Raw genomic sequence first — 576,716 nt, forward strand, 5'->3', positions numbered from 1 at the left:
TCCTGACATCTTTCTATTTACTTATTATTATCATTATTGTTATTTATTATTATTTTCTCTGAAGTCTAGACCTTGACTATACCTTAACCAAGAAATCTGGGCCTTGACAAAAAAATAATTAATTACCCCTGACCATACCTGACAAGTGTGTATACAACCTGTTATTAAAAAACTTCTAATGATGCGAATCCACGGTCTCCTTGAGAAGCCTATTCCAGAGTTTAACTGTCCTCATAATTAGAAATCTTTTCCTAATATCTGACCTAAATCTCCCTTGCTGCAGATTAAGCGCATTATGTCTTCTCCTGCCTTCAGTGGATATGAAGAACAATTCTCTTTATAACAGCACATATATATTTGAAGACTGTTACCAGTTTCCCCCTCAGTGTTCTTTTCTCAAGACTAAACAAGCCCAGGGTTTTTTTTAAAACCTTTTCTCATAGGTCAGGTTTTCTAGCCCTTTTATCATTTTTGTTGCTTTCCTCTGGACTCTTTCCAATTTCTCCACATCTTTCCTAAAATGTGGTGCCCAGAATTGGGTCACTGTACTCTAGGGGAAGCCTCACCAGTGCGATTAGAGTAGGCCAGCTACCTCCCATGTTTTCCATATGACACTCCTGCTAGTGCACCCTAGAATAATATTAGCCTTTTTCATAACTGCATTGCGTTGTTGACTCATCTGCAATTTGTGATCCACTATAACACCCAGATCCTTTTCAGCAGTACTACTACCTAGCCAATTATTCCCCATTTTGTAGCTGTGAATTTGACTTTTCCTTCCTCAGTGAAGTACTTTGCACTTATCTTTATTGAATTTTATCTTGTTGAATTCAGACCAATTCGCCAGTTGGTGGAGGTCATTTTGAATTCTGATCCTGGACCCCAATATGTTTGCAACTCCTCCCAGCTTGGTGTCATCTGCAGATTTGATAAGCATACTCTCCACTCATATCCAAGTTATTGATGAAAATATTGAATAATATCAGACCCATGACTGACCCATGTGAGACCCCACTACATATGCCCTCCCACTTTGACAGCGAACCATCATTAACTACTCTTTGAGTATGGTCTTTCAACTAGTTGTGCGCCCAATTTATAGTAATTTCATCTAGACCACATTTTCCTGAGAATATCATTTGGAATTGTCAAAAGCCTTATTAAAATGAAGATATATCACCTATATTACTGATTTCCCCCATCCACTAGGCCAGTAACCCTGTCAAAGATGATAATTAGGCTGATTTGCCATCATTTATTCTTGACAAATCCATACTGGCTATTTCTTATAACCCTCATGCTCAGTAGAGTTTTGTTAAAGGCTGACAGCTAAATTGTCTGTTTGCACATGCTCAGGAGAGCTTTGTTAGAATTTGACTGCTAAATTCTCTGAAGATTTGTTGGCACTGAGCATGCTCCTGTTCTGCTTGGCTCCTACATGTGAGTGGACTGTGCATATGCTGGCTCCAGAGTGCTTGAGTGTGCTCTGTCTTGGGCCTGCAGGGCCTGAGCAGGACTTTCCCTGCAATTGCTGCTCTGGGCTGCTGTGGTGCCAAGAATCAGAACTGAGATAGGCCTCCCCCTGAGACAGGCCTGCTCCTGTATGTTACAGCAACCCCATCTTCCATGGACCCTGCCCAATGGCTCTCAGCAGCAGCATCTATCCACTCAGGTGGGCTTTCCTTAGTGCCTGAGTAGGATGGTTGGTTGGCAGTATCAGGGCCAGCACCCTCCTGGGTCCTGGAGATGCCTGGCATCTCTCCTTGCCATGCTGAGGGACAGTCCCTTGGGATGTGCCCTGAAGCCTGGCAGAAGCAGCACCGAGCATCCCCTGAGGAGTAGTGGACCTGGTATAAGGAGCCCTGATAGGTCACTAGAAAAAAAACACTCCAAGCTTCTCCTGGCACACACCATCACTGGCAGCTGACTGGTGACTTGCTGGAGGAATGAGAGGACATGGCGGAGGATGGAGTCCTTGCAACCCAGCAAAAGAGGGCTGATTGTGGAGAGCAGCTTCCCAAGTTGGGCAGGAGAAGTAGGAGGACAGTGTTGGGTAGGAAGGACAGGATAGAGGTGAGGACCACCCATACGCCTAGGACCTCCAGGGATTCAAAGGGGACAAAGAAGCCCCCCCACTGAGCTGTCTTTCTCCACTGTCTCCTGGGTGCCAGCCTGCAATGCCAAGAAGAAAATAACCTCATCTCCTACACCTTGGAGGCTGACTCTGTGGCTGAGGGCCTCATCACTTGTGCCAATGCCTGTAATGTAATCTTCGATGTTGGGCAAGGCAGCCGCTAGGAGGCAACAGACACTGTGCCTCCCTATCAGGGTGGGAAAGAGTCCCACTGAATGTTGATGATAACAGAGGCAGCAGTGGCCACAGGGGCCATGTTAGATGGCAGTGGGGTAGCAGGCAGGGCCACGGCCACCTGGGCATACGCTCTGGGAGCTGAGGAGTGAACGACTCCATAGCTGATGGAAGGGAACGCAAGGGGATGGGGTGCTACGGCCGATGGCGTGACTGCAGCAGTGGCAGCCACCATGGCGGAAGGAGCTTTCTGTGTGGAGGTCTTGCCCTATTTCTTCCCCTGGCCCTTTCTGCTGGCTGAGGGGGCTCCCTTGGTGGTGGTAACAGGTTTGGCAATGGAATCCCTTCCTGTGCCAGCTGCCGCCGCCCCATTTTGGGCACTGATGATGCTGGCAGCGGTGTTAATGGGGTTGCTGAGGGGGCAGATGGGGGAAAAAGCCAAGGTGGGGCAACACCAGTGCCTGGGGTCCCCTCCCCCTCAGTCTCCCTCTTTCCCCCATGGACAAAGCTGCCAGAGTGGAAACTTTGCACTTGGCCAAGTCACGGGTCTGCCACTGAGGGCATGTGAGGCGATAGGAATGATAAGTGGAAAGGTGGGGATAGGGAAAACAGAGGCTAACTGCTCCTCCCCACTGAGCTGTGTGTGATGTGAGGAGGGCACAAACAGAAACTAGTGATTAGTGAAACAAATAAGAGAAGGTGGGGTTCATAACCAGTGGTTTGTGTGATATCGGCTCCTCTGTCTGCATTGGGAGTGAGAGGTAGATGTAAATGTGACAGGGTGCTGTGAATGGGGTATCAAACAAAAATGGTGTGTGGGAGAGAAATCACATGTGCAGCGATGTGCAGGTGCATGGGGGCCAAGCAGAGCTGGGCGGGGCACAGGAGGCAAGGAACAAACAGTAAGTGGAAGGGGCCTGGGCAAGGAACAAACTGCAAAGCATGGGGTCTGGGCAAGCTACGAAGGCTGGCAAACAATCAGATAGGGGGCCTGGGCAGGGCAAGGGAAGCAGGCAAACAAACTGTGAAGGGGCTCGGTGGGGCAGGGGAGGCAAGCCAGCAAGCAAACAAACAAACAAGCAAAACAGATAACAAACATTAAGGGAGAAGCCCATAACAAACTGCCTCAGTTCCTCATCTGCAATCCTGGGTTAATTATATCACCTGTTATCACAGGGGTATTGTGAATATAAATTCATTAGTGGAAACTATTGTTGCATGCAGTGTGTTGCAGCTGTGTTGGTCCCAGGATATTAGAGAGACAAGGTAGGTGAGGTAATGCCTTCTGTTGGTGAGAGAGACATGCTTTTGAGATACACAGAGCTCTTCTTCAGGTCTGGGAAACTTACTCAGGGTGTCACAGCTAAATACAAGGTGGAACAGACTGTTTAGCACAAGTAGTTAACATATATTTCAAGGGTCCTTTCAAAGTGCAGTGGCCCATTAACATCCCTATAGTCAGAGGCAGGAAAGGAGGGGAGGGGAGGGAAACCAGCTGCTAGAAGGTTCTAGAGGTGCCTGGCCTCTCTCCTTGCCAGGCCAAAGGTCAATCCCTCACCCCCAGAAGTTGGTCCAATAAAAGATATTACCTCATCCAGCTTGTCCTAGGTTATATAGATTGGTTGATTTATAAATTCCAGTGTGTGCTTTAACCATTTCACTGATCATACATGTCACTGCATATTTTTTCTTTCAAGTACTGATTGAATGTTATTTTTAGAGTTCAATCATTTTGTTAGAGTGCTATTTTAAGATTTTATATTGCCATCATTCACCATGGAATCTGAGTGCCCTCCATATAAAATTGATTGGTAATAGCAAAGTGCTTAATAGATTTCATGGAGTCTGCCTCTTTTCCCATTTTCGTGTATAACAGCTGGCTAAAGAGTTGGGCACTTCTAGAAATTAAGGCATTACCAGAGCTGTTGCTATCTTCTGTCTCAGTTGGTGATAGATATCTAGTCTTCTGATAAGGCAGGACATGAGATTACTGCACTAGTGAGTCATCCATGCACATCTGGAAATCATTATTGCTATTCAGTCTAGCTTTTATGTACTAGTTGCTGTAATCATATTACCAATCAGACTTTCTGTGTAACTAGTTTCTGGGATAGTAACACAATAATGTCTTCAATTTACTACAAACCCCTGAACATACTGATCATAAATGAATCACTAATAAAGTAGCAGATAACCCCACTGGGAGATAATGATACAACCGTTACAGATGCTATGTAACAAGAAAGGTGTTTTTAATAAATGAAAATTACCATCATTAATTTTCTGGCCCTTTTATAAAAGGATGTGGAGATCCTCCAAAAGGACTTGTTTTGAAAAGAGTGATTGTTAAGGCCACAATTCTGCAAAGCACTGAAGCATATGTCACAGATTGGCTGACTCTTTAAAAGGAACTGGGCTCAATCTTGCATGTGACCTAGCAGTTAGTCCCTAGCTAATCCCAGTCTGGTGGTTTACTTACCATTAATGATTGCAGCTGTGAAAGGGTCCAGGCAGACATAGAGATTGGAGACTTGTGTCAGAAAAAGGAGACCAGGAATGAGTGAGTTATTGGTGATGCTTGCGGGTTCTCACTCTCTGAAAAGAGCCTGGTTAATTCCTGTGGTGGGTCCTGGAAATGGGGGAAAGGCCAGGGATGTAGCTTTATGAGTTGGCATTCCAGGGAAGGAGCTAGAAGGACCTAGAGAGAAGCCTGGCAACTTGAGGAGAGGCTGTATTAACATAAAGCTACTGAAAAACAGCCCAAGGGGCTTAGAGGTAGGGAGCGTCCTAGGGAGACAGCACTGCTTCTAAAAGAGCACTCTTAGTTGCTTAACATGAGGTCCCTGGACTGCAACCCAGAGCAGAGTATGGATCTGGGTTCCACTACCAGCCTCAAGAAATGTAAGGCTGGAGGCCTTGGTTTTTTTGGTTATGCTTGAGTCTTGTTCTTGGGCTAAGCAGTAGCAGCTATCTTAGGAGAGACAGCAGCCATAAACTAAGTAGCATGTAGTCACATCTTCACATTCCCGAAATTACATCAAGACAGTGTAGTATCGGGCTGTTAAGAAGGTGCTACTGTCCTAATAATACCTACCACCACCAGATAAAGAAACCTATCTTAAAAAGTGTAAAGAAAACTTTAATAGCATTCTGTCTGGCAAGGAATCACTTTTCAGTAGCTGTGGTTGTAAAAACTACACTTCTTATTGTTTTGTCTTTATGGTACCCAATCCTCTATTGTTTTTCTGAATGATTTCTGTCTGGTTCTTTAATTGTTTCATGACTAGGTGTGAAGTATTTAAATCAATTAAGGTGGTCAGGTATGATTGGTCAAAGAATTATTTTGTAATACAATTGGTTAAGGTATAGCTAAGCAGGATTCAAGTTTCACTATATAAAATGAGGTCCAAAAGGAAGTTCTTTGGAACCTAACTCTAGGACACAGTCCAAGAAGATCAGAGTTGCTAGACCTCAACACCCGGTCAACTGTATTTACAGAAGCTGGAGTCTCCAGATGATCTAATCCTGACTGGCCAGCAGGAGAGGTTTGTCTGCCTTATTGGGACTGGTGAGCACTGTATGCTTAATATGTGTATTCTGTTATTGTAATTGTTCATAAATAGAGAATATGGATATTAGTGTGTAATGCTCCTTCACTGGTAAAAGATCCTGCAAACCCATGGAGAATTACACCTGGAGCCCTATGACCTGGGAATGGGTGACCCTGAGCCCTAGTGTGTAAATTGGTAAAGGTAGGTGCCTTTTCCCCAGAGCCCAATGGATTGGGAAAGGGTGGGGATGCCTTAACCAGGTTATGCCTTGAGCCCTACATATTGGGGGAAAGGTGGGGTGCCCTAGTGTGTGGGTAACAGAAAGGGGTGTAAAAGCACAAAGACTATTGAACCCCTGATGCGGCTGAGGAGTGAACACCGAAGATGGGTTGTGGAGTACCCAAATTGACAAAAGAATGTCTTGTTGGTCTTCTAGTTGGGTTTTTGTCTCCCTGGAAGAGGTCGAGACAGATGTGGCTTAGTTGGAGGGCTACATTATGGCATCACAAGGCCATAAAGTGATCCAGAACTAACAGAATGCTTAATTCTCTGTGACTTCAGGTTAAGGTGACTCTCATGCTTAAACACTGCATTGAATTAGGGCCTAAGAGAATGCATAGGGTTAAGTCTTGATGTCCTTATCCAGCTTTTTGCTACAATCCTTATGCAGGCATAACTCCCATGGACTTCAGAATTTGACCCTTGTCTATGTCAGCAAGCAACAGCATGAATGTTGCTGTTCTAATTGCTAACTAATCAAGCATGGACTTTTTTTTAAGCTGATGGATTTTTGTTTCACCTGAATGTATAAGTCAATAGGAATAAATTTCTCAATGATCTTTCAAAATAGTTAATGGAAATATGTTATGTGTATCTCCTGGGGAAGACTGTAGAGTAATGCCTATAGTATGCCTTTAATCAGTGTAGTTTCATCCATCATAGTGACACTTCTTTAACTTATCTAAAGAATGTTCTGTGTCTCAATGGTGCAAAAGCTTTTTTTTTGTTTGTTTTTGTTTTTATCCTGAAATATCCATCTTATAACTAACTTCCTTCTCTTCCCCCATCCCCTGAAAAATCACTTTAAAAAAAGAATCATAGCTCATACATGGGTATTTTTAACTTAAAGACTTTCTGTTACAGATGGTACATAAATTGTTTGTACACCTGTTGTTTGAAGCTTTATGCCTCAGTAATGAGTTGTACTTTTTCTCAAGTATTGTGGAGGAAGATTCTAATTCAGCCATTTAGTGTTTAAAGGTGCATGCCAATTGATATTGAAAAAGAATGTATTGGCATTAATTGGCTTAGATATCAGACTTCTATAAGTTTTGGCTGATGTGATAAATCTGTTTGGCAAAACATGTACGTTATTGTCTAGGTGACTCCTGTGTCAGAGTATCTGTTCTGTTTTATTTTTTTTCTTAAATTTTCAGTAAGAAAAAGAGAATATAGTGACTCTCTCTAATACTCTGCATCTGAATTGAAACACAAAATGGCCACTCCCAGCAACAAGCAGGGAGAGTTCTAGGCATTTAAAAGTGCACTACGTAGAACACAGAATGATTTCCTCTCAGTTAAGTAACTACAGTATATGCAAAATGTATCCTTGATCATTGGTGTCAGATTGAAATTGTACTGCCCATTTAACTTAAAAACTTTGGCCAAAATTTCAAACATGACCAGTGACTTTTGGATATCTCAATTTTGGGATGTCCAACTTGAGACTCTTTCGAGAGGTGTGGTGCTCAGTACTGAGTACTCACCCCTGAAAATCAGATCCCTCTAGGGGTGTCTCATCTTGGGCACCCATAAATTAAGTCACTTAAAATTACTAGTCATTTTTAAAAACATTTTGCCAAGACACAGAAGACTCAATCGCCAGTCACATTTTGAGCAACTTAATTTATGGATGCCCAAGATGACACTGTAGGGGTTCTGAGTTATTTTTTCCCCAGAGGATTGGTGCTCAGTATTTTCTGAATACCAGGCCCCTTTAAGGATGTCCCAAAATTGAAGTAACCAAAGTCCCTAGTCTTGCATATAAAATCTAATATGTATAAAATCCATGAAAAATGCTGGATTTACTGTAAATCATTGGAAACTTGCTTTAATTTAATTGGAATAAGCTTCCAGAATAATTTAAACTCTGGAATTTATTCCCCTATTAATTCTGTCAGTATGACTGAGATGATATTCTGGCTTCTGTACAAGGCAAATCTGTTCACCTAAACATTTGCTTGAGGGTGGGTGAGATAAGACTGTCTAGGGATGGTGTTTCCCGATGCTTTTTTTCATTCTATATTGCTGCTATTGGTGTTGGTTCCAAAAGTGTATGTGCGTGTGTGTATTTATGGAGTTTTATTTTTATATATATAATAATAGAGATGGAAAAATTACAGTGAAACATTTTTCCATATCAAAATTTGCAGACTTGTCAAAATTGAAACACTTCCTGGAGACAGTTCAAATTTAATGATGTTCTGAGGGAACCAGGCCCCCAAGGCAGGCTGATGGGGACAAGAAAACAGAGACCTGGATCCCAAGCTCTCAGGATTGTGGCTCCTCAGCAAGCTGGGCTGCCAGGATCCATGGTTCCAGGGCAGCCTGTCAGATGGACTGCCTCAGAGCCAACACTACCAGCATCCCTTGCTCTGGGGCAGCTATAATGAGGATTGCCCTGAAGCAGGGGCTCCATTCCCTCTCTGAGAATTGCAGTTACAAAATCCTCTGTGAAACAGAATTTTTCTGATCAGCTTTCGTATGCGGCGTTGTCCCTCTGGTCTGAGTGATTAGCCAAAATTTGAAGACTTGGAGTTTTCTTCATTAGGATGAGAAATCAGTGAAGAGTCCAGAATATTCTTAGTATTATCTTGTTTGTTTACCATATGTGCCACACAGTCTTGTTTCCCTAACTACAGTAGAAACGGGGAGGGGGGAACAGAAGGGGGAGGTTTCTTGCTCTGAAATCTCCAAGTCTGCCAGTTCAGTGAGTTTTGTGACCAAGAAATTCTGTCACTCTGAGAAAAGGCAGGAGATTCCTCATTACTGCTTCTGGCTTTCTGTTCCTCCAACACACACCGTTTACAACAAATAGCCTAGCCCCTGCCTTCCTAACTAAGGATACCCCTGTTAATCTACCTGGTTTAGCTCTGGTTTACAATGCAAGCTGTTGCCATGGGTGGTCACTATCTTTGACTACAGCTATTTCTACCACATAAAGGGGCCTAATTGCTCCTTCCGTTGAGCCTGAAAGAGAGTGTGCTTGGCTTTAAGGAGCTGTGTGATAGATTTAAAAACAAAGACATCTTCCTTTTCCTCTCTCTTGCCCCCCCATAATGGCAGCCATTAGCACCTTTCATCATAACAATCTCCAGATACACACACCTGTTTAATATAAGTTTGAGGGCACTGTAGCTTGAAAGGTACAACCCCATATATTTAAAAATGTGATTCCCATTGTAAGTTTCAGGATGTGGGGTGGTGAGCAGAATTTGTTTCCATGGGTTCATTAAAGTAGATAGACATGGAATCTATATTATATCTGCCACCTACCTCATTAAACCAATTTCTCCCCTGGCTGATATTGATTTTTCACGAAACTGTGCTAAGTATCCAACCCAAACTAAAATTAATACTTGAAAATAATTGAATGCAAAAGACATTCTTTTTCAAAGAAAGAAAGCAATCCACTACTGAAAGACCCTTTATGATGTTAAAGCATCAATTACAGTTGCTCAGTACTGAAAAAGCTAAGTTAAAGAAACAAATTGCTTGTGAATTGCTCCAGAAGAATGGCTATACTGGGTCAGACCAATGGTCCATTTAGCCCAGAATCCTGTCTTCTGACAGTGGCCAATGTCAGATGCTTCAAAGGGAATGAGCAGAACAGGGCAATCATCAACTGATCCATCCCCTGTCATCCAGTCTCAGCATCTGTCAGTGAGTGTCCACGATAATAATTAAAGCAGACTTGCATAGGTACAGCTTTGAACTACCTACGGGCTTTTTAAACTAGTTCTAAAGGCTCATGTTACATTTAGCCTGCAGTCACAGGTGGTTCCTTTTGGATGAAAGTATATATGAACTCCACATTACCATGACATCTTACCTGAATGTGCAGGAACAAGCGCCTCTTAAAGAAATCAGGAATAGTATGTGATGATGTTACTTCCGCTCCCAATTCTTCCTGAAGGACAGTGTCTGAGACCTGGATGGAGAAGTCCGTTTAAAAAAAAAAAAAAAAAAGTCAGGGGGAGGTGGGGCAGGGAAAACTATTGAGGATAGATGATCTTGGCAGTAATGATGTTGCTCTCTTGTATCTCTTGAATGGAACTTTAGGCCATATGTATTAATTCAGATGGTGGTATTGTCATCTGGTGGTAATTGGGAATGGGGGGAGAGGAGATATTTAAGTACCATGCAAGGAAGACTTTGAACTCATAGGGATGGCAGAGTTCACTCACAGGAAAGTTCCTGAAAGCTCACTGATGCGATCAAAAATGAGAAACTACAATAAGGGCTAGATAGTGGATTTTATGGATTTCTGGATTTGTTTGCTGGATTTTCATATTTTTAGATCTGGATTTCATGTTGGTGAGTGCTTGCTTGCACTAGTACTTGCACCATTGGGTTCAGGTTTGGGCCTGCCTGGAAGCCCATGCTGGGATGTAAGAGGGTCTATCAATACCACAGGGGAAACAGCATCTTGAGAAGAACCACTGCCATCAGTCACTATTTTCTCTCCTGTGCAGGTGGGCAGGGACAAGGAATGAGCAGAGCCTTACTTCTGGCTCCCAGTGCTAGTGCAGTGGAGCCAGTACCAAGGGGGAAATACTGTGCCAGGAAAAGGTTTGGCCTAGCTTAGCTCTCCTATGGAGCAAACAGGAAGGAGGTATTGAGTTTTGATAATGAATCTTGGCAGATTGCAAGATGTTGTATAGCCCAATGTAAGGGAGGGTTGCACAATTAAGTCCTGAAGCAATGATCTACACCAGTAGACATGTTTAACCCTAATGGTTCTAGAATAATTTTGCTAAAGGAATGTGGTGGTTGGGTGGATTTGCCACAACATTGGCAGATCCCTTGAGGTGTGTTGAGTGAGGCAGAGGTCTTGTGGAAAAAAAATTGTATGTAAAGATTGTATCATAAGGCATAAGCACAAGGGGCCAAACAGGCAGAGGCAATTCCAGCATTTCCTAACTTTTGAGCAATTGCAACCACAAAAAACTTTGTTTTAATGTGCTGTTTGTATGGAACACTTATATAAAAGAATACACGGATATAATCTGAATCAATGTAGAAAAGACTCTTGCAATGCACTCAACGCTAGGGTTTCAGTTTTAAGTCACCTTGGAAACTGCAGCTGGTGTGACTCTCTTATTGAAGACATGGCAACAGTGCTGTGCACTTGTTACCTATTGCTATTTGGGAGGAATTCAGGTGTTGGTTTTAAGCTAGAACATCTTAAATGATTGGGTGCCTGCATAACTGTCAGGGAGCAGCAGAATCTCCTGGCAACCTAGCTGGCCTGCTGTAAGCTGCCTGATTGCCTGCTCCACCTGACTGGTCACAAAAGGCAACAGCAGCAGCTCTTCATGCCTGCAGCTGTGATCCTCCCTATACATGCTGCTGCTGCTTCTCCTTGTTTTGCTTCTGTCCTATGCCTGCCTTGTTCCCCCACCTTGCTCCTGTTCAGTTCTTGCTACCTCAGCATGCCCCTGGTTCTGGTTTCCTCGCCCTAACCCTGGTTCTGTCTCTGATCCTTGGTCTGGCTACTGGTTTCCGATCCTGGCTCTGACCCTTGGCTTGACTGTTGGTTCCTGACTCACCCTGACCCTGGGATTGGAGCTGCTTCCTGTTCTGTCCACTAGGCATGATCGCCCATGGCCCAGTTTCTAACTAACTCAGAGAGTGCCTCTCTCTCTCCATATGATACTGGCACAGCTCCAGTCAGTAGAGGCAGTCTGGTTAGAGCCTCGGGCTCATTGGAAAAAGTGAGCCCTGTTGGGTAGGGAGGTCTTCAGGAGGCAGCCTCAACTTTTGAATTCTTTTTCTCCCTTGGTCTGTGATAGCCAGATCTGTTGGCCTATGGAGCATTCTGAAAGGCCCATAATAGGCAAGTACATGCACTTTTGTTTTTCCTGTTATAAACCAAAATAAATGTCAATTCAAGCCAAAATATAACCTCCTGTGGGCACGTCTTGATTTTAGGATTACCCTCACAGGAACACCTTCTCTGCCTGTGTGGCAGTTGGCATCTTCTCTATCTGAGACCAGCTACATCTGAGGGTGAAGAAGAATTTACTCTAGGGAAAGTAGATTTAAACTCCAGGCAGAGCTCTGCAGAAGCCCCTCCAGCGAAGGCTGTCCATGAGATGCACTGAATTAAAAACATCTCTCAGATACTGAAGAGCCGGCTTGTCCACACACTGTGTGGGCTGTGCTAATTGTTCTGTTTCCTCCCCAACCCCGGTGGAGTAGTGGCACTCTGTCATTATGAAACCCCTGGACAAACTCTTCATCAGTAAAGGTCAAGTTGCTGAACAGGATCCCTTGTCTACAAAATACATTTAGTGCTGGCAATAGAGTACAAACAGATATAAAAACGAGACCCTTCTTTTCTGGAAGTCTATGTTTGTATGAGGGATCATGTAAGAATTAAAACTCTTAGCATTGCTGATTTGTGCCAGAAGCAAGCTTTCCTAGATGAAATGTCTCTTTGGGAAAGAAATTCAGTCCCAAGATAACCACCTGGTTTTCTTTAAAGTCAAATATTAATCTGTCTTTGAAAAACAGTCACCAGCATTGAGTGGATTAAAGCAAAGTAGGATTAATGAATTATTTACTAAATTAGAAACATTTGTACTTTTTGGAACTTTAAAAAGTATTTTAAAATTCCAGCACTACTGTTGAGATAAAACAGGATGAATTCTGCTTAGGATCATTTCTGCTATTAAAGTTAACTTGGGTCTGTTTCTTTGTTTACTTGATTTGATGAGATGTATTTCATCTGAATAATATTAAACTGAGGCTTTGCCAGAGTATTTACTGCCACTTACGCCTACACTAAAAAGTTAGGTTGACCCAGTTATGTCGCTTAGGGGTGTGAAAAACCCACACCTCTGAGCAACACCGTTAAACTGACCTAATCCCTGGTGAAGACAGCACTAGATTGATGGAAAAATTCTTCTGTTGACCTAGGTACGGCCTCTTGGGAAGGTGGATTATCTTTGCCAACAGGAGAACCGCTGCTTTCAGAATAGGTCAGTGGTTCTCAATCTGTGCCCCTTTTGTGACATCTTCAGGGCCATATAAGTAATATGTTTATATTGTGGGGATGTGGCCCACATAACACCTAGAGAGCTGCATATGCAGCCCACAATGGTAAATAGGTTGAGAACCACTGGTGTAGTTCTGAAGCACTGCAATGGTGCAGCTGCAGCTATGCCGCTCTGGCATTTCAAATGTAGCGAATCCCAAAATCATGACTAGCTCTCTGTAGAGAATTGCTCTGGTTCTTATGCAGTATTTCTATTACACACCTCGCCTGAGGCTAGCTTTGACCAGCTTTTTGAGAGGCTGATTATTGCTCTATGTTGTTTAGCTAAAAAAAATTACTGTAGGCTGAGAATGTGCTCCCAGATAGCCTCATCTCAAATCCAATGTGGACCACCTTCAGAGGTGGTGTAACCAAAACTCCCCAGGAATAATGGATCACTTCACCCACCACTGAAATACAGGCTAAGGTGGGAGAAAGAGAAGCAGTTTTTAAGGAGCTCGGTGCTACTATATAACATTGTAGAACATGAAGGCTGGCTATCCAATGGAAAAAACAGGAAGTAATTCAGAAAATATTCTCTCAGATATGGAGTCATGGTATTTCAAATTTCAAATCACTAGGTTGGATTGATTCTTGATGTACCATCAATGTACAGCATGAATACACTATGTATTTTGAATTATTTTCTATCAATTTCTTAATATTGTCTAAGATATTACCTGCTTCTTTAAACACTGCCACTCATTGAGTAGAAGTCTTTATTGAGCCATGTCAAATGATGACTGCTATAGAACCAGTTGGTTTTTCAGTCAGCACAACATAGGGTGCTGTTGCTTTGAAAAAAATGCCAATTTTTTTTTAAAAGAGGTGACTTTCCTAATATGGGAAACTATGCCTGTGGCATTGTCAGTGGAGTAGGAAAGGGATAATATCTAATGACTTAAACAATGTGCATGCACACACAGTAGGTACATTCATCTAATGAGATAAGTGAAGTCCTAGAGGAGCTAACAACATCCCTTGCCAGCCTATCTCAGGAGATGACTCTACTAACTGAAATCATTTGGGGATAGATTTTTGCATGGCAGGACACAGGTGCACAAGCATGGGCACGGAGGTCAGGCATAATTACAGCAAAGGGACTGCTCATCGCTAGCATCCATTGGGGCAGGGAGCAGGCAGACGCCAGGTAACACTCGTATTGCACAGCAGTCAATGGAGGCAGCTGGATTGGCAGGGGAGTATTTTGCATGGGGTGGTAGTAGCAGGCACACGGCCTTTGGAAGGCACTGAGCTCTTGAGACACAACTATTCCTGATGTAATAAAAATTACCCCCATACAAAGATGGTCCAAAATCCTGAATCCCGACCTCCGATCCAGATTATAGTTCAGATTCAAGTTTGAGCTCAAACATGGATGTGTGCAATGGACCAATTCTGACATCTTCAAACTTTCCTGAAGATTGAGTTTGGATTCACATTTTGTTACCTCATATTTGGATCTAGGGCAGTGGTTTGGCCCATTATAGAGCTAGGAAGTTTCCATCCAAGTTTTGGTTGAGAGCTGTCTTTAGCTATTACTAAATTAATCAGAAGGAAAGTTTACTGAAGATCATAAGAATCAGAATATTCAATGTAAAAAATTCAGCTAATTAAAACTCAAATAAACCTCCTTTCTCACCCTCTGCTGTTTTAGAAATCAGACTGAAAATTTCATAAGGGGCTTTCTTGTGGTATTCTTGTACTTCTGCTCCTGACTGCAGTCAAAATAAAGATAGTTAATACTGGAGAAGAAAAACAGGATGTAAATGAGAGGGGAGGGGAATATACTACTTCAAAACTCAGACTTTTCAGGCTTAATTCCATTTGAAGCCTGGACAAAGGTTTAGGTAAGTTTTTAAGTTATTTAAATTGATTCTCACATTATTTCAATCAAAAATTGATATCTTTTTAAGCATTAATATATGCTATCACTCAAACAGAAGTTAGGGGCTTGATGCAGGAATTACTAGGTAAAATTATATGGCCTGTATTACATTATCATAATGATCCCCTCTGGCCTTAAAACTTTGGAATCCTTATTCAAAGTTACAATGGATAGAGACAAAATCAGAGAAAACCACGATAAGCCCTGAGCCACCAAAGATCTAGATCCAGGTTTTTCATGCCTCTGAAAGTTCAGAATCTCCCTTCTCATGAGGAATTTGCCCCCAGAATTATCACGGTTAAAGGCCCAGGAATATGAGTGATGTGACAGCCCCAAACTCCTGCTGATACAAGCTTTGTAACATATCATCATCATTTATACTAATACCTCACTATATGTAATTAAACACTGGAGAGCAAGCAAGCCAGTTCACCGAGCATGCTGTATGGGGTTCATGTGACATTAATAAGAAAGAATGTCCATTTTGGGGGGGTCTAGCTGCATTGATAGTACCTTTACATTTGATATTTTTTAAAAAAAATACAGTTCATGTTCGCTTCATTTATGCCTCATTTTTCTCACTGAATAAATGTCCTAATTCAGAATTCCTAAATCAGAACCACACATTCTTATTCAATTTTCAGTTGTTTATCACTGGCTTCCAAAGAATGAGAACTCCAAAACAAATCTTCAGGCTCTGTGACCACAGCCAGTATTCTGATCTGGCTAATTAATCTACCCCTCGTCAGAGCTGACAAACAGCTACTTGCTCTATTATGTCATGTATAGCCTAGGAGGCTCTTGTAGACTTTAGAGCAACAGGGCTGCTCTGCTGCATTAGTGGGGCAAAAAAATGTCATGATTCAATATCCCATCTAGTCTTACAGATGGATTGATACCTTTACTCACCTCGAGCACTCTACAGACAGACCCAGTGACGACAACGGGATTGATTACTTGTTCAGGAAAATGCTACTCGTTGTGAGTGAATATAGCAGCGCGTGACCCAGGATATTAAAGAACTATTCATGAAAACACTTACTAAAGAAATTCTGCAGCTGTTTAAAAATCCTGAATCTGTCATTAGCAGTGACTTCCTTAAAGGGGCAGCTGCCGTTTGTTATCTGAAACAATATTTTTTAAATAGGGTGAAGAATAAATAATTTATAGAGATTAAAGAGGGCCGTGTTCTGCCACTTTTATTCATGCTACTTGCTCAGTGTTACTAAGGACGCCAACATGTGGCCCAGAATAAACATTTTTGAAGTAGCCATCTTGCTGTTCAGTTAGCTGAATGGTAACTACCAGGGTGCCTAACAGAAAATGGACAAATGATTGACTCCTGGGAATTTAGCTGTGGAATTAGCATGCATTTTGCAGTCCTTATCTGAACAAAACACAGGGAGTATATCTGAGAGAACAATCCTGTGCTGATCCATTGTTGTTTTTTCCTGTTGCTCTTTTCTATGATTACCTGAATAATTTAATATTTTAAGAATTTTAATACAGTTGAATTCATGATATAATAAAACATGGATAGAAATATGTGCAATCTTCAAATCCCAGAACCAAACTAGCTAGGGAGATTGATCTCACAGGGTGAGCTGCTTACATCTGATGCTGAAAGACAACTGGGAAAAGTTTAGATGCCTGTACTATGTGACCTGTCTTAGATGTGGTATAATGTGGTAATGAAGAAAAGCCTCCAGATTCTAACAATCTAGTTCCTTTCTCACAGATGGAGTGGTTAGCTACTTCATTACAGTTGTCATTTACTTCTGTTATTCTGAACCAAGACTAAAAATGTTAGCCCTGTTCCCTTTTGTATAAGTTCTGGGAGTAAACAATCTATCCCGACCCACCTACTGGAGGTGGCTTTAGGTACTGATGATGAATTCAATGACAGACATTCTGACACATACTTTAAATGTTATTAGACACAGCATCCATGCATAGGCTCGACCACCATGATCCATTTGCAATCCTGCAGCACGTAGTAATACATATTTTTCTTGCTTGTCCTTGGGATTGTGGCTTGATTTGTGGGGAATTGTTTTATATCTCTGAGGACTGGAGGGTAGTCAGGCTACACTTGAGCTTTGATATATTCACTGATTGGAGATTCTGCCAGCCTTCAGGATGGAGTTTCTTATCAGCAAGCTCTCCAGAGTATTTCTAAGGGTGGGGTTACTATAAGTTTTTGTTTTTTCTGATCACAATCCTGGCTGCTAATTGAATGTTTGGAACAAAAGTTCAAATGCTGGCACATTCCCAGAAAGGATGGCAGTATTCAAAGTGAATATCCATTTTGGTTAACGCATGTGATGTTTTTTGTTTCTAATATGTATCCCTGCTGCATACAGAGAAATCAAAGTCTGTAGTCAATGCTTAGGACTAGGATCTAGGTTCTTTCCTGACTTTCGCAAGATAACACAAACGTATGGAAAACTCACTGATCCCCTCAGTGACCCAATTTCCCCATGTAAAATTGGGTTAATACCTACCAGTAGAATCTGCTGGAGTGTGGAGAGGCTTATTTTTTTCCACAAGAGCTTTGAGATCTGTGGATGGACATACTATGATTATTTTTCCATTAGGAATTGGACGTGGTATAACTAACCAGTAACATACTGGTATTCCACTGAGAAGCCATTAAGGTGTAACAGCTTTCAGGCACTCTAGGTTTGGGGCTGGATTCAAAGCAGTGACCTAGAGGTCGCTTAAGATAATTTTATTAATTAAGCAACATCAGTGAGATTGATACTCTGACAGGCACTAGTACGAGTTTGTTTGTGTCTACCAGGCACATCTTGAGGTCTGACTCCCTCATTCTCCAAAAGCTAGGTAGGTGTTACCATTCAGAAAAGGCCTCTCAAGGGGAGAGCCATTATTAAAAAGAATGCCTTTTAGCAAATAGGAAGTGAATCCATCATTGCAATGATTATCTTGGTGCCCACACTAGCATAAACTAAAACGGAGCAAAGAAGAAAAGCTGACCAGTGAAAAAGCAATATTTAACATTACTCTTCAGTAAATAAGGTAAGAACTCCTCATAGCGTGAAGTTAAGATGGTCTAACGGTGCCATCTGCAGGCTGCCTTTATTCTTAGTCACAGAAGCTCTAGTGCAGAGGTTTTCAAACTGTGGGATGTGCAGAGGTGACGAGTTATATGGGCCCATGATGCCCAGGATCCACCAACATTGAGGATGGTTGGCCCGGCTCCACCAATATGGCTGTGGTGCTAGGGGGCCCCATGCCGGCCTGGCTGTCCTGCCTCCCTCCCCCACCCACACTCAGCAGATGGCCAGGAGCCACTCTGGCGCTGGCCCCAAGCTGTGTGGCATGGCGGTGGACACCTCCCTCCCTCCTGGCCCCATTCCTTCCAGCCTGCTCCACTCCCACGTGGTCCCAGCACCCTGGCCAAGAGCCGCTCCTGGCCCCAAGCAGTGCCGCATGGCGGCACGCCCCATTCCTGGCCTCGCCCCTTCCCTCACCCCTTAAAATCGTGAACTTTATCCAGATGCAGGCCACAAAAGCACATCTCTTTGTAATGCTTTGCAGAAATGGAAGCAGAGTACGATGCTTTGTTGTTTCACATGGAAGTCAGGTGGTTATCCAGGGGGCGAAGTGAGCTGAGAACCCTGGACCTATCAGTGGATGACAGGATGACTATGAGCTGCCAATGTGATGTGGCTGTGAAAAAAGCGAATGTGGTCCTAGGATGCATCCAACAAGGTATTTCTAGTAGAGATAGGGAGGTGTTAGTACTGGCACTGGTGAGACCCTATCTGGAATAGTGTGTGCAGTTCTGGTCCCTCATGTTTAAAAAAGATGAACTCAAACTGGAACAGGTGCAGAGAAGGGCTACTACGATGATCTGCAGCATGGAGAACCTGCCTTATGAGAGGAGACTCAAAGAGCTTGGCTTGTTTAGCCTAACCAAAAGAAGGTTGAGGGGAGATATGATTGCTCTCTATAAATGCATCAGAGGGATAAAGACTTCCTCTCTCTCCCTGGTATTTAAGTTCAGCACCAATGTGGACACAAGAACAAATGGATATAACCTGGTCATGGAGAAGTTTAGGCTTGAAGTTAGATGTAGGTTTCTAACCATCAGAGGAGTGAAGTTCTGGAATAGTCTTCCACGGGGTGCAGTGGAGGCAAAAAACCTAGCTGGCTTCAAGACTGAGCTTGATAAATTTATGGAGTGGATGGTATGATGGGACAGCCTAATTTGGCAATTAACTGATCTTTGACTACTAGCGGTAAATATCAATGTCCTGTGGTGGGATGTTTGATGGGGTGGGTTCTGAGTTACTACAGAGAATTCTTTCTTGGGTGTCTGGCTCATGAGTCTTGCCCACATGCTCAGGGTTTAGCTGATTGCCATATTTGGGGTTAGGAAGGAATTTTCCCTGAGAGCAGATTAGCAGAGATCCTGCAGGTTTTTCGCCTTCCTCTGTAACATGGGGCACAGATCACTTGCTGGTGGATTCTCTGTACCTTGAAGTCTTTAAACCATGATCTGAGGACTTCAATAACTCAGTCATAAGTTAGGGGTCTATTACAGGAGAGGGTGGGTGAGGTTCTGTGGCCTGCGTTGTGCAGGAGGTCAGACTAGATGATCATATTGGTCCCTTCTGACCTTAAAGTCTATGAGTCTAAATAAAGTTTGACTTTTTCTAATCGATTTGAATTTAAGCAATGCAGAGACACCGTGTGATTCCCACTGCCTTGTGCTTTTGTCTTACCTTGCTGATATTTTTGACAAATTGAATTCTCTAAATGTCTCATTTCAAGGAGCAGAAAGTACTATTTTTGACCTGAACAACAAGATATCTGCATTCAAGAGAGAGCTTGATCTCTGGAAAACAAAGATCAAAACTGATTCAAGCATTCCATTCCTGTTAACTGATACTATCGAGGAAACAGAATCTGAACGATTGATTGTTGTGAAGCCAGTCAAGAATCACTTGACTTTTCTCAGACAGTTTGGATAAGTATTTTTATGAAGGAAATGCACCCCTACGAACTGGATTATCCAAACTTTTGTAAGCAAGGCAATGAACTTGTCCCATCTCTCAAATGACATTCAGGAGAAGTTGACTGAATGTCCAGTGTCCTATCACTCTGAAGTTCAATTTAAAAAACAGGCTTTGGGGGACTTTTGGTTGAAAATTGGCTCAGAATATCCAGCTTTGTCAAAGTGTACAATCAAAGCTCTTTTGGCTCATCTTCTTTGTGTGAGATCTGATTCTCTGTGCTGGCTGTGCTAAAGACAAAGTACCCGTTTGAGACTGGAAGTGAAGGACAACCTCAGAGTGCCAGTTTAAAAAATCTCCCCACAAATTAATAAACTGTCCACAGAGAAACAGGCATAGGCTGCACTGTGGGTGTCTGTGTGTTCCTAGAATGGAGCAACAAATACATCAATTTAATTCTTCCAAGAAAAGTCATAGTAAATACTGTGAAATCTTCTTTTAGGTTGTTTCTCCAAATTGCTCACTGAAAGAGAATGCCATCAGTTTCTCTCGTACTTCATCTCTTCACACACAATAAGCTCCCCTTCTGCTGTAGCGGACTATTGTCCTTCTGTATCCGGGCAACAGGCTCTATAAACATTTCCATCTGCTTGTCTTGTTCTTTTTGGAAAAAGTCTGGAAACTGCCAAGCAGGGTGGGATTCTTACTCTAGAATCCAAGGGCAGGATCTTCAGCAGATGAATGTCATGGTAGCTCCATTGAAGGCAATAGCACCAGTCTAGGAACACAGACGCCCACAGTGCAGCCTATGGAGTCCTAGAGTGCAGCCTGCGATCATCCTTGACTTTTAACTCCTTCTCCTCAGATTGAGGCTTGGTCTACACTACTGGAGAAATTCATAGAGTAGCTTGTGTATCTCCCGTTGACTTCCTAACTTCTACATAGCGCAGCGATCCCACTATTGGCTCCCATACTGTGGCTTTACTCATGTGGCCTCTTCAATGTGAGGGAGACAGATCGTTTAGAAGTTAAAGCAGCATTAATTTCTGCTTCATTTCTAGGTATTGTTTTTGCTGTAGAGTGGATATTCCATGACTCTTCTTCATCCATCTGCTCACACCTCCATCCTAAAGAAGAACTATGCTCGTATCTACGGGATGATGGTGAATATATGGTGGTAAGGGACCATTCAGTCTGGTGCTATTTACATTGTGTGGGACCATGAGCTGTGTGCAAAATATTCTTTAGAACTATGAACCCACACACAGAGATAAGGTGACCAGATGTCCTGATATTATCAGGACCATCCCGATATTAGGGGCTTTGTCTTGTATATGCAAATATACACTCCTGGGAAAAAATGTGTCCTGATGTTTCACTCTTGCTATCTGGTCACCCTACACACACTGAGATATAAATTGTTACAGAAGTGCTCTAGAAAAGACAGATGTTTATATAGATATAAACAGTTAGTAGATAATGTTCCAGTAGAGGGTGCTGACAATTACGTAGTGATGATCATGGGATTAATACAAAACTTACTGTGTTGCTGTGCACCGCAAATGGCTTCCCGTGTGCAGCAACTTACAAGCAGCTCTTAATGTAAGCAAGGACCTGCTCCTCGAACATGCAACTTGAAAAGTGAGCTGGAGGGAATTGTTCTCTGGTGACCATTCTAAGCCCTGGAACTTCCATCCTGTGCATCTCCTAAATGTGATATTTTCCCATTTTTGAGGTGTGTACAGAGGGAAGTATTATTGTTGCATTGATAGTGAGTGTGTGAAAGGAACTATTAATGTGTTGGTGTGGAAGAGTATTGTGGTGACAGTTAGCACAATGCCAGCCTCCAGACATTAGTCAAGTGTTAGTGCTGCATTAATTGATGACTTCCTTGCTTCTTGGCCTTTGTTATAAGAAAGTGCATGCTAGAGATCTTAACTATACAGTGTCTGGTGGATTTTGTAGAAAGAGAAAGATTTTGTTTTAGAGAAAGAGGTCCAAGCTGCATTTTGGGATTCTTCTGCCCTCAAAAGCTCCAGGATTTCAAATTTGGGTCTGTGCTTTGAGCTCATGTTTTCATATTGCATGCTGGCTGCGGTTGGTTTTTCTGTCTATAGCTGTTAATAAAAATTAATATCTTTGCCAAAACCTGTACCTCCCTTTTGGGAATAGAAATGTGTGAGATAAAATAAGTATGAACCCAAAATTTCACCCAAAACCAGAATCAACTTTTGAGGTCCCCCAAAATGACTTGAACTTTTATATTTTTGTCAAGTTTTCTGGCTTCTGTCATGAAAAGCTTGTATTTTTGAAATTCTACAAGTGGTCTTGTGAGATCTCCTGCCCAACGTCTAGACCAAAGACACTGGGATACACCATATCCACCTCCTCAGAACTTAACCTCCAGTACCACTGCTGTCTTGAGAGCCTGCTTGTGAACATTCTCATCTGTGTTTCTCTCATCACTTCCTTCTCAGCTACCACAGATATACCTCACATTCATTGAGAAGGTGAAAAGCCTAAAGAACTGTACCAGAAGTTGAGGGGAAGCAAAGGTGGGGGGCACTCTGTTTCAGTTATACTTCTTAAAACCTGTGATTTGTGATATGTAAATCCCCAGCCCTGTCAGATTAAGCACAGTTCAGGAAAGGCAAAGGGTGGGCAGGATGCAGTTTAATGGGTTTTAAGCTTGGCTGAAAACATCTGGCTGGTGGCGATTTGCTTAAGAGGATTAATTGTAATGCAAATTTGGGAAGTTTAGTGACATGTCCAATATATGAGAAGCATATTGTTTGCGTGAGCCAGTAGAGTCAAAACAGATTTATAAAAGCTTTCCAGGATCTCTGATGTTTCTACATGCTTTAGAGAAATCAATTATATTCTGAGAACTTCACTGCAGAAACTTTCCTTTTAATAGGGTTTGCCCACAACATCTTACATTTCAGTAAAGGACTCTTTTGCAATCAAAAATACAGATAACTTGAGGCCAAATCCTGTTTGCTTTATTCAGGTGAGTAATCTCAAGGAAGCGAATGGAAGGGCACGACCCAAGTTAGATGACCAGAGTTTGTGCCTTGTAATGAAAGCTGCAGTTCTCTGATTTATTACAAATATAGGTTAATGTGGGCCTGCATTCATGTGGGTGAACTTCTGCACCCATGCCATGCCCTTCTAACTTCGGTGAGGTTCCACTCACACAGATGTAGAGGCAGGACTAACACAAAAATGTTAAAGGAGAGAATTATTTAACATTTTCAACTTATCTTACAAAAACATGCAACCAGTACAACTGGAAATGAGATGAAAATACACTTTAAAACATTTTTAAAGGAAGTTTTCAGCCTGTCTTGTTTAGAAATTTTAGGAACGTAGGAATTTGATGATGCTACAAAACTATCTAAATATTCCCACTTTGGCCTACTATACTAGAGTGGTGGATTGGGATGACAGACTCCTGGGTTCCTCTTCGAACTCTACCACTGATTTGCTGTGTCACCTTGCTAACGTCACTATTTTTCTGTGCCTCCTTTTACACAGATGTAGAAAGAGCTTAGTAATATTGCCACCTAACAGAGGTTTTGTGAGAATATACGTTTGCAAAATGCTTTGAGATCTTCAGGTGAAAGGCACCAAAATATTCAGTATTTTTAATGTTAAATTATGTAGTGATTATGTTACTATTAAGTGGTAAGTATTTGTAGTACTTCTGATAATTTAGGACTACCTGGTTGCCGTTGTGCTGCATGCTATGGCCATGAAGAACTTCATGGTAGTTTTGTTGGGTTGGCAGAACTTGATTTAAACATTTTTATTGATTTAAATGTTCAACTGTGGAAAATTATGCTGGGACAGATCAGGCACTAGGGATGTGTCAGAATAATTATTTAATGACAGCAGATGTTGAGATTCAAAATGTTAAAGATTTATAACCATTAAAACAAATGGTCAACACCATGTATCAAAATATACAAAGTAAATAGCCTCCATTTTCAAGCAGCCTTTTTCCTTTTTTTGCCTATCTGCATATTTTGATCATCAATGGAAATATTTTTGTCAGTTTGAGTGTATATGGTGAAATCAACATTTATTGAAAAAAATTAATCCTTGCAAGTCTAAACATGGATACAATCTATGTGTCTGTTAACTAATAGACAGGAAGTGGGACACATGGAACACAGTTCATTTCAGATTTATTACCCTAAGTTTAAAATTTCAAGGTGGAAACAAACCTTGAGTTTTAATTAGTAGTGGTTGGAAAATGGAAACAAAGATTAATTTAAAAATTCATAATTTTCTCCCCCATTTTTTAACATTGTTTCGATGGAAATTTTCCAAGCTCTTCTTTCTAAGTCCTATTTACTAGTCTGTCCCTTTAATTTGTCATTCCCTCCTTCTCTTTTTGCCCTCCTCAGCCAGCTAATTAAAGTGACAAGCACTGTGGGGAAAATAGCAGCAATTCCATGAGGTGCTAGGCAGCTTTTAGGAAATGGATCCTCCAAATGAAACTGCAAAGATTTTAAAAAGAGTCAACATAATTTCCCAAGTTCAAATTTATCTAGAACACTGGCTAGCACCACTAATCTTCTAAAATGAGCCAACATCAGATCTTTAATAAACATGGTCAGGAATCTGGTTTTGTCTCATCCAAAACAAGTTTAAAAAATGAAGGAAAATTGGGTACCTGCCAGGGCATGACTAATTTGGTTGCATTCACTGTATGTTTTCCGACTTCTTTTCTCATCAGCAACTGCTTCAGAATCATCAGTATTGTCACAGTTATCTGCCATTCACACTGGAGGATTATTGCATCACTTGTGAACATTGTTTTTGGAAAAGGTCACTTATTTAAATCTGGAGCGGGAGACCTAATTTTTTAAAGAAATGTAGTAATACATGGTAAACTGATTATTTGTATTTCTGTAGCACCTCGGGATCCCAATCTCGGACCAGACCACCAGTGTGTTAGGTGCTGTACAAACATAAAACAAAAAAGACAGTCCCTGCCCCCAAGGAGTTTATGATCTAAGTATCAGACAAGAAGCAACAAATGTACAAGACAGACAAATGGGGACACTCAAGGAAACAATGAGACACTGAGACTCTTTCTACCTGTGAAGTTATCTTTCTGCCACATTTAAACGGTTACAATCTTTGTGCTAACAGTGTGGTGCACTTTAAATGTCCAATGTGAAGTTTGCAAAGAGAATCTGAGTCAGGCTTCCCCTAAGTACTACTACTGATTTAACAGAACAGATTATTTCACTTTGTCAGTTTTCCTTAACCTGATTAATTGCCAATGTTAATATGAAAAGCATTGCTATTGACTGTGCAGTGCTGTGGACTAATCATTCAGCACTTGCCACTTGAAATCATGAATAAGGTCTATAGGATCAAACCCTTTGATAGCAATGGTATTTCATATATTCCATACAAAATTTTACATTAGGACAACATTCAGGTTGCATGGCTAAGTATTCCAAAGTCAGGAAATATCAATGTTAAGGTTGTATGCACATGCACAGGCTTAATTCTGACCCCTAGTGTCTTTGCATTCTAGTACGATCTTTTATTACATGATAACATAGGGCCAGTTACTGTCACTTTTACTTGCACTGAGTAGTAGTGTACACCAAGAGTTGTCCCTACTCAACATAAGGATGGCAGGATCCAGCCCTTAGATGCATTTGTGTAGCATCTTGTAATGTGTGTTTATACTGATTTTGTTATCATAAAGGTCCAAAACATAAGGCCATATCCTGCATGTTGCTGAGTATCTACTGTGCAATGGAAGTTGCAGGTGCTCAGCCCCTCTCAGTATTTTGCTGTTAGAGTTATTGCATAATTTCTCTACCTGTTTTCTCAGTACACCGCCCTAAGAATAGTTCCAGGAGGCATTGTTGTTCAGAGACACTCTTGGGGGCAATAATTCCTCTCTATGCTTCCCCTTTGCTTTGCTGCAATTATCCTTGCCATCATTAGATCTCAAAGGGACATAGCCTCCTTTCAGATGGAGCGCGATCCAGAGTGGTCTCTAGCTAGGTCCTTAAGGCAGTCTGGTTAGATATTCAATTTGTCGATCACAGAAATCGCTAAGGTGAAATTTTTCATCAAAACTTGAATGTTTAAAAAAAAAAAAAAAAAAAAAATTCACCAAAAAAATCTTCTTTTGTTTGACCAGTTCTAAGAGTGGTGTAAACGAGAATCTATGATGGAAATTGCACTGAGAAGGCTTAGTCCAAACAGTGATTCACATCCAGACCATCATGCTAGTGGACAGAGATGGCCCACTACTCTGTGCCTAGCTCAGCTGGGGCCCCATTTTCGGCTGGTTTCTAGGCACCGCCTTAATACAAATTAAAATAACTACTGAATAATACTGAGCATCTCTTTTTCTGCCCATAGATAATAGAGAGAAGGTGCTGTTTCAGCTTTGGGGACTGTGATGAACTGTCTGCCACTCACCGCCCGACGGGCGCCTCCTGCTGGTGTTCTGGGAATTGGCTCATGGTGCCACCTGTGCTCCATCACTTCTCCCTTCCTGACATCAGCAGGGCTCTCCACCATCTTTAAGGCTTGGCCCTCCAGCCAAGCCGCAGTCCATGTCCCCCCTCTCCCCTGTTGGGTGAGCTTGGGGTTGGGGATTCTGCAGTCCCTTTTCTAGCAGCCACTATCGTCCTCCACCATTCCACTGGTGGCCTAGGGGAGATGGGGTGTGGCCCAACAGTCTTCCCCTGCCTCCCCTTCAACTCCTTCTATAGCCTTCCCTGGACCACTTCCCCACAGCCCAGTACCTCCGCCCTTGTATCAGGACCTTCCGCTCTGGCCAAGCTGTGGCCATCAGCCACTTCCCCGTTCAGGATGCTGATCTCCCTCTACCTACCAGGCAACCAGTCTTCCCTCCCTGAGCTCCTAGGAGAGACTGCCCTGCTCTGCTTCCGCTTGCTACTCCCCTTTTTATATTAGGCTGCAGGGTCCTGATTGACTGCCCCACCGCTCCTGCCCATTGTCTGCTCCTCACCCAGCTCTCCCCTCTTGGCCAGTGCAGGGTAGGTGCCCCCCACAGGGACTTTTTGATAACAAGCTAGTCTGAGAGTGTTTAATGTTTCATCCCTAACGCAAGATGTTAACGGTGCTGTGTAATACGCCATTTAAAAATTCTACAGTAGTAGCTACCAATACAGTTACTGCAGCATTTAAAGCTGGGTGTGAAGTGTGTGGTTCCTTCATTAAAATCATTTATTTGCAGCAGTCTCTTTGTGCTGTTGTGATGTCAGTTGCCACTTACCATACAACTTGCAAAAAAACCAAGCAAAACCCAAAGATCCTGAAAGTGTTAGCTGGTGTCTGTTTTACAAGTGTTATAATCTTTGCCTAACACAGGGTGGCAGTGTTTCAAAATCTTATTTCAAGTGTATTGACACTACAGATATACACGGCCCTGACAGGCTTAGATTTTTATCAATAAATGTTGTGATCTCCTCCTCCGAATCTGCGAGTGGCGAGAGCCAATGAGAGGGAACGAGGTAAGAAAGACAAAAGCCACTGCTGCACCCTGAGCTCACTGTGCAACCACCACCTCCCTCTCACTGATCCTGACCCACTCACATTGGAGAGCAAGGCCTGAGGTGCCCCTCAACCCCAGTGAGCTGGCTTTTCTCAGCCTCCCCAAAGAATATTTTCACCACTCGTCTGTCAGGCAAATATACTCAACCCAAAACTCTGGAACATCAAGAACTCAAGCAGCCTTCTTCTTGGTTTTAAGCTTGGAGTCTCAGAGAGAGACACAAACATAGAGATCCTTGTGAAAGCTAGAGTTATTCTGGTAGCACCTATGTCTCTGCCCTACCACAGCATGGGTGTGGAATGTTGCATGTAATAGGACAAATTAAATGTAAGGTACAGGCCAAGGAGAGTGGGGAGCCAAAGGCTGCATTAGTGAGTGCTGCTGGGAAGCCACCAAGCTACCTCAAATAGGACCAAAGAGGAGTGTGTAGGTAGCTAAGAAGCTCATTAATATAGCTGTACTTATGACCATACCTGCTCAGACATACCTATCCTTCATCAATGCCCTGCTTCTTTTTTACCTGGTGCTCTTGCAAATAAGGGAGCAAGTGACCAGATTTACCAAGTGAACAAGAAGTTTGGATTTTCTTCCAGTCATTGTGGAGAATTATGCCTAGTGCTTAGCTTTATTTGCACCTATCTATATTTATTTGCACCTATCTGTAGTGCAACCACCATGAGCATCTTGCAAGGACTTGCAGTATCGGTGTCTAATTGTGTAGACCTCTCCCATCATCCTTTCCAGACACATTTTGCAAGCTGCCTGAATGTTGTAGGTTAATAGAGCGATTCCAGTAGCTCAATGATTTCATTGCAAATGTGACTAAATTTGCAACAACATGCTTTAATTGCTGTTAGTTTCTAATGACATTCATATTCCTAGAGGGAAATAAAATTAATTGAAGGTTTTTCCTTGCTCGCTGTAAAATAGAGAGCAGCAGAGATATCTTTGACACCAATTTTATTCTACTGCAAGAGCACTAATTTATTCAGAAAGGCTAGCAGAGAAGTAAATGCATTGGATATCACACAGAACAGCATACTTTGTAACCCATGGCTGATCTGATTTAATGTGCTGCATTAATATTGATATTTTTTCTGAAAAATATGTCTGTGGAATAATACATATTTTTGGAAGATCTTTACAGTTCTTAAATATTGGCATATTTGTATTCATCAGAGGAGAACAATTAAGTCAAACAGGACGTTGTGTTTCTCTGCTAATTTTAGGAGCTCAAGTGATGTGTAACACAGTGAATTCTTCAGCTTTAATGAGATGAGCCTGGCTTATACCATTAGTAAATGTGAACCTTTATGTCTAATATTACGTTGGCAGCACACAGGTATTAATTAGATCATATTTTTAGGTGGTTTCCCATATGTGTGGCCCATAAAGAATTACAGTGCATTTTGCTTATGTGCTTAAACTCATCCCTAGACTGATGGTTATGTCTACACAGCAGCTGAGAATGTGCTTCCCAACTCAGGCAGACAGACTTGTGCTATCTCTGCTCAAACTAGCAAGTTTATAGTAGCAGGGTAGCCAGGGATAGCACAAATAGCTGTTCAGTCTAGCTGCCTGAGTAGCAACCTGCCCAGACCCCATCGGTATTGTGCTACCCTTGGCTATGCTGCTAATTTTAGCACAGTAGCTTGATCAGAGCTAGTGTGTGTCTATCGACCTCAGCTGGGAAGCATGTTCCCGGCTGCAGTGTAGCTATATCCTGAGCATGCATGTAACATGCTCACCACAACTTTGAAGGTGAGGGAGGAGTCTTTATCTGCCCAGAAGGAAGAAACGGGTCATGGCTCCTTTAAGGCTCCCCCTTCCTTTGGGTTGAGGGGAGAACAGTGGACAGATGCCACCTGAGTGAGGGTGGACTGGAAGTGGTTCAGCTTAGTCACTGGCACATGGGCACAGAGGGGAGGGGACCCTATTGTCCAGCAGAAGTATTTGTTCCACATAGGGTCTCTTTCCCTGATAAACCAGAGCTGGAAATGGACTTGGGATCAGCATCCCCTAAGGAAACTGAGGAAGGGGGTTGGGGCTTCTACCACCTGGTACAGTGCAGGAGATAACCCCTTCCCCCAGCCCTTTAACCTTCATCAGAGGGTAGTGCAGTGGGGTCCCCCAGGATTGAAGCAGGGAGAGCTGATGGCAGCTCTCCCCAAATAGATGGAAATGCTTAAGGGAGGAATCATGACCTGTAGATGAATTAAAGATGCTGCCTAACTTCAACCACATCCCTTATATCTTGTCTGTCTTCCTGTGTGGCCAGGGCAAAACCTTACTCAAAGTTGAAGGGAGTGTTTTTCAGTGATAAAGGAAGTGAGGGGACTGGGAAACTGACCTTCTGTCATTTGTTTCAGGGCAATTATTGACTCAGACAAGTTATTTAACATAGATGGGCCCCAGCTTACTCGTCTGTAAAATGGAGATGGTAGTATTTTCCTTTGAGAGGGATGCTGTGAGGCTTAATTAATTAACATTGCGAAGCTTTTTGCAATACTCAAATGAAAGTCAAAATGTTGTTTCGCACAGGATAAATTACCTGACAGCGGGATCTAATATCACGATCATTTTAGGTATTTATTTTTATTAACAGTTGAAATAATTTTCTTGTACTGATGCTGCTGAACGTTCCTTGACCATTTGTATTAAAGTGCAGCAGCATTCATTCTAGTTTGTAGAATGGCATACAAGGTATCAACACTAGCTCGCCACCAGTACAAAGCTCAGTAGACGATTTACTGCTGCTTTGTCAGTTTTAACTGTATCCATCTAAAAATGTATCTTACATGGATGATGATTTAGCATAAATTTCTCTGTCCGTTTTAATATATTTTCTGGGATTGACATTAATTTCTAAATAACAATTCAATTCTCTGTCTAAAATCCTCCTCAAAGGAACATAGACATCTTGGTTCTTTTCAATATATCGTCTGCTAGTGAGATCTTTACAAGGAAGTTTTGGAGATTTCATGTTGAGGAAGTTGAGTCTCTTGCCAGGGGTTAACCACTGTTGATGAAGTTATAAAGTTCAATACCGTCCCCTTTAGTTGCAACAAGTCAAAAAAAATGAGATGTTTTGCCAGTGTGGCAACACATCTATCCCTTCCTATTTCTGTAGCATCAATAATCTGATGAACAGCACAATATTGTTTCTTCATAACTAATGTGTTGCTTTGATTCATGTGGGATGGATCAATGACATGATGATAGGCAGAAACCAAACTGTTATGTCTCTGAGACTTAGATTATCATTTGTGCTGCACAATAATCTAAAACACTGCAATTTTCTGTCCATTCATTTGCAATTTGTTTGTCTTCAGCGAGTTCTTCCTCATTTCTCTGGTCACAGTGCATTCCTGTTGACTTCAATATCGTTCAAGTAGCATCTTCCAGTTCTTGAAATAAAGTACCTTTCCATATATTACAAGAGGATTCCATTTCTCATTACTATCCCTGTTCATTGCCAGAAGTAATTACTTGGTCTTTGGCTTTCAGTGTATTGCCATCATCTTGATATTAGAACATTAATATTTCTCACCGAATGACGAGACTGAGACTGCAGATGTCTCTGGCTATGGATTCTATTAGAGCACTTCCATAATCTAATACTTTACAGCAAAACCTACTGTAATTTGCTTTTCACAATTTTGAACTTGTTAGTTTCTATTTTTTCCCGTAACCATCCACCTGTTGAAGTGAAAAATCACAAAGTCCTTCCAATCAACAAACTATCCAAAATCAGAAATCTCCAAATTAGAGGGAGGCCTGCATACAATCCCTGGGTGCAGACATCTAATGAAGTCTGGAGGGGGCAGAGCTGTTGAATCCAAACCTGAACCAGGACTAAATTTCATGCATTTAATAGCCTGAACCAGATCTGAATACTCTGTCCTGAATTTTGAAATGTTCATAATTCAGATATAAATTCTTGCATCTTGAATCCCTCTGTATTCCATGATCCAGATCCTGATGCCCTTACACTGAATACGTGCCCTATTCTTTGATTAGCCCCACTGACTTAAGTGGGGCTACTTGGATGGGTGGGAAATACACTGCTAAACCAGTGTGACGGTATCCCTAATTTCTTCTGAATATATTCCATTTCTGAAAACTACTATATTAAAATACTTTCCTTTCACCATTTCATAATCCCAAATTTCATGATCTGGGTAATGTCAGTTGACCGTTTACTTGACAGGTGCAGTTTCCATGCAAAGTTCAATAAAAGCTTCACGTTTAATTATTATAGCTTAAAGTGTTGCATTCGTAAACACCTTTGTTTCTAGTAAAGCCTTTATAATGTTATTTTGCTGCTGTATTAATATACCTCCTGCCAAGCACAGATTCCTAAACTGACAGAAAATGTCAGAGCTGTCTAATGCAAATGCATCAGGACACTCAAACATTTTCTTAGCAGCTTCAGGTTTCAGCTGGCACTCAGCATATACTTGAACAGCTCTGCAGACATCTGTTGGAAGCATAATGTGCAGTCTCCTAGTGCTCTGGAGTTTCTCCCTGAGTTGATGCCAGGGTTCTACTACATGATATGGAAATAGGAGGCAATTTCATGCTTTGTAAAGCTCTATGAATATTTTTAATTATGACAAAAATGCCATGGAAATGCAGATTGTTCTGGATTTTATTGTTGCAGTTAGTTTTGTTTGACTCTAATTTCATAGCAATTTAATTCATTTGGCACTTGGAGAGTTGAGGGTCATTAGGAAGAAAAAGGAAGTGAGCCATGTATTTGTCACACATTTGGTAACATTCACAGGGCTAACGCAGGGACCATTTCATGGATCATCATTGGCGATGGATTTTTTTTTTTTTTTTTATTTCTGCCATTCTCGGTGGAAACTGAAGTTCTCTCCTCTCTCTGTACTCTCAAAAAGTACATATATGAAGGAGCAACTCAAGCTTCTTCTAGTGTGCCCTGGATGGATCATGTTGCTCTAGCAGGAAGAGAATAATACCAAATAATGTCAATTCCATCCATGGCCTCCCTTCAGAAGATAAGGGAGGTTTTTAATACACACTTCTGTCCATTAGGAATTCGATTCAGACGACCAACTCATTTCCCATCGACTACTGAATCCCTATAAGAGAATAAAAACATTTCGTCACTAACAACCTAGACTGGATTCAGACATCCTAGAGGTGAAAATCACCATATTGTAAAATTCTCTGAGCCATCCACTTCAATCTCTTTAATTTACTTTCCAATTTAAAAGTTGAAATCCTGGCTGCATTCAAGTCAATAACAAAACTCCCATTGGCCTATATATGTGATCATTTCATAATTAAGATATTAGCATATTAATCTTGTATGTAATAGATACTGCAGAGGAAAGGAAGAAAAAGTTCTATAATTTTGCAGTTGTGCAAACATCTACCGTGGGCTAAAAAAGTTCTCCCTGACCCAGAAATGATCTTTCCAAGTCCCAAAACATTGAGAATTGAATTTCATTATAAAAACACTTTTCCCCTACATAGTATAGCTACAAATTGTGCTCCCATTTTATATAAAGATTAAATCTCCTTTTGGAATCCTGCTAATCTGTTTGTCTTGATTTCCTGCAGCTGGAGGTGGATAAATTGTTTGGTTTTGATAATTAATTTGCCAATTCTTGCCCTTCAGAGTGAAATTCACTCAGCACAGTAAATTGTCTATGAACACACTGAGATTTTTTTATGACTATATTTATGATTTGAAATAATTGTATTGCTGCAGACCCATTTCACCCAGTGGTTTGCTCTTGACGTGTTTTCTAGAAGTATCCAGTAATTAGCATTCATTAATCAAATTAATAACTGATAGCTTAAATCTCTTGTGCTTGTGTATGTTTCCCAATTGTTTGGCTGACGCTGTTATATTCTACTACCTGTAAAATCTTGATATATCTTCTCCAGATTCCTGACCAGGGCTTTTGAATAACTAGATACTGTGCGCCACAAGATAATTCATCCTCCCATTTTATGGTGAGCCTAGTGAACTCTGACACAGGCCTCTAGAAGTTTAACCAATGTCCTGTCAAGAGGAAGAAGAAGATCTGGCTCTTTTATATAGTGCTTTTCATCAGTAAATCTCAAAACACCTCCCAATCTTTGTGTTTATCCTCACAACCTCCTGTGAGGTAGGGAAATATAATTATACCCATTTTACAGATGGGGAAGTGCAGTACTGAGAAGCTAGGGCCCAGAGCTCAAAAGTATTTAGGCCCTAATCTTCATTGAAATCAATGGAAGTTAGGAGCCTAAATACCTTTAAAGATCTGGGCAAAAGTGGCTTGCATAAGGTCACACAGGAAGTTTCTGGTGGAACAGGAAATTTAACCCAGGTCTCCCAACTCCTAGGCTAATGCCATAACCAATAAAATTCATGGTTATGTACCTCGCTATCAGGTTCCACTGGCCCATATTCTCAATTCACCAAAGCGCTCTGCCCAGCATATCTAGGGAGGGTTGTTGTAACTTGCTCTGGCTTGTAACAGGCTTCTAGGGGAGATTATTCCCATAGAGATTGCCCAAGTACAGCATGCTCTGTCCATGCCATCTCCCATCCCCAGCATGCCACCTTTCATCCCTGGTACATTCTGGAAACGGTGGCATAGAGTTGCTGACAGCAGCCTTACATGAGTTAGGATTTTCCTCTGAGTGTCAGGAGTTCCCCAGCTGCCCTGTTAAAACACTACAAGAAGCAGTACAAAGGGGCCAGAGTGGAGGCTCAGAGTCTCTCTCAATCCTTTGATTTATAGCCCTCTCGCTCTCTTGCTTGCTGTTTTTCCCCCAGGATGATGTGGGGGCATTGCATGCTTTTACTCTGTATTGCCTTTCAAACTGTCAGTGTAGGCATTTCTTCTCTACATGGTAGGTAGGTGCTGTTTGTCATGACTTATTTTTGGACATCATCAGTACCTTTTAACTTACTGCACTCTGTTACTGAAAACTGTTCTAATTATTATTCCCCTTGAAGATGTGATATCTCAAAGGTTCTCATTAATTATTTTTTCTTATTTTATTAATTAACACACATTTATTTCTGTTTTATTACTCAGACACTAAAAGGAAAATAGAGTAATAAATCCATCATTTCATGTTTCCCAGTTTTTTTTCATGTGGATTTATTTTTCTCACCTCTCATTCAAACAGGTCGTGTGTCTCTTTATTGCTCCCTGACATTTCATTTTCTTGCAACTTTTCAATTGCTTCTCAATTGTTTCCAGGGACCATTCACCAAAAATTGTGAACCTAACATGACAGACCACCCTATTTTGCCAACCATCGCTTTGTTCACTATGCTCAGATGTCATGTTCCTTTCCTCTATCCTTTGTCTCCTCTGTTTACATTCTAAGCTCTTCCTGGCAGCCACTGTCTATTACTCTGTGTTTATATAATGCCTCACACAATAGGGTCCTGATCTTGGATGGTCCCTTGGGACTAGCTTAATACAAATAATTAAAAGTGATCATCTCTTGAGGAGTCCAGTTATATTCACATTAGCCTGATCCTTGGAGAAGCCAAGGGCCTCTTTTGAGGTGCTGAATACCCTTAATCCCTATTGATTTCAAAGGGTGTAAAATGAGGTGGGGGGGAGGGGTTGCACCGCACTGTTGTGGCAGTGCAAGACACACAAGTGAGATCTTCACCCCTTCTCCAGCCCCTTTACACCAGATAAAAGGATGTGTTGTGTAAAGGGGCCCTAAAAGCCTTGTATTTGGCTTGGGGAGAATTCCCCAGGCACAAACTATAAGACTGTTTGCCAAGGACCACCCCGCTCCACAAATCCCAGCATAGGGGGTAGGGTGGGAGGGACATGGTCTGTAGCATTGTAGGGATTCTGGTTAGTGCTATCTGCCAGCTCCCAACTAGGAAGGTGCAAAGCCATCAGAGTCCAGTCTCTGCTGGGATATAAATTGGCTTACCCAAGTCTTATAACTATAGAAGTTTTACCCAAGTCCCTTACTTAAGGTATCCTTATTCCCGAAGCAATTCTCATTTCATGCAACTTTCTTTCACTGTTGCCTTGATGGTGTCTCAAAACAACACTAACAGAGTATGCGAGGAACAGTAACGAAGGAAGGAAGATTTTTTCAGTGTCAGGTGAAATCTCTTGGATTTTCTCTTAATTTCAGGCCATCTCAAATATATTATCTGTATGCTATCTGATTGTAAACTTCTGGAATGATTTGCCCCCAAAAGCACAGTCAGTAAGATCTTTTCCTCATTGGGTAGTATTTATCACCACTACAATAATTTACCATCTGCAGAAAGCCTCCTGAGTGTTGAAGTTCATTGTACTCCCCTGCATCATGGTATAAGAATTTGATCTTCCCAAAAGCTCTGTCTTTCAAGCAGCCACTCTTTTAAACCATCATCCTGACCACCTGTGTATAAGAAAGAGCAAACTACTGGTTAACTGGTTCCAGATAATGCCCCCATAGCCAGACACACTGACTGGAGCTGTATCCTGCACTGGTAGGTGGTATTGTGAGTAACAGGCCTTTTCTGTCTCTAGCAACTAAGAAATAATGACGCCAATTTCCTTCTAGGTCTGTACATTTCAGCAGCTTCCCAGGACCTGCCTGCTACCTAAATTTCCTATTCTTTTCTAGACTAATCCTCATCAAGTGCAGGAAATAATTCAGCTAGCGCTATCTAAGACCTTAGTTCACCAGAAAAAAAACCCAAACTCACATCTAGCTCCAGAATCATAGAAATCAGAGCTTTTGTTGACTCAAATCCCAAATTATGTGCAAATTGGAGAGAAATTGCATGTACCAAGTTAAACAGAGTCCTTATACTCTGATTCATTATTATCTAACTCATTATTGCTGTAAGAAAACAACTTTTTAATTGATCGGTTTAAAGGACTCATCTTCAGGATGTTCATTAATTTAGTAGGCAGCATCCTGCTTTAGTGACTCCGGAACATTAGGAAACAAAACAAACTTTGAAAACATTTCATTCAGCCACTGTATCAGCCAAATGTAAAATGGCAGACCACTCATACAAAAAATAGAAAGTGATCTAGGTCCAATAACAAGTCCATTTAGAGCAGTGCCATTGGTCCATTTCTGCTGTATGCTTCAGGCACATTTACATTACCTGGCCTGATTTTCCTCATGCTTACAAGGATTGTAACTCAACTGGCTTCAATAAGGATACTCCTGATGGACACCAATGTGAAAGGGAATCAGACCTATAAACTAGATGTTACAATCTTCTCAGAATCCTAGATTATGGAACAGCATTTTCCTCCTGAGGGTCTGAATGGAATTATTTTTTTCTGAGTGGGTTAAGTTAAGCAATGATACTGGAGCATTTTGTCTTCATGCTGCATGTACTGACTGCCTCCTGTAAGATGCTGAATGCCCCCCACTGATGCTCAGTACCTGGCATGATTAAGTACTTAAGCCTGGATCTGGCAAAGATTTATGCACGTGCTTTAAGCACTATGAGCAGCCACACAGACGTCTGCGGTGTGTGGGGGGGTGCAAAGGTCCATGTGCACAGAGCCAAAACTGGGATCAGGACCATAATTCTTAGACACTAGATATGATTCTGGGATACTCTGACTGTGGGACAGTTATTAATAGAAACCAGTTTCTAGATGGGGTTCAACAGAGGCAAGTGATTGGAAACCTCCCTGGGAAAGTATAGACTGAAATCACCCTAATGTGAAAGGGAAGCTGTTTGTGTAGCTGTGCTGATCCCAAGATATTAACGACATAGGGCGGGTTTCTCCAAGGGGAAGACTCGCGTTTTTAGACCTATACGTTACCCTGTTGTGTTTTCTCCCGGGGGCAGCTGAGTTCCTTTCTGGGAAGCAATGGGTGGGGCACCACGCTGAGCAGGATCTGGACCAGTTGCGGGTTTGGGAGGATGGAGGAGGACCTTGGCAGAGCGGGAGGCGGGGCAGGGGGGAAAAGGGCTGCGGATACATTGGGTTTTGTTTGCCCTTTTTTGGGGGGGGGGGGGGGGCCTAAACAGTGGAAACAAGGAGAAGCGGCTGGAGAGAGCATGTGAGAGATCTGGGGGGTGGAGCTAACAGAGGGTGGGAAAAAGACGCCGATGGGGAGGCCGCTCGTCACTTTCAGCCCCGAGCCGGGAATGCGGAGGACGAACTCCTCATTCATTCAGTGAAAGCCAATAGGGAAGGACCAGAGCAAAGGGAAACTGGAAGCTCAGCTGACCACCTTCTGCTGCACCTCCAGACGAGGAGGCGGGGAGCCGCCGCAGCCGAGTATCGATCCCCCCTATCCCCCCCTTTTTAATTAAGAAATCAAAGAAACTACTGGAAAAAATACTCCCCCCCCCCGGTAAAATACACGGCGGGGGAAAGGAGAGGAACGATGCCTCTCCCGGGAGAGGAGCCTGCGCCTCCAGCCGTGTGATGCGGCAGCGATTCGCCATTGCGAGCCCCAGTTTGGAGCCAGCGGAAAACCCCGAAAAGCCAAGCCAAGAAGGGGCGGGAAATCACGGCAGCCCGGCTGCGGAACTCTGCCTGCACTTCCATGAGCGGCCCCCTGCCCGCGGGAGGGAGCGGCCCCCCGATGACCCTCCGCTCCTTGCTATGGCTCGTCGCCTTCCTCCAGGTAAGGGAGCGATCGGGTGTGCCCCCGCCTCCCCCCGCCTCGGCACCGCCGCCGTCCCTTTGCACTGCCCCCGCCGGGCCTGGGAGCGAAGGCAGGGCAGATGTGCGGGTGGCGCCTTGGCTTATTGTCTCTTTCGGGCGCGTGGGGTTGTTTTTTTTTTTTTTTTTGGTTTCTTTGGTGGCTGTGTTTAAAAAGGTGGATTTGTCACGTTTGCTCCCTCCCGCCTCTCCCTTTGTGCTGGTTAACCGTGTGAATAATCGGAGCCGGCGTCAAATCGGTTCGGTGGAATATGCTTCCGAAAGCAGAATGAGGTCACTGTCGCTCTCGGCTTCTACCCCCCTCGCCGCTAGCAGCACATGCAGGGGGCTTTTTGTTCGTCCCGGGGGACGCGTTGCCTTGAATGCGGGGAAGACTTAGAAACCAGCGCTGCTGTTTTATTGTTTGATCTCCTGGTGCCCCTTGCAAAGTGTGCGCCGAGGAGCCTTCAATTTCTTCGGCGCAGAGAGAGAAATCCAAACGGGAAAGAGGAGAGAGACATTTTCGAAGTAACCATTCGTGCTTTAATAAACACCCCTTTTGGTCTTGCCGTTGCAATGCAACTTGAGCTGTCATCAGCTCCTGAAAAGCGATGGTGGCTGTTTTTAAATTCTGGTTTGAGATGCTGAACATCATCCTCGGCTGGTGGAAATCAGCTCAGCTCGGTTGACATCCCTGGAGCTATTTCAGTTTACATCTGGCCTTTTATGTGTCAATTCATCATTGCGTGTATCAGAAATGTCTACCGCAAAAAAATGTGCTGCCGGGCTGCAGTAGCGGCTGCTGCTTTAGTTTAGACTATTGTTCTGCCAGGGCAAAGTTATTTCATTACTGGGATATCAGCAAACACGTTGAAAGGTTGACAATATGATATTCATTTGAGAGTGATTGAAATTTAATTGCACAGTAATTAAGTTCCATTATGCAATAAGTTCACTTAGTTCTTTCCAGGCAAGTGATTTTTATCAGCAGAGACTGTCTAGGAATGCAAGGAGGTAAACTGGAGCTATCCCTTCAGCACCTCACTGATACCTAACCTAGGGCCTGCTTCTGCCAGGTGCTGAAGCCTGGGGTAAATGAGGGGTGCTCAACACCTCAAAACAGACTCTCAGCACCTGTGACAGGATCTGCCCAATAAATAATAGAGAACTTCAGAAATGTGTAGGCTGGACATGAAAACATTCTATGGCCAAATATATCTTTTTTTTTTTTTTTCTTTTCATGTGTTTTATTTATTGGGAAGGGCATCATTGTGATAATGCCATGCAGAAATGGAAGCAATATTTTAACCATTGCTATGCTGAGCCTTACCTTCACATTATTACCATTCTCTGCTCAAGCTCAGAATAACTTCCCCAGAACTTCATTATTCAAAGTTGTGCTTAAGCCGCAGGCTTGTTTACACATGACATTTTTGTCTTTACGCTTTTGGACTTTTAACATTTCCTTAAGCATATTTAATGTGCTTCATGTAACTCCACTAAAGGGAAATGTACGTAACACACAGGCATATGCCATTGCCTGTAATTATCATTGCAGTGAAATTACAGTATTCTGCACATTTACAAAACCAATCCACAGGTTTGGGTGATTGGCAGTCACTGCTTAAGAGAGCTCCTCAGCTAAGGGCCTGATCCTACAATTCCTCTCTCAGGTGAGTTGTCCCTAGCGGTGTGAGTAGTCGCACTGAAATCAGTAGGACTACTCGTCTGAGAGTTTGCAGGGTCAGGTCCTAGAATAGCAGTGGTGTAGTTGGGAAAGATTGCATTTCATTTGCAGAACTATTTAGGGGAAGCTTCCACAGCATCTGTTCAAACTATATTTATTGGAATCTAGCCCCCTCACTTTCACAGGTGCTGAAACATAGATTTGTTTGAGATAAAATGTGACCGCAGAGAATAGGCTTTGGTTTCAGAAAGTTTGATCACAGATTCGTTTAGAAAGAGACTGCATTACTGGGTCCTTACAGCCTTGCAGATAGATGAAAGGTGTGCAGTTAATTTATATTCTAGCTCGGGTCCTGATTCAGCAAAGCACTTAAGCATGTGCATTGCTGGAAGCATATGCTTTACTCTGTTGACGGCAATGGGGCTGCGTCATGTGCTTAAGTGTTTTGCTGAAGCAACACCTCTTGCAAAAGCTTTTCATCAGCACTAATGTGACCAAAGTTTGCTGCTACAAAATAAAAGGAAAATATGTGGTTTTATGTGTAGCACACTCTCCCTGTAAAAAGAAATGGTGAGAAATCTAGAAAAGAAAATGTTCAGGAAGCTAAGGCCTCAGGGTTTCATCCTGGTAGAAAATAACCACCACTTCTGAGCCAGATAAATATCAATAGCAAGGCTGGATTTACACCTTACACGGGCCTAGGCACAGCATCTTCAGCACCCCTCTGCATACCGCTGACCTTCATGTTTTCTGCGTGTGTGGGGGAAGGAGGGTGATGGGGGAGAAAGGAGCTGGCCAGGCCAGCTGCACACAGGGGAAAAAGGGGATGGGTGACCCACTTAGCCAGCTGGGGAAGGGGGGGGTAATAGCCTCACCCTTGGGCTCTGGCTTTTGGCCTTGCCAGGGGGCGGAGCCTCAGGGGGAAGAGAAGGAGGATCTGGGGGTGGGGCCAAATTTCCGCTGCTTGTGTGGGGCTGGCCCTGTGTGGTAATCTGCCACTGTTTAGGCACCCCTAGAACATCGACGCCTCTAGGCACCTGCCTACTGTGCCTATTTGGAAATGCGGCCCTAATACCACTGACTGTCTCTGCGCAAGGCAGGCACAGGACTAGAATTGCAGGAGATGCTTCAGAGCAACAATGAAGTGTATTAACAGAATTGGGTGGTGGTTTGGCCCTGAAATATCAGGGAAAGCTGCAGATCAGGACTGCGGTGCCTTAGAAGCCGAGTATATGCCTGCAAATATGGTCTTAGTAGGACAGCAAACTTACTTTTATTAATTCATCTGAATGGTCATTAGATGCTATGATGAAGGGTGCATTCGGAGTTCATAGACTGGAATAAACGGGTGTGACAGAACTGAAATGCTTTGGAAGACTTACATGAGGAAGTTTGCACAGAGCCTCACCATGCTGGGTGTATCTACGCTACAATCAGAAGTGTGACTGCAGCACAGGAAGACATATCTAGGACAAACCTACCTAGGGCAACTCAAATCACAATAGGAGTGAAGCTGTGGCAGTACAGGCTAGCCACGTGAGTACACCCCCAGAGTCCTGGGCGTGGTTCTACAGCCCATGCGGCCACCTGTGCTGCTGCGGCATCATTGCTATCGGTACTCACTGTAGCGAGCTCCAAATTAGCTTGAGTAAGTCTACATGTGCTGCGGTGCCAGCTCTGACTGCAGGGTAGACACACACCCCCTTAGTGTCCAGTTCAGACCACTGTGATGTATCCCTTTTGGTGAGCAGGACATTCTTCACTCTGTTGTCCTTAAATATCTAAGCTAATTTTTTTTCTCAATGAAAAAAGAGTGACATTAAAGAAGTCAAAATCTTCACACCCAGTATTTTGTTCACGCTATGCTGTTTAGGCATGCCAGTGTGTTGGAGGCAGGCTAGCACTGGCTCCTTAGGAATACTAGAGAGGTTGGGAGAACTTTGTCCCACAATCTGTTTTGGGGGTCCATGTCCCTCCTGGCTAGTGAAGGCCAGTGGAGAAGTATTAACTCCCTTACTTGGTGAGACTGCAACATCTCTCTTACAGAGGGCAGGGTACATATTGCTTTCAAGGATAGTAGGATTGCAATAGTTGTGTCACTGGACTCTGACAATCTTGCTAGCAATTGACCAGTGTTATCTTCCCTTCTTTGGTATAATTGTGGAGAAACAACTCGCCCAAAACCTAGATGTCTTTGATCTTTCTCACCCTGGTCTATCTGGGTATATACCTGGTTCTGGCATGGAGACTGTATTGGTGGCACTGAGGCTGCTCTTCAGTGGCTTCATTCTTTTTTCTCAGAGGCATCTCAACATGTAGCTATGGACAGCTGCTCCTCTTCCTGATGAGCTCTCAGTTGTGGGGTGCCCAAAAGATGCACCATGCCATCAATTAACGAACTGCTGCATTTTGCACCAGCTTCAGTCTCCAAGTGGTTTTAAGGCATAGACCCATGTGGAGTGCATTGCAGTGGTCTAATCTTGAGGTGACAAAAGCATGGCTAACGGTGACAAATTCTGCATCCAAAAGGAAAGGCCACAACTTCCTATCCAGATACAGATGGTAAAAGTGGTCAGCCCTCTGTTCCCCCCCACTCCCTTCTTTTCAACATGTAGATGGATCCATTAAGAGGATTAGTAAGGAGACATGGGATGTGGTGGGGTTTGTAAGCTAATGGCACCCAACTGTATGTCTCCATCTCATCCCACTCAGATGATGAAGTTCACTGTGTAGTCAACACTGGGGTATGGATGACCACGAACTGGCCAAGACTGAGGTGGTGATGATGGTTTGGGGGAAGCGGCTGGAGAAGATGGTAGAGATAAGATCAGGCCCTGTGATTAAGAAAGTATGCTGTCATTAGTTAATAGTGTTCACAACTTAGGAGTGATTCTAGAACCCCAGCTACTGCTTGGCAACCATATCACAGAAGTGACCCAATCATCTTTTCACCATCTGCATCTGTCTAGGACACTGGCCTTTCCTTTCAAGTGCAGACCTTGACCCTGTTATCCAGGCTTTTGCCTCCCCAAGATTAGGGTATTGCAGTTTGCTCCAAATGGGATTATACTTTAAAGCCATCTGCAGACTGAAGCAGCAATGTCAGTGCCCAGTCACCTAGGATGAGCAGTGTAACCCTCTAAAAATTAGTCAGTTACACTTGAATGATTGCTATCTTAAAATTTTTGCTCCCAGGTTGATATTTGAGTGAGTCAAAAGATAAAAAAAAATCCAAGTGATGATCAATTTAAAATGGATTAAAATGAAACTTTTCACAGTTTGATGCATGGAACTCAACTGCTACAGGCAGGCAAAATAGTTCAGTAAACATTCCAAGAAAAGGACTAGACATTAATTTATAGCACATGCCATTATGTGAGCAAAGGTTAAAAAAAAAAAAAAAAAGTACACGGGCTAGCAGTTCACATGCTCCAGAGCATGAATTGATCTGCTGGTGGTGTCAGGAAGAAGTTTCCTTTGTTGCGGGTTGCATGGTGACCGCATGGAATGGGAATCAGGAGAGAGGTTCTAACCCCATCTTTGCCAATGAGTCACTGACCTTGGACAAGTGACTCTTGGGGAAATTTTCAAGAGCGGAAAGGAAAGTAGAGTTAGGCTCCTGACTCCCACTGACTTTCATTAGGAGTTGAGCACTCAGCTGTCCTTTGTGCCTTCAAAATCTCCCTGTGTCTCAGCTTTCACATCTCTAACATAAAATAATACCTCCTTAGCTCCCAGGGCTGTTTGCAGGCTTAATCAGACAGAGCCCGATATAATGCACATTCAAAATCACTGGGAGTCTTTCTACTGGCTTCAATGGGCATTGGACCAGCTTCTTTATATTTCTGAAGTGCTTGTGATTATATAATTAAAAAACAGTGGAAGCACTAAATAATTATTATGACTATTGCACTGCTAGATGCAAGGTATGGGCCTTTTGCCTTCTGTCGAAGCAATCAGCATTGGCTGCTCTTGGAGACAGGACAGTAGACATTGATCTGCTCCACTCTGGCAACTCCTATATTGCTACCTAAAAACACTGAATTTGGAGAAAAGTTAAAGGAAGAAAATAGCTCACGTAAATCCACTTTCTATATAGCAGATATTCAGGGGCGGGGAGGGCAGGGAATTACCCTTCCATGATCATATATCAGATCCTGACATGGAATTTCTGAAAGGAAAAGGATTTTTTTAATGAAAGAAACATGACATTTCACATTAATTTTAAATGAATTCCTTAAGATCAGTGTTACTGCAACAAATAACTGAATTAATAATGTAGAGATGCTTAAAATAAGATGTTACCAGTTTTTCCCAGCACTGTACTTTGATCTTGAATGACTATAAAAGAAGTGAAGCAAGCAACTCCTAATGAAAGAAAGGGGAAATGCCAATCTCACATGCTAGTAAATGACACTGGCTTTTAAATGAAGGAGTTCCAGAAATGACACCATGCATCATGTTTGGCTTACCATAAAGACAGCATGTTGTACTAGAGTGAAAGTAGGGAGTGCTGTCTCCACATTACTAGAGTTATTGTATTCCCTGCATGCATTTAGAGTATGCATACCTTACTGTAAGTATCAGTGATGGGAAAAATGATGATGTTGTTGATAACAGAAAAAGCAGCAAGAGGAGGAGGTTTAGGAGAGAAGATGATAAACTTGATTTCCATCCTGTTGAACTCCATTATGCAAGACCTCCCGGAGGAAATATGTGAGACGGGTGGAGATGTGTGATTAGATAGGAGGTGAAATGCTGGGGATGGAAAGGTCAATTTGGGAGCTTTAAATATAGAGGCTGTGGGTTTCAAAGGAGTCTAAGGAAAATTCATTGGGGGTTAGGTGCCTAATTGAAGTTATAGGGAGAGGTGCAGACAGTGGAGGTTTTTATGGAATAGTGGATACAAAGTCACTTTTGAAGATGTAAATGATGTACACCTACCTACCTGACACTAAGATGGGGCCCATGGTATGCAAGATCACCCAGTATTCTGAGACCTTCAAAGCTAAGACCACCGTATCATAACATTTGCTATAGCACAATGGGGAATAGTAAAGCGAGAATTTCAGCCCTAAAAATGAACAGAATAATGTTGTGAAAATAAAGGGCCAGAATATCAGCATTGCTTCATTAAAGTCAGTGAAGCAATACCAGTGTACATCAGTGGAGGATCTGGCACGTTATCTAAACACCAGTGTTTGTAAGATCCTAAGGAAACAAAACTAAATTCATTTTTAAATAGGTTAGGAAAATTGTTAACTTCTCCCTTTTATCCTACCTGCTGTGAGGTTTCAAGTGATCACTCCTAAGCGTTCCTCAGGGGATTCAGCCATGTGACTCCTATTAATACCGATGGGACCAGGACAGCTTTAGCTTGAGTATTTTAAAATTGTAATGGTCAGTCTGTTTGATCTCCTCCAAGCTGAGATTTTATCATGCTGAGGCCTGCTTACATGACACAAAGACAAGTTCCAAAACAATACAGATGTGTCAAAGCTGCTCAAGTCTATTTCTCATCCAAACTTCTTCAGAATGAAACCTTTGAAGTCTTGGTTCATACACATCTTAAGAGTAAACCAATAAGAGGTAAACAATTAAGCAGACAAGTTTCAAGAGGGCCCCAAAGAAAAGAGAAGGGAGTTTCCTAATCATCCTGTTTCTTGTATCTAATTTGTTGTTCAAAGTGTGTGGGTTACACAGACACCAACTACTTAGTATTGGAGCCCTGCATGGATACAAAATTTATATCCACATCCAAGCCGCAAGCTGCAAACATGGTCCATGGATATCCGCAACCACAGATGCAGATATTGGTGGCTATAAAGCAGATATCCGCAGATTTGGAGGGCTCTATTTAGTATAATTTCCTCTTTGTTCACATGGGGTAGTATCTTAATCTTGAAGCTGTTTATCCCTTAACGGCTCAGTCCCACCAAATGAGGAGGAAAGGTTCATTGCTGGTGTGTACATCTACCACCACAGTTGCTGATAGCACAGTTGCTATAATCATTGAGTAAATGGTAAGCTCAGATAGCAAGAATCATTCTGAATGGAAACACCCATTTTAAAATGTAGTGGAAAAAAATTGGTTCTACGGGAGTAGATGATAAAGATTCCTGCTGAAAGAATGGTAGATCCACTTTTCCCAGTGAATTAAAAAAACAGAGGTCCAACAGCAGCCGGGTTTATTTATTTATCATTTGTTTAGTGCCAATGTGTTTGAACCTTTACAACATAGAAGATGTATACAGGCTGTAGAGACATGGAAGGAAGGATGCGCTGCGAAATCCAGAGGAGGAGAGGATGTTAATGATCATTATTATTATTTGTATTTGCTTATGGTAGCATCGAAGGTGTGTGAGATGCTTTCCAAACAGAAACAAGTCAGGATCTCTTCCCTGGGAAGCATAGAGGGTTTTTATTCTTGTTTTGTTGTTATTTAGCATTTGATTTCTAGAGGATGTGACCATCAGACCTTGTGAACATTTACATCAGTTTAAAAAACAAAGCGCAATCCGTTTTGGAATAAAATCCCAGAGAAAACACACTAACCCACAAAAGAAGCTTAGCCCAACAAAGTTAGTTTCATGGAAGTTAACCACAGGTGTGACAAAGCTTTAAAGAGTGAATCATTATACAGGGACAATTTTTAAAATAGAGACATTGGCCAAGTTCCTGATTTTGAATACATTTTTTCTGCTTACTGTTACTTAAGAGATTTTGTATTTTAAATAGGGGCTTTCTTCCTCCAATTTGACTGTTTGTTCTGCTTGATCAGGTACTAAAATTATAATCTTGTGCCAACAGAATCAGTTGCTGAGGAAAGGATTGTGATGTTACATAATCAATATTATAGGAGCCTATACTGTACTCCATTTTCACATTTCAAAATAATCATGTTTATAAGTGTTCCTTTTAATGGGTTATTAACTAATAATATATTAGATCCAAAGTGCTTAGTTTTTAAACACTTTGAAAAGTAACCAAACATTCCATATGCTCAAAAACCCAGCAAGTCCTTCAGCAACCTTGTTGTGAAAGGTGAAACCCATAAATAAAAGGGGAAATCTTAATCTTATGAATTATACTGGCATTTAAAAGAAATAGACATTCCAGAAGTAAAACACAGAGGGTGTAATAAGGAGCTGCATAGTGTTTGTGTGCAACACTGTCCTCTATTGGATTGAATCAGAACAGCCCAGTTATCTCATAATCCCTATATTGCTAACAGCTATCAGAGATTCTCCTGTGCTTTTGGGATCACATCCACAGCCCAGTGAAGTCAGTGGGAGTCAGCTACTCAAGCCCATGGAGCAGGAGGATCTGAGATCTTTTCCTCTTCCTTCTGCTGCTGCTGTGAAGTTTAGCATAGTGCTAAAAAGGAAGTCCTAGTGACCTTGGATCTGTTACATTATCAATTGCACTAACTAGATACCCCTGAAAGGCTTAGGGTTTTAAGTATTCTAAAGTTAGACAATTTACAAAAGTCTTATTTAGAAAAAACTGGAGCAGTCACCTTTCTTAGCTATTGGCAAGGGTGGTTTTTCTCTGCCACAGGTGGTATCTAAAAGGCCATTTAATTAGAGATGGGCAAAAACATAGCTGGTGTTTGGAGAAGAACCCAAAGCAAACGATGGCTGAAATTTGGGTCTCCTATTTATCCAAACCCTCATTTTTCAGAGAGTGGAAGGGCTGGGTAAAATTATACTGGTTTGGGGCCATTTCTACATATGATGCCACTCTCTCCAGCTTTGTCATTCTCGCAGAGTTACAGATGGACATAAACCAAAACACTGTGAACAAGCATCCCATAAAATCAAAATACCCACCCAAACCTGGATCTGAGTTTTGTAAATGGTCCTTATCTGTGTAATAGGCCAAATCAGAAGTCCAGATCAGAACTCTCCTAATCTTTGGGATATTTGAAATCCAGATGATAATTTGCCAGCTCTACTCAGATACAATCGTGGCACATTTGTTGTTTCCTAGATCATTTTACTTCTCAAACATCCATTAAGCTACAGAACAGTAGACCTACAATGCTGCCAGGCAAAAGCAAATACTTTTCTGCCAATTAAAAAAAAATTCAGAATGCTTATCTAAAAAATGTACAAAGTAAGCACAATTAGATTTTTCTACTGCAGTAGTTGAGTTGCAATTTAAGGCATGGGGGTGGAAATTAATTTTGGGCCAAAGAGAGAGAGATACACAGGGCCAAATTCAGAGCTGGCATCAGCATGTGCAACTGCATTGATATCAGTGGAGCTGCGCCTACTTACAAGAATTCTGAGTTTGTCCTCTAATACGAAAATTCTTTGGGCTCAATTCTGCCCTCGGATTTACAGGCAGAATCACACTTGGGATTGGCTGGAGTTCTAGTCTTCTGAGAATAGAACTGGGCCCAGAGTTTGAGAAATTAAACAGGAAATGGTTTAATATATATTGTGAGAAAGAAAGAAAGAAATGGGCAAAGAGCGGCAAGTAAAGCCCTGATATTCAGGGTTTCAGCCCAACTGACTTCAGTGCTTACACTAAGTCTGCCCACGTCCACTGCTACAGCATATGATCAATGCCCCTTAAAAAAAAAAAGTGCTTCCTCCCACTTTGACATCCCATTTCTTTCATCCTTGTTGGTTCCAACTTTTCTGGCTAGTTCATTAAGCATTCATGTCAAGCATTCATAGTTCATTGAGTTCATGTTGTGGCAGGACTATTGCAGAGCTCCTGCTAGAGCATGAAACTGGTCCATAAAGAGTCAGGGAATTCTCAGCTTTTTCATGTTACCTGGGTTTGCAAAGTTCCTTTTTTCAGGATGATTTTTATCTTTTGGATATAAAATAATAAAAAAGAAATGCTGACTATCCAGACAGTCAGAAAGATTTACCTGGCTCCCTGTGGATAGGCTCCATCTTTCAGCAAGGATTCCTTGGTGGTATGAACCTTTTCTCCTTCACGGGTATGGCTGTACATATAGCAGTGTTTTGCATAATCCCTTCCCCAGTGTGTGCAGTGGTGAGGAAATGAGATGTGATGGCTGGTGCTGGGATTAAGGAAATGGCTGGGGAACTTTTTCCTGTGGCCTGAGAAGCCCATTTCAGACTTACCTGTATTTAAATAAAATGGGCCTGGTTCTCTGTCACTCTGCAGTCATTCCCACCAAAGTGGGCATAACATGCTACCAGACGAGAATGGTTAGTGCCCATTGCACTGGTGAGAGTGACCACATATGGTGCAGGGCAATGGAGAATCAGGCCCAGTATCCTCTGTTGGTTTGCCCTGAAATTGCATCCATTGCCTCAGTGAAGCATAGTTTGATGCAGCAGAAATCCAGCTCTGAGAAGTTCATTATTATTATTAGGTATTGAGCCCCAATAGTCTATGGTACAGACATAGAATAATAGTCTGTTATATAGGAAGTCAGACTAGGTGATCTAATGGTTCCTTCCTTAAACTCTATGAATCTGTGAAAAGAAGAAATGAACCCTGCCTGGCAGAGCTTAAAATCTACTTTGGAGACAGCCAGAACAGTTCAGATCTGAGATGGGCTCAAAAATCCAGATGGAATCCCTAAGAAGTCATCAGTATAGTGCAGCATATCAGAATAATGCACTCAGGGATATCACAGAAGAATAGTGGACTAGGACCCAAAGCACATCAGTTCTGTTCTCAGCTCTGACTACTGGACAGCAATGTTACCTTGGGCAAGGTCACTCCTTTTATCTCTCTGGGCCCCTATTTCCCCTCCTGTTTTGTCCATTTAAACCTATAAGCTCTTTGAAGCAGGGACTGTCACTTCCTGTGTGTACAGTGCTTAGCACAATGGGCCCCTGATCTGGATTGCTACTGCAATGCAAATAACATAAAAGCTAACATACATTAATAATTACGGGTTGAATTTCTCCTCTTGCTTTAACCCTAGTTAGAAAGGCCATTCAGACTACAGTGATGAGGATGATGATTTTAATATAACAGAGAGGTAGGTGAGGTAATGTCTTTTATTGGACCAAATTCTGTTGGTGAAAGAGGCTAACTTTCAAGCTACATAGCTATTACCTCACCCACCTTGTCTCTCTTATGTCCTGGGACCAGCATGTCTGCAACAACACTGCAAACAATAATTGTCATGTGTCCTGTTTGGACAGATTGGTGGACATTATGAGGTTAGGAAATAACAAGGAAGCTTTAAAGGAACAGAGGCATTAAGGAAAAGCTTTTAATATAGATATACCCTGCCTGTGTGTTTGTTGATTAAGCTTTATTGATAATGTCTTAGTGATCATTCAGCCATGTGGAATCTAATCTTATTTTCTTTAGGTGCCGCTGAAGTGTTTGGCTTAGTGATCAGGACGATTTTACTTTTCAGAATGATGGTTTCTTTGACTCTTAAGAGATGGGAGTATTTTGTACCTTTTATGAGTGTCACTCAGATGTAGTTAAAGTATGTTACAGTGTGTAGTGATGTGTATTAGAGCCAGTTATATCTGGGTTGTCCAGCTTTGGCACTGAAGTGTCTAGTAGAATGTGAACTGTTCTTCTAACACAGAGATTTAGCTACTATTCACCTAAGTGATTTGGGAAACCTTGTTGTTTCATGGGTGGAGATTGCAGGATGTGTGGATCCCATCCAGTATTTGGGAGGAAAGGGTTAACCCTGTCACTGTGATCAAAAGCACCTTTCTTCCCTGAACATAACTCCCCAAATTAGCAAACTGAGCTAGCTGTAGGCAATTATGTCTAATCCTATGAAGGGTGGGTGCCCCCAGGTGGGGACTGATTGCAGGGCTCAGAGGGAAGGCTAGAAGTCTAAAGCAGGGATTGTTTTCCCTTCTATGTAAGGAAACTCTGGCAAGGTAAGTTGCAAACCATAATTACTTTAAGGTTTTCGTACTGATTTTCAAGGTGTTATGAGCTGGATTTGATCTGGTTACATTCAGTTGAAAGACTGTGTTCCATTACTGACCCTTTAAGCCAGCCACATTGTCTTTTAATTTGGATACAGAACACCTGCACTCCAGCCCAGCTTAAACTACCTGCTCCCCTGGTTCTTTTGCTGCAAGCTGGACTCCAGCTCTGGCTCTTTCGCCCCTCTGCTTCCCGGCTCCTTGGAACTGTGCAGTGAGCATGTACTGCAGTCCAGTTAACGTCTCATTGGGAGGAAAAGCAGATGCAAGAGGCAGCTCTGGGATGGTACCAGTGGAGAAGGGAGACAGAATGCCGGGTGCCTGGCTGCAGCTAAGTGCCAAATTCAGTAGCAAAATGCTCAGTTCTGTGACATCTTGATAAAATGCCTAATGGCACAGTTGTGGAAATATGGAATCCTTGGGGCCCTGATTGAGATGAATAGCAGTAGTGCCCAACCCTGTACTGTTTAAAAATCGTAGATCATGCTCCAAAAATCATGAGATTTCTTTTTAAAATAATACCTTTTGGTTTCTTTTTCTGTGCCTTCTAGCTTTTGAGCCTTTTAGGTTTCACTTGGAGTATGTTTTCAAGCTTTTGTCTCCAATCATGAAAGCAAAAAAAAAATTGTTTTTAATTGAAACAGTCTCTCATCATTTATAGTCTCTAAGGGCTTTAAATAAAACATCAAATATTGCAAAACTCATGATAAAATTGTTAGCATGGGCAACGCTGGGGCAGTTCATTTCTCTTGTAGCTATTGTTTAAGGCTCTCTGCAGACTTAGGCGGGTATCTCTGCATCAGTTTACATTTGTTTCACAGTCTCAAGGTTCTCAGTACAACCATAAGGACCAGAAATGTTTTGGTTTTGTTTTTTTTAAATGAAAGTTGAGATTTCGGAGAATAGCCAGGATCAATTCTGTGGGAAATTCTGCAGTCAGTCTAGAGTATAAGAATGTTAATAGCATAAAACTAATTTTAGGACTTGTCTGAAGAAGCCCTGTTTTAGTTTACTTTGGATTCTTGTTGAGGGAAGCTGATTTTAATTTGTTTCAGGTCTTCTTTATCCATCATAAAGAAGGAATAAAGGGCAGCAGGCAATTAAAAACCAAATTTGTTTATTTAGCGTGTGTGTGCGCGCGCGCGCTCTCTCTCTCTCTATATATATAGTTTAAAGGATTCACCTTTCTCTAGTAGCATCTGCAGGCCATTACCATTTGACGGCTCTTTAGATGGATAGTCAATGAGTTAGTGGCCTCAATTAAGTTTCTAATGGGCACGTGTCATGACCACACTTGATGCCCTGGTCTGCACACTCTCCAGACAAGTCATGTATCAAATAGTCACAGAGAAGTACTTGCTCACTCCAAGAAGGGGCTCTTCTACAGGAGGGTTCAGTTGGAATGTTGTAGCTTCTATTACTATTGCTTGTGCCTGATTCTCCTCCCACCTCCTTTTCTGTTGAGCACTTTATGGTGGGCTTACACCCCACTGATTTCAAGTTAAGCACGTGCTTATGTGCTTTCCTGAAGCAGGACCTTATGTAAGTTTCACACTGCTGTTAGTATTGGCTTCAGTGGAGCTACCCATAATTTACCCTGGTGGAAATTGGAAGAGAATCACGCCTCTTTGTGAAACTATTTAAAACTACAGTGAATTCACTCTCTTTGTGAAGGACAAAATTAAAGATTACTTGCCCCCATCCTCTTCACAAGCCCTCCACCATGAGGTCTCTGATTTGGGAAGGGAAAGGAACACAGGCATGACCATACTGCCATATTGGATCATGTTCAAGGTCCATCTAAGCCAGTATCCTGTCTCTGACAGTGGCTAGCACCAGCTGCTTCAGAGGAAGTTGTAAGAATCTGTGGCAGGCAGATCTGGGATAATCTGCCCCAGTGTAGGTTTCATCCTGATCTTCAATAGTTTAGAGATTGGCTTAAACCCTGAAACAAATAAACTGGCCACAACTGCATCCTGTTAAAAAAGAACTGTAAAAATCAAGATGGAAAATATGTATCTCAAGGGAAAATATGAAATCCTTTCTGGAAATTTCCCTTAGAGTATTTGTATTGATTGCTGAAACACTATTCCTTAAATCAATAAAGCATTAAAAGTACTCAATGCTCTTAATGAGCTCCAAAGGAACTGTTACTTAGGATTGTGATTACAACTGCTCTGTGAGTCTGTCTTATCATCATTTTATTACTAATGACTTATCAGTTTGCAGAAGAGGAAACGTTTCCTGGTGCATTGACACCACTAGCCATGGGTGTAAGTAAAATCACTTTTTAAAAATAGAAAACGTTAGGGGTTTATACAAGTCCAAATATAGAAGAAGAAAATTAAGCAGTCACCTTTCTTTGTTAAGAAGATTGAGAAGAGTGCATGACTTTTTTTCCTATTCCATTTCACTTGTTCTACATACAGCTGTAAAAAGGCAGCACTCTAGATCTACCAGGTGAATAAGGCAAATGTGTATTTTCCAGCAGATTCTAAGGTTTATCTGCTAGGTAAACACAATGGTGCTCTGTACTGCAGCACCTTGGGATGCCAGAACTGTTTTGGGACCAAAGAGGGACTTCCATGGAAAAAAACCAAAAAACTTTGTTTGAGATATGAAAGATGTCTTTTAAAAAAGGTGCACCATGATCCTTGTTAGGGAAGGGTCTCCTAAAGGGAAATTATGGGGAATGGGAATTGGAAGAAAGTTTAAAACATATATGGACTTCTTCTGTGGTCTTCAAATTCTAACTAGATTTTGATTAACCCTAATGTACCCATGCAGGGGAATAAGTCCTACCCCTGCCTTCCACCCATCTGTGCAGTAGAGTTATGCTATCCAAATCTTGGAGCCAGGTCCTCAGTCTGGTGCAGCCCCTGTGCTCCCACTGTAAACAAGTGGTGGGTGGGGGTGAATGGATGCAGAGTTCCTCCTTCCCTCTATGTTCTAGCTGGTGGAAATGACTGGGCATGCAAGGAACCAGAGGAATGAGCTGCATCTTTTCAGCGGCTGCAGTAGAGGCACTAAAGTAAAGTGGCTCCCTCTGCAGACGTCATTAAGATTACACATGGGGTTATGCCTAAAGGCACAATCTAACCTTATGTTAATAGGAAAGCACGCTTATATCTTAACAAAACTGTTATGGTCCATCTGGCAAATACATTTTATCATATATTCTGTAGTCCTACATTCCTGGCACTTCTCAGTCACTAGTGTTTTTATGTGAGCTTTGACTACAGCCGGTGTCTTGGAAGCACTACTTGGGAAAAAGTTTTATCTGGTTTCTTTCTCTGATGGAGTACTCTAAGTCAGGTAACGATTGCTTTCCTGCTGCCTCTTTCTCATGGGACAATAGAAGATAGGTTTCTTTGTGCTGTCCTTAGTGGATATCTCAATGACAACTTGAGCAAAAATATCTTAAAGAAAGGAATGTGTATTGGAAGTAGAGCCAGCTGAACAGCAGAAAAGATCTGCAAAACTACTTGCTAAATAAATTTTTTTCTCAGAGATTTTCTGAGCAGCTCTAACTAGAAAATTGAGATAAAATTTGAAATGTATCAAATAATCACTCTGAAGCCTGGATTTTGTTACTCTGCTTGTTTTCTTACCTGTGCTAACCTGTGTTCTTATGATATAGTGTAGCATGTGTGGTTGAGTTCTGGACCCTCAATATGCATTTTGTAAGATATGAACCAGATCAAAAGTCCTTTGCTAACATCACCATTTGCATATACAATTAAGCTACATCTAGCTACAATCTGGTTTTCGTACAATAGCGTCTCCCTTGCTGAATAAAATGCATTAACATTTATATAGCTATCCTTGCCCCTTTTTGACAGACTAGTTTACTGCCTTCCTGTAGGAGCCTATCTAGGCTCTTCACTTACTTGGAGTGTTAGACTAGATATCTTTCTCTCTTTTTCCCTTTCTCCCTCTGTTCTTCCACAGTCTGTTTATAGCAGTGATGATTTCTCTCAGATGCTAGGCTGTCCTAATGTATACAGATTTTTTTAAAATGCATATTGGTGTTTGTAATTTGTATGCCCAGCTACAAGCATGAACTCTCTCATGCCCAAAGCAGAGGATTATGTTCTTATTTCAAGCTAAGAACATATATGTGATGTTAAATCTCTGTTCCTAAATTAACACAGAGAAAGAGTGGCTAGAGGGCCTGTCAAGGTAATGAATTGTATCAAATCATGATTGCCAATGAATTGTTTGTAATAAGGTGGGGGTAAAATGAAAACATTCGCTCAATGTTTCTACTACCCCTCCCCCAAACTGTCTGCTTCTTGGCTGTAAAAGCTTAGATGGGGGTATGCCCAGGTTAGGAGAGAGAAGTTCAGAACTCCACCACCCTGTGCAATCCCTTCCGTGATTCCCTGTGATATGATACTGGATGGTGCTCTGTGTTCCCTTCTCCACAGAAGGCCAGTTTTGCAAGCGGGTGCTGAGGAGGCAGGGCCACGACTCCACCTTTTCCCTGCTCTTTGGGTCACTGCACCTCGTGGGGCACACGGAAAGAGCAGAGACTGCAATTATTTTTGCCTAATGCCTCCTCCCATATACACAGACCTTATACAAGGACCAAGAACAAATCTGGCCATATGTTCAGTAATCCTCTCTGGTGTCTGTCTTTAAATTGTTCCTTGACTTGCATTCTCATTTGTTAAACGTGTTAATTCACATTTAACTATTGATTTTCAGAGATGCTAAAGGATAACAGTTCCAGATGAAATCAATGGGAGTGGAGGGTACCTAGCTCTCTCAAAGTCAGGTCCTGTTTGTCCTGGAAATATTTATCCATCTGATCTGACATTTGAAGATAGATCTGTAATCATGCCCCAGAATGCTGGTGGGACTGCAGGTAACAAACCCCTTCAGGCTGATCATAAGTTCAAGGTGCAAAATTGGGACAACTATGCCTGATGTGAAGGGAAAGGGAAATTGGTGGGGAAGCGTGAAGAAGAAGAAAACATGTGCCGCCTTTCCTCTCTCTCTCTCTCTCACTGAAAAACTGAGACTCTTTACAATGTTGCACCCTCCCCTTTGCCGTATTTATCTCTCTGCCACCCTTCACTGTTTTCTAATCTCACCCCACTCTGGTCTAGCTAATACCCTACCATCCCCCTTGCTAACTCCCCCCACCCCATGCCCAATCCCCCTGCACTGCACCCTGCCCAACACGTACCCCTCTTGGCTCAAACTCCCCAAGTTCCCTTCCCCCCCCAACGAACAGCTGCCCAGAAACATCCCCACACACACCCGCTGTACCCCAGGCTGAGGACCCTTCCTTTTCTTACATCACCTCTCCACAGCTCAGAATTGCCCCCTCAGACCTGTACACACTCCCACTCGACACTCTTAGTCCCAGAATACTGACCTCCCACATCTCATGCACAGACCCAGATCTCCAAGCTCAGAAAACCCAGTCTCAGGCTCGGAAATCTCTGGGGGAGAGATGGCAGTTTCTTGCAATATCCTGACAAACCCTACTGAATGAATGTTAAGTATTTTAGGAGTTCATTGGATTAAAAATGCAAATATTTGTGTTATTGTGGGATTGTATGTATCGTCCCTAGGGTGGAGACAGGACTAATGTCAACCCTGGGAAATGTTAGCAGCTTCAAAGGACTCATTCAAACAATTGGCCAGAGAAGAAGGAACATTTAGGATAAGCAAAGTAGAATGGGTTTCCTAGGAAATATTTGGGAGGAGAAGAATGCAAATTTCCACCTCTGGACCCAACCTTTTGAGACTACACCCTGAGGAGGAACCTATTGTCTATGAATTATCTAGTCACAAAATCAAAGGCCCAAAAACTGTATAACAAAGTGACTCTCAGATTCATGGGGGTTCTTGTTCTGAGCCAACGCAGTTATGAAGTGATAACCACAGAAAAACCCCTTGGTGGGGTTAGAAGGGCATTCACTGGCCAGAGCCCATGTTGGAGTTGGGGTGATCTCTGGTAAGTTTATTAGCATGTGGGGAGGTGCTTTTTTGTTTTTAATGTGTTTTTTCTGTAATGCTTGCACATTTATTCTTAAAAGTAATTGTTTAGAAAGAGCAGTGTGGCAACTTAACTGTGGTCACTTACAAGGTGTATACCTCAGAAGAGAAGGCAAAGCAGGCCTGCTGATGGAATCTGATTAGCTGGGAATTCAGAGTATACACCCGGAACCGTAGCAACACGTGGTGGTACGCCCTGCACTATATTAGTCACCCTTATACTGTTGTAGCATTGCTGGTGGGGCTCACGCCCATTAGTTGCTTATGACCAGTACCCTGCTAATGCAAGAAGAGGCACCATACATGTTTTTGTGTTCTGCCAGACTGAGTGTGTGTTGTGATATAATTTGCAACACCCAAGTTTTCCAAATAACCAAATTTCAGTTGTATTTTAGTGTTCTTTTCTAAATATTTGAAGCTGCATTTCTCAGATGTTCTTTATGGACTGTCTTTATAATGCTTAAAGAAAAGGCATCTTTGCTCCATTTACAGTTCTAGTCAGTCATTTACAGTTCAACAGAATTCTAAATAGTCACAAAAAGCATGGTTGTATGAAAATACAATTTCAATGGAAATATCAGCTCTTCAGACGAAGATCATATTTCACAGTGAGAGAGAATAGAATAGATTCTGATCTTAGTCACCCCCATTGTGTGAATTTAGATTAACTCCACCAAAGGCATCTGGATATACAGAAATGTAACTGAGATCAGAATCTGGTGCAATGACTTTCAGCTATACTGGCTATAAATATATCAGGGTTGTTTTTCTTAAATTATTGTACCATAGTCTTAAAAAGATATGGGTTAAAGCCTTTCTGAAGAGCTTTAGACTGTTTTCCCCCCACACCTTTTCTAGGAAAGGATTAAACGTTTGTTTGTTTCTTTTCGGCTGACTATTTACATATATTCCTGCCATTAATCATCATCCAACATTTCTGGTAGATAAATTGATCTCCTCTACCCCAGGACAAGTTGATGGGCCATAAAATAGATTTTACAGTGTTATCACTATGGTTATATGATTTCCATCAAGGTCCCCACTGAGAACTAAAACCCATGATCACTGACTACAGAGGCTTTCACAAAACATACTGGGATTTAATCTGTCACATTATTAGTGAGAAGCAATGACATCCCCAGAAGGAGTATGACCTTGATTTGGATATCACTCTTTTAAGTTCTTGTAACTTTACTAGAAATCAAGTGGCTCCCAATGTTTCTAAAAGCAAAATATGAAAATAATTGATTAAACTGAAAATGCAAAAGTGTAATAGGATGATATTTCTGCAGAGTATCATTGAAATGTTTTACCTGGCACCCACTCTTTCAGCTCTTAATCTGTGAATAGAGATTTGGTGCTCAGATCCTAATAATGATGGCTGCATTATTAGTATTCAAGATTGTTCTTAGGCTGAATGCTGAGTCCTAGCTATAGTGGCCATCAAGAGACCAATCCTGCTCCCACTGAAATCAATGGCAAAATTTGTCTTCACTTTAATTGGAAGTAGGATTAGTCACATTTTAAAGCTTGCTCCTACTGATACTACAGAACATAGGCTGAAATTAACAAGGCGCTTAAATGTGTGCCAAACTATAAAGCGTGTGAATAGTTCCATTGGCTTCAGTGGAACTGTGTAAGTGCAAAGTTCTGCACGTGCTTAATTATCTTACTGAACAGACTGTTGTGAGTAGTCCATTTACCCAATTTTGGGTACAGTTTCGCCGTTGTCAGGACTAAGTAACAATGATTGAATTCGGTCAAGTGCGTGTGTGCGCGTGCTACAAAATCAGGCTATAGAGGCAGGAGAATAAGTGTAGGGTTTTCTAAGGCATCACCTTTAAAATTACACTCTATCTAGCAGCAGGTTTAATGTCCGCTTCCATGTGCATGCAGCCCTTCCACCTTGTACTGTGCTCATGTTAAATCCTAGCAGCAGCATCAGTACATGAGTGGGGATCTTGAGGGACCATGTTGGGGTTGGCAACTCAGTAATGGAACATTTTGTAAGATTCTCTGCAGAAGGATGCGGGGGAACTCTACTTGGTGTCAGTGGAATTCCAATGTACTTACACCTGCTTAAACTTCACATGCCGTTGGAACTGTATATGCTGTCTCTTGCTACCAAACCGAAATTGTTCAATATTGCTATGTTCTGTTTTATAATTACCATATTCCATGATACAGATAGCTGAAATTATCGCTGTATAGTCTACTATTAGAGCGGATCAAAAACCAGGAAAACTTTTTTTTTTTTTTTTTTTTTTTTTTTGAAAGGGGGGATTTGTTTTCTATTTTTTATTGAAATGTCAATGAAAATTTTAATTTTTTAAAAATTTGATACACTTTAACCTGCTCTACATAGTTGATTTGTAGAATGCGCTGGGACTCATAAAGAATAATAGGATGCAGATGAGGTCAGGGAACGTGTACTTAAATATCTAAACAAAAATTTGCTTTAAACAAAAATAAAGAAGGGATTTCTTTCTTTTGAAAATGTCAAAACAGGATGTAACTGTTGTTGAGTGATAGCTTGCTTCCTGCAGTTCAACAGGAGCAACATGTTAGTTATCTCCCAAGTCTTGGAAACATTGAGACACAGGTGGAGTACAACTGACAGTGCTAGTGTTCATCTACTCACCCTGCTAATCTGTCAATACATACCAAGCCATTTTTACAAGAATGCAGGTTAATGAGGCTCTTCTCTTCATTTATTTGATTGAGTATCCATGGTTTCTTAAATCACATTTGACAAATCTTAGCTTCCTGTCATTAGCTTAAGTAATTACAGTAGAATCTCTTTACTTCTACCTAGTGTATCTCAAAACACATGAGGAAGGATGGTCTTGTAATTAAGATGCAAGATTAAGGATTATCTATGTTTATTACCTGTCTCTGTCACAGACCTACTGTGTGACCTTGGGATAGTCACATCATTGCTCTGTGCCTCAGTTTCTCACCTATAAAATGGGTCTAATGACGTTTTTCTTTCTCCCACTCTTCATCTTATTTGTTTAGATTTTTAAGGCAGGGATTGTCTCTTACCATGTGTATGTGCTGTGCCTAGCATAGTGGTGCCTTGATCTCAGTTGGGATCACTAACTGTTGTTCTACTATAAACTGTTTTGAAATATGTATTTTTTTCTTTGCTTTTCAAGAGCCCTGTGAGATATTGTTTGTGGCATTGCTACATGTAGCACAAGAAAATCCTTATTTGAGATTATACTAGAACAGTCTTCTGTATAGTTAGTAACTATATCCTACAACCAGGAGAAATAGCAAACAATCAGGTGGTTTGATAGCTGAGCACATGCTGAGAGGTACAGATAAGGCCAGGGAAATGCATACTCCTTTCAGCCATCTGGATCAGATCATTCATTACCGATGAGCCAATCTTTACTTCCAACTGCATCTCCTCTTTAGAATGTCACAGGCAGCCAGGGTGTTGCAGCCGCACCAAGTGGAGTATCGATAACTAGGACCTATCGGAAGTTGAGACCATTCCAGACCTAGGTCCCAAAGACTCATAAATCCTGGTTATTGGCACTATACTAGCAGCTGAGAGCTCCTGCTGCAGCAGCAGCAAGTGTCCTCCCGACCTGGCCCCTCCGCCCCCACACAGGGCGCAATGAGGGAGCCGTGGGAACCAGAGCCCATCACACCCCCTCTGCAGGGCTCCCAACTGCACCCGCTACCCCCACCGAAGGGGGAAGTGAGGGAGAGCAGGAAACAGGTCCACAGACAGTGGTGTACCAAGGGGGGACCTCCTGTGCCCCACCTGTCTGTCATGAAGGGCCAGCCCCCAGGCCTGAGAGTGAGGCTGCCCCCACCTGAGCTAGCGCCAGGCAGAGGGGCTGGAGCAGGAGAGGTGGGCACCACGTGGTGAGTAAGTGGGCAATGGGGGGCACAGCAGAGCCAAGCCTGCATTTGTGCCCCCAGGCCTCATGCCCCCCACAGGTACTGACCACCCCTTTCCCCGGGGCAGCTGGGAGGCGGGACCCCTCCTGACTTGCGTGGAGGGGGGAGGCACAAATGCAGGCTTGGACCCCGGGCGCCGCCGACCCACGGTACACCACTGGACTGATGATATTCTGGGGAAGATCAAAGATGCACATTTTGACGTTTACTCAAAAAGAAGTCAATATCTGTTTAGGAAACCCATTTTACAGGTGGGTAAATGAATACATAGGAAGAGTTTTCTAATGCATGAAGTGCAAGGATTGTTTGACTTTCAGAGGGCGTTGGGTGCGTAACTGTCTTCTGTGCTTTTGCAAATCTTCCAAGAGAAATTAAGTAACTTGCCCTCATTTTTAGGGCAAATCATTCTGCAAGTCATTTGTAGACATGGGAATAGAACCCAGAATATTAACTCCCGATCTTCTGTTGTGACGAGAGTGATGTGTGAATTACTGAAAGCAAACCTAATCCTAATTAATGGCATGACAAATCACGATTGACCTGCAATAAAATGAAAGAAACAAAATTTAGTTTTTAATTTTATTTATAGTTATAATTGAGCATTTAGTCTATTGCAAGCAAAGGGAAGTGATTTATCATACGTGTCAGTAGAGCATTGTTATATGAAGAAAGATTAGCATTTCTAATTTCAGACTCAACAGCATTTATAATTCTGAATTGTCTGTTTAATGCAAATGTTCTGTCTTAAATACTGAGCTCCGTCTTAATTAGATAAAATAATTCCTCATTGCTTGGGTAGTTCAGTAAATTAGTCACTGGCCTAACATCCACTGGAGCATGTGTGCATTGTTTAATCCATATGGATTGTTAAAAGTGAAAGAAATGAAGAAGAAACGGATATTTCCAGACACGCTGTGTGAGAGACACATTTCCAGATTTCAATTCCTTTGCGTGAATTTGACCTATGTTCTATTGAACTCAGTGGAAAGACTCCTGCTGGCTTCAGAGGAGTTTGGCTCAGGCTCTCTGTGGTTATATGCTGTCCACTGTGCCTCTCACTTACGCTGGTGTAAACTGAGTAACTTTGCTTTTCAGTGGGAGTTACATTAGTGTATAATTGGCCTAAGAAGAGAGTCAAGTGCATAAAGCCTGATTCTGAACTGACGCCAGTAACTCTTTGACTTGAATAGAGCTGCAAAGGGCATGGACGGTTGTGAGCTGTTACTTGCATTGGTTAGTAGTTACTCAAATAGTCTCATTTATTCAGTGAGAACATGTTTTGTGCAAGTCAAAGCTCATTATTCTGAATAAAGGATTCACAATCGAGCCCAGAAGATGAGATCAGAATGTTGGTATGCTTACATGATGGGGTGTATACCCCACACAGACTTTGAAAGGGTTAATGTGAGCCTGAGAGGCAGTTAACGTACCAGGCTGCAGCTGGAGGGAGAGCCAGGTTTAACTGAGGATGACACCCAGATGGGAGAGGACTATAAACAGAGGAAGTTGAGAGCGGGAGGTGGCTCTAGAGAGAGTCTGCAGTCACACTCGGACTAGAGAGAAGAGGGACAAAGGGGAAGAGTTGGCCCTGGGATTCTATCCTGAATAAAGAAATTTGACAGGAGGCCAGGAGAGGGATAAAGCAGCCCCTGGGAGTAGAGCAGGTTCTAGTGGTAATCCCTAATAAAAGGCCAGGATCTGGACTTTCTGGAGGTTCAGTGGAATACACCCAGGGGTAATTAAGAGGCATGAAAGGCCAAGCCTGAGGTGAGCAGAAGTTGGTTTGAGTTTGTGACCACTTTTTTTCTACTTTTCTGGGTACCCAACGTGAGACCTCTGAGGTCTGATTGGCAGGTGTACTGAGCACTCCAACTGCAATTGAATCAATGGGAAGTCTGCTGTGGATATATAAAGTGAGAAGCCCTCTGAAAAATTGAACGTTGGTTGTCTTAAATTGGGCACCCACAATTAGTGGACGCTTTTGATAATTAAAAATAATCTCTGTGCCTCAGTTCCCTATTTTACAAATAGGGATAATATCCCCTCGCCTCACAGGCATGTTGTGACGATAAATTCACTACTGTTTGCAAAGAGCTAAGATACTATGATGGAAGGCACCACAGAAAAGCCCACGAGGAAACTAATAATTTTGGATTCAATACAGTGTTTGGATGGCATGCAATGAATAGCACACGGGGCCACCACACACTGAATGATGAGGATAAAAGAAAGCATTGAATATCTACTCATTCATTGAGCATTATTCATCCTGTGCCCTGAATGAAGCAGGGGTCTTGTGGATAAAAAGCATTATGATCATGTAACTAAAGATTGTATCATACCGTGTGAACACAAGGGGGCTGAATTAAGGTTGCCCAACAAACCTTAATGCTGGCATTTCCTAACTTCTGAATGCTTGACTTTCCAACTTCAATATTCTTTTAACATGGGGCTGGTTTTATTTATGTAATTAGTGTATAGATAATGGACACAGTGTAGAATAATTCCTTTAGTCTTTTACTCCCAAAGCACTTTAAAGGCTATGGGCCAAATTCTACCCGTCCTACTCTTGTGTAATCTCATTGAAATCAATGGGGGCCTATGGGGAAAAAGCAAATAAGATTATCCCCATGGTGCAAACGTATTGAAATTACTTCACCATTGAAATGCAGGTACATCTAGCACAGGAAGGCCTGAGGAAAATGGATACCCAGCACACCAACAGCCAAATTCACAAGCTCGGTTGTGTCCCCTTTGCCCCACACAGGTGGCACCGAGGGACTGTCATCCAGCTGCAAATGTCCTGCACGGAGTTCCCTGTAGGACGAATTCCCTGTTGGCATGTCATCATTGCAGCTGGGCAATACACGTCAGGTTGCAATGAGGGAAGGGAGGGTGCATGGGGGAGCTCTGCTCTGTCACAACCATCCTTCACTGGCTTATGGTCTGGTAGCAGTTTAATGTTGTGTTGGGCCAGGCAGGTCTTGAGAATCAAAGCTGGAATCACCTCCCCTCTGCCCTTGTCCTCTTTCTATGGTCAGCTTTGCTCAGCACAAGAGACTCTCAACCCGAAAACAATGTGGAGACAGGAAACTTTTTTGTCCAAGGGCACCAAGTAAAACCCAATTCTTAAAGTACTGTGGTCTCTCAAACATTCACACAGAACCTCAGTTTTAAAGGTCCCATTTAAAAAAATACAAAACCCTGCACTGAATTGCATGGAAATATATATGGGCTTCAACTTCTTGGTCCATGCCTCTTAATGAATGGCAATTGCCTTGGTTTTTACAAATGTGTTTAGCTTCATAGGTTATGCTTTTCTGGTAACTGTGATAACAAAGAGAACAGTAGCTTATTACCACCACATTTGTGAGGTGTTCGTAGATGGTAGTAAAAAGAGACACCTTGAAAACACTGTACATTGATTTTTTCATTATCAAGAGGAAGTATTTAGCAAATCCTTTTGTTACTGGTTCCTCTGTGCAAATTCAGTTTAATATCATTACTGTATATGTTTCTGCCTCTTGTAGTATAGGGTGGAAGTTCTTCACTGGGATAGAGTTGCCAAAGCCTAGCATAAGATTTACACAAAACTCGGGCTGGGAGTAGTATGTTTGTCACAAATCACAATGAAACTTGCCTGACTTCAGGTTTCACTACAACCTTGAAATGCTGGCAATAGGTTTGTTTAATAGTTAATGGAAGTTCATGTCTTTTAAATGCACCTAGAGGCCCATCTCTGGGTTCTGAGCTGCAAAAAGCAGATGAAATTCAGTAACTCACGTTCATGAAAGCTGCTGGATAATCTTGATAGTTTCGAATGAAGTGACTGGGACTAAGATTTTTAAAGCAGTGCAGAGGATTTAGTAGAATTTTAGTGGAACATGAGTAGTTGAATCCCCTGCACTGCTTCAAAAATCTAAGGCAAAATCCTGGCCCCATTGAAGTGAATGGTAAAAGTCCCACTGACATCAGTAGAACCAGGATCTCACCCCTAAAACTCAACAACTATATCTTAAACCCAAGACCATCCTTCCTCCCCCTTACATGTTTTTGGGCTAAGATAGGCAAAAAAAATTCTGGATAACATAAGGACACATTTGAACTGCTACCTGCCAAACTTTAATTAATTTATTTTTTTTATTGTAGCACAGAAGAGTTTGGCTAACAATTTTAGGTTATGTTTGCACTTTAATAAGCCTTTACAGTTCCTTCTCCAATTACAAGTAGAAATACTGAAATGCTATGAGAGAGGTAGATATCAAACAAGATCTAGGAAGTACCTGGAATCTTACAAAATTCCCAATCCAATTAACTAGCCCATAGTGTTTGGATAAGCATTTGGATTTTGAACTGCTTATTCAAACTTTTGGAGGAGCATCCCTCAATTGATTATCTTTAAACCCAATACATCAAAACTGAAGGCTTCTTCCTACACTCAATGAAGTGATGCCAACAATTGTATTGTCATCGAATACCATTTACATTCTATTACCCTATTCACATATCACACTATTTATCTGTGGATAAACAAAAGGCTTCCAGCCATGTTCTTCATCCCAACATTAAAACCGTCAATTACATGTTAAAAGAAAATGTAGCTCTGTTTTACGGGCATACAAAGCCATGTAATTACTTGGTAATGACTACATAACTATGTAGAAATTGCCCAGCCTGTACATCACAGGGTAATTATTCAGCACTTGGAATCTAATGTGCTTATTTACAGGTGTTTTGGATCTCAGAGGTAATGTAGTAGTTTTCCTAAGTAGCAGTCTAATAATATTACTTGTATTGTTGTAATGCCTAGAGACGCTTTCCCTGCTATGCTAGGGACTGTACAGACATATAAGAAAATTAGATTGTTTAGATTTATTTTTCATATTTAGTACATTCATTATGGGTTTCTGTTTCGTTGGGAGTTTTGTGTTTGTTATTTGTTCTCATGCACTAGCACAAAGCTTTGGTGTTTGGGTTTCCCAGGGCAAAAAGGAATGTTTTTAAAAAAAAGTACAAAGAATTTATTAAAATATTTCTGCTCAGATCAGGTTTTAAAAACTTTCCCTTCTTCCCCTTAGTCTTACCTTCTGTTTTGCTGCTGCTGTTTTTACAATACTTCAGCTTGAGACTTGAACTAATTGACACTGTGCCCTTAAAAGCTGCATGTGATGCTGGGAGAGCAGGTGCCAGCTCTCGCCAAGGCTGCAGGCGTCAGCTGAGCACTGAGAAATTCATAATAGGAAATGAGATCAGCTCACCTGTATGCTAATATTGTTCAAGATAGGTGTGAGACTTGTAAGGATGTTTTTAGGCTCTCTAAAATGCTTGTAAGCTGCTGCATGTATTAATTTTACTTGTAATGTCTGTATCCAATGCTATAAGGTAATCGGTAAGTTTTTTTGCTTTATAACTGTAAAAATGTCTGCTCTGAACTTGTGAACCCAGGCAGGAGGAGTGATTCTCCCACTCATGAAGAAGAGTATCAAAAGTAAGTGGGCCCTTGTGGAACATCAAAGACCGGGTTAATGACCGTCTTATGCTCATGAAGGTGCTTTGCGCAAGAAAGCCCCTCCCATCAGCTTGAATGCTGGAAGAAAGGGATAAAATATGGACATAAGAAAACTTTCTCTTTGCTGTTTTGGACTCTCACAGGGCTGGAGTTAGGAAACAAGCAGAGATGCCCAGGATCAACCTGGGTTAGCCCTAAAAGACATTCAGTGTTGACCGATTATTACTCTATCTATCACCTTTTGGAGCCATTGACTGTAACTCATTTGTGTATGTATGTTGCCTGCTTTAACTGTAAATAACGTTTCATTTCATTTTCCTAGTTAGTAAACTAGCCAAGGATTTATTATAGGATTGGCTACAAGCATTGTATTTGGTGTGAGATATGAGATATTTGGTGTTTGGCAACCAACTACCACTTTAGTCTGGTTTGCCTGGGTGGCAAGATAGAGTGCCCAGGAGAACTGTCTGTAACTCCATGGTAAGGCTGTTATAGTGCTTAAGGAGTTCACATTTCTTATTGGATTGGTGAAATCCAATTATGGAACATACGACCAGCTTAGGATCTCTGTCCTGCTTTTTGATAGTCTGCCCTGATTTTGGTAGAAGATGAGGTGCTATATGTGTGTGTTGGTTTTTTATGAATAGATCAGATTCCCCCCCTCCCCCTCCTTCCCCATCATCGTAATAAAGTCAGGGAATTGTTTCCCAAATTCTCAAGTCAGTAGGTTTTGTCTTCCACCCTCTTTCTAGTCAGACCAATCTGTTGCTTTAGGGAAATGTATTTACTACATATACTTATATTGCTCAGTAGTCTATTGTTAGGAGGTTACACACACTAGTATGGATAACTATTGAGAATGCTGTGAACGTCTAGAAAAGCGAATCTTGAGTCTGGTGTTAATATGACATTAAACAAATATGTCGTAAGTAAATTTTAAAGCTCACGAAGGTGTCCATTTCACAGAAATGGAAACTGAATAATACCTACTATCTAGATAACCAAAAAGAGGGAATATCATTTTAGATTTGGTATTAGTGAGACCTCATAGAAGAACTGGTTGTGGCGGACAATCTTGGTTCAAGCAACCATGAGCTAATTCAGTTCAAACTAAATGGAAGGATAAACAAAAAATAGATCTGTGACTAGAGTCCTTGATTTCAAAGGGGCTAACTTTAAAAAATTAAGGGAATTAGTTAGGGAAGTGTGCTGGACTGAAGAACTCCTGGATCCAAAGGCGGAGTAGGCTTGGAATTACTTCAAGTCAAAGTTGCAGGCACTATCCCAAGAAGAGGGATAAAATTCATAGGCAAGAGTTGTAGACCAAGCTGGATGAGCAAGCATCTCAGACAGGTGATTAAGAGAAAGCAGAAAGCCTACAAGGAGTGGAAGATGGGAGGGATCAGCAAGGAAAGTTATATCTTTCAGGTCAGAACATGCAGAGGTAAAGTGAGAAATGCCAAAAGTCAAGTAGAGTTGGACCTTGCAAAGGGAATTAAAACCAACAGGAAAAGGTTTTATAGCCATATAAATAAGAAGTGGGACAGCTAAGCACTGAGGATGGGGTGGAGGTTATGGATAATCTAGGTATGGCCCAATATCTAAACAAATACTTTGCCTCGATTTTCTATGGGGCTAATGAAGAGTTTAGGGATAGTGTCAGGTCGGCTAATGAGATTGAGGATATGGAAGTAGAAGCCAAACTCGAACTGCTTAATGGGACTAAATTGAGGGGCCTGGATAATCTCCATCCAAGAATATTAAAGGAACTAGCATGTGAAATTGCAAGCCTATTAGCAAGGATTTTTAATGAATCTGTAAACTCAGGTTGTATAGTATGACTGGAGAATTGCTAACATAGTTCCTATTTTTAAGAATGGGGGGGGGAAGTGATCTGTGTAATTACAGGCCTATTAGCTTGACCTCCGTAGTATGCAAGGTCCTGAAAATTTTTTTGAAAGAGAAAGTAGTTAAGGATATCAAGGTTAACGGTAATTGGGATAAAATACAACATAGTTTTACAAAAGGTAGATCATGTCAGACCAACCTGGTCTTTTTTGAGAAGATAACAGATTTTTTTAGACAAAGGGAATAATAGATTTCAGTAAGGCATTTGATACAGTTTCACATGGGGAATTATTAGTTAAATTAGAAAAGATGGGGATTAATATAAAAATTGGAAAGTGGATAAGGAACTGGTTAAAGGGGAGACTACAACGGGTCATACTGAAAGGTGAACTGTCAGGGTGGAGGGAAGTTACTAGTCGTGTTCCTCGGGGATCGGTCTTGGGACCAATCTTATTTAACCTTTTTATTAGCTAATAAAGTTTGCGGATGACACACAGTTGGAGGTATTGCTAATACAAAGAGAGACCGGGATATCATACAACCAGATCTGGGTGACCTTGTAAACTGGAGTAATAGGAATAGGATGAAATTTAATAGTGGAAAGTGCAAGGTCATGCATTTAGGGACTAATAACAAGAATTTCTGCTATAAGCTGGGGATGCATCAGTTGGAAGTGACAGAGGAAGAGAAGGATCTGGGCATATTGGTTGATCACAGGATGACTATGAGCCGCCATTATGATGTGGCTCTGAAAAAAGCTAATGAGGTCCTACGATGCATCAGGCAAGGTATTTCCAACAGAGATATGGAGGTATTAATACTGTTACACAAGGCATTGGTCAGACCTCATCTGGAATACCGTGTGCAGTTCTGGTCTCCCATGTTTAAGAAAGATTAACTCAAACTGGAACAGGTGCAGAGAAGAGCTACTAGGATGATCTGAGAAATGGAAAACCTCTCTTATGAAAAGAGACTCAGAGCTTGGCTTGTTTAGCCTAACCAAAAGAAGGCTGAGGGGAAATATGACTGCTCTCTATAAATACATCAGAGGGATCAATTCCAGGGAGGGAGAGAAATTATTTAAGTTCAGCACCAATGTGGACACAAGAACAAATAGATATAAATTAGCCATCAGGAAGTTTAGACTTGAAATTAGATGAGGGTTTCTAACCATCAGGGGAGTGAAGTTCTGGAACACACTTCCAAGGGAAGCAGTGGAGACAAAAAGCCTAGCTGGCTTCAAGACTGAGCTTGATAAGTTTATGGAGTGGATGGTATGATCTTTGACTACTAGCGGTAAATATGTCCAATGACCTGTGATGGGATATTAGTTTGGTGGGTTCTGAGTTACTACAGAGAATCCTTTCTGGGTGTCTGGCTGGTGAGTCTTGCCCACATGCTCAGGGTTTAGATGACCGCCATATTTGGGGTCAGGGAAGAATTTTCCCACAGGGCAGATTGGCAAAGGCCCTGGGGTTTTTTCATCTTCTCTGCATCATGGGGCACAGATCACTTGCTGGTGGATTCTCTGTATCTTGGAGTCTTTAAAACATTATTTGAGGACTTGAACTCAGTCTTAGGTTAGGGATCTATTACAGGTGTGGGTGGGTGAAGTTCTGTGGCCCATGTTGTGCATTAGGTCAGACTAGATGATCATAATGATCCCTTCTGACCTTATAGTTTGAGTCTAGGTAAATATTTCCCCCATCTCCTATTGGTAGATCTTAAAATGCTTAAAGCAAGAATAAGTAGCATTTCTTCCCAGTTTTATAGATGGGGAATTGAGGAACAGTGAGAGACACAGCATACCTCTTACTTATTGATTCTTTCTTTAACTCATTTTAGATTTAAATCAACTTATCTTCCCCACAAATTTGTCAGCCTCTTTGCTTTTATTTTTGAGTTTTATTAATGTCAGAAATAATGGTTAAATAGAGGTAATAGTAAAATAATTTGTCAAGAAAACTTGACATGCCACAGGGTTCCTTCCTTTTGTATAAATGACTATGTCCATCGTTTTGGGTCTTTGTCCCTCATCTACGTTTTGACCAATTGCAAGATATCATACAGTCTGTGATCAAGCAAAGAATGATAGAATGCCCGTCTCTATCCTGTACCCCTCCACAGGACTACAGCTGCTCTGTGCAATATAGCTGTAGTCTGGCTAGTTACCAGCAATCTCAGCCCATCAATGTGATTCAAACCTCTTCTGTCAGTTCACTCATCATGGTAGTTCACTCATCATGTCTATTCAATCATTAACCTCTCTGCTGAGACCATTGCTATGGTGCCAGTTATGATGCAAACCGCTGTCTACTAGGGACTAGAGTGATACCACCAGGTAATTTGATGTTGGCTTCTGTACTGTTATGAGAAGGCAATTACTTTTTCTCTCTACCAGTGTTGCATCCAGGTTAATTGGTGACCTAGAGGTAGAAGGTTGTGTATCCCATTTCCAATCCTTTCAGCCACCCAGTCCTATTAATGCAATTTTTTATATTGATTTATGTTCATTGTCTTTGGGAGAAGACAAATATCCAAATACAATGAAATTAATTTGGAACAGAGTATAACAAACACGTGAGAGTACACTACCACCAGAGAGACAAACACAATTTATCCATTATTTAATTAAAGGCAGCCCACTCTCTCCCTCTCTCCCCCTTTCATCTACTTTGATGGTAACTTGAAATTTTAGGTCTTAATTCTTATTTACACTAGAGCCCCTTTACACCTATGTGGAAGGATACGGGGCCTTGAGTGTAAAGTCTCATTTTAAGGCCCTTTGCCTTGCCATGGTGGTGTAAAGGGGCTTTAGTATAAATGAGACTCAGGTCCTTAGTATCTATCTTTTTAATTGCATAGAGAGTAAATGTACAGAGCTTCAGAATCCCTCCCAGCTACTTGTTGTTTAATGCTCTTATCTGACATAGTGTAAATAGGAGACTTATAATTAATTACTCTGCGCTTACATGACAAGTCTCTTAAAAGTTCCATCCCAGAGGAACCTATTATTTATCAGATTGTGATGTGAAATTACTTCTGTACTGGAAGGAGAACACCCAGAAGATAAAAGATTGTTTTGAGTTTTTTGGTTTTTTTAAATCGTGTATACTGTTCTATCCCTAATAATCAGACTTGCCTGAAGAACATGCATAAAGAAGTGAGGATTAGAGGTATCAACCTTGTAATTACAACTGGCTCATTTTCATTGCTTACTGGAAGGCACAGAATGCATTTATTTAATTTTTTTTCTAACTAAATTTACTACCTGTAAGAACAGTCAGATGATTATTTTTGAAGACTGAATTCCTCTGTTACCTGCCGTGGAGGCACAGCTTGGGTAGCATGAGTGCAAAGTTCCCCACTAACATACTGGTGTCCACTTTCTAGGGGCACAAGGGTACATTTGTTTCAATGTCAATTTCTTCAGATAACTTCTGTTGTTCTAAGGAGATGGGAGACTTTGCATAGCTAAGGATCAGATTTTCTAATCAGATCTGTGTGGGCAGATCCCTGTACCTATGTGAAAACCTAACAATTTTGCTGACACCCCACATGGGTCTTTCCATGTGAATCTCATTGCAGGTTATCTTTCCAGTTCCTGGATTTTGGCCCCACTGTACTTTCTAAATTTTTCTCAAAAGTTCCTTTTGTACATGAAATTTCACACGTGTATTCAGAGGAAAACATGACATGTACTGTGAGACACGGGCAGAAAAATAATAATGGCAATTAACTTTTTTCAAGAATATTCTAATGCTTTCTTTTTTTGTTTATAATGCATAGCTCAGAAATGGTGCACATTAGAAACTTAGTGTGTCTTAACCAAGATTCTGGCATAAAATCCTAGTGTGTGTTGTCTTCTAAAAGTATAGGTGCAAAATTTTGAATGTTTTTCATTAAGGAGTTTTAAGTGTTGGAACATTGAGTTTAAATCTAATCTTACTCTTACAGTGCCTGTGTAAATCAGAGGGGAATCCATTGAAGGATTTAGGCCATTAAAATCAGAATCAGGCTCTTGATTAAGAACTAGTGTAATCTTAATCATTGCCAAAGGTCTAGGGCTGGCCTGAGCTTTTGCTAAATAGGTCTCTGAGTGAAAATGTGGCAGTCAATGGGAGTTTCCCCATATAGGTCTTTCCTGTGTAATCAGCCTTTAAAATGTGAACTAATCTCAAAGATTGTTTGGCATAATTATTTTTCTAACATCTTCCTCCAGCTGTCCTGCCTGCTTTGCAATTCCTTACCACTCCCACAGGGAACAGAAACAAGATCACCGAGGTTTTAAATACTTTTTTTACATGGGCTATGGAAACTCTCACTGGCAAACTTATTAAAATGTTACAACATATTAATTTCAAAAATTTAAGTCAGAAAATTCATAGTTGAATAGCCACAAACAATCTCTGATCTCCCAACACCCATTCTCTGCCTGAGGATATTGAAAACAGCATGACTGGGACCACTTCTTCACTGGAATTCTCATTTTGGCCCCATTAATCCAGTTCAACTGCCATCTCATATATACAGATCTGCTGTTCATGCCATCCCGAAACAAATCGCCCTCCACTTCAACTGTCCACTGCTAGCAAGAAACATCAGCTTCTAATAGTCCTTTCTCCAGGCTGTCTCAGAGCTTTGGGCTCTGCGTTGGATCCTGGCTAAGGACTAGCCAGGCATCCTGGAAGATTGACTATGGTGAGAAAATTACTTTGAACAAAAGACTCCAGTTTGTTAAATTAGGTTCTAGTCTTAGAGGCGTAATTTTATGTTCATTAATTTGTAACTGCTTCTATCCTAATCCCTTCCACTTCGTGTCACTTACGTATCTGCTCTTTGTTAATTAACGAATATGTTGTTTCATCACACAGCCGTCTCAGTACAGTGTTACAAACTGAACAAGTAAAGTCCTCAGGCAAATTAACAGGCTGGTGCTATGGGCTCTCTTTAAAGGAGCAGTGATGTTGATAAGGTTTTATGAGTGCTGCAGTGAGAGGGGCTGAGCACTGCAGAGGAGACAGTTTGAGGCAGACTGGAAGTTCTGTTGGTGTCACCCTGCCAGGAGTAACTAGGATGGCACGCAGCTGGTGTCAGGACTGTGAGCTAAAGCTGCACCGCACAGAAGCACTCAAGGTGACAGGGCAGGCAGTGGCCTAGCCCCTTACTGGTGTGGGTTAACCCCCAAAATGTCAAAATTATTTTTATAGTTTTGCTAGTATAGCTAGCTTTGCTACAGAATAATGATATAACTAGGAAAGGGAGAGCTACTGAATGAGAAAATAAAAATGCACTCAGTCCTTCAGCTGTAAAAGAACACTTTATGCATTTCAAATTTAATGTCATTGTACACACACTTGTATCTCTCATCCCAGGAATGAAAATACCAAAATGCCTCATGCTAAAGAAATGCTCTCTATGTTTGTAACTTCACTGAAACAAAGAGTCTTGTGGAGGAAAAGATTTCTACTCTGATTTCTCTTTTAGGTACAAATACCATATGTCTAGAATAGCTTCAGTTTGGTTGTTTTATAAAGTCACTTTAAAAGTAGAATGACCATATGTCCCATTTTGGCCAGGACAGTCAGTTTTTTAGGTTCTGTCCCGGATGTTGCAACTTTTTTGACAGAACTTGGTATTTGTTCCGTTTGCTTTTTACCTAGCAGGGCACAGAGAAATGTTTGGCAAGAGCAAACAGGGCAAATGCCCAGTTTTGCCAAAAAAAAAAGTTGTGATGACTATGATGATGGCTTGGGCAGACAGTGACACCAGGAGAGGCTCAGGCCTGCCTCGGAGCACTGACCATCTTTTACTCAGTGTCCTGTTCTCAGTTTAGGGAGATATGGTCAAGCTATTTAGAAGTGGTAAGTGGACATGATTCCAAGTCATAACCCTGGGTCTGAACACCTCCAATCATTGGGGAACATACTGATGCAGATCAAATTTTGTGACTGGCTTTTTTTCATGGTAACGGGCCAACCCAAATTCTTTAAGAGAGTTCAAATACAAGCTTAGAGGCTTGAGTCCAATTCTGTAAGAACCTTAAAATGAAGTTGGGTACTTCTGCCTAGTTGCACTGGTTTTGTCTTACTTCAATTTGATAAATTGCCTTCATCTTCTTGTGAAGGTCACAGATGGGAGGATCAGTATACAATTAAATGTTTCAAAATATGTTTTTTTTTTTTGTTTTTGTTAGCAGTAAATCTAGGAGCAGCTGGTAAGAGGCAGGGAGCATACATAAATGTAGCTGTGCACTTTTAACTATGATAAAATGCAGCGCCAAGTTGTGAGACTACTTTTGCCCTCCTCTGAAGTCCGTAGGAGTCCTGTTGGAGCAAGGATGTAAACTTGAGCCCTGTGAATATAGTTGTCTTTGGGCTTCTAGGTGGAAGAATGCAAGGTGATTCACTGAACTAATTGGTGCAGTTCTTTGCCTTTTGGTGGCCAAACTTGGACCCACTCTTGGGGCCAAATCCTGTTTGTCTTTAAAACCCAGGTAAACCTATTGACACCAATAAAACTATCAAGTGAGTAAAATAAGCAGGATGTGGCAGAGCACAGTGGTGGCACTTGGCATAAGCAGACTAAGTAATTAGGGCGCCAAGCAGCTCAAGGGGTCCCTGGTTTAGTATTATCCCCCAAATACCATTCGTCCTATTTAATATGGACTCTCTAACAAGTGTATTAGTATATATTGTGTTGGCATATATATTTTTGTTTGTTTATGGAAATAATGCAATTAGTATTTTAGGGAATGGGTGACAGGTAAAGGGGGGAGCCCCCAAAATATTTCTGCTTGGGGCCCCCCAATGGACTAGCTTCACCCGGCAGAGTGTGTGTCATGCTACTAACAAATACCCTGACAAGAACCCAGTTACCAAACCTGCCTGCAAACTTTATGATCCTTCTTCCAGCCGTTGAATCTGCACAAATGACCCAAACCCATTTCCCTGATATTGAACTATTCTGCATGGCCACTTGTCATGGAACTTGGACCTTCGCCCAGTTGCCAACTCTTATGGAAAAGTCCTATGGTGCTGATTACAACAGACAGAATTTCCTCTCTCCCACACTGTTCTGCAGTATGCTGAATGGCTGCTAATGACCACCCAGAAGAGATATAGCACCATTGAAATGCAGTTAACACCCGGTCCTACAGTTCTTTTACTAATTTCAGTGGGAATTTGCTTGGTTTAGGACAGTAGTATGGACCTGTAACTTTAAACCCTTGGGATTCTTTTGGGTGAAGGTAATTATATAAATCTCAAAATAGTGTTGTATATTGCAGATTAATCAAGTGTATTGAACGCTGTGTATATGATTTTTACAGTGGATCAGAGCCAGCCTGAAATCTGATATCTGATTGCATACATTCACTTTTTATTGTGCTTTGTTAGCTAAAGCTTAAATGGAACACTCTCTTAATAAGGGCATGCGACCTGTAATACCACTTTACGCAGTGATCTGTTAGTGTTTTTATTACAAACCACACTTTCAGAGGATGTATTTAACTACAGCAATGTCCCTCTTTCATTTCTACCCTCTCCAGCTGTGCCGCCAAAAAAAAAAAAAAAATAAAAGGCCACAGTGAAATGTACACTTTTGGTACCTTTACAAAAAGTTAAAGTTCAGAAAGTAAAGCCAAAAGTGACCTGTTTACTTTGGAGGAAGGTGATGTGTAAAAGTAGCGTGGCAAAACTGACATGTAAAATTAATTTTCAGTGAGCCAGTTATCAGGACTTGAAACAGAACTGTGCCCTGATGTGCAGCACTCAAAACTGGAGACTGGGCCTGAGTCAGAACAGAGCGTTAAGTGATCTGAACTTTCTCAAAGTTCAAGGGTGGTCAGATCAGGATGTTCTAGGTGAGTCAATGAGAAGATTTCCTAAGTAGACTCGGGAATTAAAGGTTAGAGAACCTCTGATTTAAACATGATGGGACAGATCTTCTCCACTATGTGTATCGTGCACCACTCCAATGGCATAAAGCAGACATACTGCTGGTTTAAATGGCCATCTGAGGATTCTCCTTATGTAACATAGCTGATCCTACACCACCCTCCTTCACAAGACTTTTAATGTTGGCTTAGCAAGGAGAAAAGTGACATGGCCAGAACACTGATCCCTAACTACCCAAATGGGCTGAAGAATACCCCTGTGTAAGATCAAAAGCTTGTCTTTCTCTGCAACAGAAATCGGTCCAATAAAGATATTTCCTCACTCACCTTCTCTCTAAATTCTAGTATGAAATTTAAATGTCAATGACCATCAATGGGTTGAATTTGGTAGAACGGTTTCCTAGTTAAGGTTGTCAGTGACTATCCTTAAACAATCCTTTAATGTCTAAGTAAAACAGTGCAAATGTCAACCTGAATATCCATTTGTGTCCATATAGATAATTGGCCTGTCTAGCTTGGTAGACTGTCTCTAAGGCTTGGTTTACACTGCTGGCGAAATTCAGCGGCAGTCGATGGGAGATATGCAAGCTCGTGTATCTCCTGTTGACTTCCTAATTTCTATCTACCGCAGCATCCCCACTACACTGTGCCAGTGGAAAATGCCTTCCCATCAAAGCAGAGTTAGTCTTTTTTTTTTTTTTTTTTGGAGGGGTGGATTAACGGCATCGATTTCCAGATCGATTGAGTGGGTTTCCACTGCCGCTCATTCAATCCCGCAGAACTGATCCGCTGGCACCAACAGTGCCACTGTGACTATTGACACATCCTAATAGTAGCTAATGATGCATAGGAAAGTATAAAACCCCCATAACACAGAGAATTGTTCAATAGAGTTGGTTGCGAATTTGATGAAAATTTTGGAAAATGTCAATTTGTCAAAACAAAAATTGTTTGCCAGAAAATGTCAATTTTGATGAATCTCCCAATTCCAGAAAACTTGCAGGGGAAAAAGTTAGTTCAAAATTGTTCAAACACCCCCTTTTGATATTTTTTTAAATACGAAAAGTCTTGGATTTTTTTTTTTTAATTCAAAATAACTTTTTTGGTTCAAAATTGAGCTAATTTATACAAATAATTGTTGTCGGGTTTTTTTTGTTTTTTTTTTAAATCTAAACAAACTGTTTTTTAAATTATCTAAATGAAACATTTTGATTGGCCTAATCTAAAAAAGAAAAATTAGTTTATGAAATTTGACTCGTCATGATTTGGAATGAGAAAAACTTAAATATCTTTCTCTCATAGGAGGGGAAAACTGTTTCCAGCCCAGTTCTATTCAGTATAATAGCAAAGGTGATGGATTTCTTTCTAAACCTTTCTGATGATTAGCTCATGCCTCGAAACAGTGTGAATTGATAACCCTTTATTTCTATCCTGGGTCGTGTAACTGTAGATGCCATTTGAAGTCATGTGCATGCCCATGTATGTGTTCCGAAACCCTTAGGCATAATTGGTTGGGAGCAGGGAGTTAAGGATGAAGTGGCAGCAATAACTCGGAATTTCTTTACTGCTTTCCATTTTAGTTACAACTTTGCTGTTATCCAACCGTATATTTTGCATGCTACTCTTAAAGGAAAAAACTTTTCCAAGAGCTATAAATTCCCTATAGAAGGAATCACACACTAAATAATTTGTTTTGCTGCTTCCGGTTTGATTGATCATTTTAAAATGTGCAGATATGGCACTCCTGGTCCAGATCAGCTTGTATGAATCGGCATTGCTCCAGCAACTTCAGAGACGCCATGGCAATTTACACCCGATGATAAGAATCTGGTTCCCTGTGTGCATTTAGGAAAGCAGAATCCTTCTTGAAGTCTGATTCCACATGGGCAATAATTGCAGCAAGGGAGGTGGTAGAGTGTTTGAGGATTTGATGATGGATCTAATATTTACTAATAAAATGAGTGTTTGCGGTAGCCTGGTATTTTGAGTTTCTGCTGTGCACTGCTGCTGTTATGATGGTAATTTGCATCTGCTTCAGTTTGTTTGTGAAGCATATTAACTAATTAATTCTGGTGACAGTGGGCGAGATTGTGGCTTTAAGGCATTGTCTTCAGGAGCAGAGTGCAGAGCGGCTGGTGATAGCTCACGAGGGAAGGCACTACGATTATTATTACAACTATCTGTTGTGTTACTTAGGGAGCACCCAAAGGCATGTAACAGAAAATACATAAAAAGAGGGTCACTAGCCCAAAGAGCTTCTATTCGAGGCCCTGATCTGCAGGCATGTATTAATGGGCACAGTGTTCGCTGTCAGAAGTGTACTACGAAGGCAGCAGTATTCTGCACATTAATGAGTACTAGGTCCTGTAGCTAGTGCTTGCAGGTTTGGGCCCTAACTTTAGATGTCTCACAATGAATGAGAATTACAAACAACTGTTTGGGGTGGGGAGGGGAGGAAGCTGGGGGAGAAAGCAAACAATAGGATCACCGCTATTCAGCTTTCACTTAAGTTTGTCTTGGGTTAGGTCCTGCACCTGATGTAGTCAATGGAAAAACTCCTCTTTGGTGTCAGTGTGACCAGGTTTCACCCCTTGGTTCTCTTGTGTTCCATTCCGCATGTGTGCAAATGTAGGTGTGTGTACATGTAACCCACGGGCGAGTGGATCTTGGCCAACACACCAGGGGACCTCCAGAGCTAAAAGAGAGACTCTCTAGCGGGTGGCTTGTAACAACTCCTATTCTCTATGGATTGGCACAGCGGGGGACCTGTAACCACTCATCGGTAGGTTTCATATTACATACACACAAGCTTTGCTGGACTAGGGTTTTTTGGTAAAAATATGCACTGCTGCTGATGTCAGTGCAGTTCCACTGGACGCAGCAATGGTGGAAACCTCAGGCTGTGTTTATACTTAAAATGCTGCAGCTGCGTTGCAGTAGTGCTTCAATATAGACATTTATTTCAGTGACGGGGAGTTCTCCTATCGCTGTAGTAAATCCACGAAGAAGTCTTCTATTGACCTAGCACTATCTGCACCAAGGGTTAGATCGGTTTAACTACATCTCTCAGGGATGTGAAAAATCCACATCCCTGAGAGACCGCTGTGCCGACGTAACTTTTCAGCCTAGACTAGCTCCTAGCAGACACAAGGCTGAAGAGGCCATTCACACTTAACCCTACATCTTAGAGAGCTGCTCTTGGGAAGGTTGGACGGTTGTGTTAAACACTCACAGGAGACTCGCTATGCTTGGCTTCTGCTATTGCTACTGCAAGTGGAGCTGCGCAGTCATGGTGGGGTGCAGTAGTGGGAAATTTTTGCTAAGAAGAACCACTAACGTAAACATGGAAGGACATGGAAGGACATGGAAGAAATGGGTTTCATTTTTTAAAGAGGGATTTGAATGAGGAGAGAGTATTGACTTGGGCACTCCATGCGTTATCAATGAGCCCAGGTTTTCAAAGTACCTAGTGATTTGGGATGCAGCCACTTCTGAGCCATCTTAAAAGTACCTGATTTTCAGCGGGTGAATGCTCAGCACTTTGCTATCTTAAGTTGGGCACCCAAAATCACTAGTCACATCTTGACCATTATTTTTCATTGGCATTATACTAGCTCTCACTATGTTCTACATTCTGTGGTATGACCCTTTCCAAATCCCTGCCACAGAGGAGCAGTGTGTAAGGGATAATAATTTGGGGACCACTAGGGGATTGAACATAATAGTCACACATGTTGGGGAAGTTTTGACATGGATCCATATTTCTCTGTCTGGCTCCAGTGTTATTCTGGTTCATTGCTTTTGTTGAAAGTGTTCCATCTATGCTTGCAATCCTATTAAGTGTTCCATATTCTTTTAACAGAAAAATCAAGGAATAAACAAGGGGGGTGGGAGGGAGGGAGAGAGAGACTCTCCCCTCTTTATCCATGCTTAGCAAACCCCTATTTAGGGATGTATAGGCACATCTCTGTCTAATCATTGGGTCATATTTCATTCAGATATACTTTTTGCAGCTGTTTCCGTTTTCATTACAAGGGCTGAAAAATTATCTATTTAAAAACTAGACAGAAAATCAGACATGAATTCTGATCCTGCATTTTTGTGCACCCAAATTCTCTTGAAGGCAGGGGTAATTGGGTGCAAAATGAATTCAGGCTCATGCCCATATCCAGAAAAATTATGAGAATTTAAAAGCCAAGCAGAATAAGTGGATCTCTGCTAACAAACAGATAGTAAGTATAACTGTTGTAGATAATCTGATCAACGTGACAGAAGACCCTGAAAACAGTGACAGCATAAAGGTTCATTTCTTACATAGTAAACCTTGAATTTAATAGTCTACTGAACATCAAAGATGTGCCGAATGTCATTATCAAAGCCAGAAATGTTTGCTATCACATCTGTGTCTATACTTTTAAACCTACTGAAGAAATTGCATATCTAAAATACTTTCCAAAAGAACTTCATTATCCACCCACAGACTCCAGGCATCCAAAGTATATGTAATTGATGTAATTCTACATTCCATTTGTTAAGAAAGTGCTTGTTTTTGCTCAATCACTCTTTCTTTTGTTTGGAAAAGGTACTAGAGTATTCTGATAACAACTGGAGTTAAGCCATAATGGAAGGCATTATCCATTTGAACCAGCTCCGAGAATGATATAAGATGAAATAACGTTTGTAACAAGCAGCAACCATTTATACATTAGTTTGAACAGGGAGAGTAGGAAGGAAAGATATTCTTCAGGAAGTGTTTTCCGCTGATAAAATATTTATGCAAGACATGCACAGTCCATTTGATTAGACCTTTCAAGAGCAGAATTAAGATTTTCTTCTTTTGCTGAAACAGCATAAAAAAGAAGAAAAAATAAAAGCATGAGTCTGTTTTGAACACATACCCCCTCTTTTTAGATGTCATGTTCATTAGTGATGGCCAAATGCAAATTCTCAAAGATATGTTCTTTTATGGGTAGTAGCTTATGCTTAATGGTGGGACTCGAGGCATTTGATTTCAATTCTTCTATCTGCCTTAGAAGTCCTGTTACTGTGCCTCAGTTTCCCATCTGTAAAAATGGCACAGAGCAGATAAATTTAGGTGTACTGCAGGTATTCAAATTAGCAATGGTGCAAACCTCCTAGGAGGAAAAAACTGCCTTCTCCAGGCTTGAGCCTGCAACCCTTCAGTCTGTGCAAGGGACGTCCCACTGAAGTCAATGCAAGTGTAGCATACATGATTAGTACTGCTGAATCATGTCTGTAGGGGTGCCAAGAGGGCTGGACGGGGGAGAGTGATCTTTCTCTTCAGATTTAGATTGCATTCATTTGGGAGAGGGAGGGTGGAATGGCCAGTGGAGCAAGGCTTGTTTATGCATGAAATTTCAGTAAATTCTTTCCAGGCCAGTTGCGTATGCGTTGTTCATCTCCCTGTCTTTGTGGGTTTCTGAACAATCCTCCTCCAGTGACCGAATAATAAGTAATTACCTCTCCTACACACAGTTTAATGATGCTCATATTTTACATGGAACAGCTGTGCTGCACTTGCCGCTGCTAAAATTAAATAGGCCTTCTGGCCTTCATCTCAAAATGGGCCTGATGCTGCAAGGTGAAGAGTGCCCCTGAAAGGTGCTAGATGGTTTTCTCAGGGTACGTCTACGCTGCAAATGAATGTATGATTGGCAGCGCAGGTAGCCATACCTCTGCTAGCTTTAATGTAGCTGGGGCAGGTAACAATAGTAGTGAGGCTGTGGTAATATGAACTAGCTGCCCAAGTACAAGTCTGGTGGGGACCCTGGGTACCACATACTTGGGTTGCTGGTCCATGCCGCTGTCTCTTCACTGCTATTGTTACCCATGCCAGCTTTTATCTAGCTAGCATGGGTATGGCCTCCGCTAGTCACATTTCCATTGGCATTGTAGACGTATCCTGTAAAACATTCTCTAGTTCAACCACAAGTTATTGGACTAGATACAAGAACTCACTGGGTAAAACCTCTAGCCTCTGTTGTGCAAGGGGTCAGACAGGGTGATCTAGCCTTAAATCTATGAACTCCCACCAGTTGGAAGGCACTCAATATCTCACAGAAAGAGCTCCGTCTCTTGCAGGATTGGACCTTAAGTCCTCTGTAGCATAAACAGTTTTGGAACAACTATGGTTTAAGAGCAGAGAACGCACACAGAATACTCAACAATTATTCTGTTGCAGGCTCTTGATGATGCGCTCTCTTTTCTAAGTCAGTCTCATGTGCGTGTGTGTATCTGCTCTTTGATATGGACTCCTTAAGTCCTGCTTCTTTTCCCATATCACACACTCCTTTATATTCTTCCTGATTGCTATAGAAATGGGTGCAGCATCAGGCCATTTACTCTTTGCATAATTTAGCGCACTTGCCAAGCAAGATCCCTGAGAGAGGAGAACCAATAGGAACTGTAACGCAGTTTTATTTTTTGATATCAGAACCTGCTGTATACAAATAATTTATTTTTAATTGATGGAAGGTTCTTCTCTAGTTTGCATCTTCATAGAGAAGAAGAAAGGTCTGGTGACCTAAAACACTGGATTGAGACTGACTCTGTCTACACTTATGTCCGGGATTCAGCGGCAGTCGACGGGAGTTACGCAAGCTACATGAAAAACTCCCATCAACTTCTCTGCTCCTCTTCTGCGCACCATCTTCACTGCACTGTGCCGACGGGACCGCATCCCCGTCGACGCAGCGCTACGCTATTTGTGAAGGTGGTCTTAGTACGTTGATTTCTGGATCGACTGAGCGGGTCTTCACTGACCGCTCAGTCGATCCAGAGAAATCGATCTGAAGGCGGTGACTTTGCCGCTGTCAGTGTAGCTGTAGCCTATGAAAATAGGGATAAACTTCTAGCTCTGCCACAGGCTTCCCTGTGTGATCTTTGGCAATTTACTTAGGCCAGTCCAAAAAATTCTATGCCTCATAGCGCGTAGTTAAGCCGACCTAACCCCCAGTGTACACAGTGCTAGATCAAGGGAAGAATTCTTCCATCAACCTAGCTACCGCCTCTCAGGGAGGTGGGTTCAGTTCTACAGTGATGGGAAGAGGAGTTCTCCCATAGCAGAGAGTGTCTACACTGAACTGCTACAGTGGGGCAGGGTAGACATAACCTTATTCTTTTTGTGCCTCCAAGCCCTGCCTACTACTTCCCCCATCTAACATTTCTTTTTCCCACCTTTCGTCTGTCTTGTCTGCTTAGAATGCAAACTCTTGGAAGCAGGGACTGCTTTTTTAGTCTGTGCAGTGTCTCGCACAGGCACTTGATCTGACTTGATCTTAGTTATGCCATAATGCTAATCTTTATAAAAGGGGACACTACCATCCATGGCTGGGTATTTCAGGAGTATCCCAGATACTGATCTACTACAGCACAGTTATCATACAGGATATCCGTACTTAAATAACGAAGCATTCCTTCTTGACTAAGTGACCTGTGATGATAAACACATCAAAAGCAGTCTTTCAGATGATATATAAAATAAATCCTAGCCATTATTGTCAGTGTTGCTCCCATAGCATGTCTTGTAGGAGTAAAATTGTATATTTGATCCCTGTCTGTCACTTGTGCTTAAGGTAAATAACGTGCTGCGATGCAGCTACTGACAGGTTGTCAGGCTTAGAGAAGCAAAGGGAGTAGCTATGCTTAAGCAGGCAGAGGTTCAAACCCAGTCCCTTATTAAACCAGCTCTTGACATTGGAGTGCTCGCCGTTTACTGCCCACTCCTAAAACCCCCTCAACCCTCACCTCTTTGTTACTGGAGAAGATGACCAAGGGGCAATGACTATTCCTGGAGCACTTGGACACACCTTGGGCAATATCTGACCTCCCTCTGGAGGTGAGACCGCACTTGTCATTCATGAATAATCTACTGGTTTTTTAATCTGGTGCAGTGGACAATTGGGATACAGTTGCTTCAGCAACTCAGATTTCACTGGTTTGTCTGGAACTAGCCATTGAAGTCTCATCTAGGAGAAGGCAGACAGGCAGGCAGGCAGATACACAGTGGCCAAGATCAAATCATTGAGAAGTCTAATCCTGTTGCCTTTTCTCAAGCACCTGGCCTGTCTGCCATCTCTGTATCTGAGAGTATGTCTATGCTGCTGGTGGCACTGCCGGATCGATGCCACAGGAACATTTGGGCGGGCAGTGGAGACCCGCTCAATCAATCCCGGAAGTGCCCTCCGGTTGACGCTGTAAGTCCACCCCCACAAGAAGAGTAATGCTGCGTCAATCGGAAGGCATTTCCCGTCAGCGCAGCACAGTGGAGATGCTGTGCTAAGTAAAAGCTAGTACGTTGACAGGAGATATGCAAGCTACGTAGAGTAAATTGCGTATCTCCTGTCGATGGCCGCCGTCACTGTAGACAAGACCTCAGCTCCTTGTGATGTCTCTGTGGAGTAAAGGCGTTCTCTCCATTTTACAGATGAGCAAGTAGAGGAGGAGAATGATAGAATTTTCTTTTTTTAAAACTGATGTGGGTTAGTGTGGTGCAGATGAGAGGCGCCACAGTCACTTGGGGCTACATTTACTGAGTGTTCCATCCACTAGTCCCTCCTTCCTACCCGTTTTAGCCACAGGGCATATAAAGTCAGGGAGTTAGAGAATCTTTTTTTTTTTTTTTTTTTTTTTAAACTGAAGTGGATTGTTAAGGTGATATTTATGTGCGCTTTTTTTAGGTGGTGTTTTTGTTTCTGTTCATCGAGAGCTACTGCTGCTTCAGGCTACTCTGCTGCACAGAGGTTTAACGTGAACAATCTGTGACTGACAGGATAAAGAACGAGTATTTAAATACTCATCAAACCCTCTTGTTACAACTGCTCAAATGTATGTTTGCTGCATTTGGAGGAAGCGGGTGATGTCTGAGAGTGGAAAAGAACAATTGAAATAAAGATGCTCTAAGGGCCTATTTACAGATTCTATTGTCTGGATTTGGATGAGGATTTAAAGGTGTGTGTTGGATCACTTTAGCTAACTTGATCTAAGGTCATTTTTACAGAAGTGTATTTACAAAGAGGAAGCTAATACGTGATAGCCTTGTTGCACTGGCAAATTGGGTGGCCAGCTCTTGCCAAGACAGCAGGCATTAGTTAAGAACTGACAAACTCATAGCTGGAGACCAGACCGGTTCACCTGTGTTAGTTTTGCTCAAAATAGGCATTTGTCTTATAAGAATGTATTTAGTGTTTAGATTCTATAAAATACTTGTAAGTTGCTGTATCCATTAATCTCACCTGTAACATCTGTAGTCCATGCTGTAAGAAAATATATCTGTTTTTCTTTATAACTTTGAAAATGTTTGCTCTGAACTTGTGAACCAACGCACAGGAATCATCCCCTCCACCCAACCAAAAGGACTATCCAAATTTAAGTGAGCCATTCATTATAAGATGAAAAGCTTTGTTAATTCCCCATCCACCCAGGGAGAAGTATGTACAGAAGGCCGTGTCCCATTGCTTTGACTGCTGGAAGAGGGAAATAAAAATAGCTGACATGAAGATTTTTCATCTCTTTGCTGTTTGAACTCTCACAGGGCCAGAGACAACAAACTGAAACCAGAGATCCCCAGGGGTTACCTCCAGCATCTGTCTTGAAAGATACGTTGAATTGATGGATCACTACAACTGTGTCACTCTTGGGATTTAGATTGCGACTCATTTATGCATATGTCTGCTTGCTTTAACCTTAAATAACTCCCTTATTACTCTTTTCTAGTTAATAAACCTTTAGATCGCTTATTTCAGGATTGGCTACAGGCATTGTGTTTGGTGTAAGATCTAGGGTACCAGTTGATCAGGGCTTAGTGACTGACCTCTTGGGACTGGAAGCAACTTGAGTGTTATGTAGGTGTGTTTTTGTTTGTTTGTTTGTTTGGGGTTTTTTTGCTTGGGGTTTTTGTTTTTTTGGTGTAAGTGACGGTTTATCACTAAATCCAGTTTTTCTGGGTGGCAGGATAGACTGGAGAGTCTAGGGGGATGTCTGTGTCTCTGTGGTAAGACTGTTATAGTGATCCAGGAGTTATTGGCTTGGTAAATTCTAATCATATCTCAGACTGGTAGTATGTTCTATCTTCCCTGTTTTTGACAATATGCCCTGAGGTCAGCACTCATGTTCGTGAGCCACTCCAGACAGCGTGATAAGCCCTAACCCAAAATCCTAGTGTAGATGGATTATAGTTTTTACCTCCATTTAGCTGTCCAGGGTGAACCCTGAGAGGAAGGATCATGATCTAACGCACCATTATATCCTAGTCTAAACAAAGCCTTACTGACTCAAAACTTTCCCCAGGAAACCTCCACGGCAGTGCTACATGACACCCAATGCTGTAGACCTATATAGTTTTTCATTGCATCAAGAAACTAGGGGAAAGGTCTGTGTAATTTGAATGTGTGTGTATTAGAGCAGTAATTTATTTTTTAAATTTCCAGGAGGCAGGGAAAGTCTTAAAACTGCAGGCCAAAGGCACACTCATGGATGCCTTTCTTATTAGTGAAAAGCACCTGGGAACAGGGTACAAATGATGCATTATGGCAATGCGCATTCTAGCTTGTACCTGGTGCACCAGATGGAGAAAAACCTACGATACAGAGCAGAGAGCTCCTATGGTGTGCGTTTCTGCTTGCTTAAGATACTAAGACACCCTGTGTGCTTTGGTATGCAGCTGTCAAATGTGCATGGTTGTGCACAGTATCCCATTGTGCTGGGTGCTGTACAAACACGGACAAAAAGGCAAGCTCTGCTTCGGAAAGTTAATCAGGCAAAGATAACACCAGTCCTCTCAATCAGCAATATTCCAGCTGCCATTTCACTGAAAATGGAGCAATGTACTGATGCAAAGTGGCGCAGGACTAAGCAGATCTACAGCAAAACTCAAACACTGGAGAGAGTGGGAGAATTACATATATTATCAATACTGGAACCAATTTTCATATCTGACCTGTAAGGCAAGAGACGCTACAAAACAAACAAACAAACAAAACCAAAAAAGTGATTCAGCACTTATCTTTAATTTTAGACCCACAGAGTTAACACTTTGGCACAACACTTCATCTGATTCCTTCTTTAAGGGAACCTCAGATTTAAATACATGGGAATTTTTTACGTTTCATTATGAGTTAGTCCCCTTTTGATCACAGCATCTGAATGATCTCTGTGTGCAGATCCACAAGCCTTTGATATTCCCAAATCAAATATGTATAGAATAAAAAATGTCCATTGTAGAAGGTAAATCAGATTATAGTTGGTTCTAACTGGTGCTCCCTCAAGATTCAATATTCTTTAGTTGTGTCCTAGTAGGGCTGAGAAAGGTGAGACATTCTTTCCAAACACTTGAAAAAAGTTTAAATAAATCATTCTCCTGTGCGATCCTTATGAAAATATGACTGATTAGTCCCTTCACTTTACTGGTTAGCAGCCATATTCTCTAATGATTTAATATTCATTACAAGTGACGATCCGTAAAACTGAATTCCACCCTGTAATAATCTGGTACAGTAGAATTCTTCCCCACATATCAGATCTGATTCTCCACTGCCTTGCAGCTGACTAGGATGTGTTTTACATTCTCTTTGCATAGATGTCAGTGACTACAGAAAGTGCAAGTGCACAGCAAATCGGGTCCATGAATGCATATGAATCAAGGGACAAGTGCCTTTGGACAGTGAAAAGATGATACGTTATTGCAATTAAAACTCTAAATTGTGCTTATTTTCCAACAAGTCTGGCCAAAAAAAAAGTGAAGAAGGGTCATAGATTTATAGAGTTTGTCGGAAGGGACTATTAGATCATCTAGACTGACTTTCTAGAAATCATAAATTTCACCCAGTTATCCAGGGGTGTTGGAACAATTTGTAGAGTGGGGGTTTTGAGAGCCATTGAACCAAACTGTAAACTTGTATGTGATGGAAACCACTGCAAGCCGGGTAGTGCAACAGCACCCTTAGTTCCAGCACCTGTGCAGTTATCCCAGTAGTTAGCTCATAACATTGTGTTTGACTAAAACATCCCTTGGGATAGGTCAGGGAGCTGGCTCAAGAGCAGCTTGTGGAGCTGGGCAGGCTGCTATTTTGATATGTCTTTAGAAACCCTTTAATAAAAAAGTAAAATGTAAACACTATTCTAATGCTTAGGGATTTTCTAGTGCATAACGATCCTATTCAAATTATATTTTTGTTTGGCAACAGTTTGGAGGGTATGCCTGGGGGAAGAGGAGGATGTTTCACTATGTTTTTGTTTATCCCCTTTTCCTACTGCTGAAGACCCTGATTCTGCAAGTAGTGAGTTTCTCTGTATCCGAGTGTTTCTCACTAGTAATATTTGCCTCCATGGTTGTATTTATACACCTCGGAAGAAAATGTCCTTGTATCCATTCCCCACCCTTTCCTATGCCTGACATTTTTTATTCCTCATGCATGTCAACATGTTAGTTCCTTAAATCAATGTATACGCTTCTCTTATTTTGAAGATTGCTTCTGTCAGGCTCAGCAGTATGAGTTGGCTGACCTTAACTATGCATTTCCATACTTACTAATGTAAAGAGCGTCATCCCCCATCGTCTTCCACGGCTACTCCATGTGAGGGATAAGAGCCTACTACTACTACCATTTAAGAGAATCACTCTCTTTAGCTCAAGTGGTAGTGGTCTCTGCATTGACTAAGCACATGATTAGCTTTTAGCACATGAGCATCCCACTCACCTCAGCTGGATTGCTCATGTGCTGAATTGCTTTGGTGGTCAAATGCAGAGACCTCTACTGCTTGAGCTGAAGTGCTCTGCTGGAGTGGTGTCTTGGTGCTGAAAGTCCTGGGTTCTATCCCTTCCAATGATTTGTGGTGGTTGGCTATTACGCTGTTTGGATTTCTTTTAACTTTAATCCTCACTGAATTTCCTGGGTTTGTAATGCTTGTCTTTTGCTAATTACAGTGTTAATTTAAGGACTTTACTAAGCTGCATTCCCAGCCTTAACTTCAGTTTAATGAAGAATTTTGTTTGGGAATAGGTTAGACTTTAAAAATCCTCATTCATTTCAACCACTGACCTTATTTTAACTTTAGAGGGCTGAAGCAAATATAAAAATATTAGTTGTCTCTTGCTTCATGATTCTTATTCAGGCACAAAGCAATAGCACTTAATGATATTTTATAATAATTCTACAATACTTTTCAAATTAAAGAATCACAAAATGCCTTACTAACAATTTACATAAAGAACCATTGGAAATCCAGCTACCTCTGAAGAGGAGAGTTATATTATGACAGATGGGGTGGGGAAAGAAAATTATCATCAGGACTCCATAGTAAACCACTGCACTTTTTTTTTTTTTTTTTTTTAAGTGCCATGAAACCTTATCCACACAGTCATTTACTATCTTAAGATCCTATTGTTAAAGATTTTGAAGTGCTTTGAGATCTACTGAAGAAAAGCACTAGTAAAGGAGCTCGGTATTATGATTATATTCAGAAACACCCACTCCACAGTAAATTACATGAAAATCAGTTTATTAACCCCAGAGGCATGAAGGGCTAAATTGATCCTTCTAAGATTGCCCCCTTGGGTTCTAGGGGGTCTCAGTGGCTTGAGCCTGCTGCTTAGGCAGCTAGCACATCTGCTTCAGCTGTAGTTGAGATTGTTCGTTTGTCCAAATGGAATTGAAATGTGTTTGCTAATTTTCTTTTAATTTCAAAAGCAGCAAACTTTTGTTTAAAAAAAAAAAAAAAATAAAATAAAATAAAATGGAAAAACCTAAATTGGCCCCGAAACAACAACAAAGCCATTGAAAGGATCAAACAAGAGCTGGTCTCTGATATACAAATAGGGAAATTATTCATAATTATTTTGTACTATGGTGACATCTAGAGTCCCCAACCAAGATCCTGGCCCTATTATGGTAAGCACTGTACAAAAACATAATAAGAGAGAGAGTTGTGCCCCCAAAGAACCCTAAATAGATGAAGGGGAAATATAACTCCCGCAGGGTAATGTCCTAAGAGACACTCTCAAGCACCTGTCATGTTTGGAATGTTCGCTCTTCCCAGAGCTAGAATACAGCTGTAACTCTAGAACTCCTTGTAAGATTCATCAGCAGAGCACAAGCTCACAGCGTGCAGTCAGCTGGTAGAACTCTACATAACAAAAGAATATTGGACCTGTTCCTGTGTGTGCCTGGGCTTACTTCCCACAAGATAGCTTAGCATTGTGACCTCCAATGCAGGCAGGAGCTGGTCATTCTGAGAGGCACGGCGTCCCATAATCCTTCACACTGCTACATAGAACATTTAAAAAAAAAAAAAAAAAAGTTCCAGGAGGATCTGTACAATGACTTAAGAGGTGTTCCTGTTTCTGAGGTGAACCAGATACAAGTGATTTAAGCAAATTTGTTTTAATGGAAGACAGAAGTCAGTTATGACAGCAATCTCTCTCCAGACAATTATTGGTGACCACCTTAGGTCCACAACCTGCTGCCCCTCAATACAACTCCTGGAAACTCCCCTCAGTGTCATGACCCAGAATTTGAGAACTACTAACTAAGTTTGTTTTACCACAGTATAAAATGCAGCCAACAAGAAAGGAGGACAATCTGTTGTTGGAAACCCTGAAATTAGTTTGTAAATGTGCTGGTTCATGAATTCTTTAACAGGTGTTGGAGGGTAACTGCTGTATATTTTGAAAGGAGTTTAATTGGAACTCCAGTTTGTTTTGCTTTAATTGCACAAAAGTGCACAGAGACAGAAAATAAGGAGTAGGGAGATTAAGTGGGACAGTCTGTTTGCAATAAAATGGGAAGCGTCTTTAATTGAATCTGCTCAGACCTTGTTAAAAGTTTTGTCAATCCTCTTACTTCACCATTTAATTTCTGGAGGGAGAGGAGGAAAGTATTGTATATCTTTATATAAAATGAATGGTTTTTTTCCCCCTCCTTCTGAGACAAATGAACGCTTGTATAGTAGCGCTAGTCCTACTAGAATTTCTGGAATAGAAAATATTTAATCATAAAGATTTTAAGCTTATTTAGTACTTCTTGCCAGGTGGATTTCCGAGTTCAAGTATGTTACCATATGCTTTGCCCACCATTGAAGTGCTGCCACCTTTGGCAATTTCACAACACACAGCTACATAAAAACTGAAGAACAATGCTGGGCCAGATCCTGTTCTAGTATTGTAATACAACCCCATTGACTGAAAGGAAAATCATTGAAAAACTTGGCTCACAGAAACTGCACAGGAAATTTCAGTAGGCTGAATATTACCCAGATGAATGTGGCTAGCTGCACTATTAATGGGATTAATTTCTACAGTCCATAGTGTATCCTAATACCTTTATATTTATATAACACATTTCATCCAAAAGGATCTTAAAATGCTTTACATACTATGATCCAAATTCTGCTCTCACGTAGACGCACAGAACTCTTCTAACAGCCATTGGTTTCCATGGGTGTAACAGAACAGAATTTGATGCTGAGATATAAGTAATTCACAAAGAATGAATCTTTTGAGGAATCGTGCTTCTCTCATTGTTTGTGGAATGTCTGAATATTACTTAGTTGCTTTGAATTCATTGTTTTTTGTGAAATTTGCTGAATAACTTTTATCAAATAATACTTGCTCGGTGAAGGTTTTTTCTTGTTTTTTTGTTTTGTGAGTAGTTCATTGTGGTGTTTCAGTACCTGAAACACACAAGCCATGTTGCTTAGCTCCGATGTGGGTCCTGTGGTGTATTTCCCAGACTGCATAGATGTAACTTTTAACATGCATTAAGGAATTCAAAATTTGCTTTTAACAAAGGATTTTCTGATATTCACTTAAAGTTCACTGTTTCTGCAAAAACTTGCAGGACTTGTTTTCTGCCAGAAAACTTGCTTACTAGAATATTTGCTGAAAGTAAAGACAAAAGGGGCACAAACATGTACAAAACGAACTTATTTTTAAAAAGTGTTCAGCTCCTCAAGGTTTTTTTTTAATAGTATCTGTCCATATCTAATTCATCCATTTCTGGGTGAACTTGCCTCAGGTCTCACAGGAAATCAGTGGCAGAGCTGCGAATGGAATATAGGTCTCCAGAGTCCCAGTCCAGTGCTTTGTGTATTAGGTCACACTGCTTCCCCTTGTGTTCTGAATTGGGTGAGTGCAACATGCCTGAGTGGTACTGCCATCTGTAATTAAGAATCAGCTTCACTAAATTATTAAGGGCCAAACCCTGAAGTCCTCACTCTGTTTTACTTATTCACATTTCCTATTGACTTCAATGAAAGTCTTGCCAGAGTAAGAGCTTCAGGGTTTTGTCCTTAATTAGTGGAATCAATAGAAAATCCTGCCACCTGACATCCGGATTTTTATCTGGACTGCTGTACATTTCACTCTGTCTGCTGAAGAATGAAATTCCACACAGGTGGAATTTCCATAACCGGCAGCTGATTAGTGGAATCTGGTTAATGATATTGCTTTCTCACAGGAGCAAATTGGAGGCTTTAGCTATCGCAGTCAATAAGGAGCGACTGCAGCTCTTCTGTGTGGAATGATGTTGAGCTGACAGCGAAGTTGAGCTGACAAAGTAATTATACGAGAGTACATTTAAAAGAAGCAGGTACTGTGTGCTATAATTACTTTAGACTTTTTTTGGCTGTTCCCAACTTTATTGTCATTTCATGAGGACGAGAGCTGGGAAGGCTGGTGCGTATTGGGTGCCAAGAAAAGCATAATTACAATGGTTGTGATGAATTAATGTTTTCCTGTGTTCAAAGCCAAACGTAACGTGATGCTGGCATACTCTCTAGTTTTCTTTCATTCCTCACTATCTCTCAGGAGAGTTCAATCTGTTGTTGTTGTTAAACCCTTTTCCCTGAGTCTGCACTAGGATTTTGATAGCTGCTTTTTTTTGGGGGGGCCAAAAATTTCCCTCTGCGTCTGTTACAACCATGGGAGAGCTAGTGTAGACAGGGCTCTTAGTAGCCCCTCAGCAATTTAAACATGGGGTTGTCTAACCCTGCTTAGTGCATGTCTCCATGGCATCATGCTTAAATGCCTGTGGCCACTACACTAGCGCTCCAAACACTGGGATTGAACTGGTGGGAGCGATAATGAGAACCTCATCTCATTTGTCTGGTGACTGGATCACCTCCTCATGCTGTTTCCAGTGTTGTCAGGGTGGGGGTACTGGGGGAAGCTGGGAGACAGGAGCATTTTAGCAGGTAGATTTTATTTCAAGATCTTTTTGCTACCAGTTGCTGGAAGCACTTTTGTCTTTCTTGATTCCTTTGTTTGTTTGTTTGTTTTTTTCCATTCTTTTTTCTATCATTTATTACTTGGCTTCTGTTAAAGAGGAGTTGATTCTGAAACCCAGGATGCAAATACCCTTGAATGCTGGGGAACTTCAGATCCAGTTCTGAACTACCTTTACTCAAAAATAACCTAAACCAAATCCAAAGGCCCCTAAACTTTGGACAAGGTTTTGTCTGAACTTGACATCTCCGTAATCATCTCTAGGTTCTGCATGTCCATGTGAACCTCCCTTTCTTTCTCAATTTTTCTCTTCCCTTTCATTCCATTTGTGTGTGTTTCTCATTTCCTTCCCTTTTGTTTCTATCCCTTCCTCTGAAAAAAGACTAGGAAGCTAACCTAAGAACATAAGAATGGCCATACTGAGTAAGACCAATGGTCCATCTAGCCCAGTATCAAGTGATCCTTCCCTCTCTCCTCCCCTCGCTCATTTCCAGCTTCTGTTAAACAGAGGCTAGGGGAGTATGGTTTTGCATCCCCGCCCATTCTGGCTAATAGCCATTGATGGGCCTATCCTCCATGAACTTATCTAGTTCTCTTTTTAACCCTGTTACAGTTTTGGCCTTCACAACATCCTCTGGCAAAGAGATCAAAAGGTTGACTGTGTTGTGTAAATAAATACTTCCTTTTGTTCATTTTAAATCTTCTGCCTATTTGGTGACCCCTAGTTCTTGTGTTATGACATGGCATAAATAACACTTCCTTTTTTACTTTCTCCACACTAGTCATGATTTTATAGACCTCTATCGTATCTCCCCTTAGTCGTCTTTTTTCCGAGATGAAAAATCCTAGTCTTATTAATCTCTTTTCATATGGAAGCTGTTCCATACCCCTAATAATTTTTGTTGCCTTTCCTGTACCCTTTCCAATTCCAATATATCTTTCCTTTTTGAGATGGGGCAACCAGGTGTGTGTGTGTGTGTGTGTGTGTGTGTGTGTGTGTGTGTACACCGTGGATTTATAAAGAGGCAATATATTTTCTGTCTTATCTATTCCTTTCCTAATGATTGCCAACATTCTGTTAGCTTTTTTGACTGCCGCTGCACATTGAGTGGATGTTTTCAGAGAACTATCCACAATGATTCCAAGATATTTCTTGAGAGAGAACAGCTAATTTAGACCCCATCATTTTATATGTATAGTTGGGATTATTTTTTCCAATGTGCATTACTTTGCATTCATCAACACGGAATTTCATCTGCCTTTTTGTTGCCCAGTCGCCCAGTTTTGTGAGATCCTTCTGTAACTCTGTGAAACAAGGAGCTTTTTGCGCCTGCAGGCCGTTTGGGATTGCAGAATTCTAGTGTGTTTGAAAGTGCTGGCACCAGTGTCCAGGACAAAAGCTGTCTGTGTGAGCAGCACATGAACAATCCAGTTTTAGAAAAAAAGGAGGGCATGGGGAAACCAGGGGATCCCACAGGATTCCTCTGAGCTGGTTCTGTCAGGTTGCCCACGTTGACCTGGTGAGAGGATTACCTGCTGGTTTCTGGGACAGTGGCACTGTTCCTTCAGAAACAGCTTTAAACTAGCGCAGTATCAGCCTGCTGTCATGGTGTGATATGGCTTCTGGGGAAGTGAGAGACTTGGCTCACAGCCTCATGCCACTTCTCTCCAACTTGGCAGCCCTGTTGTAATCGGTCACACGGTTTGTGTTCCTTGAGAGTTAAACGTGATGGAGGAATGCAGAACTTGTGGCATTTGTAAGCAGAGCTGTTCGTTCAGGTTATAAACTGAAAAGCTATTAGTTCAACACATTAAAGACTACTGCAGCGATCCAGCTGCTGACGGGGGAGTAATGCAAAAACACCATTTCACTCTGGAACGTCACAAGATCACCATAATTAGCACCAATATGGACAAACTCAGCAAAGAGCCCATGCACTGAAGGGGCCTGGAGGCTGAGTTGTACTGCCACCCTGCAGGTGGTCTAGGTCAGAGATGAAGCACATTAAGATGCAGTGAGGAAGAGTGCCCTGAAGTTACATTTGCTGTATCTTGTTATGCTGTCAATACACACAAAACAACTAGATACTGAATTATTTATTTTAGACTAAGGGAAAGAACACTGGTGGAACACTATGAGATCACAGCATGTCTCTCCTCTGTAAATGCCAGGTCAGATCTACCTCACAAGCTGGCAGACAGTAGATGTCTAGAAACTTAAAGGCACAGTACACAGAAAACACTGTCATGATTCTCCTATTCTGTCGATAAATAGAGGGCATCAGGCTCCATGGCTGTCAATTTTGCACTGTCCTCCCTCCTTTATCATCCAGACACATTTAGATGTTAGGTTGAGGTAGAGTGACAATTTTCAGACATTGCAGCTGATTAAACGGGTAGGAAATTCCCAGTAGGAATCATAGTTCTCATATATGTATTCAGGGCAAAATTCTCATTTCAGATCTGAACAGTTAATCTAGATGTCAATGTTCCGCTTTGGTATGTGAAAAGCTGTCGTTGATTTTTTTTTTTCCTATGTATGTAGGGAGAGCAGCCTGTGATAGTGAAGATCCTCTGTGCTGCCTTGTAGATTTTTTTTCCCCATGTACAACAGCACAGTTATTTGTTGCGAAAATAATGGCCTAGTCAAACATTTATTTGGCAGTGTCCTTTTGTATTTCAAAAGCAGTTAAAATGCCAACATTTAGGTTTCATGGTATTAAAGAAAATACTGAGTGAATGAGCTGCATACAGAATGAAAATGTGCAGAAATGTTTTTGTGATTTATACATAAAGAATGAAATGAAAATGTGAAGAAGCCTTTTTATAAGGCCAAATTCACTCTGGAGAAAAAAAATGTAATGTTAATTACCATTGTCAAGCTTTCTCAAATACTAAACAGGAAAAGTAATCTCCACCTAAGGAAAAAGGCGGCTGCTGCATCATTAGCAAAAGAAGAGCAGTGGCAAAAGTGGATGAGGTAATCTTTTTATCCTAGATCCAAATGATGAGTCTGAAGTCCCAGCAGAGGGCAGACGTCCTTTGCATCGGTGAGTGTTCTGTTTGAGTATGAACTGAAGACTGGGCTCTAAAAGGCAACGGTGAGAACAAGGGAAATCTGCTAGCGCTCTACCATATAAATTATTAATCCAGCCCTTAATGCTGGACAAAAATGCTTTGATTACACAAAAAACATGGGAATAATAATTTCGGAGGCTATGGAGGCAGGTTTGTACGACCAGTTTGGAAAGCTGACACTCTTGGAAAGAAACCACACATTTTAAGAACTGGCACTAATGAGCTCCTTGCAATTATATTTCCTTGGTTACATGGCAGCGACATAGTAATACTGTGGCTGTTTTGACATAGAAAAGCCTTTGTACGCCAAGCCTGCATTTCATTTCTGATGCCGAGTTCAATTTGCACATGCTCCGATACAAAACACTCACAAAGCAAGACATCTGAAAATGGGATTCTTAATAGCACAAAATGCACACACCAGGATAATAAGATTGCATCAGTACTTTTCACTATCAGTCCCTATACTTCAGGATGGGTGAACCAGTATAAGAATCCACTCTGCTGAGTGCCAATATGTGAGAGTCAGCAGGGTTGAAGCAGATCCTGCTTCTGAACCAGACCAAGACTGTTTTAAGGCAATCCATGATCCTAGGTGCACCACGTCGTGGGGGCCTGCTGTGATACCTCTCCCCATTGCCCTGCAGCCATGCTGTGACCCTTCCCCCCCATGTGGATTGGCAATGGGGGCGAGGGAGGAGGCATGACTTCCAGACAAGCAGGGACACAGCAGCATTGGGGCTCCACTAGGAGCCGCTGTGGATAAAGCAGGGGTTCCTTGCATACTCATTTTACATCCTGTTGGGTGTAAAAAGTTTTAAAAAACTCCGAGACAGATACCCTAGGGTATGTCTACACAGCAGCTGGGACTGTGCTTCCCAGGGCAAGTACATAGATAGATATAATCTAAAAATAGCAGTGTGGCTGTGGCTGTATGCTTGGCAACTTGGACTAGCCACTCAAGTACATACCGAAAGGGTCAGGCGGGTTTGCACTCGGGTGGCTAGCCTCAGTTGCTGCCCCTGGTGCTCCGGCCGTATCGCTATTTTTATCATGGTGGCTGGAGCAGAGCTAACGCGAGTTTGTCTCCCCAGGCTGGGAAGGACACTCCCAGCTGCAATGGAGAGAGACCCATAAAGGACAAGGTAGTGGAGAATCAGTCCCATGGATTGGATCACAGGCTTGGCCTGGCGATAGAGATCCTTTAAACTGTAAATCGATTGATTACCACCCAGTTTGGCAGTGATTGAAAGCCACTGCTATCACTTTTGTGGCTTCTCTCAAATGGTCGTTTTAATGGATTTATAGGGGACAGAAGCTATCCACAATACGAAACCAGCACTGTAGAGGGCACTCTGCCATCCGAGGTCCCGATTCACCATTGCTCTGCGCCTTGCATAGTCATTTTATTACATTACTGCAAACGGGGTGTACAATATTTACCACTCTCACTTGGTAGCACTTTATACCCATTTTGCAGTCACTTTGCACAAGTGTTAATAATTACAGTGTTCGAGGGAACGAGGAAACATGTTCATTGTTTGTTTGCACCTCTGCACTGAACGTCCCCCTCCACACAAAGGATTCCTTGAAAACAGCACCGACACTGTTTCCAAGGCTCCAGGCTCGCACTGCACCTTAAATTGAAAGGGCCAGACTGTCACGCCTTCACTCACATTCCATTGTCCCTTCCACCACAAAGATCAAGGTGCTACCCTTACTCACACAAACTATCACAGTCTGGCTCATGGGGTTAAAACTGGGTAGCAGTTCATGAGAACTGCATATTCCTCTATCTTGCCAAAGCAGGAGACTCTAAGAATTGTGCGCCCGCTTGATCATTTGTGCTCCTGGGTAGTAGTCTGTTCTCTGTGACGTCTCAGGCCACTGACGCAGCAGTGCTCAGCGCTTTGCCATTTTGGACTCGGTAGGAAGAAACTTTTTACTGTCTCGGGTTCACATAACAAAATGGCAACCTTTTCATGTTGTTCCTATTGCTACTGATTCCTATTGGCTGAATGCCGAGGCACCCATCTGCCCCTATCTGGCTGATACTTTTAGGGAGACCAGATGTCCTGATTTTACAGGGACAGTCCCAATATTCAGGGCTTTTTCTAATATAGATGCCTATTATTCCCAGCCTCCTGTCCCGATTTTTCACACTTGCTATCTAGTCACCCTAGATGCTTTACACCCATGTTGATTACATGAGCATTCCCACAACTTGATTGATGAGGTCATTGGCACAATCTAAGGGAGGGCATGATGAGATCCCATTAGCTTTTACTGATATTCATTATGAACTACCTCAAGCCAAGCAGCCTTTGAGTGCCCCATGAGAATAATACAAGTAAGACAGCATTTTTTTTTTTTTTTTTTTTTTTGTGGTTAGGAGTGAGGAGTTCTTCATAAAGACGGTGTGGCAATGGGCTGTTTCTACTGCATAATAAGCGTAGTGTAGTTAATCATGATAGTCTTTTGGTAATTATGAATTACTCCAGGGAGAGTCCTTTCAGACTGCAGCAATCTTGGCAAAGAGAGAACATTTATACAAAAGCAAACTTTCTTTGCCTGGTATCCTTATTTGCTGCTATGTGTTAATAGCAGGGATTCTATTTTCACTTCCCCCACCACAGATCATTTGAAGTCTATGGTGATCCACTGATACAAATGAAAACAACATTTCTGATAACTGTAGCTCTGGAATAACACGACCCAACTCCTGCTGGATCCTATAACAATAATTCCTATCTCTTTCATATAGCACATCTCATCAGTTGATCTCAATCTTTGTTCTTCACAATCTTTAGTTTATTTATCCTCACCACACCCTTGTGTGGTAGGGCAGTATTATTATTCCCATTTTACAGAAGGACAGCTGAGGCACAAGGAGGCTAAGTGACTTGCCCAAGGTCACACGGGGAGTCTGTAGTGGAGTGAGGAATTTGAACCCAGCTTTTCTGCATCCTAGGCCAGTGTCCTACACACTGGAGCATCCTTCCTCCCCTCTGCCCCACCCCTTTCCCCTCTTCAAATGGAATTTGGTATGCTGCATTTATGACATTGCAGCCTGTTTCCATGGACTGATATCATCCCAAAAATGTTGTTACACAGCTGGAATGTGTGCAAAGAAGAAAAGGTGCAAGAGTAATTCAAGGTCTGGAAAACATCTTACAGTGAGACACTAAAGAAGTTCAGTTTATCAAGTGGAAGATTCTGAGGAGACTCGATCATGGTCTACATGGAGAAGAGAATTGTGACAGCAGATGGCTCTTTTAAGCTAGCAGAAAAAGGCATAACAACATCCAGTCTTTGGATACTGGAACTAGGCAAATTCAGGCTAGAATTTTTATTTTTTCAAATTTTTGTATTTAATTTTTTTTAAACAGTGAGGGTAATTAACCATTGGGACAATTTACCTAGGGATGTGGTGCATTCTTCATGTTAAAAGTCTTTAAATCAGTAATAGTACCTAGCTGTAATATAGAGCTTTCCATCAGTAGATCTCAAAGCAAAGACAGACTTGTATCAAAGGTATAAAGACTGGGCATCTTTCTAAAAGATGTCCCATAGCTCAAACAAGATATGGGCTCAGCGCAGAAGCAACTGGATGTGGTTCTTTGGCCTCTGTTATGCAGACCAGACTAGATGATCTGAATGGTTCCTTCTGGCCTTCAAAATCTGTTAATCTAATAACAGCCTTTTTCAGTAGCTGCTCCTTCCCATACTGTTTTTAATCAAGGACTGTTACTAAACAAAGCTATATGGTATCCATTTGTACAGTAGGAGAAGGGAGATCCCAAAAGTAAAGGTTCTGTGGGGGGAGAAAAATCCCTGTCTAGATCCACCCTATTTTAACAAAGGCTGCTGGAATTTGAATTACTGGTGGCTTTGAACTGATAAGGACCATTTACATTTTATTGTTTCAGCTGATCTATCCTTGTAATGTAAAGTAGGTCGGTTTGATGGAGCTGCAAAGATTGATTAAGCAATGAGACTTGACAAGGGGCAGGATTGCTGCAAAATAATCAGGCCTGAGGGATTCCTTTAAGAATATAAGCATGAATATAAGCCTTTGATTCCCCATGGGTGTGTTTATCACATGGGAAAAGCACCACGGAGTGGCTATTAGCAAACAATCGTTAGTGTCGGAAACCTTCTTCTTTTATGATGAGACCACTTGGAAGCTTCTGTTGGTGTACAGTGAAGCAGCGTATTTGTTTACCAGCACAAGTTACACTGTGCTTTTTACATCTTTGCTCTTTATTTGCGTCCTATCTTCTTCCAAGTGTAATTCAAGAGACTGCGCCTGCTTCTCCCATGTCTTATACTGTTGAGTTGAGAAGTAACTTCACTGAAATCAGTGTGGTTACAGTGGTGTGAAACCTATCTAAGAAAAGAGAGCTTGGGCCCATTGGTTTTACTCTACAAAGCCCTTTTTGGTCTGTGTCTTTGCTACTTCTGATATTACCTCATCTATAGAACCATCCCAGCAGTTGAGAGGAGCTGTCTTGCAAACAAACTTCCCTAGATTTTAGACTTTGTAGGACGGAGAATAGGTGACGGTTTCTCTTATTTACAACTCGCTTTTTCTGGTCTGGCCCAGGGTTTGTTAACCTTGTTTACGAACTCAATTCGCATTGCAGGGAAATGTAAAAGGCGTACTTTTCTTAAAATGGGCAAGGGATGAGATTCTAAGAACTGCTATCCATCAAAGCCTTTTTACTGCTATTACTCATAAGTGCATGACAAAAAAGGAGGATGGGTGCGTGCAAGCAAATATGGGTTTAATCACGATCCTCTGCATGCATCTGCGTCTGTCTTATACCTGCCACGAGTCTTGCCACCCACATGGAAGCGTTCCCACTGATGCTTCTACCCTCGTACTTTGACTTGAAGTATTCTTCATCTATGCTTGGGGGAAAACTTAACATTTTGTTAGAAACCAATTTCACCACACATTTTGTAAAACACTTGTAGGAAAACAAAAAAGTTGCTGACATGAGAAGCTTTGTGAATCTGAGTGATTCAAGCTGCTTCAATTTAAAAAATCAGTTGTGGGGAGCAATTAGCCCTTTTATAGTAGGTTTGGGTTTTGATTAAAGATACTGAATTACAGTGCATGACATAACAGCCCTTATGTAAGTAGTCCTTACAGATGCAAATAGTTCTGTTGACGTTACTGAAATAACTTAGGGTGGTAGGTTTGGGCACTTTTATTCTCCTAGCTTTGAAATTCCGAGGATTTAGTAGGATTTTGTGGACACATTCCAGAATACACACCTACAAGAATGAATAGAATGACAAACCTACATGAGGGGTGAAGGAGTCCAAGAGAGCTGGCTGCATTTTAAAGAAACCTTATTGAGGGCGCGGGAACAAACCATCCTGATGTGCAGAAAGAATAGCAAATATGGCAGGTGACCACCTTGGTTTATCAAAGAAGTCTTTGGTGAGCTTAAACACAAAAAGGAAGCTTACAAGAAGTGGAAGCTTGGACAGATGACTAGGGAGGAGTATAAAAATACTGCTCCAGCATGCAGGAGAGAAATCAGGAAGGCCAAAGCACAATTGGGGTTGCAGCTAGCAAGAGACGTGAAGGGTAACAAAAGAAGGGTTTCTACAGGTATGTTAGCAACAAGAAGGAGGTCAGGGATAGGGTGGACCCCTTACAGAATGGGCGGGGCAACCTAGTGACAGATGTGGAAAAAGCTGAAGTACTCAAGGCTTTTTTTTTGCCTCTGTCTTCACAGACAAGGTCAACTCCCAGACTACTGCACTGGGCAGCACAGAATGGGGAGGTGGTGAGCAAACTTTAGTGTAGAAAGAACAGTTTCAGGACTAATAAGAAAGGTTGGACATACACAAATCCATGGGGCCGAATGCAATGCATCCGAGAGTGCTGTGGGAGTCGGCTGATGCGATTGCAGAGCCATTGGCCATTATCTTTGAAAACTTTTGGTGATTGGGAAGGTCCTGGATGACTGGAAAAAGGCAAATATAGTGCCCAATTTCAAAAAAGGGAAAAAGGAGGAACTGGGGAATTAGACGGGTCATCCTCACCTCAGTCCCCAGAAAAATCATGGAGCAGTTCCTCAAGGAATCCATTTTGAGGTACTTGGAAGAGAGGAATGTGATCAGGAACAGTCAGCATGGATTCACCAAAGGCAAGCCATGCCTGACCAACCTGACTGCCTTCTATGATCAGATGACTGGTTCTGTGGATGTGGGAAAAGCGGTGGATGTGCTATACCTTGACTTTAGCAAAGCTTTTGATTTGATCTCCCACAGTATTCTTATCAGCAAGTTAGAGAAGTATGGGTTGGATGAATGGACTATAAGATGGATAAAAAGTTGACTAGATCATCTGGCTCAATGGATAGTGATCAACAGCTCAATGTCTGGTTGGCAGCTGGTAATAAGAGTGTCCCAGGGGTCGGTGCTGGGGCCAGTTTTGTTCAACATCTTCATTAATGATCTGGAGGGTGGGGTGGATTGCACCCTCAGCAAGTTTGCAGATGACAATAAGCTGGGGGAGTGGCAGATACGCTGGAGGGTAGGGATAGAAAAGAAAGTGACCTAGACAAATTGGAGGATTGGGCCAAAAAAAATTAGAGATTCAACAAAGTCTTGCACTTAGGATGAAAGAATCCCATGCATTGCTACACACTGGGGACTGCCGAGGCAACAGTTCTGCAGAAAAAGACCTCGGGGTTACAGCGGACAAGAAGCTGGATATGAGTCAACTGTGTGCCCTTATTGCCAAGAAGGCTAACGGCATATTGGGCTGCATTAGTAAGAGCATTACGAGCAGATCAAGAGAAATGATTATTTCCCTCTATTCAGCACTGGTGAGGCCATATTTGGAATACTTTGTCCAGTTTTGGGTCCCGCACTACAGAAAGTTGACAAATTGGAAAGAGCCCGGAGGAGGGCAACAAAAATTATTAGGGGGCTGGAGCATATGATTTATGAGGAAAGGCTGAGGTGTAACTAGGCTTGTTTAGTCTGTAGAAGAGACAAATGAGGGAGGATTTCATAGCAGCCTTTTAATTGCCTGAAAGGGGGTTCCAGGGAGGATGGAGCTGGGTTGTTCTCAATGGTAGTAGATGACAGAACAAGGAGCAATGGTCTCAAATTGCAGTGGGGGAGGTCTAGGTTGGATGTTAGGAAAAACCTTTTCATGAGGAGGGTGATGAAGCACTGGAATGGGTTACCTAGGGAGGTGGTGGAATCTCCATCCTCATTGATTTTTAAGCTGCAGCTTGACAAAGCCCTGGCTAAGATGATTTAGTTGGGATTGGTCCTATTTTGAGCAGGCGGTTGGACTCCTGAGGACTCTTCCAACCCTAATCTTCTATGATAGGGCCAAATTTCCCAAAAGCGTGAAAATGTGTGTCTTGGTTCTACCTATGAATGCAGTTCAACGTACAAATGGCATCTGCGTGAGGGAATTGGGCAGCTAATTGCCAATTCACATTGCATAGGCAAGCAGCATGCAAACACGGGGGTTTGTGTGCACAAATAAGTTAGTTAATACCCTTAATCTGGGCTCTCCATTTGTATGTCTGCACAGCAGCTAAGAGTGCGCTCACCGGCATGGTAGAGGAATACGTGCTAGCTCTGCTCGAGCTAGAGCACTCACAATAGCACTGTGACCATGGCAACTCGGGCTAGCCTCTTGAGTACAAACCCACTCAATCCTTTGGGTATGTAGCTGAGTGGCTAGCCCAATGTGTCACTCATGCCACCTCAGCTCTACACTGCTATTTTTAGCACGCTCGCTCAAGCAAAACTACCTCGTCTGTCAACCCATGCTGGGAAACACACTCCCAGCTGCTATATAGACCTATCCTGAAGCATCTTTGAAAATGTAGCCCATGTTATACAGATTTCATAATGAAAACATCCACAAAACTGGGAACTCAGGAGACTGGTAGGAGGAATAGAGCCAGGTAGTTACTAGTTTAACTAGTTTAGACCCAAATAATTCAATTACTTCAAGTTGTTACTGTGTGATGGCTGTTTGATAGCTTTATCAAATAAGTTGGATGGTCTCAGTCCATTTCCTACTGGACTGGTATCTACGTCACAAAAACCACCATCTGAATAGGCATCTTGTCAGCAGTCTGAGAAAAGAGGCCACAAATTGAACAAGGAAGGGAGATGAAAGTTGTGTCTTATCCAGAAACATGGTGGTGGAGGTTCTTCCATGTCAGGACTGAGACAGACTGGGAAGCTTGCTGACTACCACTGCCTATGCTGAGGGTAAACAAAGATGGTCTTCTTGAGCTGTGAATCTGGCAACTTTAATCAGTATTGAATTGACAATGCATGGGATAGAAGAGTCTGGAAGAAGAATGCTTTTTTTTTTTAAAAAAAGTAGGTACATATGCATATGCTCAAAGTGTATTTTAATTGCAAAAGTCTCTCTCCACTTCAATTTCCTCCTTTTCCATTGTTGCTGGTATTGTTAAATATATATAAATAAATATATAATGGCTGAGGTATTTATTCCTGAAAACCAGCTAGAATGTTATTTCAGTAGCTTTAGGTTTTATAAGACCTCTTATGAATGGGGTGTTTTCTAAGCCAGTTAAAATGTATCCATTGAATGCTGGCACAGTGAGCAACTATCAGTATTGCACCGATATCTGTCAGATTAAATAACGTTGGCATCAGTCATGCTGCATAAAAAATGTTTTTAGTAGAATAGTAATGCAGGATCAATATTGCCTGCTTTGAAACTGAAACAAGACTTACTTTCATTGTAATGTTCATTGGATTTTGAGAAGATGACAAAGGAAATGGAAGGAATTCAAAGGGGTGAACCAGAAGGTGTTTCAACATATTTTTTGATGAATGCCTTAACATTCAGTATTTATTTTCAAATCAGGAAATGTTTGTGACAACCTTCTACTTTTCTGATGTTACCTTTCAACATATTTCATATAAATACATGTAACATTTTATTAGTCACTTATGTTAACTGAATACATGTATAGGATGCTATATGAAAATGTCTTAAGTGACCATTTAAGGGACCTACAAATATCAGTTGTTCTCATCTAACAATGATGGAACATAATGTCACTCTTTATTTATTAAGGATGCAGGTTGCTTAATAAAGGTGGCATCTTACACAACAGTAGATATGGGAGTTCGTCCCAATTCCAGATACCCTTGAAGTCCGAGGGGGCCAGGGAAGGCATGTTTGAATCCCAACCGTGATATGAATTTCATGGCTTGCCCTTCCCTCTATGTACATTTTGAAGCTTGAGCTGATTGTCGCATATCAGAGAGAGATTCTGGCTTTTAAGGGTAATGATGCATCGATTTATTTCTACTGCAAACCAGTATTTGGAAATCCAAACCCTGACTGACTGGTCAACAGCCTCGCAACACCTTGGCACAAGATCACAGGTTGGATCTAATTTCTAATAAGAACCTCCTCATGGATCATATTAATTCACATCCGTGACAGAAATTAAAAATATTATCAATCAACTGGCAGTGACACAAATAAATACTAAGCATTCCTTTTGATACTTACCTTCCCTCCCCTCCCCCCCGAGCAAATCATGATGGCAGAACTAATGCATTCTCCTACTCCTCCAGTTTTTCATAATGTGCTTGCACAACTCCAATATTTCTGGAGATAGTTACCAATTGAGCTCAATTTCTGGATCCAGTGAGCAAAGGCAGTGGAAAAGGTTGTTTTTTAGGCATGGAGGAGTCTGAATAAAAACAGGCTATGAAATTTAATAGAAATTAAACTGATTTAAAAAAATAATCCAACTGACTAGATCTGAAGGTGGCAGGGGCAAGGCTGAATGCAGGCTCAGGTGGGAGAAAGAAGGATTGGAGAGGTGAAGATATGGAGAAGAGCACCTGAAAGAGAGGAATTAATTACAGTTATGAAAGTAAGCTATAACTTTTATTTACCATTATTCTTGTACTTAATTTATACGGTTTTTAACACATTTTTCTTGGCATAACAATATATATCTGAACCCCTATGTTCACTCCTTTGACAAGACTATGATAAAGTTTGTACAAAGTACGCCATGTGAAAACTCATAATTTGCTGATCATTATTCTCCCGGTAAAATGTGAACGACAACATTTTATGTGAAGTTATAAGATTCTACTGTATGATGTTACTAAGTCATATTCCAGTTCTGAGGAAGCTGCCACAAATCAGTTCCTCCGAGACCAAGGCAAACTGATGCCTCAGCCATGTATCAACAAAATCAAATGGACTATCACTTGATTAAGTGGCCGTTCATTGGCAGGAAAAAGTATGTAAACGAGAAATCTACATCTTGTCAAAGAAACAGTTGGAGGTTCCCATCTCCACAGGCTTTGTCTCTTGAATCTCAGCTGGAGATGATTTTCAAAGAAAAAGAGAACTATAAGGAAGGGGAACCAATGCCCCAAATACTTTTCCCTTTCTCTCTGAAGGATATGGTGAGAGAAACCTTTGCTTTGAATTCATTTAACTTGTTAAGTTAGATATTGTGTTTTTTTTTCTTGTAACCAATTCTGACTTTTATGCCTTGTTACTTGTAATCACTTAAAATCTGTCTTTTTGTGGTTAATAAACTTGTTTTAACTAAACCACTGTGTTTGGATTGAAGTGTTTGGGAAACTCCAGTGGAGATAAGATTTGTGCATTTCCTTTTCTATTGATAAAATAATGGACTTGTGTTGTCCAGGAGAGCTCAGCAGTACAAGATGCTCATTTCTGGGGGCAAATCTGGGTCTGGGAATTTGTTGGTGTTGCTCTGCAATTTAATTCAAGAGTGGCTGGCCATAGCATTCTTACAGTATATCTGGGGGTAACTTGAATGCTAGAGGCTGTGTGAGAGCAGATCAAGAGTGATTGTTGTCACAGCGAAGCAGTTTAAGAGGCACCCTGGATTGGGAAACTGGGGACACAGCTGTTCAACAGTCCAGATTGTACACTGGGCAATGTCACACCCTTCAAATATCCAGTATTCTCCTTTTTCCCCAGTTAATATTGACATTGAACCTTTGTGCAGTCTCAGATATGGCAGGGAATATTTCAGGCTGAAATATTGCCTTGTGCCTAACCTACCCAGGGCATGGCAATATCTCAGAATGACACACTCCATGTCATGTCTTACTGCTTTTTGCTTAGATCCACAATGCTGGGACTTCTCTAGGGACACAGTGGTTCATCCACAGAAGTTGCAGCATTGGGGCATTGATTATCTCTTCAGAGATGAACACTGAAGTCTAGAGCAACATCTACCAGTCAGAATTTGCTTATGAATATTTGTAAATACTGCTGGCTGTAATTCACTTCAGTGTAAACTATAATTCAGATGTAGGAATAGATTGCAATTCAGCAAGGTACTTCAACACATGCATATCTTTAAGCATGCGAATAACCATACTGACTTATGAGAAGCCAATGTGACTACTCATGCTTAAAGTTATGCTTAAAGTCTTACAGAACTGAGACCCTAACTTTCATTCCCCTTGTCAATATACTTAAAAGACAAAAATGGTGCTTTGGAAAACTCTTCCTTGTGGCTTGATTTTCTAAATACATCTGATAAAAGCAATCATTGCGTATGTAATTATATAGATGACTGTGTTCTGGTTAGCATCAAGATGTATTATCCCTTGTGATAAATACTTAGTTTGTCAGCCCTTCTATTCATCTCACTAATACCTAGTACAGGCAATCTTTCCAAAGGATCTCAAAGTGCTCTACAAACAGCAGAAATGAACGCTCACATCACTAATGTGAGGTAAATAAGTAGTTATCCTATCCATTATATATGTAAGCAAACTGACCTAAATCATTGAAGTCAATGGGAATTTTGCAGTTGACTCCAGATGGTACAGAATCAAGGTCATAGGCCCAGATCTTCAAAAGGTGTTAGGCACTATTGTGATCCAAAAAGCGCCCATTCATAGAAAAGTAGGGTTGGAAAAGAATTCAGGAGGTCATCAAGTCCAGTCTCCTGTGCTGAGGCAGAAGCACGTAAACCTAGACCATCTCTAACAGTTGTTTGTCCAATCTGTTCTTAAAATCCTCCAATGATGGAGATTCCACGACCTCCCTTGGAAGCCTCTTCCAGAACTTTTCTACCTGTATCGTTAGAAAGTTTTTTCCTAATATCTAACCCAAATCTCCCTTGCTGCAGATTAAGCCCATTGCTGCTTGTCCTACTTTCAGTGGACATGAAGAGCAATTGATCACCATCCTCTTTATAACAGCCCTTAACATATTGAAAGACTGTCCTCAGTTCCGTCCTCAGTTGTCTTTTCTGAAAACTAAACATGCCCAGTTTTTAACCTTTCTTCATAGGTCAGATTTTTCTAAACCTTTTATCATTTCTGTTGTTCTCAGGACTCCCTCAAATTTGTGCACATCTTTCCTCAAATATGGAAGCTAGAGTGGCACATGATACTCCATCTGAGACCTGACCAGTGCCAAGTAAAGTGGGACAGTTACCTTGTGTGTCATCCATATGACATTCCTGTTACTACATCCCAGAGTATTCGCCTTTTTCACAGGTGCATCACACTGTTCTCTCATTTGATATGTGACCCACTACAACCCCCAGATCTTTTTTACTCGTTCTACTTCTTAGCTAGTAATTCCATATTTTGTAGCTGTGCATTTGATTTTTTCCTTCCGAAGTGAAGCACTTTGCACTTGTCTTTTATTGACCTTCATCTTGTTGGTTTCAGTCCAATTTTCTAATTTGTCAAGGTCATTTGAATTCTAAAATGCTCCAAAATGCTTGCAACTCTTCCCAGCTTGGTGGCATCTGGAAATTTGATAAGTAATACTGTCCACTCCATTATCCAAGTCATTAATATAATTCTGAATAGTACTGGACCAGGACTGAGCCTAGTGGGACCACACTAGATATGCTCTCCCATTTTGACAGCAAACCATTTATAACTACTCTTGGTTGAAAGACCATATTCAAAGTGTGCGTCCATCTAATAATAATTTCATCTAGACCACCTTTCCCTGGTTTGCTTATGAGACTGTCACATGGGACTGTATCAAAAACCTTATTAAAATCAAGATATATCAAGTATACTGCTTCTTACCTATTCACTAGGCCAGTAACCCTGTTGTAGGAAATTAGGTTGGTTTGGCAAGATTTGTTCTGGGCAAATTCATGCTGACTGTTCCTTCTAACCCTATTATCTTCTAGGTGCTTACGAATTAATTGTTTAATAATTTATTCCAGTATCTTTCCAGGTATTGAAGTTAAGATGACTGGTCTATTATTCCCCAGGTCCTCTGTTCCCCTTTTTAAAGATCAGTACCCTTCTACTAGGACCTTTGCTGTAAAAGTTCTGTAGGTGTCTCTAAGTTGGTCTCTCTAGGCATGTGCACTCTAAGCATGGGCCTCAGCCAGATGCCCTGACAACTATCTTATGTCTAAGCTCCAATGCGAACCTCAGTGCAGGTGAAGGTAAGTGGGGCAACACCTTTCTTGCCTGCAGGGCCTGATCTGCGTGCTCTGAGCATGCCTAACTCTGCACAGAATGGCCCGGGAGGCCTCTCTTACAACCTTTTGCTAGTGTTTGGGGTACTCACCCAGGGATGTGGGAGTTCCCAGTTCAGTTTCCCCCCTTAGCCTGATCAGGGAGCAGGGATTTGAACAGGGGTGGCCCATCTCTCAGGTGGATGCCATTAACAACTGGGCTATGGAATGATTTTTACTCCTGCTCTGGCCCTATTAACATTTAATTATTTAAAACAAAGTGGAACAACTTTAACAAGAGCGTGGTTAGGGCACCTGCCTGAGATGATGAATCCTTGTTAAAATCCCTTTTTCTCAGGTGGGGGGGGGAAGGGGAGGAATGAACAAGTGTGCCCCACATTCTGGGTGAGTGCTCTAACCACTGGGATAAAGGTTATAAGGGAGGCATCCTGCCCCTCCCCCCGCCTCCCATCTGTATTGCATGGTGTTAGGCATGTGCCTAAATGGCTTAGGTGCCTGACTCCAGGAGAGGATTCCTGGCTGTGGACTGCAAGGAGAGAGAGGCACCTCCCTCCAGCCTAGATTCACACACCAAGTTCCATGAGAGGGATGGGGTTTAGGACACACACCTCTCATCCTTATCTCTCATAGGTGCTGGAGCTAGGGCTGCTGGGGATGCTGCCGCACCCCTGGCTTGACATGGCTTCCATCAGATACAGGGTTTACAGTTTGGCTCAATGGCTCTGAGCATCCCCACACTACAAATTGTTCCAGCACTGCTGGGCATGGAGCTGCCTAACCTACTGGCTTTTGTGGATCCTATTTCCAGCGCCTATCTCTCCACATGCACCATACAGGAAGCCTAACCTTTGTGGATTCCACAGGTTGGTTTGGGGGGGTTCCCCCCAACATGCCTAAAAGTTAGGCATAACAATGCTCAGCATTGCAGTGTCTAAGTGCCTTTGTAGATTCAAGCCATAGCTGTTAAGTGCTAAAACGATGTCTGAGATAGGAATGGAAATCAAGATTCCTGACTCCTACTTCCCTACATTAACCACTGGAATATACTTAAAAAAGCAGAAGACGTATCTACTTCCTATATTGACACATTTTTCATTTCAATAGATCCTTCTGTCTGTTACAGCTCTATATGTAGCTTTACAAAGTCGCTGTATTGTTTCCGTGCCAGGGCTGTTGCTCTAAATAGGTTTTACAATTATGCTCAAAAGGCCCAAGGGTTCACGTTTGGATAAGCAGCCAAAATTTTGGATCCTTCTCTGAAATCAATGAGTTGAAATTATTTTTTGAGAACAAGCTGATGGTTATGGTGTCTGGGCGCTGCAGTCCAAGTGAGATTAAAATGCAGCAGTGTGCAAAACTGAACCAAAGTTAAATGTCAGCATAGGTTTTTTGTTGGAGTCTTCTCAGAAGGTTTGTGCCAGTAGCTCTGACTTTATCCAAACCGATTTGCCCAATTATAAACGAGAGAGAAAATAGAACAAATGGCTGAAAACGAACTGAGCAAAGATACAGCCTGGACTGTGTGTTGACTTCAAGTGGAGCTGTTCCCTGAATCCAAAAATCTGATTCTAATTCCAGAGAACATTGTCTGAAAAAATTCTTAGGCTATTGCCATGCCTCATCATAGCTCTCAACATGTCACTTGGGATGAAAGGCACTATGTAAACATAAGATCATTATTATCTTTCTTGTTTTTCTGTGGATATAGTGACTAAGGGGTCATGTGTGATGACACTAAAGGAAAATGATTGAAGAAAGGCAACTAAAATATGTCTTGCTTCTAATGAACGTTTTGACAGATGAGACTGGAAATGAGACAGCTGCATCTTTATCCTGTCTGAAACCATTGTTGCCCCTAGTTCATCACAATTCGGAATACAGAAATTGCTCTACTGAATCCAGACAAGTGGTTCACTAGCCTATCCTCCTCGATCGCTCACATTGCCATGGCAAAACATTTTGATAACTAAGCAGCAATATTAGACCCGTGTCTGGTTTTCATTTTTTTACTGGTTTTATACTGGTGTAACTACATTGATGGCAGTTGTTTCATCAGTGTGAGATCAAAGTGAGGCTGGGCTAGTTGAATGCAAAGGGGGCAGGACTTTTGAGAATATATTCCCATACCTGCTAGTGCAGGGGTGATGCCTGCCTTTTCCCAGTGGGGTGGGGGGTGTGCATGAGGTGGGCTAGACAGAAAACTGTGCCCCCCACTCACCATGAGGCCCCTCCCCTCTCTGTGGCCCCCACCCCCTGCTTCTCCTAAGATTTGGCCCCGTTCCAGTCCCGTTCTATCCCATCTGATGCCCTGCCCCTTGTCCAGGGGCTGTGGCTGCTCCTCAGCTCCCCACTGCCCTTCGACTGCTTGCAGCCAATAATAGCCACCAGGCAGGGGGACCTGGCTCTGGGGCCAGCAGAGCTCTTGTGGGGCGGTGACCGCGGGGGGCAGGACCCAGAGCCCAGACTGGAGCAGGTCAATCTGGGCAGCTGTGGGGAGCCCCAAATCCTCCATCTGCCCTGGGCGGCATGCCCTGGTGGGCAGGGACACGGGCCTGTGGCTGCTCTGAGGCACACCAGTCTCCTGCCTGGGCTTACTGCTGCGCAGCTGCCTTCAGAGCTGGGTGCCTGGCTTTCAGCCGCTGTCCTTTCCACGCTGCCGCTGGGTGGCTGGAGAGCAGCAGCTGCTACTGAGTGGCTATGGGGGGGCTAAAGGCAAATTTTGAGGTGGCTCTAGCCTCCGCAAGGCACCCCCCCTCCCCAGCGCTGCCTTGTGGCTGTGCCAGGCATGTTCCGTGGCCTTGGGCAAGCTAACCAATCTTCCTGTGTCAGTTTTCCATTTGTGAAATATGTGTGAACAGTATAAATTCTGAACTACCTTATAAAGTTAGTGGGGGAGCTGGGTAATATTCGCAGAGCACTTGGAGATCCTTGGATGAAAGATGCTATAAAAATGCAGAGCATTATGATTTATTTGTTATGGCCCTTCAGGGTTTTGGCCAACAACGTGAATTGTTGACATTTAATGATTGAAACGATATGCCTATCAAACCTCTTCTAGGAAGATGAGAGAAATAATGCAGAGGACATGGTCAATATTCTCTTGGGATCTGAAGCAAATACACCGGACACGTAGCTCAGGGCTAAAAAATATTCTTGGGAGGGAAGAATTGCATAATTTAAACCAAGGAATGCACTTGGTATTCTGGTCGTTGGAATGAACTCAATAGCTCTTGCACACTGTTCCACTACTTGTTTATTATAAATAGCATTAGCCCCAGTCTTACATTAGTACCTCCTATATAAATACCATAGAGCTGCCTAAAATGGTCGTCTCATTGTGTGAACACTGTAATGGCTGAAGGAAACGTGTCCGCATTCTAAGTGATGTAAGCAATTACAATCTTTTCTCATATCTTGAAGCTTCCAGGGTTTAAACAAACAAAGGAAAACCCGCACCATATTCTAGAACCAGTTAATAACCTTAAAAGCACAATCAAGCATCTTGATATGAAAAGGAGAAAAGATTTAGATGTTCAACATGGTTTTTTGTGAAGAAGCTGCTTAAAAAGAAAGTCTGTGCAGCAATGTTAAGAATGTGCTGTACTCATATGGGGCTTTTAATCCAAAAATCTCAAAATGGGTTATAAACATTTAGTGGATAAATGTCACTGAGGTATAGTGGTAGTATAGTATTATACTCACAGTATACTGAGATGTTAAGTGACAGCTGGTGGTACTAAGTTTTAGTGGAACAGCAAGAAATATAACCATGAAATTCTGTCTTCTGTTCAAACTAGCAGTCTGTGTTGCATCCCCCCAGAATGAAATTGTATAACAATGTTCTACAAGACTTACAGACCAAGTAGTCCATGCACTATGATAGTACCATTCATGATGTGCTGCTGGGAAGGAGACACATATTGCAGGAAACTTAAAGAAATAGATCTCATTGCAGGAGACAGCATACGTCCTCACTTTCACATTTACTTGAATGTTGGTGGTTATAGGATAAATATGAGCTGCAAATAATGATGTTGGTGATTCAGTAGGTGGCACTCTATCCGAGTCAAGTCTGAACTATTAACGCTGGAGAGTGCTGTGATGTTTGGACATGCTGAAGTCAGTGGGAGTTTTGGCATTGACTTTACTGGGAGAAGGATTTCACCAGGAGTCTTTTGGAGGAGGCACTAATTCAAGATCCTGACCATTTATGGCCTGTAAAAGAGTCCAGGGCAATTTTTTTTTTTTTCTTTTTGCATGTTTAGGGACATCCTGGCTAAAACCTGGGTGAGACAGAATATAATTACCCATCTGAATTCCCCTCCCGTTTCAACGGGGAATAGTATTTGTCTTCATTTCCAATTATATGACAAATTATGTGAGGATTGACAACATCGACTGGGGAAAATGTTTCCAACAACCTTGTCCACCGTGCAATTCCCAGCATATTTATTAACTAATATCATGCCTACGGTAGCTCTTCTTGGAGCGCTCTTGTCCAGTACTGACCAAGGCTGCCTCTGCCTAGGTTATGAGAGATGACAAGTTCACAGCCTGCGGTGGGATGACTCAGACATAGGAACGGAAAGGGAGACTAGTTTTGTAGGCCAATCTCTCTGATGCTGTGGACGAGGATTAGTAAATGCTACACTACAGATGTGAATAATCCCTTCCCTTCAAGCAATCTGGCAACAGTTAGCAAGCTAGCAAATACCGCACTCTCTCACATTCACTCTGTGCTGCATGGCTGGCAAGAACAATGCGGAGCTAAGTGATGATGCTTATCCTTCTGCAAAGCACCTGCCAGCGATGAGCAGTAAAGGGAAGAGTCCATTTTTTTTTTTCTCCTGTCTTGGTTGCTCTCTTATTGTCTGCTGTAAAGGGCCATATCTTCAGCTGTTGTAAATCAGGGTAGCTCTGGCCCATATGTGCTTGATGTCTTTTTATGGTTTGAAAATAGGACAGATGGTTTTGAGATATTTGGTCTGACATCTGCTTTAAAAAAAAATCTAGGTGATTGTCCTCAAATGGAATGATTCTGTATTCACTCCAGTCTAACAAAGAAGGATTTGCCTCTGCATTGTGTTTTTATATAGAAGTACTATGAAGCTCCAAACTGTTGAACAGATTTTTAGATGCTGGCTCGTGTGTTTGGCTAAAATCTCACATTTAGGCTTTTTCAGAACATTTGTGGTTACATTGAAATTTTAGGCATTTCCAACTGCATTTGGGGGGAAAAAGCATTTTGGAAAATTTTGTCTGTGGCCCTGTTACGAATGGATTTCATTTTGCTACATGGACGCAAGATATTTTGGCATGTAAAAGTCAAGGAATTAAACATTATATGCTGTGGGCCAGCGCACCAAACAATAACACTAGAGACTATGCCTAAATAACTCTTCCTAATGTTTAAAAACTGTATGTAAAAATGTAAAAAAAAAAAAAAAAAAAAACCAACCAAACAAAACAAACCCCACATTCTGGGACAGCTGATGCAATGGAGAGATGCAGACAAGATAGACACATTTCAGTAAAGCTCCTTGACTCTTCACCTTAAAAACCGAACAGAAACTGAGAAGATGGCAGATTTTTGCAATTAAAACACAGGACTGGGAGAACTGGAGTGAATTCCAAACTCTGACACAGACTTGCGGTGTTACCTTGAGTAAGTCACTTACTCTCCCTAAGTCTTTCTCCATCTAAAAAATAGGGATAGTAATACTTCATTTGTCTACTTAGGTTGCAGGCTCTCTGTGGCAGGGGCTATGTACTTGAAACAGTGCTAAGTCTCTGGGTGCTACTGTAATAAACTATTAAAAATAACCTTTAGGTTTGTAATAATCTGGGACATGGCAAGTAACGGGACGAACAGCATGGGTAGATCACCAGTGATGCACTATATAAAAGCCACAGTCCTGTGTTAATGTCTCCTTTCGCATAATTTTTTGTTCATTTTAGATATTTTTAGTTGGACGTGAAATTATGTCTAATATTGATTCCTCTATGGACTGATATACAGATAAGTGTCAGCTGTAGTTAAGACACTCTCCTTGCCTCCTTCTGCCCCCCTCCCCCTTTGCCTTTAATATTGTAAGTAGGTCACTGAAGAACTGGAAGCTGTATTATTCTTTTTTTCTCTCTACCCCCATGTGGCTGCTGGAATACATTTAATTGCAAAGCAGACATCAAAGCCAGATTAGCCCTGCTCACCCCCAGGAGATAATTAGTGAATCTTTGTATTTGTACTGTGTATGCTGGTAGGGTGAGCTACTATTAGGAATGAGTAAACACCTCAGTATTTGTAGTCTTTACATTCTCTTTTTTAATTGAGTTCAGATTCAGTGGTGTGTATCTAGGGGTGTGAGGTGTGTGTGTGTGAGAGAGGGCTGTGTTTGTTTTTAAGGCTATATTTGGGATCTGGATAAATGTCATGGAAAAAGAGCTCAAAACAGAGGATGGCGAGAATTAAGGTTTTAGTTATGGGTGGTGACCTCAAAATGGCTGATTCTCACATGATTGCGTTAAAGTCCAACCACTGACTGATTGGAATGCTCTCCTGAGAGTTAATTCTCACCCCTACCCTCATCCATCATCATGATCCTGAATATTTTCAGATGGTTTCCAAACAGCAGTCAGCTTCTGGAATAGGGTTAATACTGAAGCTAGTTCGAAGTATCAAAATGTATCTGTTTAGGATAGGCCTGTGGTTAAAGCCCAGGACAAGAAGTCAGGAGATTGAAGCTCTGATTCTGCCACAGACTTCCTCTGTGACCTTGGACAATCACTTAACTTCTATGTTCCTAAGTTTCCCTGTCTGTAAAATGAAAATAATGATGTTTATCTACCTTACCTACCTACCTTGATTCATTAATGACTGACACACATTTTGGCAAGGATTGCCATAGACATCCCCATAAATAAACAAAGTATAACTTCCCACTCTTTCCATGATGGTCATTATGGTAACTGAATAAAAAATTAATCATGATTTACTCATCCAAAAAAATTGTCCCAGTTGTGGTTAAGTAGAATTTTATAAAGCTGGACAATTCATTATAACAGGTGCTATTTGTAATGGTTCAGTGGCCAGGTATGTTGCCAGCTATCACTGGAAAGTATTTGGCGCACAAGGGCTTCATGTCAGACCTTGGTGATATTAATTATTTTCCAGTAATAAATGATAATTACTGTATATAGACATCTGCTCTTAGTCCAAGTGACACTTCACTTTGGCGAACAGAATATACAGTTCTGAGCTACAAAAACACAAGCGTCTGCCGTATATGTTAAAGGAAAATCTCTCCTCTGGAAGCTCCTACTATTTGGGCCTTTTCTCATAGCACATTCCATCTGAGGAGCTCAATGCACTTTTAACACATGAATGAATTTAAACTCCAAATGCTCCATCAAGTGTTTGCTCATGCTTATCCCCATTTGGTCAGTGGGGGAAACTGAGACTGTGACTTGTCCAAGATTTGCAGTTCTGTCACAAACTTCCTGTGGCAGAACGGATGATAGAATTTGCATCTTCCTACCTTTCAGTGCTGTACCTTAACAACAAGACAGTCCTTCCCCACATCAGTTTTTTTTTCTTCATATTTTCATCACGACCCTCCAGCCACAAAAGGGGGAAATATATAGTCAGTAACATTTTATACGCAGGCTGGACATGTTCTAGAGAGTAGCGATGCACACACCCCACTCAGCACACTTTTGAACAACTCATCTTTCGGGGAAAAATGGAATGGGATGAGGAGTTGGATGCCTTGAAATATTTCTCAATTTTTAATTCATTTTAGGTCCATTAATTATTAGAGTTGAACTTGATGTCTCCTGGGATGTGAGGGTTTATATTGCTGCTGCTGGAAACCGAGTTTGACATTCTGCTGCATTAAATCAAGATTGATGGGGAATACCTCGCCACACTAGTGACCAAGGACTAGGGGGGGAAACTGGATGTGTAAAAGAAGTGGGTGGGGGTGGAGGGAGGGGGGAAGGCAGGTCGAATACTAAAGGTGATTGGAGACTATTTGGGAGAATATAGAGAATTCTAAATTGACAGTTTTGGATCTCAGGACCTGATTTTTCCAAAGTGCTGAGCTCCCATTGGATTCAACTGGGAGTTGTGGGAACTGCAGCTCCTTGAAACCTCTGAAAATCAGGCCCTAATTAACTATGCTGCATTATAATGTATATGCAGGAGACAATTCTCCTCTCAGAGTTGTTCAAATGATCTAGTTCTTTTTTTCTTGCAACTCAAATTTATGTCCACAGAAGATAGAGGGAGAATAGAACGTCTAATTCTAGGTACGTTGTGCAGCTCTCAGCAGAGAATTCTATCTAATCTATCTGTCTATCTACACATGGTATAATGTAGCACAGAACAACGTAAAAGTGAATTTAAAACTTCCCACATGAAGTCAAGCATATTTTTAACAGTGAAGGTAATTAACCATTGAAACAAATTACTTAGGGACGTGGTGAATTCTCAATCACTTGAGGCCTTTAAATGAAGACTGGATGGGCTTGCGAAAAGATATGCTGTAACTCAAACAAATTATGAGCTTGATGCAGGAACTAATGGGTTGAGGTTCTGTGACCTCAGGAGGTCAGACTAGCTGATCATAATGGTAACTTCTGGCCTAAAAATTTCTTAAGATGTTAGCGTGCTGTTGGAGCTATATAAATACGAATAATTAAAAGGACAGTAAAGACCTACAATAAATGTATTTCAGGTACTGTGCGCTGGGTAATAACAGAGGACTCAGTGTTTCAAAAACTAAATTAAAGACTTAAAAAAAAGGAAATATAAAAGAAACTACTCTTTTATATTCTGCGTGTCTTCTGCAGGTAAAACATGCCAGTCATTTTCACAGGAAATTTCAAAATCTTTTGTTTATATTTAAAAACCAAAACAAAAAACGGACAACTTTTCAGATATTAAAAATCACTTGCAAAGCTTATACTGTGGTGAATGGTCCAGTTGTGCAGGCTGAAATTTGTAATGTAGACCTGACACAGAAATTTCTTTCTTTCTGTCTGATGGTTTCAACTAAATACTTCATGAAATGCCTGCATATATCTAACCTCCTTCCAGACATTTTATTTCTTGAACATCTTGCTTTTTTTGCTGTTTGCAAATTTTTCATTCCCCTTTGGATGGATATAGCTCAGGGTGTCAAATTTTCATGATAAAAAGCCTCAAGATTTTTAGATCTTCCCCTCCAGGGCACTATCCCTGGGGTCATGACCAAAGAATTAGGAATGATGTGTTACAGTAAAGGATCGTTAGAGCTGCAAAAAGAATTTCCTAAAGAATAGGATTCAGAGTTAGCAAATACAAAAACACATTTGTGTTTATTTGTGTGATGTTCAGTCTTGTTTGTGCTTATGATTTTCTCCCCACCTTGGCCTGAATTATTATTGCTCTATGGCAGCTGATATTATAGTGGTTCATTGTAGCTATCATGTCATCCTTGGCCGCCCCATCACTAGAAGAAGAACCCCGCAGGAGAGCCGCGAAACCCAGTTTCCACTCTGTTAATTTCAGGTCCAACCCCCCTGCTTGCTCGGAGTGACACTCTGTAAAGCAGGGATTATACAGGTATCGCCTGCTTGGTGCTGTGAAGGGCCTATGGTGGGGGACACAGGACCGAGATAGGTAATATTTTCAATTCAAATTTTGCACAACGATCACAAGTTTAAATACATGCACACCCCAATACAGTTCTTTTCTTCTGTTGGTTTTTCCAGGTCACATGCAAAATGTGGACCTGTGTGCAAGCATAATGTATAAAGGGCAGAGTTTTATGATTTTTGGAGGGATTCCTAACACTAAATTTCCTGACTTGTGCATAAAACAGCTCAACCATAACACTGCATAAATATTGAAGGTAGATTTTAATTTAATTTTTATTTAGTTTAGTGACTCAGTTTCTTACTACAGTGATGCATTGGTTGAAAGCAAATTTCCTCCAATCAAGCCTACATAAAATAGTCCCTTTTTTTTCCCTGAAGATCATTAAGTTTGTAAGGGTGCAGATGCCATCACACTACTGCTTTAAATTTCTCGTTCTTGAAACCCCACATTCTGGTTAACCATCAGCATCCTTTTGTGAGCAGTGAGGACGGGGGAGAGCTTTCTTTGGAGCTGTACATTGTGGTTCCCTAACCTACCAGGGGATCGTTATTTAGTGACCTGAATCACTTTATTGGGAGCTGAGTGTTCCCACCAAACAAACTCAGTTTTAATGGTCTCCTTTCCCTTATCTAATTAAAAGATTTTGGTCTGCACTTGTTAGAACTTGGTGGTGCAGCCGCCTTCCGTAATGGCTACAGAAACATCTGTCCAGAGGAAAGAGAAAATGGTAGAGAGGTGCTCCTTTCAATCCACTAAGGAATACGACCAGAATGCCAAAGGCCCTAGAAACAGTGATTTATGCTTTACTGCAGTGCAACTCACCCTGTTCAGTTCTCACTGCTTAGTTGCTACACAGATTACAAAATGTAGAAAGCACTGCCGTCATTACATTACATGTCGTGACTTTAATCTGTATAATAGACCAGTACTCAAGTTACTGCATTGGCTCCCTGCTGCTGAGCTTACCGTCAGTGGCACAGTTAATAGGGAGTGGTGGGTGACTCCCTCCCCCCGGCAATCTTTAGGTGTATATATGGCGCTTCCTCTAGACAACAGGTATTATTGAAGGTGGCATCACAGTGACCCATCACCGTCCAGGCTCTGCCACTGCCCAAAACCTGGCTCTGCTGTTGCATACTGTATATTCTTTGTGAGTGCATTTATAATCTCTAAGAGCTTATATGGCATGGGTCTCTCCCAGAGTGACTATATTCTGGTTATTTACATTCCCTTTTTTAAATAAATCCCACTAAATAGTGCAGCTAGATGCTTTTCTGTATAACTGTTTTAAGTCAATTTAATACAGACCTTGAAACTGAAGTCTCCTATTTGGCCACAGAACAGGTACAGCACAAAACACGAATGGTACAAGCTTCCCCTTTCCTCCCCCCTCCTCCCCTCCCCCCCCCACCATTTTGTCACTGTGTCTCACTCACTGGGCTGATAGTGTACTCTGTGTTTGAGAGGTCATGTTCACAGTGACTGCTAGTGATTTGTCCCAAATGAAGTAAGAGCTGTACTACTACTGACTGATAGCAAAGAAATTCTCTGCCTTACTATGAAGGCATGTTTTTTTTGACATGATAGAGGCATGGGACTGTAGGATTTAAAGCTAAGGAGAGAAATATAGTATAAAGAATAATATCTGATGATTAGATGTAGCTCTCATATTTCATTTTTACTTCCTAGTCAGGATATTTTTATTACATCTTGGAAAGAATAATATTTTGTACTTTTGCACTGCTTTCACTGTAAAGATCTGAAAGCACATTTTCTAGTTGTAAGGTAGGGAAGTATTATCATCCTCTTTTTATAGCTAGGAAAACAAAGGCCCAGAAAGATTAAGAGGATTGCTTAAGGTCACACACCAGCCAGTATGTGACAGGCCAGCTATAGATCCCACTCTTCATTCTTCTAGTCATAAGACTATCCGTTGAGCTTTGCTTTCTTTCTTATAGTTTATCTGGTTTGGACTTGCATTTATCTTGAACTGGATATTTGAATGTTATATTATTGTTGTTCCTGGTGCATTTGCTGATGGGCAACATTCTGGGTCTCGCACTTCCTTTGTTATTCGGTGTTGTTTTATGATATGTCACATAGCCTTTAACAAGACATGACGCCAAATGACATTCCTGGCATAATATCTCAAAAGCGATTAGTAGGCAAAGTAAGTTTCATCATTCAAGAGACTCCTTCAAAATTTCTGCCTCATCCTCTGTGTCAGTAATAGGAAATATTTTGTCATGAGTTGAATCCCTTTATAGAATAAACTCTCCGGTGCAGTGGAATGTGCTTTTAGTAAACGCTGTTAGAGTGGAGGTTCATTTATAGTGAAATGGAGTGAATGTTGCAATGTGCAAAATGAAATTCTAGTTATAGGTAGTGCAGCCTCGTAGACCTGGACTGGAACTCAGGAGATCTGGGTTCTATTTCTGGTTCTGTCATTGGGTGACCTTGGGCAGGTCACTTCCCCTTTCTGTACCTCAGTTTCTCCACCTGTAAAATGGGGATAATGATACTGACCTCCTTTGTAAAGTGCTTTGAGATCTATGAATGAAAAGCTGTATGTAAGAGAGAGGTGGTGGTATTATCGGGGCTAATCCTGAAACCAGTCCGCATGCGGAACTCCCACTGATATGAATGGAAGTTCCTAGCAGGATTCCCCACTGCCTTGCTGCTTGTGTATTTATTTATGTCTGTAGGAAGTGCCTGTAAAACACAGCTATTCTGATGTGGAAGTGTTTCAGACCCACTTTGTGCTCATGTTAATTGTGTGTAAATGTTTACAAAAAAGTGTACGGCATTGAAGAATAGGCACATGGACCAGCAACAGGTTCAGATCCAAAACACTAGTGTTATTGTTGTCGCTGTAGGCAGCATGTTGTCTTTTTACACAATATACATAACATTAATGAACCACATGGGCACAGTGTGGCTCAAATAACTAAACATGTAATACCTGAGACTTAGCTACACATACCCAGTGCTGTTCTAGTGGCTAATGAAACACAGAAAAGAGTAAAGACCACTAGAGGGCTCACAAACTCTATAAAGGGTTATTACCCAATTCCTATACAGTATAGGGAGATTTTCCGAAACTCTTACAGGGGTTAGGAGTGTATGTCCCACAAACTCATGTGTGCTCCTAAATCCATTAGACACATTTGAAAACCTCCTCCATAATGTTTGGGGTCATTACCATAAAATACTGTAGTATTTATTGCCTTTTAAATAAAGGATGTTCAGGAACCTTACTATGCATATCCGAAGGCCCACATTGGATGTAGTTCTATATTTGCAATAATGTAATTGAATGGATGTTAACTGAGACACTGATGCATAAAAATTATGTGAGGCTGACAGCTAATTTTCCTAACCCAAAGCAGGACTGTGTGCAATTAACTTGCTGAAGGAATTACGTGGACAATTATCTTATATTTGGGGTAATGAGGAAATGCCAACTCACTAAATTGAGGTCTTGGAGAGTAAACAGTTATGTGCAGTTCAAACCTCATTTGTATAATGAATGATATTCAAACTGCATTTGAAGGATAATGGATACCCTTCAGGTTGTCCGCTAATTTAATATGTCTATTTCTATATAATGTAATATGGCTCCCCTGGATAGGTTGTCAGCAATAGTGATTGAACCTGGGACCTCAGTATCTAAAATCATGAACCTCTCATAAACCAGGTCTATTAATGTTGAGGCAGTAGCAGACTCATCAACCTCTATCTGGTCCAGCCACTAGAGAGGCATAGAGAGCCGTACTGTTATATACACCTCCACGGGCCAGCAAAGCTCATCTTGAGCTTCCGATGTCCACTGCAGCTCAGATCCATGTACAAGCCACCACTTGTAACATGACACCCTTAGGTGTCAAGGGCATTGAACTCAGGACCAACCCCATCTAGCATACCCTTCTTGTGCCCTGATCCACGGCCCCTCTAAGTGCAGTCTGGTCACTGCAAACGGGGCTTCTGCAACTTAAGGAAGGAGGGAACAATGCCATACAAGTGACACTTTGCTGCCTCCTCTTCGATGCCCTTCTACTCTCAGATCTGTTAGGTTTTCCCCACATTTTCCCTTTCTTTTCCTTTGAAACACAAAGGGCTTGTCTATACTGCACGGCAATGTGTATTAGAGAGGTGTGAATTCTAAAGCACACCAACTGTTGAGTGCTAATATAACAGGCCCTTGGAGAACATGGTGGTGTGCACTAAATGTTCCCTAGTGTATGTTAAAGTCATACTCTTTGAAACCGGACTACATTAATGTGCACTAGGGAACTTTTAGTGCATGCCAGCAGGGTCCACGCAGGCCAATTAGAGTGCAGCATGCTAATGCATACTGGAATTTACACTCCTCTAGTGCAGAGAAGCCCTCAGAGTGGTCATATCATAGACAGTTCATAATTAACTGTCTTCTACTCTGCAGTAGTTACTCTAACATCGTCTTCCAGTTTTGGCAAGCGCTTTACATCATCTGTTCTTTTCTTAGCCCTTCGCTGATTTAACCATTCTCAGCATCTGAGTAATTGGGGCTGTGCAGATTTGCGGTAAGATGAAAACAGAAGCACTTGCATTTCCTGACACCTTCCTTGGAGCTCTCCCGTGGGTCAGCTGTGGTTATGGCTGGCAGATGAACATTACGGCGTTGCAAAAAGAAGCCATGTACATCTATAGAGAAGGAGTGTGTGCTATGGGAAGCCAGACTGGGAATGAATTGTTTAAATAAACCAAATCCAAAACCTTGAACTCAAACCACTGCAAATTTCAACAGAGGGTCAAGTTTGAATTTACCAGTAATTTTGCTTTCAACTCAGATCCAGAAGGGGCCTGTTTTCTAACTGGCTCAAGAGCACAGATTCAATGTTTTGCTGCCTGAAAATGTGGAATTCAGTAAACCCATCCGTAATGACTGTGTCAGCGTAGCGAATGGTTTTGTGGTTCGAGGAGCAGATTTAGGACTGGACTCAAGCCACAGAAGTCTAATCCAAATTTTGAATGTGCCAAAGTCCCAGGATGTTGGGATCCAGGATATAGATATCCCATATCAATAGAGAGGCCATTTGTGATGAGAGAAATCTTATGATTTCTAATGATGCCAGCACTGTTCTCAACTATTGGTGTATCCTTGGACAAGTCACTTAACCTCCTTAAAATATGGTAAATAACTACCTACTTAGCACAGGAGCATTGTGAGCATTTTACAGATGCTCTTAAGGTACAAAGCATGAATATTTAGTAAAGATGCCTTTAGTTAGGAATACAGTGAAGATTAATGGAATATTTAATGCATTTTATCTGACTTCATATATGCAACAAAATCCCCTGGCTTTATAACCAGTTGTTTTAGGAAATTATAATTCCAAATTGTGTTCTGTGAAGATGAAACCAATGGCTCCGTTGAGACAAGCCATGAAGATAGCAAAAGTAAATACTAAATAAGAGCTTAAATGCTATTCTAAAAATATTTGAGATTCTAGATCATGAAGGGAAAATCTTTCTCTCCCTGGCCGCAGAAGTCCCTGAGTGTTGCATTAGTAATTATGGAGCATCTCTGTATCGCCTTGTGCCCCTGGGGGGAAGATTCCAGTTTCCTACAAAATCCATTTATATATGTAAGTGCTGGAATGAGGCTCTGGCTAAAGCTCTGTGGATAACTGATTTTTGGGGGGGCGGGGGTTCTGGCTGAACGGGGAAAAAAAATCGTTTTGAAGCTACCCAAACCAAAAGTATTTTGGTTTTCCCATCAAAGTAAACAAACAAACACACACAGAGTTCCCGATCAAACGAAATGTATTCAACTTGAATGAAACTTCACATATCAATTTTGGGCACTTAACTGCTGTTTTATTGAAAGCAAAGAAATTTGGACACCACCTTTGCAAACTCGGAGAAGGAGTTGGTGGTGCCGCCCTTATTCCCTCTAACTCCATGATTAGAGCCCTCACCTGGGATAGGGAGACCTGGGTTCTCCCACATCCCAGGTGAGCACCGCAACCACAGGGCTATACAGTATATAGGGGACACCAGCTCTCCAGTGATTTTGTGTATGGTGCCTAAGTCCCCTTGTGAATCTAGCCCCTCTCTCCCCAATTGTTTTGGCGACTAAACCATTTGTGTGAAAATCTCAGCTCTAGTTGTGCCCCGAACAGAATACAGGTGCAGAGTTGATGAACTGAATGGAGGCTGAACCATCATCTCATCCTTATTGAGGGCTCTTCCCCCAGAAGAGAGAGACTGTAGCAGCAGGCTATGGCAGATGAAAAGATACCGCTGCCTCCTTTGTTGAACCAGTTGCATGGATAAATGTCAGATTGGCAATCAAGATCTGTCCTCCAGAATTATATTCCCCCTTTTTTAATAGAAAGGGAAATAGAAAACCAATGTATTTACATCAGATTGCACACACAGCGCCTAGTCTTCCATTGCCTTGCATCTTGTGTTTAACACACCTGTGGGAAGAGGGTAAGTGCCAATACTAGACAGTGGAGTCTAGTAATGCACACATTACCCACATATCATTATCCCATATTGTACACCAAGCTGTGGCCAGAGTCTCTCCAATCACATCTGACTAGACAGTGCTTTGGGGATTTTAATGGAGGAAGAGGAAACCTCCTTCCCCCTAAATACTGTATTAATATATTCATATTTAAATATCATCCAAGAAAGAGGAATGTGTGAAGTTTTACTTTACTTTCCATGGATGTGGTTAGCTTTTTCAGATAGTATGTAAACCCGCAATCCTCTCTCCTGGACCAAGCTAATCCACTGGCACAAGGTGATCCATTGTGACTACATCTCTCCATGACAGGTCCTTCTAATCCTTCTAAGTGCTTCTAAGGTTTTCCATCCCATGCTTCCTGAGCATTTTATATTAATTAATGTAACGTCTCTGGGAGGTAAAAATTACCACCACCTCCATTTTACAGGCAGGACCTGAGGCCTCAGGAACGTTATTCCTTGTGCCAGACAAGGAGTTGGACCCTGGTCTCCTGAATCCAATTCCCATAGATAAACTACAAGACCATCCTTCTTTCCTTCACTCTCAGCATTGTAATAGTCTCCTTGGAATCTGAGACTCCCCATGTGGGCTCTCTGAATCCTGCCTTCTCTCAGCATAACCAAAAACTGTAGGCACCTTAAAATGCAATGGAGTTGATCTCAAATCAAAAACCTGGATCTCCAGTCTAGACAAAATGCAGTACTGGGTGAGGTGTTTTGCATAGTATGAAAATCACTGTGTGGCTTTAAAATAATAGTCCAAATCCTCAATTGTTATAAATAACCAACATAGTTCCATTGAAGTTAATGGAGCTATGCAATTTTGCCATCTGAAAATTTGTCCCACTTTATTGAAAACGGAGTAGGAATTCTTAAAATTATTTGTTAAAACCCATAATTTTTTTTTCCCCCAAAAACCACATCTGATAACAATGTAACAATGTTTGGGTCTTTTAATCTGAGTCTGTTTCAAGTGTTCCAAGCAATTACAGCACATTTTCAGAAAAGAAGTTCAGTGTGAGGATCTGGGGAGATAGATCAAGAACGTAGATGCAATAATGACTATAATTCAGATAAGACTCCTCAAAGGGAAGAAGTTACAAGTGTGATAACTAATTGATTTTACATAAACAAAAAACGATAAGAAGGATTTCTCCCTGGTAAGACCGAAATCTCTAAGAGGAATTTAATTAAATACATCTCAATTCTTTCTGAGATTTTTAACTGCTTGGCAGAATATCCAGAAGAAAAACGATACCATCTAGGAAGTAATTAACCAAAGTAGATGTGCTATTTGCCTTCTTTCCTGTTATATTGATCTGTAGCAGCGTGGGGGGAAAGGAAGTGGGGACAGGAAGAAATTGATTCCTAGCAATTTGAGACGTAAGGACACTTCTAGCACTGTCTCAATTGAGCGAGTGGGTTATGGATGGTTGACAAGGGCAGGGAAATATTTAATGGCACTTTATTGTGTGAATGACAGGAGGAATATAAGGAACATTGATGGATTGCGGTTTGGCATGCATAGTGAAAACCCTAGTGCTGGTCTCAGGCAGAGAAATTATCGGAGCAGTCTAGTGGTGAAATCCTGGGCTTTCCATTTGTATAATGGTTAATATTTATAGACTACTTTCTGATCATGTCCCCTTTATCAGTGAATCCCTCCACTGGCTGCCCCTTGTCCATTTTATCAAGTTCAAGCTTCTTGTCCTTCAAGGACCTTCACAGCTGGTGTCTTACCGCATCATCACCTGCTCCTCTGCCTTGCTAACAATGGCAGTCTTAAGCATCTGTTTGTCTGTTTCTCTAACAATTCTCTTTGTGCCATCTTACTCTCCCCTCTCTTATGAGTGGCATACCCTGCCCAATCTGATCCATGAGGCCAACAGCCTCTTCTCCTTCAATGTCTCTTCCAGGCTCTCAGATTCTATCCAGACACCTATAAGAAATCTTCTAATGATACAGTTGAGGGGCTGCTAGGTGTTTGTCTATTGTAAACTGACTGCTTTAGTTCTGTGTTGTATCCTGCTGCCACTTCCACTTTGTCAGGTCCTTATTTTCTTAGTGTCAGGTACTGTCATTGGAAATGGGCCAGATACTTAACCATTGTAAATTGTTGCTGCTCCATTTATTTAATAAAGACATGCTGATTTGCACCAGCTTAAGATCTGGTCCAGTGTGTACAGCACCCAACCCAGTGGGGCTCTAATCCTGATTGGGGCTCTGCCTGCTACCTCAATACATATCATAAATAGGAGATGTGGTACCCCATGGAACACAGCTCTGGGTGTGTCCTTTGGAATGCATAGGGTTTCGAGGGGGGAGGGATTGTTGATGAGGTCAGCGGGGAAGGTTAATAGCCCTACACCCTGTCCATGTGGGGAGAATGGCTGGGCTATGTCTGACTTTTCCCGATTCCCTGTAGCAGCAGGCATAGCAGTGCTATGTAATCAGCTTACACCATTTGGCATAAGGTGTCTGTTTTTCAGCCTCATAGCCTTGCTTCACAAGATAATGCCTGTTTTATACAAAATTTGTTGTGTGCAGTAGGATTTGGTCCATAACATGCAGGCCTCTGGCCTAAAGTAATATCAGGAACCGAAACAATTGTGTGCAACTCAAAAGTATTGTCTAATGTCAGTGGCAACAGTACAATAAATCTTTTTTTCTCAGTTAAGTGTCAGTTATTATGTACACAAAATCCCTTTGCCTTTGACACCAAAGTAAGAAAAGCTGGGCCTGAAATAATCATGCATTACTCTATGCATGACAGCTGCAGTCAATATCTTCCAATTTTCTTAATCCATTTCAGATGACTCTATTTCAGTCTCTCATCCCTTTCAGAAAGCAACAAGCCTGTCCAATGCCAAGAACAAATGAGAGAGTAGAAGAGAAGGAGGAATTTAATGTAGTGTCATGACTTCCCCCTACTACTACGTTTAGAACTGGGAATTTAGAGTTCTAGCATAGTTCACCAAAATACTCATTTTGTTACCAACTGTGAATATGTCACTTTGATGGAGAGGATGGGGGGAATCCTGTGTGCTTTCTATTCCAGATACAATTATGAGGGGAGCCTGAGCCAACAATGTTCTTGGCTCTGGATCTAAACTTTTCCCAAAGTTCAGGGGTATTTGGACCCAGTATTTTTGCCTGCCCCTCTTCTAGAGACAGGGTTCAAAACTGAAGTTGAGATCTAGATCTAAACTTCCCCCAAATGCAGAACTTTTTCAACTGGAGGATTGATTGAAGGTCATCTCTAGATTTAATAATATTTTGTATTTTACAATATAACATCTTCCACTATAGGAAGCATCTCACCAACACAAGGTAACGAAACATCACAGCAATACTATACAATGGCTATATTCTTATTACAGCTGTGTTTGCTTTTCACCACATGCACCAGTCCTGGAACAGAAGTGATCGAGCTGAACACAGGCCCAACCTCTCTTTGGAGATCTCAGCTAAAACACTAGTTCCTGGTTCCTCAAGGAGAACTTGGGCTTCAGCACTCTAGTTGGAGAAATTTAGGCAGAGAGCGAAGTTCCCTGCTGCTTGCCACTGCTTCCCCAATAAAGTAACAATATGGCTAACCTAACAACAATGCAACCCTTTGTCCAAGAGTGAATAGTGTTTGCATGGCATGAAGAGAGCTTGTAAAATTATATGTAACAGTGCAATCCACTGACTCCTGTCATAACACTATTATTACTGATGGGAAATCCTTCAAAGGCTTTCTTGCCAGCTTATCTGAACTTCCTTGCAGTTGGTCTTGAAAGCTCTTGCATGAAACTTGGAATTTCCCTTGTTTAGGTGGGTCAAGAGACCTGTCCCACTCATGACATATCAGTGCCTCTAGCAGAAATCGGAACGTTTATTAGCTTATTGAAGAAAAAAAGTTTTGTTTTTGGTTTGTTTACAAACTTTCAGAAAAGCTCGATTCTAATCTCAGGTAAAAATTCTTTGAATTTTCTAATGGTCCTTCTAATACATTTGGTCTTGATCCCATTTGTGCATCCCCAGTTTGTAAATATACCAAATTGTGGTGCTGGTGGTGAGAACTGTACGTATTTGATTTAAGGCTGCATTAGGGCTAGGCTGGGTAATGCTGCCAAACCTGCAGTTGGTGATAGGAACTCATCCCTCTAGGGACGGGTTGAAATAACAGCATGATGTTTTGAGGCCAGCATTATTTGGTATGGAGTACATGCTGCTTTGTACTGACAGTTGTGTGGTGATGTACATTTTATATTATTAATAATAATAATTTATATTGTGGTTGTCTCTAGAAGCTTCAACCAGGACAGAGTTTCCATTGTTCTAACTGTGCAAAGTTATACTTTTTTTTCCTCAGAACTGTAAACAAGAGTAAGCTGCTTGAATATGATGGAGCATGGTCCAGCGGTTAGGGCCCTAGTCTAGAATTTCGGGGATCTGGATTCAGTTCCCTGCTCCTTCACAGACTTCCTCTGACTGTGGGCAAGACACAGTGTCTCTGTACCTCAGTTCCCCTTCTGTAAAATGGGGATAGCCCCCTACCTCACAATGTGTTTGCAAGGACAAATACCTTAAAGATTATGAGGGGCTTAGATTCCACAGAAATAAGAACCTTTACATTCTAGTCTTGATTAAATGTGCATTATAGTTATTGTTCCTCTTTTATACACATGAATATCTTAATTTCAAATTACGAAGATATGCCAGATGTACAAAAATTTGTTCATTGAATTCTGATTTTGCTTCCATAAGCCTTGGTAACAATGAATATGAAGTGATTTTTGACCTTATGCTTGTAGTTAATTGTTACATGTTTCAGGAACACATGTCAACAAGACTGTTTTGTTTCACAACAAGAGCCCTAATCATGAATAACTTGTTGTCTCCCCGGTGCACATTCAGATTTATTGTAGGTTACAAGTCTTACAATATTGCCTCTTCTGTGAAACACAGAGAGGAGTCTATCTTTTCAATTGAGTTGAAGGAGAATTACATTGATAGGTCCTGCATGTTGAGAGAATAATAAATCCCACAAATCAGTATTCGTCACACATGATACTTTGTACATAATGGGACTGTTGTCTCATTCCAGGAACATAGGACACATCATTTCACAAGGATTAGATATCCTTAACATATAATTGAGCACAAATAGCTTCTCATTAATATCAGGCATGCATGTTTATTGTCCCCCATTTAAAAACATTTTTACTGTAGTCAGTATAAAGAAATTCAACTGTGTTTGGTTTCTTGTATTCTTTTTTACATTATTCCAAATGTATTGGTGCAATACATAGTCTTGTGCAAAATGTCAGTTTGTTGGTGCTTTTAATCCGTTCTGCCTTCCCCTTCAGGACTCTAGGCTCATAGTTAGTGCCACTGCTCATAGTTAGTGATTTTGGGGTCCAGCAGTTCTTTTATAAGGACATGAAATGTTTTTTCACCTTCTCTTGGCATGTGAGGATCCAGGATTGATCCAAGAATGCATAATGATACCAAAGAGAAGAAGAAAGACGCTTTAGAACTGGGTATATTTTATTATTTATTTAGATTTATGCAAATACAAAAATAAAATCTGTCTATATTCTTAGGTGCTTTGATGCACCTTAAAATTACATTACAAAAATACCCTCAGTTTAGCAATATAACTTCTTAAAATGTATCACCAGGAAGCCAGAAGACTTTATAATTCAATTCCCTCTTTTACAATTCATCGGTAACAAATTGAGCAGTTTCTCAGTCTCCTGAACCAATCCTAAAAGATGAATCAAAAAGCAGAATGCTTCTTGGAATGAATTATAACAACAGTGAATAATTGGGCTAATAAGTTTCAGCACCTCAGCTTTATCAGTGCAACAGATGGTTACTGAGTTAACAGGAAGTTAAAATTATTGTGCTTACTTTTGTTTATATGTTCATACTTTAAAGAGAAAAGGGGGGGCATCCAAAATGGGTAATTGAGCTGCTGAAAGCTTCATTTGTCAAAAACAGACCAGATAAATCCTCTTTTGGCCTTTCTCCTCCCCACCACCCAAGAATCAATCTTCTCTCAATTTCCTCTTCCTTTCTCTATTTTCTTCCCCATCTCTTTCGGGCCAAAGGTAACAAAGTCTCGTCTCTTCTTATAATACTGCAATATGTGGGTCTGATCCAAAGTCCACTGACATCATTGGGAGTCTTTCCCTTGATTTCAGTGGGCTTTGAAACAGCCCCAGTGTTTAAGAGCATTTCAAAACTCAGTTGGGAGAGAACTTAAGATCTGGGATTCTCCACATGTAAACAGAACCCATGATGATAGGTTTTTAAAACAAAAAAACCTGCTGACCTGTGGGGGCATAGTGGAGGGACTAACGGGGGAGCAGCAGAGAGCAGTAGAAGTATGAAAGGAAGGGTGTGTGTGTGTGGGGGGGGGGGAAGGAAGTCAAAAGTGTGTTTTAAAATTAAAACAAAAAACCCACTATTCCCCCTCCCCCCAAGTCTGTCTATTTTAGTTAATTGTATGGCCCCATTACTTTAGTGCCTGAGTACCTCACAATCTTAATTAATTTGTTCTCATAAGGCCTCTGTGGGATAGGGAAGTGCCCTGAGCCCCACAGTACAGATTAGGATGTGAGGCAGAGAAATATTAAAGGCCTTTTAAAAATCTCTAACACCAAGTGACTTTTTGTAAGTCACACTGGACATTTGTGGTGGAACAAGGACTTGAACTTCTGTTTGCTGAAGACCAGGCTGGTGTTCTAACCACTGGACAATCCTTCCCAAATAACCAACTCTCCACTCCCCTCCCCACAGTAATATTTACTTCCCTTCCCCACCATTTCTGCTTTCCTGTAAACTTTGAAGGTTTTCTGCTTCAGCCTGAATGGGTGGGGAGAAGCTGAGGCAGTGTCTTGAAAATGAGTACTGGAGTCAATGAGAGCAGAGGAATGTGCGTATTAGCAGTATGGTTATTGAGAAATAACCATATTGTGATTATGCAAATCGTTAGATGCTGGTCAGCAAATGGCTACCAGCCAACCAGAAAAACATGGATGTGTATACTGTATTCATGTATTGCAAAAGTAGCCCAACAGTGATTATGCACCCAGAACTGAATTGCAGAGAATTACAGAACTGAGGAAAAATTCCAGGTCATTAGAAACATCACCACACTCCTTCTCCCTATAATGTTCTATAAGCAGATAACAAGCTAACAACAATATAAATCCATACCCAATGAACTGTATAAATGAGTTGCCTTTCCAGTTTCTCAGTTTTAAATGTTGCAGATATATTTTTATATGTTGTAATTATATTACAATACTTATACTACATGACCTTTCATCTGAGGATCACAAAGTTCTTTGCATCATTAGTCCATTAAACACTGTAAAGTAAGCACAGTAATTATTATTATAGTTTACTGATGGGTAAATTGAAAGAGAGCTCATATGACTTGTCCAAGGTCACTCAATGTATCAAATCATTGTATTCAGAGCCGGCAAGAGAATCCTAAAGTTCTGGCTTCATCTCCCACCATTTGAATTAAAATGAGAAAGTCATGATTTCTTTTCCCGTCAGTCCAATGTGACAGACTTGCCATCGAATGTTTCCTCACATTTTCTCAGTTGTCTTTCATCTTCTAGTGCAGTGGCTCTCAACCTTTCCAGACTACTGTTCCCCTTTTCAGGAGTCTGATTTGTCTTGCATACCCCCAAGTTTCAGATCACTTAAAAACTACTTGCTTACAAAATCAGATACAAAAATACAAAAGTGTCACAACACACTGGAAAATTGCTTACTCTCATTCTACCATATAATTATAAAAAGAAACAATTGAATATAAATATTGCACTTACATTTCAGTGTATAGTATGCAGAGCAGTATAAACACGTCATTATCTGTATGAAATTTTAGTTTGTACTGACTTTACTAGTGCTTTTTATGTAGCCTGTTGCAAAACTAGGCAAAATTCTAATGAATTGTTGTACCCCTGGAAGTACTCTGTGTACTCCCAAGGGTACACGTACCCCTGGTTGGAAACTACTGCCGTGTGTATTAAGCTTTATCTTGCTCTCTTGGCCACTGTCCTGTTTGGAATAAAACTCAGTCAAGAGTTAAGATAATGAAAAAACGGAGAAATTGAATGACCAAAACCAAATTTTTTAAATTCCGTTTTCATGGATTTGTATCCACCAAACCTGGTAGAGGTTCAATACTAATGCTTTCTGTCCTACTGCTGTGGCTGAGCTATCTCAGCATAAGATACCAGGGATGGGCGTGTTTATAAATACCTGGGGTAAGTCTTGATCGGTGAGTGAGTGTCAGGTGTAAAAACCATTTGAGAACAGCAAGAAATCACACTTTGCATTTACAGTATTATAGCACCTTCTATTTGCTTATCTCAAAGTGCTTTAGTCGCTAATAAATTAAATCTTGGAGCACAGCTGTGAGTTACACGTTATCATTTTATAGATGAGGAAACGGAGCGGTTATGGAGTTTACTCACTTAGATTAGAATAAAAAATAGTACATAATCTCCTGATACACAGGCTTTAACAAGACCACCCTTCCTTACATTGGATCCTATTCAGCAGTGGGCTTAAGGATGCACTTAAATACACCCAGCGGCACATCACGTAGTCTGTTGCGATCAAGGTCCATTTGCAGGCAGGAATCATACAAGTCCAGATGACTGAGCCTTGCCTAAAAACTAACTAGAAATGAATTCAGAATCAGGGTGCAGTGACAAATAAGCATTGTGGATTTGCAGTTGAGTCCATGCTGTGCAGAGAGTTACAGAGCTCATCTCTTGCAAGCAAGTTAGAAAAATGGCATTGATTGGTTGTCAGTCTCTTTGAGTGCAGGTCAGAGGGAAAATCAAAAGGGAAACCACAAAGGAAACACTCCAGCAAAGGAAGACTGTAAGCAGCCATAGAAAATGTGTTTAAGTAACAAGAAAAAACTCCGCAGACACTCTCAGCTCCTGCCAATTTGTGCAAAACAGGAGCACAGCTATGTGAGTGAAGGGCAGACTATCAGGCTCTGCTTGGATTTTAAAACCCTTTGTGTAAACCAAAATAAATCATCTTTGAAAGGAGTGAGTTCACCATAGGCATGTGTCTAGTTACTGACCGCTTGGGGGAAACAGATAATGGGAACTGAAGCACTGTCAGGGAAGGATTTGATTAGAATCTAGATGATGTAATAGGTCTTTTTCCCATACCAGATTATATTTTCTTCTATTCTGATAAAGTATCATGTGGGAAGAGGCATTTTAATTAAAGCACATAGTTCACCTCAAATCTATTCTGTGTATGTCCACTAGGGATCAGCTACATTTTAATTGCACATGCTCCACAAATAACTGAGAGGGCACATATATATGTGTGCTGGTATCTGGGGATGGAGTACAATTTAGTATCATCTTTCAGGATAGGTGTTCTTTCTGTCATGGTTTTATTTACAGAGAGAAGTTTTAAAGAATTGTTTGGATTAAAGATAGACTGAAGCCACAGATTTTCTGGATCTGAACCTGCCTGAAGATTGAGGAGGTGTGTGCATGTGTATTGGATCTAGAATAGGGAGAGAGATTCCATTCATGCAGTTCTCATCTAGATTTGAACTTCCTCAATGCTCCTGGTCTTTGGATCCCTAGATTTGGTTTGTGCCCATTATTATTTTTGCAGGGAAGAGAAAGTTAAACATTCAGTGTTTTTTCTAGGTGATACTTTTTTTTTTTTTTTAAGTATCATCTTAATTGAAACCAAACACTACCATTTCTCATCTATTTTGATTCAATTACAGTTATAGTAAAATGGTTGAACAGTCTCTAGGAATATTTGCTACTACCCACTAGTTCTAAAAACGATCAGACAGCCTTTAACAAATGGTAGAAAACCATTGCACTCCATAGATAAAACACTGACATTTATTTAAAAACAAACACTACTGCCTCAATTGGTGTAGGGAGGAGGAATAAAAGGATGTGCTCTCTTTAAAACAAAGAATTTTTAAACCAAGATTTTTTAACCTTATTTATGAAATATGAATAGCAGATTGTTATTACTGGCTTCTCAAGACCCAAAATCATATGAGTGCCGAGGACACTAGTCATAGAGCGGAATGCCAGGAATGGTGTGTTAACCTAAAACATAATAAATTGAGAGTCGATGTTCTTGTTGTATTTTCGCTCCTTATAATGTTCCTTTTTGCATGGCAATCTGTAAGGGGATTCCATTCCTACAGAGTATTGGTTTAGTTAGGCTCTATTTATAACCTGTGTTTAAAAAAAAAAAAAAAAAAAAAAAAACTGGAGCTAAAAATGAAAGCACCAATGCCAAGGCCTTCTTGGTTTACTAAATCCCATCCTGTGATTCCTATTTCAGTCCCTTATGGCCATCTCAGACAATTCCTCTCTTTATGGTTGACACTCTTCAAAGTTATGTCCTGTCCCCATGTGCACTGGGCAATGTGTAAAGCCCAGGATGGATTCTTCCAGGGCTCCCAAGGTATCTCTGCCTACTCAGTGGACACTGTAGACCAGCGGTTCTCAACATTTTTTTTTCAACCTTTCGGTGGCGGCGGGCTATCGTGGCGGTGGCGGCGGACCGGGACTTGCGGTGGGGTTTCGCAGCGGGCTCCATGGCGGGAACAATGCCCTCCGCCAAAACCCTTCCGCCATTTCCCCTTTTCAGCGGCACAGTTTCGCGAGGGTGGGTGGAAGGGCCCTTCCGGCGGCGGCGTATTCAGCGGCGCGCGTACCACCCAGCCTTCTTCGGTGTACCCGGTTGAGAACCGCTGCTGTAGACTATAATAATTTGTCAATTAAAATATTCCAAGGGGAATCTTGACATGGTGCAACTTCCATAAAGGAGGTTATTGTCTATCATGTAAATACAATCCTCTCCAAAAGGAGCAGTTAGCAACTTTCAGGATTGGCTACTTAGAAACAACCAAAGTCCTGGTCTAGAACCTGGAAGGGATCTTTTCCAGGACATGGGTTGGGTCATGCCTACCTTTGCCTCTGCCTCTGTCCTGGTGTGATACCATACTAACAGCTTTGATCATGAGAGGCATTTTTGCTAACAGTCCCCTATATAAGAGCGAAGGGGCAGGAAGAAGAACACTCTCCAGGTGGGGGTTTGGTGGCTCTGGAACTATTTGGTGGCCTAAGGAATGTGCTGTAGAACATATATGTTTTCCTAGTTTAGCCTGTGAGTGAGTGGGGGAAAATGAGCGAGGTAAAGTTGGGAATGTGGTGGTGCGTTTCAGGTCACTGCAATGGAGGTGCCACTGGGGGACCAGAAAGTTTTCTAAGGGGACCATTTAAGAATTGTTTGAGACTTCAAAATACAAGCAATGAGCCTGAAGTAGTGATTCTCTACCTCTTCCGAACTGAGATCCCATGTTTCAAAGGAAAAAAGCTTGATTACCCCTGCCCTCCTCTTCCAACTAGCCATAAAAACGGACCATGGACGTGACTCCTCCACATCTGTTCATGGCTCCCGGATGATGAAACCTTGATGTTGATTACCCACAGCCTATATAATAGGCAATAGAGAGAGTAAAAATTGACATAAATCAAGTACAACAGTTTCTAAATAGGTCAGAATTAGACCTTTGATTTCCTCTCTGAATAACAGTTCTGAAATGTAAAAACACTTAACTTTTCAACAGGTACATGACAGAATTATTGAATATGAAAGTCTCTAATTTGTGTATAAAAATGAATGTTTACCATTTCTATTTTTATTGCTGTTCAGTATTTCTCCCATTATCATAGGAAAATGACGTATAGCATATATTATGAATATATAATAACTCTCTGAGATTGATATGCCCTTTTGATATATTATTGTAATATTGAAATTTCATAAGTATGATCTGAAGAGGCTGCATTGTGTGGCTACAGCAAAGGAGTCTGAGATCTGGGTTCTAACTCTGCCTGTGTCACTGACTGACTTATTGTGTAATTTTGGACACATTTTTAACGGGGGGGCTAATCAGCTCTTGGAACAAACTACCCAGACGTGGTGGATTTGCATCATTTGAAGTCTTTAAATCAAGACCGAATGTCTTTCTAAAATGTGGCATCTCATCCAGGAGTTAGGGGGTTGGTGCAGAATTCACCGTGTGAAATTCTATGGCCTGTTGTTTAAGAACATAACAGCGGACATAGTGGGTCAGAGCATGGCCCATCTTGCCCATTGTCCTGTTTACAAGAGTGCCCCATACCAGAGCTTCAGGGGGAGCATACAGAAAAGGGCAATTATAGAGTGATCCACTCCTATCTTCCTGCCTTCCGGTACTCTTGCCTTCCAGTAATAAAAGGTTTAGGATCCCCCTGAGCTTGAGGTAATGTTCCTGACCATCTTGACTCATAGCCATTGCTGGGTCTATCCTCCGTGAACTTATCCAGTTCTTTTTTTGAACACAGGTATGCTTTTTGGCCATCACTACATCTTCTGTCAATGAGTTCCACAGGTGCATTGTGTGTAAAAGTACTTCCTCTTGTGCATATTAAACCTGTTGCCCATTAATTTCATCAAGTGACCCCTGGTTTTTGGATTGTGTGAAAGGGTAAATAACACTTTCCCCACACCAGTCATGATTTTATAGATCTCTAATATATATTCCCCCCCACCCCTTATTGTCTCTTTTCTGAACAGCCCTAATTGTTTTAGACTCTTCTTGTATGAAAACTGTTCCATACCTTTGATCATCTTTGTCTGAACCTTTTCCAATTCCACAATGTCCTTTTTGAGATGGGATGACCACAACTGGACACAGTATTTGAGATATGTGTGCACCATGGATTAATATAGTGTCATTATGATACTTTCTTCTTTTCTGTCCCTTTCCTAATAGTTTCTAACTCACGTCTTGCCTTTTTGACAGCTGCTGCACATTGAGTGGAAGTTTTCAGAGAACTATCCACAGTAACTCCAAAACCTCTTTTGTGTGGTAACAGCTAATTTAGAACCCATTATTGTATATGTGTAGTTGGGATTATTTTTTCCAATGAGAATTACTTTACACTTATCAATGTTGAATTTCATTTGCCATTTTGTTGCCCAGTCATCCAGTTTTATGAGATCCTTCTGTAACTCCTTTCAGTCTGCTTTGGACTTAACTATCTTGAATAATTTGGTATCGTTTGCAAACTCTGCCATTTCACTGCTCATTGCCTTTTCCAGATGATTAATACATTGACCCACTCTGGTCCCAGTACAGATCCTTGGGAGACCCTCTTTCCATCTCTCTACATTGGGAAAACTGAGCATTATTCCTGTCCGTTGTTTCCTATCTTTTAACCAGTTACTGATCCATGAGAAGACCTTTTCTCTTATCCCACGGCTACTTAGTTTGCTTAAGAACCTTTGGTTTGGGAGTTTTTCAAAGGTTTTATGAAATCCCAAGCATGCTGTATCAACTGGATAACCCTTATCCACATGCTTATTGACTTCCTCAAAGAATTCGAATAGGTTTGTGAAGCTTGACTTCCTTTTACAATGCAGTGTTGATTACTTCCCCAACAAATCATGTTTATCTATGTGTCTGATAATTCTGTTCTTAACTATAGTTTCTACCAAATTGCCTGGTACTGAAGTTCAGTTACTGGCCTATAACAGCCAGGATCTACTCTGGAGCCCTTTTTAAAACTTGGCATTACATTTGCTACTTTCCAGTCATCTGGCACAGAGGCTGTTTTCAGTTAGTAGTTCTGCAATTTCATATTTGAGTTCCTCTAGAACTCTTGGGTGAATACCATCTGCTCCTGGTACCTTATTACTGTTTAATTTATCGATCTGTTCTAAAATCTCTTCTACTGACAGAAGGTCATACTGTGATCATTTAGTGATCCCTTTTAGCCTTAAAAATCTATGAATATAAGGCACTGGAGCCAATATTGCCAAAATTGGCCACTCATTTTGGGTTCCCAGTTTTCAGGTATCCAACATATGAGATACCTTGGGTCTAATTTTTCAAAACTGCTGTATATCCCCATCTCCCTCTGAAGTCAATGGAACATTTGGCTGGTCAGCACTTCTGAAAATGAGGCCCAACGTGTCACAGGTTGGACACCCAAAGACTAAGGAGTGCAAAATCACTGGCCTTTTTCAAAATTTGACACACCTGTTTCCCCATATGAAAAGCTCGTATTGTTACAGGAATATAAAAGGTGGACATAGACTTCCAGAATATAGAGTTCTGAGCTCTGATGCATGCCATTTATTTTCCCATTACTCTTTGAATAGCCATTTGTGTGATGTCATATTTTTTTGCCTTTTTTTGGTATTGGGAACAGATTGTTGGTTGGAAATTCCATCAGTATGACTTATCCCTGCTCTAGAAGAGACTGCAATCAGACACCACACTGTGGAATTCATTTTCCCTTTTTTCCAAGTCCTTTAGTGCAACACAAGTTTGTGATGATAAATTAAGAAGGAAGTTGGGGCTAATCATTTTGGTTCAGAATACACAAGTCCTGCCAAATTTCCCCACAGGCATGAAACAGCCGCTCAAGCTGCGACACCAGCAAATTAAATCCTGAAGGTAGCTGACCAGAAGTAATGAAATGTGTATTTACCATACTGATGCTGTCAGTCCTAAGACACACTAGCTTCACATTCTAGTTAAGTGGGGCATATTTGTCACTGACAGTGGTGCTTAGAAACGATGCTGGTTTTGTCCCCGTTCTTCCTCCCAAAAGTACAAAAGCAACACTGCCTTGTAACCTTCCGTGCACATCAAAAAAAGAGAATCACACACAAGTCCACTCTTTTAGAAACATTGGAAAACAAGACGCCATATGTAAGAAGGGAGAAAAATGACCTAATTAGTTTTCACATACATTTTTGTGCCCCGTATGCTAACCTATTATCTATCCCTGCATTTTGAAATTAGAACCTGAATATCAAAGCCAAAGGGCAGAAATTGTTGTAGAAAGCCATGCAATGCCTCTATAGAACAGATGTTACTTCAAAGTTATGCATCATGCAGGCAATGATTTAAAGTATCTGGATGCAGGTATGTGAGGGAGGAAGATTACCTCTTTTACAAACTGACTGATAACAGTTTGCTTCAGTGATAGTTTACTTGGAATTAATTATTGTCTGCATTTGAATCTTGCCATTGGTAACAGTAGCAGATTACTGGGAGGATTTGATATATAGTGTGCTACAATTATGATATGATAGTCACATGAGCACTATATAGGGGGGATCACCTGGCTGTCAGCTGGGTAGTATTTACTGTCAAGTCCAGCACACCTTGTAACAGGTAAAACAGCAATCAAATACAATCTTTACTGTGGTTGGTACAACACCCATACACTATCAAAGAATAAAAATCACACCAAATATAATGACACAAGCGTATAATTATATGCTGTGTCTATATACAACTCTGCAATTATATCATTAATTTCCAGCTGTACCTTATTAGCATCATCAGTAATCTAAATTACAATTAATATGAGCAACTATGGTTTAAACTGTAATTGCCTCCATTAAAACATGGAGATTTGCAATGGGGCTTTTTGTTTGCTTGCTTCTTTTAAACATATAGCAGAGTATAGCAAGAAGTCAGGCAATAGGATTGGGGATGATGCTGGAATAAGTTCTGGTTAGAAGTGAAGTAGAGAGATGACCAGAATATTGTAAAGGATAGCACAATTTACCTTATTCAACCTAAACTTGGGCCTAAATTAGGCATATGAGTAGTTCCATTGACTTCAAAACCCATTGACTTCAATGGGATTACTCTCATGCTTCATGTTAGATATATGCTGAAGTAACTTGGTGACTTGTTCATCTATAAGTACCTACATGGGGAACAAATATTTAATAATGGGCTCTTCAGTATTACAGAGAAAGAGACAACACAATTCAATGGGTGGAAGTTGAAGCGAGATAAATTCAGAAGGGAAATAAGATGCACATTTTTAACAGCGAGGGTAATTAACCATTAGAATAACTGTCCAAGGGTTGTGGTTGAGTCTCCATCACTAACAATTTTAAAATCAAGATTGGATGTTTTTCTAAAATATATACTCTAGTTCAAACAGAAAAAAAGGGAAATCCTATGGCTTGTGTGTTACAGAAGCTCAGAAGAAATCAGTGGTCCCTTCAGGTCTTAGAATCTATGAATCAGGGCCGTAATTCCTTATTTAGTCTTTGAATCACAAGAAAGAGTAACTTTATTCTTTGTCATGTGACAGGCACACCCCATGTTTCATGGAGACAAATATTAGAGACACTTTCTTGATGCCCCATGGGCCTAGGTTGGAGGAGTGTAGTAGGAATAATTTCATTATTGATGGAGGGGATGAAATTCACCCCAATTCACCCCATTTTTGACCAGCTCTAAAATGTAATCGTTAATCCTGCAACTGAACCCTGTGTGAATCAGATTGCAGTTTTAGGCAAAGATACATGTGTTTAGCCCTATTGACTTCAAAAGGTAAGCCTATTGCTCCAAATGGAGTAAAGTTAAGCATGTGGAAGTCTGCATGTGGAAGTCAATGCAGGCCTCAGACAGTGAACTTCTTGGGGCAATGACTGCGCTGTCTGTGAAGTGTATAAAACTTTTGTTAGAAAATGTTAATTCGTAATAATATTTTGTGTGTATCATTTTAAAATCCTAAAGTCACTTGAAAAGATTTTAGGATTAGAGATTGGAACCAAATTGCAAAGATCAAATCCAAATCAAGAATTGATATTTATGCCAGGTTTGGGGCTTTCCAGATTTGGAGTCCAGGTTAGGTCCATTATGGAGAGAGACCAACGTTACAGTTTATATCAAGCGCTAACGTGTCTCACAACTTTTGCAGGGACAGGTCTCCTGACTCATCCCTGTCTATACAGAACAGAAGGTTTAGAAGTTTACATCCCGTTATACATGATAGTTCATGCCTGTCAGAGGTTTTGTTTCAGCCTCTCTGCAGACTCTGGCCCTGCTACTGAACCCAGGATCTGAAGCCCCGATTGCAATTTTGTAGGACATCCACTTTCTGTAGTACTTAATGTCGATGGTTTCAACCTCAGCCTGTACAAAGGGTGATGAGGAAGGGAGGAGGAAAGAAAAGAAAATAAACCACTGCTGTAAGGATGAATCTCTTCTTCTCATTATTTACAGCAGTTATGTTTCAGAATTCCTGTAGAGAACAAGTGTTTCTTGCTGACAGCTCGCTTGCAATTAATAAAAGGAAAAGGTTTTTCAGTTGGCTGTGACTTAACATGCTCATGATGTATGAAAACAAGGTTAAAGTACTCCATTTTTTTCTTAACTGCATATGAAAAGTGTCTAAAATGGAATGACATAGTTTAGGTAATGAAAAGCAGTGACTGGCAACAGCTCCTATTTTCTCATGTTTCAAACACTAATGAAAGCTTTGGAGATGCAAACACAAGGCCTGATCCTGAGCGGTGCTAAGCACCCAATGTGTGCTTAGAACAGGACTTTGAGAGTGCTTGGGCAGCTCTGTATATCATAGAAATCTGCAGATTCTTGTCATTTCTCAGGATCAGACCTATTGTGCCCTGCTTCTGCATAATACAGACATTTCCATTGACTCTCTCTGCTGTCCTTTTTTCTTTAAAATGCCTCAGTGGTATTCTTTGCAGCTTTTTCTGAAATCCTTTTGCACCTGATATCCCCCCCTTCATCACCGCCCTCAACCAAAACAAAAGAAACAAACAAAAAGAACCTGCCAACAACGAGCAAAAGCTGTGGTGAAAAGGAAAATTTAGGCTGCACATCAGAAATAGTCTTCCTAAGGAAGTAGTTGCCTTTCAGTTTTTTGGGATATTAAAAGCTGGACTAGTAAGAGCACTGGAAAATATGCTGCAGGGAACAATCCTGCATTGGCAAACGGATTTGCCTAATAGTAATGCAGTATTAACTCTGATGGGCTTTGCATCAGATCCTAAAAAAACTGCCAGAATTTTGCAAACTAACTCTCTTATGGAATGAAATTTTACTTTGTCACCCCCTGGAAGCAGGCACAGAGATGCCATGGCAATGAGTGTGGTGTAAATTCCTAAACAGATAGATAAAAGTGAAATTGCTGATAATCCCCTGGATTTTCTTTCAGCATCTCTTCTTTTGTTGTTTTGTAGAATGCAGCACCTTTCCAAGTTACTGTCCGAGATGACAACTGTATTGTAGTGTCCTTGGAGGAGTCTGATGTAGCGAGCTCATCTTCTGAGTATGTTGTGAAGATCACTGGTGAATCCAAGAACTACTTTTTCCAGTTTGAAGAATTCAACAGCACTTTACCTTCCCCTGTGGTTTTTAATGCCAGCTACCATGGCCTTTATTACATAGTGACTCTGATGGTGGTGAATTCCAACATGGTTTCCAAGCCAGTGAGATCAATCACTGTGTTAACCAGTAAGTAACAACTTGTTCAGTTTTTCTCTTTCTTTGTGTGTGTGTGTGTCATTCCAAGGACCTCTCTGTGCAGAGGTCGAACTACATAAAAGAGATCGTGACTGGGTTGTGGGAAGGAGTAGGAGCAAAAGCTCTGAATTCTTGGGTGGAAGGGAAGGGGCAGCTGTAAAGCGCCCCTGGGCAGCCCAGCCCAGCCTATTAAAAAAAAAAAGGCTGGGAAGAGGCACTCCATGGCTCATCTGGAGTATTCATTCCCTGAGCAGGTGGGCCAGGAAATCTCCTTTCTAGGATGGACAGAAGAGACGAGCCATTTCCAGGACCTGAGTTGTGTATAAACCAGTTCTGAAAAACTGCCTAAAAATGTTGATAGAAATTTCTTACCTTATATGTGCGTATATACATACTATGATCCAGAGTTCCCAAACTGTGATCTGTGACCTAAAACGTACTTGCTGGTGGTCCAGTGAGAGCTGCCTGGTCATGTGGTGATGGCTCTTCTGCTGTAGCTGTCACATGACTGTTGTTTGACCATGAATGGGGGGTGAGGTGGTCACTGAGACAATCTCCCACAATCGAGGCATCTCAACGTTTTAATAACCCCTCTTTTAACAGGTCTGTGTGCTTTGATATTGGGGAACAAAATCATTTTGTGTTGAACAAAACATTTCTTTTCCATTTCAAGTTTTATTAACGTTTTTTAAAAATTAATTAAATGACGAAATTCAAAACAAAAGTTGCTTTCATTCAAAATATCAAAAGCTTTTGACTCTGGGATTTTTTGTGGGGGAGGAGGGGAAAAGGGTTGGCTGAAATAATTCAGCAAAAATGACATGAATTTGCCAACTGTTTCAGTATTGCCAAATCTGCCTATTTTAGCTTGGAAAAAAATTTCAAAAGAAATTTTTTTGCCAGTACTATTCAGTGTCCTCAGCTGCAGCTTTGGCAGAGGCATAAGCCTGAGCTTACAAAAACTAAACAGAGTTTCCTGGAATGAAGTAAAGACATATCTGTAGCCTAAGGACATTCCTCCCTGCTAAAAGTGAAAGGTCTGCTCTAAAGGATGCCGGTGCAAGAGCTTCTCAAAGACAAGGTTGCAAGAATCCTTTATAATGGAAAATATTAGGCAACCTAAGTAGTTACTAGTTCCCCCTATATCATGGTAGCCTTCTCAAGAAGGCCTTTTAATTGAGGCGAGAGATGTCAATGGAAGGGGATTTGATCAGGAAAAATCTGATATTGTGACAACTTTTAAGGTAATTAGGATAGATTCATATTTTTCCCTGTACCATTTGTTCTCTGTCTGTTAAATATCATTAGCTTTGTGTGACCATGTGAAAAATAGATCTATCTAATCTGTTTTTATCCATGACTTAAACATAAAGAAGTGGTGTGCTGCTGCCAGGATCCTGGAGCAATTTCATTCTAATGTAACTCCATTGGCTTCAGTCAAGTTACACAAGCTATGAACTGGTCCTATACGTTAAGCTGCCATAAGATAAATCAAGCTATGTGGCCAATGATTCCTGACTCTTTGAGATGAATGATGTCAATTGCAATTGGTCCCAAGGCTGTCCTTAGACATTTCACAGCAGTTCTTTTGGGGCTACTGATATTTGCAGAAGCATCTATGATGAGGCACCACATATCACTGTCACCTTTCATCTCAATCCTGTGCTAAGGCAACTGACAGCAGAGTATGGGGAAGGGGGTTTTTCCACTCAGGGACCCCTAGAAAAGCCTTCTCTATTGAGAGTTTTCTGCTTTCCAATGCAATATCCCTGTGCGTTTTTTCTGTGGTAGTCTTCTCTCAGCATGTGGACAAGAAAGTAAAAAAAAAAGTAATATTTCTCTACAGAGTGAAATCTCACCCCACTGAAGTCTGACAGAATTTTTGCTGCATTCCTCAAAAGCTTCTGTCTAAGAAGAAAGAGATTGATCAAGGGGAAAAAAACAGCAGAATTTCTTTTTTTCTGCAATGCAGGGCTGTCGCCCTTAACTTGGACCTTCTCTATGAGATCAAACGGGGTTTGTTCTCGGGGAGAAAGTAGTTTCGATATCCAACAGGGCTTCTCTCTGCAGTGAAAATGTGGGGGTGGACGTCACAAAGTTTGAGGCTAGTAAAAAGGGAACAGTTTGCCAGTTTCACTGATTGTGACTATGTTCATGTGACAGGGCAGAGGGTGAAACCCCCCTTTTTCTGCCTCTGTCAGGCCTGCCTGGGGCTAAGGCATCACAGGCAACAGCTGCGGCCCCTAGTTAGGCTGAGTGGGAGCCTAGCCCAATGAGGAAAGGGGAACAGCTGTTAGCCTGATGCTGGAAGATAAATGGGGCAGAGTAGGAAGCTCAGGGAGAGGCGTGGCCGAGCAGAACAGATATGCATTGCGAGGCAGGCTGCTTGCTGGCCAGGAGCCCGTGAGCCCCTAGAGTACCTAGGGCTGGAATTGAGAAGATAGGAACTGCACTGTAAATAAAGAGCAAGGGTGACTGCGTCTACAGGGAGTGGTGAGTCCTTTGCGGGTCAACAGGAGTGGAACCTAGAGAACCAGGGGGGTCCGGGGGATGACGTGCCACAGGTCACATGTCCCTAATTCCATCATGGTGGATGCAGTGAATTCCCGTGGCCGCCAGCATCAATCAAAATCCATCCCTTATGATAGGGATTGGAAACTACCTGACTTGTTTGGGAGGAAGGCCTCCTGTTCTGCTTGTGCTCACTTTCTTCCACTGGTCAGGGGTATGCACGCAAGGATCATGACAGACAACATAGTGTGCATGTACTACACAATTTGTCGAGGGGGATCATTCCCCCTGCCAGATCATCATCATCATCCCCCCCCCCCCCCCCCCGTGTGCAAAAGCACTAAAACTATGGAACCGGTGCATTCACCACAATGTTCTAATATCAGCAACCTACCTGCCAGGAGTAGAGATTACAACAGCAGACAGTCTCAGTCACAAGTTCTCACATGATCACGAGTGGGAAATTAATCTGACAATACTCCAGAGCATATTTTATCAATGGGCGACACCCACAATAGACTTGTTCGCTACTTACCTGAACAGGAAATGCCCACTCTATTGCTCCAGGACTGGCTTCGGACACCACTCATTAGGGGACACTATCCTTATTCCATGGGACAAAGGGCTTCTGTACACCTTTCTCCTGTTCCCTCTTCTGTTGAAGGTCCTGTTAAAAATAAAAAAGGGAAAAGCAAACATCCTACTAATTGCTCCCAGTTGGCCGAGACAGATGTGTGCTCACGGATCTCTATTCTACCCGCTCCTTCCCTCCTCCCATAGAATGAAGGACACATTCTCCATCCCAACCTACGGATACTCCGTCTCAAGGCTTTGCTTCTTCTTGGTTCCAACACACAGAGAACTTTTGCTATCAGGGGGTACAGGAAGTGCTATTATACAGTAGAAAATCAGCTACCTCTCGTACTTACCTGCAAAGTGTACTAGGTTTTAGGTTTGGTGCAATTCCAGACAAATTACCCTGGCATCTTCTACCCTTCTGTGATGTTGGACTACGTACTGGATCTCAAAAGATCAGGGCTATCACCTCTGCAAAGAGAAAAGGAGAAATAGTGGCACTAATGGTGCACCGTCCCTTTATAGTATTCTTTAAAGACAAGGTAACTCTTAGGTCACACCCAAAGTTCATCCCCAAGGTGACCTCATCTTTCACCTCCCGACCTTTTACCCTAAGCCTAGCCGTGATAACAGACTAGAGTGCACATGCTAGATGTTAGGATGGCCCTGGCCTTTTACCTTAACAGGACAAAGGCCTTTAGGAAATCTCTTAAGCTTTTCCTTTCCATTGTGGAAAGGTCTAAAGGCACAGTGATATCTGCCCAGAGACTTTCCAAATGAGTCTCGAACTGTATTAAGGACTGCTGTCATGTTCACAGTGCAGTCCCTCCATCAGGAATCTGCACACACTCCATGAGCTCTGTTTCCTCCTCTGTTGCCTTCCTCGAGAAAGTGCCTATCTCACCTCACCTCTGTCCCTCCTTTTTTCAATCAGGAGACTTGATTTTATTGTGAGTCTAATGATACTAACTAAGCTTTCTTCTGAAACAGGCTTGCCAGGCTGAGTTACATCTGTGCTGCCTAATATTTTGACTCCTTGTTGATTTTGTTTTTTTTCTTGGGGGGTTAATCCCACTGAGAGAACTAGGCTTACGCATTTAAAGGGGCAGAGAAAGCAGCACGCTGCAAAGTTACCATGTTCCTGTCCCTAGAAACATACAATTTGTATTTCAACTGGGAAATTAAATCAGCACACACGGTAGCATTAAGAACAGCTCTGCTGGACTTTTGTTTTGCCCTGTAACTAAAAGAATAGGGTTGTAAAATATCTTAGCTTTTCAAAAGCCACTGATTACTCATGGGGAAAACTTAAAAAAAATATTTTCTATAGAGAGAATTCTGCCTATAGTTTTTTTTCTTTCCTTTTTTCCCCCCTCCTCCCTACTGCTATACCACTGGGGACTGATTTCATCAGCTCTTAGAAAGTAATCAGTGTTGGAACTGGTTAATACTTGAATGTCAAAGTACTAGGTGCTGCAGGAAATGGTGCTACTAATTCAGTAGATGCCATTCTTCCCTACAAATCATCAAAGAATCAGTGCTGTAGTAGGAGGTTGGGGTGCTGTTTCTCAGGTGAAATTTAAAACTTAGGCCCTACACCATGGTGCTTTTTGAAAGAGTTAGGCTGTTGTGAAGCATGGAGGCACCAATTTTGTTATGATCTCTTACCTTTAAGGTGTCCTAAGGTGGGCACCTAGAATTTGAGGCTCCCAAAATCACTAGTGACACTGGAAAATTCCAATTGGTTTCTCTACTTAAATACTCCTTATAGTTTCAATGGTGTTCTTCACTACCAATCCTAAACCTTAGTATAATTTTGCTGCATTCATTAAATAGCTGCTGCATTTCACCCCACAGATGGCTGCATTTTAGTGATGGATAAAATGATTCTGAAAGCAATTCTTCTTCTTTCCTATGGCTGGTGTAGAGCAGCAACTACAATTTCACCTGAAGTTGATTGAGCCAGATGGCTACATCAGGAGTGGCAGAACTTATTGCAGTGATGCCTCCTTCATATTTATAAATTGGGCAATAGGTGGTGAGATGTTCGATGGTCTGTCGTGGGAAGCCACACTCTGCTAAATGAGAATTCATGATGAATGCCATCAACTCGGCAACTGAACATCACTCACCAATCTCCTGGTCATCAGAGCAGTAGCTCAACTAATCCTAAAGCACTGAACACAATGGAGCTGTTATCCTGATTGGGGCATATAGGCAATAACATGATACTAATAAATAATCATTTGATCCTGCAAAAACTTAAGCATGTTGATCCTTTGTTTACATCAGAAGCCCCACTGACTTCAAATGGGACTACTTGTGTGCAAAGTTACACCACATGTGCGAACATGTCTGCAGTATGAGTGTAAAAATGCTTTTGGATTCTTCTTTATGGAAGTCAGTATATAAATGTCAGTCGCTGATCTATTTTTGGGTGCAATGGGTAAGCGAGTTAATCCCTGGCCCATTTCTATCAACCTTATTATGGCAACCCATAATGAATTCAGAACGTAGGGCGTTCAGGTTTATGAATATTAAAAAGAAATTTATTTGGGAAATTTGATTGGAAGGTGGAGATAATTTTCCACGTACAATTTTTTTCTTCGATTGAAACAGCCATATACAACTTTAATGTGACTGGCACAGATTGGATGCATTTACAGAGAATTTAGTATCTAAAATTGGCCTAGGTTTATGAGAAGGAGGTTTGCAACTTTCATTATGGTCACTTGCCAGTTGCATAATGTAGGTGACAGATTATATACAAAAGGGCAAGGAAGTCCAGGAGAAATTAAGTTAAATATTCAATAGACAAGGAGAGAAATCGGTTGCTATGGGAGCAGCAGATCCTCAGACCTACAGAAGAAACACAACTGTGTGCATCCTAAACACAGGCAGGTTGTTTAAAGTTCAAATGTGGGTGAAGGTCCTATTCCTGCGAATTGCTCTGCATGGGCATAATATACTATGAAAATCTAAGAATGAAAGGACACTATTAAATCTTATTTAAAAGGGACACTACAATCATCTATGCCGAAGTATAGGTTTAACACTTAAAAAAAAAAAAATATTTTTATGCCATGCAAGGGGGCTTAAAAATAAAACCTTAACATTTATAGAAAAAGATTTTATTTTTAAAAACATGAAATGCAAATGGAATGCATAAGGTGTGTGAGACGTTCCCTTCTACAATCTGGACTGTGAATCGCTGTCACCCCAATCCCCCACTCCTGAAGCCCATCTTACTCTGCTTTGCTGTGTGAACTCTTACTCCTGGGAAGATCATACATGGCCTCCAGCAAGCAGGTTACTCCCAACTGAGTGAGCGAGTGCTCCGGGCAAGCCACTCTAGATCATTCAACAGAATGACCTCAGCCACTATCCACCAGTCCCGGATGGCAACTCTAGGAACTTCTGTCTTACAATGTTCAGTGCTGCCCACTGGACACTGCAAGTTCATAATCAGTTTGTCAATTTAACAAAGAAATTGATATGCACCAGCCTTGTCACTTTAAATGGAGTCTTTAACACATCTTGAATCAAATGCACTGTGTGTATATTTATATATCTATATCTATTCATTAAGCTTTAATGACCTAGGGAGCTGCTAGTAACCCAGGTTATAGAAATTAAAAACAGAATGTGATTTTTATGTATGGTGTCCCTTTAATTTCAAAGAGTGTGTTATTGGCTTAGATGAGAAGACTTGGTGCCAGAGGGAACAGGATGATGGGAGATTCTCTAAATTCCATTTTATCACTCGTATTAATCTGCTAGCATCTCCCTTAAGCCACAGAGAGAGGAAGGTAAATGGGATGTAACAGCAGGAAAGGCCATATCCAGCATCTTCCACTTAATTTAATCATAGGTTAATTAAATCAGAACATCAGGAACAAAAATAATTTGAATTAAAAATGAATACAACTTCCACCCTTTATTTGATTTGTCCTAGGAAGAAATAACTGAGTAATTCAATCACTGATTTAGAAAGTTGCAGTAATTTTTGTAGTAATAAGGATACCAAAATCTGAATGAGATAATAGAAGAAAGAGCCCAAGGCAGACCCATGATAGTGAAAGCTGACTAGCAGCTAAGCTATGTACTATTCAGAAATTGTAATTGACATTTTAAGCACTACTATGTGTATGAGTTCTTATATGTACCCTGTGGTCATGTGGATAACCAGATCAGCCACTTATTTCAGTTGAAGAGATGGGAATAGACTCAATAGATAGAAGGTTTTGTATTCTGTGACCTGCTTTTGCTGTCATCTGTTTCTGGGCTATTAAATCAGGAGTTGTCAGCAATATTTTTCACAGATTTCACCCTTTAAAATATGTGTTGGTATTTGTGAGTCTTGGAGATTCAGTTTGAATAAGCAATAGGCATCCAAATGTTTGGATGGTTAGCTGCAATATGACTACTTTTTGGTGTAGAAAACAGTCTCATCTCATGGGATTTTCATTTTATTTTCCAAGGCGACCAGTACTCCCTGATTTCAAGTAGGCCAGAAATGCCAAAGTCACTGGCTTCTTTCTAGAATTTTGTAACTTCTGCTTCCTGTCCCAGCTGAATCAAGAAGTTTGAGATCAAACAAGAAATCATCACATCTCCCAAAAATGGAAAGAAAAAAATCAGGAAAATCATCTGGAAATTGTGCAAGAAATCTAAAACAACTATCAAAAACACCTTGTGACAGTCATCCAAAACAAAAACAAAAAGTGGAACCAACTACAACTACTCCACAACCCACAGAACACCATCTCCTGGAGAAACCATGGCACCAGTACTCACCATATGGAATAGTATATGACACCCAAACATCATCAATTTCTCAAGATACCCCTAAGTGGAGCTGAATTACCTGTACTCTCTAATGGACTGAACTTCTGCCCCACCACAGAACCTGATAGTTCTCCACATGTTAGTATGCTAACTAGAAGAATTCTTCCACCAACTCCATGTCAAAGAATTATTTCACAACAAAGATGACAACACTCACAATGATCACGTCCCCACCGACAAGCATAAGAAAAAGAATCTTCTGACTAGAAACCACAAAGCAGATGAAACCACACTTTTGATCATTATATTGATTGCATCAGGAAAAGAACACATCCACCACAATTTCTCCACCGCCAAGAAGACAGCTTTACAGTCACTGAAATCTATCCACCAGATAGTGATCAAACCAGCAGAAAAAGGAGACACCATCAAAGTCCTCAACTGTGATGACTATGTTAACGAGGCCAACTGACAACTCTCCAACACTACCTACTATGAAGAAATCAAAGAAGACGCCACACCACAATTTACCCAGGAATTTAAGGATAATATCAAATCCTTCCCCAAACAACTCCAAGAGAAACTCAACAAATTCATCTCCCACAACCTACTCCAGGGACCTTGTACATGCTTCCCAAGATACACAAACCAAAAACCCAGGCAGATCCATCATACCTGGTCAGAGCACTCTACTGAAGGAATATTGTGACTCATAGAAACCATCCTCAAAACACTCACCACACCAAAGGTCAGCTTCCTCCAGGACATAACTGACTTCCTCCACAAACTCCTCAGCATTAACAATTTCCCTCAGAACATCATCCTTGCCATCATGGATGTCACTACCCTATACACCAACATTCCTCACAATGACGGCATAGCTTCCTGCCTCAAATATTCACAAAACAATGGATAAGCCTCTGATATCCCCTCCAAACACATCGCCAAATTCATCCTTTTCATCCTCAGCATAACAATTTTACATTCAACAAGAAACACTTTGTTCACACCATGGGAACAGCCATGGGTACTAGGATGACTTCCCAATGTGCCAACCTCTTCATGGGCCACCTTATCTTGTTTTTTAATCTGTTTGGATTGGGTTACCTGGTAGTAGGTAGCCATGAGTATGATCTTATGGTTAAAGCACTGTTCTGGTACTCAGATAATCAAGATTCAGTTTCCAGCTCTACTACAGACTTGCTCTGCAATCTTTGACCAGTCATGTGATAGCTCTTTGTTTTAGTAAAATAGAGATTATACTTCCTTTCTCCAATCCTTTATCTAGTTCTTCTATTTAGATTGCAAGCTCTTTGGAGAAGGGAATATTTCTTCTTAGTGTTTATACAGGGCCTAGTGCAATGAGGCCTTGATCTCTTCCGGGTCTTCCAGGTGCTGCTGTAGTACAAATAATAATAATTGTTATTGAACATCTGTTATTTTTCTGTCTGTGTCCCACAAGCATTGAAGAGCTAAAAAGCCCAGAAATGAAAATGTAGAAGTAATTACTGAGAACATTTGGTGTATATTAAATTCAAATGTTTGTGTGAAAAATTCTGACCAAAAATGTTATCTGTTCTTTGGATGTCTGTCCAATATCTAGATATGCTTGGCCAGCTCACACATGAAAGCATGTTGGAAAGTCTGTTCCTAGCTGTGAAATGTATGAGGCCATAGACTGATTTTGCAAGCAACGAAAAACTGAACAAAACTGTGGCTCCCATATTCTGACTATTGGACCACATTCTCATCTGATATAAACTGACATTATCATTGTGCAAGCATGATAGAGTCACAACACAATGAATAGTAAACACAGTGCACACGCGTTATTGGCCAGCAATCTTCCTCTGCAATTTAGTCAAAGGAACTTCGCTGATTTATATACAACAGCTGAAGATCTGGCCAATTTTTCTTACTTTGTAACAAGACTAGACCAAAGAAGGGCCAGTGGTTTGGGCACTAGCTGGAACTTGAGAGACCAGGGTTCAATTTTGTGCTGCACCCCAGGCCACCTGTGTGACCCTGGGCAAATCTCTTAAGTGCTCTGTGCCTCAGTTCCCCATCTATAAAATAGGGGTAATAACACATCCTTATCCCACAGTAGTATTGTGATGATAAACACACGGAGGATCATGAGGCACTGAGATGATACAGTGATGATGGCCCTGTAAGTACCTAAGATAGATAGATAGAAATCAGAACATATAAAAATAAGTTTTTTGGTTTTGCTTTTTTTACTCTAGAAGACATGAGAGTCGTGTGCTTCCTTTTCTGGCATTGCATTGGTGTCCTTTTGCTGTAGAGATGGGAGCGAACTGAAAAGTTCAGATCCACATCAGGTTTATGAGCACCCCAAAGTAGAGCTAAGTGAAATTTTCTGACCAAATCTTTTTTCAGTGAAAAATTTAGGTTCAGCAACACTATAAAACATTTTGCAATTTGACATTTTCAAAATGAAACTCTGATTTTTTTTCAATTTTGATCAACTTTTCATTCCAAAATTTCCTATAATTTTATTTTCAAAAAATTTAAAATATAAAAAATGCTCAGAATTCTAATGAAACATTTCATTTTGGGTTGAACAAAATGTTTCATTTAAACCAAAACTATACCAACATTTTCATTTGCCAAAAACTTAAGAAGTTTAATTTTTTATTTGACTTGAGTCAACGTTTTGTTTTGTTTTTGTTTTTTTCACCCCCCCAATCTTTTTTTGAAATTGCCAGTGAACTGAAAAATCTGTTGTTCACCTTGCTGTATCCCCAAAGCTTTTTTTGGTTGGTTGGTTGGTTGGTAGTTGGGGCGTCTTTGTTCTGAAAACAAATAAGGGTGAAATTCACTCATACGCAGATAGCCAGCACGGGGACTATGTTCCATTTAACTCCCACTTAAGTTTCACTTTGAGAGCTTGAGTGGAACCTAAAAGCTGCACAGGCTTTCTGCTGGCTCTCTGCATATAGGTGAATTTCTTCCTTTGAGAGGAATAAACTTTGTGGACAGTGAGTGATTTTGCCATTGACTTCATCGAGGCCAGGATTTCAACCAATGTGTCGAAAAATTTCTATGCCATGTGGAAATGTATAACTTGATTTCTTAGGGGGCTAAAATTGGGTGAAAGCCTTTTTTTTTCTTTTTGCCTAATAATCAATGTTCCTTTCTTCCCCTTTTCTTGTTTTTGTATATCTTTTAGAACCTCTTCCCGTAAGCAGCGTTTCTATCTATGACTACAAATCATCTCCAGAAACAGGAGTGTTGTTTGAAATTCAGTATCCAGAGAAATACAATGTTTTCACCAGAGTAAACATAAGCTATTGGGAAGGCAAAGACTATAGAACAATGTTATACAAAGGTAGGAAGAAAAACTGTTGAAAATAATGCAAATATAATTAATCTAAATATCTACCATCTATTGACACTTCATTAGAATTGTTGAATCTACAAGAAAATAAAAGAGGAGTGCCAGGTGAGTTGTAGGTTTAACATAATTAGTTATTCTAATGTTTTATATTTCTGCTATTATACGTACCTATTTAACTATCCTATATGGTGTAGAGAGGTAGTAGCCGCTCTGTAGTTGAGATGGCCACTCATTTTCAATTTCAAACCCAATTCCTGTCCTAGCCCTAAAATCCACAAAGAAGGGAATGTCATCCTCTCTGTTGGTACATGAACACTGTGGATAGGGTAGAAATTTTTTTTAATCCAAATTGAAGTCAATTTGACAAGGAGTTCCCAAATTATGACACATCAAAGTAAACATGTTCACTGGAGTTCAAAACATGAACTAACCTTTTCTTTTGGTGCTGTTTTGTAGCCAGAAAATCAGAAAGGAGGAGAGATACAATTTAGTTTATTGAACTCATATGGAGATCTAGGGTGAAATTCTGACCCTATTGATGTCAATGGCAAAGGCCAGGATTTCAACCCCACTGCCCATGACCAAAGATTAGTTGATTAAACAGCTAACTGTAGACGTTATTAATGTTATGAAAAATCATTCCAATGTTACTAATTGGCTCAGAAAGGCGTATAGTAGGATAACGGGTCACTGACAGAGACGTAAAACAATGGTCCTGACTGAAGATCTGTAGTATTTCCGGCAAGAACTGAGTGCTAGTTCCAATGCTGCAGCTACATCACAGCTCAGGAAGTTATATTCTCATGACAGAGTGCCTAAATGCTTCCTCAGGTTTCAAATGGAAACAGTATTATTTTTCTCTCAACCTGTTGTGTAAGTTTGGTGTCTGTTCCCATAATCCATACCAGAACTAGGTCTGTTTCAGTGATAAGTGAATGCTTGGCAGCAACATCTCCAGTTGCTGCAAGATAGTTTCCATTATAACCTTTTTCTTTTCACTCATTCATAAGTTTCTGAAATATTCACCTTTTGGGCTGAAATTTTCCAGGTTTAGTCTCGGGAAATGCACCTATGGAAAAGTGCCATCCAAATGAATGTGTTGGTAAAAAGATGTTTGTTTGAGTTTTCACCCTGCTTTCCAGAATCAGCTGCATTTTACTGAATTTTACCCTGAAAGTGTTTTGGGCTGGGTAAACGTAATCACACCTAACATTCAATGGCAATGTGATGACAATGAATCAGATCATATTCTACCTTCAGTTACACTGTTTTAAAACTGAAGGTGCTCCCACGGCTTTCAGTAGTATAGCTGAGAGTAGAATTTTGTCTATGGTATCTGGTGCAAATGAGCTTGTCCTGTGAGAATAACTCTGGAAGGTGACACATGGATGTAGATATCTACACAGTCCCCAAAAGGTTAATACTGTAGAAATCTTATTTGTTCAGAATTGCACAATGACCAGCAGAATTGCCTTAACAAGCTAATGAATGCTATTGGATGCATAATACGTAAAATCGCTGCATAAGGGTTACCATGCAATGCTGTTCCAGGAGTCGGGGAAGGAGTGAAATCAGCAGCAATATTTGTCTGCCTCAACTAGTGGTTGATTTCATGACTGTAATGCTGCTGCTGCTAAAAATAAATTGTCTGACTTTTTATTTATTTATTTAAGGCAGGCATTAATAAGCCACAAAGTTGCCCTCCACCTGCCAAAATAGCCCTAATTCCCCCCACTCCCAAATGCATTGATGTTCGAGATTAACCCAGATCTCAACATTACAAATTGGGCCCATTTCTGCTATGGGTACTGTGCAAGTTGTCCATTGACTATCTATCCCAATGTCTTAATTCACCAGAAGACCATGGAACTCTTGCATGTAATAGTTACAGGAATGTGGAAGCTTTTATTTTTATCAGCTCTCTTTGATATGCTAGTGCCATGTGAAATAGCTTGCCAGTTGCAATTATCTTTCCCAGAAAAAAAGTTCATGTTTATTTTGCTACTTTTTGCATCTAAGTATCTTTGACAGCCAGGAAAAACGTTGGCAAACTCAATTATTGGAATCTTATCACTTAGACTGGGCTAACCTATGTTAAACATCAAAAACATTGCTAGTTTAATGTGTGCAGCTGTGTTACATCAAATGTTCACTTTCAGATATGTTGGGTTGCTTTCTTTTGTCCTTCCAGATTTCTTTAAAGGTAAAACGGTTTTCAATCACTGGCTGCCAGGAATATGCTACAGTAATATCACATTTCAGTTGGTGTCGGAAGCAACATTCAACAAAAGCACGCTAGTGGAATATAGCGGTGTCAGGCATGAACCCAAACAACACAGAACAGGTGAAGATGTTTATATATACCATTCACAGCATGACTACATGCACCATAGTGCTGGGTTGTTTCCATGATAAAAATGTGCTTATAAAAAAGCAATCACTGGCTAAAACAAGACATTTGATGCTTTCAGCAAGGCAGTTTATTTTTTAAGCCATCGTGATAGCCATGCTAGAAGACATCATTGATCCACCTAGTTTGGTATTCTGCCTCTGGCAGAGGACCATAGTTGGCATGTAAAAGAGCCCTCCCTTATTGTGCTCCTGGCCAGTTGTGCAATACTATGACTTGGAGGAAAAGAATGTCTTACTAACCCCAGCTGGTGATCAGTTTATACCTTGAAGCATGAGGGCTGAGCCCTTTTAATTTTCAAGGTAGTGATCTATGTTCCAGGGACTGAAAGTTGCACTTGTTCAAAATTATGGTTTTAATTCCATCCTGGAACAGTGCCAATAAAGCCCTGTTAACCTGAGGGACCAGTGGCAGTTTCAAAGGTCTAATCTCATGAACCACCAAGGTTAGAACTAAAAGGCCATATCCTCATCTGGGATAAACTGGCATAGCTCCGTTGATGTCTATGGAAAGAATATAGATTATACAAGCTGAGGATCTGTCCTGTGATCCTAAACATAGATAGTCACGAAAAACTGCACCTCAGGAATCTTACCATTATGGTTACCATTTTGTTTCTCTTTCTCTCTCTCACATACACTCTCACACAGGCCCGTCGACAGCAGTTCTGGGTCTCCGGGCAGAACAGGGTCAATGGCTCCCCTAGAAAGGGGTGGCTGAGGTCCGAGGGGGCTTCCGCCGGAAGTTTTTACTTATGTGCCATGCAGGTTCCCAGGTGGTTGAGGAGGCAGTATCTGCTACTCAGCTTCTCGGGTCCCTTGAACTTCCCAGGGAGATTACCGATGAGCCCAGGAAGCTGAGTAGCAGACACCACCTCCTCAGCTGCCCAGGAACCTGCATGGTGCATAATAAATAAGCTCAGCTCAGGGGAGGGGCAGAGAGAACGAGTGGTGGGGGGCCTCTGGAAAGACGGGGGTTTGGAGGAGAGGAGGATGTGTCTCTATGCTCCCATCCACGTGGGCCCTTTTAAATCACCGGGTCCCTGAGCAATTGCTTCCCTTGCCCCGCCCCTGTCAGCAGACCTGCTCTCTCTCTCTCTCTCTCTCTCTCTCTCTCTCTCTCTCTCACACACACACACACACACACACACACACACACACACACACACACACACACACACACACACACACACACACTTGAATCCTAATGTGATTGTAGCGGCTGCGATCACAGTTTTGGGGTTACTGCACCTTTGATCCACTCCATAGTTAGGCCTCTAGTAATCACCTCTCTATGGGCATGACCTGTGTTCCTTCTATCTCCAGACCAGGTATTTGGGCTGCAGCTGACTGTGATTCTCTCCAGCAGGCAGGTCTGACTGAGGCCGGCACCTACATTGTGGTTTCTCTGCAGGGATAAAAAGCAATTTACCAGCAGTTACAAGTTATCACGCAGCTCTTTCCAAAGTGGAATACATTCATTTAAGGGAAAGGAAAACAGAAAAAACATATAAAAAACCAACAAAAGGATCTGAACTTACCAGAAATTGCCCATCAATCTTACGCCATGCCAAAGTTCTTCCAACTCTTCCGCAAGCATTGGAGCCCCTCCTTGGGCCAAAGGTTATGTCAGTTTGCTGGATCAGAAAGAAGGCCCGTAGTCTGTTTAAACTCTGGTATAAAACGTTTATACCAAACACCCTTTCTTTGTTTTTCTTGGGCCTTTTGTACCTTTTTGAACCAGACAGCCCACCCTAGTACTTTTTTGGGAGCTGTTTACAAACTCAGGGACTGCAGTAATTACACCCCACTGTTTTTCAATTCGTGGATGAACTGTGGTAATCCCCCCATGAAGCTGAATACAATTCCTAGCCCGTAATGTTACATAGAACGTTTATAAATTTAATACAGTATGGTCCACAAAGACACTGCATGTGTTGCAAGCTGTTACTGCAGCTATTGTACAAAATACTCGTTAGAAACCCATGTTGTGTATCATCTGAAACGTTAAGATGAAGCCTTCCCTTAATATAAAGTGTTAATTTCATTCTAGATGGTTGCACAAAACTGGCTGCTAAAATCACAAGAGAAAAGCCATAAGATAATCAAAATTTTACGTCATGAGTTGTTGTGCTATGTATTAAAATATTTTTCGGGATTTCTCAACCCTTTCACATTTCCACCAAAATAGTTTTCCATGCACAAGAGGATCAAAATGTACAGTGAAAGAAACGAAGAGCCCATCTTATAAACATACACTTGATTATTTTTACTAAGGTTCTCAACTGAGAGCAACTTTGTTGGGCTACTCATAGGTACATTTTTTTTTTTTGCAGTATTGCCACATCTACACTACTATATTCCTGTACATGCTTCTCCTCTCAATTTACATTAGTTTTACCCATGTGGCATTAGTCTTGGTTTTCACCTGTGTAAGCAAGAAAATCTTAATAGAACACAGAATTTCAAAATTTTGTGCATTTTCTCTTACTGCAAACTTCACATGCTAATTTCCATGATGAATTAACTAGCCATTGTAGGAGTATATTAAACATACCTATTTAAAATAAAAACCTCTTTTCTCTCCTAGTTCCCTACCCACCTCGAAATATTTCTGTCCAGATTGTACACATGAGCAAGAATGACTGGGAGGAAAATAGTGGGAATTTCGCAGAAGAATCATTCATGGGACCACAAGATGTAATAGGAAAAGAGAAACTTACCCATTTTTCTAATGACCCAACTGAAATTCCCTCAGCCAACCCCTCTTACACATGGCCTGATCATCACTATAACAGCACTGATTACAAAACTACTTCCCAACCAGACTGGTGGACTAATGAAGCTGAATCACCAGAAAATGAAGATGAGTTTGTCAATGCAGTTCCCAGTGAATATGAGAACAACAGTGCAACCATGTCTGGGAAACTTACACCAGAACCTCCCTCTTTCCTACCAATGCAAATGGTGCTGAGCTGGTTGCCACCAAAACCACCCACAGCATTTGATGGATTCCATATTAACATTGAAAGGGAAGGTAAAGTAAAACTCAGGTCCTTTTTATATCATTCCTGGGGGTGGATTCTTCTCCACTCAGAATAATTAGGGAATAGCAAACCTGAAGTGTTGTCATTCAGGTTTGTTGTGTCTGCAAAAGTGGGATGCACAATAATACATAAGAACATGCATTCATTGTATAACATCTGGTGGTTCTTGTTTCTGGTCAGGCTGGAAACACTACAAGAATATCCTCTCCTATAGGATGTGGTTTTCATGACTAAGTTCAAGCATAGCATCAAATTAATTTCTGACATAGTCTACATATTCTCTGTTGAGGACCTGCACTGGCAGGAGAGATTAACTTGATGGTCTAATAAGTCCTTTCTGTTTCCACCTGCTGTGATCTTACTTCAGGTTCTGAATGAAATAAGGGAGTACAGTGATGTGGAGAAATGAAGAACCAAGCCCAAATCTAAGCTTGGGGACCATACTTGTGCAACTCACATGCATTTGTAATGAGAGTTAACCAGATAGTCACAAACTTACTTTGATTCACTTTGAGTTCTGGGCAAAAGCTCAGGCTACGTTATTGCCCACTCCAAGTATTCAAGAATCATGCAAATTTAAAATTTGGATTTTTTAATATTTAATTTTAATATATTTTTTAAAAATTTTCTTTCTAAGTTTTGAGCCTTTCTGGTTCCCATTTTCAGGCTTTTTCCTGCCATAATACGTTTTTTTTTGTTTTGTTTTGTTTTTGTTTTTTAATGTGAGTTTCTTACAAAATAACATGATCTGAGACATTATGAAAAACAGCAAATATTGTAAGACTCGCAATAAAATCATGAGAGTGGTCAACGCTGTTGTTACTGGCAATGCTCCATTAACATAGGTCTGCACTGTGACCAGGCTGTCCTCTCACATGGCGCCTCCAAATGCAGGAGTAATTTCAATAATACACACAGCTTCTGGGTTAAGGAGGACCCGGGGTAAAACATGCAGACAGTGCTCTAAAACACCCCCTCCACCCTGGCTTTGACCATGGAGTGTGAACTCAGGGGTTTGGAGTTCAGTTAGTTACGGCCTGGCTGGCCAGCTTTTTTTCTTGCATACATACACACAAGATGCAGCTTGGTTTTGGGCCATAGTGAAGTGGTTCTGCACATTACCTTATTTCACTAAGAGAATTGCTCTTTACATTTTTTTAAAATCTTTTTTTATACTACTAAGGACACTTTCATGACAATAGGATTCTTCTTGCACAGGAGTTTCACATGCACATATTTTTTATTCCTTTTGTCAAGTCTAAGTGCTGTGTCTCTTGTGAGATCACAAGCTCCATAGGAGTTGATTGAGGCTCACAAGCAAAGCGTTGGGACTTCAGGTGGGACGTGAACAACACAAACAGGTGAAATGCCTAAACAATGTGGATCAACTTTTCATGTAAATATCCTTAGAGCTCGTGAACCTGGGAGCTAGCTCAAAATAGCTAATGTGGAATAGCTTTTGGAAATGGCTTAAGCTAAAACGCTAAAAGGCACACAGGGCAGAATAAAAGTGTCTGTGTGGGAGCTACTGTGGAATAGCTGTTATGCTTTTAAATTCACACACACTAGCTTATTTTGCAATAGTTTCCCTATGTATACAAGCCCTAAGTGACAAAACCTGGGGGAGGGGAGGAAGCATAGGGTTTAATTCTCTTTTCTTCCACACCAATTTTACACTGGTGTAAAGGTTACTCCACTGACTTCATTGTAGTTACTCCAGTTCTACACTGGTGTCAGTGAGAGGAAAATCAAGCCCATAGAATTTAGACATGACAAGGATCTATTGCATCATCCAGTTCTCCCTGCCTGTGGAGAAATTTCCCTATGGAACCTGCAGTAAAAGAGAGAGAGAAAATGTAGGCTATACTCAAGCAAAAGTTTCTCTAAGTGGAAAGCTGAAAAACATGTTCTATAGGGTGTTAAGGTGTGGAGAGTGGGGCCTGGGGGAGGGTCTTGAATGCATCATAAAGCAAAAGCAAGGTAACTTGTGCTAGAGATTTTTCATCCACTTCTCCAGACGATTTTTCAACTGGCCCTTTCTGACAGTCAGTTTTCTTAGACTTTCTGCTGTTTTGGGCAGGGATATTTTGCACAACAATAAGGGAAGAGAATTAAAATTAGCAAACCCTTTTCTTCCCCACTACACTGTTTTTCATTTTCATGGTCATGGCACCCTTACATTATCATCAGTGTTCTTGAATGAAATTTTGATCATGGTCTATTATTCCTTCACACCTATATACCAGCCTTTGTCATGAATTATTCTTGGGCTGACAGCAAGGGAATAAAACTGCTTGCATAAATCCAGTCCTCTTGGAGACCTTTTCATCCTGCAGCAGAGGCAGTATTAGCACATCTGATGTAAATCAGTTCCTTGGTAGCCGAGGCCCCCTCAAATTTCAATTAATTCACACTTTTTCTTCTTCTCTGATTTAGAGAACGCCACAGAATTTTTGACGGTAAGTGAGGATACTCATGAATTTGTTGCTGAACTGAAAGAGCCAGGGAAATATAAGTTATCTGTGACAACCTTTAGCTCCTCTGGATCTTGTGAAATTCGGAGAAGTCAAGCAGCCAAAACGCTTAATTTTTACATCAGTAAGTATCTAAGTGATGATTTCACCCATACAATGTCTTTAACTGTATAAAAGATGTGATAAATGATACACTGAATGAGGTTATTCATCAAAATAGTAGACATTTTTGCAACCTACAACAGTCCCATCAGAGTCTGGTCTCCATGAATTTTCATATGCCAGGGAGCAAGATACATTGAAACCATGTAAGCAAACCTGGCCTCATGGTGATTTATCCTACAGTCTTGGCTGTGTTAAGAATCAGATAACTGGTAGCATCATTGCCAGCTGTTCAAGAAGGACCTCACATGAACATGGTCCTCTCTTGCAGACAGAATGAAAGATCGGTCCAACATGTAAAATTCACAAGTAGGAAAACTAAATGATTATTTACTTGTGGGATTCTAGATTTTTAACTGCAGGTTTTATAACAATGTGCAATCCATGTGAAACAACACAATATAACTTAAATCTAGATCATGACTGACAGCCAGGTCAATAAGTGAGACATAGGTAGGTGAGCTCAGACTTTCAGCCATCGGAGGACCAAGTTCACCTTTACAGACCCAAGTGCATGAGATGTCTGGATAACTCAAGCAAGAGAGAAACATTGCTCTACGAAAGAAAATGAACAGAAAAATGCAGTCTACAGAATCTCGTATGGATGAGAAGGAAATGCATGCAGCATTAGCCAGCCTCAAATCTGAGAGGATGACATCTGCCTAGACACAGACTACTACAGCTAGAAATCCCAGATGGAGTTGGCAGCATTGCCTATAGTTAAGGTTGCCTAACATTTTCCATTATAATCCTGAGTTTTCAGTTGCTTATATCTTTTCCATACTTTAACTAACTATGCAGGCTGAAATTTTCCATGTCAGATGGCTGCCTCACATGAAGTTTTTTTGTGGGTTTTTTGGGGGTTTTTTTTGTTTGTTTGTTTTTTAAAGTTTCAGAAATACTATCACTGAACAATTAACTGTTCTTGGAGACCAAAGAGAGAGAAAGAGAGGGACAGCTGATGCAAGAAGTGGTGCCAGAGGTACCTCTATGACAATTTCACCACCCTGTGAATTTTTTCACAGGTAGCAGCTAGTAGTAGATATTACACAACATCAGAGTCATATACCATAAATAGAAGGGATCTGAATATATATATATATATATATTTTTAATGTGATAACAATGACTGTACTATGCTACTTCCAACCCTCCTCCTCAAAATTTGGGATATAAATTAATCTTTATTGCTGTTAAATACAATACAGTTTATTCCTAATAAATTATAATTCCCTCCAACCATGATTGGTACTCTATAGGAATGTAACAGTCAAAAGATGCAATACATACAGGGAGCTACACCAGGGATATTTGACCCATTGTGTACAAAGTACATTATTTATATTAAGATGATACAGTAATGTAATAAATATGTGCATGCTATATGAAATGCAGAAGGTGGGGTTTTGTAATTCATAGATTCTGAGGCTGCAAGGGATTATTATATTAATCTAATCTGCCTTCCTGCATAGCACAAGCCGTAGAACTTCTCCAAAATAATTCCTAGAGCATGTTTTTTAGCAAAACATCCAGATGCGATTTTAAAATTGTCAGTGATGGAGAATCCACCATGATTCTTGGTAAATGGTTCCAATGGATAACTACCCTCGCCTTTAAAAATGTACACCTTATTTCCAGTCTGAATTTCTCTAGCTTCAACTTCAGCCATTGGAACATATTATAGCTTTCTGTGCTAGATGGAAAACAAATATTTCATAATGGGCTCTTCGGTGTAGGTTCTTATAGGTAATCGAGTCATCCCTTAACTTTCTGTTTCTTAAGCTAAATAGATTTTGCTCCTTGAATAAGGCACATTTTCTAATCCTTTAATCATTCTCGTGGCTCTTCTCTGAACTCTCCTTCTCCAATTTATCAACATCCTTCTTGAATTGTGGGCACGAGAACCGGACACAGTACTCCAGCAACAGTCTCAATATTGAGGCAAAATAACCTCTCAACTCCTACTCAAGATTGCTCTGTTTATTCATCTCAGGATCACATGAGCTCTTTTGGCACAGTGTCACACTAGGAGCTCATATTCAGCTGATTACCCACCATGACCCCAAATCTTTTGCAGAGTCGCTGCTTCCCTAGTTAGAGTTCCCCATTCTATATCCTTCTTTCCTAGATGTATACATTTACATTTAACTGTATTAAAGCACACACAAATGGGTACACCTAGGAACAAATTCTGGTTTCATTTTGTTTTGAAAGCCTTTAGGATGGCACAGAAATTTATTTAGGTGCTCTTTGGTGGTTCTGTCAAATCCAGAAAGACTCAAGACTCTATTCTAGGTGGATTTGGTAGACCTTTCTGGTGGCCTGCCAAGACTGAGGTACCCACAGGAAGCATGTGGAGAGAAATTACCCATCCCTCTCAGTTTGTCTAACTAATTAGACTTCGTGTTGTGAAATGTACAGAAGCTGGGGAGTGGAATACACTCCCAACCTGTGGGAAGGGCATGGTACAGCTCTGCAGTTCCTGCACGGCCATTGTTCAAGCTCCTGGGCTTAGAATAAGAACTGCAACCCCTACACATACTCTGACTACACAGACATTCTGCTCATCCTTCTCCTCTCTATGCAGATGAAATGAATTGGTGGTTTCAGTCCCGTTTGTCATGTCCAGGGGTCCTTCTCACAAAATTCCCTATTGTCATTGGCACTAATGGGCTATCTCAGCAGCAGAGACTAAGGGCATGGTGACCAAACTACATTGTAGCATAGCAGTGAGTCTTACTGGTGGGTCAGTGTGAGGAGGTCTTGCTCCTGTTGTCTGTTCTGTCCCTGTTCTGTGGATGTAAAGGACTATCAGTTCATTACCTTTCACTAGCATGAAATTAATTTATAACAGCAGAATGTTTTAAAAGACACTCTAAATGCACAAGATAAAGCAAGGCACATAGCCTGCCTTATGTTTGCGTCTCTGGGAATGTTTCAGGTCCAACAGGGGAGTGGATTGAAGAACTGACCGAAAAGCCCCAGCATGTGAGTGTGACTGTGCTAAGTACTACCACTGCCTTAATGTCCTGGACATCTTCTCAAGGCGGCAGCAGCAGCAGCAACAACAACACAATAGTGTCTGTTGTGTCATTGACCTGCCAGAAACAAAAGGCGAGTCAAAGGCTTGAAAAGCATTATTGCACCAAGGTAAGGGCAAAAAATGTAGACTCCTCAAATACATAAGAAAAAGAAATAAATTCAGTAAACCTCATTATAGTGTTGCTCACTGGGGTGTGTAAAGAACAATATTTTATTGATGAGTCCACAAGAGATGTTAGATGCTTATGACATTACTGTAACTATCATCCAAAACACTGCATTGACACAAGTCTAAGCAAAGACCATCAATAACAGCCTGACATCAATAAGTTCTTTACACATGTGCTGAAGTCCATTCCTATTCAGGAAAGCACATCAGTGTATATTTAACTTTAAGCACATGTATAACTTTTTCTTAAACTAGGACTAAAGTTTTCATATAGAATAATATCTAGAGCTAAATGTCCCCAAAGATGAGGGTGGTGGGATCTGAGGTTCCAGTTCAGGCCATTGTAGTGACAGGTCTGAGCAAAGGGTGCAAGTATAGATAAGCCAAACTGCCCATGTTCCAGTTGCATCCCAGCTAGTACAAACTCAGACTTTTGTGAGTTCAGGTCCACCAGAAGTGGTTTATGACATGATGACAAAAAACCTTGATGTAGAATAGAGGAAGAAATTCAGTTTTGGGTGATTTGAACATTGTGGTCAGAATGTGGACCTGAATTACAGCTTAATGAACACTGCAAAAAATGTTTATACCCATTTATTTGTTTATAAAAACTGAAAATTTGCATGGACAGTATTTACGTTGCTTTTTAAATTATTTTCATTGAGCCTTTGCTCACCTCTAACCAGAACTCAGCCAAGTTCTCCTGCCTCTATTATTGATGGCCATTTGTTTGGATTCTCCCTGGCAAGCTGAAAGAAGTAAGACTTGGTACAGAGTTCACCCATTCCTTCTTCCTTGGTCTATGAACAAAAGGTACCAAAAGGAGATTATCATTCACTACCTTGACAGTTGCACTAGCATCTCCAAATGCATTGTAATAAAATATTGCTCACGCTGACACCTGCGTGAGCAATTTCATGCTGGTGATACAAATTGTTAAAAATTGCACTAAGATCGTTGGTGAAAAAACATCTTTCACCAATTCGTTGCAAAGATGCAATGAATGATGCTTTTTCCAAGGCTGCTCTGTACATTTACTGATAGCTGACTCTTATATTCTTAAGATTTGTCATACTGGATCCACCATCTAGGCCAGGGGTGTCAAACTAAATTTCAACAGCAGGCCACATTGCAATAAAATGAATTTAAACTGGGCGTCTTATCCTCTGCTGAGAAATCTCGTTGCACCCTCCCTTCCGGCGGCACCTCGTGGTGTCTTACCTGTTGCCAAGAAAAATCGCGGCGTCCTGACTTTCGGCAGCAGCTCCTCGGTTATTGCCAGGCGGCAGCTGCCAGGAACCGGAACAAAAAGGATCGCGGGCCGTATCCGGCTGCCCACAGGCCAGACCAAAAAGGTTCGCGAGCCGCATCAGGCCCATGGGCCGCATGTTTGACAACCCTGACTAGGCAGCATCCTACTTCTGGCACTGACCAGTACCTGATGCTTCAAAACTGAGGCTGCTATTCTGATGCTTCAAAATAGGGGGGGAGATCCATAAGGCCACTAGTTATTTTGTATCATGCTGTGCTTGAGGGGTGGAAGAGGGTAATTTCTTTGTGGTCCATGCAGGCAACTGACTGACACCCTGACTCATGAGGTTAGAATACTATTATAATATTGCCTTTAGCTCACACATCTGCAGATGAATTAGATGTCTACAAAGTAATTTCAGATGTTTAACGAAACCCAGTATGTAAACACAGAGTTAGACCCTGGAATCTGGTGCGGTAGTCTCATTATCATATAATATACACAATGTAGATGGCTCCTTGTTGTCACAACTGACTTTATACTGCAGTAATAAAGGGTGTTATATTCTCCGGGTCAAATCATGAGTGAGCTCAACTGGCTGAGCAGCCACAGTTCCCATCTCAGCTTTTGACCATCCTGTTCTCTTCGAAATGAATGAACGTTTTGCCATTGACCTCAGTTGATTCAAAATCATTCAGTTAGCAGATGAAATGCAGCTAGGTGAGTACTATTTCAGCCCTGTTTTTTTCTTTCTTACTCACCAAATAAATACTTTTTTTTTCTTATTTATTCCCCTTCTAATAGGTGAATTCAAGCAACAGAATCATTGAAAATCTTGTTCCTGGGGCCCAGTACCAGGTTGTGATTTATTTACGTAAAGGCCCATTGGTTGGACCTCCTTCTGATCCTGTTACATTTGCCATTGGTAACCCCTGCGTCTACTATTCAAACCGACTTTTTCTGGTTTTTGTTTTGAACAGCTTATCTGTTAGATCTCTTTGTGTGTTCCGACACTGGAGCTGGAGGTGTCATTTCTAGTACAGGTAGACATACCCATACTAGTTCTTGTCACAATAGCATGCTAAAAATATTAGTATAGCTTGCGACTGCGTAGGCAGCAGGACAAGCTAGTCACCCAAGATGGGATTGTACTTGGGACAGTTAGCCCATCTCACCACCTGTGCACCGTGGCTGCACTGCTATTTTTAGTGCGCTAGCTTGATCAAAGCTAGTGTAGGTATATCTATCCCAGCTTGAATTTACACCTCCAGCCTCAGTGAAGATATATTCAGAGCCTGTTTATAAGTGTAACGTTTTTCTGGGCAGGATTGCTGTGTTGGTGGCTAAAATATAACACAGAGATTATTTTTCATGTGTTGTTTAACTCCAAAGGGTCACACAGCCTGTGTTAGGGTTAGGCTTTCACTCAAACATTCAAGGAGTTATGTCTAAGATTTACAAATGAAGGGACCTGAAGTTCGGAACCTATATTTATGCTTAGACACCTAAATAAATAACCCAACTTTTAGAGGTTCTGAGCATCCATGACAGTCACTGTCTTCAGTGGGAATGGTGAGTAGCTCAGCACCTTTGAAATTGAGCCATTAATTTATACATGGATTTAGGAACCTAATTTTAAGCTACCAGGCTTTCTGAAAAAATGCCCCTTGAGGGATGCAATGTGCATAACAGCTAAGACGCTGAACTGAGATTCAGGACACCTGGGTTCTTTTCCTGGTTCTGCCACAGGCTTGTCGTGTGCCTTGTAGAAGAGCAGGTGACTACAAATTAGGGCTTTTAGGTTCTTTTCCAAACCACTACTCTCTGTGATGGAAGGAAAAAAGAAAAAATGACAAAATTAACTAAATAAAACCTCACCAGAGCCCCAAGGACTCCAGGCAGTCTGCTTACATGCTGCCATTTGCCAGATCTGGGTCTAAGGCAATATGTCCAAATAAATAGTCTGTAAATTGGAGTGGAAGGTATTATTAATAAAGAGGGGGGAAAAGGTTTGGGGAAGTAATTGGGGGGCTGTTTGTGCCCAACTTCAATGAAGTATCAAATATTGGGCAAGTTTTACAAATTTCACATGTTTTTCACATATTTTGGTTGCCAAAGTTTTTTCACCGGTGTAAAGACTTGAAAAATTTTCAAATGTCTGCTTTCACTTGAAAAGCTTTTAAAAAAAAAAAAAAAAAAAAAAAAAAAAAAGGAAAACTCTTAAGTTTTTTCCCCATCCATGCTTAGGCTCCCACCCGTAAGAAGTTTTTGCTCAAATGGCAATGAAGATAATTTCTAGGCATATCTTCTAATCTGGATTTTGCAACAAAATCAGGTGTTCCATGGAATCAAACATCAATATGTGCATGTGAATTTTCACTTGCTTACAACACAGTCAAACAAGGGCAAATTCGTCATTCCAATGCCAGTGTAAAAGGATTGGTTTGGTGAAATTATTGGTCATGGTTAAGCAAAAATAAGAGAAATTACACTTACAAAAAGTAGTTCTTCTCTTCATCCTCAGCGTGATAGTTTCATTTGAAAGATAACACATTCTGAGAAGGTGTGAAAGGATAGATTTATGAGGGAAAGGATGATCTTGTGCGCTCTAATGCATTTGGGCATTCTGGGTTTTATTTTTGCTCTGGCACCTATATAGGGTGGGTTAGGTTCTGCAACCTTTACTCATGCTGAGTAATACCTACTGAAGCAGATAGTCCCATTGAAGTCAATGGGCAGTACACATCTGAGTAAGTGCTTTCCAGCATAAATTAGGATTGTAGAGTCTGGCTGTGTGAGAGACTGTTCAAATCACTTGACCTCTCTCTATTTCCATTTCACCGTCTATAAAACAGAGATAATAACCCTTGCGTTCTGAGTCTTAACTAATGTATGTAAAGCACTTGCAGATACCTTCCATGGATGGTTGAATAGACTTGAAAGTATTCTGTATTATTGTCTACTCTTTCAAAAGTATCATGTTTTTTAATGCCTCAGTTTTTGGGTACCCACCTCGAAACACCTTAAAGGAGGCTGATTTTCAAAAAGGTACTGAGCCACACCCCTCTGAAAATCATACCTCTTTGAGGTATCTCAAGTTGAGCACCCCAAAATGGAAGAACCTAAAATATAGGGTCATTTCTGAAAATGTAGGCCTATAAGAACTAAGGAACTAATGCTACAACTTGTTACTGCTGTGTGTAGTCCCAAGCAAACTGTTAGACCTATGCATGAGATTAAATATGCATGGGAGGAATTATTTGCCAGAAGGGACCAAAATATGAATAGCTGCTTACAAGAGAGAGAAAACGAACTGTAAAAATGTGTGTAGTTGCTAATGACAATATGAATAACCCCCATTTCTGGTTTTGTAGTACCCACTGGAATAAAGGATTTGATGCTTTACCCATTGGGACCCACAGCTGTGATTCTCAGCTGGAACAGGCCTTACCTGGGGGTGTTCAAGAAGTATGTTGTAGAAATGTTTTACTTCAACCCAGCAACGATGACCTCTGAGTGGACGACTTACTATGAAATTGCAGCTACCGTCTCCTTAACTGCATCAGTGGTAAAGTAGCCATTACAGATTATCACCCACACCCGCATTTATGGTGCTTGCTCCTAGGAATGTTTTTCACCTTTTGCCCACTGCTCAGCAGATACATCAGACTCCATTAAACACTGGACATCTTCCACATGGGATAGAGAGATTTACCATGCTATTGGAGATCTAGTTCCCTTTCTAAATCCAGGGAATGCCAGGAAAACCGTGGTGAAGTTAATGTATGTGCAAATTATTAACTGTAAGTCTAGAAAGAGGGTTGGTCATCTATAGCCACTTATGCCACCCACATTCCAATGGACCTCTCCAACATTGGAGTGTGGGTGGGTTCAGTGGCTATAGATGGCCTGCTCAGTTATGGGTGTCTTATATTCTAAGACTTTAGGGAGGGTTCTTTCCCTGCCTCAATCCTTGCAGGACTCCCCTGTGTAAAGTTCATTTGTTAAGGCTGTGCTCAAGGTGAGAGGATTTGACCCAATAGAATTAAAATATGAACCCCTCTCCCATTGAATTTACTGTGTACTCGCACAGTTGTGCGATCAAAAACTTCAGCAACTATAGCATCTCCATGAGGAAATAGCATAAAGCCCCATCTATATAACTGACATTGATAATGTGTATTTTTGGGCTGGAGGCTAGTCCTCAGTGAGCCATCTGGAATATTTAATTTTTTGAGTTGTGTATGCCAGAAGAAATGTAAAGGCCCTGATTCTGCGAATGTACTTAAGCATATGCATAAGTCTCTTTACAAGATTGGGAAATTTCAGCAGAAGTGTATACTCCCCCATCCCGTTTTCTATACATCAAGAGGGGCTGGATAGTTTTTGTTCAAACTTTACCTTTGAGAAGAAATCATAGACAATTTCAGCTGAAAGGGAAGTTCAGGAAATTGAGTATACAAAAAACAAGGTTAGCAATAGTTTTTGCTCCTAGTGAAAAGTATAATGATTTACAATTCATGCATAACACCATTCACGTAACCACTGTAGTAACAATGGTTTAATTGGAATTGAGCATATAACTGTAAATTTAAAATGTAAAACTCTAAGGAAATTAGAAGGCAAAATAAACTACTAAATGAGTAATTAATTCGTCATAATCATGATGCAGCATAATTAGAGTAAAACCCAAGTGATCTTAGAAATAATGGCATTTAATATGAAGCTACAGAAATTAAGATGGTTGACTAGTAATATTATCCACTATTGTGTGCAATTCTAGTAGATATTGATGGGAGGTACATACAAAGGCAAGAGGAGTTAGAATGCCTTTATCTCAATTTAAATCTTTGCTTGGAAGGACTAGTTTTTTTATTGGTAAATGTTAATTTACACACACACACACACATTTCCATCTATAATAATTTAAATTTACAGATAGGTAAAGTAAGAAGAATGCTACTTGAGAACTTATTTGTTTGATTTAAGGATATTTATTTGGTATATTTTGACGTGATGTGGACAATTTGTGTGTTTTAACAGTTTTAAAACTTTAACTTTTTAAATCTGTGTCTGCTGTCATTAAATAATTGTCTGAGTCCCCCTACAGTTTCCCACAATTGTGAAAATGTAAATCAATAAAATTCTAAAAAATGCTTAAAAATAAATATTGTTGTTTGTCGACATTGAGAATAATAATAATAAATAAATAATAATAAATAAATAATGTTGTTTGTCGACATTGAGAATTCTGCCAAGCCTTATGCTATTGAAATAAAAGTGAAAGTTTCTTAAAGATGAACTGCAAAGTTAAATAGTAAATGTGAATTCCATCTCTGACGAGGCTGCATGGCATTTGGCACTATGGTTTAACTAACTTTATAACATTGTTTTCACTCTTTGAAGTCTTTGGATTTTTTGGGTTCACTAGAAATGGCCCACAATGCACCATTTTAAGTTTGTCCTTGAAGTTTCCCTATAACTATTACTGTTTTGGCATCCACAGGTCTACACTAGAAGTGCTAGAATGGCGCAGCTGTGCCTCTGTAGCACGTCTGGTGAAGACGGTGTATGCTGACGGGAGAGCATCTCCCGCTGACATAGCACCAGTGTGGACAGCACTTAAGTCTCTAACTTGTCACTCGAGGGTATCTTTTTCACACCCCAGAGCAACTTTAGATCGACTTAAGCAGTAATGTAGACTACTCTTATTATATTACAGGATCATGCTTCTGTGGGCAACACTAACAAACCCTGAAAAAAACTAATTGACTTGGTTGAGATAAAAAATTATTTTATGAAAATGTAGTTAAAAATATTCTGGACTGAATTCCCCCTATAGTCTAGAGTATGACAGAAAAACAGAGAACATCTATATTGTATTATAAAATTTGAAACAACAAAGTCATTTTGAAACAGAAAAGTCAAAACAAGAGGTTCCACTTTTTTAACTGAAATTTCATTGAAATCAAGATGTTCCCATGGAACATCTTGATTTTGCCTAATCAGAATTTTCTGACAGGAAACGGTTCCATCACAAAACTTTCAACCAGCTCTAGAAATCAATGAGAGTGTTGGGATGTGAGCAAATCCCTTCTCCCACGCATGTGTGTTCGTTCACAATATGATTGCTGTGGCTAGGAAATGGTCCCTGTGCATAGCACATTGCACAAATTAAAACCTCAATCCTGCACACACTTACATATATGAATACCTTTACTGAACTGAGTAGCTTCTTTGTGCCTAGTGGTGTACTCACTGGAGTAAAGCCACACCCATCCTTAGAGAGAGTACAAGATCAGTGTGTAAATGATTTCTGGGAATAGAAAGTCCGACAGGCAGCTGACTGGCAACGGGATATAGGCCCATGCTCTTGTAACTTTTTAAATGTATCATTGCACTCCTTTCTCGGAGGAAAAAGGGGTGAAGAGTTAAATTTCTTTCCAAGCACCTGCCAGAATTTGGCCCTACTTTTTCCCCCTCTCTTTTTAAAAAAGAGTTTACAAATGTAAATGTTCAAAATGGGCCAGATTACCCATGGATTTTAAGTGGGCATAGTTCCACTGAAGTCAGCGGCGTTGTACCTATTTGCGGCAGTGGTAAACCTATAGCAAGTGGCATTCATGTTTTACATTGACAAAATCTCTACTGATCTGCGACTTGCCTTTTGCTGTCCCTTTTCAGAAAATAGCCAACCTATTGCCCGCTTGGTATTACAACTTTCGGGTTACCATGGTGACTTGGGGAGACCCAGAACTGAGCTGCTGTGACAGTTCTACCATCAGCTTCATAACAGGTAAGTAGCGGTATGGTAAGTGGTTGATGGAGAAGCGCAATGGGAAATGTAAGTGCTGAGGAAACCTGTCTAGGTGGATTATGGTTCTGCTCACCTGTAAATATTTGCGGAGGTGGCTTTTTAGTAGTTAAATTTTAAATCCTCATAGGGCGAAATATAAAGGCTGTTTTGATTCATTACAGGCATCATTTGATTGCTGACCTGCCCCATGAGTTTCAGTGATTCTGCTTACACTTCCGTGCACCATTAGTTTTGCCCAATTTATAACTGAATTAGTGTAGCTCTATTGTGATGAGTGATTTGCTGATTGGCTAGTGGTAAGGGAGGCCAGGATTCAGGAGTTATAAAGATCCATCTTTGAAAGAGTCACTTTATTGTGGGAGCTTGGGTTAGGCAGGGGCCTGCTCTGGCTTTGGAAGACTCCACTTTTGACTGACATTAGCTTGGAAGCCTGGTTTAGACATAAGCCTGCTCAATGCTGAAAGATTTGCTCCTGTCTTGAAAGGCTTTCTTCAGCCTGTGGGTTTCAAGGCTAGAGCAGGCCTCTGCCTAAGCCAAAGACCGAATTTGTAGTCAGGAAACATGGGAGAGGCCTGCACAAGCCTATTCAGCCAAGACACAAGATTTTTCTAACTCTGGATTTCACTTCAGCTCAGAGCTATATTATTATGGAGCCGCTAAGGGAACTTTTGCAACTTTAATTTATTTCAGTTATTATGGGACCTAAAAATGAAGTATATATTTTCCATGTTACTTTTCTTCCTCTCCCTCCCCCCACCTCTTTCCCCTGCACAGTATCTGAGACTACAACCCACAGTTCATGCACATTAAATTGTTGTGTGACCTCTATAGCGTAAATAGTTAACATGCTGTAGAACCGTTTATTTTAGTGCAAAATGTGGCTGGCCCTTATGCAAAATTTTTTTCACACTCCTAGTTGGTCTTGCTGTTAAGTGTTGTCTCTGTTCATTGTAAGGGCTCAGGGGAGGATGGTCTTGGTGTCAAGGTATTGAACTGACACTTGGGAGACTATCTCTGTGACCTTGGGTAAGTCGCATAGGGCCAGATCCTCAGCTAGCCTCATTGTTTCCCAGTGGATCCTTAAATATGGTTGATGCCTCTTCACTCCCCGCTCAGATACTTGAGGTTCAATTCTGCAAGATGATGAGCAGCTCCTGGAGATGGTGAGCAACATCAACTCCCATTGACGAGGTCATCACCATTTAGATCATTACTTCTGCCTTCAACCCTGAAAGTAACTTATATTGCCTTTGGAAACACTAGGTACCTATCACAAATAAGTTTAAAAAGTTGTTCCAGTTAAAAAAGCCTATGAAATACTTCGGATGGATTTCAAAAAAATGGTTGTGTAATTTTAGGATGATTGATAATATTTATACTTCTACAAGCTCAGATAAAAGTAATCAGATCTCATACTTCAGAGTGTTGTAGATCACCTGTACAGCAATGCATTATTGGCCAGGTGGATCAAAGATGTATTAAAGGATCATCAGGTTTCTTTCCCAGAGCATCAGTTAATGACTACTTTTGGAAGCAGGATATGGGAGTGGATGGTCCATTGGTCTATCTATTTAAGGGGTGGCCAACCAGTCAGAGACGAAGAGCCCAAAAATAGCTATAGATACCACAAAGAGCCACATTTACCTTACCCTCCGCTGAAAATTCACGCTGATCCGTCAGTTTCGGCGGCAGCTTGCAGCTTATCAATTTCACATTTGAAAGTAAAAACTTTTTGGCGCCCATACAATGCGAGGAGCTGCGTTTGATAGAACACAGAGCCGCGTGCGGCTCGCGAGAGCCGCATTTGTATGAGCAAAGAGCTGCATGCGGCTCGTGAGCCGTGGGTTGGCCACCCCTAATCTATTCCAATATCCTGCCTCCAAAATATTGGAATGGATGGACCAATGCTCTGATAAAGAACTGCAAATTTCTAGTCTAGTGACTAAGGAGTCAATTGACATGGGTTTTGTTCATGCCTCTGACCTGTTATATGACCAATCATTTGACCCCCTCAATGCCTCTCTTTTTCACTCCACCCCTTACTCTGTCTTGTTTATTTAGATTGTAAGTCCTTCAGAGCAAGGAACGTATTTGACTATTTGTGTACGTAGTCTAACACGATAGGGGCTTGAAATCTGTTGGGGCCTCTACATGCTATCACAATAAAAATAAATAATAATAAGATGATGATTCTCTGAAATAAAAATTATATTGATGCAAAAGCAAAATTGAATTACTCTGGGGGGGACTTGCAATACCCTGACCTAGTACCTGCTGCTGTCTCCAACAATGACAAGCACATTATTTTGATGTTTCTGCTAAAATGATCAGAAGTGAAATAATGTTCATTGACACTTACATTGTCCTCAGACTTCCATTGTTAACACCTCAAAGATCACTTTAGCAGAAACATCAAGGTAATGTGCTCATTTGTCATTTTTTGATGTAGTGGCAGCTATTGAAGGTGGGGAGCAGTGGGCTATCAATAGGGCCATTTGAAAATTTCCCATCAAAACTCTTTTCAATGGGGAGATTGGATTTTTGACACATTGAACCATTTTCATGGAAAATGCCTGCTTTCCTTTTGAGTTTTGTTGGATAACAAACAAAAAATTTCCTATAGAAAATGTTGATGGGGAGGAAAAAAATTCAGCAACATTTTTGCCCCCCCTCACCCCCCCAAATAAATTCTGATCAGCGCTAACTATTTAGTTGCTGCCAAGTGATGCTGTGATGGGAAATGAGGAGAAATACCCTTCCTCCTCCACTCCAAAATTTAAAATCACACCGAAAACAACTTTTCTCACACTGAGAATGGAAGGAAAATATGCATTTTCTGTACAGGACACACGATTTCCACTGCCTCCTGGGTACCGAAAACAAATCCCATTTCCCATGGCTTCCCGGATGCCAAGAGTCCCCAAATGATCCCTAGCCCAATACCCAAACCTCCAGCTTTTCCTGACAACTTCTGTAATGTGCAACCATGTGACGTTTTGAATTCTGCAATGCATTCTTCAGTGAGAATTTAACATTTGGAGAGTAGTGTAAAATATACTGTATGCAGTGCAACAGTAAATGAATAGCACAAGGAACACAGGGCTGATTGGTTTGGACTGAGAGGGACAGGAAAGGGGAGAGCACTTAAGGAGTCCTTATGTAGTGGAGCTGGAATGCACCAGAATACTGTTCCGGAGCTTTTGCAAGGTCACACCGGATGGAGGATACCGTTTTGCTCTACAAAATTGCATTCTCCACATGGCCTGACCTCACTTAGTGTGTGCAAAGTCACGCCGCATGGAGGACAATGCCATTTTGTACAGCAAAATGGCATCCTCTGCACAGCATGGAGCATGCCGTCATGTAGAGCAAGTGCAACTGATTGGAAAGCAGTGAATAATTCTGATGTTGCACAAGGTAGAATAGAACGCATTTTCTCTTTGCTGGGCTAACAGCAGTAAAAATTTGTCACTAAAATCAGCTCACCCATTTTCCATCTGCTCCCTCCCGTAGAGACACTGGACAGTTCAGGCCCTTCTGCTCGGTCTGGAGGTTAGGTTGGGGGAGTTGTGAAGATGTGCAGAAGCACCTCAGTAAAAGCCACATGTAAGGGATTTAATATAGGTAGGCCTGATGTAGCTGTCCGAGGAAAAATAATCACTGAGGGCTGAATCCTGGCCACACTGAAGTGGCAATCTCCCACCCCACAACACGTGTTCTCACTTCCTTGAGCTATATTGGCCATGATTTTTTGGGCATGTGACTTGTAAAATTAATAGCCACGGCCATAGTCCTGTGACTACTCTCTGATAACATTTCTCATCCATTTTCTGTGTCAGTGTAATAGTCATCTTTTAACCTTTTGGCTGCTGCATAACATATTCGGCCAAGCACGAGGAGAGAAATGCGACTCTCCGCAGCTGCTCTGTGCTTCAAGGACAGCATTTTAAAGTGCAAGTGCCCCAATGAGGCCTGGACTCTTCACTTTGGTGGTTTCAGAAGATGCAACCAAACTCAGCCTTGGAAAGGTTACTACACATTTTCACCTGCCATAGGGCTCTGTCCAGCTGCCATTGATGACCAGGAAAAACTGCTAGTGTCTTCAGTGGAGAAATGGATCAGGTTTTTATCTAGTAAAAATGGACACAATGTGAAACAAATCAACAGACCTCTTACAGACCATCTCCTTTGACATAGGTGCTTTTCAAAATCAAGCCCTAATTATCATAGAGTTCATAGATTCAGGTCGTTGAAGGAACCATTAGCTCATCTTGTCTGGTCTTCTGTATACTCACAGACCATTACATTTCACCCAGTTACCCCTTTATTGAGTCCAATAACTTGTGTTAGGCTAAAGTATATCCTCCAGAAAGGCACCTGGTCTTCATTTTGAAGACTTCAAGAAATGGAGACTCCATCACTTCCCTTGGTAGTTTGTTCCAATGATTAATCACTCTCACTGTTAAAAATGCATGCCTTATTTCTCATTTTAGTTCATCTGGATTCAGCTTCCAGTCATTGATTCTTATGTCTTTCTCCAATAGATTAAAGAGCCCTTTAGTACCTATTTCTTTTCTATTGAAGGTACTTGGCACAACATAATCAAGTCACCACTCAATCTTCTTTTTGATAAGCTAAATAGATTGAGCTCTTTAAAGTCTCTCACTTAAGGCATTTTCTCCAGCCCTCACATCCTTTTTGTGGCTCTTTTCTGTGCACTCCCTCTCCAATTTTTCAACATCCTTTTAACATTTATTCCAGAATCAATATTCCAACATCAGTCTCACCAATACCATATACAGAGGTAAAATCATCTCCCTACTCCCCTATGTATATATTCAAGAATTGCATTAGTCTCTTTTGTCTCAGCATGACGTTGGAAACTCGTCTTGAGTTGTTTGTCCACCCTGGACTCCTAGATCCATTTCCGGGTTATAGCTTTCCAGGATGCCCCCATTCCATAGGGATGCACACGATAGGTATGGCCTACGTTCAGTGTTTCTAGATGTATAACTTTGCCTTTGGCTATATTAAACTTCATTTTGTTTGAATGCGCCCAGCTTGCCAAGCAATCCAGATCACTTTGATTGCCTTGTCGTCGTCATTATTTAACATTCTGTCAGTATTTGAGTCAGCTGAAAATGTTATCAGCAGTGATTTTATATTTACTTCCAGATCATTGAGGAAAATGTTGAATAGGGTTGGGCCTAGGACTTACCTCTTCAGAACCCCACTAGAAACTCCCCCATTCATTGGGGAATGATTTCCCATTGACAGCTACATTTTGAGATGTCAGTTAATTCATTTAATGTGTGATTTATGGATACTGTATATTGCTAATTTTTAATCAGAATGTCATGTGATACTAAGTCAAAATGTCTTACGGAAGTCAAGTAAGTTATATCTATGCAGTTACTTTTATCAACCATACCAGTAATCTCATAAAACAATTGGAATCAGGTTTGTTTGACAAGACCTATTTTCCATAAAACCATGTTGACTGACATTAATTATATTCCTATACTTTAATTCTTAATTAATTTGAATCCTGTATCATCTTTTCCATTATTTTGCCCAGGATTGATGTGACTCTAAGAGGCCCGTAATTACCCAGGTCATCCTGCTTGCCCTTTTTAAATATTGGCACAACATTAGCACTTTTTACACTCTTCTGGAATTTCCTTAGTATTCCAAGATTTATTAAAAAGTCCACATCAGTGTACCAGAGATTTTCTGAGCCAACTCTTTTTAGGATTCTTGGGTGCAAGTTGTATGGGTCTGCTGCTTTTAAAAATGTTTATTCCTAGTAGATGCTGTTTAACCTCCTCCTTAGTTACAAATGAACCAGGAAGCATTTCATTACTCCTCCTGTGATATGAATACATTATCCAACTTCTTTCTAAATAAAGAATAGAATATTTATTGAATACTTCTGTCTTTCCTGCACCTTATTAACAATATTACTTGCTTTGCCTAGCTTGAGCACAATGCTCTAAAGAAAAAGCCTCCCCTTTTTATAGTAGGAGGTTTTTCTGCTCTTCCTGCTATTATAACTAAACTTGTGAGCTTCTCTCATTTCTGAGAGGCTAAACCTTGTAGCCTGCAAATCTCAACATACCGCTTACACCAAAACACAAGGATTGTCATAGGACTTGGGTAGATGGTGTTGCATCATGTGGCCTGCGTGGAGCTCATTGCAGGATTGGAGCCTAAGTAATCTACAGTAGCTGGAATGTTTAAATAAATAAACAAACAAACAAACAAACCCCATGACTAGATTACATAGATCTTTTCCAGCAAACTCTGGTCTGAAGTCCTCTGCTGGGGAGGAGGAGTTGTAAGGCTTCAAGAACCTCTGCAGAACCGCACTAGAAAAGAAAATAAGTAAATGCACTGTTTATAAGCCCCCTCATTCAGCATCCCAGGTGCCTGCAATAACTGTGATATTCCTCAGTATTTATTGTAAGCAATACTATAACACCACAAACACTGGAGATTGGAGAACTAATGAGGTTTTAATGGCACCTCCTGTAAACAGCTGGATTTAAAAATATAAACAAAAGCATTCATATTTAAATATAAAGCTGTTTGTCTAGATGGAGGTCAGAATGCACATTGAAGTTAGTTTATTAATATCATGATAAAGTGCAGCATGTATAGGTCGAAATGGTTGGGCCACCATGTGTTTCAGTATAGTCATGTCAGTTCTTATGCTGAAGTTGTCCTTTGTTCCTTCATATGGAAGCTTGTAGTTTTCATTTCCTTACTTTGTGTGTTCATTTGTTACATCTCTTGCTTCTTGATCGTTACAAATCTCAATTAACATTTTGAGTGCCCACAAAAAAGGAAACAAATGATCTTGTCCATGCTGAGAGAAAAATATGGGGGAATTATTACCACCATTATTTGTTTATTTCAGTAACACACTCAGATTGCTCATTACTTAAGTAGAGACAGTTCTTCCCTAGGAAAGTTTGAACTCAGACATAAAAATAGGATGTACTGGGAAATCCAGAGGAGGAGGACATCTTCATTTTTTAAAATCGTTATGCTACAAGTTCATTTCTTGTGGGCATCCTGGAAGAAGTGGGTTTCAAAAGAAACTTGATAGAAGTGCTATAATAAATACCATTAAAATTGCTTAATATTATGTATTGTGTTTGCTACCATCCTAAATTTCTACCTCATAAACCTTTGTCCTCCTTTGGGTCAAAAGTTTAAATGCAAGATAAAATACACACACGCAGCTATATTTGAGAAAGCAACAGTGACATCCTGTGGCCACTTAAAAAATAGTCTAGGTTCTCATTTTCCACAATCTTGCACCTTGTGTAGCCGTTTGCACCTATATAAAATGAGTATAAGATAGTACAGCATCAGAATGGTTTTAAACTCAATAGTAATATTTTAAACTCACTCTGAACTCCCTTTGCATATGTTTAAATGACTTTACAAAGCACCAGAACTCAGTTTTTTCACCATGCAGTTCCAAAAATATATATACTAGTCACACTGAATAATATGCTACTCTGTTGTACCCACACAATCCATTGAAGTCGCTATGGGTTCAGTTGTGATTTGAAGGCACAGGCCATTACTGGAGTTCACTTCGCTGCCTCTACTTCACTTAATTTTCACTTAGTTTATTTTGAGGACTTACGTGGTGCACAGGCTTTGTGATGGCCTTCGGCATGAGTGATGGGGGTGAATTTCACCCTGGGCATAGAATTGGTCAGTGTTTTTGTGCAGAAAGTTATCCTGTTGAAAATATGGGTTTTTTCCCCAAAACTAAAGTTTTTGTTTTGTTTTTCAGGAAAATGGTAATTTTGATGAAAAATTCAGTTTTCCCACAGGAAATTTCAAAGTGAAAATGTCGGTTTCTAATCAACATTTCATAACAAAACCAACAGTTTTTTGTTCTGAATTAGGTGGTTGTTTTTGTTTATAGAAAATGAAATGAAATGACTAAGTAGAAAACTAGATTAGAAAAGAAAAATTTCATTTATTTTTTACTTAAAATGTTTCATTTCCGTTTTTTAAAAGAAGTTAAAATGACATTTCAAGTTGAAACTAAATTTTTAGTTTCATTTTTAAATGTGAAGTTGAAACAAAGTTAGTGTTCCAAAGTGGTTTGAAACCTTCAAAATTTTTCAATTGAAAGATTTTGAAATAAGACTTCTTGTGGGGAAACATTTCAGTTTTCCAACCAGTAGTACCTGCAAGCAATGCACAATTACAGATGCTAGTCTTATTTACATATGTCTAATTTTTGTGTTAAGTTTTTTCTCCCAATAATGTCCCTGTTGCAGTGAATAGCCAAAGTAAATCTTTTGAATTAATTACATATTAAGATGGATCTTGTTTGTAACATGTTTGTCTTGTTCTTCCCAGCCCCAGTGTCACCAGAGATCACTTCGGTAGATTATTTCAACAATCTACTGTATGTCAGTTGGATGTATGGAGATGTTGGGACTGACCTGTCTCATTCCAGGATGCTGCACTGGATGGTCATTGCTGAAGGCAAGAAAAAAATCAAAAAGAGTGTAAGTCTTAGTCAGATTTTTAAAGCTTTATTTCTGTGCATTTGTTTTCAGTTTGTTTGTGTTTGGGGGTTTTTTTGGTTTTTTTTTTTTTTTGGAATGATTTAAAAAAAGGTTTCATGCTCAATACATAAACTTCATATTACAAGCTATGGTTAGGTTGATTATGCTTCTGCAAATCCCCCTTACAACCCACTTAAGCCTTCAAAATACAGTAGTCCTTTTTTTAAAGACAGAATGAGTTACTCTTTTTAAACATTTCCAGGAGAAGAGGGAACAACAAAGAGGAACTGTATCAGTGATGAGCAAATCCCATAGGGCACAACTTCCATTGACTTCACTGGGTCAGGATTTCATTCCTTATGGATATGTCTTCGCTGCGCTGTCAAAACAGGAGATTGGCAGCTGGGTCTGATCACCCAGGTTAGCCTATCCCACATGTGAGCATCTACAGAGCAAATCCCTGCGTCCTCACAGTTTCTGCACTTGCCATGTGTATCTGGGGGCATGTCCGATGATTATTTGGGCTGAGATGCTCTAAGATTCTTACCCATCAGTTGTCTCAATTGCAGGAGAACTTGTCTGTTCTTTAAGGGGAACTGTGGGAAGGACATTGGAGTACTATCCGCACTTGAGTGATTTAGCCTGCATCCTCACTGAAAAGTGGGCAGGTTCCAGCCTGAGTTAAACTGGTGCTGAGTTATACCCCCTAGCTGGATCAGCTAGCCTAGGTTTGCAGCATCTCCAAACCTGAGTCAGATGTGTTTAGTGTATGGAGGGTAGTGGTTGTGGAGATGGGGTTAAAACTTGGGTAGGAACCTAGGTTAACTGAGCAGAGAAGACATGCCCTGACTAGTGCATAGGCCTTGTTCTGGCTCTCTGCACAGGGTGAATCTCAGCCAACATGAATAGATTTGTTTCATGATTTAAAAATAAATAAATAAAAAATGTTTCTCTTCAGATTTTGCTACCCCAGACCATTGAGGTAGATCGTGAGAATTAGGAAATGAAACTACCTATAAACTGATAGTGTGTGATCTGTTGAAGTGCTGAGCACCCACTCTACCCATTAAATGAATTGGAAATTGTGGCTGGCTAGCTGTCTTGCAAATAGAAAGCTAAACCAGGCAGATTCATTTTAATGTGCACAAAGGAAACAAATAATGCAAATGTGGTAAGAATTAACTGAGATTTTTAGAATGTATCCACAGTTTTAATAATATAAAGCACTATCAGTAAAAGAAGAAATATTTTTTAAATTAATAAATTATATAATCTCTGACCAGACATGGTCACTAATTTCTAGTGACCTAAATCAAAAAACATGCACGTGTTTGCTTTTTAGTAGCAGACAATATATTGTGCACATTATTTGTCCAGGTTGTTATATGATTACACCAAATATCTCTATTTACATTTATTTTTCAATTTCTGTTTTACAGTTTCTGCTCTTCTGTTTTTTAAAAGCCTGTTCTATTGTTTTTGACAGAAAGCTCTATGGAGTTGCCATTTAAAAAAAATGGTTTCCTTCAAAGTTACTGGATACTAATTTATCTTTCCAGGGCAATCTTCTTTCTTTCCAGTCATCAATCTTTCTTACTATGGAATTAATACAAATAATATTACATTCCCTTTATTCTTTCCGCTATTCATACTCCTCATCAGCAATGGGTCAGCTCTCAAAAAGTTTAGAAGTTTTGTTTGAATAAGTAACCAAAACTTATTCTGGAAGCTTACCTATCTGTACCACTTGGGACTGCAGAAGGAGGTGGAAATTGGTTCAGGATGGGTGCTATCGTGAGCTTTCTGATGTACATTGCTTGTAGCTGGGCTAGAAATGCAATGGGAACCACCTTTCTTATGGCATCTCATCAAGTCTGCTTCCTGTTTCAGTGGCAACTGGGAAATAGGAGAGGTCATGGACATTAAAAATAACGAGACAAAAGTTATTCACACTTTTTTTGAACCTCGAAGCACATTCAGCTCCAGATTTTATTTGAATTCTGGGCATGGTTCAAGTCAGTTCTTCCTATGGTCTGAGCCTGCAGTCCTCTCTGTGCAGATTGAGACTATGCATAGCAATAAGGGTCTAAGTCAGCAGGATTCCACATGGGTGCAAGGACCCACCCATGAAAACCTAGTGGCAGTATCTTGGGCTGTATCCGTACAGGCTCACCCATCCCTAACTTTTATGTTATTCCAAGAGATTCCAAACTGATTTTCAAATACCCAGAGTTCCAGGGTGCTCTGATCCATGGTTTTGTTAAAGTTATTCAAAAGTTTGAATAACTAACTTGCTAAATTCAGATCGAAAAGCCCCCTCAAAATTGTGTTTTAAAAAAATCTTTTACTAGCTAGGTCTGTTTCAACCAAGAGAAAACATACTGTACAAGTTAGTTCTTTCAGCACTGTGACATTCTGTTGTGCTTATGTCTTGCTTCCGTTGATGTCCTTGACAATTAGCTCATGTAACGAGTGCAGAGTACTCACGAGAGATCGGTGCTGATAATTAGAATTTTGCCCATGGTGTATTAAGTGCTTGATTTATTTCTTCAGATAGGATCTTTTGTTTGGTACCAAGTATTAAATATTATCCAATGATCATTGTAGGTGACACGGAATGTGATGACTGCAGTTCTGAGCCTGCCTCCAGGAGACATCTACAACCTTTCAGTAACTGCTTGCACTGAGAGAGGCAGCAACACCTCCACGCCACAGCTTGTGAAACTAGGTGAGAATGTGCTTGTTTGCCTGGTTAATTGTATGTACTTTCCCTCTCTTGGCTATTAGGGCAGGCTCAGTACCTTCCTTGGCTCAGAGGTATAGGCATATACCTCACTCATTTTATTTAATTAAGGCTATAATATATTCGCCTTGATTCAGTGGCAGACTGACATGGGAGGGTGAGGGGGCCATGCTCCCGAGCGCCAGCTGGGCCCTTCAGAGTTCTATCACGCTGCCGGCTGCCCTGCCCGCAGCAGCATCCTCATCCTCATCCACCTGCCACCCTGGAGCGCTCTTAGGGCAGGCTCATAGTGGGGCGGTTGGCACTGCTGATGCACCCGGCAGTGTCCCGCAGACCATCTCTGGCCACCAGAGGGAAAGCCCTATGGCCAGCAGCTGCCTGAGACATGGGGGGCATCCTGGCACACTCGCTCACCGGCCTCTCTGGGGCTCACACACAAGACAGGCTGGGGTTGCCTGGCAGAGATTAAACACCTCCCGCCCCATTAATCTCCTACAAGGAAACTATCCCGGGGGACCCCACACTCTTGGAGGGGGGGGGAAGGACTTGAGACTTCCCCTAAAGGGGCGGTGGGGACGGGGGGAGAACAAAAGTAACTCAAGAAGCAGCTTCCAAGTGTCTCTGCTCCTTGCAGGGGGGTGGTTGCTGCTGCTCTGGAAGGGAAACCACTGGGCTTGGGCTAAAAACTGACTGACCGGGGGGGGGGGGATTAAATCCTACAGGGAAATCCCCCTTGAAGGCGGCAGCACTAATCAGTTTTGAGAAGATAACAGACTTTTTAGACAAAGGGAAAGCAGTGGATCTAATTTCCCTAGATTTCAGTAAGGCATTTGATATGGTTCCACATGGGGAATTATTAGTTAAATTGGGAAAGATGGGGATTAATATGAAAATTTGAAAGGTGGATAAGGAACTGTTAAAGAGGAGACTACAACGGGTCATAGTGAACAGGTCATACGGGTCAGGCTGGAGGGAGGTTACTAGTGGAGTTCCTCAGGGATCGGTCTTGGGACCAATCTTATTTAATCTTTTTATTACTGACCTTGGCACAGAAAGTGGGAGTGCGCTAATAAAGTTTGTGGCTGACACAAAGTTGGGAGGTATTGTTAATAGAGAGAGACTGGGATATTATACAACATCTGGATGATCTTGTATTCTGGAGTAATAGAAATAAGATGAAATTTAATAGTGGAAAGTGAAAGGTCATGCACTTAGGGACTAATAAGAAGAACTTTTGCTATAAGCGGGGGATGCCTCAGTTGGAAGCGACAGAGGAGGAGAAAGGACCTGGGCGTATTGGTTGATCACAGGATGACTATGAGCCGCGAGTGTGATGTGGCCGTGAAAAAAGCTAATGTGGTCCTAGGATGCATCAGATGAGGTATTTCAAGTAGAGATAGGGAGGAGTTAGTACTGTTATAAAAGGCATTGGTCAGACCTCATCTGGAATACTGTGTGCAGTTCTGGTCTCCCGTGTTTGAGAGATGAACTCAAACTGGAACAGGTGCAGAGAAGGGCTGCTAGGATGATCCGAGGAATGGAAAACCTGCCTTATGAGAGGAGACTCAGAGTTTGGCTTGTTTAGTCTAATCAAAAGAAGGCTGAGGGGAAATATGATTGCTCTCTATAAATACATCAGAGGGATAAATACCAAAGAGGGAGAGGAGTAATTTAAGTTCAGCACGAATGTGCACACAAGAACAAATGGATATAAATTGGCCGTCAGGAAGTTTAGACTTGAAATTAGATGTAGGTTTCTAACCATCAGAGAAGTGAAGTTCTGGAACAGCCTTCCAAGGGGACCAATGGGGGCAAGAAACCTAGCGGGCTTCAAGACTGAGCTTGATAAGTTTATGGAGGGGATGGTATGATGGGACAGCCTAATTTGGCAATTGACTGATCTTAGATTACTAGCGGTAAATGTGCCCAGTGGCTGTGAAGGGATGTTAGATGTGGTGGGTTCTGAGTTACTACAGAGAATCCTTTCTGGGTGTCTGGCTGGTGAGTCTTGCCCACATGCTCAGGGTTTAACTGATCACCATATTAGGGGTCGGGAAGGAATTTCCCCCCCAGGGCAGACTGGCATAGATCCTGGGGGTTTTCACTTTCCTCTGTAGCATGGGGCACAGATCACTTGCTGGTGGGTTCTCTGTGTCTTGAAGTCTTTAAATCATGATTTGAGGACTTCAATAAGTCAGTCTTAGGTTAGGGGTCTATTACAGGAGTGGGTGGGTGAGGTTCTGTGGCCTGCGTTGTGCAGGAGGTCAGACTAGATCATAATGGTCCCTTCTGACCTTATAGTCTGAGTCAAGGAGAGGGAAGGGACAAAAGAAGAGGAAGAAATAAGAAAGGGAGGAAACAAGGAAAGAGTGGGGAGGCGAAGGGGGAAGGAAGAGAAAGAAGGGAAGGAGGAAAAGAGTGGAAGAAAGAGAGAAGGGGGGAGAAAAGCCAGGAGGGAAGAGGAAGAAGAGCAGGGGCTGCTAGAGCCAGGTGGAAGGCAAAGCAGCAGCCACAGCAAGCAGGAAATCGGACTGGGAGAGCTGCCTAAAGAAGAGAGGGTGGAAAGAGAAAGCAGCAGCAGAAGAAAAAGCAAAAGCTCCATGGTGGCCGCTGCCTGCCCTGGACTCAGCATCTTTGGCTCCTGCCCAGGAAGCACAGTACACCACTGCCTTGACTATTACTCTTCTCTGAGTAGTCCCATTCACGTCAGTGGGACTATTTTCCTAGCAAGGCTCTACTCAAAGTGAGTAGGGATGGCAGTATCTAAGTGGAGCCTATTCATAACTACATGAGAGAGCACTACCATCCCATCTTTGTTTCCCTATGATTGGTCCAAACACACCCAGACTTTGGAATGAAAATCCAAGCTTTGCAGTTGACCTCTGCTGGTTCAAACTTTTGAAATGTTCCCTTCCGAATCTGAACTCTGTGGCTTGGACTGATTCCAAGTGTCCCCCCCCCCCCTTCCAAAAAGACAACAAATAGTTTCTCACTTAAAGAATAGCCACACTGTAATTTTGACAACAGCATGTGGATCCATTGACATGAAATCTTGCATCATTTACCTCTGTGTCTGTAAAATATACTTAAAACAAATGGTACAAGGCTCCAACTCAGTGTCACTTGGTCGGAGGGATTTCACAGGACATGCCACTCTCTCACTGTCCTCCTTTACTACTGATTTCTTGGGGAGTAATATTGCTACTAATATTGCTACTCTGTTGCTGCTCTGGAAACCCCGAGTCCCAGAAGTGCCTAGAACTATAGCTTGTGAAATCTTGGGGTTTGTCTAACTACTGATGTCGGCACAAGACCCACTATGAAGGTGGTGGAGTAAGGGTTGGTAACTTGAGACTAGATTACCACACAGAGATCTATGTAAAATGGAACTCTATTAATTGAAGTATGAGGAGCAGCCATAAATGGACCCGTTCCATGGCAGTAGCAATACTGCTTAGTTGGATGGGAAGCATTGGAAAAATTGTTCTTTCAGCAGGGAGCTCCCTTCCACATAGATCCCTGAAATGCATTGGTATGGGGAGGCAGAGTGGCCTCCACAGTCTGTGATTCCCCCCAAGCCTCTCCCACTAGCTGGGATGTTTCATTCTGTGGAATGTTCCTTCCCCCCACACCAATCCTATCCCATAGCTGTTCCACAGAAATGCGCGTTTGGGACATGGTGTTAATCTGGTTCCTGAACACCAATAGCCTAGTGTTTTCTGAATGGTATTTGGAAACATTTGACTCCTCCAGGTAGCTTCATCATTCGTATGATTCAGGAAATGGAATGTATTGCTCATATTGCACGTCCCTGTAATTTGTTAGTCTTTAAAGTGCCACAGAACTCTCGTTGTCTTTGCTGTATACAGACTAACACGGCTACCCCTCTGGAACCTGTAACTATTGTTTGACAAAAGGGGCTTTTATTTCTGGGTTGCTTATGGAGGGGGAAATGTTGTGTTTGGGCTAGTTAATATGGAAGATTTTGGGTGTTCTTCCCTAATTCTTCTGTTTGACATTTAAGAGAAAACAGAACGAATATAGTTTAGATCAGTCACTTCTGGACTCCACTGCTCTTTTTTTATGCCTTTAACATTTTAATTTTGCACAAAGAATAGTAAAGGTGGTTTGCCTTGGCAAAGGTCAGCCCTATAGTTTCTCCTTGGTGTTTTTGAGGAAGCAAAGAGATCTGGGATTAGAAATATTGTGAATTTATTCTAAGTGGTAGATGACTCAGCATTTGGCAGCTGAGAGTTACTACCACACTTTGCAGGAGTGGTATCATATTCTTCCCTGCTTCATTCTGGAAACTTTCCATTTGCAGAAAAATTAATCCATTTGCTTGGGCATAAGGAGAATTTATTTCAGATAATGTCTAGGTGTGAAGCGCTCACAATTTAATATAGGCTATTCTTTATCTGTGCTTGGGGAAGAAGAAGGTAGCTTTGTGCCTAAAGCACAGGACTGATTCTCAGAAGATCAGACTCTTCTCCAAAACGTCTGACACCTTGAGCAGGCTATGTGGGCCACATTTTCAAAAGCAGCCTTCAAATTTGGGTGCCTCACTTTAGATATCTAGGGTGAAATCCTGGCTCCATCAAAATCAATGGTAAAGCTCCTACAGACTTCAGTGGGATGAGGTTTACAGCCCTAGATCTTGATTGTCAGAGGTGCTGAGTCTCCATAACTCCAAATGAAGACTATGGCTTGCAGTTGCTCATCTCTGAAATTCTAAGATTGTCTATATTGCGCGCGCGCGCACACACACACACACACACATACAAAAGTAAAGCACTGAGTCACGGAGCCCAGGTCAGCTGACTTGGGCTTGTAAGGCTTGGTCTGCGTGGCTAAAAATTGCAATGTAGACATTCAGGCTCAGATTGGAGCCCGGGCTCTGAGACCCATCCCGCACTGCAGTTTTATAGTCAGCCGCGGGCCAACTGTGACCATGCCGTGGGTCTTTAATTGCAGTGTAGACATACCCTAAGTGTTTAAAATTAGACGCTCACCACAGGAGGGCACCCAAAATTAAAAGCTTCTTTTGATAATTAGTACCTAAATCTCTGTTTCAGGTTTTCCATGTGTTCCTGGGAATAATACATACCTTACTTCAATGAGGTGTGATGAGGCCTAATTCATTAATGTCTGTATGTCACTTTAATATCCGGAAGTGTGCTAAAAGTCCAAAATGTTGTTGTGCCCTTCATCCCAAGGGCGCTGAAATTGAAAGTGCTCACACACTTACTCTCGCAGGCAGCCGTCACAAGAGTCAGCATTAAAAAACAAAACAAAAACCACAACAAGAAAATAGACAAAAAAAAGTCCCAGCACAGAACAACTTCCATTTTTATAGCACCGTCTTATCCTGAATGATCCCCAAGTACTTAATGCCTCAATATACAGTCTGGGCAAGAGTCACTGGTACCACTCTGTCTGCTTTTGCCCTGTCACAGCAACACAAAGCAGACCATAGACTTAGTGCATCTGTCTGGTTGCATGGGGTTTATAGATATTTAGGGCCAGATTTTTAAAGGTATTTAGGTAGCTAACTCCCATTGAAATAAATGGGAATTAGATGCTGAAAATACCTTTTAAAATCTGGACCTTAGTATCTTGGCAGCAGTGCAAAGGAGCCAAGCATACTGATGAATACAGTGCACTGTATATAGGGAATCATGTGCGCAACAGGTTAGTAGAGCACCCCAGATTAATATTTACTCAAGGTTTTGAGGAGGTCTCGAGGAGGAGGAGATCTGTAGACTTTGAATGGCCAGCTTTCCATCTTCAGAGGAACTTGAGAGGTGTCCAAGAAATGTCTGAGGTGTTTAAATGTCCACCAAGCTCAGATCTCTTCCTCTTTGTATACCCAAAATGTTAGTATTACATAGCTTGTTCATAAAAAAACAAAACAAAACCTGCGGAGCAGAAGCTAAGATAAGGGTGGAGTTTTTCAGCTGTCAGGTGGTAGAATTTGCCATCAGTTAACCAGATATATTTCACATAGCAATAGTTAACTATTGCCAGGCTTTCCATCTTGCACCTGAATGCTTCAGCTAAAAGCTCAAAGTCAGAAAGGCACAGGATCACGTTTACTCTTCATGGTCACTCCCCTCCCGTCTCCCCTCCTGCTCTGTTAGTGGTGTTAAGACTTCAGAAACGGCCTTTCTAGCTGCTTTCAGCAATGAGCACAACAATTGGTATTTCATCAGCGGGCAGTGGTCTAGGTATGTTACTGGGTTCTGGGCTATCAGAAAAATCTCTCCCTCCTGCACATCCACACTGACTTGGTTCTCAGGCCACATACTGAAACTTTCAAAACCTTGCTGCTGTTTGTGCCTCCCCAAGCTTTGGAAAAAATGAATCCAGATTCTCAGCTGGTGTGTAAATGGGTACGTTTCCATTGAAAATAAATGAAGCTGCACCCATTTAAAACCAATGGAGGAGACCCTTTAACTCTCTGTGCCTCAGTCTGTTGTCAGTTCCCTATCTTTAAATGAAGACAATACTCCCTGACCTCACAGAAGAGGTGTAAGAAATGATCCGTGAGCACTCTGAGATCCCCTTGCAGAAGGTGCATAATTCTATCGTACTTATCTCTCCAGACTCCCAGGTAAAGAAGACTTAAGAGGCATAAAAACTAGGGACCTGAGTTCACTTACACTGGGGCAAATGGAGAGTAACTCCTCTGAGGTTAATCGAATTCCAACAGTTGTAGTCTTGCCAACTCACACAATGTTCGGTGTGTTTCTTATAGCCTCAAGCTCCTGGAATCAGGCTATTGCCTGACAATCCCAGTTTTCATTTTTTTTTTTAAAGTAAGTTTCTAGCCCTTATGGCTGCAGAGAAAAGTTTGAAAATGTGAACTCTAACTTTGGCAACACCAGAGAGCAAATAAAAGGAATGTTAAACATATATTTTCCATTATTTTGGGGGATCTGATACATCATTTTTGAAAACTTGGGGTTGGTAATACTGCTTGTGTAAAACCAGTATGCCTGAGAACTGGATCAGGCCCTGGGTTTTAAACATTCTTGGGGAAAAATTATATTAACGTTTGGACAACTATGCTAAGAGAGGCTTCTAAGCTCCTACACTCTTTCAGTATTCCACCTTAGTTAAAGCTGACATTGTATTTGTTAGTTACCACTACAGATCAGGGTTTTATCATTTATTAGTGGCAGTTGCCAAGAGCATCTGTGAAATAAAGATAGAAGATGGGCCTGACTAGAAGCCTCAGATCCAAACCTCCCTATGCCTCCTGAACTTTGATGAAGTTTGGATTTCAATCCAGATCTATGGTCTATCTATGCTCTGTCTCTGCAGGGAAACTGAGCAAAAACCTGAGACTAGATTCTTCATTGCCCTGCACGTTGTTTCGTCATTTATACCAGCGCAAAATGTGTGCAAATCTCATGGCCATTCTGATTTGATAGCATTTTGCACTGGTGTAAATGATGACACAGGCTGAAGAGCAACAGAGAATCTAGTCCTGAGGATCCAAACTTCCCCAAATGGGGTAAAGTTACAAAATAGATCTGAATTTAAGGGCTCAGACCCAACTCTGTTTTAAGATAATCAGTTTAAAGGTCATGATTAATTTTTAGAGAGAGGCTTGAGCAGCAAAATTCAGATCCATATTTCTAACTCCCAACATTTAAGGGTGGTCAAAGTTTGATTTAATCTATTATAGGAAACAGGATCAGGACTCAGACTTCGAACTCCATTCGCTCCAACCTCTAACAGTGTTCAGGGAGCTTCAGATCTCGGTTTAGAACTATCCCTACGTATTTTATCATTTTCACTGCAGAATTTTGGCCACCCTAGTATTGTGTTTAGTGATAAAATACAAACACATGCCCCTGGACATAAAGTTTGTGGTACTCCTCAGTATTGTCTCATCATGGGATAGAAGAGTGCAAGACTGATTGATGTGTGTCACAAAGACATTGCTTCTATTCTTAACAGACCTGGAATGATTCTCCTTTTTTGGCAATATTCCACAGCCACCTGGAAGTGGGGTGATAAAGAATACCCATTGGGTTGTACCTCACCAATTATAGGAGGGGAAAATATTTAAGAAAAATCCCAGAGACCTTAAGCCCAGCAGGAGTCTAGCCAGGAGATGGAAGAAACAGCTCGTTCCCTTCACTCCTTCCATCTACTGCTACTGCATTTTTCACACCTTGCTTCATCCTTTCCTTCTCCATCCATTCCCAGGGCAGCTCTCCTCCTCCCATCTCCTCCTTGATGCCTATGTAACATTGAGCTGCAGGGCAGGGAAAGCTGTCCCTTGGGGACCTGGAGAGGCAGTTTTACAGACTTCTGAAAGTTATGCCAAGATCTAAGACCTGATGGGGGCAGGGGCCAATGGATAGGGAAGAAATACCAAAAACTCAATAGTCAGTCTCTGCACTTCAGTTCATCACCAGAACCAATACCCCTATACCACACTAGCAGCCCCCCAACCCTGCAGGTAGCTTTCCACTCCATTACAGCATCAACCTTCCTACCACTACTTCGACCCAGAACCCCTCATCTCCTCAGCAAGCACACCTCCCAACCAGGCAGCAGCATCAATAACAAAAAGCCCATGGGTTTCTCACCAGGAAGGCAGCCCACAATCTTTTGAAGCTCCAAGAGAGTGTGGGATATAGTGGATTTTAGGACAGGTTTTTTGGATAGTGGACCAGAGCAAAGAAGGTTGAGGAGGACTGCTGCTTTCTGGAATCAAGTGGAGAAAGAAAGCATCTGCTGCACCCATATCCACACACCCAAATCCAGTGGCTCAGAATATTGTACACAAAATGACAGCATTCAAGATTTTTAGTTCTAATTGACCCATCCACTATTTTTCTATAACAGCAGGCAGCCTTTTCTTCCTCCAAGAACTTATTCAAATGTATCTATTAACAGAACATGCTGTTGTTCCCCCCACTTTTTGGATGGGGAAGAGAAATAAATTATCCAGCTGGCCAACCAGAGAACAGTTAAATAGAGGGCGGGGAGGAAATGACAATTCTTGGTCCACTTCCTGTTTTACATTAGTTGCATATTGCTGGGTGAATGTCTGTGGTGTTAAGACAGGTCATCTCTGAAGGAAATGAAAAAAATCAAGAAGGGTATTATCCATTACACTGATTCTGTTTGCTGGTTCCGCCTGCTGAGTTTCCAAAGACCGAAAGACAAGCTTGGTGAAAGGAGATTCTTTTTCATCCAGAACCAGCTCCTCCAAAATCACTGTTTGCTGTGAACAAGACCCAAACCTCAGTGACTCTGCTGTGGGTGGAGGAAGGCGTGGCTGATTTCTTTGAAGTCTTCTGCCAGCAGGCTGGCTCTGGCTCAGAAACAAAGTTGCAGGTATGTGGTTGCCTCTTTCTCTATCTCACCTCATCCATTTTAGAACCTGATATGGATAACATGTCCTTATCTGCTGCTTTTGGGGGTTTGTAGTTTGCTCACTCCTGGCAAGAATGTGTGTAAAACAATATAAAATTGGAACATAGTAACATCTGACATCCAAATCACGCTGAGTCACAGATGGTGCGACGCAATGGAGAATTAAGTCCTTGGAATGCTGAAATATTTAAATCTCTTGAAATATTTTAAATCCTCCTTTCTTGCCGACTACACACACAAAGTTAGGGACTTTAACTGGCTGGGCAGGTTTCCTGTGTGTTGGAGAGTAAGCTGGGGACAGTATTCATTGTCTAAAGGGCAGTGCAGCTCCAATGAACTCCACAAAGTCATTTGAAACTAGGGGCGGAAAGTAGGAGGGGTAGGGCTAAAGAGTGAGGAATAAACAGCAGCACAGCTAGGTGAGAAGGGTATATAGCCATGCATATAAATGTCCTGTTTTTCTGTTCTGTTCTTCACCCATTCTTCAGGCCTGTTACCTGCACTACTATGAGCTGTATAGGATCCTTACTTGAACAGTATGAATTTCTTGAAAAAGACGGCTGCCCCTCATCTATTTTGTTCCACTTAGCTCCACAAACATGCCCTCTTTTCTTTCTACCTAATAGGTACTAATGTGGCCCCATCACAATAGTGTCTGAGCATCTAGTCTCATATTAACTCAGAAGAAAATAGAGATCAAGGCAGCATGAGTGCATGGTGGCTGAGCTTTTGCAGCATGTGAGACTTACTTTCCACACCTCTAGTGACAGCTGGAGTACCTGTTCTGGGTCACAGTTCTCTTACTTGGCCACTTGAGCGCCATACGTTGTCATTTAAAAAAAAAAACCATACCTTTTACGCTCCTCTACACACACACTCTTTAACACTGTATAGGATCAGTCCTATGATTTCATGTAGGGTTTTCCATTGGAAGTGTATCCTGAAATTGGAGATGGGCTGAAATTGAAAAGCCATGTACAAACACACCCTAAATTTGGGGATAATTCAAACCCACATTTGGATCCAAAATTTTCTATGATGAATAACTTAAAAACATTAACTCATAATCCCAATAACAGAGGCAGAATAATTCTGAGATAGAGGTACAGGAGGAAAGAGAGGGTTTTTTTCAGCTGGGATGTAGATGAGAGAGAGCTGATGATTTTTTTAGAGACAAGGAAAGACTGTTCCAGATGACAGGAGTTGCAATGATTCTCACATCAATAGGAGCAAGGAAGAGTAGTCAGTGTTTGATAAATAGAGAGAGCAAAGAGGGTAACGACCATAGCCAATATTTTCAAAAAAAGTTAGGCTCCTAAATCCATATTAGGCATCTAGATAAGTGTCTTGATTTTCAAACACAGATCATAGAAATGTAGGGTTAGAAAGGACCTTGAGACGTCATCAAGTCCAGCCCAATGTACTGAGGAATGTCCAAGTAAGCCTAGACCAGCAGTTCTCAAACTGTAGGTTGTGACTCTGTTTTGATGGAGTTGCCAGGGTAGAAAGCTGCAGGTGGGAGTTCTGCGGGTGACGTGGCTGAAGCTGCAGGTGGGAGATGCGCGGGAGGCAAGGGGCTGAAGCCCAGAGCCCCATGCCCCAAACATGGCTGAAGTCCCGAGTCTGTGGGGCTGAAGATAGGGGGTAACAATTATTTCTAGTAGCAGGGTCATGATTTTTTTCTAAATTTCGAATGGGGTCACCAGCATGAAAAGCTTGAGGAAACACTAACCTAGACCATCCCTGCCAGGTATTTGAATGATATTTAGCCTTTCTTGCAACTGCATGACATTGTTGACTCACGTTCAGTTTGTGATGCACTATAACCTTTTCATCAGTACTGCCACCTACTCAGTTATTCCCCATTTTGTGCATTTGATTTTTCCTTCTTCAGTGAAGTACTTTGCACTTGTCTTCATTGAATTCAGACCAATTCTCCAATTTCTCATGGTCTTTTGAATTCTAATCCCGTCCTCCAAAGTGCTTACAACCCTTCCCAGCTTCATGTCATCTGTAAATTTTATAAGCATATTTTCCACTCAGTTATCCAAGTCATTAATAAAAATATTTAATAGTACCAGACCCAGGACTGACCTGCAGAACCCCATTATATAAGCCCTCCTCCTCTGACAGGGAACCATTGATAACTACTCTGAGTACAGTTTTTCAACCAGTTGTGCACCCACCTTATAATAATTTCATCTAGATCCCATTTTCTTAGTTCACTTATCAGAATGTTATGTTATGATTGTGTCAAAAGCCGTGCTAAAATCAAGATACATCATGTCTACTACTTCTCCCCACCACTAGGCCAGTAATCCTGTCAACATGCTGAGCTCCCAGAAGCTCCATTGATTTCATCAGGAGCCACAGAATGCCTAAATATGGACTTGGGGCCTAACTTTAGGCACTCGTTTTTTAAAAATAGGTTTGGCCTATGTCAACGATTTAGGATGGAGTCAATCCAGGTTTGCCATGGGGTTATTAAATGCATATCCCAACGTAATGAGATTAGGTTCATCTCCGTGGCCCATCTCTGGTGAAACTGGGAAAACCATTGCTGTTAGGACTGGTCGAAAATTTTCTGTCAGTTTTTTTTTTTTTTTCAGTGAGAAATTGGGTTCTTGATGAAATGAACATTTCCACAGGAAGTGTCTACTTTCCAGAAAAACTCTTGATTTTTTTTTCCATCAGAAAACTAACAATTCTTCATGTTTTAGGGTTTCAGTTTTTCAACAACCGGTTGAATTTTTCCACAGAAAATGTCGATGAAGATATTTTTTTCCCTCCATTTTAATCAAAATTCCCCATGTGGGGCAATCCCTCCTTAAACATTTTCCAACCAGTTTCTAGCTGCTCTGTCTCAGCTTGTAGAGCCAAATTCAGCTCTGTTTTTCTGGCGCAATCCCATATGCATCAGTGTAACTGACTTCGGAATTGCAGCTCAACAGAGACCTTTGCAAAGCTAAAAGGAGCTTATAAATTACCACAAACCCTTGCAAAACTCCCATTCTGTGTTTGTGGCCATCAGAGTTTGCTGCAGAACATTTCACCACTGCAGCTGGGTATTCATTAGCCCAGAGCTGTGGATCACAAATGCACTCTTAGTGCATAAATTACCAGCTGAAACATCCTACTCTGTAGGGTAACACATTTATTTTATTGGCTTTCTTTCAACCCAGCAGCGTTTATGAAGCACCTTATACACTATGCATCAAACCCCAGAAACAGTTATTAAAACACTGTACAAAGATATATAGAATTTACAGAAAGGTGCAAATCTTCTTGACTAGCAAAGCACAGGCTCAGGGGGTCTGACAGCTGTATTAATAAGTGCTTATTATCCTTGGGGCTTTACTATGCTCCTTGTCTTCAAAAAAGTCACCTGGTGGCAAAGAGCAAAGATACTTGAACTACCCTCCACCAGTGGAAGAAGTATCTCCAAGGAAAGGATGAGGCACATATGCAAGATGGAGTATGGGAAGCTTGCTGCTAGTGTAGATGCTCTGTGGATGAATGTGACTTTAGTCTCCAGAGTTGTCAGTTTGGCTTAGTCCTGAGACCTCCTTATTAGTCTCCTCCTGGTACTAGCTAAGATTGCCATCCCTTGGTGCAGGAGGAGAAAGCTTGACAGGGAAGTTCTCTATGGCTGTGGGGCCATATTCCGGTTCCTTGTTTGTGCATGCATCTGGGCACTGTTCGTGTGTGTGGCCTCCACTGGCTCCCTGGACAAATTAGACAAGTGAGTGCTGTTCGAGGTTCTCTGCTCGGTTCTTCCCTCTGGATCCCTCATTTTTACCCTAAGACCTGTGCCTCCATCTCTGTTTTTAATTTTTTGCCTCCATAATCAGTTAAGTTCTGGGTTCTATTGCCCTCTCCTCATCTCAAAAGCAGGTCTCGTCATTGCTTTGATGGATAGGGCCCACCATCCCAGGATTTAAACAGGCTGGCTTCTTTTACCAGATCTCAATTCACTTGAAAAATAAATTTTGAATGAAAGAGACAAAACTCCAGTATACTTTTTTTGTTATCTTTAGGAAGCTGTTACTGTTTCTTCGCATGTAGTGACTATCTCCAACCTACTGCCTGCCACTCCCTACAACTGCAGTGTGACTACCTTCAGCCACAACAGCCCTAGCATCCCCACCTTCATAGCCGTCTCCACCATGGGTAAGCAGGACTTTGCTGTTGTACCTCCTTATGCGGCTGTAATGTTTGCATCTCTGTTCCTTCTAAAGCTGCTTTTCAGAAGTTACAGATACCAGTTATTTCACTTGTCGCTGAAATGCAGCCGGCTCTGGGGTGGAATGGGGCAGCTGTTTTAAAGTATTGCTGTCACCCATATTCACCACTGGGGATGCCTTTTTTTAATTGGTAGGGAAATCCCGTTTGCAGTGTGTATTTAAAATAATTCTAATTCAATTTTAGATTGGTCTTTATAATTCATAGTCCTTTGCTTCCAGTTTCAAGGCAGACTGGGAAACACTGAGAAGGAGAGGGGAACTGAATGACCTGGCGAGGTCAAAAACTAAAAAGATGCCTGACTTCTGACTAAGCCAAGCCCCTCTAGCATCCTCATGGGTTCTCAGCTCAAATTTACTCCACGGGAAGAATGCCATTATTGAATCACCATTACCACTTCCTTACAGCTCTGGGCCTCCCGTCCAGAATAATCAGGCTCAGCCCTGCTTAGTTAATGAGATCAGCCTATACGCTTTAGTCACTGATCCTATTTTTACAAGTAATGCTCTGACCAAAATGTCAGAGTTCAGTGTAATACTTAGATTAAACCCCCAGTCTAAGGACTGCTTCTGCAGACACTCCTACAATGGATGGTAAGCTTTACTGGGCCAGGATACTTTCTTCTTTGATGTTATCACAATACAAATAATAGTATTGTTCTGTAGAACTAGAAATAAATCTGAAAAAACAGATACAAATATACCTGTTAAGAATGTTCTCGAGGCTTGACTCTGTCTCTAATTGCAATAAAATATTTTAGGCCAAATTTTCTGCTCATGTAATTCAACTGACTTCATTTGAGCTACTCCAACAGAGAATTTGGCCCTTTATTTCAGACTCTGGTTAGAGACGGTATTGATTATTGCTGGTAGACAATGCAACAGATGTTGGAGCACATTATGGGAGACTTAGATGAATAAGATATAGATTTTATATACACATATTCTTTCCTACCTTTTTTTCCCCCTCTCCTTTGCAATAATATTCATAACACCTTCCTGTGCAGAAGCTTGCAACCGTGCCACAACCATGTCATTTCCCCCTATTGAATTGTAGGGGATCAGTTACCTGGAACCTGCCTTAATCTCCACTGTTAAGACTTTTTTTTCACTCCAAAGATTGACTGAGAAAAATATAAAACAATAATATAAATATTATCATGAGAAAATGCAAGCTATGTGTTTTGAAATGAATAACCCAGAGCCATTGTTTGTGCGTAGTTACTGAGATGAATCCCAACATAGTGGTGATCTCTGTGTTAGCCATCCTGAGCATTCTCCTGATTGGACTGCTGCTCGTGACTCTTATGGTACTCAGACGGAAACATCTGCAAATGGCCAGGTAAATCCAGTCTTTTTCTAAGTCCAAGAAGCTTTAAAATAATGGGTAAAATATAATATTGCGTTTTGCTTGGTTTTGCTTGATACCTTTGTGCTCACTTGGTGTTTGAGATATCTATAAACATAGTATCTCAAAACATTTCTTAGGAGTACAACACTTCTTACTTTATCCCATGGCTATTCTTGTGGTTGGATAGACTTATTAGCCTCAACCTCTGTCTTAATTTGGAGCTGTGGAGAGTTTGGTAAATTGCAAATTCAATTATTAAGGGCTGATTTATTTATTAAGGACTGATTATCTAAGAAGACATCTTCTCTTGGGTGCCATTTGATTGTTCAGGTTTACTGAATTTTAAATAAAAAATAAGCTGGTCTTAAGACAGATAAAGCTGAGTGTTTTATGGAACTCTTAAGATCATCCAGGTTATTTTGCAAAATCTTTTAAACTGCTGGGAACATAAAATTTGCCATTCCAGATCAGATCACAAGTCCATCAAGTTCAGTCTCTCGGTGCCTACTCCTTGTTCCTTCAGGCAGATGAAGGCATTTTTTCCCCTCCCTCCAAGTACTGCTCTTTCTAAATGATGCAGTTCCTTCATACACCTCCAGCAATTATCCTATGCCCTGAAAAATAAAATTTGATTTGGTTTCCTTTACCTAGTGTTGTCGCTCACAGTTCAGCTCTCTTGTCTGATTATATCCCTGACTGGCTAGCCAAATGAGTGGCTAATCCCCCAAATCTTCTGTGTGTAGTTCTGTGACTGGAGAGTTTGCAGATCTGAGCCTTGAGAGTCTCCGTTCTCTTATAATCGAGAACCATAATGTGTTTGTTAAATAATCCATTTAATTTGTATTTTCCCTTCTAAGTTAGAAAATGAAGTAATGTCACTTCAGAGACTCACTTTAAAGAACTTGCTAATTGGTTACACAACGGAAGTTGCATTTCATGTATCAAATCTTTGCATGCATTCCATGCAAATGAATTAACCCCATCGCCAAAGTTTCAGAGGATCCCTTTCAATGCATTATATGTGGGTTGTTCCTTTTGCATATAGCTGGTTCTGTGAAAATCCAGGTCAAATTGATTCTCTTCCCTATTTAACTATCATGCATGCAGCTCAGGGTTTTTTCTTTCTCACGCTCTCTACCACAAAAGGAATTTAAAAAAAAAATGAACTGTATACCTTCACGTACTCATTCTTTAAAGCAAACAAGCAAAAATATGCAACATTCAGCTTTTCATTTCATGTTGATAAGTGGTTAAGGTGGTTAAGGCACTGGAATAAGACTCAATTCTTGCCATTACCACATATTTCCTTTGTGATATTAGGCAAGTCATCTAAACACTGTGTCTCATTTTCCCCATTTGTAAAATGGGGATAATGCTTCCCTACCTCACAGGGGTGATGTAAGGACAAATACAGTATACTCCTGATTATCTGAATAGCATGGGGGACATAAATTTCATTTGGTAATCAGGCGTTTGGATAATCGAGAGGACAGGAGCCATTCAGCAGTCGGATGGCTTTCCCCCTGGCCAGCGGTCTCTGCTTCGCCCTGCTCGCTCATTTCAGTGACAGTGGGTCTGCAGAGGGCACCCTGCACTGCCGCAGGCACCATTCAGTAGCAGGGGGTGCTTCTGCTGCAGCCAGAGATCTGCTGTCATCCTTCTGAAAGTCTTTGCCCTATTATCCAAACCTCTGCATTATCCAGATCCTTTCTTTGTCCCCCAGCATGAAATACATGCTGCAGGGGGACAAAGAAGGGATTCGGATAACGCAGCGGCTCAGACCATAGGATTTCAAATAAACAGGAGCGTGCTGCACTTGGCAGGTGCTCTGAGACTATGGCGATTGGGGCCATGTACATCTCTAGATGGAATCCATATTGACAGCTTTTTCTCATCTTATTCTTGAGACAGATTATTAGGCAGCCTGATCTCAGGAGGTGATGAGCACCCACTACTTCTAAAGGGTCACCTCCAGACATGGCTTACAATGGTGCAGATCCACTGACTTCAGCTGAGCTGCAGCCTGCAAGTTCAGCCCATAGGCTACAGTGGGTGGTGGGGTGAATCAGGCTCTTGGGGATCTGCATTAGGGCAATGCCATTGATTAAAAATCAACAAGCATTATGTTTGTCCAGCAGTAATAACCTTGAACACAATGGTCTTCCTGAAACAGGGAATGTGGGGCTGGAACCTTTGTCAATTTTGCTTCATTGGAGAGAGATGGAAAACTTCCATATAACTGGTGAGTTTTTTTGCAACAGAACCGCTACCTCTAAGCTTCCCTTCCCTCCCCCACCCCCCAAATCCATTTCTCACTCTACCCACCTTAGTTGGCAAGTCTGACTTTTATGTTCTTATTATGTTATGTGATCACTTTAGGATAAAGTAACTGTAGCTAACTTTTGGTTTTGTTTTGTATTTTATTTGACTGAATGATGGCCCGGGGCCATGTCTTTTGTCATTAACTATTTTTAATAGGAAATGAGGATGTACAACATATGCCAGCCGGGCTAGATAGATTATTATTTTTTTCTTTCCCTTACATACATTCTTTATATTTCCTAAAAACGACAAAGGGGTAGAAGGCTGATCTATAAATCAATTAGCAGCTCTGCAGAGAGACATTAATGTACAACAGTGACGCTGCTCTTTATAGATCATCAGCTAGCAACTCTGTCCACAGATATACAAGCCCCCGTGCCATTAGTTAATTTTCCTTTGTATTTGAAACAAGGCCAAGCTCGCTCAAATAGCTCTTGCAGCTTTGTGCTCAATGTTGCCGGGGTGTTTGGAAACAAAACACACCCAGTCAGGTCTGGAAAGCCATCTGCAAAAAACAGCAGGCATTGATTAGTTACTCCATTCCATCAATAGCTCCATCGGTTCCTGAGAGGTGTTAGAACAATTAAGTCCACGTTATTAGCTTCAATAGAGGCAAATGGGCCCTCATGATTTCCCAGTTCGCTGCTGATGTTGTGATTCTTATTCATGTTCCTGATAGTCCAGTGGTGCTGCTAACTGATTAGTTTACTGTTTTGGGAAGTTATTGGCAGCAGCCCCAAAATAAGTAGCTTCCAAAGCTGACCAAAATGCACTGTTAGTTTAAAAACAGCCACCCAAATCCCCAGGGAAAAGAATCAAAGTGCTTCACTTTTACATTCCTGGTTGAACTGTGTTGACTGTGAATGGGGTTGGAATGAAGAATTGGTGGATTTGGAACTGTTTCTGCGAGCTCATGGAGAGTTGGCTGCCAGCTAGGATGCGATTAAATGGATGGATACTGCACCAAAACTGGCCTTTTGCTAATAAGCAAACAAACTGAACTAACAATCCCAGGAAAGCCTGTCAATACCTAGCAGTGCTGCTAATTAAGTAGATATTAAACAAGCTGCACTTGCCTGGCTTAGCTTTAGTAGCAACTAGCCATACAAAGGGCGTGCTAATCTCCTTCTCAGTTTCTCATACTTGGAGTATTTTAATAGCAGTCAAGGCAAAAGATCAAACCCTCTTGTTAATTAAAAATCCAAGCTTGAATCAAATTATTAAACTAGCATCAGACATTATTAGAAACAGAAGGGACTGGAGGTGGGCGGGGGAGGAGATTTAGCTTTGCATGAGTAAGTATGACCATTCTTCTGGTTTGACTTATCATCTGTATGAATTCTCAGAGATTATACATGTTTAGTATTTGACCAGTTTAAAGGAATGGGGCCAAATCTTGTGTTCCTCGTCACAATGGGAATTTTGTCTGAGCTAGGACTGAGCTTAGCCTGTTCTTTAAAATATATAGATACATTTATATCGAACCTATAAAGGTATTCTTTTCCTGCTGGGATAGCTTTGTTTTAATGCATTTGACCATTAGGGACAATATCTATACAACTGCAAGTAAGTGATGATTTATTTGTTGAGCTTGATTGATTGATTGAACATAATAGATTGTAGTTCTGAAATGTTCACTATAAACAAAGATAGGAATCTCAATCATATTAGCGTGTGGTTTGTGAATACCTTTCCTGTTTGATATCAGAGGATGAAAGAAAACATAGGCCAGAACTGTTCCCTCTGCCTCTGTGGGCAGATGAGATGAAGACTCTGTGAATCCCCACCCAGGGGATATGGAAGGGAAGAAGATTGCCTTGGCAACAACATTCACTCCTACTCCCAGGCCCAGTGAAAGGCCCTCTGTGGAAATCAAGGTTTGCTTGTGAAGGGACCGACTTTGTACTCACACCTGCCCCTCTCAACTATTAAGAATTAAAACCCTGATCTCAGAGACACATAGGCACATGCTTAACTTCAAGCATGTAAGTATTCTTGGTGACCTCAGTGGTATTGGTCACGTGCTTAGAGTATGCCATGTACTTAAGTGTTTACAGGATTGGTGCCTAAACCAGTGTTAATTTTATTGGTCTCCCACTTCATGCTGCATAGTGCCTGGAGGATGGGTTGTATGGGCAGCATCACCAGAAGAGTTTGGGTACCATGCTTCCCTGGTCCCCAGGCAGACTTGTATCTGACCCTCAAAATCTGTAAAAGTCTCTATAGATCTTGGGGCCAACAAACTCCACAAAAGCCTTCTCCCTCTCTCTCAAAAATAAAAGTTTGAAATTTCCTGGAATTTCCACTTCCCTCTGTGGGGTTTTCCTGTGTAGATTGGATGATTTGGATGTGTCTTCCCACACACGCCACCTTCATGTTAGCCAACACCACTAGCAAGGGAAGTGTCCATTCTTTGTTCCTCTTTTACAGTAGTTGCACATAGATCATCAGTATTACTTCTGGGAATTGCCAGACATTCATGATAGGCCAAATCACAAAATGGTTACTCAATTAGAACTCCCATTGACTGAATAAGGAGAGCAGAATTTATCAGTTTAATTAAGCGTTAACTTTTGTAAAGTACTTTGATTATACAGGACCAAATTCTACTGAGTCTTGTAAACTCCTCTGTATTAGTGGAAAGTTCCAGAAGGGTAACTGGGTTAGTCTGTATACAGCAAAAACAAGGGGAATCCTGTAGCACTTTAAAGACTAACACATTATTTGCTACAGGACTCTCGTTGTTTTTGCTGTATTAGAGGAGTTTCTTTGGATTTACACCTGTGTAACTCAGAACCGAATTTGGTCCACAACACACAAATACAAATGCTAAGGGTTATTTTGTATCCAAAACCTATACCTAACTGTAGTGAAATCTGTTAATTCTGTGGGTAATTATTTAAGGAAGAGATAAGATGAGTTTAGCAGAAGAACAAATACAGTTTTGTGGGAAAGCTTGGAAAATAACGTAAGGTAACTATTTAAGACTTGGTATTGCCTATTAGAGGTATTGCATTTGCACAGGTTTCATGGTCATTTGCAGAAATCTGACTCAACAGGACTGAGAATGTATATGGGCCTGATCCTTTGACACTCATACACATATACCCACTGAAGCCAAGTGGGCCTACTTGCCAGAACAAGTATTACAGATTTGGACTATATAATAGTTGTACTTAGCTGAAAATGAAATGTAACTTCCTGGAAATACCCTAAATACCATAAACTAGAGCAATTTAAAGAATGACAAGGTTGTGGGTGGGATTTTAAAAGCACCTGGGTGACTAGGCACAGTTGAAAATCCTGCCCTGAGTTCACATAGAGCATCTTTACCTGGCACCATTATATCCATTAACATTGCTTTAAAATATTGGACTTCAATCTCCACTGCTTTGCACTCTGTGTAGTTATTTGCACTATTGTAAAATGCTCCCATCTGATTGTGTACAATTTTACGCTCCCTTTGGATAGTTGTAAATTACGACACAAGGTGCAGGGTCGTAGAGTACTAGTGTCATGGAATCTAATAATTTCCATTTCCAACAGAGTAACAGGAAATTTGTATCCTATTAACTAACCTCTGTTATGCAATTTACTGATCTCCTGACTTTAGTTTGTCTTACTAACGCGCCTCACTTTTTTCATCTTTATATATGTTATCTATTAATGCTCACAGGCGTAGAAGTGTATTTGCTTTCCTAACTCTGCTACCCTCATGCCTCTGGACTGATTATCTTTTGGCATTTTATATTAATCCTTGGTAAGTGATTTTACTTGTTTTTCCCTATGCAATAGCTAAATCATATTCATTTCCTAATACATGAAAAATGTGTTACTCTTTTGTTTTCAAATGGTTGGAATTCATGAAGTTACAATAATTTCCATGTGCTGGAATATAGACTGGAGATAGTGTGTGGGTATCAAAATACATGCTACCTGCTTCTACCACTTTTTGCTTGTTTATGCTCCTACCCATTTTGTTACTTAAAAAAGAAATTTTCTAGTGGTCATTTGCACACACTTACTATTGTCGCTATGCAATCTTTATGAATTTATTACAAACCCTCTTGTAACTTTTGCTTCATCCACTTGCTGATTGCCTGATGTTGCTTTCTACTGCCCTCTCCTCTTACTAATTGCCTGGTGCTAGCCCACCTGTTGAGAGTGTAATTCCAAAACAAACCACTTGTTTTTAAAGGTGCACACTTTCTCCATCAAAGTCAATAGGAGTTTTGCTGCTAGAACTGCTCCAGAATTTGTACAGCTAATGTGATGCCTCTGGCATTTGGTACTAAAATCAAGAGACTATCCTCCTTCTCCCTCACTCTCTTTTATTAGGATGGTATCAGTATTTGTGTGGCGCAGCAGTGCCCAGTTAAGTTAATCAGAGGAATATATTATAAAAGGATTATGGAGGCTAATTATCATCTCTGATTGTGCTGCCTATTTAAAATCACTCATCTAAATTGGGATTGGATCTAGATAAAGTAAAATGTTTGATTACTAGAGAAAGGGGCCGATTCTGCTCCCATGGAGGCCAATGGGAATTTTGCCATTGACTTCTATAACAGCAGGAGTAAACCCTTCAAAAATCACTCAGGGCCTGGTTCTCCATTGACCTGCACCTTGGGTAGTCATTTACACCAGTCCAAAGTGAGTGTAACGTGCTATCGAATCAGGATGGCATTATTCTATAGCCCGTCTGCACTGTGTAAATGACCACATAAGGGGCGGCACAGTGGAGAATCAGGTCTTCAGAGTGCTAGATTATATTTTACTAAACCTATGTTAAATCTATAATGTAAACGGAATACCAACATGAAATGACATCTGTTGTTTCAAATGTCTTTGCTTTACATGCAATTTTGTTATGACATTTGTGAATACCCAGCAAGCCATTGAAATGCAAAGTAACAAAGGACTCCTGAGATTCTGTAAACTTAATGTTTTCTGTTTGACATCCATACCTCATGAGACAATCATCTGTTTTATGTGCTTATTGAAGTGTTTCCTGGAGGACTTTTCTTAGAAGCACTCATGTCATAGGCAGCACTTAATATTTTTCTTTTTTAATTAATCCTGTATGCCTAGCTTTCAGATTTACCATAGTCACAAGGGATACAAAAATTGTATTTGGATAGCCTGCATTAATTCATTGTTAAGACTTCTTTGGCAAAACTACCATTAAGGTATAAAAATAAATGTTTCAAGAGTATGAGTGTAGTCAAGGTGCATTTATGTCTGTGTCTAAATAGCAAATAGTTATTTCAAATTAAGTATATAATGGTGTATATTGTATTACATAGTAATTGTTCTTCACAATAGCTATGTCTCATTTTTTTATGTTAACGCTGCAGACACACCATCTGTTATAAATGAAAATGGACTTTTATAATACAACTAAAAGGTTTTGGGCCAAAGGAGTAGCTGGTGATGAAGCTGATCAAAAATCTTTTCTTGGGAAGGAATTATATAGAAGGAAAACAAGCAGTTTTTGCTTTATTCAGTTTTGTTGTTGTTTTATGAAAATAATTCAAAATAAATTATTTGGAAATGTATTACAAACTTTTGTTTCATTTCCAAAAATTATGTTTTGAATGTTGGGGGTGTTCTTTCCCTTCCTTTTCTTCTCCTCCCCCCCCCCCCCCCCAAGCGTTTTTATTCCTCTGGAGATAAAAGGAGGAAAAACTTAAATTTTCTCTTTTTCTAATTTCGTCTGTATTTTTCCTTTGAATTCAGTTGCAAAACTCCCATTGACTTCAGTAGTATCAGGATTTCACCCAAGGTCTCTGAGCACAGTTGCTTATCTGTCTCTCCTTCTCCCAAATGCAGGCAGTGCCTTAAAGCCACAGGGTGAAATCCTGGCCCCATTGAAGTCAATGGAAGTTTCCACCCACACTCCGGACCTAAATATTAAGGAGGTCATAAATCTACACATTAAATTCTGATGGAAACATGTTCAATTTTGACAATGGAACTAATTTTTAATCAAGTTCAAATGATGGGTTATACTGAAAAAAGATGTATTTGTCTGCCTTACAGGAGTAAAAATGGATTAAAGAAGAGAAAGCTGACCAAGTATGTGACTTTTTTTTTATATTTAAATAATATTCTAAAACAATCGATCGTCACATTAGACTGAACAATAATTTTCATGACTATAGGAAATATGGTGCATATTGCATAGTGGTGTTGTAGCTACAGAGATAAATATCTTTCATGCTGGCTAATACCTCCAGAGGGAGTTTGTAGCAAGAGAAGTCTGGAAGCACACGACAACAGATAATTACACTAAATCAAGAGTACCTTGTGTTTTGTTATATCATCTCAACAGATAGGCTGTGGTAAAAGAGCTCCTGACTGATAGAAAATTAACCATCAGGGAAAGATCAATTATACTAAGTTAGCAATTCCGGCAAGGCCTTTCCTCGTTTAAAAATGACAAACTGTTGAAAAACTGGAACAGATTTGTTCATATTGCTGTTTCCCTCTTGATAGCAGGCTCTGTTGGCAGTTGCTGGTTTTGTATTAGATCATTAACGTTAACAGGTAAACAGGAGTAATTATCTGGTGATAAAAGACAAGTTCCCTTGGTGCATACTGTTTCAAATAAATGAACAGATTAGTGTGTACATGCTTCAGTATTTTGTAAATTTAAACATAATTAGGTGAGGGAAACTGACAGTATTTCACTATTTAAGGTGTTAATAAAATGACTCATTACTAAGCGCTTGATCCTCAGCGGGGGTAAATAGTCATAGCTTCATTAGAGTCATTAAAGCTAGGCCAGTTCATACCAATTAAGGATCTGGCCCAGTAGGTCTATGCACCATTGTCTTCAATGGGCGTTGGGCCCACTCATACTAGAGTAGAATTTGGCTTCTAATGTCAAACATTGGAAACACTTGAACCTCTCAAAGCCAGTGGTGAAAAGAACTGTTGCTCTGGCGCTGAAATTTGTATTTTGCATTTTCTACATCACAGGCCTTGTCTGACCCAAATTAAGGCCTATTGTGGATGGACCCACCTATGACACCTATTAATGTCTTGTGTGATTATGGTACACAAATTTAAATTTAAAAGTGTCTGTTTACCAGATAGTTCCCCCTGTATGAAAGGGATTTTTTATGCGCCGCTAAGGCAGTTTAAATGAGCTGCTTTTGCTACCTTCCAGGAAGTAGTGCCAATATATTGTAATTAAAAAACAAAAAACCCGGATATGACTACCTGAACTCTGATGGGATTTAAAATCAGGATCCAAATCTGGCACCCCAGGCTCATTTTTAAATGAAATGAAGATTTCAATCAGATGTATAGCTAGAGGGCCCCCTTTAAAATGGTGTGATTTGAGGGATAAAGAGTTGGGAGAGGTGGCAGCTCTCCTGACTCTCAATGCTATGTTCCATTGCCAATGGGCTGCATCCTAAATCAAACAAAATTCCAACTGAAACTAATGGGAATTTTGCCTGAAGGTGGACTGCAGAATTGAGCTCAATGACAAAGGTAGATTTATCCTATTAACTACACACGTCTACAATACACTACATGTAATCACAAGTATATGATTCATCAGACAGTATGTGTTACATTTCAGGTACACAAGTTTCATATTTTTTGTAAACTCTGTCCCAGGTATAATACTTAGTAGAATAAATATTAAAAATACAGGTTAGGGAATTGTTAGTATTCAAAACAAACCTATTTAAGAAATGAATTTCTTTTCCATGTGTTTTTTAAAAGCCCTGTCCAGTTGGATGACTTTGATGGCTACATCAAGGATATGGCCAAAGATTCAGATTATAAATTTTCTCTGCAATTTGAGGTATGTATCTGGAGATGACTCCTCCTGGCTCCTCCAGATTGGACTACTACTTGTGCAAAACTGAAAGAACCGGATGGATGGTACAATTGTGGTGTTCAGACCCAGACTTCTGTTTTAGCATAGATCACGTGGTAGCCTAAGTTTACTGCAATGCATTTTTTATATGAAAAATGGCATTGGTGACAAACAAATCTTCTGAAACAAAGGGACATTTTGCAGGGGACATGTGTTCTTGTCTGATTATTTTATTTCCCCAGTGCTAAAAAAGTAAGGTTGTCAAGTAAAGACAAAGGAAACTACAAACACTGGGTGGAATCCTGCATCTGTTGATGTTGATTTGATACGGTTAGGATTTCACCCACTGTTCTCTCAGGCAGCACACATTGTGTTAATCTCAGTTATGATCATATGTTACAGAATATTTCATATGTGATTGTTTAAGGTAATGAATAGCAATTATATATATAAATCTCAGGATCAAAAGCAGCTGTGAGTTGTAAATAATTGAGGAAGCATTACTTAAATTGAGCTTGGGTTGTTGGGAAGTGACACCATCTGAGAGCTATTCAGTGGCCTATGTGGAATGAGTTTGGTAGATCAGAACAAAATCATCATCTTAGGTGGCAGGAATTGACAAACATACTGACAGTCTCATCAGGATAGCCAAAGGTTGAATGAGCATGGAGACCAGACTTCCCTCCCACTCTTAGAAGAGGTCCCCCTGGAGCAGATCTGAGCCACATGGATGAGGTATTAGAAGGAAACTTGCTGTATATATGGTGTCAGTAAATAAGTGCTTTGGCTCCCAGGGTGCACAAACCATGATTTTCCAGGTGTTAATGTAACGGCAACATTTCCCCTGCTGTCATACACAGGAGCTAAAACTGATTGGGCTTGACATACCCCATTCTGCTGCTGCCCTTCCCATGAATCGATGTAAAAATCGCTACACAAATGTCCTGCCCTGTAAGTACAATATATGCAGACTCCCACAAGGGTCCTTCTGGGGGTGGGGGAAAGAAAAGAAGAGTTTTAATTGTGGAATTGGTGCCAGTTTTCCAGCAGATAAAAAGCTTGTTCTAAAAGCTGTCCTTGGAGAGAAGTAGGTCTTTCTTACTTTTGAAAGGATGAAGCTCTGTTTTATATTTATCATGATTGTAAATGATAGTGAAAATAGTAGGTCATTCCTACTGCTGAGCAGCATTCTTCAGCTTCCCCCCTACCCCATGATTTCAATGAGATCCAAAGAAACCTGAAAGTGAAGACTCTTGAAGGCAGTAGTATGCGGCAGTAATGAAGCCATATCCATGCAGCGGGAACTGGGCATTGCTTATCAGTATGGATTGTCAGTACACTACAGTTTTGCCTTTATTATGCTGGAGAGCGTGTAATTGTGTTTCAGGATTTTAGGACATTATTTAAGACCTTCCCCAGTTTGCTCATGTGCCCCATTGTTGTTTTGCTTCTTTTTACAGATGACTTTAGCCGTGTCAGATTAGTTTCAATGAATGAAGAAGAAGGTTCAGACTACATTAATGCCAACTATATTCCTGTAAGTGATAAGACTCAAATCAACCTGAGGAATAATATTTTTAGTAGCTAAATATCACACGGGCAGTGAAAGGAGTGAAAATTCCTAGCAGTTTGGTGGCTTTTTTTTTTTTTTTAAATCTACCACAGTTTCACTAATTTTGCCTTCACCACTTTCCACCAGCCCATAAACCTGTTTTGTGCACATTGAAAGTTGCGTGCATCCTGTTACAGGTGGCTGAGGACATCGGTGAAAAAGCTAAACTCTGCACTGCTATCATCAGACAACTAAAGTTTTTTTTTTTCCAATCTTTTAATCTATGTGGAATAAAGGCAGTGAGTCAGAGATACAAGTACAATTAAAATGCACAGAGCACAAGCCAAGGCATGGTGTGCAAACATAGCTTCTGTTTGAACTACCCTGATCTTGGCATTGTTCTATGCATGCCTTCTTTCCTGCATTTGTGTTAGAGCAGCTGTCTAATAGGTCATAGCAATACTGCTCTAGGTTTAGGACAGGAAGTAAAGAACACTGTATTCAGCTGAAACTGTATGGGGATATGTAGGGAGGCAAAATGTAATTTTATACATAGAAATTTGGCCAGGACATGGGAAAATACCCTATTCCTTGTGAAAAGTGCTGTGGCATCTTTAATGACTACAAATGGTTGCCATATCTGTGTTCTTGTTATCCACTGAAACAACTCTAACAGTCTTTGGTTTCACATTAGGATCTTAGTTCAGTCCTGACTAAAATGGGAAGAGCATTACTGAATCAATATCACCACTCCGTGCATCACTTTGGATGTCTCCCATCTGAATACTGAGAACGCACTGACCTTATTTATTTAGCTTCTGAGATCTGACAAGATCACAGAACTAAGTGATAAGGCCACACAGACTCTTTATTAATATTTAAGGAAAAAAGAACGTGTGAATGTGATGCTTTGAGAGTCAGAAAACTAGAATGACAATTTCATAGCATCCAGATATACATGATGATCTCTTCAGCTTTTGTCAGTTCCGTTTTTATATTTTAGATGTGTTTAATGTTACAAACAAAAATCACCTCCCAATCTGTCCTTTAGATGCAGCACAGCTAGTTTGGCAGTATTTGGCTTATTTTGATGATCACTCTCCCACTTGGCACCTCATGGTAGTTTCATCTCAAACCCTAGTGGTCACAGTAATCTGCTTTCCAACAACAACAGAAGTGGGCCACATCAGTTGTATATACTTCTTATGAAGCAAAATGAAATGTGTTCTGTAGTTATAAATTATTATGAGTGTTGCGTTTGAACTGAGTCTTTTACAGATGGTAAATGCTGAATTAGACTGCCTGTAGAAAGTGCTTCCAAATCATCAATATTTTAATTACTTGAATGCTGTAGGCTGACACATCCATAGCCCAATTCATGTAGGAACATACCATGTCTTGAATGTATCGCAATTTTTTTTCAACAACTTTCCAACCTCAGTTCTTCTGATAATCTCCTCCTGTGCTCACTGTAAACAGGCAGCCAGGGTCATAGTTAAATCAACCCTTAACACCCAGCAAATATGCCTGATGTTAATTAGCAGATACTGAAATGGCATCTTGTGTTTTTTACAATTACCCTTTTCTACAATAACAGTGCCAAAAAAAGCATCTACAAATACAGATTAGCAGAGGGATAGGGGATAAGAATGGATGGGGTATAATTTCTCCTAAAGGTGCTTCAGGTTTAGTAAATGATAACCTTTTAAGAGTTATGACTTTTAGAATAATCTATAACTATTATTTTAGGCCTAAGATTACCAGGTATATTACTGATTTAGGTCCTGATCTTACAAACACTTATGCATGTATTCCTTAGCTAGTATTTAGGACTCAAAATCTCCTGGGAAATGTTTTGACTTAAAAAACAAATAAATCCATTTTTCACCGAATTAAAACCAACAAACAAAAAAAACTTTGTATAGCTTCTTCATGTTAGGAATTACACTTAAAAAGCTCTTTTTGAATTCTGGGGTTAAACGTTCAAAAATGTAACTTAAAAACATGTTATAAATATGCTCCTGAGGAAAATGTATGTTCTGAAAGGTCTGTGAAATGAACTATATTAATAAACTGCACCTGTCTCTTAGGGCTACAACTCACCACAGGAATACATTGCAACCCAGGGACCATTGCCAGAGACAAGGAATGATTTTTGGAAGATGGTTCTGCAACAAAAATCACAAATCATTGTTATGCTCACTCAGTGTAATGAAAAAAGAAGGGTAGGTAACATAATCCTATGTGTATTTTTCAAGGAAATAAATAACTTCAGTGGTCATTCAGTGCTTTTGTGTTATTTTATAACACAAAGCAGCAATATAAGGCAAGATCTTGAAAGCCCTTTGAACCCAAAGTTCCTAATGAAATCAACAGGAGATCCAGAAAGGGGACCCATGGTCATTTAGTGTAAACTTTTCAGCTCAGGAATGCTTCTATTTGTTGTACTGCTAGGGCACTTAGTGCAGAGGGACCCCTATTTGAATTGGGACCTCTGGGTGCTACTCTAATACAAATAATTAATATTTAATGATAATAAATAATAAGTCTAAAATGCAGGTGCTGAACTTCATGGGTAATGGTGGCAATGTTTGACTCCAGATGTGAACTTCCTGAAGTTCAGTTGTGTTTGAACCTGAGGTTTTGCTTTGGCCCCATCTTTAGTAGGAAGTTACCAGTTGTAAGAGGCTGAGTAGATTTTATCAAAAGTTAAAGATTCTTACATGACTCAAATTAGACTTTAAAAAATGGTAGCAATAGGAACAGGATGGCTCAGGCTGAATCCAGGCTAGTAGCGACTGAAAAATTGTTACTATATGATGGCTTTTTGTTGATATCTCTGAAATGAGTGGTGGACCCAGCTCAGTTCCTAATTCATACGTGTCTATCCACATTGCAAAAACTATAATCACAGTTGCCACCAGTTGTCCCTCTTATGGGCAGTTTCAGCAGAGATATAGAGAATTGACTGGGCATGGTGATTGAAGTAGGTTCTTACGCTCCCTTCAGGTCAGCACATTGTTGGGGCATCACGGAGGAGCTGCCAGAGTCCATGCTGTACTACTTCTGTGGATGAATAGAACACTCATTTCCTAGGACCGTTGTTCTGGCACTTTCCAAGAGAACAAAACAATACTAAAATTAAAGATGGCAACAGTGATTTCTCTTGGTTGAAGCATGCCTCCAAATATCATGTTGTTCTCTGTAAATTAGAATTTAACTCAACGGGCTCTGTTGCACGTTTTCAGTGCAGCCATTATAACAGATATCAACTTAATAGTTATTCTTTCATGAAGCTGAGATAAACAAATCAGTGCAGCCTTGGCCATGATATTTGTAACCTATACATTTGATTCCCAGCTGTTTTATCATCTGTGAAAATGGCTAGAACTAACACACGCACAAATGACATGCCAGATGTCCATGTTGGAGCTGTATAAAAATAACAAAACATTATTTTTCAAAATGGAATATAAAATATAATAATCAGGTAATACATGTACAGTGCATATGATCTCGGATAGGTTACTAGTAAAGAGGCATAGGGTGCAGTCTGATGATGACACCCCACTCCGAGTATCTATCTTGTCTGGTTTGGATGATGCAGTTCAGTTTCTCTGCCCGTGTCGGGGTCAAGTCATGCACCCGTGTTGGCGCATGGATAACAGTGAGCTGGTGACGGCTGAAACCAGCTAAGCTCGAGGCAATGTTGGTGGGTTTGGTGAAGCAGCTGGGAGAGATGGCAGAGGTAATATTAGCCCCTTGGATTGAGGAGGGAGTATACCTGTCATTAGTTAAGTGTTCACTACTGGGGTGATTGTAGACCCCCCTGCTGCTGTTTGACAACCATATCACAGCAATGGCCCAGGTTAGCTTTTTTTCCCTTCAGTGTCTGGCTGGAACACTCTGGCCTTTCCTTCTGGGCACAGACCTTGCCAGTGTTATCCACACTTTTGTTACCTCAGGACTAGGCTATTGCAATGCTGTCTACATGGGGTTACACCTTAGAACCATTCAGAGACTGAGGCTGGTGTAGAATGCAGTGGTTTGGTTACTGAGTAGGGCATAGTGACAGCAGTGCTCCAGGATATACACTAGCTGCCCATTGGTCTCTGGGGGGAATTTAAAGTGTTGATTATGACCTATAAAGCCATGAATGGGCTGGGACTGGCCAGTCTGAGGGACTGCCTCTCTCCTCATGCCATACTGCCCCCACTGCAGTCAGCATGGACGCTCAGCTGGATCCTCCTCCTTGTAAAAGAAAGAGGGTGACTGGCAGGCTGTTCTCTGTGGGAGCTCTGGGACTCTGGAACTTGCTCCTCCCACCCTCTTGTTCCAAAATAATCCCGATTTGGTGACTCTGCAAGCACGCTGAAAAAGACACCTGTTTGACAGGGCCTCTGGACAAGGCTGAGGCTGTGCTGCTTAGATGGTGAATGAGATATGCGTTTCCTGTGGAATGGATTTAAATGCTGCTATGGTTTAATTGTATTGCATTTACTGTACGATTGATTGTTAGGGTGCCTGGAGCCGTGGTTGGTCATCTTCATTATTTTAAATCTAAATAAAATAAGTAAATAAAAATATTACATCATGGTCCTTTACACTGCAACAGAGAACATTTGGAACATATATTTTTGTTCCCTTTCGTGTATTATCTTGTTCACTGCATTTTGGAAACTTGTTATTTGAGATCATCAAAGCTCTTCTGTTAGGGATTACAACTATCTACAGTCTATGAGCTTCCTTTCTTTTGCCATTTGAGGCTGCTTTTCTGAAGCTTATAGGAGCTTCATTTTTGTGGAGAGTTTACACACACATCTACATAACACACAGGTGCACATATGTGCCAGAGACCTATCATAGCAAATTTTGTTCACTTGCTTAAGTGCCAAGCAAAATTCTGCTGTGTTGCTTCCCAAACCTGAGTCTAAAGAGATTTTGATTGTCCTGTTTTTCTTCTAGGTGAAATGTGATCATTATTGGCCTTTTACAGAAGAGCCTATTGCTTATGGGGACATCACAGTGGAGATGCTCTCTGAGGAGGAGCAAACAGACTGGTCTTACAGGAACTTCAGAATCAGCTATGTAGGTGAAAGTGAAAGATGTTTCGTTGCTTTTCATTAGAGATCAGCCCATCCTGCAAAATTTGGATCCATATCTCAAATACTCCACAATTCAGGGGTGTTCAAATCTGGAGTTTTGGGGCAGTTAGTTATAGACAGAGGCATGAACAGCAACATTCATAAATAGGTTTTGATTGCAAACACCTTCACATTTCAAGGACGTTCCAATCTGGGGTTTTGGTTCAGGCCTGTCTCTAGTTTTTATCCATCCCAGGCATCTTCAGAGAGTAAGGGATAAAAAACGGTTGCCTCTCTAGCCTAGATCCTACTAGACAAATGTTCACATAACAAAATCCACTACCAATTGTTATGCTTTGTATCTTGCTGCTGTGGTGCAAAGGAATGGCAATGGTGCCCTAATTGGACACCTGAGGATTCCCAGGAGGATTGTTAACTAGTATAGAGTGAATGTACAGCACCTAGCACGATGAGTCCCTGATCATGACTAGTGTATCTAAGTGCTAGTGTAGTACAAATAATTAATGATAATGGTTGGTTTGAAGACCACATTTCCTTTTTTTTTTTTTTTTTTGGTCCTGTATATCAGATGATGGTCTTTTTTTCAATTATAAACTGTTCAAGACCTGAAAGTAAGAATATAGAAGTTGAGGAATATTGTTTGTAAAGGAGGTAATTGCACATTATTCTTGGCATTCTTTTGATGCCGTGCCCCCAAAATGCTCTCTCATAAAACAAAGTTTCATCCAGGAATGGTATTCCATCCCTTGGTACTGTGGTAATGGAATGTTTTACTGTATTAACTGATCTAAGCAGAGAAAGTGGGAGGGACCTGCTGCATATCCTAATCTTTCAAACACTTGTACTTTGTTGAGGGTCAGGCACAGGCAGGAGTACAGCTAGGGATGGGCAAAACAATTGTACAGTGTAATGTGAAAATAGAACTGAATCAAGCCCCAGCCATTCCTGTGCACTCGCATGCTCTCTAATTTGGACCAGAAAGTCCATTCTTGAGATATTTCCAGTCTATCAAAATCAGGAAGTACAGGAATTCTTTTGAGAGCATCAGATTTCCAAACCAAAGGTGTAAGGATAAGCATCCAGATGTTCAGGAGTCTATGCCGATGGCCGCTCTGCCTCCCAATGTTTTGAATGGCACGAATAGCTACAGCAACCATCAGTTGAACTCATGCAAGAATGGGAGACCAGTACAGTGGTTTAGAACCTTAATTTACAGCATTAACTGTTCTGAGTTGTGGTGATCAGAAACTGTCACTTGAGTGCATTTGTCTGAAAGCCAGATCCTTGTTTGTCAAAGTACTGTCCTAGCTTTCTAGTATGTTTCAATTAGAGCTGTTAGCAATTTTTTGAATGCCAAATATTTTTGTTAAAACATTTTTTTGGAGAAAAAACGTTTGTTTTTTGTTTTTTGTTCAATGAAACCTGACCTTTAAAATTTCTAAGTTTATAGTCTCTCTTTTTTTTAAGGATTTACAAAAAAAAATTAACTGAAAAAATTGTTCCTTTTTGAAACACAGAGCAAGAATGATGTTGAAAATTTTCACATAAAATCTTTACCATTTTTGGCTAGCTCTAATTTCATTAGTTTGCATTTGTAAATGCTTGAGTCAGACTGAAAGTGACTGCACAGCTAAAATGAGTATGACCATGCTGTTGTTTTGTTTTTCCCCCTTAGGCTGATGAGGTGCAAGATGTGATGCATTTTAACTACACTGCCTGGCCTGATCATGGTGTCCCCACTACAAATGCTGCAGAGAGCATCCTGCAGTTTGTACAGATGGTCAGACAGCAGTCAACAAAGAGTAAAGGCCCCATGGTCATACACTGCAGGTAAAGGCTTAATTTTCCATATTTCTTTAATGTGTAACCATTCAAATCCATTGACAAGAAGACTGGACGGGAGGGATTTTTTTCATCTTTCAGGGATAGAGAATTGTAATATTTTGTCTTATGGTAAAATTCTGGTCCTATTTCAGTTAGTGAGAGTTTTGCCATTGAGTTATATGGGACCAGGATTTTGTTCTGCGTTCCAGATGTAAGGAGAGAAAGAGAGTGACATATAATATATATTTTTCTCATAGTGAAGTATTACAGGCCAGATTCTCACTTGAGGTAAATTGGCATAGCTCCACCAATATCCATGCCGCTATGTTGATTTATATCAGCTGTGGATCTGGCCCTACCATTGCATTTCCATGTTTTTGCAATTCAGATGGAGAAATCAAAACAGTCTGTCAAACAGTATGCCTTTTCCCTACAGAGAAGTACTTTGCATAAATCATCGCTCTCAGATAACTTGGCTTTCAGTCCACCATGCTGGGAGTTAAATCCATAGGCGGGCAGTAAACCATATGCCACAATATATAGGATTTTCTTTTCTTGAGGGCAGTGTTTTAATATAGTAACTGTCACTTTTGTTCATCATCAGGCTTCCTGTAAGACACTACTGAGCTCTCTGAAGGCAGCTGCTGCATTAATGATTGCACCAAATTGATTCCTGATGTAACTCCATTGAAGTGACATCAAAGATTAATTTGGTCCATAATGTGTAATGGTAAGACTGCTTGTGGTAATGGTAGATTATTATAGGGTTACTTAGGAAAAAGGTCAGCTAGTGTGTGTTTAAACTGCTAGCTATACCCTGAATGGAACTGACAGCTTCATGGAGCTATTAACCCCACCTCCCTACCTCATCTATCCCTAAGGCATCCACTCACGAGCTATGGGTATGTATAGATACAGTTATGTTGCATGCACACAATGTCAAAAGCCTCCAGCATGACTTCCTTATTACTGAAGTGGTGTTTAGAACTGGCTGTCCTTTGCACTCACAGGGTATGCCCTAAATAACCATGACATTACTCAGCAAACAGCCATTTTCAGTATCACTCTTTCTAGTTCCTCATGTGATTTCCAAAATTCTCCCTAGGAAGTGGTGCAATAGCAGAACTTTTCATTTCTAATAGTGTTCAGTCCTGCACCTCTCCTTATGAGTTGTTTCACAGAAGTTACTAGGTTAACTCATGGTGAATAAAGCTGCAGGATAGAGCCCTAATGCAAAACTAGACAGACATTGGTAGGCTCAAAGAGGGGACTTATCTACATTTAGTTTCACAACCCTATATGTAACTTCCCTGCTCATGCCTACTTTGCATCAGGAGGGTTTGGGGGCTGGCGATGAAGCTCTAGAACATCAGTGAAGTATCTTACTTTTTCATAGGAATAATATGACCTGCAGAGAAATGTGTTTTCGGATACACTGCACTCTAGCATTCTAAGTCAGTGCATGGATAGAAGAAATGATTTCATGAAATCAGTGGAAAAAATGACCAGATTAATGTTTTCTAGATACTTTTGGAGACCATTAAAATTCTTCTCTAACTTTAATGAATGCATGAAATTGATACTGTTACTAAATATATAAAACTGACCTTCTCTTATCAGAGTCATAAGTTTATTATTATATCTGTTGGATATCTATTTTATCATGTCTGCCAAATTCATTCAATTGGATTAATTGATTAATGGTAGGACATGTCAAAAACTTGTTATTGGATTCATAAATTTTTACCACATCTCTCTCATATTTATGAAATCAACCACTTTTATTGGATTAAAAAATATTCTACCAAAGTCCCAGATATATGAAGTTCTATGCATCTGCCTAGTCAATTTATGCCTGAAGCCATCCCTGGTCAGTTTAAAACTTTTCTCTGAGGTATGCAATGAATATTTACCAACTTCACATAAGTTGCATCAAGAATGTGAAAGCAAGGCTTGGTTTCAGAATGTTGGATTCACACCTATTTATATCGAACTGTTCAGCACCTTTAAAAATCAGGCCTAATAAAATTAAAAACTAAGATTTTCAATCTCTCTCTATATATAAGAAAATAATATATTGTTTGTGAGACTTTTTGTCTCTTTCTCCCCCATTCCTCTCCCCCCAGTTAGCCTCTTAAATCCATATTTTGGCATCTAAATAGATGGTCTGACTTTAAAAAGTACTGAGTACCTGGCAGCTGAAAATCTCTTCTGTGACTCTCAAAGCCAGTCACGATGTCACAGTGACCATTTCACAAGACGTCTGTTGACTTTGTAGCGTTACGAAGCTAAAACCTTGTGGAACTACAAGTGTAACTTCATCAAGCTCATTTGCTGTAGGCACAATGAAGTAGGTCTACCTGAATTCACAAATACAGCTCGAGTAGTTTTATACCTCTCGTCGTTAGAAGAAATATAAGGGAGAAAGGGAGTTGGCATTGGGAGAAAGATGATCAGTCAACAGAATGTGAGAGAGAGTCAGATTTACCCCAACTGCTTTGACCCAGAATATCGTTCTGAGGATCTGCATTCTTCAACCCAGATAGTTTCAGCTAGGCAGAATTAGTCAATTGCCTATCAGCACCTCTAGATAACTATATTATAATTTTTAAAGAAAGGTGATATAATTGCAAAGCCATTAGTCCTGTGCATTCTTTATAAATGTATTGTGAATTATTGTGTGGCATATTTTCTAAGGATTAATCAAGTGTTTGAATCCAGTGCAAATTAGACGTATTTTCATCATTCTGAATTACAGCACAGTATCTGCTTTCTGTACCCCACAACCACTCATCGCCTGCATCCCCACTCCAAAAGAGTAGTAACCTGTAATGATGTGTGTGTTACAGCGCTGGCGTGGGACGAACGGGAACCTTTATAGCATTGGATCGGCTCTCACAGCACATTCGTGATCACGAGTTTGTAGATATATTAGGGCTGGTGTCTGACATGCGGTCCTATAGGATGTCCATGGTACAGACGGAGGTATGAATTTCATCTTCGTGTATTTTGAAAATACAAGGTGTTAAAAATCTGTATTGCACTAATGTAGTATCAACTCTTTCATGCTCTTCTCTATAGTGTGCCCTTGGATCATTCTGCTGCAGAGTCCCTTGAGTTTCTGACACAGTCCTGTAAATAGATAAAATAGTTGTCTTCTCCATGTTAAATGTGTAATACTTTCACATTTTTATCAGTCTGCTATATAAATTATCAATACATCGGAGTAGATCAAAGTACTTACTTACAACCTGTTTGAAGCTTTCTAAAGCAGACAGGCTGGTCCCATCTTATAAGAAACTAGTCTGTGAACAAGCATTACAATAGAAGTGTATGAATTATTTAAAATACACCATTTTTAAAAATATTGGACTTGATCAAGGGCTTAAATGATTTATGGGACTGGAAGTAGGATCAGACCGCTATTCAAATCCACTCGAGAATTTGGAAAACAAAAACAAAACAAATAAAAGGCAGCAGGGAGAAGCCACAACAGGTTTTTACACACGCATCTGTTTCTTGGCTAAAAAGTTTCTTTTGAAAATTTTCAAACTGGAAAATTAAAAAAAAAAATCATCAAACTACTTCTGTGAAAAATATATTATTCCAGAAACAAATAGGAACAAAATTTTTAGAACAGAGTTTTTTCCCCCCTTTTCATTCCCAAAAGCTTTTGTTATAGCTGAAAGTTTTCATTTGCTGCCAGCTGCCTGTTGGCTGTGTGAAACAAGCTGGTGATCTCCAACCAGTTCCTAGCATGGAGACCACGTCACAATACCACCACCACAACTGGCAGCCTTTACAGATATGCAAAGGATTTACTGGGCTGGAGCATACACTACCCTTAGATATATGGGTCACTCCAGATGAGGGTTGAAGCAAATTAGCTGAGATAGTATGAGGGCAGTGCCATTGTCCATCTTGTTGATGTCCTTTAGAGAGAGGACTTCATTCTCTAGCGGAATCAGGCCAGGACCTTTCACCATCACTTAAGGACCTGATCCAATGCCTATTGATGTCATAGGAAAGACTCCAATTTAAATCATGGAGATTATTTGGTGGGGGGATTTTTAATTCTTGAATGTCACTGAGTTACCATGTCGTAGAAGAGGCTTTTACCTCTGTGCAGTTGAATATGGACTAGAGGAGAGTAATGTGAGAAACCAGGAGGTGACGCTAGATCTCCTTTTTGGTTGGGGAGTAGGGTGCTCCACAGCCCCACACAATCCAACAACTTCCATATTGTTTCCAAGTTTCATACTGTTGCCCAGCTGGTCTGTTCCCGGCTGCATTGGCATTTTAGCAAAGCATCACTAGGTCCTCTCTCCCTCCTTCCCCCTAATGCACCTGCACACTTATATACTGACAGAAGGACTTTGTAATGCTTCGGAAAGCTAGATCAAGATTAAAGTGCTCCAGGAACTGGTGCCAATGGGCAGGATTAAATACGAGGGAGCAGGATTTGGCCCACTGGCGCTGTGAATGAATTAGGGAGATGCCTGTTTTATAACTTTAGTCAACAAAGCTTGCTCTAATGCAACCTGACAAACAGGAAAATCTTACCTCGCAGGCAAGATGTCATCCACGTGTGTGTTTGCCAGCGCTGACCTCTTCAGGTTCTTTCTTTTTAAATTGGAGTGGAGTTTCCTAGTCTTTATAAAGCTATACCCCAGCAGGCCACTAGATGTCAGTGTAATTTAAGAGCAGCCAGGACTGATCAATTAGAACTTTTCATTACAAAACTTGAAGCCCCACACAACTCACCTGGTTTCATGTGCCTTCCAAACTGGAAACTTGGCTGAGGTTCACTGGACAGTGTACCAATTGAATGCACTCCAGGTGAGTTTAGAGGAGAGATGAACCTGAATCAAAACCTGGGATCCCAGGTGAATGGATGTTTGAAATCCAGTTAGAAGTCAGATCTGCATTTTGCGCTGGCTTCATAAGGTGTGTGTACACTGGAATGAAAAACCTGCAGTTGGCCCAGGTTAGCTGACTTGGGCTCATGGGGTTCAGGCTTCGGGGTTGAAAAATTGCTGGGTAGGCATTCAGGCTTGGGCGGGAGCCTGAACCCTGGGACCCTGTGAGAGTAAAGGGTCGGCTCCAGCCCGAACCTGAGCCTGAACGTCTCCCCAGCAACTTTTAGCCCCACAGCTTGAGCCCTGCGAGCCCAAGTCAGCTAACCCAGGCCAGCCACGGCCATGCCGTGGGGCTTTTATCCCTGTGTAGACGTTCTGATAGTTTTAAGGGGCTGAACCAACTCCCAGAGTCTGAATAATTCTGGAGGGGAGATTTGAAATCCAACCCCCCGTTTTGTGGCTTGAAGCTATCTCAAGCGCCACAGTCGTCCGTCTGTGCCAGGTTTTGAGCGAGTGTTCTCTTTCTACACACGGTCCAGAGACAGACTGATGGTTTTATCAAACTTTACCTCCATTTAGGTTGGAATGAGACTAAAGCCTTGTCTACACTAGCGCTCCTGCTGGCAAAACTTTTGTCGTGCAGGGGTGTGAAAAAACATACCTCTGAACAACATACGTTTTGCCAGCATAAGCACTTGTGGGGACAGTGCTGTGTCGGCAGGACACACTCTCCCACTGACGAAGCTCCCGCTGCTCGTTTAGGTGGTTTTATTTTGTCAGCGGGAGAGCTTTCTCCCATCGACAATGCGTCACACGTTATAGATACGCAGGCATAGAAAGTCACCAAGTATGGCTTTTATTTGCCTAAATGTAAGGAGTGTAATGCTTTGAGATGCTCTTCTGGGCATAATATATTTTCAAGCAATAAGAATATAAGGGTTTTGTACAGAATATCCTTTGTATATCCAAGTACTTGCAAAATTACACATACAAGAATTGTTTCATATACCAACCCCTGAAATGCAGCTATGGCCAGGGAAAATGTAGCAGTTATTCAGTAGGGCCCTCCAAAGCTACCAGATAGGTTGCAATGGCAGGGGAAGTTAAGATGGTAGAATACAATTACCCAATTGTAAATTGTAAATTGGCCAGCACCATGGGGTTAACATGCCTATTCTTGCAAACCGTCCCAAAGATCTTTTAATGACCAAAGATGAGAAAAACCTCATCTCACCAAAAAGGCCCCTCTTACCACATCAGGGCAGTACTACCTCAGAGGGGGGACTGCCACCTAGAGAATCACCAATGCTGCTTCTTGTAGCTGGATTTTCCTTGTCGGCCTCCTCTCCACCTACTGACCCTGCTTAGTTTGTAAGATCGGACAAGACAAAAGCCAAGGTGGTAAGGGTGCTAAGCATATATAGATTATAAAGCCAGACAGCCCATAGTGATGATCTAGTGTGACCTGCTGCCATAACACAGGCCACAGAACTTCGCTGAATTAATTCCTGTTTGAACTTTTGTTTAGGATAAAAAAATATCCAATCTTGCTTTTAAAATGGGCAGTGATGGAGAAGCCACCACAACTCTTGGTAAATTGGTCCAAAGGTTGCTAACCTGTTAAATCTGTGCCTTATTTCCAGTCCAAATTTGTCTAGCTTCAACTTCCAGCGCTTGAACCTTGTTATACCTGTGTCTGCTAGATAGTATCAAATAACATCCTTGATCTCTTTCACACTTATATCTGCATATATTTTATTGTCTTACCTACTTACCATTAGCAGATAGCATCATTCTCCAAGTGTCATACATTCAGTCAACATTACTAAAGTCTATTAATTACTCAGTTAATTAAGAAGAGTCAAGAACAGTGACATGGGCAGTTCTGATGAGCTTTATGCTTCCATTGGTACTGTGTATGATGAGCTAATTTCTTGAATGGGGACACTGCTATGCAGACAGCATACTATTAACTACAGATATTATTTAAGAATCAATGTGCAGACTATTGTTAGCAGCTATTACTTTACTGACCAGCTTTACCCAAGCTATCCCAAGTGCAAAAATATGTATGTTTGGTCTTTCCTCCCAGGAACAATACATTTTTATTCACCAGTGTGTGCAATTGATGTGGCTAAAGAAGAAACAGCAGTTCTGCATCAGTGATGTCATATATGAGAATGTCAGCAAGTCCTAGATCAGAGTCACAGCTGGTACGTATGACAGCGCCACCCCTAAAGTTCGGCTCCCAGTTGATAATCCCAGTGCCCTGGTGTAATTAATGTTTTACATCAGGACTTTCATTATACGTTTTCCCATACTCTAATAATTCTACCTTATGGTTGAAGCTTTCCATGCCTGGTCTTTCCTTCGGTGGTGGTGGTGTGTGTAGACAGTGAGAGGAAAACCCCTTTGAGTTGGAGTGGAATGATAAATCATACATTTCTTAGCATTTTAAGACTTTCTTTTTGGCTCACCAATCATTTAAAAAAAAAAAAAAGCTGACTGAAACTTTCTCCCAGCTTTTCATATAAATCGTCCTGATGAGGTTGCTGCACTTTCCTAAGGTTAGCCAGCTATCCCTTCCTATACTGAGTTTTTGTAAAACTAAAAATAAATGGCTAATGTTATGTAGCATTTTCAAATAGGATCCATTTCCTTTGTTCTTTTCCAGATGAGACCGTGAAGTACACCCATCTTCCCTGGCTTCAAATTTTTTTTTTGATTGTTTTTTTTTGTTTGAACTGCTAGCTGTTTTGCCATGGAAGGCCACTGCTTTGCAGTACATGGACAATAAAAGAAAGATACTTTAAATTTTAGAAGCACTGGGGAGACTTAGCCTTAAAGAGCCTGCTGTGTCTTTTGGACTGTTTAATTTCTGGACATTTTTTAAATACTGGACCAAATTCAACTAAATCAGGATGGAAAAGATACTGAAATATGTGTGTAAAACACAGTACTGCAGAAGAGTGGTTTTTGTTTTGGTTTAAGTTTTTCTGTGCAGGTTGGGCTTAAGGTTAAAGCACGTGCAATATTTTTTTAATGGCTGAATCTGAATGAAGAAGAACTTTCTTCATGTGTTGCTGATCTGTGCTGAAGTCGCTAAGAGAACAGGCATTGTTAGTATCTAATAATACCTCATTAGTGAATACAAGACATAAACATACATGAAGGATTGTGGATTATGTGAAGAGGAAATGGGATATTGATTTGACTCTGTTTATGGCAGCATAGAAGTACTGTGCTTCAGTGGAGTAGGGAGAATACAATACCCATGAAGCTTTATTAACACTCCAAAATAGTAAAGTTCAAGACTGGAGTGGAAGGCCTACATTAGAAAGCTTCTGTTGGTCTGGTTTTTGATTGTGCTTCTCCTAATTGAACTGCGGGATTGTTCCTCTACTCTTTCAGTAATACCCCATATCAGGTAATTTTCAGATTGAAGCTATAAGGAAAGTGCAGAAGAATTTGGAGTTGGATAACCTTTAGACTCTGTTGCTGTAGCATTTAGCTGTCTGAGCAGTCTCTGGTGCCTATACCCCTCATTTATTGTTGTTTTAAATATATTCGCCCTGTATAAAAATGTGAAGCTGATTCATGCCGAGGAAAAAAATAGTTGCTGTAATGAATGCAGCATCCTCTTTCTGATGAGCTGGGAATTGAGGGTGATGTGGAAATGAGGGTTGTGGCATGTTAAGGGAATTGTTTATGGCTTTGTTACAATGATGGTGTCAAAGCATCGGTATGGATTCCTGCAGGAACTTGGGGGTTGGGTTTTGTTTTTTTTGGTTTGTTTGGTTTTTTGCTGTCAGTTTCATTTTTAGTCAGTGTGATGTGGTATTCCTTTGGCTTTGTATAATTCCAGTACATCATGTGTATTGTGACATGAATGCTTTCAGAGTGGATGGCGATGGCATTTTTGTAACCTAGTGCTTTTTGTCACTTCATTGGACGTAAGAGGCAACGGTACTAAATGTAAACAAACAAACAAAAAAAGTGAACTGAAAGTAAATACATGGGATTGCTTGCCTGTGAAAACATCACCATGAGTAAGGCTGCTGCTTTTCCCACCTGGCTCTCTCTACCGTGACTGTGGTGCTACTGCACCACAACCCAGGAACTGTAAAAGAGCCTGAGGAGAATTTGGGAGATTTTTTTTTTATGCTATATTAGCATAGATCTATTCCCCTCTCAAAAAGTAAATTGGGTACTTGTGAAGGGTTCCAGACTTGCACAGATGAAAGCTACATCCTCTGATCACTAAATGGGTATGGTAGAGGTGGCAGCAACTCTGCTTTCCCCACATATCTCCCACCTGTGTGTCTCAGCCCCTGTCATGGAGGGATCATCATTATGGGCCAACACATTAGTTCAGTCTCCACTTCTGTGTCACTTGTATGGTGATGCCGCTCAATTAAGACCTGAAATGTAACCGCCATTTTTTTTTTAAATTGGGTATTTAATGCTGGTGCAAAAGACCGGCCTGATAGTCCTGGAGCCTGAAATCCTGTCTTCATGGACAGAACTGGTAACTGCTCAGGCTACAACAGTGCAAGCTTCTTCCACTGCCCCACCAATGTGCCTCAACCCTGAGCCGGAGGGTGCCACAAATGACAACAAGGGTGCCATTTTCTCTAGGGTGGCTATTGCACAAACAGCCAGCAGTCAGTCTCTCCTGACCTAAGCAGAATTCAGAATCACAAACTAGTACTAAAATCCCCAGAGCCATGCAGCTCTTGCCGCAGTCCATATTTCTGTATGTATTTAAAGCCTTCCTGTGCTTACCTAGGAATCATTCTGTCTTATATATCTGCATGCACACAAAGTTCTTTGTTCAGTAGGGGACATGAATACCCTAATGGGTGGTTGATTCCTTCTAAAATGGGCATGGACCTCAGCTGCAACAGTCATAGCTGAAGTTCAAATACCCCCATGCCACATGGAGATGGGGCTGGCTTCAAAATTTGGATCCAGGTTTGGATTGCAGTTTCCCCTCCCGACCAAAGTACAGAGGAGTTTGGCTCTGGGGTTTTGGTTCAGGCGCCTCTCTACTGTAAAGTTGAATAGACCAAACCTCCTGTAGAATTATGGTTCATGCACATTTAGATGTAGATCATCACTGTAGTGGTTTCAGTACACAGATATATACCATACATGCTGGCCATAGAAGTGTAGGCATTGTTTTACAATCAATGGAAGGAGAAAACAAGTGTGTTGATTTCATTCTGTTGGAAGTGTTAAAGTTTCAAACAAAGCAGTAATGTGTACAAAATATCTGTTTTAGGCTTAGCTGATTTGAGGTTGTAGAATAGACTTTGAGCTTGAGGCCAGAGCTGTGTGAACTTGAATGGCACAAATAACACTGGTCAAAGAAAACCTCCTGGATGTTTTGTTTATTTTTTTGCCGTCGCTGTCCATTGCTCACTCATTCTCTATATTCTCCATTTAGAAACAGAAGGTAATTAGTATCACAGCAAAGCTGGACGTTAGACACAGCCTGAACATACGACTGTAGATTACAACTTAAAAAAATTCCAGACTTACGCTTAGGTAACCAACTTTGCCAATGGTACAACCTACCTGGCCCCAAACACACCTGCTAGAATTCAGCAGAGATCTATGTAAAAGCCAAAGACCTATTTACCTTAAAAGGTTGGCATGATTATCTTTTCTTTTTGGTAGTTAGTACAGATCGTGATGGAAAATTTCCTGTAGGCTGCCCCCTGTTTGAGTTACACACAGAAGGCTGGTAGACCTTGCGGAGGCTAGCCTTTATGAGGTTTAGAGTGAGGCGCAGGCTCTCATTCTAATGGAGGTCGCTCCATTATCAGCCAGCATGGCCTTCCTGAGGTGAATCTGACAAAAGGAGGTGCTTAGCTACCAGAGTGATGGGTGTCATATAAGAACAGAGGACAGCCATCTTCCTGGCCATGCAAACTGCACTCAAGTGGACAATGCAATCATTGGTGTTGAAAGCTTTTTCCTGCCCTTCAGGGAGTAGGAGGGGATCCAGTAGCCTGCCACAGTTCAAGGGATGGGCCTATGGTTGTCATAGCATTTGCTAAAACTACATGCAAGTGCTGACTTTTGGTGTATGTCCCTTGCATTTCTCCAGTTATTTATTAAGGAAAGGAATAGTAGGTTCAAAATTACTCAATTTCAATATCTACTATTGCAAAACTATTTGCACTTTATTCATCAAACTCCTGGTCCTGTGTTTTAATTCTCAAGCTTGTCCTTCCCCAAATCAATCAACCCACCTACTCAAATGAGCTTTAACAATCCCATTTACATGATTTTTAAAGGAGCCTGGGTGAAAATCTGTAGCTTATTTACCAAAGCCGGAGTTATTAGTTTTGATATCTTCTCTGGTGTTTCTACAGTGTTTGTACAAATGCTGAGAGGTGCACATGGTCAAGTTCCTTTTGCCCCCATTCTGACAGATAACAAAGGGTAGCTATTTTATCTCTGTGTGAGGTGCAACACCACACATGAGAAATAGAAACAATGACTAATCTTGTTAAACTGCTGCAGCAGCAGAACAAAAACAACATAAATGGAACAACATAGAAGTGGGCTGACCTGAAAGGAGGTTGTTTTAAAAAGCATTTGATGAACAGAAGGGCTCAAATATGATCAAGCCCCTGAACGCAGCTGAACACACACTGGTGTGACTTAAACAGAGACACAATACCCCTTTCATGCATACAGCTCGAGGCCTTTCTTATACACATCCATATGACCCTATTTTGTGTATGCAATGCACACACATGCAGATGGAGTTGGACAATCATTTGCCAGACCAATATTTTCTTTATGAACCTGTTGTCCTTACTCAGGAGCAAAGTCCCGATTATAGTGCAACTTGCTTGAATAAGGTTGTACACATACAAGCTACAAGGCCGGTAAGTTGAAAACCAGTCACTTGTTTATCCAGCTGAAATGACAGTGTGTCTCACATAAGACCATTCTCCCCCCTCCAGGAGTGTCTGCTTACAAATTCTTCCACCAAGCATGTTTGTTTTCCTTGATTTCCTTCTTCTCCTTAGCAAAGCCGTGAGGTCTCAAAGCACATACGTTAACATTTATGCTGTTGCTTAATTCCCACTACAATCAAAGGGAGTTCAGCCCACCCTCAAGTGCTCTGCTGCCTTGAGAGCTGTGTTTCAATACACAGTGCTACTGCACCTATGATTTGACCCCAAGCCTAAGGTGATGCTGCAGCCTAACAATGTCACTGAGGGGTGAGGAAACCCACCCCAGTGACATGTTACACGGACATCAGAGCTTGTTTGCACAGTGTCAGGAGTAGAGCTGCTGCTGCTCACAGAGGTGGTTTTATAATGTTGACAGGAAGAGCGCTCTCCCATCAGCATAAGGTGGCGTCATCAGACATGCTGGACATGTAGTCTCACAAGGGTAGAGTCTAAATTTCCCAAAGCACGGTTATAATAAATCTTACTTGTAAATCACCACATTGCCTGAGCCATGTGCTATTTAACATAACATTGGGTGACCTCTTCCATAAGTCTTTTTTCTTGAGGCACTCACTGTGACATTTTTGAATGGTTGTCTTTTGCCATGCTCTTGCTAGGGAGAAGTGAGTCGGGTGTTAAGTGGATGGGCTGGGCAAGTATGAAGTGCCCAGAGACTGTTCACACCTTCAGAGTAATTGCAGCAAAAGGGGATACCTTCCCAAATGCTACCCAGCTTTCAATCTGCTAGGCAGGGAACACATGTCCTCTTTAATTTAGCATAGACAGTGCCATAAAATTGTAGCTTGCCGTGGTGTGGGTATCAGCTCAGACATTCACTTTACCCTGCTGCTAGTTTGTCCTTAAACAGCATCAGGATGATTCTTCCCCCCCCCCCCCCCAGTATTTCCATAGACATTATTGCTGTGGTCTCCTTCCACTCAATGAGCAGCCATCATAGAAAAAACTTCCAGAGGAGGATTATGCAGCTTACTCCTTTCGTCAGCTCACATGGACTATACAACTGCAGTGTGTAGTTGCCATTTCCTTTTCGCCGAAAGTGAATCAATCCTTAAGTGATCCCACAAACTTGTGGAAGGGTGTGTAAAGCTGTGACTGTCATCTAGGGTAACTAGATTGGGGAATAAACTCCTATGTAAGTCAATGCCCCCCATACCATGACTGTCCCTATATAAAATCAAGACAGCTGGTCACTCTACTGCCCTAACGGGTGGCATTCTTTTTAAGTCGAAGCAAAGCGACTCCACTTTCAGTTTGCCAAGAGCGTAATACAGTTTTATGTAGGTTTTATCTGCTGCTTACTCTGTGCTTGATGTAAAATAAAGCAAGGTGCAACAGTCTTTTGTCAGTCATGCATTGCCTACTCACAGTAGGGAGACAAAGACCAGGAATGTTGCACTATTGGAGAGGACTGGGCCAACATCAGTGTGTCAAGTTAGAGAACTGGTCAAGGTGACATGGTGCCAGTGCAGAGACAACATCTATCCTATAATGCTAAATGTCAGAGTTTGCCTAGATAAAATAGTTCCATGCAGCCAACTCAGGAGACAAAACCATTTACCCCCACTTTTTGGGGGAGGGGAGAGGAACACTGCATAAACCTAAGTGGGTCAAACTGTGGCTGTAGGAGTTTAAAATTTAATACAGGATTCTTCACCTTCCACGCCTACAGCTTGTGAGATTACTGCAGTGGAGCACGGCGAGACACTATTTACATTTAATACACACACGCAGTGAAAGCATTTGTAAGGTGCTTTGGGATGAATGGCATTAAATACATTTATTAAGATTTGGGTTTTTCATGTTATGGAGCAGATTACAAAAGATGATTTGTTTTTCTAATATGTATAGGAAGAGCACACTCGAAGGACAAAATCAGGACCATTTCCTTGCCTCAATCCCTTCTTTGTAACAACAAAGATACAACTCTTTAACATACAGCAAACACTGCTTATTGCGGACTTTTAGCTGAATTGTGAAAAAGGCACTAATGAAACTAGATAAATGAAGTGTCAGTCTTTATACACGTGAAACAATAGAACCTTTTGTGACAAACTGTTTTTCGAAAAATATTTTCTGGAAAGTGTTCCTCTCCTTCCCCCAAAATCAATAATTTTTCAAAAGTTTAAATTTATAAATAAACATTTTTTTTCTTTTTTTTTTTGTAACATACTTGACATTTGGGATCAACACAAAAAAAAGTCTGGATTACATTTCCTTTTGACTGGTTAAGTTACCAACCAAAATGCAAGCCTATTAAAAATACTGTGAATATCTTTATAGCTATCAAAAGCAGATGTGACCACCTTTGTAGGCTGACTTGTGTGTTATTGTTTTCTATTTATTCGTTGCTATGTAATAGTATGGTTCGTAATCAGTGAAATAGAAATAAAATCAAAGTACAGAATATATTCTCTCGCTATCAACAGCTTCATGAGTAATAAAACACTTTGCAAGAGATGCAAGAAAAATTCAGCCTGTATTCCAAAAGGTGTTCTAAACATTTAACCTTTGAGTTAACCTTGGCATCAAGAACTTTTAAATAAATCTGAACATCCCGCTGTTCAGAGCACAAGAAGGGAGACTAAGACAAAAGGAGCGAATCTCAGACTACAGCAACAGATGGAATTTAAACTGTTATATTAGTGAAGGTCCAAATATGTTTTACTGCTGACTCAGCTTCATTTGAATAAATCAAAAGCAGCAATGTGTTTCTGATTATCCACAAACAGCATGAAATGGTTAATTCGACAAGGCTAAAACTCATGGTTGGGTGTAAGGGTTTTCCTAAGTGCCAAGACCTTCCACTGAGTAGTTTTTTTAATCCCAAGTGGTAAAGGGCCAGGAATGGATACTTCTGTCAAGTCCTGTTGCATTGTTTCTTTATGGCAACAAGTTATGTCTACAAAATAATATAAATCAGACATTCCCCTTCATCGCTTCCTAAAACAAAGCTTCATGGAATAATGCCAAGGACAATGGAATTAAAAGAAAAAGGAAGAGACATTCAGTGACTACTTCCCTCATCAAAAGATTCCACTCCTGAATCTGTGGCAGCTGCACTAATTTTTTCTTGTCGTCTTCTCATAATTTCCTGTAGTTCTGAGCTTCCACTGTTAGCCTAAAAATGAAAAAGAGAAAAGTTAATTTGTGGTTCAAGCACAGGATGAGACTTTTAATAAGACAGAAGGCTCAACGGTAGGTCTTGAATCCACATTTAGGCTCTCATAGCTAAAATGCCCCATTCAGGGCAGCCCTTAAGGGACATCCTAAATAGTGAGGAGGGAGGGACTTAATCATATTCTTAATGCTTTCCCAAATGAGGCTTGTAGGCTTCTAAATAAGTTCAGCCTGATTTTCAGTCCTGCTGAGCATTCTCAGCTCTCACCAAAGTCAACAGAAGCTATTGGGTACTCCAGGATAAAGCCCTGACCTCAATTAAGTCAATAGGTGTTTTGCAATTGACTGGGGCCAGGATGTCATCCTTTTTAAAATTAGACTAAATTTATTTAGGAGCTTTAGGTCTCAATCCTGCAACCATTTATGTAAGGTGTTTAATTTTACATTAACAGTACCACTGAAGTCAATGGCCATCCACAAGTTTAGGTTTGAAATTAGGCGAAAGTTTCTAACCATCAGAGGAGTGAAGTTCTGGAACAGCCTTCCAAGGGGAGCAGTGGGGGCAAAAAACCTAAGGGCTGGTTCACCCTCACCGCGCGATTCGGCGGCAGTCGACGGGAGTTACGCAAATTACGCTGAGTAGTTTGCGTAACTGACGTCGAATCCTCAGCTTCCCTTCTGCACGCTGTCTACAGATCATGATTTGAGGACTTCAGTAACTCAGCCAGAGGTTAGGAGTCTATTAAAGGAGTGGGGGGAGGCAGGGCGAGATTCTGTGGCCTGCAATGTGTAGGAGGTCAGAATAGATTATTCTGGCCTTAAGAGTCTATGCATGTGTGTAAAGTTGAGCACACACACAAGTGTCTGCAGGACAGGATCTAACTATGGATTTAGGAGCCCCACTTTATCTACCAATTTTATCTGCTGTATAAGCAGTTTTGCACATGGATTTGTCCATGTCATATAACCAACCCAAATAATGTTGCCTGAAAAGCAAGTCGGTGAAGTTAAAAAAATGTATGTTCTTAGCATTCTACACTGATGGAAGTCTCTGTTCTCGTACAGACCATTTGGTAATTTGAATGAAGTCCTTAGCATGCAAGCTTTTAAATATTATAATTATACTGGAAACTTCCACATTGTATATTACTTTAGTGGATTACACAGTTGGATACAAACCCACTATACCTGTGTAACAAAACTATCTTAAGAACTAGGACAATCTTAACCTCGCTCATAGCTGATCTCAAGTTTGCGTCATATGAGGCTAGCAGCAGTTTCCTTATGCAAAGGATAGTTCGGTAAACAACTCTTCAATTGGTTCTTAATTATAGATCTTTACAATTTATGCCAAATTAGACTGATTACAGGGTATTATCCAATAAGCGATTTTACTTGAGCTAACTGCTAAGCAACACGACGTGCATATTAGAAAAATTACGCATCGTTTTCAACTCTGCGGAAGTCTAATTCTTCTATTTAGGCATGTTCATAGTTCCCATTAATGGAAATGTGAAAGGGCATCAACAGGAATATGAACCTCAAATTAATAAGGAAAACAGACAATGTCAAGGTATAATGTTTTGAACTTCTATACTACTTTCACCAGAGGAATAAACACACACATCATTCCTCCAAGGGAGGCAACTTGTTATTAATCCCATGTTACAGATAGGAAAACTGAGAGCCAGACAGATGAATGGCCAAATAATCCTCAGGTGCACTAAATTCAGTTTGCATTGCATCCGTGGTGAAAACTGAACTTAAGCTGTCTGGAGAAACCCTGGGAAAATTCCCTCATGCAGGGAGGACTGGCTGGCTGGCATAAAGCAGGTGGATCTGCCTACTGTGCCTGGTCCACCACCTCTAGCCATTGCCTTGTCTGCTGGAGTTCAGCTGCCTGGTTTGGGAAGTGGAGAGGGCATGGCAAAGCTAACCTCTGCTGGGCCTGATGCCCTCCTGGAAGCAGCAGTATACCTTAAAGCTGACCCCTTGAAGTTTTCATTAGTCTGGGGCTAGGCAGAAAGCCCCCAGGGAGCTGTGATCAGCACCCCCTTCTCCACTGTGTTTAAGTTTTGTATGGGCACAGTTGAGCTCTAAGTGATTTACCTAAAGTTACTCAAGGAGTCTGTAGCAAAGCCATGAACAGAACTCAGATCTCACTACTCTACGCCCTTTGTTTTGGGCACAGTCTTTTTTTTTTTTTTTTTTTTTGCAGCACGCATGATTATGACCATGATTATGTAGTAGCCACAGAAAGCCCAAGAAAAGTTTTGCTTTGTCTTCTACATTTGAATTCTGTTTTAATTCAACAGAATGGAGGACTTTCCTCACAGTCAGAGGTGGAAGACTGATTAAAAAAAGTGCAGCAGGAGATAAAGCAAAATGGACATTTAAATTATTGCACTTAGCATATTATTTTTCCTACGTGTACAACTACTGAACTCCAGTTGCCTAAGTTTAAGGCACAGAATCATAGAAACAAAGGACTGAAAGGGACCTCGTGAGGTCATCTAGTCTAGTCCCATGCACTTATGGCAGGACCAAGCATTATCTAGACCAACACTGACAGGTGTTTGTCTAACCTGCTCTTAAAAATCTCAAATGATGGTGATTCCACAATCTAGGTAATTTATTCCAAGGTTTAACTGCCCCGATAGGAAGTTTTTCCTAATTTCCAATCTAAATTGCCTTTACTGCAATTTAAGCTTATTGTTTCTTGTCTTCTATTCAGAGGTTAAGAGAACTATTTTTCTCCCTTCTCCTTTTATGTACTTGAAAACTTATGTCCCCACACAGTCTTCTCTTCTCCAGACTAAACAAATCCAACTTTTTCAATCTTTCCTCATAGGTCATGTTTTCTAGACCTTTAATCATTTTTGTTGTTAGTCTTTGGATTTTCAACAATTTGTCCACATCTTTCCTGAAATGTGGCCCCCAGAACTGGACACAATACTCCAGCTGAGGTCTAATCAGTGATGAGTAGAGCAGGAGAATTACTTCTTGTGTCTTGCTTACAACACTCCTGCTAATACATCCCAGAATGATGTTTGCATTTTTTGCAACAGTGTTACACTGTTGACTCATGTTTAGCTTGTGACTACTATGACCCCCAGGTCCCTCTCCAGAGTACTTCGTAGGCAATCTTTTCCCATGTTGTCTGCATATAATTAATTGTTTCTTCCTAACTGGAATACTTTGTATTTGTCCTTTGTTGTATTTGTCCATTTGGTGAATTTCATCCTATTTACTGTAGACCATTTCTCCAGTTTGTCCAGATCATTTTGAATTTTAATCCTCTCTTCCAAAGCACTTGCAGCCCCACCCAGTTTGGTATCGTCTGCAAACTTTATAAGTGTACTCTCTATGCCATCATCTAAATCATTGATGAAGATATCGAATAGAGCTGGACCCAGGAATGATCCCTGTGGGACCCCACTCGATGTGCCCTTCCAACTTGACTGTGAACCACTGATAATTATTCTTTGGGAACAGTTTTCCAACGAGTTATGCACCCACCATATAGCTCCATCTAGGTTGTATTTCCCTAGTTTGTTTATGAGGTCATGAGAGACAGTATCCAAAGACTTGGTAAAGTCAAGATATACCACCTCTACTGTTTCCACCCTATCCACAAGGCTTGTTACCCTGTCAAAGAAGTCTATCTGGTTGATTTGACATGATTTGTTCTTGACAAATCCATGCTGATAGTTATTTATCTTATCTTCTAGGTGTTTGCAAATTGATTGCTTATTTGCCCCATTATCTTTCTGGGTATTGAAATTAAGTTGATGGGTCTGTAATTCCCCAGGTTGTCCTTATTTCCCTTTTTATAGATGGGCACTATATTTGCTCTTTTCCAGTCCTCTGCAATCTCTCCTGTCTTCCATGACTTTTCGAAGATAACCACTAATCACTCAGATAGCTCCTCGAGTGTTCTAGGATGTATTTTATCAGGTCCTGGTGACTTGAAGACATCTAACTTGCCTGAATAATTTGTAACTTGTTCTCTCCCTATTTTAGCCTCATATCCTACCTTGTTTTCACTGCATTAGTTCACTGCTTAACTGAAGTGTTAGCAATTAGACAGAGGTGGATTAGGGCAGGCTCCCTGGATCTGGTACACAGATTTGGGAGCACAGCAGGGAGTACCCTGCATCAGAGATTTTTTTTAATTTTATCAGTTAAGTGTCAAATGATAAATGAATTTTAATTAAGTCTTACAGAAGCCAACAAAAAAGATCAACCTTGTTGTTAAACTTCCAATATCTATGAATTAACATTTGCAGATAATCTTAATAGACAAGCCTTGACCACTCAAATTCCTGCATAATGAAGAAACAACAGAAACCAAAGGTGAGTGAACAAAGCCAAGAACAGAGAGGGAGAATGACAGACTTAGAATCATAGAAGATGAAGGTTGGAAGTAACCTCAGGAGGTCATCTTGTCCAATCCCCTGCTCAAAGCAGGACCACTTCTACAAACCTGATACATGTTCAATTTTCAAATTAACTTCCACTGAACACAAGGACATTTTCCAGATATATGCAACAAAATAGACCACATCTCCTGAGAGCACATCTCCACAGTTAATTTAATACCCTGTAGGACACCACCATATCCTTTGGTAGCATTAACAGGTCCTATGGGGGATTTCTTTCACAATCAGTGTTTAAGTCTCCTGTTTCCTTGAATGTCTCCATCAAACCAGCATTGTACCCACTTTGTGGTGTGTGGATGACTACAGTTACGTTACTCATATGCCAAGTGTCTGAATCATCTTGTATAATAAACATGATATTTAAAAACTGAGCTTATTTCCTTAAAGGAAAATTTCCAACACACATTGACATTAAAATATCACTGTAAAAGTAAATTAGGGTATAATTCATTTTAAGTAGCTTATTCCCTCCCACATACACCCAAAATGGTTGAGACTGGGAAGAATGTAAGAATTGCCATATTGGATCAGACCAGTGTTCAATCCAGCCTGCTATCAAGTCTCTGATAATGCCCAGCAAACAATGCCTCAAGGGAAGGCATAAAAAAGCCCTAACAGTAGGCGTAAAATAATCTGACCCCTGAAAATCTCATCCTAACCTCTAATGATTAGAGATGGGGAACCCTACCAATTTAAGAATTTTTCATGATTCCCAGCTAGTAGGAACGGTTTTGATAAGAAAGGTTGGTTATACATACCTCTAATGCAGCTTTCTGTACTGTAATTTGGCTGTAGACTCTAGACCCTTCAGGACAAACAGTCTTTAATTCATCTTTATTGAGAGAGAAAAGCTGAGCACCTGTCAGCACTCCAAGGCTATTGACAGTCCTAAAAAAGGCAAAGCATCAAAGAGTGAACATCATAAGATTCTACAGTTCTGTGAGAAACAAAATAAAAATAAATAAAAATCCACCACTTGAGTGCGAAACATGGACCATTTTCTCCCCATGTTATCCCAACAGGAATTATTAAATTAAGATAAAAGCTTTACATGCTTGAGGTATTCAACATTAGTGCCTCAAAACTGATCAAACTCGCATTGACTTTGCAAGGGGTTGAATGCCCTCAGCACCCATTAAAGCAGAAGCGTGCAGTAAAAATCAGCACCTTGTAGCGCTCACTTTGGGTGAAATGAGTTTCTAATTTTGAAGATCAGATTTACAGTTTACTAGGATGGAAGTCAGTCACTGATGAGGGGGTGCAATATGATCTCCTTTTGTTAGGATCAGTGCCAACATGCTTAAGGAACATGGACAACATTTTCAAGAGTGATTTATGCTTCTGGGTGCGTCAATATTTTGTGGGCCCAAATTGAGACACCTTATTAAAGGAGAATGATTTTCAGAGGTTGAATGGCTCAGCACTTTCTGAAAAATCAGACTTCTGGAAAGTACCACAAGTTAGGCAGTCAAAATCCTAGTCACTTTTGGAAAATCTTAATTTATTTCCCTTTATTTTCTGAAATAAGAGTTTCCCCAAGTTTATCATCAGACTTACACTGGGCTGAATCCTTTTGACTCCAACCACATTTTCACATCCTCAGGAGAGGAATCATAAGTGATATTAACTACTGGTATGTTTGGTCGTGGTACGTGGAACTTTTTCTGGGCAGCACTCCGACCAATGGTAAGTCTGTGTATAAGCTCATCCTGTACCTCTTCCATCTGAGATTTCCTACCTAAAAAGAGAAACAAAAAAAGATGAACTCAACAGGAATCTATTTTTAAGGATTTTTAAAATATACTTTTGCACCAAAAAAAGCATGTTTGCTCTCAATATCACACTCAATTTTTAAAACAAAACAAAGAAATAATTCACTAGAGCTGGTCAAAAAATATTCTTTCTACTTCTTGGAAAATGTTGACGAAAATGAAAAAATGTCACTTTTGTTTATTTTCCACAAAACATTTTGTTTTTTTCTGCAAAAATCTGAATACTGACAAATTTCAGCTAAAAACCAAAAAAAGAGGTTGGGGAGGACCTTGTTACTGCAGGAGAGATGTAGTCTGGCCGGTGCTCCAGGCTATAGACGAGAAGAGAAACGTGCAGCAGCTCAACAACAATTCCTATGAGGCACTGTGGCAACATTTCCAAAATCAACATACTTTGGTTTTGGGCATTTGGTTTTCTGACAGAATATTGACATTTGCTGCAGAAAGCAGACACATTTTAGGGGAAAAAAAACTTTGTTTAATCAAAAAATAATTTTGCTGTTGAAAAACAGTTTGGATGGAAAATGTTTACCATCCTTAGCTTTCACTGCATTCCTTCTACAAGTGACTGTCACCATTTAAATTCACCTTCTCAATGTGTGTTTTGGAGAAAGGGTAGATACAAATGATCATAGAGAACAATATAGCTGTTTGCTTTCATTTACTTTAAATGGTATCACTGCTGAAACGTTAAGGGATATTTGGTGAATCTTACTGAGATACCGATGCTTAGGGTCACTGGAAATTAGCAAGATTTTTACCAAATTCTCTAGAATTCCCACCCCACAAAAATTTGTTTCTCTGAAGCTTCCAGCATTGGCCCCAAATGTACAGCAAGCTGAACCGGATATGCCCTGGGTCAATTCTGTAACAGCAATTCGTACATCCCTGGAAGGTTACAGGCTTTAGCTGGAGAAACAGTCTGAGAACACAAACTCATAGGAAGGAAGTTTTTCCAATTATTCTCTAAGGACTGAAGACCTGCCTCATGTTTGTGAACTTTCATCTGTTGTCCTTTAAATGACAAATCAGTTATTCTGATAGATGCAGAAACTGGCCATAAACAAACTGTCCTCAAAATGAAACTGTAGATCTTATTCCATCCTAAAATGAGCCATTGCTTTCACATTACATAGTGTAGGTGCAGTATTACCTTGTGGTGATAATGACTACTAATGCAGAGAGAGGCTTTTCATTGCTAAAGTAATATTTCTGTGGGACACTGAATCCATATCCTTTTGGCCCCATTAGCTACTGCTAAATTAGTTCTTCCTTAAACAGTCATTGAGTCTGTTCCAGAAGGAATGGACATAATGGGCCTCACTCAGTGAAGTTAAGCTCAGAGAGTACTACAGTTTACCTCACAACAGGCCAAGTGAAAGAAGCCCTATCGATTTAGCTCTGCAGACTCCAAAATGTGTTTATTGAGTAAGGCATATTTCCCACTTACTGGGAACATGGAAGGGAAAGCTCTCTCAGAGAACTAAAAATGGACATTAGTACAACTTTACCAAAAATGTTGCTAGGATTTTTTGCCATGTCAGAGGGAAAACAGAGGGAAGAGCTGTCAACCCACAAACATTCAAGCCACATCATTTAAGATTTCATTTCAATATCACTCTTTTCAGCTTGTAACAGTTACTTGTAAACTAGAGACAGGGCAGGTGAGGTTGTATCTTTTATTGGGCCAACTTCTGTCGGTGGAAGGTACAAGCTTTCAAACTACACAGAGCTCTTTAGGTCTGGGGAAAGAAATCGGTGTCTGGTTTGGGTTTCTAAACTAAACTATTAAAGTGCTTGTTTTAGGCATATGCAAAACTGCTAAATTATTGGAATTATGTTAAAAAAATTTTAAAAGCCTTCTGATTCAAGGGATACTACAGTAAGGGACATAGCAGCCATGTGTTATCATGCCATTTAAGACACTGTTTTGGGCAGGAACTTGAGATGACGTCCATGCAATGCTGGATGCAGGTATCATGTTCTAGATAAAGTGCTGAGTGAACAGTTCTCTAGTCCTAACCTCCTGACAAGTGGGTTTGAATGGTTGGTAGAGATACTGAAGTTCACTTATGGGCCTGTCTATGTTACAATTTCAACCATGTTTAGGGGACTCCGTTATTACAAGGTTGTCTTCAATTACATTATGGTTCCTACTTCGTAACACAAATGAAATCACATCCCTCAAACTTGCCAAGGCCTTGGGCAGATCTTCCTAGCATGAGACATGGGTAACATTTTCAAAAGCATAAGTGACTTAGGAGACTAAGTTCCATTTTCAAAACTGAGTTAGCCTAAGCCCCATAGACTCACTGAGGTTCAGTCTCCTACATGCCATACCAATGACACTTCTGAAAATGGAACTTGGGCACTTTTGAAAAATGTCACCCCTTGACAATTTTATGTCTTCTCTACAAAACAGACCGAATGTTGTAACTGGTGTCACTTAAGTACCCTTATAGAAAACAAAGTCCCAACTGAGCAGAAAAAAGGTCTTGAATATGTCATTGGTAAATGTACATATTTGGTGAGTTTTCCAATAGCCAACCTCTTTCCTTCTCCCCTTCTTACTTATCAGGGAGCTCTTGTTAAAGAGCTGCCATAATTTCAGGTCCTCTGCTCTCAGTCAAGCCAGGAAAGTATAAGAAATTAACTCCTTGCTTGTTCTCTTGGGGTTTTGGCCTCTGCCTCTTGTCAGAGGGCCCTAGCTGCTTGCTAAATGCTGCAAACCAGGACAGCAGCATGCATGTGTATTAAAGGAAAGAGTAACTTTTCCCAGAATACTAACATGCCCCGCCCCGTGCTGGCATATACTGGTGTGTGTCTGAACACAAAATACGTCAAGATGGGTACTAAATTATTCTTTCAAATAGATCACAATCATTTTGATAATGCTTTCTATTCAAAAAGGATTCCAAAGGCTATCCCAAAAATAACATGTAGGGATCACTTTTTCCAACACTAACGTGTAGGTAGCCTATGGGGTTGAAGGTAATAGCTGTTGTACAGTTCTGATCAGGATATGAAGAACAATATATTCAATTGAAATGAAACAGGAAATATATGTAGGCATAATATGATTAGGTGAATTGAAATTTGGCTGTGACAGCAAGGTTAGAGGAGAAGAAGGATGGTTCAGTTATTGGGACACTCATCTGGATCTCAGTCTAGTTCAATTCCTGTTTCTGCCACAGACTTCTGGTGAGACCTTGGACAAATCACTCAATCTCGCTGTCCCTCAGCTGCCCTTCTGTAAAACGAGGGATACTAGCACCTCCCTACCTCACAGGGGTGTTGTGAGGACAAATACACTACGGACCGTGAGACAGTCAGGTACTACAGTTCTGGGGGCCATATAAGCATCCGAGGCTACGTCTACACTTATGGCAGCGTGGAGAACAGACACAACACTCCCAGCTAGCACAAGTATAAACAGCAGTGTAGACGGTGAGATATGACTTAGGTGAGCTGAGTGCCCGCCATGGCTCTCTACACACCCAAGCAGTGCTTCTCATGTCTGTGCTGCTATTTTTAGCAGTGTAGTGTCCCACTGCCTCCCTGCTGCCACAGCCTTCCCTCACCACAGTGAAAGGCTCTAGTGGTGGTGAGGAGGTATGGAAAGGCTGCTGCTGCCGGAGCCTTTCCCTGCAACTCCCCCCAACAGAGCCTTTCTTCACTTGCCTGCCCAGGGCCAGGGTCTTTTTTCTGCTGCCTCCCCACTGCTGCAGACTTTTCCCCTTGCCACAGTCTTTCACTGCAGCGTGTGGCTACACAACACAGTGACAATGGTGGACGCAGCCTGCCTTTCACTGTGGCTACATGTGTAGTGCCTCTTCTCTACATGCCTCTGTAAGTGTAGATGTAGCCTGTGAGATAGATATATATATATATATATATATATATATATGTTAACATCCATTTGCAATAAGTGTCACGTGGTCTTTAATGACATGAAGTGACCTCAGTTTTGTCTCATCCGAAAGACAGTTCCTCCAGCACTGCTCCTTAACTGTCATCAGGCTATTTATTACTCATTAAGAGGGAGAATCCCTAAACATCTCTTCCTGAAGGTACTTCTGGAGCTATTTTCCTCAGACAACTCTCATTCAGGTATGGAACTGGCCCACCCCACTTAGCTTGGGTGACTGGACCGGATCACTGCACTAGGTGATATGGAAAGTTATGGTAAAAGCCAAATGTCAAACAACAACATGAAAAGTATGATTTTTAAAATGTTAAAATGGATGGAAATGGGGGGAAATAGCTTTTCTGGCTGTTCTGAAGAAACTTACGGTCCACAGGAAGTTGTTTGTGTCTCTGGCTGTCTCGTAAAATGCAACCACAGCTGTCGCTAGAGGTGCTGCTTTGGCGGCTAATGGTTCCTGGTGCTTTTGGCACAGGAACTGGAATAGGGGCTGGTACATTAGGAGGGAGAGGGACAGGAACTGGAGCTGGTGTCGGAGGAGGTGATGGAGCAGCAGGACTGGGATCAGGTTGTTTCAGAACATAATCCGTCCTTTGTTTCTGAAGAGATGCAAACACATAATTAGTTTTGTACAGTAAAATCCCTCAGCATTCAGAAGATTAATCTCCTGCAGGAAAGCACCTGCATACTTTGCAGTCAGTGATCTCATTTCATCCCAGAAAGGAACACTAATTGTCAGATACACAGCTGCACTTTCCCAAAAGCTGACTTTGGCATCAATATTCTCAATGTCTGTCTGTCTATCCATCTGTCTTACTATTTAGGATAAACTCTGATTATCTCAACACTATGATCGATATCTTTTTCCAATGTCACAGTTTGGTAAGAGGGCCGAGGTTATGAGCAGATTCCATCCACATCTCTTTTGAGATGCTACTTGAACCTGTTGGGGGAGGTTGCCTGAATGGTTTTATATACCAGTCTGTACCACCATTTCCTTGAGTGTCCACGACCTCTCTAAAGCAGTGTTTCTCAACCTGGGGGTTTAGAGGGGTCGCAAGTGCAGAGCTGGTATTGGGGGTGGCAAGAAAGGCAATTGCCTGGAGCCACAGGGGCGCCATGAAACTAAGTTACATGCCTCAGCCCCATGGGGGTGGGACTCAGGCTTCAGGGGTACAGTAGTTTGGAAAGGTTAAGAACCACTGCTCTAAAGTAACCATGCACTCTTCCATAGAGAACAATTTTAGGCAGTTGGCATGGTGTCATCCCAATATCGATTACACAGAATTCATTTCTTTCCTCCAAATATGAAATTTGTTAAAATTTGTTTTTTTTAAATCCAAAAGTCCTGTTATCTGAAGGTTTTGAGTGGCCTCTGAGACATATGACCATCTAGAGTTTACCAGAATAAACGTATGTACTAGAATTGGGTAAACAAAAACACTAGATTCAAACATACAAAAGCCTTGTGGAAGTTTGCCTTTAATCTCACTGAATCTGCACTTTGCTGTTGACTCCTATCTTTGCAATGGGCCAAACCAAAACCCCACGTCCAGAAAGTCAGATTTGAAGATGAGCAGGGATCATGATTACCTAGTCTAACCTTCTGTATAAACATAGGCCATAGCTTTCACCAAAATGAATTTTTCAAATTTTTTGGCAAGCTAAACAGTAAAAAAAAAAGTTTTGTTTGGGTTTGAAAGGTTTCACTCAACCCGAAATGAAACATTTTGTTTTAACCTTGAGCTTTTAAAATATTTTGTAGTTTTTTTAATAAATAAAATTAAAGGACATTTTGAACTGAAAAGTTATTTTGAATAAAAAATTCAAAAGGCTTAATTTCAAAAGTGTCAAATCAAAACATATACATTTTTTAGATGATTTTTGGTGTTTCTCCCTGAAACAAGCAATTTAGCAAAATTGACGCAAACCTGCAAAACCTTTTGGTATCACTGAATCTCTATTTTTCACTGAAAAAAGTTATGGAAGAAAAATTTCACGCAGCTGTACATCCAGCCCAACAACTTCTGGCTAGTGTATCCTTTAGATATAGGAATATATCTAAACACCCCTAAACTCTGAGGAAGTTTGGACCCAGCTCTGACCTTTGTGGCTCAGGCCTGCCTCAGTCTGAACAAGTTTAACTACAGGACCGTGTGCACATCACATGTTTTTTCTTGAGGCTCTCAGGAACAAAAGTTTCACATCATACATTATTTTTTCATAGCTTGTGTAGGCAAAAATCGTGTATCTAAAACTCCGCATTTCTACTGGTGTTTTCAATTCTGTTATGACTTAAACCTATTCCTTTAACACAGTGATGCCCTTGTTGGTGTTTGCTTTTCTAGTGTTTGATAGCAGAATTTTAACATTGTGGTTATTTCCCTGCTTCTTTGCATTCAGCCACCTCCCATGATACTGCTACATCAACTGTTGCAGATGTGATGTATTACTTGGCTCAAAAATAATTTTGAGGAGCAATTTCTTTTTCAGAACATACCAGATTATATTAAAAACTGAGTGTTTTCCAAAAGGGTTTGCAGGATAGGATACGTCTAGATGCTCATACAAAATCTACATTGCCATGTCCCCTGCAAATTGTACAAGCTGAATGATGCAATATACTAGCAATATTCTCTGTATAGTTTGCAGGAGCAAAGTATAGGTATTGCTAAAGTTTGTTTGCAAAGTAGTGATGCCTTCTTTCTTCCTTATGAGAAGTTGTTTTATTTTCAGTGGGCAAAACAACTGAGTTAACTCCCCAGACCTCCCTCCTTCTTGGAACACAGGATGGGGTGGGAGGGGGATTTATCACAGATTAAGTAGGGAAATCTTTGTGGGAACTGTGTGTTAAAATATTAGCACATCAGTGCCTTAACAACATTTGAACACTCAACCTTTCATTAGTTTTAACCAACTGCCCCTATGCATGAATGCCAAACTAGAGACATTTAACCCAAAAATATACAGAACCAGCTCTTGAGTGGGTGTAGATGGGTTTAGCTCCAGCAGAGCTATGCTGATATACAGCAGCTCAGAATCTATCCTGTAGGTTTCAAGGCTAACAGATTAAACTGAGAAGTGCTCCTCTTTTTCTCTGTTGGAGTCTCTCATTATTTATAGCGGTCAGTTATTCAAGTAACACATTTTCCTACATATATTCCCCATAAAATATTTTTACTTTGTTTCATGCAATTTTACTGTTGAATATATTACCTTACAATTATTTTTTTGTTTGGTTTATGCAACCCAATGTGGGGAGCTTAGAGGAATTCACATGCTTGATATTTTCTGCACTACAGCATTTGGATGTGATGGCAATAATTGCCTCTAAAAATTCCACAAAGGTGGAATACAAATATGAAAGAGAACAAACAGAATAATGTACATCCCAGAAAGTTGCTCCTTTGGTGGGAATACTGAATGGCAAATAAATACATTAACAGATGAGTTAATTAATTTAAGTACTTCATCAGTATTAGAGTAAAATGTTTTTAATGAAAATTCAAAAATAATTAAATTATGCTCACAGATTTAAAAGTGCCAAAGTGCTATCCCCACAGTGCGATTCATGTTTTCTTTTAACATAAGGGAAAAAAGCATTACTGCTATGATGGCACCAAATTGTTCATTAAAAAGCAAAGCATCAACCTTCATCATCACCACAATCAAACCTCAATGCAGGGATTGCTAAATTCCAGGTGTAACTCTTATTGGACAACCCTGGACAATTTCATTGTCAAATGAGCCATCTCACAAGCACTATGCCTACAGGAAAGGCCAACTATCTGTTTGATACTTGGAAAGAAAATAACATCCAGCATGGGAAAACAATTCAAATTCTACATTTATAAGTTGAACTATATGAAACATGCTCCAAAATTTGCGCAATCATGTGCTAAAAGCCAATTGTGTATTAAAACTGAGTTTAATTTTTTTTAATTTAAAGTATTTTGAAGACCTCTCCTACTCATTCATCAGGTTATTTTCATTTATCGTTATGAAAGAAACAAGTATGCACTACTGAATCTTTGAAACAAAGCAACCCAAAAGATTCAGCCTACAAAGAGACATTTTAGAAAGTTAACAACATATAAGAGCAATTTGTGTTACCTCTGAGAGCTCTCCCAGTAATTGCTGTGAGGAAAATGGAGTAAATCATATCAAATGAAATTGTTAGAACATTATTGGAACTTCAGCTACCTCAGCAGTTTTTAAAAAGACATTAGTGATATTAATTAGCTTTTGATACTAATGACTAGTCTCACTGATTTATTACGTATCTTTCTTATTTTCTTCTTTAGAATAGCAGGTGAAAAGTTGGTCTCCTAACATGCATACATGAAACAAAATGTACGATGACCTAGCACCCATCTTACACATCTTTTCATTCTGCACATCCAAATAAACAGACATTAAAATAGGTGTTAAGAAACCTAAACTGAAATAGACAAGGGTCAAAAATTACAGGTAGGGAATACTTACCAATTTTGAACAGTGGACTACTATTAATTTTCACCATTCTTAATTAAACCACTTGGGAATTACATCAGAACTGCCAGAGCTTTTTAAAATTGAGATATATTTGAGTTTGAAAAGGATGTGTAACCTAGAAACTGGGGTCAATAGGACTACTCAAGTGGTTAGAGTAAACCACATGCATAAGTACTTTGCTGGATCATGGACAAAGTGCTTAGCACTTTGCTGGATTGAGCCCTAATTTTCCAATGAATCATGGGCCAGATCTTCAACGGACATAACTGATATATCTCCACTAAATTTGATGGAACATTATCAATTTACACCAGCAGAAGATCTGGCCCAATATATTTCAGAAAAGCTTGATGGAACTGGAATTATGTTTTTTCATTAAACCTTTGTTATTTATATCAACTAAAGGAAAGATCTCAAAGGAAAGGCCTCATTATGCTGCAGGTTACTTTGTCAAGAATCTTGGTTTAGCACCATTTGTTCTAAGCTTTCCTCAGACACACATTCCAGCACAATAATTTATTTATACAAAGCAATGAGCACCCCAATACCACGCCACTTCTTGGTCATTGCCAGAACACCAAATATGAAAGCATCATATTTTCTATGCATGTTTTGGCCATTTTCATCAATAATACAGAATATATATCACGTTCAAAAAAATGACATATATATAGCCAATCTATATGCAAGCTCACGCCCCAAAACACTTAACTTCAGGCTATAAATACAACAAAAATATACAGTCCTTGTGGATCTATAAATAGCAAGCACTATTAAAAAGCCTTCCTTCTCTATTTATAACACTTTATCACTTATACTGGTCAGTTAAAAAAGTAACAAATCTTTCTAACATATGTTTTCCATGTAAGATGAAGTGTTCACACAAGTCACGTCACTGTGACAGTATTGTCAGAGAAGAAAAAAAAGATGGAAATAAAGATATTTCTCCTACTGTTGATACTTGAGATACTGCAATCTATTAGTTTGTGCGCGCGCGCGTACACACACACACACACACACACACACACACACACTTCACCTAAGGGCAAATTCCACTTTATAATGCATGCAAATGGCTCCCGCTGATGTAGTGAGATCCATGCATAAAATCAAGACCAAAATTTAGCTCTAACACTGGTTACTAAGTTACTAACTTTTCCTTTGTTTTTAACAGAATCTTGTTTTATGTCGCACATTGCTTTCCTCCAGTATTCTTTTAGTAAGCCTCAGAGGTAATCACAAACTTTATCCTTGTGTTTCCTCATTTTTGTGTACTATAAAGAACCTCAACAATGTGCCTCATTATGAAGTACCTCAGTTTACATACCTATTACACACCAGTCTTGGAAGTCCAACGCAATTTGAGTTGCCTGACCACTGTCTTACAGGCCTAGCATAGCTTTAGTTGCTTGCTTGGCTATTCTGACCCCTGTAGCATGACATCTTCCAATTGGCAGAGACGAATAGGACTACCGAGTCACCTTGCAGATATCTCAGTTTCTGCAAACCACGGCACATAAGACGAAGTACACAACATGTATGCTTGCAGCTGCACATAGAAAATGGTGAGGGGAACAAGTTATCCTTGAATGACTGAGGACACACTTTTTCATTGCCAATGGGCATATTTTTACACCGCCCCTCCTATCACCTGCTGTTGTTTTGATGACCCCAATTATCATGGTAAGAATGGAATGTAGTCAACGGTGAAAACCCAATGTAGGTAATTAGCATATATGATGATGAGTAGAAAGGTAATTAGGTGAAAGCTATTTATGGAAGGGTATAAGAAGTTACCACTTAGACAAAGGGGAGCGCTCCATCAACACCTGACTCCGCAGGAGGTGCTGCCGGTCGGACCAGAGGCCACTGACTCCCGGGCAGGGTCTCTGAAGAAAGCCGTTCCTGTATACAGTCTTCTGAGTGACTGCTTAGCTCTCCAGGCTTAGTATGATATATTGTAGTTAATTTTAGGCTTTGTATTCAACTAGTGTATCTATAGAAAACCATTCACATTAAACCTAAATCTGCAAATCAGGTGTACGGTGTCTCACTTGTATTCACACTGATTACTAAGCATCCAGTATCAACAACCAGAAGCAGTTCCACAGAGTTCATGCTATAAATTCCTACAGTACCTCAGAGCATCAGGTTAATTCACACTCGCATCATAAAACTCCACAAAGAAACTTCATCTCTTTCCTTTTGTTTATAGAAACATGCAACGAAGGAAGCTTCATCTGAAGCCTTCTTTTAAAAGTGGCATCACTGACTAATGCCAACTCTAGCCCATAGGGATTCTGATTAAGTATTCTTTTCAAAACCGCCTCCAACCTCCCAAAGTAAAGATAAGCTCCATGGGTCAGACCTATCGTTTTGTTGTGTGTGTACAGCACTTACCACAGTGGCACCCTGACCACTGGCCTGGTGTGCAAAGTTTTTGTATTGATTAAACTATTTTGGTTATGGGTGCAGTTTTTTTACTGAAATAGTCAAAACGGAATACGTCTCTAACGTGAATTAAGTATAGGAGTATAAAGGTGCTAATATAATACCGATATAGCTTATTCCCCTATATTTACAAGAATAAGGGATTGTCTACACAGGGAAATTTACCAACGTACCTAAACTAATAGGATTACACCATCATAACTTATACGGGTATAACTCCCCATGTGGACACACTTATTCCAGAACAAGAGTATCTATGTGTGCAGTTATAGTGGTATAATTATAGTGGTGTAGTTATGCTGGTAAATTTCCCCATGTAGACTGTATCAGTACAGGTCAGGGTTGACCTCCTATATACTAGTATAACTTTGTTCACACTGGGGGGGAGATGAGGGATTGTACCATTTTAACCTCAAACTAATATAATTTATGGGGTATAAAAGCTGTACATAGACCAGCCCTTTGACTGAGGCCTCTAGCAGCCACCACAATGCAAATTAATACATTATAAAAGAATAATAAATAGGAAATCAGACCACTAAAGAAGGGGATTAGCAGTGGGCCAGAATCAGACTCCTCTCAAATACAGTGACATAAGGCACAAAAGGATGATAGCTTTATGCCAGCAGAAGCCGCTGAAGAGAAGCGATGCCAACAGTGCACCTGAAAGAGCCAACTGAGGCAGAAAACAAGCCATCACTGTGGGAGCCCTGTTTAGTACAAGCCTATAAAGAAACCAATTGTACTTTCAGAGAAGAGAAACTGTCAGTAAAGGTTTGTATGTAGAGAAGAGAGTCAAGAGAAAAATCAGAAGAGGCAAAGACAACTGCAAATCGGATGGCAGCATACACACCCGGATGCAGATGGCTGCATTCTGCCAGTGCAGTCAGAGAAAATTATACTCAGAGAAATGTTTTTGTTAGGGAGAGATGGCTTGTGATAAAAAATACCTTGTGCATGTACATCAAATTCTGTCCCAGGGGATCCATAGGTGCTTTATTGAGTTGACTTATTGTCCAAATACACACACGCACACACACACACACTCCTCCTCCTCATATGTGATTTTAAAATATACCTACACACAAAATAGAATCCACTTTGCACTCTCAGACTATTAACTTCCTCTGAAATGAACACAGCAGCAGGATAATGGTGCAAAGCAGCAATACATAACAATTTAGAGCAGGAGGCGAAGAACACCGCAGACAGCTACACCTAGAGGGAGAATTTAGGTTGGTATTGACCAGGATTGTCAAGATTAATTCCCCATTTCTTGCAAAAAGTACTAAATGGGAATTTTAACCACCATCAATACTCAGCACATCCAAACAATAGCACTTCTATCAGCTAAGTGCCTCTTTATAGCATAATGCAGGATTGGATCAGTACTCAATCAGATAGAAAAGTGTCATCTTCTCAATTACTAATAGCCTATTTTATGACAACAATTTTAATAGAACAGCATTTTATTATGGAACAATATAAATAGATGTTGGCTCATAGTTCAAAATGATGACACCTCTTTGGCCGCTAACAAATGAGCACCCAGCACGTGTATCCCTTTGTTACAGTACACTTCCCAATTAACAGTTGGCAACAGATAAGTACATTGGTATCTAGCTGGCAACAGACATGAAGTTTGGGCACAAATGCTCAGTGTCAGAAAGAAGTCACACCCCACAGAGAAATATTTTAAGCAAATAGCTAAACAAAAAATGGCTTGAAAGAATCCATTCCTTGGAATCTACCATGAAACCTAAGGACATTTGTCCTGGAGGAGGAAAACAGAACTCTACCTCGGTGCTCACGTGCCAAAGCAAACAAAAAGGTAAACAAAAACAAAAACCTTTTCGGCAAAAGGTTTGCCTTCTGTTTCAAGTAACCCCAGAATGATTGAAAAGAATTTAAAATGTAACATTTTCTTTAGGAGGTCATTACGAAAAGCTCTAGAAAAATGAATGACACTTCAATGCGCAACTAGTCTGCTTTAAAATGTACCTTTGAATAGATACAAATAGCATCTATTCTTGATGGCTTTAAAAAAAAACACTTTAGGTGAGAGCAGGGAGATACTGTGCATCATTATAGTGTAAGTGTCTGAGTGTTCAGTAGCCTAAACATTTCTCAGTCAAATATTTAAGATGGTTTAAATGTGTATTGGGGGGTTCTAATTGGAAAAAAAAATGGGGGCAATTGAACATTAAAATTTGTTCCTTCTGAAACTAATATTTGGGGCAATTTAACTAGAATTGTTCAAATGGAATCCAATTTACCAGTTGATAAAGCCAAAGGGTTTGGCTGCATGACTTTTTCTGTCAGCTAAAGTAAAACTAAGGCAGACGAGGTTCACTGAGGGAACCAACCAAACCCAAACAGGTGTGATCAATCCCTGGCACACAGGGTTTTATTTCTGGGGGGTTTGTATACGTGCACGGGTGCATAGGCCTTGAAGCGAATGGCCAGGGCTGACTCTCAATATAGAGGGCCAAGTCAGACATACTGCTGTTTTCCACAGGACTCCACTGGTCAGAGGGAAGTACTGATGGATGAAAAAAGAGTGGAGAGGGAAGACACAGAATTCTCTAATGTTTTGTTCTGTTTGCTAATAAAGAAACTTTTATTCTAAGAAGAAAGTTCGGTCACTGGCTGCTAAAGTGCAGGTGACCAAATTCAGCTGGACCTGCTGGGTAATGACGGTTGACATACAGGGTATTGTAGCCCAGATCCCAGTCTCAGAGTGGTAGAATTGTGAAATCCCATCCTACGACAGGTAAGAACATGAGGCCTAGAACTTGAGGGTACGTTCTCAGAGACCAGAAAGGGGAGAGAGGTGCAGCTAGCTAGCTCTATAACCATGGCAAATTTCTAATACTACAGTACTTGAATTTACCCTTGGAGATCTCTCTTTTAATACTGCCCAAGCCCAACTCTGCTATGGTTGCAATATCTGAGAAGTGAAAGCAGCTGTCCTGATATACAGCATATTCTAACTGATTTCTATCTGACTAAAAGTTTGGTAAGTGCTTTGGAATTCAGAATAGCATAAAATATGTAATTGTCAACATTAAATTCCTGGAAGATCCTGGGGTATTACCAGTGTCAACCATTGCTTGTACATTTGTACTTTTGGAAAACTTGATCATTGCTTTGTTCTAGGTCATTTATCAAGATACAAAAAAATACCAAAATCTAACAACAGACCTTGAAGAATCCTAATGGATTACTGAGTTTGGCTGTACTGTGCAATCAATTAGAGCTGGGCACATTTTTTTGGCTGCAAAACTTTTTTGGAGGTGAAAAATGATGTCAGTGACACTGAAATAGTGGGTCACAGTCAAGTTGGAAGGGCATATTGATTGGGGTCCTCCAAGGATTGGTCCTGGGTCCGGTTCTTTTCAATATTTTCATCAATGATAGCATAGAGAGTACACTTATAAAGTTTGTGGATGATACCAAGATTGGGAGGGTTGCAAGTGCTTTGGAGAATAGGATTAAAATTCAAAATGATCTGGACAAACTGGAGAAATGGTCTGAAGTAAACAGAATGAAGTTCAAAAACGACAAATGCAAAGTATTCCAATTAGGAAGGAACAATCCATTGCACGCAGACAATATAGGAAATGACTGCCTAGGAAGGAGTAGCGCAAAAAGGGACCTGGGGGTTACAGTGGATCACAAGCTAAATATGAGTCAACAATGTAACTGTTGCAAAAAAAGCAAATATCATTCTGGGATGTATTAGCAGGAGTGTTGTAAGTAAGACACAAGAAGTAATTCTTCCACTCTACTCCACGCTGATAAGGTTTTATCTGGAGGATTGTGTCTGGTTCTGGGCACCACATCTCAGGAAAGATGTGGACAAACTGGAGAAAGTCCAGAGGAGAACAACAAAAATGATCAAAGGTCTAGAAAATATGACCGATGAGGAAAGATTGAAAAAATTGGGTTTATTTAATATGGAGAAGAAAAGACTGAAGGGGGAACATGACAACAGTTTTCAAGTATAGAAAAGACTGTTACAAGGAGGAGGGCGAAAAATTGTTCTCGTTAGCCTCTGAGGATAGGACAGTGAGCTTAAATTGCAGCAAGGAAGGTTTAGTTGGACAATAGGAAAAAATTCCCAACTGTCAGGGTAGTCAAAAACTAGAATAAATTGCCTAGGGAGGTTGTGGAATCTCCAGCATGGAAGGCTTTAAGAACAGGTTAGACAAACATCTGTCAGGAAAGATCTAGTCATTACACAGTTCTGCCTGGAGTGCAGGGGACTGGACTAGATGACCTACTGAATCCCTTCCAGTCCGACACGTCTATGATTCTATGAAGTATTTGATGAATTTGTGTACTTTTTGACAATTGTTCATGTAAAAATAATCCAAAACATTTAAACGACAAAACAAATGATCTTCTTGGCAAATTCTTAATATACATAATGTAAATCTGACATCAATCAAAATTTCTTTGCTGCTCCACAGTAACAAAGGCAGATTAAACAACTTAAATCGTCGGAGGCTGTGACAACCAGGAAGTAACATTAGCATAAAACCGAACACAAGCACCAGTGTCCCATGCTGAAGATCTAAAAGAAAATGTTACGACTGTGCTCATTTGAATGTTCCCTCGTTTAGTGTTTTGAAATTCCACAGTCCATCCAAAACCAGAGGAGAGGGGAGGGCATTTCACAGCCCTTTGGCTGCAGAGGTCAAAACTGGGCTAGTGCCAGTCTGCTGCACCAACCACCAACTCCAAACGCACAAGAGACGAACTCTCAGGTAACTAACTATCTTGGACCAGCCCAGAGAGGGGTTTAAGAGTTCAAACCAAAATCTAATGCAATGTGTACTGACAGAGATCACCAGTAGAGCACACAGCTGCAGGCACGGAAAAGGCTCTTTTGCCTCTCCTGAAAATATTCAAACAACTAAGCGCAATAATGAATGCACTAGCTAGTCACCTCTCCAAGCGAGGCCTTAAATCTGGAGGAAAAATCACAAAAAAACCCGAATTTGACAGGTTTCAATGGGGCCTTCATGCCTTAGCATCAGGAAGCAGATTTTCCCTGCTGTGACACATGCGTTGCAGACCACCAGAAACACATTAAATGAACGGACAAATAAATATCTACATCATCAGAAATGCCCACAGCATTAATCACAACTGAAAGGCCACATGCATGCCAGGGCTGAAGCAGAAGTATTGTTTGAAAGCATGGAAAAGGCTGCTCAGCACTTGTGTGCACTGAAACCAGTTATACAGGAGTCAGTGTTCACACCACTCACACTCAGAGGACATGGAAGAAGATGATGGTGCTAGTCGGGACTCAGGAGGTCCAGGTTCCTGCAAAGACTTTCTGGGGGACATTTGGCAAGTCACTTAGTCTCTCTGTGCCTCAGTTCTCCCTCAGTAAAATGGGGATAATAGCACTTCACTACTTCACAGGGCATAGTGAGGCTAAATACTTTAAAACAGTGAAGTGTTCAGATGCTACATTAATATGAGCCATATTAATACCTGAGATAGCGAGAATAAATCAGTGGCTCTCAACCTTTTCAGACTACCTTTCAAGACTCTGATTTGTCTTGCATACCACAAGTTTCACCTCACTTAAAAACCACTTTTTTACAAAATCAGACATAAAAATACAAAAGCGTCACAGCACGCTATTACTGAAACATTGCTTACGTTCTCATTTTTACCACATAATTGGGCAATAAATCAGTTGGAATGTAAATATTGCACTTGCATTTCAGTGTACAGCATATAGAGAAGTTTAAACCAGTCATTGCTTGTATGTTTGTACTGACTTCGTTAATGCTTTTTATAGTAAGTTTTTTAGTTGTAAAACTAGGCAAATATCTAGATGAGTTGATGTAACCCTTGGAAGACCTCTGCATACTCCCAGGGATATGTGCACCTCTGGTTAAGAACCATTGGAATAGACTCGGGAGCACTAAAGTTTATAATCTTCAACATGAAGTAGAAGATGACATTAGTGATTGGTACATGTGTTTGTAAAGACCCTCCTCATTCATGACCATAAGTCTAGGGAATGGTTTGTGATGCACTCAATCTCAGGTGATTTTCTAAATAATAATATAAATTATGGCACTGCCAAGTGTAATTTAACCTGAGAGAGCAAACATCAGGATGCTGATTATTTAGTGATTATTTTAAAATGATCAAACAACGAGAGAAATACAGCTTGCAGTTGCCGGGCAAAAGCTTTCTGTATGCATTATTTCCTATACCGTTGCTTTTTTATTTTTAGTATGAATAGTTGGCATATGATTTGAACTTATAGAATATAGGTTCTTTCTTTTAGGTTACATAGCTTCCAGCTGTATCGATAAATCAAGCAACAGGATGAAGTTAAGAAAAGGAACAGTAAGGATGAATGAAAGAAAATTTCCTGTGAGATCTAAAGTAGCTTCATAAGTGAAGTGATGCAAGCCACATCATTTGGATTATTTAAAACTGGACAAAGCAGAAGTACAATGAACTGTAGGGAACAATCCACTATGGTCAGATGGTAGAAGGGTTATGGCATTAAAGATCCATCTCCAATTTCCATGAGTCTGTGGGGAGTGATTTGTGAAAAAGTGAAAACGTGGACTTCTTTTTTTGATTTGTTTCATTATTTCACGTAAAAATCATCCAAAAATGGAGAGAATCATACATAATTTTAAGAACTTCTACTCAAAAATGTCCCAACATGACTTGCTTAATTGTTTTTGATATGTAGTTGCAAAACAAACAAACTGAAAATACATGCACTTGAGTAAGAAAACAAACAAACAGATCTTTAAAACAGAGTTTGCAAAACACTACAGACACATGCTTCATTTCACACACAGGAAAAAAAAATTATTTAGAGGAAGAGCTCAAATGTTACTGGGAAACACCAAGTGATAGGCAAACTTTATAAAAGACCTGATTCAAAGTCCAATGAGCTCAATGGAAAGACTACCATTGATTTATAAGGACTACTGATCAGTCCCAAGTTCAAGTAAGTGCTCAAGCTTTTGGAAATTTATCCAAACTATTTTATCTGAACTTACTGGGTTTTCAAAACTGGCCTGGGAATATTACAAGACCAGTTTCACAAGAGATTCTCAGTATCCCTAGTCAGGCCAGAAATAGCATGAAAGCTGCACCTTTCTTTTGTGTAATTTATGCGGACAGCTATTAGCACAATGAGAGCCTTGACTAGGACCTCTAGGGGCACCTGCGATACAAATACTAAGTAATAATAGATGAGCACTTCCATTTCTGGCTGGAAACCAGAAATGCCGGGGTATAAGGAAAGGAATAATGGAGAACCAGGTTAATCACAAAAAGGTTCAGTTGAAATTTGGTTTGCATTTTGGATCAAAGTTTGTTTAAGGGCAGGCCTGGGAATTCTGCTTTATCTTAACTGGCTTGATCATCTCCAGAAACAACATAGCATAAAGAAAAAACAAAGCTCTCAAAAAAACACGAAATCTACAGCTAAAAATGAGCCTTTAGCGTGCTATGACAGTGCAAAAAGCCCACATATTTGGCCCTTATCCTTCAAATCCTTATTCATGAGAGCTATAATGTGGATGTAAAGAACGCTGGTATTTTACTTTTGTAGTATTGGGCTCTGGTTGTACTCTGTATAGATAACGAACAGATAATGTTCTCAACCCATCATTATGTAAAAGGAAAACAAAATTAGACCAAAAGCTTAGACCCAAGCACCAACGGTTTTCTGTTTGTGGACTGGGGCTATCGTTGAGAAATGATTGCACCATAAATTCAAACAGTAAACATATGACTCTATGGCACTCACAATACCACACAGAGGTCTATACTCATTCAATTATAAAGCTCCAAAATTGCGAGAACTAGATATTAGAGACTAATATATATACATACAAAACACAAAAAGGACAGAAACTAAAGGAGATACTAAAGTTCACTCTCTGAGAAGGAATGAAGTTAACCCTACCTTAAATAATTCAAACTCCTTCTTTGGCATCAACAGCTATCAACATATGAAGGGTATTTGCAATTAAAATAAATGCACAACATATATATTAGGATACAAACATGTAATGTCTGTCAATGACAGAACAGAAACAAAAGAGTCAAAGGGAAAGATTTGACCTATTATAGATCTGTCAATTTTATTTTTATTTTAGACTCTACATAACCTAGAAATAAAATTCAAACTTATATACAGCAAGGGAAATTTTGAGGTTGCAATGGAATTTACAGATTTTTATTGTTGTTCTGAGTCCCGCTTTGAACCACCTTTCCCTCTTCCATCATTAAAAATATAAATGGATTTTTTCCCTAAGGAACAAAGGATACCTGTATGGTGTGACTGTATGCAGGTTCAGAATGTCCTAAATCAGATTCCTGAGGTCTCAGTGGATCCAAGATGTTGTTTGGCACAAATCCTACAACGCCACTTTTATTTTGAACTTTCCACCATTGTTTTCTGTCATCGAGAATCTGAAATCATTTGATACAACGATAAGTCAAGTTAAAAGGTTGAGCAACATTTATCTCAGGCTTGCGCTACAGCAGTAAAGCAAAGCCCTGTCGCTGCCAGGATTTGGTCCAGCAACTGTCAATTGTTCAGTTCAGTCAGGTTTAGTTCCTTCCTCATCTCGTCTTTGCTCCCTCCCCTCCTTCCCATGCTCCCTATTTCCTTTTTAATTAGACTGATTGCAATTACCAGGAGGAGGACACACATTCTCTGCTGCCATCTCAAACTGTGCTCACCTCAGGTCAACCAGATTCACCACATATAAAAAATTAATCTAATGTGTCATATTTTGCTCAGGACAGAACATCATGGAAGTACATAAACGGGTGACTTCTATGCTATCCACTTGACAGCATAAGAACTAACCTAATCTAACCAAATCTCAGATGCATCCCAGTCAACAGACAGGGAGTGCCCCAAACTTAGGCTACATCTTCACTGACGGCGACAAATTTGCCACCGTCATATCGATTTCTCTGGATCAACTGAGCAGTCAGTGAAGACCCGCCCAGTTGATCCAGAAATTGACGTATTAAGACCACTTTCTCAAGTGATGTAGTGCTGCATCGATGGGAACACGGTTCCTGTCGGTGCAGTGCAGTGAAGACAGCGTGCAGAAGAGAAGTCAACGGGAGTTACGCAAGTTTTTTTGCATAGCTTGCGCAACTCTGGTTGACTGCCGCCGAATCTCGGAGGTAAGTGTAGACAAGCCTTTAGAATATTGAACAAACTTTATCTGAAATCTTCCCAGTTAACAACTTATTTCTATTTTAACAATTCAACTTACTGCCTCTAAATATTCCCTGTTTCTAATGCACATGCCTGATCAGTAATCATACCAGAAAAAGGACAATGAAATTTTAAAAAAATCTATTCTATAGTTGATCTTTAAGATTTAATAGAGGGCAAATACATCTTTAGTGTAATTCACCAGTTTCTTCCAGTTCACCCACTCAATCTGACCTAAATAGAAGACTTTTTAAGTTTCCTTTTTGGCTTTATTTGGGTGCGTGGTGATTTTATTTGTGGAACTTTGGGAGCTGGGTAATTGGGGATTTCTGGCGGCCGATATGGGAACTTAATGGGCTATGTTGCCGTGTATTAAGTCACACTTGAGCTATATTATCCCTCTTGCTCAATTCAGCTAAAGAATTTTTCTAATCTCCACAAGAGGCAAAAAATAAGACTCCCCACCAGTGCAGAAATCAAAGGCTTCCAAGCAGTCAATAGACGAAAACACTTTAGAAACACAAATAATTGCCAAGACACAGCTCTTTTGATGTCTCAAAGGAACCATTATAGACACACACAACCCCCCTTTGTATCATCATAACAAATATTTACAATGTAGAAGTGTCTGGATGTTTAACTCATGACTCCGGCTCCAGTGTAGTTAGTGCTGTACTAACAGATACAAATACACAGTTCCTCCCTCAAAGACCTTATACCCTAGCCAGTGATCTATAAAGACTGGAGCAAGAGGGACATAAATGAAAAAGATATTTTTGGTTCAGTACAATCTTTTTAAAATGAGATATTATAAAGTATCGGCCCTCTCGTTCTGTCCCTCAGTAGCTACAGCTACACTTGAAGCTAGGGGTGTGATTCCCAGCTTGAATAGGTATCATACTCATGCTAGCTCTCTCTGAGCTAAAAACAGCAGTGTAGCCACGGTAGCACCAGCAGCATCAAGTGGCAGCATGGGTTAGCAGTCCCATGAGTATGTGTAGGTTTGTACTTGGGTGGCTAAGACCATGCTGCTGCTCGCTTTCGCCCACGGTACTGGAGCTGCATTTCTATTTGCGAGCTAGCACGTATAGGTCTACTCAACCTGGGAATCATAGCCCTCAGCTCCAAGTGCAGACATAGCCAGTAAGGGCTTGGTTTCTTTGAGGCACTTTGCAGAGGTGGGATGTGGGAGAGAAAAAAAGAGTAGTGACCTTGCAGATCAGTTCATATGGGGGCATTCCACATGTAAAGGGCACAGTGAAAGTAAGCAGAGAGGGGTATGTGTGAGAAGAAGAGATACCATTTAATTTGAATGTATGCATTCTAAACTGCTGGCCAAAAATATTAATAACCCAAGGATATCATGATATTTTGGGACAGTAAATAGTTGGGGAGACAGCATGGTGCCACGAATAGGGAACTGGGCTGGTAGTCAGAGGACCTAGGTCTGGCTCTGCCACTGATATGCAGTGTAACTTCAGGCAAGAGCCTTCTTCCTCTCTCTGCCTCTGTTTCTCCTTCTCACCCTTTTGCCTGAATTGTCTATTTAGATTGCAATCTCTTCAAGGCAGAGACTGTCTCTCACTACGTGTATGAATGACGACTGGAAGGATGGGGTCTCTAGGCTCTCCTGTTATACAAATATTATTAATATTAAAATTAATGTTGCAGAAGGCTGAGAAATCCCACTAAACTATTAAAGGAGATGAGCTCTATAACAACAAATGATGGCATAGTCACAGCATGGAATCCCCAGGCATCTTGACTAAGATACAAGACAAAATAACTGAACTTTCTGTATTCCTATAGAAGAATTCAGACTAATGCATCAGGAGTCATCACCCAAAACATTCACATTGCCCACAGAGAGCACGTCGTCAGTTCTGGGAAGTATTAGAAATTTCATTGCTGTGTATTACATTACCTCTAAAATATCATCCTTCGAGACAGAAAGTTCACTGTGGTTTCTTGCCACAAAGTCATACTTGGATTTGGCATATCTCTTAGTCTGTGCTTTACTGTGTGCTTCATAATTTCTACAAGGCAAACAACCCAACCATTATTCAGCTAGACTTTCACGAAAAGCAAGCAATTTAAAAAAGAAAACATTTCAGCAAGATGTATCCTGCTAATCTATTTTAGAACACTTCATTGCCATAGAATTTAACAGTGCACAGTATAATCACCCATTATAACATTAAAGAGCCAGCAAAAGTCAAAAAGTATTGAGTCGCATAGACCTCAAGAGTTGGTAATAATGGTTAGCTCAAAATTTGCAGTAAATACAGTAATAATTTAGAGATTAGCAGACGCCATTGTATTAAAGGAAACCAAATGCATGCATTAGATTTATAGCTGTATTGATATGTAAAGGACTATAATGGATTTAACAGTCTTGTGTAATAAAGCAAACTGATATATTGAGAAAGGTTTCCAATTTGTAGTAATTTACAAAGCATCTTATATGCTTAAAGAGAGATTGCACTCTCTAGAATGCATCACAATTTACATTTCAAATCAATTGTTTATAATATCTCAATGGCTGCAGACAAAATGAATGATTTTCAGCATTAAATCCAATCAAACTAAACTGCCAATCTCAAAAATACTTGCCCACTATAGGTAAATCATTACCTCAAGGAAGAATTAAAAATGACTTATGAGCAGTTAAAGGTAAGGTTCATATAAAACCTAGTGGGATGAAGAATACAGAGCACAGCACTCTCTTTCCATAAGGAAAGATCTGTTCAGATTCCTTTTGGAAAGTGAGCTAGTGGATTCTTGGATGTACAACCAAATCTTCAAGGTCAAAAGCACCCTAAAAAGCTTCTAAAAGAAACAAAAGCAATATGCACTAATGCAAATAACATGCACATCAAAATCACCATGTAGAAGAGTTCATGAACTAGTGGAAAATGTAAACAGTAAACAAATAATGACTTTGAAATGCTGGACATAACATCACTTCATGGAGAGATGAATGAATTTTGTTGGTGGTTGTTCACTGATTGTAACTACTGATCTCAAGTATATCCTTGAGCACTCCAGTAGTTACCTAGCTACTTCTTGGCTGTGGAGAACTGTCTCATTTTACTTGAAGAGCAGAACAAAGGCATAGCCATATTTAGATTGTAAAGTTATATATAGGTTTGAAAGAAAAAAAACAATACACTGAAAGTGAATAGCACATGTAAGGGAGGAAAGAAAAACATGGTATGAACCATGTTCGTATTCATACCATAAATGAGTCATTCCAATGTCAAAGGAGAGGACAGTTATCCCAATTTTACCTACTTTGTATTAATTTGTAAAGGTTTACTCAGTTTGATTGCCTTCTTGCCATTTCAATGCATGACTTGATGGTCCTTATATGATTTTCGTGCTGCCTTTTCAAACTCATCCCACTGTCTGCAGTTTCTAACCCTCTCTCCAGATATTCTCCCAATAGAAAAAAAATCCAGGTGGGATTTTTAAAAGCTTTCAGTACAGGTTTCACTCTGCTCCTGTTCAAACCAGGGGTAAAATTCCTAGGGCACAGCAAGGCCAGTGAAAATCCATCCTTCAAATCCAGCTCCATGAGCCTCCCAGCTGTGAACCCTGCCCATTGCACATGCATCTTCACTCCTGCTCCACCACATCTACATATTACCAATTAGATATAATGTAATTATAATCAACTTGCATTTTCCTACGTAGGCTGCACTTGGCTGCATGGCTTTCTGTGATACTGTGCAGAAGAAAAGCTGCATGACATGTATGCTGAAATGCCACTCAACTCAATTAGAAAGCATATTCACTAGTCCTCCGGTGTTGAAGTGATGATCAATAGTAGCAGTAAGCCATACACCCCAGGTGTTCATTATTGATACACCATGAGATCAAAAGTCAACTGCCTTCCACCACCCAAGAAGTGTCAGTAGCCTTCCACTGCACATTCATTCCTCTCTTTTTTCCCCTCTCTCTTTTTTCTTTTCCTCTTTTTTTTAAATAGGGGATTACTGGAACCATTGTTTCCCCCAGAAGCTTATAGCAGCAGTTTGTGGCCCAGCAGCCACTATCAACTCACTTTCCATTATAAACACTAACTTTGGAGTGTTGAATACCAATTTAGCTTCTATCAATAAAAAGTGAGTTAAAAGTGGCTGAGAATCTGCAACCTGCAACTGAAATGGGCAGCTTGTACTTTTCTTCTCCAAACCACCCCCCCTCCTCCACTTAAGCTTTCCTATCTCTCCACAATTCCTTCCATTTAATTTTGAATTCAGCTAGTTAACACAAGAGTTAGAAGGATTCCCCCTTCCCTCCATGATAAGCTTCCCCATCTGGTATAGTTTGGTCTTGGCATACACAGTTGACATCATTTAAAAGTCCAGAATGGAGAATGAGAATGCATATGTAGCGTGGGACAGTCAATGTCCAAAGACACATAGCTAAGACCTTGTCTACACAGGAAACTGATACCAGATATATCAGTTTAGTTATACCGGTATAATCCCCCTGTGTGGACATTCTTATTCTGAAGAAGAATGACTTTTTTCAGTTGAGCTTAAACCCCTTCCCAAGTGACATAAGATAAGCCAAAAATAATGCACTTTTATACTGGAATAAGAGTATCTACATTGTATCGGTATAACTATATTGGTTTAAATTCACACTTTCATTTTTGCCAATATAACCATCCCATGTAAACAAGGCCTAACTGGAGACCCCAACATCACGTATCCAAGGTGCTGATTCAGTGGATGTGATCTTAATTTACTGGTACAAAGCTGAAGGGACAGAAAGGAATAGCTCCTTTGTGCAAAAACACTCCCTTACACTGTGCTTGGTCACGACTTGTTATAATTTCAGAGCTGTATGTGTAATTCCACACTAGGCACAGGGAAAAGAAAGAGTTGATTCCTATTCTAAACGTGGGTGTTAAGAACCAAAACTGGGAGGGACAGAAGGAGAATAACAAAAAATTCCAAGGAATGGCAAAGCAATTCTTTGTATTACCAAACAGAGTAAATAGCATTCTACATTTAGAAACATACCAGAAACACGGTTTGTTATGTCCATATTAAAAGATCCTGTGTTCTGCTTCAGTTTGTAAATGCTCAGAATTCCACTTCCATTAATTTACTGCTGTTGACAGAAGCACCCATTTAAGTGTGTATAAAGAGGACTTTACATGAGTGCTCGTGCAGAGAATAAAGGAGCTATATATAACCAGCACTAACAAAAGCAAAGCCAAGTACTGTACTATAGGAAGGACTGTCTTCTTTTGGAAATGATGACACACTTTGGACATAGAAATATAAGTAAAAATAAACAGAAACACCTTCATGCCAATAGCGATAAATTGGGACAGTTATCCACAGCTCTATACATGATGTCTATTCAATGTTACCTATCTACATGTCGGCTAACAGTTTGTTTAAAGGCAGTAACAGCTGCCCCCTGGTCCAGCAGAGGCCCTCTTTTGTAAACTGTGTTACTGAATGCATACCCATCAGATGGAGGATAGTCTGGGACACTGGGATGCTGGAAGACAGAAAACAAAAGGGATTAACACAACACACAAAGACACCAATAGTTATTTAACTTATTACAGCAACATTTTCTGATACCCATAGGTTCTCTGTCAGCATTCCCATTCCCTTGTTCTCAGCTGTTTTGTTATTTTGCCTTGAAAATACAATTATTTGTGCATTTTAATATGTGAACAAAGAAATCAGAAGCATTAGAATAAAGAACATGCATCCTAACTCAACCCATTGCATTAATAGTGCAGCTGATATTCTTCATTATGACTGTACTCTGGGGCAAGAGCCACATTATCCCTACAGCAACTGAGTTTTATAGGCAGTGATGGAGACCTTATCAAAACAAGCCGCATCAGGGAACATGCTTTAATCCTTGTTTCTGGATGCAGACATTCTAAATCAGACAAACTACACACAATGCTGAGCATGTGTACGGAATAAAAACTACTTGGTAAAATTACCTTATTTTAGGAATATACAATCTCATTCTCTAAGGCCCAAGTTCTGCCACCTTTATACTGAGTAATACCTTGCTCCGTAAGTATCCTACTGAAGTCAGTGGAGTGTGCAGACAATAAGGTATTACTCAATGTGAGCATGTGTGGCAGATTCAAGATTTAAATAAATCATAATTGAGTGCGGCTGTGTCAACAGCATATAGAAATATGATGATCTTTGTTGAAATCTGAAGACTATATTTGGAGTGCCGGAGCTGCTCAGCCTAGAAGGTCTTCTTGAATGGCAACCACTGCATAATGCCAATAACCCACTGTACATACCATGATGATATTTTTAATTTTATTAATATAATTATAATACCACTCAGTTCCAAAAAGCAGTGCTATACACTAAGGAGTTAATTTCTGGGGATTAGCACATGTTGACAGTTAAAGCTGCTCATTCTAGGCCTTCGTTCTTCACACGATCATCGAAACACAAAATAATATGACACCGATACAGGAGAAGAGTCTAGTGCGCTGAACACAGGAGCTGCCAAAAATCTGAGCCTGGCTCTAATTGTTACTTGTTGCGTGACTTCGGGCAAATCACAAACCCTGTCTGCGCCTCAGTTTTCTCCTTCTGATAAGTGGCGATAATAATACAACAGCCCTCTGAGGTAGATTATAATATTTACCTACCTCAGCAGGGTATTGTGAGGCAAAATTAGAAAACATTTGTATAATACTTTGAAGATGCAAAGTAATAGCAATATTACAACCTCCTAGAAACACCATCAAATGTTCCATGGCTCATAGCATGTATGCACGAAACAACTGGGAAATAGTAAGTCAACTTAGTCCACAGACAAAATTATTTGCATGATGGTAGCCCCCAAGAACTCCAGTCAAGATGGGCTCCCCTCTGTGCTACGGTCTTTGCCCCCAAAAGCTCACAATCCAAGGAAAAGAGCCTACCAGTGCTGCAACAATCATAAGAAAATCTACAGTGTTTCATGAGTTTTTCATTTGAAATACTTATTGCTGAATTGACAGCATGTGCTACCCCTTGAGTGGAAACACATTGCATACAAGTGTATCTTCAAACTCAGGGATGTGAAACAGTCTCATGAATCAATCTGTGATCCACATTGCTAGACACCAGATCAATCCCTAGTTGTAAGGGTTAGGAACCGTAATCATGGTAGCAGCAAGCATATCATTATTTAATACTGGCTAGTATTGCTTTTTGAAAAGGATGCCCTGGAGGAAGAAGGAAACCCCAGAAGAATAAGGTCTGAGCTAATTATACTGGTTCCTGCCTGACAGTAGGTCACAGTGTCAGTGATTGTTAATGGGATCTCTTGTCATGAAAAGGAGATCTAACATGTAGCCTCAATTACTAGCTGACTATCTCCTAAGAGTGCATAACATGAAGAAAATGGGTGAACTTCAGGGAGACCCAATAGGAATCTGATTTTCTCTTTGGCTATTGTCAAGTTTAACCGCATAGCAAAACAGATGACTAGTAATGAAGGCAGCATTTAGGTATCGCTTTCTATATTGTCTTTATACTATAACACAAACAACATTTTGCCCTTCATGGTATCTTTCATCTAAGGACCCTAAAGCACTTCATAAACATTAAGTCTCACAATACTTCTGTAACCGAGGTATTTTTAGAGCCATGCTACAGGTGGGAAGCCAAGTTATAGCAAGTTCAAATGATTTGCACTAGAGCACACAATGAATCAGTGGCAGAGTCAAGAACAGAGCAGTCCTGATTCAGTGTCGCCAACTTCACTATGACCATTTTATTTTTTTCTAATGAACTAAACAATTACCAGTCAAGACACAAAACATTAGAGGAGCTTAAAGGAATGCAATCAGCATAAAAATCACACTCACTGGAATTTTTTTAAATTTAATATAACTACAAATGATGCCTATGATAATTATGACTAAAAGATTAGACGACCCAATTCTCAGTTTCTCTGGTTGTTTTGCACTTTCACACAGCAAACAAGGAGAGAAAAGTATTAAATTAAAAAAGGAAAATGTGATTTTAAAACAACAACAAAATGTCAGGGGGGGGAGGGGGCTAAGGGGCAGCTTAGGCAGTGTTCAGAGTAGGCAGTGTTCAAAATATCTGAATGTGAAACATATTTGACTCCTTCAGGAGACTGTCATTTGGGATACTTCTTATCCTACACCATGTTCATCTCCCTGTCTGCTCCCCTAGACATACATACCTTTCTTAAACACTCATGAAACGGCAGGCTTTCCTCCAAAAAAGAAGACAGACATCAGCCCTCAACAGGTGATTATGTTTTAGAGTGACAAGAAAGGGGGCAGTCCCTCTCAGCATGGGCACAGTGCAGCCTCAGCATAGCATAATTCAACACTGCCATGTCTTAGAAATAAAGGCTATTAGAAAACAACTAAGTGGGAGATTTTCAAAAGGCACAAATGGGAGTTAAGTGCCTTGGAAAATCTTCCCCCGAGTCTCTTTTTATATAGACACCTCTTCCCCAAAAACATTTGCCAAGCATGGTATCCTAAAAATGGGGGGAAATCCCACAATTTATTGGTATTTCTTAAGAAACCAGTATTCATTTTAAATATATACTACAAGAATAAGGATCCCGGTGCAACTTAAGGGACTGGTAGAGCACAAGGATTGATATAACCTATAAAGCCTTAAATGGTAAATATATGTTTTTACATAATGGAAAATGTCTTTTCAACAAGCAAAATCAACCAAAAATGTTTTAATTTTATTTTTCATTTTTCAATGAAACCCTGAAAAGTTCCAGGAAAACTCCTCATAGGAAAGAAAGTATATTTCCCAACCATCTCTTAATTAAATATTGAGATGGTAGGGGACTCTCCCTCAAAGCCCTTTGACTCTGGAATATGCGTCTATCCTTGGTTCACCAGAGTTCAGATTTGCTAAACTTCTGGCTGTGCCCATCTGTTTATTAAGAGTTTGAAGGCCAAAAGGGGGGCAGGGAAGGTTGTTCATGAGACTGAATGTTTAGTGGGCAAATATAGTTAGTTATCTTTCAGACACAGACTATTGTATTAAAATATACTGTGTCACTTTGAGAGATCTATGGCAGTTGAACACATATCTGAGGGAAAAAATGGATCTTTAGGCCTGGAATCCACTTCCAGTTTAGGTCAATGGCAAAAAACTTTTATCAAATTCAATGGGACCATGATAAGACCCTATATTTTATTCACTGCATGAGTCAGACTTTCACCCGTTGCACAATCTAAAGATAGAGTAAGGCTATTGACTTCAACAGAGTTATTCCCAATTTATACTAGTGAAAATGACATCAGAATCTACCTCCACATGCATTTCATTAGCAGTAACACCATTACACAATGTAACTCAGACTGTTTTGTTCATGGAGTGAACAGTTGGTCTGGTCTTCCATCTACTTTACAAAATATTGTGGAAATTAACCTACCTCAGCTGACATTCTTTTCATTTCGTGTTTCCGTTGCTGCTCTGCAACATTTGCCACAGATTCAGCCAACTGATTTAGCTCTTGTTCATTTGGAGCTCCCATGAAACTCAGCAAAGGAGGCTCCCAGCCATTTCTGAAGCGTGGGATATAGGGTGGAATAAACTGATCTTTGGGCCAGTCCACTCTGTATAAAGAAGCCAAAGGCATGTATCAAGATCTGCTCACGTGGTTTTCAATAGTCAATCCTGAAGGTTCTCATTAAATGCTTTGCACTTGTTTACTCACAAGAAACTTCTAATTCCAGAGATGGAAGCATTATTTACTGAGGGTATCCATACTCCTATTACATAGCATAAAGAGACTGTCTCTGCTGCAAGAACCTTCCAACATAAAAGACAGACAATACAAGTTCTGACACAATGCGAAGGATGGATAGCAGAAGGACTGCTCACAAAGCAGCATGCGATTTGTTTTACCTTTTGAAAACAAAAGTATTACAATACCCCTCTGTCTGGTGGGTTAATATGCATAGGCTTCACAGAAGAGGCATGTTTTAAAATGAAATCTGCAAAGCAGACATGGAGGCTGGGAAGCTATGGGGACCTAGCTAGAACTAGGAAGGAGAAAGCTTTAGGAGCAATTCCTCTTGTCACAAGAGAGTATTATTATTATTATTATTGTTATTAATAAAACCCTACACCCACAAGAGTAAATGTAATCACTACTTTTGCAGAACTGAATTTTCTAATGCAGATTGCTTTTCTGAAATACCGTATTATTCCTTAGAGATCCACTGACTTTCATCATCTGAATTCATTGTATCTGAAGGAGTTTTTCACGGTGTGCTGTGCCTATTTACTGTACATAAAATATTATCTTCCAGATTCAATTATTGCCTCTTAAAGGAGAAATAGATCCTGGAATCCATTTTATAGATTTCTTTAATATGCCTTGTTATGGGTGTTGTTGAAAATGAACGAAGGTAACAAATGCTGTCAAACCAGTTGTAGGAGCAGCTAGCATTTCACAAGAAACTGGCATGTCGAGGTTAATTTATAGCTGACATCAGCAACCCCTGGGTTTTTAATTATCTCCTTGTTGCTTGGCGGCACAGTATGGCTAAGCTGCATAGCACAAAAGCACAATAGAAACAGGGCCAGCCCCACCATTATTTCTAAGGTTCAAAGCTTGCCTGCCCTTTATTTAAATTCCTGTATTCCTCCCAATCCACCACCGCATACTTCTCTTTGGATTAAATTATTGGGTTCCCCCCCCCCCCCCCCCTTTTTTTTTTTTTTTTTTTTTTTTTTTTTTAAGGACAGGATGGCACAGGGGATTCACAACAGGATAATGAGCTCTATTATTTAGGTCACTAGTTCAGTTCCAGCAAAGGGCTCTGATCAAGCAAAAGGATCCCTCTTCCAGGAGTTCCAGTGAAGTCAATGTCTCTGCACAGATCGACATGAACAGATGCCTTTGCTGGATCAGGGCCTAGGTCAGCAATGACTGGAAGCTCTGCTGTTTGGTGGCAAGGTGAGTTTGATATGCTCAGTCCAATTTCTAGCAAACCAGGAGCAAACCAGGAGGAGTAATTATGCTGATGGAAGAATGTTCTCCTGTCAACATACAGCGTCTTCATCAGATGCCTGTGCCAATGTAGTGCTTCTAGTGCAGACCTGCCCTCAATAAAAGGGCCAAAGGAAGAATGGGCTTGGAGACTCTTGCCCCAATGATAGTCCTCTTCAAGTATGCAGGGTACCCTCATGAACTTTGCACTACCAAAGCCTAAAGCACTCTTGATTCTGTGGACGTTCCCCAGCTACTCTGTGGCCTTCAGATTCCAGAGCTGTCAATGCAGCCGTTTTCATCAGTAATAAATTCAATATTTGTTAATTATGTAGATTGAGGTTTAGTCCTTTGATATGGTCCATGAGTGGGTGGATGAGTAAATTCAAAATGAATGGATACATTTCTTACACAATCCCTAATACACTTACTGATCATCACCACCATCTCAAAGGGCCACTGGGTTAAGAGATCCTTTATTTATCCCAGGTTTTTTAAAACGTTCTGTTTACAAGGTTTTTACGTAAACCCAAAGCCATAAAAAGAATTAGATAAACAACTTGTTATATTTATATACAATACAATTCCATAAGCAACATGCATAAAAAGGTCACTTTTCTTCGCGAGTCCCTAACCGTAAGTACTGATGAATCTATTACATTTACAATTTAGGATCCATTAAAGGTAGATCTTCAATGTGATTCAATCATTCACTCAATGACACTTCTTAAAAAATTGAATCTTTTTCTTACAGATTATAAAGATGCTTTGAAGGCATTAAAAATCATTGCAAGTCTCTGCTCTTAATATTATTTGGGATGTTCAAAGTAGAAATCTCTTTTTAATTCTACATATATAATTTTGTTGTTGTTGTTGTTACTAAATGCTGCACTTCCCTTGAAATAGATTTTTAATTGAGTCCAGCTGGTTGATGACCAAATGACGATAGAAAGAGAAAAAGAATAGAAAGGTCTGAGAGAATATGCAATTAAGCCCCATCCTCCAACAACACAGGCAGAATAAAATCAATGTTTTTAATTGCCTTCATTCTTCCAACACAACGTCCCCTCAGATTCTCAAAGGGTCCAGTCCAACTCCCATTAAAATCAATAGGGATTTTTCCACTGACTTCAATTGGAGTTGGATCAGCAAGCAAAAATTTAGACTACTAAAGTGGAGTTTGCTTCAGTATAGACTATACTAATAAATCCTAATATATATTCAAAGATAATCTATAAAATCAGTGAAGATATTTTCATACCTGGCTTTGGTCCATGTGTCACCCAACGACATCCATAGTTGTCCTTCCTCACTACTGACAGTGAAACGCAAGAAATCTATGGTATCCTTTGTTAGGAGAGGGCTGAGTACTGTACTAGCAAGCTCTGGACCTCCAGTTGCCTGCACCACCTAAATCAAGATTTTTTTTAAGGACCATTTATTGCACTGAAGGGTAACAGAGAATCAGTTCTAACAATAAACCATGTAAAATTTAAAGCGGTAAGAATTCTAAGCTACCCACTCTACTGGTGGCTTTTGCCTAATACAAGACTAAGGTCTGATCTTCACACAAAGTTGAACTAGTTAAACTAAGGGCTTGCGTATACAAGGCAGCAGTGCACCCCCAGTGCAATTTGATGTAGTCCTGTTTGTTGGGACCACATCAAATTGCATCAGGGAAGATTTACTGCACACCATGGGGATTTAGAGAGCAACACATTGGAGCTCTACAATTTACACTGTTCTGGTGTACACAGTGTACACAAGTTCAAAATCAGTATAAAAATCACATCTTTTAGACAAACCAGTTCAACTCTGTGTGTAGACACTCTTATATCTGTTTAAAAGGGCTCATATCAGTTGATCTTATGCCTGTAAATTTACTGATGCAAGCTAAATTTACATAAGCCAGGTTTAAACAAATATAAGAGATCTCACACAAAAGTTGAACTAGTTTAATTAAAATCAATCTAAGTTAAACTAATGCAACCTGTGTGGGTAGATAAGCTGAAAATGATGATGGCTGAATTGTCCTTCTAGCTCATCTTATCCAGGTGAGGTCAAAGATTCAGTATGGTAAAGGAAAGGTCAGACTTCTGTGTAAGGGGTCTCTGTAATAATTCTGTCATGAAGTAATGTAAAGATGATCCATGAGGGAGCCCATCTAGGATCATCCAAATCAGTAAAGTAATAAGATCATGTTTACAAGGCAACTAGCACCTAAGCCAAGGAAAAAAAGAGGTGAAATAAAGATCAAGACTGATGACCGGCGCATGTTTGGTGGGGGAGAAGGGGGGTGAAAAAAAGAGGAAACAAGGAAAGGTATGAATGGGGAACACAGGGAAGAAACAGGGGAATGGGGAGAAAAGCATCAGGAACAAGATAGAAGACTGTGGTGAAAGAGCCAATAAAAAGACTATTTAGTTGCGTACTGCCTATTATTAAGGTTACTCAACACTTCCCATTATAAGACCCTGTTTTCAGTAGCTTATAACTTTACCAGACTAAGTGTTTGAGCTGAAATTTTCCATGCCAGGTGTCTGCTTCAGAGTTGATGTGTTTTTTTTGTTTGTTTGTTTGTTTTTTGGGGAAGGGGAGGGAGGGATTTTCCAGTCAAAATGGTTCAGCTGTTTCCAGGAATGGGGGTAAGGAAAATGTGTTTTTTTGCCCATGTTAAAACATTCTGGTAACCTTTTTTTTTTTTTTTTTTTTGGAGAAGCTCTAGCTACCCCAATGCTTGGAGCAGGAACTTGGAATTTAGCCAGGGGGAGGGGAGGGTAGTCTTTATGTCAGGCATTTTGCCATTCTATAAAAAAATCTGCCCATAGTTGGCCAAGCTATAAGCCTTTGAAAACTCTCTCTTCACACATGCTTATAGAAATTTCTTAGACTTTAGCAGCTAAGCTCTCCAAAGCTTCCATGAGCATTAACTATGCTCCATCCACTCTCAGCTCCTACTGCTGACCAGATTGCACCTGCACCATCCCTTCAGAGTGATCGAGCATGCTCCACTCTAGAGTTTACAGGGACTCCAAAGAACTTCCCTATAATTGCTGTTCTCAGCCGGAGTGGGACAAGGCACCAGAACTAAGAGCAGGAAGCCTGAAAGTGCCTCTCTAGTGCTCTCAATGGATTTCCCTGCTGACAACAGGCAGCACAGAGGAGGAAGCCATCTAATTTGAAAGAAGAGGGGACAAGAAGCAGACCATGGGTAAGGGAAAGGAGTAGATAGGAACAAGGAGCATGGTATGACTGGGACTGCCCAGGGAATGGGGAAGAGAGAGATTGTGAGCTGCGGGTGGGGGGTGAGGTAGGGAGGGGGAGGATGATGACTGTCTGAACAAGGAGACTGGGGCTAGGAGCCACTGAAGACAACCTTAATACAGCTCCTTTGTGCATATGCACTATGATACAACCCTCAATTACACGACCAAGTACTTTTTTCCCCTATAAGACTCCTGGCTCATTCAGAATACATGATGGACCTGCTCTGAGGTTGAATCAGGGCTGTGCAGCTCAAACGGCTGTTGTCTATCGGACATCTGCCTTGTTTGCTGTAGTACCTATTGCACTAACTGGGATGGACAGACATAAGGCCTGCCCCAAACTAAAAGCACTCCCTTTAATCAAAGAGGAGCAGCCACTGAGCCCTGGAGGCAAATGATTACATGGAGCAACAAATGAAAAACCAGAGATGGGACTGAGAGTGATGAGGGACTGCAGGAACAGAAATGATGATCTCATGGTAAAGGCAGTTGGGTAATACTTTGGAAAATTCTATTCTCTCTCTGCATCTGCCACAGAGTTCCTGTGTGATGTCATTTAAACCAAAACTTTTCACAGGAATCACTCATTGTGTGCGCCTCATTTTCTGGGTGCCTAACGGGGGGTCTAATATACAGAAGTGCTGAGCTACAACTGAAGCGAATGGGAGCTGTGCTTTGAACATATAAACTGCTGCATATGCTAAGGACACTGAAAAAAACAGGTCCGAGATATCTCAGTTTGGACACCTAAAATTAGTGGATGCTTTTGACCTTAATTTCTCTGTGGCTTGGCTCCCTGTCTATAAAGTAGGGATGATAATACCTCATTAATTAACTTAATTAATGTTGGTGAAGCATTCAGATACTTAAGAACCATAGAAAAGCCCACGAGGAAATTAGTAAGTCTGCCTTCTGAGCAGAGTTTGACTAGTGTGCAGTAAATAAGGCCTGAGGCTACACATTGAATAATGAGGGGGAAAAATATTGAATAGCTGCTTACTCAGTGATCACCATTCATTCTGTGCACTGAGTAAGGCAGGGGTCCTGTGGAAAAAACAGTATGGGATTCAAGACTATGTCATAACGCATATGCACAAAGGAGCTGATTTTAGGTTCCATAAGCAACCTTAATTCTGGCATTCCCTAATTTTCGAGTGCTTGTCTTTCCAACCTTAATAATGTTCATTTCACATAGTTTTTTGAGCATAATGTGCACGCACATGAGCACATAAAGTACAACTCAATTAACTAGCCCACAATCTTGTTTATAAAGCTCAGAGTTTGAGAGCATATGGATCACAAGAAAAGGACATTCCACTGAATACGTAGACTAAACACTTCAATAATATGGAATGTTTATTTGAGTACAAGACAGTTATCTGTTGTTAAGAAACATTTTATACTTATAAAAAGACCATTGAAGAGATAACATTACTGTGATTGGTCAATGAATCTGGATACAAGAGGCACTACCAATTATTGTGGCTGCATAGTTTTATCACTATGCTCTTCTACCATCTTAAATTTGAACCCACTTTTGACAATTACTCTTCTAATACCATTTAGCTTATTGGGTTTTAGATACAACACACTGTGTATCATTGTATTGCAATCAAAAAGCATTTAACTCTCCTGCAAATACTGTCTATTCCTCACTCTGGTGTATATATATTTAGTTTTCCTTCCACTTCATGTAAAGATGAGGTATTAGTTTTGTGTTTCTTTTTTAATGTTAAGAAAATATTTAAATGATGGGAATGGATATAAACAAAATTAATAAACTGATTTTCTAAATATGTCCTAGTCCTAATATAAACAAGTGATTGTTTTTCTTTAACCTGTCATCACTAATGCTACATTTTTAGCCTTGTTATATATTAAAAGGTTCTAGAGCTTTTAAATAAAGCAGGTCTTTGAAGGACACATTGAATTTCACAAAATCTTACCATATTTAATGGTGTAAACAGAAAATGAAGCAATTCAGGTGCACTGGGGTTCTGGATGTGGGACTTTAATTTAGCCTGTAGGGGGGAAAAAAGAGAAAAAGTAAATTGGTAACTTCTATGTCAGTTGAATAGTACACAGTAGAATCATCCTTTAAAAGAAAGAATCCTAGTTATGGAATTAAAGGGCAGATCATATTTATTTCTACATTTATATATAGAATGACATAGGTTGTGACCAAAATTTTCAACCTTTGGGTCACTTATCCTTTGGGAAGAATAGGTCACACTAGTATCCCATAAACCATACAGCTGATTACCACAGTACATCTTACAGCTGACCAGTGCAAAAGATTTTATGGTGTTCTTAGGGAAGAGCTATTGAATGTGAGGGTCAGGAGATGAAAAGGTTAAGTAGGCTTAAACTAGGGCACTGTTACTGTGTTCAGGCTGATGTCCTTAGACGCAAGCTCATGAAGATGTGGGAAACTCATTCCCCCTTCCCAACGTGTCAATGGTTCATAGATTTTAAGGCCAAAGGGACCACTACAATCATCTAGTCTGACCTCCTGTATAACACAGGCCATAGAACTTCATTGAATTAATTCCTCCTTCAAGTCCAACAACTGCGGTTGCAGAGCATGTGATGTAGGGGAATATTCCCTGTAGCCTTCTCAACCCTTACAAATGCCTCCTGGAGCATATGCTCCTTCTCCACCCACACTCTTCAGTGGGATTTCTGATTTGGCTTAGTTATGGGAGGAGAGGACAGGTTCTCCCAGTGGCACTGCTACCAAAGCCACTGAAGCAAAAAGCCAGTATATGAAGGGGGATGCCTAGGAAATTAAGACTTCTCAGTGATTCTCTGGGGCATATTGAGGAGGAGTGCCAAAAGTTGGTAGGTGAGTTAACAGCACTGGCTGTCAGTGGCTGGTGATGTTTAGGGCAAGAGCCGGCCATGGGATGGAGCGCTCTGAGGTTAGTAAGGTTTGTAAGAGATGTCTCTCTTTATGGCCTATTGGACATGTGTTGTTTAGTACATTTAGTGGTGGCAATGAGCACAGAGAAGCTGACAAGCACAACCGAAAAGCTAAATAAAGAGCACAGCTCATCGAGGCTGGCGAGCATACAAGAGTGAGCTGAACATTTTCCCAACAAACCTCCCTAGAAACCAGTTAACATTTTGAATGTAAAAGGGTTTGAAACTTGATTATTGTTACCACGTCACCAGTCATGTGGCACTGTTGTCATGTCTCTGCTTCTCTGGGGGTTGGAGACTGGGACTACAGCTCTGGGCAGAAATGAAACCAGCCAAAATGCTGCTGTTCTTAGCCCTGGCCTGAATAGGGAGTTTGAAGCCAAAAATCAACCAAGCACCATCTCTCAGGTCTACAGTAAGGCAGCTCGGCTGTTACCGGATGCTGGGCTGTGGGACTCTGCTAGAAGAACTAATCGCTCTGTTGAAGGTGTCACACGATGCTCGCTGCCTGGAGGGGCGCTGCAACAGCAGAGAGTGACACACAAATCTAGTCTTGCCCGAAACAGGGCATCCCTAATAGCAGCATGAACATCTGTGTGTAGTCAGTAGCAACTGTGGATGTGAATGTGTGGTGGGTGAGGTGTGCTAGGGAGTCGTTAGGCCAAAATTCTCTACTGCAAAGAGGGCCTTGTAAGTCAGGTGGGAAGCATCACAGCATAGTCACTGTTCCAAGGGAAGGAGACCTGGAGTGCAGATATGCAATAAGCACAGCAACTTGTCCAGAAAAAACAGATTTTAAAATAAATGGCAAATCTACTGTTCTCCCACACCTCCACCTGCACAATCATAAACTTCAAAACCATTTCTAGCACACGAGGTGGCTGGCGACATCTGAAAGAGTGTGGGTGAAAGTGACACATCAAGGTGCACTCAGAGCCAATTTGTAGCAGCAGGGAAAGAATATGCTGTATCGGACTTCAAACAAGCCAGGAAAAGTCGCCCCTGCCTGCCCTGTGGAGCCTCAGCTGCTGGCAGCTACTTACCAGAAGGTTAAAGCCATGCTTGAATTTTTGAAAACAGTCAACAAATTCATCTGGAGGTGGTGGCTTTGCACGAAGAGTGAGAACACCCTCTAGAGAACAAAATGAAAAAAAATATATAGATATTGTAGTAATTCAGTACATGTATATTTACTAACATGGGTTCAGCTCTGCAGCCTTTTCTCCCATTGACTTCCAGAGAAGAATTGCAATAGGACTTGCTCACATGAGGGAGGGGAGAAGGACTAGAACCCAAATTTTTTAAGATTTCAGTGCATGTCCAGACCTAAGCGAAAGGAAACAATGTGACTTGTTTAATTAAACTGAACGGGTGACAACAAAAATACAAAGCAATACAATAAGAAAAAAAACAAACACACATTCACTAGCTATATGAATGATTTTTAAAAATGAGGCAATAAAAAGCCAGGGGGATGGGAAGGAAAATAACTCTTACCTCCAGGTCCTTTCTTTTTATTTTTCTTGGTTTTCTTTCTCTTTGAAAGTTCAGCAAATGCTTCAGCGGCTTTTTGAAGTTTGGTGACAAAGTATTCAACATCATCCAAAATATGGTTCAGAATTTGCTACAGAAGAGGTAAACAACATTAATGTCTCTGTCTAATCCGTAGCACAGCTAGTCATTACAACAAAATGAGTACATTTACAGAACCCTAGCAGCAGTTTCCTATGTTCATCATTAATTCCAGGAAGTACAGTACTGCCTATTGAGATTCATTATGTCTGACACTTACAAATTTCTCAAGCTTACATTTTGCTCTGTTTTCAATAATTAAGATTATTAAAAGCTTTTATAGGTAAGTATTGAGATTATTAAATTTTACATTTAATTATCTTTGAGTCACACAGTATGTTTCTCCTGTGCAGCACATGCAGAAATTTTGTTAAAACAATTTTCCCTGGGATGCTATTGAGCCATTTTCTAACAGCTGTAATTTAATATTCTCTGCTAATACAAACTATTAAAACTATTACTTGCTGATATGCAGAGCTGCACTTTCTAGTAGATGTGACATTCTTTGATCAACATGAAAAATTCCTTTCAATGCATAAGAGTACCAGAGGAGAAGACAGGACCAAGTGGGGAAAAGGTACATGCCCCAGTTCAGGAAAGCACTTATGCGCTTGCTTAGGTCCATCATTATTCAGAGAAGAACATGTCAGTATGGTTAACTTTAAGCGTGTGTTTAAGTTATATTGATTTAAAACAGATTTAAGCACATACTTAAGTGCTTTCCTGAATCAAGGTCTTAGTGCACTCACATCTCAGACCTACAGTTCAAGTTCTCCACATGACAGAAATGAATCTAACCTTGATGGTCTTATCTCAAGTCTACCACACGGTTTGTCATGACTGGCAAACTCTCATCAAGAACTGTGTTTTGACTGTGAAAAAAGCTATTCCTGTTCATCAAGCAATCATCCAACATTTCAAGAACACTGAACAATACATCTCTTATCTTAACTTACAACATCTCTGTCAATCCTGGCTGCCATCATCTCAGCTGTTTCTTCCTGCTCATGGAACTGTCTTGGTTTTTCAACTATGGGGAGTGGGGAGGAGAGACAAGACATGCAAAGTAAAGGATATCAATAACTAAGAACCAAAGCGCCATATAAACTATCCTTACATATGGAGCCACATTGCCAGGAATGGAAGGAAGACTAAAATGTTCACAACCTTCCACCTGCCGAGGCCCAAATGTGGAGCACACAATAAAAACCCAAAACGAGAGGGACAAAAAAAGTATTTATGCAAGAAACTTAAAATGCTGAGAGAATCCTTCCATTAGTGTAAAATAACTTTTCCTACAACTTTGATTTCATGATTCCTTATTTCTGATGTAAATCATTTGCAACAATAAAATGGGAAGGGGACATCAAATTTCATGGAACATAGTTAATTTTGCAATTAAGATAAGTGATGTTCCTGAAAATGAAGGAAAATATTTCCCCTGAAGAAGCTTTTTAAACACCTGATTTAAAAAACCATCTACCTGAAACTACTGTATTGCATTCGAACTTATGTCTTAAAAAAAATCTTTAAGATTCAAAAATGGCATGGAGAAAGAATCTCTGTGGGCAGATTTATTTTGCATTTCTAGAAAAATGCAAAAAATCTGGACCTGTTTAAGGTTTCCTCTGATTTTAGAAAAAGCCCAAAGAAACAATGTCAATATTCTTCCCATTTCGTAAGTGTCCACCACTAATAGCTGGGGATTTGATTTTGTTTTTACTGAAAACCAGGGAAAACCCCTCAAAACATTGCTTTTAAACAGAATAAAACAGGCTCAATTTACAACGGAGTGAGAGAGAATCATCTCCAAAACTCATCATTATTCTTTATTTTTATTGCATTAGCAAGCACCTAGAGCAGCCAGTTCAGAACAAAGCCCCACTGTGTTAGGCATTGTACAAACACAAATGCAGCCTCTGCCCTGAAGAGCTTATCATCCCAGGCCCTGATCCTACAAACAATTACACATGTACTTAGCTTTATGCATCTGAGTAGGACCACTGAAGTCAACTGAATACCTTCACGAACTAAGATACTCATGTGCAGAATTGGGGCCTAAATCAAATGCCATACAGTGGAGGATTGCAGAGAAGAGTACACAACTGACTAATTATAAATGGATAAAGTGTGGATTATACCCATTGAGTCACCAGTAAGTCATTGTTTTCTAATCACAATCACAGCGGAAGTAGGTCTTGAGATGGAGGAGGATAGGGATTATGGATGTGACTGGAGGAGGGCATTCCATATGAAATGGGCAGAGTGGAAAAAGGTATGGGGGCATTTGTGTGAAACTGACAAATTACACCGAAGAAGATGGCACCGTTGGCTGAGAGGAGGCGAAATGGAGTGACAAGATTAGTGCACAAATAGGGAGGGGCAGGGACAGAGGGCATGTCTACACTGCTGTGGCGGCAGGCATCGATGCAGTGGCATTGACTGAGTGGATCTGTGTAGACACACACAGTCGATGGGAGAGCACTCTCCCATAAACTGAATTATTCCACCTCCCCAAAAGGCAAACGGTAGCGTTAACTGGAGAGCGTCTCCCGTTGACATAGCGCCGTGAACACACCGTGCGGCGTAGATGTAAGTACATCAACGTGAGATATGCTAGTTACATTATGTAACTAACATATCACGCATCGACCCAGTACAGCAGTGTAGACCAGGCCAAAGTTAGTGATTCTTATTTGAAAACAGCAAAACTTATCGTTATAGGGAACCATTCTAAGTTCGCATTTTTAAAAATGAATTTCATGAAAGGCTACAGCACTTGAGGTTACTTACCTGTGGGGGCTTACTTAAAACATTTCAGAAAATATCCACATGAATAAAAAAAACATTCTATAATTGTCAGAAACACAGTTCAGTAAGAGTCCACTTTACAAAAAACAAAATCACCACACACCTTTAAACAAAGAGAAATTGGAAGAAAAGAACAAATTAGCCTTTGCTTGATGCAGCAGCACATAATGCAGTGTAGTGGTATGTAAAAATGTTCTGACCATTATTGCTTTCTATGGACATTTGAAGCGGCTTTGTGCTGCACAGCTGTACATTCCGCTGACTAACATTTTCATTCGATAAACCGAAAATGTGATAAAAAAACCTCATGAATAATGGATTCTTTTGCTTTTTCTTATTTTAATAAGAAACCATTGAAGTAAAAGCTCAAAAAAATTAATTTAGCCCAAATGACTCTTTAAACATATTCTATTCTACTAAAAGTAGTTGCATTATTTCCAAATTAGCGATAGTTTCCATTTTTCATATACAAATCATGTTTTTCCATTACAGTCAAAAATCTGAAGCCCTGCACAGAAGATATGAATTATATATGTATTCCTTTTTCCACAGTGCCATAACACACTTTTGTTGAGACTTGTAAAGATGACCAGCCAATTTAGCCACACCATTTGCTTCAAAATTAAAAGGAGTGCTTTTTATCATCGTGATTAGCCAAGAAATAAAAAAAACAAGACTGTTTTTTACCATGCAAGCATCTGATGTTGCAAATTCCCTATCACTGAGCACAGTATCTTTGATGTTACTGGAGCTATGCTGTGGAGTAGTATTATGCACAACAGTAAGGCGAAGCAGCAGCCAGACTTCAATTAATTTTCACAGACAATGCCTAGAATATATTGTTCAATTCTGGGTATTTCACTATCGAAGAAATGGAGTAATAAAAAAAAAAATTCAAAAAGGAAAAGTTGGGGTGAACGAGAGAGCTCAGATTCTGACAGCCAAATCTATTAGACCGTCAAATTGACTCTATAAGGAAGTGGCAGCTTGGAGGATTTAAAACTAGAATAAACAAAACAGAAGAAGATATATTAGAGAGAACAGTCCTGACCTGCCCCATTGGGAATGGAGCAGATGACCCAACCAGTCTTTTCTGCTTTTAGTCTCAATTATCATAATCTTTATGGAGCTTCTTTTTGTAGATTATTCTTTTTATTAGTTGGCAACATGTAAACGTAATGCCTAGAACATTGCCAGTCACTCAACTACCAACACAATCCATTTCCAGCAATACTCACAGTCTCCTTGTTCAGCTGCCCAAGCAGACCAGGCTGCCACTCGGCTTCTGACATCCACCTGTGTGACAGTACCTGGGGGAACAGGAGCGGGTGCTTTTGGAGGTGGAGGAATAGAGCTGTCAGCTTTGGAAATCATCCTAGAAAAGCACAAATCAGAGATGAAGCTTGGGAAAAATAATTTTTCCCTTCTAATGTTTTATTGGGAAAAAAACAAGTGGGCGTACAGGGAAATCTCAGATACGTGACATACCACCACTCTTTGTCAGATGTATACAGTGAGCAGTACACAGGTCCGTAGTTTGTAAGCAAATTGAGCATACCTGAAAGACTGCTCTCTGATGAACTCTTTCTATGAATACTAGGCATTGCTAACTCAGTACGTATGAGAAACATACACACGTATCCCAGGAAAACTATCCCTTAGTCATATAGAAAAGCCTGATAGACTGTCATGGAGAATTATACTCTTTCTATATAAGATTGTTCAACCTGCCTATATAATTCTATAGCAAATATGAATTCAGCAGCTTGGACATTTTAGAAGTCAGGCCATCACATGCAGACTTGTGTAGCCTGGAAGTCTTCATTAGAAGTAAGCTGACAAGAGAGAGCAACACAAATTCATTATCAAGCCATTGATTTCATAAGAAGGGTTGTCAACTGGCTATTTCCTAAAGCTGAACTGATTAAACTTAATGACTGAATTTAGAGGTAGGAAAAAAACCGCTCAGCATTTACTCCAACTCGGCTCTCTACAAATGCAGGGCTGTTCCCTACTGTATGTTCTCTAGCATTTTATCCTGTACAGTTTTAAATACCACCAGCAGTGGAGCTTCTACCTTTTTCTTGGGACACTATTCTAAAGTCTGACATATCTTACTGTCAGACTGGGGTATTTCCCCTGATATTAGCCTTATTTCTTCCCTCTCTCCATTGTCTCTCACTTCTCCTATTCACGCCCTTCAAATATTGGTAGACACGTGTCCCATTTTGTTTGTCTCTAGATTAATATATTAAACGTTAAATCTTCCCTCCAAAGTTAGTACCTTCAGTCATACCTTTTGCTATTCTCCGTACTTCCCCCCATTTATCAATATGTTTGTGACAATTTGATACCCAGACTGAGGCCATGTCTACACTGTTTCAGCATGGCTATGCTGGTATAGCCCTAACCCCAGCTGCAGCATACACCAACAGAAGGAGTTTTTCTGCCTGCATCAGAACAGCACCTCCCTGAAAAATATTAGCTATGTTGACAAACACACTCTTCTATCATCATAGCTAGACATACACTGATGGTTCTCCCAGCACAGTTATGTTGGCTAAAGGGCATGATTTTTTTCTAGCCAACATAGTTACGGTGGTTTACGTTTTAAGTGTTGACTAGGCCTGAATGCAGTATTTCTGGAGTTGTCGTGACTGAGACATATAGAGAGGGACTAGTATCTTCTTTCTCTGTAACCTCATGCCATACTGCAGGGCTAACTCTAATCTGCCATGCATGGTTGGCCTTTGGCCTCTTATAGTATGACAGCTTTCTGGGTTCTACCACACAACCTTGCATTTTAGATAATTTTTCCCAGACTTGCATTTTCCCAAACTAAATCTCATTATTTTCATTTTCTGCCATTGTTTCTAATGTTTCCAGGTCTTTTTGTTTGACTACATTCTCCTCATTCCTGTTGGCATCTGCTCCTAATTTAAGCTGCTGCAAACAGAAATGCAGCCATTTAACTTTAAGCATGCGAGTAAAGTTAAGCATCTGAATATTTATAAGATTGAGGCCTTTGTTATTGTATATGAACTACATGAACATGCTGCTTACTCCCAATACCCGATCATTAACTTGTGTCTCTTTTCCCCATTTGTAAAATGGTGAAATGAACACTTATCTTTGTACAGTGCTTTGAGATCCACAGATGAAAAATTCCATCTAAGCTAAGTATTACTGGGGGGAGATTTTCAAAAGGCGCAAAGTGCCAAACTCCCACTGAAAGTCAACAGAAGTTGAGCATCTAACTCTCACTCATGTCTTTGAAAATCTCCTCTATTATTTCTGAACCCTGTGGTGCCTCCCCACTGTTCTAGTCATAGAGTTTAAGGCCAGAAGGGACCAACAGATCATCTAGTCTGATCTCCTGTATATCACAGGCCACCCACAGCACACAGCACCCATGCACTAAACCCAGCAACCAGAATTAGACCAAAGTATTTCAGCCCAGAGGAGACTAGACTATTATCTAGACTAGACTAGACTAGACAGGGAGAGAATAGGAGGGTCAGAAGAGCACCAGTGCCTGAGATCCCTGCAATGCCAGGAATAGATTAAGTGAGATATACCCAGAAGATCCTGGCAAGCAATCTCCATACCATCCTGCAGAGGAAGGTGGACCCCTACCCCCCACCATGTCCCCAAAGCCACTGCCAATCTGACCTTGGGGAAAAATTTCCTCTGATCCAATATATGGCAATCAGTTCGACTCTGAGTATGTGAGCAAGAACCAACTAGGAAAGACCCTGAAGGTAAGTATGCTTAGTACCACCTCACAGCACCAGCCCACCCCGTCCAGTATCCCATCTCCAGCTGTAGCTATCTTTGAGGCTTCAAAGAAAAGAAACAAACAAACAAGAAACCCCAGAATACATTGGGAAGGAAAAAATAGTTTTCTGACCCCTGGAAGTGACAACTTGAAGCATGAGATTGTAAGAACATCAGACATCCTTCTCTGAATTCAGTGCACTCCATTCCCCCAATCCTTAACACATCAAAGCTTCTCTCACCCACTATAGGAACTAGTAGCATTTTCCCCACCTGAACACAGCTAGATGTGTAGAGTTGGAGTAGGACAGAATTAAGAACAGAGGTTGTAAATTCAGACAGCAAAAGAGATAAATAAGTCAAGCTGTTGTTCCTGATTGTGGGTGTATACTATCCAGAAGATTTCCACAAACTAGTAAAGAATAGCAGAGTTAGGAAGAGGAGAGTGAGGGAGAAAAAAGAAAGGATGAATTTAAATTATTACTACTAGACTGTTCCTGATACTACCTGGAAGTTTTTACCTGAGTACATCAAGCCTCTTCTTTTGTTTCCCCCCTTTGCTGTCGCTGATTGCACTTTCAATATCTTCATGAATAAGGCTAGCCTGCAGTGACAGAAGCAGATGTTACCTGGCTGTAAAACACTTGAGTTGTTAACTAGGATAAATAGACAGGATTAAAAAAATCCACCTGCTTGTTTTTGAAACACATTTAAGTCCAGGAACATACATATCAAAAGAATTTTCTTTCAATTATAGGGGTGGACTATTTTAAATACAGTTAGAGAGAGACATACACACAATGCCATCGTCTGGGCGCCGATACATGTCAATGTTCTGATATCAAACTGTTCTGATGTGTACATTTGCAGTGTTGTTGTAGCCTTGTTGGTCTCACGATATTAGAGAGACAAGGTGGGTGAGGTAATACCTTGTATTGGAACAATTTCTGTCAGTGAACTCTTAGACCTGAAGGACTTGTTGTAGTTAGCTTGAGCTACACGGAATCCTTCAGGTCTGACAGTTCACCCAATAAAAGATATTACCACACCCACCTTATCTTTCTGACGCATGTGTCATTTACAGCTGAAATTTGCCTAAACAGCCGTAATTATCTCAAGTCAACAATTACCGCCTGAGCAAATGATTTATTCTTTCCTACATGATGATAATGATGGTATTATGTTAAATTTTGTCAAGCATGTTAGTGAAAGGCATTGTACATCAATCAACAAATAGCAACAGCACTAAAGATGAGAAAATACTTCTCAGTAGTAGGCCACATTCTTCACTCTGTTTGGAAACCAAGTCTCTCTTCTTTATTTCCACTGGCTGGGAAGAAGCTTTATTTTTCAGAAGGCATTTCTAACCATGGAGTTCCTGCCCTTTCAATATACTGCACTCTAACTACTTCCAACAGAATGATCCACAAGTATTATTCTGATACCTTTTCTTTTAAAAGGCTTTGAATTAAATAGTTCATGACTTTCCCTAAGATTTATCAGTCTCTATGAGGCTTACAGATGTGAAATTCACTTCCTGAGTCAGTTTGTCAAAGCCTAAAGTTATTGGTCTCCACGTAACTTTGTATCCAAGGCTATTTGTGATGGGAACAATAAGTTGCTGGGTGGGATAGCTTGTTGTTTAATAGGTGGGACAGAGAATTTATTATTGACTTGAGGACTTCCCCTGAGTGTGTGCGTTGATTATATAGAATTATTACATGGCTCAAAGTATAGGATCGGGACATTTTAGAAATCAAATTCAATACACAGACAAACAAAGGAAGTTTGGAAACTTGAAAAATATAGATTAAATTATTAATTTTGATAGTGCTTATTTTTCCACTAATTTCAAGGTGGTGGGAGAAAGGCACTAAGGTATGTCTGCACTGCAACATAAGCACAGGGTGAGTAGAACTCGAGTTAGCAGATCCCGGCTTTGTTAACCTAGAGCTTGAGCATCTACACTTGTTTGTAACCCCAGGTTAGGAATTGTTGAACCTAAGTCCCAACCTGGGGCTCCAGCATCCACTGCATTATGTGGGCCTGAGTCCAACCACCCATATCCCAGACTTCCTGGCACCCAAAATGTGGTCACTCTAGCCTGTTGTTCATAATGTAGCATGTGAAAACTAGACTGTCCACTAAACTTGATTGTCTAGAGGACAAAAAGTTGACCCATAGGATTGTGGGGCTTGACTTACCTCCGACCCTGGGTCCTAGCCCTGGCTTAGTGTGATTTGTGTGTAGATGGAGGAGGGGTTAGGCTTGAGCCTGAGTTTGAACCTTTGGCTTACACTGCAATGTAGACATACAAAAAGGAACTGCAATAAAAAGGTTAGGAAAAAAAAAAGAGCTGCACAGGAAACGTCCTTCAATATGAACTTCTCCACTGACTGAAAACTCAAATGGATATAATCTCAGAGTTTGTGAGCATTACAGAATCTTTGCCAGCATAGCTATGCTGGCAGTGTCCTCTAATGGAGATGCAGCATAAGCCAACAGTAGGAGATCTGCCAGCATAATACCATTACATCTCAGAATTACACTCACTAAACTGACAGAAGCACTTTTCCATCATCATAGTTGTATCCACACTGGGGGTTTGGTGGCATCGTTATGTTGGCTACGGCATGTGATTTTTTTCACACTCACAGATGAGATAGCTATGCCAACAGGGCACTGGAGCAGAACAATACAGACTAAGCTTCAGTGTTACCAGCTTGTTGTGTTTACCTGAGAATCCCACGTGATGATCCTGCTGGAGTGTGTTTTGCTGACAATGTTGAAGATAGCTAATTACCCTCACCAGAAAATAAGGAAGGGGTTGAGCGACTCTTTGGGAGCCAGGATGTAGGGTGTGGGCTGAGCAGTCCACAGAAAGGAAGCCTGAGAATAGCCAGGCTTGGGCTGGTTTTTGGGTTGTTTTTTTAGTTTTGTGACTAAAACCAAGCATCAGGGAAGGTAAGTTTGCTCCTGTTCGTATGGACTGCGTTTGGAACAAGGTGTTGAAGCCTTCTGCTCACATTCGCAACCTTCTAAATACACTGTAACCATGACATTTTCTTGGGCTCCTATACAACCTTGGAACTGTAAATTCTGTGCAACTGGTCACCCCATTAACCCTGTCATCGTCACACTCACTGGAACGGTTCCAAATGTTTATTTGAAGAAACTCTACTATATGATTAGTATTATTAAAAAAACCTAATAGGGTGACTATAACTACTATTTAAGTACATTAAAAGGTTCTATCAGAATTTGAAGAAGCAGCACAAATTATATTACTGCACAAGCAGAAACTGAGATTTACAATCCTAGAAATAAAGTCAGGTTCTTTTAACAATTTTCTTTACTCTAAAATATTGCTGTAAAATCTTAAATGGAAGCAAACAAGATCTCTCTTCCTCTTTTGGCCCTCTTACCTAGTAATATTCCCCCCCTCTCCCTCTCTAATTTTCTAATAGAGCACAAGCCAATATTAGTATATTTGTTGCTTCGAAGCCAGTCATCAACATAAATGATGCAAGCACCTTCTCATGATTAGAGGTCTGCCTCAGCTCCAAACAATTTGATGTCCTGCACAGCGGGAGAGAGTGCATGTGTGTAGATGAGATTTAACTGCTCAGCGACAAAGAGGCAAATGAAAGGGGAAAATGCAATAAAAACAGATGACATTTCTCATCAGTGTCTACCAATTTGTAGTTAACTCCTAAACTATTTTACACCATCTTCTTAAGAGACAGCTTCAGTGAATATTACTAAACACACACAAACCTCACTGATCTGCAAGCCTAATCTAATAGCTAAGCCTTGAACCTTACCCTCCCCAAATGGTCTTTCTAAGAAATACTTATATGGGTGTGCATTCTACTAAGGTTTCAAACATCTGAGACATCATTACCTTTAAAAAATATGCTATTAGTATATTTATTAGCATACTACGAAAACATAGTATAAATAACGTTCAAGTACGTTTAACAGAAGAAATGAACAAAGTACGTTTTGTAAGGCAATATTTATTTTCCCTCTTACTTTCAATTCACAAACTTACAAAATTCAAGTGATCAGCAATAGGTTCCTATTATTGCCTTACCTTAATCTCACATTGGAAAAGATGAAGATCTGGCTTGTTTTGGGCTGGTTCTTTGCATACTATTGCAAGAATAGAATCATAATTGCACGTATTCATCACAGCTTGGCAATGTTGAATTGTGCTCAAAGGAAAATTCTCCAATTCATTCTGCAGGGGGAGGAAAACATATTTGGTTACCAAAAATTCAGAAACTTGATCCCTGAAATGCTACTGTAGTTTCATTCAAACAATGAAAACTATAACGCGGTAATTAAAATAATATATAAAAACCTGCAGACACCATTTTTTCTGCTGATTCCTTTCTTCATTCTTTCTGAAAATGAGAATGCCATTTACAGACCTTACCTTTGATTCTAAGTCCACCAGACTGACTGTTTTGTCATCCACTTGAAGAATCATATCTTGAGTCCACACTTTGCCCTTGGCATCCAGCAATTTCAGCTTTCTTATTCCATCATCTACTGTTATCATAGCCTCTTTCCGGTCCAAAACAAAAGTGGTCAAGTGCTGATGATCGACACATGCGTAAAAAAAAAAAACCCACACGCACATTAGAAGTGATTTTCCAAAGCCAAGCATTGGTAATATTTAAACTGTAGTGAAATAGGATGACAAGCAATGCATTTAAAAAAGGAGTACCTTTATACATGAGACATCCCATTGAGTACAAGCTAGGATTTTTTTTTTTAATTCCATAATGTCACTTAAAGAAATCAACTGACTATTCTACCCTACAATTTGTCATCCTCTATCACTTTGTTAGTAGTTAAACTACATTGGATATTTTGACATTTTTCAGGCAACACAATCAGGATTTAAAAAAAAAAAAAAAACATTTAATTTACCATTCATGACAAGTAGCAGCCTGGCATCAACGCAGGCAGCAGCACAACAGGAAGCTGACCTATACTTTGTTAATTTGCCTTAACCTGACCTGGAGGGTCCTCATATTTCTGCTAAAGCTGCCATATAGCATGCTAATGACAATGATGTTTTGTTCATTTGTTTCTGATACATACACCTTCTAGTTAGATTGGCCACTCATTTCATATAGACTACAAATTAATTATTATATGGTAGCTACTTTTGTTCACTACCAACCTGACACATATTTCATTTTTAACCTACAGATTAAATGTTCTCACATTGCCATTGCTCTGGATATCCATGCAATTTCCCTGCCGTTATGATTTTGATATATTTCTTTTCTAACATGTCAACAACGCAAGGCTGCCCATAGACTATAACAGATCCAATTTTCCGTTTCTATCCAATAGCTCAAACTTTAACTCAGTTACCTATTTATTAATATGAAGAAGACGGCATTTCTTTTACATCATTTTACTTTTTTAAAAATCGTTCAGTGTGTTTGCCTCAAGAACAGCATAATAGTATCCCTATTAACTGTGTAACCAAGACAACTGCATAGCACCAAATAATATTAACGCAGAGATGAAAAGGAATTTAAACAAATCAAAAGGCAAAATGAAATTTAGTAATGAGCTTGTGCTCACATGGCAATGCTTGCATTCCAAATACAAGCCGTAATCTTTGTGCCAACAGAGTATCGACACCTAACTTTAGAAATGAACACACACAGAATCAAAAGCAACATAAGCATTTCCTTGCAAGCAGTTTGTGAAGGGGAGAGGCGCAACAGAATGTAAGATGATGCTGAGAACCATCAAGCATGTTACCACTTACACATGTTCTGAATTTAAAGCTGAGTAATGCGGAACTGTGAATTTATGGCATTGGTGGGACCTCATTTAGTCCCAATACAGCGATGCTTGGTTGCACAACAGAACATCTACTGTCATATCAGAATAAAGCTGTCATATGATGCCTTATATTTTAAATTGTCTTCTATGCCAAAGGATCACAAAGTGCATCACAAACAATAGGAAAGCATCCAAGACTTTCTTCCCTGCAGAATTTAAATGGATTTACTCCTGGAGAAGGGCATGACAGCAATACACAGTAATTCTGCACAGCCATTTAGGACAGGAAGTGAGAGAGAAATTCTGCATTTCAAACTAGGGGAAATTTGGCAGGGAAAACGTAATTAATCATACCAGAATGTAGCCAGGCCCTAAGGTTAAGACCCCTGTTCTTGTGAATAGCAGTCTGAGCTCTCTGATGATATCTTCTTATCAAAGCCTCCATTTTCCATATCATCCAATATGGAGCTTTAGTGACAGTGCTTCTCAACACTGTGCCTGAGGACTAGAAGGTAACAGGCTCAGGGAGAAAAGCACATCACTCATTGAATTATCAGCATCAGTTCCTGAGGCACCCTAGATTTTGCATAGACACATCCCTTCTCCCTGCCAAATAGTAACTAAGGGCAATCCTGCTTTGCTCATAAAACCTGACACAATTACAGCCCTAGGCGTTCTAGCTGCAGGATCCAAGACACAATGAAATGTATTTTATACTAAAAGTGACATTTGCCTGACAAAACATTTTAGGTGATGTATATGTCTTCAAATCTATGTGCACTGCTTGGGGGGAACAAATCGTTGCATATTACGGAAAACTGTACTAGAAAGAGTAAACTAGAGCTTGCGTTCTGCCCTGACACAAATTTTAGGGTATTTGTTATTTTGCCAGTTGGAAATTTCTCTCTTACCTCCACACGATACTGTGAAATTTCAGATATGCTGCTGGCAGTGTCCCGTGCATAATTCTTTCTTTGCTCTGAAAAATGAATTTAAAAAGAGACTAATTAATCACCTGCTTTTATGTTATGCTGAAACATATCTTTTTGAAGTGTTTCATAGATATCCCAGAATGTTTTTATACAGATGCAGAAAAGGAAAAGCTGTTACTTACCATACTCAAAAGGAAAAGCCTTCACCTCATTGTAGCCCTGAGTACAATGTACATCAACATTAACAATACCATGAAAAAGGCCAGTAGGAGGCAAACAAAAAGACTCATCACAACAACCCAGGATACAGCAGGTTATTGGCATTTTAAGTATTGTTTGAAAATAATGTATTGTGACATCTGAATATTAATTGCTGACTTCCCGCTTACGTAGCTAGCAAAACTGGCTTGGGGCTTTATATACATTTATGTACTCTGAAACCAAGTCTGCCTTGTTATACATTATTACTCTATAGCTAAAAAACCCCAGGAATGAACAGAAAAAAAAATTCCAAATCAATACCTTAAATATTAGGGCTTGAAAATGAATATTTTAGAAATTTTCTTAAAAACACACAAATCTGATTTGTCTTTTTCTTTCTTCCTAAATATTCAAAATAAAGGAATTACTGGTGTAGAAATAGGTTGAGAAAGGGCAAATGCAGAAGATGCAGTAGAGATCTGCCACACTGAATTACTTTAACAGAAATAGCTTATATTCCTCGGACTACTATATAATGCTGCAAAACCAGAAATATCTCAATGGTTCTATTTTATACCAGTGGGAAAAAATATATATTGCGATGTCATAATCAGTGAAGAAAACATCTCACCTTAATTTAATATAAAAGTATTCTCAATGCAATATTTGGAACCTTTAATCATAATCACTGAAGGGCCTAATCTTGCTTTCCTTTTTCAGGAAAAGTTCCCAGTGAAGTCAACAGGAGACTTGACAGAGTAAGGTTTGCAGGATTTAGCTTTTGGTATTTTTGTTTTTTGAAATAATCAATTTTCCTGCCTTAAAATGAGATAAATAAGCATTTCAATGAACTGGATTTCAAGCTGAGACAAGCTGATATGTACAGTGTATGCCAATTTCACCATAGACACAACAGGTGTATTTGTGAAAATGAAGTGTGCTATTGTGTTAATAGTCTCCAAGAGCTAAATATATCAAAGCACTACTTCAACACAATAAAAATTAAGGCAGGTTTGAGTACTTCAGAATTTAGGATCTATAAACTATATAGAGCTCTTGGAAGGATGATATAAAGCAGAAGAGAATGTTACTCATTGAGGTCTTAGACCAATGTAAAATAAAGGGCTTTCCCAAATTGTGTTTCTTTACACAGGTATTTCAGGCCAGGTACAGGACGTTTAGTGGGTTTAAAGACAGAGGACCCCTACGCTGCAAGAAGCAAAGCACCGTCAACTCCCATGATTTCAGTGGGAAATTGCTTAGCAGGTGGTACTTGGCAGGAGGTACAGGCCCACAGTTTCATTGTCTTTGTGAATCTCATAGAAGGCAGTTAGTTATAGAGCATCCTTGGTAGCTTGCCGTCCATCCTTCCCAGAAGGCCAGTCTTGGTTACTGAAATAGAGCCACCCATGGGCAATTAACTTACAGCAGTTATTCAGTTTGCTTTAGTGAGATTAGTCTGCAGTACAATCAATCAAATACCAGACTACTGTGGATTACCAGAAGATGTATTTAGGACAGGGCACAAGGGCATATTGTAAAAAAATCCCCATCATCTACTCTAATTTCATTACTCAGAAACACCAGTACAAAGGTCCTTGACATTTACTGCCTTAATTTAACTGTTACTAATATTTTTGCTTTTGCAGCATATTACTTTTTTTTAGAAGTGTTTTTAAAAATAAAAAATCACACACATGCATCCACAAAAACACTTAATAAACCATTTCTATTTCATTTGCTACCTTTCTTTTTTTGTTTCGATGATGATCTGAAGAAGTAAAGTCCATCTGTTCCTAACAAAACATGGGCATTAAAAGCGATGTCTGGTTTAACCCAACAGCTATAATTATTTCCATCCCAAAGGTGACAGGGCAATAGTCTTAACTTACTAGCTGTAAATGAATAATTGGATGTTGTGCAGCAGGAAAGAGGACATGTAGAAAAACTACTGTATGTTCTGATTTACTGAAAGCTTGACCAACTAGGTTTTTTTAACAGAAGGTTAAATGGATTAACGTTTTTGCTTTTATCAAATTAAACAAGGACAAGAAATTTTACATCTGCTGTAACATTTGTAAAACTCATTAATATTAAAATATACATTTCTATTATAAATTACAGAAACTTTAGCTTGCATGGTGGTTACACAGCATTTTGTTTAAGGTCATACAGGCCAACATGCACCTCTTGCAAAAAGCTGGCCTACGTGGTTTAGTGTGCTTAGCACCTTAGTCTCAGTGCAAAGATAGCACCTCCAAAAGCACTGTATGGCTGCAGCAACGAACATGTTCCTGTCTAACAGAACAGCAAAGCATTCACAGTAGACAAGATGCCATTTGAAATGTTTTCAGCCCCAGGAAGAGAATAGGTTTACATTGTTATATAAAAAAGTAAGTAAACACTGGTGTGGGCACACACACTACTCAGAACAGGGCAAAAAAAAAGCAGAGCTCACAAATATCTATATTCATCACTGAACTGTCTTCACTATCTTTACAGATCTATTAGATTTTGCTCCATGATGATCTTTAATGGCAATAGACATTTTTTAGGTATCTTAGTAGGAGTGATGTTTGGCAGCATCTGAGAGAGATTTCTACTTTAATTATGAGGGGGGTACGCTAAAGAAAACATTTGAGAAGCCTGTCACCCAATGGAGACTATATCACAGATGATTTTCTATGGCACTAGGAAACAGATATAATACACACTCCAGAGGCATAGGTGGAAAAGCTTGACATTCCGTTACAAGGAGAAATAAAAATTCCATTGGAAAAGACCTCTTATAGTACTATATTTCCTATCATGCATTATATAGCCCAATTGGCTCAGATCTGGCTGTCTGGCAGAATTAGACAGATTCTGCCAGGTCCCAAGGATTTACATAATACTTATTCTCTTGATTATGGTTAAAAACATTAGCAGAAACAATCACTGCACTGAGATTTCCCAACCCTTAGGAAAAAATATTCTGACAAAAAGTATACTGTACACTTAGAGTTGTTCCAAAATTTGGCTTCTAATACATATACATTCCAATTTCAGTCAAAATACTGGCTATTATCCACTATTATGCACTCTTCCTCAGAGCCAGTTCTCAATGACTCCCCAGGCTGGGCTGACTGAAGGAAAAGCTATAACGGAAGCTCATGAACAGGCAGAGTCTCATTCTCGAGACAGAGATTAGGGTCCAAAATTTACCCACTTCCTGAGGTTTTTCTTTTATGGTAACTTCAGTACAAAACATATCAACTTCAGCCTATGCTCTTCTACAACTTGGCTTGAATTTTAGGGTTCTCCATGAAAAGCCCTTTAATCCATAACCCTAGTTTGCATTTCCCTTAAAAAAAAAATGGGGGGAAGGGAGTACACACACAGTTTTATATCCTGGATCCAAGCTGATGTGCCCCATATGGTCTGGCTTCCAGTATAAATTAGCATGAGCCAGCGGAATAGTTCTGCCTCTTCTTCCAGCGACCTTAACTCTGAGAACCTGTCACAATACTTCACTCCTTTCAAATGTATCCTTATGGCACTTGTCCTTCTCACTTCCATGTTTTTAATGACCCACCTTTCCAGTCTTGTTAGACTTCTCCACACAGGGAAGGTTCTCTTTTATATTTCCCTCATAGGGCAACTCCTCTCATACCTCTTTTTCTGGGAATCATAGCTCCCTCCTTATTCAAAATTATAACATTCTCTAGGAAGGAAATTTAAAAAATAAATAAATAGGTTTGGGTTGACTGAAATATTTTGTTTCAACAAAACAGTCTTGTTATGTCAACTTTTTATTTTGTATGATGTTATCTAAAAGTCATTTCAAAACAAAAAACCAAAATGTCTCATTCCAAAAATGTCAAAGTAGGATGTTTTGACATTGTTGAAACGTCCTCCCTCCCAATTTTCTTTCCAAACAAAATATCCAGTGGACCCATTTTCACAAAATATTTTGATTTCAAGAGAACTGAAGATTTTGACGGAATATGGTGCCATCAAAATTTCTCCAATCAGATCATGTTAGGAGCCTGATTTCAAAACCAGGCTCTTATTTTTGAAAACGTTGGCTCAAATCTTCCCTTCACCAAGATCAAGATGATAAATAATGTACGGGTTTATTCCCATTTAAAAAAAAAAAAAAACACACACCTTTCATTTGGGAGAGTTAGGGATTAATTTTTCAACATGTAGGTTTTTTTTCTAGAGAACCCTTCCCTGTGTGGAGAAGTCTGACAACAGTAGAAGGGCAGGTCATTAATAACATGGAAAAAGTTCACTACATAACCTCCAGTTTGGATTACTGCAACACTCTCCCCTTGAAGCTGCTCTTGAGGCCAATGTGATTGCATGATGTAACAATACCTTTGCAGCTCTGTAAGATATATTAATTCGCTGCTGTTTGATTGATACAATCCTTTCTCCCTTTTCATTAACCTGAGTCTACCCTAAATTCCCTGGTTTTCAGTGTCAAGGGTTTGAATGTTTCTTTAAGTGATTCTTTTTTAATCAAAAGCATATTTCACACAGTAAAAACCCAAATTAACTCTGCTAGGGATGGACTGGAAATTTGGTACAATCAAAATAAAGTTCTGTTTGTGGCCCTTCCCATCCACCATGCATGTGTGTTGAGAAAGATCAACTAATGAAACAGAATAAGAAAAGCAATATCTAACTGTAGCAGGGTGCTACCAGCAGGCTGGGCTAGCCTCTGCTACTGAGCCCTAATTAAGGGTAGATGGGAGCCAGCTGAGCAAGCGGGCCTGGAAGGAAGGAATTAGAAACAGTTGTAGAACCTGGGAGGGTTATAAAAGCTCCCAGGAAGCGAATGCTGGAGGGAAGGGAGGGGCAAGCAGCCAGAGAGGGAGAGGCTACAACAAGGGAAGGCTGAACATCCTTTGACTAGAGGCTGAATCTGTAAGATTCCTGTGACTGGTAGGAACCGGCTATATAGAAGGTGGTGAGCAACCCATTGTAAATAAAGCCATGGAGCACAAAGCCATTGTCTGGAAGTGGTTTGTGGGGGCCGAGGGCCTGGGCAGCAAGGAGACTAGGTGCAAACCGCTACACTAAGAAATTCTGTTTGGTGAATATTGGTATGTTTTTAATACTAACATTCTGCTGTAATAAGATGAAATTAATCGCTGTGTAGAGGGGAAGCACAAAAAGCCTGTGCAATACTTAAATCCATTTAAGTGATCAAAAGAGGACTTAACGGAATGCATTCACTTTGTGATGTCCCTCCAGATGGAAGTGAATTTCATACTAAATTTCCAAACATAATTCACATGACTATCACTTATTGCTCTATCTACTCTTCTGCTTCTAATTTGGCTTGGTCTCAACCCCACTTCCAGATATTTGGTTAAATGTCACACACAACTCATTAGAACCTTAAATTAAATTCTCTTCTTTCTACAAATACACTTTTGGAAAATCTTACAGCAGCTCCAAAAGATTGAAAAGAACTGTTACTAGCCTTCCCTAACTGTTGTTCTTCCAGATGTGTGTTGCTCAGGTCCATTCCATGCTAGGTGCACGCACACTGTGTGCACCATTGCTGGAGATTTTTCCCTTATTGGTATCCTTTGGGATGGCTCTAGCGCCTTCTGGAGCTGCATGCATATGCACACTCTGGAACCATTATAAAGGACACCTCTGGCCTCGCACCTTCTAGCTGGTAGCTCCAATAGAGGAATAGGAGGGTTTTTTATTCTTCGAATGCTTATTCATGTCCATTCCATACTAGATGACTCACAAGCAGTATTCCAGGATGTGCGCTCAGAATTCACAGATGTGCTGACTGTAACATTCTCCCGAAAGTGGCATTGTGTCAGGCCTGCTGAATGATGGCATAGTGGGACGCAAAAGTATGATGCAATGACCTGAGCACAGCTCTGCAGATGTCCTGGATTGGTTCCTGTGCAAGGAATGCTGCTGTCAAAGTCTGGGCTCTTGTAGAATGAGCTGTCACAATGGTCAGAGGTGGGACGTTCATCTTTTTGTAGCAAGCTCAAATACAGGCAGTTATCCAGGATGAGATCCTTTGGGTTGATAGGGGTAGCCCTCTCATTTTTTCCGCTATTGCTACAAAAAATTGTGGGGATTTGCAGAAGGGCTTAGTTCTCTCAATATAGAAGGCGAGAATCTGCCTCACACCCAAAGTATGAAGCTAACATTCCTCAGAGATTTTGAGAAGTAGATAGGTAGGAAAATAACCTGGTTGTTATGAAAATGTGACACCACTTTTAGTAGGAAGGCCAGATGGGGGCAGAGCTGAACCTTGTCCTTGAAGAACACCATGTATGGTGCATCTGATGTAAGGGCCTTAATCTCTAAGAACCTTCTGGATGAGGTGATCAGCACCAGGATGGTGACCTTCCAAGTGATAATTAGTAGGGAGCATGATGCCAATGGCTCGAAGTGGGGAGTCTGTAAGCCTCAACAGGACCAGGTTTAGGTCCCTTGGGGTGTTGGTTCGCGAGCCTGAGGATTGAGTCTTTCCAACACTTTGAGATACCCAATTATCATTTCATGGGAGAACATTGATCTGCCATTCACTTGATTGAAAACTGAGATGGCTGTCAAATGAACCTTAATAGATGAAAGTGCCAGACTCCTACTGTTTTAAGTGGAACAAATAGTCCAAGATAGATTGAAGACAAGATTGAAATGGAGAGAGATCCCATTTGGAAGCTCAATAAGTGAAACGTTTCCACTTGGCCAAGTAGTTAGCCCTGGTGAAAGGCTTTCTACTACGTAGCAACAGGGACATAGCGAGAAATGATTTTTGGCAGGGCCTATGGCGTACATGGGTGGGCCGTCTGAAAAACAAGCACTTTCACAAACTTTCTGCTTCCGGTCATGTGACCGGAAGCAGAAAGTTCAGGAAGTGACAGGCCAAGAAAGCTCCAGGTACTTAAGCAGAGCTTGGGTGGGTCTGCTTTCAAAGTGGCCGACCCATAGCTATGCCCCTGCCTACCAAGACCTGTCAAACCTGTTCTGAGCAGCCTGTTCTTCAAGGGTCAACCATGAAGTATCCATGCTGTTAGGTGCAGGGAAGCGAGGCTCAGGTGAAGCAGCCAGTCGTGGTCTTATGCGATCAGGTCTAGGCAAAACATCAGTGACCATGATGCTAGGGATCATGGAAGTCTTGCCCCTAGTGGTTACTGGAGGGGCCTGTGCCAGGAAAGAGACTGAACCTCCTTGTTCCCTCCTACGTCCAGACGCCTTGGCTGGCAGGTGTTCCTTTGGGGTTGGTGGCACTGTGAGCGAGAAGAGATCCTTCGCCATTTGGAATGCCTCCAGGGTCAAAGGGATCATCAGCCCGCTGGTATCATGGAAGCTTCCAGGAGTCAGAAGAGGGGCCCACAGAGGACTTAACACTCTTGGTGGCATCAACGGTGCCATCGCTGGCTTAGGGGAGTACGAATGGCCCGGCACAGGTCTTGCTGTGCTGGTCTCTCCCCTCTTGCCACTTTTCAGTACCAGCGAGTGCTCTCTCTCGCTGTGTTGCTTCTTCCTTGGCACCAGATCGGTGAATGGTGCGGGAAGAGCACGGCGCTGGAGGATTGGTTCGCACTAACATCAAAGTGCTCGGCACCAAATCAGAGCAGTTCAGCTCTGAGACTGGTCTGAGGGTGGCCTCCATGAGAATGGCCTTTCAGCTGAATGTCCCTGTCTTTTTTAGTACGGGATCTAAACTCATGGCAGATCTGTCACTTGTCCTTCACGTGAGTCTCCCCCGGACAATTTAAGCAGATGGAGTGTGGGGCTGCTCACTGGCATCCATTTACCACAAGAAGTGCACAGAGAGCAAAGAAGCCCCTAGAGCAAAGAAGTCTCTCAATGACCGGAACTAACTATTTACACTAATATACACACTAACACTAATTATAAGAACTATGTTCACTAAACTACAAAATCTACAAATGAAGAAAAGTCCAAACCCCTGGGAAGAAAGGCTTGCTGCAGCAAGATGATCGTTCCAGCAACCATTACAGGCGGTAAGAAGGAATTGAGAGGATGTATGGCTGGTGGTGCCTTCTATACCAGCACCTATGCACGTGGCTCCAGAGGGTGCTAGAGCCAGCCCAATGGATACCACTAAGGAAAAATTCTTTGGCAACAGTGCACACAGCATGGGCACACCTAGCATGAAACTGACATGAGCAGGCACTTGAAGAACCACCTACATTTCTCAGGCTCAAGTTACATTGTTTTTCTGTCTACAGCTAAATACTTATGATTCTCTGATGTGCTACTGGAATGAAATCCAAATGTTGAAATTAAAGTGTCTCATTAACATTCACTAGTACCATTTTGACAGCCACACTGAAATGTTTACCAGTTGCCAGCCTACTGCAAGATATTTAAATATGAATATTTCTTATTGTGACTCGAGAATGAACAATGGAAGTGGTTGATTAAATTAAAGTTAACACTTTTCCCTTTATGCTTTCACTCTCCATTTTAATCATCCTGTTTCCCAGGTCCATCTCATCAGCTCCCTCCATGCATGGAGAGAGTTATTAAGGCTCAACAACAGGCATGGTCAGATAGAATTAATGCAAGCATTAATAATAAACCACTGAGTCTATTTTATTTAATCAGATAGTCTTTTTTTCAAAACCACTTTCATATCCAAAACACTAAGCTTGTAGAAATACAATTTAGCCCCAGTACCACAGGTAGTTTACAGCTGAAATGCCTAAAACAACAGCTACCTACAAAAAAATGTTTATGATGGTAAGAAAAAGAAACACAGTCAATTTAAGTCAAACCATTAATTGTGCTCCACAGCTGAAGAAGCCTCATCAAAAGAATTATAACAGCATAGATCTAAAAATCAAATCACAGGGCAAGGCAGAAAAATGGAGTCTGACAAAATTTTTGTAACTGTTTACTCATATGCGTGCTTTCATTGTCTAGGAGATTCACTATTCTAGTCTAGACAGGTGCTTGTACTACACTCTTCATCCTTGGTATCTGAGTGCCTATCTGAATCCCTGTCTGCTACGATCTTCTCAAATACATATAAAAACAAAGGTTCTCAAACTAGGGGGCGGACCCCCCTGGTGGGGCCTGGAATGTATTGGGGGGGGGGGTGTGAGGCATTTTAGGGAAAAAATCTTACTGTGCACATTTTACCCACAGCATAACTAGCAAAGCTGATTTCTCCCAACATATCAGGTCCTCAGATGATGCTGTGCATTTGATTCTACATGGCGCTCTGCATTTTGATGGATTTCTGTTAAGCTTATATAAAGTCGTTGCCTTCTGTAGGTTATTTACTACAACATGGTATGCACATTTAATTTTAGGCATTGACCACAATCATAGTTTTGCTTTTGCTCTTATTACAGTGGATCGTTGGCTCTGTTTGAATCAATGTCTTACTGTTTTTAATATTTAATGAGAGTTGCACGTTGATTTTTTGTTTAAATTGGTATATGTACTTGTGTGGCGGGAGGGCATAAACTACTACAGACACAAAGAAAGGGGGCACAAGTAAATAAGTTTGAGAACCACTGCATAAAAACACTGATTAAGATGGACTGTCATTCTTCTTCTGATGTGGGCTTGTCTACAGTTATCCGTGCCTTTGGAAACTCCACTAGTGTAATCAGCTCTCTGGAATTTATTGTGATTTTGGCTCCTGCTGCAGACAGTCTTGTGATGATGTAGCCTTCATACCATTTTGGGAAAGCAAATAAGAAAGAGGGAGGGACCCCCCCTACACTATGTCCTGTAACCCAGTGGAAGGAACACTCAATTGCAAGCCCAAAGACCCTGAGTTCTAGATCCAGCGCATTCACTAACTGCTCTTAATACTTTTGTGCCCTTCACAACTCATACTACGAACCAAAGTTTCATACTTAAAGGGGTAGCTATCATTCACCAGTTTCATATGCAAGACAAGCGAGAGCATGCACAAGGTCCCTTCAGGCAGAACTGTGAATAGAACCCAAGACTCTAAGATATAGTCAAGTCTCAACCACTTTGCCACACTGTCCTTCAGAAGGAACATGACAAATTAGGTGCTTGTGTCACCCGCACTAACAGGGTGGCTCTGGGTCACCCTCTAGCAGCTAGACCACGTATCAATGTTTATGCTTCTGCTACTACTTTCATACTGAGACACATCAAGTTATTTAGCTCAAGTAGTGAAGGTTCATGCTTTTACATATAGAGGTCCCAGGCTCCCATCTCAACAGATGAGCCAAACAGGAGTGTTGTTACATTTAGCTATGTTTTCTAAGGAAAACACGTTTCATAAGGAAACATTCAGCTCACAGGGCCAGAATCAGAAATCAAGAACCCTGATGCCTAGTGTTCCACTGATTAGAAACACTTATGCAGTCCCAGGGCAACGTATGTGTGGCACATGTGTGTCTCCCCCTATATGGGCTGGTGCACAAAGAAAATAATAGTTTGGAGAGGGTTCCCCACTCTTCACCTATTTCACAGTTTCATAGAGTTTAAGAGTAGAAGGGACCATTGGATCATCTAAGTCTGACCACTTGTTTACCACAGGCCATCAAATTTCATCCAGCTACCCCTAGATTATATCCAAAAGACTTTAGTTAGGCCAAAACATGTCAATCCTCAGGAAACTGTGTGCCACAGGTAGAGAATAGGAGAGACCAAGGCACCACCAACGCCCAAGGCCCCTGCAACGGGAGGACACAGATAGGTGAGATTTGCCCAGATGTACAGGGGCACTGGGTAGGAGTATTTGCACCGGTGGGGCTATTACATCAGTGTTCTCCATCCATGCTGGTGCTGCAGCCGTGGAGATGGGTATGACAGTAATCCAAACAAGGGTTGTGACAACTGTGCACTGCTGGGACCATGTATGTGCATGTAGACACACACTAGGAGAGTTACAGGCATGCTAGACAGACCATGCAATGGTTAGAATGCTGAATTTCTCTCATGTGGGCACTGCCGAAAGGACTAGATGGATTCAAAATGGTTTCTGCCTTTTGGATCAAGGACAGGGCTAAAAGGATTAGGTTGATTGGGCCTTCTGGATCAAGCATTTTCCTGGGGCATAGCATGATGTGGATGGTGGGGAGAAAGAGGTAGAATGGCTCAGTTCTCAGAGCAAGAAGTGCCCTATGTCTATGGGGGTCAGGATAGCTTATTCTTTTAAGAAGATGCAATCCTGACCTCCTCCCAGGATCACAAAACCAAGAACCAAGTTAGGCCCAACTTCTATAGCTGAACTAGAAGAGGTCTGTGTAGCAATGGGAAGGATGAGTTCAAACCATTGATGACCCATGCGAGGATGAAAGAGATGTGTAAAAATTAGTGAGAGACCTCTGGACTAAATGGTCTATCATTTTCTATTGCAAAACATTGTACTTAGAAGCTAATTTGAATGTGAATTTAGAAGTGAATTTCAAGGCTAATATTCAGGGGTGCATTAACAGGAATATGGTACATAAGACATAGAAGGTAATTGTCCAACTCTACTTGGCACTGGTGAGGCCTCAGCTGGAGTATCGTGTCCAAATCTGTGTGCCACACTTTAGAAAAGAGGGGATATATAATTAGAGAGTCCAGAGGAGAGAAACAAAAATAATAAATGGTTTAAAAAACCCGATCTTTGAGGAAAGGTTAAAAAACGTGGGCATATTTAGTTTTAAGAAAAGTAGGCTTGGAGGGAATCTGAAATCAGTCTCAAATGCATTAAGGGCTATTATAAAGAGGATGGTGATCAATTGTTCTTATCCACTGATGATAGGACAAAAAGTAATGGCCTTAATCTGCAGTGAGGGAGATTTAAGTTAGATAGTAGGGAAAATCTTTGTAACTATCAGGGTAGTTAAGTTCTGGAATAAGCTTCCAAGAGAGGTTGTGGAATATCGAAATTGGAGGTTTTTAAGAACAGGTTAGACAAATACTGGTCAGAAATGGCCTACGTATACTTTGTCTGGCCTCACCACAGAGGGCTGGACGTGAGGACCTCTCAATGTCCCTTCCAGCCCTAAATTTCTATGATTCTATGTCATGCTAATGTTTGTTTTACTATTGCATTTTTATGACTTGTACCTGATTAACAGAAGCTGTCCTTTTAAGAATAGGGTGAGGCAGGTTGACTGAGCCTGAGAGAGCAGTGTGTGGAGATGTTGCCTGTGCTTCCGGAGAGTAGAAGATCCTGCCTGCGTAAATTCCAAAAAGATCAGAACTGGATTTAAGACCAAGCTTCATTCTCAAAGGTGTAACTTATGGGGAACTTTATCAGCCTTTTCCCTGATGGCTGTATGGGTGGTTCTGCTAACTGGACATGTCAGCTTGTTTAATTATGGTTTAAGATATATTTATTATATATAAAATATATAGGTAATCTTCTTTTAACAAAACCCAATAGAAGCAGTAAGCATTTTATCATATCTGTAGCATGCCTAGCTCTATGGGGCCATTGACCTGGTTGTGACTTCTTGGAGCTTATTATTATACAGTATACATTTTAAAAGCCTTCCTTGTCCTTGCTTTGCACTAAGTACTGAAAAACATGAAAATTCACAAGCAATTTAATCCCTACCACTTGAGCATCAGCACAATTATAATTACTGCTCTTTAAGTAAAAAACACGTTTTATTGAGGTGTCTTGAAGAAGCCAGAAATTTGAGACTCCAAAATAAAATAGGTTTAATTATTAGGCACAGTGCTGAAAGACATGCTCAACTGAATAATCTATCGTGCACCATTAATTCACTTTTGCAAGAGAATGTCATTGTTTTATCATCACTCAGTGGCAAACACCCAGTACATCATCAGTATTGGCTCCAAACGCAAGCCAAATATCTCCTGTAACAGCCAGAAGCAGTTCCATAGGAGACAGATAGAGAAGCTAACTTTAGAACAATAGATAAGATTAAGAGCCAAAGTTCAGTTCCGAGGCAAAGATCAGGAATTTTTAAAATATGTAAGGCATTTTTCCTATGAGATACCTGACAGCTCTCACCTCGGAAAAAAAAATATCCTAAGGCAGCTCTCAAGAGAACTAATAGTGCAGGCAGGAAAAGAGTTGAAAATGAAGCAGTCACTGACACAAATAAGGCCAGGTCAGAAGTAATCAAAAGTTCTTTCCGTTTGATGACCATGTAAAAATGAGTGATAGCTTCAGTCTAGTCCTTAGTGAACAAGCATCCACATCACAAAATATCTAAACATCTAAACTCCCTTCCCAATTGGAACAGTTGTTAATGGTCTCAGATGGAAGACAAAGAAAAGCCTAAACAGTCATGGTGACTGAACTACTCAACAGAGGTGGCCATCTCTATGGGTGTGTCTTCACTGCACAATTAATCTGGACTCTTACTTGGGTTTTAGCCCAACCTCACCCATCCCCACTATTCACTCTGCAAAACTTCTGATACAGCTTGGAGGTAACTTTAAACCTGGGCTAGTTTACAAGGCTGAGAATATATGTTAGGTTTAACTTGGGCTGAATAATGAGGACGCAGACAAAAAAAATTATACAAGAGCTGACAGTCCTCCAATATCCTTCCCATAGTGCCCCTTGAAGAATAGACAAATTCTCCTTCAATTGACACAATTGACTGGGAAAGAATACTAGAGTGTCTCAGCACATAGACCTATGGACTATGTTCCTAGACACACAGGTAAGAGCAGAACCAGTGAGGACACAGTAACATGAATAGGGTTTTGCTGTTGGGATGCTCACACCGGGGCTAAGCTAAGACTCAGGTGCCAATCATTCAGGCTATCTATGCAGAGAAGACAGTCTTCATATCAAGATTGAGCCAAGTTGGGAAGATGAAGTGAAGAAGCTTGCACTGCCATGCTGGGCCCAATATGTAGAGAATGGAAGAAAATTAATTTAATGAAACGTATGCCAGTTACACTTAAAAACACATTAAATGCCTTAGATAAAGAGAGATCCCTTCAGTATTCCCTATATGTACAAAATACTGAAATGCTAACTATCAGAACCTCCTAGGAAATACTGAGGGTATGTCTTCACTTACAGCGGCAAATTCGACACCAGAGGATCGATTCTTTGGGATTGATTGAGTGCAAGTGAAGACCCACTCAATCAATCCAGAAGTCAATTCAATAAATCCACCCCTTGGAAAAATCCTCCAAAAAAAGACTAATGCTGTGTCAATGGGAAGGCATTTCCCGTGGGCGCAGCATAATGGGGACAACACACTAATTAGAATTTAGGAAGTCGACAGGAGATAACTCCATCAACTACCGCTGAATTTCACAGTAAGTGTAGACCAGGCCTGAGATAATGTTATTCAGGGCAACTGTCAATTTTCTCAGGATAACCACTGCAAAGAAACCACTTTTTGGTATTGACATTAGACACAAATCTATCGAGGTACTTCAGGGCTGACATTTTCAATGCATGAAAGTTTGAGCCCAATCCTGTTAACAAATTTTAAAAGGTAGGCATACATAATCCCCCAAGCACCCGCTGCCCCACCTCATCACAAAAGTTTCATTTTCAATATATTTTTCTCTGTTCACACACTTGAAGAAACTGGCTTAGGAGCCTAAGTTCCATTTTCAAAAGTGATTTAGGAACAGATTTTTAAAGGTAATTAGGCACCTAAAGATGCAGATAGGTGCCTGGTGGAATTTTCAAAACTGCCTAGCCACCTAACTCCCATTGATTTCAGTGGCCATGAGACATCCAGACACTTTTGAATATTTTATTAATTGCCTATCTGCATCATTAGGTGCCTACATTCCTTTAAAATCTGACCTTTAGGAGCCCAGATCCCACTGACTCAATGAGATTTAGGCTCCTAAGTGCCTAAATCACTTCTGAAAATGGGGCATTGGCACTTGAAGATTTTGCCCTAGATGACAATGATTAAGCAACAGATACATCGCTACTGAGCATGTTCAGGAGAATCCACAACAATTTTTTAGCCTCTCGCTTTATGACATAAAACAACAGATCAGCAAGTGCAAAAGGCTGTGGCTGTTTCTGACACAAGGGCTAAGCCAAAAACAAAGGGCTGCTGCTGGGATAATTAAAAAAAGAAACAAACACTGAAACAAAGTCAAATTTTTCCTCCTCCTCCCACTGCTAAAAATTCCTTAACATCAAGGCAGGGAGAACTTTGTAGACACATGTTGAATGCAGCTGGATGGTACTACAGTTACTAAAAATATTAAAAATATAATAAAATAAACTACATTGTTTTTTAAGAGAGATTTCAGATGCATTTTTTTTAATACAGGCATTACTACCATTTTTTCTCCAATTTACACATTTTTGATGGATTGACTGACAGCCCTAGAGCCAGAACATGTAAAGTATAGGCAGTAACAGAGCAAACCTTTCAATGAGTCCAAGGCCCTGCGAAGAGCCTGTCTTAACTCTATCCTGCAAGATAGTTGAGTCTTCAAATCCATTCAGTTCTTGGTAACTGCAATTGTAGTTTTGTGACATCTCTAATAATGCTGGAAATGAACTGAGATCACCAACTTATTTTACATGGGCCACCAAATAGCAATTATATAACAATTGTCAGTTAATACTAATCTGGGTTGGATTTCTTGGATACTTAAGAGGTAAAAGGCTCTTCTGTCCATCACTAATCTCAAATCCACCCACCTGGTTCCATATTTTCTTCATAAATAAAAATTACATACCTGAAATGATCTATTGTGTTTGAAATAAAAACTCAGGAAGATACATGCACTTCAAGACAAAGAACAAAATCTACATTTGTAGATAATTATGCTGATTGTGCTACCCTTCTTAGTTTAAAATTAATGGCTAACACAGCCAGAAGAGTAAAACTTTGTGTCCTGGTCTTAAAAAAGCATTCTATTAAACAAAATTTTGATCAACAACACTTTTCTCACTGGATTTTCTTACCTACTTCCTAACATTGTAGCTATGTGTGATTTGTTTGTCCAGGGAGAGCATACAGGATGCAGAAATTCCTGTTAAAAAAGGGTCACTGAGGAATTTAGTATTAAAATAAACAGGAACTGTATTTGAGCAATGTTCATAGAATCATAGGAATGCTGCGTTGGAAGAGACCTTGAAAGGTCATCAGGTCCAGTTCCCTGAATTGATGCAGGACCAAGTAAACCTAGATCATCCCTGACAGGTGTTTGTCTAATCTGTTCTTAAAAATCCTCCAGTGATGGGGATTCCACAGCTCCCTTGGAAGCCTATTCCAGTGCTTAATGACCCTTATAGTTAGAAAGATTTTCCTAATGTCTAATTTAAATCTCTGTAGATTTGAAGATTAAGCCCATTACTTCTTGTCCTAGCTTTAGTGGACATGAAGAACAATTAAGGGCTGTTATAAAGAGGATGGCGATTAATATATTTGACAGTTAATAGTTCCCACCCTTACTCTTCTCAAGACTAAACAACATAATAGGCACCCAGGTACAACACGGAGTTGCCATGGCTCTTTAGAAAATAGAAATTACAGTGTAGCTGGTTTATATATATATAAAAAAAGAAACCAATCATATCTGGTCTGTGACCCCATGGAGCCAAAGATGGAAATTGCCCACTTGGAGGTATCGAAACAGGGATTGTTTACAAATATGTTTTATCCTCACACACTGTGGGTTTGAGATGCATAACAGGACATGTGAGAAAGAGCCTTGGAGAGATCTACATGCATTAATAAGAAAAAACTCAGCTAAAAAGCTCTTCACTTGTTCATTCATGCTTATGCTTCCTCAGGTCTCCATTTGGTTTATCATTGATCCATTTATTAATAAATACAGAAACTTATTCTATCTAAAGCACATCAGTCAACTCCAATGTCTTATAGAACAATGCAATAAAGCATAATAATGATCCAGGATTACTTATTAGCAGCTGTAAAAGTTCACCTCCTTTTTCTTGAAAGAAAGCATTTAGTCGGGGTAGGCAATTTCAGGTCTCGGAAATACTGATTTAGGGATCAGGCAGATCTTGGCAGAGAGATTTTTATGTAACATACAGATGGGAAAAACCAAGACATAAAAAGATTAAATGAGTTGTGCAAAGTTACCAAGTAATTCCATTACAGCACAGGGAATACCACCCAAGAGTCCAGGCTCCCAGCCCCAAACGCTAACCACTAACTCATAATCCAAGGAGGCAGATGTTGAGCCTGTTAACCCTGACCGTTTTTCTTTATATACTCCATGGTAGTTAGTCCCAATAAATAGTAATAACATTTTTCTTCAGCATCTTCCATCCAACGAACAGAGAGCACTTTCCGAGCAGTCACTAAAGAAGCTTAGCACCACCTCTGACAGAGATGAATATTCCTGCCTTTTTTGCAAACTGGGAAGCTGAGAAAGAGAGCTTAAGTGACACACAAAGTCTGTGGCACAGCTTGGAACAGACCCCCAGATCTCCTGATTCCCTGCCATGTGTCTTGACCGCAAGACTATTCTTTCACTCATTATTGCAGTAAATACTGTAAGACTGTTGACTCGTTAAAGGCAAGCAGTTAGAAGCCTACTTTATATTAGGCACAAAACTTATTCTCTAGCACAGTTTTAACTCTCATACAAATTAATTCCAAATACCGCTTAAAATGTCACAGTTTAAATGACAGAATCAGAACCTATTAAACGAGGCTTACCATAAAGAGCCTTTGCACTTGTTTTCGAACTTTGCTCCCTCTCCGCCTGACCGAAGGTTGGTGACCCATATCCACTGGAAGAAAAGGTGCATGATTAGTCCATTTATAGATTTATTTGGCAACTTTAGCTATAAGGTATGTGGGCTTAGTAAAAATTGTCAGATACATATAGCACATCAGTATACAACAGTACTTCCCACAGGGATGATGAGAATGAACATCTCACCTCATGTACATAACACTGCATGATTTACTTAGATTGTAAGCTCTTTGGGGCAGGGACCATCTTTTTATTCTATGTTGATAAAGTGCCTAGTACAAGGGGGTCCTGGTCATGACTGGGGCTGCTAGGTACTACCACAACACAAATAACAACAATAAAATAGATTCATAATTTCATAGATTCGAAAGCCACTGTGATCATTTAGTCTGACTTCATGTATGACACAGGCTGTTGAACTTCCCCCAAAACAATTTCTGTTTGAACTAGAGCACATCTCTTAGGAAAACATGATAAATACCAGAAAGAACTGGCATTTTGGTGGGATTTTACCTTTACCTTTTACTTAACTCACCACTGCTTCTATCTCACAAAAGAGACAGGAAAAAAAAAAAAAGAGTACCTGATTGCCCAAGGCTAAAAGGAAAGGGCAAGCAATGTCCTCACTGTGTAAAAATAAGAAATTATATGTGGCCTCAACTTAAAGAAAGAACAATACTGGAAGTATCAATAATGTAGATTCCATCCACACAGAAGCAGAGGTTCTCTTGTCCTAGGTTAGATAAGACTATGTTAGTGGTATAACGAGTCTGATGCTCAGCCCTGGTCTACACTTATCTGGAGATTCGGCGGCAGTCGACAGGAGTTACGCAAACTACACAGAGTAGCTTGCGTAACTCCCATCGACTGCTGTGCTTCCCTTCTGCACGCCATCTTCACCGCACTGTGCCGACGGGAACTGTGTTCCCGTTGACGCAGCGCTACGCTACTTGAGGGGGTGGTTTTACTCAGTCGACTTCCTGATCAATTAACCGGGTCTACGCTGACCGCTTAATTGATCCTGAAAGATCAATCTGGCAGCAGCGACTTTGCCGCAGTCAGTATAGACATACCCTCTGTCTCTGGCGATAGGCAATATCCTATGTCTCAGAAAGAGGCAGCCAGCAGCCAACAACCCTAAATCAGTATGTAACATTAATTGTACAGTACCATCCATAGGAAAAACTATTTTCTGATCCACATAAAGATCAGTCTAGGCTTTGAAAAATGAAATTAATGGGCACTTGGGTTCAGCATGGAGCTAACCACTCCATTTTCCAGGCATAAACTAGTGTGACAGCTTTAAGCAAATAAATAAGTATCTTATTGCCACTAAGACATATCTCCTTGTTGCAGACAGCCTGAAGAGGCTATTCAACAATATGGATTTAAAATTATAATCGCAAGCACTAATAGAAAAATGACATATATTGATGTCATATGACACTATGGTTATGTAGTACAGAAACAGAAACTTCCCTGATAGAAATTCTGTACATTTTTCAAGAGATAAATTAAAGAAACTTTTCAAGATTTTGATTATTGGTACTCTCAATATCTGAAACTTAAGTACAAATGAAAAAATATAAAACTTTCTTTGGGGGGCAGGAATCGGGTAACAGAGAGAGTGAGGAAAGAGACTTACTTTATTTGAGAAGAGTAACTTCCATATCCACCAGAAGGGGAATTTGAAATATGTCCATTCATTCTGATCTTCACTCACTCAGGGAAACAACCTAGAGGGGGGAAAAAACAACAACATATTAAACGAATGTATTGTATAATACATAGATCTGTTAAGATGTAAAAACACTAGGAAAAATTGGTACATCTCAAATTAGGGAAGAAAGGGAACCAATAAGTTAGATTATTATTTGTAGGGTTGTAGCATCTCAGAATGCCACTCATTGACCAAGGCTCCATTGTGCTAGGTGCTGTACAAACACAGAACAAAAAGATGATTCCTTGCCCCAAATAGCTTACAGACTAAGTCATTTAATAGCATTTATTTTGTAGTATTTGTCGTTCTTTTTGTAAAGATTTCTCAAATAAAGGAAAGCAGTCTACAAAAACAGCGATATTTAAACTTAAGAAAAATTCTACAATTTTTTCTAAAAGGCTAACTGGTGTAGTTTATGGTATAGTTTATGCTTAATTTCAAACCAAAATCACTGAATTTAAATGTTTTTTTTTTAAAGTTAATAAATACATTGTTCAATTTATAAAATGTATCAACTAAATAGCTACATCACTTCATCTTATAATTAAACAGTATCACCATCTAAGGAGACATGTTTTAAAACGTGGGTTTTAAAATTTATTTGAGGGAACATTCTGAAAGTTTTAACTTAAAGAGTTAGGTAACACACAGTGGGTTGTGTCTGAGATAGCAGCACTAAAGCAGGAGGCCTAAACTGGCTGGAAGGCTGTAAACCCCTTTAATTAAGTGTATCCTTTAAAGACAAAACTGAGATTGAAATAACACTGAATTTCATGAGCCTATAAACAATGAAAATTCATCATCCAAAAGTATTCGGAAGGATATTTCTACCATTTGCACATGAAGGATTTATATTAATTTGAAAATTTTCAACGTATTGATAGATAGGTGGGAAAAACAGATCCCTTGGTCTCTGAGAAATAGCCAAAACAATGAATGATTATGCAAATGCTACAAAAAGGGAACAGACAGTTACTTAGGAATATGGGAATTGCCATACTGATACTGAACATATGACTCCATCTATATCAGTATCTTGTATTTGAAAGTTAATGTTTTAGAAGGCAAAAAACAAGTTCCACAGTAAGTATACTTTGCTTACTGAATGAAACAGAATTTCTCTTATTTTTTCTATATTTTGTCATATAATTTAAACATTTCTCTCTCTCTCAAGCCTTGAGCAGTGGTCCCCACTGAGATCACCACAATATCACCTAGATCTTTTTTCTGAGAATGTACGATTCCGAACCCAACAATGTGTTTCACTGTTTTAAACTGTTCTTTCCAGAGTGCAATATCTTGAACTTGTCTATAACTAATTTTGTTTGCTACATTGGAGTGTTCCATTAATTAGTAGTTAAAATATTAGAGTGTCTCAAAGTCATCTCTATACTTGACTAAGTTAAAACATTTTGTGATCTCAGCAACATTTTCTATTTGCTATTTACTTTTTTTTTTTTCTTTTTCCTAGATCAATAAATAGGCTGAATACCTCCCTGAGTCACAATACTAACTTCTTTCCACACTGAGAACTGGCCTTCTTTCACATTGCTTCCCATCTCTTAGCCATTCTCCAATTTTATGTATGACATGCCTTTTCAATTCAGCCTGTGATGAGCTTCTTGAGAGTGGCTTGAGCAAAAGCCTAACTAAATTATATCTACCAGTCCTCTTCTATCCACCATTTTATAAACTTTCAAAGCATTCTAACATTTAAAAAGATACAATTTACCATTAGAGAAATAGTATTGGTCTGGCCCTTTCATAGTCTCTGTGTTTAAGTATTCTATTTGCAAATAATTTTTAAAGGCTTTTCCCCTCAATCTAAAGTAAGGCAAACTGCTCATTTTCAGGATATAAAATAATCTGTGTAATATTCCAGTCCTCTGGACTGCATTTTAATGAGAATTGGTATATTTTTATTAACTCAGAACCTATCTTGAACTTCAAATTCTTCAGAAATCTCTGATGAATATTTGATTTATACTGATAACCTCTACTTATTAAAATGAGGGAGAGAAATGAATATTTTCAGTAAAAGCAAAATCATACATTAGGACTGCTATAATAAATCTATAAAGTTAGCATCACAGAATCAGCAATCGAAGCTGGAACAGGAGTGATTGTTTTAACACATTTACAAACAACATGTAAAGCAGATTTACAGATTACTACAGACAAAAATAAATGTTTTGACTAAACATTTGCCTAATTTGTCTCCTGTTTAAAAAACTTTAATATTTTATATTTAAACTTAAATTTAAAACTGAAGGGTGGTGAAAAATCTAGTCAGAACTGATCCTCTGAAAGCTACTACATATGCTACCACAGAATTTTCAGTTATATGCACCATTAGCAAAAACATTGAAGGAAATGATATTTTTAAAATATGTTCCTCTGTTAGTGGGTTTTGGACAATTTGCAACGTTACAAATACCACAACTTACTCGATAGTAATAATCTCCCATTCAAAACTATTTACAAATATTTTGTCCTCCCTTTGCACCTTTCTGGTATTAAAACTCCACATGCTTTCGAAATTAAATGGAGAAGTGTGGGAAACTATCATTATAAATATGTACCAAAAACTCAATTTACTCCTTGGGCTAAGAAAGTTCAGGAGTTAAAACAAAGCAAAGCTAAATCACTTAAGTTTATTATTATCTGGTACTTATAAAATAGTACTGTAATATGTAGTACCTTAGCTCTTTAATATTTACTTATGTAGTCAGTTCATCTATTTTTTAAAAAATCTAAATACTCGTTCAGTCTCTGGAAACTAGTTCTATAGCAAAAGTCAAGTAGCAAATATTGTTAAACCATTGAAATCCGAGACTCTAATAATAACTCCAGTTCCTGTTTAATTTATCCTCTCACTTCAGTTCAGCAGGTCATATTTAAATAAATTGGTGTTACTGACTTTAAATTATTTAAAGATAATCTTCCTTATAAAATAACTGTGATCCCTCTTTGTAAATCGATTTGAAAATCAACAATTTGCTTATGAAAATATCTTTTTTCTGTCTTTTGACACTATAGTTTTTAAAAAGTAAATTAATAAAATGTTAAAACAACTAAATAAAAAACCAAAAACGCTACCTCAAACTGACTTTCTTACCCTGAACAGAGAAGTGGTAGAGACTGCAGGGAGACCACTGGGGCAGATGAAATTCAATGTTGATAAATGCAAAATAATGCACATTGGAAAGCACAATCCCAACTATACATATAAAATGATGGGATCTAAGTTAGCTGTTGCCACTCAAGAAAGAGATCTTGGAAGCATTGTGGATACTTCTCTGAAAACACCCACTGAGTGTGCAGCAGCAGTCAAAAAAGCTAACAGCATGTTGGGAATCATTAGGAAAGGAATAGATAATAAGACAGAAAATATCATATTGCCTCTTTATAAATCCATGGTACGCCCACATCTTGAATACTGTGTACAGATCTAGTTGTCCCATCTCAAAAAGATATATTGGAATTGAAAAAGGGCAACTAAAATGATTAGGGGTATGGAAAAGCTTCCATATGAGGAGAGATTAATAAAATTGGGACTTTTCATCTTGGTAAAGAGATGACTAAAGGGGGGATATGATACAGGGCTACAAAATCATGACCGATGTGGAGAAAGTAAGTAAAAACAACGAGAGTCCTGTAGCACCTTAAAGACTAACAAATTTAATTTATGCATACAGTCCATGAAAGCTTAGGCCTGCAGAAATTAAATTTGTTAGTCTTTAAAGTGCTACAGGACTCTCGTTGTTTTTGCTGTATACAGACTAACTCAGCTATCCCCCTGGACCTTAAATAATGAAGCGTTACTCCTTCTCATAACACAAAAACTAGGGGTCACCAAATGAAATTAATAGGCAGTAGATTTAAAACAAACAAAAGGAAGTATTTCCTCACACAACCCACAGTCAACCTATGGAACTCCTTGCCAGAGGATGTTGTGAAGGCCAAGACTATAACAGGGTTCAAAAAAGAACTAGACAAATTCATGGAGGATAGGTCTATCAATGTCTATTAACCAGGATAGGCAGGGATTGCTGTTTGTCACAGACTGGGAAAAGCCGATGAGATGGATCACTTGATGATTTTTTGGTCTATTCATTCCCTCTGAAGCACCTGGCATTGGCCATTGTTGGAAGACAGGTTATTGGCTAACGGACCATCAGTCTGACCGAGTACAGCCATTCTTATGCTCACCTTTGATCTGTTAGTCTGGAAAAGGAAATTCTCCAGCTATAAGACGATTAAAGAAAAGCTTCTAACAATTAGGGAATAGCTATATTGAGAATATCCAATCATCAGGACACTGCAGTCATAAGGATGAATATGAGATTTCATTGCACATCTTGGAGAAAATGACCTCCAGTGACAAACCATGTGGCATGATTATCTTCAGCAACTCACAGTGCAGAAAGGGTTTGCATCAAGTCACTGATTCTCATCTGGATAATTTACTGTGTAAGATTGTCAAAAATCCCCAAAAGAAAATTCCTAGTTCCTCATGAACTGAATTATCCACATCTGACAGATCTTATATTATTAGTTTTGATTAAATTATTTTGTACATTTTTTGTTTGAAGCCCTCCATGTTAAGTTAAAACATGGCTTCATAAATGAAAATGTACACTACAAAACAATCAAAATTGTTGAAAATTAAGATTGTCAGAACAATTAAGACTTCTTAACCAAATTCACCCATGTTACACTTCCCTGCCCCCCTTAACAACTCTTGATTTTCTATTAATCTCAGTCCCCAATTCAGCAAATCACCCCATTCTTCAAAGCACATGTTTAATTTTAACATGTGCTAAGACCCATTGACTTAAGCACTTTGATGAATAAAGATAAGTTTAAGAACATGCTTATGTACTTTGCAGAATTGGAGCCTAAATACTATGTTGACACTACATTAGAACTAGGTTGATAACACCCCTATTCAAAGCATGACTTCTTCTCAAAGGGCCTAAAGCTGAAAGCTACTGAGTGACCTTAACTATCACTGAAGTTCGAAAATTTGCAGGAAAAGACCCTCTGAAATGTTCCATTTTTTAAAACGTCCTTAGTATACTTAGTTTGTGGGTTCGAGTAAGTGCCTCCATTTTTCTGAAATAATTCATCCAGCCAGTGAAAATGTATCTTGAAATATGTGATGCTGGTATTACCTTTTACAAAGGACTTCTCTGCTAATGGCAAAGATCAATGACTGAATACAAAAAATAGGGCAGCAACATGACTTTAAGAAGCAATCATAGTTCAAAAGCTAATTCCTCATTCTGGCTATACTTCCTTTTTTCTTCTCTCACCCACAATTACTTCCAGCGCTCCCAGCCAACCAAGGTTTGTAAAATTAGCCTCTCTTTTCTACTCATTTTCTCTTTGCTGGTTTTACATACATAGTTATTTCTATACTCCTCAGATATGTCAGTATGACATTACCATCACATTAAAAAGCTGCGCCGCTATCACTCTTGTATGGTTCAAAATAACACAAATCTCATACATTCTAAAGTAATTACTCCCATCCAACAATATCGGACTAATAAAAAGGAACAGCTTATCAACATTGCTGATGTTTGCCAAACAGCTACGGGGGAAGGTTATAGAGGGTGAGTGGGAGCAGGGAGAGAAGAGGCCAAGAACGGGTGAGACAGTGATAATGTAATTTCTTGAACAGTAGATACTGATTAATAAAAAACACAAACTCAATGTCAGCACATACCCCAAAAGATAAGGATTCTTCTCCAGCCAGATAATAGGCACAGTGCATTATGATACCAAAAATAAAACCAAGTATAATAGTACAATGCAACATTTATGTGGGTAGCAGACAAAAAACACTTGCCTTACTGTCAAATAAACCATTCTTTTTTCTTCCTTTCAGATGGGTTTAAAATCTTAGAGGATGAAGCAAAATAGCAGATGAATCTGTTACAGCATAACTAACCAAGGATTCAATAAAACTGTAATTAGTGTGTCTAGTATTATTTGTGCTAGTTTTATCATAGCATTTTTGTACCAAGCTTCTGGAAAACATTTTTATTTTTTAAATTAACATGCCACATTGTAAGTCTCCTTGTATTTTTCCTGGCCTCTGTCATTTTCCCTGTCATATATGGCTCTTCCCCCCACCCCAAAACCCAGCGTGACTTCCTCACACTAAATTTTTTCACAATTGCTTTTAAATGATCCTCCCCCACCCCCCAAAAATCCTAACAAAAACAATTGTCCTTTTACTTCTCTACACTATTTTCTTTTATGATGCTGCATCTTTCCACCACCTTTTGTTTCTTTTCAATATCTTCTTACTTTCATTTGGAAATAATTCTCATTTTTGTTCCTTCACTACTCTGTTTTCTATTGTTGAATGGACTCAAACATCTTTATGGTGACATGACTGTCTGGAAACTCTTTATCTGCTAGAATTACAAGTTATAACTAGGACTGCTCTCAATGAAAGTTCGCAAGAAAAAATATTCTCTCTCCTTTTTTTCATTTGTTTACTTTGTACTTTTGACAACACTTTGCACACAGTAATTTTCAGTTTCTTCTATTTTTCCGCATCTTTCACATAGTATACTATATAAACACCCACACAAACAAATGTTTATTATATGTATATGAGTGTGAGTGTAAATTCTATAAAAAATACTGCCGAGTCATATGGTAAGTGGTCTAAATAATTCTCTCAGAAGAGGCCTTCTGGACTCTCAACAGTTCAGAAAGCCAGATAAAATCACTTGTAAAAGAAAGATCTGTCTGTATTTTATGTCCTAACCCACAGTTAATCTGTAAACATGGGCTACAAAGATCTGAACAGAACAAACCAGATAAGAATTAATCTAATATGTAAAGTACATTTGTAAAAGTAATCAAGATCATTAGAATATTGCTTTCTTAGGTGTCAGAATTTGAAATTTGCTTTGCCTCTCTTCTTAAAACAAACTGCTTCATATAAGAGAGACTTTATCTGGACTATTTCAAATGTATCAGGAGACATCAGCCCTAGCTGACAAACAATGAGGAAGTTCTGCTTTTGTAACTTAAGAGCTTGTTTGTTCTAGGGCATTAATAATGACATCAGAAAGTACCTTTTCAAACTTGAGGACAAATTTCTGAACTTGGGTGCCTACAGTAAGACACCAAGGTACTTACACACCTAAATAAGTAACCACATTTTCTGGGATTCTGAGCACCAACAATTTCCACTGAAGAACTAACACCTATCTTCTGTCCCCCTAGAATTTCCCAGAGACTTACTGCTACTACTCAGGTTAGTGGCAATTTCAATGCATAATGCCTTCCCTTTTGTGTTAGAACTAGCACAAGTAAATAGGTGTCTCCAGAAAGGTGTGAAGGTCCAACCTTTGTCAAACAGAAGCAGATAAATCAAGAAGGTTTTATTTGAGAGTTAAAAAACTTTTAAAATTTGTTAACCCCATGAGTTCAAAAACCATGAGTTAGGCCCTAAACTACCATGTGTTTCCAAAAACACTATATTTGGTCTTGTTTTTATTTCCCTTCTGGGTTTTGAACCTTTAAGACTCATGTTTTCAAGCTGTCTCCACAACCATGAGGGCTAGAAACCTCCTTTTTTTCCCTTCTTCTTCTTCTTTAAAGGATGCCAAGATTCTGGGGTAGTCATATGAGTCCAGGGTCTAATGCTTTAAGAAAAACACCAATTGTCTAGTTGGAAAACAGAGACTATTCAGGGGGGAGGGAGAGGGAAGGGAGAGAAATGTATTGTCCAAAAGGAAATTTATATCATAGACTCTTGACATTGATCCACTGCTGCACTTGTGCAAAGACCTATTGAAGATGACACAGAAACCCAGTTGGACAGATCTCAGTACAGGATTGGGGCCATGATTTGTAACTACAGTCAGAGTGGAGAGTGTTACAGGTGGGCTAAGTCCTATTGTGGACAGGGCTTGTGACACAACTGGGCACATTAGTAAGCTATGTGCAAGTGTTAAAAACAACAGTAAGTCCACTGTTAATTAAAGAATGTACAGACTTGTCTAAAATAAAATGAGCATTAATCATTCTCTAGTTCTAGACAGCTATGGAAAAAACCCAGGATAAATCACACAGGTGTGAGATAGGTATCCCTATGTCAATGCAGCCAATCAGATTAAAAGGTGCACAGGGCAGAACACAATAAAAAGGGAGAAAGATATCCACTGTTCATAGATATGAATGCTACTAATTCTACAAGTAGAGAAATGCACAGTAGTTTGCTTTGCCGTTAAATATAAAGTCTCAGTTAAATATAACTTTTAAATGATATGGAACCATCAATATAACTTGTGAACACAAACTAGCCTCGGATAGATACACTGTATGATCTTATTCCTTTTGTTTTTCCTATCTCCTGGTGCTTATTGCAATCATTTGTTGCATCTTTCCTTAAACTAGACTGTAAACTCTTCCAGGAAGGGACTGCGACTTCCTATGAGTTTTTGGAGCATACAGCATAGTGCATCCCCCATCCTGATTGAGATGATACTGCAATACAAATATCAATTACTAGTTGGGTTTTATTTATATTACAACAAAACCATGGACATCTAGATCTTCAGAGTTGTCTCTACACTGCACAGTATGGAATTTCTCAGACATATAACTTCTATCAATTCAGCTAAAAGTAAAATCTCCATTAGTAGTCAGCAGTATAGGACCCATAGGCATAATTCCCACTATAGAGAAATGTTGGTATTAAACCAAAATCATGAATCCAAACAGAAAATGGAAGTCTCTCTCAAACAGAATTTCACATGGGGGGGAGGGGGGGGGAGGAGGAAGGAATTGTCCCATACCAGGACAAAGAGTCAAACATTTTGTCCTGTGGAAAATTTTCTTCAGAATGGATTTCCAGAAAACTTCTATTCCAGAAAACCAAAATGGAATTTTTTGGCTTCCCGGCTGCCCACTGTGATATGCTGCACCTCAAAGCAACGCCTTGGAAACCCCATATTCACCACTGACATAATTGTATGTTCTGTACAGAGTATGCCTTGCAAGGTATTCTTTTAAAAGTCTTGATCTATTGAACATTAATATCCTGGTGAATTGTATGTGCTACCATTGTATGCAAAGTTATGAAGTTTTGCTATGTGAGGGAACACCCACAACCAGTCTTTCAGGTATAACAATGGAGTTGCCAGACAACATTAATGGGTCACCAACACCAAAGAAAGAAAGATTCCACTATCTCAGGAACTGTATACAATAGAGCCTTCAAGAGAGAGCAGGTAGACAATGGACACTGCTTGACCAATGGGAGCAACCGCCCACATCACAATCATAGATCTTTACAGCAAGCTGGAAGAAGCTATAAAAGAAGGGAAGTGACATCTGTCCCTTGGTCTCTCTTCCCACCTCCAACTCAACATATGGAGGACAAAGACTAACTGGAGAAGGGCATTCTCAGGCTGGATGGCAGTTTCACCTGAGTACTGAGGCTCTGTAACCTGCTTGCACTATCTGTCAGGGTAAGACAGTGCTTGATTCAAATCCTGTTGGGTTGGTAGAACTTAGACTGTGAATTTATTTTGTTTCTTAAGTAACCAGCTCTGATCTCTAAGCCTGTTCCTTATAATCAATCACAATCTACCTTTCTGTAGTTAATAAATCTTTTCATATTTTACCTAAAACGGTGTGTTTTGGCTGAAGTGCTTGGGAAATCTCAGCTCGGTTTACAAAGACTGAGCCATCCCTACGGTAGGGTGAATTGCTGTGCTTTGGGTGAGGCCTGCTCCAGAGCGGGTAGGAGGTGGTTGGCTGCAGCCTGCCTCCTGGCTGCATGCCAAACCGGGCAGGAGGCGGGCAGTGGCATACCAAGGGGGCCAGGCCCCCAGACGCCAGCCTGCAATGGGGGCAGCTGCCCCTCAGAGCCTCCAGCACCCTCCACCCACTGTGCATTGCGAAGGGCCAGCTCAGAGGCCCGCTCCAGGGCTGGAGCAGGAGAGGCAGGTGCCACGCAGCTGAGGCCCCGTGATGGAGGAAGTAACCCATGTGTCCCCGCCCATCCCCCTGCAGGTACGGACCCCGCCCCCTACCCAGGGTAACTGGGGGACAGCACCATCTTGTGGGAGCTGGGGACCCTTCCTGCCCTGTATGGGGGACCCTCAGGCTTGGGGGGCCTTCAATGCAGGCATGGACTCCAGGTGCTGGAGACCCAGGGTATGCCACTGGAGGTAGGCAGGGGACCACAGAATGTGGCTTGCCCTGGATCCCGCACCCTCCTAGGGATGGCCCTGATTAGACTGGTGAGTGACCTATTCACATTGAGGGAGGAGCGGACTGAATAATGAACTTACACTGGTCAGGCTTCTGGGGTGCAAGATTGAGGAGCTGGGGGGAAATTCACTGGTGCCTCTCTATTGTTGCTTCATACGTGGCTGGGGGAAAGCAGTCACGTAACTCAGCTGGGTGTGTCCCTGCCTGTGGACATCTGTGTAAATGCAGTACCTGCACTTTTGTAGAGGTTTGTAGCTTGCTAACAGCATCACAGTGTGAGGCAACTCAAGTAAACATTCCTGCAATCTAGCTGGGTGTGGGGCTCCACATGCTGTTGTGCTAGGTGATAGTGTCTGGAGGGGTTTGCTGCTTATCACTAGAAAGTCATTGTGAGAGAGAGTCCAGGCTGGACAGCACCCCTGGTTCACTGTTGCGGGCAGAAAGGGAAACAAAGAGCCTTCCACGAGGGCAGCCGGGGCGCATGATTTCTATTTTCCCGATGGAGGTTTTCTGTTGACAATTTCAAGTTTTCAAAAATAAAGAGCATTTTTCTGTCTGAAAATTTCTGACCAGCTCAGATCTGGATTTATTGATTTTTATTAATTTTTTTTAAATAATAAAGTTGCAAACAGACTGAACGAGGCTGATTGTTAAACGGTTTGTATTTCTGGGAATTTTCTTTCATTGAAATGCTTGTGAAAGGTGTTTGAAGTTCTCCATTTTCAAATGAACAGCTATGGCAGATTCCCACACAAACACACTATGCTCCTATTCCCACTTGGAAGAACTACTTTCTAGGAAAGAGAATGCAGGTCAGTCAATGTCCATTAAATCCTGGTTTCTCTGTAGAGACTGATACAGAGTGTGCCAGTAAGTGCTAAACGTGACAGTCATTTTGTAACGGGCACAGCTTTGTTCTGCGAACTAGTCACCACATGATTTTATGTAAATAAACTTTCAAACTAACCTAATCCATTATTGCTTTCTCTTCAATATATGAACATTAGCAAGGCAAATCTCTCAGCTGTCATCTGTTGATGCCAGAGATACAGTTTTGCTCTTAGCCTGGCTGGAATGCAGATTTTGAAAAAGGTCAGGTGTTGCCAGTTATTAATAGAGCCAAGCGTTCAAAGGTCGATTAAAAAATGCAGAACAGTTTTCAAGCTAGCTTCAGGGAGTCTGTAACGAATAGTGAGGCAGCTCGAGAGCACGAACACAGAAATAACTATACTGGTGGTAAATACCCGATGGAGGAATAGAGACAGCGAACCACAGGCAAAAGAGGATGAGTAAACAAGCTGAGTGAAGAAATCACAGAAGAACAGAACTACATTCACCGTGGGATCATCTATGCTCGCAAATTATACAAGGCAGCAGAGCTTGTCAGAAATTATTCCCAGGGCATTCACCTGAGATAAGACATTGCCCAGGTCAAGTCCCTGCTGTGCCTGATTCAGAGCAGGGACTTGAACCTGGGTTTCTCCCCCAACACAAGTGAGTGCCTGAACTATCAAGCTATTGGCTATTCTGAGGTGTATGCATCTTCATCAAACAAAAAACAAACAAACAAAAATCCCACACAATGAAAGAACTGTTTTGTCTTGACATTTTTGTGAACACTTCAAAAATGTTCATGGGATGGAAAAACCGTTTCCCACCCAGCTGTACCAGATAGCCTTAAAACATTTTATCCCTGGCCCACGTGTAACTGACAAACTATCAATCCTACTGCACATCCAAGAACAGCAGTATAGCAAAACCAGTGCAAGCACAGTGCTCGTTGTGGGACAGTGGCAGGAGAGGACTGATTAATTTGTGTAAGCTAGTTCGTCAGCATTTCTCAGTGACACTAGCACCACGTTAGTCAGCCTTGTTTGCAGCACAGCTGGCATAAATGGTTTAAAGCAGGGCTTTTAAAATGTTTGCCGAAAATCTGAGCTTAACAGTGCTGGAGGCTAATAACTTTACGTAGCGTAGAGGAGGCCCACAGTAACACCTATTCTAACAATAAAACTATGTATTGTGAAGCATTTTTAAGCGTGGTTTAAAACTGCTTCAGGCTAAAACATTTCTATCATGCTTTGTGCACATCCACAATAGAAGGCTAAAAAAGTATTAAAAGCCTTAGCCTGGAGCATGTGTGGGTTATGGCTATAGATACTGCCACGATTAACAGAATGTTAAACAAAGCTACAAAAAAACACCATTTACCTTACAGGCCAAGGTTCAAAACTGTTGTCTTGACGGTGTAAATGGGGTGATCTCTGAACATCCATTGTAAGAAAGCCTTGATTGGGCCCTGGTTCTAACAGACACAGAGAGGAAAGCTGAGGGTGTTGTGGTTATGACACTGGCCTGGGGGGCTGGTCTACATTACAGACGCTACAGCAGCACAGCTACGGCAAAGTAGCACCATAGCATAGACACTTTCCATAACAACAGAAGAGGGTTTTCTGTCACTGTAGTTATTCCACTCCTGCAAGAGCCAGTAGCTTTATGAAGGGAAGACTTTGTCCATCAACCTAGCAGTGCCTATACGGGGGCTTAGGTTGACTTAACATTTCATCTCTCACGGGTTTGAATTTTGAGGAGATCTGGGTTCGACGCCTAGCCCTGCCACAACACTTCTTTGATGACCTGCGGCAAGTCACTTTAGCGCTCTATAATTCAAATCACCATCTGAAAAATGGAGATAATACTTACTTCCTTTCACTTTTTGTCAGGTCACGTCTATACTACAAAGTTCAGTCAATGAAAGTTAAGCTGGCGTACAGCTGCTGAGGTTTGTATATGTTCTGAGCACACGCATACTTGGGAACTTGTGTTAACACTGCCCATGCTCCTCCCCAGGGTCAAGTTCCCAGCATGCCACTTTCTCCATCCCAGAATTTGTGTGCCTTTTTAAAAAAAAAACTCCCAGTCCCCCATGGTGCCTTTTCAGTCTCTCCCATCTCTCTGACAGAAGCTTGGATCCTGCAGAACACAGCGCCGTTCTCCTGAGCATTGCTAGTACAGCGCGCATGATTCTCCTGTATTTGCAGAGCTTGAGTCAGTACCACGACAACTGGGACTGTGATGAGGAAGATACAGATATGTTCAAGCACAAGAAGGGGATGCTGATGGACATCATGGAAAAAAAATGCCAGATTGTTGGTGGTGTTGATGTTGCAACTCCACACGGTGGTTTGTTGGTTCTGGGCTGAGAAACAAGCACTGATTAATGGGATCATATAGTCATGAAGGTTTAGGATGGATGACAAGAAGTGGCTGCTTCCAGGTGTGAAAGGCCACATTCCTGGATTCCCCAGACCTCCAGCATTGGGACACCAATCGGAGAGTGACACTCAGTGGAAAAGCAAGCGGTGACCACACTTCGGAAGCTTGCACCACTGGATTGATATCGGTCAGCGGAAAAATCAGACTGGAGTTAGGAAATCTACAAAAGGCACTGTTGCCAGCCAAGCGTGTAAGGCCAGTAAGCGGCTCCTGCTATGCAGGATTGTGACTCTCAATAATGTACAGGACATAGTGGATGGATTTGCAGACAGGGTGCCCAAACTGCAGTGGGGTGATAGACAACAAGCATATCCGTGTTCTGGCACCAGCAAAGCTAGCCACTGAATACATCAACAGGAAGGATACTTTTCCATGATTATGCAAGTGTTAGTGGCTGGGCAAGGACACATCACTGATATTGATGTTAGCTGGTCAGGGAAGGCGCACGACACTCACATTTCTAAGAACACAGGACTTTTCAAAAATCTGCAAGTGGAGACTTTTTTCCTGATGATATTGAAATGTAGAGAGTCATCCATGGGGGACCCAGCCCACCTCTTGTTCCCCTGGCTCATGGAGCCAAACACTGGCCACCTCAACGGCACCAAGGAAAGATTCATCTACCTTCTCAGCAGATGCAGAATGACTGTTGCATGCGCTTTTGTAGATCAAACAGACATTGACATTCTTTGTTCGGTAGATTGAATCTCAGAGAGAAAAAAACATCCCCATGCTCACAGTTGCATGTTGTGTACTGCATAGTATCTGTGAGACAAAGGGGGGGAAATTGCCCCCAGGGTAGATGGCAAGGTTGACTTGCCAGCTGGTGTACTAGAACAGCCAGAAACCAGGGCTATTAGAAGAGCTAACCATGGAGGTCTGGGAGGCCTTAAAAACCATTTTAGTCAACCACAGTGGTGTTGTCTGATGCTTTTCTGTGTACTTAGATTAAATATGGGTGGATCTTTGCCTCCCATTATGAATTCTGTAATGCTTGGTCTGAACTAATAAAGATACTCTGAGTTTCCAACAACAGAACTTTATTCAATGCAGAAGAAACAGACAACAAAACTGAAGTGCAAACACACACACAACTTAAATAATTTTTTTTAAACCAACACCGTAGTAGGGTGAACCATACTTTAAAATCCCAAGTAAAAATGGAAGGAAAGAGTGAACATTTCTGTCCATGTATCTGAAATGTAGTAGGTTGTGGATACATATACGCTGATATGTGATTTTCATGGGTTGGTGTATGTGTAGCTGTTGTTCTACTTGTTATCCCCCAGCATGGAGTGGTAGAGGTAAGGATGTATACCATTTTGCCACGCGGTATCTTGGTGGTGCAGGGTGCAATGACAATGGACTTCTCTGAGGACTGGAAAGGCTAATGAGTCCAGAGTCTTTGGGCATATCGGTCAGTAATGCTCTGCAGCATCTGAGTTGGTTGCTCGAGCAAATCAATGATGTCCTGGGGCATTCCCCAATGTGTGGCTCGGTCCTTTTGCCTCTCCTACAGCAATCACTCTCTAGTCTTGGCCCTTTTCCATGGTTACGATCACATGGTCTGTCCAAACCCTGTGTTCCTGGTTGGAGGCTGGAAAGGTTTGGAGGATCTCACAGAACATATCCTCGCTCTTCCTTCTCCCCCTGATCTGGGTCAGGCATTCAGCATGAATGGAGGCTGCACCTCTCAAGGTCACCATACCAGAAGCTGCAGGTAAAACCGACAGATACACCATTAGAGTTACAGTCACAACAGAACGGGAAAGGTAAGTCTCAAAACTCTCTTCCATTATTCCCAGAAACACTTTTTATAAGAAATGCTAATGGTCACTTCAGCTTTGGAACCTCTCATTGCAGCATGGCTCTGTAGCTCCAACAATGGTGACTAGAGATGGGTGTTCTGTAGCAATGCCAGCCATCCCTACCTGGGTATGGACATCGAGAAAGTACAGTAAATATCGGCACTATTTTCACAGGGAGTGGGGATTTTGGCTGACATCTCATTCCTGAGGATGACAAAGGCACAGAGAACCCAGCTGCCACTGGTGTTCCAAGGCCACCCAAGCCCATATGCTGCTGGCCTGTTTCCTGAAATGGTGCCAGCCAAGTTCAGCACAGAGTAGCATGGGAAAGTCTCCTACTGCGGTGAAAGAAACAAGGCTGTGCATCCCTAGGAATATTTGGGAGAGGATTGCACAGTATTTCCATGAAAGTTTCATTGAACTCTCTCAGGAGGATAAAAAGGACCATCCCTTATTTTAGATAAACTAAATAAACAAGGCAAAGAACTAGAAAGTGGAGCCAACTCTGCCTCGGTTTGTTCTACCTTAACCTGAGCACAGGATACTGATCTGAGGTGGACTGTGGAATGGGATTGCCAAACGAATCTTTTGGAGTGTATCCCCTAATGTTTTATTTTCTAACATTAGATCAGTAAAGCTACCAAAAATCAACCCCTTTTTCTTGAAACTTACAGAAGGGATGGGTGCCATTTTTCAAAGGGGGGGAAGAGAGTCAGGGGAGAGAAAGGGAGAGAGATGAGGACTGAAGAGAAAGGAAAATTTAAAACATCAAATTAAGGATACACTTACCCAGGCTCCCTTCCCCTTCATCAGCAGGCCCATCTGCACTTGTCAGTTGAGACTGGCTAGATTCTTGCAGGGTTTCAAACAGTTCCTGACTTGAGGCATGGGTTGAGTCTCCCGCTGAATCTCTCCTCTCCTCCTCTTCACTGTTCACAGCAGGGGTCCCTGCTTCAGGTTCCTTCAAAGTGCCCAAAGTCATCTGTGGGGTGCTGGTTGGGTCACTGCCAAGTATAGCATGCTGCTCGCTGTAGAAGTGGCAGGACAGCACCAGATCTTTTGTCACCCTCCCTTGCTTTCAAGCGGCACTGTTGTTCATCCTTGTCAAGCCGCCCCCCCGCTCCACTTACCCTGTAACAACTTCTGCAGAAGGGAATCTCATTGCTTCTATCCTGAAACAGGACAGTTTCCTATCACAGTTTAATCCTGGCTTGTTTTGGTAGGCTTGACCGGACCATGCTGTTTTAACCACATACCCAGATCTGACCTGCAAAGTCAACAGCTGTAGCATGACTTGGGAACACTCTTCAACTACAGTTTGGTCCAATCTACAGGAAGAGGCCTAACCGTGTTGGTCATTAGTATGCTTCAACCAGTTCCAAAGCGTAGATGGGACGTAAGAATAACATTAATGGAAAAACATTCTCGTGCTCCTTTCTGCTTTTGCTTTCTGAATGTGTTTAGATCTAATTCTTTATAATTTTGCAGACTACAACTCCTCCAACAATATATTGACATTTGCTCTCAAGGCTACACAACCAGCCACTGTGACAGTGACATTTCATTTACCTTGCACTTGTACATGTATTTTCTGCATAGTCACAGACCAGTAGGCTTCATGGCTGATCCCTGCTTACACTTACATCCTGGCTACATTGAAGGAACAGGTGCTACTTCAAGTCTACCTGGTCTTCCACATGGCGGCACACAGCACTAGCCACGAAGGGTATGTCTACACAGCAGGTGGGCGAGTGCGCTTCCCAGTGTGGGTAGACAGACATGTGCCAGTTCTGCTTCAGCTAGCCCACTAAAAATAGCAGTGTGAATGCAGCAGCATGGGCAGTAGCTTGGGCTAGCCACCTGAGTACAAACCTGCCTGAGCCCTGGGTACATACTTGGGCGGCTAGTCTGAGCTGCCACAGCCACACAGCTATCTTTAGCATACGACTTCGAGCAGACCTAGCATCTTTCTGTCTACCCTCCCAACTGCTGTGTAGTCACACCCTAAGGGCATGTCTACATTGCTGCAGCGGCAGGGACTGATGCAGCGGCATTGATTGAGTGGGTCTTCCCAGACCCACTCAGTCAATCAGAGAGAGCGCTCGCCAGTCAAGTCAACTAGTCCACCTCCCCGAAAGGAATAAGGCTGTGTTGATGGGAAGCTACATAACGTAGTTTGCATATCTCCCATTGACCACCACTGCCAGTGTAGACCAGCCCCTTAAGGACTGAACCTAGGGTGAACTGCTTTAAATCAAAGCGATTTAAATCACCAATTTTAATCATGATTTAAAATCAGCAGGCTGGAAACCGGGATTAAATCATCTATTTTAATTGTGTTTTGCATTTGTACTTTCCAACTCCCAACTGGTTTATTAACTTTGAATCAATTGGTCCCTGAACTGAATTAGTTGAATAAACTGCAATACAGAAAAATAAACAAACTTTTCACCGCGCCTGCAGAAGAGGCTACTGGTCTCAAAAGCTGGCTGAGCACGTCAACAAACTCTGGTTTCAGATGCTTAGTCAGTGACTTTCACCAGTCACTGGTGGTTTCATTTTCTTTAAAACTTGGCAGCAAACATGTACTGCCCTTTTTTTTTTTTTTTTCTGGTATTTCATTTAAAGGATTTTAATAAATAAGTTTAGGCCCTAACGTAAGTTGTCCATTTCAAACTTATTATTAAATAGATTGATATTTTAAATATTAAACTTGTGTTTAACTTCAATTAAAAAAAATGTGATTCTCTTTAAATGGCACTGATTTTTAATCCGCCCTGGCTGAATCCCACTAATCGAGCATGCTAGTTACCTATGAGAACAAATTTCAAAACCAATAGTAGGGATCTCAAGCTTGGCAGTACAGACCACTAGCTACTAAAAGCTGCGGGCACATTCTCTATACCAGTGTTTCTCAACCTGGGGGTTGTGACAGTTTTAGAGGAGTCACAAGTGCAGAGCTGGTATTGGGGGGGCAAGAAAGGCAATTGCCTGGAGCCACAGGGGCGCCATGAAACTAAGTTACATGCCTCAGCCCCGTGGGGGTGGGACTCAGGCTTCAGGGGTACAGTAGTTTGGAAAGGTTAAGAACCACTGCTCTATACAGTCCTCTTCCCATCACCTATAGGAACCAAGTCATATACGAGCACTGGGAATGGAACCCAGATCTCCTATACCAGTAGCACAAAGCACTATACACCAAACCACGAGAGACGGGAAAATCTTCATCTTCACCTGCCACAAAGGAGTTAATGCTCAGTACTTTGATGTAAGAAGTATAATTTCATTTCCCCATATGCTGAAAAGAAATGTAAACATGAACCTTGATTCAACAGGAAATGCCTTGTAACTATGGTAAAACAAAACTAAACATTTATAAAGCCACATGTCAGCAAGGCTGAAACTAGGAGGGCTGAGGTCCTGAGAAGGAAAATTCATAGTGATGTTTGACATCAGCTGTGACATCTTTTTATTTTAAAGTTCACATATAAATGGGGATGAGCAATCAGTAACCCTGTTTAATTTGTAACCTGCCTGATTAGAAAATGCTGCTTATTCTCAGTTTCACCCGGACCAAGTGACATGCAAATAAGGAAGCAAACAAACTACTGTTAAGCCAATCTACAAGTACTTGTGACTTCAACCGTTAAGGTGATTTATAAACCAAAAGAAGTTTTTCTGTGTGAAAATGGAAAAAAAAATTTTTTTAATTATAATGAATTCTTTTTCCCCAATAATAATCTCTACTGATCCTTCAATGATTTTCAATACACCCACACTGCCATATAAGAAGAACAGTATTACATTACAACAAGCTGCTTGGAAAATATTTTCTCTCTCCAGTTGTCAGCGTAATTGCATTGTATAATTGGCAGGAACCAGGTTTTATTTTTCTGTCAAGTGCCATATACAACTGTGGCAACCTATAAATAAAATAATAAATAATAATAATAATAATAGACTAATAGCTGCATCTTAACCTTCAAAGCCTGCCCCATCACGGTAGTCCCATAATTCATTTCTCCCAATCTCCAAATTTGGAGAAGCCAACTACTGCTTCTTGATTCTACAGGAAAAACACTATCCCTGCTAGGTTTGAGTGTACAGATGAAATCGCTTGCCAGATGTTGTATGGAACTTCTTTTCCTGTATTGTCCTGTCTTATAATATTGGTTGGAAGGGAGTTAGGTGCACACATAAGCCTTACAGAGAAAAAACAAAAAAAAACTCCCATGGACCTTGTGAACAGGGTGGAGGAGGAAAGGAGAGAGACAGCATAAGGGAGAGGCAGGAGAAAGGAGATTATTAATCAGGTAATAAAGGTAAAGGAAAAAATGTTGAGAACACAAAACACAGAATCTTCACTTTCATTTGTTCTGCACGAGGTCTGAGCTCCAAACTCCCTAATCCAAGAGAGAACATTAGCACTTTGACAAATAACTTTTTATCTTCCTACTCAGTTTGCCCATCTGGAAGATGGAGACCAACATTCCCATTTCTCAAGAGGTCATGAGTTGAGCAGGTTGAAAACTTCAATTTATTTCTTCAAAAAAAATTCATAGGAAATTCTTTTGTTCAAAACTTTATATAGAAAAATGTTGATTTTCATGAGGAAATTTTAAATTAATTTTTTTTGTTTGGTTTGGCTTTTGCAAACCAAAATGAAGTGAAAGTCTCAATTTGAATCAAAATGAAAGATCTTGTTTCCTTTCATGTCATCAAAAATAAAACATTGAATCAAAATCAAAGTTCCGTGAAATGTTTCAATTCAACAAACCTGCATTTTCTTGCAAAAAAGCCCAACAACTTTTGATCAAAAATATCTCAGCCCTTCTAGTCCTGAGGATTAGTTATGTTTTATAAACTCTTTCCAGATAAAAATAGGGAGATAAGTGATTTTTTTCTCCATTGTTGTACGATAGTAACAACTATACCTTAGTGCTAGACAATTGCTGAGGATCAGTAATGGATAGCAGTCCCTTGGCTATGTCGACTCTAGGAGAGCTTTTCCAGTTTAGGAATACTCTAACAGAAAAGCACTCCTAGCACAGATACAGCTGTACTTTGTACTATTATAGCTAATCCACTCCTGAAAAAAACCAAGCTATTTTTGCAGAAGTTCAGTTTTGCTGGTATAACTGTGTCTACGATAGGGGCTTCTGCCAGCACAGCTATGTTGGTCAGAAATTGCACCTCTTCATATCCCTGATTTGCTGTATTCAATAAAATAAATAGTTTTCTAAAACAACTCTTAGTAAAGGAACCCCAGCCACATCCCCAGCATTGTTTCCCTTAATCAATAGAGCGATATCAAGGATTAATAGGGCCCATGAATTCAGCATGTAGCAACATTTCCCATAAACTATTCAGGGCGCGCACACACGCATGCATGCGCACAAAACCACCAGGAAACTGGTAATGTAAACGTTTTTCCTGCCTCCCAATCAGGGTGGTGCACCACAGGGATATGCAATGAACAATGTGGTATGTTGACTTAAACAGTACAGTGCAGTACAGTTGAGACTCAGTTCTTACTGGATCACATGGCTTTTACCTGCCTGTTTGGATTCGGAGTCGTTTCATTTGGAAGCCAAAAACCAAACAACTTAATTTCAGGGACACCTTCCCCTCACATGAAGCTAAAATGCAGGCATGTGCGATTATGTGTAATTAAAGGGCCAACCGTGGGCACAAGCTATTAAATGCTCAGCATGTTTGGAAATCAGGGAACTCAGGTAAGTACTTAAATTGACTCAAGAGCCTGACTTTGGTCCAGATTTTAGGTGACCATTGAATTTTTTCCAAGTACTAGTGTGCACATACTAAAGATTAATACAGCCTGAGTATGTAGCCTAGATCACTATGCAAATTCAATAAGTAAATGACTCCCTTAAAAGTTAAACAAACACAAATATACGGATTAGCTTTCAAAGAACCTATGATTATACTGTTTATATACTGGTTATTATCAAGAGGCCAAGGGTACGGAAAAACTCATGACGATAACGTGACAGTTTCTATAGTGGAATGATTTTATTACTGATGGCTCAAACATAGATACTTGGTCAGAAAGACTGAACAGTGAGGAGTTACATAAGTGGTGTAGATGATTTAATTTAAACTTTTAGAGTTCATGTTTCTCAGTTTCATGCCTTCAAATCCCTGTTTCTCCTTACACTCTTAAAGGCAACCTTATGGACCAAATTCTGCTCACCTTTACTCCCATAAGTCTCTCACTATTGGCAATAATAAAGGAAATATGGATTCGATACTTTAAATGTATTCAGAGCTTTTCTTCATTAATAATGTAGTATGCCTTTTATTGAACAACTTCTGTTGGTGAAAGAGACTAGTTTTTGAGATATACAGAGCTCTTCTTCAGGATCTGAGGATGAGCTCTGTGTAAGCTCGAAAGCTTGCTTCTTTCATCAAGAGAAATTGGTCTAATAAAATATATTTGGTTCCCAAGGCAAATTTCAAGCCAGCAGCTCAAATGATTCTAAATAAAAGAAGAAGAGCAGGTTTGGAGAAGATTCAACGAATACTTAGGATGCTGCTCTTAGAGAAGACAACTGAAAGCTCTGCATGGATATAGGGAGTCCACACAAATTTGAGTGGTTGATCAGGGCCTAAATCAGATAATAAAATCTTATGCAGTTAATGAAATTAAAAATATTTATATGTATTACTCAGAGCTTCCATCTCCCCACCTATTATTAAGTTTTAAACTAGAGCTCCAAGGTGTCTGTTTACACAATGAAATCCAAGGAGGGCAGTTTTCCTTTCTCAAGCAGGCGTATTAGATAAACATTAAACTCATACTCTGTTTCAAATAAAGAAATATTTGTCCCACACACAATCACCATTCAAAGCTCTTGTTTTTATAGCGTTAAGAAAAAATAGCTATGTCCTTGATAATTTTTTCATGTATGCCAATAAAAGGACATTGGATTAATGCCAATATGCATCCAGCACCACTTCAAATAAGTATTTAAATACCTACGAAATCCTGAAAAAAGCTTAGCACTATTTTATCTGCTAACCCTTTTTATTCTTGCTTCATCTTCTCCTCCTAGGACAGCCTGTTTTCATTTAGAAAGTTTTTGGGTAGTGTGGAGAGCAACGAACACAGTGAGAGACAGTAGCAATGACTGAAAGTTGGGCTTTTAAATGGCCGATTTTTAATAACATTAAAAGTTGAGAACTACATTTTGCACTTTTATGAGCCATTTGCAGTGTTGCCAACTCCAATTTATAAATTTTGCAATATTCCAGGTTTTTCCAATAGCCCCAGCTCCTGACGTAATTACATGAGAATTTCAGCTCTTTTTTTTTTTTTTTTTTTTTTTTTTTTTTTAAATAAAGTAAGAATCCAGCCCTCATGGTTTCAGAGAAAACATTGAAAGTATGACCCAGCTGCACCCTGAAGACTCAAAAACCAGAAGGCAAATAAAAAAACCCACAACCTTTATTTTTAAAAGTAATAGTTTTAAGATCATGATTTTTGAATATTTGGGACTGGCTATACTGAACTTCATGCCATTGAAATGGCACATGACTAAAAAATAACTGACCCCAAACCATGCTTGTATCTCTGAAGATACACACAAAAAAAGTAAACAAAAAGTTATGCTAAAGGGCATGAAGGTTAAAAACCTGCAATCTTTTTTTTTTTTTTAAATACAAAATTCTTTATCTGTAGTACTAACTTCTGACTTTTGAAACCTAAACATTTTAAAAAATTATATTTGCTTTTCATTATTTATTTATTCGGCATTGGTCAGGCCGCATTTGGAGTATTGTGTCCAGTTTTGGGTCCCCCACTACAAAAAGGATGTGGAGAAGTTGGAGAGAGTACAGCGGAGGGCAACAAAAATGATTAGGGGGCTGGAGCACAAGACGTATGAGGAGAGGCTGAGGGAACTAGGCTTGTTTAGCCTGCAGAAGAGAAGAATGAGGGGGGAATTAATTGCAGCCTTTAGCTACCTGAAAGGGGGTTCTAGGGAGGATGGAGCTAGGCTGTTCTCAGTGATGGCAGACGACAGAACAAGGAGCAACGGTCTCAAGTTGCAGTGGGGGGAGGTCTAGGTTGGACATTAAGAAAAAGGTTTTCACTAGGAGGGTGGTGAAGTACTGGAATGGGTTACCTAGGGAGGTGGTGGAATCTCCATCTTTAGAGGTTTTTAAACTGCGGCTTGATAAAACCCTCGCTGGGATTATTTAACTGAGGTTAGTCCTGCTTTGAGCAGGGGGTTGGACTACATGACCTCCTGAGGTCCCTTCCAATTATATGATTCCATGATTTATACTGCTTATTTTTGACTTCCGCTCATTATTGTTTACTTTCATACAGTCTAGACAGGATGGGCTAGTTTCATTTTTGGTTACAGTCACTTCTATTTGCATATTCCCAGGCACTAAAAAAACATACAAATAATTGCCTTGTGAGCACTGCACAGGAATGTTAAAAAATTTTTAAAAGTTCTAATTCACATTTTAAAGATATAAATGGAAACTTTGATGAACATTAGGCTTTGTGAAACCTTTATATTTTCAAAATCTGAATGCTAGTCCTAGCTGCCTATATTATTATCATTTACATTACGGTAGCCCCAACCACAAGTAAAAGTCCACACTGTGCTAGGCACAGTACATACACATAGTAAGAGACCGTCCCTACACCAAACTGCTTACAGTCCAAGGCCCCAACTCAGGAAAGCACATTAAGAATATGCTTTCTTGAACTGGGGCCTAAATAGAGAAGGCAGATATGGAGAATGGAACAAGAGAACAGAAATATTATCCCCATTTTACAGATGAGTACTGAGGCACAGAGACATTTAATGACTTGCTCATGGTCGACAGGCAGTTTGTGGCAGTCAGGAACTGAATCCAGATCTCTTAAGTCTCAGTTCAGAGACTTAACCATCATTCCACTCAATGCTTGGCACGTTCCTTTTAGGTAAGACATTATGGAAAAGGAGGAATGCAGAACGGATGGAATCAATTTTGGTTAGGTCTATACAGACACCTTAGTTATAATAACTTGATAAAGAAGCACTGGATTAAAAAGGAATTTAGAGGGCATTCTTCTCTAGGTAACATTTTAAATCTGGCTAAACTGAAGACCTGAAATACATTTGTTCCCCTCTCTGGAATCTTCTTTTCTGAACAATCTAACACTTCCCAAAGCTAGTGCAGCGGGTAAGCCTGTGCATTTAGCAAAACGAATAGCTGCAGAAACATTGAACAGATGCTGCCGCGCAGACACTTAGCCATTCAGGAAACATCACTTATCTAAAAATAAAAAGATAACTATAGTATTCATCCAATCGGTGTCAAAAATGGGGTTATAAAAATATCCTGCTCCTCAATCCATCTTCACAGGGAACAGTTGTGCTTACGTATATACTGCAAATTCCAACCCTTTCTCCTTTCATAAACCTATCATCGCTATCAGCACTGCAATAGGTTTAAAGGAGGAGGTCCCAAGTAAGCCGTCACAAATGTTTTCCCAGCTAAGCAATCCAAACTAAGCAGATGTCAACCTTCATTTTTCCCCCTCAAGGAGCCTGCCAGGCAAGATAGAAAAAACTGCAGTTACTCCATCTTTATATTGCCTTTCATTATCTCAATGTTTTTCTAAACCCTGTCCTCTTGCTTTTTCAACTTTATGTAACCTCTTCTCCTTCTTCATATTGTTTCCCACCCCCCCTTTCCTTTAGTTACACATATTTATTACAGCATTTCGGAAAACTGAGTCCACCTGCAGGAAAACAAACTAATTGCATTGCCCCTCTTAACTTCATCTGTTAAAAGCCTTCTCCAAAATGTGCAATCAAAGTAGACAGTGCACATCTTTATAATAGGATTCTTCCACTTCTTTCTTACGCACTTTGGCGAGCAGTGAAACAGTTAGTGCCGATATTTAAAGTATTGTGACTGGGATCTGAATTAGCACTCGCTCAAATGAATAGGGCATTTCACACTTCAGACCTATTGTCTCAGGTTTCCTGCAAACTCAGATACATGTCACTGCACTGGCTACATTTCAGACACATTTTGAAGATTTTCTTCACAATCAAAATCACTAGAGACTGAGTTTCTTTTTTGTTTCTTAATAAAAGCAGAAACTCTAGGGAACAACTGAGATCTGTCTGTGCCTCTCAGATAGCTTTTAGCATCCCACACTTCAGAAAATATTGGCCTAGGTCATGTTCTTCTATTTGTCTTCACTTCAGCAGTTAACGGAAGTGAGAATGCAAAACAACACTGGAGCTACACCGAGTGAATTTGATTAGCAGCACAGTGTGATTGGATTAGCAGCTGATCAATTGTGCTCACTTGAGCTGTAGCTGCATCCGCACCTGGCATTACTAGCCCAAGTGTCAGCAGCCTTCAGGCTTCAACCCACCCCCACCTCCCCCGATGGTCCAGCTAGCTCAAGTAAATTTAAAGCACTATCATAAAGAGCTAGATATGTGCGTGTATGCGCATGAGAGTCGAGTTGGGGTAACACTCAAGTTTTACCTCAAGCTAACACCACACTGAAGACACTTGAGCCTCTATCTTACATTCATCCCACAATTAAGGCCAACAAGCTACTTCCATCAGCCTGACTTTTTTTTCTTTGCTCGTTCATTTTTATACAAATTTAAAGGCACAGAGGATAGATAGTTTGATGCTTGACTTCCATTATAAAATCAGTGGTAGCCGGGCACCTAGCCTGTGAAAATTTCTCCCTGAAATGACACCTGAATCACCGTTTGGCAAAATACTTATTCTCTGCAGCAGAGCTGAGTTTCTTTGCAATGGCAACAAGATAATAAGATCAGAGCAGCAGTCAGTCATCTGTTCGTCAGCCGCACACAACAACCAGCTTTCCCTGAACTAGCTGTTCCAGCCTTGGTCAACCAATCAACACCAAGAGTGTGTTCAAGAGGCACCTACTGTACTGTGTTCTCACTGAAGAATTACCTCATCCCAACAATGAGATTTTAAATGTGCCCCTTTCCATTGCATAGGTGGTGACAATGGAGACATTTATTCTCTGAGCTCGGTAGGAGACCAGTGGCTCAGAAGCAATTAATTAGGAAGTTACAGTATGAAGGATGAATGGAGAGATTACTGAATCATGTGGGGCCATGAATAACAGGGTCAATTACCTTCTGATTCAGAGGGGTCGGGCACAGCTAGTATCTAGCCAAGCGGCAAAGAAAACCACCTCCATTTTCTTTATTAAAAAAAACATACCATAAAGACAGCAAAAAACAATAAAGACAGCAAAACTATTTGTCTACAAAATTTGCATTCTTTGGTTTGATTCAGATTTATGATTCAGTGTTTCCAAAGTACAGATAATCCCAGCTGCTGACAATGACACAGGTGAGATTGAACTGAGATACACTTCACTGCTTCCTTTGACAGAAGGAAAAAAGGAATCAGTTCCAGCAGGCCAAATATTATAGAAATTAGACATGGAGAAGCCATTTTAGATTTTAGGTTTTAGGTTTAGGTTTTAAACCTGCTGCCTATTTTAGGTTTAGGTTTTAAACCTGCTGCCTATTTATTTCATTCAGTGAGCCCTGGTTCTTGTGACGTGAAAGGAAAGAATACTTCCCTATTCACTTTCTCCACACGGTTCATGATTTTCTAGACCCCTGTCATAACCCCCATTAGCTGTCTCTTTTCTAAGCTGAATGGTCCAGACCTTTTAAATCTTTCCTCATATGGGAATGGTTCCATAACTGTAATAGCTTTTGTTGCCCTTCTCTGTACCTTTTCCAATTCTAATATATCTGTATGCAGTATTCAAGATGCAGGCCTACCGTTGATTTATAAACTGTCATTATGATATTTTCTGTCTTATTATCCATCTCTTTCTTAATGGTTCCTACCAGTGTTTTGTTTTTGGGGTGGGTGGGTGGGTGGTTGGTTATTACTGTTGCTGCACACTGAGCAGATGTTTTCAGAGAACTATCCACAATGACTCCAAGATCTCTTTCTTGACGATAGCTAATTTTGGACCCCATCAATTTGTATGTATAGTTGGGTTTACGTTTTCCAATGTGCATTACTTTGCACTTATCAACACTGAATTTCATTTCATTTTCTTGCCCAGTCACCCAGTTCAGTGATACCCTTTTGTAACCTTTCACAGTCAGCTTTGGATAAAACTATCTTGAGTAATTTTGTTTCACCTGCAAAATTTGACAATAATGAGAAAGTTACAGAATTATTTCTTAGAAGGGAAAGGGAGTGGCTGGTGCCCTGGTGATAGAGTCAAAGGGGCCTGGGCTAGTGGGTGGAATCAATTGTAATTTGATGTTGAAGAGAAGGAATTGTTAACGATTAGGTGGGCTTGGTTTGCTAGAATTTAGAATTCTGGAAGACAGGCATAACCTCTGCTACAGCAGCTCTACAAAACATTGCCTAGCTGCCTTATTTTTCAGCCTTCACAGGACTGAATTCCCAACCGGTGACTTCCCCTTCTAACTGCAGTCATTATAAAGCCTGCGTCTCCACATTGCAAATGGGCAAACTGTGCTTAGGGATTAGTTTTGGCCAGTGAGATAAGCAAAAGGCCCTGTCCAACTGTGAATGAAATGGCTGGAATCTAGAGAGATCCTCCCACCCAGTACGAATCTACTGTGCAGCAGCAGGGCTTTTTAAAAATGCCATCCTTATAGTTCACTTACTGAAGTTGAAGCCCTAAAAAGGAGCATCTGTAAAAGGGGACAGGTAGGGAGCAAGGCACTCTTTTACATTAAACGACAGCAAGTTGAGCTACTAAAGAAGAACTGTGTTGAGAGGAATTTTGTCCCAAGAAAGATGGGTTCATCTGGTTTCTCTTGCTGCGCCATCTCAATTCCTCACTCCCACAGCCAGCATAAACAGCAGGAGTGGAGCATTTGACCCATAAGCATTAGAAAAGTCCACCTTCTCTCTCACTGCTAATAACACTCCAATAATGAAGGCAGGGAACAGGTGGAGGCACAGAACACACAGGAATAATGGTGGCATAGACAAGGGAAAGTAACAGACAATGGTGCATTCAAGAGGTCCCAGAGGCCAGTACAGACCAGTTATCACCTCTCCGGATGATGCACTGTTCACAGCTGGATGTGGAGCTTCCTCTAAAGCAGCAGTGAGCAGAACGCAGGGAGCATGCTTATTTTAGCTGAAGGGAGCACTACAACCAGTTGAGCAATTTCAGCACTGCATGAGTACACATCAATGGGTCTAGACAAGCAAAGAGGAGAGAAACAAGGGATGGACAGAAGACTATGGAAGCAAGAAGGAGAAAGACAACTAGAGGAAGAGAAGACCAAAATAGGAAAGAGAAAAAGTGACTTAGTAGAAAGAGAAAGAGGAAAATGATGTGGAAAACCTCTCTGCTATGAATTTCACTTCTTATCTCTCATTCACTGGAGAGGCTGCCTCAAAAGGAACAATTCAGTCAACAAGTAGTAGCAACAAGGACAAGGGCCAAGTCAAAAACTTTTTAAGAAGTTAATGAGTAGAGGATCTCTTCAGGATGCTGTGCACATATGAAAATGCTGTTGCTGCAGCACTCTATCTGGGGGGTCATGGTTGATAATGTGGTGAACCTGAACTCCCACTGTGTTGTTGTGGCCAAAACAGCTCATGTGATCCTAGGGTGCATAAACAAGGTAATCTCAAGTAGAAGTAGAGAGGTTTATTTTACCTCTGTACTTGACGCTTGTGCAACCGCTGCTGGAATACAGTGTCCAGCTCTGGCAAACACAATTCAAGAACGATGCTGAATATTGGAGAAGGTTCAGAGAAAAGCCATGAGAATGATTAAAGAATTAGAAAACTTGCCTTCTAGTTACAGACTCAAAAGTTCAGTGCACTTGGCTTAAGAAGTAGACTGTAATCATAACCTTCTCCAAGTATCTACATGGGAGACAAATATTTAGTAATGGGCTCTTCAGTTTAGCAGAGAAAGGTATAACATAATCCAATGCCTGAAAGTCGAAGCTAGATAAATTCAGACTGGGAATAAGTCTGAATAAATTTTTGACAGTGAGGGTAATTAACCACTGGAACAATTTACCAAGAGTTGCGGAGGATTCTCCTTCACCGACAATTGTACAATCAAGATTGGATGTTTTCTAAAAGATATACTTTAAGAATTATTTTGGAGAAGTTCTATGGCGTGCGTTACATGGGAGGGCAGACGCGATGATCACAATTGCCCCTTCTGGCCTTGGACCCTATGAATCTAGTGGCAGAGCAGAATTCATTTATGTCCAAGTCTAAGGATAAAGGAGGAACAAATGTAAAGCAATGCTAGTTTTGGCACATTATATGCATTAATGTTAGGATAAATTTTTATAAAAGATACGTAACAAAAAATATGCTCAAGAAAGCATAGTACAGTGGGGTACATTGGAATAAAAGCAAAAACATAAGAAAATCCCTTTATCAAAGAAAAACAATGAGAGTCCTGTAGCACCTTAAAGACTAACAAATTTCTGCGGGCATAAGATTTCATAAGCCCAAGAAAGCTTAAACCCACAGAACTGTGTTAGCCTTTAAGGTGCTACAGGACTCTCGTCGGTTTTGCTGCATACAGACTAACACGGCTACCCCTCTGGAACTTTTTATCAAAGAAATGCTTAACCAACAGTGATGGGAGCTACAGAAAACCCTAAGATAAATAGACAGAATACTAGAGCAGGCTTCACTGTAAGTCATTCCTTCTTGGTTAAGGTCTGATACTGTTTTTTTTTTTTTCCAATGGACACTACTGCCTTATAATTTTAATAACATTCTATACTTTCCAAACATATTTTAGCCACAGATGTAAATTGGTTTTATAAAATGTAAATTGTTTTAACATTAATGCATGTAATGAGGCACCAAAGATACACACCAACAGCACTGTGATACACTTATTCTGAACAAAAAGCATCTTGAGGACCTGATCATATCCCTTCCCAAAGGGAAGACTATTATTTATTTTCCAATGCTTTTTTCCTTCCCATGATGCTATGTAAAAGCAGATCAACCATGAAGCCCAGTTTTTGTTGCTCACCCTTTTATTTTTACTTATCTGAAGAGTTCAATCATCATGAATACTGAGCACCCCGGCACACCAAGATAAATCTCAGAGGAAAAATACAACATGATTAATGCTGTGCACACATCAGTTTAGTCAGCTGGCTATTTTTGCTGTCATTCATACTTGTCTCTAAATGCCATGGTAAATAATTTATTTCTCCACAGTATGCTGTCACTATTCAATAAATCCCACACACATCACGTTACTTGAACATTAATGTTTACAAACTATTCTACTTCAGAACTAATATCTCCCATAAAATTAGTTTGATCTGTTTTAAAACATTTACAGTGTAATAGGAGATTTAGAAGAGATGATCCGCACTCACAGATTAATCTACCTTAATGGGAAAGGTGCAGAGAGTTCACTTTTGTCCCTTCCCCAGTTCTTGTAATACATCTACCACACCTACAAAATTTTTAGCGTGAGGTGAAGGAAACAGATATCCCAGTTCCTACAACTATGTTACTCAGGAGACTAAATTAGAAGCCTGCATTTTATACAGATTATACATTTTCAGCAGAACACAGAAGCAGCCTTTCTTAAATTCAATTTGTAGTTCAGAATTGAGACTTGGATTCATTTTGTATCTTGCTGCTAGATTTAATTAATATTTGTTGTCTTTTAAACTATGCACAGCGCCTGCTGTGCAATACAATGAAAGTGTGTATTATAAAATTTAAAAAAATAAGTACAGACTCTTTGGGGAGGGAATCAATTAGAGGTCAACCACCTTGAGTGTATAAATAACAACTGCCTAGGTTCAGCCAGGGTACTGCAGCAAGTCTAAAGGGGAAAAGTTTAATTATTTACTATCCAAAGAAAAGCTAGATTCCAAGGTCATCTACTACAAAGTGTGAGAATAAAACATTAGCTTACAGTTTTATAACATACTTGCCAGCACATATAAATATGAGTTGTAAAGTGTGGGGGGGGCATGAGGGGGGAGGAGAATGAGAAAGGCATTTTTAAATAATAGATAGGACTAAGATTGGATTTTAGGCAAGACAGAGCAGTAAAAAGATAAACATTTTTGCTTAAAAAAAGAACGTCTTTCCTAAAGAGGAATACTTAGCATTTATGTGGCCTAGCAAAAGATTAACAGCAAAATCGGCCTCCATGCTGAGCCTAAACATGAGAAGTTATGAAGAAGATGCCAACTGCTTTGGAACAAATCACTGAAGTGGAATATTTCACAAGCTGGAATTACAGTCAAGACCTTGTCTCCAGGAGTGAAATGGAGTGTGCTAACCCTCTGCACATCTGTAATGCACCTCTCATCCACACGTGAAAATGCTGCCAACGGCACACAGGCGACCACACAACCATTTGGATTAAACTTACTTTAAGCCAGCCTAACTGCCACCCATGTGGCCCTACCCCACGCCAGGCTCGCATGGGTGAAGACAGCTGGCATAATAGCCCCAGCATGCAAATAATCTACTTGCTACCATCCCAAAATGCAGTTGCAATTGGAAACTGAACTGAAATTCCCACTTTCAGCACATTCCAAGCGTTGGGCCAGGCATTGTTATACTTATCGGTATCCTGGCTTCATTTTTATTTCAGTGGCCAATGCAGCACTATAGACAACCCTGAACAGATGGGGGGCAAGCAACCAAGACTCCAAGGGAGGGAAACAGCCGACAAATCTGAGATTCAAGAAAAGCTAGTTCAGGTGGGACCCATTCCTGGACATGCAAAGAGACGTCAATTACAACACCCAATCGTGAATGCAGCGGTACAGTACCGCATACGTGTGGGTGCAGGGCAAAAAATGCAGAACCCCAGCAGCAATGTCACCAGGTCCAGTGACCCATGGTTCAAACTGCTAGGGTACACAGGGTAGCCTACACTTTCAAGAGCCACTCGTGATTTGGAAGGTTCCTCAATCTTTGTGGAGTCTCAAGCTGGGCTTCCAAAGGGGCCTGATTTCAGAAACAAACAAGTATCTGCCCTGCGAGAAATAACGGGTCTCCAACTGGTTACCCCAAAATTGAGCTGAGCCCCCCCGCCCCTTTGAGTTACAATCTTTGGTTGCGTCCACCCAATCCAGACAGGCTGGGTGGCATACTGAGGTGAGTCAGAGAATGGGGGTGGTGCTCCCTTGCTGAGCCCTGCCCCACCACCCAGGGGCTGGTGTCCAAAGCCTGCTGGCATCGCTCCTTGCTCCTCCAAATGTTCCTCTGCACCCTCCCAGCCTGAAAACCTCTGACTTAGGGTCTGAGTTCCAAAGACGCTTTAAAAAAAATGTTCATTTATTTCTGATGAAAAGGGCAATACAACATACCGGGAGCTAGATTAATCTTCTTTTGACCACAAAAAGCCTTTTGTACCAAAAGTATTTTAGTAGAATAGTTATCACCCTAGGCAGACAGTAGCTTATCTATGGCCCGTTAGGATAAGAGTAGCAAAACTAATCCATGATTACAAGGACAAAAATTATGCAGTTCAGTAATGTAACTAGTTTAGAGTAAAACTGATACACAAGCATGCATCACTGTGACATGTATGTATACTACCAGAGCTATGTTTTCACACCAGTGAATACAAGAGATTACTACATTGTTACCGCATTGTTTTGGAATGGAAGTCAAACACCACAAGAAAGGTATTAGTTGGCTAAAGTTACAGGTTTTTTAATCCCTGATTATACCTTTATTTTTTCACATGGTATTTTGTGATTTTGTGCCCTTCGCAGTGAATATTTTTCCCAATGGCCTCGATTAAAGAAATGAAAGCTGCATTATGCCAGCCAAGCGAACCCAGCAAGCTCAAGATTTTAAAGAGTTTCAAATAAGAATTATTTGAAATAAAATTCTTTCCACACACATGCTGCCCTCGCCTCTAAAGCACTGTCTGCATGACAGTAATGTACTATAGCTGGTGATGTTTGTACCCCACATCACGATTTAACACTTCCCCACCACCACAGCATATCATAGAGGAACGTAGCCTCCCTGCAGATCTAATACCACTCCCCAAAGCTACACACAAAATCTCTTCAGCCAGTTATTAACCACGGTAACCTAACCTATGCTTTTTAGGGGTTTACATCAACTGAGCCTCATTCAAGTATCAGCCTGGATGGAGATCACTAATATAAACAGTGGGCTGTCAGGGGCAGCTCTTCTGATAGCTGCCTTAGCCAACAAAGCTCCTATGGTTGCTGATTATATGCCATGTTCTCTTTGGATCTGGAATAACTACAGTTGGTTCACAAGCAGTAAGCCCCGGTTGGATGACTCACCAGTGACTCCTCAAAGCAGGACTCACAGCCAGTGAGTTCCAGTTGATTCACTAGATAGCGCTGCTGGCTGAGGAGCAGACCTGGGAGCTACACCTCTCCCAACCATTAAAGTAACCAGCCCTCCACATCCCTTTCCCCCTCCATGCCCTCTGCTAAATTTGGAGGAGGGCAAGCAAGATGTAGCTGAAGGTCGATGTAGGGAAGCAAGTAGCTGAAGGGCTCTCAGGAATACAGCTGCCAGCTAGTGGACCAGTTGCAATTCACCAGCACCTTAGGAAGCATGGAGACAGAGATATTTGTTTTGACCAGAAGGAAGGCATTTCTGGAGGTGAAGAGAGTGCAGTTACAGATGTGTACAAGGGGAAAGTAGACATAATTGTACCAGGGCGTGGACTTAGGGAAGGTTAAGGGGCATTTCTCTAGGGTCAGTAGCGCAACTCAATTGTTTAGAACAGCCCATATGTGGATGGGGGCCAAAAGTCCAAGGGGTTCCTCTAAGACAATTCAATATGGGTAGGATGGGCTCCAGTTTAGGAAAATCTCTCCATTCAGGACAGCATTGAAGCACATGCTCAAGTGTTTTCCTGAATTGGGGCCTCAATCATTTGTGCTTCAATAGCAACAAAACAGATGATTGAAGCACAAATAAATTCAGTTCCCTAGTGTAAACTACATTAGAGCATAAACATTTAATACTTAGGCACACGTATAACGTACATATTTGTAAGGCTCCATATACACAACAAATTTTACTCATGTTTAAATACAGTGCATTGACAGCATGCCAAATGTGCTATAACATGAATTAGCTTTGCCTGTTTGGACTGGACCTAGAAGTGTTAAAACCATGCTAAGGAACTGTAACCAGAGCCCATGGGCTAAGATATGTTTTAACTTTGTCATACCACAATTCGAGGTCACCCACCTAAGCAGGAACAAGCTTGCTTTTAAACTGGTCAGTCAGTCTAGTGTTACAAGCAGGCCCTAAGGTGCTAACATACAATCCCAGGGAAGACAGGGCCTAGGAGAAGAAAAGCAAGCTTTGCTGCTCAAGATGTGTCTACACCAGAAAACTGAATAACTCATTCACTTCTGCCAGTTGTAGCAATGTCAAGAGTGACAGCAATCCAGGCGAATGCTGGCATCTTACTCACTATCATTTGTTATAGTGACAGACTGCTTAATGCCAATGGCTGCTGGTGCATTCAATATAGTACCCTTCCCATCATTGCTACCACCACTGGAGCTCAAGTGTAGGAAAAGAAGGTAGCGTAGACAAGGCCAGACTGTTTAAAACTCCAGACTGTTTTTGTTAACAACTATTTAACTTCAATTACTAATATTTTGGAGAAAGGACACATTTGTTAAAGATGAAAAACTCCCACCCCTTCAGTTACAACCAATGTGAGAACTAACAACAACATAAGTAACAAGTGAAGACTGGAGCTAGCATTCTCCCCTCCTCTCCCCCCAAAACACAAACACTTAAAAAAAAAAAAAAAAAAAAAAAAAACCATTTCAGGCCACCTTTATATGTCATAAATAAGCAATAAAGAGCATGTGACCAATTTTTATAAAACCTTTTAATCCCTTGCAGTTCATCTTTAAGGCTTTGATTTAAAAATGTTTACATAGTCGTTTCAAAATAGCAAAAACAAAGGGCCTGCTTGTTAAAAAAAATAAAAAAAGTGAAAAAAATGGAATGTTTTCTGCAAAATGAACTCCTTTTAAGCACTCAACTCTCCATTTTTAACTGACATTTCAAAATCATCCAGTCAGCTCTAGTCTATACCTAAACTACTCCCTGAATTCTTGGTGGTAGTGTTCCATATTACTTTATGTTGCTTGGTTGCCTCCAGTGGCTACCTTACTAACAGTTTAATCATAAAGTTGATTCAACAAATCTGTTTAAAGTCTCTACGTAAGGATAAAAGGAGTAAAAAACCAAGGGTGATGTCAAAGTAGGGGTCTACTACTGACCACCTAACCAAAAAGAAGAGGTGGATGAGGTTCTTTTTTCAACAACTAACAAAATCGTCCAAAGCACAGGACTTGTTAGTGATTAGGGACTTCAACTACCCAGACATCAGTTGGGAAAACAACACAGCAAGACACAGATTATCCAACAAGTTATTGGAATGTACAGAAGACAATCTTATTTCAGAAGGTTGAAAAAGCTAGCAGGGGAGAGGCTGTTCTAGATTTCATTTTGACAAATAAGGAGGAAGTAATTGAGAATCTGAATATAGAAGGCAGCTTAGGGGAAAATGATCATGAAATGGTAGAGGTCGTGATTCTAAGGAATGGTAGGACAGAAAACAGCACAATAAAGATAATAGATTTCAAGAAGGCAGACTCTAGCAAGCTCAAGTAGTTGGTAGGTAAGATCCCATGGGAAACAAGTCTAATAGAAAAAAAAGTTCAAGAGAGTTGGCAGTTTTTCAAGGAGACATTAAGGGCACAAGAGCAAACTATCCCACTGCACAGGAAAGATAGAAAGTATGGCAAGAGACCACCCTGGCTTAAGAAGGAGATCTTCAATGATCTGAAACTCATAAAAGTGGCCTACAAAAAGTAGAAACTAGGTCAAATTACAAAGGATGAATACAAACAACGCAGGCATGTAGAGATAAAATTAGAAAGGCCAAGGCACAAAATGAGATTAAAACAGCTAGAGACAAAGGGTGACAAGAAAACATTCTACAAATACATTAGAAATGAGAGGAAGACCGATGACACATTAAACAATCAATTTGCAAACTCCTAGATGATAATAAGATGATAATGTAACAGTCAGCATGGATTTGTCAAGAACAAATAATGTCAGACCAAATAATAGCTTTCTTTGACAGGGTAAACAAGCCTTGTGGATGTGGGGGAAGTGGTAGATGTGGTATATTTTGACTTTAGTAAGGCTTTTGATACTGTCTCACATGACCTTCTCATAAACAAAAGTAGGAAAATAAAACTAGATGGAGCTACTATAAGGTAGGTGCATAACTACTCTCTGGGAATTGTTTTCCATCCAGTTATCAGTGATTCAAGCTGGAAGGGGTTCCACAGGAATCAGTCCTGGGTCCCATTCTGTTCAATATCTTCATCAATGATTTATATAACAGCATAGAGAGTACACTTTTAAAGATTGCGGACGATTCTAAGATGGGAGGGGTTGTAAATTCTTTGGAGAATAGGATTAAAATTCTAAATTATCTTGACAAACTTGAAGAAACGGTCTGAAGTAAACTGGACAAATGCAAAGTACTCCACTTAGGAAGGAACAATGAATTGCACACATACAAAATGGAAAATGACTGCCGAGGAAGTACTGTGGAAATGGATCTGGGGGGGGTCATAATGGATCACAAGCTAAATGTGAGTCAATGGGATAACACTGTTGCAAAAAAAAGCAAACATTCTGAGATATATTAGCAGTAGTGTTGTAAGCAAAAAGTAATTTTTCCACTCTCCTCCATGCTGATAAGGCCTCAACTAGTGTTGCCAGTTCTGGGTGCCACATTCCAGGAAAGACGTAGACAAATTGAAGAAAGTCCACAGGAGAGCAACAAAAATTATTAAAGGTCTTGAAAACAGGACTTATGAAGACAGATTGAAAAAATTGGGTTTGTTTAGTCTGGAGAAGAGAAGACAGCTTGTTAACTCTGAGAATAGATAGGACAAGAAGCAATGGAAATTAGCTTGGACATTAGAAAAAACCTCTTAATTGTCAGGGTAGTTAAGCACTGGTATACATTACCTAGGGAGGCTGTGAAATCTGTGTAATTGGAGGTTTTTAAGTGCAGGTTAAACAAACACCTGTCAGGGACGGTCTAAATAATACTTACCTCTCCTTGGACCATTACCATGGTGTGATGGAGAGGCCTATGTCCCCCAGTGACCCTCAGAACTATGTCATTTGGAGTCTTGTACTTCTAGTAGGGCCACCCTTGGCAAACAGGTCTGTGGTGAAGTTCTAGACAAAGAGTGGTCCAAACTTTTCAAGACAGGTCAAGCTATGCCTGCTACTGTAAGTAATAGCAGACATGCAGCGAAGTACAGATTATTTCTCTTCAGCTTGTGACAACTTTGGTCTTATAATCAATATCAAGATGACAGAAGTGATGTACCAGCCTGCACCAGAAAACCATACGTAGAACCTACTATCACAGTGAATGGCCAAACCCTTCAGGCAGTAGACAAATTCACCTACCTCAGCAGAACAGTCGCATGCAGGTCACATTGATGATAAAATCAACATCAGAATTGCTCAAGCGTGACCTTTGGCAGACTACATGCAAATATGTGGCACATAGAGACTTTAGTCAACAAACAAAACTGAAGGTCGACAAAGGCATCGTGTTGAGAACTCTGATGCATACATATGAAACCTGGATGGTGTACAGATACTATGCTATGAAGCTGAATCACTTTCACATGGATTGTCTGAGGAAACTGATGGGGATAAGAGGGCAAGACACAGTTCCACATACAGATGTTCTCCTATGGGCAAGCATTCCAAGCATCCATACTCTGTTGATGAAACCACAGATGAGATGGGCAGGTCATGTCACCAGAATGTCGGATGAGTGACTGCCAAAGACGAACTTTTATGGTGAGCTAAAGGGGGAAAGTGCTCTCAGGGAAGCCAGAAGAAACATTTCAAGGACTCCCTCAAGTTATCCTTGGGGCATTTCAACATTGACTCAGAAGTTTTGGGAAGATCTCACTCATGATTGTTCTACTTGGCAAAGCCTCATCCATACTGGAACTACAGTCTATGAGCCGAGGAGAACCGCTGAGGCAGAGCAGAAGCACCAGCAGCATAAATCTCACAGCAGAAGCACATCTGCTGTTAATCAAGCAATGCATAGCCGTATGTCTTGTTCAGTGTACCACAAACAGATCAAAGCTCAAATTGGCCAGATCAGCCATTCACGTGTTCACAGAAACCAAACCAACCAGTTATGTTATGGTCATCTTCAAAACCGAGAATGAACTATAACCATAGATAATACTTAGTCCTGCCTTGAATGCAGGGGATTGGACTAGAAGACATCTCAAGGTCCATTCCAGTCCCACGATTCTATAAAGGAACTTTTGCCCCCTATTTAGAAGATAGTACTGAAAGTTTCCTAATTTTATTATCAATACAATTTTACATGTGGTCCTCCATAATGGGTTGTAATCTCTAATTTCTTTTATTAAAGGAAAGCAAAAATGCCTTGTGGTTTGTTTTTTTTTTGTAGGGACATGAAAAAAGTAAAATAAAAGTTACAAACAGTAGAAGTTAATTGACCTCTCTTTATAAAATGAGAATTTTAACAAGGAAACTATTTTTTCCATAAAGTTTAAGACTCTCTAGAACATGGATAAGCAAATGAATATTTGCTTACCCTGGGATATCACGTTGTTATATTCCAGAGGAGCAATGTATTCCTCAATCTGTATAATCTACTTTTATCTAAGAGAGTGTTCTCAGTTTACGTGTAAGACACTGCACCAGCCAATCCAAGCTTGTGTGACTGCATGAAATTCAGAGAAATATTTTTGCATGGTACATGAATCTCTTTTCATGATAAAAGTACATAACAAACCAGTTTCCAAAAGGTCAGGTAAATATCACTGTAAGAGCATGACATGTTTACACATTTCAATATTTTGTATTCATTACGGTGAATATGTCACTCCTGAATAGAAGCAATCTTTCATCTAGAATTCTTGCTAGTTAGTGGTTCTCAAGCATTTCACATTGTGAACACTACATAAATTAGAGACTGTCTGATAGAAATTTCCTATTTCAGCCTTTCTAATTTCAGTCCTTTTCCTGGGGAAACTATACAGCTTTGTTATCTTTAAACAGTAACAATTTATTAGGCCTGTAGTAAGGAGACAAAATTTAAATCAGCTCATTTAAAATCAATGACTGCAGCTGAATATTTATGACTCCTGCTTAGTATTTCACACCTTGCAAGTACAACTTCACATTTATTAATACACAGTCTCAAAACACTTTAGGGGCACAGATGTGTTTGTACAGCGCCTTAACAATGGGGCCCTAATCCCCTGGGGCCACTGAACACTACTGCAATATAAATCATTCCTTATAGTTCCTACTTCTTTCGTATCTCAATGTCAATTATTTATGGTACAGTTCCACCATCTTATATTTTGGCTAACTCTCTGATTAGTATCTTCTGCAATTTTGCCACCGTTGAATTCACAGCAAAGGAACTCTTGACTAAGAAACAAATGAAACGGGCACAGAAGGTATAGAGGAGCTAGGGATTTTGTTTATTTAGTTTAACTAATCAAAAAAACCTCTGAAAAGCCTAACGGACTTTAGCCAGAAGGAAGTTGTATTGCTTGAAGACTTATAGATATTTCACCACCATGACAGAAGCAGTTCCAGGTGCCAATGGATTGTCTGTGGCCCATGAACCAGTTTGAGAGCATTATAGTAGTCAGTGCTGTTGCTTAAAAGGAAACTTTAAAGGTTGTTGGATCTAAAGGTTGAACTATCTTTCTGTACGTTTTATCCTCACAGATTAGTTTTTTAGGCTCTTTCATTATTTATGGGTATTTTTTCAAGGAAACCACAATGCTCTAGGAGTACAGGCAGCAGTTCTATTCTGATAAACAGCTATATACAATAGGACTTTCACATGCAGCAGAGCAGTTCCCTGTTGATACTCAAGAGTCACAGATGCTGATATTAGTGACACAAATAACACTATATTCCTTACTTGCTTGTTAGCAGTGCAGTGTGAACACAGCTACAAAGGAGTGACCTGAATTCAATTCTCTCTTTTATAACAGAACTGTTTTCTCATTTCTATTTACTTGTACAATCAGTTACAGCTGTGCAACTCCAATGCAAGGTAATGGGATGTAAAGGTGTCACAAAAGCATGATTAGGTCGGCAGAAACTTTATGATTTTAGGATGATGCCCAAAACAAAAAGGATCCAGATTGACTCTCAGATCTATAGGCTGAGTCTGCAGTTACACACAAACTGAGCATACTTGATGGTTCCAGATCAAGACACAAACATGGAACCTCGCAATGCCTCTTCAACACAACCACTTTTCAGAGTAGTTCCAGTTTAAGGTTGTGATTTTGTCCTAAAAGACAATAAACCCAGGCAAGCAGTTCTAAGGCAAAACCCTACAGTAAAACAAATCAACACACAGGCAAGTTGGAAGAAAAGATCTGGCAAGCAATTTTCAGTGCCAAACTTCTAAGACGTTCTTGCTCTGGAAAATACATTGACACCATCTTAATGTAAAAAGTGGGCTTGCAAAAGTATTACATCATATAATATTCACCAACGGTAGGGACTTAATGTATTTAAAGTACTGGTTAGCTAATGATTGGCAATAAAAGCTTGTGGTGTTGTAATTGGCATCTGTTAGTGTTTTTTACACAGGAAACATTAGAAAAGGTAGGTTGAGCTTGAAAATGTGGTATTAATATTTGGAAGTGAATGATGTCCCTTAATATTAAGAATAACTTGTTGGGTTTGATGTGCAGGCATTGGAAACTGGGGGAAAAGTAAGTAGGGAAGTTCAAAAGAAAGGAAACAATGCTGGCAGGAATCTACTGAAGAATTTAATACAGGGAAGTGTGAAACCAAACTTGATACCTACATTTTCTAGGATGCAAAAAACAAAACAAAGAGCAACATTACCATTGTCAATGGATTTGGTGCATGTGAAATCTTCTGGCTGACAGCCCTGAAGTTTGAAGTCTTCAATTTATCCGCAGAACAGAAAGTGCATCCCCCACATTTCTTTCCTAATGTGCCTGAATCTTCCTTGCTACCTTAATTAAGGGCATGTGTCAATTCTCCATTCGCTCAGAGAGTCCTCCAGCAATAAGTGTGTCAAGAGCTGAGATTTCTAACAAAACTAAGCAGAATTTTCCTTTAAGGCTGTCTTTCACCTCCTATGGTTGTATTAAAAAGCATAAAATTCTTAGTTTCCTTTCCACCGTTCACTTTTAATACTTCAGTCTCCATGTCTATTGATCCTTGACCGTGCTTCCAAAAACTACTAGGAAGAGTGCTAAATTAGCAGTAAGAGTGATGTGCACCTGTGAGATGACAAATCCAGTCAAAAACAAACAGCATGGACCCTAGAAATGCAAGGCCCTATGTTGTTACCAATTCCCAGAGCTACCCATTCTCTATATTACAGCTTTTTAAGGAGTGAGCACTTGATTTCAAACTAAATATTTTCCCTGCCTCTGTGATGGCAGTGTTTGAACATGAGGGCAGGTGGTCTTGTCTAGACTACAACTGTTTGGTGGCACAGCCATGCTGGTAGAGGTGCCTGAAGAAGAGGCAGTGTATGCTGACAGAAAGACAGTTTCTTCCTGGCCGTTAGCTAAGCCAAAAGAAGCACTCTTCCGTGAGCATAGTTGTGTCTACACCAGGGGGGTTTGCGGGTGTGACTTTTTTCCACACTTCCAGCAGACATAGCTATGCTAGCAAAACTTAGTATTGTATACTAAGCCTCACTTTGTTTTTTCACATTTTAATTTTTAGGTCAAGTATTTTTAAATGGTGCTTTGTTAATTGCTAATAAAAGTTACATTCAATTGCTCTTCTATCAAGTTTGTGACTTTAGGTATGGATTTTGAGAGTTGAACCTCTTGGTTAAGTACCTACAATGGATTAAGTGTCATTCTGTATAACTTCACAGAAAAGACCAGATCCCCAGTTAGTATAAATCAGCATAACTATAGCGAATGCAATGAACTTTACAGCCATTACGTGTTTATAGAAAAGAAAGCAGTCACTAGTCCAAAACTGAATCTGGCCACTGTTGGTTCTTGTCCAGGATAAGGGGGGAAAGGGATTCCAATTTTGAGGAAAGGATGAAATATTTCTCTTAAAGACCAATTTAAAAATAAAAACCCTTAGTTTTTTTAAAAGGCAGCTCTTTGAAGCTGCTCAGAGGTTTGGAATGTGAGAATAAGCCCCAGGAATTGTACTAACGGGTAGGTGATGTGATAACAGGCATGTGAATAATTGCAATAATATGTGAAATTATATTTTCAGATGCTTCTCCATTTTATCACATGTATATCACTTACATGCATGTACATATTTTGTGTTTATGTGCACACATATTTATTACATATATGAGCATAAAATAGACAGTTATATTCATTTGATCTGACTACAATTAGCATTTGATCAAAATAAGTAATGTTCACTGAATTACAAAATGGGTGGGAAATGTATTACAATATATTGTACAGTGTGAAATGCAAGAGAACAGCTATCATCCAGCATCTGCAAGTATTTTTTTAAAATGTACATTATGGGCTTTGGATCTAGCCCTGTGTGCCTAGACATCAGGGCACGTAAGACTTCCTTGCCATCCGCTGTTATGTTCCAACATCTTTCTGAACCATTTTCACCTGGTTTATTTTGCCCCTCCTAGGCTCTGAGCAGTTACATTTAGTGCATCCTTGACCACAGGACGCACACATTCTTATTTCACTGCTTCTTTCACAGATAAAGCCTTCCCAGGGCTCAGTTCATGTGCTCTCAGCCTGCAGGCATGTGAAAGACTGGTTACGAGAAAACATCCCTCAGAATCCCTGATGGGCAAGTGGTAGCATATTGTTTATTTCCATTAATGTGCAAAGTAACACCAAGAACAGTTTGCCAAGTCTCTCAGCACAAGTGGAATAGGTAGCACTAAGCTTTTTGTCTCTGTATCAACAAACATTTTGACTGAATTTTTCTTCACCATTCTCCTACTTGTTTTGGTTTAAAGATTTTAACTTGTTGAAGGATGGTACACCACCAGTTGCTGCTGCAAGCTAACACAATGACATTTTGCTTGTATGTCATCTATCCTTGTTTGTCTGTCTTATCTAATTAGATTGTAAATTCTTTCAGGTGGAGGCCATCTTTATTCTGTGTCTGTACAGCATCTAGCACAGAGGAGCCCAGATCTTGACTGGTAGCTATACTACTAGCATGTAAATACATTTGTGACATTAATCACCCATGTATTCACACCATACACAATATTGTAACAATATTTGTACAAAATATGCCTTGTGAGGTATTAATTGAAAACTAGTAACTCACTGATCATTAATATTCTTGTGTGATGCATGTACATAATGGGTATTAAGAGTTATGAATACATGCTGGAATTATGACTGAAGTGTGTGTAAACCAGACAGGGGGTCTGTCCTAAAGAAAGGAATATATGTTCACCTCAATTTACATATAAGCAGTAAACATGACCATCAAGACAACAGAGGAAGAGATGGCAGGAAACAAAACAATTTACATTACAGCAAACACAAGTGGGGGAAGAAAGAATCCTTCACCCCAAGAATCCAAGATGCCTTCCTCACAGCTTGAATAAACTTTAATTTGAGGGGTAACCCTCAGGAGACTCCATTTAAAAGGTTTACTGGTCTATAAAGACAAAGAGGGAAGGCTGAACGTCAAGTGATGTGGAATTGAATTAACTGACCGTATACAATATTATTGTGTTATAAGAGTGTATAGAGGAAGGTCTTCTCTGAAAGCTAATGACACACTTGTGATTAATATCAGTATGAAATGTGTGTATTAACACTATATTAAGAAATATGGATATTTAGTTACATTATGTTTTAAAGTCTGTGGCCAAACAAGGAGAAACAAGTTTCCTCCCAGACAGGAGAAAAGGCAGCTATTTACCTGTCTATTATGTCAGTGGCTTTCAACCTGGAGTCTACAGACTATTTCTAAGATTTCCAAAGGAGTCTGCAGCTCCATTTGACATTTTTTAAGGATCAGCAAATGGAAAAAGGTTCAAAACCACTGTCCTACGTAAATTAAGCATGGTGGAATCAAAACAATGAAAACCCATTTACATACAGGGGAATGGGAAGTCACGGGAATGGAAGAACAGCATGAGGTCATCCTGCCTCTTGAAACAAAGTCACTAAACTTTGGAAGATCAAGGACAGAAGTCATGTTTGGCATCCATCATTAGACACACACAAATGAACAGAGCTCTTGCAAACTCAAAAAGATGGGGACTGAAGTTGCTAGAAACCGAACACTGGTGACACACCTGCTTAGACAAAGATTATATCTTGCTAGATTAAGTTTTAGACTTTTGGATGCACCTTTTCACTTTTATTTGCTTGTAACCATTTCTAACTTTATCTCTTATATTTGAACTCACTTCAAATTCTATCTTCTTTCGTTCAACTTGTTTTACTATTAATCAGAACCAACGGTGCTATATTTGAATTAAAGTGAATGTTAACTCCAGTTAATGTGGAAAGCTGGTGGGTTTTGGGTCTTTAGAGGAACAAGCGAACCTTATTATTTCCCTGAACTGTGCAGGAGAGGACTGGACGTTACAGAGCAGTTGGTTTGGGGAAAATTTGGGACTGAGAGTGTGTTGGGGTCACCATGCTGGTTGTAACCCAAGGCTGTAGATAGATTGCTGGGATCATGGCTGTTGAATCAGGGCTGTCTAACACACAGACACTCAAGGTGTGACTATCCTGCTTTTAGGCTGGTTGTGAGTATTGCAGATTCAGAGTAAAGTAGCAAAGTATTGTGAGGTACCCAGGGTTACAGGACAAGCGGTGATGCAACTCCTCTCTGGTCTGGATCACACCCACCTACACACTGAGCCAATATTATATTAAAATATAGCTGCAAGCTAAACAATGCAGAAGCCTATCTTCAAGTCCTATGCACCACTTTGCCGATATGTCAGAAATAGCTGTATGTAAAAATGACATCTTCGCTGCTATTCCAAGGTAATTCTTGGATCATACAAATTCCCAGTCATCTGCCCCAAAAGCAGCTTCCCACCCCATGTTCACCCTCAGCCTTTTTTCTTTCCCTTCAGCCCTTCCTACTCTTTGAACATTTTTTAAAAGATGCAACAGGTAAAGGGGTTAAATTTGAGAAAATAAGCACACTAAAATTCAGAGGCAGAGTTAAAGGTTGTCTGTCATCTTTATTTCATATTTCCAGATCTTACTGTGCTTAATATCTCAGATTTCAAATCAATATCTCAGACTAGAGTTCCACTTTAGAAAGTGACTGAAAATATAGCCCTTTGGGATTCCATGTTCTGTATCCCAATGATTTTCATGACAGATGTGATAAGTTTACAATAAAAAAGATGTCCGTCCCCTTCCCCCCTGCCATTTAACTGCCAGCCCTACATACTCAGCATGGTCTCAGATAAAAACTGGGCTGTAATATAATATTCCACATTAGTGTAGAAAAGGAGGCAATAGGGACTTTAGCCACCAAGTGGGGTCTTGATATAGCAAAACTCCACTAACAGTTCCTCACACAGGATTCTCTGCACTGTAATTTGATTGATTGCTTTATAAAAACCTATTTAGGACTTTGTCTAGAATCATGACCTTTTTCAGGAGTTTTGTCCCAAAAGTTCAGGAGTTTGTCATTGTGTCAAAGTAGTAGAGTCACCAACATGCGCACACTCCCTTCGCTCTTTACGACAACTTCATTAGAAAAAGTATTTTTTAATCACAAAAAATTCTTCTTCCGTAGCACACGCACATAGATTTATCACCACAGAAGGATTTTGGTTTAAAATACAAGAGGACTCATTTATATCCATCTTTATAAACCATAGGCCTATTGCCTGGAGCTTTTCAAACGTATTTTCATAACACAAAAGAATGACAAAGGCTTTGAAAACACATTTAAAAACAGATGCATCAAATCTAGGAGTTTAACAGACTTTACCAGTCAAGGGAGCAAAATGTTAAATACTACAGCTGCTAGCCTAACTCATGATGTTTGGACAGCTGTCTGAAATAGTAGGTTACCAGTTTGCCCACCTGTGTGTGCTTAAAGTAATAGAAAATTGTGACTACAACCCCAACACACACATTTATAACATCGATTCCCCTCCCCAGTAGATTTCAGCTAAATAAAAATTATTACCAGTGTTATCTGTGTTGTCTTCTCAATTAATCATGGAAATGAATAGCCAGTCTGATTATTTCTTGTAATTATACATACAAAATACCATTAATATGCAGAAATGGTTGAGAATATAGTGCTCCTTGAAACACAGTGTTACTAGGTTAACTTTTGAAGAAAATGCTGGAAACTTTGAGAATCTGAAGTTTTTTCCTAGCTGCAAAGTGGGAGGGGAGGAGGCAGTGTGGTGCCCTTTAAGTTGTTTCTTTAAATTCTACCTACGCACCTATATGATTCCCAACACTGTACTATCTGAGCGTCTCACACCATTAATTTAAAAATAGATCACCGCTGTGACAAACAGAAATAAGTCTATTTTACAGATAGGAACATGAGCCTCAAAGGCAAAAGTTCCAATTTTGGTCAAATGTGGTACAGGTTCCAATTGGTAAAAACTAAACTACACAGACCCTAGCTACAAAAGTTACAACAGCACCAGACATTTCATCACCTACAACCTGCGATATCTCACACACAAATTATAACATAAGAGAACAATTAACTAAAAAATTAGGGTTAGCAAAGAAGTGCTAAACAAGGGGAAGATTCAATTGACTTTCAATTGGAGTTGGCACCTAACTGCCATTTATGCCTTTGAAAAAACTTCCCCCAGGCCTATTTACTAGTTTTTGATATAGACCAATGTCAAAATCAAATCTGGAGTTTAGTCAAGACTTTCTGAGAGGACAAAATAAAAGAACTCCATATAAATAAAAATGACTTTTCTGATTAATCTGATGTACTACAATATAATTCTCCTCTGGACTAAGGCAAGCATGCAGAATTTCAAGACAAAAGAACTGTTCCCCCCCCCCCTCTATTTTAGAGAGGACAGGCATTGGGTATGAATAGGGAGTGCAAAAGTCAGAGGTAGGGTGAAAAATCAGTCTCATAACTGAAATTGTCATCTTCAACTATGGAGTCACTCCCACAAGGGTCATGATGCTACTGATGCTGCTTTGAATGATTGTGTAACTTTTCTTTATTGTGCTTTAAAACTCATGTTAAGGGCACTCAGTGCTGTGGTTGGGAATCCTTTGGTATAGAGTTTTTTTAAATACAAATAAGAAAGATAGTCTTTTGCACAACACATTGTTTTATTGACCTTGAGGCACTTTAAAAATATACGAATTATCCTCTCAAAGAGATTTGTGTGTGTGTATGTATATATATATTAAAATCTATCAAAAAGATAGTAAAATTCGCAAAATAATTTTTCTAATGTAGAAAACTTAAAGAATTTGAAATCATTGAGTTCAAATGTTGTAAGGTAAAATCTTAGAGCACTGAAATTAAACAGAGTTTGAACTTTTGTAATACAGTTGGAGTTGCCAAGAACAAAAAGGTTACAGAACAGATTCTTCCAGCATTTTGAAAATCATTAACGCCCACTCACAGAATTTAATCAGAAAAATATATTCTTCTAGTCCATTCAATTTCAGGCTGAAACCATGGATTTGCTAGGTTTTTTGCACATTTTATATTAACATTGTCATTGCTGTTTTCATCGAGAACTCAGATTCATCATTGTGTGTCACTCCATGACATCTTACGCTGGCCCAGAATCCATATCTGAAAATGTTCTCTAAATGTCTTTTTTTTTTTTTAAATGTATCTCTGAACAAGATGAGTCATTTTACAGTAAAAGGGTCTCCAATGTCCCACAGACTATTACAACAGGAAGTGCCTCATAGAGCCGACAAACATGTACTATTCACTTGCCTCCTATGTAGTTCAAAATAGGCTTTTGAACAGCTGAAGCAGAAATACACTGAAACTGAGCTACAGTATTAATTATTGGAGCTGGCTGAAGAGTGAAAAAAACCATTCATAAATGTTGTACAAATACTACAGCTTCCACTTGCCTGGACTGTATTCCACAACCTTAGTATTCATAGAACTTTTAAAACAATTTGGTCAAATACATACAGTTGTTGCTGAACATGTGCTTGATCCACTAGTCACGTAACTAATTCTGAAGGTCAAATACCAACATCCAAAGTTATGTTGACTGATACTTGTTTGCATGTGGTATTTTAGTATTTTGAATACTAAACAAACTCATAAGTTCACAAATGCATCACAAAGCCACAAAAAGTCAAAATTCACTGAGTTTTGTGTGTCAAAAAACTAGTTAAAAAAATTAGTGTATTAGCCCTGTTTAAGTCACAACACTAGTTTACCTCAGTAACGCAGACATAGCTTAGAACAGTAGCTCTCATCCTTTCCATACTACTGTACTGTTCAGGAGTCTGATTTGTCTTGCGTATCCCCAAGTTTCACCTCACTTAAAAACTACTTGATTACAAAATCAGACATAAAACTATGAAAGTGTAGTACTGAATATATTACAGCACACCATTGCTGAAAAAAATGCTTACTTTCTCAGTTTTATCATATAATTATAAAATAAATTAATTGGAATATAAGTATTGTACTTACATTTCAGTGTATAGCATATAGAAAAATATAAACAAGTCATTGTCTGTATGGCATTTTAGTTTGTACTGACTTCACTAGTGCTTTTCATGTAGCCTGTAGTAAAACTGGGGAAATTACTAGATGAGTTGATGTATACCCTGGAAGACCTCTGCATACCCCCAGGGGAACGTGTACCCCTGGTTGAGAACTACTGGCTTACACAGCTATCTAACGAGTTTTGAAAGACCGACAGACAAATTATGTCTGAAACACAACAAGCATTTTTTCCTCAAACCTTATTTCAGTCCTGATCCAGATGGCTATTTTCTTCAGCAAAACAGAGTATTTCTTCAGCCTAATTGTGGTCGGTAGATGGATCAAAATAAAAACCCATGTGTATTTCATCCTAACTAAAAAGGCTTATTATATGGAATACTGCTCAGCAATGGTCAGTCCAACACATAAGCCTAAAGGAATAACTATTCAACTCTTAAAACCTTAGCTACAAATGACTAAGGACAAAAAAGCGTGATTATAACTGGGTGGGAACTAGAAGATCAAAGCACAAAGCATTTCATACATTCTGAAAGGAGTGTCTATTTCTGGCATATGGCAAAATGAATTAATAGGGTGTCATAGTTTGCCCTGGACTTTGGTTTGTTATATTGCTGAAGAATGTTTTTATAAATACTATAAGTAACAATAAACTCAGATGATTAAAAAGTTACAGGAGAATTCGCTAATGACTAAGGAGAATGAAGATAAATTTTAGTCTTAATTTATCTGGATCTACTAAATTGTTAACCCTACTACTGGAACAGAAACATCCCCTTGGTCCCCATGGGATGGGCAGTTGTCTTCCTCCCTCTTCTGCCTCCATGACGTAGTTAAGAGCACACAGCGAGTAGGCAGGCAGCCATCAACAATCAACTGAGCTTTACGCTGCTGCCTGCTGTTCTGATTCATTTTTCTATTGTATGATGTGGCCTCTGATAATGGGTGTGGCTCCCAACAAACAAGTTACCAATGTACTGTTTCAGTAAGGTGGCAACTTTCTAGTACTGTATTTCAATTATATTAACTCATTCTAAATATGTACCACATTATTTGGTGCTCAGATCTATGTTGCTGTTCTGTTTAATTGAGGACATGCTAATAAGGTCTTCTCAGCTCAGATTAAGAGAAGTTATAATGACTGATAGAGAGGGTATTTCCTGGTCACTAATGACTGGCTGGGTTAAGGGCCTCAGGCAAAGTCAACGAGGCTCTTTAACGCAGCAATTAAATGCCAGGAAATTCCTGACCTGAAGGTCATTGTTGTCATTGCCATGGACACAAGAAAAGGAAAATACATGCACAGCTCTTCAGGAATTTGCCTAGACAGGCCACAACTATTTAACAATACCAGCTTAGAAGAGAAGACGCCCCCTTGGAGGGAGTACTTGCAATGCAACTCATTTTGGGGATGAGAAGTCTCCTAACACAATTCCCTGCCCCAGCCACACATCTAGGACACCTTCATTCCACCCAGATCCAACCACTGGTATGCCAACTTCTTAGGCACAGGCAGCTTCCTCACTGCTCTTGGACTGAGATTTCAAGTCTTCCACTAGAGACACAAGGTGGGGGAGGCAATATCTTTTATTGGACCAACTTCTGTGGGTGAGAGACAAGAGCAGCTCTGTGCGCCTCAAAAGAGACTCACTCTCTCTCACCAACAGAAGATATTACCTCACCCACCTTGTGTCTCTAATATCCTGGAACAGACATGGTTACAACAACACTGCCTACAAGACAGCCACTGGAAACTGAACCTATATCAGAAGAAATCATGGGGTGGGCATCTCAACAGCAGTGTACATGCCTGGCAGGAGTGTCAACTTGCTCTGTGCTCAAGGGTAGGGAGTTCAAAGCATACACAAGTCCTTGCCATAGCCTCTGGGCCTCGTGCTCTTCCACAGCTCTGTGTCCCCCGCCCTCCTGGAGCTCCAGCAACATGCTCCTCCCTTGTCCTGGTTTTTCACTCTCCCATTTCCTGCTGCAATGGGAAAGACACAAAAGGCACAGAGCTTGTGCAGCAACCTCACACTTCAAGGTACAGCTCTTTATTTGCAATTTGCACTAGTTCTAGCATCTCACTGTATGGCAAGGAAAGATGTTCACAGACAGCTGAGAGAAGGAGGCAGCCATCCACAGCTGATGCAGCTAGAGATGGACTCTTTGATGGGCGCTGGGCAGGGACAAGAGATGGGGCACCTCTGCTACAAGCCCATTCTGATGGACACTCTAATGACCTGTGGGACAGTCAGAGTGGCCTTCTCATCTACTTACCATGGTGCCTCTCCAATCAGAAGGCTGCATGCAATGATGTCTCACTTCCCTCCAATGAGTATACCTTCTCTTTGGGTCCCCTCCAATAAGTCCCAACAAGCCACGGCTTGCTTAAAAGGCCAGGCAGAATTGTAAACCTAACACTGTAGAATATTTTCCCCTAGTATTTTTTCCTACGTAGCCAATAAGGACACACATGAGTTACTTGGTTACCAATACAGGTCTTTACCTAGCAGTTAATGATGGCTACAGAAATCAGTGGGAAAGCAGAACTTCAATCTGAATATTCTATTAGGCTAGCAAACGGGAAAAAGGCAAGAAAAATTCTGTGTTTCTAGCTCAAACAAGCTATATATATTTAATTTAATATATTTAAATGAAGCACAAAGTCCCCAAATAGATGTGAACAAATAACATGTATGGTATTTGGTTCACTATGCATGATATTATAGTTCCTATAAAAGCAGAGAGTAGCGAAGGATACAATATATATACTATTGGGCAAGATTATCAAAATTGACTAGTGATTCTGAGGGCTCAGGCTTTTGGGTTCCCAACTTGAGACAACGTAATGGAGCCTGATCAGTGGCTCAGCACTTTCTGAAAATCAGGCCTCTTTACGGTATCTCAAGTTGGGCACCCAAAGTCACTAGTCACGTCTGAAAATCTTGGCCACTAACCTCCTTCCTCTTTCCCCGCCTGCCTCAAGCATATAGACATGTAGGTACATACCTAGGAGGAGCCTATCCAACGGTTGGAAAATAGGAGTATGACTCAAAGAGCTCGGTTCTAGTCTCCTCTCTGACATGAGCTCCACAGAGCGAGAATCCTTTCCCAGAATCTGCAAACTGGGAATATTACTTGTTTTCCCTCACACAAATGATATGAATCTTGATTTTAAATGGCTAGGAGAACCCTGAATGGAAGGCACTATAGAAGTAATGAGTATTATTAGTATATACCTCATGTCCTCAGAACAAGTATTACAGATATATTGACCATATATAAATCTACTAGAAAGCATGGTTTAGGCAAATACCGACTGAAGCTAACACATTTCATCTATGTGTTAAAGCTTCTTTAAAAAGCTTGTATTCACATATATTAGTGTCTCCTTGGAAGTCTATGTTTTGCTTCTAACCTTTACCATATAATGACAGATATTAGAGGCTATGTATTCCACTCTTTTTGGGACTAAATCCAAACGTTGCTACAGAACACTGGCAGGATGAAGTATGTGAATTCACAGCCAAGATCAACCTATATTTGTTCAATAAACAAATATAACTTTATAAGCATGGTAGATTAAAACTGGAGAAGTAATCCCAAGAAAATCTAAAATTGCTGTGATAATCATGCTTTCATCAGCTCAGAGTAATCAGATTCTGCAGTTTTAAAAGGTATTGGCAGTATTAATGTTTTAAACTCTTATGAAAGGCTTCTTTTACAACACAGCATATTGCTAATAAACTCTAGAGTCAATGGTTCACAGGGTCAACATTCTAGTACTAACCAATACAGTATATATCAAACCAAAAAGAAAAATGACAGCTATATACTTTGATCTGCAATTATTTCAATTAGTTAAGAAGTCTTTAAACAGCAAATAAATGGTTTATCAGAGCTCAATCTCAGATCCATTAAAAGAAAAAAAAAATTTATTTCTATCTGACTGATGTTCAAAATGCTATTTCCCTACGCTTCTAAATGACAACCTCACCAAAAAATAAATAAATAAATAAATAAATAAAAATTAAAAAACGGGGGGGGGGGGGGGGGGGAATATCCCATCTGAGTTTACATATTGCATGAAATTCCTCAGTTTTTCAAGGGCGGTAACCAAGATTTCCTTTGCTTGCTTAATAAGTAAACATTTACTTTGCTTGTGAGTAGTCGATATTGAGTTACACCAGTCTGCAGTGTTGAAAAAAAGTATAACGTATATAACTGAAAACTCAAAAATGAATATAGATAGGCAGATTAGCAGTACAAGTTTACCTCACAGTAAGAATGATTTAGAATTAAGAGAAGACATTGAATATTTGGAATACACAGACTTTGCTTTTTTTCTTCCAGGCCACAGAGCAAATATCCACAGAACCCTGCATGGATACAAAATTTGTATCCGTATCCGATCCACAAACATGGTCCATGAGACGGACATCTGCGGATATAAAGCGGAGATTTGCAGGGCTCCAAATATCCAGACACTAAGTACAGTTTTTTAAAAAAGCCATGTGTCCAGCACCAAATTTGCTATGTTACACTGTACTATGGTAATTGATTTCTGTATAAAGAGGGTTGTAGAGAACACAATCACTTTTCTTTCCTCACTCAAAACGCTTTACACATTTGGAGTAAAAATACTAAAGGATAAAGTTGACATTTTCAAAGTCGACAAGAGGATTTAGCCACATAGCTCCTATTGACATGAATGCAAATTGAATGGCTAAATTTCCCAGTCAGCTTTGAAAATCTCTAACATGTATCCCTACCAAAAGAATCATACAGAGCCTCTCTCTCAAGCATCAAGGCCTTTACAGAATTACACACCATTTTTATACAGTTACTATATACACACAGCACAGGGCTCATGTCACAGAGTGTGAAAATGGTCATCATCTGTGTCAGAATTACAAGGAAAAAAAGAATATTAGCACACACAGGGCTCTTTTTTTTCCCATTTGTCTTCACATTAATTAGATGGTTCAAGGCCGAAGCATTTAGACCCGTACCTTTACTTGTTAAATTCCCAGCTAATGCAATCACAATAAAACGAGAGTTCAAGCTAGAGAAAGTGAGTGACTCAGAGGCTTTTTAAATGGATTCAAAAACTTTTTACCGCTCCTGAAAATTGTTGGGGTAAGCACAGTCCACTTGTTACCTGTTAAAAACAGCGGTTAAAAATACTTAACTGATTTAAAGATTTTAGAACTCTTCCCACTAATTATTCACAGTCTGCTATGGCTTAAAAGGACCACATTTATTGATTTGAAAACTAGTCAGTCTTTTGTTTTAAAAGTTAAAATTAGTTTCAGGCACTGCACTTGTCCCTGAATCTCCCTGCTGATGTTAGCAGCTCAACCACCCATTTTTTTCTACCTACGAAGACAGGTACTGACCAACTAACTACACAGGGGAAAACAGTAAAATTGATTATACAAACAGAATCCTGAAGTGCACAAAGAAGAAAAAATGAAAGGGAGAAAGTTTCTCTCTCTAATCAGCGTTGTTTATAATAATTGTAAGTATTTTCTATAACAATAGTAGGTCAAACATTTCCAGCCAGAAACATGATTTTTAAGGTAACCTTTTTTTTTTTTTTTTTTTTTTTAAGGTTACACATGACAGTGTTTTGGGGGATCTCTGTGGGGGTGGTTTTCACCAAACAACATTCAAGCCAGATCTGATGACTGCACTGAGGAATATTTTTCCCCTTTGCAACTAATTTGCACCACTAAACAAGAGACTAGCATTTAAACTGAGATATTACTTTTCTAAGTGCCCACATATAAGAAAGATCATAACCTTTTTATACTCTAACTAAATGACAACATCAACCATAAAGATACCTCTTTTTACCCCAAAGCAGAAACAATTCGGCGTAGATTACCTAAAGAAAATGCAGAAGACTTTCAAAACATTACACTAAGAATAAAAAACTGAATAGTCCTATGACAGCACAAACTACAATAAAATAATATATCCTGATAGCAATGTAGGATGTGTCATACTGGAGCAGATCACTGGTCCATTTACTCTGGTATCCTCCTTTTGTCACGAATGATACTGAGAGTGCTAGAAATGCCCAACCATTTTGTGGCCACTTGAATCTTTGTATTAAGACAATCTAACTATGGCACTTGCAAATATTGTAGCTCTCAAATCTGTTGTTCTTGGTCACATCTATGCCATCTATACCCTGCACTTTCCCTTCCCTCTGATGCATTAACTCCATGTTTCCATATCTGGGACAAAAAAACTTATTTCACAATTCATACTGAGTTTATTCAACTCCTGCTAGATTTCGCCTTCTTACATAAAGTACTAGTTTAACTACACCACCCTAGGATGGATCAGGGCCAAAATGAATAGAGTCCTGGAAAGTACCTAATCATCCCTATAATTAAGTGAGTAGTCCCACTTCAAGCAGTGGGACTACCACACGTGCATCAAATTAAGCACATCCTTAAGGGCTTTGCTGGATCAAAGCCCTTCAAATTAAGCAGATGCTTAGCTGGACCAAGGCTTTTTAATTACTAGCAATCTTCTCTTTTTAAGGACATTCCTGACGTACCAGACTTCCCTTTTCCCTAAAAAGATTCCAGAACACTCTACCTGGCTAACCATATAAAACCACCCACAGCAGTACCGCTCTATTACCTGGTGTCCATTTCATATGGCTACCCTAAGACAGATGCATGCTCCTGTTCAATGTGTCAGTAAGCACTGAAGCAGGTGATGCCTGAGGACTGGCTACTATGAAACCAGATGGGCATCAGCTGGCTGACAAATCCAGAGTCACCAAGAGCTAAAGGCTCTACATCAAATAATAGTTTTTCAATAGTACAGACGAGATCTGACTCCAGCTGGAGCTACACTTGGCACAGAATTCAGGGTGCAGGTTTGGTCTTGGACCTAAACTTGAAGTTGCCCCTGAGCTGCTCTAAGTTACATCAGCAAAAATAGTGACCATTTGACTGGCTGTGGAGTATGATGAGCTCCGACCACACCCCATCCTGCTATGCCAGCTCTATGCTAACTGAGGAGTCTCTATTTCAAGGACATCTCTAGGTGTCTGACTGGGCAGCTATCCAGCTACTTTACACTGCCTGGGCAAAACAAGCAGCTGGATGTGGGCCAAGGACCTGGCCCTGTATTTACTGAATGCACACATACTGACGACCATCAAAGTACCTGGCAAACTCACCAGCTACAACAGCTAATGGCATTTAGCACAGCAGTTCTCAACCTCTTTTAAGTGTGAGGACCCCTTTTCAACTTCCAAACATTTCACAGGCCACCACATGCTACTAGTTGTAAAATAAATTACAGCAGTAGGTTTTTATTTGAAATTGTACATTTCCTTGGTGAGGATGTTATTTTCCTTTTCCGGGGACCCCCTGTAGTAGCCTTGCGGACCACCAGGGGTCCGCAGACCACAGGTTGGAAACCGCTGATTTAGCAGATTTAATGATTTCAACAGAGTGACAATCTGTAATGGCCCTCTCCAGTCCTCCACTGGTTCACCAACAAGTACAACATGCAAAGACTCCATTTCCAGTTGTCCAGCTTAAGTGTTACCATGTGAAAGGTTAATCAGTTGTTCTCTTTCCTTTCAGATGTTTTCATGGCTTATCTGTATTCAATTCAGTTTTTACAATGAAATAAACAAAATTACTGAGAATATAAACATATACATTACCTTTAGCTGACTGAAATTTAGAAATCTGCACTGAATTTTACATGGTATAACACTATATGGCACAAGGGCAGATGAGCAGGGCAGTTGGCTTGGGTGCCAACTTCAAGAAATTACCAGACTTCTGTGCCACTCAGCTTCTCCCCCCACTGGCTACTGGTTGGGGAGCTTTTCCAACATGGCTAGCAAAACAGCCAGGGCCACTTCCACGCAAGACTGTTTCCGTAGTACTGCACAGAGTGCCTTTTATAAATACAGAACACGCACAAATATTTAAGAACAGTGACATTTCACTCAGCAAGGTGTCACAGGGTCAGAAGAGAATGTTGCAAGAAATTCCACATTGATTGTCAATTGGCCAAACAAACATCCATTAAAGGACACAGCCAAACACCTTCAAGATTCTAGTCAAGAAAAGAAGGAAAGACGCATGCAATAAGCACATCTCTCTCATTCCCTGGCTATGAGGAAAGTAGTTTTTTGGAAGATGAGGTTAGCTGATATTTTCCTAAATAAGCACACCTATACATGAGCATTATTATGTTAGGGGAAGAGCATAATGAGCATATCATTAATTTGGTACCTCAATGATTACTTTAAAAACAAAACAAAACAATTTTTCCAGGAAGTGGCATAAGAAGTCCTTTATGACACTGCTTAAAAATCCTGAATGTTAAGAATATGGACTAAGCATTTATGCATAACATAGATACACCTGCTGTGCAGGATTTCAAAGGAAGGAATTTTCCTCCCCCAAAATGATGGCAAAAGTTTCATATTATGTTATAAAAGTTATAATACAAACTGAGTTAATATAATACTCTACGCCATCATCAGAATTTGATCTAAGAAAGTACTAATTGTTGACATACCAGATCAAAATCATTTGCTGCATATTACTTTTATTCAAAAGATTAAACAAGAACTCCTATGATTAACAGAGATTACATGACTCTTCAATTAAAGCAGGTTTCGTTCTATTGGTTCACAGATTTTCGTATTTTCAGGAGCAAGACAACACATCATGCCAAATTACATTTTTACTATTATTTATTAGAAATGCAATCTATAATTTTAGATTTTCACACATTAAGCAACCAAAGGATTTTGAAAGGAACAGGTTCTTGAACTTCAGACTAGTTGGAGTTCAACTATGATATGTCCTTTTGTAAAAGGTCATGACAGTATAAGGAATTTCCCTTCATTTACATGGATTTAAGTTAATTTTTCTTTTTAAATCCAGCTGAGAAAAAAATTAATTCAATTCAACTTAAAAGTGAATCTACATCAACAACTTATGAAAAATACTTGGAATCAGAAACAGGTCATTTAAAAAAAATTTGTTTAATATTTAGTTATTATAATTGCTAATACTTTGGATTGCATAAGCCAATAATTTATTGTAGGATCAAAGTGAACTTTACAAACCATAATTAATTCCATCTCAACAACCCTCTAAATTTAGTAAACTGAGAAGTTGTGTCAGAGGGTGCAAGTTCACACAATCAATCAGTAGCGGCAGAGGAGAAGTAAAACCCAGGAATCCTGACTCCTCCCCATCCCGTTCTCCACAAGTTACACTATGCTGACTGAGTTTCAAAACCTAAGTCAATTCACATTTTAAGACAAACTATGTCTAAATTTAAAGTTTGCATACACTGGTTTTAAACATCAATACATTTTTGTGATGTGTTTTGGGATATTTTTAATGGTGTTAGCTATTGCTAATTAGTAACACATTTTCCAAAGACACAATATATTACATGAACGCATTCAATTTAGTCTATAAGAGGATCTTCCAGACTTTGTAGTCAACATTATTTCTTAAGAACTGACAGTGTGCTTGGCACTATATGAATCCTTGTCCTAAGGAGTGTAGGATCTAACCAAAGGAGACAAAGCACACAGGATGCCTGGGAAACTCAAAGGTAAAGACAAATGAAAATGTTCACATTTTTAAATTTGACTACGGGGGGGGGACAAAGGAGAAAATCTGTTAAAAAATTTTCATGAAAAACATTTGTTTTCCAGCCAGCCTCTCTCAACAGAATGGATTACAAGGATGTGCAATGGGAGCATACACGCACACACTTTATTGTTGATTTTGTTAACTCCCTTTTTATGAGCATTTGCTATTTTGATTCAACTGTCCAAGATTATACCATTTACTCTTCCTAAACAGACAATATTTAAACTGCTTTGGCATGTAGCCCTGACAGAGCATTAGGCTTGATAAGGAAAACAGTTTTTACCACTATCCTGTCATGCCACACATGGTCTGAGAAAGGACTTCTAACCTTTAAGTGATAAACGCACATTATCTCGACACAGCTAAGTCAATGAGTGTCCAAAAGGAACACAGACCAGACAACATATCAAATGTTTCATTTATAATCCTATTTGTTTGAGAGAGATACTGGCTCTTCAAATGAAGATTAGACAGCGCCCCCGCTGAGTGACTTTGGCATCGTGTGTCTCTTCATGTATATTTTACAAAAATATAGGAGGCCTTCTAAATAGGCCATAGCTGCACATTCTGTCAGCCTCCTAATATGGAAATTCTACCACGCAACCAACTCCTAACTTGGAGGAGGAGGGAATTTTTTGCCTTTGATGGTGCCGTGAGGATCCTTCCCACATGCCCTCCCAATCTTAGAAGACCCACACATACAGTAGAGTGTTACCTCCTTTCAGCCAAGAAGGTTTGGATGTGAAGCTGCTCCTTAAAAATCAGAGAATTAATTTGGGACCCAATCTTGCAATCCTACCCATTGAGTTGCCTGCTGATAAATGAACAGGAGATCAAAGCCCATCTGCAAAACTAACACACATTTATCCCTTAATAAATTAGGCTGGGTAATAGTGAAAAATTACCCTGCATCTGCAACTCTTTTACAGATCCTATATTTATAATCCTTTTTTATGAACTTTAAGTAGGAATTAAAATGTCTGCCAGATTTTAACAACTGTATTTTAACCCGTTAAAATACATTGATTAAAACAGCTTCAGCTGTAAAACAATCCAACTCAATTGCAAAAATCTCTTATTAACTTGCATGCAAGAAAAATACTGTTTTTTAAATGTATCAATTTCCCTCTGAGAGTCATTAGTTCTGGATACACAAGCCAATCAATTAATCAATATTGGACATACTGAGCATGATTTCACTCCTCCTATATGGGACCTTATTAATATGGCTCTTATAAATTCACCTGGGTTTTCCTGGTACATGACAAAAATATATGCCAATATATTTAAACTCAGAATTGCTGCTCTTTCTGTAATTAAAAAGCACTCTAAAATGTGCAAATTACAGGGCCTTCCATTTAAAGCACTGGTTTGATTGTATTAGTTCACCTGGCATAAAATACAGCAGTGTACAAAGTCAGCTAATTTTTTTCCCTGCACTGTTTCTTTTTGTTTCCAGTGGATTTAGTGTTCATGAAAGGTGCCAGACTGGCAGCCCTTGGATGCAGCATCACTAGGAAAATTAGTATTCCTCTTTCAGCAATGGTGCAGCTGCCCCTTGGACTGGACGTGTTAGTGGAGATACAGCTCAGCTGTTTTTGCCCCCTTTTCTTGGAAACCTGCTCAGGTTTTCATTCCAAAATGACAAAACAAAAAAAGCAGCCTGAGAACCCAGTGTACACTAGAGCTTAGATCGTTGCTTAATAAACAGGTACTGATTTTCCAAGTGTGGACAAGGCCATGAGTGGAGCCTGCCTTGTTCCATGTCTTGCAATCCCACACAAACCATCTTGTAGACCTTGTTTGTTAACTCCTCTGTGTGATTTATTAATATTACCACCACAATCCATGCAGCAGCTCTATCTGCAACATTCTTCAGATAACAGTCCTTTCTCCAGGGAGAGAACTTACTTACTTACCCTCCTGAGATCCCTTTTCCCTCAGCTCTGTCAGCATTTCCCACTCTGCACTCCCTTCCAGGGCTTTTTAACTACCCATCTCAGCTGATGGGACAATTAGCTTCTTAGTGCCTGCAACTCAAAGTCTGATTAGGTAATTAAGCACTCCATTCCTCAATTAAGTCTTCCCTGGAGGAAAATAATTAGAGCTTAAGTGACCAGAGTGCTGGGACATCTGTTAGCTCTCAACACTCTGTCAAAGGCCATACAGAACAAAGTATATTTTCCTTTCACTGCCAAGCTGGGCCCCTCCAGATCTGTGCTGGCAGAGGCCTGCACCTGAACAGATCTTTATGCGAGATTGGGGTCCTGGTCAGAAATTGAACTAGCAACCTAGAAATAAAAGGGCTTTCTATCCCACTATCAAGATATAAAGAATTTTCTACAGGAGTGAGTATTTAGAGTATTGTTTGCATGTTCAAATCCAGCTGTATTTTTTAAGAATGAAATTATGAAAAATTATTTTTGCTCTCCCCTTCGTAAAATCTGATTGTTGCACAGACGCTCTCCTATCAAAAGGTTCATCTGATTTTTGGGACGGACACACACACACACACACACACACGGCCCTCCTACCAAGGCCTTGGGAGTAGTACCACTTTGTCTGCTGGATTGATCTGCTATTGACTTTCAACAGGCTTGGACATAATTTTCTTTCTAAATCCATTATACCGCCCAGAAAGTTAATTATTGATTATTCTAATCCTTGTACATAAAAGTATTTGTGCCAGGCTCTTGCTGCAATCATTGTGGTTGTGTTACGTGCATTTGGACAAATCAAAGATTGCCTCAAATGAAATTGTAAAATGGCCTCAAGAGAAACATTTCATCCCCCTGACAGTTCTGAATGAAAATAAGTGGCTCATGTGTCTTGGGGCAGAAAAGAAGCCCCATCTCTTCTAGCATCCTGATTTAAGTAAACCAATTTTAGTTCTTTAGCTTAGTCTCCGAAGAATATTAATCTGATTTATGATGCCACACAACCTTAAGAATTGGTAATGTGGGATCACTAATAGGGCAGGATTAAACACTAGTAGACAGCACTATATGTGGTCTCTAAAAAGTTACTTTGCTTTGTGTCATGAGTTGCTACTACAACCCATGTAGCAGGGCCTATCTAATACGAATACAACCATGTTGGGAGAAACCTATTTAGCACAGCTGTCCCCTGACCCTGTTAAAGCAAAACTCCATTTTGTACCAAAGATAAGACAGTAATAGCATCCCTGAGCCATGCTCAAGCACATCAGGATATTGTGTGGAAATGGAATAAGATGTTAACAGTGCCAGGACACACCTGTAGTGTAACCAGATGTCTTGACAGTCAAACTTGTAGTGCTAAAGGGCCATTAACATGTGGATTCAATTTAAAACATGACTGTGAACCGCGATTGCCAGTCACAACACACTTTAAAAGTGATCTCATTCATCATGGAATTTAGTTCACAATGATGAACTTCAAATTAATAAATGCATTTAAAACTGGGTAAAGTTAGCCCTTGAAATAGTTTCAAGAAGTAAGGGATCCAAATACTGTAGCAATTAATTCTTTTTTTTTTTTTTTTTTTTTTTGAAGTCCCATTCCGCATTGTTTTCTAAAAAAACAGAGGGGGCTGGCACAGGTGTGAGGTGAAGAGCTCTCCAAGAGCCTCTAAAATGCCTATTTTCCTTACTTTTTTTTTTATCATCCCCTCCTTCAAAGGCCCTGTTACTACAGCTACCTTCCATCTAACTTAGACAAATGTCTCTCACCCTCTCAGAAAGACTGATATGGTCCCTGTGATCCTAGTATCTGAGTGACTCACAATCTGTAACATATTTATCCTCCCAACATCCCTTCATGGTAGAGAAGTACTATTTAGCCTCAGTTTTCAGAGGGGAACCTGAGGCACAGAGATGTTAAATGACTTGCTTAAGATCGCACAGAAATGCTGCGCTAAAGAAAGAACTTGCACCAGGTCCTCCCAAGTCATAGGATGATACCCTAACCACTCAACCATCATTCCTCTCAGTGCAGGTACAATCTTTTTCCTGAAATACTTCCTACTGGCATCACTAATGCAAGTCTACCAATGAAAGGAATAGTGGGAGTTCTCATGAAGAAAAGGTGCCAGGTGGCTGCCAGCATATTTACCACCATGGACTATACCATGCCTTTTAATATTTGGCCTTTGCTATTGGGGTAAGGTCTTTTTTAAATGTGATGGTTTAATTTTTTGAGGTTTTCTTGTGGGAAGAGTCTAGGTCATTGAATGGTATTTGCATTTTGCTCCAGAGGTTATGGAGATTCATGGTCATGTTGTTTATATAGCTGTAGTACTATTTCTCTTTTCTTTCCTCATGAAAAACAAATATTTAAAAAAAAAAAAAAACTAAGCATCACATGCGAAAAGATCGTATCTAGTAGCAAAGTTCAAACATTTAAGACCAGCACAGACCATTTTCTAGGAGAGCGGAGGGAGTCACTATTCAGAAGTTATATTTTTTACTTGGTGTTCAGGAAATTAATTGTACCATGGAACCACATTTGTAACAGTAAAAGACTTGCAATGTTAACATAGCTCTGTAGCATTCTGAGAATACTCTGAAATGTGCAAGATCCATGCAATATAAATGTCTATCTTCTGGTTTACCTACACTAATAATGCAACTTCTACAGCAGATTTCCATATTTTAAGTTAAAATATATTTGTGTTTTTTGCTGATAAACAAAAATACTGTTTTGTAATATGCCTTGACAGATGGAATTTAAAAATAAACAACAGATCAGTTTCCTGAATTTCCCTCCCAATATAACAACAAATTGATACTTTGAAATTTTTTTTAAAAAGCTTCATTTAAAAAAATATATGAAGGATTACCTTTGTCTTTCCCTTTAAGGACACTTTTGTCTGTTCCTTTCACTATCCATTTTCCTCCCCAAAGTTCAAGTAATGATGCAGAATTAGTGTCTATGGTGCAAACAAGACAGACCATCTGCTATTCTGTAACTCACGTACTACGCAATGGAAAAATCTAAAGCTTGGTGAGTTCCCAGTTCCCCACTAGCGGGTGTCAAAAGCAAATAATCAGCAGCTTAAGATCATGTCAATAACTAATTTTACTTTCTAACTGTTTTTTCGAGAGAGACTTAACCATTGCCAGAGTGCTGACTGCCATTAGGCTGAAAAGCTATGTGATCAGAACTATCGTTTTATATACGAGAAACAAGACACACACACGCACACTCACTCTAAGAAGCCTATTCATCACCACAGCAACATCTCAAACAAAGGTGGAAGCCAACTCATGGAGTCATATTCTTCAAAGGAAAGAGCATGAAGAGTGTTTTTCGCCTGTATCGGGGGTGGGGGGTGGTATTGTTTTGGTTTTTAAGTAATTTGATTTCATTCACTGATTGTATTTTGATCAACAGGGTGCACGTGCCTACAGCCGTGGATAGACAATGTTATGAATTAAAATAAATAAAAATACTTTGTGCACATTCAGTTATAAAACACTAACATTGCCCTGAATTGGCTAATTTCTAGGTTTGGTTATTCTTTCGATGTCAGAATAAGGCAAATACCACATCTATGTTATTGACACACTTTAAAGAGATATTTCATAGTAGTTCCTCCCTTCCCTCCCCCCTCAACACAAATATTATATTAAGAGAACAAACAAAATTGAACCTACATAAAGTTACCCTGGGAAGCAGGACATGGAGTAGGAAAGAATCTGTTCCAGAAGTGAAAAACAAAGGCAGGAATTTAAATAGAAAAAAAATATATTTTTGATGGGGGAAAGGGCAGCCTTATGGCAATTGCCCACTTTCCCTTCTCCATCCACTTCACTCCATAGGAGCTTCATGATTTTGGATATGTTAAAAAAAAATCTGCCTGAGTGTGAGAAATAATTCTGAACTGTGTATCAATCAACAGACAGTCTCAGATTCCCCTCTGCACCCCACATCCTCATCTAAAAAGAAAATTACTTGAGTCACTTGAGGAAAGAAATTATGATTTCTGATTTGTCATCCCTTCAAACTAGAGAAGAAAAACAAAAACAAGAAAACCCCACAATCACACTGGCAAAACTCTACTAAAAGAATGGCTCTCATTCATGACTCCAGTCCCAAGCGTGCAGAGCAGGGTGCACATGTACCAGCAGTCACGCTGCATGCACCGTGTCTATTCAGCACCAAACCCAGAATCTGCATCCTGAACTCTGGAACAACACAAGCTGCTATTTCAATGTGAAAACACCAACCTTCCCTTTCTGGCTTTCAAGTTGGGGCAGAGGGATTTGAGTATTTTGAAACCCAAACACATGGCTTCAAAAATGACAAGAAATAGTTCATGGGACTTTTATTTCAAGGGGAAGATTAGCTGACGAGGTCCCTTCAATAATGATGGACAAAATCTATGTTATAGATATGAATTAAAATGATAAAACAAGGTATCTGCTCCTATCAAAGAAAAATATAGATCAATCCTGCCATGGGGTGACTGGCCAGAGGTTCTTTTGCACAGCCAATAATTCTATGGTTCTAGGGAAAACGTATGGGAACAAGAGAAATGTTTGTTCAATTCACTGCTAAACTAATATTTTCTTTGGCTTGAAATTATTCAGCTATCATTGACCATTAAACGCTAGTAGATTTTTGACAGCTTGTGATTTCTATCACTTTTTTCTCCCAAGTCGAAGAGCATCTACCATACAATCCAGCAGCATTGAGGGTTGGAAGGGGGGGGAGAGGGCTGAATACCTTGTGAGGAGGGTAGCCTCAGAGTATTCATACCCTGTGACAATTTTTTGAAAATACATGCCATCCAGAACACTTTGGTTTGTAAGCTCAAACGCTCACATGGAAGGATTCAAAATCTGATCTCACTTACACCATTAGATATCTGAAGTAGCTCTATTTACTATGATTCACCTTGGATTTACACCTAGGTAATGGAGAGGAATTCAAGAGTCCGGATTCTACTTCTACCTCTGCCATTGATTTGTCACATAGCCTTAACCAAGTCAGTTAACCTGTTCGTATCTCTCATTACCTGGCTGTATAATAGGTGTAATACCAACAGGGCTCCCACATGGGTAGGAAAAAGGGTACACTTTACCAGGTCCCGGAGGTCCTGGGGGACCTGGCCCAGGCTGCAATCTCCATTACCCCAATTACGGGAGAGGGCCCGTGTTAAAGGTTTGTACTGGGCCCAAAAAAATTATGCTTGGGCCCTGAATACCAACCTTCCCCACAAAAGGTGCTGATGCTCAGTTAATTAATACCTCCTTTGTAAAGCACTTTGAAATCTACTGACAAAAAACACTATGTAAGAACTAGGTATTATCATTAATACTTTTAAAGTGTTTTGGATGACAGCTGCAATACAAGTGCAAAGTGTTAAATAACTGATCGAGGTGGATTTTGCTTCTGAAAACACTGAAAGATGAAACTTGGAATCCAAAAGGTACCTCACAAAATACTGCGTTTGTGAGTGAAGAACAGAATAAGCAAAAAATAGAACACTGGTAAGTCTTCAGCTGCATGTCATCCTCAATTTACTGTGCCCTAAACAAAACACTTTTCCTGATTTTGTCAGAGTTCTTGACTTATAATAAAACACTCCATTTGAACTTTGTGTGTTAATCTGGTGCAATGATTCTAGTGACTCATGAGCAGTGAAACAGTTTACTGTATCTAAATAGAGGCATCCATAATCAAGGTAATTTGTAATAACTTTATTATGTGAAATACTGATGTATCACTAATCTACCAATTGATTATTTTGCATCCAAATGAAATTACCTGGTCCATGCTGTATTTTGTTTTCAAAGGTTTATAGCCATTATATAAACAAAGACAGGCTTTCTGATTTATTATCAGGAATCAACATTTCTTATTGCTACTTCTTTTTTGCATTCACGAGTTAAGGCCCACAGCTTGTGTAACAAATAGTGGACACAGATATCAAGGTTATCAGGGCAGTCCTGAATCTGAGATCTTCAAGGCCAAAGCACAACTGTCTTCCCACTTGAACTACAGGAGACCTACATCACTTGTAAATAAGCAGTAAGCTTTCATACGCTCTGTGACAAGCCAGCCAAGGAAGACATGCTCAATGCACAAAGCCAGCACATACTATTTGGAACAGTAGTGATCAAGGTTTGCTATCAAACTGGGAGGTCATATCTAGTGAGGTCCCTCAGGGTTCCATCTGGGGTCTGGTACTATTCAGTATTTTCATGAATGACTTGAACAACGGAGTGGAGAATGTGCTTTTGACATTAGCAGATGGCGCCAACCTGGGAGGCATTACTAGCACTTTGTAGGACAGGGTTAGAATTCAAAATGTCCTTGATAAACTGGAGAATTGGTTTGAAATCAACATGATGAAATTCAATAAAGACAAGTGCAAAGTACTTTGTTTAGGAAAGATAAATCAAATGCACAACTACAAACCATAGAATAACTGGCTAGGTGGTAGTACTGTGGCAAAGGATCGGAGGATTCCCGACAATGAGACGCACTTGTGAAAAAATGCTAACATTTTGGAGTGTATTAGCAGGGGTGACACATGTAAGACACAGGAGGTAATGCTCTAACACAGCACTGGTGAAGCCTCACCTGGAGTACTGCGTCCAGTTGTAGGTGCCACACTTTAATACGGATACGGACAAATTGAAGAGAGTCCAGAGGAGAGGAACAAAAATTATAAAAGATTTTGAAAATCTGACCTATAAGAAAGGGTTAAAAAACTAGGTATGTTTAGTCTTGGAACTGATGGGGGAAGGGGGCAGAAAAGGAGACCTGATAACAGCCTTCAGATATGTTAAGGGGCTGTTATCAAGAGGATGGTGATCAATTGTTCTTGTCCTGCCTTAAGTGGATGTGGAGAAGTAGTTACTTAATCTGCAGCAAGGGAGATTTAGATTAGATGTTAGGGAAAAACTTTTAACTATAAAGATAGTTGAGCACTAGACCTGCAAGGGAAGTTATGGAACCCTTGTAATTGGAGGTTTTTAAGAACAGATTGGACACCGCCTGTCAAGGATGGTCAAGTTATATTAATTGCTGGTTCAGCATAGGGAGCTGAACTAGATGACCTCGAGTCACTTCCAGACCTACATTCTGATTTACTGGTCCTAAAAGCATTTGTACTGGTCTACTAAAAGTATATTCAGCCCAGGGATCACAAGATATCAGCCCTTAAAAAAAACCCACCACATTGCTCTGATTACTATCTTGTCCCCCCCACATCCACCCACTCTTCAGCTGTGACAACTGTAGCAACTTTTTTTCCTATTAGCTCTTAGATTAGAGATGCGTATGTTATATCATTTGAGCACTGGAGTTCTGAGTTCTCAGATTGTATAAAGCAATTGTTTTTACCTCACACAATTCTCAAGATGGCTGTTACTATGTCAGAATTGAGGTGGGAAACGTACTCATGACGGTCATGAGAATTGTGTGATTTTAAGGGCAGGTATCTTGTGACTCGCCAGGAATACAATGAATGCTTTACACCAGAGTGAAATCTGGTATTCCAAGCTTCTTGTACAGTTAAAGGCCCCAATCTTGCAATCTGACCTGCACAGGACCACCTGGGAAATGGTGTGGAGTAGCACTGGCTTCAGTGGAATTCCAAACAGACTGCTCTGCCCACCCGGATTATGTTGTAGGGCTAGGGGTCTAAAATACCTACCAGTTTTTAAAGACATATGGAGTATTAAAAACACAGTGTTTGTCTTTTGCAGGTTGTCACCTGTAAAATCTCACCAAAAATCCCTTTGTGAACACAAAATGGGAAGGCAAATGGTTAGTCGGTAAGACCGCACTTTAAATAGAGAAGGGTAGCAAGCTGCACGGCAGCACTCCACATATTCACTTGCATGGAACTACAACGTCATCAGCTGCAGAAAGGAACAGATTGCTGCAGTTTTACCACATGTCACAGATGGGAGAAACCTAACAGAATCCATCTAGAAACAAATGCGGGATCTTAGCCTCAGAGGAGGATATATTAGATACACCACACCCGAAGGGTCACTTCCATGCTGTTTTTCTTACAAAGCATCTTCAAAAGCAGACTGAAGATGAAGTTTGTTTACATGCACACATCCCATTTTTAAAAGAATGTCACTGTGAAAAACATTTTCCTGGCAGTTACATAAAAGGCTTTGGAGAGTTTAGTTTTCCATTCAGAGGGAGAGAGAGACCTGGCACTTTTAATCATCCTCAACTTGACAGCAGCCAGTCAGTGGTTCTGTTATCGGAGCCCCACAGCTTGTATTCTCAGACTAGGAAGAAGTGCAAGATGCATGGTATTAAAGAAAGCCCTCTAAAATTAAAAAGGCAGATTCTTGATGTTTAATGCAATGTACCAGCCCCTAGAGCTCTGTCTTTTCTTCCAAATTTGGCTTCACAGGGGATTTATTTATTTTAGAAAGGGGCGGGGGCTGCGGGGAACCACACACACAAACAGTCAGGATTTCCTAGGATTAACTGGTAGCCTGGACAACTCTCCTTCCCTTTTAAACCAATCAGTCAGTCACTTTTCTGGCAAAAGCTGGGAGTCTGTAACTCTTTGACCCCTGGCATTTAATGTTTGTTTAAAGGTTTCAGCCTTCATAGAAACAAGAGGCCACACTAAAACATAACTCACCAGTGACCAATTAAGCAACTCCCATCCACCCGGGTTCAAAACTTCAGTTTGATTAGACACATACTTTTAGGCATAGATTCACTGCCACTACTTGATTCAGCACAAGTGGCCAACGTTTCTGTTCCAGAAGTACTTGAAGGTGGTTGCCCAGAAATCTGATTTATTGGAAAGTAGAAAGGAAGTGAAGAGAAGCTTTAGCTTCACAATTACAGTACATGTTCTAACTTCATTGCTCGGTAGCTCCAATTAATTTTTCAGTTGGATTTCCTCTTACCGCTACAAAGTGGTGTAACATTCGTTACGATTTTTTCTGCTTTTCATGACACTGAATTTAAAGATGACAACGGTTTGATTCTGCAAATGTGGTTTGCCTCAGTCCTTTCTGGAGCCCCATTGACTTCAGTAGGGCTCTCTTTTCAAAATCAAGACCTAAGGTTGAGACTATCCACAGTAGTTATAACAGTTATAGTTATGGTTGCAAAACTATCCAGTCCAACTCTTGCCTTCAGAGGCTCCCAACCTTCCCAAATATTCCCTTTTTGGACTGAGATGTTCCATTGTTTAGACTCTGTTCAAAGATGATTTTGCCAACTGTGAAAGTGTAAAATTAGAATACAGTTCCTTCACTTACATATACAACCGCCCACTGCTGTAACTGATGGCACGTTTGTGCTTCCTCCAATAAGTTATTGAATAACTTGTAGCAGTGCTCTGCTCCTTCCGCATAGTCTTCTATGACATGGGGACATATGGTCCACGGCACACTGTTTGTAGGCACCTGGGTGCAATCTCTAGTGGTAGAGAGAGTACAAGGCAAAAAAAGAAAACCACCATTTCACCTCTTTATTCCCTATGGAAAATGAATGCTGCCAGGTCAGCTGCTCCTCTCTCCATTCTACAATTTCTGTAGGCAGACAGTGAGGCAGAAGGCCAGACAGAGGTATCAAGTGGACTTGAAAACTAACAGCAGCCATAGCTGCTGTCTGCACCACGTAGAGTGATCTTGGGGAAGAGAGTAAGAGAGTATGGCAGCATTCACGGATATTGCATTGCACCAATTTTTCCAGCTATCTTCCTCAGAATGATGCCTCTCCCACAAATCAGATATTCAAAATTTCAAGCAAGTTTAGCCTCTTCCCCAGACATTCCTCTCCATTCACTTTCCACATGTCAGCTCCACTATTTCATTCTACACTGGTTGGAGGGACAGTCTTTTACCCCTTGCTTAGGGTTTGAAGGATAGACCCTATGAGGGACTGAGTCCTCCATTAATTATTACAGGTCTTTGTTTGTTGTTGCATTCCTTCTTCCCATTTAATTTTTTTCCCCCCTCGCTTCCTTGTATTTTGGTGTTTCTTATCGGAAATAGTCTCATTTTTAGTCTTCATAAGACAGATTCCATTCCTAACCCCACCCCCCCACGTTATGGTCCAGAGGAAGATTTTCAATTGAAGTTGTATTTAAACTCAAATAGGAATCATAACCAAATTGCAGCTAGGTTCAGCAGAACCACAAACAGCACAGGAATACCAGGAGCAAGAATAGGTCAATCTGCAGTCGAGTCTATTTGAAACTCTGCCTTTATGGAGTTGTATGTTAAAACATTATCAGAGTAAGATGGCTCATTACTACTGTCACAGTTCAGGGCAACTGCACTTGTATTGCCCTCTATGGTCCAGTAAGGGCACCCACTCTAGGCTTCAGGGCCATTGAAGACCCAAGTCTCTCTCTCTTTTGATCAGAGTATTTCCAGGCTGAACAGTTCCCTGACTATGCTGTGAATTCCCCAAGACAGACTGCCTAGGCAGGCATGCTTCACTTCTCTCCTCAGAGACAGTACACAGCTTCATTGCCACAATTAAGTTACCACATCGCCCTTTCTGAGCAAGCACATTTATTCGTAACGTAAAAGCATTCAAGAGAAAACGTACTAAAAACAACAAAAGAACCTACACACATACCTACACACATACTAATACCAGAGCTCAACCACTGACTGCAACAAGGGCTCTTGTTCATCACAGCCTGAGCTTAGAGCCAGCATTCAAGCCTTAGAGTGCCTCAGTAGGCCAAGGACGTTCCAACCCTTCTCCAAACATTGGGGGCCCCCTGGGACCAGAGGTCCTGTCTGTTTGCTGGATCAGAAAGAAGGCCCAGAGTCAGTTTTAACTATGGCTATTTAACCAAAAATCCTCTCTTTTTCTGTTGGTGCCTCAAGAAACCAATATGAACCAGTACATGCGAGCCTCTCTCCAGGGGGTGATAGTTCTCTGGAGGTGTTAACTTGAGTGAACTTGCCTAACCACTTCCCACTGTTCTTCGTTCCTACTGTGGGCTATGCTGCCTCTCCCTCATGGAATTACATACACTCTCTCAATAGTACAACATTTGCATTTTAATATGATGAACTCCTAAAACACAAACTCAATGCAGTAAAATTTAACTTAATTCAACACTGTTTGTCAAGGATACTGTTGTATCTGTTACCACTATCACCAAGCACCATCCACAATCTCTTTTAGATGTAAGTTTCGTATGGTTTTTTGGTGGTGGATAAGGCTGGAGGAGGAAGAGGAGGAGGAGGAAGAAGAAAGATTTCTAGTGACTTACTGAACATGAGATCCATGCTCAAGCGAAGTGTGATTCCATTTATTTGGGCTGTTGGAACTAAGTAAGGCAGTGTTGTCTACTGGCTAGAGCACTGGCCTGGGACTCAGGAGACCTGAGTTCCGTTGCCCCTGGAAGAGGTTGGACAAGTCACTTCACCTATCTCTGCCTCAGTTTCTTTATCTGTAAAATGGGGACAATACTGACCTCTTTTGTAAAATACTTTGACATCTACTGATATGAGAGATAAGCACTTTTAATAAAATTTTGGGCTACAGGCTAGTAAGAAAAGGAAAAAAGGGGATGGATCAAAAGATATCACTGTGGGCTTAATTTAGCAACATTTAAATCAATAGGACTTTTGCCACTGACTTCAAATGGACCAAGATCCAGCCCTATACAAGCAACATACCAACAGCACAGACAGCCATCCTAGGGTGACCCTTAATGTCCTGCTCACTCTCAACCGAAAAAGCAAAATGATACAATGACAGTCACTTGTGGATAGGGGTAGAATCATAGGCAAAAGGAAGGACACAGCCAGAAACATAAAATCACAGATTAGCCTATGTGTACTAGGGTTAAGGTACAGAAGGAGAGACCATGCTTGACTGCCTAAAATAAACCCCAGTGCCAAAAGAATGTATTTTGCTGTTTCTTCTCCAGTTGTAATTGATGATCTCAGTAGCTTCCTACACAGAAATCACAACTAGCTTAATTTCAATGAAGATGAGGGCAGAAATTAAGGAATTTTTTATGGACGAAAATGTCACAAATTAGTATCCTCACTCCCACAAAAATTGTTTTGCTCTGATGGTCATGAGGGATTTTTGGCTTTTGCATTAAAAGCCCAAGAAAAAAGCAAGAGGAAGAAATACAGATTACATCACTGGGTGTAGGAGCTCTTACTCACCAATACAATTTCACTATTTACAGCCTTTGACATGGAAGCAATTAATGAATAAATGACTGTGCAAACAAAACACCAGATAGTGTTTGTGAAAGAGGGAAGTTATGTGGGTGGTTCAGTCTGGATTTTGAATCAATTAGAAACACTCAAATCCTCTTAATTATAGGAAAAAGGATTTGCTAGAGAGATAAAACTGGCATAATGATAAACCCTTAGAGCTACTTGGATTTAAACTGGAGGAAGAGGAAAGTTGTTTTTATTTTTATAAACACATACCCACAAATCATGTCATTGTAATAAGCATGTGTCCTTTCATCTCACTTCAAAAGGTGCTATGGCAGAGAGAGATTCATTCATATTCTGCATGAATCTGCTTCTATCACAATCTGGCAACCATACTTACTGCATACAGGAGTTCATTCTCCAAGAGGTGGAATTCCCTGATCTCCCATTGTAAAAATGGTTCAATCCCACTCCAAACTGAAGCTGAGGACATTCAAATAATCAGTCCTATAGTCTCTATAAATACCATACAAGATCTCCCTCTAATTGGCTGATATGAATACATGATAAAAAAAGCACTAGAGACTTTTTCCTATTTGATTAGATGAAAGTCACACAGCACATGCTTCATTCCCCATGCTTATCAATAATTCCAAAAGCTAATGCTAAATTTCTCATACATAGGGGTTAGCCAACATGAGCACATGAAATACATTTTCCCTCCTATTCCTTACAGCAGTGCACCAAATTCTAACTCCTCAGCTTAAGACTATGACAATAACAACAACAAAAATGTAAACAGAAGTTGCGAAGCTGATTAGAAAGCTTGCCACAAAACATGATGATCAGATTAAGGAAGAATCATCACTATAATTACTGTACTGTTAATATCTTCCTCCATTTCTACAGTTTTTTTCATATCCCTTCACCCCAACACAGTATGCAAGCCATACACACGGGAATCTGTTTTTCTACACCACTGAAGTACGTCACAGATATTTCACACTACACAACAACATAGCCAGATTTTGTACAGAACTGAACTTTTCATAAGGCAGTCTCAAAGCTCTTCCCAAAGGAAACAAAGTGATATTTATGCAACTCAAATTGTAGGGGGAATTTATGTAGGCAAAATGTAATTATTCAAGCCAGGCTTTATCCAGGCAACTTGTGATAACACTTACTTCTGCAAAAAAAATCCAAGAGATATTTTAAAGTAAGCTACCTCCAAAAAGCACAGAATATTCATAATCATGCTGTCTGTATTGCTTCAGTAAAGAGGGGGGGAAATGACTCCTAATTAACTGTTCAACACCACTCCCTGAAGCAATGTGGGTTTTCCTTGGCATGATTCTCATGCAAATACTGACTAGGTCTAGCCATGCTTATTTTGTAAGACATGACATCTCCTAGACTCATAGACTATAAGGTGAGAAGGGACCGTTATGATCATCTAGTCTGACCTCCTGCACAACGCAGGCCACAGAATTTCACCCACCCACTCCTGTAATAGACCCCTAACCTAAGACTGAATTACTGAAGACCTCAAATAATGATTTAAAGACTTCAAGCTACAGAGAATCCACCAGCAAGTGACCCATGCCCCCATGCTGCAGAAGAAGACGAAAAAGTTGTCATATTGGCATGGCCACGTCCTGAAAATATCACCCACTCACCTATGGTGAATAGGAAACTCTCTGTCTCATTTTAGCATACTCGGTGCCCTTGCTGTTGTGTCAAACTGACAAGAATCTGTTTTTTTCCCCACTGATGTTTGTTCATATAGTTCTAAGCAGCAATAACTGACGAGTTTCTTACACATTTCAGTCTACTGCTACTCTCTTAAAAACCTGCGCAATGATCAAGAGAGCAAAGATCAGCAGCAGTGTGTGCAGTTGTAGTTGAGGGGGCTTAAAAATACATTCTCAAAGAGGACTACAAACACCAGATTTTTTTTAAATCTTAAGTTTCCTTAATATAATAATATTAATATGCTCCTAAATAAAAATCAGAGGTACCACATGGGCCCTGGTGAACAACCAGTTATCTTGTGCTCAACTTTTCTCTCCCTTTGCACAGGCACTGAGCGGAAGTCTACAGGGAGAGGTTTCTTATGTGTAGTTTTAGGAAGGTCAGACTAGGAAAGAGCTGAACCCCCATTTGGAGTCATTTCGCTCCCTATGTTAGTTTTACCTTGCAAAAACTAGCCCTTGAAGAATAGAGCCTACTAGATACCTAGGTGATTTTTTTTCTTGCTGCTTTTTTCTACCAGCTTATACAAGGGACTTTTCCTGACCCTTTCACAAATGACAATTGATGTTTACAGGTAGCATGCTTTGTTACCATTCTAGATTCCTATGAATAGCTTGAAAAATGATTTTGTGTTCATGGAACTATGCACATGAAGCTTATTTCTTTGCAATTTTACAAAATATGAAAAACGAAGGAGACACTGAGACCTCTACATATAATACCAAGCATAGACAGTAGCACCTCAGAGATATGAACCCTAGACTTATAAACTGACCAGTCAACCAAACACCTCATTTTGAACCAAACAACGCCAATCTGGCAGTAGCAGAGACCAAAAAAAAAGCAAATACAGTACAGTACTGTGTTAAACGTAAACTACTAAAAAAAGCAGCATTTTTCTTCTGTGTAGTAAAGTTTCAAATCTGTATTAAGTTAATGTTCAGTTGTAAATTTTTGAAAGAACAGCCATGATGTTTTTTGTTCATAGTTACGAACATTTCAGTTGCAAACAATCTCCATTCCTGAAGTGTTCGTTACTCTGACTTTCTACTGCACATCATTTACAGCACTGTTCCCCCAACTTTGGAAAGTTGAACTCCCCCACCGAAGGAAAATGAAACCCATCACACTTACCTTTAAATCCTGCCCTATGTTGTTAAAGGCCCTACCCAAAACAAGAGGTCAGTACTGGATAAAACGTCACAATATGATATTTCTATTTTCTTACCTGTTTTGATGAGCAGGGTAATACTTTAATGTATCTCTAGCATTTGAGTTAGCACCCATTTAAATGAATATGGCAGTTTACACCTTGGAGCTATTCATATTCATTCCTTCTGTGTGCAGAAGTCCAGAAAGGACAATTAGATCATCTAATCTGACTTCCTGTATCTCAAAAGCCATTAAATTTCACCAAGGTACCCCTGTATTTTATCCCAGTAATGTGTGTTTGGCTAAAGCACATCTTCCAGAAGGCATCCAGTCGTGATCTGAAGACGTCATGACATGGAGAATCCACCACTTTCTTTCGTCATTTGCTCCAATGGTTAATCACAATCACTGTTAAAAATTGTGCTTAATTTGAATCTGTCTGGCTGGAAGCTTCCAGCCATTCATTCTTCTTATGCCTTTCTCCAGTAGATTATTCAAGAGGTCAGACTAGGCAAGTCTCAGCTTCTTGAACTGAATGAATAGGTGTGCTAGCAGTAGCAGTGGCTTATCCACTAGAGGGAGACACAGTGCCAGACAGGTTAGCATAGGTTACATCATTATAGAAAATATATCCAACAATTACTTGAGATATATTTATGTTTAGTTCTACACTATTTACATTTGATACCTTTTAAAAAATTTTGTCCCCCAGCCCTCCCGCCCAAGAGAGAACGTTTTAAAGTTTCACAGAATAGGTCTATTCTAGTACACTACACAATGCAAAGTTACCTCCTGAAATACTATAAATAAGGGTTTTCCCAACTGATATACTGCAACCATAACTGCCACACAAGAAAAAAAAAAAAAGATCACCAGGGTAGGGTCACCATGAGCCCTGTCCACAACAGTTCCCTTTTTAAGCTCTGTCCCAGACAGACTGACTTTCTTGGTAAAACTGGGCATTTGTGCAGTGCCAGTGGATATGTCAGTGGGGTGGAAGGGGCTATAGGGCAGTGCCAATGTGGAGTAAGAGGGGAGGTTACACTCAGCTCCCTCACTCTGCCCTGTGCAGGCAGCACCCAGCCCCATTTTCATAGAGAGTGGGTCCTTCCATCCCGGAGGGCCCGGCGGCCACAATGTGATTAGCTTCTAGCAGCACATGATCCAGAACACGGGTCTGGTGCTCCCGGGAGTTGAGCACGTGGGGACTGCAGCAAGGTGAGGGCAGAGCTCCTAGCTCCTGGGAGCAGCTGCCACTACCCAGATGTGTGGCGAGGCTGCCGGCCAGGTAAGGCTCTTCTGGCTCTGCCTCTCCTTGGGCATTGGTAGGAACAGGTGCTGGGTGTGGTGCAGATCTGCCTCACCCCCAGCATCTTTGAGTCAAGATCATTGGGCGCTCGGGAAATTGTCCTGTTTTCAGTTTAGGGAAATAGGGTCACCCTATACAGGCGGTAAAGCACACATTAAAATGTAAGAACTTTCTGGAAGCAATGGGCAGAGTGCGAAGAACTGGAAACCATCATACAAACTGACACGTGTGAACATGGTGTCAACATCCTGCAGGAAGAGTATGTTCAACAAAAGTATCATTTCAAGCTGCTGCTGTCCCATTCACATTCTAAGAGTTACTAAATGGCAAACGGAAAATATCACCATAAACGAGGCAGTAAGAGGAAAGTGACAGAAGGGCAATTAAAGTAGCATTGTCAACTTCTCTTTATGCTGTAACAAATTTTATGTTATTAACAACTCCATAGCTTAGGAGTTTGTTTATTGCTATTTCCTGGTTTAATTTCCCATCTCTCTCATCATAAGCAATGAAGTCAGTTTCACTTTCCAGTTCTCAACATTCCCATGCTTGGTTTGCAATTTCAGAGGGGGCGGGGGGCAGGTTTATTTGTTTGTTCACTTGAAAACACTTTTTTTAAATTACTGTTTTAAAAAAGATTTGTGGAAGCATTTCTATTAGTCTGAGGAATGTTTGGGGAAGTGGCAGGCCAAGTCTTTCCCCCGCCCCTCTCTGACGTGCCATGGGCCCAGCGCCCTGGCCAGCAGCCACTCCCGGCCTCAAGCAGCACCACGCGTCAGCTGCTCCCCCCTCCTGGCCCTACCCCTTCGCCCCGCCCGCCCCTCTCCTATGTGACATGGCTCCTGACCAGGAGCCGCTCGCAGCCCCAAGTGTGGCAGCTGCTCCCCACTCCCAGCCCCGTCCCATACCTTCCCCACCGCCCCTCTCCCACATTATGTGGGCCCAGCACCAACAAAATTATACAACCCTGACACATGCCACCCAAAATCATCTCACGTGTCACATTTGGCACGAGTGACCCCTGGGTGAGGTTTTATAAAACCTTGTTTTTTCAACATTTCAATTTGGGGGCCAAACTTAAGTTGAATGTGTCACTTTAAAAGAAGGCAGTAAAACCTTTGTAGGATCCCTATAGCATACCCTCCCACAAAACACACACACACCCCTCACCCCTACCACATTTTGAAGTCAACAGGAGTTCTGTCATTGATTTGAATGGGGCCAGGATTTCATGCCTAGGGTTGGTTTTTTGTTTGTTTTTTTCCTTTTCAGGACTGCTCTGAAGAACATACTTGCATTTTCAGGTATCTGACAGTGTCCCTTTAGAGACAGTAATTTTCCTGCAAGACCATGTGCCCCAAAAAATCATTATAAAGCTTACATGGTTAATGATTAAACAATACAGGTTGTAAAAATAAGTGGCACAATAGGATATTGCTACATTTTGAAGATAATACCCATATAATTTCCACCTGCGTAAGTCCTCTACACAGTAAAAGGTGAAGAGATAAAAAGGTTGTGGCCCTCTTAACAATTCTATTGTCTCTCAGAGACCTTTGGGAAGCACTGATGGGACTTAACAGCAGGGTCCCAGGAGAAGGGTTCTGTGCAGGATGGGGGTAACTGTGGCTGTGTTGAGAGGAGTCTTGTCAATTGATTCTTTAAGGAAGGTTCCCCTGGCACTGCTGGCATTCTGAGGCACCACCACCACCAGCAGCAATGAGCTGAAATGAATGCTGAAAGAGCCCTTCAGCTGGCAATGCCTTGGTGAAAGGAAGCACTAGAATTCTATCCTTCAAGAAAACCTCATCTCATGCCCCTGGTCCCCCAGCCTCACTTACCCTCCCACTCCTTTCTGCACAGCCCAGACACCACCCATCTGCCCCCATACACAAATGTGACTCTCTTTACTAACAAGTGGGTCACAAAGAGTGGCTGCTAGTGTGTGCCTACCAACAGCATCATCACTCTCCTTGCTATAAAGAGTTCGCTTCTATAAAACTGCTTGCTCATCAGGAGAAAAAAAAAGCAGGTGTTGCCCTTTAGCTCTTCAGAGTGAAGCAGCTGAGCCGATGAGCACAGAGACAGCAAAACACAACAGTCATCCTTTTGTTTCTTTTAAATCATCACAAGTGGGAGTATAGGAAGAGTCAGACTGCACTTCAGTGTAAAAACCCTATAGAAACTGTAACTTTTCTCTCTGTAGCAGAGAAGGTACATTCTGAAAACTGGCTAATAATGTGCTGTAATCCTAGTCTGATTATCAACACCGAGAAAGATATTCCAGCCAGTCTTCTCACTGCACCCTGGGAAATTCTCTGATTGCACTTGCTGTTCAGATATTGCTTCCCAGGAAGTGATGATAGCTATTTAAAACCAACTGCTGCTCGTTGTTGTTACAAAAATATTTATGTAGTGCAGCACATTTACATAAAATTCACAAACAGATTTAAAAATGGCTTGCTCCACAGTTTAAGATACAAAACACAAATATACCAGGGCAACCCGTCAGTAGAGGAAGGATCTGGAAATTACTAATAAGGAGAAGGAAAAGAAGGATCAATTGCTTAAAGAGATGGGTTTTGAAAAGGAACATAAAGGAGAAGCAAGCTGCTAGGTAAATGAGGAAAGAGAAACTATTTCAGGCACCAAGTGAATTATTGCAGATTTGTTTACACAATATAAAATTAAACCTACACAGGTATCTGCATTTAACAGTTTTGATAATGCCCTAGTTTGCAACCACAATGCAAAGTTTTTTGGCCACAGTGCTTAATCCTTGGAAGTCACAGGGATCCACAGATAATGTAGTTAAACACAACCACTGCATCACTAATGAGGCAGGTAACGAAACTATTCTACATCAAAGTAAAGAATGCTCAAGAAATTTGAATTCTAAATATTTATAAAGCAAGTAATCCCTAACCAATGCTTTCCTTGTTGTACTTTATAAAATCTCATCATCTGAGCTGTACTTAAAAAGCGGCACCTCACCCATTAACAAATGCTGAGCATTATTTTAGCTTTATAAATTCAATGCTATTTTTATAGCTGAAGTCACAAAAATTCTCTTATTTACTCTTTTGTAACCAAAAATACTGCTTAAAACAAATCCAAGGAAAATATGGTTAAGAATTCAGCTCGTCATGGGCTGAGGGGTTCGACACAAATTTCAGCCTGGAACAAATATATAGGACCAAGTTATAAAACTAAAATTAGGAGGTTGTAATGGAAATGCTGACAATGTGAGTACCACAAAATGCATCTACTGTATGTGCACACATCAGGGCTTAAAGCCAAAAAAAAAAAAAATAATCAAGAACAGATTTTGGAACAGTTCAGAGCAAGGCTGGTTCAAACCACAGGTCACAGATCCTAGCAAGCACTCTTTCCTGCTGCTAAAGGAATCCAAACCTCTGTGCTCTGGATCCCCTGGGGTGTGTGTTAAGTTTCTAGAGCCTCAGCAGGCTATATTACAGGTTTCTCCTTTGGCCGCTCTGGCACATTTCCTGGGCACTGATTCGCAGTCCCCCAAGATACCCCAGTCACTGAAGCACACTCCTCTCCCAGAACTCCGCCTCCCAAAGGTGTGAAGTTTAACAGTTTACAGTTTAACACTCTCAGAGGCATGCACCGGTTCTGAAGCAAACAACACACACACCCTTTGCGTGGTCTAACATCTTTATGCTCTTTTAAGCATTGGAGAGTACAAATGATACAGAACAATAAATACTCGATGCGTGTCCCTGCCTCAGTTTTCTCACCACTCCAAGGCATTCTTTGGCCTGAGGTCAGAGTCTCTCTCAATGTCCAGAGCCTGTGGGGCCCACATGCACCATAGGCTGCTATACACTGGGTGACCGCTCCCCCATGGAGCCCCTCATTCAGTTGCTGTTCCCTTGCCCCCGGCTTCCTTCTCCTATCTGGCCTCTGGCCCCGTTCCTGTGTGTTTCTTTATTTTAAACCTTCTTGGTCACCTGGACTCTCTTGTTCTCCTCCTGGTAACTTTCCACTGCTCCCAACTTCTCGCTTCCCTTCAGAGGAATCAGCTAAACTCATTTTTCTAACGACGCAGCTGCTTTTTTTAGCATAACTTTTTGTGAGATTTAAGTGCCAACGTTAAGGTTAAGTATTTTCCATTGTATCTCTCTGGGGTGTAAATGTTACAGGCCCTCTAAGCTAGGGTGGATTGATATACATAAAGGCACTTGTGACACAGCAGATTTTCATAATACAACTTCACAATATCAATCAGAATTCATTAGATGTACCAAGATAGTCCCAATTCATCACACCAACCTGGTATGTCCCTGTAAAGTTATTAGTTTGCATGCAAGGACCAAAATCCAGCAAACAGCCCTCTGCACCGCACCAGCCAAAAACTCTTGTGCTATATCAGCTGGGTGGGAAAGTTCAACTTTCATGAGGTTTGCAGGGGAGAATAGACAGCTGTCCCAAACTGGTTTATTTGGGAAGGAAGTTGGGGGAAGACAGTTGAATGAAGTTTTCTGTAAACAGGAGAGAGAACAGGGTCGAGCCAAGGCCAGGATAAAAGGGGAAACACCCTCATTCCTCAAGTTATTGTCACCAGCAAACTCTTAGCACAAAATGTCGCTTATGCCACATCACACAACATTAAGCATGAGCTGAAAATACCACACTAGCACTTCAGTATGTCCTTAGTGTGGGGCAGGTTTGGCAGCATTGTATGAACCAGCTCTGATTCAGGCAAAGGTTCATGATCTGTATACAGAAAAGCAGCAGAGAAATTCTAAAAGTGGGTGGGGCAGGAAATACAGGATCCCACACCTTGCAGAATCTTGGTGTAAGTTTATGTTGATTGTTGCATATGGAGAACCAAATGGTAGCGTTAATGATGGTCTATAACCAGGATAGCTAAAAGAGGGACCAATGCCAGTGATACATACTATAGCTGTGGAGTGCTGAATGCTAATTACATGCAAAAGGATGTTTTGGGAATGTCTATTTGTGCATACATTTTGCTAGAAAGTACTTCAAAGAATAAATATGAAACAAACTCAATATTCCTTGGATATTAGAAGCTTCTCTACTAGAGATCAGGCCAGTGTCACTCCCTTAAGGATTGCAGTGAACACCCTTATCTCCTTCCCCTCCTGCTCACTCACCCAATGAAGTCAAAGAGATGAAAGTCTTCAGCACGTCAGACTAATTATTATTAAACCAAAATAATTTTTTATCTTGGAAGCTAATAGCCAAAAGATTAATCTTTTAAGAAACACAAGCCATCTAAAGGTTTAATGATTATTCAGTGGTACATATTTTAATAGAATCTATATTCTATTTTTCTATATTCTATATTTAATAATCTATGTATCATGCAATTCTGAAGGTTACCACAGGAGATTGAAGAATTCTGCAGGGTCTAAAAGGTATCAAATGTAAGCATTCATGAGTGGGAGTTTTAAGCCAAGCTAAGATACCACTAAAATCATGTGTAAAAGCCACCCTATCTTCCTGATACCTTTTAACACACTGAACTTCAAGGGAGTGTGTTGTTGTTGTAATTTTGTTTCTAATATCATATATTTGAACTGTGAGTGTGTAACTATTATCTGATCAAAACATATTTATACTTCAGACACGGTAAGAAAGGCTTATGTGAGCTTTCAGACTGCTGTAGTGAACAATATTGGTGGTACTCTTTAATTTAAAAAGAAAGAAGTACACAATCGATTACTGAAAGTGTTGAGAATCTAGCTTCTGTCTGGAAAATGGATAGTAGGCAAAAATAAAATAAATACATACATTTAAAACCAAAAGAAGACATCCATCTATTGGTCCCTCCTGCCCTTGAACTCTCTGAATTTTTGTTTAACCATAAGCTTAATTGATCCAAGATTACCCGCCTGATTTACTGGCTCTTTGGAAAGTGGGCATGCATGGCCAATAAGTTTAAATTGAAAATCTGGACTTTAAAGTTTTTGTAGCTCAAATCTCATGGTAAATATGTTGTGGCTCAAAGTCTGCACTCCTTAAAGAGAATATTCTTACCAAAAAAATAAGAAGCCCAAACATTTATTTACCGGAGTCCTGGGACAGGCTAAAGAACTAATATGTGAACTAGCTACACCTCTCTGCAGACAATTAATAGAGTACTAGCTAAATTCATAGTGAAAAGATTCTTTATTTTCCAAACCATAAATGCATCTTTCTGTATAAAAGATTACTGTATTAACTGAAGCATTGCTTAATCCATTACACTAAATATCGCCGCAGGATCTCAACCAACCATGACATGGCAGGGTTACACGACAATTTACTCCATTATCCCAGAAAAATTACACCAGGATCTCAATGTTCCAACCCTTTCAATGTAAGAAAAACCTGAACGCACCTAATCCCTCTTCAAGCACAGCAATCAATTGAAGACATAGGTAAAGGCTGGATAGCATATCTTATTTCAGATTTCAGAAGACGCATTCGATCTAGAATGACCAAATGCATGAATACTTGGCCATAATAGCTAAATTTACTCATGCAAACAGTAATCATGCAAATATTTACATAGTAGTGAACCTAGCCCATTACTTTAACTAACTCGCCCTAGTGTGAGTGGTGGCATTAATACATATGGTCAGCAAAGCAAACATCAGCAGCATAGAGTTTCTCAACGTAGGAAAGTTGGACTAGAAGAAAATATATTTACAGAAATTAGAATTTAAGTGGCTGAGTCACTTGGGCCATTCTACACAAGCATTTTGGGGTGGGGGGAAATCTCTCACATTTGCACAAACCAATGATGTGGCTTCACCAGTCCTGGCAATGGTGGGAGTGCTACAGTGGTGGGCAAAAACACTGGATCACGGTATTATGAAACAAAGTCCTGTACTTTTTCACCCATTAGTGCCCCCACTGTTGTCTCTAGCACCAGAATGGTGTAATGGTGAAACTCTGCACCAAAATGTTATGGAATTAAATGAAAATGCTATAACCCTTAAATGATACATAGTTTCCAAAAAAAAAAAAAAAAAAAGTGGTTTGCATCACAACCACATACTGTTGACACTATGGCCTCATTTTTGCTACAAACAAAGCCATGTTTAAACACTGCAATGAAAACATGGTTGTAACCAGTCGTGTTATAATGTAGATTTAACTTGGCAAACGTGCAGAGAAAATAGATTTCCAGAAGCATGTAAGGGAACAGTGTTTTCATCTAAATTTGTATGAGGTAAAGATCTACTGCCTTTCATGACAACTCCTAATCAATATCCTGGGGATATATACACTATGCTTTACCTACCCATATGGTTATTTGCATTCAAGTCAAGACTGAACAGCATGGTAGCAACAGCACATTTCTAATTATAACCATGTTGAACATTACCTCATGCCCAACCTTCTGTCAAAAACAACAATATTTAGTGAGAATGTGGATAACACAGTATACTTCCTTCCTGCTAAGAGCTTTAAGTCACATTTATTACATTCGCACAGTGGGGGGGAGGGTTGGGTTTTTTTGTTTTTTTTAAATGCTTTCTACTTGCCTCCCAATTCAGGGACTCTTACAAAGAGAATGGATTACCAGAGGTTTCCAAGCTGGTACAATACACTCAGTTAACAAACATGGCTCAGAATAAAGTCTCCAGTCACCATTATAAATTCCTCTGGATCCCTAACCTGGAGCAAGTCCACAACAATTGGCAGGACTGGCCTTAAGGTTTTCAAGGTCCAAGAGGAAAGATTTTCAAAGACCTAAAGGGGAGTTGCCAGCCACTGGGAGTTGGGCATCTGATTCTCCTCTGTGCTCTTAAAAATCTCCCCACAAGTTACCACAGGGGTGGAGTCCAAGTAACTTTCCTCCTCCAACCTAGTGGAATTGGAGATCAAGTTAGCCTGTTACTTATCACATTTGTGTAAAATCAGGGGATGCCAAAAGTGCAAGCCTCCAGGACTCATTGGCCATGTTCCTGCCTATTGGGTGGATATATATTCTTCTTTTGACAATGAGGCAGCAGCGTATCTAAGTTCTACCACCTTCAGTCAATTCTGTAAGCAGATCTGATGCTCAACGCTGACAGTTAGAACTGAATCAACAAGTAAATATATTTACAAGTGCCTAATACACTTCTGCGTGGGATCCAGTTGTGGTTAATGTAGCTTAAGTGTAACATGGCAAGCTTTCAGAAACTGATTGCAGTAAAAGAGACATCTCAGTGACGAAGCACTGTTTGGCACTGTCAATTGGTCCATGCAAATCTTGGCAGACATACCATGGGATGGGGGGAGGTAGGGGGAAATCGATCTGCAGTTTTGAGACCAGGAACTGAAACCCTATCATCCACCCCAAAAAATACACTCTGGCATGTAGACGGCAACAGGTCACACACAATAGCTTGCAGATGGTGTTAAACCCGTTCGCTAAATTGTAAAGAAAAGCAAAAAAACCCTCAATAATTCAATACAGCTAGAAACTCAGTGATCAACTCAGCCTGTTTTTCATGAAATGGGACGGGATTATCATTTACTCTATGTTTGTACAGTTCTGTGAGGTCCCAAACTAGTGGGCCTCTAGGTGTTACCACAATATAAATGTTGAATCATCAACTGAAATAAAACAAGCAACATCATAAACACCTAAAATATCACAAAGGGAGATGGTAGTTGTCATGATCTAGTGCATGGAAGACACTAGTATCTTAAAAACGAAGCTGCTTTTAGATCAAAGCTATGTAACAAGTATAAAATGGAAGGAGGGAATTACTTTCATTAATCAGATGCAGTAGGAGGATTATTACATTTGGGTTACAAGAACTTACTCCCTTCAATAAGATTTCTTATTTCTGCCCCCTTTCCCCCCTTTTCTTTAAGTATCCGATTCACTCTTCTGTTTCTGTTACATTATTTGTGTGAAACTTGTGACAAAACAAGAAAAAGAACACTAAAGAATTGTTTTGCAGACCAGTGTAAAATGAGGCATGAGTCTGGGACTCTGATTACAGACAGACAAGGTCTAACCTCCAGAGAGTAAGCTGGGAAGGGACCTTTAACCTGTCAGCTACTTAGAGACAGAAGTGATGCCACAAAACGGCACTGAACAGCAGAAGGGAGACACAAGAGCTGTAGGCAGCTGGGTTTTTTTGAGAGGCACATGAGAGAAGGAAGTGCCTTCTCCTCCAATAGCCACCAGACTTTTCCCAGATGTTGCCTCCTTATCATCGTAGCAGTAGTTCTTTAGAACCCTGCTCACCTATTCATTCGCTGAAGACAGCAGCGTGCGGTTCTGCCTCCTCTCCTACATGTGCATCTGATGTAGAAAGAAAAAGCAGCAGCTGAGAGCTGCATGATTCTTCACAAAGGGAAGGAAGAGTTGAGCAAAACCTTACTGCTAAAAGCCAGTGTCAGCAGAACAAGGTGGCAAAATCTGGCAGCAATCCAGGACCTGCTCACAAGTGAGGAAAAAATTCCCCCACTCCAATATAGCTGTTCAGAAGCAGCTGTGACTGGCTCATAATTAACTACCTTCCCAAGTGGTCACATGCCAAGGGTTAACTTTCTCCCACAGTACTTCACTTGAGGAATGTTAGGAATCATTAGGAAAGGGACAAATAATAAGATAGAAAATACTGTATTGCCTCTTTATAAATCCATGGTACATCCACATCTTGAATTCTGCACGCAGAGCTGGTCGCCCCCCTCTCAAAAAGATATATTGGAATTGGAAAAGGTTCAGAAAAGGACAACAAAAATGATTAGGGGTATGGTATAGCTTCTGCATAAGGAGAGATTAATAAGACTGGGACTTTTCAGCTTGGGAAAGAGACTAGTAAGAGGGGATAGGATATAGGTTTATAAAATCATGACTGGTGTGGAGAAAGTAAATAAGGAAGTGTTATTTACTCCTTCTGATAACACAAAAACTAGGGAGTCATGAAATGAAATAGGCAGCAAGTATTTCTTCACACAATGCACAGTCAACCTGTGGAACTCCTTCCCAGAGGATGTTGTGACGGCCAAGGCTAAACGGGATTCAGAAAAGAACTAGATAAGTTCATGGAGGAGAGGTCAATTAATGACTATTAGCCAGATGAGCAGGGATTGCTGTTTGTCAGAAGCTGGTAATGGGCAACAGGATGGATCACTTGATGATTACCTGTTCCATTCATTCCCTCTGAAGTACCTGGCATTGATCAATGTCAGAAGACAGGATACTGGGCTAGATGGACCATTAGTCTGACCCAGTATGGCTGTTCTTATGAGGAGGAGAGAAGAAACTGGTCTCTTTCCATGGGCAGAGTCCCAGCCTGCTTTTTGATACTGCTTTGAGTAGTTAATCAGATGCCAAAGCTGTGGCTCCAATCCCTGATTCAACCAGAAAGTGGAGGGAAGGGTTGTATATCAGGGGATGACAGGTGGGGTAAATTATTGTTTAAATTCACCTAAGTGGGCATTTATTATAGCTAGTATTTACAATTTTTTAAAGTTCTAATGAAATTCAGAGACCGCTACCCATGCTTCAAAGGAACTGAAAAGCTAGATGCAACCTGCCTACCTAAAGCAAGACCCAAGTGAAGATGTTATGGTGACTGACAGTACAACAATCCTCTCAGACCCAGGCCAAACAGGCTTTCCTGAGCACTCTGACACTTTAACTGTGAGAGCAAGAGGGACAGGAGTGGTATGAACATCACATTGTTCACCTAGGCTTTCTTCTTCAGGCTTTCGGGACAAAGTTATTAAATCTGGGTGAAGCAGGGAAGATCTTCCTACTTATGGGACCCTCTTTTTCTGTGGGTCAGGAAAGGACTCAACACAGAGAAGCATTTTACAATCTATCATATTGTTTAATTTACTATCAAAGCCTATGAAGCCTAATTACCTGCAGCAATGCAACCATGGGCTGTGATTTTAGCAGGCCTCCAGCTAAAGTAAGATCAAACATGGTCAATATGGGACAAGAGACCTTCAAGGAAAGCCCTGGATACTATACAAAAATCAGCATTGGTGTTTTACTTGGTGACCCTTTTCTGTTTGAGTCTGAGCAAGTGTTTCATTACTGTGAAGGTGAAATGCACTGGGCTACAAAAGGTGCCATCTTTTAGAAATAATTTAGTGAACCCCTGGCCACTTGCTATAATCAAGATTTTTTTGGGGGAGCAAAGGGAGAAAGAGATAAAAGTACAGGTACCACAGCCAAACTCCATCTAGGACATTTGCATTCAGCCTTTTAAAAATTCCTCATGCATTTTCCAGTCGACGCAGCATTTTCTTTGACTTCCCACAGAAAACTGATGTGTAAGGCTTCTGTGATCTGTTTGGAGCCAATGCATTTCCCTAACAAAGGAAACTGATTTCTGTATGTACATTTGTAAAGAGTTTTGGCATCCATTGGGATGAAAGAAGCTATATAAACGCAAGGGATTAGTGTTATTGCTGCAAAAAGAAAAGAAGCTGTGCAAACTGGCCAAGTGACCAAATGACTGAGGTAAAAAACACTCTTCTTGGAAAAGGAAAAAAGTCTGGTTAATTTTAAGACCCTCTAAAGTTCCCTATTCTTCCTGAAAGATCCATATGTCAAGACAGGAATAGACCACTTCTGAGCTGGTGGACCAGAGGTTAGCAGAATCATAATTTTATTTTAAAAAGGTAGATAGTTAAATAGATGGTAGCAGCTCTTAAATTCATCAACAAAAAGAGTAAATGTGTTGCATGGAGACAGTAGAGTTCCCACACTGATCCATTAATAACCTTAAGCTTGACCTAGCAATTACTATCTCCTTTAGCGATACTAGGTGTAGGTCACTTTCAGATTCTCTCTTAGCCATCATCATTTCAAACCAGAGCATGACATTATTGCTGTGGTTTGATGTGTGTGTTCAAAAGGTCTCACAAGCATCAGATCATAACTCAGACAATAACAAATCAACAAGACAGAGGAATTTCAAAGTGTATGCTCTCCAAGTGTTGTAAAGACCCAGGCAACAGAAGAACCATGTGCTAATTTAGGAATGAAGTGTTGTCAATAGCTTTGAGTATTATATCTTTTGTCAGATCGGTTTCACAGCCTTAAACATATTAAGAATTCAGTTCAACTCACTATTCTCACTGCCTTGACCATTACAGGCAGATCAAAAATGGTCAAACTCACATTGAAGAAGGAGCTCTAGGCTTGTATTTATGTATTTAAAAAAAAAAATTGGCTCAAAGAATTCATTGAGATAAATAGAAAAAAAAGTGGAAATATAACTAACTGCCAAACACCAGACATGCTTCTGCATATTTCAGCCTTTCTGAAGAACAGATGGTACCTCCTTTCAAGGCAAATATAAAATTTCAACTAAGCTGTGGACTCTATGGAGTAAAACTATTCTCTCATTCTCATCTCGACACCCTTTTCCACTCATAGTATTAATTATTTATATTACCGTGGTGCCCACAGGTCCTAATCAGAATTAGGGCCCCAATGTGCTAGGTGCTGTACAAGTGCACCGGAAGACATGGTCCTTGTCATGAAGAGCTTACAACTAAAGGTCTACATTTTAAAGAATGGATTTTGAGTGCCTCCATTTTGTGTACCAAATGCCAAGACACCTTGCGAGAGCTAAACATTCACCCTCTGAAAATCAGACTCCTTTGAAGTGTCTCAAGTTAGCCATCTCAAAACTGTGGCACTGAAAATCACTAGTCACTCTTGAAAATTTAGGCTTAATTTCTTCCATGATACACCCTCCGTTTGGAACTTCCTATGCCTTGTGTCCACTCTCTTGATTAAAATCTGTCCTTCCTGAAAGCCAACCGCACCATCAGGTAAATAATGACACCAGCCTTTTTTAAACTTCTAAGCAAGGCACTGAGAGACCCTTTGAATCTGGCCTTAAACCAAATTCTTTTTACGGACTCCCAAATATTGTCTATTTAGTCTGTAAATTACTCATGACTCTGTCTGCTTTAGATGTTGATGAGAACAAGGTACACTATCTGGGCTCAAATGAAAAATGGAAATGAATGGAGAAAATATATACTGCTTAATTTCTAAAACTGAATAATGAGACTAACTGCTTTTAAGGTATAGTAGCAAAAAACTAAACAACCAACAAAACCCCATCAGAATTTTGCTTTCATTTTAATGTACACATCTTAAAATGCTGGTTTTTAGCTTAAGTGAGATTTCATACTGTATGCCAAATGATTTGGGAAAATAAAATGTTTTCAGCCAAGTTATGAGGCAAAAGAAAAAAAGGTATATAGCAAAAGTGGCTACACTAATCATGTGATTTCGGAGTAGCACAGAATGTTCCACAGAATCAAGATGATTACACAATGGGAGTAGTTCCAACATGCTGTCACCCACCTGGGTCTAGGTTATCTGTGCAGAGACAGCCCATTCTGTGTACATGAAAGAGGCTAAATTGGTCAGACATATTGAGTTTTCTCCTTCAAAACAACAAAAAAACCGCTTTAAGGTTATTAACACTTTGTGGTTGAGTGTATCATTCATCATCGAGATAATGATTTTTAAGAGGCCAATCCCATCTGAAATGTGCACTGAATTTGAGAACTGCAGCTCAGCACATCGCTCAAGCTTTAGCCTTGAGTCTTTGGACAGTTAGAGATTAGAGTCACCAATTTCATTACACTTGGGACCACAAGTTGAAGTTGGGTACTTTAAATGAAAAGCCTTATCCATTTCTAGTACTGATAAATTTAAATTAGTAATGACAGTTTCTAGTCATGTAAAAAGCACGGGGATACGGATAAAGGAGACAGGCAGGCTTAGATGGCACTCTCAAAACTGCTGTTAGTTTATTCAACAGAAAATACATAAATCAACTTGCTAGAGAAAAAACACAACTCCACTTAGCTCCAGGACTTTGGTCTCATACTGTATGTCTACACTGCACATCTGACTCAGGTCTGAGCTCAAGCCCTCATTCCGTTCACACACAAATCAGTCTGACTCAGGTCAGCAAACACTCAGGGTCCTAAGACTCTGGTAGGGGGGTGGGTCTGAGCCAGAGTCCTGGGTCCGAGCCTGTATTTTGCTGTGTGGATGCAGCTCAAACCACATCCCTGAGTCATAAGGCCTGTGTAGTGCAACATGGATGCATTAGTGCGGCTGTGAGACCCGGGTCCAGCAACAGTAAACCCAGGTTTACGATATCATGTGGACACTCAAGTGCAGGTTTGAAAACACGGGATCCACAAGCCTGAGTCCCACAGACCCAGATTTACAATGCTATATAGCAGGCCTCGACAAATTTGTTTTGGAGCTAGGAGTCAGTCCAAAAATTAAGGAGCCAGACAACGTAGGCTCAGTGGCAGGGCGCCCTGGCCGAAGCGCAGCGGCCGCTCTCCCCTCCTGGCCCCACGCCCCTCCCACAACGTGGGCCCACCGGCGGGGCGCCCTGGCCAGAGCGCAGCAGCCACAGCACTCCCCTCTCCCAGCCCTGCCACATGGGCGGGTGGCGCCCTGGCCGGAGCGCAGCGACCGCTCCCCCCAGAGAAATACTAGGCGCCAGACTTAAATTTCTAGGCGCCAAGGCAACCTGGAGCCCGGGGTTTGTCGAGCCCTGCTATATAGACATACCCACAAAGGTTACGTCTAAATTAGAAAGAAAGAAAGAAAGAAAAAAAGTGTATTTTTAACACGTTAGCTAACATGTTAAAATCCTAATGCAGATCATGCAAGACAAGTTTTAGTTTTAAAACAAAGAGGCGTTGTATTCACTAGGAAAAAAGATGCGTTTCTAGCTCAAGTCAGCTAACTCAGGGTAAACTCCTAGTGAAGACAAAGCAGTGTGTAGTTTTCAGATGAGTTAGCTGGTTTAAAGGTATGATTTAAAGGTTTGGGGAAAGTTGAGGGCTTACCTTGACCTGCTAATCGGTGTGAAAATTGTCCAGGATGGCTGCTCAACAGAGGTGCAGCGTTATCATTTTGGAGCTTGTGGTAGCTCCAGATTTATGAGTCACAGCAACAGTGGCATCCCCCCAAAGCAGTGAATTGGCCAAGGATCCAACCAAACATCAAGGAAACCGAGGCCAAAGATTTACCTTTCTTTTGTAAGCTCTTTTGGGCAGCGACTGTATAAACACACAGCAGATTACAATACCTAATATCTTTGGACCCCAACCTGAGTGAGGCCTCCAGACACCATCACAATATAAATGTTAAATACGAACAATAATAGGTTCCCTCGAGTGGAGCCAATGAAAAACAAAATGTTAGTGAGTGGGGCGGAAGGCATGCAGGGGGGATTTTGTGATGAACTTTCAGCATTACCTATTAGCCTTCAAAATGTAATCTATCTTCACAAGGATCAGGACTAGAAATAGACAAAACGGAAAGAAAACAGACTAGCTGCCAAAATCAAGGGAGCAGGAGAGGGAGCCCTGGAATCTCTCTCTGCTCCCATCAATCACATAGTGCAGTGTGCATAGAGGTATAACCTTTATATGGATTCTGTTCCATTACCACAAGACTGTTCCAGCTTTTCTGCCCCTTCACCCACAACATTTCCCATTTTTTTAATCTTACATCACTTACAACTGAACTAATCCAGCCACAAACACCTCTTCTTTCATCCTATTACTGAAAAACATGAGACAATTCCTAGCCACTTGGAGATTAGCTGGAGTTTTGCAATTGACTTCAAGGAGACTGGTCTTTAGCTCAATGATACCTTTACCAATGAAAAGTGTTTAATTCTATTTTAAGGCAACATTCAATAGTAACACCAAGTATGACCTATTGAATTTCATTAATTAGCTTTTGGAATTCTAAGTATCCAACCTTTCATTCTTTTATGGCAAGGATGTAAAATGATACATTCTGGTCTCAGATGTCTATAAAGTGAACAATCCTGAAACAAAGAGACTAATCCCCAAATTTAATTCAGCAGGATACAATAACTTTGAATGTGTCACTTGTCTGTAAGCACTTGTATCCTCTTCCAAATTTCCATTCCTCCCCCAGCGTCTGTGGAGTTGAATACAGTGAAAACACTAGCAACCCCTCTGCACTGAAATGTGAGACCATTTTCAGTTTCTCTTTTATGTTTCATTTAAAGAAGATCGGAAACAATTTAAAAATTCTTAGTACTTTATGCCCTCTGGTAATGTAAGAATTATTGTGTCTCATTGTCAGAAACCACAGATGAATATTAAGCTCAAGAGAGAGAGATTGCTGTTAGGTGGTTTAAACCGCAGACAATTTTACAAAAAAATGTAACTTTAGTAGAAATGTTTTTATGCTTTGGTTTATTTAAAGGAAAACAGGTTGGTTGTTTGGCATTAAACATTGCTCTCTGGTGTTTGCAACTCAAACACTGCAGATATTGGTCTGTTTCTCATGTGCATACAATCAAATGCCACACTTAAGTGCAATAAAAAAAAAAGAAAAAAGGAAAATAGTATAAATGGTGAAAAATGTGTTTTTTAAAAGTTACTTTAATATTAATACAATCTAAATAAAAGAAGGTTTGGGATATTTGTTTGGTTTTGGACACAAAATTTTGAGCCCCAATCTGACAGGTATCTCTGCATGCTTAGTTCTAAGCACATTACTCTCATTGACTTGAATTCAACAAGGCGAATGAAGTGAATAATAGTGTTTGCAGCATTGTGGCCTTAATCCTGACAGTGGCACTTTAAATGAGGAAATGTACTTCATCACCATGCTTGACCACTGTATTATACTGCATATTTCCAACAAGACAAAAGATTATGTCCAATCACATATGGTCAGAGTCAGCCTTTCAAACCAGGATACCAGTAACCACATTCTTTTAGTAAGTAATTTCTGCTTAGCAACATCAGAGGGGAAGAAAAATCTCTGAACTCCTTCAGAAAAGGCACATGCACTCTAATATGAATGTAACTATACTAGAAGCTACCTAATCTGGTCTGTACAGCACATCCACTGCACCATTGGTAAGAACACATTAACTGCACAGGAAACGTGTATGTCACCAGCTTTGTTTTCCTGGACATGAACACCAGATGAAAACCAAAAGAAACTGCAGGAAAATTGAAAAACTTGCCAAACTGATCCATACTAAATCTATTTAGTTATTTTCCTGAAAAAGAAAAAAAGCTATGAAGGCCAAAAGGTCTGGAATTTCTTTTTCTTTTTTTTCTCCCAGTGATCCAGTGAATTTCCAGGAGCACCAGGGGGAAAATTTGTTCATACAGCAGAGAGCACTGAGATGGACTGAAACTGCTAGTTAATTATGCTCTCAGATCAGTGAGCACAAATCCACCATCCCAAGACTTATGAAAAAAAGCTTCTGTATCACAAAATGACACCAAGATTCAAACATGCAACATTTGTAAAGTCATCTGCATCCTGGGGAGAAAAAAATATTGGCCTGCATTATTCTATGCAGAATGGTAGGTATAAACACTGTCCTAGAACATTCCCGCAGCATATGAAGTGCAGAAGAGACCCCTCCATGGGCAGATCTCCCTGCCTACGGAAGGGGTGTGTGTGTGTGCGTGGGGTGAGGGGGAGGAGGGCAGGAAGTGCCACCTGGAATAGCACTAAGTCTCCCTCCCTTATACCCCAAAGAAGTCCCTCCACCGAACCTTTGTGAGGGAAAGGTCCCTGGGGTTTTGAGGTCAAGCAGGGAACTGGGCACTCTGTGGCACATCCCTACACCATCTGTGGACATCCAAGCTGCTATATTGTTGGAAGCAGCATCAATTCCTGGAGTCTGGTTTGTGGCTGCTACTGAGCAGCTGCAAGGGAGATCCAACCAAGGACAATAAACCTCCTGCTAAAGCCAGCAGGGTAGTTATCATATCAAACATATGATGCTGCTAGGAATCTGCCCTTCCCTATAGCCCCAAGGTCTGTGAGGTTGGGAGGCGTCCAAACTACTTGGGACCCTAAATTATTCTTCCCTGGGGTTGCTGTCTCTACAGCCCTCCCTTTCATGAGTTTCTCCATGGCAGAAGTGATTTGACCCAGCACTAGTTTGCACTTAGCTTTTTTCCCCCCCCTCAACCAAGGACCTCAAAGCACGTTACAAACTGTACGTCAGACTCAGAACATCCCTGAGAGGTAGTGAAACACAGCCACTTCCAAAGGGTAGACTGAGGTTGAGAATGGGTATGTGATTTGTCCTAATTCATACAGTGAGTCGGGGGCAGAGATAGAAGAGATCCCAGGACCCATAACTCCCAATCCCTCTACTGTCACCTGCTTTTAAACTGTATGTCCTTGGGTAAAGTCTCTGTATCTGAGCACAGAGAACATTTTAAACATGAATGAACAAAACAGTAGCAGCAGCAGGTAACGTTACTTCCCAGTAGGCCTACTTCTTTTCACAATATTCAAACCCGAGAATCACCATGACCTCACCAGTGCTCCTACTGAAAGTCTAATCTAGTGTGTCAGGAACACCAGAACAGTGAAAAGACACAGGAGGCATGAAAGCAGTCATTACAAAAGACAGAGAATGAAGGGAGAGAAGCGAAGGAGGAGGAGAGGAAAAGAGACAAATCATCTGAACTTAGCTTGTTTTATATTTTTCAGCATGGGCAAAAATTTTACTCTTCAGGATAGTCACCTTACTCCTAATTTCCTTAATATTGTCCCAAGATGCAACTGAAGCATAACCAGCAAAACCTGACGTATCTATAGAAGTGTCAATGAACCATTTAGGTATTTAACTGTTGAAACTTGCAGACAAATTGAAACTTTAAGGCACAAATTTTTTAACAATGCGGATGAGTAATCACTGGAATCATCTCCTGATATCAAATCAAAATCTTTCGGGAAGAGATGTTAGTTAAACACAAAATGATTGGGCTCATTAAAGGGGTACATGGATAAAAGCCTACACCCTACATTATGCAGGAGGTCATACTAGAGGATATAATGGTCCCTTCCGGCTTTACAGTCTATGAAAGCTATTTTAGTGTTTTAAAAATAATCACTGTTTAAATAATAAAGTTCAGTTAAACTTGTGCATGCATTGCCTAGTACAACTGAAGTGTTACCACAATGCAAATATTAAATAATAAACCAAAAGAGAATTCTAAGTTTGAGTTCCTCTATCCTTACCTTTTCTTGTCCCACTGTGCCTACCTGTCTGAGCAAAAAGTTATGCACCTTATGCTCTGTAACAATCAGATGCACAGTTAAAGAAAAAAAAAGCACAGCCTGGAGTCTGAATTTCCCTATTTTTCCTCAGTTCTCAAAACTTTAAACCCTTAATTCAAAGCCTATTAATGTACAAGACTTACCAGTGTGTATGAGGAGGAAGGGAATCAGGTTTACAGACCTGCCATGACAAAACGGAGTGCAGTATTAGAGCATGTCAATTCAAGGCTACGAGAGACAGCCTGATACACAAGCACTGGAAAACACCTTTCTTGCCTGCTGAGGGGTTGATCACATGGCCACAGCTCAGACAGGGATCTGCATTCATTAAGAGGGTCAGTACATGCATTATCCTTTTGTTACACACTCCCAAATGCAAAGCCTAAAGAGACAGTACAGGAAAGAATTGTCATGTCAGAGGCAGCTGTTTCTCTGAAGAGTCATCATTCCTTTGCTCGCCAGATAGATACATACAGTGCAGCTCACCAGAACCTCATATTAATGACTGGAAGGCCCACGGCAAATGACTTAATTTCGCAAGTTAGTAAATGAACAGTAAAAACGGCCTCACTTTGCGCATTCGTTTTAACACTGGCCATTTCATTTTATGTATGATTATACTGCATGAGGTGCCAGAAAATATATTGTAATATCACCTTTAAAAAATAATTATGTTCTTGTAATGCAAGACCTTGCTACAGCACTCCATTAGTTCTTTGACAGATGGGGAGAAATCCAATATTTCGTGCAAACGAGGGATTAACCAGGTTCCATCACACACACACACACACACACACACACACACACAACTTTAAAATTATGCACTTAAAGTATGCAGTAAATGTATGAGAGGCTCTTATTAAAAACTGCATTTCATATTATACTTTGATATGAGGGACCCTTGGGCAGATTTTCTGCGCTTCAAAAGTTAGTTGTTGTCATAGCGCATAACATATAAAAATACAGCAAGAACACTAATATTCCTCTCCATCTGCTGAGCTACTATAGGCTAGGGAAAAGAACCACCATTCTTAAATAACTCTAAAAAAAACTACTGTTTGTTTTTATTAACCATGATATAAATGAAAGATCACCAGTTTCTCAGGAAAAGAAAAGATTACTGAATACAGAAGCCAAAAATCCACCACTTAACATATGTTAATGCAGTTCAAAGGACATGCTAGCTGTGTTTGAAACCTGTCTGAGTTCAGCTCCCTGTTTTAACTAAAGTTGTAGGGGTTGATTATAAAGATGCATAAGTGTCACATCCCACACCTTTATGTTCTTAGCTATGTTGATTTGGAAGTCAAATGACTTCTCAGCTATACAACTCATGCTTGAGTATAAAGAGAGAGAGAAAAAAAATAAACAGGTGTGTACCTTGTTTTGCTGCTTAATGACATTCAAAGGTGGCCTGAAAGTTTGTTTATATATCATAACCAAGCAAAATAGGAATCAAAACAAATACTTTTTTCCTTTTACAAGTCAGCTTTACAGAGATATGATGTTCCACCGTTCAGGCGATGATATAGGTTGAATCATGACCTCCTGCAATTTACTACATCAATCACTCACTTATCTGTCAATAGCACACCATCAATATAGGCCTGATTCAATGCCCATTGCAGTCAATGGAAAGACTCCTAGTGATGTCAATGAGCTATGGATCAGGTATTAAATACAGTTAGTAACTGATCACTTGCTACAGTCACTCTCTCCAGACATGGGTTATTCAATAAAAAGAGTACACTAAAAAGTATTGTTCATTTCTAACATAACACCCATATTAAAATCAAGAAGTCATAATCAGCCATTAAGAATGTTGGAACAGGTTACACAAAGCATTCTGTTATGCAAAACCATTACATTCCCATTTCAATATTCATAACAAATGAAAATATCTAATATACAAATCTCCATCAAAGCACAACTATTTTATTATCATTAATCCATACATAATATTCCAACAAAATAATACTGTGAAGTCTTCTAATGTGATTGAGTGGCCTTTTTCTCAGTCAAATCCTCAGGATATATTTATAAAAACAGATGAACCAAATTGTTCCCTTTGTTGTAATTACCTCATTCCCTCTTGTCCCCACAGCATTCTTGAACAGAGATGGCTTGGGAAGATTGCCACTAACTTGCCAATTCAGAGTTCTACTACATTTTCATTCCCTTTAGTTTCAAATGTCACTGTTCCAGTAGTACTGTTCAAAGCTGATAGCAAAGGAAAGGTTTTCTACATGAGCAAGAATTGCTAATCCAACCAATATTTCAGTAGCCTCAGGCTAGCTCTTTTTATCTCTTATGTCACTATTTTTTTTTAAATGGGGTGAAGGGACCCGCTATCTTCAAGCCCATTGGAATCAATCTTCCTTTCTCTTCTTTGAATTTGGAATTCAGAGGCTTAAAGACAGTGTTTTCATTCTCCTTTCACAAGCTGTTTACATGTGATAAAAACCAGAATGTTAATAAAAATAGCTCAGCAGTAAACTGTGGATGTTTCACAAATACAGATCTAAAAAAACCCAAAGGCTAATATTTATGTCTTTTTCCCCACATTTCCAATCACTAATATTTCAAAAAGGTTAAAAAAATAGGTAAATAGAAGAAATCCATCTCTTACATACCACCATCATGACCACAACTGCTAATGGCAGGCTTCCAATTAATTTGAATACTGGATGGCTATGACATTTCAGGGTGCAATCCAGATCACTGAGTGATTGCGTCACCCCTGCCCTGCAATCTTGGGTGCCTTACAGTGCCTTGCTGCTATAGCTCCTACCTAGGCCACTCACAAAAAGCCTTCCAGCATACCAGTCACACCCTGAGATGAGTGTCTGTGTATAGCTGCAGCCTGCAGCAACACTCCAGTCACACTCTGACTTCCACCAGCCTCGGGTACTACATTCAGGGTGACCCAACACACTCCCGGTCTTGGATTTTCCTCCAAAAAAAAAAGGTGTATTCTGTACTGCATTATCCAGCCCTCTCCTGGACAGTTCAATAATAAAAGGTTCATTGTCCCTATAGGGGAACAATATACACAATAACTTGCCACGCTAAATGGAGTTACCCACACAGTGCACAACACTAGATTCATTTTGATTGAAGAACAAAAAAGGCTTATTTAATTAGAGAGACATAGATTCTGAGTAGAAATAATAAGGTATTGAAGTCAGAAAGGATTATTTTTCTTACAAAGATAAAATGCTTCCTACTATTAAAACTTTACAAAACTAGGCTTTGTTCAAGGTCAATTTCTTACCATATCCTTCCAACAGCCTTACTGACCAATCTTCAGCTCAGGATCACTCCCAAAGTCAAAGAGCTGGATTCTTTTGTCTTCTTAGGTTCAAGAGAAATGGATATGGGGACACAGCTAGGGGTGCTTTTGCCCTCACTTTTATAGGTGTCACTCTTTGAAATACATCTTCCTGAGAATGATCCCCTAGATAAAGTTCTTTCCAGCTGAGAGCAAGGAGACATGGAGTCTGATGGAGGTGGAGGGGAGGATCGCTAAACTGTTTGCTTAAGATGCAGATCTGCTTGTTCCTGCCCCCTTTCCTTGCCAAAGAATGGCCGCTTGATAGATGATGGCCTATCAGCTTTGATGATACCTGGCGGAGTGTCAACTTGTCCTTTGTCTTTGAGAAACGTGTTTACCCACTCACCGGACCTGTCTGTTAAACACACTTCAGTCATGATTTCAGTTTATGTCCATAATGTCACATATAACATTGCTACATACGTTACCATGATACTATTGACCAGTGAGGTATTCATTTTCAAATGATACTTTACAAGGCATATTTGTACAAAGATTATTACAATCATGTTTTGAGTATGAATACAGTGATGTATTCTGTCACAATGGCATAGCCCAGCAGTTCTCAACCAGAAGTCCACAACCCCATGGGGCCCGCAAGTAGGTTTCAGGGGATCTGTCAAAATAAACTGGGCTTCAGACCCACAGGAAGGGAGGGAGCGCCTCCTCCACCCTTTGACTCACCTCAGCTGGCCTCCCAGCCTGTGAGTCAGCATCAGCAACAAGTTTCACAGTAAGTAAAACAAAAATAAAATTCAGTTTTTTATTTTTGTACCTATAGTATCCTTTTCTTTTTTTCTAGTGTGTGTGTGTGTGTGTGTGTGCGCGCGCGCGTGCGCGCGCGCGCTTAACTATCAATTTAATACAGCTTTTAATCTACTGGATATGCAGAAAACCAATTGTTGTGGCACAGGTGGGCCATGGAGTTTTTATAGCATGTTGCAGGGGAAGTGGGGAAGGCTCAAATGAAAAGGTTGAGAATCCCTGGCATAGACCACATTCCAGTTAGTACTGTACAGCTGTGCATTGCTGCTACTGTACATGTTCCAGAAAAGGTTTTATTATATTCCCATTGTGGAGTTCTAGTACTTTTGAAGCCATATAGGTAATTCACAATGATTAGGTAACAGAGAGCTTTGCTCATTTCCTCTGCCCTCACTATAGACTTGACCAGCACTTTTACTATCACCCTGAACATCTTCATTGTTTGCTTGTTTCTCCATGATGGAGGCACTAGATTCAGTGTGGAAGGATGATATCACAGCAAGCTGAAAGATTGCTACATTGCATGAAAAATATACAGACTTGATTGCAAGAGGATATATCTATCCCAAGTGGAAGGAGACCTGCAGGATGGACTACCTATCTTGCTCAATATTTTTAAGGCTCATTTCCTGAATGAAGCAATGAAAAGGCAGAAACTCTTAGGAGCCTAATAACCATGAAAGCCAGTCAACATCTAGAACAAGTATATTACTGCCATTAGCATTGGAACTTTATTGCTGCAATTAGGATGAACCAGTAAAAATAATAATGGTGGAAAAATAATAATACTTCACACTTATGTAGTGCTTTACATCTTCAAAAGGCTCTACAAACATTTGCTAAATAATCACCACAAAATCCTGGAGAGGTAAATACTATCCCTGTTTTACAAATGGGAAAAATGAAGGCAGAGAACTTAAACGTTGGTTACCAAGGCCAATGGTTTAAGAGGATTCAAAAAGGAAATGGACATTTAGATTGTAAACTCTTTGGGGCAGGGACCATCTTTTTGTTCTGTGTTTGTACAGCACTAGCACAATGGGATCCTAGTCCATGACCAGAGCTCCTAGTTGCTAATAACAACATGGATAATAAGAACATCCAGAGTCACAATAGTAGGGTTACAAAACCTCAAGAGTTTAAATGAAGTGTTAGTGCCTCCCTTCAACCAATAGGGATTTGACAGAAAATTTCCCAGTGGGCAGGTTATCCCATAATTGCCTACTGCTCTGAAGATTTTGGCATTGTCAGAGACAAGATATTGGACTAGAGGGACCAGCATATTACGTCCTATGTATAGAAGAACTGAGCACCTCTGAAACTCTGGCTATAAAAGACTTGCACAAGACCACAAAGCATGTCAATTTCCTCCAGAATAAGACCTTAGGAGCACCTTGTTTCCCAGTTTCTTTTTCAGATGACACCACTCAGTACTGAAGGAGCAGATGAAGACATCCTCTTTTCATACATCAAGATTTTAGCTCTAGTATAAATGGAAAGAAATTGTACACTACTTGTAGAATCAGAATAGCCAATGACATGTCAAGAGCCTGACTCCACTAGAAAAAAAATGTTCTGAACATTTGTGAGAAGAACACATCAGATGACTGGAATAATATTAGTTCTCTCTTCCACACAGGGAAGAAAGAACAAACCATGAACCAGAGTTCATATATTTCATGCAGAAGACCAAGTTGCCGCCAGCTCACTAAGCAAATGAGTCACAGTAATGTCAATTTCAAACAGCCAAGGTGAAAACATTGCTAAGACAGTTTTCCTGATCTTGTTCAGTCACACTGTATAACTGCAAGTGTTAAGGGAATAAATATGCTTGTTCAGTCTCATGAGATTTTTCCTTTTTAGCTCAGACTTTGTAAAACTGCAGCAGGTGTAAATTAAACACTTTTTACTTTCCCAGTCCTTTTGGACCCATCGGTAACCGATGGATGAAAAGGTATTGCTAACATCAAACTTTGATTTTCTCAACTGCTCGAGCCAGCACCCTAGTGGCTTAAGGAAATTAATAGCAGCAAGCCCAGTGCCTGTTTTTCTACATGGTAGAATGTTAAAGACAGTTTTTACTCACAGAAGAACAAATCAACAAGTAATACAAAAAACAAAACCCCATAACACAACCCTTTATTTTCCTGTTAAAAATATCCCTGGGTGGCAAGTACTGGGGCTGCCAGTGATATAGCAGTGGGTTTAATCTGAAATTCCTGGGAGTCAAGGTAAAACAGCTTTGTTCTACTGAACTCTAAAGTGAAATAATCTTATAATTAAAACAAATTAATACATATGTTCTCTGATGGTGGGTATTTCTGGGAACCACTGAGGAAGCAACATACGTTCAGTAAAGCACCATTGGGTCTTTACTTCTCTCTCCAAAGTGCCTAATACATTCTTAGGCATTCAAAATGATAGGTAAATGATCATCATCATTTCCAGACCCTGTGAATGAGCTGAGTATAATCTCTAGCTCCACTTAGAACACACTGAAGTAATTGGCTGCTCCTACAGTTGGGCTTGAGGGACAGAATGTTAAGGAGTCTTTCAACATAAAAGCCTTGCAAATGTTTTCATTGTGCCTAACACCACATATTTGTCAATTCCACCAATCAAAAAAAATTAAATCCCTATTTTCATTTGCTTGATTTTAGTATTAATTTCAGTGCGGTTATTGTCAAAAGAAAAAGCTAAAAATGACATCAGAGGGTTCCTCATTCACTCTCTCTTGATGGCCTTTCCGATCAACTTTGCTCAGTTTGCAAAGTAAAAGATGTTTTGCTAACTGTCAGTCCTGCAAACGCCACCCAAGTTTTCAGAAGCTGAGCTGCTTTTCAGTCCCCTACAGCAGCCAGAAGGCTCTGAAGTTGGCCAGGGAATCAGCATAAGGTCCTCTCACTTCCAACAAGCAACGTCACTTGAAAAGTATCCTCCTTACACACCTGTGAGTGTGGCCAATACAGAAGATGAAGTAAGATCAAGGAACAATACCTTAGAAGGAATCCCCCACCTTGCCTCTTCTCATTAGAGAGACTAGGGCCCAATCCTCATGAAAAATTAGGCACCTAATTAGCTACCTCAATTAAAGTTAGGAGCCCCAATACTCTTGAGAGGATTTGGGACTAGTGTGTAGGGTTGCCCTTAGGCCTCCCTTATAGAAATTTTCCTCTTCTTTCATATCAGCTTCTGGCTGATTGGTTAATCCTCTGACTAGTCAATGCTTGGTAGTTTTCAAGCCCTGGGACAATCAAAATCAAACTAACATGCAAACATGGAACTAAAAGTGTTTATAAGATAAAACCTCTATCAAATATTACCACACAGCCATTAAAAATATCCCTTAAAAAACAAAAGGTTAGATCATCTGCACAAGGCCAAGTATAACACACTGGACTATTAGCATAATTTGGAAGCAGAATGATTTTCCAGTGTAGTGGCAAACATTTTAACATTCAAGGCAAATCCTATTTTCACTCTCCAGAGATATCAGTCTCAAAATGCTGGGAGGAAAGGGGAGAAACAGCTTTTTGATATTTCAATGAAAGAAAACAAGCCAACGTATTTGAAGTGTCACATGACACAAGATACAAGACTTGTTATGAATGATCAAAGATTTGCACTCTATTGGAAAATACGGCAAATTCCTAATTGCGTTACTGGTGAAGAGGCTGGCTTGAGTGGAGCTCTGAGACAAGATACACATGGAACGCCTCTTCACACCTTTAACAATGGGGGTCACAGATAAAGTATCAAAACTACATTGCAAACAAGATCCTTAGCAGTGGCTAAACGGAGATACTGTTTAAGAAGCTACACAAAAGTTAAAAGACTGATCAGCAGCACGTTTTCCAGCTGGTGGTTTCTGCTATCTTCACTTAGCTGGCTAAACATTTGGATATGTGTATTGCAGGATATTCCATTCAGAAAATGATAGAGGTAATCAAGCCAAAACAAGATGATTTGTGGTCAGCTCTTTCCAATTTAGGCCCTGATCCTGCAAAGATTCATGGCATGTGTAACTCTACTCACGTGCGTAGCCCAACTGAAACACAGAAGTCTGAAAATGTTTGACCTATTATAGTTATATATAACACCCAAGGTCCTGATTTTGCAAACACATATACATGTGCTGGTGTCGGCTCTCAGGGATTGAGAGTCACCTTGTTACCCTCCTGCCTCCACTGAGAAGCAAACTTGCTTATCTTAAGGAGCGTCAGCTCCCTGACACCACCAGCCTGTTAGCAATCTGGGCACTGCTAGCCCTTACCTTGCTTTGCAGGTTAGCAATAGATGCAACCTAGTCCCCAAGCGCCTTTAAAGCGTTCCCCTGTGGTGTCCATTGAACTGAACACTCACAGAAATATCAGGTCTGCCATCCCCAGAGGAACAGTATTCATACCAGCTCGTACGATGCAGCTCAGGATCAGCACCTTGCTTAATACCACAGCACTGAGATATACTTATAGTGAAAACAACAACACGCATGTTATCAAAACTTCAAGAGTTATGTAATAGTGAGTGAGCAAATTGGAAACAAAGTAACATATAAAATCATAACACTTTCTAGAGATCAAATTTAACTTTACCTCACCCACAACGTACTCTGCAGCATTTCAAGCAAGGTTGGTTGAGATCCCATTTTCATGAACGTAAATGCACTGCCTATTTATTTCCTAGGTGCAGGAAGATGGGGTATTCTTTGTTCCCCAAATATAGTCCAGTCAAATTTTGAAGCGTATCTCAAGAGAAAGTTCTCTTCCAATGCTGTGTTTCTGTAGCTGTTAGTTCCTTTCTGAAATTTTTTAAATCCTTCATTTACATTCAGTTTAGATGGGTAATGGAAGACCCATTGTGAATGAGACAATACTTAATTTACATCTCAACAGAGAGACAGGTGAATAAACATTCCTCCTTTGACAGGGAACCTGTTTGTCAAGCTTGCCTTGATACAGACTTTAAAACAAATTTTTAGGATAAATACATTACTCCTTATGATAGTATCTTTAAAAACATTTCACAATGATATTAATGATGAGTGTGACCCTGGCTTTCATTTAAGATCTTACATGACCTCTTTGATGAACCTGAATGTACATACCAGAATCAGGACATTCTGTAACCTCTTTGCCAATTGGCATTAAAGGGTTCTTGGGTCACAGTGATTAACTTTAAGCACGTGCGCAGTTCCCTTGCAATATATAATGTCTTGTATACATGAGCAGTCCTACTGATTTAAGTGAAACCACTCACTTGCTTAATGTTTAATAAGCATACATCTTTGCAGGATCAGAAACGTAGCTATTACTCATAACTATAGTAAGTACAAAATTTTCAAACAAAAAGATGACTTAAGTGACAGCAACCATTTAACTAGAGACTATGATGGGAAAGGCAATGAAAAGATGAAAGCTCCAAGAAGGTTAAAGCTATTGATAACTTCATCACAAATCAAAGACAGATCAAAAAGATGGCTAAAAGCAGCGTAGTTGCAGACTTGGAATAGCATGCTTGGAAAACCCAAGTCAGAACCAGGATATTTGCAGACTTCGGGGCCCAGTAGCAAAGAGATACAGAATTAGTTTTATGGAAAACTTTGAACCGAAGAAGATGTAAAAAACAAGCCTAGCCACATGAAGCTGGTCTGCCTTGGCCACATTAGTAAAATCAATACACACAGCGGTGTAAAGCACCACTAGAACCTTTTCTGATCAAACGATCAATACAGTGTCATGAACACCGCTCACACAGAGTTTAAAGGTGTTCAATTACTTTTCTTGCTGGCTACCAGCCACTCACGTTAAAGAGAAGAGATTCTGCTATACTCTAAGAAACACCTTGTAGGACCAAGGACACAAAGCTTCCCAATTTACTGGATGACATGGGACTGAAGATAAGGATGATACAGAACCAAATGCCAGCCACTAAAATGAAAGTCAGCAAGCATTCTGCCAGTGCAGTCCTTATTGTGTGCGCCTTTGAGTTTTGTGTTATTCCACTACAGAAGCAAATGGGAGAAGTTTTCATATATTTAATATATTTTAGCTCTGGATACACCAATTATTTAATTTTATGTGTTTAGGTTTTAATAAGCTTTCACCCACAGAGAAAAAATGCAGCAGTTAACAGGAGTGATTTGACATTTCCCACTGGACTGAAAATCATATTTCATGTGTGAAGTTAACATCTAACTGAAAAAAATCCAACTTACTTTTATGATGAAATGCACAGATTGAAAACTGGAGTATCATTAGAATAATTGTTCATTCTGTATAATCATTTATGTATGTCCTGGTAACTCTCAATCGTAGTGTATTCCTTCTAGTTGGATATTTATTTCCATTTACTTCTTCCCAATTGCATCTATCAGGTACAACCATTCAAAAAGTTTTAGATCAAAGACCATGAAGAGCCTGATCCAAAAACTTCACAATTTATATATACATATAGCGCAATCCTTGGGGGGGGAGGAGGGGGGTGTCGGTCATGACTTGTACAATAAAAATAATGTTCAAAGACAACTGTGTTAATACAGTCATGCCAATAAAATAAAAATATACAATAAAGAAAAAACAAAACAAAAGGGAGTTTGCCCAAGCGGAGGTCTGACTTAAATATCATATTACCCCAACTAAAGATACAAATGTGCCAACAGCACTTATTCATTAGCAGTGTACAAGATAGTCATTGTACAAAGACCAAACCTGGCAATAGGGTGCCCACATGTCCGGATTTTATAGGAACAGTCCCGACATTTGGGGCTTTTTCTTAAAAAGGTGCTTATTACCCACCACCTCCATCTCGATTTTTCACACTTGCTATCTGGTCACCCTACCTGGCATTTAACTCCATGATGACAATGACCAGGTTTGAACGATGCAAAAGTTGTACTAACGTCATGGACATCAAGACAGAATGCATAGCACCTTCCTTATGTCATATAAACCTTTTTTTTTAAAAAAATCTTAGATCCCCTATTGATCATTAAAAACTAAGCTGAGAACGCCACACTCATTTCACATCTGCCCTGGTGCAGCCGTAGTCAAACAAACAGTGGCCCACAAAGCACTTAACCCTGGCGCTCCGTGGAGCTTGATCACGTGGCGCTCACTCGCCTCAATCGCAGCGGCTAAGTACACAAACGTTGTGCTAACGTTACTTTCCCACACACGCAGGCTTTGTAGCCGACATAGGATGTTGTGCAACGGCAAAGGGGCAGGAGGGCCACGTGATCATAAACCGGGGGGGGGGAGGGTCCCAAGAGACACCCTGCTAAAATATGGCCCAGGCTAGGGAAAAGTCAGGAAAAGCCCTGCACAAGGGCACAGCTGAACACCGGTTGCATCGCTTGCCAAACAAAGCGCGTCGGCTCCTCCTCTGCCATTAACGTGAAACGAAAAGTCCACGCTTGGTTACATCTCCGCAAGCCCAGGGAAGTCGGGGGGGTGCTGCGGCTGCAGCGCCCAGCCCAAGCTCGCAGTCCGTATCCATCGGACTGTGTCTGTGAGTCCCGTGAGGGCAGGCAGGAGCACAACACAGACTCGTAGGGACGTTGGTGAAGCAAAGCCTCTCCTGCCGTCTGTCCTCACGGAGGCTCCTAGCCCGCTTTAAACCAGGGTTTATTCCCAGCCGGGGCACTGCCTTTTGGGGGCTCCCTCCCAAGGCAACACTCTTGATATCCGCCCGGAGTGCACAGTCTGCTCCGGATCTCCTCAGCTCTGGTAGAGCCCGGCCCAGCGAGCCGGGGGGAGCAGAGAGGGACGCCAAGGGGTGACAGCAAAGTGGGGGGCGAGAGGAGGGTTGAAGAGAGAGGGAGCAGAGCCGGAGGAGGGGGACACACAAAGGTACCCCACCGCAAGAAGGCGGTTTGCCAGCCAGACAAGAAGAGCTGCCTCATAAAAGCCAGGGAGTGGCCTAATAAGGGGGAAGGGGCAAAGCACCTGATAAAAGGGAGGAGGGGGCCCAGAGCAAACGGACACACTTCGCTTCCACTCTTAACCCTTCGTGCCCCCTCCCCCTTGGCAGGGCATCACTTGATGCCGGCACATTTCTACCTTGAACCGCCTCACCTTACCGAAAGGGGGTGGGACGCCGTTCACACACCCTCCCCCGACTCCAGGTACGACACCCCTGCCGCTGGGGACAAGAAATCAGCCCCCAGCCTCGCCCGCTGGCAGCCCAGCTGACAAGATCGGAGCAGGGGTGGCAGCTGCCGCCCCGCTTACCAGGGAAAACTAGAAGACACACGTTAGACACACGTCTCCCCCCCCCCCCACCACCCTGCCGAGGGGAAAACCCCAGAGGGGGGGAAATGCCCCCACTAACACCTGGCCAGCACCGATCTCCGGCAGCCTGGGAAAGCAGGAGTTAAAAACACACAGCTCGTTGACTAACCCAGGCCCCCGGCCCAGCCTCCAGTTTCTACCCCCCACCAGTTGAAAGCGGGGGGAAGCCAGTGGACATTGCAATTCGCCATATTAAAAACGAGCACACATGCAAAAACAAAAGCCCACACCTCTGCTGTTGGTTTCTTGAAAGGGTCCCAAAGAGCTGGAAACAGCCCAGCCCCAGCCCAGCTCCTGCCGCTGCCTCCGTGCGCCGCTTACCTTTGCTGGGGTGTTTTCCTCCCTGGCGGGCAGCGGCTGATGTGCCACCACCAGGCGTCCCATGCACAGGGCTGCGGGCTGGAGAGGGGAGGGCGGCAGGGAAATCCCACCAGCCCTAAGCGAGAGGCGGCCAAGGCGTGCTCCTCCCCCGCCAGGAGGGCTCTCCGCTGCGCATAGATAACTCAGGACGGGGACCGAGGCTCCGCTGCTGAACGCTCCCTGCTCCGGCTTTCCCCAGCTCGGAGCGGGCGGCTGCGGCTGCGGCTGCGGCTGCTGCGGCTCGTGGAACAAAGTGCAGCAGCCGCGAGGGGAGGACGCAGCGGGCAGCTCAGGCTTCCAAAGCGCCCAGCCTCTGCCGCGGCTCTCAGGCTTTCCTCGGACCAGAGCGCCCCCTGCAGGCCATATTCTTCCCCACTTCAGTCACTAACCTGGAGGCTTCAGCCCTGCTTGATCGCGATAGCTTTTACCTCTGCGGTGCGTGTGTTAAGGGCGGCCAGGGAAATCACCGCCTAGTAGACCCCACCGCCTGTTCAAGTTAATAAAGCAGTCGAGTAAAGTATATGATTCGGGATTTTGCTGGAGTTTAATTAGCCGTCCTGTACTTTTATGAAAAATCAATAAAGAAATAATCACGGGGGGGGGAGGGATTCAAACCAAATCCATACCTTTGGAGTAGCTGGGAAGGAGACTGGTATCTAGACCTTGATCTAATTGTGAAATGTGCAGTTTGACCCTCTCCATATAACATATGAAATCAAGACCTTTATCTTGGAAACACTCATGCACTTAACCTTAAACACATAAGCCATCCCACTGAATTCAATGAGGATCACACATAGGTAATATTACATACAGATTCTGTGTTTGCAGAATAGGGCCCAGCTCAGAATAGCCTCAAAAATTGGGGGTTCAAAATGCTGACTACAATCTGAAACTGTGCTTTGTGCTTCCCACTCATCTCTAAACTAACTATACTCCATAACTTCCAGCTAAAAAAAATAATGTTCTCCCCTTCCTCTTTTCCTCTTTGTGATTTGCATGATCCTTTACTAAATATAGGGCTGTCTCCCAAGCTGTGGCAACATGGATGAGAGAGGTTTAAAAACAAACAAAACCCTAGCAAAATTCTTCATCATAAAAGTGGATACTATAAAACCTGCCTTCAGATTAATTTAGTATGAGGATGGAGTGTGCCTTCCCTAGTAGAAATTTCAGATGAAGTTTTTTCAGCTGGTTTATAATGGCTCCATCTGGATCTACATAGCCTCTGATTCTGCAAACACTTATGCATGTGATTCACTCTACACATATGGGCTGTGCTCACATGTAAGAGAGAAGTGGAGTCCCTATCCTGTAAAGAGTGTGTCACTAAATCTCATGATTTTATTACAAGTCATATGATGTGGGGGGGGGAGGTTCTTTTAGCTCCCAATGACTGTAAATCATATTAACTGATAATCTTATTTTTCCTTTTTTTAGCCCTTATGGCTAGTGTATAGAAAACTCTAGCCCTCATAACTGCAGAGAAAAGGTTGTAAACATGAATCCATTCATGAAAGTTATCCTGAGCGAGAGATAAATTCAAAGAACCCTACAGCTATTTTTAAAAAATGTTAATATTTTTTAAGCCAATTTCATAATTTTTTTTGCGGGCTGACTCCTGATTTTGGAATATTTGCATTGACAATACTGATTTAGGGCTTGTCTACACATGAACGGTAAGGTGGTGTGTGAATTTTAAGTGGATTACCCATTTCTCATTAACTCTGTGGTTGGGTATAATAAGAGTAAGAGTAAGAATAAGAGCATCCACACATGGAGTTAATTGGGGAAAGCAATTCTGGAATACCTCCCTGTGTACACAAGCCCTCCCACACATTCTGAATCATGCCCGGTGAGTGGCCTCCTTGGCTTTGATAGCACTGCTCACCAAGGGAAAAACTAAGAATATCATTAATCTTTGCAGAATTGGGCCTTAGTTTTCAAAACAAGGCAACAGACCTTTTGTGCTATAAGTTTCTGTGGTAACCAAAAGAGATCAGTAGAAACCAATAAGACAGCAAGTAGATTCTATTGGAATTTCCACTAGGATTCCAATAAGTGAGACTTGGCATATGCTGCCTCACACCTTTCTTACCTGCTTTTTATGCAAATCAATGATTTATTAGTGGGGCCAGGAGAAGTGAGGGCCACTGGTTATCTCCTCTCTTACTTCTTCATGATGCATAAGGGTGGTCTCAAAGATTTTACCCACAGCTAAGAAAACAATATAAGTCCTATCAAACTGTGTCTTGGCTGTTGGTTTTTTGTAGAACTAGGTGCCTACTCTGCAAGGTGCTTTGTGGAGCTAGATGACTCAGCTTGTTCAGAGCTCTCTGGAAGTCAATGGGGGGCCACAGGAGCATGGAGCGTATTACAGGATCAGAGTGAGACAGAGACATCAGAATATGATGAAATCAAAACTGCCACTTTCCCAGCTCTCACTTGAAGAGGAGATGTACAACTTCTGTCAAGTATTCATCGGAAGTTTTGAGTAAAACAGGGTTAACAAAAACAAGCTAAAAGAAAAGCAGCTTGACAAATATTACCTCCTCCCCAGCTCTGGACCAGGAATGCCACAGCCTGTAGCTGATAGAAACATTGCTGTCGCAGCAATTCTCTCTCCTTCCACAGGGTCTTCTAGCAAAAACCACAAATTTCTCATGGAGCAACAAGCAGAGGGGAAAGTAACTTTGGAAGCTATATTTATAAAGGAAGAAAGAAAGAAAGAAAGAAAGAAAAATACCATCTTCCAATTTTTTAAATTTTCTTTTGCATTTAACCTTCAACAAATGTAGAAAAATGTGATTAATCATTTGCTCTGAAAAGGATGAAGACATATCTTGTAAGGGGTGGTTGGATGGCCCTTGGTCTTCTTATGGCAGGGCTCAGGACAGATACTGCTGGGGGTCACCATAGCCTGGTGGGAGGGAGCTGCTGTCTGATATCTCATCTCCTAGAAGAAAGAATTTCTGATTCCTCTGGTGGCTTAGGCTCTAATTTCTGATTCCTCTGAGACTCCTAGGATTACTTCCCTTGTTGTGTTAGGCACCAGGCATTGATGTGCACATGTGCCTTTATTGGAGCTGTGGGTTGCTGCACAGAGGAAAGTAGTAAGAGCGAGTCTGAAGGAAGCTAGAGAAGGAGGTAGAAAGGGTGATCAGGTGAGCCAAGGGACAAAGTGAGAGTGGATAAGTGAAATAGCTGGGAAGGAAAAGAGAATGGAGGTTAGAGGGTAACTGGAAAAAGGGTTAAAAATGAAGAAAGACTGGAGAGAGACTGAGAGTCTGAAGGCCAAGGGGAAAAAGAAAAGAGAAATGGAGAAGAAATATGAGGAAGAGATTGCTGAGATACCAGACACAAAGGAAAAAGCAAGCTGCCTCCTAGAAGGAAGCAGAAATAATTGGGAGAGAATGGAAAAGCACTGTGAGTGAAAAAAGAACTCTGGTTTTACATATAAACAGTGCAAAACACGGCAGCTTACCCTGGGTTAAAGTAAGGGTGAGAATGGGAGTGCAACATTCCCCCTACGCTAAAGGAAGAGAGGTGTGCCCTCTTCGCTCCCTGGGTGGAAAAAATAAGGCATCCCTACAACTCCCCTTCTTCTTTGGCTGGCATGGTGAGCATTCCTTCTCCTGTTCCAATCTGTTTTACCTGCTGGGTTTGCACTAGTGATAGCACAGTGTTTGGAGGACAGTTGCAGAAGGCAATCATGCTTTTTAAATCAGGGCAGGGAATATTTAAAGGAAAGGGGGAAATGAACAGGAAGGCAGAGAGAAAATGGGAATGCAAGAATAAAATAAGAAAGTGGAAGCTGGAAGAAAAGAAAGTAAAATGAGATTGCTGGAGAAACTCTTATTTATGGACCAACAGCCAGTCTGTGTTTAAGCAGATTTTCTTAAGGATATGATTGTACATAGGCTAAGTAGATTATTTATTTTTTAAAACTGGTGTCACTGTTTTTTCTTTTGGTGTGAGCACATCTACCATAAGGCCAGTAGGTCAAGAAGTTTGAACTGACATAGCAGCAGCAAAAAAAAAAAAAAGTGAGGGTGTGGAAACAGAACTTTGATAAAAAAGAAGGGAAATTTCCCCTGAATTATTTGAGGGGGGAAATGCTGAGGATTTGTTGTAGACTATCATAGGGATCTTTCCTGTGTTGTGCAACTCCAGAGTCACTGCAATTCTGTTGAAGAGTCTAGCAAATTCAGCTGACATTCTTTATTCCACACTTGCAGAATTCTGCAGATCACAAGTTACCTTGGTCTGAGGCATTTATAACCTACTTTTGCAGGTGTTACATGAAAAGGAGGGTGTATGGGAAAATTGCAAGTCTACAAATCCATCATTAATGCCATGTTCACACTATATCTAAATCACATAGGTAATTATTCAAATAGCACCACAGCAGTTGCAGCAAACTGGGAGACTCAAACTTAGAACTGCAGTTGGATTCCCACTCTTTCTGCAAAATGGAAGACCAGACACTGTGGTAACTGCAGGGCCTTCAACTGAAAGATTTAGGAAGCAAGCCTGATTCTTTTCTTGCATACACCATTTTCACACAAATGTAACTCCACTGAATCCAATAGGGTCCTCCTGATTTACACCTGTATCAGTGTGAGGTGCATCAGTTTTTATTACTCCACCATGATCTGTGCTAGGTGAGGAGAAACAAAGACACCATCTCTCCTCAGTCCTGCAGGTCAGATATGAGGGGCCACTTTGCAGTTGGTATGGAGGAAAAATCAGGGGGAGGGAGTGGTAGGGGAGAGAAAAATACCACAACTGAAACTAAAAGAGTAAGGGGGGAACCCTCAAATCTCCTTGCATCTTAAGTAAAAAAAACAGAAAAATCCTACTTTGTAAAGAAGTTGAGCAGAGTACATTCTAGTAAATAGATGTGGACTGGAGGAATTTGAAAAAAAAATGTAGAAGTGATCTTGAACCCTAAAGTTCAGTGTTTTCTTGTTTGTTTGTTTTTAAACACCTTGACTCCAGCAAGGATTTATCTCCTTGGGCAATATAAATAAATACTTAAAGGCACACTCTGCCATGTACATTGGCCAAATTGGACTGTCACTATGCAAAAGAATAAATGGACACAAATCAGACATAAAAAATAGAAACATCCATAAACCAGTCAGAGAGCACTTCAATCTCCCAAGACACTCTGTAAATGGCTTGAAAGTTGCCATACTTTTACAAAAAAAACTTCAAAAACAGACTTCAAAGAGAAACTGCTGAGCTTGAACTGATCTGCAAACTTGACACTATCAAACTGGGTTTAAACAGGGACTTGGAATGGCTATCTCATTACAAGAAGTAATTCTCACCTCCTAATCAATGGTTGTGAATAGGCCTCAACTACTTCCCCATCGTTGTTACTTAAACTTGGATGTATATATACATACCTGCCATTTGATTTCTATTTCTTGCATCTGACGAAGTGAGTTACAGCCCACGAAAGCTTATGCCTGAAGAAATTAAATGTGTTAATCTTTAAAGTGCTACAGGACTCTTGTTGTTTTTACTTAAAGGCAGTCACTCCATAGTGAAAGTTACATTTAATTTCCATTATAAGGCCAGATATTACTAGACAACCTACAACTAACATGCCACACTATCCTCTAAATTGGTAGGTGATATTTGGAGTCTAAGCAGAATTTTCCCACAACATTTGAAATGAATTAAGTAGGGCTCCCGAATTAGGATACAGTAAAAACAAAACTACTAAATGTGGTTCCAAAACATTCTCATGTGTTCTTGCTACTTTCTAGCAAAACATAAACAAACCAGAATGAAGAGGATTGTTCAAAATCCACGTTTGTGGATTCCTTTATCAGTAAGCATGGCAGATGTTGGGTTTTTTTTTTAATATAATTTAGACTGATAATACCGGTTTATTTTTCAGCTTTTTTTTTTTTTTTTAGATCAATTTAAATTTTCACAGTTGCCAGAAATTAGGGAAGGGTCAGACAGTAGTAATTTAATGACAGTAGATGCTGAGATTCAAAAAGTTAGAGCTTTATAAATGTTAAGACAGTCAGCATCATATGTCAAAACATACAAAATATATATCCATAAATCAAACTCTAATAAGTTCAAGCAGCATTTTTCTTACATTGCCTTGCTGTACATTTTAGATTTTCTATGGAAATATTTTCTTATCAGTTTGTATGTGTACAGTGAAATTGACATTTACGTATAACAATCTAATCCTTCCAAGCCTATTTATCAAAGATCTAATGCCCAGGACCAAAATGTAGTTGACTAATACCAAATTACAGAAGTTAACATTTCCTTTAATAACATGGCTAGGGAATATTAGACTGGGCAAGCTTATTATAGTACATCAAATGACCTAAGTTTTAATTAAACAACAACAAAAATCAAGTAAATTCAAAGTGTAAGTTCAAAGTATATTCTGATCATTAACGATAATTTATATTATGGTATATTACAGTAGCACTCAAAAGCTCCAGTCCTCTTGTGCAAGGCCCTGTACATATATATATATATAGAGGCAGACAATCTTTTCTCTAAAGAGTTAACAATCTAAGGCCTTGTTTCTGCAAAGAACTTATGTGCTTAAATGTATACATGGTGGGTGAAATCTTAGCCCCAAGACCCAGTATGCATTTTGCTATTGACTTCATTGGGCCAGGATGTCACTCAGATTAATTCCATTAACTTTAGCAAGACTGCTCACACTGCATAAAGTTAAGCATGTGCAGGATCAGGATCCAAGAGGACAAGTAACATACGAAGGGTGGGGGAGAGGAAGACTATCACTTATGTATATAAGAATTTTAGATATATATAGTTAATGGGCAAGAGCCTCCTCCCTGCTTCTGTATAGAGGAGCTCTAAAAGCCCTGAGTCCAGCCAGGGAAGGATTCTCCTGAAGCAGGTATTGTGGAAAACAGCTATTAAGCTGCCTTCTGAGGACCCACTTGCAAGCCCTGGCATAGAGGGTATACGGGGACAGGAGAGTGTGTGTCAGCCAGGGCTGGGGCCATAGCACTGCAAAGATTCCAGGCCGTACTACAGCCCACTGGGAAGGCTGCTGTATCATGATTGTCAGAACTCTTTGAAACAGGACTAGATCAACATGAATTACTGAACTGTTAATGCACTGCAGAAGGTTCTACATAGACAGGTACTCCACAGCAGGCTACTGCAGGGTAGACTCATACCCCAGCTTGCCATGAACTAAGTGTTCATGTAGCTAAACCCTATGTTATGCCGAGGCCACTCTGGCTCACCAAGAACCAGGACTGGGAGGGCAGAAAGGTGGTATAAAGCCACTTTAACACCCCCTACCCCGGGCAGTGAGTTCCAGTTTTTTAAATGTAGTTTTGTATTTACACAAATCAGTATCCAACTTTACCCACTGTCTTGCCCTTCGGTTTAGCCATTGACGATTAACTGATGTTTTTCATGGTCCTACTGAGCAGGTTTTACAAAGCAGCTTGAGGGATATTCTTATTTTCTCGAGCCTGCAGGGGTGAAATGAAGCAGCTGTTTGTCAGCCAGAAGGTGCTCTAATGCTTAGTGGCATTCCAGCCACCAATTATGCCTCAGTTACAACACAAGCAAATGTATAGCTAGGCTTTGGAGAGCCTGCCACCACACCAGAGTTCCACAACACGCTATCACTTTTCCAGTGTTACTTCAGCATGGCCCTTTATGCACTGTAATCAGCTAGCTAAATAACATAACGGAGCTTTCAACCATTGAAGTCAATTGGGAGTTTTGCCATTTATTTCAGTAGGAGCAGAATCAGGCCCTGTATCCTTAATTTATGGATTACTTCCTCAATTTTTTTCAGAGGCTGATTGGCTAACATCTGCAGTCAGCAACTATGGGCCCAATCCTGCAAGGTGCTGAGCCCTCAACTTCCATTTAAGACTCCAACCCTGCAGACACTTACACATGTACTGAACTTGACGCGTGTGACTAGTGCCACTGAAGTCACTGGGAGGTACCTGTGCAAGTGAAGGTAAGCGTGTATGCAGGTGCTTGCAACATTTGGGCCTACGTCACCTCCCGGGAGGTATTTAGCACCTTGCAAACCTCTACATATTTGACTGAGCAAATTATAAGTTACAAAGCACACTGGGATATTACTATGAATTCTGATGCCATCATATTGCTACCTTAGGAAACGGATAGAGAGAAAAGGAAGCACAAGTGATCAATATTTTTATCTGTGCTCTTTATCAAGGTATGGCAGATGTTTTATTACAGCTGTAAGTTCACTGGTGGAGAGGTACAACACTAAGCCTCACATCTATTGTTTTTCCTATATATCATCTATTCATTTGGGGAAAAAGAAGAGAGAAGCATGGAGGAGGATATATAACTGGGGGGGGGGCAATGTTTTTTGTTCATGTGATAGAACCCAGGAATCCTGAGTACTAGTCATGTGCTCTCACCACTAGGTAAGACTGTTGGTTATACAAAACTGATACAAATGTAAAACACAAGTGTGTCCACCAAAGTGCAGTTCTGAAGGTTATAATTTTCTTCAGGATCTATGGGCATAAATTTAATTGCAACTGCCACCAAATCCAGTCAGCATTTTCTTTTCCAGGGAGCTTTGGAGGCTCAGGAGGCAGTCTGGGTCCCATACAATTTTCTGTCGATATAAAGAAACAGAAATAGTATTTCCATGCTCACACCTGCATATTTATATGAGAGATGTGCCAGAATCTACAGCTACCTCACTTCAAGCTGTGACCTTGATAGATCACCCACAGATCCTATGGTAATGATTCATACAGCCGTTCAGTGTACTGTATGTAATCCATACAGCCATTCAATGTATTGCACCTTGTGATGATTGCACATCATCATTTGTCTCCCCCCTCACAATGTTTGCAATGCGCTGCAATACAGGAATCTGTATTCAAGGCTAGCTGCATTCAGTATTGCTGTTCTTTCATATCTGATTCCCTCTTCTTATTACCTTTCATCATCAGCTTGCTAAAACCTGTTCAATCCCCTACCTTTTAAATTCACTGAATGTGAATCCTGACACAAAGCATTCTCCATTGCTAAATAAAGAAACAAAGACATACAGTACATTTCAGGCAGTATTCAATAATATCCTTGAATGCCATATAAGCCCTGAAGTACTCCCGCTACCAGGTAGAGGTCAGAGATAGAGAACAGGCTGTATGTTTTCCCAGAGAGGGTCAGCATAAAGATGTGTTTTAAGCACAAGAGTCTGAGAAAGCTCACCGTATTCGGTGCTCCCCATCTCCTTCTAACGTAGTGATCAAGAATTAGTACAGCTGGTTGTGGTATAGAGAACACAGGGAGCCTTGAAAGGAGATGATTTTAAGGGACTTAACAGATGATTACAAGTAGTACACAGAGAATCCTGGTTGGAGCCACCCACTGTCCCCCGCCAGATCTGAATTCTGTATGGAGTCTCCTTTTAGGGCACCAGTCCCCACTATTTTCCCCCTTCCCATAACATCTGAACTGGAAACCACAGGGACTTCCTCAGCAATAGCTTGGAGAAACTGTCTCAGGGTAGAGAGGCCCCCTCAGTCTTTCTACCCCAGACTTTCATAGCCCCTGGACATCTGCAATAGCAGCAGGCTACTTTTTAAAAAGCAAATTCTGAATGTTCTTTCCCATTTGCTGATTGTATGTTAGTCCAAATCTCTTCCACTGCCAGCCTCATGCTCTTCTCCATCATTCCCTTCCTCTTCTCCCACTTCTTTACCCTTCCCCTCTCTTCCTGCTCCTCCACCCTCCCTCTCCTACACCTTCCCCTATATCAGATATGTACCTTTAAAAAAACAACATGAAAGTAACTCAGTGGTCTAGTGTATCTTTTTCCCCCATGAGGATCGGGCTACATTAGAGGTTTATGAGTCTTCTATTGCCTCTAAGCTAATGGACCCTTAGCTTCAGAGACAGGAGCTTGTTCTTTTAGGGTGTCTACTTTGCATTTTAAAACCCACCACCTGCCGTAAGTCTTCGTGCCGGGGTCTGCAGACTCAGGCATGTGCTATGGTGTTAAGAACAGCAGTGTAGATGTTGCAGCCTGGGCTGGAGTTTGGGCTCTGAAGCCCACCCGCCTCCCCAGGCTTCATACTCCGTGTCACGCTGTCTGGAATGGCTCACGACTGGGAGTACCAACCTCAGGGCTGGCTGTCAAAAAGGAGGGCAGACACCCCAAACTGATGATCTGTTCTATAATTAGGTTTCACCAACCAACTAGCAAGTGTGAACTCATAAAGCACTATAACAGTCTTACCATGGCGTCACCTTGGGCATTCCAGTCTGTCTTGCCACCCAGGCAAGCTGGACTAGGTGAAGTATGGTCATTTTAGACCAAAAATCAACAATATTCAGGTTACTCCCAGTCCCAAAGGAACAGTCATTTCTCCCAGGTCAATTGTACTCAGATCTCAACCCAAAGATAACACCTGCAGCCCAGCCTGTAATAAACTAAGAAAAAGATATGAGAGTTATTTACAAGATTAAAGAAAGTAAACACACACACAAATGAGGTACAATCTTAAGTTCAAAAGGTAATAAAAGCTTCTATAATAAGCAAGTTTTTATGGCCTTTGGGGCTGGCGATCTTTTGTTTAGGTTCTAGGAATCTTTGCCTCTCAGAGTTCAGACAGCATAAAGAGACTTCAGTTTCTTCTGGTTAAGGATTTTTATCCCTCCCTCTTCAGAGTCCAAACTGATGGGACAAGTGCTCTTGCACCTAACCTCTTTGGCTGGGGGGACGACAAGGGGGACGGGGACGGACTGACAAAGTCTTTGTTCCACAATGGCCCATTCAGATTCAGTAGTCTTTGCTGATGGGCAGGGGATAACACCTCTTGGCGTAAACTAATATTTCACACTTGGTAATGTGTCTCCCTTGACTGTGGGAATTTACAGTCTGAAATGTTTTTATAGTTACAGAGCAAAGATTGAAACACTACCTTATACCATGGGATACAGAGGTTATAAATAGGATTAATACATTCAGCATCCTACAAGCAGTCCATAAAGTCTAAATTCGTTGTTAGAACTCTGATATCGATTTTGATAATGCTAACACATGGTTAAGCAAGACTGGTTGCCAGGCCAGCTAGACATTTGTAAGTGTTCAGTGAGGCCTAGGGACCTAGGCATGAGCTGGCACCTTGTCTGCCAGCATCACACCCTGAGCTCCAGCCAGAGCCCAAACACAGCTGTTTTTAGACATAATGCAAGCCCCAGACCCTAGGCTCCGAGACTCACTGCCCTGGGTTTAAAAATACAATGTAGACATACCCTTTGAGCCAGAAGTCCTTTGTTCAAGGACTCACTGATGACCTGACTAGGGATGGTATTGTGTAAATAAAGGAATACATTGAAAAGAAGTAGAAACAGAACTCACACAAGATTACCGATTATCACCCTGATCATGCTCCTTGTATGTTGCCACCCTTTTCCCCCATCCTGTGCCTCTTGTTTTTCTTTTTTTGTCTTTTTTGATTGTAAACTTTTCAAGTCAGGGACTGTCTCTTTATACCGCACCCAGCACAAGGGCCCGATTCTGACCAGGGATTTTGTGCTCTATCAAGCTAGAGATACACAGTAATAATAATAATGTGTCAGTCCATGCTTTTTACACTGTCCCGTAATATAAGAGCATGCAATCTTGTGCATTTAAAAATAAATTCTTCATTTGAAGTGTTGTCAGCCCGTGGAATTCATTGCTGCACAAGGGCAGACACCTCCAGACTGTTGTTGGATTTACAAAAGGAGGCTGAATGGCCTTGATCAGGCACTGACTGAGGCTGGTGCAGCGGTATGGAGACAAAGGGAAACACTGAGAACAATTGAATCCCTTACAAAATGGAAGATTACTTAGCACATGAACAGAATAACCCAAGAATCAGGTTCCAAATTCACAATATTAACCTTTTTTGAATCTAAGAAAAAAGAGTAACTGGAGCTAATCCCTGGAAAAAATAGTTATTGGAAATAATCAACTAAATTCTTCAGAAGACTCTCTAGGGAGGTACAAAAGAGCTTTCACATTCACAACCACAGGCGAATGATGGCTCCATGTCTAGCTGGCAACCGGTCACAAGCGGAGTTCCCCAGGGGTCGGTCCTGGAGCCGGTTTTGTTCAACATCTTTATTAATGATCTGGAGGATGGGGTAGATTGCACCCTCAGCAAGTTTGCGGACGACACTAAGCTGGGGGGAGTGGTAGATACCCTGCAAGGTAGGGATAGGATACAGAGTGACCTAAGCAAACTGGAGGATTGGGCCAAAAGAAATCTAATGAGGTTCAACAAAGAAAAGTGCAGAGTCCTCCACTTAGGAAGGAAGAATCCCATGCACAGCTATAGACTGAGGACCGACGAGCTGGGCAGCAGCTCTGCAGAAAAGGACCTGGGGGTAACAGTGGATAAAAAGCTGGATATGAGTCAGCAGTGTGCCCTGGTTGTCAAGAAGGCTAATAGCATATTGGGCTGCATTAGGAGGAGCATTGCCAGCAGGTCACGGGAAGTGATTATTCCCCTCTATTCGGCATTGGTGAGGCCACATTTAGAATATTGTGTCCAGTTTTGGGCCCCCCATTACAAAAAGGATGTGGACAAGTTGGAGAGAGTCCAGTGGAGGGCAACAAAAATGATTAGGGGGCTGGAGCACAGGACTTATGAGGAGAGACTGAGGGAACTGGGCTTGTTTAGTCTGCAAAAGAGAAGAATGAGGGGGGATTTGATAGCGGCCTTCAACTACCTGAAAGGGGGTTCCAGGGAGGATGGGGCTAGGCTGTTCTCGGTGGTGGCAGATGACAGAACAAGGAGCAACGGTCTCAAGTTGCAGGGCAGGAGGTCTAGGTTGGACATTAGGAAAAAGTTTTTCACTAGGAGGATGGTGAAGCACTGGAATAGGTTACCTAGGGAGGTGGTGGAATCTCCATCCTTAGAGGTTTTTAAGCTGAGGGTTGACAAAGCCCTGGCTGGGATGATATAGCTGAGGTTAGTCCTGCTTTGAGCAGGGGGTTGGACTAGATGACCTCCTGAGGTCCCTTCCAACTCTAATATTCTATGATTCTATGATCTAAGAAGTTTACCAAACTGTTATTCCCTGACTAAAGGATATAAAATAGGTGAATCTCATGCAGTCTGAGGGCTCGCACCCCTCATACTAATTTTGGGTTTGCAGGGTTTGGAAAACTAGCCTGGCTTTATGAACATATTTGTCTCACAGTTGAAATCCCTGCGTTTTTTTAAAGGGAGAGAAAGAGAGATCTATCTAAAGTGAAACTTACATGATGTATTAGGAACAATAGAATTCCTCCCCTATTCTCCCTTCCCCATCCCCGAAAATAAAAGCAGGCAGGCACAAGTGGGAAAGTCACCAGGACTTAGAAGCCTAAGTGCCTAAACCACTTTCGAAAATGGGATTTAGGTCCCTAAATTATTGTGATGCTTTTGGAAGTTTTACCCTAAATTCCTTTTCTGCATTGCAATGTGTTTTTTGGATGACAGCAGTGTGATTTCTTTTGCTGGTAGAAGACGAAGCGTTGTGGAAGATGGATACTGTAAACGTGCATATTGTATGCAAACAAACCTGCTTGCAGGGTTTAGCAGTGACTTTGCAATAACACTCTGCAGCACCCATCAATGCTGCTGTACCCAGATACGTGAAAAATAAAATCTAAAGAAAGATAAATAATTTTACGGTCAATAGCCACGCTGAGACATGGGTAATCGAAACTCATTTTATTATTTGTACAACAACCAAAAGTGTACAGGGTGCTTCACAGCACAGATGGAAAGCACGGTGTCTGCTACAAAGAGCTTGGAACCCAAAGCTCTGGTTTGGTACATGGATTCATGGGAGACACCTTTGTTACACACTCAGGCAGCGTAGTTTGCATCCTAGCCACAAACCCCAGGCTTGCATTTCTCAGTTACTGGCTGTTTGCTGTAACAGGGCAGCACTCTGCCTTTGCGCTCAGCTACCACAGAAACCTGCTCAGACTCCACTGGTCAGATCTTCACACAAACTGCTGTTTATTTAGGTTCCTTCCACCAACACCTTCACAGCTTTTTGTGGCAATATTATTTGCCAGGGCCCAAGAGAAGAAGAGGTCTCCCTCCCTAGAGCTCTGACTGATTCTGGACTCACCTATCCCTGCTCCTCTCCTTTGCACATCCTTCCTGTGCCTTTTTATCAGTCCTCAGATGATGAGCTAGTTAATCCTTTAGCTCCCCCCCTCGCCCCCACCTGCTATCCTAATTAGCTAATTACATTTTATTCTCCCCTCAGACCTCTGGGAAAGATAATTAATTTCAGACTGGGGAGAGTGCAGCCTCACCTGGTAACTCCCTGCAAAGCTGGCCATCTATTCCACCAGGAAGAAGATGCTAGATGGGGAGATGCTCTGAGACCGTGCGGCCTATTTTTGCTCCTCCCTTGGTTTACGTATCTGAGTGGAATTCCTCTGGACTGATTCCACTGACTCCCTAGGCACCTTCGAGGAACAGTGGGCACTATCTGGTGTTCTCTGCTCGGCGTCCCCTCTGGCTCCCTGCTTATGACCCTGTGACCCGCGTGCCTATTCCTGGTTTATCATTTGTTGTCCCCCAAATTCATCTGAGCCCTGTGCTTAGAGGCTCCTCCCCTTAGGCTGGCCCTTCAGACAAGCCTGCCCACCTCCCCAAAACTCAATAGGTGGTAACTCCCTCCCCTGTAATTGCTTGAGCCCCCAGTTCAGTAGCTCCTCCCCTTAGGCTGGAGGAGGGGCCTTCAGTTGTGCGTCCACCCACCTCCCAGAACTCACTAGTTGGTAACTTCCTGCACTCTGTCACTCTCACCAATCCAATCTCTTTCTGAAGAATGTGGCTGATAAACTTTAAGCCATGGGGGCACCATGAGGCTTCATTCATTAACAATAATAGAGCACTTTGAGATTCTCAAACTGGGAGTCCTCAGTCCAAAACTCATTGAGGCTAACGGGAATCTTTCAACAGGCTCTGGGTCAGACTCTTGAAGAGCTAGACAGAATTGTCATTGTACTTTGCGTGGGTTGTGATATTGCGGGACGAATGACTCCATTGTAACGGACAACACAAATTACACAACGTGCTATCAAGCCAAAATGAATTATCCCTACATGCAACTTTGCTTTGTATTCTTTCAAAGAAATATTCTTGCTAGCCTCATCTAAGTTGTAAAGTTACCAGCATGAAGACTGCAACACTTAAAAACAAATCAGGAACAGTAAGTTGAGCTTTCCAGCCTCTGAGAACAGGCAAATTACAAAGAACATTTTTAAATTCTGAGTAGAACATAACAAATATAACATCTGACAGCAACTCCAATCAATCAAATCACTCTAGCACAGAAAGACAATACTTCCCCAGCCCCAGGCCTTTACACTCAGAGCAGTTTTCAATTAACTTGCCTTGTTTATGAGGTGAATGCTATAATAGTTTTGAAGGAATGCAAAAGCTTAGTGATTAATGCAAATGTCTCTTGTGCATTTCACTCGCCCGATTCTTTCTCTGGAGGGATGATGAGGAAGGAGAGGTTTGACAGCTTATTTCTCTAGTATGGAAAGACACTTCGTATTACCTAATCTCATAAGCATTCTCTATTCAGCTGCAAGTGAGCCAACTATAGATAAGGTCATTATAATAAACACACAGGGGTTTCTTACTCTCATAAGCAAGTGCCCTAAAAAATGGAGGAGACTCACAAAAATATTCAGCTACAGAGTGAATCTCTGAGGCTTTCTCACGCTGAGTAATCAATGAGCAGCAACCAATATAGTTGCACTTGTACAAACCCCCAAGAGTCGATGGGAAGTCACACTGTGCACAGGTTGTGTTTATCACAATGTCAAGTAGAAATAAACTCATCTGATTCACACCATGACATGCCTTCTACACTTGGTTTTGCACTGGAACAGCAACACTGGCTGAATCCTGCGTATACACAAGGTCTGTGAACCTGATTCTCATATAAACTAAGGCCCGTTTACACCATTCTAGCAAAGTAGGGGTGTGTGTATGTATCTTTCATTTATTTACATTTACTCCCATTTTAAGGTCCCGTCACACTACCAGAGTAGTGTAAAGGAGCCTTTGTGTAAATGAGAATCAAACCCTTAGTCTTTAAAGCTCCATAGCCTGTGTTCTGTTACCTTTTCCCAACTACTGTATGTTGCACTAACTTGAATGCAAATCTTGTGTTACAAGCAGGGACCGTGTCTTCCCATGAATTTGCCTAGCCCTTTGGGGTGCTGATACTGGGTCTTTTGGCTCTACCATAATCATAGAAGTTATAGTAACGTGTACAGGTGTTAAGAGGGAGTCTGGAAGAACTATCTGGTGCAACCCCTTTATAAATGAAAACTATAATTATTAATAATGAATTGTTACTGTTCGTACTGACTATTACTGTTACAATTATTATAAACATTTATGGAGCCACCATCACCCTAGTGTCCGGGTGTCCCATAGAACTCCAGCACCACCAACAAGTGGAACCTGTGCATATAAAATAATGCCAGGGAGAAGTTAGGAATGGGACTTTGTGTGGAACATTGGGAATTTGAAGTTCTAAGTCACAGCTGATTCCCTAGTAAGTGTCTCAAACCCATAAAACAATGAGGCATAAAAGTCCCGGTAACTGCATCAATCATCAGGTTTATTTTCATACAGATGTGAAGCAAAACTGGTGAGTGAGTGAGGCTCTGGTGTAATTACCACCTACCAAAACAAGAATTACAGGTACCCAATCATCTTTTCTCGAAAGGTAAATAGGCTGTAACAGTTCCCCAACCTGGAGTGGGCAGTGCCCAATATAAGTCATGGGGCTCAAAGTACCAGAGCTTCCCTAACACCCATCCATGCCTTCTTTTATCCCCTTGCAGGTTGACAAATTGTTCATAGCAAAACACAGAGACATCAGTACTGTTATCACAGGGTTTTGATGGGGATGATGGAGGTCAGTGAGGATGTGGGAAGAAAAGACGGGGGCCCTTTTTCCCCTTTGTTACCACCACACTACTGCTTTCAAAATGAAAAACTAGGATACATTACAGAAAAGGAGGAGAGTTTTCTCCCAATTCCAGCCTTTTCCTCTCTCTCCTGTTCCAACCTAGCCATAACCCTTCTCTCTCTCCCATTGTCTTTCCCCTTCCACACAATTTTATTCACCCAAACCATCAGTTCACCAGCACTCAGCCTCAATCCCAAACATTTTCCCTATTCACAACTCCACTCACTCCCCTGCTTCACCCATTACCTGCAGTCACCCACGTTCTCACCCAATTTCGCCACACCCAACCCTACCCATGTCCCTCATCTCAGAACTTGCTAGGTCTCCATGACTCCCTCAAACCTAACCCCACTGTTCTGAGAACCCAACTTGCCACCTGATCACTCCCACCAGCCTTACAACCCCTCTTGATAGCCCAATGCCTTGCCAGTCAGAACCACCCCTCACTTCCTACCTCAAAACCTCACTCTGACCCTAGCTCAAAAACTCCCTTTCCTGGAAGCTCAGAAATAAACCCGAGAACATAATCCCCCTCCTTTTCCTACACCTAGTTTTCAAGTCTGCTGGCTTTGAAACCCCTCCCTCCTTAAATCCCCATTCAGGCTCACAAATTTGGGTTGAAAATAAAGGCTATAACTGCAGGACAGAGAAAAGGTTCTGGCCTTTTCATCCTTTTTTTTTTTTTTTTTTGAGAATCAAGGAAATACTGGCTAGATTAGAGACATGGACCTTGTTTTCTGAGCATAAATAAAATACTTCTGCTGCTGGTAACTGGAGCCAACTGTTGTTCAAAGCATTTCATTGAAGCCTAATGAAAATCCATCCATCTTTCCCACTAACATGATAGCTAGACCAGTATCAGTCTCCTCTTTATTAATATATTTGTTTCTAAACGGGAAGCCCGTCCCATATTCAACACCTTTTCATAAAAGTCTCTTTCTTTGTGCAAGGAAGATTCAGTTTCCACTATTGAACAAGTTCATATGGGTTAAGGATGAGGGTAAAACTGCAAAGGGCTTCATTGATTCTCTTCCAAGCTGAGGTAACTAACTGTGGATCTAACATTACTGTGGAAGTAAACTTTACATTCATCCATCCTGATCTCTCAGGAAAGTGATTTGCTGGCTTCTTCAATTCCATGTACATAAGCCTTGGAATTTAACAATGTTATGTTGACATTATTTTTGGTCTGTTTATCAGTTTCCTTCCTGAAGATATTTAAGGATACTAAATTCGGGGAGTCTGCTTTAGACCTGTCTCTTCTCACAGGATTTAAATTCAGCTAATAAAAATATTAATTCTATTAATGTTCTGTAACACAGGATTATCTTTCACTCTGAGGCAGGGACAGTTTTGTAAACCCCCTAACTCTTACTGTGGCCCAGTTGATAGCAATAAACTTCTTATAGAGAATTACAAATCATTACCTAACGTGATTTATTTTTAATTAATTTTGACAGCTTCTTAAATTATAGGAACAAGGCCAAATATTTCACAATGGGCTTACTGTTAAATTGTCTATAGGGTATAGTATTTCATCTCTGCAAAGCTTGCATTTGTTTTGTTTTAAATCAATATGCTTTCCTAAAACCCTGTACTTATTCTTGGAAATACAGAAAGTTGGATTTGAGTTGTGCTTGTTGCGGCTCAGCTCTGTGTGTGTGTGTGTGTGTGTGTGTGGGTGTGTGTGTGGATGGGGGAGGGAGAAACGACAAAGATGACTTTAAGACATCTTTACACCTTACCAGTCCAGGTGACAGCCAACTGCTGTAGTAGAGTACCCTGTTTTATGTTAGCTGCTAAAACCTCATTCCTCCCAGGGCTATTCTGGCAGTCAGTGATTTCCAGGGTACAGTGACAACCTTTACCCCAGCCACATCCCCTTCTTCTTCAGTGCTTAGCCAAATGGTCGGCCGTAGTGATCATTCGTCATTTGGTCCATTCCTGTGTGGTCGCAAGGGCTTGAGAGTCCAATATCGGAACAGACTTGATGCACCCATATTAAAGGGGGTCTGCCTCTGGGCCCCCTCCAGCCCTTAGTTGGTGGAATCTTATCCCAGATGTTACAAGCCAGCCGGAGAACGGCATTCGCCGGAACATCTTGAGGCATTCTTGTGACATGTCCGAAAAGCGTAAGACACCGTCTGCAGATAATGACCCTAGTAGTCTGTAGACTGGAGTGATCGTAAGCACCTGCATTATAAATGAAGTCATTCCACCCTATACCCAATATACGACATTGGCATTTTGTGTGGAAAGCCTCCAGCTGTGCCCAGTTTGAGCGGCATAGTGCCCATGTTTCCCACCACACAACAATATGAAAAGGATACATCAGAACAGATCCTGAACTTGGCTGTCATGCCAAGACGATGTTGACGTTGTAAATGACCCATGGGATGCCAGTCTGGTGGAGAACCTCCATGTGAGAGTTGAAGGAACTAGTGAGCATGGAACACAAATATCACAAGCTGGAGACTGCTTTGATGGTTTAAGAGATTGGAGTCGCTCTTGCTTTTGAGCCACATCCCCTGCACTGGGGGAATCCTCCGCTATGAGTTTGTCAGTTACAAGTATATTTTTTTAAAGCAGAATTTGACCTATAGAATCTTTATTATTGGTAATGATGCATATGGCAAAAGCAACCACACTTAGTTCTCAGAGTAAAGGATGAATTTGCAAGAATGGAAGCTGGGGGGAAGAAGGGGGACGACTTTTTAACAGGTAATCTGAATAAGTGTGATCCCGAATCACAGAGTGAAAGTAAATATAAAACCCCACTTTTATAGAGTCCCTTTTCAGAGTCAAGATGAACTAAGTATTCAGAGTGAGACTTTGGGGTGCTCTTCCAGGAAGTACAGTACCCATAAATGTGGCCCAGAGCAAAGGGGACACTTATAGAAGTCCAGGTATTGCTCTAAATTACAGCACACCTTTCCAAAGCTGCCCAGAATCTCCACATCAGCACACACTACAGACATACTCATCCTGCCTCAACACATCTCCTCCCACCACAGGTCAGTAGCCAGCAAACCCCTTATATTAGGGTTTGTGAAGGGTTGCCAACCCTCTAGAATTGTTCTGGCGTCTCCCAGAATTAAAGATTAATATTTAATTAAAGATTTTCATGTGATGAAACTCCCAGGAATACTTCCAACCAAATTTCTCCCCCAATCCCTTGCAGCACCTTTAGGGCTCTTCTTCACTAACATATCAGTGTACAGGGAGGGGCCAGAGTGGAAGATAGAATCCTTCTTCCAGATATGCAGAAGGCATTCCGTTTCAGCAGTACAGAGTGCTACCCAGGGTGCAAACATAGGAACCAAACTGGAAGAGAGAAGTGAGAGAGATGTGTCGTATACCCATAGAGGCCTATAATGGGATCAGCCACCTCCTGTGTATCCTCTCATGCCAGGGATGCCTATGCAGTGCCCCACTAACAATTTCTCCCTCAGAGAGCTTCAGAAATAGACACCACACAGGCATTTATTGTTCATTCACCACCCTGTCTCAAGGGCCCACAATTAGCCTATGTCTACATTGAGCAGCAGTGGAGACCCGCTGAATCGATCCGGAAGTCGACGCTACTAATCCACCTCCCACCAAAAAGAGTAACGCTGCGTTGATGGGAGGGCATTTCCCATTGGCACAGTGTAGTGGGGACGCCACGGTAGTTAGAAGTTAGGAAGTCAAGAGGAGATACGCAATCTACTCTACGTAGCTTGTGTATCTCCTGTTGACTGCCGCTGAATTTCTCTGGCAGGGTAGACATAGCCAGAGTATCGTAAATAAAGCTCCAAAATGAAACTCAAAGTCCCAAAACACCATCCATCAGTTTAACCCTCTTATTGGGTCACTCCCATAGGCTTTTCCTGCCTGTAATCTCAGTGAGCAGGCCATCCTACCAGTTTTGAACAAGACAGTCCTCTTTTTGGGCGGTTTTGTCCAGTATTGGATGAGGTATGCTATTTTTAAGAGTGCACTCAGCACCCTCCAGGGTGACTTCAAACACACCATGCATGAAAAGTCACAGGGCAGCACACTCTTAAAGATGTTGCCTCCCCGCCACATGTGACATGACCTCACACACGCCGCATGCATATGAGGTCACACCAAAGGGGTAGGGCAGCACATGCTTCAAAATGGCAGCCCCTATGCAGCATGACCTCACATGCACTGTGAATAAGAGGTCACACCAGTGGGGGTGGGTCGTAACAGAAGGGTCACACTATTCCCAGAAGTACCAGATTATCCAGTATTCTGAGAATGCATAACTGGCCACCCTAAGTCTCAGGAGAAAACCCCACAAACCAGGTCTTTCTACTGCAGCTTGCTTATGCCCAGCAGTCTCCAATTCACCCTATTGCCAGGACTTTCTGCCTGGGCCTTTTCCTATTTTGGCAAGCCACTCCCACACCTTACCTGGCTGGAACCTCAGGTTCTGGCTCTAGCTTCCAAATCCCTTATCTCCAGGTCTTCCCTACACTTACCTCCTGCAATCTTCTGTGTTTTCCCCCTTCTGTGCAGCCACCTATTGTCCTTTATAAGCAATTACCTGCTCCAACCTGTAAGGCTTGAGGTTGTTTTCAGCTAACAAGTCGTAGGTCGAAACTCACGTAAATGGTTAACAAAAATACCTGAGCCTCAAGGACAATGGCTAGTGTAAACATCCGATGGCTCAGGAAGCCAGATGTCCTCTTAGTGATTCTAATTCCAATGAGAATAGCACATTTGCTTTTAGAATTTCTGTCTCACCTGCCACCTATATGTAAGGACCCCCCCGCTTCTTCTTCCACCTTACCCCCGCCCTGAGTGTAGCCCTAGGACCCTTGATGTAAGCAGAGTGATTAAAAGTGTCTCTGCATGTATGTAACGACCATTATCACTGTTGTTCTCTCCGGATGGGACAATGTCTGTATTTGTAAGTGAATAGATAAAGAATTTAAAATGAACTATGTAATTGATAAGAAAGTGTATATAATTGACCACTGTAACATCATGAAGTTGAAGCTGATTTATCAGACTTCCCGGTATCGTGAATAAACTTCTTCCGTATTGTCTGTGCTGCCTGATTCTTGGAGAAGGAATCCTTCGTGCTTTACAAACCCAAGTGTACCTTTTTAGAAATCAGGGCTGGATAGTCCCAGATCCTCCAGTCTTTAAGGGGCAAGCCACTGTTACAGAGCCAATGTTATGCATTCATGAGCCAATATATATTTTTTCATTTTAAAGAAATGCAAAACGTTCAATAAGATGGTTCTGTCTGATTGGCTATTGTATGCAGCTGATGTGTATCAGCAGGATAATCATATTCCAGTAGCAGGTAGTCACAGCAGTCAGTACATACACATACACAGTAGTCGGTACATCAGTTCCTCACAGGCATGAAAATATAGGCCATATTTTTTTTAAATGGTCACTGATCTTGAGTGCCTCCATTTTTGGGTGCCCAGTTTGAGATAGCTGGGTTCTCATTACCTACTCCAGTTGATCTATGCTTAGTAAAAGAATGGGGTTGTGAGACAAAGGTGGCAATGCTAAGATCACATTGTAACATTACAATCTAGTCCTCAGCCACTTAACCCTTAGAATCTTGAGGACAAGTGGCCAAGATTTTCAATAGTAACTAGTGACTTTGGGATCCTTAACTTTAGGATGTCTAACCTGAGACATATTAAAGAGATCTCAGTTTTCAGAAAGAGCTGAGCAACTGCTTCTAAAAATCAAGCCTCTTTAAGGTGTCTTAAAAGGGGCATCTAATACCACTAATTAATTCTGAAAATTCTAACCAACTATATTCAACATTAGAGTTATGCACTTTGGTACAAAAAGATACTATATTTATTTTTATTACTTCAAATCCCTAGAATTCCAGCACAAGAGGAACTACACCTTGCCCCCACCTCCATCTTCTGCTGAGCTCTGGAAAAATGTGATCTGGTGGTTTAAAAACCAGCCATGCTTCCCATCCACTTCTTGGCTAGCAGTCCTGTCTCCCTGGACAGGGCCATTTTGGACTTTATGTTGGTTCTTCCTTATCTTTGGCTTCAGTTTGCTCCACTACAGAATCCTAACTTGGCACCCCACTCCGCCTCATAACAGTACTTCACAGTGACCCAAAATTTCTAGTAAATAGCCAGTCTCTGGGTGACACTCACATGGAGATTACAGAATCCTAAGGGTTAAAGAAAGAAATAATAAGTGTTAGCGAAAGACATGCATGCTTGATATTGGAGAGAGAGGAGCCTGTTTATTTTTAATACACCAGAGAAATTATTGAAGCACAAAATTGCCATGAAAATATGAACTTAGCTTTGCTGCCAAGGTCTGCTGAGAGAGCCTCCAGTGCTTGGGAGATGTTTTCATTTCTGCATCCAAAAATAAAACATGGTTATAGAAGATGAGGCCAGTTTCTCTTCATTTACAAGGATTTTGTACACGATACCACCCCTTTTGAATTTAAAGTACATGCATATCTCCCACCAGTTTTATGAAGTGCTCACTACATTTTACAAGAGAACATCCTGTTCACCATTGTGAACTGGAATTCTGAACCATATGGGAATAACCAAGAACTGTCCCCCAAGTGAAATCAGGAATCCACTCCTGAAACATTGTACATCATCGATATTTTCTCAGAATAGTTCTTCCAAGTTTGGAAAGCATTTTAGGAAAAGGAAGATTCTGTCAAGCGAGCAAGAACTGCACATTTTCATTTTTTTTTCTCCTCGACCATGAGGGCTACAATAATAATAATTAAAACAAAATTTTAATCTACTCACTTATCTTTCAAAACTGGAGCATTGAGTAAAACATCAGCTAGTACAACACTTTAGTGCCCTAAATTGGGTTCAGATTCATATTCCAATGTAGGTAACAAAGTACCCACTCTCTAATTTCATTTGGGAAAAATGTATTCTTTTCACCTTCTCTCCTAAACCTTTGTGTGGTTTTAACAGAATAGCAAAGTTCTTCTATTGGCCCACTATAAGACAGAGGGCTAATTTACCAGCCCATACACCAAAGAACCCTCTTCAGCCACAGGATTTCAGTCCCTTTACTTCAAGGCTTTGGTTTTATTTCTTCAAAATAGAACGGTTTAGACACAAGTTCAACATCTCAATCACATCCTACAAAGATCCCAGAGAAGATCAATAGATAGCTTTAATGCCTTTAGCCAAGAATATTTCTTTTCAACTCCAAAGACCACAGCTGTTTAGCTGAGTCATGGCTGGATACCTTGCTAAAGTGACTGAATGTAAGCCGGTCAGCAGCACCGAGTGGTTGACTCTTTGAGTGCTGTAGGAAGGCTTAGTATGAGTATTCAGATGTGGTTTCCATACATTACCATGAGCAGGTCATCTCTAGTGTCACTGGAGTGTCATCTCTGGGTGTGTCTACACTGCAGTGGGCAGAGTGACCAGATGTCCCGATTTTATAGGGACAGTCCTGATATTTAGGGCTTTTTCTTATATAGGTGCCTAGTGCCCCCCATCCCCATTCCGATTTTACACACTAGCTATATGGTCACCCTAGCGGCTGGTAGCACGCTTCCCAGTGTGGGTAGACAGACCTGTGCTAGCGATGCTCAAGCTAGTGCACTAAAAATAGCATTGTAGCTGGGGATACCAAGGGTGGTGGCTTGGGCTAACCACCTGAGTACACACCCAGGGAGCCAGGCAAGTTGTACTCAGACAGATGTCACCCATGTTATCCCCAGCTACACTGCTCTTTTTAGTGCAGTGCCTCGAGCAGAGTTAGGGCGTGTCTGTCTACTCATGCTGGAAAGCACGCTCCCAATTGCAGTGTAGATGTACCCTCTGTGCTTTTCCCTAGTCCGGCCCCCAGAATGTTTGCAGTTGTCACATGTTCTCAGTACTTTTTCAGTGATTTTGCTTAGGAATGGGAGGATGGAAGCAGTGTGTTAGCTGGAGAGGCTTTCTGCATGATCCATTGTTGTTATCCTGAGAACTGGAATGACTGTTGCATTTTTCAGGGAAGTGTGGGAGGCTTTGTTTTTGTGAAGGAGATGGTGATCATTTCTATTAGAAACAAATGTAGTTTTTTTGGTTGACTTTTACTAGTCAGCAGATCACAGGTCCATTTTTGCAGATGATGGCTCAAATATTTCCAGGAGCTTCTACTTCATTGTATGCAATGGGCCAGATTTTGTCTGGGGCTGAGGGGTGGTTAGCATCAACTTGTTCAGACTAGAGTGTCCAGGCATCATGAGTTTCTTTCATATTTGGCTGATATTTTATGCAAAGCAGGATGAAAGTTCTTCCCAGCAATCAGTGCTTGGGACAGATGCTGGGATTATGCAGTTCACAGGCAGAACATTAAGATAAAAAAACAATAAATCAATTTTGGATGGGAGGCAAAAATGGATAATTTCCAGTGTGTGTAGCTGACTTAATTTCCCAGAAAATGTAATAAACTAGATAGCTTCATCTCTTCCATCCCTTCCAGAGAGAACTAGAATTGTACATAAATTGGATGTACTCTGAAATCATGGAAATCCACAGTGCTGTTTTCATTTGTGTTATTCTCCATGCTTTCATTATAGATTTAACTATCATACGTCCTTTCCCAAGCATGCTACACAGATTTGCTTTGTAATTATTTCCGTGTATATATAAATTCACAAAATGAATCTCTCATTTTGAGTATCAGAAAAACACAGTCCTCTCTATTCCCTGCTAATTCCTGCAAAAAGTGTGTTTTATGCCATATATTGTATACATAGTGGTGGATTTTTGTAATCACACAGGAGAATTCCAGATGTATTTAGGCAGCGAGTCATCACTTATATACACAAAGTGAGCTGATATATTAATATATTGATCTTCCACTTTTCAGTGCACCATTTTTTTTCAATTATTTCTCAATGTTAAATCATAGGAGAATCTTAATGGAAACTGAAGTAAGAATTAAGGGCCTAATCCTGCTTCTACTAGAGTCAATGACCAAACTCATACTGATTTTAGGGGAACAAGTTTGGGCCCTTATTTTTCAGTTATTACTGATAATAGTCAGAACATTTTTGTCAGTGTTTAAATTCAAGAAAAATGTTTTGTGCATAAATCTGTGCTTGTGGGATTATATTTTGAATTGTTTTTTCTTTCTTTTCACATTAGGTAGTTGTTGAGAAATTCGGTGTGTCATCAATTTTCCACTCTTTGGATTATTTTTAACTCATGGGTCAAGAAACTACTCCCAAGTACCAGGAACAGCTGCAGGCCTTCTGGGAAGTAGCCAACACATTTGGAGTTTCCTTGGAGAAGATAAGACAGAAAATCCTCATTCAATTCTGAGCTAGATATTAGGAGGATGACTTCTTATCTACTTTTTATAGTTGTAAATTAATTTTAGATCTGGTGATCATGTTTGCCTGACAGCCATGAAGGGTAAAGTCCTCTGTTTACACACAACAGGTACCAGTACTGTACATAGAGCGGCAGTTCAATCTTTCTCTGCACTATCCTGTCAATGGCTTCAGCCCTGTTCAATGGGTTTTAAAGGCAAAATGGTAGTCTTCTCTTGGCCTCTCTGCCGGGACTATCAAGAAAGCAGCCAATTAGGATGAAGACTTTTATTAAGTGGACACCTTTTCTTTAAGATCTAGACTGAAACCTCCAACTCATTTAATAACAGTCATCCAAACAGATATCAAATGGTAACCATCTTTGGTGACTAATAACTGGGGATGGATTTATATCCCTTCATTCCCAGTCCCCCTCGGTCACCATGTACCCTAGGCTCACAGTAAATAATTAAATGAATAAAAATGGTTGTTATAATTGATACAGATTGTGCATGGGCTGTACACACTGCTAACTAGTCTCTGAAAAATGCTTTAAAAGCCTTGGCTTATAGATGTCTGGGTATTTTCATTATTTTTATCCCAGGATGCAAGGTTCTTTAATAGACAACTAAAAAGACAAGGACCCAAGTCCACAAAGGCATTTGGGTGCTTCCCTGCACTCCTGCAGTAGGCATCTATCTCTATGAGAGGGGTGGGGCTTAGCACACACTCCTTTATCAGCATTTCCTATAGGCTAGCTTAAGGGGCAACATGGCTAGCATTCCAGTTTTTGAGGATCACAGTCTTTGATGCCTGTCTCACCCCATTCATTGTACATGGGAGCCTAGGCACCTCACTCAGCTTTTTGGATCGTAATGTTCTTCCGGTGATTTTCTAGGCGCTGTGATGCTTAGCTTTGCAACACCTAAATCCCTTTGTGGATCCCACCCAAGATCCCTCCCCTCAAAAAAGCCCTACTGCCTAGTTTTAGACATAACACAAGTGAAAGCAACAAATGCTAGGGAAGAGAGGTCGATAAAGGGCAAGGTTTACAACAGTAAGATCCTACTCGGTTTAGGCATGTGAATGTCTTGATGGCTCAGTTAAAAGTACTTGATATCTGTTTGTTTTTAAATAATAAAACAATTACAAAATTAATTACAACAACAACAGAAGGTGATAATAATTAATTAACACTTCTTGTGAAGACACTGACTGTGCAATGGGCAAGGTAGAAAAGATAGAGAGAGGTAGACACACAGGCTATTCATATTAAACACTTGGCACTTCTGGAGCACTTTTCTTATGAAGAGTTCAAATACTTTATAAATATGATTGAACTGAACAACACATGACTCATGTGAGGTATTATTATGATATGTGACTTTCTCAAGTGGGTAAACTGAGCCACAGAGAGATTAAGGACCCAACTTTCAGAGATGTTGAGCATCAACAGCTACCATTGACTTCAGTAAGAGTTTTGGGTGCTCAGCATCATTGAAAAATCAGTGGAAATTTGGAGCCTAAATACCTTTGAGGATCTGGGCCCGAATGACATGTCCAGGGTCATATGGTGATCCTATGGCAAAGCCAGGAATTAAACTTATATCCTATGCCTCCAGCCCTATGCCTTAACCACAAGGTCATTTTTCCCCTAATCCACTAAACTTTCTGTAGCCATAAGGTTGAACATCTGTAAAACACTGGTTTTGAAACTAACTTTCCTTGATTTGCTCCCATCACATGGTTAATAAAGACTTTGTCATCTCTCTCTCTCTCGCACACACACACACACACACACACACACAAATATCTTGCTGCTGATTAATTACTCAGATCAGTTTTGCTGATTGTAATTCCCCAATTCCCTCTTCTGTAATTCACACCAATACATCTGCTCTAGCTTCAGCAGATAATTGCTATTCCATACAGATATCCCAGTATTCATTCTAACTGACAAGGCTGTTTTTGTGTATGTTTCCTTCTGAGCTTTCCTGAAATAAGTAAATCAGTCACAATACATCATAATGTGTTTGTGTGAATGGAAATTGGTTTTATGATCCCCCTAAAGGCAGCAACTGATTGCTAAGGAAACAAAATATAGTAAGAGGTGTATGTTAAATGCAGTATTGTACATTTATATTAGTGAAAGACAGGGCACCAAAGGCTTCTCAAAATTACTGAATCTAATGGAGAAAAACTAGAGTTTCTGCCACTCCCCACCACTCTTCCTTGTACTGGAAAATAAGCGTCTGGTGTCCTGCAGCTCTGTTGCTACAAAGATCATCTTGATCCATGGCTCTCTGATGCTACAAATCTTTGACCCCTTTGTTATCATTTTGTCCTGGGAGGAGTAGAAAAGACCTTTGTGGAGGGAATGAGTTGATACTGCTTGGATTATCTTCATAATAGAAGCTGAAGTGAGTTTAGAAAACATTTTGAGTTCTGCCAAAATCAGCTGCTTTGGTTCACAGGAGTTCATGTGAACGTTTTCCTCATGGGTTTTTATCTCACATATATAAATTGGTTATGAGTTTGGGCAGGGAGGAGGTTTGAGCAAACGCAAAATCTTGAAGCAAAATTAATTTGAAAGTGTAGTCTCACTTAGTTTTCTGTTTAAGATGAGCCCCTATGTTGGCTAGCTATGCCAGCGTAACTCCCTTGTGTAGACACAGCCTATACGAACAGAAGGGATTTTTCCATTGCTGTAGTAACACTGCCTTCCTAAATGAAGCATTCTTCCATCGACATAGCTGCATCTACATTGATGGTTAGATTGCATAGCTATGTTGGTTAGGGGTGTTTTTCCCCACCCTGAATGTAGCGGTGTTGACCTAACTTTAAAGTATAAAACAAGCTTAAGGGTGATGGTTTGGATCCAGGTTTTTGGTTTAGGCCATTATTTAGCTAGGAGCCAGTCACAAAGTTCAGATCCAGAACTGAATGTTCCCAAAGTTAGGGGGTGTTTGGAGCTGGGGTTTGGCCCCAACTTAAGTTGAAACTGTGTGGACATACAAGTTTATATTTGTTTCAGAACACAAAAAACAACATTAATCGAGAGTCTCTCAAAAAGGACTTAATTGATATTGTTTCTGATGCCTGAATGCCACTCAGCATCCCTCCCCATGGTATTGGAAGCCAGCCAATACACTATATAAAAGGAGTTTTTTTTGTTCACAGCTTTCAATTTATGTATTGTAATGAGTTTCCTCTCATGTTTACATACCTTAATGCACAAAATGTTCCACTTCAGGGTGCCTTTCACAAAGCAGAATAGGGTCAGCGGTTGGCACTCAAGAGACATAGAGAGAATCTAGCCTTCAGTGAACTGAGGGCTCACATGTGAAACCACAAAAGCGAAAATCGTTACCTGGAATCTTTTGCATTGCCCTTAAGTGCTGTAGCGGACAGTGGATGAGGAAGGGAGTGAGACGGTAAGTAAAGCTTGCAGCCTCTTTATGAAGCTATAGAGGGATATGTTGCCTCATAAATTAATTGCAGCTTTAAATGGGGGGAGCCGAGGAGAGGACAAACAGGAAAGTAAAAGGAAGGTGGTGGACTGTGCTTAGAAGTGACTGTGCACGTGGATGAACAAGGCAGGTAGATGACGAGAACTTGTGAAGGGAACTGTCTGATTCAAGTGATCATGGGAAACAGAGCCTGTCCCCTTTAGGTCACCAATTCATATCCAGCCACGGTCAGCAATAACTGTAAGTTGTTGCCATCTGGCAGTTGTTTGATGATGTATGTGAAATAAGTTGTCCATTACTTAGCAGAGACAAGTGGACACATGCATGCATCACAGTATCACTTCCTTGCCAATGTATTTCACTGACCTGGAGATGAGAACTAGTTCAGTTTATAGACCCATTCAATCCTCAGCCTCTTTATTGATGCTACCAAGACGGAGGTCAATTGTGATAATGTGTGTTTTTGGGGTTTTTTTTAAAAGATGATGACCTGACCAACAGGAATTACCAGTATGATAACAATTCTTGGTCTTTTGAGTTGGCACAGATTTGATTTGTGACCTACAGTTTAAAGGCTACGTAGCTATTACCAACACCACATGCCATTCAATTCCCTGATTCTATGCAACTACTAGACATGGAAACAAATGCTTGGAATGACCACCACTATGGGAAAAATTAAATTAGCACACCAGTGGCACTCCTGTAAGCCACCTGTTACCAGACTCCAAATTCTGCTCACCCTACTTACTTACCTCACAGGACTGTTGATGACTAATTATGGGTACAATGCTTTTAATATCTGAAGTGCTAGATATGCACTAAGTATCAATTATTATTTTATTATTACTCACACAAAGAGGCTCAAAGAAGCCAATAAATTTATTTGAGTGATTTGGTTTTATATCTAGAATCATTCATTGACAATTACAAGGTAAAAGCAAAGAAAACAAGAAAGATCGTATGAGCACACTGCTTGAATTCAAGCCCTAAACTTGTATGATACAATCAAATTGCATGCAATATTAGTCCTAGAGATTACACAGGAATGCAGCTTGCAAAAGTTCTCACTGCACAAGTAAATTTCAAAGTCTATGGATAAATCTCATGAATAAAGTTCAAGTCAAGTGTCATCATTCCATTCAACTCACTAACTTTTAACCTACCCTAGCTATTATGTGCTCTCCCTTATCTGGAACGGTTTTGCAACTGCATTGTATCAGGGCACACAGCTCTTCTCTTCATGGGTAAGCTTCACTTGTATGGGAATAGAATAGAAACCCAAGCAGCCCTATCACTGTGATTGGTTCAGGGGTTTAATCCAGACTAGTGAGGGGTTTTGTTATTGCCTGCCCTATAATCTTGGGTGCCTCACAATGCTTTGCTGCTGTAGTTCTCAATCTGGGACCTCACAACCAGCCTACAAGCATGCAGCCATACTGAGTGTCTGTGTGCTTAGACAGCTCTGGTTCAGCAGCTCTGATGTCAGCAGCCTGTCTACAGCTACAACCTGGCTTCCATCAGCCTTAGTTGCAGGCTGCCCCCAACACCTTCCCCATCCAAAATATTCCCCAAACTGTGTGATCTGTAAAATCAAGCCCTCTCCTGGACAGTTTAGAGAAATAATAAGGTTTGTTTGTTCCTCTAAAGACACAAAACCCACCAGTTTGCCTCATTAACTGGTGTTAACATTCACTTTAATTCAAAGGTTAATTCTAAATGATTAGTTTAAATTAGTAGTAAAACAAGTTTATTAAGAGAAGATAGGAATTAAACTGAGTTCAAATATAAAATAGAGAAAGTTAGAAATAGTTACAAGCAAATAAAAGTGAAAACTTGCACCCCACAGTCTAAAACTTAATCTAGCATGATAAATTTTTTGCCCAAGCAGGTTTCTCACCTATATTCAGTTTCCAGTGACTTCTGGAGACTTCTGGGTTGAAGGACCTATCTTTCTCAGCCTGCAAGAGTTCCATCCCCTTGTGTCTGTTTAGTGATGGATGGCAAAGATGGTTTTTGTCTTTGCTTATATCTTCCAAAGTTCAATGACTTTGTTTCAAGAGGCAGGATAACCTCATGTTGTTCTTCCCTTCCTGGGGACTTCTCATCCCCCTGTATGTAAATGGGGCTTCCATTGTTTTGATTCCACCACACTTAATTTACATAGGAGACAGGTAAATAGCCTTCTTTCCTGTCTGGGAGGAAAGCTGTTTCTCCCTGTTTGGCCACAGACTTTAAAACATAATATCATTGAATATCCATATTTCCTCATAAAGTGTTAATACGTATATTTCACAATGAAATTAATCACCAGTGTGTCATTAGCTTTCAGAAAAGATCTGACTCTATACGCTTTGATAACACAGTAATATTATATACAATCAATTGATTCAATTCCTTATTACTTGAGGTTCAGTCTCCTTTCCCCCAGTTTTTATAGACCAGCAAACCTTAGAAATGGATTCTTCTGAGTGTTACCCCTCAAAGTAAAGTTTATCCAAGCTGTGAGGAAGGCAACATGGAGTCTGGTGGTGAAGGATTTAGATTTATAAAAATCTAAAAATGTTATCAGCACCTCATGTTAGGGGACTGGGTATCAGGGACCCCTTGTCTTTAAGCACACTCAATTCTATTGTTCAGAAAAGATGACTACATGATTCTGTCTTTCAGCCTCCCTCTAGTAGTTAATCACTGCTGCTGCTGCTCTGCTATAATCTTCCCCCGGGTGGAAAAGCAGCAACATGGTCAGCAATCATACTCACTTTGTGTGTGTAGAGCATGTATGAAATTTATTGTCCTTCAGAAAAGTTAGAGTTCCTTGTAAATCAGCTGTACAAATCAGGAGGGCATATTTCCCAATAGTAAAAAAACCAAAGCAAACAAAACCCCCTTAACAGAAGCAGATAGTAGCAACATGCCTACAGATCATTCCCAGATTGTTACCAAGGGTAGGGTTTGAATTTACACTGCATGAATGTAACTTAGTTCAATGACCACAGCATGCTCTCTTGGGCCACCAAATTGCTATAGCAACGCACTGCCTGCAAACCCTTTTACCTAGTCTTGCTGCACATGAATATTTCAATCTCTTTTTGCACGAGTGTTTAACACATACCATTCTAGAGAAGTAAACAGTTATGTTCTGGACATTTCTACTATATGTTCTGTTATGTGTTTTTCAATATTACTTCCCCAAATGGGCAGTAGGTGCCATGTACCAGTTGAAATTAACGTCAAGCATCTGAAATCAATTGGGGGACAATCAGAACTATAGTTTGAACCACACGTGTGCAAAATGTTTTATAAGAACCTACTGTTTTTGTAAAACGTTGGGGTAATGGGGGCTATATCCCAGGAATGTCTTTCTCAAATAACCCCAGATTTGGACCACTAGCACTACTTAGCATCCTCATGATGGTGTTAATTAGAGGGCTTTGGTTTCCTTGACCATGAGATGCTTTTCCATGAAGGAGGACTGCTTGGAAGACATGGGGTACACCTGATGAAGAAGGGGAAGAGCATCTTGGGACACCAATTTGCCAACTTAAGGAGGAGTTTTAAACAAGGTTCAGAGAGGGCTGGTGACAAAAGCCCACCAGTAGATATAAAAAAAGATAATCTTGACAGAGGGCTGGAAGTCATAGGAGAGTCTGCTCAACTTCTTAGATGTCTAAACATAAATACAATGAATATGGGGAATAAACAGGAAGATCTGGAGTCTTAGTACACACGCAAATTTGAGACTTAATTGGCATCACAGAGACTTAATGGAGAAATCTCAGGACTGAAATATTGGTATAGAGGGATACAGCATGTTCAGTAAGGACAGGTAGTGAAAAAAGGGAGGAGGTGTTGCACTGTACATCAAGAATATATAACTGTTCTCAGATCCAGAAGGAGGTGAGAGGCAAGCCAGTTAAAAGTCTCTGTGTAAAGATAAAAGAGCAAAAAACTGGAGCAATGTAATGGTAGAGGTCTACTATTGACCATCAAATCAGGAGGAGGAATGGATGAGGCATTTCTAGAACAAACAACAGAAATACCCAAAAGATAAGATGTGTTAGTAATGGGGGAATTTAACTTCTCATACATCTGTTGGAAAAGTAATAAGGCAAAACACAAAATGTCCAATAAGTTCTAGGAATGTATTAGGGACAACTCTGTGTTTCAGAAGGTGGAGGAAGTAACCAGGGAGGCAGCCATATCAGATTTGATTCTGAATATCAGGGAGGAATTGGTTGCAAATCTAAAAGTGGAAGGCAAGTTGGTGGAAGTGATTGTGAAATGATAGGTTTCATGATCCTATGGAAAGGAAGGAATGAGAACAACAGAAGATGGACAGTGGACTTAAAAAACCCAGACTTCAAAAACAAACTCAGGTCACTAGAAGGTAAGGTCCCACAGGAAGAAAACCTCAGGGAAAAGGAGTTCAGGGGAACTGGTAGTTTCTCAAAGAGACAATATTTAAGGCATAGCAGCAAACTAGCTAAATGTGAAGGAAAGATAAGAAGAATAGAAAGAGGCCAATATAGATACATTGGTAGTCTTTCATGACCTGAAAATCAAAAAGGAATCCTACAAAAAATGGAAACATGGTTGAATTGCTAAGGAGGAGTACAAAAGAATAGGATAAGCATGTAGGGACAAAATCAGAGAGGCACAAAATGAATTACACCTAGCCAGGGACATAAAAGACATAAGAAGTTCTATAAATACATTAGAAACAAGAGAAAAATGAAGGAAAGTATAGGACCACTACTCAGTGGGGAAGTAGAGCTAAGAACAAACCCCAAGAAGACTGATGTATTTAATGCCTGTTTTGCTTCCGTATTCACTAAAAAAAAAAAATAACTGTGACCAGATGCTTAATACATTTAATATTAAACAACAAGGGAGTAGAAACACAAAGGAGAATAGGCAAAGAACTATTAAAGAATATTTAGATAAGTTAGATGTATTCAAGTCAGTAGGGTCTGATAAAATTCACTGTCAGCTACTTAGGAACTAGCTGAAGCAACCTCAGAACTGTTAGCAATTATCTTTGATAACTCATGGAGAACCAGCATGGTCTCAGAGGACTGGAGAAGGGCAAACATAGTACCTATCTTTAAAAAGGGGAACAAAGAGGACCTGGGAAATATGGATCAGAGAGCCTAACTTACATATTTGGAAATAAACTGATACAAATTATTAAATAATCTGTTTGTAAGCACCTAGAGGATCATAGGATCATGATGAATAGCAAAGAAGAAATCATACCAAACCAACTTACTCTCCTTCTTTGACAGGGTGAACAGTAGACTTGATTTATTTTGATTTTAGTAAAACTTCTGACACATTCAGTCCCACATAACAGTCTCATAAGTGAATTAGGCAAATGTGGTCTGAAATAATAGGATTAAATTCAATACAGAAAAGTGCAAAGTACTACTCTTAAAGGAAGGAAAAAATCAAATGTGCAGATACATCAAGGGGAATAACTGGCTAGGAGTATCGTATCTAAGATATGGAAGAAAATTATGCCACTCTACTCAGCTCTGGTGAGGCCTCTGATGGGAGTATTGTGTCCAGTTTTGGATGCCACACTTTAAGAAAGATGTGGACAACTTGAAGAGAATCCACAGAGGAGCAACAAAATGTTTAGAAACCTGACCTATGAGGAAAGGTAAAAAAAATTGGGTATATTTAGTCTTGAAAAGAAGACTGAAGAGGGACCTGAGAACGGTCTTCAAATATGTAAAAGGTTGTTTCTAAACAGAAGGATGATCATCTATTTTCCATGTCCACTGAAAGTAATCAACTTAATTTGTAGCAAGGGAGATTTAGATTTGATATCAGGAAAAACTTTCTAACTATGAGGATGGTTAAGTACCAAGAGAGGTTGTAGACTCTCCGTCACTTTAAGTTTTTAGAACAAGTTTAGACAAAACACTAGTCAGGGATGGTGTAGGTTTATTTGGTCCTGCCTCAGCGTAAGGGGTTGGACTTTATGACCTGTCAAGGACCCTTTCAGCCCTACATTTTAATGATTCACAGAAAATTTCAAGACAATATGAGTAGGCACAGGGCTTAAATTCTCACTGAATATTTCCTGGACCCCGTGGGCATGCCAGGGCTTGGGGCTGCAGCCCCAGGGGAGGTGCCAGGGCTCGGGGCTTCTGCTCCGCTCTGGATGACTCTGGCTAAATTTAAGCCCTGAGTATGCATGCAGATTTTAGAGCACTTACAAGAGTTGATTTTTAAACAGAAAGCACTGTTCAACATTAACTTTTGTGGAGCCTTTGTTAGGGGCCTTTGTTTTTGGTTTTTACTGAAAACCTCAAGAAAAATCCAGTCTTCAGATATTTCCAATAGCTACCCGGATTTTTGCACCTGCTTGAACGCCCTGGACCTGGCCGCCTACTTGCAGACTCCCTACTGGCCTCCTCAGTATGCCTGTGCAGAGGAGGGGAACATTGGTGGGGGGAGGTGAGATGGGCTGGGAGCCTGCCAAGGCTGCTGACTATTGCAGTTACAGGCTGCAGGGAACAGGAAGCTGCATTCATGAGTAGTGGCCCCTGCCCTTCATCATAGCCCTGGGTTATAGAGCCCCATTCACTTCCCCTGTCCCCCTCTCCACTGCTGGGCAAACGCTTCTCCCATTGCTCACTCCCCCCATGAATACTGGACACCCACCTACCATGCACCTCCTCTCCTCGCCATTGCCACCATGAGTGCTGGGCACCCTGCTTACACCCCCCCAACACTCTGACACATTGGGGATGTGTCATTGCTCAGAAATGAGCCCCAGAGGACAGAGCACTATCTGCTTCACCCCCAAACAGCACCCTCTTTTGCTGCTCGACCAGGAACAAGACACTCCAATCTCCCTGCAGGCCCAGGGGCACAGAGCTGAGGACCACATAGAGCAAGAAGGAAGGTACTGGCAGCCCCCAACCGTCCATAAATTTACAGACAGTCAGTAAAAAAATGTACAATTTTAACACTGTCCATAAACCTGTAAATAAATGAAAATGTTTGTGAAATTGGGCAGAAATAAAACATATTGTATTTTGACATTGATTGTCGTCATTCAGAATCACTTCTCGTATCATTAAACTACACTGACCATGACTTTATCAATTTCCTGTTTTCTATTACTGCACACGGCCGAAGAACTGCTGCTAAAACAATTGTGTAATTCTGAATTCCTGTGTATAGAATATCGTGAATGAGTACACACTTTTGTGACATTATTGTATTGTTTAATGATATTTTTAGTGGTTAGTAAAAAGTTTACCGTGTCAATAAAAAAAAAATCAACTTCAGATCTTCATGTCAGTAAAAATTAAAATGCTAGGTTGGCACCCTGCCCACAAGTCTGTGTCTCAGTGACTGGAATCTGCTCCCAGTTCCTGTCTATTCTCTCTCTTCAGGTGATAGCAACCCATTTTTGATGCTATAGGAAGCCTTTTCTGAGACACAGAAATACTAGGATACTTCAGTTTTGTGCAGCAAAGACATCATTTCATGCTAAAAAACAAAAAAACTGCATCTGCCTACATTTCAGAATGTAAGGGGGATTTCGAAACTTAAAAAAAATAACCAACCAGAATACAGTGAGATGTGCAATTCATGCTGAAGCCCCTAATATCAAGCATAACTTTGCAAGTCACCAACAGTGAACTGCTTTTGTTTATAAAAGAAATTTTATTTTGTACTGGGTATTAGAAATGGTTTAATAAACAATAAACTTTTACTTTTCTCTATTTGTTGCTTTTTTTCCTGTCTTCCTATCCCTCATTAACCCTGATATTCATCTGGAAAATTGTGAAGTTAATTTTTTGTGCTGACATTCACCTATTTTTAAATTATTGAAATAAACACTGATAAATTCCCAGGAAATTAAAACACAACTCAGAAATGAAGGGCCTTGCCTATAATATGTAGCAGGGAATGTGGAAAGGGCTCCACCTAGTGACAAACAGAATATAGTGTATGCCAGGTAATGAAAATTGTACCTCAGACAATATATGAGAGATCTTTGGGGATTGAAAAGTATATTCCACTGCCTTATGCCTAATTCAGTCACTATTTAATTTTTAACAAAACCTCCGGAATCCAAATTTTTTAATTATAAATAACACAACTTCCACCCTTCATTTTGATAATATTGATCACTTTTGGCAGCTATTTTTGAGAAAACTCAATCACTGACCATTTATAAAGATGCCATTTAAAAAAGGAGGCAGATGTGAATTTTGAATGCTCCACAAGAAAGAGCCCTACCACATGCTTTGTAAACTGTGACATGCATCCTGGTGATCATATGGGACCAGATACTACAAGATTCTGAGTGTTTATTGACATAACTGGTTGATGAGGGCTGCTTGTCAGTTAAAGCAACATGAAATTGCTTCTGTAACTGAAAAAAACAATAAACAATTAACTATGAATTACAAGGCTATACTACCTTGAATTTCTGATTTATGCATTTTGAGATGACAGCCCCTAATTTTTTCAATTACCCAGTTTTATCTTATATAATGCTATGTTTAGATTCATAATCTGCATAAGTACATTTACCATACTTTTCCTAACCTTCCTCCTCCTTCTTCCCTGTGCTGCCTCCGTTCTTCTGTGACTAGCTTAAACTAGGCCGGGCAGTATTTAGATGGGAGTCCTCCAAGGTAAACCCAGGAAGTGGTGTTGGTCATTAAGAGGCGCTGATTCAGAAAATCAGTTATCACACGCTTAAATCCCATTTGTCTCAATATTATTTAGGCATGTGCTTCAAGAATGTGTTTGAGTGTTTTCCTGAAGATGACATAGGTGCTTTCCTGAATCAGAGCCTAAACAGATAAGATACTTCTCTCTACATCAGTACTTCATCAATGCTCCAGTAGTCCTCCCATAGTTTGGATGATCCATACCTAAAACTTAGATCAACCTAGTTATATTGCTCGGGGTGTGAAAAATTCACATCCCTGATAATACAATTAAGCCAACGTAAAGCCCAGAGTAGATACTGCTAGGTCAACAGAAAAAGTCTTCCATCAACCTAGCTACTGCCTGTTGAAAGGTTTGATTTACTACGGTGATGAAAACACCCCTTCTTTCACTGGAGCAGGCACTGCTGTAGTACTTGTAGTGTAGACATACCCTCAACTGAGGGCCTGGCTAGCTGTGTGGGCCTAAAAGATCTTGCAGTGATTTCTGTAAGAATTTTTTCAATGTTAAATGTTGTCCCCCAACCTAGGATAATTTTCTGCCTGCCTAAAATCCCCCTGTATTTTAATATAGTATTGCTCACTTGCTGTTCTAAGCAGTCATGCAGTGTTGCTAGGTTGTTAAACAGCTGCTGCATTTCACCCTGACTTGGCTTGTTTCAGGGGTGGATAAAGTTATTCCTGTGTATGGTTTGTATATTACTATCTATTTCACCATCACATGAAACAATTTGAAATCCACTTGGGTGAATAATGCTGTATCAATGTAAGCTGTACTACTGCTGTAAAAGTTTCAATGTCCATGAATGATGAATAAACTTTCACTTACCTAAACGAAATAACCAAATACATTTACATTAAATTGGGATAGTTAGTGTAGCCAACAGACAACAGACAGCCCCCAATAGAATGCAGAAAATGGATGCCTTTTATTTTTAATACTGAAATTAAGCCCACAACAGCACAGGTCCCAGCACAAAATGTTTCATTGATCAAAACAAAACATGTTTTGTCCTGTTTTAAGTATAAGCAGCTAGATAACTGATTTCCTCTATCTAATTTGTTTCCATCTGAACCCCTATCACATTCCTACAGATGTACATTTCAGTGAGGAAGTGCTGAGATCCAACACACAGTACAGGAGCCTAGCTCAATTTTTAAGAGGCATGTGTGTGTGAGAAAGAAAAGTATGGGCAAAGGATATTGCTATACAGGAAGAGGTTTAGAGTTCCCTGAAGACAGAAACCCGGTGACAAATGTTCCCCAATTCCAAAATCTCTTCCCAGAAAAAGCACCAAATGTGTAGCCCTTCCTGTTTCAACGCCTTTCCTGTATTCTCTGACAGGATTAAACAAGGTGTTTGGGTATTGGATTTTTAAAATCATGCCACCCCACCCAGTAGAAATATTGTTAAAACTAGTGGTAACGCCAACAAAATAGGTCACTTCCCTCTCACCGATGTTGTCGCTATAGACCCTAACAACGGGATAGGATAGAGGAATCCTCCTCAGCTAGTCACAGAAGGGCACAGTCACACTCATGACGTGAGACCCTCTTAGCTTGGGGATTCATTTCAGTCCTGCTGAGGTAGGTTTTACCCAGAGATTTGAAATCTCAGTGAAAACAGTCCACGGTGGGGGTTTGCTGCATTAAACTAGAGGCCTGTGCCGAAGAGCAAGGAGACAGAAAGGGTGTGTCTACACGGATGTTGGGAGCCAGCCTGAGGGGTGTGTCTACACTGCAGCTGGGAGCCAGCGGCCTCCTGGGGGGCCACCCAGACCCACACCAATGGGGCTTGTGGTAGCGCACTGAGGCAACAGAGACCTTACTGCAATGGGGAGGGAGGGGCCGCGCCTCCTGCCCAGCCGGACCCGCCCGAGGGCTGGGGCTAGATTTACAACCCAGCTCCCTCACCTCGCGCAGCGCAGCGCTGAGCGCGCCTCGGCCCCTCCCCGTGACCGTCACCCCAGTCTCAGGGCGACCGGGCGTCCCGACCTCACGGGGACAGTCCCGCTATTCGCGGCTTTGTCTTACAGCGGCGCCCGTAGCCCCCACCCCGACTTCCCACACTGGCTGCCCGGTCACCCGGATCCCTGATCGCGCCCTGGCGAGTCCCGGCCTCAGGGCTCCTCACCCCGCCGCCCAGGCCCACCGCCGCCGCCCGCCTTACAGCGCCTTCCCCGGCAGCTGCGGCCCCAGCCCTGCTTCTCCGCGCGATGCACCCGACCCCGCATCGGCCTTAGCCTCAGAGGCCTGGCGCTGCCTCCCCGCCCCCACGAGGCGGTGGCCCCCACTCAACCCGCAGCGGCCTGTCCAGGCAAACCTGTTTATCATCCGATCTATTCTGTGTATTACGGTAACCCCGAGACGCGTTCCCTTCCGCCCCCACCCCCCCGCCGTTGTGGCCGGATCAAGCTGCGCCAGTGAACAGAACGAAACGCCTCCTCCCCGCGCGTCTGCGCCAGGAAGCTGGGGAGCCAGGCACGGATCCCCCTCTGGGTGACCTCGGAGCGCCGCCCCTCCTCGGCAGCGCGAGACAGCGCTCCCTGACGTCTCCAGCGAGCGAGGAGGAACGGAATCCCCGCCCGCGAGACAACAAGCCTCCGAGGCTGCGTGTGACGTAACTTACGTAAGGGAGGCAAAACAAAGCCTGAGCTCCGCCTCCGTTCTCTCCATCATCCCCTCCCGTCCTCCTCGGAAGACGTAACTTCCGTCGACACCAACTTCCGGAACATCGTCATTTCCTCCTCCGCCGTTTCCTGTTCCTGTCCAGCCCAGCTCAGCTCAGCTCGTGTGTGTCCCCCACTCTTGGGCCGTCCCGACTGTGTGCGCCGGTCGCGCGCGTCTTCCCCGGCCCTCCCCCGCCCCCTCTCCACGCGCGGCGCGTTTCCTTCCGTCTTAAGTCCCGCCTGCCCCTCCCGCCTTCCCTCCCCCCCAGCAGTCCCCGCACTCGCCGCCATGGCGATGAGACAGACCCCGCTGACGTGCTCCGGGCACACGCGGCCCGTGGTGGATTTGGCCTTCAGCGACATCACCCCCTACGGCTACTTCCTCATCAGCGCCTGCAAGGGTGAGCTCGGGGGCTGAGGGGAGGGCCTGGTGCTCTCCTGCCGTTCATGAGCTGGGGGCGGGAAGGGAACAGCCTGTCCCACCCCCGGTCCGCTCGCCTGGCCTGGCCTGGCCCGGCTCGGCCCGGCTCGGCAGCGCTCCGCCCCCGCTCCCAACAAACCGAGACGCGAGGGGGCGCGGGTTTTCTGGGGTTCCCCCCCCCCATCCCCGTCTGTGTGTGGCCTGCCTCGGGGTGCACGCGGGCAGGCCGGTGACGTGGGGTACACCCCAACACACCTTAACTCCTAACCGTAGCGTGGGAGACAAAAGCCGGGTGAGGCCTTGCCCTGGCTCCAGGCTGGGTGTTGGAGTTACCCTTCTTGGGCAGAGGTGGCCCTGGGGTTTGGTCTAGGCAGGAGGTAACAGGTGGTATCATCTCACATTTCACCCAAAATGAGCATGATCTCTCACTTTGATAGCTCAGATTGTACTGATGTTTGTTATGTAGTTGTACCTCTTCTTATATGCTTTGGTCAGCAGTGAAATAGCTACCGGTGCTGATATTTTTGGAACACTCTTTGGTTAAAGTTTTAGCAAATGGGAAAGAATGCTGATGGTTTTTACTTATTTCATAGACTATAAGATCAGAAGGGACCCTTATGATCATCTAGTCTGACCTTCTGCACAACGCAGGCCACAAAACTTCACCCACTCACTCCTGTAATAGACTCCTAACCTAAGACTGAGTTATTGAAGTCCTCAAGTAATGGTTTAAAGACTTCAAGATACAGAGAACCCACCAGCAAGTGACCAGTGCCCCATGCTGCAGAGGAAAGCGAAAAACCTCCAGGGCCTCTGCCAATCTGCCCTGGAGGAAAATTCTTTCCTGACCCCAAATATGGTGATCAGCTAAATCCTGAGCATCGAGCATGTGGAAAAGAATTCTCTGTAGTAACTCAGAATCCACCACATCTAACATCCCATCACAGGCCATTGGGCATATTTACCACTAGTAGTCAAAGATCAGACTGTCTGCATATTCCAAGAGTCATTACTCCATTGCCTAGCTGAGTTATGTTCAACTCACATCTTAACAGTTCTCTTCACAATCCTAAGGGGTAGAGAATTAAAAATTTTGCTAGTGGATTTTTTTAAATTATGAAATCAGACACAACCACCAGAGGGAAAATAGCAGTTCCCCATGTTGCTGAGAGTCCAGTCCCCTTCAACCTTTGCACTTTCTAGGTAGATGATTGTAAAGTGAGATGATTTTCAAATATATTAACTGGCTCATAATTGGATGTACTGTGCTAGTATTACAGTACATTAGCACCACTGAATTGCCTTTTCTTCATGCTCATCTCCCTTTCCATCAAGGCTTTTGTCCAACCATCAAAATGCCATCTTCTCACCAAATACATGCACACACATTTTATTTATTTCCACATCCCCTTCTTTGAAAGGACCTTCTGGACCTTTTACTCAGGCTGGGTTGTATTTGTCACATTTGACAGAGTCCCACTGAATATTGATCTTTCTTTATTTTTACAACTGCTATGTGTATCTGAAAGGTAATCTATGTATAAGACAATTTTAAAATCAAACTTTTCGTGAGCAGTATTGGAATGAAAAGCAGGTGTTAATATATTGAAACTAAAACACATACGATACTGTTAACTGTAAGAAAACTGCTAATTAGTAAAGAATCAGAACACAGAAAACTGTATTATTTGTATTGCAGTAGCATCTAAAGGCCCCAGCCAAAATTGGCACCATTTTGTTAGATGCACATAGCAAGAGACAGCCCCTATATGTACAGATACAAAAGTAAAGATCCAGCTCTAATTAAATTTATAACAAAATATATTGTTTCAAAAGTATGTCACATTTCCATTGCCAAAGAGCTCTGGTGTTTTCTTTTTTGTTCCACAATAATGTAAATGGAATTGTTTTGTTAGAACTATGCTTGCTGTTTTAAGTAAAATACAAATGTTTTATCTGAAAATTAATCTTTGGGTTTTTTTGCCTAGATGGTAAACCTATGCTACGCCAGGGTGACACAGGGGACTGGATTGGAACATTTCTAGGTCATAAAGGTGCTGTCTGGGGTGCCACTCTGAATAAGGATGCCACTAAAGCAGCTACAGCAGCTGCAGATTTCACAGCGTAAGTAATGATTAACACTGACATTTCATTGTGTTGTGATTTCATCTTGTGATACTACTTTTTTCTTAATTGTGTTTTGTATGTTTGACCTTTAATAAACCATTTGTTTATTGGCTATCTTAAAAGTTTAGAAACTTAGGTTTTGGTATTTTATGGAAGTATAGTAATGGCAGTTAATACTGTCAAGTTGGGTAACTGCCTATTTTATGGATGAACAGACTGACTAATAGCATAGTGGCCTACATAGACAATTCAAATATCCTTCATAATCCTTAATTATGCTGCAATTATGTGGGATACTAGAGTTAGTGATTTTTGTTTCATTGCTGCTAATTCCCTACTTCTTGACACTCGGTTTTTTCATTACTCACAGGTCAGGTACTAATCCATATAACTTTTGCACCAAGATTCTTTATAGAAGCATGTAACTCAAGGTGTCTGCTGTTAAGTGGAATTGATGAAAATTAAGTATTCTTGAGCCTCAGTATTACAAAGACGTAAGCACATGTTTAACTTTACCCACTATGAGCTGTCACCTTGATGTCATTGGGGCTACTCACAATGTAGAAAAAGTTAAGTATGTGAGCAAGTCTTTGAAAGAACGTGAATTCCACTCATGAGCGCTTTGTCTATTGAAATCTAAGTACAAACACTACCAATCTACATCTAAAGCTACAGGTGCTGTTTATCCTGGATTGCTCTACAGAGAAGAGGGGTAGGAGTAATGTGCTGGTAGTACAAAATAATTAAGGAAATGGCTTTTAGGGGAGGGGAGGAAGCAAGTATTCTCAAAAACTAATCATTTAAAATGTTGGGTTTTAATTGTTTGAAAAACTCACTTTTATCCAGTAGGGAGATCCTGATTGTGCAATAATGATCAGAACATAGTAATCCTGTATTAAAAAAGTCTGTTGTGTTAGAAATAATGGTAGTTATCAGGGAAATGTCACTGCAACCAGAACAGACAACTTAGCTTGTAATAAGGTCTGTATTGGCTAACAAAACCACACTTGTACTTGTCTTTCAGCAAAGTATGGGATGCTGTTTCAGGGGATGAACTGATCACACTGGCTCACAAACACATTGTCAAAAGTGTGGATTTTACTGAGGTATGCAAAAGCTTATTTGTTAGGGAGTCGAACAATTGGATGTGACTGCTGTCCTGGTTTTCTTATGCTTTGTTTTTTCAGGGAGAGGTTCAGGTGAACTTCTCTATTTCTAAGAGATGAATTAAATGTAGTAGGTGTTTTAGAAGGTTATCGGAAAAGTGCTATTTTAAGATTCACAGTAAAATTAACATTTTAGTTTTTAATAGAAAAGCTGACAACATGATTTCTAACTATTTCAGGATAGCAATTACCTGTTGACAGGTGGACAAGACAAATTGTTGCGTATTTATGACTTGAGCAAGCCAGAGGCAGGTTAGTCCGCTTTTTGTATCCTGCTTATGCATTCATTTTGTAGAGTTGCACATAACTCAGTTTACTGTTCCTTTGAAAATATTCAGTTCTGTTTTATTTCATGAATTATAGTTAGAGATTAAGATTTGAAATTCTGTTCTCAATAGTTGGTGTTGATATGATTTGAGATCTAAATTACTGTTGTAGGATGTGCTGAAAATCTGTAGCATCCTTCAGCCTCTTATTTTACTGTCAACAGTAGCTTAATTTGAAGTTTTCTATTTTTAAAGTGAGTTAAAGCATTTTAAAATGTAAAATAAACTGTTTTAGATTTCTAATCAGTATGAAGTGTGGGTTTATGTTTACAAGATACCTGCCTTTGTGTTTGCCTGAATTCTGTTCTTGCATCTGCAGGGACATATGGACTTGTTTAACAGCAGCTATTTTTGTAATGTTCACAGTATTTCTAGGCTAGGAGCTTGTCTACACGATAAAGTTGCACTAGTTTAATTTAAATAGATTTTTAACCAGCTAGTTTGAACTTGTGCAAAACCCTGTGTGCACACTCATTTTGGTTTAAGAGTGGCTTATTTCAGTTTAGCTTATATCTGTTCCTAATTTACCTGTCCTCAACTGAGACTCAATTGAAATACGAGAGTTTGCATTAGTTTAATTGAATAGGTTTAAATTCATACCTGAAGTTAAATTGGTGCAACTTTCTTGCATAGACAAGCACTAAGAAGCAGGTGTCAATTCAGCCCGTGTCACTCGCTCCTGGAATTACTTCAGGTAAAAATAAATAAAATACAATCCTAGCATTTGACAGAATTTTTCATTCCAATGCCATTTACTGATTTCTGACCACTGTTAATTATTTATAGTGATTTATAAATCACATGAAACATTTGTTCATTGATTTAAGTGGTAAGATTTTTTTCCCATATTCCTGTTACTCCATGTACTAAAGATGTTTGCTTTAATCTTAAGAACCTCAGGTGGTCAGTGGACATACTTCTGGTATTAAAAAGGCTTTATGGAGCAGCAATGACAAACAGATCCTTTCAGCTGATGATAAAACTGTCCGGTAAGAAACTTTTAAAAATGCTCTTATCTCTGCATATAATTGTATCTGGGAACAGTTGGCTTTTAGGTACCAGGCATTCACTAGTCAGAGTCTGATATGAAAGATGGAGAAGAGCTCCATTTTCTCGAGGCTGTGCTCTGGTGACAAGATCAGCCCTTCTCCTTTCCTTGCCACACTAGTGATAAAGGGGAAGGCGCTTAAATTCTTACAAGGGTCCTACCCTGATCATTATCTCTAGACTGCCTAGTAGCTGTCTGATAAACTTGAAGCCCCTAGAGCCTCTCTGACTAGAAAGGGAGAGCATTCTTCCCCCCGCCTTCCGCCCCACAGCCTTAGAACCTCCTGAGCAAGGTGGGAGGAGTCTATACTACTTTTGCTGTTATGACTAGGGTGTTATCTCCTCTACCCATCCTCTAGACTTCTGTCTGATGTGATGTTGAGTGGAGAGTAGTAGAGAGGCCTGTGGAATGGGATGGGATCAACTCTGCCATTCAGTCCCTCCTTCTCAGTCTCTATTTTCACTCCATCAGCAACTCACAGGTTCTTGACAGTTTCACAGTTGCGCACAGGGCTTGAAATCATAGTACTTAAAACTGGCAGTATACTGATCAGTTTCATTCTGCTGAAGCTTATAGGAAGACATAAAACACCAAATGCAATTCTATTTAGACTGTTAGTACAACCATATCTAGAAAGTTAATTTGCTGTAAATGAAACCATAAATACTATGTATGTCCCCACTGCATCCTCACCAGCAAAAGCTTCCTGCTTACCAGTGATGAGAAACTGAGTGGGGTTTTGAAACCTTGGTCATAAGACTTACCACTAGGAAGCTGAATTGCTTAGGGCACTGATGATTGTATACAGAGCTCTTCATCCCTGGGTGACTGACTACAACAGCAGACCAATACAATGTGTATCATTTACTGTTGCTGTATTAGAATAGTTACGGCATTCTAATCCTGAAGTAGCTGTATTTTAAGGGTGTGATGTGGCCAGTGATTAAGATAAGCATAGCAGCAATCCAGAATGACTGTAGAACCAACTTTGGAGTTTTTAGGTAGCATTTGTAAACCAAAGGCTTACATTGATGTGAATGAAAGTAATTTGAAGTGTCTTTTTTTAACAGCCTCTGGGACCGGAACACCATGACTGAAATAAAAGCAATAAATGTTGCAATGTCTGTAAGCAGCATGGAGTATGTTCCTGAGGGGGAGATACTGGTGGTAACATACGGGAGGACTATTGCTTTTTATAGTGCAGAGACGTAAGTTTCAAACATGAAATCTTCACAAGTATAAAGAGGACTAGAGGGCGTACGGGAGTGGTAAGAAGGGACACCAAGCCGGTTCTGGGAAAAGGGTTGATCTGCTATGCTAATGGAACCAACATTTCCCCATCCATCCTTTTCTTCTGCCCTTGTTTTCCCCCAAATAAAGGGGCATAGACCTTCATCTTTAGTTTACCTTTAAAAATCTAGCTGAAAGAGTAACTGAAGTTGCTTGCAGGCTTCCATCCAGTTCTTACTGCACAAAGGGTGTATCACTAAACCACCTCAAGTTTGTAGCAATTAGCAGCTTTGTTGGGAATCTTGGTAGAGAGGCAAAGGTCTGACTGAGCTACTCAATCAGCCCTAGAATCAAACTTACTAGCATACACATCTAAACTAATGGACATTCAAAATTGCCACAGCTATGCATAGGTTTAGTACTTACTTATAAATGCTCTTGCTGAGAATTATTATTTGTATTGGATTCTCTACATAATACTCAGTCAGGATCAGGGCCCAGTCATGTACGCACACCTAGGAAGACCCATTCCCTGCCCTGTGGAGCTTATAGTTTAAGAATCCTTTTTGTTACAGGACAACTTTCCAACAAATTACTCATTAGCTTTTGTACTTCAGGAAATCTAGTGAATAAATAACAAGGTACTCTCTGTGCCCAAGAGATTACAATATAAATTCAGATAATCTTTTACTTGTCTTCAGATTATTTTAAGGGAAGATCAAGGGCAGACAAGAATATGACTTTGTTTGTTTGGCTATGCATGTGTCATCAGGCAATAAATGTTGGTTTTACACACAACTTATAAAATAAGGCTAATTTTGGTTTAATATTAAACTTAAAGTAAAAATCTGAAGCTGTAGTGCACCACAAAGAGCCCATGCAAGAGAATTGTTACAGTGCTTAAAATAAATGAGGCATTGATTACAATAAGGTGTAAAGGCTTGTCTTTAGCTTAGTGCAATGCAGATTTACCATCTTAAGACTTATACTGGAAACAGCATTTTTAAGAAACAGCTGTGATTTGTAGGAACAGCATCACATTTTCCTAGAATGACAGGTTTACAGTGCTGATTTTTATAGTGTTTATTTAAACATATATAGCATTAACAAAACTTTCCCTAGTCTGGAACAGATTAAATCGTTTGACGCTCCTGCTACAGTCAACTCTGCATCCCTTCATCCTGAGAAAGAATGTCTTGTTGCTGGTGGTGAAGACTTTAAACTTTATAAATATGACTATAATACAGGAGAAGAGCTAGGTAAGTTTTCCAATTTTAATTTTACTTAATATCTTGTGATAACTTGCACTCAGATTCAATTTTAAAGTTGATTTAGCTCTGTTGTTATATCAGAACTCATTTGTTACATATTTAAAGGCATGCTATTAAAGTTAGCTTGTCAAAAAATATAGCCTGGAGCCTTCTGCACAAACAAATACCACAATACTTTCAGAGCAGCCTAGAATAAGCGGGCATCAACTCCAGTAGAAATCTGAGAGTCAGATTCTTTGTTGATGTAAATGGTAATGTAAATTGCATATGGGATGTTTTGTAAGCAGTAAAATAGTGTGGCATTCATTGGATGCGCAAAAAAAACCCCTTACATTTCATTTGCTTGTATGAGCAATGCACATATTTGTTTCTCCACATTCGTTTTAACAGCCTCTGGGACCGGAACACCATGACTGAAATAAAAGCAATAAATGTTGCAATGTCTGTAAGCAGCATGGAGTATGTTCCTTGCCCCCCCAAATGAACTTAGCAAAATTCCTGTTTTTAAAGCACTCAAGATAATCTTGCCAATCCCAGTCCCATACTAGTTTAGAATAATGGATTCAGTAGTGAGGATGGATGGAGAAGCCTGACAATCACTCGTGATACCTGTGCCTTATTTGTTGGCATGCTTACTTTATACAAGAAGGGAAATGGATATTTCCCTGAAACAGACTAGCCGTTCGTTATTAGCTTGTTGGCTTTTAATTCAGTAGCACATTTTGATAGGCACCAAAATTCAAGTTCACTGGGGTGCAACTGTATCTTGTACTATTTGGTCTGAGAAGATACATGTGAAAACTTTTGAGAAACAGCTGTATTTAAAAAAAACCTTCCTCTTCCTTCCCCACCCCTCTTCACCAGTAACTTATTTGTTCCATTTATTTTGTAGCCCAAGATTTGAAATTTAATACTGTGCCAAAATTATTTCTTTCAGAGTCTTACAAAGGACACTTTGGTCCCATTCACTGTGTGAGATTTAGCGCAGATGGAGAGTTGTATGCTAGTGGCTCTGAGGATGGAACGTTAAGACTGTGGCAGACGACAGTAGGGAAAACATATGGTCTTTGGAAATGTGTAGTTCCTGGTAAGAACTTTGTGTGTATTTCTGATAAAACTCAGTTGCATCGTAACTTGTCAAAATCTTTTACAAATGGTTGCTGGTTAAAATTCAGGCCTGCCACAGTTGCATGCAGAGTAACTTCTTTCCTTTTAACATCTCTATATCTCAGACCCCTTCAATTTAATTATATAACTGCGAAAAGAGAGCCAAGATTTATCAAAATTAACCATTTAAAACTGTTAAACTAATTTAATAAACACTTTCTCAGTAAATATTCTAAGCAAAATAGTCTGAGTTTTTTCCTTTGTTATAGAAATACTATTGAAACAACAAATGTGAAACAGTCACTGTATTTCTTTCAGTAATTTAAGCAAGGGCAAGAAAGTAGAAACAAGTATGCATAAGTAGAGAAGCAAAGAGTGGTATAGAAATGAAGGAATTTAAAAAATAAATTTGATATAAAACTAGCAATAAAGTGCCTAGCAAGTTGAAGAAGACCTCTCGAGTAATGGAAGTGTTTGCCAACCATTCATCCCCCACCCCTACAAGACAAGGGTTTAAATGAAACTATTTTGTCACACAGTGGGGATTTTATGTCCTAGTCTGAGGTGAATAGGGAGTAGGATTAACAAAATTAGAAGAAATATTTTTGTCTTTCACAGAAGAGGAGGGTGGAGAGCTGGCAAAAGCAAGGATCAGCCTCCCAGGAACTGCAGAAGAGGAGCTAGGTAATGTATTGATAAATATCTACTTCAAATACACCTAACTGTTTCAGAAGTAATCCAAAGAATTTAATCTGGATAACAAATTTCCTTCAGAATTTGTGGATAGAGTCAACTCTCTGCTTACGCTTTCCAAAGTTCACATGATCCCTGAAACTAGTTTCCTGAGAATATGTGCAAATAGCCAAACTTTTTAAACTAATGAGGAAACAGATTTAAAGATGGATTCAGGTCCTGCTGTGCTGGTTATTTTATTTTCTGTATCTAAGGTGAAGTTTGAAAATAATTTTCTTATTTCAACTGCAGAAGACCTTGCCTCTGAAAATTCAGATTCCATCTACAGTTCAACTCCTGAAGTTAAGGCTTGATCATCACAGCTGTTATGCAACAAATGGCCGTAGAGACTAAATCAAGCAAACAGTGATAAACAGCAGCCTTCCGGAGTGCACTCTCTTCATAAGGCAAAGATGGGCAGTAATTGATGAGAATGCGTTGGAACTGGCTAGCTGGTGTCTGTAAGAGAACTGAGTATTGAAAAAGACTAGTAGAGTTTTGCTATCTTTTAGTGCAACTGCCTACTGTCTTTTTGAACGAAGTGTGCAAGCCAAGATCCAGTCTCTCCAATTTCAATTAGACTTACTGTAGTATGTTTTCTTTATTATGGAGAAAAAAATGTAATGGCTTTTACCAATATTTTTTGTGAAAGTTGGAAGATTTGGTTTCGGTTGTAAAGAAGGGATTATGTGCTGAAGTATTTGGTTGGGTTTTTCTGTTTCATTGTACACTGCTTCTGAACATCTAGCCGTTTTCAGTTGTCTAAATAAAATGCCTTGACAGATTCATCTTTTATTGTTAATATTGGATTCATGGAATAGAAAAGCAATGGTTATTGTGCAATTCTTATTAGTATCCATTTTTTTAGTATTATACACAGAGGAAAAGGAACAAGAGCATTTTTCAAATTAAAGTCTCTGGAATAGAGGGTGACAGATACCCAGCTTTACAAGTCACATCTTTTTTTCTTTAAACTTTGTTAAAATGAATCTTTAAAAGATCAATTTTTGAAACACCTGAGGTATTAACATATCTCAAATATTTTGGTTGTACATCAGAATTGTTTCAGAAGCTGTCCATATTTCTCTACAGTAGATTTGTGCAGAGCATGCATTGTCATCCAACTGGCTTACAAAATAGGTTTGTTTTCCTTCAATATAAAAAAAAGTTACTAACCTTTTGTAACTGTTGTTCATTGAGATGTGCTGCACATGTCCATTCCACTGTATGTATGTGCATGCCCTAAGCGCACTTGCTGGAATTTTTTCCCTTAGTGGTAACAGTTGGGTTGGCTCTAGCGTCCCCGGTGCTGCACTCTCATAGCACCGGTATAAGGGATCCTGCCAAGTCTGGGCCCTTTGTTTCTTTCCGAAGAGGGGACGGCAGGTGGGTCATGGAATGGACATTTGCAATATGTGTTGACAAACAACTGTTACAAAACGTTAGTAACCATTTTTTCTTTGAGTGCTTGCACATGTCCATTTCAGTGTAGGTGACTCTCAAGCAGTTGCCCTGGAGGTGGTTTTAGAGTTTAAGAACAAGTTGACTGCAACACAGTGTGGCCAAAGTAGGCATCATCTATGGCTTATTGGATGGCGGCATAGTGCTCTGACAATGTGTGCACCAATGACTGGGTTGCTGCCTTGCAGATATTTTGACTAGGAACCTGAGCTAGGAAAGCCACCAAAGAGGCCTGAGAGCTTGTGGAATGAGCAGTCATGTCCAGTGAAGGAGGGACCCCAACAAGGTTATAACAAGCCTGGGTACACGATGATACAAGACGAAATCCTCTGGGTGGAGAGCCCCTTCATTCTCTCAGCTATCGCTATGACCAGCTGTGGCGATCTGTGGAACGGTTTGGTCCTTTGAATATAAAATGCCTGTCTGACATCCGAGAAGTGCAGATGTTGTGTTTTCTTATCTGCGTGTGGCTTAGGGTAGACTACTGGTAGAAAAGTAAATTGGTTGCAGTGGAATTGAGAAACCACTTTTGTGAGGAACTTTGGATGTGGACGTAACTGTACTTTGAAGAAGATTGTATAGGGGGGCTCCGAGATGAGTGATCTTTCTGAAACTGTCCTAGCCAACGTAAAGGCCACCAAAAAGGCCACTTTCCAGGGGAGGTGCAACAGGGACAGTGCAGGGAGTAGCATGGGCGGTCACAGGAGTGGGAAGACTAGGACTTAACCTTCGACCCTAACGAGGAGCCCCTGGAGGTGCCGATCCTCTCAGTGCCAGTGGATGCTCAGGGTGAGACAGCAGAGGGGTTTACCTCTAGAGAGTGGTCACAGTGCCATTCAGCTCTTTGCCATTGACAGGGCCGAGTCCTGCATCTCAGGAGACATTGGTACTGGCAGTATGAGCAAGCGCCTAGCCGCCTCATATGCCTCTAGGGTAGGCAGTACCATGGATTGTCCAGTACGCTGCCTGCAGGGGGTTGGTGCTGGGGAGGGAAAGTGGCCCAATGTGAGTCTCTCACAGTCCTCCCCCTGCCTGTTCTTTCATCACCAAGCAGTAACTTTTGCTTGGTGCTTATGGTGCTGCTTTTTAGGCACTGGTGAGGAAGAGAGGTGCTGTGGATTTCTAGGGGTGAGAGGCATGCTCCACACCAAAGCTGAGGTGCTAGATATCAAGTCCAATCCCGGCTCTGATGCTGGTCTTAGGGCTGCTTCCATCAGGACCTTCATTCTCACGGCTTGAACTCTCTGCAGGTCTGACTGATCCTTCCTGTGAGCTTCCCTTAAGCACTTGAGCCAATTCACATGCAAGTCGTTCAAAGCCTCAACTTGCCACGAGCAGGGGTTAAAACCCAGCAATGGAGACATACCCCAGCACCAGGAAACAGGCAAGCCTCTCCAGCAAATATAGAGGTGTCCACAATACACTTACTTCTAAAACTACTTTCAAACTAACTAAACTATGCAAACTATATACACAAAAATAGAGAAAACCACCCCTGGAAAAGATTGCCTGAACAAGGAGGGACATTCCAGCAGCTGCCAGGGGTGGTAAGAAGAACTGGAAGGGCCCCTTATACCTGCTCTATGAGAGCATGGCACCACGGGGGTGCTAGAGCTGACTCAACAGCTACTACTAAAGGAAAAAATTCCAGCAACTGTAGGAGCGTGCACTCACCTTGTCATGTTGGCCTCTGGGGGAGCCATACCGAGATTGCTTAATTAGTGCAAAACTGCAAAGAATTGGGCCAAGCAAACCCAATACTGGTGGTTATTCTTCCACAAGATATACCAAACCACCACCAAACAGGTTTGAATCACATCACTGATTATCTAGAAGCCAAAACCACCATTTCCTTAAAGCCATCCAGCCCTCTAGCTACCACCCAGATAACCAAGTCAAACATGATAGGAATTACTGACAATCTTGTCTAGCATATATAAAAAATGTTCTACCAGTCCCAAAGGATTGGGCACATTACCAAACAGGTACCCAAATAGATGCTTATACCCAATATTTATTAACTAAATTAATATTTAAAAAGAGGAAGAGAATATTTGTTAAAAGTTCATATACATAGAGATGAGACTGAAGATCCATAGGTCAGTTTCAAAGTAGAGATAACTGAGTTGCAGAGTTCTTTTAGGATCAGGTTTGTAGCAGTGATGAAATAAACTGCTAATTTGCAAGTCTCTGGAAATTACCCAAACAGGGTGGGAGTCATCAGTCCATATTTAGAGCTGCCTTGTTAGAAATCCAGTTCAGAGAAATGAAGACCAAGTAGTCCATGTACAGAGTTCGTTCAAATTCTCCTATGAGAATTAATAGGGTGATCCACAGTGTTCCTGGAGATCTTAGCCTTGCAACTTGAATTCCCCTGATAAAATCCAAGCAGTCCTAAGATAAAAAAAGGATCAGGTCCCTAGAGTCTTTCATAGAACCTTGATAGGTTATTTGTATCTTCTTGACAGCAGATAGCACAGCAGGTAATCCTTGGGTGCATAACAGGTAAATTACTTGTAGCTTTGAAGTAGCATCTATTTCCTGCACTGGTAACTAGCTGCAGTGATTAGCATAAGGTAAATATCTATTACTCAAACTTCAAAGAGAAATATCCATAGGATATTATTAAATTCAAATTCCATCCAAATGTTAATATCTTTCTGATTTTTGAACTATCAGAATATAGTGACAGCCAGGAACTATTTGGTTACATTGATAATCACTAACAAGTTTATAGGTAAATACAGATGTACATAGCCGTTATTTATTTCCAAACTTCTAACAATAAAAGTTTAAATGTCAAATTGTTATTTTACAGTGAATGGCTCAAATTGTTGGAGGCCGAGCTTGGCCTGAGTTGCTTGACCAGATCGTTTGACCACTGGTGAGCTGCTCGACCACTGTTTGAGGCCTAGCCTCAGCAGCCTGACTGCTCTTTACAAATTGGCAGAGACCAATAGAGTGCTGAGCAACCTTGTCGTATCTCAGTTTCTGCATCCCACAGCACATAACTAGCGTGGGTTTGCACAACACAGCAAATAGTTTGTTATTTTACAGCTGTACATAGATAAAGATGAACAAGGACAAGAGTTTATATATTTTGTTAAGGGGCAATCTTTCCCACTGCCTCTCCAACTCCCAGAAGTTTTGCTCCAATTTATTATGGTGAGAACATAAAAATGTAGTTATAAATAATGAAGTATAGAAAAAGTGAAGGCTATGAGAGCGTCACTCAAGATAAGCGAATGAATGGATGCTGTATACAGAAAAGTATAAAAAGTCACCACCCAGGCAAGGGGATGCATTTCATCGCCACTTGATTCTGCAGGAGATGCTGTCGGAACGGTCATCTGACAGGGCTCCTGTATGCAGCCTCTGGAGTAATCACAACTCTTGTGGTCTAGTGAATGCGGATATGTCGTAGTTAATTTTTGGCTTTATATTGAACTATCTAAGAAATCCTTGCACGTTAAACCTTATTGAGCTGCAAATTGGGCACACTGTGTCTCACTGGTAACTTATACTGATCATAGCGAGTGCCCTGCAACACTAATTACCATTTGTATTTTCTTTCAGTGTGTTCTCAAAGATTGTGTTTAGGTTATTCAGCCCGCTAGGCTTAACCCTTCCTGGCCCACTGTCACACACCTACATTGGAATGGACATGCACTTGAAGAACAACCACATTTTTCTTCATTAAAGCAATGTTATTGCCATGCAGTACTTAAATTTGAAATGTCTTTATTTAATATTGTATAACTTTTCATTTCTGTAGTGCATGTGTGCAGCAGCCTGATAGCCACAACTTTCCTCCTTTCTAAAAGGTAATAAAGGCATCATTTATCAAATAATGTGGCTTCAAGAGAAATAGCTTTTTGACAAAACACAGCCTTCTTGCTGTTATGGTCTGCCAAATAAATTCAAAGTGAACCAAAATGTGTATTTCATGGCATGGGAATGAGGATTTTAAAATGTTTTCTGTACTTCTGGTATTAAGACTTGAATTTCTTAAAAATAGCAGAATGGCTTCTTTCAATGAAATACTGACATTGTAGCTTATCATACTTGTTAACATTTAAAGGAAATTAAAAAGAGTGCAATTAAGATTCAAGTGGATTTATAAAAGTTAAATTAAGTCAAACATAGTACGACTCCTTGTTTTGTCTTTCCATATTTTGAAGTAGTAGTAACTGTCAAATGTAATTATAGTAAAACTATCTGACCCTACTTTAACATAGGCTTTACAAAAGTAATACTTCATTGGAGTGGAGGGGCAAGGAGGTATAGAGATCCATGATTTGTCCAAAGCTACATGGAATTGGTGGTAGGGCTAGATATAGACTCCAGGGCTGAGATCTTAAATTAGTAGTCTAAAATTAGACTCCTAAATCCATATTTAAGCACCTGCCTAATTTTCAGAACAGTTGAGCATCCAATAGTTCATCTGAAGCTACCAGAAGCTATTACGTGTTCACCATTTAAAAAAAAAAAAAAATCAGGCAATTACCTAGTAGCTTCCTCTAGCATCAGTTGGAGCTATTGTGTTCTCAACATTTCTGAAAAAAAGAATAAATCAGGCACATGCCTTAGTCAGAATTTAGCTTGTAAAATGAAAGACTATCACACTTTGAAGCTTGTGGTCAAATGTACAGATTTGCTTTTTAATCTAATTTTTAAATTGGTCTTTTTCCGATAGTTTAAAATACTCTTATCTGCTCTCTCAAAATCCTGTGGCCCTGACTCCTGCTCTCTTGCAGTGGCCTATTGAAGTGAGATTCTTCAAAATCTGGTGCTGGCATGAAGGACTGAGGCCAAAACAGCTGACTTAAATAAAAATAAGGTTTTGGGTGTAGGGCCATATTCTTACAAACTTTGAAAAATGTGTGCATGAGGAAAGTTAAATAAGGACTAACAGTTTTTAAATGTGTACAGAAACTGAAAATAGATATTTTTTCAGGAAGGGAAACAATTAGCTTTGATTTATTATGAGGAGAAAGCCTAATGCTGCTGAATCTAGGTTTTTTTTGAGGCCTCATATGCTAAAGAAAACCAGTGACGTAAATTGTGTAGTTTATACTGAAGTCCGGAGCATTGCAATAGTAAGGTTGGTTGTAAGCGAGGGCTTATTTTTTTCTTTTATAAAGGCTGTAAATTACAAACACTTTTCACCAGCTGTGAAAAGAAAGGCCACCCACTATTTTTGTGTGAAAAACTTTCATGTACTAGCTCTAGTGGTTTAAAAATACCCAAGGCCTGTACTATGCCTTTTTCCAAAAGAAGGGTAAGATGTTGATGTTGCCCTTACCCAAGCAGTTTTTACTCTACTTAAACAGGAAACAGTGGGCCCTACCAGCAGACAGCAATTCACTGTTTCACAAGTTGCAGCACCCACTGAACAGAGTGCAAGGTATGAGTGCATACCTGTGCTGCCCTGGCAGTGGCTCATCTTCCCTGAGGCAGACAGCAGCCTCTGGTTGTATGTATAGGGCAGTGGTTCCTAACCTTTTTGGCTCGAGGGCCACAGATATAATTTTTACTACCCTGAAGGGCCACCAATCAATGCCAGCAGTCTCCCCACCCCAGCCAGAAGGAAGCAGTTCAGCCAGGAGGCTCTCCAGTCCGGTGGCTGCAGCAGGGAAACGGCCTGCATCCTGTAGTCCTATGCGCTCCACCTGGGTCCCTAGGCCAGTGTTTCTCAAATAGTGCTCTGCGGAACCCCCGAAAACAACACAAATCCCGCAGCCGAACAGCTGGCAGTGCGCCTCAGAACAGCTGTGAGCTCTCCGCTGAAAAGCCCTGAGCGCTCTGCCAAACCTATGTGAAGACACCGCTGAACAGCTGATTGCGCCACCGGAAAACTGCTTACAGAGCATGCCGCAGAAACCGAAAGGGGAAGATTTCCTGGACTTGTCGGCGGAGGGTATCGCATGGCCGCGCAAGGGTGCCGCAGCAAAATATAATTGAGAAACACTGCCCTAGGCGGTGGCTCCTTTCTGCAGCCAGGGGGACTGGAGATCAGTGCTCCCCTCCCTCTGGCTCCAACAGGGACCTGAACACCTATGGACCCAGGCGGAGCGCTGTGCTGTGCTCCCTGCTACAGCCAGGGGAAGGGGAGCGCAGATCTCCCATCCCCTCGGCTGCAGCAAGGAGCCTGCACCGGTCTTTTAGCCCCAAGGCAACACGCTCCGCCTGGAGGGGCAGTGGTTGCCTGGAACGCCCACAGCACAGGCGCATAGGGCACGAGGGAAGGCGCTGAGATCGGGCTCTCCCGGAGGGTGGATTAGTCCGGGGAGCCCTGCTTCTCCTTCCCAGCAGAGGCGTCTGATTGGCCTTCGCCGTCAGAGCGCAGCCGAGACTGGCGAGCCCGAGCAGTTGCACCAAGCAAGCCCCGCCCAGCCTTAACTGCGGGGTGGTTTCCTGCCTGCCGCGCCGAGGGAGGAGGCGAAGGGACTGGAGCAGGGGCGTGCCCGGGAAGTGGAACCGCGGTACTGCTGCTGCTTCGGCCCCTGCAGGGTAGCGGGGGTCCGAGCGCGTGGGGCCGGCTGCTGCTGATCATGTCGGCTAGGAACCCGGGCACAGAGCTGGGTAAGGGACAGCAGCTGATGGGGTGCGGGGGTGCAGAGTGCAGGCACGTGGAGAGAGCCAAGATCTAACGTACAGGTGCCTGGGGCCAGCGCTGACTCCCCACCGAGTGGTGGTGAATCGGTCAGCAGCTCCCTGGGGCGCCAAGGATCGGGGACACCCCGCACCCTGCCCGAGGTGCATGCAGAAGTAACGGTGGGACTCAAAGTTTCGTTGGTGCTGTTAGACCTGCGCCTTTCCGGCTGCAGCTGCCTGCAGAGAGAAGTCAGCCTACAGGGGAACATCCCAGCTGTGAGCAGCTGCCTGACAGCTGGACCCCGGCCCCAGAACAGTTGGTATCAAGGTGGGAACATGAGGGTTTCCACAAAACTTTCATCAGGAAGGGCACAGAAAGAGATCCAGAGGGGTAGCCCAGTTAGTCTGTATACAGCAAAAACAACGAGAGTCCTGGGGCACCGTAAAGACTAACACATTTAATTTCTGCAGGCTTTACAGCCCACGAAAGCTTATGCCTGCAGAAATTAAATGTGTTAGTCTTTAAAGTGCTACAGGACTCTCGTTGTTTTTGCAGAGAAAGAGAAGTTCTCTGTAGCTGGGCGGTTAGGGTACTGGCCTAGGCTGTCTCTCACAGTCCCAGTTTCACTTGCGTGAAAGCTGTTGAAAGTTCAAAAGTTGTTGGGCTATGGCATTGTCATCTTTGGCTCAGCTCTAACTGTTTGAGCTATTAGTTGCTAACTATTTATCTGAGTTCTGCTGGTGCACAGGCTGAAAGGATCACCCTTTTAAAGGAAATTTTGGATTATGTAAAATTGTTGGAGTAGATTGTGAGCACCTAGTTCAGCCTATAGGATCATTCAAGGTTTTGGTTATTAACTAGTTGGAATTTGCTCTTTGAACTTAGTGATTAGTCCTCTGTGCCACACCATATTTTTTTTTGTTCACACTAGTTGACCTTACTTTTATAAACTATATTGGTCTGAAGCAGATTAGTTTCTTGGTTAAACAAATCCAGGCTTGGTGCCACAATTTGCTGTCCATAAATGTTTGTGTGAACAAAAGTCCAATGGTGCAACTGCTTACAACCACAGACCAGTAGAGTAATATGAAGGGGCTAATTCCAAACCTGGTTTATAATGCACGGCTGTGTTTACAAAACAGACTGTCACACTCTTTCAGTATTACCAACCCCAAAATATCAATATCCTGAGTCAGGACCCACAAAATAATGATTGGCTTAAAAAAAAAGTCAAAAATATGGGTTATTCTTATTTGCCTTTTTTTTTTTAAAAAAAAAGCTTTTAGGCTGTTTGTGGGTCACATTGTCAAGCTTTTCTCCATAACCATGAGGGCTAGCAATATGGTTTGTTGTTAAATTAAAGTTGAGATTCACTTGTAGTGGAGAATCACCTGCCCCCAGAAGCTGAAGCTTTAAGTAATTCACTTATAGGGCAAGATTAATAAAAACATTACTGCTACTCTAAACATTTTAGGCACATGCCAACAGTGCCACACACATCATCAGGACACCCTGCCCTGATTCAGTCAAACCCTAGGGAGTCACAAAACAATCTTTTCTCTGTTCCTTTCATCATTCTTACTGGGTGGTGGGACAATGGGATGTTTTTCTACTCATTGCATCCTACTGTATGAATCAAGAGATTCTCCTTTCTCTGTACATTCCTTTTTCTTTCCTGGAGAGAGAGAAGTTATCCTCCCTCCCCAGACTGATTTAGAGTTTCCCATAAGATTACTGCGTTTGGGGGTTTGCCTTCTATCATCAACTGACAGGACATCTTATTTCCATCTCTTTGAAATGTTGCATTGCCTACAAGCAAACTGCTGAGTTACTGTGATCTTGTGTATGATTTGGGGTTACTCAAAATAACAGATTGAATCTAAGTATCCCTATCTATCTAAAAAGCATCTTTTCACTGGCATCCGTGTGATAATATTCAGTCTTTGATTCCTTCCAGTATGATAGTGTGAATGTGCAAACCTTATTCATGCAGAATGCATGTGCTTTTTAAAACTTACTGTAATATACCCATCTTCTAGTGATCACCTATGTGGTTCACTGAGAAGTGTTTATGTAGAATCCTATAATATTATAGTAGGGTGTAACCCTCTCAGTAAATTGTCCTCAAATAGATTCACATGTTTAAGTGAATATAAGGGAGGCAGTATTGTCTGCTGGATAGGTTATGGGACTAACTCAGGGCAGCTGGTTTTTATGAGTTCATGACTCGCTGCATGACCTTGGTCAAGTCACTTAGCTATTCTTTACTGTGGTTTCTATTGCTAAAACCCCCCACAAAAATCTCAGAATTATTTGTAAAGTACTTTGAAATCTACAGCAGAAAAGCATTACATCAATATTATTATCACTCATCCTCTAATTAATATTCAGGTGTCTTCAAAATATTTCTATAGCAATAATCCCAGAAGGATATACTTAAATGTTTTCCCCTCTCCCAAACAGCTTTTCCCCTAAAGAACTTAACTTACTTTGAGTGTAAGATTATAGTATAGGAAGCACTATGTGGTCCATCGGGATCAAAGGTGCCATTTAAAATGATGTTAGGGGTAGTCCTGCCTGCATACTGGAAGAAGGATTTAAATCCATTTCTTAAAGAATATTAATATTTCAGGATCTTTTTTTCAAATTAAGTAAATCATCTTTGCATGGTGACAGACTGCATCCCAAATGTTATGTGCCTCAGTGTTTGGGAGCTGAACCTGAGAAATCTAGGGCCAGATGTTCTGAGCACCTGCAGTTCCCATTGACTTTTGTTGGACTTATGGGTGCTCAGCTTTTCTAAAAACAGACCCAAGGTGTTCCAAATGGGGCACAAAATTAAAAAAAAAAAATCAGATGCTTTTTGAAAACTTTGGAATGTTACAGTTTTAAATATATTTGGGTTGCTCAGCCCCCCCCCCGCTACATATTACTTCTTTAAAAGTAAAGTAAGTTTCTAGCAGAAAGTCATTTAAAATAAAGTGCATCAGGTGGACATGGAGTGCAAGCAAGCAGCTTAGGACACCAGTGGATTCTCAGGAGGCCATGGTTTAACTGTCACTGGCATATTTATGCTAGGGAATGACGAGGAAAGAAGGATTTGGATCACCTGGAAGATTGTCATATCAGAGTCAGAAGCATAAAAAAAGGACACTGAACATTTATATTTCTGCCATTTTCATGGCTTTGCCACGATGGCAGCTGCCCATGTTACAAACCTTTTCTCCTAGACCCTTGCAAAATGCGAGGGCCTAGCAGGTGTTTAAGGGCTTTTTGCTAGTGTCTTGTTAATGGAAGTTCAAAGCATTTCATGCCTACCAGGCAATGCTTATTGAACACAATTGTTGGATGGTGATTCAAGTTTTCCAGCAGAGACCCCTAGTGGTCAAATATATTTACCAAAAATGTTAAAAGATTTTTTATTTGATTCCTTCCTTTCTATTCATTCTGTGCTAATAAGTGTCACTTGTACATTTACAATTTCTTTTAAAAATGCCGGGATTATAGCACACTTATCTTCTTCAAGAATGAAACTAAGACTGCTGTTCTCAACTCATGCCATATGACAATCACTTTGTTTATTGCAGATTTCTATTCCTTATTTTCTGTAAAATAAAGTGTAGAAAAAAAGTCTAATTCCTTCTTTTCTGCCCCCTCCCCCTCCTCATAATAAGAGGAAGGAAGTTACAGTTAGAACAGATAAAAGGAAATACTACTTCTCTCAGCCTGTGAAATTTGCTTGCCATGAGAAAAATCACATACCGAAGGCAGATTTTGAAAAGGGATAGAGGATTTTACAATCTACACCATTTTTAGTACTACATGCTTAGATTTGGGGAATCAATCTCATGTATTTATGTGTAAATGGATTGCCACCGGCATCAGGAAGGAAGGAAGGAATCTGCCGTCTCCCATACTGCTTCCAAAGATGCCCTGACCAGGTGCTTAGTCAACATGTTTTACCACTTTTCTCTGAAGCGCCAGGTATAGACTACTTTTGGAAACAGGATAGCGGATTTGATAGACCACTGGTCTGACTTGGTGAGTCATGGAATAAGTCCACCCCATCCCCCTTTTGGGTATCCCCACAGCTAAGCCCAGCTGACTGTCCATAGCCTTAGGGTGGTGAGGTTTAGTGGCCAGAGTCAATATAGCTGTCCTCTGCAGCACAGCTGCATGGCATAATGTCCAGAGGGGGGATGGGCCACCACCCAGGAGCATGTGGCAGCCAATGTATAGGGACCCAGGCCTTCCATATTTCACCAGCTCCTTGCCCAGGGCTCTGTCAGTGGCAAGTGTATTCACCACTGGGTCAGCAGGGATCCAACCGAAACACACAGAGTTGGTTTCCAGTTCTACAACTAGATCAAGGTCTAATCCCCCTGAGCTACTTCCTACCCTGTCTCACAGGTCTCCTGGGTCATCGGCTGGCACAGCTCCCAACCGCTCTATCGCCTCCTGGGCTTCTTTAGATAGTTGGGTATGCACCTGGGGCTGCAGCAGCTCCCAGACAGGAGCCAGCAATATGCATCCTGCCTCCTCAGCAACCTGCTGTAACTGACTGCTCCCTTTTATACAGTTGGAGCATGCTCAGCAGGGAAGAGGGTGTATGGCTACCTCTGCCCAGAGCAGGGGGTTAACCTTTTCTTGTTCCATGCAGGGCAAGTCCAGCCTGTCACACATAAGGTAGGTCTGTACATGGTGAATAAAACAGATTTTTGCTGGAAAGCATTCTCCTCAGAGGAGTGACTTTTGTAATGTTTGTCTTTAGCTTCCCCTCTTGCCTCTTTTGGTTTCACTGTGTGGTTAGCAAAGTGATATACAGACTTGCCACCAGGAAATTTATCATATTCCTCCCAGAGGGATTTTTGATGGGGCTCCGCACATGGTGGAAGAAGGGACATCCCGTAACAGAGGTTACAGGCGGAAGATAAAAAGAAGGATGTTTAAAACCAGATATACAGCTAATCTTTATAGAGCCTGCCTTACATCTAGAAATAAAGCTTCCCTTGTGAGCTTTAGTCAGTGAGAGCTAGGGCTCAACACCTTTCAAAACTATGTCACTTACTTTTAGGCCATGTTTTCAAACCTAGGTGCCTAGTGATTAGCCCAAGGCAGATGTGAGCATGCGAAATCCTGCAGCAAATCAGTGGCAAAGTTATGAATAGAACCCAGGAAACCTGCCTACCAATCCTGCACACTAATCATTATTACATCCTTCTCTTCCTTTGCAAAACAGTAATAATTATCATTCTGAGGACAAAGTGCATTGTTGGATGTTATACAGACAAAACCCTGTCCATTTTCCTCAGCTCAGAAATTTGAGCATGGAAAAAGGATGGATGGATATTTCCACCAGGAATATAATCTAATTTATTTGAAAGCTAAATATTTTTAGAGTTAGCATTTCTGAGCCATTTACACATGAAATCTAGCCTTTTGGAAAATGGCAATTATATAATGCAGTGTGGCAGCCTTGTTCAAGAGAGCACAAACCTGGTTTGAATATTATTAATACCTAGCTTTTATATAGTGATTTATCCATCAGTGGATATCAAAGTGCTTTGCAAAAGATCTAAATATCATTATATTGGCTTAATTATTAAACTGAAGATTTTTTTATGATTGGCCATTTGAATTATATATTAAACATTAATGTTTTCTTGTGATTATTATGGCAAGGTGGAACCTGGCTTATGGTTTCTCGTTAAGGACTTATTTCTTTGTCTTCCTTTGATGCATCAAGCATTAATCATTGCTAAAGACTGAATGCTATACTTTATTATTATAAGGTGGGCTGGTAGAACTGCTAAGTTAGGTTGCCTGAAGGAGCTAAATGGAACGTGATGGAGGTTGCCGGAACGGGAGTGGGGGGCTGAACTGAGGCTGTTGAGGTCCAATGGAGTGGGGAGGCTGAACTGAGGGGACGGATTGGAGTTGGGGAGGATGCACACTGAGAGATGGGATTGATTGCTGAGCGGGGCAATGGGCAGATGTGGGAGTGAGAGAACCTGCAGCAAGGGCCACAATCACCTTACCCAATCCAGTTGGGTGAGTGGGCACCACTAATTGTCAGACACACACTAGGGATGGGCAAGGAAGGTTCAAAAGTCAAACAACAGACTGCGGAAACACAATATCTTTTTTTGAGAACATGATTTTTTTGGCCAAGCTTCATGGCTTTTGGGAGCCAACTCATGATTTTTGATCTCTTGAGATTGGCAGTACTGAGACTCTCTCTTGCATTCTCACTAGGCCCTCTGTTGGCATCAAGGCAGCATGGTAGAGTAGGGGGGATACAACATAACTGGAATGCAAAGGGGGGAGAAATGGGTAAGAGGGGAGGTTGAAGAGATACAGGGTTGGGTGACGTGCAGGAGCTAGAGAGAGTATGGGGAAGGAGCTAGTGGAAAGGAGAGAGTTCAGAGCCTAGACAACCTTAATTCTGGCATTTCCTAACTTTTAGGTGCTTGACTTTGCAACCTTACCATTTGTTTAATGTAGTTTTATTTTGGTTCTCATACCTGTTTCCTGATCTGATTCTTTACATGTGTGCGCCTTGACAATGACTCATGCTTCTCTATGCACTGGGGGGAAGTGGGGACTCCACAGTGGTTTTGCTAGAAAAGTGTGAAAAATTTCACGTAGCTCTGACTTTGTGTGTGAAATTTCTCGTGACATTTTTGTAAAAAACCATTATCAAACTTTTCTGTTTACCTGAACACCTAGGCTTTTTTTGGCAATGTGAAAAAAAAATTGGTAAACTTCACCAAAAAAATGCAAAAAATGAAATCAGGCTGTTCTGAACCTTGCAAAACTGACAACTTCAAATGTTGTGGTGAGTTGTTTAAAATGTTTTCGGCCAGCTCTAGTTTTAGAATCGATCGAGTTGACCTGTGAAAAGTAATTTGTGTGATCCTGTGTAATACAGGAGCTCTGGCAGATTCCTAACATGGTCTGATGATAATTGCATCTGAGTAGGTGGATTTTTGCAACCATGCAGAGCACCTTAGAGATCAGAAGTGCTGTCTGTACGTGTGAGGGTCACCTGCATGGATCCAGTTAGACTGGGGCCATGGAAGGACAAAGACTGCTGCAGCCCTACTGGAAGCCAGGATCACAGTATTACTATGATGTGACAAATCAGGATCCAATCACCCCCAGGAGAGAAAAGAAGGTTTAACCCCCCCAGAATAATCAGTTGAACCACCTGATTGCATACTATATTATTTTACTGTGACTGTGTCTAGAGTAAGATCTGGTATGCAAGCTTGTAATACATAAAACTTAGTCCTGATATATAAGGAACCATCAGAGCAAATGGGAACAGTTTGAAATTGAAAAGAAAATCCCAGTCTTTTGGAACTAAGAAAGGAAGGAGTTGTCCCCACTTTAAATATCTACATTGACTGAGGGTAAAAAATATTCAAACCCTTTTAAAATGGAAGGGGTTTGAACTGAAAACCTGGGGGACAGTCTCGAGGCAGCAGGCTGTCCGTAAATGCTGAGTCCTTCATGTAGCTAGGCAGTATGCTGGGGAACTGTTTTAAGGCAACAGGTAATTGTTCTTTGAAAGGGGAATTCCATCTACCATGGAAGGTTGAGTCTGTTTGTTTTCTGTGCAACTTGCCTACGTTTGCTTTCCTTTACTATTTCATTCTTGGATCTGTGGTTTTCCTATTAAATAAACTTAGTTTATTTTCACCCCAAGTAAGTCTCTATTGTACACACTGTGTAGAGTGTGTGCACCAAGGTGAGCTGGTACTGAGGGGCTGGCATTATGCCTTCTGAGATGACGAACCAAAGGACAACGGTTTGAGTGTTTGGTAATGAAGAATTCAGGGAGGACGTATGTGGGGAGACCAAGGATTGGAAGGGTTGTTGGTGTCACCCTGCCAAAAGTAATGCTGGTCTCAGGGAATTGAACCACAGCTGCACAGCACAAAGGGCCCCTCAAGTTACAGTGCATGTAGTGACAGAACCCCTTACTGGGTTTGGGTGATCCTCAAAATGTTACATGATTATAGTTTCTAACTCAAAAAGCAAGCCTCAAAACCCACTTAACTTGGTAATCAATTTAACACACTCCATCCTTGAGCTGTTACTTACATTTGTAGTTCTATTGACTTCATTAGATCTATTTAAATGAATGTAGGAGGCTGGATTTGGACTATGCTTAATTAAATTTCTCACTTTACCACTAAAAATGCAAACACCTCCTCCATTTTTTTATTTTTAAGCATCCAGTTTAGCTGTCCAAAGGGATTAAAAAAAAAAAGTCCAACTTCTGGTGAGGAACAAATCTGCATTATAACGAGTAGGTTATGTAGTTTGGGTGTTTATAAGATTATGTATTGAAACAGATTTATTTATTTGTTACTGATGGAATAGCTTAGTATTATTGGCAACAGAAATCTATTTCAAAAGGGAATGGTTTTCGTGTTAAAACTTTAACTACAGTTTTGAAATTTTTCAGATGTCTTCAGAGGAAAAAGTAAACTTTAAGAGTGATTACAGAATATTGGCTAATTAGCTGTAGTGTAGCTGCTTTAATTACTTTTATCCCTGAAGCCACATGACTCTGCAGATGACTAGCAGATGACTTATTTTTTTAAAAAAAAAGTGTTCACACTGCAAGGTTAATGAGCCTAATTAAATATAGTTTTCCCTAGCCAGACTCTCTAAATCATAAAGTTTGTGTGTGTGGTGTGGGCGGGGGGGAGGGGGGGTCGTCGAATGCAAACAGGTCTGTTTAAACTAATGGTTATATTCTGAACTTTAATAGACAAAATCTAGGACTGAGACCTGATTTTGCTGAATAAAGACATTTATGTTTAAAGGTCTGGTGAGATCTTTGATAATCTATTTAGAGATGATTCTGCTGATACATATGTATTTGTTTTCTCTTCCCCACCCGCTTCTTAATTAATAGAGATGCATGCTTGAAGAAAGTATGTGTTGCATAGAAGACTCCATCTGCTACTGCTTATTACCATAACCTTTGTCCTTCTGCACCACATCCCTTACCATTTTTTGTTACCCTCACACTTTGCATCATGTCTAATATTAGATTGTAAATTCTTCTTGGCAGGGATCTTGGTCCAGATTTTTAAAGATATGTTGGCATTGCTCTGATCAGCATTGTAATCTTTAAAAATCTGGTCTTGTCTTATTTGTTCTGGTAAGCACCCAGCTGCTTTTTTGGTGCTGTGGTAGCAGTGATAATTAATACTGAGCAGATGACTTAAGGGGGTAGTGAATGGGGAAGCTATAAACAAAAGCTGAGTTAACAGAAGCATCCCTGAATGGGATGGTTGGTTTTCCCCAGTTGTCCAGCCATCTCTCATATGTCACAGACTCAATTGTGTCTTTTATTCAAACCAAACACAGCTGCTAACTTGCTTATTACTTCCTCAAATATATGTCTATGACTCTCCCTCCCAGAGGAATTTGCCCAGAGTTCCTCAGTAGCTCTGTCCAAGGGTTTACTTGGACCATATAAACTACCATGACCGGATTAGATCATCCAGTACAGTATCATATCTCCAACAGTGCCCAGTATCAGGTGCATCAGAGGAAGTTGCAAAAGACTCCGAAGTGGATGATAATGGAATAACCTACCCACAGGGAAGTTTCTTCTTACCCCCCTTGAGGGTTTATGTGTAGGCTAACAGACCCACGCTTGCTTGAATCCAGGTAGTGCAGATAACAGCAGTGAAAACCATGCAGTGTGGGTAGCACAAGCTATCGTGGTCCCTGGGTATGTACTCAGCTTATTAGCCCACTCTGAAGTCCATGCTGTACTGTCTTCACTGCTGTTGTGTAATCTAGGTAGGCTGGCCTGTGCACAGCTTTTGCTGTGTAGACATACGCTCAGTCAGATTTAGGTTTATGGCCTGAGAAAGCCCAGAAAGAAAGAATTATCAACTTATAACAAACAAATCCTTCCTCTTCTGCATACTTCCCATATTCTATACAAGCACTAATGTGTTAACGACAGAATTTTTCGCTCCATGAAGAGGTAATATGAAGTTAATTTTCTGACAGATCAACTCAGTTGTATTTCATAGCCTTGAACATAGTAAATGAGTCTGGAAAGAATCAGGACATGTTTGCCATCCAGTGCCAGAGTTACTGTGGGCAGTAGATCTTGTTAGAGAAGAGGTAAAAGATTTCAGATGAGGTACTGAAGAAGTGATCAAATCTTGCACAGGGACTGAAAGGTCACGCTGCAACCAGTGGGTACTAAAGTTATCAGGAGTCTTGATAGATTACAGCAAGGTCTAATGATTCTGCCTGTACACTTGGCATATAAAAGGAGAATCACAACTTCACCACAGATCCATGTTTTAATTCCTCATTAGACCTAGTCAAACATGGTATATAATGGCTTCTGGGAAGCCAGATATACACTGGCCAACTGAGGGGGTCTCAAGATCAGATTAGCTATTCAGGATGCCGAGGTCTCTGTTAGGGATCAGCTATCTCATAGTTAAACTGTTTTTATGTGCATATTCAAAGATCTTCTAATTGCATTCCGTTTGTCAAAAATTCTTAGAGAGATGAAACCACAACCCCCTCAACCCCAGGTTATAAGAATTTATAGCTACAGCACTTTCAGATGTTTTCAAAGATGTAGGGCGAGACCACAGTGCTGTTCCTTGGAGACAAAACGTGCAGGTTTTTGACTTAGAACCTCAATGACTCTGCGGTTGGCTGTTATAAACTGTGTTTGCAATTACATACATTCCTTCCTCTCTTATTTTAAAACATGAGTGGATGTGCATGGTGAATGCTGCTACAGGCTTGATGGAAACATTACAAATTTGTAAATGACCTTTTGTTCTCTAGAATTAAGTTTGACACACTTAGTTTGTTTTGATTTCTCTGCTTGCAGCCAATGTTTTCTCTACATGCTTGTTGCTTGTTTAATTATCTGTAAATAAATACATGGTAGGAAGAAAATGTTGGCAAGGTGGGATGTTAACATTTTGCATGCTATTTACTCTGTATAAATGTCTCCAGATACTGTCCTGATAAACACAGTTAAACTGCAGCTGCCCTGCTGTAGCACTTCAATGTAGCCACTACCTACTCCGACAGTTCTCCCATCGGCTTAGGGAATCTACCTTCCTGAGAGGCAGTAGCTAGGACAATGGGAAGAATTCAATGATCTGCTGCCGTCTACACCAAGGATTAGGTTGCTTTAACTAGGTCATTCAGAACTATGGATTTTTCTCACCCCTGAGCTACATAGCTGTGTTGACCTAACTTTTTAGCATAGACCTTAGATTTCTTGCCTTTGTTCTGCATTCCCACCACACCTCCTCTTAACCTTCCATTCACACTTGTTTCCTCCTTCAGCTTCCAGCAAGTCCCAAGTCAGATCTAAATTAGGAAAACGGGTTGTGCTTAAAAATGTATTATCTAATATATTTGAACTAACAGGATTTTAAACACAAGCATAGACAAGGTTTAATACCTTTAAAAATGTGTTAACTGGTCATAGTCATGCATAACAGTCAACACCAGAGTCCCATGAGGAAAAAGACTTAAGCAAAGGTTTCCAAAAGTGATTAGTGATTTTGGTTGCCTCAGCTGTTGTGTCCAATTTAAGACTCCTCCAAGGGACCTCATTTTTCAGAAAGTGCTGAGCGCCCAGCTTCTGAAAAATTAAGTTCCTCCATTTGGGCTTTAAAAAAAAAATAGAGGCACGTGGAATCTAGTCACTTTTGGAAATCTTACCCTTGAGTCCATAGTGAAGTTGTCTGCAAAGTGACCACAGGGCTTAATTCCCTGGTAAAGAAATATTTAGAAAGAACGAGTTGCAGTTTATCGAATGATAGATTTATAGGGCATTTTTGTTTGGTTATAATCCATCTACCTTTAGTTTTGTCATTGACTAATTATATGATCAGAGAAGATTCGTACACAAGTGATCATTAATTCAAATTAAAACCTTTGCATTTTCATACCAATGAAAGTTTCAAAATCGAAGCTATAGAAGGCCCAATCCTGGAATGTGCTGAGTTAGCCTGTTTTCAAAAGTGGATGTTGATTTTGGGTGCCTCCAATTTTTGGTGCTCAACTTGGGACAGCTTGGGCCTGCCTATCAGAGGGGCTGAGAAGCCAAAACTCCTGTTGACTTCACTTGCAGTTTATAGGTGCCCAGCACCTCTGAAAATCAGACCAATTGTCTCCAATAAGACATCAAAATCAGTGCCCACTTTTGAATGTTCTGCCCTCAGTTTCCTTAAGGGCTGAGCATGCTTAGCACCTCTTAGTGAGTACTCAGAAAGCATCTCATAGGTTTGGGTGAGTCAATTGGCATGTGTATTTCCCAAAGAGTGGATCATTCTGGAAACTGGTAATATAAGGCCTGATCTCTTGGCTGGGAGTTGAAATTCGCCCAGGACAATAGTGACCCAAATTCCTTACCATGACATGCGCTGTGTGGTAGCATTGGTGAAAAGTGATGGCATGAGTATATTTCCTAGAAGGCAAGTGTCCACATCACAGTTGGTAATAACTGGCAGCCTGAACAGTGCAGCCAAAGATTGATTGGACATGATCTTGCCCCTAGAGGGACAAGTCAGGGGTTAGTGAAGCACACTGGAGGGTATTGTGAGGAAGTTGCATGGCTGTTTTCTGTGCTGCACTTCTTATATGCATAGAAGGTTTCAGTCCAAGACGGGCAATCTGCCATCCTTCATCACCATTAAATTAACTCAGAACTTTTTAAAGGAAACAAAAAGCCAGTATATAGGTGTATCTACTTATACATACTTATATACACTTAAAATTCAAAATGTTCTGGATAAACTGGAGGAAAGGTCTGAAGTAAATAGGATGAAATTTAATATGGACAAATGCAAAGTACTCTCCACTTAGGAAGGAACAATTATTTTGCACACATACAAAATGGGAAATGACAGCCTAAGAAGGAGTACTATGGAAGGGATCGGGTTATAATGAATCACAAGCTAAATATGAGTTAAGAATGCAAAAAAAGCAAACATTCTGGGATGATGATGATTAGCAGGAGTGTTGTAAGCAAGACATGAGAAGTAATTCTTCTGCTTTACTGGACACTGATTAGACCTCAACTGGAGTAATTATGTCCAGTCCTGGAAAGATTTCAGGAAAGATGTGGACAAAGTGGAGCAAGTCCAAAGAAGAGCAACAAAAATGATTAGAGGTCTAGAAAATATGACCTATGGGGGAAGATTGAAAAAACTGGGTTTGTTTAGTCTGGAGAAGAGAAGACTGAGGGGGAGGGTATATAATAGTTCAAGTACATAAAAGGTTGTTACAAAGAAGAGGGAAAAATTGTTCTCGTTAACCTTGCAGGATAGGATAAGAGGAATGGGCATAAATTGCAGCAAGTGTAGTTTAGGTTCGACATTAGGAAAAATTTCCTAACCATCAGGCTAGCTAAGCACTAAAATAAATTGATTAGGGAGATTGTGGAATCTACATCATTGGAGATTTTAAGAGTGGCTTAGACAAACACCTGTCAGTGATGATCTAGATAATGCTTGGTCCTGCCTTGAGTGCAGGGTACTGGTGTAGAAGACCTCTTGAGGTCCCTTCCAGTCCTACGATTCTATGATATACATCTGATTCACAGACCGGTCCCTTGAATAAGTGTTGACAAGGTGTTATACTAAAGATGTTTACTAAAGATCCCAATGTTTGGGATTAGTGAAAGGCCTTTAAGTCCTTAAAGGGGCACACAAGCCCAAAGCTACCTTCAAAGGACTTGAATTATGAGAAGGAACTTTCCTTTTAAAATACCATTAAAATATATTAAAAATACACTAAGATTAATGGGAGTATTTTTTTCTTAGACCTTGGCTGGATCTCAAGAGTGCATGTGAATCAACCAGCAGTTATAAGGCATGCAGAACGAATTCAGACACGAAGGACTGTGAAAAAGGATTGGCAAGTAAGTGCTCTTTTTAAGCATTCTGTTCCTGTATGTTTAAAGCAGTCGCTTTCCCCCTTAGACTGTAGTATTGAATTTCATTCAAGATGCATGTAATCTTAAAAGATTGCGGCTGTCCATGTCTTATTTTAATAATTTGTATTTGACGATGATGAGTTGAACTGAGACGACGCATTTATCCAAAAAAATTAAAAATCTGATAACTCATGAGTGGCAAAACTACAAATGAATTTCAGGCATCTTTATTCATGAGTGGATTAAATTGTATATTACGATCCTAGCATATTTATTCTGTATCCCAGACCGCTCTCTCTACAAAGTCTTATTTTTTAATTTTGAAGTTGCAAGGCATGATTGTGGTTCCTGTCAGGTTTGACCTACCTAGCTGTTTTTTTGTTTAACAGTCCCAAATGTGTGATTTTTGCTTAACCATTTGTTACATACAACTCAAAATACTTCAACCTACTGTGTGACTCATGGTAAAGAAATTGGTATATCGTGCATGTTAAAGGGGCTGATTCTTCAACCATTATGCATAAGGCTGAGAGTCTTTCACGGAGATTGTGAAGTCACGGATTCTGTGACTTCTAAAGACCTCCGTGAAATTATCCTCTTCAGCTTCCGCCACATGCCCTGAGGCATCAGGGCTGAAGCTGTCAGCTTCTGTGGGCTGCAGGGATCTGGCAACTTTCAGCCACCACAGGTGGCAAGGGTCCCAGAGCGCTCAGAACAGGCTGGGGGCAACTCTCAGCCGCCATGGGTGGCAGGGGAACCCCACAGCCGTCAGCCTCCACACTGTTGAGCAGTATTTTGCCAGAAGTCCCATGGGCTTCTGAGATGCTACTTATATTAATAAATGTTCAACATCCATAACATTTATGGAAATGAACCCTGTGATAGGAAACCTGGCAGGGTGCAGACTGTCCTAAGACTTTGCCAAACTTTGCCTTCAAATACACGCACAACTTTCAGAGATTCCACTGGTTGCCATATTGGAGGGCAGAACTTGACCCACAGGAAGTGTCTGAAAGAAAAATTACACCTGCTCTGCTCAGGCCAACTTTGTAAAAATTCATAGAGTAGGAAAAAGTTGCTTATCTACAAGAATAACTGGAAACTTTGAACATTTAATTAGGAAATTGTTACATTATAATTGGCATTTTTGAGCTTATGGCTGGAGGCAGCCCCCTTGTCAAAATTTGTGATGCTAGAGGCCAAATTCAATCTTGGTGTAAATGAGCACAGTTCCCATGGACTACAGTGAAAGTTATCTGTTTACATCAGGATGAATTTGGTGCTAGCAATGTGAAAACCAGTGTAAGAATCTGTAAGATAGCTTCTATGGTGGTAGAAGAACTGCTCAACAATCATAACATTAATAGCTCAAAAATACACTTTAAAACTTTTTCCCCCCTCATTCTATTACAGCAAGATTAAGGCATTATGGAAGCTGGTTTACAGTTTCTCCTATGAGTGACCTGCATTGTTTAGGGTCACAAATGATGTCATGTTGTAGCTAGATGGTCTGTCCCCATTGCTAGTTTGAGAAATATCCATAAAAAATACAAATTAAAAAAAACCTTGGAGTGCTTCTTAAGCTAGAGAACGTTTAAATACTTGGGACCTGATTCTTTACTCTCTGTGCATTCATTTGTACCTGTGTGAAATGGGTATAAAACCAGAATAGCCAGCAAACAGAGCTATACATGGGGGCATTTGAGGAGAAGGGAGGGGCACTAAGTGGGCTTTTGCGTGTGTTTGTTTTTTCTGTTTTGTTTTTTCCTGTTCAGTTTGCAGAGGCTGGTAGGAGGTTGTGTGAGAAGCAGAGTCCTGACTAGGAAGCAGGACTTCCCTGATTAGGGGTTCTGTAAAGGCAGGCAAGCAGTCAGGCAGTGGCATAGGAGCCAGCCAACAGAGCTGTAAACTGGGGAGTTTGAGTGGGAGTATGTAAAGGGATTTTGGGTGTCTGGTTTGGTTTTTGTTTTTGTTTTTTCTTTTTAGTTGAGAGGAGTTGAGGAGGGCAGGCTATGACAGCTACAGAGACGGCAGTGGTGGTGGTGACTCAAGCAATGGAAGAGACAATGAGGATGCATGGATGTGGAAACTGCAGGATGTACATGATCCTGGAGTGGGTACCTGAAAAGAACCTCGTTTGTATGAAGTGTCACCTGGTCGAGCTGGTGGAAGAGAAGATCTGAGGTTTGGAGATGCAGGTAGAAACTATGGTTGAATTTTGAAGGGGATTCAAGCAGATAATGGAGGGAAGGCGAGAGGAGGCTGAAGGGAAAAGTCAAGACTTGCAGATGCAAGCTGGACTGAAGAACTCTGAGAGGAGACTGCTGGGTGAGGAAAGTGGCCAGTTGAAGCATGTGACTACAAGAACCAGGCAGAGGAAGAGACCAGCTAGTGAAGGAGAAAGAAAGCTCAGGAACAGATTTGCTGAGTTTGAAAATGAAGGGGCACAGCAGGCAGTAACTGAAGGAAGGAGAGCAAGGAAGAAGAGAAGAGCGGCGAGTCCTATAAGAAGATGGGAAGAATCAATGGATTTACACAAAGTTCAGAGCCCCAGGAGCATACAGGACGACTCATGGGAGATTGCAAAGGAGAATAAAAGAGTAGAGGATCTACAGAAGAAAGTCTGGAAAGTCTACAGAAGAAAGTCACCATCAGGAAAAGGCAGATCTGCATGATTGATGATTTCCTACTAAGAAGGTCATCAGAGCTGATCTGGAGAACAGAAGGGTGTGCTGTCTTCCAGGAGTTAAGATACGGAATGTGCACCAGAGGCTCTGAAAGAATCCACTGGTTGTCCTTCATGTGAGAAACAAATGATACAGCTAGATTCTCAGTGGAATGGATCAAGGAAGATTACACCAGGCTGGGGAAGACACTTAAGGAAATGGAGGCTCAGGTGATCTTCAGTGGGCTTCTACCCTGTCCCTAGAGGAGGAGAATGAAGGTGAAACAAAATTATGATGGTCAAACATATGGCTCACACAGTGGTGCTATAAGAAGGGCTTTGGGATGTTTGACCACTGGGAGGAATTCGTGGACAGAGGACTTTTTCTCATGAGATGGACTCTACCTGAGTAGGGAGGGAAAATAGACTTCTGGGACTGAGGTTGGCACAACTGATTAAAAGAGTTTTAAACTAGGAACTTGGTCATCTCCTAACCATCTCCTCCATGTAATCTCCATGCCTAATTCTAACATTGAACATGAGGAAAATCAAGTAAGAAGGGATACAGCAATGGAGAAAGGAACAACAATGGGTAGAAGAATGGACATTAAGACAAAAATGGTGCCAATACCAATAAAACTAACAGCAGAACGTCTGTACCCAATCGGGTGAGGAATGTGGGCAAACACAAGCAGAAACCACTAAGATATTTGCACACCAGTGCAAGAAGCCTGGGTTATAAAAAGGAGGAACTAGAACTACTAGAGCAGGAAGTGAAACCAGAGATTATAGGGATAACAGAAACATGGTAGAATAGAATAGAAAAATTGGAGTACGGGTATCAAAGGATATGTTCTATTCAGAAAAGATAGAAATAAAAGGTGAAGGTAGTGGAGTAGCATTGTATGTTAATGATGAGGTAGACTAAAGAAATTAGAAGTGATGGAATGGATAAGACAAAGTCAGTTTAGGCCAAAATCACTTTGGGGAAGAAAACTACTAGAGGTTCCCCTGGGATAGTGCTTGAAGTATGCCGCAGACCTCCAGGATCCGATCTGGATATGAAGAGAGACTGGTTATGTTTTTAATGAAATAAATATTACTTTGAATTGTGTGGTTATGGGAGACTAACTTCCCAGATATAGATTGGAGGAAAAGTGCTACAAATAATAGCAGGGTACAGATTCTCCTGGATGTGATCACTGACAGATTTCTTCATCAAATAGTCACTGAACCAACAAGAGGTGATGCCATTTTAGATTGGTAATGGTGAGTAGTGAGGACCTCAGAATAACTGATTGAAGGGGACAATCTTGGGCTGAGTGATCATGAGTTAATTCAGTTTAAATTAAATGGAAGGATAAACAAAAATAGATCTACAGCTAGGGTCCTTGATTTCAAAAGGGCAAACTTTAAAAAATTAAGGGAATTAGTTAGGGAAGTGGACTGGACTGAAGAACTCAAGGATCTGAATTTGGAGAAGTCTTGGAATTAGTTTCTGCAACTTTAACCTGAAGTATCTGAAGCTTGTCCACCAAGCAAGGGGAAAAAATTAATAGGGAAGGGTTGCAGATCAAGCTGGATGAGAAGTATCTCAGACAGGTGATTAAGAGAAAGCAGAAATCCTACAAGAAATGGAAGGTCAGAAAGAATAAGGATAAAGTGAGTACTGCATAAAGCCAAAGCATAGCTGCAAATGAAATTAAAACAAATAGTAAAAGGTTCTAACACCATATAAATAAAAAGCAAACAAGGAAAGAAGTGGGACCACTAAGCACTGAGGATGTGGTGGAGATTACAGTTAATCTAGGCATGGCCCAACACCTAAACAGATCCTTTGCCTCAGTTTTTAATAAGGCTAATGAAGAATTTAGGGGTAGTGGCAGGGTAGCTAATGGGAACAAAGATATGGAAATAGTAATTACCACATTCAAGGTGGAAGTCAAACTCAGACAGCTCAATGTGACTAAATTGGGGAGCCTGGATAATCTCCATCCACAAATATTAAAAGAACTGGCTCATGAAATTGCAAGCCCAATTGCAAGGATTTTTAATTAATCTGTAAAATCGGGGGGTCGTACCCTCTGATTGGAGAATTTTTAATATAGTTTCTATTTTTAAGAAAGGGGGAAAAAATAATCCAGGAAACTACAGGCCTGTTAGTTTGTCCTCAATTGTATGCAAGGTCTTGGAACACATTTTGAAAGAGAAAGTAGGTAAGGACATGGAGATAAATGGGAATTGGGATAAAATACAACATGGTTTTACAAAAGATATATTCTGAAAGATGAGGTTGGTCTGGCATGATTTAACTGACTTTTTTAGACAAAGGAAATGCGGTAGAATTAATTACCTGGATTTCAGTAAGGCATTTGATACAGTTGCACATAGGAAATTATTAGTTAAATTGGAGAAGATGAGAATTAATATCAGAATTGAAAGGTGAATAAGGAACTGCTTAAAGGAGAGACTACAATGGGTCATTCTGAAAGGTGAACGGTCAGGCTAGAGGGAGGTTACCAGTGGAGTTCCTCAGGGATTGGTTTTGGGACCAATCTTATTTAAATTTTTTTTTTTACTGACCTTGGTACAAAAGGGGAGTGTGCTAATAAAATTTGCACATGACAAAGTTGGTAGTTATTTCCAATACAGAGGAGGATTAGAATATCATACAAGAAGATCTGGACGACCTTGAAAATTTGACCATTAGAAGTGGAATGAAATTTAATAGTGCAAAGTCATGCATTTAGGGATTAACAACAAGAATGTTTGCTATGAGTGAGGGATTTATCATTTGGAAAAGACAGGAGGAGAAGGACCTAGGTGTATTGGTTGATCACAGATGACTAAGCTGCCAATGTGATGTGGTCATGAAAAAAAGGCTAATGGAGTCCTAGAATGTGTCAGGCAAGGTATTTCTAGTAGAGACAAGGTGGTGTTAATACCATTATTCAAGGCAGTGGTGAGACCTCATCTGGAATATTGTGTACAATTCTGGTCTCCCATGTTTAAGAAAGATGAATTCAAACTGGAACAGGTGCAGAGAAGGGCTACTAGGATGATCTGAGGAATGGAAAAATCTACCTTATGAGAGGAGATTCAAAGAGCTTCACTTGTTTAGCCTAACCAAAAGAAGGCTGAGGAGAGACGTGATTGCTCTCTATAAATACATCAGAGGGAGAGAAGTTATTTAAGATTGGTGGCAATGTGGACACAAGAACAGATGGATATAAACTGGCGGTCAACAAGTTTCGGCTTGAAATTAGATGTAGGGTTCTAACTATCAGAGAAGTGAAGTTCTGGAATAGCCTTCCAAGGGGAGCAGTGGGGGGCAAAAAACCTGACAGCTTCAAGACTGAGTTTGATAAACGTATGGAGAGGATGGTATGATTAGACTACCTATAGTGGTACTTAGCTGATCTGCAACTTCTAGCAACAAATATCTCCAATGGTTGGTGATGGGACACTAGAAGGGGAGGGTTCTGAGTTACTACAGCAAATTCTTTCCCAAAAGTCTGACCTATGGGTTTTGCCTACATGCTTAGCTGGTCACCATATTGGGGATTGGGAAGGCATTTTCCCCCTGGTCAGATTGGCAGAGACCCTGGGAGGGTTTTCGCCTTCCTCTGAAGCGTGGGTCATGGTTCACTTGCAGGTTTAAGCTAGTGTAAATGGGGGATTCTCTGAAGTCTTTAAATCATGATTTGAGGACTTCAGTAAGTGAGCCAGAGGTTATGGATCTATTACAGGAGTGGGTGGGTGAGGTTCAGTGGCCTACAATATGCAGGAGATCAGACTAAATAATCATGGTGGTTCTTTCTGGCATTAAAGTATATGAGGAGCATTCTGATTTGCTGTAAATTACCACATTGGGTGCAACGGAGTGAAGAATCAGTCCCTTGGGTTGCAAAGGTGTAATCACTTGGGGTGGTGACTTACTCTGGCATTGATGCCCTCCCTTAATGCCAAAAATTCCTATTTAAAAAAAAAATAAAAAAAAGTCATACCATTTCTTGGAAGCAGTTTACTACATCTGTCTTCGCAACTCATTTCATAAGGAATGAGATTAGAATCCCTTTCTTAGCGGCTGATTAAATATTCTGTTTTTGAAAAACAATTTTTGTTTTAATTTAAAATAGGTTATAAAAAAACCTAGTTGATGTAAAAAGCTAACTTTCTGAAATAAACAAATCACAGTTACAAATTCTGTGAAGTTCTGTAGCATCTTTCGTCCAAGGATACTGACATGATCTAGAAATTTTAGTCAATTTGCTCAACTTTTTCCACAAGAAAGTAGGTAAATATTATTATTCCCATTTTACAGACAGGAAAACTGAGACACCTAGAGCTTAGGGCCCAAATATTAAAACTGCAAGAAACCTGGGGTGAAATCTTGGCTCCACTGAAGTAACTGGCAAAATGTCCATTAATGTCGGTGGGACCAGGATTTTACTCTGATGCATGAGCACAGATTAGGGTTATAAAATGTAATGGGAGTGTGCATATTCTGGACTTGTGTGCTTTCAGGTGACTTGCACTTACATTTCATGTGCCTGCTGAGGAATGTGTATGTTTTCTATGCTGACTAGCTCTGCATGAGGCAGATTTAATATGTTACAGGGTATGTGGACCACTCTGTTAGCTGGAGGTTACATCTTTCCTTTAGTGAGTTCCCCAGATACAAGCACCATTGGCCTAGGATCCTGGTGGAATCATCTGACAGGGTTCCTGCTGGTTATTCAGCCTTTGATCCATGTGCCATCTGTTGGAACTTGGTCCTTTGACTATACAGTAACTGATTTTTAGACATTGGGTAAAATTTTCATTGTCTGTCAGTGAAACTCAGGTGCCTAAGTTACTCATTTTTGAGATGGGCTTAATCTTCTAAATCACCTGGGCCACATTTGAAAATGTAATCCATTATTTTGTGTATTACTTGTTTCCCTAATAAAGGCTGCTTGGCTACTGAGAGCTGTAACCTGCATAGACCTCACCACTCTTTCAGGTGATGACACTCCTTCAAACATTCACAGGCTTTGTTTCAAAGCCAAGCATCCAATCAGAGAGGATCTTTTGAAAGCCATCAATATGCATGATAAAGGTATGATGGTTTTGGTTATATTACTTGCAAGTTTTGGCTATATAAAACTGGTTAGGAACAGAATAACAGTTCTGTTTACATAAACTTGATGCCTTCTTTTTCCATCTTCTCCTGTTTGAACATCACTGATGTTAGAGGTAGCACCGCACATCCAAACAGCCCTGGAAGAGTGAGCTGGATCGTGGATACTCTCATTCAAAGAAATGGCAGTATAAGTTCTGATGGCAAAATCTTGATCCCTAGTTATGCAGTAAAATCTGGGGAAAAAATTTCACCTTGCTTTACAAATCCCAGATGAAGATTGCAGTGTGGGCAGTTGTAGAATACACTACATTATAAGGTGAACGAATTTGACATGGAAACTATTAAGAGAATGTATATAGGATTGTATCATCTGCGTCTCTTTTAATAACTGGATAGTAAGGTGGCACTAAATCTATTTGCATTAAATGCACATGATATCCCTAATAAACCGTTGGGCTTTTTTAGTGTCTGTAAATATTATGGGTCATAATTATGGGCACACTCAGATATCTTGCAGAACTGGGCCCTCAATATAAGTCTAAATGTTACACCCAGTATTGACTGGAATGAAATTGTCAAGGCATTGATATGGCCATACAGTTTCTATTCAGTAACAGAAGTAAAATGGCATCTTTTCATACATGCTGCACTGCTGAATATTGTAACCTCCCGGAAGCATTAATAGTGTCAGATGCAGGAGGCTGTTTTACAATGCCACATGATTTTGGTGCTTTGTTTGAGAAGTAACATTCACACAAATCAAAACCAATATAAACATTTGGAGCCTGATTGATGAATCACAATGGTAAGTTTTACACAGGCATTGTTTTCAGAGGTATATGGTGTAAAATTAGATTAACATAGTGGTGAAACAGGCCTCTATTGTTAGTTATATTCATGAAATAGGAAAGACCCAAACCCCTTTTTAAACTCTGATTTAGGAATTATTTCCAATCCTTTATAGGTTTTTTGAAAACTATTAAATATCAGGCCAAATTTCTTGGAATGTGAGAATAAAATTTAAAATAGAAATACAGTGAAACTGTGCCTACACAAGCTGTATTCCTTGCTAGTCAAACTGCTATAGGCCTTAGGTACAATGCTCTGTTAGCCTAATTTCTGACATCATAAATCCCTGCCCAAATGGTTCTGAAACTGGTGTTTAAAGAACTTCAGCCTTAAACTGTGTCTGCAACTGAGCTACGGCTGATGCAGCCCCACTGTTCTCAGGTCAGGGCTAAAGGGACATGATGGTAACACTGCTGGTGGCCACAGGAGCCCTGTTAGTAGAGCTGTCACGGTTGCTACAACCAATGGAGAGCAGGTGGTGGTTGTGCAGAGTAGAAGATCCACAAAAAAAAAAAAATATCTAGGGCACACAAGGCCATACTGTGGACAGGAAGAAAATGCACATTCCATGGAAATATACATGTGTAGCAGTGGATTGCAACTTTTTTGCAGGAATTACTACAGGAGCTGTCTGTGTGTATCCAGCTAGAGTAGCTGATGCTGTTAAAGCACTCAAGGCTGCTGGTTGTAACATACCGGTAGCTTCAGGTAAGTTTCTCTTCTTTACAAGCATTATTTAAAAGATTATTTTCCCAGTGGGCTTGTGCCCTGTTTGCTTTTATAAGATGGGTGAAGATCACCTGAAAGGGTTGTTGTTTTTTGGTTTTTTTGGAGGGGTGGGGGGGAAGGGGGTAGGTAAAGGAGGAGCCTCGTTTTTCTACTAAAAAGTATCTGGAATGTCAAGTTTTTAGTTGTCAAGTCTAAGTTTTGCTGGAGGAGGATCTCCTAGGGGGCCCTGAACTGAAGGGGTGGACATAATGAATCTTTATACAGACATTTTTTCTCCTAAGTGGAATTAGTCATTACAACTGAATAGATGTTGACATCAACAAATCAAAACCCGAGTTTCAAGCAGCGTGAATACAAATCTCTTCTTTGCTTAATAGCTCAGTTTTTAGGTTGCCTTCCACCCCACTGAAGTCAGCACGGTTCGGTGTGGGGTATCATCATTTCACTAGTTCTTCAGCAAGGGAGACAATGGGGAATATAGGATTAAAACACCACTGCAAAAACAAGCTTGTGGTTTTGAGGGGAAAAGAGATCATAAAGAGGAGGGAAAAAGGTCAATATTTTTCTTTTACAAGTCACCTTTATATTGTTTACGTACAAAAATTCAAATGACTGTTGACTACCATACAACTTTACCTATATTGTGCAATTACTTGCCCATATTAATTGCACTTATTTTCAAGTACTACTTACAAGAATTTGAGAGGACTGAAGAACATACACATCAGGCCAAGTTCAGCCTTTGTGTATGCGGGCAGAACTCCATTGAAGGCAATGGACTTCTATGTATTGGCCAGGCTGAACTGGAAATAGCTCTAAGGAAAGTGGAAGAAATCCATTTGCAGGAGACATTTAGTACTAAGTAAAGCACTGATTAAGGAACCCAAGGGAAGAACTAATGCTCTTGTAGAGGAAGTGGGGGATGAATTAGGTTCCATCTAGGTCTTTGAGTCCTTACTGGAGCTGTAGAGTAACTTCCTTCTCAGGGGGGAAAAAAATGACTTTTTATACCCCCACTCTGCCTTAATAACAGTTATATTTATATAAAGTCTGCTTACTGCACAACACTATTTTTCCCGCTCTCCATAGTGGCAACTGGGTTTCCAGCTGCACAGACTCCACTGAAAATCCGATTAGATGAGATTAAGATAGCAGTGGAAGACGGTGCAAGAGAGATCGACATTGTAATTAACAGAACCCTTGTGCTCACTGGCCAATGGGAAGGTAAGCACTTGCTAAAGCTAAAAAGAGTCAACTTTTGCTCTCTGCCCATGTCAGTAACCCAGGTTGCTGTCATCAGTGTGGCTGTCTTTCTGAATGGCTCTTTTGATTCCAGATGTAGTAAATAAGTTGGTGATCTTAGTCCATATTGGTATGCACTGAAATCTGTATCACAAAAGCCATCATAGTTCAACCTTTGTTGGCAGTCTTACTCAGATTGTTAGCTCTTTGGGGCATAGACAATCCTTTTGTTCTGTGTTTGTACCGTGCCTAGGACAATGGTGTCATGGTCCATGACTGGGGCTCATAGGTGCTCTGACCATATAAAAAATAAATATTAACAGCCTCATTAGAGGCCCAGGACTGAAATGGCCATGGTAACTAGATGAGCCTCTTTTCCTTCAGAGCTCAGAGCTCCAGTAAAAGATTGAAGGACATTGAGCTTTCTGCTTACTGCCTAGTTAAACAGCTGCTGTCCACAATGTATTTGTTCTAAGGACCCATGTGGAGATATAAACAATCATCGTTCAAATGCCATCTTAAAGCTTGTGTTGTGTTGATTTTTGTGTTGTGAACAATTAGTTTTGTTTAGTGGGGTGGGAGACACTGATGCCCTGTCCATACTACTACAAAGCTAAACTGCTCTTGGAACGAGTTTGGTACCGTTTGAACAATGTTAAGTGAAACCATTTTAGAAGCCAGGTTAGGCCTCTTCTGCACTGTGGAAATGTATCATGTTAGAAAATGAGCTAGCATCATTTTCGCTTGGTTAAATGTGATTTAGCTTCTAGAATAGATGAGTACCATTTAATGTATTAGCTGGTTGTGGTTAATCATATGTCCTCCTCCCGTGATCAGCTAGCTTATTTTTAAACACAAAAGTGCACGTCTACAGTAGGCTCTAAATGGTGGCAGCATCATGCTAGTTAAAATGTGTGTGTGAATACACTTTCTAAAACAATGCATTTTATGAGTGTAGACATATCCTTTGTAGTCTGGCTACTCGAAGATTTGATGAGCTAGACTTCTAGTCAGAACAGAGTGTACACTAGTAGGGTTCAAATGTGATTCTGTAGCACCTTTTCTGCATGGTTTAGAAACTGCTTAGTGTAGACACAAACCAAGCTATATGAAGTAGTAGTATGGACAGTGGTGGAGGCAGTCTTCTAGCACTTTATATATACAGTTATGTATAGATTATTCATAAATAATGTTCTATAAACATATTTAACAATTTTAGAAGGGCTACCCTATGCAGAATATCAATGGCCTTAATCTACTTTCTTTGTTATTGTCTGACCAAATACTGAATAATTGTTTGTGTTGGATCCAAATAATTAGATAAGATGACTAGTATATTTCCACTATTAAACATAGCAACTAATTAGTTATCAGATGTGATATAATTCATTTTTAAAAGGGCAGATTGTGCCCGGTCTGTGGAAAAGCCCACTGAATGGGATCAGAGTGGGAGGAAAATCAAAAAATTCCCTCATGAACTCTTTCATGGTGTTTCCAACAGATAGGGACAAATTCTGCCTCGATAACAGACCTTTCTCCTAAGGAGCAAGCAAACAAATGGTTCAACTCAGAGATTTCCCCCTCCTCCAAGTTCTTCTGGAGGCCATAGCTATCTGCACAAGAGGCCTCTTCATTTTCACACTAGCTCTGAGAACATTCTCTCTCCTCAACTCCATTCAGCCACAGCCAGAGGCTTTCCGACCCACCAACAGTCCTCTTAAGGGAGTTCCACGTTGCAGAGGGAGCTATACAAATGCAGATTGTATTCAGATCAGCTAGATGCCAAAAGAGGGAAAAAAAGGGCACAGCGCCTTCCACCTGTCCCATGCAGAGACCGCTAAACCTATTCAGAGTTAGATTGAGAGAGAGTATTGCCAACCCAAGCATGCAAAAATCATGAGATTAAAAAAAACAAAAAACAAAAAACAAAAAAAACCCCAAAACCGCCCAGCCCAAAAATATTTACGGTCTTTTTATTTGCCTTCTTTGTTTTATAGTTTTTAGGATTCACTTGGAACACATTTTCAAACTTTTCTCCACAACCATAAGAGCTGGAAATTTTATAAATGCAAACTAAGGTTCTTGTGTAATCGCTTGTTTCTGGGAGCGGAGGACAGCAGACATCAAATATTGCAAGTCTTGAGATAAAATTGAGAGAGTTTGCAACTTTTCTCCCCTCCCATCCTTTCTGTATGAGCAAGGAGAGAACCACATATGAAAGGGGTGCCTCTACGTGATTATCTCCATGTTATTACTTGAGCAGAGTTTGCAGTCCCACAGCAGACTTGAAGGCCACCACTGAGCAGCAGGGGGCATATGTTATGAAACAACGCAGTATTTGTATTTTTTTTTCTTCCTTAGTGTTCAGACAGAACCTGACAATTACACTTTTCACATATAGTTCAGATATTCCATCCATCCCTATCACTGAAGGGGGTCACTGAATTATCACTGATAAATTTCTGAGAGTTTATGTAGGAATGTACATCTGTGTGTACTGTAGCCTCTCATATTTATCATGAAATATCCTGGGAACAAAATTTACTCACCTGCCCTTACGACGATGGTGTTGTTAACAGGGGGAAAAAACCCTTAACTCGCCCATCAAGGAAAGCTACTCCACTGGGTGAGGAGAAATTGTTGCAAGACTGACGTTCAATACATAGGATTAACGTTCTACAGATGTATATATGATTTATAATTAGTTTATACTCTGGCTATAGCTAATGGCTAGATAGAATAAAGCTTTTTGTACTCTACAAATTTATTTGAGGAAGCCAAAAAAAGGACCGAGGAAGTCTATATAAGCAGGATCAGTGTGTTATATAAAATTGAAAAGTGATGGCAAGGGCAGTAAATATATCTTTGTTGCAGTGACTTCATAAACCACACTGCGTTGCCCATGTGCTTTATAATAATGACAGAATCTGTGCATATACTTGTAGCCCCAGTGTATTTTTATAGTTGTTTTCTCATGCTGTGGTTCTTCAAAATTTCAGTTATTATTGACAAAAAAGTGCGTGGTTTATATTGTTTTTATTTTGCAAGCTAAAGCTTTGTTATGTATTTTTCCAGCTTTCCAACTCTCCCGTACCCCCCCCCCCAGACTATGTGATAATTAAGTCACCTTGATAGAAAACTTAGATGAGATTTTCTAAGAGTTTTATGACTTCATTTGTTTAAAAAGTTACTGGACAATATTATGTGTTTAGTGAACATCCAATGATATGGAGAGTTATTTTAAAGCTATTCTTAGATATTGAATATATTTATTGCACTTGAAATATCAGTGTCTGAATCTGTTGTAACAGTTTTTTTTAAAGTGCTTTCTAATGGTGTGGGATATAAAAGTAAATTTGTTATCTTGCTTATTGGGAGTTGGAAAACAAATCCATAAGATAAGTTTTTATATAAGTAAATCTACAATTTGTATCTAGCTTTTCCCCAACAATCTTCTGTTAGGGCAGTAGTACTTTTCAGCGAGCACTGTGTACTTAACTATCTTATTTTTCCACTGTCATATCATGAATGAAGGGCAGTGACATTTTTGTTTGGGAAAGCAATAGGCTGCATAAATGGAAAACTACACAATGGTGTAGGCTGTATTTCTAAGCTTCACATCTGAAACAAGAAGGCTGTTTCACTCTGGTGGAGCTGAACAGACATTTTTGGCAGCAAACCCTATATAAAGCCCAGGACTCCATGAAACCACAGGTTCAGGTCCTGGTATAATTCAGCCCTGTCTCTTTAGGAAGCATGTAACTGGAGTATCATGAAGCTTGTTGAGAGAGTCATTTGGATGCAATCTTAAAATGACCTCCTCTCTGCTCTGTGTGAATATTGAAGCCTTTTTTTAAAAATAGGGTTGGGGGTTTGTCCCAACATCCTTGATCAAAACTTGGTTTCTCTTTACCATATTGCAATATGACTTATACCAATTGGGTAGTTCTTCTAACCCCCCTTCCCGTAGCTGCATTTCTATGGTACTGTAAAACTGCAAAGTTTTTTGGGATGTTTTAGGTGAAAGGCACCATATAAAAACATGATATTACCTGTAACAATTGTTCTCTGAATATATGGTAATTATTATAGACACATTCTTGTATACCCACTGCTAGAGTTAGGAAAAAAGTATATATACATTTTCATTGCTACCTTGAAGAATGTGGCAGAAAAGATACTAATGACCTGAGGATCCTCAATTATTCCTCTACATTGGGTGCTACACGTGCCGTTGGCTAATGAGGCAGTTAACTCATTCCAGCACTAATTTCACATAGAAGTACATATCAAAAGTGGGGGAGAACATTATAACTACAGCACAACCTTCAGAGAACAAGCGTTACAGGAAGGTAATTTTTCTTTCATGGCATCCAACCTAAATTTACATTCTATTCATTTGTTTTGAAATTTTTGGCAGCATGTCTTAGAACTAGAGAAAAGATTCAAGTTTTCTTATTGCTACTGAACTAGAAGAATATGAAAGCTGCTTTCCTCAGTTTTCTAAAGGCTTCAGAAAAAAGTAACTCCACAAAAAGAGACTGCATTATGATCTAACGTGAGCATCAGCCAGTCACATTACTACTTACCAAATGCTCTACTCAGGCAAATAAAGTTCTTTGTGTTTTCTTTGAGTGTTGATTTGATCTAGGAGGCTTCTGGAGTATCATCAATTATCAATAAAACATGTTAGACTGTATGGTAGCATTGGTTAATTCACACTTTGGGCACATAGTGAGATGAAGCCAGGTGTCTATAAAGGGACTCACTAAGTGCATTAACGAGTTGTCTGCAACTATGCATATTATGACTCAGTGGAACACTGCAGTGCTATCAAGCATAGCAGCTACATCCTGACATCAATAGAATGCAGAAACACAGCAAGTGGAGTGGGGGACCAGCAGTGAAGCAGTTTGCTATGTCCACTAAATAGTTTGGAGAATCTTGGTGATGGGGAGAGGATTGCTAATTTATCACTAAATATGCCTTTGCTTTGAAGTGTCCACAATTATCATGGTCATTGCACACCAGATGTTTAAATATTAACTTTATTTTATTATTATTCATATACATTTGTTAATACATGTCTGAAAAGTCAATCTTATTTATAATCTGTATTTGCTACCTTTAAGAGAGTTTGGTTTGTCATCCTTTTATCTGTATCTTTATTTTGTTAAAATTGCAAAAATGGAAACGCTACATTATTGAATCTACTTGATTCTGATATCAAGCTGTCTGTCATTGTTTCCACTGAATGGGTTTCCCGTACTGGATTTCACCAGGCCACTAATGTTGGTATCTGCCCTTTTCCAAAATGTCTAATTATAGTTTACTAGGAAAGCATGACTGTGTATTAATATTCATGTTTAGCTTTATCTAGTAGCTATTTCCCATCCTTTGTTGTTTTAGAATACTTCAGTCTCCACCAAAATATGGTGGTAGGATTTCCCAGTGCTTCCTCACTCATCCCTCAGTATCTGATAAGGTCAGCAGAGTTTAATACTTTTTGAATATCAGTTAGAAGCCTCTTAATATTTTCAAGTTTATTCCAGTCCATACTGAAATAAGAGTCTTATGGTGCAAGGGGAGGGCACTTGAGTGTGTGGCGTTCCTGTGGCTATGACAATCTTTTCAGATTCAAAAGCAGAGTGTTTTGGTTTATTTAATAGCTACAGGTTCATACAAGAGCTCCTTTCTGAATTCTAACTAGCTCATCTTATCAATTGTGGATGAGAGTAAGGGCCAAATTCTGCCCTTGGATGCATGTAGGCAACTCCTGTGGGAGCTGTGTGTCATCGAAGGGTAGAATTAGAAGAAGAGTGGAAGACGAGAGAGAATGGGACAGGCTAAGAAAAACATCCAGAAAGCAGAAGACATTCCAGAAAGTTGACAACAAGGCCCAAAGCAGCAGAAAGCTAAAGAGGGAGAAAAGTTACATGATGAATGTACAGGACAATTATTAATTAATGTACAGGAAAGGCTTTAGAAGTACTGATATCATTTTATTGGTATATTTAGAGCTAGCCAGTAAGATTTTTAAGTCTTTGTCCTGCTTATACTGTTGCCTTATTCAGATGTGTTTGGTAGATGAGAACATATTCTTGGTTTTGAATGAAATGAAGTATATATATCATTTAGCTCTTAAAATAAATTTGAAACTATATAGCAGTGCCGTCTACCTACACAACACTGATTCACTGAATCTTTAATGCTTTGTTTTATAACTAATTATTAGACTTGTTTGCATTAACTCAGAAGTGGAAATTAACACCATACTTGAGAATGTTTCTTGATCCGCTTTTATAGTTTTAAAATGCCTTTCCCGTAGGCCTCTATGAAGAGATCCATCAGTTTCGTCAGGCCTGTGGAGAGGCTCATATGAAAACAATCTTGGGAACAGGAGAGCTGGGATCACTTAGCAATGTCTACAAAGCCAGCATGGTAGCTATGATGGCAGGTAAATATATTCGTTTTTAGCCATTCTGTAGATAATGCAGCCATGAAAATCTTCATTTTAAATTAGAGGGTTGACAGCTGAATGTTAAATACTTAGAATAGGCAAAACTTGTGAACCAGTAACTATTAATATCACAGGTAATAAGAGATTACTTGTTTTGTGTAAAACACTATGATATTTACTGGAACTGGTCACAAAATGGGAAGAATAATTTGCAAAAAAGTTTAGTACATTTTCCTCCTGTATTTATTTATAGCAGCTCCTAGAGGCCTCTCTTGAGATTGGGCCCCATTGTATTATTCTCGTACAAGCCCATAGTAACAGACACTTCTTCCCTGGAAGAAGTTACAATAAAATAGTAAGTTTCATCTAAATTCAAAATGTCAAAGCTTTTGATCAGAATTTCAGAATTCAAAACCAGCTCTAATCTGGATGCAAAATCGGATTTATAAACATTAATTTGCCAAATAATATATATGGGAGAAGTATTTCACTTTACCTTGGGCTACATTGTGCAACCCTTACTCATATCAATGACCACTTACATGAGTAAGTCCCATATAATAATGATACCACCTTCTATAAGTGATATATTTAAGAATATATATCACAAAACACTTTACAAAGGAGGTCCGTATTAGTATCTCCAGTTTCCAGATGGGGAAACTGAGGCAAAGTGATTTTCCCAAGGTCACCCAACAGGTCAGTGGCAGACACAGAAATAGAACTAGAGTTTCTTCAATCCCAGTCCTGTGTTCTATCCACTAGGCCACATTGCCTCCAATAGCAATGAGACTGCTCATGTTGATCAGCACTGTCTACCTCTCTGTAAGTAGAAATTTAGATCTGTGGATTAAGGATGAAATTCACCTGAGCCCCTGAAGTCTAGTGTTCTCAGTTTAAGTGGTGCATATGCCTTGGGCTGGGCCTCTGCACAGGTCTGAATATCACCCGAAGTTAGGGATGTTAGTGTATGGCAAGCCACTGTGCGAATCTACAGTGCAGTAGCTACCCACACAGTAACGTCCTGTGCAGTGGCATTGGAACAATTTGTACAGTGGGAGTGCTGAAAGCCATTGAACAAAACTGTAAACCCTGTGTATGATGGAAACCACTTCAAGCCAGGCAGTGCTGCTGCACCCCCAGCGGCTGTAGTCCTGTGTGGATATTGCTATAGTGAACTAAAAGTTCCAGAGTTCACTCTGAAAATGCAGTGCGCGCATGAGACTTTACTTGTGACAAGCTGTATATTTACAGTCTGTGCACTACCATCCTGTCTGGACAAGCCCTCGTAAGAATGTATAATAAAAATTTGCAGTGGAAAAACTACTGCTCAGTTTGAGTATTGTCAGATTAAGGAAAACATCCAATAAGTGCTTAGTAGATTTTATTCATATGATAATTCTTTTAGAGATACTTTAATTTATTTTATAAATATCAGTGTAATTCTTTAACTAAGACTGTTCTACTGTGACTGTTATAGGAATTACAGGTAACACAATAGTATGTGTTTAGATCGCTTCAAAATGACAAGGATGCATTTTCATCCTTAGTGCATCGGACTAGGGTTGCATACATTTTTGGGAGACAGGGGGAGGGTCCTTGTTCAAACAATTCCAAAATCCATACAGATGGAATCCAAGTTGGATATTTGTCACTTCACTATTTTAAATACAGTGAAAGCTGCCTAGAAAGATTGATTTGGGCAACCCCCATTTTTACCTTCACATGCGTTGGCAGGTAGGGAATGATCACTACAACCAGCTCCATAAAATGGTTAGCTTCCCAGAGATATGTTGATACCCTAGATGTAAAATCTCCCAATTTGTATGAACAGCCCACATCAACTAGTATTTTAGTGCTAAAACGTTCCAGAGGGGTAGCATGCATCTGACTAAGTGGGTTGCAGCCCACGAAAGCTTATGCCCACAGAAATGTGTTAGTCTTCAAGGTACTACAGGACTCTCGTTGTTAGTGCTAAAATGGTTAGTCGGATTATAATTGGGACACTCAGATGCAGCTATCTGCAACTGAGAGGCACTCCAAAAAACGTGCCAAATCATTCCTTCTTATTGAAAACAAAGAAAATTGCTTCTAATCTGATCTATGGGCCTTAGCTAAAAGCTGCCGTGTAAGTGGGAGGCAAACCCCTCAGTATAAACAGGAAGTGATTTTTGGAAATGATGTAGGGCTTCCTTACGCTTTGTTTTGTGTTTTGCACTGGTATAGCTGCAAGGTAGGTACACAGCAACAGTTCAGGCACTTTTGTACCAGTGCAATGTATCTGCATTAGCTTGCTGCAAATTTCTTTAGTCTACACCAGCTTTTAGGGACATGATTAGGGACATAATGAAGACTCAGAACTAGCTGGACCAGGGTTCTATTCTGTAAACCCCTTCGACAAACCCACTTCTTTCACAATGCTTGTAAGAAGAGACTTTAATCATTGAATTAGAGGGAAGTTTAAATTAGAACCACCTAAATTATCCTTACCTCTGTAGTGTCCTGTCTTGTTTGAGCTCATTGTTATTACAGTAAGCTCTCCAGGACAGGGAATATATTTTGGTGTAGGAGAAATTGCTAAGCACATTATCGACACTGAACAAATACTACTCAATTTTCTGGCTCTGCCGCAGCTTTCTTCTGTGACTTGAAGAAGTCATTTAATCTCTCTCTCGCTGTAGCTCAGTTTCTCCCTATGTAATATAGAGATACTTTCTACCTAAAGGGTGTTGAGAGGCACAATTCATTAGTGTTTTTGAAGTGTTCAGATACTATTGCGATGACGACTATGCCTATGAATGTTTTTTATTCATACATCAAAATCATCATGACAAGTGGTGAGTCTTAAGGATTACACTGTAGTTTAATTTGATCAGCTGATCATTTTCACCTCTTGTAATACAGAATAGTTGAAAACTAGCAAGTTATTTTGGATAATGTGAATACATTGTCATTTTTAAAAAAAACTGGTGTAGTTTTCTCTCAGTACAGCAGGTGGCTCTGTTGTTAATGATTTTCCTTTAGCTATGATTCATTTTATAAGTAGTTATCCCTGTGAATATGGATGGATGCTTCTTTATTTTGATTTCTTGCTTTCTGTTTGGGGGCGGGTAGGAATCAAAACTGACTGGAGAGTTGAATCCAAGTTGTCTGAGCCAAATTTGGAAATGCGGGAGCCTGATTTTCAAATAGATGAAGATAGGATGAACAGATAGCAAGTGTGAAAAATTGGGACAGGGGATAGTGGGGTAATAGATGCCAATCTAAGAAAAAGCTCAGAATATCAGGACTGTTCCTATGCAATCAGGACATCTGGTCCCCTTGACGGAGAACCTAAAACTCCGGTTGAAGTCAGTGTGAGTGCAGGTGTTCATATATCTGAAAAATGAAGTGCTGTTGCCCAGATCTTCAGGCATCTTAAAGGATCTGAGCCTGTGCACCTAAAGTTAAGTTCCTAAAATCTCTATTTTTAGGCATCTAACTTTTTTGCAACCATTTTTTTTTTTTTTTTTTTTTAAAATATAAAGAGTGCCTTAGTTTTGGCTCCTAAATCTTTATTTCAGATCCTGAACATGTGACCTGATTTTCATATGTGCTGAGCATTAAGCAGACCCATTGAGTTAGGTAGTTACACCAAGGATGAATTTGACACTAGGTCTCGGACCATGATAGAAACTATCATGTTGCATGCATGCTTACGCAAAGAAAAGGAAAAAAAAAAAAAGGGGGGGGGCAAAAAAGCCATTGTATGATCCTGAGAAAATTGAGGTTGACAACATATTTTTTGCTATTATGATTGTAATTCAGTTTCCATGTCTAACAGAGGAGGATTTTTAAAAACAAACCAAACAAATATTTGTATGGTTGTGATCTGATTTTGCTAATAAATATGTTATTGCCTGAAGCCAAGCTAAAGTTATAAACTTGGCCTCGGGTTTTCAAAATCGAGTGCCTAGTTAAGCTCTTAAGTCCATATTTACGCATGCTAAGAAGTGGCCTGATTTACAAAACAGCTGTGGAACCCAGTCACTTCTATTGATTTCAATGAGTTTAATTCTTATCATAATAAATATTTTGCCACAGAAGAATCAGATAATTTAAAGAGTAATACAGCTGTGGGCTTTTTTTTTTTTTTTTTTTTTTTTTTTTTTTTTAAATCCTCACCTTCATTAATGGCTCATGGAAACTGAGCTACAATTATACTAACGAGAAGCATGTTGTCAATCCTGTTAACTTTTTTAAAGTTACACAGGGATCAAATCTGGTTCCTTACTTGGGGAGCACTCCAAGAGTAAAGAATGAGGACACTGGAAATTCAAATCAGATATGCCTTTCTGTGGTTTAACTGTTAGTCTTAGTAGTAGCAGCATTTGTGTTTGAATAGTGCCTGACAGCCCCAGTCATGGATCAGGACTGCATTGTGCTAGGCACTTTACAAACAAGCAGAACAAAAAGACGATCCCTGCCCCAAAGTGGTTACGATCTAAGTAATCTAGTTGTCAAGGCATGTAGGGAGTTTTCTGAGACACATTGGTGGGATCTTAACCACAGTTTCTGTAGAAACAGTTTTAATCTAAAATACATTTCTCACCATGGTCTTGTGAAGGAACCCTTCTGAACATATGCTGAGTCACTCCTGCCATCTTGAATTTGTAGGCAGCCTGAAACAGACAGGCCCCATGAGGTCCAAATCTAGGACCCAGTAAACAGCCTGAGCAGTCAGGTTATGCATGGACCACTTCTTCCAGGGCTGGCGAGGGAGAGGAATCCTGCCCTAGGGTAGTCAGTGTTCTATGAAAGGCAGTAAACACAGTGGTAGCCGTCTAGGTGCTGGGAACATATTTCTGGAGTGACCTGTGGACTATCCTGTTCCAAAGGAGAAAAATTCTTCCAAGCACATGTTTTATGAAAAATGAATGAGAGGTGAGCAAGCTGGCAAATCTGAGTGACAAACTAGGCATCCTATATGCAGTGTAGGAAACAAGACTGCCGAATAAATACTACTGCTTAGCATTTAGGATAACTCTGTACATCTTCAAAGCACTGTACATACATTAGCAGAGTAACCCACACAACACCCTTGTAAGGTAGAAAAGGATTTTCTTTTTGATTTTTACATAAGGAGAACCCAGCTGAAACAGCAAGTCTGGAGTCAGGGTCTGGGATTAGAACTCAGGAGTTCCTGACTTTAAATCCTGGGTTCAGTTCAGAAGTTGAGATGTCATTCACCAAGTTTGAAGCATATTATGTTTAAGGAGAAGTGTGATTTGTAACTAAAGCTGCAAAGATCTAGTTAATTATGGAACTGAATTCTTGAAGGCAAGAAGCAAACCAAAGCAGGAGAAGGTGTGTCAATGGGCGTAACAACGTGGAACCCTATTCTTTTTTTATTACAGAGTTGCAATATCATTGAGTTCATTGATTTTACTTCTGCTTTACACCATGGCACAGGGTAGCTTGTGGCTTTACCGTAAGTCCTGAGTAAGGGGCTGTGCACAATTGCTCCAAGAGCACACAGGTCCAGACTGTTAGCCTGAGGCACAATCTAGTACCTATTTCCCCACATCCTTCCAGAAGAAACTAACTTGTGAAAGTCCCATAGCAGGCATAAATTGCTTCTCCTCCACATTAGCGCCACTTCATTGGCTGGGGTGTTCGGGGGGGGGGGGGAATAGGGGAGGAATGGAGTTAAGGTTTGACCCACCCCCTGCTCCTTCCGATTCACTGTTGTTGAAGAGTTGTAGCAGTCTCTCAGAGGCTACTCAGTTCGTGCAAGGGAATGAGAAGACCTTTTGCACCCCCTTACTTCCCTGCCTGGGTTTGTACAGGAGGTCACATTAGGGTCCTTCATGAAAGGAGAATCAGGCCCATAATCAACAGAAAGACACAATATTATTGTTTTTATAACTCCCCCTCTCCATTCTGCACAGCATAGTCTGCATTTTTTCCCGCACTTTCAGAACTGCAGTGGACATCACCAGAAGCTCAGTGTGAACAATGAGTACAGAATATGCACTGGAAATCTGCTCTATGGAAGAGCGAATCACAGTGCAGGACAGAGAGGCGGACTTTGCATCAAAATTTAAATTAGATTATGGAATAAAGATGTTTTTGGAGTGACAAGGTAGAGCAGGAAGTGTGCAGAAATGGTGTGTGTGTGTGTGTGTGTGTGTGTGTATATATATATAAAAATATAAATAAATATAAAATAAATATAGGGTTGGTATAGCATTAAAAGGGACTTCAGTTATCCTGATTCTGAGTGAAAAGCAATAATAGAAAAATGAAGGATGATGCATGTTCAATAAGGCAGTACAGGACTGCTTCCTGAAATAGTGTAATTGCCAACAAGCTTAGAGTTATTCTACAACTAATCAGTGGAAATAATATAGGCATGATAGATAAATCTGAAGTTGAAAAGCTCTAAAGATCCAATCACATCATCCTCAGATTTGATTTGCTGATGAGGGTCCATAGAAAGGGTGGTAACACAAAAAATATTGGACTTGGGCAAAGCAGACCTTGAAGGAGTGCAAAATGAGACCTTAAAAATCTGGCTAGAATTAAATAATGAATGTATGTGGAATCAAAAGTGACAGAGTGGAAAGTAGTTAAGAAACAGAAGGGGAGTTTATAAAAATTCTTCCCAGTAAAGTCAAAAGAGGAATGGAATCCAGTGTGTTTAAATAGAGAATTATAGTAATACTGAAAACAGAGGCACTGAAAAAAAATACAAAGCACCTGCAAGGAAGAGAGTGAAAATATTCGAACCTTATTAGTTTACACTTCACTAAGCTGCAAAACCAGATACTCATACAGCACCACACTTTCATTGCCTATTTCCAGGTCTTCTACTTACCAAAAAAAAAAAAGTGTACTAGCTGGCTTCTATAGCTGTACTGGAGGGGAGATTAGGGCATGGGTTGGGGGCACTCCTTACTTATCAAGTGATGACACTTGCTGATTCATAAAGTTTGCATATTTACAAAATGTCCTCTATCTGAATGAGGCCCTACTGTAATCAGGAGAAAAAATTGACAAGAAATTGCAAGCAATCTTAATTAGCAATAAGGCTTATCTGTCTATGTGCATGTATGTTTGTACATATATAGACAGACTGGGCCAAACTCTCAGCTGGTGTAAACAGGAATAGCTCCCTTAAATCAAAGCAGCTATACCAATTTAAACCAGATAATCTGACCTACTGTTGATCAATTACTATTTGATTTGGTTGTGTCTATGCTAGGGTAGGTGCTTTCCAGACCTACAAGGAAGACTGCTTCCCCCAAGGAGCTCTCACAGGAGAGATGACAGACAAACAGATGTCAGGGAAGGAGAACAACTAAAGGAGGTAGTATATTCTGAGACAGAGCAGAAGACTGGGGATTAGGATTCCTGGCTACCAGCCTTAACCTTCTTGGGCTTCTGTTTATCCATCTATATAAAACCTTTCACCAGACTTTTATCAGATTAATTAGCAGAAGTTGATAACGTTTTTTTGAATACTTTGGATGAAATGCACCAGATTATTGTGGGGGCGGGGAGGGAGAATTTCTTAAATGACAAAATATTACTCATCTTAAAGGCACTCTCAACTGGGCATTTTGCCTGAGTCAAGACTGAAGGCCAAATGCTCCTCAGAGTAGATCTGTTGGTGGAGTGGAGATTAATTTCTCTCCACACATTCTTCTGTCATAAAAGGCTCTGCCATAGAAGGCCCTTTTAAAAAGTTATTGCCCATGTCTGCTAGTGAGTAAAAAGTAGGAATATAGCTAATGCTCCAAAGGATCTGTCCAAATAAGCAGCTGTGGAGACGAAGGGTTTTTTGGTTTGTGGGGTTTGTTTTCTTTTCTTTTTTTTTTTTTTGGGGGGGGGGGGCGGGGTTGCTGGGTCTGACCCCTTGGCACAGTTGTCTGTGGTAGAAACAGTGGAGGCAGCAGTTGGGAGTAAGGGGGCTGCCTCAAGTTGCAGTCAAGATGTAGAGCCAGGCAGGTGGTGTAGTGCTGGGTCTGGAGCAGGAAAGGACACCTTTCTTTATCAGCTAAAGCTCCCACCTCCTGTGCTGCAGATACATGGAAATCCACCTACAACATACCGCTAATAATTCTCTTACGCAATGGGAGAAATTCAGCACATTGCATCATACACTCCTTGAGGAGCTCAGAGCAAAGAAGACAGCAATATACCAGCTGAGGGTTCCTAGGGGTGGTACCACTTTTCTTCCCTATAGCCATACCCCCCGTTTTCCCTCTGCCTTGAGGGACATGGAATCAGAGTAGAGAGACCTGCCTGCGGGTGTGGAGGAGTAGCAGTTTGCTAGCAGCACAGGACACCCCAGGGCTTGGCACAATCTCCATGATGTTGCAGTGGTACAGTCTAGTATTGGTATGGATGAATGGCCAAAACCCAGTGAAGTCCATGGGAGTGTTTCCAATGAGTTCACAAGGCTTGGCTCTGACCCAAAGGGAGACGTTCTGTAAGTTTTCAGTAGCAAGGCCCTAAAGCAGGAGCAGTCAATGAGACCAATCCATCCATCCTGCCTACTGTTTTCTAATTTGCTAAATGTAGCTTACAGACTTGCCTTTGTGATAATGAAATCACCAGAGTTACACAGTAAAACTGTTTTGTTTTACGCTAGCCAAAGGGTTGACAGCCCTTGTAATAATACATCAGTGTAATGACCCTCTCACATAGCTCATTAGCAAGATTTGAACCCAGGACCTTCAGCACAGTCCTCTCTACCACTTGAGGAAAAAGAGCAAGTGACTTTCCTCTGAATGAGTCACTGGAGCAGGAGGCATAAATGACACTGAACAGCGTTATGAAATGAGTTGTTCCTACTCTTGTGAAGGGTCAACATTCTATTCATATGCTAGTGCTAATACTTGCATAATATTTTTATTTGATGATCTTAAAACTCTTTGAAAATATACCATTCACTTAATGTTTGCTGCAATTTATAACCACCAATGCAGAGAGGCAAGAATGCATCAGATTGTGTTAATTGCCCTCATGCGTGAAAGCTTGCTTCCATATTAAATAACTTGTCAGTTTGTGCTTAAACTTTTGAAGTTTAATACCGCATCAGACTCAGAAAAGTATTGCACAGTGGATAGTTCTAGTCAAAAACATGCCACCAAAATAATATGGCTTCATAGCATAAAATCTTAGCATCTGTGACATACTGAAGGTAACGGGCTTAAAACATGGAGCTATTATGTAAAATCAATAGATATACGGGGTACAGTATCTTTGATATTTCAGGCTTTTTTTTTTTATTACTTGAGCATCAGTGGTTAAATATAACAAAACAAGCTCTAAATAAAAATATTTAGTTTCCTGTATCTAGAAATTATGGAAATACAAAATTGGCTTATGAAATGTTAAAGTAATTTTCAGAGATTGGTAGGATAAAGAATAGCTGGAATACTCACCACCTTTAAAAGAAATTTAATATAGTTGTGGAAATAAAAGAGTCAGTAGAATGACTCCCATTGACTTTCATGGGCTCTTTCATCAGACCCTAAGGGTATGTCCACTCTGCAATTAGACACCCATGACTCGCCCATCAGATGACTAAACTCATGGGGCTTAGGCTGCCGGGCTGTTTAATTGCAGAGCAGACATTTGGGCTTGGGCTGGAGCTCAGCCTCTGTGAGCCTCCCCTCTCGTGGGTTCCTGGAGCCAGGCTCTAACCTGAGCCCAAACATCTGTGCTGCAGTTAAATAACCCTAGAGCCGAAGCCTGTTGACGGGTCTGACATGGGTGTTTAATTGCAGTGTAGACAAACTGTATGAGGAAATTAACACCAAAGTGAGGCTTTGTGCTGAGGAGGGGAGTATGCTCAAACATTTAAAGGGACAGGCCTTCACACAGGACACTACCCCTGGTCACCACTAGTTGGCACTTTTATGATGCCCTCTAGCTAGCAAGATTCTATATTTAAATGCTTAACTTCAGGCACTTAGATTTGAAAATGTTAACCAGAGTGGCTGATTTAAGATCACATAGCAAGTCAGCAGCTGATCTAGATATGAAACTAGGGATCCTGCTCTTTAGTTCATGCTCTAAACAGTGAAGAAAGTTAACTTAATTAAAAGCACCTGCTACGCAACAAGGTACGGATCATGTTTAAACCCCTTTTATTGTTTGTTTGTGTATAAATATTCATGTTATGTTATATATATAACCTAAAACATCTTAGTGTGTTTTATGGTCCCATTTCGACACTAGATAACAGATCACTAAAGACAATAATAAATGAAATCTAAGCGGTGAAAAATTGCTCTACGTCTTGCACAATACATTAATTTAAATATTAGCAGATGGCGGCATAGTTAAGGAATACACTCATGTCACAGGATCAGGGCCTGGTTTTTCAAGCCTCTATAGGCTACCGTGTTGATTGGCCATGTTTTTTATAGAGTGGCTGCTAATACATACATTACACAAGGCACATATACTGCTATGTAAGGCATAGAAGACAGATGTTAGCACTAAGTTTACTCATTGGAGGAGCCACCCCTACAAACCTTACTAATGGGAATAGTGTCTACTTAGTCATAAGGAAGATTTGCAGATCGGGCCCCAATATACCAGGGTAAATTCATGTCTGTTAACATACAGAAAAACGGGCCACACATTCATTTAAAAAAAATTGGCCCACATGTTCTTATGTCCATTGCCAACCTTTCAGATTTGTTAAAGCCCTCCCTGCTATGCTTCATCTTCCCTCTTATAATCCCCTCTCTAAGGATCCCGTCACAAGAGTTAGAAGATGTGTTTGCTTCAAATTGGAGATTCCTGTGGCCAGAGCTGTACAGTATTGGTAGAGCAACAGCAACTGCAGTAGAGGACTGCTAGGGCCCAGGAGAAAGGCAGCCAAATTAGTTGGAACTTATGATTGGCTCATTTATAAGGGAACAATGAGGTTGTATAAGCAGGGAAAGCCTCCAAAGGTTCCAAATAAGCTTCCTAGAGAAATAATTACTACATTACCTGAACACATCATTGTTCATCTAATAACTGGTGCTTCAGAAGAAGGCAAAATACACATCACTGACCTAGTACTGCATGTATGGCTATATTCTTTTTCCACTGAAGTCAAGGGGAGTGTTGCCATAGACTTCAGTGCAATCAGGATGTGGTCCCAAGACAATTGTGCTATTTTACGAGTGCAAATTCCCTCTCCGTAAGCTCTTATTATTACCTTGTTATAACAACCTTGACATAAGAAGGTCACAGGCCTGCCAGCATACAGACAGACATTCTGACCATTTTGATATTATGCATGTTCCTGAATGGACATGTGCAGAAACTCAGTAGTAAGAACTGTTTATAAGATGCTTGTACCCAAAGGCTTCTGAGTGCCATAAAAAGTTAAATTCAAAACTGCAACATGATCTTAGAGTTGGTATAAACAGTACCCCCCAACATGCCATGCAAAGCCCATAAATAAATCTTTTCTGCTCCCCAAATGTAGAACTAAGAAGAAAAAAATTATAGGTCAGGTTCTGGTGAGATTTGGCCCCTTTGTGCTGCTCAGGCAAAGCACAAGAACAGAATTCTGGCCACAAAGTCTTTAGGCTGCATTAACTACCACAGGGGGTGGGGCCTGCATTGATCAACCCTCAGAATCAGAGTGCCATAACTGCCATCATGATGCTGCCTCCATCCTCTCCTGCACTGAGGAGTTGACCGCAGGAGAGACTCTGCCTTCTAAGTTTTCAGACATGGCATATAACCTCCACACATGGAAATCCCCTCCCCCCCCCCAAAAAAAATCAATTCTCTTTCTCTGACTTAGAGAACAGGGACAGCATCTTAAAGTACTTTTATCATAAAATATTGCAAACATATTCAAGATGATATAGAAGTATCATGATCTTGGTTGTGGGTTTAAAATTCATGGCACTTTCTAATCCTGAAGTAGACTAATTTTCTAGCTCACTTTGTTCAGGGCAATGTATTTCTAAATCCATTTTAAGCAGCTATTTCTTCAATTTGAGTAATTTTCTCACAAGTTAATAGACGATACTCAAGCATACCTGACTTTCAGTGTTAATATATTTGTTCCAAACTTGCTATTGACATTAGAAAGCACAAAGCTAAACCCAGTTGCCAAAATCATATGTAGCATATTATGCCATATACTGCTAGGCTTTTAAACTATTTGTACATATCTATTACAAGTAACACTATGATTTGGAAGAAAGTAGCAAAGTATATGCTGCAATAGTTACAAATTTTAGTGTCTAAAAGAGGGGCGTAATGGAGGTTGTGTTGGACAACATATTGGAATAATAAACAATATTGATCTAAAACATGGACAGTCAATAATATCAATAATTCATATGGTTTAGAATAGAGAGACTATAAATATTATACAATAGTTTTATTACATAGGAGATTTGGTTTAGATTACCCTAGTGAGTGACAGTGCAATTCAGTATAAGTAAAAGTCTAATGAGCTAGATTTTCAAACCTGTGCACATAATTGTATGTTTAAAATGGAAAATCATGTGTACTAGAATACACAGAATTGGACACACCAGGATATTTCCAAACATGATAAAAATCTGCACATACATATCTCCATTATTTATGCTGCCCTGCTCAAAAACTGAACAGACTATGAACAGTAATCACACAATTATTCATTAAAGCAACATTGTATAGGCAAGCTTCAATCCTTGTTGGATAAGCTGAGGGATTGTTTTCCAAGGTTACAGTAGGAGTGAGTGTGGTTATCTGGACTTCTGGGTTCTCTTCCTGCTCTCTGCCTTTGTCTTACTATGTGGCCTTACGCAAGTCACTTTACCCCTCTCAGTTTTTCCATCTGCAAATTGGGGATAATACCACATAGGGGTGTTTTGAATCTTAATATAGATAAAGTGCTCTGAAGCCCTTGAATGAAATGCTTTATGTACATTGCTCTTCCTTAGAAAAATAAAAACCTCAGCCAGAAAAAATGAAATTTTTGTTATATAATGACTATATAAAGTATGTCTTTTAACTGCAGCTATGCCTGGTTAAGTTTGGATTGGAAGAACCCCTCAAAAATATTCAAGAGGTGATAACACACATGGTCAATAAGAAAAGCTTATGTAGCTTTTCATTTTGCATCTCCAAGAAGAACATGTTTAAAATGAACATGCAAGAAACAATACCAATTAACTGGTATTATCCTATGGAGAACTGCAGTAAACACTATAATAGTGCAGTAGCAAGACATGCATGATTCTAATTCCATAATTCTCATAGACATCATCTACAGGTGCAGCATCCTGCTCTGACCTGGGTTATTGTTTTAAGAGAATTTTGCATGAGTAAAGATTTCATTATTTGTGGCAGGCACACAAGTGTCCCTAAGGGCATCATTTGGCCTGCAGAATCTTAATTACTGCTGATAATATGCAAGAAGGGAGGAGCCCATTTTGAATCTTGAAGCCCAAGCTGAGATGGCAGGGCTAGCAATTAGAAAGGTCATCCTTTTATTTATAACCAAAGCAAATATTATACAGATTCACTGAGAGACAATGAATGTGGAACCCCAGGATGTAATTTTTACAGCCACTTCTCAGAGCAGAAATACATGCACTATACAGTATTTGAAAATGCAAATGACTATACTGTAAACTCAGAGCAAAATTTTCAAAAATAGTAGCTTAGAAGTGGGTCATAAATACATGTGTAAGCACTTAACTAGTCTGATTTTTCAAAGGACTGAGCACTTAGCAGCTCCCACAGTCAAGCTGCTTATTTAGATGCTTAAATATGGACATAGGAGTTTAACCTCAGGCACATTTTTAAACAATCTTGGCCATAAAACATCCATCCATCCATCATTGACAATATGTATTAATCATTGTTACCATTTCATCATGTGACACAATCAGTGTGTGCCCGGATAGGTCAGCTTGGCCGCAGTCATTTTACATGTGACCTAGAGATCTTGTAAGGACATGCCTTTACCCCATATTGCCACATCTTATTATAACTCTGGTACAAGAATGAAGAAACCTTCATGGGTGCGGCTTTACTGGTAGTTATAGAGAATTGCAGTAAAACTTGCCTATTATTTTGAACTCAACCCAGCTACATCTTTGTTCTTTATTAAGAGTGAGGCAACTACAAGCAGTGTGCAGTTATCAGGAGATAATCATGCCCCCAAGGCATTTGAGGTGCTTTGCAACTCAAAGGTTGTGATTACTCCATGATTGCTATACTGCTTATGATTTCTTATTGCTTAATTATAGAACCATAATATTGTTCCTGAATACTGTCATCTAAACAACATTCTACAGTGTTAATCATCAGCTCAATTACATTTACACACAAGGGATCCTTGCAGTGTGAAATGAATTGGGGGAGTGTAGAAGGATGGAGGAGGGATGCTCCAGTGGTTAGGACACCAGCCTGGCAGTCTTGGTGTTCAATTCCCTGCTTTGCCATAGATTGACTCTGTGGCCTTGGGCAAGTAAATTAGACTCTCTCTTCAGTTCCCATCCGTACAACAGGGATAATAGCACTGCCCTACCTCACAGGTATGCTATGAAGACAAATACATTAAAGATTGTGATGCTCTCAGATACTACAGTAATGGGGCCAAACAAGTACCTAAGATAGTGTAGATTTCCCTACTTCTGGTACAGGTCATCCAGACATCTAAATGCTACTAAACTATCGTTACTAGGTATTGCATTTATTTCTGTCTCACAAAGCTTTTGTTTTGAAACACACACTTTTTGCTTTTGAAATGCACCAAATTAGACTAAATAGCAGCATTTCCCTGTCGTGGGGTCCACTCACCGCTGCCGGTGTCCTGGGGATTGGCTCTGGCCAGGTCTTGTGCCCTCTTCCGGTGGCGTCTCTCCTCTTGGTCCAGGAACTGCAGCCTCCTTTTCATGACTTACCCCTCCAGTTAGGTCACAATCCTTCCAAGATCTCTGAGGCATCCCTTAGCAGTCTTTGTCTGTTGCCAACTCCCTGGCTTTATAGGGCCCACCAGTTCCTGCCCAGGTGAGTGTGCTTTCAATCAATTCCTTGCTCCCCAGCTCTCCATCCAGGTGCAGCCTGTGGAGTTAATTGGTCTGCCTGGCCATCTTAACCCCTTCCAGTCCTGTGTGGGGTAGACAGCCCATCACACGCCCCTTCTATCCCCAAAATAAATAATGAAATCATGCAGAAAGAGATCCCTCTAGGGGATCCCTCTCATAACCATAGCTTTGCAAATTGTTCAGTTCTAATAATAGATATTTGAACCCTTTAGTCAAGATTAAAAAAAAAAAAAAGGCACCTCAGTGTGCACACTGAGGTGCCTAAATAAGTGGCCTGATCCAGCACCTCCCAGTGTAGCCAATGGGATTTTCAAAAGTGCCGGGTACTCAGTCTTTTGTAAGTTAGGGCACTTAGTTAGCACCATAGTATCTGGTTCTGTATAGTACAGCAGGCAGGTATGCTACTGAGCCTGCACAAAACCCCATTGAAGTCAATAGCTGGGATTTTCAAAGTTAACTCAGCATTTTGGACATCCAAATCTTATTGAAATGCAAGGAGAATTGGGTGCCTAACTCCCTTAAGGCTCCATTGAAAAATCTAAACAAAATTGGTCTGCACTGGCACAGCCTTCCACCAGTGCTCTGCATGTTCTGGGCTCAGGGCCTGTATAGGGAACTAAGGCCCAGATCCTCAAAGATATTTAGTTGCCCTAATGACTTTATACATTTGAGGATCTGGACCTAGAAGCCTACTTTTAGGCACCTATTCTGAAGATCTTAGCATTAATATTTCATTAAGTCACTTTCTAACTCACAAGCTATTTGGGAATGTATTTGAAAACTTGCCTTAACTTTGCATCTGTGCATTCATAAAAGGGTGGCTGGATGATGGTATAGGTTTAGAATTGTTATCTGAATCACCAGATAAAACTGAACTATTGTCAGTAGTGTAATGGTTTGGTTTTTTGGGGGGGAGGAAGGGTGTTGTTTTTTGTTTTTTTCAAGTATTGAAAACACAGAGCTGGTGAATAATGTCACCAGAAACTCCTATTACAAGGTTGGCATGAATTCCACTTAATGACATGCTTCTTAAAGCAGTGGTCGATTTTTAAATCCCTTTTTTCATAAGTGAAATATAAAATGTTAATAATACCTTACACTGTAGTGCTCTCTGGTAGCAAACATCTTCCATGTTCCACAAGATTCTTTATGGAATCCTGCTGGCAAGCTCTCGTATCATAAATAGAATTTGTTCATGAAATAAAAATGTATTGTTTTCATTGTTAGGAGATGATGCTAAATTGGCTGTATGTTTGTCTAATAATCACATCCAAAGCTGATTATTCTGGTAATAGCCGTAAGATATTATTTTAAAAATATATAAGTAAATGCACTACTTTTGTACTAATGCTAGTTTTTAATCTCTTCTTGTTTCTATGAAGTCAATGAAATTTTCAAAATTGAATAATAATTTGATCCGTTAATCTTTTGAAGCTAGTAATTTTATTTTTCCCCTCTTCGCAGTCTCTGAGGCTCGCAAATGAATAGAGCTTCATTACTGGAGTCTGCATTTAATAACCATTATCCATTATCTTGTAATTAAGACTCCCTGTAACGAATCATGAGGACAATGCAAAAATACATAGTACATTTCTTTAATGAACTGGAAAATGTTCATCTTGTTCTATTTAGTAATGAGTTGCTGAATAGTCGTTAAATCCACTGGAGAATGGAGCTAGATGGATTTTGAAGACTATCTTGAGTTTGTGGTTAATCTATTAGAATTAAAATTTCATCTTCTATTTTTATCAACAGCTGATTAGAAGTCATTCTGTTTGACCAAATTGATTAGAAGACCATATACAAGGGCAGCTGTTGTTTAATGAAAGTTTTTAATGAAACTGTACCATAGAGACTTGAAATTATAAGACTTATAAAAGCTTTGACTTACCTTATAGGGGAGAGTGGGGGTTTGTACTGAAGGACTTACACTCTGCAGTTAAAAAGAAAACTGAAAAATATAATCTGATAATGTTAAAGTTTCATTTCCATTTAAAAAACCCGGATGTGACCATCAAGTGTATACAGTGGGCTCAAGCCTGCTCCCTTTGAAATCAGTATAAAAACCCTAATTTGAATGGGAATGGCCCCAAAGTATATAACTGGTTTATTGCTTGGTTGACCTTAATTCTTTGTTTGCAGTGTTGTTGTAGCGGTGTTGGTCCCAGGACACTAGAGAGACAAGGTGGATGAGATATCTTTTATTGGAACAACTTCTGTTGGAAAAAAACAAGCAAGCAGAAGTTGGTCCAATAAAAGATATTACCTCACCCACCTTAATTTTTTGCAAAAGTTTAGTCAACTATCAATTACCCCTTACTTTAAATTGCTCTCCAGTGGTGTTAGGAAGAGTTTCTGTGTTGCCCCATCTGATTAAAATGTGATCTTCATCAGACGATGCAGCTTAAACAGCAATTGGTCTATTCAGTACTTGAATGGGAAATTTAGAGGGAAACCTTCAGTGCTGTGGGATGTGGTGTTAATGATTCAAGAGGTGACCTCCTTTATTTTGATCTCGTAGTGAAACGTCTCCAGCTTACTGCTAGAGGGCATTGTACTTCTGGAGGTGCCATCATTCAGATGAGATATAAAACAGACCCTGAGCCAAGCTGGATGTCAAGGTGTAAGCAGATGTCGCTCCTATTGATTTAAATGGGAGCTGCACTGTCTTACCCTATGGTTGAATTGGTCTCCTGGACTACTTTTGCTAAATAAAGAGCCTATAGTTCCAAGGGCTCCAGCCTGCTGCATTGAAGTCAATGGGAGTGATGTCATTGGCCTGTATGGGAGCAGCATCAGACATCCCCCAGCACACACACACCCCCCCCCCCCCCACACACAAAACTAGCTCTTTGCAAACAGAATACCATGTTGCATGATTCACTTTAGACAACACTGAAATGCAGCAGGGTACAATCCACACTACACAAGAGTTCAGGCCACAAAGTGAAGAATAACATTGTATTCAAATGAAAATGCAGAGTGAAATAAGCCAGGAACCAGGGCTGACTAGCCTCTTCTTTGGAATGTTTCTTTAATGCCTACATACATTACTGACCTTGGTTTTACATCACATCAAAGTATGTATTTAAATGTTGTATATCATAACATCAGCTGATTGGCACATAGGTTAGGACGGCTTTTCTTCTGATGGCTAGAGATGGGAACTAAGAGTTGAAATGCCTAGGTTCTATCCCTGATTGTTATTCTGAATTGCTCTGAAACTTTGAACAGGACTCATCCTTACTGTGGTTGAGATTCCCCATCTGTAAAATAGGGAATATACCTACCTTACAGGGATGATGTAAGGCTTTATAATAATCCTTGGATGAAAGGAGCTCTCTCTCTATATATATGTACAAAGAATTACTATTATTATAAAACTACCATATAGCTTTCTGTTTCTTTTAAGGTTCTGATTTTATTAAGACCTCAACAGGAAAAGAAGCAGTTAATGCCACCCTTCCAGTAGGCATAGTTATGGTGCGAGCCATTAGAGATTTCTACTGGAAAACTGGCAACAAGGTAATTCTTACTATTGGAATCTTTTGTATAAATAAAAACAGTGTCATTAAGAAGTAGAGATAAAACCTGAATACTTTCAGTTACAGAACATGTGATTGATTGATTTACATATATCTTAGCTTTCTTGTAGGTCAATCAGCAACTCAACTTCCCTTATAGCTCCCTCGTTCTACTTGCTTATAAAAATGTTCCTCTTTGGCTGAAACTTCCCATGTTAAGTCTGAGTTAAAGAGCAGTTTTCCCCCCTGGAAAATGTGTGCAACCTCTATTCAGTCCCCATTGCATATTTGTAGTGTTTTGGTTTAAATGTGAATTTTAATAAACAAGGGGATAGATCCTCAGCCAGTAGAAATTGGCTTAGATCCACTGAAGTTTATGGAGAACACAGATTTACTCCGGTTGAGAATTGTCCCAATACGTGCAGTTCTTGTAAGTAAAATGTTGTATCTTCTGACTTTATTATTTGAGAGTCACACCCAAGGTGTACATTCTGCCCCTTTCTTCTTGGCCCTGTAGGGCTTCATATCAGCCATGAAAGGCAGAGTGTAAGTTCTGCAGCAGAAACAGTATGGGGTGGGGAACAGGCTGCTGTGAGCTCGCACAGGATGTTTGCTACTATTGTCCTTCCATATCACTATGGAGGGGAGACTTGGGGTACGTCCAATTCTCCATTCATCTGTTCCTGCTTATGGCAGTAATAGAAGGGGAATGTGGCCAAAGGAAGCTGTAAACCACCTTTTCCTTTCCTGTGTTTAGGGGCAATGTCCAAACCCCAGATTAAGTTAGAACAACCTCAAAACTGCTCTTACTTATGCTCTGTCTCCTTCCATGGTCCCTGGAAAGCGAACAATAGCTATCACACATTACTCTCATGACATCACCTCTTCATCTCTGGCTTGCCCCTCCCTCTCACCCCGCCCTTATGCCAGCTGGGTAGGAAGCCCCTTGCACAAATAGTAGTCTCAAGAGGCCCTTTCCACTCCCCTTTAAGGCCCATTTAGGTTGCCAGAACAGCCTATGTAGGCCTTAGTGTAATAGAGAATCTGGTTCAACGTATCCACGACACTGGCCTTATCTAGACTATGATTTTAAAGATGTGATGTTAGAACATGGTATGTTCTAACAACACACCTTTTATCCTAGTCTAGATGAGACCTATGTGAAACCATTGACTACTTCCCTCCACCTGCGTGTCTGTGTATGCAGTGGCCCTGGGGGTGGCTATAGTAATACCTTCTCTGTAACCTGCGAAGGAGGATTCCTCCCGCCTCCGTGCCTGTAGAGATCCCACTTCCATAAGCTATGTGCCAGAAGTCAGGTTTTGCCCTTTCATACTGCATTACTATATGTTTTTACATTTAATTAATATAATAGTTTAATTTACCTTCATTTTAACACTATTCATTCACAGTTTAAAATGTGCTATTGAGAGAGAGAAAGTGTGTGTGTGTGTGTGTGTGTGTGTGTGTGAGAGAGAGAGAGAGAGAGAGAATTAGATGTAAACTGACTTTATATCCTTCTATTAACTGAAGACAATTTTATCAGTGACAAGAGATTTCTAAATGGTTTCTTTAACAAACTAATTCTGCCGCTGTACAGAAGCTTTCTAGCAAGGCGTTAGCTGGCAAAAACAGGTTAATACAGAAATTAAACTTTTTCCAAGGAAAGGAACAGGTTGCAGAGTAACATTTATTGAATGATAAGCTGTGGTAGAGATATGAAAAGTGTGCAATATAATGGGAAATAATCTTTTCCTGTCATTACTGAAGGACACACACAAATTGGTTTTTCTGTTGGGAAACCCCCAATCCAGAAAAAACATATTACTTTTAATAATATACAGTGAAGAGAAAATTCTTGAGGAGATGAACTTATTAAACAAAATAATGAAATGCTGTGAAACAGCAGGGGAAAGGCAGCTAGACTTTATACAGCTCTTGAATTAAATATCTCTTTCTTTTGTTGCATTTTTAAGGCAGTCAGATGTGCTCTTTGGAAAGCTGGGAAATGGAGATGGGGATAGGCCAATGTTGGCGATGTTTTTGCAAAAATAAAAACCTTTTTTAGAATATTAATTTTTATCAGGAAAAATTGTGCAATTATTATTTTTAATTATTCTCTTCCCACCCTCATTTTTTTTTTAAACCTGAAGTTTACTTGTTTTAGCCACAGATTATCATAAAAGGTTTTGACACGGATAGGAAGACTAATGTGATTTTCATTAATTTTTCCCTTTGTAAAAGAAAACAGACAAAATAACACTTCACTTTAATTCTTCGCATTGCAGATGTTTTTCCAGTTGCAGTGATTTGAATTATTTTTGGACAACTAGAGCTATTACACAGACACACACACATACTTACAAATTCTTTGCATGTTGGATTCAGCAGCTTTTCCTTATTTTCTTTTTATCTTTTGGAAATAGTGTTATTAGAATGCTTCAGTGTGAGAGAAACATATTTCTTCTTCAAGTTTGTTTTCCTAAATTACTATAAAACTTTACCAAACACGTAGCTCAATGATTTTTTTTTTTAAATTTCAGTACATTTTCTTAAGTATCTCACTGTATCTTATAGACAATGGGATTCATGCTTCCAGGCTAAAACAGCTTCCAGTATATAGCAGAATGATAATCCTCTCAGGGGGGGTCGGAGTATAAGGGAAAAAGCAGAATAAAAGAAAAAATGAAACAGGAAAGTTCTCTGGGCTCTCTTAGGAGAATCTCCCTGGGGTGGAAGGAATTGAGAAAATACCACTATACACTACACTGCAGACTATCCAGATTGTTCCTGCATTACATCAAATACCAGCAAACCCACTTCTGATTCTCTTTGCTTTCAAACATCCCGTAAAGCACTGGGGCATATGTATAGACCACTGCTGAAGGCAGGATAATGGACTTGATGGATAAATGGTCCATTCTAGTGCAGGAACTCCTAGGCTCTTAAGAACTGTGACGTGGATGATTTCTGCAACCCTAAAAGTTCATAGGTATCCCGCCGCCATAGGACCCCGAATGTGTCCTGTTAACACAGCATACGTTGTTTAACTTCAGTGCTACATTGTTTCATAGATTGCAGGTCTTACCATTTCAATTCTGATAAAAACACATTCTGTGCATATTCTCTGGAATGCCAGTATTTGCCAAATTAAAAAACAAACAAACAAAAAAACTTCATATGTCTAGCAGGGATAGATCCAACTTGGATCATCCCTGTAGAAAGATTTATTAAGTCTAGGCAATTAACTTGCTATTTATGTATATTAATTTTAGTGTACTAAATATGGCTTAAAATTACAGACTGGTAGCGTATAATTATCGTGCATATGCTTTCAGTAAAATATGGAAGCCTCTCAGTATTTGACAGATAACTCCCATTTCATCTAGTCCTCTTCACTTCTACATCTTTGAGGATATGTTTGTGCGTGTGTGTTTATTATTAGACACTGGGGGGTAGTCGGTGACTCTATATGCCTTGCAAAGGAATAAGAATTGTCCCTTATACCTGCGTCAGCTACCCAGATCTTGGGATCAGGCACACAGGAGTTGGGAGACATTACCTACTCTCTCTCTCCCCAAAGCATGTGGGTGGGGGAATGGGCAGGGAGTGGGCAATCTTGTCTCTACCCTTCTCTCCCATTGAGGTTTCAGGAGCAAGGAGGAAGCCGGCAGGGAACTGTACCTTTCACAGCGGTGTCTGAAGCACAATGGCTTCCAGGACTACTTCTGAGTTGGTGCAGCTTACACACGGTTGCTTGCTCGGGGCTTTGCCTAAAATTAAAAGGCAACTCATAATAGAGTCTTGTTTGTACATGGTGGCCATTTCTCAGTGGGAGGTATGCACGTTTTCATTTCTCCCCAAAAGAAAACGATCACTTAAAATAAATAGTATTTTGTGTGTATTACACTTTTTTTAAAGGTTGGATTTAAACCTGCCGGAGGCATTCGTAGCGCAAAGGATGCTCTTACCTGGCTCGTGCTGATGAAGGAGGAGTTAGGAGATGAGTGGCTGAAACCAGACCTCTTTCGCCTAGGTGCCAGTACTTTGCTGTCCGACATCGAGAGACAGGTGAGTTCTGTGATAACAGGGACTAGAGTTGATAACCGCGGAGGTTCCTTCCAGTCTTATGGCCTACGTTCCTGTTAGCAATTTCCACCCTGGCTGAGAGAAAACATTTTCCTAGAAAATGTTTGCTTATTACTTTCAAGAAAAATGTATGCCGCACCGTTTTAAGGCTAATGGCGCACGCTTCTAATTACTTAAGAAATACAATTTTGCTTCCATGATGGATTTCTTTAAATGGAGCTTGTTGCTACAGGGAGTCATTAGGGGGCTTTCATGTTCCAATCAGTCTGCATTGCCTCCGTAGACAGCTGGCTGGGTCAGGCTCACGGTGCTGAGCAGAGAGAATCAGCTCTCCTGGCTTTCAACCACTCAGTCACTCTGCTGCTGCTGCTGCTGGTTCCTCCGCAGCTTGTAGCTTTGCGATGTTTGTTTCTCACCCTGCAGGAAGGGAGAATGTGTTAGCAGAGGAGGGATGTGGCCACATATTGGTCATTTCTTGAGAACAAAGAATTTCCTCCCTGCCATGCCTAGGAACTGCTTGCCTGCCATGCTGAGGATGTAAGATTCAGCCACCTGCACCACCAGCAGCATACAGTAGGAGATTTTGCCTCCTGCTACTGAACAGCCATAGGAGAGAGAGCGGGTTTTCTTACACCCAGTCTAAAGTAATCATCTGATTTTAGTGCCCCATAGTGTTTACAACAACAAGGAGTATATGATGAGTGGGGGAAAGGGATACAAATAAAAAGTACATTTTTTATTCAACATGGGTCTGATCTGAAGCCCATCAAAGTCAACCGAAGTCTTTCTATATACATACACCTGCACACACATTTTAAAATATATTAACAAATAAATGTGCATCAGCTACACCCAACTGCCCCTCAACACGTCCTTAATTTGTTGGCTAATGACCCCTTTTAAATTTCTAGTTATGTCTGATACCATCATAAATTCTCTGTTTCCTTGCAGATTTACCATCATGTGACTGGCAGATATGCAGCTTATCATGACCTGCCAATGGCTTAGACACATGAGTAATTCAGGATGACTTTTATAAGAGAGTTTTAAGAAAATAAAGTCTTTCCTGCAACTGAGTCCAAAACTGCATATAAAAGGATAAAAGAACCAATTCTTTCTCTTCATATTTTTGTTGCATTTAAAATATGTTCAAGTCTGCTCGGTGGTGCTTGAACCCAAATGGGGGGACTTAGAGGCGTGGAAGATAAATCTGAAATAATTAAATAGTTAGTAAAGATTTGCAATATTAATCTTGTAAAGTCTTCCTCAGACCAGCCTGAAAAGCATGTCAACGGCAACGATAGCATTGAATATTATGAAAAAGATTTAAGTAGCCTGGTAATACTTTCCAGTAGCAGAATATGAAGTATCCATGGAATGCAACTGATCTCTAATTACTTTCAAGAGCTACAGATTTTGCAGGTTTTTTCTATTTAAATTAGTCTGCAGTTTTTGCCCTAGATGTATTGCTCTATTAATTGTTATGTTGATTACATTTCAGCTTGCTGCTGACGTAACTGTGAATAGTGGGTGATCAGAACAACTGAAAATAAGGGAATTTGTATCTAGATGCCTAAATATACATTCAGGTGCCTATTTTTAGACACTCAAGTTTGAAAATTTCAGCTTAACTTGCTTGGCAAAACCTAATTTTTAAACATCTTATTGCCAAACTTTGCGTTTTAATGTACAGGTTCTGAGTGTCAGTTTCTGAATGTTGCTGCTGTACAAGAACTTGCAGGCTGAGTTTCCAACTTCGTCTTTCTAAAAACAACTTACTTGTGACATTTATAATATGTATATGTAAAAAAATAAGTTATTTGTGGGGTGTCCTATACAGGGCTGCTCCCTGTCTTTTACACGGTGGGTAAAATACTGTTTATACTTAAAGCACAGCAAAAATAATACCCAAATCATTACCCGTCTGATGATCAGACTTCAGTGAGTTTAATGCACTGTATCATCACTGCATTCTACTAGGTAACTAGAAATGTGCTAAATCTTGATTATGTCATTAACGTAACTAGTCCCATTGTAGACTTCAATGGGATTAATCAGGTGAGTAAAATGGGAGGGAGTTAGCTACATATCAAACTGCCAGGTGAATTCATTATAGTGTCAAGGAGGTTCTTGGAACTTAAAGATCAAGATTTGGTTTATTTAATATTGACGTTCTATCAGCGTTCCAGTGCTTTAAAATAGCATAATGGACTATTAGACAAATGGATAAGCTGAACAGCAGGAAAAAGGGAGTACAACATATGCAAAGAAAGGAATCCTATATGCAATGCTTGGTACTAGAAAATATGTTTTAAGCTTATTTCCTAGCAGGCAATAAAGTCCAAATGCCCCTGACCTGGTTTACTCGTGCAGTACACAAGACTCCGCCTTCTAGACCGAACTGTGCAGCCACATTTACATATATTCTTTTCAAAATGAAGGTGCTCCTTTTTATCACAGAGTCTCCCTCTGACTTTGTTGCCAGTCTCTATGAAGGAAAATTCCAGTTCTTGGTTAGAATACATTTATGGTTAGAATACATACAAAATTCTGTTCCTGTGCCTGAGCCCCCATGCCGTGCAGGGAAGCAGAGGTCTGGTCCAGTGCAGCCACTACACATGGAATAGGTGGCAGGCCAGTACAAGGTGCTGTGGGGATACTCTCTGCCTCTTCTGGCCCTGATCGCTTGGTCCTGCTATTGTTAAGTCACAGTCACCGAAGAGCAACCTTAAAAATGTATCCAGCATATTTTTGTACTTTTACACCAAACCAAATGGATGTGTGTCATTTCTGAGGAGGGAAAACGTAGCTCCTACACTAAGACCTTCCAATCCCAATAGTTTGGCCCAGAGTTGTTTTTTTCTAATTGCTGACTTCCAGCCATTTTTTGTAAGAATTTATGTACCACATAGGGGCGAATAGCATTCCGAGATCCATAGACAGAGAGTGCTATATAGGTGTTAATATTATTAAAGGACCAGATGCTGCCACCTTAACTACTCAACATGAGTACCTTGCTTAGCAAGTAGTCTCACTAATTTCCATAGGGCTACTCATGTACTACAGTACTACTTTAGTCTGAGTAAGTGTGGCAGACTATGGCTCTTCCAGAACACTAACTAGAGTCAGACACAGCATGGTTAGGTGCCAAGCAAAACTGCACACATTTCTGCCAGTTACCTCCAATTCTTGACCCTCAACACCTGCTGTTCCTGTTTTGTTTTGTTCTTCTTTAGACTCCCATTATCCAGCCACTGAGATAAACCTACCTTTAAACACAGTCCTTTGCAAATTCTCTAAGCCGGCCACTCCTTCTGATGTCTTTCCTTAAGGGTGTTTAAATTTTTTTTTTTAAAATGACAACTAAAATACTGTGCAATCAATCCTAGACAATCAATGCTTTGGAAAAAGCTGAACTTCTAGAAAGTATCATCTGCTCACATTTGAAAATGCTTCTGTCTTGGAATTTGTGATGCACTGAAAAAGGAGGAAAAAACAAATAAAAATAAAATTGATTTCAATAAAACTGGTTTGTACTTTGTTTTTAATAACAGTCTGCTCCGTGTTATGTGACAGGCCCTAGGTTTGAACTAGGCCTCCTCCAGCCTGTCCAATGCTACTGCGATCTCCCATTTTCTGACAGCTGCAACAAGGATATTAAGGATATTATATTATTTGACATTGTCAAATAAAACCCTGAGGAAGGAGAGCCCCTGCTTAGGTGATTGTGGTGGTATCAACTGCTTCAGGAGAAACACAGAACACACTGAGAGTGTCTGAAGTCAGTTACTAACTGGAAATGGGCGTGCATAGCAAGTTCGGCACCATATCTGAAGAACTCCAAATTTTGGGAAAGTTCAGATCCAAGGTTGTATTCTGCCCATTAAGGACATAGCAACCAGTTATGGAGTTCAGATCTAAACACAAACTTACACAGAGTCCAGTGGATAGTATGATGCAAAGTTTGTTTTAACTCATGATGTAGTTCTAATGTGCAATACCATTATTTTTAAGTGAGGGCATTTTCAGTGCCCTGTTATTGATTTAGGGTCTTAGTGTACTTTTAAGCATTTAATTTTCTTTATTAAAAAAATTCTTGCAACAGGGAATCAAGTGGAAGATTGTAGACTAAGCTCAGAACCTCTCTAAGATGCTCCATGTGTCTACATCCATGGCAAAAGGGGGTTGTTTTCAATTTTTATAATTTGTGAAAAAGCAAAGAAACTTTAATAGGGATTATATCCAAGGTGTAAATTTCAGATCATGTAAGTTGTACTTTGATAGCCACAATGCCCCCATAGCAAAAGAAGTCTACTGTCCCATCCCCTTTTCTAAAGTAAAAACAAGCCCTGTATGTTGTAAAACATAATATTGAGAAGCACAACCTGATCTACTTTTAATTTTATTTTGCTCAGTTTGAACTTTGGCTTCCTGCCTCCCCAGAGAAAATCCCCAAATTTTATCCAAGTCCAGATGATCCTTTGCTGAAATAACCAGACGTGACATCTGGATGATATATAAAATGTGTATGGGGGAAGGGAGGTGGGGAAAGAAGGGTCGGGAGGGAATCATTTTTAATTAGACACAACTTGCCCAGGAGGGAAAGACAGAAAAATCTCCATCTGGTCAATTCTTACTTAATAGGGCAGATGAGGATGAGAATATTCTTGGTACAAAGATGCAGTATATAAAATGCCAACTGACCATTTGTATTGAAATCCAGATAGTCTAAACTGTGTGTAGAGTGATAAAGAAGCACAAAGGTAGTTGGAGCTTGAAAGCAGTGGCAGACATATGATGGGTGGCCTAGAAATATCTTGGATCAGGCAATCAGAAACGTTAATGGACGTTGTTCAGACACCTCCTTTCCCTTTAGGAACTATAGCAACTGCTTACCTAGAAAATTACTATTTGCAAATAAAGTTATTCTTGTTTTAGCTTCTTTTACTGCATTTAGCAGCTGAAGCTAGGAGAGCCAGTCAGGTCAGGTTATTCCAGTGTCTAGTGATTTTAACTGCCTCAATTTTGGGTGTGTAACTTGAGAGAGATCCTAGGGGTCCCAATTATAAGTAATTGCTGAACTGCCATCCTCTAAAAGTCAGGCCTCTTTAAGATGTCTCAAATACGGCACCCAAAATCACTAGTCACTTTTCAAAGTGTTGACTTGTGTGCTCCAAGGAACATTCTATAATTGCTTCCTTAGATGGAGTAAAAGCAAAGCATTTCACTACCAAATAGAATACTAGAAAAACCAAACTCATTCAAACAAAGTTATTGGGGTTTATTAGAGTTAGTTTTGGAATCGACATGCTAGCCAATTCCTCTCTTTTAATTTTTCAAACATAATATTGGCAAATAAGATCATTTGGCTTTCCTCCTTAACAATCATGACAAACAAGTACCTAAATCCCAGTGGCTCTGTAGATCAAGCCAAACACGACAGGGTACAGAGGATATCCCGCCTTTATCATGTTTTCATGCTAAAAATGGCTGATTTAATAACTGCCAATGCAGCTAGCACGTGTATTAGAGGAAAAAGTAAAGAAAGGGGATGTCCCAGATCATCTGTCACTTGACCTTAGAGAGAGACTATCATGAAATCAAATTTCCCATCAGTTCCATAAGGCTTACCATTAAAGGGCTCAGACTCAGCGTCTGTTCGTTATATCATTTATGAACTGATCATCTGATATTCATCTGTTTTATTTATTTAGAGATTGCAGCTATCACATTCTATGGCCTGCATTATCCCGATCCAAAGCCAAACGGCTATTCAGCAGATCAAAATATTGCTCCATCATGTCCACTATGCTGCCTTTGGCACTGGTGGATATATAAGATACTTCAAAAGAAATAATTCGTTCTGCTCTATTTTCAGGGTGTGAGTGCATCAAGGCCTGGTTATCTTTCCCTATGTAGGGCTCATGGAAAGGCACACTAAACACTGTTTAATGTAGTTGTCACAAGCACAATGTTGTAAAACATAGAGGCACAAAAGCATGATGGTTTTTCTGCAAAACCAATACAAAGTCAATCTATCCATTTCACCAGCGCTGTGAATTTTGTTTGCAGAGTTTTACAATGCATAGTGGGTTAACTTCATGTGTTTGAGCTAGAACAGAACAGGTCTCACATGCTGATAACAAGGGAGCCTCGGTTTAAAAAAAGGGGGGGGAAGGGGAGGGGAGGGCAAGGGCTCCCCTTTAACAGTCACAGTGTGAAGAGAAACAAATGCACTACATATGAAATAGAGCAGGACCTACCCTCATGACGTGCCAGCTGCTCCTACACTCATGATATTTGAGGTTGAAATTGATTTTAGGGCGGATGTAGCCAGTTTGCAGGGTTGAAAAAGCCACAAGTAGTTACTTTGCAATGGATGTTCTTCTAGGAGAAATACTGATTTCCCCTTGAAAATTGATGCTGCTTCTGGCAGCAGCAACGTTAGCATCTCAAAAGCAATAGAAACCCACAGTTGCAGACCAGGTGGCCAGTGGCAAAGTTGGGTGTGTTCTACTACAGGGAAGGGAGTTTATAGCACTACATGGGTGGACTGACACTCTTTATGGATACCTGTAGATCTGTGATGTTGGGACTTGGATTCCTTGCACACACTCAAGAGCAGCACTTTTAGCTGGCCACATCCCTTCTCCCCCCATGGAGTTACTGACCGCCTGTTACTCCTGATTACCTTGTGAGGTAAGAATACAACTGGCCTGATTCAGTAGGACTTGCCAAATCGGAACAAACAAGTGATCTATCTAGTTCAATACATTGTTTCTGACAGCAATCACCACCAGATGCTTCAGTGGAACGTGCTAAAACCTTATACAGAAGTTACCTGCCCATAGAGGAAGTTTCTACATTATGAGTTAGTTGCTGATTTATGACTAGAGTCATGAGGATTTTTTTGTATATAATATTTTAAAATGAAACCTAATGTAACTGTGGATGTTCTCTTCAATTCCAGAAGAGAATTTATCCAGCAGCACCACAGTGGGGCACTGGCTGAATACTTAACAGAATCACCAGTGAAAATCAGCAGCGCCACTTTCTGTGTCTGCACATTGGTGGTCTTCCATCGCCATGCAGACCCTTTCTAACCCAAAAGCACTCTTTCGTGCTCCAACTCATTTCAGGAGCTGAATTCAATCAAGACACAGCATAGAGATCCAGCCTCTGAGAAAGAAGCACTTAGTAGTCTGGTTAGCGGAAATCTAATACAGTTCCAAACATCTGAGTCAAATCACCCCATCTGATCACAATTCCAACAAGGCACCTGGCTGGGTGATGACAGGAGAGGGGATAAAGGAAGGTAGGGAGGAAGGTAAGGAAGATCACCACCACCACTTCATGGAAATAAAATCTTTTGTAATCTTTGGAACAGGAGGTAAATAATAAAACAAAAGGGAGGGGAAAATTAAAATAAATGTAGTGTGTATGTGCATATTAAAATAGATGTCAGATTAAAAATAACTGAAAAAGAAATTCTACTGCAGGGAAAACCAGCTACTTTTTCTCCAACATTTCATATTCCACCTTTATTAGGCAGCGGGTAAAAGAGCTGTGTAGGAAAAAGAGCACTTTTGTTGTTCCCCTCTGAACTTTAAGAGAAGCATAATCCGAACACAAGGGAGATGATTCTGTGGAACACTGTGCTGGAACAATTCTCAGAGCGAATTCCAGGAACTGCAGGATGTTAAACAGATGCAGCGTGTGTGTGTGTGTGCCAAGATAGAGGAGTTGGAGCTTTAAGTCTGCAGTACACTATATCCAGGAGGTTTTTCTCCCTGCACCCTTTAATCCTGAATTACAGGTTTTGATAAATTCACTATTGTTTTAAAAAAACATCCTGCAAAGTGGTAGGATCACACTCACACACCCAGCTGACACAAACTTGTGACCATGGGATCTAGGAACCAAGGACTGCACGCTACTCCTCTCAGTCTTTTTTTTTTTAATGACTACTTCTTCAATGGAATTATTCTCTTGTTTAACGAGAGGAGAGGCACTGCCAGGCCTGTTTGCTCTTATGGGAGGTCCTGCAGAGAGAGAAGCCTTAAAATGTTTTCCTTAACGTGGTAAGCTCATACTGACCTTTGGAGGTAGGGAATCCTACTGAGAACGCCTTGTCCCATCCTGTAAGAGCTGCACTCGGGGTTCTGTCAGCTAGCTGTAGTCTTCATTGGTTTACTATGATTTGTTGTCTGTGAGATGATTGGGGCCATTTAAAGCTAAGGACCTACACCTTGAAGAGACTCTGGGAGCCACTGAACTTCCCAGAGCACTAGTGTGTGCTCTACATCTGTCACAGATGGCAAGCTTTCAGGGGATAAAACAGATGCAATTTTTGTCTGATATCCCCCCCTAGGCAATTTATTACACCAGGCCAGCACACAGGTGACCAAAGCACAAATCACTCTGACTAGGCCTTCATTTTAAAGGAAAAAGCATAATCTCCTGGCTAGTTAAAAATAACAGAAGCTATCTTTGTCTAGTGTTGTAACATGTGTTCAGGAGACTGATAAATCCAGCAGGATCCAGGTACTGCATATTTTCTTCTCCAGTGGGGGTACAGATCCCCCTGAGAGGGGATGTGGCCTAGTTTCTGCAACTTCTCTAAGCAGTTTCTTTTTTATTCTAACAACACTCCATCTTCTCCTAAATTTATCTTGAGACAGTGTCATTTCCATACAAGATCTAATTTGCTTCACACACTGGGATAGCTGGGAAAAAACAGTGATGGTGACGGAAGTAAAAAGGAAATATAGTTTAACCCTAAATATAGGGTTAGGGTCATTGGTAGATTGAGGGCCATGGAACCCATATTGGCCTAAAATTCTCCCCTAGTGTTCATACATATATGTTAAATAGGGACAGAATTGAGACCCGCAGGCAGGTGAGAACCTTTGGGAAGAAGGAGCAGTTGCCCATCATGACTCTCTGATTTGCTAGAGAAGAATGAGCAGAATTAGCTTAATGCAACTCCATCTATTCATGCGAGGTCTCAGGGTGCATCAACAGCATCTTAAGCATAGTAGTGTCAAAGGCCACCGTAAGACCAAGCCTCACCTCTGTCTGTTATCAGAAGGTTGTCTCTCAGGGATATCAGGAAGAAACACTGATGTAGACTGCTCCTGGCAGAACTCACTTCCTCTCAGTACTAATGGAGCTTCTTTTCTGATGCTAACATCCCCAGTGCAGCTTGCTTGCATTCTTCCCATTAATCTGTCTCCACTGGAACGTCAGGGTTCTCAATAATAAAAGAAATCTGGACTGTCAGCTCAAAAAAATAAAGACCCCTTTCCCTGGAGCTAAATAAAATCTTTATTCACTATTAGTAGGACATATGTTCTCTGGGTCAGCCCTTAGAGGGCAACGTCATCATAACTTGTTAACAACAATATGTGTAGACAGCAGAGGTCTGTAGTGCTGAATATCCACGGCCACATTGTATGGCTTTATTTCAGGCATCTAAAAGCTCTGTGGGGTTATTACTGATCTGGTGCAACCAGGTTAATTGTGAATGACCATGTGGCCACCACCAGTCAGTGGCCAGGCAATGTCCCCTCCTGACCTCAAGTCTTTAGAGCTCGATGTGCAGAGACTTTATCTCCAAGGTGGGCTATATGACCAAAAAGTGACCGATGATGACTTCAATCCTCTCCAAGAGAGTTCTCAATTATACACCCCTATTACTGATAAAAAATCAAATCATATTATGCCCAGTAGTCACCATTGGTAATGCACATAGAATGCCTGCAGCCACCTGCTGTCTTGTTTAAGGAACGTCTGTATTTCAGATCCATATAAGAGGATTGGAAGTACACGGGTTTGCTAAATCCGTACTTTCGTATATAATTTCACTCTTTTTTGGCTGCAGATACTACGCAGGTCCTTTATGGATGAGGCTGTTACACTGATTCTCCTTAGGATGTCTGACTGGCGGTGCCCATTTGATGACAATTTGCCTGCTCAGACAGATGAAATCATCCTATATTTCCATGGTTTGTCCGGCAGCACAGATATCTTGTATCACAACTGTGCTGACACTCTGGATTTTGTTTTTGTCCAACAAATCCTGCCATGTGCTGCAAGCTCTGTGGTGCCTCTTTATTACAGTTATTTGCATCCTGGCCAAAGAGGACATGGATGATGTCAGCCAGGTCAGTAAAAGAAGCTGAACTGACAATTATAGCAGTATTTCAGGAGACGTATTCAAGGAGCCAATCCATTGCATGGCAGAACAGGGCTGGGTCTAGGACACATCCCTGCTTCACCCCAGATCTAATGTAATCCTGTCACACTTATGGGACCCCCATTTCACCTGGGCCCGAGTCATTATGTAGGTCTTGAATTAACCTCAGGAGGATATTGGGTATGCCAGTGCCCTGGGGCATGCAAAAGCGGAGGGGGCCAAGCAGGGGCATGGGTCCTCCCAGTAATCATCAGGGGCACAGAACTCCTCCAGCCCTGGGGCAGTGTGTGTCTCCAAAAGGGGTTAAAGTTCAATTTCTGGGCATGTCCCTGCCAGTGCCTCATAGGGCCTTCCACAGGGCAGCTTTTTGGCAGAATCAGAAGGTGCCCTTAGATCTATATATGCTGATGTCAAATGGATCTCTGATAAAAGGTGACAAATAAGAAGCATAGAGTCCATTGTAGATCACCCAGTAGTGACGCCCGTTTGCTCCTGAGCAACAGTATTTCACAAGGAGAGTCTGGAGTTGGACATTTGTAAAAATGTTTCTGGGAAAAGAAAGCAGAGTTATTTTCCTGTAACTACTGCACTTAGTGTGTGGGCCTGTCCCCTTATAAAGTGGGACGATGATCTCTTCCTTCCACTCTGCTGGTACCTTTCCAGTAGTTCAAGCCTGGACAAAAAGTTGGTCTAATGCTACACTTACGGGCTCTATGGTGCATCTGAGAAGTTCGGGTGTTATGCCATCAGGTCTGGCATGTACACCCACTTATTTTTTGAACAGTGGCTTAATTTCATTCTCTCCATTAGCAGGTAGTGGTGCAGATATTGTTAGCAGTACACTACAGTACCCTGGCACTCACTCAGGAGTTTCACACTGGCTGACATGTCAAAGGTATAACTACTTTTGGCCACATTCTCCGCTGTGTTACTCCAGTTTTATGCCAATTTAGCTCCATTGAAGTCAAATTAGTGCCCACAGCATAAAACAGTGAACTACAGTGAAGAATCACTTTTGGCTTGATCCTCAAAAGGTATTTAGGTGGGTAACTTCTATTGATTTAATGTTAGATACAGGAGTAGAACTAGGAGTATAAGATTAAACTAATAAGGGTTAAATTTAGGATGAATATCAAAAACCTTTTTGAAAGCAAGACGTTAGGCTGCTCAATAATCTCCCAGAGGAAGTAGCAGAAGCCTGATCACTTGGGACTAGACTAACTAAAAAACACTAGCCAGACATATGCTGCAAGGCACATTTTTGCATTGGGAGTAAGACAGAAGAGACCTTTGGATCACCCACTTTCTGTCTAACGTCTAGGATTCTACACAGCTTTCCACAAAAGCCAGCAGAAATAAGGAAGATGTCAGAAGACAGGATACATGTTCATATACGTTTCTGGAGCTGAGAACTATAAAGAGAAATCAAATAGTTCTCTTCCGTGAACTAAAATTGAAAGCAAACTATTCCAAAAGGAGACTAGCTTGCAGAGGAGCATATTCAAATCTTATAACGCTCTGCAACACTCTATAATTTTCAGGCAAGAAGCTTTTTTTTCATTGACACAATATTAGAAAGAAAGAGTGGAACAATCCAGTTTAAACAGTCCTTACTGGTGGTAACTTTAATCATTACAAGAATTGTGCAAAATCTCCCTCCTCCCATGCACACAGTTATTGGTCATTGATTAAAAACATAGATGATTGCTGCTGAGATTTAGATTAATGCACGTGAGAATCTGGTATCTTGCCAACAGTGATGCAAAAAGCATGGAATAAACATTCTAACAAGTCGGTGTGTTAGCAATCCTACAAATGAAGGAAATTAAAAAGCCAGGAGCAATTCTCAAAATGATTTATGATTGGAGGTGCACTTAGCTGTGCTTTTATTGTCAGAAGAGCATCTCCTCTCCCATTCTAAAGGTGACAAAAAAACTCTACTTTGCTCTGAGTTTCTTGTCACGCCCTAAGACTAGATGAGAAGAGGCAGGAGCAGCAGAAATGTGCCAATTGATTTGTTTGTATGTGCACTTTAGCTGTACTCTGATGGTTCTAGGAGTTTCTTTTGCACAGCTTTAGGGTGAGAGAACCACAAATCAGTTCTGACATCTTAAGTATGTGCAAAGAGACATTTTTAAAAAGAAAAAAAACCCCATACCCTAACTATATTCTTAAGTGCACATATAAACATTTTATAATGTGTATTTAGAATACTTCTTTAAAAATAACCTTAAGCATGGTTCTTAAACATAAGATATGCTTATCAAAATAGCAGTCCTACAACAGTCAGATATCTGCTCGGCACTCATAAAACACAACAGTCTGACTTCATTGTTAGGATAAATGTTTCTCATATTTTTAAAAGAACATAACAGAAAGTGAATTCACTAATGATAAGAGGTGACTGATTGACAGCCCTGGAAAAAGAAGTCCTAGCCACAGAAAAAATACAACCGAAGGCAGAGGCAGGTCAAGTCAATATGCCACATCATGGCTATGGATAGACTGGGTGAAATTTTCAGTCCACTCTGGCCCCTTTATGCCAGATGTCAGAGCTATGTGGCTAGCTGCATCACTGTCCCATTTTTGGGCTGGTCTCTGAATGCACCTTCTCAGGTGTCAGGCCTCAGGCCTTTACCTCTTCTGGGATGGAATCATGCACTTCTACTGCTCTTAGACCAGGCCCTCGGCAAGTCCAGCTGAGTTTCTTCCCTTTGAAAGTCTGTGGCCTGTGGTGAATAGAATGACACCCAGCAAGGCTGCCATTTAGCGGCTATTATGATCGTGATTTTCATGTTCCATCCGCTGAGTTTCTCATTTTGTAAAATGGGGCTGATAATACTTTCCTCCTCTGCAAAGTGCTTACAGATACCTGGATGTTGCATAATTTGAAATAATAATTTCAAAGACCAAATGCAAATAGACGCAAAAGACTTTGGCTTAAGCTTTACTGGTATATTTAAAAATAAAACAAGGAAAATCTTTCTACAGGGTGCTTAATAATGTCACTAAGGCAGTCCAAGTCCAGCGGATCTGCTCCTCCACCCATTAGTGTATGGCAAAACTGCTATTGGAACCAGACCAGGTTCAATTTCAGTCTTCATATTAGTAGCTAGTCCTCACAGTCTCAGTTTGGAGGGAGATAAATTTTTGCCTCATGGGTTCTTTTTCCTCGCTCTCCGTTACTCATCCCATCAACACTATTATGAAAAAGGGATACCATCAGGTGCAGTTATTAATACATAATAGAAGTGCCAAGTGTGATTGGCTGTACTGTTCTAGTACTTTATGTAATGCAGATTTAGCGATTTCATTGTAAAGTCATTTTTAAACTCTGAACTAATGGGTAGTATGGCAACAGCTTCTAAGTATGAAATCATTATTAATTCCTTTAGTACTGTAATAACATTGATTTAGATGAACTCTTATAACATAGAAATTGTATAGTATTTAGCAGTAATTAACGTAACCTAATTAGGAAGTGTTGCCAAGTAGTTTTCTCTGCTGGCTCTGTTGTAGTTAAGTGCAGCTGGATGAAAATTAACCACAAAGGGAACAGCTTGTGTTTTATGTGAAGTTTGCCTTTGATTGATTAAAAAAATATTCCTCGATACTATATTTTATTATCAAAAAGGATACAATGAAATACCAAAGTTCTAGAGAGGAAGGAGTCCGCATGCCATAAACCATATATAGATAAACCCAATGAGCTAGCTACACATTTGGAAAATTCACAAAATATACCTTTCAGCAATGCCAGTGCTTACCACAATGAAATGATCGGATTTTAATGTGCCCATCATTATTATCAAAGTCTGTAGGAAATACAGTGGAAATTAATATTATTTAATGTCCACTTAGAGGGAAGCATCATCCATTGCTAACTGGAAAGGCATTTTGTTCATATGAAAACACTGACACTTTTTGAATTTCAAATTATAAATTAAACGCTCCTGTCAGTTCATTGTGCAACTTTGTAGCATATGGTGCTTCTGCTGGTGGGTGTTATTTCAAAGTTTGAAAATCACACTAGAAGAGTGTCCCTCTGGTGAGCTCTTGCAACGCTTAGCAACTGTGAATCAAAAGTGACAGTACAGAAGAAGAAAGACTAAAAAAAAAAAATTCTGTCTCTGAGTTGATAGTACAAAGTACATGATAAGTTAATACATTTGTACAGGGGATAAAAAAAAAAAAGAAAAGAAAAGAAGAGGCCAACCCATTAAAGCTAAAGAAATCCTGTTCCTTCGTTCTTGCAGAATAAGCCACACTCATCTAAATTGTTAAAATAAAAACACGGTTCCTTTCTCCCACTCTCTTTGACTTTATGGGGTGATAAGACAATTAAAACAACTGGCACATAAAATGAAGAGCAGCTAAAAATCATTTTAAAGCTCTTCTAAGGTTGCTTCAAGAAAATAATGAAATTTGCTGAGATAAAGTCGTATAAATATATATGCTTTATTACTCAAAATAGAATTTAAAATTAAATTACAGAAAGCAAAATAAAAATGGTGACATGATCATGCTTATGTGAATGAATTTCACATACAGTGTTACATTTACCAGGAAGTAGTATATCAAATCACAATGAATCAGAATTTTGTCTTATGCTGGTAGGTGGATTCTGTTCTATTTTGGAGAGGTAAGTTTGGTGCCAACATAGAACTATAGATCTTTGATACAAGTCTTGTCAATTTGCCACTCAAACTTTCTAAGAATGAAAAGTGATGGGACTGTCAGTGGCAGTTCAACCAAAAATAATTGTAAAATAAGCAATTTGGAAATTTAAACAGTTACAATGACCGAGAGTTATAAACTTGGCCCTTAAATTACTGACATGCCAATTTAACTCAAAATTGCCTTCCCAGATAATGATAATGCACAGAGAAATCTTTTTCTTTTACACCCACCCATAGAATTCATTAAGTCAAGCTTCTTTCTTTTGTCTGAGAGGATGTCAATTTCAGGTGACATCACCAATCGCATATTAGCTGAAAAATCTCTAGGCTGTCTGTCTTACTGTAGCTGTGCATGCTTTCTTTTCAGCAGTATTTTCACCAGATGGAAGCACAGTTTGTAATGATACGGGGCTGAACTAGTATAATGAGTTTCCTAGTCTCAGCACTCAACCACTCACTGACGCAAAATTAGTTCTAGGCGTCTAGGGTGAGACTTGCTAGTGAAATACAAGGACACATTACGGATCAGGAAGAGCACTGAGGGTTTCCACTGTCAATCCCCTAATGGTTCTTCTCAGCTGCTGTGGTTGCTTCCCATATAGAGCCAGAGAGAGACCATTGTCCTCATATCTCAAGCGGGTCCTGCTGCCTCTGGCATAAGAGGCAAGTGGGGAGTGGAAAGACCTAACTTGCCCTCCAGTGTGTATGAATATTCATATGCATTACCTGTGTTTAAATATATATAGCAACCTAATATTTCTAATTGTGAATTATGTAGAATTGTGCAATTTTTCATGTCTATTTCATGTCTATTGTTGAATTTTGGGTTTTGTTTTGTTTAACAAAATAGACTAAAGAAATAGAACCATCTCCATATTCAGAATCCAAACACCAAGAATCCATAGTTCATATAATGCATAATAATATCCCTTCCAGCAGAACAATCTCAATAATCCATCAATGTGGATACAAAATAGCCACAATTCACACTTCCGTTGCAAATCCCAGGAGATTAGTCATTATGGGACAGATTCTGCCATCTTTTCTCATGAGTAAGTAGCACCTCATTCCATAAAAGTCAATTGACCTATTTATAGAGCAAGGTGCTACTCAATGTAAGAGTAACAGAATCTGTCCCTCTGAGAAAAATGCATCACAGATACAGTACCCTAGCACTTACTGACTAAAAATTGAACACCTAACAGCAGTCATCCAAACTCAGACTGGTTCAAATAGCAACCATACTGTCAATACTGGCTCACCCTGTCAATGTGCTATGTCCCCTAAGGGGTAGTTATGCCCCACACAGCACCACAACTAATATCTGTGTTTTTATGCATAGAAGGGAAAAAGAGCCTTTTCTTACTGCCTTGGGAAGTTTTAAATTGCTTCTTCTTTACTCTCTGCTTCCAGTGGGGATAAGGCAGGGCTTTGGCTTTGATTGACCATGCATCCTACCACAGGACTTGCACTGTGTGCTCTTCACCTTCCCATGTTTGTGATGGTTGCATAAGGGTTGCAACCTTTTTCTTGCCTCTTGCACTTTTCCTTATTGATATGGATGTAACTTGCGTTTTAATACTTGGCATGCACATGATGGAATGGCAGGGGCCTTAGGCATTTAAAAATAAACAATCCTCAATAAATCCCCTTATGGGCCCATTTTAATTCTACTTATGCTATTGATGTGCATGTTCTTATCCTGCTATCCCCCTGCAAGCAGTTTATTTCTGTCTGTCAGCACTGCCAAAATGACAAAATCCCCTTTCCCACCCACCAGGTAATTGCTCTGTTGTTGCCCTTCCCACACATGCCTTTAGAAAGAAAACTCTTGCTTTATTTGTACTGCTGAAGTGAATAAAATCTCCTCCCTCCTGCCCTCCCTCTTTGTGGCTTTTCAAGTAGTCATATTGCCATTAGTTATTTCTGTTCTAGTGGAGCACCCCATCTGAGGAGTGAGCATATCCAATATTAATAGATTATGCTCCTGAGCCCACATTCCTTGAACACTTCAGTCTCCCATTGGCTTCAGTGGGAGTTTCGGGTGTGCAAGGAATTCAGAATCGGGTCTTACAGATGTAGACAAACAGGAGGGAATTCAGAGAAGTGAAGTAAAAATTATTATGAAGCCAGAAGAACTGGATGCTGGAAAGAATATATGAATACTTATCTTGTAAGCTCTTCAGGGCAGCACCTAACACAATGGGGTCCTCATCCACGGCTAAGGCGCCTAAGCACTACCCAGAACAAATGAATAATTATTTCTCCGTATGTGATTGTCCTGCCTTTTTCCTTCTAAATTATTTCTGTTAAGAAGCAAATTATGCAAATTAGTGGGATAAACTTGCCTTTAAAAAAAAACCCAAAACAGCTGGATTTTTTTCTTCCAGTTAACTTAAAGAATCACTACAAAGACGTGTCCACACCTCATTCCAGATGCAAAGAAAGTGATGAAATCCATCTCACCATTAGCAATGAAATGGACAGAAAGCATTAGGTTCACCTTGCAGTATACAAAGTGGCATTGAATCACCTGTTAAAGTTTCAGAATTCCATTGCAACATGGACATATAAGCACAGGAAGAATAATTTCACAGCTACAGGCAGATCTAAAAGACATCATAACTTCATATCTTTGTAAATGATATATCTGCAGTTCCTTGTTCCTTTCTGAAGGTTTTACAGATGACATGACCCCAGATATTCCAGCACAGACTAAACACAGAAAGCATGCATTGGGGACCACTGGCATAGCACAATGAGCAATGACATAAACCTTCCCCATGCCTGTCTTCAGCTGCCAGCAGGTGTACAGGTGAAGTAGTTCCCTAATACATACACACTGTTGGCTACACCCCCTTTGAGGCATGTAGCAATACCAGACGCATGATCTGGAAAAATGGTTAAGAGCTGAAGGGAATGCATTGTAACACTCACATATAAAAACCAAAAAATTTATTGTGACACTGCAAGCAACAATACCAGCACACCAGGTGGAATTTCAAACTTTTTCAACATTGCCCCCATTCCCTCTCAAATACAACAACATAGTGTCAAAACAAAAGTACAATTTAGTCCTCATATAGAGATACAGCAGCATCTATTGGTATAATGACGTATCATTACAGTATCCCTGCTGCTTCCTGAGCATGTACATTGGGGAGGAGAGGCTTCCAGCATCTTCTCCTATAGATACTGATCCCGCATAGGGCCAACCGTAAGTTGCTCCCAACTATAGATGGCTTGGATAGAAGGTGGCTTAGAGGAAATGTGATAACCTTTAACTAATATTGAAAAAGGGTATCATTACTAGAGCTGGGCTTTTTTCCCAGTAGAACATTTCAATTAAATCAATTTTTGTTTTTTCGTTTTCATTGAAGCTTTCAGCAGAAAATGTTGACTTTTCATTAAAGAAAGTGAAAGATGCAAGTTTTCAGCCAAAAATGTCCACTCTTCAGTTTTCTGATTTAGAACATAAAACTTGACAAAAAAGCAGATGCTTTTGGTGACAATTTTCATTTGTCAAATACCTGGTTTTCTATCAAAAGACATCTCAATAAAAATTTTTGACTAGCCTTAGTGATTACCCAAGAAGATTAAGAAGCAGGCGGGAAAGAACGCACTCAATGTATATTAGCAACAGCATAACAAAGAAGCCTCTTAAGCAGCCATCTCTGAATGTCTGTCCTTTGCTTTGTGCGACTGCTTCTCCCTTGGGACCTATCCCCCCACCACCCCCATCAGTCCTCACCTTCCTCACTCCTCCATCCCAGCTGCTATGCTTTCCAGGCAGCTGGGCTGTTTTAAAGTTTTATCTTTAATTAAGAAATTGAATTATAAGGAAGAGTTAAACTGTATCACAGCTGTCTCTATGAAGAAATTGCTATATCAGAATCACAGTCCTTCCTTTTTTTGGCTAACCTAAATGATTTTATGACTTGAGAGACCTTTGTCACTCCTCCCCCCTGTCATCTTCTGCCTATTTCTGCCATATTGACCAACACTGGTTCTAGTGCTGATTCTGGGGCGGGGCTGATCCGCTAGTGCTGATCTTTCCAGCCTGGCAAGTGGCTGTGTATTTCTAAACTTTGTTTGTTTGCTCCCATCCAATTTTTTAACACATGAGAGGACTTTAACTCTTATTAAATTATTACCAAATGTTCATAACTGTGTCTAAATTCAGAATTTTGAAATCAGCTCTACTGTTTTCCAGTTTAAACAAAAACACTTCCTCATGCCTTTAACCAGAAGGCACACACACTTGTCAGGCATACACATTAGAACCATACCGTGGTAATATTGATACTTTGTTTCTGAAAACAGAATCTAGCTCCGCATACGAAGACTATAGCTCAGTGCTCAAGTTGTAGAACTTTAAGAGGGGGATGAAGAATTTTAATGGAATGGGCACTCTGGGTACACTTTTAAAGGTATTTTTTTTAAATCTGCCATTTTAGTATAATCTGGTTATTCTAAAGTAGAAAGAGAGCTCTCCATAAGAATTTTTTGGTGGCTCAGGGGTGATATCTGTATCAGAAATGATTTAGCACTTTCCAGAGATGAGCTGAATTCTATCAGGAGGGAAATTGCCCCAGTTTTGCCTTTAGTTTGGTGAGGGAATTTTAGTCATGGAGCTTGAGAACCTGATCCAAAGACCATTAAGTCAGTAAAGAGAATCCCACTGGCTTCAGTGGGATGTAAAATCATGTTCTTAGAGGGCTTGAATTTTCCAGTACAAAATCCATGCTGGTTTGTCCTTATCATATTTATAACTTTATAGTTACTGATTTTCTAAACTATTTTCCTTAATTGTAAAAGTCAGGCTTATCACGTTGTAGCACTCAGGATCGGTACTCAAGATTCTAACACTTCACATCTTTTTAAAAGATTTGAATGATATTAGCCACCTTCCAGCACTCCAGTATAGTACCTATGGTCCATTATTTACTTTATTAAGAAACCATGTTCCTCATAACTTACAGCTCTGGACTGCAGCCATCTGTTTAGCCACAGAGCAAGAAAAGCTTAGGCCCCAGTAGTGCAAACCCCTACCCTCACTGTCTTGGTCCTGAACTGGTGAGAAGGTAGTTTAATCTCCATGGCTAAATTCTCCAAGAATAGTTGTCAAAACTTAAAGTCCAAAATTCATGTTTCGATGCTTAAATAAGTTGCCTGATTTTCAGAAGTGTCGATCACCCAGCAGCTCCCTTTGACTCAGCAATTCTGAAAACTTTTTTAGGTGCCTAAATATGAACTTAAGGGGAAGATTTTCAGAGGCACAAATGGCAGTTACGTGCATGACAGCCATTTTGCCTTGAAAAATCTCCCCCAGGAATCTAGTTTAAGGCAGTCACTTTTAAAAATCTTGGCCCATGTCTATTCAATCCTTGCTTGCCTGTTAACTTTGCCAACCGAGGTGTTAATTAATACCAATCATTTTTGTGATGTGAGCCAAAGACCATTGGCAAGTAGACTGAGACCAGTAAATAGCCTTCAGATGATAACTATTAATCACTGTTGGCTTGGGATAATTTTGATTCAGCAACCTACAGTAGAGATGAAAGGCTCTGTATCCTAGTATTATTCCCTGAAACTAACCAATATGTTACTTATTTTTGCTAATAGGTGCTTTGTTGATTAGTTCCTTCCAATCATTTGGGAGAGTGCTACCTGATCCTGGCAATCTACATTAATTTAATTTCTCAAGATGTAAAATTATGTCTTTTTGATATCTACATTTGACAATGCCTAGCCCTCAGTACTAATAGTAACATCAAGGTAGATAATTCCCCACTCTCCTTCTGTATACCAATGAAAGAAATCTAATGGTTCTGTAATCTTCTTATCTTTGACTGCTCACTAGTGGACTTACTGAGTCTCCCGTGGGCTTCCTGTTTCTGATGTACTTAAGACAGACATTTTTAATTACATGTCTTGATTTTATGGTTATTAAATTCTTCTAATTTCTTCCTTGCCCTCAATCTTCCATTTCAACTCTCCAATCCATCTTCTTAATCTGTAGTCCGGTTTAGCACCATGACCAAACCAAAGATGAAATAAAATGTAGGGGAAACTACTTTGGAAAAGCAATAAATATTACATTCATGTTACAACAAACATTGTCCTAAGCAACAAACGTATTAAAGTGCAGTTCTGCTCTGAAAAGTGACTTTTAAAACAGCATTAGACGGTTCCAAATTTATTGTATCAACAATTTCCCAAATCAAGTGTGCTCAGTTTTCAAGCAAAGAGAGAGGGGGATTTTTCCCCAGTCTTGCAAACTCAGCCTAGGATCTGAGCGTGAAGGTGGACACTTTCCTTCATGGACATTATCACCAGGAATAAGTGTTTTGCTGGCCAAACTTGGCCCACAGTGACAGCTGTGCAACCCAACTGCCTGTAATGGGTTTGCACCAAAGGAACAGATTATAATTTAGTAAACAAGTCTGGTGAGGATGCAGAAGGAAGAGTGGAATGAAGCTCACTCTTTTCTACTTGTGTTGGCTCTGTGGTAGTACTAACAGGAGGGAAAAAAGAGAAAAGTAATTTTTATCCCTAAACTCAGCAAATTTGACCCTAATGCACATCGTGAGCAAATCTGTTTAGTAAGAATGTGCCATTCTACATAGTCCCATGTAGAATCTAACTGCAGTTAAGACTTGATCTAACCACCAAAGTCTAAAGACCATATTCTACTCTCACTTGCACTGTTTGCATCACTGTAATACCATTGACTTCGAAATTTTCCTGATTTACAAAACTGAATGCGAGATGAAAATCAGATCCGATATTTCTTAGGTGATGAAGGCACTTAATCATTGGCTTTGTGACTCAGAATCAGAGATGGGGCCAAATAAAATCTCTAGATCTAAATACCTACAAACCTCATATTTGTTTCTGGAGTTCATTCTAAATCTCCTTATGCTGGCCCAAACCAAAAGCCTGTATCTTGACACTGATGAATTTTGGATCTATATCCAGAACCATAGCTGAGCTTCAAGGTTCTGTCCCTTTCCTATCCACAACACAACTTTCAGTGTGTGGTAAAATTGCAGTGTGTTATTACTAACGGAAATGGTGTATGTGATTTGTTTTACTGGACAAGATTATTTATTATTTTTATTTGTATTTCTATAGTGCCTAGGAGCCCCAGTCATGGATCAGGACCCCATTGTGCTGTACAAATCACAGAACAAAAGAGATTCCTTGTCCTAAATATTGCAACATCCTTTTCTCTAGCCTTGACAAATGCAATCTTGCCCCATTCATATCTCTTCAGAATATTGCTGCAACCATAATTTTTCTAGCCCATCACTTTGAGCATATCACCTCTCTGCTGACTAGTCTTCTCTTCCAAGGCCCTTCATGGTCTATCTGAACACTACGTATATCCCAGTACTGAAAGGTTGACTCCCACCTTCAATCAGTTCATGATGCCAGGCTCCATTGCCCACTTCTCTAAAAAGCACTTTCGTATTTTGTCCCATGTTTGGGAGGAACACCTGGCTAACATTCAGAAACCAACGGTCTAATCTTGTTTACATTAATTCAGGTCAGAAGTAACTTCTGTGAAGATAAAGGAACTACTTCTGCCTTACATGAATGAAACCACCAGCAGAACCTGTCCCTCTGTGGTCGTGTAGCACATACAGCCAGTTCAGTCCTCACATGTAACAATGTCTTCAATGGGAATATACAGGGTAAAATTTGGCCCATAATATGCAATGGTAAAAGAGGAGAAAACAGATAAAATGTGGCCTCATTCATGCAATGTTTCAAGCAAGTCAGGTCAGTGATGCAATACTGAAGCATTTTGGGCTGGTAACCAAGGCAACCCTTCTTGCTTCAAGACAGACTTTTCTGTTGATAATCTATTGTAATGTCGGTAATTGCAGCTGACAAGGCTCTGTTTGTTGTGAAAGATAATTAGCGCTTGAAATAAAAGTAACAGATTTAAATAAATTGGGGGAACTGAACAGTGTGACCTGTCTCTAAGAGACAAACAAGAGCTTTGGGGGACAACTGACTGTGGTGTTAGTGGTGGCCTCTAGAGTGAGTGAACAATATTATTGTCTATTAGACTACACACTTAATTGGGAATTACAGCCGTTCTCATGACGAAAACATTTTTTCTCCCTCTCACCCACACAAATTCCGTTTACATTTTTCTTATTGTTTGTTATTGTACACAAAACTGATATTTACTCATGTAATTTCATTCATCCCACTTGTATTTCACTTTGTTAGAGGAAAAACAATTTTTTAAAATTGTTATATTATGTCCTGAATTTTGACCTTTGTTGCACAGGGGTGAAGACAGAGTGTCAGTCTTACACTACAAGCCAAATATCTCCCTGGGGCACAAGGATGCACTAAAATGAAAGCCCAGCATATGTGCAAGGTAAATAAGGTATAGGGACAATATGATTTCATGGTCTGAGATGTTAACCCAACTGCTCATTTGATATTTGTCTTTGTATTACTTGGTGTTTTATCTTTTAATATCTATTGTGATATATAGATAGTTGCATTCAATGGATGACAAGAAATGTCTTACATTAATACTGCACCTCTTATCCCAAAGGAAAGGAAAGTACTTTAAAGGTCATGGAATAACTGCTGGAATGCAGACACTCCTGGAGTGGAATGACACAGCTGTTTAACTGTACACTGCCAAATTGTCTCTCCTGGGTAGGCCCCCCCGTAGTATAGTGTCTGAGCACCTCAGAATCTTTAGAGTATTTATCCTTACAACACCCTAGGGTGTACGGAAGTGGTGTTTTCCCCATTTCACACATGGGGAAGCAATGCATAGAGAGGCTCATGCAAGCAGTTGGTGGTAGAGCTGTTTAATAGCACACAGCTATTTCTTAAAAATAGAATTTGACCATAACTCATGAACAATGACATGGGATCTTTAATTATTATCAGAAGTTAGGACCTTATTTTATATTTCATCTGGAAGACAGCACCTTTGTTATACCTAAAATAATACCAACATTGTTCAAACTGCAAAAGTTATTACAGCCATCCATTTCCTGCCAGAACCACTTACGCATTATGGCTTCTTGTTTAACAGCAACGTTTGACAACAATCCTCCATTTGACAACAATCCTGGTCTAGGGCCAGATTTACATTGAGTAGCACTTTCCTCCACACATGACTTCAGTAGGTAAGGGTATGTGACATTTCCCTCCTGCAACCTGGATTGGTGTGTAGCTATATCAGCCCAATTCCACACTCCTGGGCCCCAACTTAACCCACTTTGCTGTATGAACCATCCACTCCTGGGTCAACCTATCCCCAGCCTCCTGAGAGTAATCGGTCCCTGACCTAGTGAAGGAGTGCTTCTGGCAAGCCACTCGTGAGATAGACCCCCTACAAATACCCCCAGTCCCAGATGCAACCCCGGGAACTGCCGTGTTGCAGGGTTCAGTGCTGTACAACACCCTGCAAGCTCATTTACATTTGTCCGTCAATTTATCAAAGAAATTCATATGCACCAGCTCTGTCATTCTAAGTGAGGTCTCTGCACACACTCAATCCACACGCACTGTTTTAGATAAAACAAACAAATAAGTTTATTGACTACAGGAAGATTTTAAGTGATTCTAAATCAGATTACTATAAATCCAGGGATTAATAATAAATCAAGGAGTTTGTCACAATCAACTAAAAGGTAATTTGCATCCTAAACTAAGATTAATATTTCAGTAGCTTTCAATCTATAATGTTAGCTTACCCACAGCTGGTTGCGATGCCTCTTGCAACCAGGCCCCCTCCCCTGTGGGTAGGTGCCAATCCTTGATGCTGCTTAGAAGATGGAGTCCAGGGGAGATCCCGGAGACAAAGACGCCTCAGCTTTTAACAAGTTTCATCAACACCCCCCTGGGGTCAGGTGATCGGTCATGTCCATCAAGGGGCATGATTTCTTCCACTTGAGCCAAAGTGCTCACAGGTGCTTAGGCCAGTCATTGTTCCTGTATGCATGTGTCTGCTGGGCGTGGAAACACAGCTTTGTGTTTGTCCGCATCTATTCAAGCTATGGGATACACACATTTGGGAATAGGATATAGCAGGGTTTCATATCTGTACACATGTATGACATTGCAGGGAACATGCTACCACAACAATGATGTTCAGTATGTCATGAGCATTCAAAAAACACCTTACATGGCATACTTTGATCATTCATGTTCACTCTTACAGTATAACTGTGAACATGAATGATGCACAAATTACACCATAAGGGTGTACCTGGGGTACAGCATGTCACAGGATAGTAGAAACTTGGCCAAAACAACTTGCTAACGTTAGCGGCAGCATGGGTATCAGAGCCAGAATTGGAACTCAGTAGTTCCTGAATTGCAGGTCTGTGCTTAGCTCCCATCATTTGCTTTCTCATGCTCTTGATCTTTCACAGGAGTATTCTGAGATTTGTCAACCAAACAAAGATCCTCAGTTAAAACCACAGACTCAGAACATAAAACCCTTCTCCTTTTCTTCTTTAGTAACTAGCATATTAGTTCCACTCATCAATGTTTCCGTTGTTTAAATGTTTTGAAACTTTTAAAAAAAATTTGTTATATCTTATAAAACCAGCAGCAATGACAACTGGTCTGTAGTGAGTTCCCTTGGAATTAAAAATTGCCTGCAATTTATAGCATATGCAGGATCTTACTGCAAATCCCATCTCAGCCTCTGTTCTAACTAGCTCATAAAAACGGCCTGTTTATTTTCTAAAACGATCTGCATAAAAGGATTAAGCTTATTTATTGTAAAAATTAACATCTTTCTGAAACAGTAATGACTATATCATTGAGGAACGTTCTCTCCTCAAATGCCTCCCTTGGCAGCACTGTGCAAGAAGACCCGCATTTACAGCCTCCCAGAACAGAGTTATTGCTCATAAGACTCCACTTTTGTACGCCTACAGCTAAATCATGGTACCTAGCAGATGGTGTATGTGTGTTTCCCAATGCAATGTCTTGTATGTGTGTAGTTGTCATAATTAAATAATAGCTCCCCACACCATCTCATGTAACAACGGAACCAAAGCCGTATTTCTCGGAGGAGGGAAGCAGCCAAAGCCCTCTTGTGTGCCAGTTTCCTGTGGCACTCTTAGGCTACACACAAGAGGTATTACCCAGGGATAAGACACATGCTTTTATGTGCTTACTTCTTTTAAAAATAATCTGCATCAAAGAAGCATTAGAATCTACAGGCCTAATTCATCCCTGCTGTAACTCAGCTGACTCCCAAGGCAGTACACCGGAGATTAATTTGGCCCTACGTGGTTAGGGTTTTTCATGGTGATCATTTTGACAGAAGAAATATGGACACTGGTGGAAGGTCTTAATGAGGGACAATAATTCATGCCAGTCAACTTCGTAGGCTAGAAAAAAACAGCTGTTTGTTGAATACCTTGATTGAAAAAGGCAGAATGAGAGATGTCTGTGGAGGCTTGTTCCTTCCTTGGCAAAAGGAAGGAATGATGGTATTGATTATGCCTAGCAAGAGTGTTTCTGGATAAACTGAAGGCAAAGTATAATCTCATTCAAGTGATGTAAGAGTTTAAAACAGGTTTATAAAATTTACTCAGATATACTGGTCAGCTACTCCCTGCTTTAGAATACCTTGATATTTTTTGTTTAAAAAGCCATAACAGCCTGGAATCTATAGAAGACTAACTAGCTTCTCATTTTATACTAAAAATTAGCCAGTGATGTGAAACAAAACCCCCATTTCCAAACAGACTTGTAGTCATAGGATAAGACGGAAGGTCCTCTCATGGATCAATAACTGGTTAAAAGACCTGAAACAAAGTGAAGGAATAAATGGTCAGTTTTCAGAATGGAGAGAGGTAAATAATTGTGTGCCCCAGGATCTGTACTGGGACCAGTATTGTGGAACAAATTCATAAATGATCTGGAAAAGAGGGTGAATATTGAGGTGGCAAAAATTTGCAGAGGATACAAAATTACACAAGATAGTTAAGTTTAAAGCAGACTGCAAAGAATTAAAGGATCTCACAAAAGTGGATGACTGGACAACAAAATGGCAGATGAAATTCAATGCTGATAAATGCAAAGTAATGCACATTGGAAAACATAATCCCAACTATACATACAAAATGATGGGATCTAAATGATCTGTTACCGCTCAAGAAAGAGATCTTGGAATCTTTGTGGCTATTTCTCTGAAACAGCTGCTCAATGTGCAGCAGCAGTCAAAAAAGTTAATGGAATGTTAGGAATCATTAGAAAAGGGCTAGATAATAGGACAGAAAAATATCATAATGCTACTAAATAAACCCATGGTACGCCCACACCTTGCATATTGGGTGCAGTTCTGGTCATCCCATCTCAAAAAAAGATATATTAGAAAAAATACAGAGAATGGCAACTAAAATAATAAGGGGTGTGGAACAGCTTTCATATGAGGAGATATTAAAAAGACTGGGACTTTCAGCATGGAAAAGAGAGGACTAAGGGGCAATATAATAGAGTTCTATAAAATCAGTAGTGGTATGGAGAAAGTGAATAAGGAAGTGTTATTTACTCCTTCACATTATACAAGAACCAGGGCTCACCCAATGAAATTAATAGGAAGCAGGTTTAAGACAAACAAAAGGAAGTACTGCTTTACACAACCTGTGGAACTTGTTGCCAGAGAATATTGTGAAGGCCAAAACTATAACAAGGTTCAAAAAAGAACTAGATAAATTCATGTAGGATAGGTCCATCAATGGCTGTTAGCCAAGGTAGTCAGGGAGACAATCCTATGCTCTGGGTATACCTAAACCTCTGACTGCCAGAAACTGGGAGTGGACGACAGGGGATAGGTCACTCGATTGCCTGTTCTGTTTATTCTCTCTGAAGCACCTGGCATTGGCCACTGTCACAAACTGGATATTGGACTCGATGGACCACTGGTCTGACCAAGTATGGCCATTCTTATGTTTCATGTTTGGGGCTAGGCGTTAAAATAGGATGAAGCAGTGGGAGTAGAGAGTTGTTCCTCTCTCCTGTGCTAAAGGCAGAAAGAAGCTCCATCTCCTCTCCAGGCTGTGGCCAAGCAGTACTCTGCCTCCCAGCTCCCTCTCCCTTATCTGGAATGCTCAAACGGTGGCACTGCCACAGCTATTCCTTCTTGGTCTAGTCCAGGTAAGCAGAGAAAGAATAAGTGGGGGGAGCAGTGCCAAAGAACTCTGTGATGCTCCAAAGCTGCTCCCTTTCTCCCACAGAAACTAGTCCTGTAAAAGGTATTACCTCACCCACCTAGCCCAGTTAAGTACTGTAGCCCAATTCTTTAGTGGTTTTTGATTTCCAGTTAATACTGATTTAAAGCACTGGGGATTGTGGGCTTCTATTCCAAGAATCAGGCACAACAAAATCCAGGTTATTAACTTCAATATCTGGTACCCAGTAGTGCACAGTGAAGACACTCAAACTGATGCCAAAGTGAAGCTTTAACAATTTTTATAAACACAATTAGTAAAGTCAAAAAAGCTCCAAACCACGTAAAAAGATAGCAAGAAAACAGAGTTAAGGTGATGTCTTGTACCATTCCTCACATATGTACTCATATATTCGCATCCTTCCTTGGAGATCAGGTGGTGAGAGTCAAAGAACCTACTCTGTCCCTGCCACGTCAAATGAGTCCGATGGTCCAAATCCAGACCGACAACAACAACGACAACACACACAGTGGTCTGACCTATTATAGGGCCAAGGGCCTTTCGTGAATATTCATTCAAAATGCTCAACCTCCTTGTCCATATCTAACTTCCTTACCCTAATAATGTTGGGGTATCCTTATCCTAGTGTACTAATAATTTCAACTAATTATCATATGTGTCAATTTGTTGCCAAGCTGAGTTTGCGGTTAAGCATTTGCCAACATTTTATCCTAAAATAGTCAAGCCTACTTTTAATGCAGTGTTCTCGCAGTTACCTGGTATCATTATGCACAATCTCCCCTCTTAAGCATGCTATTCCCAGTTCTCCAAAACTCAGGGTAACTGCCAGTCCATTTTTCTATGCCAAAAGGTCATAGGCCTCAAGGCCTCACTAATTTATGCCATAGGCTAACTGCTTAAGATAATCTCTTACAGGATATGGCCTGTAGGTTCCTCGCATTACTGCTAAGTAAAATTAAACGCTAAAGCTATCTCTATGGGCCGCAGCACTAAGCAGCACTGCCCCTCACCTCCCCCTTTTTCTAGGCTGTTGCAGTGGGAGTTCCACATCCTGTTTCAATCACCTTTAACCAAACTGCTGCTTTAGGGGTATGAACATTCAAACCAGGATCCAGATGTAAATTTTGCAAACGGTGCCATCTTTCTAATGAGCTAAACACCCACCACCCTCCAGATTCAAATGCCCATGAACTTCAGAGCGTTAGTAATTCAGTTCTGGACCCAATTTGGACGCTTGGAGCTTGAAGCTCTCCTGAAAATCTGGGCAAGCCACTTCCAGCAATGGCTGATCGTGATAAACTCGCTAATTTTTTGTTCTTTTTCCCCCTGAGGTTTACATTATAATAAATATTCATGACACATTCCCCATCACATTGTAGAAAACACTGTAATCTGTTTAAGAAGACCATGAATCAGGCTGATAAAAATAATTGGCTGGGTTTTTAAAAAATTTTTTTTTAATATATATATTTTAAATAAAGCCATCAAAGGTTCCTATGGTAATGAAGAGCTTTGTTGTTATGACAACTGCTTATTCCTTTTCCTTTGAAGAAGCCTGCAATTTGATGGGCAAAACATCAGGAATAATTAAAACAAATGGTAAGTGAAGAAAAACATCTGCTATGAAAAATCCCCACCAGAAAGCTTAACAATCACACTTGTTAACTGACAAACTTCAGATGGGTGTATACATGTCAACCAGCACAGACATACTCACCAGCTGCCAGGGGCTAGGATAATCACACATCAGGAATCCCAGCTCTTTGTATGGAGTAAATATGGCTTATTCACATGATTATTTCTCATTATTTCTGTTGCTTTCCCATGTATATTATGCACATATGCTGCTGCTGCAGCTCTCAAAACAGGGATTCTTTCTAATTTAATTGCGCTTCTTCTAGTTCTTTAATTCTCCTTCTCCCTCAGACTAAAAGAATCTTTACAATATTGCCTCTGGGCATGTGGTAAGTGGAGGTACTGTCCCCTTTTGGCTCTAGTCCTCCCCATGGGAAAGGGATGAAAAGTGGCTCAACAAGGAGTGTGAGGGTTTCCTTTGGAAAGTTAAGGCAGACTATGGTGTTGAACTCTCCTCTGTGTTGGGGAACAATGCCTAAAAGATTGATTTGGGGCCTACTGGAAGCCATCATGGCTCTAATGGAGTTGTGCTGCTGAGCAGCAAGAGAAAATCATGGGGGATTCCAGAACTAATGCAGAGGCACCCAGCCTGTGTGTGCATGGCCTTGTACCCTCCTGGATGGATCATGGGGACAGGAACCCCTGCTTCTGCTGCCTGGGCTTGGGGCAGGCATGAAGGGAGATAAAACCAGCCACAATGACTGAACAATTTGGAGACTTCTCTGCAAAAGAGTTTTTCCCCTTGCTGCTTCCCTATCATGTGACTTTTCCCTGTGGATGGCACAGTCTGGCCCTCAGTTTTTACTTTGTCATTTCTCAGGCAAGATTCTTGGTTGACTCAACAGGACTTTTTGTTCAGTAAAGGACTTCAGGATTTCACCTCATAATAATATATAAAAGAGCTGATGGAAATGCATGCTAATGACTCCATAATGCTGTATACTTGGATTATGACAAACTAGAAAGACACGAACCATCCAGAGATTGGAATCAGAAGTGTCAAAATTCTTGTTGTGTTGCTTGCTGACCTCAGTGGAAGCAGGAAATACTGGAAATCTTGCAATAAAGCCTGTTATCCTACCTTTCAAGTGAAATTTGCAGTGTCGATTTCAACACTGCCAGGCACTCTGTGGTCTACTTTTGTAGTTCAGACCATTTCTACTGCACACTCTGTTTTTAAATGTGCCACCTTCTCCAAAAAGAATCTGCTATTCTTAAGCAGCACATTTTCTAATTGTTGTATTTCCATAATGTCTATATTTGAGAGCCTATATTTTGCATGCGGTCTCTTCTGGATGCTTTGTTGCTCTTTACTCATCCACCCATGATATTCCTATTAGAAGTGAGGTTTTGAACCCCTCTCCTACAGAGAGGGCTTGTTCCCTGCATCTTACCCATTTTTGCATAAAGAGACTGCATCAGATATCTAAGACTGTTTTGCTGAGACTATTGTGGGGGGTTGGGCAATCAATGTAGCGAGAGGCTGGATGGCTTTTGGGGCAGTAGTTTTGCTGCAAACAGAAAAAAACCTGCCTTTTGATTTTCACGGCTTTCTATTGTCATTACAGTTTTAAATTAATGACAAGCTGAAGTTACCAGAATGGACATTAGGTGGTGCTCTGACAGCGGTTAACTGAAAAGTCTAGTAGGGAAATTCTGGGTAGAAGAGTCCAGCAAAGAAGATTGTAAATGGTTGCTTGGAAATAAAGCATCACTATAATAGAGTTAATCCATTGCTATTTGTCTGTATTAGGCTAACTTACATGATTGGACACCATGAGTGGCCAGTGACTATGTCTACTGCTGCCTTTTGCCATCCTGTCATTTCCCCAACTGCTCAAGAGGCAAGCACCAGCAGCTCCACCTAAAAATGCAGAGAAAGATGCTCAAGAAGTATCTTCTTGTGAGTGATGTTCTTGGGAAGGGGTTAGAAGAGGTACAAGGACTGAGACAAACCAGTATTAATTGGCCTAAACATGGAGATAGATCAATGACCGTACCGTGTTTATAACGCCTGTCACAGAATGCAGTGCTAAAGTTGGCTGCAGGTTGGAAGGATCACACTAGTTCACTGAAAATATTGATACATGGTACTGACCAGGATCTGTTGTGCTAATATTTCTATCTAGATTATCTCATTATCATATATATATATATATATATATATAATAAAATATTATCCATGTGTATTATTCACACTGCATATATGAATATGCATTGAGCATACTATATCAATATAACGTTATATTGTGTATACATATATTTCTAGCAGTTACATGGCCTGAATTTCTGTAATCCTGTTCACTTAAGCTAAGTATCCCATAATATTTTGCAAAGCTGACATCAGCTTTGGCATTAAAAAAAAAAAAAAAAAAAAGGAAACTTGTCAAGAGCAAAACACATTAATGTACTTCCCTGATACAAACTGGGGGGTACCTTCACAGACTAGAACCTGGAATGCTAGTATCCAAAAGAAAGATAAGGGAGGTACAGAACAATTAGTTAAGGAATTGGTGGGTTGTATTTTAGTGACGCGTAAAGAGTTTTGTAACGTGTAAAATTATCCTATAAAATACTACTAGCTGAAATGTGTAACTTTGGAAGCACACCTTCTGGGTAAGGTGAATGTAACAATGTTGCACAAGACTGCTTTGCGGAAACTGGTATTGTATTGAACCTTTTTTCATAAACTATACCATTATTGACTTTTAACAGTAAACCTGAGTGATATTGGTTATTGGGTCTCAGATATATTTTGTAATGAACCAAAACAGCCAAGCGATTGACTAGACAATTTATTGACAACGGGTATTTTTTTTTTTCTTTTTAAATTCCCCACCTCAAATGCCAGTGCTTGCCAAAGGGACCAGACCGGCCTGGACACTGAAATCCTCTATTTACCCAGGTACAGTACAGCCTAGGCAACAGCAGTGTAAGCTTCTCTCACATTGCTGAGCTACAGTGCCTCAGCACCTATCTAGGTGAAACTACTTCTAGAAACTACTTCTACATGCATCCAGCGAAGTGGATTTCTGCCCACGAAAGCTTATGTCCAAATAAATGTGTTAGTCTTTAAGGTGCCACAGAACTCTCGCTGTTTTACTTCTAGAGAGTGAGTGTTATTAAGACTCCATTGCCTGCTTTCCTATAAGTCTAGTCTCAAGAGGCCAGTTCATGGTAAATATGGTGGTGGGAGCGGTGAACTATGTGGTGTGGAATTGTCCCCATGGGAACTCAGTTGGGACCACTAGCTTCTTTCACAAAAGACACTGAACAGCCACTGATGGTAACAACTTTCAGATCACTACTGCCCTGAGCTTGCAAACAGACACCCTATTGCAGAGGTGAAAGGTTCCATTTCCCATGATTAGTATCCCCTGGGTCAGCCAATCCCCCCAGGAAAAAACATTTTTGATACTTACAGATGTGGTGCATATCATGGTAGTCCTCCTGTAACTGCATTAAAGACACATTATATGCCAAAGGTTAATACAGTTGCTAAACATTGTAGGACTCTGACAGCATGTTCAGAGACCCGTTGAAGGCATGCTGAAGCTCTTTGTTCTCCCACAGGTGAGAGTAAATATGGTGACAAGAGAGATAGATAATGCTTAGAGACCAACTAGGGGGAAAGCCTTCCTTTATATAAGCTATATTTGAGACCCCAACTGAAGGGTTTCTCTTCCCCTAGAAAGAATTACACAAGATAGACCCTGAGCCAAATTCTGCCCTCAATTACATAGCACAATTCAGGTGATCTCACAGTGGTTGCACAGGTATAAAATGGAACATAATTTGCCCTCCAGGATGTAAAATGAGACTGAGCAAAAGCAATCAAATCTGTGGAAAGTGTTACCTGTGGTCTGGTTATAACCTGAGAAATCTAAGGGACAAATTCTGCATTGGCTTCTGTAATTGTGCTGTGGGTTTATAATTTGGCCTCATCTCCCCCCCGCCCAAAATCAACTTACTCACAATCATTGTGGCTAACAAAGTAAAAGGGCCTGTAGCTTGCTCGGTTGGTGCTTCCCAGTTCAGTGAGTGTTAAAACAGAATCGGATACGGTTTATAATACTTTTGTAAATCCGAGTAAGGAAAAACAAAGCAGGATGATTAACAGTGTACAGTCAATGCATGTATATAGCAAATACAGACACAGTAAAATATATATTTAGCATTATATTCAGTGTACCCAGATGAATAGTACACAAGTCTGTTCTCAGACAGTCACATCAGCACACAGTACAGGTGGTGCTTGTGACAAATTTGTTTTGTGTCTTGGGACTCTTTGGTTCATATGTTATTATTTATGGCTTCATCCATTGCCTACCCATTTATCCTTTATCATGGACAAGAAAAAAAAGTCACACCCCACCAATGGACAGGCAGGATCCAACATTCAGCAGTGGGAGGGGGAGCTGGGGTGTGGAGACAGCAATTAGGCTCGCCCCTCCCCCTCCTCAGCAATGAATATGGCAGACAATGGCTACAACTACATTTGCACAGGGTTCTCAAAACGTTTTTTGCTGGGACCTCCTTTGAAAATATTTCAGACTGTGATGACCCCCCAAAAAGGGATGACCCCCTCCCATGCCATGCCACCCTTATCAGCATCCATGGAGGCTGACAGCTCATGACCCCTCCCCCCCATAATAACCACATGATCCCCAGAAGGGTCACAACCCCCAGTTTGAGAGCCCCTGGTGTGAACCCAGATGAGCTCCATGTCCAGATCTGGGTGTGCTACCTTGATACAAAAACTCTATTAAATTTGTAAGCTATCACTTTAAATGTGCAGTGGACTTTCCTGGTCCCATTTGGAGGCTAGAAAGGGGCTGTAAAGGGAAGCATGCAGTCTGGGTCTAGCTTCAGTCAGTTCTGCAGGTGGAGTGAGTTGTGCCTGTCTGCTTTAGGGAGCAGCCAGCTTTGTCTCTCTCTGTTTTTTAATTCTTGTGTATTGGCATTCTGAATTCTGAACAATGAAGCAGTGGCACACTGCAACCTTCCCGCGAGAGTGTTTTGTGTTTTAAATTAACTTCTTTGGGTGTATGCTGTGAAATGTAACAGCTATCACGCTCTGCTAACCCACTGCGTACATGTAGTGATGCCTCATTGGCCAGGAAATGGAAGCAGGGTGGTTAAGCTAGGACAGGATGAGAAACTCAATCAGTGCAAACTGGGCAAATGAGCAGGAAAGAGTTTCCGATGTTTTTGGGGGCTGTGCCCCTTAAATAGCCTTAGTGGAGCTAACAGTCATTTGCTGATGAGCAGCCTTACAATGGTTCAAATAACTACATATACAAATAGAGTTACAGTAAAGCTAGTGGCAACTCTGACATAAGCAACTAAAGATGTGGACATAGAGTTTTCCTTAAGTAAGATATTCCCAACAGTGGTTGTTTATGGCCAGTCTGCAAGCAGCCCTGGCTTGGCCAGGCAGTGGCGGGGTACCCTGTGCAGCTGTGCAAGGATCTTAGATGATAGCAACGTATGTGATCTAAAAATTTAAGTAGCCTAAAGAATAGCCATGCTGGCACATGGTACCAAATGCTTCGCAACCTTAATGAGTGGCATCAAATGGGATGTTGCTGGAGCTCACCATACAACATGCCGTCCCTGCTTGTGGAATGAAAAAAAGTGCAGAGATTTGTGTTGCTTGGCTTCTGTCTGCACAGCAATATTTGTGTGTCTTGGCACAAATCTAAGGCCTGGTCTAGACTGGCCACGGATTTTGGTGGCAGTCGACAGGAGATACGCAAGCTATGTACTACGCTGTGCCTACGGGAAACGCTTTCCTGTTGACGCAGGGCTATGCTCCTTGCCAGGGTGGATTTACAGAGTCAACTTCCAGGTTCGATTGAGCAAGTCTTCACGGCCACTCAATCGAACCCGCAAAATCGATTCTGTGCTACCGCCAGCAGTCTAGATATAGCCTCAATGTAGATTTAGTATTTATATATTTCTAGCGTGGCAAAATGTTTAAGGAGTGATAGAATATACACCTTCTAATAGCTGAGGGAGTAAATATCAAGAAGGTGGAATATTCTCACAAAGGAACTGGAGGAAGCTCCAGCAGTCATGTGATTTTTCTCTCTACCAGCCGGTGGATCAAATGTGGCCAGTTTGGTTGGTAGAGCTTGATTATCCTCCAATGGTCAGCTGGAGGCTTATGTGAAATGCATTAATGATCTGATCCACATCCTAGCAAACTGGCTTTCATATAATAAAAGCCACCATTACAATGATGTTCTCATTGGCAAGCTCAGATCAGAGCCCAAGGACTGCATGGCTACGAAAAATGAACTACTTTCTGAACTACACTCTGAGGTCAGGGCCAGGGGCTGGACCATTGGTGAAATAGCATAAAGGGGAACTTTCACTGTTGTGTTCCAGGATTAGGGGATTTCTGGTCCCAGCTCTGCCAAGCCAACATGTTTTACAAGCATCTACTAAGGAGGTATGCAGAGAAGAAGAGAGATGCTAGAAAACCAAAATCCAGCCAAGATACCTTGGTAATAGTTCAACATGTCTGGTGCAGGTCAGGAAACTATGCTGCAAAGCTTGGAAACCAAAGAACATGTTAAAGCAAATAAGGGCCGACTAATGCACAAGAAAGGAAAATGGACCTCACCTAGCCAGTCTGTTTGTTACATCAGGCAGTGCAAATAACACTCTTGATCTGCACGCCTCCTACACCGCCTAATACCAGTACTGACATTCAGCCCTGTTGACTGTTTCGGAGAGAGAGCTACACATTGGATCATAGAAATAACCTGGGTTATTGCTGCTGTGAGAAATGTAACAAGTGCTCACTATCTTACCACTCTGGGGTCTCCTAGTGGAGCATCCGGGGATTAGCTTGCCACATGGTCTGATGCCCTTCCTGAGGTTACTCAGCCTGTTATCCCACTCTCTCGCTCCATGGCCCCTCTCATGCTCCTGGAGCTGCAGCGTGTTCCTCTTTGTGGCTTAGCCCTGCAGTCAAGTCACATTGATGTCCCTCCCTTCCGAGATATTATCAAAGTCTCCTTCTAAACAGCCTTCGATAGTCCCCACCTAGGCTGCCTTTCACAGGCCACTCTCACAGGGGCTTGAAGGGAACCTGGGCCTGCCCTCTACACCAGGTTACAATCCAGAGACCCTCGATCCAGCAGCTCAGGTCTTTCTTCTCCCAGCCCTTACTGCTCCCTATGCTGCTTATTACAAACTCCTTCTCCTTCCCCTCCCCAGCATCAAGGAGCACGGCTGTAGGCCACCTTCTCTGTTGGCAGCTCCTTGACTTTGTAGCCATTCCACCTGTTTCTGCCTAGGTGAGCTTCATCTCCTGTTAAGCCTCACTACACCTAGGCCCCTTTGGATGCAGCCTATGGCTAATTGGCTTCTCCTGCCTATATTAACCCTTCCATGGCTAGTACTGGGGGAATGCCCCATTCCAGGAAACCGTAGGAGTCAGGAATATGGGTGAAAAATGTAATACTGTCTCATTGGCAACATACATTCAGTGGAGGTATATATTAGGAGATGTGTGCCTTTTGCAGCTCAGTGTATGTAACAGCCCCCCCTCCCTCTGCCCCAAAAGGAGCTTGCTCTTCCTCCCCTCAGCCCTGGTAGCAGCTCGCTCTCCTTGCATCTTGCCCCCCACCCCAGGTCTGAAGGAGTTCTGTGCCCCAGCTGATTATTGGTGGGACCCGTGCCCCGCTTGCTGCCACTAGTGCACGCCCCTGGGTACTAACAAACAAAATAAAGTCATCTTCAAAAGAAGAGTGACTTTCCTGCACAGGAGCGTTCATTTTCATGAGGGCTGAATACAGTTGGAAAAGTAGGTTTGTTAGCAGTTTGTTCCTGTGAAATAAAAATCATATGGAGTTTGCCTTTCCACGGGGCCGATTTCCTTTAGCAGCCTGGATAACTAACTGGCTGCTGGCCAACTGTAGTGGATTTGTCCCATGTATGCAAGATCAGTCAGCGAGCAAAGCAGTTTTCTGTTAATAAATATTTAATTTACAAGGTACTGTAAGTAATAAAAAGGGAAGGGAGTTTAGCTGCTGGGAGATTTGTTCAGCACTTTAGTAGCAATAACTAACAACCAGGTTTGGTTGTTTTCTCCTTCACATGGCCAGTGGGCAACTGACTTCATCAGTCTTGTTGCATTACACCTTATAGTGAACAGAACTAACATGCTGAGCAAAATAGAAGTGGACTGGGACATGCACTGTGCCTTGACAGAAACACAGCTGAGGGCAACATTCTTAGATTCTCCTTTCTGAGTAACCTGTGATAAATATTGCATTTCTCATTCCTCAAAAATGTTTGATCCTTCCTATATGATACAGGTAGTTCTATACGAGGATGGGGAGAAGGAATGTAGCACATATAGAACAGCCAACAACACTTTATCAAAGGAGGAGCAGGACCTAGAAGAGACCAAGCAGCTAACCAAGATATCTCCAGTATTTCAGAATGAAGCTTGTTAGATTAAGCTGGAAAATTAAGCTATTCAGAAATAGGCAGGACAAAGGAAAAACAAATATTGCTCAACAAAAGCCATCATAAAAGAAATATGAATTGAAGGCAGTGCATATCTAATTTTTAATGTGTTCCTGAAATCACTGTATGTTTAGGGAGGGAAAATGTGTCATGTGGTTAAGACATGAGTAGGTGTCAGGAGATTCAGGGTATGACACTGCAAGTTACTAGATATATCCTGTGATGCAATGAGCACTCAACTCCCCGTGGAGAGCATACAGCACCTCAGTAAGGATTAAACACCTTGGGTCTATTCTTGGGTTTGCTACAGCTTCCCAGGTGACTGTGTGCATGTGTGACACAGAGGCCCATTTGTGGTTCACTACTCTGGCTCAGCAACTCTTGTCAGTCTTGACTATATTTCACACACCGATAGCATGATACTTATCTAAAAGGTGTCATACATCATTGGAAAACTAATAACTCACTCATTAATATTCCTGTGTGATTTATGTACATGGTGTGTATGATAGTTATATGCTAGAATTAAGACTAAAGTGTGTTTAAACCAGGTATATCAGGTCTGCCCTAGATAAAGGAATGTTTGCTTCTCTAATCAGCAGCCTGGTCATCATGCAGAGACAATGAAGGTACATTTACATATCAGGTTAACAAAGATATCAAGATAAGAAGTAGGGGAGGAGACAGCCTGGTGTGTATGCCGTAGCAGGAGAAAGGAGCTTGTTCTGGGTTTTACTTTTCAGAGAAAATATTGCAAAGGTTTACTGGTCTATAAAGACTGGGTGGCTGAACTTCAAATGATAAGCAATTGAATCAACTGATTGTATACTACATTACTGTATAATAAAAGTGTATGGAGTGAAGTCTTTTCTGAAAGCTAATGACACACTGGTGATTAATATAATTGTGAAATGTATGTATTAACATTATATGAGGAAATATGCATACATAATGATATTATTCTTTAAAATCTGTGGCCAAACAAGGAAAAACAGGTTCTTCCCAGATGGGAGAGAAGGCAGCTATCTACCTATCTTCAAAACCAATGGAAACATCTGGTAACTGAATTTTGTGACTTTGTCCTGACGAACAACTACTTCAGATTTGGAGCCAATCTATACCTTCAAGTCAGTGGCACCTGCATGGCCCCACAGTATGCCAACATTTTTATGGCTGACCTAGAACAACGCTTCCTCAAAACTTGTCCCCAAGCACCTCTCCTTTACCTACGCTACAATGATGACATTTTCATCAATGGACCCACGGGAAACAGTCCCTCGAAGAATTCCACCGGGATTTCAATAATTTCCACCCCACTATCAACCTCAGCCTGGACCAGTCCACACAAGAAATCCACTTCCTGGACACTACAATACAAATAAATGATGGTCACATTAATATCACCCTATACCGAAAACCAACTGACCACAATACATATGTTCATGCCTCCAGTTTCCACCCTGGACACAATACATGATCCATGGTTTACAGCCAAGCCTTAAGATACAACTGGATTTGCTCCGATCCCTCAGACAGAGACAAACACCTACAGGATCTCCAGAAAACATTCTTAAAACTATAATACCCACCTGGAGAGGTGAAGAAACAAATTGACAGAGCCAGACGGGTACCCAGAGGTCACCTACTACAGGACAGACCCAACAAAGAAAACAACAGAACACCACTGGCCATCACCTACAGTCCCCAGTTAAAATCTCTCCAACACATCATTAAGGATCTACAACCTATCCTAGCAGATGATCCCTCACTTGCTCAAACTGTGGGAGGCAGACCTATCCTTGCTTACAGACAGCCCCCCCAACCTGAAGCAAATACTCACCAGCAACCGTACACCCTACAAGAAGACCAACCCAGGAACCTACCCCTGCAATAAACCCCATTGCCAGCTCTGCCCACACATCGACTCTAGTGACACCATCACTGGTCCTAACCACATCAGCCACACCATAAGGAGCTCATTCACCTGCACATCTACTAATGTTATATATACCATCATGTGCCAGCAATGCCCCTCTGCCATGTACATTGATCAAACTGGACTGTCACTACGCAAAAGAATAAATGGACACAAATCAGACATTAAAAAATAACAACATCCATAAACTAGTCGGAGAACACTTCAATCTCACAGGACACTTTGTCACTGACTTGAAAGTTGCCATACTTCTACCAAAAAACTTAAAAAACAGACTTCAAAGAGAAACTGCTGAGCTTGAAATCATCTGCAAACTTGACACAATCAAACTGGGTCTGAATCGGGACTTGGAATAGTTATCTCATTACAAGAAGTAATTGTCACTGTTCACACATTCTCACCTCCTAATCAATGGTCGTGAATAGGCCTCAACTACTCTAACTTCATGGACTTTGCTTTTATCTACCTTCCCCATTGTTGTTACTTACCCTTGAATATGTATGTATATACCTCCTATGTGATTTGTATTCCTTACATCTGACGAAGTGGGTTACAGCCCACAAAAGCTTATGCCTGCAGAAATTAAATTTGTTAGTGTTTAAAGTGCTACAGGACTCTCATTGTTTTTCCATTTACATAGAAATCAGCAAGGGAATAGGAAGTCCACAGGAAGGGAAAAACAGCATGAGGTCATCCTGCCTCTTGAAACAAGGTAATTGAACTTTGGAAAGTATCAGCAAAGACAGAAGCCATCTTTGGCTCCATCACTAGACAGACACTAGGGAACAGAGCTCTTGCAAGCTGACAAAGATAGGTTCTTCAACCAAATGGAGACTGAAGTCTAGAAACTGAACACAGATGAGACACCTGCATAGGCAAAGATCTTTCACCTAGCAAGACAAGGGAAACAAGCCCCTCATGTTTTTGTGAAAGGTCCTGATTAAGAGAAAGTCAGCCCTGACTGGGAAGAAGGAAGACTGGTGAGAGAAAAACATCTTGAACAAAGCCACTACCTTGCTAGATCAACTTTTAGATTTTTAGAAGCATATTTTGTTTTATTTTCCTTTTAACTCTTTCTATCTTCATTCCTTCTAATTTAATTCATTTAATCCTATGTATATTTTGATAATAAATGTGTTTTCTTTTTACTATAAACCAATTCAGTGCTATGTTTAAAGGGAAGGGTATATTTACCCCAGTTAATATGCTGCGGTGTACTTTTATCTCTTTAAAAGGAACAAACCTCATTATTTCTCTGAACTCTCCAGGAAAGGGCTGGACATTGCAGAGCACACGGTACTGGAAAATTCAGGACTGAGAGTGTGTTGAGGTCACCTTGCTGGTTGTAACCAAGGCTGGTGGAAATCAAAGTGGGACTGCAGACAGACTGCTGGTGTCAGAGCTGCTCAACCAGAGCTGGCTGCATAGCAGATAGACACTCAAGGTGTGACCTACATGTATTTCTGCTGATGTATTTCTGCCAGGTTCTGAGTCACAGCAGCAGGGCATTTCAGGCACCTAGAGTTACAGGGTAAGAGGTGACAACTCCTCACTGGTCTGGATTACACCCCTGAATCCTGTGACAGGAGCATGTCACTTAATCACTTGGTGATTTCCCCCAACTATAAAATGGAGACAAGACTTACCTACTGCACAGGAATGCTAGGATGTTTAATTCCTCAATGTTTGCAAACTGTTTTAAGTTAAGGTACTATAGAAAGATAAAGTATTATTACTGTTTGGTTGCTCATTGCATATTACACAAAGAATCCTATGGAAGAATAATAGCCTTTTACTGGGGATTCTGAACATCAGTAAAGACAAACCACCACCAAAAATACTGTGCATGCATCGTTATTGATTTTCCATTACATGTTTGCTGGTGGCTGCCTCCAGTAACCACAGGTAGGACAGAGCTACAATTAGTATATCCAAGTTTTGACAATTTATTTTTAGTGTGTATTTGATCACTGGGTTTGGTGCGCGGAGCCCCAAAGCAATTAAAAGCCTGCCCCTTTAGGGGATGGAGGGGCCAGAGAATCCAGAAATCAATAGACTGCAAGGAACAAAACCAAAATCAAAACCAAAAAAATACCCAAAACCCAGTCCTCTTCCCCCAAGAGGACAGGGTGAAGATCACAGTGTCAAAATGAGGGGCTCTCAGGAGGACACCAAGTGGAATATCTCAGGTAATGCCAAAAGATGAAATCCTCAATTTATCCACAAAACAGCAACAGCATAAGCAGCAGCTGTGCAAGCTCTCCCATATTACCCTTTAGTCCTGAGTTAAAAGGCCAGCCGCTAGCAGTTCAGTCTCTAG

At 40.6% G+C, this 576,716-nt stretch overlaps 4 protein-coding genes and 2 long non-coding RNA genes across 17 annotated transcripts; 4 read left to right on the forward strand and 2 right to left on the reverse strand.

The window, feature by feature from the left end:
* Nucleotides 1-5,752: 5,752 nt before the first annotated feature.
* Nucleotides 5,753-26,711, forward strand: LOC137160402 (uncharacterized). The gene is made up of 3 exons (XR_010921865.1): nt 5,753-5,876; nt 21,112-21,227; nt 26,453-26,711. It is a non-coding gene; the product is annotated as an uncharacterized lncRNA (long non-coding RNA).
* An 11,230-nt stretch (nt 26,712-37,941) lies between these two features.
* PTPRO (protein tyrosine phosphatase receptor type O) lies at nt 37,942-230,312 on the forward strand. Of its 5 annotated transcripts, XM_067559143.1 has the most exons (28): nt 50,718-50,779; nt 75,840-75,981; nt 144,101-144,374; nt 155,452-155,610; nt 157,811-157,963; nt 160,619-161,065; nt 163,512-163,673; nt 166,653-166,861; nt 168,979-169,099; nt 171,549-171,742; nt 174,859-174,970; nt 183,383-183,534; nt 186,142-186,262; nt 195,498-195,637; nt 199,714-199,846; nt 201,139-201,259; nt 203,442-203,510; nt 207,267-207,350; nt 209,633-209,668; nt 211,331-211,412; nt 212,288-212,378; nt 212,888-212,964; nt 215,070-215,204; nt 217,945-218,067; nt 219,760-219,914; nt 222,758-222,893; nt 226,860-226,980; nt 227,442-230,312. In XM_067559143.1, the coding sequence occupies exons 3-27, from the start codon at nt 144,317-144,319 to the stop codon at nt 226,962-226,964; spliced, it is 3,375 nt and encodes a 1,124-aa protein (XP_067415244.1). In that variant the 5' UTR covers nt 50,718-50,779; nt 75,840-75,981; nt 144,101-144,316; the 3' UTR covers nt 226,965-226,980; nt 227,442-230,312. The 5 variants fall into 5 exon arrangements, with proteins under 5 accessions (XP_067415242.1, XP_067415243.1, XP_067415246.1 ...); XM_067559141.1 differs by lacking the exons at nt 50,718-50,779; nt 75,840-75,981 and adding an exon at nt 37,942-38,222; XM_067559144.1 differs by lacking the exon at nt 75,840-75,981 and having other exon boundaries at nt 50,712-50,779.
* A 3,324-nt stretch (nt 230,313-233,636) lies between these two features.
* On the reverse strand, nt 233,637-432,352 carry EPS8 (EGFR pathway substrate 8, signaling adaptor). Of its 8 annotated transcripts, XM_067559146.1 has the most exons (25): nt 432,159-432,352; nt 431,129-431,210; nt 429,273-430,523; nt 427,294-427,356; nt 424,429-424,579; nt 312,807-312,897; nt 311,122-311,195; nt 293,300-293,367; nt 291,013-291,174; nt 290,668-290,814; nt 287,093-287,175; nt 284,033-284,169; nt 280,940-281,013; nt 279,909-280,035; nt 279,455-279,543; nt 277,436-277,510; nt 273,485-273,633; nt 270,658-270,841; nt 266,705-266,739; nt 263,138-263,249; nt 260,304-260,447; nt 245,389-245,620; nt 240,882-241,062; nt 240,083-240,212; nt 233,637-234,883 (listed from the first exon to the last, which is right to left on the reverse strand). In XM_067559146.1, exons 6-25 carry the CDS (start codon nt 312,866-312,868, stop codon nt 234,770-234,772), a joined length of 2,379 nt encoding a protein of 792 aa, XP_067415247.1. In that variant the 5' UTR covers nt 312,869-312,897; nt 424,429-424,579; nt 427,294-427,356; nt 429,273-430,523; nt 431,129-431,210; nt 432,159-432,352; the 3' UTR covers nt 233,637-234,769. The 8 variants fall into 8 exon arrangements, with proteins under 8 accessions (XP_067415247.1, XP_067415251.1, XP_067415252.1 ...); XM_067559150.1 differs by lacking the exons at nt 424,429-424,579; nt 427,294-427,356; nt 429,273-430,523; nt 431,129-431,210; nt 432,159-432,352 and adding exons at nt 409,276-409,313; nt 412,407-412,948; XM_067559151.1 differs by lacking the exons at nt 424,429-424,579; nt 429,273-430,523; nt 431,129-431,210; nt 432,159-432,352 and having other exon boundaries at nt 427,294-427,332.
* Nucleotides 432,353-463,096: 30,744 nt separating this feature from the next.
* Nucleotides 463,097-473,283, forward strand: STRAP (serine/threonine kinase receptor associated protein). Its single transcript, XM_067559157.1, has 10 exons — nt 463,097-463,468; nt 465,477-465,612; nt 466,640-466,721; nt 466,961-467,033; nt 468,000-468,096; nt 469,226-469,363; nt 470,508-470,644; nt 471,594-471,743; nt 472,382-472,447; nt 472,748-473,283. The coding sequence occupies exons 1-10, from the start codon at nt 463,357-463,359 to the stop codon at nt 472,807-472,809; spliced, it is 1,053 nt and encodes a 350-aa protein (XP_067415258.1). The 5' UTR covers nt 463,097-463,356; the 3' UTR covers nt 472,810-473,283.
* A 7,099-nt stretch (nt 473,284-480,382) lies between these two features.
* Nucleotides 480,383-537,553, forward strand: DERA (deoxyribose-phosphate aldolase). The gene is made up of 9 exons (XM_067559158.1): nt 480,383-480,541; nt 494,405-494,502; nt 502,136-502,283; nt 503,769-503,864; nt 504,975-505,109; nt 511,456-511,584; nt 530,059-530,171; nt 534,092-534,241; nt 535,211-537,553. The coding sequence occupies exons 1-9, from the start codon at nt 480,511-480,513 to the stop codon at nt 535,265-535,267; spliced, it is 957 nt and encodes a 318-aa protein (XP_067415259.1). The 5' UTR covers nt 480,383-480,510; the 3' UTR covers nt 535,268-537,553.
* On the reverse strand, nt 534,332-537,705 carry LOC137160588 (uncharacterized). Its single transcript, XR_010921937.1, has 3 exons — nt 537,529-537,705; nt 536,616-536,747; nt 534,332-534,676 (listed from the first exon to the last, which is right to left on the reverse strand). It is a non-coding gene; the product is annotated as an uncharacterized lncRNA (long non-coding RNA).
* Between the last annotated feature and the right edge of the window lie 39,011 nt (nt 537,706-576,716).

This window comes from Emydura macquarii, unplaced genomic scaffold (assembly GCF_026122565.2).
Source record: "Emydura macquarii macquarii isolate MOO-44397 ecotype Brisbane River unplaced genomic scaffold, CSIRO-AGI_Emac_v2 contig_2205, whole genome shotgun sequence".
NCBI classification, from domain to species: domain Eukaryota; kingdom Metazoa; phylum Chordata; order Testudines; family Chelidae; genus Emydura; species Emydura macquarii.

Bases quoted from the DNA above. Each gene is read 5' to 3' on its own strand.
- DERA (XM_067559158.1), top strand. From the start codon at position 480,511: ATGTCGGCTAGGAACCCGGGCACAGAGCTGG. The intron at 503,865-504,974 runs GTAAGTTTCTCT...CGCTCTCCATAG, and splicing joins TAACATACCGGTAGCTTCAG to TGGCAACTGGGTTTCCAGCT. The intron at 505,110-511,455 runs GTAAGCACTTGC...CCTTTCCCGTAG, and splicing joins GCTCACTGGCCAATGGGAAG to GCCTCTATGAAGAGATCCAT.
- EPS8 (XM_067559146.1), bottom strand. From the start codon at position 312,868: ATGAATGGACATATTTCAAATTCCCCTTCTGGTGGATATGGAAGTTAC. The intron at 284,170-287,092 runs GTAAAAACTTCC...GTGCTTTTCTAG, and splicing joins AAGAGGCTTGATGTACTCAG to GATGATTTCCAAAGCTGACA. The intron at 240,213-240,881 runs GTAAGTCTGATG...TGCCTTTTTTAG, and splicing joins TCAAAAGGATTCAGCCCAGT to GACTGTCAATAGCCTTGGAG.
- STRAP (XM_067559157.1), top strand. From the start codon at position 463,357: ATGGCGATGAGACAGACCCCGCTGACGTGCTCCGGGCACACGCGGCCC. The intron at 465,613-466,639 runs GTAAGTAATGAT...CTTGTCTTTCAG, and splicing joins GCAGCTGCAGATTTCACAGC to CAAAGTATGGGATGCTGTTT. The intron at 471,744-472,381 runs GTAAGAACTTTG...TGTCTTTCACAG, and splicing joins TTGGAAATGTGTAGTTCCTG to AAGAGGAGGGTGGAGAGCTG.
- PTPRO (XM_067559141.1), top strand. From the start codon at position 38,142: ATGAGCGGCCCCCTGCCCGCGGGAGGGAGCGGCCCCCCGATGACCCTC. The intron at 166,862-168,978 runs GTAAGGGCAAAA...CCCTTCTAATAG, and splicing joins AAAAGCATTATTGCACCAAG to GTGAATTCAAGCAACAGAAT. The intron at 207,351-209,632 runs GTAAGTGATTTT...TCTGCCTTACAG, and splicing joins GCATTTTATATTAATCCTTG to GAGTAAAAATGGATTAAAGA.